Raw genomic sequence first — 576,716 nt, 5'->3', positions numbered from 1 at the left:
TGTGAGCACAGACCAGCTGCTGAAGCTCTGTAATATAGTCAGAATCAGCAAGGCTGTGGAATAAAGCAGCTGTGCCTTTCAGTTGTTCTGCTCAGCTATTGCTGTTAACATCTATAACAGAGGAAACAAGCACAGGCACCATCTGAATTTCTGCAACACAACTGCTTGATTCTCTCTTTCCTTTCTCTGAAACTGTTCCATGTGTCTCATGGAAAGGTGGGGGTAGGGCATGTTCTATTTTGTTGCTTCTATTCTACACTTAGCTTCCTTTCCTGTTTCACAGAAATGGAGAATACATCAATCTTTTTTTCCCTTATAGTAAGGGAAAACAGACTGGTTCGTAATATTCAATCAGTCTGTGTGCATTTCTGTGTTGCACAGGGAGCTGTTTTGGATCCCAGAGGCACAGTTCCATCTCAAGGTTGAAATGAGTTGCCAAAAAAATAAAAGGAAGAAGAATATTGTGATGTTTTTAATCCAAAAATCCTATCTATAGCTAAAAAAAAACCAAACAGATGTTCCATAAACAATAACAGGGAATTTGTACTTGAGAAAAATTTCCGAAGAGCCTCTTTGTAAAGACACTAATCATTTCTAGTGATAAAAAGAGCCATCTGAGAAAAAGCACTGGAAAGGCTGTCCGTGCAATGGCTCTGAATGCTAATGAGCATCACTTCACGTAGAGGACAGTTCTGAACTTCAGAAATGAAGCAAATGATTCCTCTCCATTGCTGCTGACAAATATTTCAGCTATAAGACCTGATTAAGTACTAATTGCTGCCTGGCAGTGAATGCTTTCTGTGGCAACTTGAAATGAAAATGAGGATGTGTAACCAACCAAGAAATTCACTAGCTTGGCAATGACCTGTTCAGAGACTCTGATGGACATTTAGTGATACATTCAACTGCTTTCATGATGCAGTATTTTTTAAATTCTCATCACCTGAAAGAAAAGATTCTATAACAGAAAAACTATTCTCTGACTGGTTTACTTAGAATTTCCATAGAGTAAATATCATTCCAATTTACCTTATTATTTTAATGGATATTTTGACACGTGTAGCATAATATGAATCAGTATGGCTTGAAGAAAAAATATTAATAGAACACTTTTTGAATATGTATTTATTAAAAATGCTATCACACAAGTGGACCCAAATAACATTTAATCTCAAAATATGAGACCTTTAATGAGTAGGTTAAATTACCTTCTGTAGATAATTCATCTGACAAGTGTTTTTCAGTTCTTTGTTCATAAATCATTCATGAATCCACCCCAATTATATATACATAAGTTAGGAAAGATTCGTGAGTGATTATAAATAGATATTAACCATCCATGGGCATATCCCAAACAGATTTTGCAAACAAATTTTGGCTGCTGAATTGTTCACATAATGGTGCCTCCATCTGTTCCAGGCATTTCAGTTGGTTACATGGAACATGGGGCTATTGTTTCTGCTTTCCCATAAGAGAACAGGAAACCAATGCAAGCCAACAAAAGAACAGAGTGAACAGCAAATATTTTTGTTCATTGCAAAATAATCTGCTTCCATCCACTTTAATGTAGTTAGAGAACTACACACACACTAAAGTGCTCAGAGAACTGTAGTTCTCTGAGCACTTTAGTGTGTGTGCATTTCTAAAATTAGCAAAGCAAAAATATCCGTATTTAAACATTAGGGAGGCATGAGAATGTTTACATAGAGACTTGCAAAAATCTGAATCTTTTCTACAGCACAAATAGGTACATAATCTGTCCAAATCAAAAAATTGCAGTGCAGTTAATTTTCATTACTTTCTTTTCAACCTTGGTAAGAGCTCCAAATTCCTCTGCCTGTTCATCCCTTCCCGTATTGTTGTGTAGAAAAGTATTTTATGACACCCTGTCATTTGATTATAATCCTGCCTTTGCAGGATTATAAATGCACATGGCTGAAGCAGACACATCTTTTTGTTTTAATTTCTTGGGAGTGTGTGTAGAAGAGTGGATTTCTTACTTCTCTAAAGCTTATTCTTCTCTGGATTCTGTTTTATTTCTTATCTGTTTCACTTTGTAATTTCTATTTTAAATACTTCTAGTGCTAAAAGGCCTTCCCAGAAAAGTCCTGTGTATATTGAAGTGGTGGAAATATTTTCTTCCAACCCTCAACCTTGTTTCATAAATAAAACTTGGGCCTCCATTTTAAAAACACCAGTTCTATTTCCTGGAAAGAGAAGAGAAAAAAAATAAATCTACTTACTTTGTCAAAATCACTCCTAAAAGAAGATGAAGATAGGAACATTTTCATTTTAAAGAAAACTTTGACCATTAGTTACCTACCTGATGTTGACATTGCAGTTGGTCACTTTTATCTAACATAAACTGAAGATACAGAGATATTAGTTTGTTTTTAAAGTGTGTAAGTAGCTACAGATGATCTGGTCACAAAGATCTGTCGCAGATTGTAATTGTAATTGTAATTTCTCAGATTACTATAGTTTCATTGACATGTAATGGTAGAGATAAGTGTGTCTGAAACTCAATGGACAGCCATATACAGCTGTAAAATCTTCTAATGTTTTCCAGCCTTGACCATATACAGTTGTGCCTGTCTTGATCTTGGGTGAGTAGAGTCCCACCTGCAGATGGACAATGGAGGAGGTACATTCCCAAAGTTCCTCCAGTTCCATGCTATTGACCACCATGTGCTATTATTGCTCTCCAGGAATTTGTAAGCACCCCTTCAGCTGAGAGACACTAAGTCATTGTGGAAGTACCCTTCAGTATAAAGTAAAACAGACCCATGTAAAGTGCAGTTGAGGGTAGTTTAAGCAAACCTATTCCACTTTGCTCTGAAATGGACTAGAAATGCTCATGTCATCAAATATCAGTCCCCATAGCTGAGGCTCTAACAATTTCAAACTGAGGAATATTAATAACTAGCCATGGGGTAATGACATCTTAAATTGTTACATCTATTTAAAAAATGAATGTATGACTGTGCCCTAAGGTTCTCAATTTCAAAAGGACAGATTATGAGAAATTAAGAGTACTGTTTGATAAAGACAGCTGCACTGACAAAAGAAAAAAAAAAAAAAAAAAAAAAAAAGACCAATCTAAAATTTATGCCCCAGCCAAGGGGAAAAACTTCTGTGGAGGGTTTTCAGACCTAATTAGCTAAATAATAACTTCCAAAAGGATATTAAATGCAAGTAGAATTGCTATAAAGATTGACATAAAGGTTTGTTCAACAAAGAAACACTACATTTTATTCACCAGAAAACACAAGAAATAGCTAAAAGTCAAGTCAAGAGCTTCTAAAAAGAAAATTAAAAGAGGATTTTTTATAGAAAGGCACAGAATCTTCAAGCAAAAACTTAAAACTAAGGTTAATTTAGATGAAGATCATATCTAAGCAACAGCTTGCCTCAGTTTCAGTTATGATAATTGTCTGAGTGGTATGAAAGATGAGTGAACTAAAAAAAATTTAGAAGGGGATGGGAAGGAGGGTAAAGGATGGGAGTGAATAAGAAAGGAAAAGCGAAAGACAAAGGAAAAGGCAGAGGCAGAGAGAGGTAGAGGAAGGGAAAGGGAAGTTCCATGGGAACTTCCAAGGGAATATTCCATGAACATTCTAATCAATATGAAATTTAAGCAGCAGCAGAACATGTGTGAATTCCATTCATCCAGTAGAAAGCACTTTTGCACTTAACTTTGCAGACCAGTTCTAGAAGGCTAATTAATTTGTAAATGTTAATATAATTTTGCTAATGTACTAAGGGAATGGAAATAAAACCAGGTTGTAAAGTCTAAACTAGAACAAAACATTAATGCATATTTGTTACTTTGATATCAGGAATCTAAAGCTGATGGAAACAGATAGCTGAAAGGGTTGGAAATAAGTTCACATACCTTACTGTGGATATTCACACTTCAACTGCAACACTAAAGATCAAAATGCTTTCCCATCTGAATATTATTCAGTAGACAGTACAAAATGAGACAATCTATCTCAGTCTGATTTTAAATGCCTTTATCACCACTGCAAAAATTTGTAGAAACATGAGGGATGAACTGTCCTGAAAATTATATTGTGCTGCAGGCAATGTTTCCACCATATCAGTAGCTGAAACATGTGTCTGACTTTTGTACACTGCAGTTCTGACCGTTCAATCAGTACTTTTTACTATGAGTAAATTTATTTTCATGCAAACAGTTCCTGTACCTGCTTCCCAAAAGATCTATATTTGCACTCTTGGAAATGATACATTGATTTTACACAAAATGGTATCATAGGTCTCTCAAGCAGAGATAATGCACTTCTTATGGCAGAAGTTGTGCTAATATTGAGAGTAATGCACTAATCAATATTAGTTTGCTCTGTTGCATTTTCAATGCCTTTAACCAGGTATTGCACTGAAGGCAAGACCCTCTCACAGATAAAAGGAGCTCCACATGATGTCAAAAAGCACTAGAAGACTTCTATGGCAACACACATAGGAATACTTTGCTGTAAATAAGGAACAACAGTTACAAAACCCCTTCTAAACATAAACAAAAAAAACAAACAACAAACAAACAGCTAAGTCAAAACCAGGGAGAAACTAAGTCTCTGTCTTTTAGGTTATTATATGATAACTGCAAAATGAATCTTGTGTGGGAACATATTTGTAATCAGATGTTTTTGTCAGAATGGAGGATGAGCTGGGGCACAAGGCTGTGATTTCTAGAGACCAATTGCTACATTTTTAACTTGGGTCATATAAATGGAGATAAGTTTGTTGACCTCCAAGCAAATGACTATTTGTGCATGTCAGGGAACCCATCTAGATGATAGAAATGACAGTCACTGGTCAAAGGAAAATTAGCAAATTTATAGGCCAGGTATGAATGGCATGTAAAAGAAGAGATGAAAACTTGCACCTTATTAATTCACATTATAGCAGAATCTCACAAATATGCCTTTCTCTGAGGTTTAAATTCATTCAGAGTTATTTATAAGAAAGTTGCATAGGAGTATTGCAGGTAGGGAGGAATTCTTAGAATGTCAGAGTAAAGCTCCATAAAACTGAAGGTTTATGAAGGCATGGTAACATTCTGCAACAGCCTTTCATTTTGGTGTTGGAAAATTCACCACACACAAGAAAATGTTGGTACAATACTATACATCACATGATATTTGTAATAGTTGATTCTTTCATCTGTATTAGGTTTTTCAGACATTTCAGAACAATGTCAAAGGTGTGTGTATAGGTCTATCTGTAAAACTGAAGTCTACAACACAGACAAATTTTTAAACATAGCAAAATACATCTTAATAATGATTCCAAAGTGGTTTAATATGATTCTAAGAGTTAGAATAGCTAGCTGGTTTTTGTAGTCTAGTTATAGTTGAAACACTCCCATGGAAATGGATATTTCAATGACCTGTAGAACAACTATGAAAATATTTGTGACACTAAGTTCATTTCAAGAGACCTGCTATTTTGTAAATGTTTTGATAAGTGAATGTTTGATATTCATTAAGATATCTGTGAATCAAGCACAAATCCTCTCTACAATGACAGTCTCATTACCACTACTGTTACAGTATGTTTCTGGCCTGAAAATTTACATTAGATATCTTGGAGCTGCAGGCAAATGAGTAGCCCCTTGACTAGGACCTGGCATGAGATTGCACTAATTGAACAGAACACTGAAAACTACAGGACAGACATAAGAAAATACTGGATGTAACAGGCAGCACTGTAAGAAGTCAACAAAAGCTACAGACAGTGCCATGATGGATAGCAAGATCCCCCAGGCAGTTAATGGGAAGTTAATGTACCAGATGCTAGAGGTGTCTAGAGGGGACACTGAAGAATTCCTAATGGGTACTATCATGAAAGACCAATAGTACCAGTGTTACTATGTCAATAATAACATATAAAATTAAGATTACCTGGGTAATGGTATCAGAAATACCAAATCTGGATAAAGATTTATCACATATGTGACCATTTGAGAAGAATAATTAGAGATTATTTATGGAGAAAGAGATCAGTGTGGGAAAGGAAAGTACAAGGGAGATACAAAGGAGGTCAGAGAAAGGGAAGAATAAGGTATGAAAAGTATGAGTGATGCTGCCTGAGTTTATATATTAAAAAGCAGTGAGGTTGGTCACTGCAGCTGGAGGAAGACATTAAAAAAAACCCCTTGTCTTATTATACTCTGAGAATCAATCCATTTCTGTTTTCAGGAAAAATGGAATAGTGGTGGTCAGGGTGATTTTCCTGAACAGCAAAGGAACACCCAGAAGGGCAGATCAAGAGTCTGATACCATCATGCTCATACCCACAGCACCAGAAGTTCTCCACCACATAGAAAAATTATTTGCCAGTCACTATTTAAAAGATTTCAGTTCTCTACCAGGAAAGTCCAAGGAAATGTCATCAGAGTAAGTTATATAGAATAAGGTATATTTAAGGTAAAGGAAATAGTGAGAAGCCAAAGCTAAACATTCACAAAATTATTCTAAAAAGTTATTGATCACTCACCACCTCCTAAAACAAAACAGGTCATCTCTAGTAAACTGTGTTTTTCTACACGGGACTAATTTTGGTGAATTATTATTATTTGTAAAGAATATTCAGCTCATTAACAACTAAGCATTAGTGTAGGATTCAAGACTGGCAGAAGAGTTTTTCTGATTGCATGAAGATTTGAACCACATCTAAAGTAGCAGAGCTTTACTCCAATCCTAACACAAATACAGCTACTTAAATCTGGATTTATATACCTCTAAAATGAAGAATATTGGAAACATAGTGATCTCATTTTTATAAGCATAATCTTGCACTTCTCTATTTTGGTGTTAAGAAAGTAAAACAATAGGAAAGAAAGATAAACTTCATATACTACTATGGAATTTTATCCATACTGGAAAATGAGAAAGCTACTGTTCTCCCCACTGGAGGCAGCTGAGTTCTTTCTGCCAGCACTCATGGAGGTCAAATATCCACACCAGTTACAACAGAAGCTCTGCTGAAACTCTGTTTCGGGCTGATTGTAACATAATTGTCTCTGAAAAAGAAAGGTGATATATGTAACTCTAGCAATAATACTGGGTAAATCACTGGGAAAATGGAAACTGTGTTAAGTAACAGACTGGCATTGACAATTCAACGTTAGTTAGAGTCGAGACAAAGTAATGAGCTCTTGGAAACAGAAAGTGACTAGTATTTCAAGTGTGCATTCAAGTAACTAAGGGAGGATCCCAGTTTCCACCACTTCACCTCTCCCTTTTCCTCTCCAAGATCTTTGAGTTTTGTTTTGTTTGGTTTGGTTTTGTTGTGTTTTTGGTTTTTTTGGGTTTTTTTAAGCCAAATACCACCCTTCAGCTTGGCAAGTTAAAGACAATATCAGAGAAACATGCACCATATCTAACCTTAAAGTATCTCTGTGCAGATCTCAAGGGGATAGGCTGTAACAATGGTAATAGCAACAAATAAATGTATTTATGGCTCCAAAGAGAGAATGTAGCAGAGAGGCAGAAGAAGGGTTCTCTGACCAGAGAATCCTTTGTTCATGTGTTCAAATGCATAAAAAAAATAGGAGAGAAAAAAAAAAAAAAAAAAGGTGGGTGCAACAAAGCTCTATCAGTTGTCCAGAAAGATGTAAATCTGCTAGAAAAAATATTGTGAAAAATTGGAAAGTTTGGAGAACTGTTTGACTCCACAACTATAATAATGATATTACTTACTATTTATATAGTAGGTCTCAGCTGCATTGTTAAAGCTCTTTAAAAAGATAGGGATCATTATCCTAATCTAGCATTTGCAAAATGAGTATGTAGAGAGTTTAAGCCAAAATTTTAAGAGTGGGTTCATCGGGGGTTCAGGCAGGGGGGGAAAAAAGGGGGATCTGATTAACAGAACCTCAAAGAATCTGCAGCTTCAATTATCACAACTCCTAACTGCGGGTGCTCTGTCTTAGAGTGGATGACGAGTGACTTGAGAGTTTATAGTTCAAGACTAAAGGGCAGATCACCAAGTGTAATGCAGTTGTGGGTGTTGGCTACAGGTCAGCACCTGGCCAGGGGAAGGAAGGGATGAGGCCTTTTACAGGCAGCTGACCTCACAGTCAGAGGTCCTGGCTCTTGTGGGGGATTTAATCCATTCTGATGTCCACTGCAGAAACAACATAGCAAGACACAAAGCATCCAGAAGATTCTGGGAAAGCAGACAACTTCCTGATGCAAGTGGTGAAGGAACTAACAAGAAATAGTGTACTGCTCAACTTTATACTAAGAGACAAGGAAGGCCTGGTTGGAGATGTGAAGGTTGGAGACAGTCTTGACTACAGTGATCAAGAGATTGTGGTGTTCAATATATTGTATGCAGGAAGCAGAGCAGTAAGTAAAATCACATCATCTACTTTAGGAGAGCTAACTTTTGCCTCTTCAGGAATCTTCTTGGAAAAATTCCATGGGAACAACACCTGCAGGGAAGAGGGATCAAAGGATCAATAGCCAAGCATCACTTCCTTCAGGCTCAAGAAAAGCACACCCTGCTAGCAAGAAATTGAGGAAAGGGTGCAAGAGAGTTCTGTGGATAAAAAAGAAATCCCTGACAATACTCAAGCAGGATACGTATGAGGTGGAAGGGCAGAAAGATCAATATAAAGGTGCTGTCAGAGTATGTAGCAATGAGACAAGGGATGCAAGGGCCGTATAGAATTAAATCTTGACAAGGATATCAAATACAAAAGGAAGAGCTTCTTCAAATACCTCAGTAACAAAAGGAAAACTAAGGAAAATGTGAGACTGCTACCAAATAGAGGAGAGACCCTGGTAACAGGATGCAGAGAAGACAGAGTTACTGAATGCTTTTTTTGCATCATTTTTCACTGGCAAGATTGGCCCTCAGGAATCTCTGACCCAGCAGATGAGGAAAAATGAAGGGTGAAGGAAGATTTTCCCTTGGTCAAGCAGGTTTGGGTTAGAGAACACCCAGGCAAATTTGATATACACAATTCCACTAGCCCTGAGAGGATGCATCCATGAGTGTGAGAGAGCTGAAGGACACTATAGTGAGGCTGCTTACAATCATTTTGAAAGGTTGTGGCAATCAGAAGAGGTGCCTAAGGACTGGAAGAAAGCAAATGTTCTCCCAGTCATCAAAAAAGCTAAGAAGGAGGGCCTAGGTAACTACCACACAGTCAGCCTCACCTCAATCCCTGGAAAGCTGATGGAGCACTGTCATCAGTGGATGAATGGGACTACACACACACAATTTGGTTTTCCGATTTCTCTGCAGATCTCTCTCTGTGTTTCCCTTTTATTAGCGTTATTTGGTAAACAGCAGCTGGTGTTGTCATCCAGTTAACCAGAATTCCCAGGATTTTTGCTGGCCTAATTTTTTGACTTCATACAATCATACTATCATTCTGTGACTGTTTTTAGTCATAGTAAACCATGCACACTATCAAGTGGTTTTCCTCTTTGAGAATACAGCACTCTCTTTGTCAAGACATCAGTCAAGACTAAAACACTCCCTTTTGATTCTAATTAACTGAATCACAGGTGCAGCTGGCTCAGCTTGTTCCCACAGAGCACGTTATTCTGGAGGCCATCTCTAAGCACATGGAGGACAAGAAGGTGATGAAGAGTAGTCAGCATGCATACACTAAACAGAAAACATACTTGACCAACTTCATTGCCTTTCATAATGAGACACCTACCTAGATGGATAAGGGATTTTGTCTACCTCAACTTCAGCAAGGCTTTTGACACTGTCTCTCATGACATCCCCGTAGGCAAAGTACAGACATGGGTAAGTGTATTGTGAATGGATTGAGAACTGGCTGAATGGCAGATCCCAGGGAATCATAATCAGTGAAGGGCTATTGAAGGACTGTCTCCAGCAGTGACCATGGAGGTTCTATACTGGGCTCAGTATTGATGAGTATAATCATCAATGAATTGCATGGAGAGGCAGATGGCTCCTCAGAAGGCTCAATGCCAACACTAAGCTGGGAGGAGTGGTCAATACCCCAGAGGGCTGCAGTGTCTTCCAGAGGACCTCAACAGGTTGGAGAGATAGGCAGAGAAAAAACATCTGGAATTCAACAAAGGCAAGTGCAGGGTCCTACACCTGGGGAGGAATAACCCCAGACACCAGTATCAGCTGGGGGTTAACCTGCTGGAAAGCAGCTCTGCAGAGAAGGACCTGGGAGTCCCACTGAACAACAAGCTGTCCATAAGCCAACGTGTGCTCCTGGGGCAAAGAAGGTCAATGGTATCCTGTGGTGCATTAGGAAGGGCATTGACAGCAGGTAAAGGGAGGTGATCCTGCCCTTCTTCTTAGCCCTATGTCGAGCCCACATGTCGAGTGCTGTGTCCAGTTCTGGGCTCCTCAGGACATGAGAAACATGAAGCTCCTGGAACAAATTCAGTGGAGGACTATCAAAATGATTAAGGGACTGGAGCATTTCTGTCATGAGGAAAGGCTGAGGAACCTAGGCCTGTTCAGCCTCAAGAAGAGAAAATTGAATGGGGACATCATCAGCATTTAGAAGTATCTGAAGGGAGGGTGTCAAGAAGATGAAACCAGGATGTTCTGGTGGTGCAAGCAATAAGATATTGTCAGAAATGGATGCACGGGAAGTTCCACCATAATATGAGGAAAAACTTCTTTACTGTGTCAGTGATCATGCAGTGGAACAGATTGTCCAGAGCGGTTGTGCAGTCTCCCTCAGTAGAAATATTCCATAACCATTTTGATGCAGTCTTCTGCAATGCACTCTAGGATGATTCTGCTTAAGTGTGGAAGTTGGAACAGATGACCCACTGTGATCCCTTCTAACCATACCCATCCTTTGATTCTGTGATTTTGTGAAAGGCATAATGTGTGAAGTGTAAAGGACACAGAAGCCTTAATTTAGAAGGGAGGATTTACTGTATACTTTACAACAAGAATGAGCATTGCAATAGCATGGTCTGAATATCCAGACTGAACACTTTAGTGTAGCTACCATGACAACCCACCAGCAGGGGCTGTGTTGGTCATTATAAGTTCTGAACAAAGACATTGGACCATGTACCAGAAACTCTTATCTTCCATTGTACAGTCCTCTTAACTTTGGCAATCAGCCCACTATGATGCCTGATTTGGAGGGGGCACCTTCAGGTCTTGGGTGTTAAGCCATTCTCTGAAGGTGTAATGCTCTTCCAACTGCCCCCCTAGCATGTGGCTCTATGAGCCCGTAAGAAGCTCACACAAACCACAACATAGGGATGGACGAAAGAGAACGTTTATTATGGGGCTGGGGGCTTATAAGGCTTTTGGGGGGATTAAGTAAGAACCAATTACAGTCTCAGGGTACTACAGAAAAACCCAATCAGGTAAAGAGCTAATAGCCAATAGAAAAGGGTTAACAAAGGCCAATGAGAAGACCTCAGGATATCTTCCCAGGGCATTCCTGCACAAGGGTTCTTTGCAGGGGGTGTCAGGAAGGAAAACCAGTGACTTTGCAAAAATACAGAAAAGCCATTTTAAGATCTGTTTAAACAACATTAAAAACTTCTGCTTCTATAACATTTGAGCTGTTTTCTTCTTTTCCTTCACCAGTCCATCTCTGAGAGGACTTCTTCCATCCTACATAGGGTAAATCCATTGCCACAGCCCAATATTTAGATTCAAAAGATGCTGTCTAATATGCCCTTAAATTCTTATAATACACTCCTGGAAAAGATTGCAGCTTAAAAAACCTTAATCTTATACAGTACACTTCAGTAATTCTCAGCTCCCACAACACGCTCCTCAAAGGTGCTAGCCCACAAGCCACAAACACATCTGCAAGCTCTCCACTCTCACAAAAAACTTCAAAACACAGCATGGAGTAGAATATGATAGCTGTACTTTGCCTAGAAAAAACAAGGAAGAAAACAAAAAATATCACCAGTCTTTAGAATCTGTATTGGTGATGCTGCTTGGATAGCTGACAGACAGGGAAAACTAAAGAGAAACAGAAAAGAAAGAGAGCAAAGGAACATAATCTGAGTCCTTTTATAGTTAACTTGGTGCATGCCTCTTATGTAAACTAGACTTTTCACACTGTTTTTTTCACACGTGCACAGCCAGCCCTTCTCATCTTCCGGGGAGTAAGTAGGAGGGTGGGGGCACAAATTTCAAGGTGGGGCAGGAAGTTAGCTCAGAACAGCACTGCCCCACCTCTGTGGAACTCTTTATTCTAATTGTGTCTTTCCTGTCATAAGAGAATGTTTGAGACAATACATGCTTAGGTCTGGTCCTCTACAGTCAGCAGGGGCACAACAGCTGCACTAGCATGGGATGAGCAAGATCCAAAACACAGACTAGCTCAGGCAAAGGACCAGATCAGTGGGACTATTTTGGGTCCAGTTCTCAAGCCAGTTTGAGAGGAGTTGGATGAATATGATATGTTGTGGTATGTATGTATTGCTTAACAATTGCAACAATCGCAACACTATCACCAGATAAAGAGAGAAGGAAAAGACTACATTTGCCAAAAATTAATGAAACTGAGTTCACTAATCCTCTCTCAGATTAGAGATTTCCAAATATCTAAGGGCTTCAGGAAAAAAAAAAAAAAAAAAAAAAGATGCAATTATTATGTAGAGGACTGAGTCCCAAAAAAATTTCCAACCCCGTCCCTGTAATAATTTCTAATGCCCTTGCTACGGTTCACATCTGTTCCAGTGTGCAGCTCACTGCAGAAAAAACTTCCTCTTGAGAACAATCTCATAAGGCAGAAGCAGCTGCTCTTGTTTCTCCTACTCTCCCTCTTCAATTCTTTGAAGCTGTGTCTCTAAATTTCAAATGAAAAGTTTGCTCTATTACTTTAGCTTTCAGTGGAGTTTAGGGACAAGTTGGTTGCAAGACTTAGACTTCATACTGTAATGCATGAGAGGACAGCTCCACAGTCAAAACCAGCCTTGTTTCCCTCCAACCTTAGAGTTGTTTAACTAATAAAATTAATTTGCCTCTCTAAAATTTAAAATAAAGACAAGATGTTTTGACTTTTTTCAGTAATCTAGATTGTCAAAATGGAAGGGATGTTATTAGTACATTGATTCATCTGGTGAAAAGCCAGACTACAGATAGTCTGGCCTCATGCCAAATCTGAGTTGTTTCATTCCTTCTTTTTCCTGAACTCAATACACGCAAGATAACTTCTGTGCATCAGTGGTTTGGTCAAAAATTTAAAGAAGTTTAATAAAGGAAATCATGAAGGGGCAGACAGCAAAACAGCCATCTTGTCATAGTTAAAACAGTTCATATTTGTGTCTCTACCATTTTTTCCAGCTACTTATCAGCAAGAAAAGTGCAGAGTTAATAAATTTATGTCTCCACAAAATAACAAACACATAACAGATTAATCGTGAAACACACCATCAATTCTCAGCTTTATAAATCAATAACTGGACTTCAAAACTCAACAACTACAGAAAAAAAAAAAGGAATAACATAGCTGTAAAGTCCTAATCTACTTTTTTAGGGGTATATGTTAAGGTCTTCTATTCAGGGCTTTGTGTGTGCCTAGTTATGATCTTAAATGAGTTTCTCAAGAGGTTAGAGGGTTTCAAAGCCAAGAACGACCACTAGAAAAAAATAACTTTATGACAACCTATGGCTAGATGCATCTTGGTGAATTTGGTTGTTTCTCCAGCAATGTGTTTCAGTTGCAGGGTTTTAGCTCTTGATGCAACTTTTTAATTTCCTTTTATCTATTGCATCCAGTGCCCTCCCAGATATTCTACTCCTAAACAGGTTAAATAATTTTTCATGAGAAGACTCCCTCTTTTTTTTATGACCCTATGTTATCAAAGGCGCACTACACAGAAAAAAAAAATAATTAAAAGCATTATCAATCAATCACAATAAAGCAAACCATAGAGAACAGATATAAGACTGAAGAGTTTTAGATATAGCCTTTGTCCTTCAATCACAGAGCTTCTGTAGGGTGTGACTACATTAATTGGCTAGTCTATGGCACAAAGAGTGGACTGTGCTTTGATTTGCTGCAGTCTGCAACATTTCCAGGACTACATGTTTACATAGTCTCTGACCAGAAATTTAATTTGAGCCAGTATCCAGTCCTCTGTGAATACTATTCATGAATATAAGCTATCTGCTGGGGAACCTTGCATCCACATTGCATCCATACTCCATTTCCTGATTTCATTTTAAGTTCCAAAGGAGGTAAATAATTTTGATTGTACAAGCAGTGTACATAGCTGCATATCACAATATAGACATAAAGCAAAGTTTCATGTGAAAAGATCCACTCTAAAATTTAAATTCACTAGACAAAGCCATCATTCCACACAGCAGGTTACAAAATCTCTCTAGTCATAAAAATGGAGACAGTTGAGTCTTTTTTTCATAGCCTTGCCTGTTTCTGGACTACTTGGACACCAAGGAATCAGGATTGAAGAGCATGAGTATTTGGTCTTTGCGGCAAGTTTTTGACAGTGGAGGGGCTACAGGTTTGGCTTCTGTGAAAATCCACCAGAAGTTTCTCCCATGTCTTATAGAGCCAGACAGCACCAAGATGGACATACTGACAACCAAGGCCACGCCCATTAGCAACAGTGGTAAGGCCTGTGGGATAATGTACTTAAGACCAGGCAAAACCTGCTGCACAGCAGAAGCTGGAAGCAAGGACTGAGAACATGTGGGAGATTCAGCTCTGCAGACACCAGGGTCAGTGGAAAAGGAGGGGGAGGAGGTGCTCTGTGCACCAGAGCAGATTCCCCTACAGACTGTGGTGAGGTAGATTGTCCTTCTTCAGCCCAGGGAAGTCCATGGTGGGGCAGATATCCACCTACAGTTTTTGAAGGACTCCACACCAGAACAGGTGAATGTGCCCAAGGGATGCTGAGACCACATGAGAAACCTGCAATGCAGCAGGTTCCTGGTAGGGACTGTGGCCCTCTGAAGACAGGAGCCCACACTGGAGTAGGTATGCTGACAGGACTTGTGACCCCACTGGGGGCTCATGCTGAAGCAGTCTGTTCCTGAGGGACTGAACTCCGTGGAATGGATCCACTCTGGAGCAGCTCATGAAGAACTACAGGCTGAGGGGGAGACTCGAGTTGGAGAAATTCATGGAGGACTGTCTACTATGGAGAGACCTCATGCTGGAGCAAAGGAAGAGTTTGGGGAGGAAGGAGTATCAGAGACAACTGATGCTGAACTGATTGCAAGTCCTGTTCCCCATCCACCTGTGCTGCCGAGGGGAGAAGGTATAGAATTTAGGAGTGAAGTTGAGACTACAACAAAGGAAAGTGTGTGGGGAAGGTATTTAAGCATTTGATTTTATATTTGTCATCATCATCATACTGTTAGTTGATTAGTAATAAATGAAAATCAGAGTCTGCTTTGTCTATGATGGCAATTGGTAAATGAACTCACTGCTCTTATTTTTTAAACCCACAGGCCTTTCATTGCATTTTCTCTCTCATGTCCGGCTGAGGAGGGGACTGACAGAGTGACTTTGGGGGGCAGCTGGTGTCCAGCCAAAGTCAACTCACCACAAGGTAACAAAAGAGATCACATTCATGTTCTGGTGTAGTAGTGAACACAGGTTGATGGAAGTCTACAAAGGAATGCATGCTTTGGTAATCTAAAGAGAGCAAATGGACCCTTTTGCTGTGACAGTCTGACTGGATCAGCCCCATACCCCATCTGCCCATAATTAAAATCTCACACTCAGAAATAAACTTATTAAAACTCTCTGATGATTCACTCAAGTATTTGGGTAAAGTTTTCCCATTCTCCTATTTTGGAGGAGAAACAGATCTAAGGTGTTACACAGCTCATTTGAGCTCTTATGACAGAGCTTCTCATCAAAATTTGATCTTCAGGATTTCAATACCAGAATTTCCCTGATTTTCCTGTATAACACACAAGATTGTTTGCTCACTGAAAAGTGATCAAGCAAGACAAATTTGTCAAACTGCTTTTTTTCAAGCAAATCTCAGAGAAGATTTTGAAGAATGGATGGTTGAAAACCCTGTGGAGAGCAACAGCTGGTCTATGATGCAGCCTCCCAAGGGAGCAAAAAGATTTCAGCCAGTCATGGACAGAAGTTCCGAGTGGGCAGAATGAGATATCTCAAGCAATTAATACACTTATCCCTCAAGCAGAATTACAATCTTTAATGACTACAAGTTGCTAAGATACTAAGTCTGGACATTAACTATCATGCAAAAGACAACATTTGCAAAAACAGATGCCTTGCAAAGCCCTGCTGTGTTGGGTGCGATGTTACAGAGACAGCAGTAGCACAGTTAGTTTGCAGAGAACAGTCAACCTTTAGAAGCTTCACCATTAAGGTAGCTATTAATTGTGACTTGGTACACTATAAATGTGTAATGATCTCCTTGCTACTACCTCACATAAAGGACTTATTTTTCGTTATGTTTCCTAAGAACTACTTAAAATTTACCAGGTGTCTGCCACATATATTTATTAATTTTAATTCAGAAACAATGTATTTCCAGAGGAAGATGTAATCCATAAATATAAAACTAAATATATTGCTGAGTACAGGAAATTAAGTCATATTTAATTACCAACAATTGATATGAGTAATTGTCAAGTGCTAACTGCTATTACTACAAATCTCATGTAAAATGGAAAAATTCATGTGGTTGCTGCTAATAAGTTAATCTATTCAAGTTATGCTTTTGCACTCTACTTGGAAGTAAGGATCAAACACATAAAATCACTCCTTTACACAATGGAAGGTGGATGACTACAGTACTTCCAGGCTGCAAAACCAGAATAAATAACACTGCAGCTTAAAATACTTTTTAAAAAGCTCAGATATGTTCAGTTTCAATCAATATGGGTCTTTGATCATTTCACTGAATATTTGAATAGTGAAACTCATACAGAAAACATCATAAGCTACTACTTATGGTTATAATAATACCTGTTACCAGTTCAACACCAGCAAGATAACAAGAAGAATAATAGCAGCAGCCTTTAATTGTTTTGTTTTTATTACATCATTTTAGCTAGGACACTAAAAGCCCGTGAATCTGTATGAAGTTTAAACTGATTTTTCTACTGGCGTTTGAAATGGTACTCCTTCAACTCTGTGAGCAATGTTTCCATCTGCTGTGTTACTAGAAATACTATATAAACACCAAGCTGTGCCACTGATGTGAAAGGAGACAAGTTTAAGATTTTACTCAGTTTCAGAAATTCAATTATATACACGTTCAAAATCCTAGCAGCCAATTACTCCATCAGGTGCTGCATTACACTGTTATAGGAAGGCCTGTGTTTGTGTGTACTCCTTGTCAAATATTCTTTTCATGTTTTGAGATGGACAGGAGAGACCACATGTAAATGGGGAGATAAAGGGAAGATTGTTCACAATACTGTAAATATTATGACACAAAGGATATCATGCGGAATACAGGAAAGTGTGAAAGACAGGAACAAGATAGAAAGAAGTGATGAAATGTAAGACCTCTATGTCATTGATTCAAAGGCAGCCACTGAGGACCAGTGACTCGTTTAAGTAAATGACTCATTTTTATTTACACCATCTATGGCATACCTGCGAAAGGATCTCATGTTCTGGACTGTATCCCTTTGCAAATTTCAAACCTCAAAGAGCTATAGGAGCTATGGGGACCAAATAACTTTTCTTCTAGAGAGAGCACTTACAAACCAGTCCCGTAATATGCATGCACGTACATTGTAGTGCTCTTTCATACAATTTTTTCCCCAATTACTTTATTTTTATAATCTTTTAAAGACATTTGCTTCTGTTGGGAATTTATGTGTCAACAGATATGCAGCATCTGGGTAGATGTTAATGCAAATTCTTTTTCCACAGAGTCAAGGCAGTTTACAGAACAGAGTCTGAACTCTGAACTTCACCAGCCCAGCAGTCTTTTAGAGCTTGGTGACAGAATTTACTATGCACATTTGATATCCAATTCCTCAAAATACCCAAACAGGTCAAAGCAAAAACAGTTTTCCCATGCCTAGGAACAGGAATATCTGCCTGTTTGGGGCAATTTCTAAACCAAGTTTTGTTTACCAGCTTGAACAGCCCAGGTGTTTCTGCAAGAAAAAAAATCTTCCATAAATTTAAATATATTTTTCTATCCTTAGGTATATTGAAATGAAATAGTTATTCATGGTCAAGCAAACAAACAAAATTAGTCACCAAGGACTTAAATTATTTGAAAAAGATACTTGCAGGTATAACATTTAGGAAAGTGTAGAAAGGAAATTTAAAACAAAAACATTTTATGACTTTATTTTTTCTGCATTGACAGAAATTCTGTTTATTAATAAAACTCAGTCTGCTATGCCTCTCAAAGAACAATGTGTAAATGTCAAACATAATTTTCTTTAGTTTCCAAGCAAAAGTCAAAGTACTGTGGAAACAATATGTAATTACTCACTGCACTTGATGTGACACTAAAAAATATCTAAACAATTTATACCAGCTGTTTAAGTCAGCTATAGGACACCCCTCAGATGTGTTTTCCCATCATATTTTAGGAAAAGCAGACACAAAATATTTTGTCTCTTTTCTACTGAGGTGCTGGAAAGTTCAAACTCTGAAGCCATATTTTCAGATCCTCAGAAATCCCTCGCACTCCACTTGGAGAGGAACAAGGGGGAAGAGTACTAGCCTGATTTCCTAAACTGAGACAAATACCTTTCTGTTAACTCTCTCTTCCTCATGAATTTTCAATCCAGAAGCAAATCTCAAATAAAATGTGGAGAAGTAGAGCTTTCAAATATATTAACCACCTGTGAACATCATGAAAATTGGAAACAAGAAAAGACAAGCAAAAATACTGCTGTCGTCAAGGAAAAGACCACAAAATGTTTCTCGACCTTTTACAACATCAAATAATATACCCGAGAGTGCACCACAATCAGTAGTACCTGGTCTGCAAAGTGTTTGTATCCCATGTCAGCCTGACTCTCTGGTCAATGTAACTGTGGGTTGTATCAGGAGAGCTCAGCTGTTATTAGCCACAGGACAATCCACAGCAGAAAACACTGCTGTGAGTTCCTTGTGCGTGGCAAAATCTTTAATGATTATATGCCATTTATCATACACCAGAGAATGTGTGTTCAAGATGTACTCATGCTGACAGTGTTCATCATTGTGGCGCTTCTAGCATCTAATAAAGTGGCAATGCAGACTGGAGCTTTTAATCCACAGGGTATTCATAACCTCTGTTTTGACAACCTTTCCCTCCATTCTTCCACATGGAATACCAGTCATTTAATAAAGCATGAGCTCATCTTGCAATCATAGTATACTTGAGTTAAATTTGTCCTTCAGCTTGGAAAGAAATCCACAAGAAACTTCACCAATTTTGGTTGCTTTCTGAGAGAAGAAGACATTTTTAGGGACTTGAACATCAAAAGTACTCAAATTATTATGTATGAAATAATTTATAGCATCCTAACTTTTATAATGATTGAAATGTTACACTAAGGAATCAGAAAGACCCGTGTAAAAAATTACAGAGATTTCTAGATACGTACATAGTGCACAACTCCCTTAGGCCTGTGAGACTGTGAATAGCAGCCAGTCCAAAAAATGTAGCCTCATTTTTTTTTCACTTACTTGTTATGAAATTGAAACACTTCCTATCTAGGTATGATGAACACTTATTCTCTTGCCAGGCTAACTCTGACTTCTGATAGATGTGACAGTTCAAGCAAAATGTTCTGTAGCTCTGCCAAAACACTGAATTGCAGAGAATGTAACTTTATACTTTAAAGAATTCCGTTAACTTTTGTCTGCCTTGTTTGGGATTTTTTTTCCCATTTGTTTTCAACAGCCACTAATAGCAAAAATTAGAAAATATCAGGAAAGGATATATTCTGAATATGTTTGACCTAATATAGAGCTGGAGAACACTTAAAACTTTCCAAAAATCCTAAAATTGCCCAAAGTCTAGGCTTTTAGACAGAAAAATTAGATGAAGATAATTCCAAATAAGACTTCTGCTTAACTTCAAATGCCATTGGAAAAGCAGATAACCTTTCAAAGTAATGCTTCCAACAGTTATGTGAAGCACACATCCTGAAGCAATCTGCAAACTTACCTATCTATTACAAGACACATCCTTCCATCATAAGAGGAAAATATTTGCCAAATATGATGTCTGTTGTTCCTTTTAAAATGCATACAGATAAATTGACATGGTAGTGATCTATACTTAGCTTAATTTTTTCATCTCTTTCTGGAAGTCTGAAATTAAGACAATAGTGAATATTCACTATGCCAAGTTAGTAGCTGTGGGGCATGTAATTTGGGATTGAGATTAAAAAAAAAAAAAAGAAAAAAGAAAAAAGAAAAAGATGACAAATAGACTAACAGAAATTATAAATTGTTTTCTTATATAACACATTTGCCAAGGTAACTGTTGTGACTCTCAACCACAGAACTATGTAATACCTTGCTAAGTTACTGTTGCCTCCAAACCAAAGCATTTGATAATTTAGCACAAACCACAGAAGTTCACAAATTAAGTCAAGACACTCACAGATCAAGTTCCCAAAAGAGATGCAGCAGTTATTCCATTTGTTTGTGTCAGTAGAAGACACTGATTAGTAAATCCCTGTACAAATCCTCACCAGGTTATAGACAGGGATAGGTTTCACAATGCATATCTCCTACATTACTGTAAAACTTAAATGGATTTTAAATCAATAAGGGTTGTATTCAACCTTGTGCTGGTAATCCACTACAGAAAGTAAATCCTAGCATGCTGTACCTTTGCTACGAAAATACTTAGGATAAGCATCTTTCTGAGTAAGAAGTGTTTCACACATGTAGGAAATTTAATGGATATATAATAAAATCATAGAATCACAGAATGGTCTAGGTTGAAAAGAACCTTAAAAATCATCTAGTTCCAACCCCAGTGCCATGGACAGGAACAACTTTCATTAGACTCAGAGCTCCATCCAATACTTCCAGGGGTGTTAATATCCACAGGCATGTTAAAATCCACAGCCTCTCTGTGCAACCTGTTCCAGTGCATCACCATTCTCACAGTAATGAATTTTCCTTAGTATTTAATATATGTTCCACCAAAGTATATTGTTTTAAGCTACAGCACTGGACAGTCAGCTCCAGTACTAGGCATGCCAACACCAAAGGCAGAGGGAAGAACACAATAAGTTCATAGAGTGTGCGTAGTCACCTGGTATTGTACAAGCCCACCTTTCCTACTAGCTAATGGCAGTCATCTCAGATAAGCAAACGCCCAAGGAGATTCTTTCATTCTTCTTGGCCTGAGCAGGTCTCAGCTACGATTTTTAAATAGCCCAGAACTGAGAAAATTGTCAGAGAAACTCTGGATATATCTATGTAGTATAGTGAATCAAGGTGAGCTCTTTGTTTGAGCTATGATTTGACCCAGTTATGTAATAGGACTTTAGCAGTATCAGGTAGAAGTGTCTTAGACTACTTCGGACTGCAACAAAGCTTCTCTACATGCTTCTATTATATACTCCTCCACAATGGTAGCAGGGCCAGACCAGGCAAAGAAAGTGAATGGACTCCAGTACAAACGTAGTCATTTTTTTAGGCAGAACAATACCATCCTGATCTCCTGGCATGTCCAAAGAATAGTTACACTGCTAAATCATGATGAGGAACCAGCACTATATAACTAATTTCTGGAGGCTTTTGCTAATTTTGCTTTTTGCCTGTTTCCTAATGTTTGCACATTGTACTCTCTGCTGACACCGTGTCTGAATTTTGCACAGCTACACAGACCTATACAACCATTACATGTACACAGGAGCCAAAGTTTAGAAAGGTCAGGTTTAGCAGTGTTAGACTGTGAATCATCCAGAACACTGTCTCCAAAATGAGAATGTGTGTGTGTGTGTACATATATATATATATATATATGTATACACAAGCTTGACAGATTTCCACTATTAAATCTTATATACTGAGTTTCACAAATTGAAGGTATTCAAATTGAAGCATGTTAAGTTGTCCATATCTACTGACAATAGGGTTCATCTGCCTGATAATCTGCCTACAAATAACACTCAGTGGAAGGGTTTTTTTCCGTGGATGCAAAAAAGACAAAGGAACCCCTTAGGCAGACCTGGAGAGTAAGCTAGGGAATTACTAGTCTACACTTAATTTCTGGCAAGGTTGTGATGTCAGATAAGACTAAGGACACACAAAACCCATATGTCAGAACTGGTGTCATGGTTTTATGAAACCCTTTCAAACTTAGTGTAGGAAGTTTCTTTCTACATCATTTGTGGACAAAGAAGAAATATAAAATCCATGAATAATTCTTTTAATATGTTTTCACAGTATTAATGACTGTTTCAAGTATCAAAAAGAGCAACAGAGTTATTCTGTAATGGAGGTAAATGGAAAATTATGTCCAAAATAGATTTTAATTATTAAAATTCTACAATTTTCATACAATTTAAAAAAGCAGCTTGACATATGTATGGGTATGTCAAGCCCAATACATATGGACTTTTCCCGGTTTGACATAAAATTAAAATAGGCAGATTTTCTGGGGGAATAGCAACACAAGATTTTTGTTCAACCAGTCTACTCTGCTTGACATAGTCAAATATCAAGTGGAAGAAGTAGTAATTTGCATATTTGGCTAAACGGATGTTTAGTGAGCATATTTCTGCCAAAAACATCAGATATGATTCGAACAAACATCATCTTGCAGCATAATGGAAACTATCAGGTTTTGGATTCTGCTAGTGGCAGATCTCAATGTATTTCCTTTTGCGGTCCTAGCATTCCTTTCCTCCTCAAGTACTCTAATCCTTGGAATGTATTTTCCAGGAAATAATTTATAGGGACAGAAATTAATTAAAGCTTTCAAATCTCCTGTTCCAAAATGATAAAAAGAAATTCATTCCATTCTGAAATAAAAGGTTTTCAGGGAGATTTTGAAAGGAACAACCACAATAACTGATGTAAAAGTTCTACTCAAAGGATAGAATATCAGTATGGCTCTTGTATTTTATAGTCTCCAGATAGCTTTTATGTGTTATTATTAAGTTACCTCATGGTCATTTTGTAGGAATGTAATTTGTGCTGTAATTTATTGACCTGCCATGGATAACATTTTAACAAATTGGAAGGGATCATTACAACTCAGTGGTTTTAGAATGGTCTTTAAGTTGCCCTGTATTAGCCTGGTCAGCAGGAAGTCCTTGACCAAGATCAGGAAAGAATTTAGTGTCCACGATTGACCTTTATTCCCCATTTGTGCTCTGAGTTTGAAGGTGAAGGCATACTGCACTGGAAAATGCACCACTGTAGGACTTTAACACATCTCTCGATCTCCTAGTTCACAATACCTTTCTAAGGAACTCTGTACAGAAAGACGGACTGAGGCGTATTTTACAGTGGCTGGTAAAGGCAAGGTTTGTGTATTTTGCAAAAGCATTTCATTTTTAATGAGCTATTCACTTTCTGTACTCATTTTATTTAATAGCTTAGCCTCCTAACTCTCTCTTTTCTCTGGTAGTGAATTACTTTCCAGAAATAATAGGGAATTTTAAGCATCATCATGTTGCTGGTATTGTCACTTGAAAATGTGGGTTGTCATCACCTCATCACCCCATCCTGGTTTGCTCATTAGTGGCACTCTGTATGGAAAACCTCTAAAGATCATTACCACTGTAGTCTAAAGCCAATGTGCCAGTATAATGAAAAACAATTCAGCAGTTCCCTATGCTCTGTTAGTTGTGTTTGTCATAAATGAGTTGTGGAGATTTGGAGTGAATGATCCATATCATATTGAACCGTCCTTTTTATCGCTGACAATTGAAGGTGACTGAAAAGCTGGGTCAGTGTCAGACTGTATCTAATTGGAAACCTTTTCTCATTAACGTTTGATGTTGACTTGTATTAGTTGATGAAATTAGGACCACAGTGGAATGGATTTTATTACACAGAACGAGCTGGTTGAGTTCTCTTCCATTTCAATGTTTTGTTAACCCCACCCCTGGCTGCTGAGAAAGGAATCCAGAAGCAAGGGAGTTGTGAGTGATGTAGGATTAAGAGGAAATTGAGTAAAAATGTCAGTGCTGCTCAGGAAATTGAAACCATGTGCATATTTATGCCACATTTATTTCAGCAAATCTTTTGTGAAAATACTTCCTTATAGGTCATCTGGGGTTATTTTGTGGGTTTGAATCAGAAGTAGGACAGAAATGTTTCCCAGGTAAAAGGGAAATAGCAATTCTTTTGAGGGGGAAAGGTGTTTGTTTTATGAAAAGCACAAATAAGGAAATATTTTTTCATGGTTTAAACACTCAATTTTGCAATAAGAAAAATGTAATGCTCTCTTCAAAAATACCCCCAACCCTGAATAATCCATTTTCTTTTTTATTGGTTGCAACAAGCAAAAAACTGTTAATTGAAGGATAGCAAGATAAATTTGGAACAATACAAATTTTAAATGTAACTGCATAAGCCTACACAAAATATGCATGAGTCATGCTATAAAGACAGATAACATATATTTTCCGCAGACATCTGATAACTTTTTAAAAAAGCAGTAATACCTACAAATTTATTTTATGAGGAAATTGTTTCAATTTAATTGATCATAAGGCAGTCTGATATAGGATCATGATGCCTATAGACTGTCAGGTTGAGGTGAATTCTGTCATTACAGGATAGGGTGGCAAGGGATGCTAGAACAAAAAACTCCGTTAAATTATCTTGTATTCAAACCACAGTTTCTCTCAAAACAACTTTTTTTCTTTTTTTTCATCAGAAATTCATTAAAATCGAATACGTAAAGGATATACTGCTCTCACCTCTTTAAGGTATATCCTTAAAGCCTATAATTCTGGACAGAACCTCTGAACATACTGGAATTGAGAATTTTAAGACTAGATCCAAAAAGAGCAAGTGCTTTCTTTGTAAGCCACTTCCATGAATCTCTCAGAGGTTTTTCAAGTCCATCAAACTCATGATTGATGACTTTTTGCCTCTGATTTTTTCTTAGAAAAGAAAGCCAAAACCATGTAAATGGACCCAAAACTTCACTTATTTCTATAGCTCAAAGGTATACCCAAACCACCATGCAAATAAGTCCGTGATCTCGGAAATCCTACTGCTGAACAGCCAGTTCTTCAAACTGCTTTCAACTCTCAAAAATTGCTCAGCCTCATTTAGACAGGAGTATGAGGTGTTCTATTAATGTCTCCTCTTTTCAGGTTTTGTCAGGGATTGACCTCATCCTCATTAGATCTTGTAGCTATGCTAATTTGTAATAATAGGCATCATATTGTAGTCATAGATGCCATTATTAAAAGAACATAAAGCAAATTGACAGTGTAAACCGAGAAGGAGAGAAATAAGTTAATAATAGGCCAATACCAGATATCCTTTTAATAACACCTCAGTAAGAGATTATGTTATGTTGTTTAAATATGTCACATTTTTCTTATGTTTCTTGGGTTTTTTTAAATGAAGTTAGCTCACAGGGGCAAATTCAGGGAGTAGGTACTGATCTCTTCTCTGTGGCAACCAGTGACAGGACCCAAGGGAGTGGCCTGAAGTTGTGTCAGGGGTGGTTTAGGTTGGATATGAGAGAAATGTTCTTCACCCAGCGAGTGGTTGGGTGCTGGAATAGGCTCCCCAGGGAAGTGGTCACAGCACCAAGCCAGACAGCATTAAAGGAATGTTTGGACAACTCTCTCAGCCACATGGTGAGATTCTTCGGCCTGTCCTGTGAAGCAAGAGGAATTTGACGATCTTTTTGGGTCCCTTCCAACTCAGAATAATCTGTGATTCTGTGACAACTTTTGGTACACCTTTCAGTACAGTTATGTGTTTGCATTTTATAAATTGTTTTGGATTTTAGAATGAAACAAAACTTATTGTTATTATCAGAGAAAATTAATAGATATTTTTATCTGTCTTGACTAAGAAGAAAACGCAGAAATGTGCCTAGTATTATGAGAAACACCAATTATAAACCAAGAAAATTATCTCCTGTATTGAATGACAGTCTCATAGGTTGTGTGTAGCTAACAGTGGACAGAATCATTTACACTTGTCTTCAATCAAATAAATTTTGATTTACATAACACAATTGCTTTCAACTCTCATTTCCTAGTCATGCATCATGAGAAAAGACTTGATACTAGTTGTTACTTTGCTTCTAAATCTGGTTCTGCTGATCTTGAATGGTTCATTAGATTCATATTTTGATATCCTAAAATTTTCCTCTGATGTTATAAGAAAGCTTTGTCCCTACTTATAGAGGATTTCTTTGGTTCAAAAAAGACAGAATAAATAATGACACAATTTTAATTTTTTCCCCCTACAGTCAACATCTGGATAGTGATGAATATCTTGCAATATCAAGATATCTTCAAATAAACCTTGTTGCAAAGGAGCTTTTTTAAACCTCTCATCTTCAACAAGGTATTTATAACAACTATGGAGGCACTTAAATTTGGATAGAAACAAGGGAAAAAGGAAGCAAGGGGTAAGTGTAACATGAATATGTTACCACAAGTAGGTAAAAGTGAACAATTGGCACAAAAATATGACAGATAATTGGAGCATTTCTGCTTAGAGAATGGTGTGAATTCCAAAGCAAAAGCACTGGCTATGCTAAGTACACAAATGTTTTATCAAATGTTTTATTAAGTTATTTAAAAGCATTGATTTAGAAAATACAGATACAGACAAATCTGTTTGGATTCTTTCTGCCTTTTGCAAACTTCATTTGGATGTAAACGTACATGATACTTACACACACAGGGTCAACATCCCTGGCTTGCTCAAATCAATTCATAATCTTTCCCTGTTTTACCTTCACCATATTTATGAACCCTAATTACTAGGAAAATATCAGGCAAAAATCCTACAGAAATCCATCTAAACATGGGTAGTTGCTGGTTAAACTCACATAGTTTTCTTCCCAAACTATCTTTCAATAGTCCTCCTTCTAAAGACTCAAACACAGTTAAAGAAGAGCTGCAGACATTTTGTTGGCACCATTACAAAATTAATAATGGGCACATTATTTGGCCACATTATAAAATATCATAATCAATAAATGAAAAAATTTTAAAGGGTGCACTATTAGTTATAATAATTTGGAAGAGAAAGACATCAGCTGAAACTGAAGTGAGAAGGTCACTTAATGAGGTTTGTGACTTTGGAGTCCCTTTTCAAGGTACTTTGTAATTGGACTACATGATCTTAAAGGTTTTTTTCAACTGAAATTATTATATAATTTGATGATTCTAATTCTTATCTACAGTTCCTGTTTTTCTGGGAGTTTATAACAGTTCTTCTTTTTTCCTGGCATGTAGGAAAAAGCAAGAACATTACCACCTGACACTTTAGTTGTGATTAGATTTTTATACTGGCACAACAGTTCCTAGTGTTGTACACTTGAAAGTAAAACAAGTTTCTGTCCCTAAACATCAGGGAAAAGGAGACACATACAAGATGCCCTACCAATAGATATTTGCACTCAACCAAGACAGAAGAGAGAAGGGACATGGAGAAAGATCAGAAACTGAAATCTCACAATACCCGTGAGTCAAAAAAATGCTGCACATCAGCTCTACCAAGTTATTTTGTTTACAGATCTCTCTATTGCACAGATTCCAGTAAAGTCCACAATAAAATAGCCAATATAATGCTGTTTTCAGTACCGGGTACACCATTCACGAGCTTTTATTCATTTCTCCCTGGAGAAAATTTCTACTTCCTTTTCTCGGAAAAAAAATTTGGTGTCTTGTTTACAAGAAGCAATTCATGCCCAGGGAGCACTAGCACCCAAGCTGCTGTGCTCCCTCTCCTCTACAAGAACCCATAAGTGACAAGGCAGGGAGTCTGACTGGCTATTTGCTGTTTGATATCGAGATAAATGAATATTCTGTCACATCAATGACAATGGTCCATTATTACAAATACATATGTGTGACCCCAGAAAAAGCTGCCTGGAGGAATAGGTACCCCTTTGACACCCAGGAAGACCGGAGATGTCTACAGCTAAACGGCAAACAGAGCTGGTCTGATGTGGTTACAATGTCAGATAATGAACTTCAGAAAAACATTATCATAATAATGTTCCTGTGTTGGAAACTAAGTTAAAAAAAAAAAAAAAAAGTGTCTTTTTTTTCCTTTTTTTAAATATTTTCATTTTTAACTGAAATATTTATTGAACAAACATATGCTCTTGCAATGATATTGCAATGGAGTGCAGCTTTTTGGTATTTTACTCAGAAATAAGTATTATGCCCTACTCTGATTACCTTAATTTTGCAGGTAACAGGACTCTATCTGTATGGCCCTTCTGTGGCACATAAAGATGCAGATGCTATAAATCACAGAAGTAGTGACATTACCGAATAGACAGAAAGCCACATGTAGCTTTTCCTGACCTCTTTGCAAAAGAGTAAAGTCTAGACTTTAATGAAATGAAATCTCTTTCAAGGGAATCCAAAGGAGGCTGCCTCTGGAGCACTGTTCTGGGGAAATTATTTCAGCTGGCCTCTGAGAAGATTTACACCTAGGTCTTCAGTGTCAGAAGTTAAGGCAGGCTGTATTGACTACCTGGAGGCCTTCTTATCACTTCTTATCCTAAAGCCAGAAGCTGCCTTGGAAATTGCCTGAAGTAAAAAATTTTTAGGTACAGTAAAAGATATAAACAAATTAAATAAGAGTCCAAGATTGCTATAACTTTTCTATCAAAAAGTATTAACCTACCTAGAAATTTCCTGACCATAGCAGGGAAAGAAATTAAAGTTGTTTTTCACTCCAAAAGAGGCCAAAAAGATGGAGTAGGTTATTTTCTTCTTGTTAATAGTAATGCTTACTGTCTGTATTATAATACTTATTATATTAGGCACAATCTTCAGTCTATAGCTTGTTTTTACTGTAGTAAACTGAGATAGCAATTGAAATTTATTTTTCCAATATAGTTTTCTTATTTCTTGGGTATTTTTCTCTGAACTGCTAACTTCATTGATAACAGAACAAATTGCAATAAATAATTTGGCTATTGCTTAACATCATTTAGTACAAAAACCGTACTCAAGTAAATTTCTTTATTGTTCAACCAACCAACCTAAAAACGTGGAGGTTAAAAATAGTTTTATATTAATAAACCCCTACCTCTTCAACAACATAAGGCAACAGGTTCCTTTTGACAGATCTTACAAAATGGTGTTATTGTCCCTAAGTTAAATATTTTTGTGTATATCCCAGTCTGCTTAATATCAAAGAACTGCAATTTCACATAGCTGTGTGAACACTTATTTGGTTATTTGATCTTTAGAACCACACATTTTAACAGTTTAATTGAAGCTGGGAAAAAAATAGTATTTAAGGTATTCAAACATCTGAATACAGTGATTTAAAAGGAAACTACCAAACCTGATTAGACAGAAACACTTCTTCTTCTGCAATACTGTAAATGGTCTGAGTTCCTCAGCAGATAATGCAAACATAAAGGCCAACAACTATGCAAAATAAATGATGGGCTTAGAACAATCACTATATTCAGTTATTACAAAGTAAGCAGATTCTGTAAGCCTGTTTGCCAGGTGCGGACCTCTTTTCCCTGTGGGAATGACCACAACATTTTAGGAAATGCTGCAATAAACAATATTACTGGATACCTTGGGAAAATACTTGCCGGTATGTTTGGAAACCTAAGGGCCCTGGTTATATATAAAAACATTTGTTTTGACAGATCAATTTTATTAACAAATTATTTATGTTTATAAAATATATTTGCAGGAGTACTACAAAAAATACAATCTAAAAAAAATAGCTAAAGAATTTCGGTGTTTCTTTTTGTTGGATGGATCACATTCTGCCACATTTAGTGCCACTACTTGGTGTTCCAGATTCTTGTCACTGCTCGTAAAAAGGTTTCTAGTTATAAGTACAAGTATTGAGTGAATTAAATGCAAAGTACCATCCCATTAGAAATGCGATTACCCTCTTAGAAAGGACAAAATAGGTATTGTAATTTACGTGTTTCGTTTCTTTGTATTTTGAATGATCACTTTTACAGAGAGCTTTCGTACTCATCTGCTGCTTTTAAAATTTGCCTGGAAGCTTCATCAAAAACTTTTGAATAACAATATATGCAAAGAAAAAGTTGCCCAATTAGAAATTCATGCAAACAGAAGGTTTTTCTAAGGTTATCAGTTAAAATCTCTCTCCTATAGCCTCAGTACAGCAACACAGTGAATCCTAACATCTGAACCCATTATTCCTACTAACAAGTGACTTCCTGAATAATCCTTCTCTCCCTTACTTATATTTTTTTACATTTCTGTACTCAGAAAAAATGAGGAACCATGGTCAGAGCCTAACATATGCTACAGGAGCTCTGCCAGAGCTTCTCTTTTCTAATTGGAAATATCCTTCCTGCTGTTTAAATCTTTGGTCAGCTTTAACAGTACTCAACAATCCTTAGGAATCAGCTGTACTGTTTTTGGAAATGATGCCCAAAGTACCATTAAAATCAGTGCAGAATTTCACCTTTTACAGCTACATTACTGCCTGTATTTACTTATTGATATCAAGAATCTGAAGGCAGGAAGCATAAATGAATAAAGCAACCCAAAGCCCTTCTTGAGCCAAGAATATGACTTGAGTTGTCTATATAGTTCAAAATGTACAGGTTTGAAAACAGTGCTTATCTCCCTCTACATCTGCCAAGCATTATTTGAAATGGGAGGTGAATTTAGAGTAGAGGAGAAAATGAATAGAAAATATTTTCCTGATGTTTCATGGCCTCTCCTATCACTGGCTACAGGGTGAGCAGTGAATAAAAGACCTCTACAAAGCCAGACTCAGGTACCTAGCATACTTGGAAACTCCACATTCTTTGGAATTAAGAGACCGAGCTCTTAGAGGGCAAAATAAGGAAGCCTTATCAAAATTGAAATACCAGAGTATCATTACATTATCATCCTAAAACAAAACTAAAAAGAAAAAAATGAAAGCAGTGGAAGCAGCACAGGCTTAGGAATAGAAATAAGATCTGTGCTGGATCATCATTTAGATATACAGAGAAGTAAAGATTACCTCTAAGAAGAAAGTTACCTAAAATTGTGGATACAGCATCTAGTCAGTGAGAAGTCAGTACTCTTGCTGGATTTGGTTGCAAGCAAAAGCAAGTTTCTGATGTTGTTTGAGACTACGGTGCAAGCACTGGCAACAGACCACTGTGATAACATACCATCAGTCGGTCTGTCCTAGCAGCCTAGGATAGTGAGACCCAGTAACACAGACAATCACAGGAGTAGATTTAGAGGCACTGTAGGAGTATAATGAGGACCTTGAGTAGATTTTTTAATGGTTAATTATCTCTGTATTAATCTGCAGCAGTTTTATGTCGACCAAAATCACTGCCACATTCACTGGAAGTAGTGGTCTGTAGGATTCCCATGAACCAAGAGGAACAGGCACTTCATTTTTCTGAGGTGAAAACCTAATTAAGGGTAACCCTAGTTTCTGCCCCTTTTAAGTCCAAGAACAATATCATAAGCCCTTGAAATATAGTTGGAATAATAATAAAAAAAGCTCTTAGATGATATTTTGGCTGTGTAACTTTCCCTGGCTTCAGAATGATGAGAAAAAGCTCAAATGTAGCCAGGTCTACTTTCCCCCAGCCAGAAAATAAAGGTCTCAGAGCTAAAATGTCACAATGCTTCTTATTTTCAATTTTCAGACTGTGGTCAAAAGCTGAGGCTGACATTTTATTTTGAACTCTCATAGATTCAAGAAAACAAAGGAAAAGCACAAAGGTGTGAGGCATTAAGGATAGAATATCCCTCATATTTTCTCCACAGTTACTGGATTTTCGTTGCTCACGATTGCTACTGGGCTTTGTGCCACTCAAGCCTTTGGAGTACATATTGCCCATGCTGGCTGCAACCAGTCTTTTCCATAGTGCTGTCAGAGTAAGGAGCACTGTGGGTTCCTGGCCTTTGACCATATGCACAGATGCTTCTAACTGCTTTGTCAGTTTCTTCTACCATAAAAGCTAAATTTTCTTCTGATCAGAAATCACTAATACTCTCTTCTAAGTGTCCCTAGGTTATATACTGGGTGTTTTTTTAATATAAATTAAACACACCTTAGACACCATGATGATAATAATTTTTCTCATACATTTTAGAGTATTGCATGTGAAGATCCTGATTTGACACTACTTTGTCTCCCTGAAATAAACAAATACAAGTTAACATTTTTTAAAGACCTGACTTTTTGCCATAGAGAACAATTCTGGGATCAATTTTTTCACAAGCAATTGCAGTTTTGATTGGCAAAGGTATTACTTGCCTTCTTCATCCTCAGTAGGTTGAATCTTTCTCCAGTCTTTTAGAATTCTGTTATTTTCAGATAGCAAAAGAGTTAACTCACGAATTGAAGCCTCCAGTGCAAACACAGTGGTAAGTGCCGCACTCACACTGATAATTTAGGAATTTACAAAGGGTCAAAGACATTATTTCTTAATCTTAACAGCCTTCACTCTGAAACCAAGGTGAGACATATTCCTATTGCTGACTTTACACATTTTTTGGGGGTAAGGATTTTAAGCAAGCCAAGAAATTGCAATGGAATAGTTTATGACTACTTTTACATTTATGTAAATTATTTGCATTTATGTCACATTTGTTATTTATGTCATTGTAACAGACATGAAAAAAAGGTTTTGTATGCTTGTAGCTGGTTCAAACCCATTCTTAAGCATCAGACAAAGGTAACCAGTACAGATTAGCAGTGTACCAAGATGCAATGTGGATCAGCTTCCTCAAAAATACAGCTGGAAAACTGTATTTTATGTATTACTTATATATGCTTACACTGAAATAAATAATTTTTTTATGGTCTAGTGAAAGGTTTCCTTGCTTATGGCAGGGGTTTGGAACTAGTTGGCCTTTAAGCTTTCTTCGAACCCCAATGATTCTGATTATATGATTCTTTTGTAAAATATGACACTATTAAGATGCAGTTATTGTTAGAGGTTGAATAGAAAATCAGGGCCTCATGTTAACTTTAAAAGTTTCCAATACCACTTTCCCAAAAGTTTCCCACTTAAAATACAAAGATTTTAGCTTATGAGAGAGAAGAAAGAAAAAGAAGACAGAAGTTGTGAAAGTTCTGGTAAATCAACATATAAGAGAACATATGAGAATAAACAGATAGATACAGTGTCCTGGGATATTTGCTTATAAATAAGCATATGCACTTCACAAAGACAATTTACTAGCTATGATTCATACTGCATGCTCCCCACCATTTTCCACCATTTTCTCTCTGCCTCTGTGGAACACACCACATACAATTTTTCCATTACTTTCTCTTTTCTTCATTTTGTTATCTTTTCCAGAGTAGGTTTCCATGTCAGGATAGCATTTATTTCTGACTATGAAACCTTAGAGAAACACAGAGCACAAAAATTCATGTAATAAATATGATGGATACCACAAGGCAGACTTCTCTTATTTGTTTGCCATTGAGCTTTGTTAGAAAAAAAACAGAAGGATAAAAAGAAGAAATGGAAAAATGTTGTCAAGGTCACCAACATCTCTCTGGTGCAGGATTTCTCCAGGTGAAATTATTTTAATTTACAAATTTGCAAAGATAAAAAAGGCCCTGCTGTGAAAACCACAATATTCACTGTAGTGTGTGGTGCTGATGAGCTCCATCAGATGATAAAGCAAATTGAAATCTCACATTTCTAAGACCTTTCATTAGTGGGGGGAGAAAATCATGTGAAGAGTTGTAATATAGTTAATGGTATTCCAGGGTTGATCTCACCAATTTTACAATTCTGTTATGTGCATAGCTTATCATACTAATTAGTTTCATCTGGAATATTAGTCATCTTAATAGAGGGCTTTCATGTTTCCTTTTACTTCAGTTCTAAAGCTCGTGGTTTGATGGTTTCAGACTGCAATAAAACTCAAATCTCACAAAACAGATCAAAACTGGATAATTGGATTTTAAACAACCACTGCTGTAGGCATGCGACCAAAGGGAAAACAGCACTAGAGAATTATCCAGCAGTTTTCAGATTCAAGAAATGGAGATTGGCAGCCATCTTGGCCACAGTGACCACAGGGTGATTGAGTTTAAAACCCCTGTTGACAAGAAGAAAAGCGCCAGCAAAACCTCACCTCAGAACATAAGAAGAGCAGACTGCAGGCCGATCAGGGAATTAGAAAGAGTCCTGGGAAAATGTTTTTGCAGGTGCTGGTCACTTTTTAAACATCTCTTGGAAATAAGGAACCTGTATGCTTAGTGGAAGCAAGGTCAAGTGACATGGGAAGAATTCAGAGATGCTGCTTGCCCTTGTAGGGGTAAAATTCATGAGGCCAAAGCTCAACTGGAGTTAAAGCTGGTCAGAAATGTGGGAGACAAGGAAAAGAGTTTTTTCAAAAACATTAGTGGCAATATCACTGGCAATATCACTGGCCTGTTCCAGGATGAGGATGGTCACCTCATAAACAGGGACAAAGACAAGACAGAGGTGTTAACACGTTCTTTACCTCCCTCTTCAACACAGATGATGGACCAAGGAGGTCCCAGCACCCTGAGTTGGAAGACCATGACTGGAAGAATGATCAACATCCAGTCAATGTTGAAATTGTGTGGGATCCACTGGTCCAGCTGGATCCCTACAGATCCATGGGGCCTGATGGAATAATCTCAGAAGCCTCAAAGAGCTGGATGATGTAATTGCAAAACCTGTCTTGATGATTTTTGAGAAGTCTTGGGAATCCAGAGAGGTCCAAGCTGACTAGAAGATGGCAAAGGTTATCCTGATTTTTAAGAAGGGGAAGAAGGAGGACGATGGAAACAAAAGGCCTGTAAGTCTCACTTCAGTGTCTGGTAAAGTTATGGAGAAGATTGTTCTGGCAAGTATTGAAAAACACCTGAAAGACAAATGCAGTCACTGGTAAGAGCCAGAAGAGCTTCATGAGAGAAAAGTCCTGCCTGATTTCCTCTTATGACAAGATAACTTCCCTCCTTGATCCAGGGAAGGCAGTTGATGTAATCTTTCTGGACTTCAGCAAAGCTTTCTCTATTGTCTCTCACAGGATCCTTCTGGACAAAATGCCCAGCACACAGCTGGATAAACACGTCATGTGGTGAGTGAGCAATCGGCTCACAGGTCGAGTTCAGAGAGTAATAGAGAATGGGGTGACATCAGACTGGTGACCTGTCACCAGTGGGGTTCCACGGGGCTCCATCTTAGGCCCGATGCTCTTCAACATCCTTGTAAATTACTTGGATGCAGGACTGGGAGGGATACTGAGTAAGTTTGCAGATGACACAAAATTTGGAGGTTCTGTTGACTCCCTCAAAGACAGGGAAGCCCTGCAGAAAGACCTTGACACATTAGAGAACTGGGCAATCACCAACCATATAAAGTTCAACAAGAGGAAGTGCAAGATACTTCGCTTGGAATGGGTAGACCTTGGATGTATGTACAGACTGGGGAATGAGACGCTGGAAAGCAGTGCCACAGAAAGGGACCAGAGGGTCCTGGTCAATGACAAGTTGAATCTGAGTCAGCAGTGCCCTGGTAGCCAGGAGGGCCAACCGTATCCTGTGGGGCAACAGGCAAAGCATCACCAGCCGGTCAAGGGAGGGGATTGTCCCTCTCTGCTCTGCACTGGGGCAGCCTCACCTTGAATATTGTGGAGTTTTTGACATCACAATGTAAGAAAGATATTAAACCATTAAAGGTCATCCAGAGGAAGGCCATGGGGTAAAGCCGTATGAGAGGCTGCTGAGGTCGCTTGGTGCGTTCAGCCTGGAGAAGAGGAGACTGAGGAGAGATCTTATGGTAGTCTACAATTTTCTCATGAGGGGAAGAAAAGGGGTAGACACTGATCTCTTCTCTGTGGTGACTGGTGACAGAACCCAAGGGTCTAAAGTTGTCTCAGAGAAGATTTAGCTTGGGTAGTAGGAAAATGTTCTTCCCCCAGAGGTGGTTGGGCACTGGAACAGGCTCCCCAGAGAAATGGTCACAGCACCAAATGTGACAGAATTCAAGAAGAATTTGAGTGATACTCTGGTGCACTGATACTCTGCTCTGATTCTTGGGGATGACCCTGCGCAGGGATAAAAGTTGGACTTCTATTGTCCTTGTGGGTCACTTTCCAACTCAGCATATTCTATGATTCTGTAATTCTGTAAATGAGAGGTACATCCCAAAAGTCAGAAGAAAATCTAGCATGTGCCAGATACTTCTTTCCTTATTTTGTTGTTTGTTTGTTTTTTTTTTTAATTTCAGATTCCTTCTGCAGGGGGCTGTGGCAACTAGTATACCCTGATATAAAATAGAGAACTGGATTTTAACAAGTCGTGTCACCAGCCGTGACTGGCTCAGACAGAAGGTAAGCGCTAGATTTAGCTGTTCTCGTTGTTATTAAGGCATGCAGGTAGCAACTACTCAACAGTGACAACATGTAACACCTCCACATGTGACAGAGTAATGAAAGGAACCCAATTCTACCAAGAAAAAAAAAGACACCTTTCATTTTTTTTTTCAATTACTTCATTACTTTGCTCCTTTATGGTGTTGTTCCCAAGAGTATTCTAGGAAATACAGAAATCTCACCACTTTAAGAAAATATTACAAAGATAATTCTAAAATTTAGAGAGTTTTTATGGTTTAAACTTATATCAAGGTAATCCTATAATATGCTTGAGTTCAGTTAGAAGAAAGATGTCTTCAGTATTTACACTTACCAATTTGTGGATCTTCTGGTTACAAATTACAAGAAATTACAGTTCCAGAGAGGAGTTCTACTTCTTTTCAAAGCAGTAGAGAACTTGCTCTTTCTTAAGTTTCTTATTTTCTGTTAGTCTCTGTTTTCAGCTATATATCAACCCCCACTTCAGGATGTTTTGCACATTTTTTTCTGAATAAAATAGAGTGAAGGAAAATGTATCACCCTGACTTTTGGGAGTCCTAGATGTTTCTCAGCTCCATATAAAGCTGAGAATGTAAAGTTCAGACTTAAACAAGACAAAATTTAGTAAGTTAATAAATCTCTCCTTGTTAAGGTTTGCATAACTTAATAAGGAGGCAGAGGGTCTAAATATTTTTATACAGAGCATAAAAAATGGAAAATATTTATAAAAGTTGGACAGTTCACCTTCTTTCTTAACCCTGTGGAAGAAGATTCTGTTTGGGTGATGGGTAAAACATGCTCTGTATATTCACTCTAGTTCAATGTGATCAAGCATAGGAAGGTGTCTAGCTTTGCAGCTGAAGAGAAGGGAACAGAAAAGTTAGTTTGCTTTTTGTTCAAAAGACCTAATCTCAAAAGGTGCTCAATGTCCTTCACCCTCAGGGGACTGGCTTAGCACACTGTTGAACCAGCCACTAATTGCTTTGTTAGATTATTTCATTAACCCTGAACAAACTCTCTTAGGGGACACAACAAGGGACATTTAACCAACCTCCCTCCACATGAAAATCTTGACTGCTGAAAGCTGAGAAGGCAGAAAAAGTGGCCCCAAATGAAATTACACTACTGACATTTTGCAGACTGAGACCTACTCAATATAGTATTTAATTAGCACAAATGTCATTTCACACACCTATTTTTAGATTAATTTTAAAAACTTGAGAGTAGAACTTGTTTTTCTTGGGAATAACTTTGGTAAGTGACATTGCTTTCTTGTCTTTTATCATCCCATCTATTTCTTAGGCAAGTCATTACCAGTTAGAGCTGTAACAGCTGAAGAAGAAATGACAGCATCCTGGCCTGCATCAGGAACAGTGTGGCCAGCAGGAGCAGGGAAGTGATCCTTCCCCTGTACTCAGCACTGGTGAGGCCACACCTTGAGTATTGTGTTCAGCTCTGGGCCCCTCAGTTCAGGAAAGACATTGAGGTGCTGGAGCAGGTCCAGAGAAGAGCAACCAGGCTGGTGAATGGACATGAGCACAAGTCCTATGAGAAGAGGTTGAGGAGTTGGGATTGTTTAGTCTGGAAAAGAGGAGGCTCAGGGGTGACCTCATCACTCTCTACAACTACCTGAGAGGAGGTTGTAGCCAGGTGGGGGGTTGGTCTCTTCTCCCAGACAATTAGCAGCAAGACAAGAGGGTATGGTCTTAAGCTCTGTCAGGGGAGGTTTAGGCTGGATATTAGAAAGAAGTTCTTTACAGAGAGAGTGATCACGCAATGGAATGGGCTGCCCAGGGAGGTGGTGGATTCACCATCCCTGGAGGTTTTAAGGTGAGGCTGGATGTGGTACTGAGTGCTATGATCTAGTAATCACAGTGGGGTTGGATCAAGGGTTGGACTTGATGATCTCGAAGGTCTCTTCCAACCCAGTTAATTCTATGATTCTATGATTCTGTTATTTTATGATTCTATGATTCTCTGTTTCAAACCGTAGCAGGATATGGGTCCATTTGTTTCAAGTAACTTTTCAAGACAGCAGAAGCTGGCATTGTATCTGGCAGAAGTGCATTCAAAAATCTGTGAAAATATGACACAGCATGAAGTGGTATGACACGTACAGTGATTCCTGCTCTAACAGAGAGCAAAGGAAAATAAAGCCCAATTGCAATCTATCATGCATAAGGTTTTTTTCAGATTGTGCTAAACAACTGCTTTAACTTTAAACATCAACAAACATAGCATATACTTATATGTTTGTATGTATAAGCATATGCTTATATGTATACATAGATACAAGAGAAAAAAAAATTTTAGGCTAAGAAATGATGCCTCATCAGAGTAGCCTGATATTTTATTGAGGATAAAGAAAATGTTCTAATATTTTTAGTCTAACCTTTGGTGGGTTTGGCAAGCACTTTAGAAAAAACTTCATAATTTAAGAATGAATAAAACAAATATTATGTCTCACTACCCATGAAAGCTACTGTAGGATATTTTATTGGACACGATGGTCCAGCTGGGTGAACAGTTAACACCAGCAACCACGCAGAAATGAAGGCCTACATAATCTCAAAGTTTTCACAGCTGCATCTTTTTCATAGCTCATGACATGTCTTTTAAATTGTAATATCCAACACACATGGCTCTTATTTGGATATACTTAGTAAGACATTAAGTATACCAGAATACTGACAAATGGTCAAGGCAACCATGTAGTTTGCACTTTGAAGTCTGAAGTACAGTACACTTTAACTGCTTGCTGCTCAGGGTTCTCTTTCCCTTTCTATTTCATCACAGAAGACAGAAATGACAGTTTCCCACAGACAATGCATATACTCACTCTCATGTGATTTTGAAAGGGATGTGTTCATAACTGTATGTTTTAAGACATTTTTTATAGCACAGTGAATAACATCTTTGATGTCTGTTAGCCTGAAAATACTAGGAAATTTAGGAGTAAATCTTACATTATTAAAAAAAAAGTTCCCTCAATAAATTAAAGAGTTATGAAGAAAAGTTCAAAAGAATAAGTAGTCAACCCATGAGTGAGTCAACTTGCATAAAATCAAGTATTTGGGGCAATACTGAATTGTCAGATCAAGGGCCCTGACCCTACTATCATTTTATAAGTGCAAAGAATAAAAGCCCAAGTACCTCAATTAACCTCAGATTTTGTGACAACTCTGAGATCAATTGCCTACTCTTAAAACAGAACTGCTTCTTTAGAGTTTTAATGGTCAAAATCATTTCCTTAATTTTTTTTCCCAAAAATCTATTGGAAAAAATTCACTAACATGAAACCAAACAGAGTGATCATACCCTCAATGCATCGCAAAATGTATTTATCCTTGCATGAACATCCTCTCACTATTGGACTCAGGTGTTTCTACTGCCAAAAAGCATGCAAGCATTAGAGTTTTACTTATGCCAACCAGTAGACAACCAGGTACTGTAACAAATACCATTCCCTTTTTCATGAAAAAAAAAGCAAAAAACCACAAACATGCCATTGGAGTTTTTCTGATGTCCAGCCATAGCTACATGCTCATGTAGGTAGACATGAGAATTGTTTGTGAGGATATCTGATATGCCAATTCATCATCAAACCATATCTGTATTTTGCCAAGGAGCACAAATTCAAGGCCTAGAGGTTGCCTTGAATTCTGCTGGCAGACAGGCTATGGACACAAAAACCTTTAGGGCCCTTTAATGCTCCCTTTCCCAGCACACATTCGTGCTTTCCAGTAAAACTCTAGCAAATAACTTATTAAATGTGGAAATGGTAGTGGGTAATGGAAATACTTTTTGGTAGTTTAGAATAAGATTTGACAACCTATTCCCTCACTGGAATATTTTTGGCACATTGTAGTTTACAAGAAAAGCTTGTATTATAAAGTAAAATGCTGCTGTGCTAATTGACTGTAGTGCAAATATAATGTTCTAATTTATTCCATGTTTCTGCCAACCTTATTTTTCTAGCTGGTCTTATACTTTATTGGCCATTAGAATAGAATATGGAGAGTGTCCTTATTACTTCATGCAGAAAGATATTTCAAATTTTGAAGTATAAATCCTGTGCTTTTCCAGTGCTGCTTCTCTGCCACAGCTCAGTCAACAGAATAAGAAATAAGCTTATGCCAGTGTTAGGGTTTAACTAGCAATGAATTTAACTTTGTTACAATATTTATGAAAGCTTTTAAAAATGTGGTTAAGTGGGAACCTTCCATGTGGTTTCAGTCAATAATTCCTCGGAAGGAGGACTCTAAGAAGGTATGGAGTTATAAATTCTTTGCTGATGCTTCACATTCCTCTGTCCTTCTCTTCAGCTATTTCACTGAGTCTTACCTTAGTGTAACAATGGTCATGGAAAATTGTTTTTGTTTGTTCAGCTGCTTTTTCTGGCAAAGATGTCTCCATTTCACCAATAGGGTAAGCAAGAAACTTCCAAACCTGGACCAAAAGCCCCAGGCACAGTTTCCAGGCCATTGCAAGTATAATAATCACTACTAGTGGTACAACAGCTGTGAGAGTTGTTATTTGACCTTATCCAGTCTCAGATACAGCTCTTCAGAATCATTTGCCAACCGTTCCTTTTCTGAGGAATGTTTCTTGGGGTTGACAGGAGACTGGATCCTGAGTACAGTTTTCCCAACAACCCCTCTCCTTTTCAGCAGAGGAAACTGAGTGTGCAAAAAGGCTAAAAAACATTAGTATGGTAACAAAATGTAACCTGTAGATGCAATGGAGGCTGCTGGTTTGGGACATATTCTGAGGTGTCTTGCACTGACTGAGAATTCCTAAGTAGCCAATGAAACTCAACGGTGTTTTCCAGGGGAAGATCTTCAAAGGTTTAAATTATTTTTCTGGAGAGGTAAAGTCCTGAGGAAAAATGAAGTCTTAGTCACAGTCTGGAACAAGTAAAAGTTTTCTTAACACCAATAGCTCTCTTCATTGTAGCATACTATGAGAACCCTGAAAAACAGAAACTATTTTCCTAATCTCCATCTTCCAAGGGTTTATTCTCATAAATGTATTTTCTATCTTGCTCACTCTTACCTGCTTTCTCTGTACCCCATATGTACTGAATTTCTGTCTGCAGATGAAGAGGCCTAGAAAGCATCAGCCTACTCTACCCCAGAGCTACATGATTAGAAAACTCTCCAATGAACTCTCCAGTGACCTGTGAATGAGAACCCCTTGGTTCTGAGGATTATATACAGCATCTCAATATTTATCCTGGAGATGAAAATGTTTAGCCATTCGGTTTATGTCATAGAATCATAGAATGATTTGGATTGTAAGGAACCATCAGGTTCATCTTATTTCAACCCAGGGACACTAGACAATATAGCACAACTCTCTGCCCTTGAGAACTTCCTGGGATGGTGCATCCACAGTTTCTCTGGGTAACCTGTTACAGGATCTCACTATCCTCACATACTGGGAAGTTCTTCCTAACATCTAACCTAAACCTGCCATCTTTCAGGTCGTATCACTACATTAAATCATAGAATGGCTTAAGTTGGAAATGACCCTAAAGATCACCTAGTTCTAATCCCTCTGCCATGGGCAGGGAACTTTCCACCAGGCCAGGTTACTCAGAGCCCCAAAAAGTATGGCCTTGAACACTTCAAGGGTGGGGCATTCACAACTTCTCTGGACAACGTGTTCCAGTGTCTCACTGCCCTAATGTGGTAGTCTGGACAATAGGGGGAAGTCACAGGATTTAGAAGTCATTTTGGTTTAACCTTGTTATATTTGTAATGCTATAGTTAAAAGCATATAATTAAAAGTCAGATATAGGTAGAGATATAACTTTGAACTCATGCTACACACCCAAAATCTTTGGAGTCCTTTAGAAAAATCTGTTTCCAAGAGGAAGTTTATAAACTGATAACTGCAGAACATGAAACAGGAAAGAGTGGCAAGAAACAATAACTCTCCTTAGAGAAGATAGAATCTCAGAAGTGATCCAAACAGTTCTAATATATTGAAACAGCTAGCACAACAACTAAATATTTTAGTCTTTTCAGAAATCTAGGATATTGAGACAGATAATCTTGTTGGAATAACTTTTCTTCTGAGTCATCTCTTCTAAGCTTGACCTTCTTCATAAGCATAGTTTCAGGACAATTCAGAACCCCATATCAAAAGATTTCACTACAGGGAATCAGGAATGTCAAAGAAATCTTCTGCAACCTTATGTAAAAGTTACAGTATGTACATTAAGTAATTTTCAGGACTATAAAACAGCATGAGAAGAATTACAGGAGAGTAGCTATCACCATTTGATTACTGGGATCAGGCCCTGAAACTAAAATTTCTCATATATGCTTTTCCTACCAGAATCCTTTGGGATACATTGCAGAAAGATGGAAAAATTTTGCTTATTTTAATAATATGTTCTCAAAAGAGAGCCAGGCAGAAAGGGACCTGGGGGTGCTGATCGACAGGAGGCTGAACATGAGCCAGCAGTGTGCCCAGGTGGCCAAGAAAGCCAATGGTATCCTGGCCTGCATCAGGAACAGTGTGGCCAGCAGGAGCAGGGAAGTGATCCTTCCCCTGTACTCTGCGTTGGTGAGACCACACCTTGAGTATTGTGTTCAGCTCTGGGTCCCTCAGTTCAGGAAGGATATTGAGGTGCTGGAACGGGTCCAGAAAAGAGCATCGAGGTTGGTGAAGGGACTTGAGCACAAGTCCTATGAGAAGAGGCTGAGGGAGCTGGGGTTGTTTAGTCTGCAGAAGGCTTAGAGGTGACCTCATCACTCTCTTCAACTACCTAAGAGGAGGTTGTAGCCAGGTGGGGGTCGGTCTCTTCTCCCAGGCAACCAACAATAGGACAAGGGGACATGAGCTCAAGATGTTAGGAAGAAATTCTTTACAGAGAGGGTAATCAGGCATTGGAATGGGCTGCCCAAAGAGGTGGTGGATTCCCCATCTCTGGAGGTTTTTAAACAGAGATTGGACCTGGCCCTTAGTGTCATGATATAGTAACTGGAGTTGGATCAGGGGTTGGACTCGGTGATCTTGGAGGTCTTTTCCAACCCAATCTATTCTATGATTCTATGATTCTATAAACATATGTAGTTTACAAGCTGTTTTTTTACAAAACACTGCAGTACATTTCAGTTTTCTCCTGCTTTAAGAACACAAAATAGCAGTGACATCTACAAATAAAAGCATTCATAGGTTCAGCCTGCTTCTGTGGTGCACATTTGGTTTTCACTTGTTATCAGTGGATTTTGGATTGAGCTCTTTTTCTTTCTGAATTCTCTTAAGTGGCAGAAATAAGCTAACTGCAGACAAAGGTTAGGATACTAGATGCATTATGTATTTAATTTTATAGGCTTTCTAAAATATTTGGGAAACAGACAGAAATAGAATTCTCAACTGGAAGTACAATACAATGGAAACAGAAAAGATACAAGTACATGTTAATGAGAAGTGAAACCATCCAGAATGTTAGTGACGAGTGACAGTGTGAGTATTGTAGATAACAGTAAGGAATGAGATAATTACATAGCTAAAAAGACAGTTGCTCTGTCATATCATGAGGATATTATAAAGGGAGATTCTCAAAATCTTTTTTTCCCTAAAGAATATGCATAGAAATTAAAATTTATGAGATTAAGAGCCAAATAAAAGCAAGTGCCTTGCAAGATGTTTAAAAATCTTCCTGTTTATAACATCTCCTCCTTGTGGTAATCACAGTGACTTCACTTTTTAATCTGGTGGGCAGTTACCATTACACAAAAACATCACATACTAAAACAAGCAATTGTTGAAGTGACTTCAATTTAATTCAATTAACAATTCCTAAGCCTATCTTGAGATCTAGCCCTTTAGCAATGTATCTTTTACTAAACATGGTTACAACTTAAATGCAATTGTTATTATTCAGTTTCCTTAGCATGTTTTTCTTACAATAAATTATATAATTAGCTCCTTTCAAAAAAGGCAGTAGGTAGGGCAAAGCAGGTAAAATCAAACAGTTTGTTATTTAAGCACTGCTTTCCAAATATCTCTGCCAGCAGGCACTTTCTGTAACATTACAGTACCCTGGAGTCTAATTGAAGAGCACTGGTTGAAGTCAAAGACATCTTAAAGGAATTTATTTATATTCCTGCCAAAGATACAGTAATAAATAAAAGAAGATTCTACTTCCCATTTAACTTGGACCTATGCATCTATCAGGAAGACAAAAGCACCAATGGATCTCGAGCTGTAATGGCATGAAAGTGTCTGAATGAATATGCCTTTGTGCACAGACCGAAAGTGATACCTTGTATGTGTGAATGGATATCGACAGAAGGAAAATACAACTACAAGGAAAAAAAATAGTTGAAATATTATTTTATAGACGGTATTTTTAAAAATACCCTTTTTTAAGGGCAAGAAAATAAAGTGCTCAACAGGTGTGCACTGAGCAAATAATGAAGTAGAGCAGTATGCTACAGAAGTAGAGTCAAAAATACAATAGGTTTAAGGAGGTCTGGAAAAAAAAATTCTGAAAAGTAGAGTGACTTTGTGTCTGTTGAGTAAGAATATATTTAAATTCTGAAAAGACAAAGATGACTTCTTCTTGAAAGACTATCATGCTGAGACAATAAAACCAATACTTTTTATCTCTTAAATAATAGTGGAGGGAGTCAAACAACAGTGAAAAGCTACAATTAAAGTAGGTCTCAAAGCTACATCTTTCCCTAGGCATTTGTGCTTACAAAAAGCACAAAAATAGTAGACTGAACATGCTGAGTAGCTTGTATGATAAAGGCCACAATTCCTGTTTGTTGTCCTGAGTTCTTAGGTTTTGAAGCATCCTGTGTGCTTATTCTGTACTTATTCTGTTCCAGCTGAGATGCTCTTGTGCACATCCATAGCATACTCTTCAAAGTACTGTTCATGTGCAAAATACTTCTATCTGGCAAATTCAATAAAGAAACAAGAGTTAATTTTTTTTTTTCTATGAGTCAAGGAGATTGAGAAACCTCTTTCCTGTTGGCTAAGTCCCTGATTTTTCACTAAGCACAAGTATGCTTGAACTCTAGGGGAGTACAGGAGCTGCCAGAAGAAGTCTTTTTTGGGTTTCCAGATCAAATGTACACTGTCAAAGGTGAGTCAAGAAGGAACAACTTTACTGTAGAGATACAGAGAATCTCCAGAGTTTTGCAAAACTCCTCTCCCATTGATTCACTTACACCTATGCTCCAGACGTCATTTCTGATACTGACATTCAGGAATTATGAAAAGGCACAGATCTTCATCCTTAGAGCATATGCCCAGATAAGAATACTCTGCGCTTCTTAAGCAAAGTTGTGCCATTTAATAGGTTAGAAAAGCAATCTTAAGCAAACCATGGAATGTCTCTTTAAACACTTGCAGTAGAACAGAGATGTTCACGTCATGGGAGTGGAGTAGTTACAAGTTTCAACAAAACCAGTTTCATGGTGCACATTTCTTTCTTTGTTTTGGATTCAGAAATTTCCGACATTTCCTTTATTTTTCATACATGGATGAAGTACTTTGATCTCTGACTGGAAAATATTTCTAAACAGTAAAATTTGACAGCCTCTCTCCGTATCCATTGAGTAGCCTGTATTGTACTTTCAGCTTTCAATTCTAATTACTTTATCAGAGAGAAGAACTGGTGGGATAAAAGTTCTATTTTGCTTCCATCTAAATTCCCTTTCCAGCTCCTACATTTTTCCAGAAAGCTAGAGATGGCTCTCAATAGTCATTTTCAGTCCTGTTCTGGGTTTAGCGGGAGGTATTTGCTGCACAGCAACTGAAGACATGGACACAAAAACACACTGGAGAAACAAAGGACATTAAAGCTATAATGCAGAAAAGATACCTCTTCTGCGATATCATGTTTCTACCTCAGCATTTAGTAGCTGATATCACATTTTAGGACACACAGAATATCTATTGGAACGTAAACATTTGCAAGAGATGTAGAACCATGTCTTTTCATTCAGCAGGAAAATTTCTTGTTTGGACAGTGTTTCTTATGTCATGCATCGATTTGGTTTTTTTAAATTTTTTTTAAGTTGTTTTAATCATTAGGGTTGGCCAGCAAATTATTCTGTTAATTTTTTAGTCAATTATTTAATTTTCTGTTTACTACTGGTTCTGTTTTTCTGCTAAAGCGGATTAAAAACATCAGCGGGACATTATACAGCCATTTAGTCTGCACAATAAAGAATGCCTGAAAAACTGAATGATCTAATTGGCTATAGTGTAAAACAGCAGAATTTACCATTGAGAGCTTATTAGCCTGTTCATTTAATTAAGATTATTATGTAAATTCTTTGACAAAAAGTAACATTTTGTACTAAAATTGTATTGTCTTACTCAGACATTTCACTGTTTGAATTGTACTAGAGGATGTTCATTTAGAACAAGTAGCTTTGATCATAAATATGCACTTATTCACTCTTTGCCATGTCTTATTGATTAAACAGGATATTTTCCCTCTTGTTAGAATGAAGTTGCAGTTCAAAGGTTTTAGAAAACTATCCACTGTAAGAAATTGGCAAAGGAAGTGTGTAGTGCACTAAAACCTCCAGAGAATTGGATGGTATTCCCTATTCCCAAGCTTCTGTGTTTATTGCTTAAAAAAGAGTGTGTGCAATTTGTGCTGTGGTTGAAATTCAATAAATATTTTTTAAAAAAGTATGTTAGAAGACAAACATGCAGTATACTAAATGCCATGAAATCGACAGGTCCTTAACTTTTTATTCATTTAAATATATAATGATGTATTTAATCCACAATGTGCAAGACCACTAAGTCTTCCACTATATTAAAGAAAAACAATTCCAAAGTGTAGTAAAAATGACTGAATCCCAGAGACCTGTTATATGAAATAGGGAACTCTCTGATTTTTTTGTATATAAATTTCAGTCAGGTCATCTGTGGGCTTTCTGCAGCAGAAACAAAGAATACACAAGTTTTCTCTGTTTTGATGGAAGGATTAGTTTTGGGGGGTTCTTCTATAATTTTTTTCCCCTCTTTTTCTCCTTTTTCATAAAATCTCTGACATTTAATACTACTCTGAGGCTCACAGTTATAAGTCCTTTAATGGCAAGTTCCAACATAGAAACCAAATATCTCCTGAGCCTCAGACAGAATGCACTGAATAAAGAAAAAACCCAAGGCTTTGTACTCACACAGCATTCGCTAAGGGTCTCTAAGCATTTCAAAAATACATGAATTCTCACAGCACCTTAACAGAGTGAGAATTGGAGATGGCAATGGGATTGTTATCCTCATTTTCTTAACAAAGATACAAAGATAGGGAAGTAGAACAACCTGCCAGGTTTGTAGTACATACTCAAGAGAAACCAAATATCCTAACTCTTAGTCTGCAATATTAACATAGAGCATTTTCAATGGCCAGGCAAATTTTACTAACCTCAGAACACTACAAAAATCTCCCTGAGATATCATATAGCAACCAGAAAACTAGGGCACAATCCAAAATGTATTAATATGAATGGGAATTTTTCTACTAGGATAAACATATTGATCAGAAAATTGTCCTGAACCTAGTCATCACTAATGTTACAAAAAATGGAATAAGTTTTGCCGCTTCCTACCACACTGACAGGAAGTAATCTAGTAATTGTCTCTCTTACAGAGTTTTGGAATTAGTTTTTTAAGCACTGTTTAGCACAAAATAGCAGAGCTCTTGAAAGCCTTTGTGTTCATGTGCCTGGCGTGACCATCTCCACTCTGGGTGCTATGGATAGGTAGTTCTTAATCTGGAAGGCTGCAGGCTATGAAAGACGTTTTTTCTGTATTGTCTTTGAATATAAACAAGAGTATTATTCATATTGTTACCCATGGATGTATTCATCTTTTTGCTGGCTTCTCACTTAATATGGTCACTGAATAACACCTTTCCAGAGAGTTAAGACAATGTCACAAATTAAGAGAAAAACAAAGCTAATTTCAGAATCAGATCAACTCTGCTCTACACCATTCACTTTTTAATATCTTTTTTTTCAGGGGTTTTTTTTTGTTTTCTGTCATTCTCCACATAACATTACATAAGTCCAGCTTGTAGGTAAGAGTACCACCTATTGAGTCCCTGGCAATGTTTTTCATCATCTGCAATGGAAATAAAAGCTTCCATGCCATTTTTTATGGTACATCCATAAATGACAAAGAGACAAGGAATGTCTTCCCAACACCATTATGTATTCAGAAAAAACAAAACACGACAAAACAAACAAAAAAAACCAAACAAAAACCCCCCAAACCAAAACCACAACAACAACAAAGAGAGAATATAAGAAGTGGTGTCACCCTAAAAAATGCATCTTCAAATATATTTTTTTCTTTAGAAAATTAGGAAAGGGAAAAAATCAAGATACAGAAAAAAGTCAAGTACTTACAATAGAGACACAGTAACTATAATAAAAGTGCAGTTTGTTTGAAACAGTTTAGTCATAGTTCAGGGTAAATTTGTCTCCTGATTTGACCCAGGGAGGATTTTTTTCCCTTCATCATATTGGCTAGTCATTATGCTAATTAAATACTTTACTAAGCCAGGGTCTGCTAGATGTCACCTTGGAAACACTTCAAACAGTATTGAATAATATAAGCTGAATATAAGGCAGACATATTATAGAGTTATATTACCGAATGAACTAGCTTTTCTTTCTTGACAGCAAAATTACAAAGTCAGTGCATATTTTTAAAAATTGTTGGAATCTCTAGAAAGCAAGGAAAAACAAAAAGACTTACAAGAACACTGATGATTTTTCCACTTTATTACGCTTGCATATGATTTGAATTTTCTTGACATCCCAAAAAATGATGACATATGAGAAACATGTATATTTTAAGAAGACTTGTATTATTGTTGGGTGTATGTACTAAGTTTAATCAAGAGAAAGCCTACTCATCTTATACGCTTCACTTAATGGGTGTTAGGCAGACAAACAAACCATTTCCTGAAATATCCTGAAAAATAATCAGACAAGAAAAATATCAGAAATTTCATCAGTACACGAACACGTATCTCAATAGACCAGTGAATAAATGTGTGCACTTCATTTTAACTTTCACTGAAACAGCCCTTTGTTTTCTTTCCTTTTCTGAGCCATGATGCAGTATCAATTACTGTTGCTCCAAAGCAGAGCTGGTGGACAGCATCTATGTTGGTGACCCGAGAGACAGATTACCAGGTTGGGAAAAAGGAATGAAAAAAACCCCAAAATTCATTGAATTTACCTGCAAACAGGACCCTGAATTAACTAGATACTGTTCACTTTTCAGGATCAATCTCTCTCTCTAAGAGCAGTGATGTGCACAAAATGACAGAGGATGAACTCTGGTAGCATTATTCTGGTGTCAGTGTGAGCATTGCTTCCATGAAACAAATGTAGGGGGGAAAGTAATACTTGAGGAAGGTCAGAAGGAGAGATGTGAATAAATGTGCATGTAATTATTGCCCCCAGATGACCACAGTCACAGACACAGTAAGCAGGCAAACAGCAGTCAAAATCCAGAATTTGAAATATCATGAAAGAGGGGTGGATTCTCCCTGTGTATGTAACTATATGTGAGGACAGGGCACACAGATACATTTCCTGAATACAAGGATATATTTTTCTTAATGTTACTTAAGCTAGTCTGCAAAAACCTAATCAATAAACCTTGTATATATGCTTGCTTTATTCCCTACCCTTCAGGAGGCAGACTGCCACAATCTCCCTAGCAGTGCTAAGGCACAGCCCTTCCTCGTGCTGTTTTAAAACCAATATCGTAATTCCTTCATTGGATTGACAAGAAAACAAGAAAATTTAATTCCCACAGTCTTATTTACTTCATAGGAAGGTCTTCAGAAAGGACTTCTGTGTGCAGAGGCAAGAAAATCTGACTTCATACAAATTGCTGAAATAACACTGAGGAATCGTTATCTGCCAAAGTCATGCTAACAGTTTCCACTGGAATGATGTTTCTAAAGGTTTGAACCCACAGTTTATCCAGAATGGCCTGATCCTGCCTTTCTACACATTTATACTTTCTCTTCATCTATCAGTGACATTCCTTTAGATACAAGATGCATTTGTCACTTTGCACACAACAGAGATTATTCCTACCCATCCTGACTTCCAGGACATCATGCAATTTGTAAAGTGGACACTGATGTTAACAGGATGGATTGAAGAAAGGTAGGGAATATTTGTAGCACAAGAGAATAAACTGCCTGTAATACTGCTGAATACCTCCCTTTTCCCTGACTGAACTTTGAGCTCAGGTTTTGGCAGCAATCAAAGAGAGGTAAAAATGATACCAAGTAAGAATGTTAGGGGGGAAAATAAAACAAAAATACAAAACAAACAAAACAAACAAAAGAAAACAAAACAAAAAAACACAACAGGAATGAAAAGAACATGTAGAACAAAACATGTTTTTTTAATTTAACACAAAAGTCCTTTTAGGGGCTCAGGGTAAAAATCACTTCAAGTAAGGATGTTAAAAAAAAAATAGAAAAAACAACAAAAAAAGAAATATGTCAAACAAACCTGGCTGTTTTATTTTAAAACAAAGCTCTTTTAAGGGTTCAAGGCCTTAGCGTCTGTTACGACTGCTATGCAGGCTGGACTACTGCCAATATATCAGGTTGCAATAGGCTATTAAAAGGGGCTGAATATGGATAATCTTCCCTAAGGGCTGAGCAGACTCATACTGCCTTGATTACTTTTTTTAATTTAGATTAAAAATCCCTATAACGGTTGCCGACTAATTGGAAAAAGACTTTAAAGTAGCTTTAGGAAATTAGGTAAGAATAGTTTTTATTATTGTAGTGCACAGCAATTGATGCAAAGCTTCTTCCTCCTACAGAATGGGAAGTCAATCATTAGAAACCATTATTGGAACAGAAAACCAAACCTAGTCCCTTATGGGATTTCATCCTGTGAAAGCTTGTTTTACTGTGGCCATTTTATTTCAAGCCAACATCAGAGAGCAGTGTTGGAAAGGCCAGTCTCACAGCAATCCATGCACGCTTCGATAGCGTTGTTAAAAAAACAAGTTAGCTTCACATGTAGGTGATAGGCCCAAGTTATGATTTGTTGAACTTTGAAAAAAATCATATCTGAGTTTCATGATAGCAATGCCTCTGCAATCACTGTCTGTTTCAAGAAGTTACAGGATTTAGGCTGCAACCTATACTGTTTTCACTCACAATCTTAATGAAAGGGTTGCAGAAGTAGCCACAGCATCCATATGATTAAATCAGATATGCAATCAGATCAATGTTTTCTGGAAAATATTTTTTGGGGAAAGAGACTGATATACTGTGACTTATATATTCTTGACTATCAAGGGCAGGTTTTCAAGTCCTCAGCTCTCACAGCTGGGGTTACATTTTCAAAAGTACTGAGAATCCATTAGCTTTATTTTCATTTCTTAAATCAGATTTTTTTCTATAAATATGTATGTGCATATGCATATATTCTGAATACCACTTGTTTAGAAACCTGGACACAGCTTCATACATTCAGTTTGTGGACACAGAGCATCACTTGTAATGCTTCTTAAAGGCTCTCCAGAATTTCCTCTCAACCTAGTATGTTCATACAATCATTTTTTTACTGTGTGGTACAGTAAAATAAAAGCTAACTACTCCCTTGTATTCTTAAAGAACATCTAAAGCACCTAGAGCCATATTCTAAGAAGAGAGGCTGAGAAAAAATAGGGAGTTGATACGGATGTATCAAGATTGATTCTGAAATAATATAAAGGATATAAAGAGGTTTACTGAACAAATCAAAAGAGGAAGGGAAATCCTTTAGTCTTACTAGATTTTCAGAGCAACTTGGTCCCTGACCCAAGATAGCTATTTACAGTTCTTGGCCCTTGCTGGAGGTGAATGTGTCTCAGCAAATACTGCTCAGAGTGTCCCCTATAGCTAAGCATCTGGCTCCACTGTAGACTTGTCTAATAACAAATGCGCAAATGTTCACAAATCTGGAATACATATTCAAACAGAATACAGCAAGCTTTAAAATTAAGCAACCCTTTCTTAATGTATACTGCACATATTTGGGAGAATGTGGTGTTTCATGACAAATATTAACCATGTCATTTGACTAAATTCAGTAATGTCGTGTCTTTGTATGATTTAGCTTACTTTTACATCACAGTCTCTAATAGTTTATATCAACAAAAATAAATTCACTAATTTGAATAGCAAAATTGTAATCAATATAAAGACTTTTTGAGCATTGTTGCAGTTAGCTATCTCCCACTTCATTAAAAAAATAATTTAAATTGTCAGGTACTAAATATATAGAATGATAGAGAGAATCAGATTAAATTCTGAGTCTGAATACTGGTTAGAAAGTTTTTAAAATATTTTTTTCCCTTTCTGTTTCTGTCTTACAATTCAGTCCCACCATAATGAAAAGACTAAGGCTGGAGAAGAACCACAACATACTTTTAGTCTGTAATACCCTTATAATAATATGAACAGAGAAGTTAGTGAGAGGAACTGTTTTTTAAACCTATACATTCAAGGCAGTTGCAGTTAAGTAAAATGAAATTACTGTATTTCAAGATCCATGGAAACCTCTGAACCTAATTCTTATTTTTATTCTGCTTTGGAAGCATGAAGGACTGGCAGAAAAAAAAGCATGAGTTAGTATGAATTGACACTGAACCCTAGACTTTTCTCACCTTTCTGTAGCAGATGTCAATTCAGCCAACTAATTTTAGATAGGAAAAAAAAAGGTTGATATAAGCTTAAAAACAATTTAAAATTAGATATATAATATTCTAGAAATAAAAATGATACGGAGCTTTGAATCATGGAGCTTTGTAGTCCAAAAGCACTCTCAGTGCCTAGCCTCCTTGAGAACTAAGAAAGGATTTATAAATATATAATATTCTTCTAAAGCCAATAACAGCATTCATATATGTTGGTCTCCTACAAAGAACTCTAAGGGACCAAAAGTCAGAAAGCATTCAAACGGAAAGGCTGGGAAACTTCTACCACTAGCTGCTTTTAAGGCCATTTATTTCTGAGTACAGATATGAGTCACTGTAAGCAGAAGAATCCAAAAATTCCAGTAGACTATGGCCCACAGTTTGTTTGGTGACAGTGGTCATGTGGAGGAATGGTCTCCCAGCACAGTCCCACTCCTGAGACTCTTCGACAGTGCCTATATAGCAGCCTTCAAAGCTGGTTAACTTTACTGTCCCATGATGTATTTTGGACACATTTCTGTCTCCTTCTGTAATCTGTGAACACACAACCCCACCTCTATTTTCTTCAGGAGTAAGAAAAACTTTCAATATCTTTTTCATTCTAATTCCTGCATAGAGGAGGAGTCTGATTACCTGGGTAACAGAAAGACATAAAATTAGAATTTCTTTGGTTTTCTGATTACTATGTTGAAGAATAAGGGATGTCTTACACATGAACAGGTTTCTGTACAGAAGTCAAGAACTGCATAATAATGGGTACCCAGTCAGCTACATATGGAAAAACTGAAAGAAGAAGAGAACATACAAGTAACCATGAAGGATCAAATCACAAAACATGATCATAAGTTCATCGGATAATTCAGGTTTCCTTGGACCTGAGGAGGACTCCTAGACCTGGTTCAGCTTTCTGATCATTAGGGCCCAATACTATGTCTCCAGAGCTTCTCCCCAGCCCCATTATCCTAACCTACATCCCTGAAGGGCTCTGCCTTCCTGGAACAGAGCTCAGACTCTACTCATTGTGAATTTTATGATGTCCCTGTCAGACGCATTCTCCTCATATTCGAACCACTTCACCAGCCCCTGAGTGGATCAACTGGCTTCTCTCAGTGTCATCTTCAACGTTGATTCATGTGTCCTCTTCCTCCTACTCTAGATCACTGATAGAGATATCAAGCAGAACAGTTCTCAAGACAGAACCTGTGGGATCTCAGTCACTACCCACCTCCAGGAAGAGCATGAACCATTAACCATGACCCTCTGAGTCCTACAGTACTCCTGGGGGGGTTGTGGTTAACAGGCCTGTAGTATCATCTCTCTAAATGGCGACACTTTGGAGATGCTGCTTAAAGTAAATTTTAATGGGGCAAAAATTACACAATACTTCCACTAGCATGGCTTCTTAGCTTTTAGCATCTGGAAACTAAGTAGTTTCCATACTTGAAATATGAGTGTTTGGTGGATTTTTATTTTTTAAATATTTTCAGTTACTTTCTGAATGCATCTTTCCTGAAAATAAGTCCTATCGTGTCATTATGTATTGTTTAGGGAAGAAAAAACACTCGAAATAATGTCAATTTCTCCATCTTCACTCTATTGCAGGAAATTGTGACTAATCAGTCTCTGTTTAGTTTCTTCTCATCTTTCTTGGATTTATCTACTTCCTCCAGTCATTTTTCCTCCTGGATTAAGGAAGCCTACTCTGTTTAATCTATCCTCATGTGGAAATGCATGGAATATTGTTGTCATCTTTCTCCCTTTTTAGTTTTATTGTATCCTTTTTAAGATACTGTGATGAGGGCTTCGTATTAATGATGCAAATGCATCTTTGACTTGGGGCTTTTTTTCTGTTTTCTGATTTGCTCAAATTTTCTTTTATAGTGATTCCTAACAGCTGATTTTCTTTTTTAACTGTCTCTGGGTATTAAGATGATGTTTTCATAGAAATAGCCACAATGCCTTCACAATCTTCCTTCTGAACAGTAGTCTTTCGTTTACAGCCCATCACTGGGTATATATACACACTGTGTACATATAGGTAGAGGGTTTTTTCCCAGATACACTACTTTCACAGAACAGAATTTATATTTCACTTTATCAACAAGTCACTTAGCATTGTGATGTCCTTCATCACTTTTGCAGGGACCTTTCATTTAACTGATCTAAATAATTCTATATTAGCAGCAAACATTTTTACCTATCTATATATATATCCACTTTCCTATGATCTTCCTGAATATGTGGATGAACACATATTTCAAGTCAGACACCTGATGAACTCCACTGGTAAACATTGTAACACTTGACAACTCTTCTTTCTTTTTGCATTGTTGTTGTCTTTGCCGTTGTTGTATTTTTATGATAGCCAGTAATAGATGTGATTCCTCTTTTGCCACATGTCAGTTTAGGATCTCTGAAAGTTCTTGGTAAGAAATCATCAAAAGCACTCTGAGTCCCCAGCCTTAAAAGAGCCACAGGATCTTGTCCAGCCATATAATCACTGGCTGTAAGAAATGCTAATACATTTTCAGTACATGACCTCATTCTGCAGAAGTCAAACTGTATGTTTTCCAGTATGTCATTCATGTGTATAACATGCCATTCATGTGTATATGTCTATGTCATTCATGTGTATAACAGTGTCTGTATTATGGTTTCTTCCAGAGTGTCCAATACAGAAGTCAAACATACTCTTCTACTGTTGCTATACACCCAGACCTTCCTAAGAACCTGTTTCAAATTTGCTAAATTTGAACCTTCTAATCTCTTACTAAACATTAATTGTACACCACATTTTACTGGTCACCAATTTTTACTGATTGCCTTTACAAATCTTGGTCAAATACAATCTGATTATGACAATGTCATTTATTCAGACAATATCATTTATTCAGACAAGTTCCTGAACAAAAAAAAAAAAAAAAGCATGAAAGGTCAGCAACTGAATTCATCTGGAGCTGATTATATGTTTTCTCTAATACACAGCTTCCAACAAAAAAAAAAATGAAAGTACTACAAATGGTTTATCAGAACACCAGCAATACAGATTTGTCTGGGTACAAGCCCTTAGCATGCCTCCATTCTGATCCTTTTTTCCTGGAATATAGAGTCTGCGCACAGAATTACTGAATTTTAGAAGGTGTTGACTAAATAACTGTTAGATTTGGCCTTTTTTAAGGGAAAATGTAAAATACTCTGTTTAAACTGGCATCATCTGGTTCCATTAAGCCATCCTCATCTAAAAGGAGTTAGGCACACTGTTGGTTTATATATGTAATTTTCCAGCGTGTACATCCCTTTTCGGTCTTCCTAATAATGCAACACTAATTATAAACAAAGTAAAGAAACTCAATTAAATAAATTGCTATTGTTTAATTGACCTCATTTGATATATACAAGGTGAGAATATGAGTTTTTAATTAATTTACACAGATACAGACAGATTGTAGTTAAAATAAAAGTATTTATGCATTCTGTTTATTCTCCTATGCAACTTTTTATACATAAAAGATTTCAAAAAGAAGGAATGGGAAAGCAGAAAGGGAAGGTGAAGAGTTAGGAGGATAGGGAAGGAGAGAAGGAGAGAGAGGGACGGAAGGAGGAAGAGAGGAAGGAAGACAAGAAAGAAGGCAGGAAGGAAGGAAGGTAGGAAAAGCATGTAGTGATAAAAAAGTCTTCAAACTGAAAGACAGTAGGTATAGATTAGATATTAGGAAGAAATTTTTTACTGTGAGGCTGGTGAGGCACTGAAACACGTTGCCCATAGAAATTGTGGATGGCCCATACCTAGAAGTGTTTAAGGCCAGGTTGGAAGTGCCTCTGAGTAACCTGGTCTAGTGGATATTGTCCCTGCCCATGGAAGAGGGGTTGGAACTAGATGATCTTTGAAGTCCCTTCCAAATCAAACCATTTTGTGATCTCATGATAATATACCATTCATTTTGAGGGCTGCATTTTCCTTAACATAGCAACAACATAAATGTGTGAATGGGGTTGTCATCTTAACCATGGTTTAAGATGGTAGAAGCTGTGTAAATTGGTAGCTACTTGTGTGATTAAGTGTGGTTAAAGATGAGTCATAAGGTATAAATATACAATCAAATGAAAAATGACCTACAAGTTTTATTGTGTGAGACCTTTACAAAACCACTTGTCTCACTTTAAACCTCCTTTCCTTTTCTGGATGAAATGCTACCATTAATAGGAGTCATGCTCCCTACTCCCTACTGATAATTTTAGTTGTATAAGTAATATCATAGTTAAAAATACAGTTCAAGTTCTTTATGATGAAATTTAGTGTAACAAAATCTTATAAATTTAATATGAAAGATTTGCCATACCTACTGAGTATTTGTTATTAAATGACCATAATTCCAACAAGAGGAGCAATTAAGCTATACTGTTCACTTCTTTTTTACATGTTCTGGGTGACATATAGCTAAGGACCATATCACAAGCTAGGCCTGATGACACAAAGACATGAGAGCCTCAGTGATCAGAGATGCTAGCAACTGAAAAGTCACAGTCAACCGTCACCAACTGTGGGGTATTTTCACTGCATGTACTCGCTGCACTCAGTCAATGTGGTTTGTGAAGGAGCTGCAACACAGAGTGTCTTTCTGCTAGGGTAGTTGGGGCAACATGTTTTTCTGTTCTCAACTTTGCAACCTTGAAGCATCAGAATCATGCAAACATCACTCATATTAAAGAGATTAACACAACAGAGAAGAGGTCTGAGAAAGAAAGGCTTTGTTAGTGATTTGTTCAGAATCTAGAAAGGAGCATAAGACAGTTCACAAATATTTTCACAGGATTTAACTACTCTCTTTGAAGATAAACATTGTATATAATAGTGCCACCTGGTGACTGAATTATGTCAAACATTAATTAAATAACTCCATTAACTAGATTAACTATTCGTAAATAGGATCCCAGTATCGCTGAAGTGAGTGGCATAAGTCCAAACAATAAGCAGTGTATTAAAAAGATGTTATAGTTAAAACCTTAAATTCAAACTTGACAAATTTCAAGACCCAAGTGCTTTCTTAAAGTTGGAAATACATGTAATACCCAGTAAATCAGTGAACCCAAGTGTACTTAGTATGTGTACAATTTGTCACCTAATCTTATCAACAAGATTTTAACTTGACAGAATAAGTTTATGGTTGAGATGTAAATGTGAAGTGTAATTGTTATATTTGCTCCAGAGTAAATAAAGAGTAATTAATTTACAGATCATAAGAATTGATTTAGATGTGTCCATACTCTAAATTACTATCCAGCTTTACCACAACAGAAATTGCCAGAATTTGCTTAAAGTCTTCAATTAAAAAAAAAAATAATTAGCTCTTTCAAAACTCTGTTCTAAGTATTGTATTTTCATTTAAGGAACTTGGAGGCAACCATTCACCAAAGTCTCACTAATAATTTTTCCTGATTAACACAAGAACATCAATAAAAAAGATAATTGAGCACTTTTTTTTTAATTAAAATAATCAAGTCAAGGAAAACAGCCTACGTGACAGATAGCTTGTGTAAAAATAATTAACTCATTAATCTTAACTGTTTGAACATGTTCACATTAGCAGGGTCAGCTGCTAGAAAGGACGCAACAGTAGTTACATATTCACAGAGGTGTGAAGCTGAAGTCAGCCTAATTGCACAAAAAGTTTCCTTAAGAACTGAATGGAGGCTTTGGGGAAGATGGTTATCCCATGCCAAAAACAGACAAAGTGACTCTCAAATAGCAGTATATGGATAACAAATATTTTCAGCAAAGGAATGTCCTTTCATCATACTAAATAGCCAGAACGAAGATATTTGGGTCGCTGACTGTGGTCTCTAACAGTATTTGCAGAAATATATCTTTAACTTCAGTGTGAAGGTATCTGTTATAACCTTTTCTTGGTGAAATGTAACTAGGCCTTTTAAGCTAACTAGGTTCAGAATTGAGTTGGGTTAATGCAAAAGGCTTCATGCTTTCTGCAAACATTGATGCCAGCACATGAAAATATATAGATATTCAAGAAGAGTTTTCAGCAAAGTGAGTATAGCTGCTGCATAAAATTTTTCCCTCAGTTGAAAACACATTATGCAGGATAAATATTTGTAGCTATGCACACTCGTGATGATAGTGTTACCAGTTCCCATAACAGGCCACAGACATTGCCTTAAGCTGACAATTCAGGGATCAGCCCCTGAACAGATTTGTCTGAATTTCACTTTGCCTTCCTGAAGATTTATTTTAGTTTGGCAGTAAGAGCAAACATCTAATGGTCAGGTAACTATTGTTTTATGCTTTGTTCAGCTTTGAAAGTAAACTGTGTTAAAATAGCTCTCACTATGCAGAAATACATGTTTAGGAGATAAAAGCAGAAATAACTCAGTTAATCTATATGGATTGAGATAACTGTAACTTAGAAAGAAATGCAGCACAGAAAAGCAGAAGAGTCAGATGGTAGGTGGGGTGAGGGGCTTTCAAAGCCCAAGCACAGAGCAGTACCAGATACCTTGGGCTACAAGTAGTTGCCACGTTCCTAGTGACCCTCAGAGATGGCAAAAACACTTCTCATGGTAATAAAGAGAACAAAGAGAAATCATGCAAACGAGTGAAATGTACCTTAAACATCATAATATGGACTTGCAGATCAGTGAACAAAAAGCAAGCTGCAGAACATGAAGCTACCGTCAACCTCAGGGCCCAGAAGGCTAGTGGAAGGCTGAGCACATCACCAGAAAAAAAGTGTAGATTTCAATAATTTAATTTCTATGCCATTTTAACTATATGATTTGATCTGTAAGCACTGCTAACTTTGCAACTGGGTTACTAAAATTCTTCAATTAAACTGTTCAGATTTTTATTAGATTAAAAACTGATTATTGCCATCATATGTAAGGTGTGTTCCTTTTTTACTGTAAAAGGATTTTGAGTGTAAAAAGCTGGTAGGAGTTCAAAAATCTGTTTTATAACCTAGGTACAATAGATTTGTAATGCTTACCATCAGTTTTGTTCTTCAATATACAGGCTGGCAGAAGAGGACAATGTGTCTATTGTAGGATGTTACTGCACAGAGTGTGTGCCATTCTGAAGCACCTTAGTTCTTTCACTCCTGGAATTTCAATCTAAAGAGAGCACAGAAATTGCAGCTATGCAATTCCAAGTTGCTGCTGGCTGGATCCACCTGGGGCATTTTCAGTTGTCTTCTATGTTATTCAGCTGTGAGATTTCTACACAAGAAAATCAGCTATAGAGGTTGTATTGCCAATAATAATACACTATAATAAAATAGGATGCAAATCAGAGCTTGGAGTCCAGCCAGCTGCTGTAAATCTCACCTAAGCTATAAGGACAGCTCCTTGAAACTATCCAGGCTGAAACAAATGATGGCAGTTGAAGATCTGGGTCAGCATGTTACAGAACAAGGAACTATCTCCACTTTGATTATTTTGAGAATAATTGTTGAGATAAGCTTATTACCTCTGATCTTCTCAAACATCTGCCTTTTTAGTGTCCATGATTGCCATCTCTTAATTCTCTCTCAATTTTTTAGTTCAGAGAGCACGTTAGCTCATTAAAGCCTACATTATTTTCTTAATATACTGCAGGGATTCTCTCAGAATCAATATGGGCCATCAGGTAGCATGTCTTTCATTAGGGACTGTAAGTCAAAAGACAAAACTCAGCTATCCGAGCACGTATCTTCAGGAACAACACAAAACAGTTTATCTTTAAAGAATTACAAATAAAATTGGATTGTAGCTTATGTCTTAATCAATGAAAGTCACCATTTTCATGGCTCCTCACTAAAAATTAATATACACATTGCAGCTGTGACTAACATTTGTATATGGCTGTAGCCATTACAAAGTACTTTTAAGTATACTTCTTATTTATTGTTTAGATGAGGTCTTCATAAAAGAGCCTTTAAATATGGTATTTCAGATAGGATCTTTTTAATGCTTATTGAAATAGATTCTATGACCCAGACTTGAGGCAAAACCTGGAAATGCCCAGGCTTTTGAACCACAGAATTTAATCTCACCATCTGACAATGCTGGATTTCAAAATAATTAAGTGGGAATCTTTTTTAAAATTTCTTCTAATTCTCATGCCCTCTTCCAAACTAAGAAAAACAATTTACTTCACAATTTTAAACTGTCTGCAGTCATTAGATGATAATCAATGACCTACAACTTTTTTATAGAAATAAATAAAATTAATGTTTGAGAAAGAGATTGGAGGAAAAGATAGCCCACAAAACTAACTTGTGGGGACTAGAGGACAGTCACAGTTCAAATACAGACATAAAACACCACCAAAAAAAATCACTTTAAAGTTATATTCAGAAGGGAAAAAAGGTACTCCAACTGAACTTAGGCCAAAAAGAAACACATTTGTCTGCAACTGAGAGATCTATGGAAGGAAGACATCTTCTCTGATCCAGAAAGAAGTTTGTAAGGGTGTTTTTCACTGTGTAACATGCTGTGGACAGTAACACAACAGTGTAGACTTCAACCATAATAATTCTGTAAGAAAGACATACCAGAAATATGGGAGAGATATTTTTAGTATTTGTCTTGGAGGAAGGCATTAACTGAGCAAAACACATATACACAAACAAACAAAAGTATTCTAAAATGGGTTACTAATAGTCTTGCTTATCCAGAATGATGTATTTTTATAACACTGAAATTATATACAGTGTTTCCTTATTTTTTCCACTCATGTTTTAAAAAAATTCAAATCTTTTGGTGTACTCCAGTCTTCCTTAGTTTTTTCTTTTTCAGATTCATTGACATATAAATACAAGTCCTTTCAAAAAGAAAATAGAGAGGTAACTGACAGAGAAGGAACTGTGAGACTGACAGGTGTATTAAACAAACCTGTGAGAAGCTCCCAGAAGATGGAAGTTTTACCTTGAAAATTAAATAGAAGGTTAAAAAAAGATATTCAATTCTTTACAGTCTTCTGTAAAGATACAGTTGTACCAACAATAGCTGTTAGGTTAACCAACGTCTACTGAGGAAGGTCTGAAAAGTAAAAGATGACTGATCTTTTACTTTTCAGAGGAGGAGGGTTGTGATTTTTGTCATGCCAACTATCTGTTTAAACCTTCCTTTGAGAAATCTCCTTAGGACTTCGTAATATTCCCAAACGTAGAGCTTTTTCCTACAGCTCTGGTGATTTATTCCATACATTTCAAGAAAAATAAGCACGCTTGAGACTGTTTTTCCCCAAAGACTTTTGCGTTGTTAAGCATGTTCAGATTTCCACTCAGCAAAGACAACTCTACAATTACATCAGCTTACCAAGACACAAACCCAGTGAACCCCACCTGCCCTCCCCTGCCCAGAGCTCACCATGGGGTAATTCTCGTCCTAGGATGTCTTGAATTGATATAATGTAATTTCCTTTTTATCTTTCATTCTCTGAATTCTAGACATATGAAGTTGTGGCTGCATAGACACAAAGAAAAGGGAAAAAAAAAAAAAAGGAAAAGAAAAAAAGGAAAACCAAACAAACAGAAACAAACACAAAACTGGAGCTTCAGTTAGTAGTCCTAATTTTTCCCTACTAAAATAAAAGGAAGAATCAATTTGCCTTGAGTGTCCTATGATGTTCGATTTGATGAGATGGTTTCCAATACGCAAAGATTTTTTCAACAAACAAAGAAAACATCAATGTAAACAAAAGTCATATTACTAGATAAACAAAGTCACTACTTTTTTTTTACTTCAAGTGACCTTTTGTCTCTTACTTCCAAGTTCTCTTAAAACTGATTCTTACCAAATTCAGAAGTGGCAGTAATGAAAAGCAAATACTTTATTTATTTATGCTAAAGTCCTTTTACATTCTGTTTCTCTTACTTTTTTCATTTTGCTTCTTTCTCTTCACACTTTTTCTGACTTCTAAAAACTCTTTCATCTTTCAAAATATATATATGTGGTGTTGAAGAAAAGAATTAAAAAGGAAAGAAGGAGGTAATTTTCAGTTGCTCATAACAGGCCTCTTTTCCATTCTGACTTTTCATGCCACTGTAGTATTATGCCATTATGAAAAGGAGCACAAAAATTCTATTCTGTGATTTTTTAATAACCCTTTTGAGGTCATCACCAGAATGATAACCAGAGTTCTTAACAGGACTTCAAAGTACAGGCTTGATGCTCACCATATATTTGCACGTGTATGCATGTAGATTAAAATGATTGTGAAGAAGCTGCATGGGCTAGGGAAAAACTAGAAGGCAAGTTCCCTAGATATTTCTGAAAATTTAGAATAATTTACTTTCCATATAGTTATGTATCAGAAACATTTTCCTTCTGTTTTCTAGTAGTTTCATAGCAGTACTACTTTTTTCAAGTCTGTGAAATCCCTCATAAACTCATTCAGAAATAGCACTAGAGGAACTTAATGAAATTGGTAGAATAGCAGAATAGAACTGATGAGACAAAACACTTTTCACAGCACACTTAACATTCAAAGCTTGTGGCCAAAGGAGGCAGAGACAAGTACAACAGCAGGTTCAGAAGGACGGCAAACTTATTCATGGAGAAGAGGCTTCAAATCAGAGTAAAGGTAAGGAATAAGCAGGTGTCTGAAAGCACTTCATAGAATCACAGGGTCCCAGATCACAGAATATGTAAGGTCGGTAGGAAATAAAGTGAATTATCTGGTCTAAGCTCCCTGCTTAAGCAGGGCCATCCCAAAGCATGTGGCACAGGATTACACCCAGACAGTTCTGGAATATCTCCAGTGAGGTAGAATCAACAACCTCTCTGGACAACCTGTACCAGTGTACAGTCACCCACACAGTAAGGAAGTTCTTCCTCATGTTCAGGTGGAATTTCCTGTGCATCAGTTTGTCTGTTGCCTCTTGTCCTATAGCTTGGCACTACAGAGAAGAGCCTGGCTCCAGCCTCTTGACACCCTTACTTCAAAAGCTTATACAAGTTAATGAGATCTCTCAGTCACCTCTTCTTGAAGTTGAATAGGCTTGGTTCCCTCAGCCTTTCCTCATAAGAGAGATGCTCCAGCCCCTTATCATCTTTGTAACACACAGTTGAACCCGCTCCAGGAGCTCTCTTGTACTGAAGAGCCCAGAACTGGACACAGCACTCCAGATGTGGCCTCAAAAGGGCTGAGCAGATGAATGGGATCACCTCCTTCAACCTGCTGACAATGCTCTTCCTAATGCACCTCAGGATACTGTTGGTCTCCTTGGCCACAAGGACATGCTGTTGGTTCATGGACAACTTGTTATCCTCCAGGACTCCCAGATCCTTCTCTGCAGAGCTGCTTTCCAGCAGGTCAGCCCCCTGCCTTTTTTGAACTTCAGGCAGTTCCTCTCTGCCCATCTCCCCAACCTGTCAAGGTGCTTCTGAAGGTCTGCACAGCCAGCCCTCTGGGTTATTGACCACTTCTCCAGTCTTGTGTCATCAACAAACCCCTTCATCCAAGTCATTTATGAATTTAAACAATACCGGGCCTAGTATTGAACCCTGGTAGACACCACTAGTGCCAGGGCTCCAACTAGACTCTGTGCCACCGACTATGACCCTCTAGGATCTGCCATTCACCCAGTTCTCAATCCACCTCATCATCCACTTATTCGGTCCATATTTCCTGAGTTTGCTTATGAAGATATTGCAAGAAACAGTGTTGAAAGCCTTGCTGAAGTCGAGGTAGAAAACATCCACTTTTCTCTCCTCATTCATCCATGTAGTTCTTTCATTGTAGATGGCAGACAGGTTGGTCAAGCTTGATTGATCATTAATGAACCCATGCCGACTACTCCTCATCACCTTCTTGTCTTCTGTGTGGGTAGAGATGGCCTTCAGCATGAGGCAGTCTATCACCTTTCCAGTCACAGAGGTGAGACTGACTAGCTGGTAGCTTCTTTGGTCCTCCTTCTTGTGCTTTTTGATGTTTTGTTCCAGTCCTTAGGCAACGCTCCTGACTTCCACAACTTTTCAAAGATTGTTGTAAGTTGCCAGCTGTGGTGTCCAGTCTCAACACTCATGGATGCATTCTCCCAGAGCCCATGGAGTTGTGGATTCATGTTTGCCTGACTCTTTGCCAATCCTCTTTGACGAAGGCAAAGTCTTCTTTAGAATATTCTTTTCCCTTGGTCTCCTGAGTGAAGGCAAATGCAAAGAAGGCATTCTACCTTCTCTGTGTCCTTTGTTGCCAATGTCCCATGACCATTTAGTAAGGGGCTCACATTTTCCTTAGTTTTTCTTCTGTTATTGCAGTATTTGTAGAAGCCTTTCTCATTGTCCTTGACATGTTTGACTTGATATCCTTGTCCAGATTTAATTTCAGATGGGCCTTGGCCTTGCTAGCCTTATTTTTACTTACTCTGACAATGTCTCTATATTCATTCCAAGTGGCCTGACGCTACCTACTCTCCTATGTATGTCCAGTTTACACTTGAGTAATTGACAATTCTTTATTCATTCACACAGATCCCTTTTCCACTTTGCCTGATGTCTTGCTCATTGTGATGTGTCATTCTTGAATCTAGAGAAAGTAATGCTTTAATATCAACCAACTATCACAGCAGAAGAGCAGAAGAGCAAAATTTAAAATGGAAGGATAATTCCGGCAACATCAGATCTGTTAGTCTGACCTTATTGAGGTAGAATACTTAGATAGTATTATATATATATAATACTTATATTATATATTATATATAATACTATATATATTATATATATAAAATATTATATATATTATATATTATTACTCTATATATTATATATTATATATTATATGTATTATACTTAGATATCCATCCATGATAGCAATGAAACAACACTCCAAAATGGTGGAAAAAAGCTGGTTATATCATTTGAAAAAATTGTAAACCATTTAATGAAGAGGATAATGTCAAAATTTGCCTACAATACCAGAAGGCTGGACCCTAAGACTCAAAAAGATTTTCAAAAATGAAAGCAACACTTTTGACAAGTATTTACATTGAAAAATATATATAGAAATAAAATATTGTAAAATCAAACTAGCTGATTTCCCTGTCCTCCTCTGGGGTTTGGGATTGTGTGGTTTTAAGGAGAAGCTTTTTGGTTTGGGGTTTTGGGGTTTTTTTGGGGTTTTTTGGTTTTATTTTGTTGGCTTTTTTTTCCTTTTTCCTTGGAGACCCTTCTGCTCTACTAGACAATAAAATAGATGCCTGTATTTGGCAACATTTGTGTAACACATTCAGCAAGTGCTTAGTCCCACTGAAGACAAAATAACATAAACTCTTAGGTAGGCATACATATTTTCATGTTCAAGGCCATGGTGATTTTATTTCCCTGTATGCAGTTATGAAAACTTCTCATTCCTCTTGTGATGTAGGTTTTAAATTACTGTCTGAATACTATCTGCATTAGCAAAAGCAAACTAACAGTTTAGTCTGAAAGTCAATACTCCTACACTATTCTGAGATACCTTTAAAGTTCTGACTTGCAACAGATTGGCAAGGAAGGACTCCTCTTATAAGTACTCACCATAACAGAATCACATTCTTAAAATTAGGGTAGATTACTTTAGAAGCAGAGATACAGATATTTGGAGTGTTTAAGCAGAATCTAGGTTAAATGAAGAGCATGTTTAACACAAGGAAAAAAAAGCAAAACTATAAGAGAGAGAGTACTCATTGCATATTGTTTGCAACCTGAGCCTATGTAACCTTATTAATTGGGTAAAGATATTGCAGATTTTTTTTTTCCGGACCTTTAACAAAGTTAAAACACCGGTATTTAACAACAGATTCTTTATTGTGTTTCCTTTCTGTACCTATGAAATTAGATATAGGGAAATAGCCAAATAAAAAGCAAACATTTGCATTAACAAGCACAGACAGTTGCCAAATAGTATGTGATTTCCTCAGGTAAAGAGTCATTTCAACAGTGTTGGGCCTGCACTATGGTTGAGCTCTGAGAGCAGGAGAAAAATTCACCTGTAAACTACCAGGCTCTATCCACATCTCAAACATTGAAGCTGCAGGAAGCAAAAACTCTGGTTCTTGAGCAGAGGGCTACTGCCTGAAGTACAACTGTGACAACGTGGACCACTGCAAATGATTCAGAACCCACCTAAGAAGCTGTTGAAGTGTTTTTTACAAGCCAAATACATTAAACTGCTCAGTACATTTAGCTAAGTCTAGCAAGCTTCAGGGAGCAGTAATCACTAAATTCAATGTCTTAAAACTGAAGGCAGAGTACTAGCCTTTACTGCTGCCTTTTCTGCTTACTGCTGCAGGGAGTGTCAACACTGAGACAAGTATCACCATACCTGACAAGAAGGTCTACACACCTCCTGATCTCCTCTTTATGGGCCAGCCTAAAAGTAGTCAGGAAAATGCAGCATTTTAACTTCGTCATTAGAAGTAAATAGCTTCTGGCCACCAATACTGGTGATATTGTATAATACCTCAAATGAAAACCCCTAATTCAATTTTTCAAACCCAGTACTGGCTATTTTTGGAGATGGATGAATCCTTATAAATCACATTTATCATCCCCTAAAGCATCAAGTTCAAGGAATAGTTTTTTCTTCCAGTTTTTTTATTGTATGTGGGATAAAATGTACCTAGGAGGTTTGAAACAGTTTTTAATTCCAGCAAGTGCTTAGCTATGGGCATATTAAGGAAACCTAGCAGAGAAAATACTTTACATTGTCTAAGGGTTGCTCCTTTAATTCCTAGAAAAGCTGTAAGTTAAATAACCTTTCTTATACTACCTCACATGCACTTAATTTTATGGGTTAGGATATGCATGATTAAGCCAAAGAAATTGTTATCTTCACTTACATTTGTCATTATAACCTCAAAGGAAAAAATTAGTCTTCTTTTAAATTATATTGGAATGTTTAAACTCAATCTAATGTTAGGGTTAAAGGGAAATAGGGTGGGGACTGTGGGGAAGAATTAATACTACCTAGCAGCTAGTAATTTAAGCAGATTTCTTAACTGGTCTCTGAAGAGTACTCCCAAAGTGGGAAAAACCTGTTTCTGGTATTCAGCTGGTAATAGATGCAGTAGACATTGATACCAGTGGTGAATAACAACTAATAATGCATTTCCATTAACACCTCCAAGCAAACTCAAATTGGGTATGCTTTTGGGAGGTGACTTCAGGTTGTTGCCATTTATCATACTTCATTTGACATCTCTGAACATCCTCTGAGCACGTGAACTATATTTCTTATGGATGAAATTGAAGAGGGGCTCCATGATTTCATTTAAAATAAATTTGATGATCTATTGGCAAGGAAACTTTATTCTCATTTAAATTTTATCCATGCCTTCATTTTACATTTTTTTTTCAAAAATGTATTGTCTTTATTAACACATTAAGCATTTGAAACATATATTCAAAACATATATTAAAAAATCAGAGTTCCAAACCCTCAGAAACCTGAGTACATAAAAAAATCTGTCTCAAATTCATTGAATAAATCAGAAAGCTCTCTCACATAGCTTATACTCAGGTCACATCACTGTCAGTTTTTGGTGGAAAGCTAACTGATACATTTCTTAGAATTTTCAAAATGTAATATGAATTTCCTACAGCATTTGAACGTCTGGATTGGATAGTAAACATCAGTCTGAAGTGTCCTGACCTAATTCTAGCTTCCACACTATCAGTCTTCCATTGTGACGCTGAGGATTGCTGGGAGCTTCTTCCTCTTCCCCTCATTCATTCCTCTAAGGTTGCTGTTCTCTTATCTCTCTCTTGAAATACAAGGAATGATTGATAAAACTCATCTCATATGTGAGCAAAAATCATCTTTTTTCTTAGATAGTTAAATTGGGCTTTGATTATCAGAGTACAAGACACAGCTAAAGGACTACAGGCTGAAGAGCACACTTCTGTGCCAAAAACCTACCAGTTCACTGTCCTCAGAAGCCCCTGTTCCACACCGGGACCTTGCGTGCAACCATTTCAGAAGGGGCCACTGTCATGAGCCCGCTTCTGACGTGTTAAGGAGCTGTGCGACCACCTGAGCCGCCAGCAAGGCTCAAGGTGCAGCTTCAGCATCAGAGCATGTGATAGGAGCAGCTGCTTATTCAGCAGCAGCTGCAGAAGCAATAGATATGGAAGGAGCCAGTCAAGCAGCAAAAGAAGCTTCTGTCGTTTTAGCAGAAATCTGCAAGCTGATCTTTTCCTGCTTAGTGATACATGAGTAGTGGTATGGAAAAAGAATATCAAGGGCATGGGAAAGAAATCACTTTAAAGTCTCAAGATGTACTCCATGTTCTCTATGTAGATGTAATCTAAAAAAACCATGATCTTTTTAAAGCTTACTCCTAAATGAAGGGAACAAACTGTGTTTCCCCTTCTGAGCTGAATAAACATAATACTTTACAGTAAGAGTTATAAACATTATTGAGAAAAACAGGACAACTTTAAGCATGGCATCTTCAGACATATTCTTCCTCTTTCCAAACCCAGAGGCACAGAATCTCCACCCCCACACTCTCCAGTAAATCCAGGAATTGAAGTAGTCTGGAAGGTTTACTACGGAAAAACTGGAGTTAATTAATCTTCCATTCCCTAAGATTGCAACAAATAAATAAGAAAAACAAAAAACAAAACCAAAACAAACAAAGAAAATCCAAACCCCAAACCCAAACAAAAACAAAAACAAAAATTAAAAAACAAACAAAAAACAAAACAAAGAAAAACAAACAAAAAACCCAAACAACTCACACACACACAAAATTAACCAAGAGTAAAAAAAGGCAGGTTTGTCTTAGAAGAAAATTCATCATTCCAAAAAGTGTTGTAGCTTTGTTTTCATCTACAGTCCACTTCTTTTAAGAAATAAAGTCAAACCCAGATGATGACTGGTTAGCCTGGGTTTTTATATCTGTTGATCAACTGAGTTTAGGGGTTTTTTTTTTATTAAAAAGATATAACATTTTCTTTATGGTCATTATTAGAAACTAACTTCTGTATATTGAAACAGATTAATTTCTAATCTTACTTTAGGGGTATTTGTAGATTATAATCTTGTACAGTTTAACTACCAATGAATAATTCAAATCACTAATTTACCCAAAGATGCAGTCAAATAAAAATGCACAAAAAAATTTCCTCATTTCCTTCGTAGCCTGTTTATTTTATTCTTTCCTTCTTGTTGAGACAATTTTTCTTCAAAGCCAAAAGATATTTATTTATCAGTCATATTACAATGTGTTCAAGTTAACCAAACAGCACAACCTCGCATGTCACTAACTCAGGAGAATATTAAATCTGTTGGATTCCCAGTGGCAATTCAGAGTATAAGGATCTCATCCAAATTTATCACCATAAGTGGGAAAAAAGCAGATGACCAAGCACAACCAGGATACACCAAGGGCAATGCTTTCATATGGGAAAGGGCAATTTAATTTATCTTTTCTTTTTATGACTTGCAAGCAAAGATGTGTTTGCACAAAAATATGTGGACATTTTAAAGTAATTAATTAAGCAGGAAATTTATATGAAAAAAATTTATTGTCGGACATTATCTAGGCATCCAAAATGCACATGTCATTTCTGTGTCTTCTAATTTGTGGACATCACTTATTTTGATTGTGCAATTAGGAAAGTAGATTAATTAATTTCTGTCTTACTACCAGAAGCAAGGCAAATTCAGCAGCCAAGATGTCAAAGCCATCAGGAAAAAAAAAAAAAAAGAATAATCAGCACACAACACTGAAAAGGAAAGCTCCAGGCAAAGAGAGCTTCTACATACCAAAATAGAGAAAATAAGAATCCTGAATTTAGGAAGCAAAAGCTAGGCTAAAATGTGTCATTTTAAGTCTCACTGTAGAAGACAAGACAGCTAATGTCAAATCTTATAAAACTGAATGCAAATATAAAGGGGAGAACATCATCTAGCTCAGGGCAACCTAGTGGTCTTAGTGGTTCAGAAATATTTTATGTGGTTCTCATTGGAACATTTACAGGTAAATATATTTTCATTAGATAAGTGTTACACAGAAGCTGGAGCAATTTACATAGGTAAATTGATTTCAATGCAGTTCTTAGCTAAAGAAAAGAAGAGACCAACAAATAACCACAAGATTTGTAATCAAAAGACAAACTCTTTAGCACAGCACTGTATGTGGAGAAAAAAATTTTAATGTTTTGTTTTAGCAGCTGAGCATAAATTAAAATTAAGTGGAAGCACCAGAAAACAAAACAGTAATTGTTAAACCTGCTCTGATTTCCCGCTTGATCCTCTTCCTTGCCTGAAAACTTTTTTCATTCCAGCTCAGCTGATGATTGACACACCTATGCCAAGCAGCATTCCTGACAGTCAGGTTGTTATTTTGAACTTGGCTCTTATGGATCTACTGCTAGGCTTGTGTCGGTCTTATGAACCAAAAGAAAACACATATTCGCATGGAGTGTATGGTCAGTTTTGGCAGAATTTATCGCATTTTCTATAATACATCCTTGAGTCCCAAAATATGTAGTTTCTTCAAACAGAAAGGACCTAGGCATGTGATTTCATAAGGTCATTCACTTTTCTAAGTTTATACACATATATTTCAGTCAACAGTATTCAAATTGTAGTCTGTCACAGTTACTCATAGCAGTCTCAGTTTCTGTAGTAAAGATTCAGAGAGGACAACATGGTATTTTGAAAGTCTTGAAGATTAGGATCTTTCAGAAAATATTCTTTATCATGATTCGGTGCAAGTAGATGACCCCTATACAGACATGTACAGAAAGCTCCCCTTCCAAAACCAGTGCTCTTTTGCTGAAGCAGTTTTCTATCACGTTTCCCTGATAACTCTTCTGTCCATACCTTCTGTGTGATACTCCCTTATCGTCTTTGCAGGCTGAATAACATCCTCTCTTAAACACCAATATTACTACTTGTGCATGTTTGTATCTGCAGCAATCCCTAGTTCAAAGTTATGCCTCTGATCCTCATGTTCGATTTTGCATACTATTAAACTATACCATTATATACTTCTTTTATTAATGACAAAATTTTCATCTCAAGAATGTGTTGACATATAAAAAGCATGTCTAAAGCAGATTACACTGTTTTGGAAAAAAGTATTCCTTTCGGGTGTTTGTTCACCTATAACAAGGACTAAAAATCTGGCTGATGTCATCACAAAATCTCTCTCTATTTTTGAGGAGTCTTTGGAATCCAGAGAGGTCCAAGCTGACTGGAAGACGGCAAAGGTTGTCCTGATTTTCAAGAAGGGCAAGAAGGAGAACACTGGAAACAACAGGTTTGTTATTCTCACTTCAGTGACTGGTAAAGTTATGGAGAGTTATGGAGAAGATTATTCTAGGAAATATTGAAAAACACCTGAAAGACAATGCAGTTACTGGAAACAGCCAGCACAGCTTCGTGAGGCAGAAGTCCTGCTTATCAAACCTGATTTCATTTTATGACAAGGCAGCACATCTAGTTGATGTAATCTTTTTGGATTTCAGTAAAGCTTGCAATACTGGCTCTCACAGGATCCTTCTGGACAAAATGCCCAGCACACAGCTGGATAAACACATCATGTGGTGGGTGAGCAGTCGGCTCATAGGTCGAGTATAGAGAATGGGGTGACATCAGACTGGTGACCCGCCACTAGTGGAGTTCCACAGGGCTCCATCTTAGGCCCGATGCTCTTCAACATCCTTGTAAATTACTTGGATGCAGGACTGGGAGGGATACTGAGCAAATTTGCAGACAATACAAAATTTGGAGGATCTGTTGACTCCCTCAAAGACAGGGAGGCCCTGCAGAAAGACCTTGACTCATTAGAGGACTGGGCAATCACCAACCACATGAAGTACAACAATGGGAAACTGCTGGATTCTACATCTGGGATGGGAAAACCCTGGATGTATGGATGGACTGAGGAATGAGATGCTGGAAATCAATGCCACAGAAAAGGACCTTGGGGGTCCTGGTAAATGGCAAGCTGTATATGAGTCAGCAGTGCCCTGGCAGCCGGGAGGGCCATGTCCTAGGGGGCAACAGGCAAAGCATCACCAGCAGGTCGAGGGAGGGGATTGTCTCACTCTGCTCTGCACTGGGGTGGCCTCACCTTGAATATTGTGGCAGTTTGGGGCACTATAATGTAAAAAAGATATTAAGCTCTTAGAGAGTGTCCAAAGGAAGGCCACAAGGATGGTGAAAGATGTTGAGGGAAAGCCATATGAGGAGCAACTGAGGTCACTTGGTGTGTTCAGCCTTGAGAAGAGCAGACTGAGGGGAGATCTCATGACAGTCTACAGCTTCCTTGTGAGGAGGAGCAAAGGGGCAGGTACTGATCTCTTCTCTGTGGTGACCACTGACACGACCCAAGGAATGGTCTGATTTTGTGTCAGGGGAGGTTTAGGTTGTATATTAGTATAAAGTTCTTCCCCCAGAGAGTGGCTGGGCACTGGAACAGGCTCCATAAGGAAGTGGTCACAGCAACAAGCCTGACACAGTTCAAGAAACGTTCAGACAATAGTACCAGGCACATGGTGTGACTCTTGGGGAGTCCTGTACAGGGCTAGGAGCTGGACTCGATGTCCTTTTGGGCCTCTTCCAACTTTTTATATTCAGTAATTCTGTGGAATGCATTGCAGTAGCTTCTCATCAAAACCCTTATTCAAGTCATCTGTAGAAAAGGTTCCAGCTTATTGCAACATGATAAAAGTACTCAAGAGTAAAAATGTAAGTAATTGACTTCTCTTTTTTAAAAATATGTGTGGAACATATAGCCTTAGTCTAGACATCCTCTGCTCCAGACTTCTGTTTCAAGAAACAGGTCATATGGCAGAAGAGTAGAAGGCTCAGGAACCTCAGGTGTCACTTACTAGCAACTGGCTGGAGCAAAGGGTCATATTTTCTTACTTTGATCACAGCAGATGGGAGTATAAACTATTGCATTATATTTCTAAATTAACTTTTTTTTGTGAACCTCATTTCTTTGTTTTCAGAAAGCAAATTGAACAAGCTATGGAATTCACTGTTTTATGGATTTATTGTGATTAATAGTCACTGTGGTTTTTTGCTTTTCTTCAGAAAGTTTGTGAAAAAATAGATTTCTTTAAAGCATTTTGGGTGAGTTTGAGAGGGATATTTTATATGTTTTCAAATTCGTATGTTTTCAAATTTCTAACACTAGAGATAGACATATTTTCAAAGTGCATTTATGTTTAGATCAAGTTCTTACAGTACAATATGGAAAGTAGCACATGCAATGGCAAATATTATAAAAGGTAATTATGAAGCAATGAAATGTCATGTCATAATAGGCAGTGCTCTTGTTAGATCAGTTGTGCTAAAAAAAAATTAGTTAAGTGGTTGGGTTTGACATCAAATGACCTAACATGGACATCATGTCACAACAAAACCAGGATTTTGATAATTTGTACATAATTATGCTTAAATTGAAATATTTGTCAATATGTAAAAAACCCAAACAACCTGTTTATTTCTGACTAGTCAAGTAGATTGTCTTCCTGAGTACTAAGCAGAAAACAAACAGGTAACTAAAGATTTCGGGATCTTTGGAATTACCTGAGATAGACTTTGACATCCACTGCCTTGGATGCTACTGTCTATACAGTTAAGGTGTTTATGAGTACAGAGGGAAACAAAGATAACTCAAAGACCCTCTGCCTGCCCTGTCTGGGCTGATCAAGGGAGACTCAGTTAACAAGGTGTATCTTGCACTACATCTTTACTGTCACTGGACCAATTCACCATGTTCTGAGTAGGTCTTATTACCTGCCAAGCAAAGAACTTCTCTAATATAAGAATACAACTTCTGTATTGGAGGTGTCTGAAATGCAGATAGCACCAGGGAAAGGATAAAGCACCTGCCTGACTTACCTGCACAAGCAGAGTTTTCTGTACACTGCTGCAGTTGAGGCTCGTACACATTTTGCAAGTTGTAAACTAGACCTACCTTGAACCTTCTTTAGCACCATCACATCTGCTATTTTTATGGGACCTGTCACTGTCCTAGTAATCCTGTCAACTTGGCTAGTTGTTGTGACCTGCCCCAGAAAGGGAGTTCTAATTAATAAATTCATTGGGGTGGATTAGAGTGAAACAACACTGAATAATTGGTGTTTGTAAACATATATATGTAGGGTTTATTTTAGAAAAATTTTGTTTCAAAGCTAAGCAGCTATGTTGCCATTTTGGATGTTAACATCTATATCTATCACGTATAAAGATAACATTTGAGGAAATGCATAAGGGAGAGAAAAGGAATGACAGGATTAAGGGTAGGAGAGAGTAAGGAAAAGAAAGGATAAGGGTGAAAAAATGTATATAGTCACTGTCCACGGGGTCCAGCGATGGAACTTGGTAGCCACAGAAGTGATATTCTTGATTTGTTGGGCGTGGAGCAGGGAAGACACCCCCAAAACTCAAACAAGTTATGACTTATTATAAACTTTCAGCCTAGGTGGGAATCCTGGTACCTTTCCAGTGCAGGGAGTTTTTACAACATATAGTGTCACTAGGCATGTCACCGAGTCTCTGACAGCTCCAGTGACAGCTGCAGCTGCCTACTGTGTCAGATCAACCACGGTCCATCATGGCACGATATTTGAGGTGCATATCCCAGGCTAGATGTGCAGAGTTATCACGTAAAGGGGAGACGTTGGCAGGACAAAAGAAATTCTCCCACCTTGTAGGACTTGCCTCCTCCTAGCCTCTTTCGTTATCTGGAAATCCTATGCAGCCTCTGGCAGGCATCTACACCCAAGATAGCTGGACAATGATATTCACTTACCTGCTCTGAAGTTCCTTGGGCAGTATTCAGGGAGAGGTGGGCTTTGCTGGGTGACTAGTCACTTCTTTTCAGTTTGCAAAATTCTTTTGATGAGCTCACCCTGTATGGTGACTAATGACTAAAAAGCACATTTCTTGGAAATTTTGATCTTTATAGAAATATTCAACACCTACAACAGGACATTTAATCTGAAAACCTGGACATTTGGCAATGCACACACTTCAGATGGTAGCTTTGCCATCAACTGTTGGCTGGATCTTGGCAAGTGTTGAACAGCATTCAGTAATCCCATATCCATATAAAATTAAAGGGGTAGCTGACAAGCAGAAGAGACTGAGACTGGTACATGTTGACTTTGCCATTCCTACACTGACTATTCCCAAGGGATTTTCAATTATTTAAGGTAGGAAAGTTTTGCAACCAATGTGCCACAGTACAGCACTCCGCATTCCGTACTCTGCCGAGGTTTGAGTTCAGTGCTGGCTAAAAGAGAAAATTGCCAATTCCCAAATCAATCTCTGAAGTGCTTTGGCAATAAGTGAGTCAATGTTAGCCTTTTCAAACCATGGCATGACTCAGTTGTCAAATTTGGAGCATCTAAGTTAGGAGTGACCCATAGAATCACACTCTTCCTTCAGAAGTATCTGATCCTATGAACTGCATATATGCCTATCCCAGTGGAAACTATCAGTGCAGTTGCTGAGTTCTATCATCATCCTCTCCATCTATGAGCACAATGCAGATGTGGATCTGCAAAACAATCACAGTACAAGTACTCTATGCAAAGAAAAAAGTTTTTCATATACTTCTTTCAAATCATGTGCAATCACGCAGGCATTCAGAATACAGGCATTCAGACCTTATTTGTCAAGGCAAATAAGCGGACTATATTTTCAAGTTCATTCCACTTCCACTTATTTACTCTCAGCACTGCTAATGAACCTCAGCTCAAGACCTGGCTGACTACTGATGCCGTTCTTGTGCACCCTGCAAGTGCTATACCACACCTATGTTTTTAGGATTAGGTTTTGTAACCAGTCCTTATTTATGCATAACAGGAAGGAAAATACTTCTCCTTACCATGTGAAATGTGTAGCTGCTCCTTACAGACCTATAATAATTTGTTGTTGGAGTTTACCCCAGCCAGCAACCCAGTGCCACACAACCACTCACTCACTCTGCCACCAGCGAGATCAGGGAGAGAATAGAAAGGGTAAAAGCCAGAAAACTCCCGGGTTGAGATGAAGACAGCATAATAGAGAAAGCAAGAGCCATACATACAAGCAAAGCAAAAACAACAAATTAATTCACTGCTTCCCACGGACAGGCAGGTGTTCAGCCATCTCCAGGAGGGTACAGCCCCATCAAGCATAGTGATTACTTGGGAAAACAAATACAATGACTCCAAACATTCCCTCTCTTCCTCCTTCTTTCCCCCACTTGAAATACTGAGCATAATGCCATATGGTCTGGAATATTCTTTTGGTCAATTTGGGATCATCTGTCCTGGCTGTGTCTCCCCCCAACTTCTCGTGGATCCCCAACTTCCTTGCCAATGTGGCAGTACAAAAAGCAGAAAAGGCCTTGGCTCTGTGCAAGCACTGCTCAGCAATAATGAAAACATCTCTATATTATCGAATTTGTGTTCAGCACAAATCCAAAAACACAGCCCCATACCAGCCACTGTGAAGAAAGTTAACTCTATCAGCACATTTGTGAAATAAGCGCTGATTGGCCCAATCAGCTTGGAGCTCCCACAACCACGTGCTCACAAGGCCTAACAGAGTTCAGGAAAGCTGGTAAAATTCAAACTGAAGTGAAGAGAGGAGAGGAGTACTTGAGAAAAAATGTTGCCATTTGTACTGCAAATCTGAAATCCAATATGTAGCCTAAATTAAAACATCACAGTTGGTATTGCAGCTCGTATGCAAAAGTGACCTCAAAAGATACTACGGAAGTGTTCAACAAGAAGGAAAGACGTGTTCACATTTAACCAGAGAAAAGTCTGTGAACAAGGAAACCTAATTTCAGTGCAATGAAAAATGGTCATATCTTTCTACTGAAGAGAGAAAGGAGGAGGAGTGGAGATGAATAAATAAAAGAAGCAGAAAATTTAGCATGGCACAACCATGAAAATTAATGCTGGAAGCAAAATAAGAGGGACAAAACAGATTTGAAAAAGTACTGACAAAGCTCCAGAGGAAGATTTATAATAATGTACATGGAGGAGAAAATGAGGGGCTATAAGAGACTGAAATATTGTTAATGTCTTAAATATTGTCAAAATCACAGAAAGACTTTTTGTCAAACTGCAAAGGAGCGACTGCAACTGCCCATCTGCAACCACTGAAGTACACCCTTCCCCACCCCTGAATATGCCTGCTGACTGGAATTTGGACCGTGACAGAAACCTGAGATTAAACTATTTTCCAATTATTTGACAACAGGGTTTTTTTTAATTATCATTGAAAACAAAAGCAGTAAATCTTGCTCTCCAGGAACAACAGAATAAGACCTTCCTTCCATGTGAGAGGTAGCTGGAAAAGGGTCATAAACCATCCAAGACCCCCAAAGAGCCCCCCAGACTCATTCCTGAGGCCTTCGACCACCAAAGGACTGCATGTGATCCAAGCGATACAAAAATCCAGAGTCGGTTACAGAAGACTGCAAAACTTCCCCATGGAAAGTGCCTGGACACCTCCTGAAAGGTAGCTGGAAAAGGGTCATAAACCATCCAAGACCCCCAAAGAGCCCCCCAGACTCATTCCTGAGGCCTTCGACCACCAAAGGACTGCATGTGATCCAAGCGATACAAAAATCCAGAGTCGGTTACAGAAGACTGCAAAACTTCCCCATGGAAAGTGCCTGGACACCTCCTTAAAGTATATTAGTCCACTGGACTCTGTGTTTTGCAGGACCCTCACCACCAAGAAGACCGGAAGAAGAGGACCTACATGACAGTGATGGCTTCCACTGAGTGGTGATATATTTTCTAGTTAATCTCTTTCTCTCACACTCTTTCTTCCTTGCCCCTCCTTTATCCTATTTCTTTCTATCTTTCTCTCTCTTTCTCTCTCTGTCTCCCATTAACTATTAAATAAATTCAATACTACTGACTTCAGCATATGGTCTTGTTTGCACCTTAGTTTAGGCAGAGGTATCTCTAATAATTTTAATAACTGGATCATAAGAGGGGTAGAACTATATAGAGAGCTAAGCTAGTAGAAAATATTTTATGATACAGGATCCAGCAATAGATCATTTAGGATTCCTCTCAACCCCAGGAAAGCAATGTCAAATGACAGTCATTCTATTTCACTTAAGAGAACATTGACATTAGAAGACACAAATAGACAGAAACACAATCTGAAGGAAATTACATGGCGTTTCAAGATGAAAGGAATTATTTGTACAAGCTTTTGCATGTTACATGGGGTAATTTCATTGGGGGAAAAATCTAAGTGCAAAATGTTATAATAAATTGTTTATTTGCTACAAATCTAAAGTTGATGTGGAAGAAGAATGAATCATAGGCTTGTTCCCCCACAGTGTGTTCTCTAAAACCTGAATAATGCGAGAATTATTCAGGGCTAACAAAAAGAAAGTGTCATTTCGAAGTCTGCAGAGTAAAAAGGAAATGAGATAAAGTGGGTTCTGCAACTCCAGGAAACGGGATACGAGGTCTGTTTTACCTACTAGCATGAAACAGTTTGGCTGACCAGGGATGTCAGCCATCCCTGGTGAATAAGATTTCATCCCCACATTTCCCAAGATACAAAGATCAACCTGATGGCCCAAACCTTCTCTATCTACCATCTGTACCTGGGTTAAAAACTTGAGAACTTTTACTACAGAATGAATCATGTATTTGCCATGAAGTTGTTGTTGCAGGTAGCAGTGGAGGAGGGGGAAAGTGGGGCCAAGGGAGTTTTTCTTCTACAGAGTCTAAAATTAAATTATAGATACTAGTTCCCGATTTTAAATGAATGGGCACCGCTATGTTCAAACTCAAAATTATTCTGCAGTTGTGGAGATGAACAGGGTAAGTGATAAATCATAGGCAACTGACTGATGGCACTACTCTTCTATGGAGAGCGGGAGGAAGTAAGCAATATTTGGAGTCCTTACACTTCAGAGGTAGAAGTCCATTCCTCCTGTAATGCAGAAGTGCTATCATTTCAACTGTGAAGATGCAGAGTTAAACACTCAGCACACTATCTTGTTCAATTGTAAAGAAGAGAACAGGCTCAGTGAGGCATTTTGCAGATCAGTACTAGAAAATATCTATGAAATAGCAAAAAAGTCATATGTGCAGTAAGGGCACTTTATGCCTTTCATACACTTTTACAAGCAAATAAAACATGAATGTAGTAGGACCAGAGATGGGAGATGTGGAAAGTGGATGCTGACCTCAGAAATGCAGCTTATTTACCTTATATATTGGTGTAATTTCCTTTCATATTGTTTAGTAGGCAGCAAGAATATTTGCTTTGCTCAGATACACTTTGCTCAGAGGGACTCAAATAGATGTTCATTCCATTCATTAGAAACCCCAACACTTTTTTGGAATAATTCATCTTACCCAATTTTAATGTATTTATTTTTAATGTATTAGAATTTAGGCATGGAAATTATGGCTCATAATCAATAACTAGTTAATGGTACATTATTGTGTTTAAAACGGATAGTGCTAGGCACATATATTCAGTTTATAATTGATGCTGCCCATATACAGCTTTCTATAGAGCCTTTCTTGCCTATTTTTCAGCACTCTGCTATTCAACTTCTTGCATACATTATCATGTGCATGCATGGAAACAGGTTCAGCTGCTTAGAAGGCTCCTAAACATGAACATTTTCAAACTACTTCAAAATGGTAATGTTTAAATCATTATCAAGATACCTGAAGAAGAGACATTTATGGTGTTCTTTATTACATATGTTTGTATGTTTTAATAGTGTCTTAGCATGGTAATAAAAGGAGTCATGCTGGGTTACACTAATTCAGAAAATGAGGGACTTGCCAAAATTCTGCAATCCTTAAATTGGATTAGTTGTTCATTTTTTCTATTATGACCACACTCTATAGCTGGGGAGCTGATGCAGAAACAGATAAATTGCTTTGCTCAAAGCCACACCAAAAGTGTGTGGTAGAACCAAACCCACTGACTTTCTTCTTTTACTCCATTGGATTCTTGCCTATTACCTACACTGATGCCTCTACTAGAAGTAACAACCCTGGAGACTGGTTGGAAATGTCTCTTCTACACAGACTAGACTTTTCTTTCCTTCCTCAGTCCAGTGTCTTGCATAGACTGCCTGTTGGATCAGGTCTTTAATGAAAATGTCAGGTATCAGCTCCTCTCTTAACAGCTGTCTAAAGAACTTCTTTGAGACTCGGCAATACTTGAATTTTTGTTCACTTTCTCTGTTTATGAAGTCTGGGCCTTACAGAACTAAGTTGGAAATGAAAAAACGTAGTCACACTAATAAATTCTTTCCTCCTTTTAAGCTCAATTCCATTGGGTAACCATGTTACCAACTGCAGTAACTACAACTTTCATCCTCAGACATGACGCTTTCAAATAATTGTCTCCTCTTTACAAGAGTATAAAGGTAAGTTGAGAATGGGAGGAAAAGTTAGGGAAGACTCCATTGTAGCTACTGGGATCAGTCAGTGATCTGAACCCCTCTTCTCCCTCCACGTGGACATCTATTGTGTAAGACCCGTACTCTGTGCACCCTGAATACCTTTACTGGGAATTACAGCTTGTCTGTGTATTGCTCTGAATGCATTTTTGCAGTCAGATACTATCACTGGCAACCCTCACACCTTAAACTGTCACAGTTTTGTATTAATAAAGAATGTTATTCTGTAACCTGTTAGAGTGAGTCCTCCACAGGTGCTGGCAGTTGGTGGCAGTGGGTAACACACGCAAATAAAGTGAGAAAACCCATTGAAGTGTCTCCCTTACACTGTTGGTTTAGCTCCCTGAAAAGAGCAGTGGAATCCCCTCCAGTCCAGTGAGACTGTTTAATGAAGGGTCTCCATTACAGGATCCTGGCAGACTGGTCAGTCAAAAGGGTCTCGGCTTCCCTGGGTCACTGACCAACTAAGGGTCAAGGAAATCTTCCCTTTCCATGTGACATGACTCTTAAGGGTAAATTTTTTTACTTTGTTTAGTAAGTAAAATTAAATTTAGTAAGAATAGTTTTTTATGCTTTTCTTTGTGATGCTTTGCTGCATTGCAAATTCTTTACAGGGAAAAATTTCTGCTTTAGGAGAGCTCATTTTCTGCCTTCTTTTGTTTGGTCATTTTGAGCACAGCAGAATCCTTGAAGGCAGACACAGACGTTGAGATTACCATCTTGGAAAATGCCTAGTGCCTGTTCACTATTTCCAGCTATTTGTGAACAGGTAAGCACACTGATGAACAAACATGGTACTCAACAAAAGCAATCTGTTCTGACAGACTTTTTCCTTTTCTTTTCATCACTTATTTGAGTCTATTTACATGTTTGGAAAACAAGAGAATTTATCTACTTAGTTTGTTAGATAGAAGATTCAATTTCATTCTTTGAATGACATCCTGTTCATCAAAGAATCAGTTTGTTGATCCTAAAAAGTATTTGGAGCCCCTTGCAAGGTAACAGACAAGAGAGAATGGTAGAGAAGCAACGTTTTTTCAGTGTATGACTGGTTCTCAGCAGTAACTAACTCTCTTAAACCTCTGTCTGTCAGCAGTTGCTGTCTTTGAGGTCCTTCATAAAATATGTCTAGAAGGTGGTTTCCAATTTCCTTTTATTTGAGTCTGTATATCAAAGGCCACACCTGAGTGATTTTTATAATTAAGATCTCTGAAACTCTGATTCATGTTGATCTTTCAGCCTTAGACCTTTCATGCCCCATAATTTCTTTGCTAAAATATGACTCCTAGAATTGAACATGTAGGTTCCAGCTATGCTCCCCCTAATGCTCAGCATTAACCAATTTATAATCCCAACTCCTCTGAGTCTCTTTTTACTCCTGCCAAAGCTTGTTCAAATAGCTTTGGTGTATTATTTATGATTAGCTCTGTTTCCCAAGGTGATTTTTTTTTCTCCCTAAAATTCATGAGTTTGTTATGTTCCTTTTTAAGCCTACTAATACAATTTTTTGACTTCAGCTAAGTGGATGACCTTAATCAGTTCAGATCTATCTTTTTTTGCTGTTTTTCCTATCTTACAAAAAATCTGACTTTCTTGTTGGTATAAAGTGCATTTTCCTGCTTTATTTGGTGATTAGTAAGATTAATTTCCATACTGTGTATGTTGCATGGGTGTGTATCAGCAATGACACTAATCAGATTCACTCTTCACAATTTGTAAAAAAATATTTTTGTCAAATAGAAGTTTGGTGAATACAAAATAAATCTGATGTATTCTTGCTCTAGAAGGATAAAGTATTTATACAAGCTGACACTGATACTTTACCAACAAAGAATCAGTGGCCAAACATCATGTAAAAATTGATATTCAAAACCTATTAAATGTTTTATAAAAAATTGAAGGCAGATAAATAACAGCTAAGTTAGAGGACATCAATTCCACAGAACTCCCAAAGAAAGCAAGAGAAGAAGAACATGTTGTTTCAGTAATATCCTGAACTGAAACAACAGAAAATTCCCCTTGATATATCTTTACAATGTAGAAAATTAGAGGCATAAATTGAAATTAAGGTTTAAAATGCTGCTTTAAAAAAAGTTCTTGTAGTTCCTGATCTTAAAAGTGGTGAATTCGCTTTAAAAGAGATCACATGAAGTCAAAGGTTGAGGTTGAAGTGGACTTCTGGATACCATTTGATCCAAACCCTCTTACTCAAATAGGGCCACTTAGATCCTGTTGCCCAGGACTGTGTGCAGAGATATTTTGAATATCTCCAAGGAGGGAGACTCTACAATATTTCTGGGCAACCTGTGCCAGGGCTTACAATGAAAAAGGGCTTTTTTACGTTCAGGACGAGCTGCATGTGTTTCAGTTTGCGCCAACTGCCTGCTCTCCTACCACTGAGCACCACTGAAGGAAACCTGACTGTCCTATCTGCACCCTCCCTTTGAGCATTTGCGGAAATGATAAAATCTCTCCAGAAGTTTTTATTCTCCAGGCTTAGCAACCCCAGGTCTCTCAACCTTCCTTTGTATTAGAGTGTTGCCTTTCCTTAGTCGTCTGTGTGGCTGCTTGCTGGTTTCTCTCCAGTGTGTCAGTGTGTCTCTTGTCTCTCTTCTGGTGAGCCTAGAACTGGATGCAGCGTTTCAGGTGAGGTCTGGAATAGTCAGAATTATTCAGAAACAGATTTTCTGAATATTTAAACCAGGTGTGCTCCACTTTAGACACTCCTACAAACCATTTTTCAATCTTTAGGTTTATAATATCTCTCAAAGCTTCACTGGTACTTATTTTAATTATCTTGACTTCAAACTACAGAGCTCACTGATTCTCTGAGAAGATCAAAAGAGCATATGATATGAAATCTTTATCTCAAAATGATTCAGAAGAGAAAATATCAACCTCAATTAAAATCATTAACATGGTCTCTTTTGCTTTGTCACAGCTGTGAGATAAAGACCAGATGATACAGATTTTGGATACAAAGTTAGGAAAAAAAATAGATCAAGTATGTTCAGTTAAGGAGTCAATATGAAATCAGTCTTCAAAGAATCTATAGCCTGGGAAGAAATGAGTGTCTACACTTAAAAATGTACCCAAGAGCCTTTCTTTTTCCTTGTTTTTTTTCCATTTAAAGAGATTAAATTAATGTCAAAATGTAGGTTAATTACATAAAAGTAAAAAAAAAAAAAAAAGGAAAGAAGAAAAGAAAGGGAAAAAAAAGAAAGGTAAAAAGCAGTTTCATACCAAAAGTACTCATGACGTAGTCTTAAACTGTTTAATTACATGTGTCAGGGACACTCCCCGGGCAGATGGAGCTCATTAGCCCTTAAAGGCAACCCATCTACGTCCTACACAGGGCTCAGTGAGAGCAGAGTCCAAGCCAGGCTGAAAGGTCCTGGCATCTCACACTGTGTCTCACCTAAAAAATCCAATGCGCAGGCTGGAAGGTGTAAAGATCTTCCCCGGATCTTCGCTCGCGAAGACTGGCCATTATATAATTACATGTAGTAATTAAAGGTACAAGTACAGTAGAATTTCATCACACTAAGGTAAAAGTGAGATTGAGGACTTTGATTATACAAAAATATTTCAAGCCATTTCTGGGGAAAATCTGACATCAGTACTTAGCAATCCATATAACCTTTATAACATGTGTCAGACCTGTACACCAGGAACCTGGAGAACTGTGTCTTGCATGACAGCATAAGGACAATCATAGAATAGAATCATAGAATGATAGAATGATAGAATCATAGAATCATAGCACCAGATGGGTTGGAAAGAACCTGAGATCATCAAGTCCAACTCTTGATCTACTACCACCACAATTACTAGACTCTGGCACTAAGTGCCATATCCAGGCTCTTCTTAAATATCTCCAGAGACAGAGAATCTACAACCTCCCTGGGCAGCCCATTCCAACACCTGATTATCCTCTCTGTAAAGAATTCTTCCTAACATCTAACTTAAATCTCCCCTGGTAAAGCTTGACACCACGCCCTCTTGTCTTAAGAGAACATAGTATGAGAGATCATACAGGAGATGTGAGTCTGAGAGCACCTTTGTGTCTTCATGGATAGATACTTAATCGTAAACACCCCATAACACTACACAAAATAGGTTAAAATTGCTCCTGTATGGGAGAGAGTACCAGGCAGCAACAGACTGAGGTATTACTGCTTCTTTGCCTCTCTACAGTGCATCAGTGAGACCACTTTTTCAACACTACACTGTTAATACTAGTTGTCACTGTAAGAACAATGTGGAAACCTCTGGGAGACAACTGTAAGAGAATCTGAATAAGCTCAAATAAGCCTTGAAAAGAAACTTGTTAGTTGTGGTATAAGCTGTCATTTTGTTACCAAGTATTTACATGAAAGGAGTAAATGGATATATAACAACTGCACTAAAAACTTATCTTTCCTGACATTAACTATAATCAGATTGAGTGAGTCTGAATCAGATCAAAGTTCCTTCTAATCTGGAATTCCATCTCTGAAAACATTGTTAGGAAATACTTTGAGAAAGACTAGAACAACAGACGAATATGTTATGCTTTCCTAGTATACTTTTCCAGGTGCCAGTGGCTCTGTGCAACTTCAAACATATGACCAGCATTTTTCATGTAAAGTAAAGAGTGTGAATAGGCATTATTCTACAATTCTATAATGATATATCCATAATATGTCCACTGGGGCATGGAGAATGCTGATGTAAAATCTTGGAGAGAAATCTTTGATAGAAGTGTGAGATTTATGCATGGTTTATTAAAAAGAAATGTTTCCTACTAATTCTGATCTTCATACACCTGAGGGAACAACTAACATAGAATACTATATGCATAAAATGAGTTTAAAAGTTTAGTTGAAGTTGTTGCCTTTTTTTCCATGAAGAATAGAGCAAGGAATATAGGTTGCATAATTTTCAAAATCATTTTAACTTTCAAGTTAACACTTTTTCTGAAGACCATTTAGACAACTATACCTGTTTGTTCTAAGACAGAGAATTCTTCTAAATTTATGGACAAGCCCTGTGTATAGGTTTAACTCCAGCCAGCAAACAAGCCCCACACAAATGCTGGCTCACTTGCCCTGGTGTAATGGGGGAGAGATATGAACGGGTACAAATGAGAAAACTTGTGGGCTCGTGGAGATCACTGAACACCTGTCTTGCCCATGGGAAGCAGTAAATTAATTCCTTGTTTTGTTCTGCTTATGTGTGTGTGGCTTTTGCTTTCCCTGTTAAACTGTCCTTATCTCACTCCTTGAATTCTCCAGCTTTTACCCTTCTGCTTCTCTCCTGATCCTACTTGTGGGGAGTGAATGAGTGGTTGTGCAGTGCTTGGTTCCTCTAACTCTTCGTTGCTCTTGGGTTTAAGCCACGACACTTGGGAAGACAAACACCACTGGTCTGAATGTTCTCCCTTCCTTTTTTTTCCCCTCTCTTTATATGTTAAGCATTGTGCCATATGCTACGGAATATGCCTATGGTCAGTTGGGATCATCTATCCTGCCTTTGTCTCCTCACAACTTCTTGTGTACCCCCAGCCTCCTCACTAGTGGGATGGTGTGAGAAAGACCTTGACTCTGTGCAAGCACTGCTCAACTCATCCCTGAACTATCAACATTATTTTCAGGACAAATCCAAAACGTAGGCACTTACTAGCTACAGCAAAAAAAGCCCACAACTCTATGCCAGCCAAAACCACAAAGTCCCATTGTGTCAAACCTCATCATATAACATCATATCCTATAATGTATACCCAATACTCTGCAATAACGTAAGGCAACCATATTACTATGGTGCAGCATGAATTTGGGGAGAAAAAAGAGAGATGCCGGGTTTGATGTGAACAGTATGTCATAATGTTTTTTAAGAAAGCATAGGCTTGCGTGTTACAAAAAAATACAGTTACTAGATAGTCTGAAAAACCTCGTGCTGTGACTTCTTTAGACTTTCCAATTCCACCCCATTTAATGCATAGGGAGAAGATATTACAAAGTTTAGAAAGCTTCCAAGTAAACACTGAATCCAAGTCCATAATCTTCTTGGTGTTAATAAATCAGGATTACTTGCTAGTGTGTCCTAAGAACTGTTACTTCTTTAAGTTTTACTGTAAATACAGAAATACGTTTTTTGGAAAAATTTTTTGAAAGATGCACATTAGATACAGCAGAGGTACACACAAAACATGCAGAAACACAATCACATTTTTCTTTTTTTCTCGTAATTTTTAGCTGTTATGTTTCCAGGCATTAGAATCTACCTCAGTTATTAGCAAGGGAATAACATTCATCAAGCTTGTGATATCCATATTATCAAAAAGATTCCACCATCTTCTCTGCCATCAGAATCACTGACTTCAAAAAGCTCTCATTTATACTGGTATGCTCCAGAGAAAAATTTGGCCTTCCAGCTTTATGTTTTATTTCCAAATGCAAGACACTGAGGACAAAATCTTAAGCAGACAGTTTAAATGTAGGTTCCCAAATACAGCACACTAACTTTCAGAGAATAGACACACTTACTGCTGAACTAAATCAATTTGATTTCATCTCCCACTTGCACACATTTTGTGCCAGTATAACAAGAGTGGCAATAATCCTGAGTGCCTTCAGTGAACAGAAAGTCATGTTCTTTTGTTTCCAACACTAATTCACTTCAAAAAACATAACCCTTCAATTTAGGATCTTTCACATTGATTTTAGTTCTTAATTCTGCAAAATGAAGTAAACAGGTGACTCTAATTTCCAGAAATTCTAACCAGTTATTTGTGGAGAACAGGATGGGTAATCTTATATGCACAGTACAACCTTGTAAGTTTATGGACAATATTTATATAGGGATTTTTCAAAAAGTGCAGGGTTTTTTTTTATTTTACCAGTACAAAAGCAGACAATGAGCACATCAAACTTTGCAGTGTAGTCATGCATTCAGTGAGAGAAAGAAGGAAGGAGAGTGGCAGTGAAGAAAAGCTTGATCTCAGCACTGAAGTGGCCTCAGGCACTTAATTTGTACCTCTGGTTGAGAGAAAATGTCAGCCTGCCTGATGTGTTCTGCTGTTCACACTGAAACTAAATCCCACTATAAAGTCTTTTCACCAGTAAGGAACCTCTCGGCTGCAGAGTTATTTTAAGTTTTGTTCACATGACAAAAGAATGACCTCAATGGAAATACTTCTTTTGGTCACTTATATATACGTTATTTTGAAAGTGAAGTAAAGCAACATTGCAAAATGAAGAACAGGCAGATTAGGCTTCCATTTGAAGAACAGTCTATAAAATACTTACACAGAATTGTAAAATTAATCACAGATTTTCTGTTATCTCATCTGCTACTCAGAAAAAAAAAAAAAAAGGAAAAAAGGAAAGGGATAATGCATGCAGGTATCCTTCCACGAAGCCTTGCAGGGAGTTAACTTACCCCTACGTTAAAATACTGTGAGTACAGGTTTCCTGTCTGATTCAGTTTCAAAAGTGCTACCCTAAATTCCTTTAAGCACTATAGATTGTTGTACAAAATTCTGTGCCTTTCAACAGACACTGATAACAGTCTCACTGCATTTTTAATAAGATGCAGGTCTTCAGAATAGGAGGTTTTAATTTCAGTAACTTACTTTGGAAGTAAGAGGCAAAAAATCATCACAAATTAATTAAAATGTCGTTCTTTGTTTGGGGTGATTAATAATACATAAGGAATCCAGGTTTTACATAATTCATCAATCTGACGTAAACTGGCACTTTTCGGTTCCACTGAGTGAAAACCCACTACTCTGTGACACTTGAAAAACAGTTCTGAATTGATGCACGGCATCCTTCTGCCACAGAACTTAAAGTCATATGAATCCCATTTGTCACATACTAATGAATTTTCTAGGACTGAGGCAATAGGAAAATTTAAAAAAAAAAAAATGTACTGAGTTCAAAGCACGATTTTTTTCTCTATTAAGTGCTAAACAACAAAATCTAAAAGCAACTGCAATTAAAGATGGAGAAGGACTTAAGTAAGATAATGTAGCCTATGCTCAAAGAGGACTATTTCCTGAGGAACTTGAAATTTCTTAGTATGTTGCTCACAATGCAGTTTAACAGCAAGCATATATGCACAAGGTTCAGTCCGAAGCACAAGGGTGGCAACACCAGGATTGAACTAAAGTGGCAGCAGATCCTTCTTGATTTCAGAGATGCAAACTCACAGCAGGAAGCAAAGGGCAGGGAAATACTTCCTTAAAATCACTTTTTCCCATCATATGCAGACTTTGCTGGGGAGTCCAAACAAAACAAGGAAAATTGTGCTGAGCCTCCATTTAGTTCTTAGACTTAATCAGACTGTCTACTTTTACCTTCTTTCATCTTCTTTCATTATCCTCTTAACCCACTGCCTGATTGTGTGGTACTTGTAAACCTTTTTTCCTTGAAATCCTTCTAAGCACACTGGTTTCTTCAGTTGTTCCTCCTCAGTGATTTGAATTTCTTTGTGATTTGTCTCTAGGAGTCATGTTTTTTTATTTCTTTCTTCACACTGTGACAGACCACGAGGAAAAGAAGCAGCTCCTAAAAATCCATCTCCTCTTATTGATGAGTATTGGTAATTCGTCCTTTGTACCTGTTCATGTGCACAGTATGAAAACACAATCAAAAACACTGGCACAAGGCAGAGCTCTGGCACCTGAGGGTGCCTCTGAGCTGTTCACAGTGACACCAGCACTGTCTCCTTGCACCATCTTGTTTGCTGCCTACCGTGGTTTTAGGGGTGTATGGTCCTGCTTAGTTTTAAAATTCTGCATCTAGTATCTCGACCGTGGATAAAAAACACTTCTTTTAGTATTCAGTTAAATCCCGAAGTAGACCAGACCTAAACCTGTGGTGAGATTTCAGCCAATGTTCATCGGGTTTGAATTAAATATTTAAAAATAAGCACCAAAGTAATCATCAAATGATTAAATCACAATCAAATTCTTTAGTTACAGTGTATATAGAAAATACAACATAAATGATTTGATTAAAATTTTAGGAATATAGTGCATAACTTTTATTTTTCTTCCAATTTTCAAACCAGTAATATTTTGAGTACAGACACACCATAGAATAAAGTCTGAAAATTAATTCTTTTAACATCTTCAATGTTCAAAGTTCTTGCATTTGGTCTTTTTTTTAAGGCAGAGATCTATTTAACATTAATATTGTTTACATTTAAGTATTACATCAAAAAACAGGAGCAGATTCTATTTGAGTGTGATCTAAAGCCCCATCTCTTAAAAAGGGAGGTCGCTTGCATGAGCACCTCTTCTTCCTTAATGGTAAGTGGTCCACAGAGCTGTAGCCAGATCATTTATTTATGCTCATATGCACTATTTTTAGGTGTAATTACTGTTTGACCAGACCTTTTTTTCTTACAGAATGCAGACATTCAGTACCCCAACTAAATCAGTCAGCAGTTTAAGCCTTCTGTTACTTAAAGGATTGGTTTTTTATTAGTTTTATTAGTTCTCTGAATATTTTAATTTGTAAAATTCTTTTTTCATGTACCTCCTTCTAGTCAATAGTTTTTTTCTGGGATGTTAGTCATAACCAAAGTATTGTTTGGTTATGAAAAACCAGTAAAATTAGGATAACATTAGAATACTGCTAAAATGGATGCACTACGCTACTTCTTGTGCAACCACAGACCAGTGGCAAAGACTTAACTGCATATAACCCAAACTCTTTGAGTTGTTGCAATGCAATACAACGTTATGATAATACAACCAAGAGATGCACTGTTATTATGGTTATGTGTGTGTCATAGTTCCGATTTTAGTAAGGAATTTTTCTTTCCCTTCCCCCTACAGTGTGTACCCTGTGTATAGGCCATCAGGTAGCTATCAGGTGAACAAAAGAATCGGCTGGTCCACTAATGGCCGAGAGATCAGTATCCTAGGAAACAAGCATATGAAGGATCTAAAGTCTACTTTTTTCTCTCGTCTCCGGGGCACCAGGGGAGGAGGAATTTTGGTGGGCTGGGGGCATGGCTGGTACGCAGGTTGGGAGGAGAGGTTGGTGTGCCGGTGGGCTCAGGACCTGCTGCAAGCTGCAGACGCTGCCTGTTTTTTTTTTTTCTTTTTCTGTCAGAGGGGAACTTTCTGCTGCTCTCTGCTCAGCTGTTACTGGCTGCAGGCCCTGCTTAAAGCGAACTCTAACCAGCTGAAGATTGTGAGTTTTCTTCCATTGGGAGAACTTTCTGTTTGATTGCTGGTTTTTTCCCTTCCTTTCCCTCCCCCACCCCCCACTCCCTCTCTCCTGTCCCAGTGTGGCAAGGGAAGGGGAACCGAGGGGTGTTTTTTGTTGTTGTTTTTTTGTTGTTTTTTACTGGACACTACAAGTTCTGCATCTCCAGTGACCCAACAGTGCCACCTCGTGAATGGTACAGGACATTACAAGTTTTGCATCTCTAGAGACCCAACAGCGCCTCCTATTGACTGTGATTGGAATTGCACCAAGGGGTGCAAAAATTGAACTGTTTACTCTTCCTTTTGCTGGTTTATGGGTTTGTTCTTGAAGGGGATTATTGGTGGGTATAGGAGTATTGCTTGGTTGTTTTACTTGTTTTTTTTTTCCCATGTTCCTGTTAATACACACATACCTTTTAATAAAGGGCTGTTATTTTCCCTTTTCCGTAACTTGTTTTCCTTCAATTGGAGCCTCTTAATTTTGGATTTATAATTGCTTAGAAAGAGAAGTTTGGGTCTTTTCTCCTAACTCATCCTCAGCAAAAGACCCTTGTCTCATTTAAACTGGGACAGTGTGAAAATCCCATGGAAAGATGCTAGTAACTGTCACTGAGGGATAGATCTATTGATGTATACTAATTTGACTTTTTTTTCCCCCCTTTGGTACATTTAAAACAGAAACACATTTCAAATATCTGCAGTTTTCATCTCACCATATAACTCCCTGTTTTCGTCCCACAGAAGAGATGGAATGATTCTGTAAACTCTGGAGCATGTTGAATAAGTTCTTTGTTTTCCAAAAGCCTGTTTGTCTGTGGAAATATTCAAAACATATGGATCACAGCTACTAATTAACAGAGACTAATTTTTCAGTATAAATCCATATCTTCAGTCCTCAAGTCTAGCACAATCTTATGCATCCACTTAAAAGATACTGAAAAAAATTCCAAATAGACAAGAAAATACAATTAGATATATTTTATTTCTTTTCTTTGTAAGATAGCAGCGATTGCTGTTAGACTGTTTTAAATTCTAATACTTATGTTTTTCACGTAGTACCTTCAGCTTCACTATAAAATATTGACTTCTAAAGCCATGTTGTCAGTCTTTATTTAGGCTTTTTGCAATAAATAATCAATATTTGCCTTAAAGATATCCTATAGCAGTTTTGGTAAAACAAGCCTCCTGTCTCAAACAGTTGGAAGATGAAACAAGCTTTCCTGCTCCTTAAATAGGCAACCATTACTAGTTTTCCTAGTGAAAAAGCAAAACAATTTATTGACCTTCATTCATGGTAGAGGATGGGTTCAAGCACAGACTTGAAGCATTTACTTATTTAACTCTAAACAATTGAAATGTCTCCAGTTTATTGCTCCTATCACCTCTCTTCCAGAAAATACTGAAGTCATGTATTATACCTGTTAGTTTAAAAGTTCTTTGAGCAACTTTAAGAAAAAAACTCATAAATCAAATTAAATTTTGGTAACAATTTACCTCCTTCATTTTCATTGATTTAGACACATACTGATGGTGATAATTCTTTTCTGTAAGATGGTGAACTTGAAAGACCTCCCAGGGCTGAGGCATAACCAGATATTTAGAAAGCTCTAGCAACTGCTCCTGACATTTATGAAAGTTGAGCACTTTTCCCCCTTTTCTTTGATTTCAGTTCCAACAGAAAGTGTCAGAATACAGTGTCAGAATGTGAAGCTTATTGCGCCTCTCAGATCAGTGTGGCAGAAACTGCTTCTAATCCTCCATCATCGTCAAATTGACTAGTCTGACATTGTCAGTGTTGAGCAATGTATGTACGAGCAAACACTGGAGGCTGAAAAAATATTTCATTCTAATCCAAAAGAAATTTAATCAGTACAGCATAGACATCACCTCTATCTTCTCAGAGAGGATACAAAAAAGGGGAAATTATCTAAAAATCCATATTTGATCGAAAAAAGAGAGATTTTTGGAAAATGTTTCGCTGCATTATACATTTCTGAGCTAATGGCTTTTGTGACAAAGCTAGCATATAAATTTTATGTTATTGTTAAGAAAATATGCCTATTTGTTAAACAGGAAGTGCTTGTATATTTCAAGTGAAAAACACAGGTCCTACCCGGACTCTGAATCCAAACAGATGGCAGGTAACAAAGGCTACTTCAGACAAGGGTGTTGATGGCAAAACCCAAATACTTTACTGGTGGAATGATACATTTAAAATTTCCAAGCTTATGCTGAATTTGTATTGCAAACTAAGAGATTCCTCCTATCAACCTCCACTTAAGCTGCCAAATCCTGCCCCAAGGAGCTATCCATTGCAGTGCATTATTTTATCAACCTTGAGTGTTTACAATTTGCAAAAGAACAAAGCACCAAAACCTAAGTGAAAATATCACATGTCTGAAAAACCTTTTAAAATATAGATTCCCCCATCTGTTCCACCAGACAACAACCACCTACATCCCAGTGCTAAATACATTCATCCTTTAAGAAGTTCCTAGAAAACCTAAGCTGTGTTGATCCAGGACATCTTGGATTTTAACTAATCCCTGACTAACAAAATATTGTAAATAGTAATTGCTCCTCTTTTTTGATAAAGTCAAAATATCCATCAGAATAGAAACCTTCATATCCTTTCCCTAGATGCAATACTGTCATGATAAAATTTAGGAGTGAGGTAGCTGCAAGAACAGAATCACACTAACCAGAGACAGACTTTATTTTCTAAATAATCCAACTAATAACAGGTAGTCAGTGCTTGTATTTTTCCATTAGGAATGAAAAGAGAGGAGGTTAACTTCACAGTTATGTCGTGAAATTGCTCAGTAAATAAAAAGAGAAAGCTGACATTTACTAACACTTTTTACATATGTTTTCTATTAGTCTTCAAGGCATTATGTGTTTCAGACATGGCAACAAATTCTGTTAGAGACTTGTCTAGTAATGCTGTAATTTGCATTCTTCAGCAAGATGATTGGAAAAGGAGGAATATCAATAAAAATAAATATAGAAAAGAAGATGATTTCATCAGTCTCCCTCTGAAAAGTCGTATTAGGCAGTAACATACTGTCTGATGACACTAGTCCTCTAGATAAACAACCAATAGTCATTGCCAACTGTAGTGTTGATTTCTAAATTACAGAAAAGATTCCACTACAAAGCAATACTAGATACAGATTGTTTTGCAGAGACATCTCCCACATTTCAGAGGCCTGAGGACATGTTCAGTACTAGACCAGAGGCAAGTTATGATCTAACCCTTTATCACTCTCTTAATCTCTCGATTGCTTGGCAGTCTTTCTGTAGATTTTGGAAAAGGAGGCACATTTTAGACCAAGGAAAAACGTGCATACTGCAAGATTTGTGAGATAGGTTCTCTGTCACTTCTGAGCTCTGCCTCATATTTACCTATGGCTAGTGATGGCCAACCTCTACTTTCCAGGGAAACTGAAGTTCAAAAGTGAAGGGGATTACACCAGGTCTGAGTGAAGAATCTAAACAACTCTTCCATAACCTCTGCTATTCTGTGGTTCTTTTAGGGCAGGTAATAATGGCTTTTTTTCCTAATTTTGGGGTTTGGAGACAAAATCCTAGGGAATAAATGGCCTGATGAGAAGACTGCAGCACAAGACCCTACTCTGTACAAGCCAAGTGTACTTTCAAAAAGGAGGGGTCTAGGAACATAGGGGATGGAGATTGTAATTTCACTGGAGTTACTAAGTGATTTTCAGTAGACAGTGAAACAATTAGTGAAATAACCAGGCACAAACAGCAAAACAAACTGACAAGCAAACAAACAAAAGTCAGGACTTTCTCTTCAGCAAATACAGGATTTTGCAAAACTCACATGAATACCATTCTCCAAAAGGAGTCATCCTCAGTGAAAGAGTTAATAGTAGCAAAACTATAAGTAAAGCAAGGAACAACTGTATTCTAAATCCATCCCTGGTGTCAGCTCAAAGAGGTAAAAAGTTTACTGATTCTTTTACAAAATCACTTTTATTCTGAAAAATGTTACTAATTCATAGTTTGCAGGATGTGTGCATAGTTTGCTTTGGCAGTTGCATCAATTGTTATTGAGGTGTATAAAGGTTTTCCAGTAAAAGAACTTGTAATTCACAAAAGTGGCATAGGCAAATAAAATTAGTAAAGATAAAAATTGTACTAAATGAGCTGAAAGAAGTCACATATATACTCAGAATAACATTCCATAGGAGAGCAGGAAATCATTAGACCATGTATATAAACAAAACATTAAACTGTCATGTTACCATGCCTGAGACTAAGCAGATATGGAAAGAAATCTTTTTCTTTTTTCTTGCCTAAAATGTCACTATAGAATGTGCAAAAAAATCTCAAAAACTCTAAAACAGGGTCACACATGCAAAGGTACCAGACAGAAAAACAATGTTTGTTGCAACATCTAACAAGTACCATGGCAAAAAAGTATATATTGACAGATACAACTGTCGGGGTAAAAAATTAATATGTTCATTCAAAATTAGTATCTTCATGTGAGATTCCACTTCTCACCATCATACTAAATGGACGTTTGAAGTTTACAGTTTAAATATTAAACACTGTGCTCTAGTACCATCTATTAGCTCTTCAGATGGCAATGCAGAAAATGCATTCAGGAATCAGCAAGTTCAGAGCCTGAGACTCCATGGCTGAATGTTCTGGGTTAACAGTGCATTTTTCAAGCACAGCTTGCATTTCATTAATCTCATGTGTTTTAACAGCAGGGCACTCTGCAGCAAACTGAGACACTTCCCAAGATTTTTCTGGTGGGGACAGAGAAAAAAATTAAAACAATTTTCTTTTGAAGTTAAAGCCCAAAAGGACTTTACTGAGCTTTTTTGTTTCTCTTTAGATATTGATGTCCTCCACTGGGAAGAGACTGTATGCACAAAAATGCATCTCTACACACAGTGACAAAGAAGTTAATCTGTCATTGGTTATTCATATGATCATACCAAGGAACATCAACAAGTACCATTAGAATATAGTCTTTAATCACATGAGGGAAATAATGTGTCCCATAAGAAAGGAGAAAATCAGAGACTTCAAAGAATTATTTAACATATGACCTCCTGCATAGTGATGCCCAAAAAGGCAGGTAAAACAAACTGCTTATAGACAGAGTTTTATGCCTTTAAACAGTAGGCATTTATTAGCGGCTACGGAAGTCTTTCAGCTATTGCTGGGAAAAAGGACTCCGTTCTGGTCAGATAAGAAGGAGTAATTTATAATGTCTTTGACAATGATTACAATATATTTGTATACATATTCATTTTAAATTATAATATTCATAGCAGGTGGAGTTAGGGTGGAGTTTGAGGCTTGGTCTTCATTTTGGGGAATAACTGGTGGTACATCAGAGGGTCTGGATTTTACTCCTCATTGTCAGATGACCTCAGAGACCTTCTGTGTTTTATATTGTTTCATGTTCTGATCATCGAGGCTTGAAGAAAACCTTCTCTTCAGGCCTATTTCACCTATTCAAATGTCTAACTTGGTTTCTTTAGCTAGGATTTATTACCTCTGAGTTCCTTGCTCAATGTTTCTTGTGGGTTTAGGTCTACTGAAGTAGTACAGGACATAATCTTCCTTTGAGTAAGGAGAAAAGGGAGGGGGAGAAAAGTGGGCCTTTACAGTAAAGTGTTTTGATTAACCCTTCTGAAGCCTTGTCTCACTTCAATAGTAGAAACCATAAATGTCATCCAGTAGCTCCTGCATCAACCTCATAATTTCTGTTTCATTGCAACAATCGCTCGATTTAGAGATCTCTTATGGAGTGTCTGAGTACTGGTAATATGGACTTGATCAGGACTGAACAGTGAACGAATACTTACTCCTGGCTTAGGAAGGTCCAAAATAATATGTCCATGATCTCAAGCAGCACATCTTACCACAGTCAAAGGAGGAAAAGTATAGTGACGTATGTTCTCTGACTAGTTTTAAAGACCATTGTATACAGAAAAGTCTTTGAAAGCCAGTGTAAAAGGCCTTCTTTGGCAAGGAATCAAATACAAGCTCTCCTAGTTATAGTGTTTCAAATTTCTACCTCCCCTTTGAACAAACACAGAGAGCAGAAAGCCCCCCCACAATTAACAGTAACTTAAACTTCTTGGTCTTCTGCTGTGTCGTGGATTTTATAAAACTATATAATAAAAAATTAATCATTTCAGAATAAAAATTTAAAACAATGTGAGAGCTAAACCATTCTCCTCTCTGACTCATAGCAATGGAAGAAATAACATACTGTCTTTAATAAAGAATACCCATATTTTAAGCAGGCCTCAAGATACTTTTCCATTGAAGGTCAATACATTGTTAGTGAAAAGAGAATTATAATATGGAAAAGAAAATATCTTCATCAAAATATTTGCTTCCATAACCTTTAATCACTGAAATCCCTTCAAAATATGACCAAATTCAGGGGCTAATTAATACTTCCAAAACATCAGGACTCTAACAGACCTAAAGATATCATATACAGATGGCTGCTTCACTATATATGAAGTTTTTGTTTTAGAAGTGAGCTATTGGAAAAGAAGGTCGTAGAACAAACAGTTAAATGAGTGCTTCAGTGTTTCACCTTCTCTAAGGCTGATTGAAAACAGGGAAGATAAAATAACTTTAGGAAGCATTGCCTTGTAAAAATCCATAATATTACTGAAGTGCCATGTGAGTTACAGCACAATATAGCTGAAGTGGCACTTCCATTACAAGATGCTGCTTTCAAATAGTTGCAGTTTTCATAGAAGTAGGTAGAAAATTCAGCTGAAAATTCAATGCATGTTTACAATTTTTGTGCAATTGTTTAAGGCTTCTCTATATTTCCTGGTCTAAGACTATATCATACAAATAAGTCTATAGTTTAATGCTCCACAAATATGGTTCAAAAGGCTGTAAACATATTAAGTCATATTACATTGCAGGAATGTGAGACTGCTATTCAAATGATAACAGATGGAAACAATATACACTTTCTTTCGTCCACTTATAAATTATAATCTCCATAAATGTCCTTCCCAAGAAGACAGAAGAATTTTTCCTTCTGAAATCAGACAAAATTCATGTTGTCACCCAGTTTTCCTGAAAGTACTTTGTAAACTATACCCATAAGCAAACTTTTGTAATAAAGTGAGGAAAAATTTACCTAGCTCTAGGTTTGATTTCATAATTCCCCAGCAGACTAAATTCTACTGATCTGAAGAACTAACCATACGACAGAGGGATGAGGAGAATGTTTTTGTCATGCGTTTAGAAGATGCAGTAGGTGTATTGGTTTTATGTAGCAAAATTTTGTAGCCTTGGGCTACACGTGTGTCTTCTTTGACAAGACGCCGGCAGCTTCCCTAAAGTGAGACAGAAACAGTTCCCTGCTGAAGCAGGGGAAGAGTATGAGAAGGAAGGAGTGACAAAGATAATATGGAATGAACTGACCAAAGCCCCCATTCTCTATTCCCCTGTGCCATGCAGAGGGAGGAGGTAAAGAATTTGGGAGTAAAGTTGAGGCTGTTAAAAAGGGAAAAGTGGGGAAAAGTGTTTTACAGTTTGTTTTCATTTGTTGGTATCCTACTGTGACTTTTGATTGGTAATTAATTAAATTAATTTCCTCAAGTTAAGTCTGTTTTGTGCAAGACTGTAATTCTTGAGTGTTCCCTCCCTGTCCTTGTCTTGACACATAAACCTTTTGTTATATTTTCTCTCCAGTGCCCAACTGAGGAGGGGAAGTGATAGAGCTTTGGTGGGCACTTAGCATCCAGACAGGGTAACCCACCACAGCACACTGCAGCACTTATAAAGCATAAAAACAGGTACAGCTAGATTAAGTGTTTTTCAGTGTATTAATTCAGGGTTGGATATAAAACTGCCTATATGATATGGTAGATGGAAAACATCTATACCTTCTGATCCACTTCCCTGGCATGGGTGAAGCTCTATACCCTCCATCACTGTTAATGTTAATCTGGAGGCCTGTGAGTTTAACATGCAAGAGCCTGGACTGTGAAGTTACAAAGTTGCTCTTAATATCCCTTTTGAAAATCAGTTTGTATAAACTAAAACTGTACAGTACAGAACTGGCTGTGTGTAATTATTATGTTATAAATCCCTGTCTTTCACAATTTACTTTACTCGAAGTTCTGCAAAGGAGATTTAAATACATCCATGTACACTTCGGTCTGTATTTACCAGCCAAATATCAACAAGCCTCCATACATCTTTAGTGATATTCCATGACTATGAGTGAGGGAATAGCACTATAGATATTTCACCTGTCTGAATTACATACATGTAATAAAAGTGAAGCTGATTCATTTAGGCTATGTAAGAGAGGATAAGCACAAGCCTCTATTTTCCAGACCTTTCCTACACGTATAGGGTAAAACCATTTGAATTGCCACTTCTCTCCCTTTGCAACTCATCCAGTCTATTTTAATTAATGTTTTAGGTGACCTGAGCCCTGAAGAAAAGGTTTCAATCAGAAATTCAGAGAGGGAAAAAGAACACAAGAGGCATGCTGTATATATAACAGTACATTCGCAAATGTCACCAAGTAGGTCACCCACCTTTTTGCATGGCAATCTAAAATTACACACGTGCTCAAAAACCTGAACAAATAAGGACACAACTAATGTTATTGCTTCTTTCTTTACCCCAGCACTTGTCAGCAAAGCAGTCCACAAGCTCTGGCCATGGCAAAAGCAGCCCCAAATTTCTCAGGTATCTTTCTCTAGCAACAAAACAGAGATCTATGTGGTTGAACCTAGAGAAGAAAAAGGAATAAAATCATCCCAGACGACTAAATCACAGTTTCTAGGGGGTAGTTTAGTAACTGAACCCTTTTTCCCCTGAAGGACTACTCAAACCATTTGCTTTCTTTTTCTTCACATCCTGTCAGTGTAACATAACTGGATGTGCTGCTCCGCTTGTTATTTTCTGGGATGAAAATTACTGTCTTTGCTGAGGAATCTTAAGAGGTAATGAATAATAAGTTAGAGGGATATACCCATCCATGTGATCTCTCAGGAAAGAACATTTGCTCATAAGCCCACTTACAAACCACAGAAGGCAGTGAAGATCTCAGGAGCTAGATCACTGATGTGAGTGGAACTATGACATGTTCTCTTTATATTTCCTGGGAAAAAAAAGACTCATTTTATCCAATTTTAGCCCTTTTTTTGAGGTTGGTGCTTTAGGAAAGGGTGTTTTTCTTTGTACACAGCATAGCTGCTCAACTGTTTAATACTTGTTATTTCTATGCTTTCAATTCTACCTGCACTGCCAAGGAGGTGGCATTCATTGTGATAGTATTAAAGACTTCAGGAGAAAGCAATAATATCTGGGATATTGGTAGTGTAGTGGATTAAAATATTAAGTGACTTGGACCTTTCAATTCAGGCAGAGTGAGCTAGAATTTTTGGCTTAGGAAACAAGTGAATGCAGGTTCAGTGATCTCACCCTAGCCTCTAGTGGATATTAATCCACATCACAAAATCATCAGGCAATTTGACAAAGTAGTTGTAGTTTCTTCAAAAGGTAATCTGACACTGGTGAGTTCTGAGGCTGTTGCTGGACAGGAATTGTTTCTTTTCATATAGCGTTTGCACAATGTTTGATGTTAACATCTCTTGCTCCAGGCACTGTTACTAGATACTAATTTTCATTCACATAATTGCTTGTAAAAGTGGTAGGAGAATTCAAAAGGGGATTATCATGAAACTTATGTACATAAACAGTATACCAGAACTGTTTGTAACAAGGACAGAGGTGCTGCCTTTTGCAGCTTAATATTAGAGTTGTAGTCTCACAGAGATGTTATACCTCTTAGAATCCTGCTGGAAACTGATTTGTACTCTGCCTCCTCCTTACAACCAGGGGGTGGTAAGTTACTGCTAGCCTAAGAGTGCACAGTTCCACACTACTACTTCAGCAGTAGCTCTACTGAAAGGATTAATAGAAAAGTACCTGCATGGAGCGCATTTCCTCATCCTCATAGCCCCTATTCTGTTAAGGGAACAACTGAGAGAAGATCCCAGGTTCCTCCAAAGTGACAAGGCCAAATAACTTCTCAAAAGATGAAAGGTGTCTGTCACGGCATATTATGTCCTTGAAATGACAGAACAGCCCAAACAAGAGTCTAGGATTTAACCATTTCTTTCTATATAGTTCTCACTTACAGAAGTACTGGGAAAAATTACTACCTTATTCTATTAATTTCTAAAAGTATTTTTTTGTGAAAAAAAAAAAGGAAAAAGTGTTAAAGGGGGAAATTAAGGAAACAAAGCCAAACACAAGCTTGATAGGTGCTTTTTTGCATTACTACCTAGTAATTTTATTCCTAAATCCAAATTACTTTTATCTCTCAGGAATAAAGTAGAAAATCCTTCAACCACAAATGAATACCTGTGTAATCAGACATCTGATTAGAATTCTGTTCTTTTAATAGTTTACAATTTGTCATTGTTCCACTAATTTGGATTTAGAAAGTCATTTCACCAGAAGAATGTGTATATTAACCTAGTTATTTTTAAAAGAAATAATACTATTTCTCCAAGCTCCAAATAACCATTTCGCATAGTTTTTTTTAAAAATATTTTTACCCTTTTTTATGAGATTTAGGAGCAAAAAACACAAAGTTTGTCATCACATTCTTTTATTTCTTTATGATATTACAACATAATTTCGACTGGTAGGACCTTCAGTAATACCTATGAGAACATCACAAGAAGTGCAAAATAAACACTGAGAGAGCAGTTATGGTAATGCATACCCATCAAGATCAATAGAGCAGACTCACCATCACATCGCTAGTTCTGCCTTTTGTACATCACTTTGGATCTGACTGGATTCCTGGCTTTCCTTCCAAGAATTTACATCTATGTTATAATAGACAATGTTTTATGATACAGAACATCTAAGACATTATTTTTTCTGTCTTCTTCATCATAACCAAAGCTCTTTTGTATGTCCTCCATATTTCATGTGTTGGCTTTTGTGAATCGTCTTAAGAAATGCTGTGTTGACAGTCTCACAGAGAGTTATACATGACCTTTTTAATGTGTCATTGTAACTCTGTACTTGCCTGCTCTCATTCTTCTTTTTCTTTCTTTGATAACATCAATCAGTAATTCCTGCCTTCAAATAGTGTTAACCATCCTTACTCTACTGGTTTCATAAGATGCATAGACAACTATTGGTTTAAATGTCTAGTCTGAGGCTGTCATCACTCTGACCAGCTATTTACAGATTTTCCACTACCATCTCCTCAAGATTACAATGCTCTTTCAGCATAGGAAATATTACTGTATCTCTCCATCTTTAAAACCCACCACTGTTAACCATAATCTCTTCTACCAAAATTAAATAGGTACTTACTTTAACAAATGCTTTTATAGTCTCTCGATATATACCTCATTACTCTCTATTTCACTGACCTAATGTCATTCATCACACCTAAGAGACAACTTTCCCTTTATATGTGTACTTCAAATATTTCCACCTTTCCAAGACTTCTTCCTGGCCCTTTTTGATGAGAAATATGAAAAAAAATATTGTTTAGTCTGATATTTATTCTGAGAACTCATTATGAAATGGCCTTAAGAGTACTCCACCTTCTTGTCCTAGAGTACAACAAGAAATAGATTTCAGGAATTTCACAGTATTGTTATAACCTCAAAAGAAGAAATCTGCAGTGCACTCCAACAACACAGCTGCAATTAGATTGCTTTTAAGATCTGGAAGTTACAAAATATTATGTGTAACACATGCAGAGACAATTAAAAGCCCAATTGTGTAAAGTCCCAGTGACCTGAAACTAATCCAGTCTACAGTAAACAACCTGTTATGGACACAACAGTGGTCCGAGACTGGAGAGGTCTGGAAAGCCCAGGAATGGATGGTACTAGGAGCCCAGGGGCCAGTCACACACATGCTGACATACAGCTGTGTAACAACCTGAAGAAGCTTCACATAAGAATGGAGCTGCCTTAAAAGAGTATAGATTACAACAGAAACAATCATCGGTGCAAGTGTCACACCTCAGAAAAAAAAGTTATCAGAGCTAATCACCCTAGCACCATGTACTGCGTGGCCACATTTCTAAGCATTGTCTTTTCAATGTTGAGTTGAAATTATATTTTAGTATTTCGTTTAATGTGCTGATAATTCTCCTGAGTAGGTCTGGCTACCCACCTTTTCAGACCGGTTGTTAAATCTAAATACCACAGGATGTACCCGTACTGCCACCTGAGCTAAAGGAGTCACTGTATTTCCAGAAGTACTGCATGTACCACATGGCAAGCACTTGCTACCTCCAGCATTTACAACCAATGGAACATAACCAGTGTACTGTTTTATTAACCAGTTTATTGTTGTCTGATGGGAGGATGTTTACAGCTTTTGTACTAGACACCCCGAGGTCTGGTGGAAAAACCCTTAATACTCCACCATTCCTTAGAAACTGTGGGGTCAACTCTTAGGAAGGCACTTGTATGTTAGACTTGAAACCATGGAGACGATGAGTGTCACAGACAAAATGAAGTATAAGCAGTCCTGTCAAACAGAAAAACTATCAGTACATAAACATCAGTTCAAAACAAACATTTAAATCAAAACTGATTTAAATGTCATAAATCATGTATATATCAAATATATATCTGGGGTAGAACAAGGACAGCTAGAGGTGCCCATGTGACTGGTAACTGCGTGGCTTCTTTCATGGTTGTTGTCTGTAAAGTTTCCTAGGATCATAAATTTTAGAGTTTCAAGACTTCACCCAAAATACTTTCATACCAGTGAATCTGTGGGATGATGGATGATTAAGCAATGCAAAACAAGGTAGCATAATCAACAACCTGTAGAGTGAAAATGCTGCCAACCTCTCCAAAAGAATGAAAAGCAGCAAACTGACAACAAATTAGGTTGTTTCAGGAATTTATAAGTAAAATTATTAAAAATAAGAATGTGACTGGCAGAAAAGAGCAGAAGCTCAGTGATGCTGTCTGTTAAAGTAAGAACCCCCTGAAAAATACAACCATATATTTCAGTTAAAATGTGCCTTTATTTCCATTATTTAGCCATGGTTGGAGAAAAGAAAGAACACAAAATAAAACGTGGCAAATCAGATCTTTCAAACCTTTATATAGGCAAGCCTTATGCCTTACGCCTTACCCAGTGCTTGAGTAAAGCTTTTAAGTGTTAATGCATATAATCTATCTAGCCAACTAACTAGTTTAATCCATCACACAGTGTATGAAAACATAAAAGCAACCCAGCTGTGACAAGTTAATAGCAGGGTGAGGCAGTAAAACGGTAACAAAAACACACTTTGATTAATGATCCTGAATTGTCCAGCTCTGTTTTAGATGGCTTTTGTCTAAATTTATTTAGTGGCCAATCAATGCAGAATAGATCTGGTAATAAAGCATTACATCAGCTCAGAAGTATTGCCCCATACTGATAAAAACTGGAGAAAACACCACATTTTCATAGGAAGTAAAAGTAATAATTCATATAACTAGGCCTGCTTCAGAGGGAAAGAATTAAAATACACCAAGCTTAGGGATCATTTCAGTAATACTTGCAGTGGAAGGCTATACTATAAATAAAGTAAAAAACATTCCAAACTATTACTCAAGAAGTCAAGCAAAACTTCCTTTTACTTCCAAAATGTATGAGGTTCTTCCCTTTCCTTGTATCTTAGCTTCCGTTTCCACACCCTCCATGAGTAGTTCCCAAACAGGGTCAGAAAAAAAAAAACTTGATAAGCTATCAGACAAAAACTTGCTTTCCTGTCATATCTCAAATCTGTGATGTTTGGGATACTCCAGTTATGTATAAAACAAGCATACATACTTTGGGATACATCACTGTACTGAACAAGCAGCATTCCTCCTCATTCTGTCCATACAGCCTTTCCTGTTAAAAACACCATTGAATTAACACATGACACAGTCCCTGTGACCTCAGGATATAGAAAGTTTGAGGCAGAGCCTCTCAATCTGAGGAATTTAGATATATTACATCCTAAGGGAGTATTCAAGCATCAAGCTCTATCTCCTCCTGGTATCTTTCCTCCCCAATAGTCCTACCAATCTACAAAATACCTGTCACAGGGCATAGATTATTCCTAAATGTAGCTCCTATAGGAATTATTTAGAGATTAAATTTACGACAATGAAAAGGGTAATGAAAGAAGATAAAAAACTACCTGTAAGACCTTTTATACTTGTTGAGCAGTAAGAATGACTAAGAGAAAGTCTTCTACACACCAGTCAATCTGGAATACAAGCTAGAACCAAGCATGGAGCAAGTGAAAAGAAATCTCTGTTTTCTGCACAGTAAATAACTGTATGGATTCTACTACTACCGGACAACATAGTGTATGACTTAGGCAAAACATTTTTCTAACCTGGAAGGTCAAATTAACAGGAGTCTTTCACAGTGCCCAGCATAGCAGGCTTTCAATCTGAGGTGTTTGATAATGCTAACCTCTCTGTCCTGCACAGCTGGTCAGTGTGGGCTTCTATGAGTAGATTTCAGGGAAAAGTGAAAATGATTAATGCATCCTGCCACTGAGGAACAATCACAGTTATCTGAAAAGAACACAACATCCCATTTTCCTGAACTCTGAAGGAATCAAGAAACCAGAGATTGTTACTTCAATCACAGTTTCGAATGTCCTGACAGCCACTGCACAGCACACTGAGCATTCCCTTTGCTGTAAGTCCTTGTGTGGTTTCTCTGGGTGTTTATGGTATACTCCTTATCCTCTCACCCATCATTACCACCTTCTTAATTTTCTATTATGCAGGTCTCTATCCAAACATAATTAAATAAGTTTCATTTATCTCTCCACCTCTTAAGTTTCCAATATCATTCATTCTTGCCTTTGTTGTGAGTTGTGGTATACAGTGACTTTATAAATGAACTTAACTCTTCATAAGCAATGCCATAATTAAGAGCGGTACATGAAGCAGTTCAAAACAAATCTGTAACAAAAGGAAGTGCATCAATGTTCACTTCTGATACCACAGGACATTATAATGGTCCTGCTGCTGTGGTATGTAAGAGAAGTTGCAGCTATACATACCTGAAAAATGAATTTGTTTCTTAGTCAGTGCTAGATATATGAATACTTATATTTTGTTGGGTTTATGATGGGTTTTAGGCAAACTACTAACAAAAATATGTGTGTAAAAAGTAAAAAAAAAAAAGAAAATCAAGCCTGGAATATCTGGTAAATTTTTAGGAGAACAGTACCACAGCTTAATTGTCAGCATAGCAACTAGCAACATAGAAAGGTTGTCATGTAAAGTGACAACATGACATGCCTGTAAGTAGCATAGCACTCCTAAAGAGAATTAAATTGGCCTGTCTGTTTATAGTTATCCATGAGAAACTGCCTGATGTAGGAAGCAGTGGCTGGTAGCACGATATTTCCATCTATCACTTTTGAATGGGAAACATACCTGTCATTTCATCTAACGCAAATAGACATCTAACTATGTCTAAAAATGAGCAAGGGACTTTCTCTGTTAGGAGCTGACAGTAAATTGGAGTAAAAAGTTTTCAAAAAGGCTATATTAGAGAAGGATATAACCAGTAGAGCCTCAACTCTACAAAGAATGGATGGAATACTTAGTCAGTGACTATTTCTGATAGTTGATAATTCAAGACCTTTGTTACCTGACAGTGTATTCCGGGCAGCCACATTCAAAGTTACATCCTGATACATCCATGCACTGTGATATCTAAAGGATAGCACTAGCCTACGGCTCCTACTAATCCTTCAACCACCTTTTAGAGATAAAACAGTTCAGTGGGTCAAGCTAACCTCGCCAGCTGTCTCCAAACAAACATTTAGAAATTCCTTTGAGATGTGTCAGATTACAAACAGTGATTTGGAGCATCATCTGTGCCAAGTAACTATAAGTGCTACTGGCAACGTCCAATTACATTCTGACAGAAACACAAAACAACCCTGATGTGATAACCACCTTGAAAACCAGCATCTCCCAAAAGAACATGACTGAACAGTCCAACAAATGAAAACAACTAAATGGATGTGGCTCAGCTTGGCTGTTTCTTTATCTCTTTTAATGGTGGTTTCTATTTCAGCTGCTACGTTGAGTAGAAAGAACGTATGGGAAAGGCATAGGTTCAGTGACATTCAATGTGGAATACAAAGTAGCCACAAAGACTGCCAAAAGGAGGTGCTAGAAGAACTTTTGTTTTTTTAACAGGATATTTTGGTCGGTTCTTAATATAATTGATGGCCAGTCAACAGCGATAATTAGTGCAATCATTATGGTGAAGGAAGCATTATCTTAGCTACTGCCTAGACACAGTAGTTCTTCTAGGTTTTACCCACAAATCAAGAGTGTCTTCTCAGCAAAAGTTTTGCATTAAGGAAAGGGCCAACATTTAATATAGTAATTCAGTTTCTAAGGAAAATTTGCCAGACAGAATACCACAAAATTCAAGTATAATCCCTAAATAAGTGATTTCAAAGGGTGACAAGAGAACTTCAGGGATGTTGAAAGCAAAGGATGGATTTTGAAAAACACGTGTATTTTTAGAATACAAGTGCTTTCAATAAAATATCTCCTATCTCTCATTACTTCTTTAATAATAAAATTACTTTTAAAATATGGTAATTCAAAAATTTAGAGGATAAGAATTCTCTCTTTCCAGACAAAGAAGTAGGTGAATAAATGTGTTCCTTCTCATTTTCCTTTGAGTGAATGGGAATTACAGGAAATATGCAAGGAAGTGTGCTGCAGTTACAAACATCAAGTCTAAAATGTTAAGGTGAAGCCCTACCTGACTAAAAGAATGGAAAATTTCTTCAAAAAACCAGGAAAATGGCATAAATGAAAAAAACAAAACCTTTAAGAAAAAGTAAATCTTTTTTAAAAGAAAAACTTAAGGTAGAGAAATTCTGAGGTAACATTTTCTGAAAAAGTTTTGTTCTTTCCTTCCACTAAACAAGGATCTAACATAGTTTGCCAGAGTAATAACCATTCTTTCCAGAGAAAGGGAGGGTTTGCTGCAGAGTAGGATATAACTGGTTAGTGGGAAATAACCTGTGATGTCATTTTCCTGTGTTATTCCTATGAAACAACTAAAAGTTTTATCAAATATATCGGGTTTATGACAAAGAATATGTTTAATTACATGTTCTTATGAAATTCAGAAATCACTGAAAACAAACATAAATTAGGCAAATGAAAACATTTTTGTGGGTGATTTTTTTCACAAAGAAAGAGAATGAAAATCTAAGCACTGAGGTGAAGAATACTGGCAACAGAAGTACAAAAGCAAGCAAAAAGAACATCCTTGCATTTCATCAAGCAATGCGGAAGGCGACGAGGAAGGGCAAGGAGAAGGGAAAAATAGAGAAAGTGAGAGAAAGGACAGTCACTGTGCCGAGATACATACTTTTGCCTGCAGAATTTGCCAAAAAAAACCAAACAAATTTTAAGCTGCTATAAATGAAAACTCTGCTATAGAGGAGGGGGGCACTGGGGGCAGATGAACTGGCAACAATGAGCTTACTAAGACAGAACATTTATATTTTACCTGAGGAATAAGAATTCTGTATTACAATATCTTTTAGTGGTAGGGATTGCCTGAAGATTTCAATCATATATTTATTGTCTGTGAGTTAGTGGGAAGAGAACACCTACCAGGTATTGCCAGAATTGGAAAGGCCTGAAAGAAAACACCTTTCCAGTTTCAGAAGCATCTGATATCCTCACTGTGTCAATGAGACCTTACTTCTACTGTCATAACCTTTCATTCATGCTGTTGTGAACGATCCCTAGTTATGATCCTTAGAATGATCCTTGGTCAGGGATACAGAAGTGAAAAGGTAAAAGCTTGGGATCAAAATGATGATCTAATGGATTGTCCTTCTTACTGATAATGAGATAAATTACAGGTTTAAAATTCAGAATTTGAGTGCTTTGCAGAAAGGAAATGGATATACTGTTCTGAAGAACAGGCAAACAAGCTGATTCAAAGTAGTGCCCTGTTTTGGCTCATCTAACAATAGAAAAAAATGTATGCAGAGCCAAACAGTTCAGTCTGAATGACAAATTATCAAGGAATAGCTTAAAAAATAGAGATAAAATTCTAAATTTAAGATCAATGACTGTGGTTAATCTTAGGGCTGTTCAGTACCCCCAGATTACTATAGGCTACTGTTATACACTATAATAGCTTGCTGAGCATTTGTTAACTCCAGCAGAGTGTATGTGCAATTATTTCTAATGAACTTGCAAGCCCCTTAGGAAAAAATAAAAGTCCTTTTGAATTGGTTCTACCTGTTGGCTGCATTAAATTTGGAAACAAAAGCCATACATTTTCAAATCTCCCTGTACAACAGGGCTCAGAGCAAGATTGGCATGCTTATTTTCAGAAAACCTCCCAAAGCATTTTAGGCATGGCCAAACTAATACATCTCTCCTTGACAGCTGCAGAACTTTTATTTCCTTAGCTAGAGTGTAACAGATTGCTTGCAGTTTAAGTCTCACTGTTTAGGTTGCACTGCAAAATCTGGCTGCCTGCTGGGGTTGTAAAGAGGTCCCATGCAGAGAGGGGAATTTTGGGAACATCTGCCCACATAAACTTTATGCAACCAAGGAGTCAAGGGAAAAAACAGCAATTTGTGGAAGGTGAGAGGAAAATAATTTTCCATCACATATCAGCAGACTTTCTACAAATACACTAAACTTTAAAAAGTCTGTCTGCTCTTGAAATTTTTGATGATTCCGCTGGCAGAACAATTAAATCAGAAAGATAGGATACCATCTTAATGGAGGCACTAGGTTTCTTTCAGTTTTCGAACATCTTTTATTCATGTGTGTTTGCAGGTTCCTTTTTTGACTTTTCTCTATATAGCAATGTAATTGGAAAAATACAGCTTCATATGAGAGGATTTCCATTTTCATGGCAGATTTACATGAGACTGCCTTTATCTGGGAGATTCTTGATCACCAGTCAAAGCAACAGCTGGTGCACTCTGCTTCAGCTGTATTTGGACACTGGGAATGTCATGTTATCAAAAGGTTTTAAGTGCACCCAATCAAAGCTGGCATCAACTGGAACCTGAGACATCAGCCAAGCAGACTGCAGGTTTATTGCATAGTTTCATATTACTCTACAGAAAGAAAATTGTGCACAGGAAGATTCTACAAAGAAATTATTCTAATGCTAAACTGACTTCACTTTCAACTTTCCTAGACAATATAACTCATTTTAGGTTCCCAAACTTCTTGGGCTGTTTCTGAAGTTTTAAATGTTTACTGTTCAACAGCCTGTGAATATCTTTCCAAGATCAGCTTTGAAAAGATTATGAGGCCTTAAACCACTTGTTTGATCAATATTTTATTCACACTCATGAACTTAGGAAAACAAAACACACTTTAGAAGAACAAGTGTTCTGCATGTATTAAACGGACCTTTTCACTGTATGTGCTTAAGAGTACCTTTGTCAATGGATAGCATTAAAACTCACCAAAAAAAACCTGTTCTAGAAGAATAAACAATGCAGATCGCCTAATGGCTTACAGTGTATAAGATGTGCACACACTAAGTATTCTTTTCACAGTGGATTTTCAAAAGGCTTTACAGCTCCCATTTTGGCATAAAACTAGGACATAAATTGACTTTAAGAACCTCTAACACAGAACTAGAGTTTTACAGACTGAATTTCTGGTTGCCAAACAGGAAGGTAGAAAGAATGTTAAGTGCAAACAGCTCAGGTGTGCAAAAATACATTATAAGCAACAGGTAGAAAGCAATTAATTCATAGGAACTTGATGTTGCAACAATGAGGGTGTTGCTGTGCAGTTGTCAAGTTATTCACAAAGAGAGGAAGACATAGGTGACCACTTCAGTAACTCTATGTTCTCAATCTTATGTCTTTTCATGAATGTCCATAGTTTGTCCCAAATACAACTTTCTTTAATTTCTGTTCCTACAGTTAAGAATGCATATTTGCAAAGAGGCATGAAACATAAAATATTGAGGAGTAAAAAGCAACCTTAAGTTTATGCTCTTACTTGTAGGTCATACATGGCTCGGTGGAAGTGAAATAATTGTAGTCTCAAGAATAAAAAGAGAAGACTGAATTTACTGTTCAGTGTCTTGTGACCTTTTCAAGTATCCTAGAATAGTAGTCATTTAGAACTTGTAAACAGATATCCCAGATGAGGTTTGCTGTGAGTAACTCTACTTCATCCTCCGCTACAACACTCAGCAGGTGTCAAAAGCAAATTCTACTGATACTCACATGGATATGGCAGAAGTTTGGAATCTCATTTTAGCTGACAGTATGCTTACCCTTGGTAAGCCAAAAAAATAAACTGCTGTAAGCCTTGGAATCTATGGGAAAGCTCTGTTTCAAAATAAATTTTATGATATGTATCCATATAATGTAACTGCTGTTTCCCAAGAGAGACCTAACCTTTCTATTTTTTAAGTAATTTTTGAAATCTGTGCTTTCTATTCAGATAGCTTTGATAAACACATATGGTGGTACGAAAAAGTAATGGATTTTTGTGTTTGTGCATGAAGAATCAACCATCTCTATCAATGTTTTGCTCATTTTTCAGTTTACTCTGGGTTTATGTGCACTGCTTTGGAGTAACAACTCAGAGTTCCAGAGATGAATACCAGGCTGGGCAACTGTCTACCCATGGGAGATGATGAGCAATTGCTTTTGCTCACTTGTTTTTTCTATTTTCTTTCTCTCTTCTTCTACATGCCCTTAGCTTATTAAACAATTTTTCAATTAAAAGTTTTCTTGCTTTCACTCTTCCTTTCCTCTTCCCTTTTCCTTTTGGGAATGGGGAGGGTGGTGGAGTGTTTGTTTGGTACTTAGCTGCCCAACAGGGTTAACCTAAAACAGCAAGATAAAGTACCAAGAGTCTTTAAAACTGAAAATCTATGTTGGTAATTAAATAAAATTTTTCAGAGATGTAGGCGGGTTCTTTGTGTTTTACTGAGTCCACTATATATGAGTGTGGAGCCCCTGGTGGTCTAGTGGTAAGGGCGCGGCGCTGTCACTGCCGAGACCCGGGTTCGATTCCCGGTCAGGGCCACTCCCGGGCAGATTGAGCTCGTTAGCCCTTAAAGGCAACCCATCTACGTCCTAAGGACCTCGCTGCCACCGTCCAAGCTCGCTTGGCCCCGGCAGATGAACCTTAGGATTAAAGGGTGGGCTCAGTTCCACGCACACTGTGTCTCACCTAAAAAAAATTCAGTGCGCATGTTGGAAGGTGTAATGACCTTCCCCGGATCTTCGCTCGCGAAGACTGGCCATTATTATTATATATGAGTGTAAAATATTCAGGCCTAGTGTTAAAAACCAATTACCTTTTCTCTTAAAAATAACTCAAGAGGTACAGAAAAAGCACACTGTTAAATTTCTTCACCAACAGGGTGGTCAATCACTGGAAGAGACTCCCCAGGGAAGTGGTCATGGTATCAAGCCTGTCAGGATTCAGGTTGCAGCTTGGACAACACTCTTAGTGACATGTTTTAATTTTAGTTAGTCCTACAAGGACCAGGGACTTGGACTCAATGATCCTTATTGCCCCTTCCAGCTTCAGATATATTATGAATCTGTGAACTAGGAAATAGTTATAGAGGAGCATCAAAGCAGATTTCATTGAGGGGATTACTAACAGTGCGTCTCATGGCTCTTCACACTGAGAGCCACACTATTTGCCTGTCCTCTCTGAGCACATCTAAAGAATCAAGAGAAGCATATAAACTATTTGATAGGCATCATTCAATGTTAACCTGCACTCACATTCTTGCGTGGCAAGCTTTCCTGTTTCAGCCTACAATTTCTTTCATTTAGCCAACTCAGTTAACTAAGAGCTACACACCAAGTAGCTGAGTAGCTCTGCAATATGCATGCCAGGACCATTCTCTTCCTGGTATAAAACTGAATTGTTTCCTGGGTGATGTCTGTGACAAAACAGTCCCCAATTTGTCTCATTGTCTCACCCAATGTCCAATAACCCTGTCTGATTTACAGCATTACCTGGAACTGCTGAAATTGACTAAATTCAAAGATTAAAAAGGCAACCAGTCCTTCACTTAAAATTCACATCACTGTTACTTGTTTTCTTATCTTGGCTGACTAACCTATAGAAGAAAAAAACTAAATAATTCTATGGTATCCAGGTAGCTTTGCAACGCAAAGGTCTTCCTGAAACCACTGAGCTACTTCACTCAGTAATACCTCTGCTTTTGACATTCTTCACCAAATCTAACCTGACACATGGGCTGAAAGCCAAGCCCAGAGGTTGACCCAGACAAGACCAAATATCTGGAATCTTTTGTCAAGAGGCTTCCGCTTTGGTGCTAGAGGGTAAATTTGTTCAACATCTTTAAGCATCTGATTAAAGGGAAAAAAACATAAAAATCCCAGAAAATCACCAGCAACTTCAGAAAAGCCTGACTTCTTAAACTGAGCTTTGAAATGTGAATAAATCTTCACCTCTGAAATTATCATGAAAGTACAAAAGGCAAAATTCATGAGGGGACTGCAGAAAACAGAAAATCAGATGTAACATGAAATATCAAGGGTGAAAAAAAGGCAGCTATTACTCTGGCTTCTCACAGTTGTAACTGCTAGGGCCTATATTTTAAACGCCAAGTTTCATTGCACTGTAATCCTACACAGATCCTCATGGCACCACGGAGTTGTGCTATTAATGATGTTACCGTTTCTCAATTCAGACCTAAACTTTTCAGTTTTCTAAAAATAAAGTAATAATTAAAACCTATGCTTTCTAAATATTTGCGCTAAATACAAACAGTGATACCTAGAAATGGAAAATAGATTCCTTCTTTTACTCAATGTGCCTTAATAGCACAAATAAGATCAACCTTTCCTAACATTTTATCCTTATCTGAGACCTAGCTTTTTTCTTTGCGCTAGTCAAGCCAACAGGAAATTAGTCCTTAAGATATAAAATTCACTGGAACTAGAAAACAGAGTTGCAGCAAGAGTATCATTGCAGTAAAGCAACACAGTGAGCATTGCACTGCAGTGAGCCAGCCAAAACTAGGTGATACCATTTTGTTCATCTGAAGCACGTTGCATAAAATTTGAAGTATGTTGCATAAAAGGGGAAAGGGACATAACAGTGAGTGCAAATTGATTGTCCAAGGACACAAAAGAAATAGTTTTGGAGTAAGTGCATAGAAACTTCCTATTGAGACCTCTACTTCATTTGTTACCCCATCCTATGTTGCCTATAGATCGGGAGCCAAAAGAGACTCACCAGGCTAATTTAGTAGATAATACAGAGAACAGATCTTTAACAAGGCCTTCTGGTACAAGGAATAGAGAGAAGGTGCACCCCATGTTCAGTGGTTCTACGATTTCATAGTATTGGCCATCCATTCCTGAAACTATCCTTCTGCCAGAATCCTACCCCCAGTGCCTCCCCGAAAAGGAGAAGCGGGGGTTCCAAGACCCCTTTCTTCCTCATCTTCCTCTTCTTCACCACATGTACTGTCTTCAGAGTTTCTCCAAGGTTCCAGGCTTGAAGGTTGCTTTTACTATGATAGTATCTTTTTGTTCAGGCCTGACATGGAACTGTTCTTAAACAGAAGGTGTTTACTATAGTCCTGCCTTGAAAGTAGACTAAAGAAGCCTTAAGAAACTAGCAAATTTTATATGAAATGGGGGGTATGGTTTGGTGAGTGTTAACTACTGTTCTAAGTGTGAGAGTCTATATAATTATATTAAAAATCTATATTTACTACAGAGCTACTTTAAAATCTGCAAAGAGCTAAAAATGCTTGTGATGCCTCAGAGGCATCACTCCAATCACCATACTTCCCTCAAGTTGAAAAGTAACACGAAACCATGAAAATGTCATGATAAAGCAAACACTGTGATTGTAAAAACTTTAAAGAACCAGAGGCAAATGGGTGATTTGACTGCATTCATTGCCATATCCCTTTGCCTCAGGTGCATTTTTTTACAATTGTCATGAGTCAAAGAATATTGGTGAACAGAGAATGTCTGAGTAGCAGATCCCAGAGGATCATGAGTAGTGGCACAGATTCTAGTTGGAGCTCTGTCACTAGTGGTGTCCCCCAGGGTTCTAAACTGGGCCCAGTGTCGTTTCATTTTTTCGTCACTTACTCACATGAAGGCACAGAGGCTTCCTCAGTGGATTTGCTGATGACACAAAACTAGGAGGAGTGGCCAATACCTGGGTAAACCCCAGGGGGCTGTGCAAACCTTCAGAAGCACCTCAACAAGTTGGAGAGATGGGCAGAGAAGAACTGTCTGAAGTTCAAAAAAGGTAAATGCAGGGTCCAGTCCCTGGGGAGGAATAAACCCAGGCACCAGCGCAGACAGGGGGCTGACCTGCTGGAAAGCAGCTCTGCAGAGAAGGATCTGGGAGTCCTGGAGGATAACAAGTTGACCATGAACCAACAGCATGTCCTTGTGGCCAAGAAGGCCAATGATATCCTGAGGTGCATTAGGAAGAGCATTGTCAGCAGGTTGAAGGAGGTGATCCCATTCATCTGCTCAGCCCTTTTGAGGCCTCATCTGGAGGGCTGTGTCCTCGGTTCAAAAGAGACATGGAGCTCCTGGAGCGGTTTAGTTGAGGGTTACAAAGATGATTAAGGGACTGGAGCATCTCTCTTGTGAGGAAAGGCTGAGGGAATTGTACCTATTCAGCTCCAAGAACAGAATGAAAGGGGAACTCATCAATGTATTCAGGTATCTGAAGGATGTGTGCCAGAAACACAAAAACCCAATTGAAAAACTGACAATGACAAAAGACAAAAATTTATTATACAAATGCTTTGAAGAAACAAGTCAAGATTAGATAATACCTACTAGTAAGATGATTGTGATTTCTGATAACATTTCAAGGTGATGATATTATATCACGTCACTAAGATGTCCATAACACCAAGAATCTCAAAATAATTATGAGTCAAAGCTTATTTGAAAGAAATGGTTAAGTCACACCTTAAAGGAATAGGGAAAGAAGCAGCTGGCAGAAATTGATGCACAGGAAGTTTCACTGATTGTAAGAAACAACTTTACCTTGTGGGTGACTGTGCACTGGAACAGATTCCCACAGAGGTTGTGTAGTCTCCCTCACTGGAGATATTCAACAACCGTCTGTGTGCAGTCCTGTGCAACTTGCTCTGGGATGACTCTGCTTGAGCAGGGAGATTGGATCAGATGACACACTGTAGTGGTCCCTTCCAACCTTACCCATTGTGCTTCTGTGAACCTCCGACCAAATGATTTTGCAATTCACACATCCACAGAAGCAGATTCAGCTTCCATTTTGTTCTGCTACATACAGCAGTACAATTCCCTTGGTACTGTATTTACAGGGCAGATAATGTTTACACAATCCAAATTTTCAGAAGGAAATTAACACTGTAAGAGTATGATTGTGATATGAGACTCATAATCTTATATTCATTATGAGTGTCTAGTGTGCCTAAACCACCATCATTATTATGCTCTATTTTAAAGGTGCCCTGGAGAAGCAGTTTGGGTTGTTAGACAATTCAGATGAAATTGAATGAATCTGTAATCCACATTGGAACAGTAAAGTGACAGTGACTTAAAAGGAAAAAAATATATAGGTGGCTCCAGTTCTTTTTTCTTACTTCTTTCTTGAATAATTGTATGGCAGGGTTTCTATACCCTAATCTGTTTATAGAAATATTGAGTATGCTTTACGCATCAAAATAAATAAATCCCTCGTATCTTTGTACTCCAAAATTTGCAGTTAATTAAACTAATTTTTCAGTTTTTGTAAGTTGGAAACTCTTCCTGTCATCCTCTCCAATCACTACTTATTTAAATTTCATCCTTGGCCGGTTTCATGATAATGTTTATCTGCTCCAGAGAATTGGAAATGAGAGTAATACACTGCCATACCATTTAATTTCTTTCTTAAAGCTGGAAAAAGCAAAGCATCAACTGGCCAGTTAGATAACACAGTGTCCCATGTAGGTTATTTGCTTATGATAGCTGGGGGCTAATTTAATTCCTGAGCTGCTTGTTTAATGGTTCTGAGAGGGATTCCCTACAGTTAAGTCTGAAATGTGCATAAAGTTTTTATTAAAGAAAAAAAAAAAAAAAGAAAATTTTCTCATATCAGGGATATCAGGGCAGTTTATATTTTAATGCAAAACATATTTAACATATTTCATTATCTGAATGGAATAATAATTCTCTACTATTTGTATACACCTTCTTATAGCATTTATTTTGCAGAATACAGAGAGAAAAAAGGGAATATTGAAAACATATGCAACAGACAGCACTATTTTAATAAGATGCATTTTGCCTTATTGTCACAGAGAGCACTTTTCGTGATACCGAAACTAATTCACTAGTCCAGTAATGGTTTGTGGGTTTTTTAATATTCATGTGGACACACTTGTAAACAGCCTTCTGGAAGTCACATTGCTAGTGCACCAGTATATAGTAGTATATTTGTATTTGTATTTCATATGTGTCTTCCACTCTTCCAAGTCATCTGAGTAGGTGTCATCTCTCCATTTGAACGCAGGTGGGCATTTCTCATCATTGACATCATGTAATAGAAAACCCACAAATAGTTCTTACAGTAGTTTGATTGCAATTAAGTAGCTGATTTACACTGCAAAATCCATAGCAGTTGACTGAGGACGGATGGGATGGAGCTGATTTTCTTCATAGGATTTATATGCCACTATGTTTTGGATTTATAACTAAACCAGTATTGATAACACACCAGTATGTTCCTTGTTGTTGAACATGTTTTCAAGGCTTTGAGCTTTTCTCTTTTTTCCATTCTGTCCCCTCCAGTGAACAGGCTGGGAGTGGGCAAGAGGTTGGGAGGGGAAACAGCAAAGACAGGTGACCCAAACTAATCTAAAGGATGTTCCATACCATATGACATCAGCAGGAGCAATTAAAGCTGGGGAAAAGGAGCAGGAACTATGTACATTCATGGCTGTAGCATTTGTTTTCCCAAGTAACCATGCTGTGGCCTTTTCCATTAACAGGTTAAATATCTCTCTGCCAACAGGAAGAAAAAAACTTGGTTTGCTTTGCTTGCATGCTCAGCTTTTCTTCACCTATTGAAATTACTTTCTCAAAAACTACAGTTCTTCTTGCTTTTACCTTTTCTATTCTCTCCTCTATTCCACCAGGATGTGGGGAGTGTCTGTGTAGTCCTTACCTACTGAACAGGGTCAACTCGTCACAAGAGTGGAGAGCTTCCAGATGGCTGTAACAAGTGTCATATTACCTGATGAATTGTGTCTTATATTACTATTTGGCCAGTGAGATTTTCAGTATTTTATAGCAACATGTTAATTTTTGTCAAACTGCTTTTCACAGTATTTCTTTGTCGATGATCTGTCTCACAGCCACAGTTGACAGACTTCAGAGGTAGCAATCAAGAGAAAGAACATAGTGCTTACTTTACTTCCAACATTACACAGCAGTTTTCTGTGTAAACACAGAACCTCACTACTCAGCAACACTAAGTGACTGTCAGATGGAAATGATTAAGTTAGTGGTTTCTTCATGAAAAATCATAAGCTTCTTAGCTCCATCCTTTAAATCTCAAAATTCCTGAACTTACTGTTAGAAATCGGCAGGATCTTGACCAAGTCAAACCTTAATATCTGGTCTCTCTCAGGATAAGAATTTGACTGGCTGTAATGAAGAATAAGTAGAAAAGTATTGGGTATATCACCAATGAAATGAAATTAAATGAAATTAAATTAAATTAATCACTGTTGGCTGATGAAGTCAGCTTTATCACTATCAGATAGTTTTATATCATCCTGAAGACTCTGACACCATGGAAGAGGGCACAAATGTGAGAGATTTCTTTCATGTAGACATGCATACCTTACATCTCTATGTTACACTAAGCTTTTCCAGTTCATCCTGAACTAGAAAATATGAATTCTGCATGACTTCATAGCTGTGTATTTTAAATATCAAATCCCATTTTACTAAGGAGTCATCTAAATAATAGCACAGGATTTGTTTCTATTCAGAGTAAATAGAAGAAGGACTTAAAAAGAGTAAATTTAAATTAGCAGTTAACAACAGTACAATAATTTTTTCTTCTTAGCTTATCTCAAGCTCAAAAGCTCTCTATTTTCTTGACTTTATACAGAAAACTTATGCATCTGTAATTTGAGTAAACTATCATCTAATTAAACAATTTAGATTGAATATGCTAATGTAAAGGATCATAAAAAAAGAATAATTACAAAAGGACTTCAAGAGGATAATTGCAAATGAAGAATGTTGGATCCAAATAGAATTCTTATGTTCTTTAATTACTGAAAACCCATCTAAACAAAGAATTGAGAATATCTTATTTAAGCATTGTGCACAACAAACGTCTCCTCAGACCCATGAAAAATATTAATTTCATCATGTGTTTGTTAGATATCACCTAAAGAACTTTCAAAGCCTATGAGCTCCAAGGGAAAAAAAAAAAAAAAAGGGGGAAAGAAAGATCCAGAAATTCCTCTGTTCTATAGGTCTGTTGGCAGTGTCAGCAGTATTTCTCAACCCAATAGTAAAGCTGCTCATGCCTTCCTCAGCATTATATTCCTGAAGGTGTCAGAGAGGGAGTTCCGCTTGCCCAAAGTAACTTAACACTATCAATAAGATTCAAGCTGCTTGGGAAGAAGAAATTAAACCAAAACCATTTACTTCAGCAAACAGATGTAGTCATACATGGACAGAGTACTACTCTGCAAACAGGCCTAGCAGGACACTGTGTGCCCCTAATATCCGCTTTTCTATCGTTGCCTAAAGATTAGGAGCAGAAAAAAATTCAGGTAAATTTAGTAGAGATAACAGAGCAGGTCTTTAATGAAGGCCTTATGGTGTTAAGAGTATAAATGGCACACCCCCCATGTCCAGGGCTTCCACAATTTATGGTCCGAGAACTACCTGCCCCCAGATCTGCCCCCCAGGCACATTTCCCCAGAAAAAGAGTTGGAGGTCCCAAGACCCCTTTCTTCCTCATCTTCCTCTTCTTCATGGCACATACTGTCTTTGGAGCTTCTCCAAGGTTCTGGGCTTGAAGATTGCTTTTGCTACAATGGTATCTCGTTGTTCAGGCCTGGGGTGCAAATGTTCCTAAACAGAATGAAGGCTTGCCTTGAAAGGAGCCTAAACAAGCTTAAAGAATTTAGAAAATTTGATATGAAATGGGGACTAGGGTTTGGTGAGTGTTTAACTACTATTCTAAAGTGTAAGAGACTACACAATTATGCTAAAAATCTATATTTACTACACAGCTACTTTAAAATCTACAAAAAGCTAAAAATCCTAAAAATCCTAAGGCATCACCATAAATAATGGGTTTCAGTAGTTCTCATACATTTTGCTTCAAATGTCTGCTTTCTCATTCAGTGAACTGTTTGTGATACCAGTACATGGAAAAATTGTTGTTTGGTTTTCCAATGTACTTCAGGATTTTGGAGAGTTTCCATAGGTTAGTTTTATACTTTAGAGTATTTTCACAGTCCAATCTACCACTGTAATTTCATCAGTATCAATAAGAGGTCTTAAGAATTATTATTAATAAAATATACTAGTACAACAATATATTATAAATAATATTATCATTCAGCCCTTGATCAAGGGACAATAATTTGCAAAGTCCTGATGTTTAATAACACTAGTAACATGAGCATTTAGCAGTAGTTATTTCAGTATCAATAGTATGTATGTTGCATCCATATAGTAGCCTCAGATTCCATTTACATAAGCAGCCCCTGCAAATTTTATTTAAAATGCTAAAACAAGTAGCAGACACAGGGTGAAGAAACACATAGTTCATAACCAAACTATCTCCTTAATTTTCACACGGTTTTGCTAGCATGACTTAAGTATTTAAGAAGCATTCGACTATTAGAAGCATTCAAGTATAAGAAGCACTCAGTTTCATTTTAAGAAGCTGAGAAAGCAGTTGTTCCATTTCTACAAAGAAATTTGTAAGAAATATGGGGAAATTATTATTTAATGCACCATTTTTACAAATAAAAACCAGAAAATTTTAAGTTTTAGTTTTATCTATTTATTAGATAGAAAGTATTCATTAGAGGAAAAGTAAAAAATACATAGAATCTTTTTTTATTTATTTTTTTAAGCCCATTTGGATCACCCAGGAGCACAGCTGAATTACAGGTGTATTTCTGAGCATTTGAGCATAAAACAAACAGAGTTGATCTCAGAAAGAAAATGTGTAAAATACCTGTTCACCACACCATAAGAACATTCAGCCAACAGCCTGAGAACAGCAAAAGGCAGAAGAATATGGACACAGATAAACTTAGACTGTAAAAGAAGCTGAAAAATACCTTGAAAAGCCAGAAATGTGAATCCATTTCCTACCCTCATATGACTTCAGGATATTAAGAATTAAGCCTTTCTTGATAGAAACTAAAATAACTGTATATATAAACAGGAGAATTTTACAGAGCTGTGCAAGACCTGTTAACATTCCCAAGGGAATGATCTTAACTTAGGCCAATATTTTAGCACATACATGTTATTTCCAAATAATATCTTTCAAGTTGAAGGTGTAGAGTTTGTTGTAGTTTCTTGGGTTTATGCAAGAACACTACTGAAAGCTGGTAGTATTTGTGTAGTCAAAAGGGAAACATCAAGGAAATAATGGGTTCAAGTTGACTACTAAGTGGAGAATTCAGACTGCTGAACTTGGACTATATGGGGCAAACTCTTTGTATTGCTGTCAAAGTCATTCAGAAGAGACAGACTGAATAGATTACTGCTCCAGAAATATTAAGGTGAGACAATGTAAAGATGAAATAAATATCTGAATTTCCTGGGTTTGGACCAGAAAAAGAAGTATACCTTGCACTGAAGGTTTTACTTGTGAAAAAGGAAAAGATGTAAACTTATTTAAATTCTAGCTACAAATACACTACACCTGGACTGCATTCCTGAACAAGAGGCACAAAATTAGGGAAAACATTAGAAATCTGCAAACTACCTCTAACCTAACTTCAGAAAAAGAAGGTAGAAAAGATTGGAAATTGGGTTTACAGTTATTTCTCACCCATCATAACTTGTATGAACTGAGATAAAAGAGGAAGAGAACATACTACCTATGATTGAGGAGAAGGCATGTAGTTTTAAGAAATAAGTAGTCTCACTCAGCTACCTTAAAATTCTTTGGTTCTATTTTACCTTATTTACCTCCGTTTGATAGTGGTTAGATACAACACTTCCCCCAGAGAGATTAATTTTCCCCTTAACAAATGCAGGATTATTGAAAATTGAGCCAGTCTTTACAGCAATTGTGTTGTGATATGATCCTGTGTGAGCTGGTGACCAAAGGCTCACGATGACTCAGACGTGCCTTCATTGGCGGCACCATACTGTCTTCACCTGTCCAATTATCCAGCACTCAAGGGGAAAGAACTGCAGCTTCCTAATTGGTAGAATTTATGGCAACTTTTTTCCCCTTTGAGGAAAGTTTCCTCTGAGACATTGACCGAAATAACTCTTTAAAAACAGCAGTAGCACAACCCAATATAGCCATATCTCATTCTAATTTTGCAAACCATGGGCACAATATGTGTTCTTAATAGATTAGACATATCTTTCCATGAGTTTCAATAACTTACTGAAAAAATATTCTCACTAGACAGTTGGTAATTTTGCTACCAACCTAATCTCTGTTCCTGGCAAACAGCTAATGCATGAATCTAGCTTCCCCCAGCTGCCACAGCTGGACCTACAAAATTCTCTTAACACTTGCAAACTAAAATTTTCTGCTGCAATTTTCACAGGAACTTTTACAGAACATGTCTCTGAAATATCAGGAGAAGCATGAATGTCCTTTCTAGCAAACCCAGGAAACATCCAATGCTGCAATTAGTAGGATGAGAAGTGGAAAGTCTAGTTAAATTGCAATCTCTCTGAACACTATGTCTTCTGCCAAAGTTCACCCCAATCACTGACACATAGAAAAACTATGACATTAAGGTGATTATCTGTTACATGAGCCAACAGATTAGAGCTGGATAAAGAAACAGTATTCACATATGTAAAAGTTGATTGACTGACACAGATAATTTTTTTGGAACTTCGTACAAGCATATTGTTAAACAGGCTTTTTTCAGCCTGGTCAGAAGCAAGAAATTAGAATCTGAGGAGATGTGACTCTTTACAGTCTAGCCCCAATATATTCATTATCAACAGAGGTTACCTACCTCGAACTGCAAAGTATGTCCTGACTTTTAATAACACCTACGTGGTCTTCCTAAGATGTAGTGGCTATGATCCTCAAGAAAATGTAGGTATCTAATTTTTTTAGAAGAAAAGAAACCAGATAGCTTCGAGGGTGTGGGCTCCATCTATACCACTTATATGGTTAACAATTACTTAATTCACCACAAGTAGGTAATTATCATAGAATCATAGAATCATAGAATAGATTGGGTTGGAAAAGACCTCCAAGATCATCAAGTCCAACCCCTGATCCAACTCTAATTACTATATCATGGTACTAAGGGCCATGTCCAATCTCTTTTTAAAAACTTCCAGGGATGGTGAATCCACCACCTCTCTGGGCAGGTCGTTCCAATGCCTGATCACCCTCTCTGTAAAGAATTTCTTCCTAACATCTAACCTAAACTTCCCCTGGCAGAGCTTGAGACCATGTCCCCTTGTCCTGTTGTTGGTTGCCTGGGAGAAGAGACCAACCCCCACCTGGCTATAACTTCCCTTCAGGTAGTTGAAGAGAGTGATGAGGTCACCTCTAAGCCTTCTCTTCTCTAGACTAAACAATCCCAGCTCCCTCAGCCTCTCCTCATAGGACTTGTGCTCAAGTCCCTTCACCAGCCTGGTTGCTCTTCTCTGGACCCGCTCCAGCACCTCAATATCCTTCCTGAACTGAGGGGCCCAGAGCTGAACACAATACTCAAGGTGCGGCCTCACCAGTGCTGAGTACAGGGGAAGGATCACTTCCCTGCTCCTGCTGGCCACGCTGTTCTTGATGCAGGCCAGGATGCCATTGGCCTTCTTGGCCACCTGGGCACACTGCTGGCTCATGTTCAGCTTCCTGTCAATCAGCACCCCCAGGTCCCTTTCCACCTGGCTGCTCTCCAGCCGCTCTGTCCCCAGCCTGTAGCGCTGCATGGGGTTGAATTATGTTGCCTCACTGAAGCCATATAGGTGTTAAACTGCATTCCAAGGGAGAAGAAGCAGAATTCCAGGAAAAGAAGCTGATGCAACCGCAGACGAACAATCCTACCCTTCAAGAAATCCAGCTGAGACAAAATTACAGACTTCCCTATATTCACTCCAGCATAAACAGTGCCTACCAGCTGCACTCTGTGTATCAGTTTCTGGGCAGGGAGTCTACTTCTACATTCCACTTGTACATTCACTTCCCCATTCTATGATTCTGTGATTTACAACCTTACCAAAACCAGATAAAACACAAAAGGGGACTTGGAATATATTCTACTCTCCTGAAAAATAATATTTTAATAAAATGAAAGATCAAATTTTGGTCTTAAATCTAACTGTGTTGTAGAAAAGACATATGGGATATTCAGATTGCTTTTCAAGTAGTGTAGTGAATAAAAATTGTCCACTTCTTTGCTGAATGAAAAATCTCAAAATATTTTCAAATCCTTGTGGGAATGTTAAAATTCCTAATATACCCTGACAATGCTTGCTGCACAAACCTTTGTTGCTACTGCTTTACTTTAATGTCTATACACTTACGGACAATGTGTTGTTATGCATTTGCTGAAATTTCAAAGCAAGAACACCAAGAATATCTAACATAGCATAATAAAACTGTGAGTTTATCACAGGTAAAAATCACAGGCACTTTGTGTTTGATGATGTTATATTAGTAGCATCTGAAGTCAAATTACCACAAGTTCTACTAAACACAATTACATTATACCTATCTACAAGTTATTGCACCAGAATAAAGAATTTTGCAGTTCTGCTTTTGCATATATACAGAATTAATTAAACTCAGGGGCCTGAGATGGCAGGGTAAAGCTACAGAACTTTGAAAAAATGTGTCAGCCACATGCTCAAATACAATTGAAATAGCTTCTAGACCAACAGAGAAAGGTCTTCTGCATGGTATTTGGAAATCAATCTGTAGTCATTCCTATTACCATGAAGCTTTTCCAGATGCATTTTGTAAGATACATCTACAGATGCCATGAACTCATACTGCAGACATATTTGGAAACTAGGTTTGTTTGATTCCCAGACAAGACTGACTACTTAAACCTGCTGCCATCCAAATACTCTCATCTTTTCCCCTCCAGTACATACTCAAGTTGCATATAGACTGACAAAATAGGGCTGAGAGTCAGGTAATAGAGATTTTACGTATAATATAAGATGGGTATGTTTGGTTTTCAGTGTGTAAGTAGAGAATTTATTATTTGCCCTCTGCGAAGGAATGTTACAAACATACCTTGGACCATTTTTACGGAATGTGTTTTTCGAAAGCAAAGATGAATATAAAGTTCTCTCTACCTTTTTTAAGCTCTCCTCAAACCACATCCAAATTTTCCTTATTAGTTCTATCCCTTAGTCATGTCCTATCTTGTACTGCAACTCCCTAGTCCTTAACCTAGCCTCAACTTCCGACAAGACTGAGTAGTTTCATTTTGTCAGGACCATTTCTGTTTTGCTGACCCTCTTGTGAAGACAATGAAACAAATTGCCAACTCTGGCTAAACTGGCCTCAGAAAAAAATTAAAAAAAATCTATCCAGTACTGGTCTTACCGACAACCAGCAAAATAAGCACCTGCCCCAAGTGGGGCTTTTTCTGCTCTTTTGTTCAACAGTTTTTCATTCAGTATGTCCAGCTGCAATTGTAGCATGACTCTTACAGCTTCTCTGAGGACAGTCCTGCCAGCCTTCAGTATTACATACTCACACACATCAACTCTGTACAGCTTCCCCTCAAAACTGTCTTTTGGGCAACAAAGGTCATTAATGCTAATAGCAAGGTGAAAATCACACAATCTGTGAAACCAGATCTCAAACTTTTGTCATCTTCAGGTAAATAGTGCTGAGAAGGAGTTAAAATAAACTCAATAATGTGCACTGAATTAGATCTGAGAAGCCTCCTGCTATTGAAGGGTGGATCTGAGAGCTGATGAGGGAGGCTCCTGACTGAGCAGGCAATAGAATAGAGCTTGTATCTCCTGTTCCGTTGCAGGGATCCACAGTCTGCTCCGACTCAGATCAGCTGTTGTTTTATAATTTCTTTAGGCCACCTGCTGTCAGTACTAATTCTGTAGATAGCAAAGCACTCAGAGGCATAAGAACAAAGCACTCAGAGGTGGGGCATAAATACTGTACTTCAGTTGAAGTTGGAAAGGATCAGAGACTAAAACAATTCCTAAAGTTGTACTGTGTATGTACTACTCTTTTCTAGGCATTAAGTACAATAAATGCAGAGTTTACCAGCCATCAAGTTTAATGTACTAAAAAACAATTAGTAAATATGATCCTCAAGAGAAGTTTCCCTCCATGTCCTCTCCTTCCAAATATTCCTTAAGCTTAGAAGCAAAACTGAACATCTCTCACCTCACGCTATTACTTTCTTAGTAGTGTGTTGATGGTTGGTAATAACACTGGAGGAAATCTTCCTCTCAGATTAGCACTGCAGGAGTGCCTATCTGCAATGCAGATGCCTGCTGCTTTCCGTACATGACATCCACAAATGTCAACAATCTTAGAACAGGGAAGGAGAAAAAGAGGGGGAGAAAAAAAACCCATTCACCAATAAGGTGCCTCTTTTTCATCCATGGATCTTGTCGGTTTTAAGAAGGTTAACCATCTAATCAGATTATGTTAATATAAATACACAATAACCAATTTTTTTATCACATGTCACATATAGTTAGAATGATAAGCACATAGCACAGAAATATTGTAGCTCAATTGACTAATGGTGATTGATTAAAGCATGGTAACTCCAACACTTCTAGGCATTTGCAAATGCCTAGAGCATCTAGAGGCTTAATTCTGCTCCTAGTTCTTCTACTAACTCTGCCATTTAAATTCTTGGCTTGCTTTATCACTGTCCCAGTCCCATGGGCTTTACCCATAATACAGAATAGAATCATGGAATTGTCTGGGAGGTTGGAAAAGACCTTTAGAAACATTGAGTCCAACTGTTATCCTGGCACAGACAAGTTCACCCCAAACCTTGTTCCAAAGCCCCACATCTGTACATCTTTTAAATATGTCCAGGAATGGTGACTCAATCACTTCCGTGGGCAGCCTGTTAGAGCACTTTACAAACCTTTCTATGAAGAAATTTTTCCAGTCTTAAGCTCTTGTCCTATCAATTGTTGCCTGGGACAAGAGACCAACCTTCTCTGTATACAACTTCCTTTCAGTAGTTGTACAGAATGCCAAGGCCACCCCTGAACCTCCTCTTCTCCAGGTTGAACAACCCCAGCTCCCTCAGCTGCTTCTCTCAGGGCTGGTGCTCCAGACCCCTTCCTAACTCTGGAAAAGTTTCAGCACCTGCCTTTTTCCTTTGGTGAGCGGCCCAAAACTGGGCATACTACTGAAGGTGGGGCTTCACCAGTGCTGAGTACAGAGGGATGATCACTTCCCTAGTCCTGCTGTCCACACCTTTTCTGATACAATCCAGGATGCGGTTGGTGTTATTGGCCACCTGGGCACACTGCTGGCTCATGTTCAGCTACTCTCAAACACCACTCCCAGGACTTCTGGTAAATGATGCAAAGTGGCTTAGTGACCACTTCCACCAACTTCCTTGGTAAAGCTTGGTACTTATCCGGCCCTAAGACTTGTGTGTCTAAAGTGGTGTAGCAGGTCACTGACCGTTTTCCTTTGGATTATATGGGCTTCTTTCTGCTCCCCATCCCTGTCTCCACCTCATGGGGCTGGGTACCCACAGAGCAACTGGTGTCACTATTAAAAATTGAGGCATCTCAGGCCTTGTCACTAATTCTCCCCCAACAGCCAATTAAGGATGGAGAGTCTCCTTAGCTTGCCTTTTTTCTTCTAACATATTTATAGAAACATTTTTTATTAACTTTATGGCAGTATCCAGATTAAAATCAAGTTGCTTTTGCCCTGCTAATTTTCTCCCTGCATAACCTCACAACATACTTGTAGTTCTCCTGATTTGCCTGCCCATTCTGCCCAAGTTCATAAACTCTCCTTTCTTTTCTTGAGTTACAACCAAAGCTCTCTATTCAGCTAGGTTACTCTTCCTCCCTGCTGTTTTATCTTTCAGCATGGGTAGATGCTCTGCTTTTGCCCTCCTAGAATTCCCTTCTTGAAAAACCTCCAACCTTCCTGGACTCTTATACCCTTCAGAACTGCCTTCCAGTTGGACTCTGGCAACCAATCTCCTAAACAGGTCAAAGTCTGCCCTCTGGAACTCCAAGGTAACAGTTCTGCTGGTTCTGCTTCTTACTATTCCAAGAATCAAGAACTTCAACAGTCCTGATTACTATGTCCAAGACAGCTTCCAACCATTACATCACCCACACATGCTTCTCTATTCATGATGGGGTGCCTTCCCTAGCTGGCTCAGCTGTGTCAGGAAGTTGTCTTCCAAACACTACAGGCAGGAAACTCTTTAGAAAATGCAAACATATCAATGCAGAGCTGGGATTAAGATTGCAGGTTGTTTTTTAAAGGCAGCACAATATTCTAGGTCTAAGGCAAAGGACAGAGAGATTAAAAGAAAATTAATCTAAGGTATTCCTGGGCATAACATCATCTCCTGACTTTCACTTTTATGTGCTGTCCTTTCACTAATGTGTCCTGAATGTGTCAACATGTTGTTTTCCATCTTTAGGGCGATTTTGATATTCTTGAGGGTACACTTGTTCACAGATGAAGAAAAGTTGTCCAGTGCATGTTTTTATTACTGTTTTTAAAATGCTGTTGTCTAGAATTTAATACAAGTTTCATGCCAAAGCATGGATATAAAAGTAATTAATCCAGCTGCCTAAAATTGCTTTCTTGATGCAGGAAGTCAGGTCAGGTAGGGAACTGAGGTATTTATATTTCTTACCAGACAGGAAGGTCACTCAGAGTAACACAGCAAAATTTCAATGTTGGGATAAAAGCTCTCTCTTGCTTTTGTTTGAAGCAAACAAAAAAATTGATATTCATTTACAGTTGTCAAGGTTTTCCTGAAGTTTCCTAGACTATGGCCAAAAGGGAACAGTGTGACTTTCTTTTTTCAATAACACAGGTGACAGAATTAATTACAGTACAAGCTGAAGCACGTGTGTTACAAACAACCATTTCTGATGAAAAAATGGCTACAGTTATTAGGAAATTCAGCACCAATGTCAGTAAGGTGTTTCAGTAGTTAATTATATTTGCTTAATACTTTTGCTCTTAAATGACAAAATGGTAAATTTAAAAAGAAATAGAGACTTCTACTTACATGATTAGCATATTCAAGGAGACTAGTTCTGTGACCAAAAACGCCAGAAGCTGATTGGGGTTCTTTATTTGCTATAAGTTCTGTCTTAAGGAAAACTGAAAACAACCAAAAATGCAGAAAATATCTCTTTGCTTGGGGAAAACACAGTATAAAAACATAAGAAAGCTCCATGGTAGTTATAAGAGTTATAACTTTTGTATAAACGAATGAACTAATGATGTAAAATTCACATTCCATTTCTAGAGGCCATATTCAAAGACCTTTTGCCAGAAAACAGATGTGAAATGTGGCTGCTTCTTGTCTGTGTAAGGTGCACATGCTCAAGGGCTGCAAAGGCAATTTTATAAGGAGAGATTGGAGCTGCCCCGTGACAGAGAGAGCCAATTCCAGATGGATCCAAGAAATCCACATAGATGAGTCCCTCAGCCAAATGGTGGCCCTTAAGAAAGGGCAAAAGGGCCAGACAGTCAGAAAAAAAAGGAATAAAAAAGGCTAAGAAACAGCTAAGGAAACATCCAGGACAGGGAAGGATGTGGTGCTGCATTGGGGAATAGGTATTTCTCCTTTGTCCTTGGACAGCCTGCCCAGGACTGGTTTTAAATGGAAAGATCACTGGCTCAGGGAAGAGCCCACACTGGAGAAAAGGAAAAGGGTGAGGAGGAAGGAATGGTAGAATGGAACCGTTATGGACTGACCACAACTCCCATTTCACATTCCCCTACATCTCTCAGCATTGGGTGAGGAGGAATTGGCAATGGACTGGAACTTAGCCTGGGAAGATGGGAGAAGATGTTGTTTTAATATTGCCTTTGTTTTTCACTATCTAAACATATGTTAGCTGGCTAGAAATCAAATAATTTTTCCCTAAGTCAAGCCTGTTTTGCCCATGACAAAGGCTAGTGAACAATTTCCTTATCTTTATCTCATCCCATAAGGTTTTTCATCTTATTCCTCTTCTCCTGTTAAGGCAGGGGAGTTGGTCAGCAGCTGGATGGACATTTGGCCAGGATTACCCCACCACAACATGCCATAACAGTAGAAGACAGCAGAGCTTTTGAAGGACTTTTAACATTGAAATATGGGAATGTCACAAAAGTAGGAAATAATGCAGTAGTTATTGCTTGGGAACTTGTTATCAGTGGCAGGTTGACTCCAGTCAGTAGCTAAACATCCCACAGCTGTCTGCTCTCTCACCTTCCACCTCCAATAGCAAGGGAGAGAGAGGAGAAAGAGCAAAAACCAGGAAATTCATCGGTTGAGGTAACAGTAATTTAGTAAAGGGGGAAGGGACAAACCAAAACCAAACAAAACCAAACAACCCCCAAAGCAAGCAAACAAAAATTAAACAAACAAACAAACAAGAGAAAACAAAACAGAACAAAAAGAGATGTAAAGTCATCATTCACTGTGTCCCACAGGTGGGCCAATGTCTAGCCAATCTCAATCTCCACAGAGCAACCCTCCTCTCTGTTTTTATTGCTAAACATGAGATGATGTAGATTGGAGTAACTCTCTCATGAGTTTGGTCCAGATATCCTGGCTGTGCCCTCATCCAAATTCTTGACCATCTTTATCCTGCTCTATGAGGGCAGAATGGGAAAATGCTGTGCAAGCACGGCTGAGCATTTGCCAAGCATCTTTGCTGTTGTATTACTGATACTGCTTTAGTCACAAATCCAAAACACAGTACCATTCAGGCTACTGTGAAGAATATTAATGCCATTCCAGCCAGACCCAGTATGTTACACCTAAATCAAACAACTCATCAGAGGTAAAGTGACTGTTTAAGGAAGTAAAAATTAATCTTATTAGATTTGTATTCACCAGGGTTGTCGTCACCTGGAGGTGATGATGAACTTGGAAGAGAATATCTATGCTAGGACAGGACAAGAGGCAAAACAGAAAGATTTTGGTACAGCTTCTAATATAACGCTGTGTTGACATCTTGACAGTGAAAACAACTAATAATTTTTTTACAATTTGGTTTTATTCTAATTTTCAGTATTGTGGAAGTGGTATGTCACTCTTCATGACTGTACATAACGTGATATAAATTATACGTACATAATTCAACATAAAAATTCAAAACTTGAATGTTCGTGGCCTAGATCAATATATACACAATCAAGTAAGCAAAATACTCCTCAAGACAATACAGATATTGTTCTGTTACTTATTTCATTAAGTCCCATGAATCTAGGTCTTTGTGTTGTAAAAATGGATGGTTATGATATATAATGCTAAAACATCTGTAACCCAAGCAGGCCACAAAGCAGTCAGTGACTGGTTGTGGTGGTGGCTAGGTTTCAAAGCATGCCACAAGTATATTCACACTGTAAAGTCTGTTATTGCCAAAGGAAGGAGATGAGGGGGGAAAAAAATTTGCCTTCTGAAACATGCAGAGTAATCCAGATATGCCGACCAAGAAAAGGCTATCAAGAAAATTAAAAAGAGGAAAATGACGGGAATGGGAAAAAGAAGAAATGGAGATCAGTGGAGCTCTGAACAACCTGGTCTAGTGGAAGATGTCCTGGTGCACGTCAGGGGGGTTGGAACTAGGTGAGCTTTAAGGTCACTTCCAACCCAAACCATTCTATGAGTATAACAGGTAGATGACCTGACCACAGATCATGTAATCATAGAATCATGGAATCATAAAATTAACTGGGTTGGAAGAGACCTTCGAGATCATCAAGTCCAACCCTTGATCCAACCCCCCTGTGATTATGAGATCATGGCACTCAGTGCCACATCCAGCCTCGTCTTAAAAACCTCCAGGGACGGTGAATCCACCACCTCTCTGGGCAGACCATTCCAATGCCTGATCACTCTTTCTGTAAAGAATTTCTTTCTAATATCCAACCTAAACATCCCCTGACAGAGCTTAACCCCTCTTGTCCTGCTGCTGATTGCCTGGGAGAAGAGACCAACCCCCACCTGGCTACAACCTCCTCTCAGGTAGTTGTAGAGAGTGATGGGGTCACCCCTGAGCCTCCTCTTCTCCAGAATAAACAACTCCCTCAGCCTCTCCTCACAGGACTTGTGCTCAAGTCCCTTCACCAGCCTGGTTGCTCTTCTCTGGACCTGCTCCAGCACCTCAATGTCTTTCCTGAACTGAGGGGCCCAGAGCTGAACACAATACTCAAGGTGTGGCCTCACCAACGCAGAGTACAGGGGAAGGATCACTTCCCTGCTCCTGCTGGCCACACTGTTCTTGATACAGGCCAGGATGCCATTGGCCTTCTTGGCCACCTGGGCACACTGCTGGCTCATGTTCAGCCTCCTGTCAATCAGCACCCCCAGATCCCTTTCCACCTGACTGGTCTTCAGCCGCTCTGTCCCCAGTCTGCAGCCTTCAGAAACATCTCCTTTCCTTATTGCAATTGATGTTTTGAAAAAACAGCTTAGGGGAAGAGAGACAGTCAAAAAACTCCTAACTGGATTGTTTTATGTTGTTGCCAAACCGAAATGAGGCAAGCACAAGTACACAGAGTTTAATCACTTTCTTCTTCTTGCTTAGAATAAAAGTGACCTTGGGAAGAAGGTTAGGTCACTGTGGGTGTTTTCAGATCCTCCCACCAGCTTCACTAGAGACAAAACCAGACTTCTGCACCGTGAGGCACGGGTTGAGTGAGGCTGAGTGAGGCTCTCAAACAAAAGCTCTACCTTGTAGGAGTCATGCTGTGTTTTACCCATGGCAGCCAAAGAATGTCATCCCAGAACAAAATCCTGTCCACTTACTGGAAGGACAAAGGTAGGTAACACAGTCTCTGCCACAGGAGCCATAGCTCTCCTCAACTATATAAAAACTGAATTCAGCTTCTTGCTTTTGTCTGCGTTTGAAGCTGGGGTTTGAGCATCTTCCCTGACTTCTTTAGGGATGGTTTCATAGATGTCCCTTTTCTGCTAAATCTTCCAGAACATTATGTTAATCATAGAATCATAGAATTGTTAAGGTTGGAAAAGACCTTCAAGATCATCAAATCCAACCTCTGGCCTAACACCCTCATGCCCATTAAACGATATCATGAATTCCTACTACCTTTTTGAATGCTCCAGGGATGGTGACTGCACCAGTTCCCTGGGCAGCCTGTTTCAATGCTTAACCACTCTTCCAGTGAAGAAATTTTTCCTAATATCTAATCTAAATGTCCCCTAATGCAACTTGAAGTCATTTCCCTTGTCTTCTTGCTAGTTGCCTGCAAGAAGAAACCAACCTCCAACTGGCTACAACCTCCTTTCAGGCAGTTGTAGGGAGTACTAAGGTCTACTTACCACTTACTGAGTCTACTTCTCTCTAGGTTAAACACAGGTCCCTCGTCTACTCCTCACAGGACTTGTGCTTCAGGCATTTTACCAGCTCCGTTGCCCTTCTCTGGACACACACCAGCACCTAATATTCTTCTTGGAGTGAAGGGCCCAAAACTGAACACTGCCCTGGTCCTCCTGGCCACCCTATTGCTGATACAGGCCAGGATGCCATTGGCTTTCTTGGCCACCTGGACACACTGATGGATGATGTTCAGCTGTTCTCAAATAGCACCACCACGTCCTTTTCTGCTGGGCAGCTTTCCAACTACTCTGCTCTTAGCCTGTAGTGCTGCTAGGGGTTGTTGTGACCAAAAGGCCAGGACTTGGCTTTGTTGAACCTCACTGAACATTGGCACAGGATGCCAGAACTGCTCCAGGTAGGTGGGCATGAACTACCTTATCAGATGATGACTCTGGCTGCAGAAGAGTGACTCAGGTTTTGCTACAACCAAACATTTGAGCAAGGCATACAGAGCCTGGCACTAAAGCCATCGAGGCACATCGACAAACTGATTAGTTAGTCCTAGCAGGATGCAAATCACTGTGGTATACCAACTGGAAGTCAGTCAATTTAATGTGAGGTAGAGATGTGTCCAAGGGAATGGTTGGTCCCATTAGCTTAATATACTGTTAAGTTCACACCCTTTGCACTAAAATATAGGAAACACATTATCTGGCAGTTAATTCACCTAAAGACCATCAGCAAACAGAACTAGGTATTTTCAACATAAATAAATTCAGTTTGGGGTCGATTAACCCCTGAACCCCACCAATACATTTATTCACATGTACCTGTTGTACAAAACTGGTGAGGTCATTTTGAAATAGGTAGGAAAATATATTATTAGCTCCTTTTTTTTCTGACTTCTACATCTTCATATCATGTTAAACATAATAATTAGATCGCAAATTGGCATCAGCAGAAAAATGTAGTGACTGAATTTTATGATGTTTTTTCCAGACATTTTTTCCTTTCTTCTACTTTACAATCAGTTTCCAAGATAATTGTGCCTCCCTTCACTGAAAATGATGACTGTACTTACGTAGTGCCCTGTAGAAAGTGAAACTGCATGCCTCAGTGAATTCTATCATCATTTCACCCCCTAATGAGTGAGATTGTTTGCAGGCAGATGAAATTAAATTGTAAGCTCTATTGACTTCAACAACAGGTGCCATTTGTGCAAACCCAAAGGGAACCATTGAATTGTCAAAAAGATTTAACTCTTCCTCACACTGGCATCAGATAACATCTTCTTGGTACCTGTACCTCACTTAGTTTTTGGAACAAAAATTTATTATCTCATCCATAAAATCACTGGCAAAATATCTAGAAAGATCTGAGTTAACTGCAAACAAAATACCTGCAATGTCTGGCTGCTGTGTTGTACCAGGACTGCACAAAGTAAAATGAGGAAGGAAGAGAACAACTAAGCTGAAAAAAAATCATCTATAAAACACAAACTTTGGAGTTGGTTTGGAGTTTTGGTTTTGGTTGTTTTGTTTTTTGGTTTTTTTTCTTAATCCTCCATGATTAAAACAAACTTTAAATTCTACCTGACAAATTTTAGTAGGAAGAATTTCATCTACAAATGTTCCCACAGCCCCAGGCTGTGAAAAGTTGCCAATTACCTCATCTGCATTTGCAAGTAAATCAAGATGTCACTGATAAGCTGCGGAAAAGTAATTCATGCAGAAGCAGGTCTTCATCTTTTTTGAACAAGAATGCCACTGTTGTGGTTTTATGGATTAAAATAATATTGACTCAATGACTGTTTTCTGTGCAAGTGTAAAACTTTGGCACCCTTAGTTCCACACAGAAAGAATACCCAAATCGCAGTGTTGAACAAAATAAGAGCTAATGTTCTTTGACTTACTTTCTTAATGCTGTTTCTTTCCCCAACACAAGAATTCTGTTCTTGTCAGATAGAGAGTCAATCACTGCTATCTAGCAAGAGAATCCTCTCTGTTTCTGGATATAATTTGATATTTCAATAATGTGAAAAACAATTAAATACTTAAGAATTACATAACTTCAAAAGTCTCTTTTGAGATGAAAAATATGCAAATTATAATGTCTAATATGGTTATGGTAAAATTCCTTAATTTCGACTTAAAAGCAACGAGATTTCAAGACAGCATGATATATTTGATCCAATGAAATAATCAAACCAACTCTGTATCACTTTGGTGGCAATTTATCTTCTCTGCCTGAAGCAGAAAGATATTCCTGCTGCAATAATGGATTTATGTAGTTTCTCCCATATCTGTTTCTTTCAGTTTAAGTATTCAAAAATGTGAAGTCCTTTAGTGGGTAATAGCTCCAGGCACGTAACAGATAGGAGACTTCCAGGAGATGAAGTTTAGAACATTCCCTTGTTGAATATGGTTACAGGGCTACAAGTCAGCACTCTTGCTCTGCTAACAGGCCCTCACATTCATTCCCTTATTATGCCGACTGAAAAAGGGAAAGAAAAGCTCAGGGAACTAATGGCCTGCAACAGCAGAAGCAGCACAGAATCTGAGTTTAAATAGCCATCCAGCAGGATCCCAGCCTTGACAAGTGCTGGCTCAGGTTTGCAGCAGGGCAGCCATTACCTGTGCATGCTCCTCAGCACCGCACGCCGCAAGCACAGCCAGCACCACCTCCTAGCAGGGAATAGCGAGTGCCTGGAGAGATAATGCCTGTTTTATTCGGGTAAGAAGCAAAATGTGCTGATGACATCTTTGACATTTAACGATGTTTCTTTCATTTTGAACACATCATTGAACAGATATTGAATCCATTCATTTTGGTAATGGACTCAGTGCTGCAGAGCTTTTATTTTAATAAATAAATAAATAAATGTAAGCCCCACACGCTTTTCTTTGTGGGGTGGAGGGAGGGAACAGTTGTTATGCCCCAGATGATGCATGTTAACATTTTTTGAGTTTTGCCTCTCTCTGTGTGCATACGTCTCTTTGAAAAAATGATTTCAATTTTCTGTTCTTGTATACAGCTTTTCCAATTTTGAGATCAAGCTGCATATTATTCTTTATCAGACTGGCTATGCCAAAATAAATGCTAAAACTTAAATGTATTACTCATATTTTCCAATTTGGTTGGAGATAGTTTGGTTTAGGTGTTATTATTCAGACAAGATTGTAGCATTTTTCCTTATCTCACCAATTACACTTCATTCTTACATTTTGTCAGTTTGTAACTGAAAGGGGAATTTGAACTTAAATTATTTGTAAAAACTGCATGGAAATTTTCAGGTTTTGGTATGTCATTTTTATAACTCACTGCCATGATCATTGCCACATTTATTTCCCCAAATTCATATCTTTATTCTTTTATGTAAAGTAATTCATTTAACAGTGTTTGGGTAAAACCAGGTGCAGTGCTTTAATCCCAGCCAGCAACCAAGCCCTGTGCAGCCACTCACTCACTCCTCCACCAGTGGGATTAGACTGGGGAGAGAATCAGAAGGTTAAAAGCTACCAAAACCGTGGGCTGAGATAAAGAGAATTTATTAGGGAAAGCAAAAGATACATACACAAGCAAAGTAAAATAAAGAATTCATTCACTTCTTCCCTTGGAGAGGCAGGTGTTCAGCTATCTCCAAGAGAGCACAGGCCCATCACATGTAACTGTGACTTAGGAAGACAAATGCATTAGTCCAAATATGCTGCCTTCCTCCTTCCCCCCCACTTCATATACTAAGCATGATGTCACATGGTCTGGAATATCATTTTGGTCAGTTTGGGTCACCTGTCCTGTCTGTGTCTCCTCCTAGCCTCCCGTGCACTCTCAACTTCCCTACCAGTGTGGTAGTACAAAAACAAGAAAAGGCCTTGGCTCTGTGTAAGCACTGCTCAGCAATAACAAACACATCTCTATATCATCAAATTTGTGTTCAGCACAAATCCAAAACACAGCTCCATGCTAACCGCTGTAAAGAAAATTAACTCTACCCCAGCTGAAACCAGTCCAATAGGTATGACACATTCAAAGCTGAAGATCACTGTAAGGTTAAAACAGCCCAAATGTATAGCAAAATCCAAGTTTGAATTCTCTTCTTTGGATATTTTTGGCCAATGCAATTTCAAATATTTTTGTGAAGTGGAACCACATTTATAACACAACAACTGACAGGAAAATATGATCTTATACTAAAATTTAGATATGCTTGTAAAAAAAAAAAGAAAAAATGGATAAAACTAGTTCAGTGGGAAGGTAATAATCTGTTACCAAAGATGCTTGAAGCAAAGTGTTTAAGTAAGATTAATGAAACGAGTCTCTTGAGTGATACAGGTGAAGAGGTGAGATAGAGGTCCAACTGTGTAGTGGCACTATGATGGCTATTCTGTATCCCATAAGCTGGTTATGATTCCATTTACCTTAACATTTGAAGAGGAAGGGCCTCACTCCCGTGAATTGCTATTGCAAATCCACATACAGAAGACACTCTGTAGGCAATGCTCTGTCTCAATTTTCAGGTTTGAGCAATCTGAGCTGCTGAGCAGTAAGAACACCCTTTTAAGACAGAGAAGACAGAGGAGTTTAGGAATATTTCTGGGGCTTTTGTACGGGCAGGTATCTAAACTATTTCCTGCTTCTAACTCTACCAGTGAATCCCACAAGTGAGTATTTCATAGCCCTCCTTTTCTTCTCAAAAAACTTGAGCATACAGCAATGAACAAAACAACCTATCTTAAAGTCATTAGCTATGCACCATGGGGGATGTTTATATATGCAAATCTCTCTCATTATATCCCACAAGAACTTTCCTGGTGATTTAAGAATTACCTACCCACATCTTTTGAGAAGCTCCAAGTCTAAGCAACAGATACTGATTGCATCACCAAAGTGACAGGTAGTTGCTTAAACCCTTTATGATATTTCTGGCTCTATTGTCTCTATATTTTTCAGTTTCATAATCCACACAAAGGAAAAATGGATTCCTACAGCAGTTTTCTGAAGAATAGATAGGTCAGAGATTAAAATCTGCTCAGGTAATCCATCAGCTCATGAATACTATTCAGATGTCAGAAACAATGGTAAATTTCTTTTAATCAAGCCATTTAAATCTCCAAATATAAAAGACCAAATATTCACAAGGCTAATGAACCACCTGTTAATGAACAATAAAAATTAAGTTCTTATTTAATTTCTCTATAGTTGAAGGCAGTTTTCTGTCTTCTATCACTTGGTGTCAATGAACAGGTTTCCAGCACAGCTGAAACAACACTAGATTTGAAAGATGTATAAACATTGGTATCATCAAGAATATTAGCAGTTTTGAAAGCCAAAACAAGCCTTTGCCAACAGCTCCAGCTAGTTTCTCCAGTTCAATACAAAGGCTGCAAGTAAACAGCAGCTCAGATTAAATCCTGGATGTGGCAGGAGGCAAATGATGAGACAAGAGCTTCTTCTAATGCAAGCTAACATCCTCATGGTAGTTTCCATATGAAATGTAACTAGGGCTTGGGTTCTAGTAGGTTTTTTTAAGTGTGTGATTAACCTATTAACCAATAACTTTGGACCTACCTTGCTAAAACACACGTGGATAAAATAGATATAGTAACAGGTGGATATTAATTAGATAAAATTATCTTTCTAATCATGAAAGAATTGTGCAGCAGACCACCATAAGTCAGGTGAAATATATTCCTTGAAATGGAATACAACTTGAATTTCATACTCTCACACACTGTGTGTGTCTTTATCAAACAGCTGAAGAAGCATTTGGACGGTACTCTTGGGCAGAGGGTGTGAATCTTGGGGATGGTCCTGTGCAGAGCCAGGAGTAGGACTTCATGATCCTTGTGAGTCCCTTTCTATGATTTTGTTTTTGTCCTTTGGAAAGCATGCAGTACGAATCAAGTAATATAAATTACTTTCAGGGAAATGTGATTATTACGGAAATATTTTTAAATAGTATGTATTATTTAAAAATTTATATATTATTTCTTAAATCACAAAAACATTAAAATGACATTTAAAAATGGCATAAGAAAAAATTACAATCTTAAATTTTTTTTATTGCCTTTCATTCCCTTTTTTTTTTTCCAGAAACACAACTGGACTTTTTGCTACATTTTTATATGTCTGTCATGTATATTATATTAAAAAAAAAATTAAAAATCTGCGTAGCATGCCTAAAATAAGGTTTGCTATGGTAAAGGAATTAAAACTGCAAACCTGATAAGAACTATTCAAAGTGTTATGACATGGAGAATAAATTTTTTCAGTTAATTTCATGAATACTTACTTTGAAATTGTGATGTCTATTCAAAGATAATTGACTGCAATTAAAACAACAGATCTGAACAGAGTTTATTGTTGGCCAACATTTTGAACTAATAGACAAAGCCAAAAATATCTGATATTTTCTAAAATTCTTAGTAAATTAATTTCCTTCTTTTATCCTGTTAAGTCCATGACAGTAAGCTTCAATTTCGTATTAACAATAAAGAACATTTAACAGAAAAGCACAAAACTTCCACATTTTTTCTGGGTTCCCACTAAATGTGCTTCTGAAATCAAATACTCACATATTTCTATAAAAGATCTTTTGAGAGAAGGCTAAGATTGAATGTTTGGTGCTCTCTGACTGGTTTGACTGTAAAGAATGTATTATACACGATGTGTTCAAAGGGAGGCTACGACCTGCACCAAACATTTAATCATTTGTACTGATATGTGATGGGTAATTTTAAAACAGTTCTCTATATATTACAGTGTAACAGTTATGAACTACAGTTTAATAAGTGCACATGGGATTAAAAAAAAAAAAAGCCTTTGGTTACATATTTGCTTTCCCAAAGGAAAATAATACTGTACTGAGAAAAGTAATCTACAAAAAAAGCAGTCATTTAGTATCTGGCAAAAACTGGCTCTGTAGAAATAAGCACATACATAATTGTCTGTTTGTTAGTTTAAGACACGTAATAGGTAACACATTTTAAATTGATTACATCCTTTAGGTAAAGCCACATAAATATGCAGATTGATCATGCATTAGAAATTGTTAAATCTCAGTGAAAAGTCAACATTTAAATGTGTGCCCTCCAGTTCTGGAAACTGCCAGCATAAGAAAGCAGGCAAAGAACTAAATCAGCTCCCATGACAATATGATGGTGATGTTGTTCTACAACCAAAATTATTGGGTTTGACATGCAGGAGAAATCTAAAGCAGTGTGTAAATAATGCATATCAAGAAGGCTCTCAGTCCATCTACAGAGTGCCTGACATGTAGCTCCCTTCTGATACATTTCTCTAAGTGGTTTCTCAGCTTTAAGCAACTTTCTGCATCCTGTCAATCAGACTTCACAACTATGAAAATGCCTACAGCCCAAAACAATTACCGAAACCTCAAGCTCTAACACCATTATGGCTCTAAAACAATGGTAAAAATGTTGTATATAGTAAAGTGAAAACATAACTTCTGTTTAGCTTGCCATGAAAATAAATGATAAAGCACTATCAGTATTTGTAGACCAATTACAGAGAAAAAATTTTTTGAGAAGGCATGCTTGGATATTCAGAAATGATGACCTACCATGTGGACTTTTATTTGGCTAAAGGTACTCCAGGAAATGGTGAAGAATCAGAGCAGAAAACTGATCTGCTGCAACCCAAGATTCATATTATTAATTTCCATCTACATGCCACCAGTATCTCTTTTCTTTTTTTTTTTTTTGTTTTTAATGCATTTTTCAAGCAGGTGCCAATACTGACCTGAAAAGCAGGGGCAATATCTGCCTACAAAAACAAATTTAGCACTAAGGACTCAAATAATTTAAAATATTTGTCACAGCACACACATTTGCCCAGCAAATCAACCAGCAGTGTAAGCCTTAGATAACCTGAAACCCTAGCTCTAAAGGAGCTGATTACTCTGGGTTCTCAATATTCATGGGATTTCTCTTTTCTTTCAAATGTCCTTTAGTAAACAAACCTGTCTTACAAATTGTAATAGAAGGCAAAGAGAGTCAGATTTCCCTTAGTTCCAGTTGCACAATACTGTTCAAAATCTTAAATTTAATATTTGCAGGAATAAGAGTATTAAGAGCTTGGTAATATCAGCAGAGCCGTATTTCAAGTCATGCAAACAGCCTTTCCCAAGAGAGTTGTTACTGTTAACCAGGCAAGCAGCCACCCCCACCCTCCCCGGTGGAAGGGACAATGTTGAAATCAGTAGGCCCAGACACTGAGCAAACTTTAAGTTTTTTTAATTTTTCTTTCAAAGTGAATGTCCTGATGTCCATTTTCTAGGGAGGAATATTACTGCCAGTTGCTCAGTGCTTATCAGAAGAGACCACTCAAGTGATACCTAGCAATGCCATTTGATGTAGTTTACTGCACCTCACATCTCTAAGAAATTTGAGTGCCTATGGTTTCAAGGGATGTCTGCTTTTTACAAAACCTCTGTTGTTCCCTGAATGTCAGTTCTCTCCTTCTACCTTATCTTTTTCTCTGTTTTCATTCTTTTTTCCTCAATATACCATTGTCAATAAGGGCAATACAAATCAACTTTTCCTTGACTATATAAAACATTCAGCTTGCTCACTAAAAATAATGCCACAAATGCTCAGTATCTCCTAATCTATTTTTGATAAAAGGAAACACCCTTGGATTAAAAACTCCAGGAAATTCTCTTCAATACTAAAATCTTAAAATTTGAGAGGCACTAGTTTTTCCTTTGGAACACTTGGGGAACTTGCAAAGGTTGCTCTTTTGAGTTTGTCTTTTCTTTAAAATACATCATAATGTTAGTTGCAACTATTAATAAAAGTATTAGTTATTTTGTAAGTTAATAAAACTCAGAAACCCAAGAGTAGTGCCTTTCAACCACTTCAAATTTATGTATTTTTCTTCCTCCAAACTTAAAAATATATTTTATCTTTCCTATTTTCCTTATCTCTATCTTTTTTTGAAAATCTGATTTAACAATACTTTGTAGTCTCCCTGATAAAATACTTCTAAAAATTTTTAAACTGTTTCAGAAATATTTTCATAACCATGGTTAAAAATTTAATTAGTTTTCATTGTCCAAAGCTTTGAGGACATTAAAGTTGTGTAACTCTAAGTATAACTTGATTCGAAATGTTTCATTATTTGCTCAGTATCATCTTTGACAGCACTTTTTAATCATTAAAACACTATTTGGAATTGATTTCTTTAATGAATTGTATTTACTTTCCCATATTGTCATAAGGCCAAAATATTGGAGGATATATAAATCACTCGTTGTCTCTGGACAAAAAATATAATTTCCTCCTATTATGTACGCATAGCCCTCCTTGTTAACAGCAAATATTATCAACATCAATAGAGAAGAAGGAAGGATACAGAACAAGCATGTACAAATCCTTGCATGGTAATTGCTCAAAATGAAAGTATGTTTAGATATGCTAAGCTGGCACTGATTAGACCAATTGAAATAGTGTCATAAATTGATCTAATATTACAAAATATCAGAAATACAAATGCAATTATGTATCATAAGAAAGACTGAAGAGAATTCCTCAAAAGAGGACAAGCCATAAAGGGCTTGACAGAGAGAAAAGGCCTTCATGGTGCCAACAATATGCTCAGTGACAATATGGGCACCTCAGTCCTTGAACCAATAACGATAAGAATTTCCCAAACACCAAAATATTTCATAAATCTAAATTACAAGCTACCTTACAGCTTTTTCCAGGACCTGGATCCAGCAGCTTAGGAGAGTTTGTAGGTTGTAGGCATAGAATTTTGCTGTAAGTTTCGTATTAATTTTGACTGGGGATGGTGAATGATATCGCTATTTGCACTGTTCTTTCCATGTTAACTTTTTTCAACTTACTCCCTTGACTAACAAGCAAGAATCTAGTAAAATTAATATGGGTAACATGTGAACATCATGTTTACTTTTCTTTCTACCCATTCTAGTTGCAGAGTTCATGTTATGAATCACAAAGCTCAAAAGTAAAAGGATGTCTGACTCCTTAGAAAGAAAGTACATGTCATGTTATAGTGCAGTGGTAACAGCACATTTCATGATACCTGGCTTATGAAAGGGAAAAGACCTTTCTAATGGACTGGTAGAAATTAAACCATCTGTAGTTCAAGCCCTACAGTCTCTTCAGGTGTATAGAAAAGAATAAAATATCTTTTAAAGGTGATCAATTTTAGGAAATTTGGGTAACTTTCTTAGTCAAATTGAGTCTGACACAGAAAGATAAAACTTAGTGTGTTTGTTTTGTTGTTTGGGGGTTTTTTCTCACTTATTAAATGAAAAGGCCACCACAATAATGATGAATTTCATTTCTAAACTGAGCCATTTTCTCAGCATGCTACCCTTCAATATTCCTAGGTGGTTTCTTTTAAAGAACTGACACACTATACATGGATTTTCTCTGACAGAGGTGAACAAGCTAGACTTTCTTTAAATAAGCTATGGCATGCTGTACTTCTTTTCTTAGAGGATTTAACCTAGCTAACTCATTATACACAGACAGATATACTCCTTCCCATTACATTGAACTAAATCATACAATGTGGCACTACATGAACTTTAATTATGTGATTTTATCAAAGCTACAAAACATTCACCATTCAGCCCTTTTGAAATATCTCTTAACTTTGTCTCCATTGACAAAAAAAAGTATAACACCAGACCTTTTGGCCATGTCTGTGGTGACAGGGTGCCAGCATAATGAAAATAAATTCATCTGATTTCATGAAACCTCATTTATAATAGATCCTCTTTGGCAAACTAGTGAGTCTTTCTTTCTGTCGTGAAAGGTATAGATAGGTTAACAAACTTGTAGACATATTGCTAGAGTCAAATCTTCCAAGCAGGAATTTTACATACCATTGCAATAGCAAGTATGCTATTTCTCCAAACAAAGAGACACAATTGATCTGTCTTGGGAAAAAGTGTAAAACCCTGTTTAATTCCAGGGAAAAATAAAAAAGTATAGCATGTAGTCATGTTTAATTATAATGGGAGAGATTCAGAACCCATTGGAATCAATGGAACTATTTCAATGCACTTTTGATCAGGTCCAGAAATAGAATTGCTTTGTGAATCACTGTATCACAGTAATTCAATACAAACTGCTTCAGAGGATTTACTGAACTTCCAGAGTGGAAACATTGGAATTTCACAGAAAATAAAGAAAAACTCCCAGATGTGATTTGAATTCTTGCAGAGTGTTCCATTCAGAATGCCAGAGAAAGAAAGAGTATGCCTTATATTGTTGCAGGGATTAATTACCTTGACATTCCTTGTATGTAGCACATCTTCCCCACTACTGGATCCATTGGTATGAAGGTTAAATTTTTTTCTCAAGAGACATGCTCGCTTTTAGACTGATAGCTCAGATGAAATCACATGAGTCCCATGTGGGGAGCCTAGATAAAACCTTCTGTGCTTACAGATGCTTTCCAATTTAGATGGATGGCGAGTGGTTATTATCTACTTAGGGTCTCAGGACCTGCCTTCAGGACTCTGAACCAAATGATAGTTCACTCTGTCACGGTAGATCCCAGGTGTAAAGCCTCTCCTCTGCTTTTCATATCTCACTGTTTCCACTACAGAGCAAATCCTTTTAGCATTAAATCCACCTTAAAGACAGAATGAACTTAGAAATGAGCAGACCTATAGCCAGAATGGGCCATCTTCTCCTTGGTAATACTTTCCAATTTTCCTGAAGACTGAATATGAACAATATGAAGAAGAGAGTGTGTCAGGACATGATGAATTCTTCTTCATCTTGGACAAACCATGTAACTCTTCTACCTATTCCAGTGTAAGCCTTATTCTCAGCTCTCTGACTAGACCTGCCTAGGGGAAATTCAGGTCTATAATACTTCTTTTTCATTTATATGATATGCTATTCATGCATACCTATTCAGATGCTCCAAAACAATAAAATCAGTTATACTTTCCCAGTTTTATGCCTTCTGCATCTGGGTATTTTTTGTGTATTCCCCTCATGCAAGGTCCTTTCATTCAGTGCAACACCTTTAAGCACCCAAAAGCAGCAAGGATGGAAGCTTTTCCTTCTTTTCATCTGTTGCTTACGTTTGACAGCTTCTGAGTCGTTCCCATCATATTAGCTGGTTGTGCTACAAATATTAGTTTCCATGTTGCAGCATATCAGTTAGCAGTGACACAGTACAAAGAAATATGAGTTCTTTATTTTTCACATTGTTAGCCGGGCAGGTTCAGGATTCACAACTGATTTGCTTATCTTTGCCATTCCCATTTCATGTACAGATTATCAGGAAAACTGAGCTGCCACCCTGCCTGCAGCCAACATACAACATTCCCATGTTAAGGATATGATAAGAAACAGAATGGAAAGCAAAGGGTGGTCATATAAAATATCATACAAAAAAATCTCAGTGCATTCAAAAAGTACTAGAAAGGTGTCAAAATTACTCCTGAAGCCAGGTGAAAAAAGGACAACCTACTATTGTTGCACGATTACTTTTCTAACACTTCTTAATTAGTTCTTTTCTGGAACTTCACAGCTGGTTCCAAAGTATAGCCAGCAATGAACTGAACGTACTCACGTCTTCTGAGAGGATGAAATGCTGCAGTCAAGCAGAGTATGTGAGCATATATCAGGGTTAGAAGGTGATCTATGCCCCTATACTGAAAGGAATATTTTTCATTGCTTGTGTTTATTGTATTAATGCTGTCTATGCATGTTTCTCATACTTTCTTATTGATGAATTTACAAATTATTAAAAAGAAAATGAAGCTCCATTATCTATTTTATTTCTCTGCCATACTTATAAGCAAATTTAATTAGGTAAAATTCAGATAATCTACAAATCACATACGTATCCTTTGAGACTTTAAACATAGACATAAAGCAATGAATCAAAGATATGGCCAACACCACATGAAACCTCCAGTCTTGTGTTTGGTTAGCCACACCTTATAATGTTCTGCAAAATCCTGTTAATGTGTGGGAGGGACAACACACCATTTTGCTTTGATATTCCATACACAAAGAGCAGCCAGATCCTTCCACTTCAGACAAATATATTTTATACTGAGAACAACAATAGCTGCAGCAATGCTGCAGAAATAGCAACAAGAGTAAGGTGCTTTTTGTGAGAACAGTGTTGTTATCCTTATAGCTGGCAAACTACACCATTGCAAAAAGTCTTAGTTACTTCCATCTAAAATAAAAAAGCCAGCACAGCTAGAGGTTATGTGTACAGCAGGAAATCAGTGTGAAAGACAAGAAACGTTCAAGCTTATGGCCTACCTTTCAGATAAGAGCAGAAGACACAGCCATTACTTAACTGCAGGATTTCTTTATTACTTCTCCCAAGCATATCATATTTATTGATACAGCATACATAACAAAACAAAGAACATTACTTCATTCTCCTTATCCTGTTCTGACAGTCAGAGTATGTTTAGGAACTCTCTGCTGGATCTCTCCACTGACTGACATATCCAACTTCCTGATACATAACTTTCTCAAGATTTAAATTGGAAAACTTTCTGGCTGATAACATAAAGCTCCAGGTCTGGTGCACCCCTCCCAATAAACCAGTAAGGAAGGTTAATGAAGAGATCTGAGTGCATGTGCAAGAACAGAGCAAAGCACTCTGCTTGCCTGCAAATCAAAGGTCAGACAAGTCTGAGGCAGGACTCATGGCTATATAGCACTGCTCTGGTTGCTTGTTTCACACTGTGATCTGATAACTAAGGAAAAAGATGCATACACGAGGTGAATGATGTGTCAGAAATGTGAAAGAATAGGAGACTTACAGCAGCTTTCAGAAGCACATTTCCCTTTGTGATATCCTCTACATAGCTCCCTCAAGTATTTCTCAGATTTCGAGGCTGGGAGGTTGGGTGGGGAAGAAGAGTTGTTCCTTCCGGAGTTGTTTGTAATTATTAAATTACGAGAAGGTGTTATTTGAAAACTTAGGAGATCAAATGACATCAAATATATATTCATTAATTGCAGCCAAGCTCATGTCCCTAAATAGGGAAGAAGGGAGGAATTGTTACGTTGCTATGATTAGACTGGGAAAACTACATCATATTACAATGAGGGTGGTGAAACAGTGGAACAGGATAATGCCCAGAGGGATTATAGGTGCCCCTTCCCTGAAAAAATTCCAGTTCAGGCTGGGCAAGGCTCTGAGCAACCTAGTCTAGTGGAAGGTGTCCCTGTCCATGTCAGGGAGTTGAAATAGATAACCTTCAAAGGTCTCTTCCAACTGAAACCATTCTGTGAGTCTGTGTGACAATTAAATCACACTTTCCACAATGATCAGGACTGCTCTCTAAGCTTATATATTCATTTCATAACCAGGGTAGTAAAGGTTTATTTCTCAAAGTATCAAACATATCATACTACCACTGCTTTTATTTATAGTATGAAGAGGTATTCATATAACACTGACTTATCTCCACTCTGCCTCTAGTAAGAGGCTAGTTTCTTCAGTCTTTCATTTCACTGACTTTGCAATTTGTCCAGCAGTGAGACTGCTTCAGTGAGTAGCATTAGAAGACAGCTCCAGCACCTACTCTCAGGGGTTACTCAGTATTTTTCACATGGTGAAAGGGAAAGATACAAATGCAGCTGAGAACCTCAGATTGCAGAAAAATCAAGCCAGCCACAACTACCACTGTATTAATCTGCTAAACCATTCAACTGAGATTTTAATTACATTAGGACAGCTAATTTTGTTCATTAATTGAGTTAAATCAATCTGAAATACAAGATAGTAGCATTGTCGTAGTACAATCATATTAAAGTTGAAATATAAACTCTCTTGATTGTTTTCCTCTGACAGAATGAAGTTTTCTTCAGATGGAATACAAGCATCTTCTTTAGCAGGACAGTGAAATTTCACCAAAAAATTTTTCTGATATTTTAAACTATTCTCATTATAAACAGACTTCATTTGAAGACAAAAGGGAAGTCTGAGTGTTTTCAAAAAAAGGAATTTCATGGTAAATATCTCCTTAATGTTACTACAGAGAATATTTTCTGACCACAGGAAACTTGCTTCAGAATATTTATTCTATAATCAAACCTTATCACTAGCCTTATCTTATTCAATCTAAAGTATTTTAGGCATTCATCCTTTTTATATCACAAAATTGGGGCAGAAAGAAGCACACTTTCTTCTTCAAAATACTTTGTGGCTATTCCTAAGCTATTTAGACAAATGTTGGTTTCAAATGTTCTTAAAGACCTTCAGCAACAGCACTTTCACAGTACATGTCTCAGCACTTTGTTCTTCTTTACAGAATTGTCCCTCAATTAGCAAGGAAAACAAGGGACTAAAACTGTATTTCTGCAGGGTCATTAATTACCAGATTGACTTGGTAAGCTCTGGTATTTCACTTAAAATCATCTCCACCTAAAGTCATCTCCATCCCTGCTGGCATCTGTGTTTAGGACTTTTATTTTGCATTTTATAAATCTTCATCTTGTTACTGTAATTAGTACGGAAACTGCCAGCAGAGCCAGCAGCCACAACTATTAAGGTCCAGCCAGGTTGCCTTGGGCAGGACTCTCTCTTGGAAAGTAGTATTCCAGTCACACTATTCGTGATTAACTGCACAGGCCTTCAATTCACCCAGGTAAAAAGTACTTCTTCACGCTAAGTTTGGATGAAAAATTCTCCTTCAGTGAATGCAGCTCCCTCTGCCCCAATATCATTTTAGAAGCTTTTTTATCCTATGTAGAGAGCAACATGTTGTTGTGCAGTAAGAAAAGCTTCACTTGATGCCAAAATGCCAATAAACAAAATTAAAAATTAGCATTAGTTGGGAATGTAACTATTGAGCAGAGTTCAGTTGCTTCCTACCAAATTGCAGAAAAGAAGCTGTCCCTGAAAGTCTGGGGGGAGGAAGCAATTCCTCAATGACTGGTTAAGCTAGAAGTCTGTGTAAAAATTAGGTTTTCAAAGACTTTTTTTAAAATTATGAAAAGCTTTCATACAGGGCTATGTTCCTTGTACTTAATTGAAGCATACATCCAATTTTATTAAATCCCAATGAGATTAAGGCGATATCTTGTTCGTGTCACCAGTCAACCAACAATCAAAAGAAGAAGAAAGAACAGAGTGATGACAGACCACTGGAAGAAATATAACATTCAATTCATCATCAGTATCAGCCACCACAACTCAAGCCTTAAACCCTTTGCCATGGGAGGAGGTTTAACGTTCTTTTCTAGGAGCTTTAATGGGATATTTTCAGTCCATTTCAACTAAAGGTATTTCATCTGAAACCACAAATCATCTAAATCATGTGTTTCCATGTTGCCTGGAAGAAAAAAAACAATAATGGGCTTTGATTCAGAATTATGGATTTAGATGTACACTGATTAATCTGTCACAAGACAACTTGTTGAAGGTGCGTTTTTTTTTTAAGTAGGTGGTTTAAATACATTCTTCGGGTCTTTGGGTCTTAATTGAGATTCTCATTTTCTCAAATTTTTTTGACTAAACTTATGTGACTAAAGAACTGATGATTGCATCTGCCAGCTAATCTAAAATGAGAGAATCACTAAGAATTACTTTGCCTTATCCTTTCTTTTCTAGAATATGCATTTTCAGTCATTCAAGAAAAAATTACTTTCCATTCATTCACTTGAAATGCCCAATTCTACCCCATAAAAACATGATTAGAAGAGATGGGACTAAGAAGTATTTGTATTTCCTTGTTTTACTTTGCTTCAAAAGCAGATAATCAGGATTAATTTTGCTGCAGAGCAAAGAGTCTTTTTGAATCCATAAATTCTAGTTAAAATCCAGTGAACATTCATTCTGAATACTTTGTTTCTCTTCTATGATATATGCATTATTTTATTTCTTCAGTAATGTATGCTTGAGTACAGCCTGTGCTGTGCTGCAAGTTCACCCCCTGCTTTCCTATTTCGATGCTTTTAGTGCTTGAGAGCAAAAGGAAATACTGTATTTTGCAGGAATCCATCATGTTTTATTTCAGATAGTTTTCTTAATTTCTGCAGCAGACAGCTCTTTTCCTATAAACAAATAAACAACACAATCAAACAAATAAAACCTCCAAACACAAACAACCACCTAAAAAAGAAATACTCAGACAGTTGCCTTGCACTGTTAGAGAAAAAGTAGGCCAGTTCCTATTGAAGGATATGTGTTATGTTGCAGTATATAAAAGAATGCAGAAGTTTGTAATGTTGTTAAAGTGAACACGCTTCCAAAATGGTGATTGTAACTCTGTGTGTAAACCTTTCTCCATCCCAAGATCCCTTGGAATGTCCTGAGAAATACCTGAAAGTCTCACTATTGGTTGTCAACCCTTTCTTGTAATTGGTTGGTTTGTAAGACCTCCCGGACTCCCACTGGTTACATTGTGATTCCCCCAAGAGCTATTTAAACAGTGACCAGAACAATAAATCTCTCTCTGCCTGCTCACCCTGCCAGCAGCTTGTCTCCTGGTCTCTCTGGGGGCCCTGGAGACCGTGTGGTGGGAGGGGGGGAGAGGGCACACTCCCCCCGGAGCAAGCGGTAAAAGGAAAAGCCTCTTGCCTGGGGTTTCCCCTCCCTATCCACCTTCAACGTTCGTCAGTGTTACATAGCAGAATACGTATAATTAAAAATTCAGCTACCTCGGATGTTGTGTCAATACAAATATTTGAGTGTAATTTACTGTGTTTCAGATGTAAAGACAAAGGAAAAATTAGAAACTGGAGTTAAATTAGTGCTCTCTTTCTGCAAAAGTGACCATTTGTCACTAAAAGTAATTCCTTATCTTTAAGGACTGCTAATGACAAAATCACTATCAAATAGAATGCCATCACAGCTTTCATTAGCTCTCTGGGGAAGCTGCTAAAAGACTTCCAGTTCAAAAGATTAGACTATTGATGAGTTTTTGAAGTTCTGAGTGTATTTTACATTCAGAGGCTACTGCTCCAAATGTCTAGATACATAACCTAGGTTGTCTCCCATCACTCTTTTCTTACCAAAATTCTATCTTAAAAATAGGTTCTTATATGGATCTGTGGGAATAAATTTGGTGAGATTCACTTCATTAAGTATTGTGATACAGAATAACAAGGAAAAACTTGTTTTTTCTGGATGTATTTCAACATCAAGCTTGGAAAATCCATGTTCAAATATCACTTTTTAATTATACATGCTAGTTACAGAATTTTTCAGAAACATGTTTTTTTATATAAAAGTTGCAAGTTAATTAGTTCTAATGCAGTTATGGATCAATATTCTCACAATATACTACCGTAGAAAAACTAAAAGTAGAACAAAAGGGATAGTGTACTGATCTAGTGAGGATTCCTGAGATATTTCCACTCTGGCCTGAACCTTAGCCTCAGAACCACACCCCAACAAATTCTAAAAGATCCAGAGCAAGGAATACAGCATTTGATGCATGCTTAAAAACTTAACTCACTGTGCAGCATAGCAGGAGAACATAAAGCTCATGATGAAGACTAAGGATTAGTTTGGCACTGACACTACAGGAGTATGTACAGAACTGTATAGAAGATAAGAATATTTTCAGTCATGCATTCTACCTAGCTCTTAAAAACTGCTGGGGAAGGAAGAACCGGACAGAAAGGGAGAGATCCTAGTAAGAAAATTATATTAGCTAAGGGCTATATGCAAAGCATAAAACACAAAATCTAGATAAAAAGAAATGTAGCAAAATGCAAAGCAGTATTTTTGCCATAGGGAAATACCACATAATTTACTAGAGAAAATGGATTACATGGCCTGACAACAGTAAGAGAATGCCAGACACTGTTCTCACAGCAGAACTAAGCTATCATTGCTGTATTGTTATAATTTTTATTAGGCAAAAACTTGCAGCTTTCACTCAGTCAGCTCTCACTTTAGTGCTACGCAGCATTTAGCAAGTGATTTTGGCCCCCATTTTGTATTGGAAAAAACTGGTGTTTCTCTCTATGGAAACTTTCATCCTTCCTCATTCAAAGTACTGACAGATCTGTCAAAAAAACAACCACAATAGTGTTTGCTATGAAGTCTGATCTGTTTTTTTACTACATTGCCACTAGAAGACTGGAGATGTGCATGTCTCAGGCCTGAACTGTCATTTCATCTTTGACTACTGAGGTATGAGACTGGCAAGGAAGTTGGGGAAGACAAGGCAGAGGAGTTGTAAAATTAGTGAATACACCTGTGATATATCCCAGCACATCTGGTAAAAAATGGTAAAAATGGCAAAAAAAAATGTAGTAAGCTGCACCAACCCTTTTGGTCACTCCTTCCCCAGCAATAATAGTCATGTATGACCCTCCACTGGCCCAAAGGTTACATCTCCTTTTCAACTGTAAACTTTTTAACTTGTCACTAAGATCATTTGCTTTAAATCACTGAGAAATCAATTGCGCTGACATACCAGTATTGTGTTCCTTCAGGGCCTCCCTTAGTGGCTATCATGTCCTTTCTTTTAAAACATATCATGAAATTAATAATTCTGATGGCAAGTGATTATCCTCCTAGAGTTTTTTAATTGGTTTCTCATGTCTTCTTAAAACATTACTAATTGACACAAATTTTCTCGTTACTATCCCAGGAGTTTATTTGATGGACACTTCACAATGAAAATGTCTACAACAGTGTTTTCCATTTATTTTTCATGAAGTGCCTATTGTTACGTAGCTTCAAGGGAGTGCCACAGAACAAAGAGCTGAAACTTTAGAGTGATGCACACTGATCACATTTATGGGTAGGGGTTGTGGTCTATATGCACTTGTCAGTATCCCCAGCCATCAAATTATCCCCAGTCAAATAGCAGGTGAATTTTCCCAAGACACAGGCTCTTCTTTGATCATTCCAAAATCTCTGTGTGTTTTAGCAGAACACTGTTACTGCATCTCAGACATCCACCTTCTTTCGAGGACAAAGATCTAGGAGACCTCAACAGTTGCTTTAAATCATTCTTTATTTCTAGTGTTTCAAAATGTTGGGAAAAAACTTCTGCATGCATAGTTGTGCCTTGGTCCTGCTTTTTCTCTGAGCACAGTGATACTTACACCATTGTCTCAGTGGAATCCAACTTCTCCTAATTCTTTCTGCAAAGATTTACCTCCAGCTACAGTAAGTATCTCATGTAGCCTCTGCTTGATTTACCCTTAGCAGAAAGGACCTACTGAAGAGTTTCATTCATGTAATTCTTTGTGTTACATGACAACATACCTTCTGTTTATTTTTCAAATGTACTTACTGAACCAGGTTACATGGTGTAACTTCACTAACTTCTCTAAGCAAAGACATGATCTCTGGAGACCTGCCCAAAATCAAACAGGAAGGTGGTTTCAAAGTTGTGATTATTTGCCACAATATGCCATTTTATGTTGATATGTTTCAGCTGTGAATGACAAAGATGAAAGTTAGACTATTGAAAAACTCACACTTTCTGTTTTTAGTCTGTGTCAGTGCTCACCACTGTTTCCTGTAGCTGTGTCTTTATTCAGTAGTCTCCAAAAGCCAGTGCAGTCAGTATCCATTTCATTATCTGCTCCCCATCTACAGACTGTAGCAGCATTTTACATGAACAAGGGAAGCAGAACATACTCTGCCTGTCTCATACCAAGTCTTAAGGCAGTAAATAAATAAAAGTCCACAAAGAGAGCATGGAGGCCCAGCGGAGACATTGAATTCCTTATCTCTCCAGAGACCTCTGTCTTTTGCATGTTGGTTCTACATGGTTGTCAAAGAAAAATAAGAAGTTGTGTTTTTTCCTACTTGTGTGCTTGGAGCTGGAAGAATTTTTGCTCATTTTCTTCTACCTTTTGGTGGAAGACTTTGAAGGGAGATACAAAACTAGATAGGAAGAGAACAGAATGGTGCCAACCCTTCTTTTGATGGGACTCAACAAGTGAAATAATAATAATAAAAAGACATTCAGCACAGAAATCTATCTTACTGCTGTTTCAATATGTCAATAGGAAAATCAAACTGTTCTCTGCTACTTCTTTCCAGTTAAAATAAAATAAAAATTGAATTCACCTGTTCCTGCTTTTACTCACCTAATAGGACTTGAACAAAAACAGCAGCATCATGCAAGTTACCCTTGGTTGCCACATCTAAACTGGACCAAGGTTCACAGCTTTATTTATTTCTCATGTTCACTACATATGCCCACAGTAAAAAAAGGGAGAAATGTGGATTGCAGTGTACTACTTCAGACATGGAAGCTTTTCAAAGATGATTTTTTTCTTTTACATTGTTCCTTGAGCCTTTTCTCCTCAGTAATGTAGCATGACATTGCCATCAACTGTTAATACTGTGCCAAAAAAATGGCCTTTGGGAATGCAGTGCCTTGACTCTATTCTTTGCTTTTAACTCCAGTGCATCCAAGAGAGTCATTATCATGATTCTTTACCACAGTTCCTCTAATGACTAGATCTGTAAGGAACATATGAGGAAGTTTCAAGCACTATGTTTCTTCCGGGAAAATGTTGGCATTGGTTGTATATCTCATATTTTGCATCGTTAACTGTATCATAGTAATTTAATTGTACACAAACACAAAAACTGTCTTTTTCTAGTGACCAATCTGTGGGAAAAAAAAAAATTAAACCTCATTCCATATAACTGACTTTCCATCTGTACAGAAGGATCAGATCCTTGGCAGAACTGCTTCTTGACTCCATGCAGTAAATGGCATCCGGAATAGCAGTTCCTAAAGGCAACCAGTCAGTAATTTGCTGGTACATTTCACAGCCATTTGCTTATACCACAAGAAAGTTGAGCCTCGGACATTCTGGGTTCTGCAGAGGACTGTGAACAAATCTCTTTTTCAGAATCTGGTCCCCCTATTTCTTCTCCTTCCAGCTCCATGAATTCTCCCTATCTGCCACCAAGTCTTTACACTTCTCTACTGAAGTAGTTTGGGCTTCTTTTTCTTTCTTTTTGTTGTTTGTGGGGGGTTTTCCGTCTGTTTTTCTGTGCTACAGTAGCAGCATTAGCAGGCCATTGAAAACAAAGGAGATGCTGCCTCTATGTTCCATTTAAGTAACTAGAGCGAACAAGAAAAGGACAAAAGGCTCTCCCAGACTGCAAGCCTGGCAAGGTCAGTGCTGAGATGACTATGTTGGAAATGCGGGCACAGTCCATTCCATCACTGCAGAAGTGGTACAGGTTCTTCCAAAACTTCATTTCTGAGCCCCATCCACAGACCATACAGTTTATGATAGCTCAGTCAAATGATAGCACATCTACAGAAACACTTCAGAAACCTATTTCTAAAATCTAATGGGAATCACTCCTTCCTGCATCTGCCAGAATGTTCCTGTTTCACTGTATAAAGGAATGACAAAGGTTGTCAAATAAATGCCTGGGAAACTTCAGGATAGAAAGAAGGATGACTTTTTTTTTTTCCTTAATCCTCCTCTTCCAAATCCTTCCAAAAGACCAAACTGCTTGAAACAGAGTTTCCAGACTTTTTCAGACACAAACCAACACATAAAAATTTTAGTTGTAGGATATCTAAATTGCCAACCTTTCTAGTAACTCAAAACTGGCTCTTATAAAAGTTTTGGCAGCTACCAGCTCTGCCTACAAATCCAGGTATAGGGGAAATCCATTAAGGTATTGAGAGTAACAACTCAGCACCATGACTGTAGGACAATTCTGTCTGATAGTAACAGCGAAGCTATAACCCATAGGCTATATACAACAGCTAAGATGAACTCCAGTAAAATTTTATGCCCTACCATAACATCATAATTTTCTTTTTGCTATATATGTCAGAGAAAAATGCTATCTAAGGCATTTGGAATTCAAAACTAGAAGCCTCAGAGATGATTTTTGAAATGTGAAGGTGTCTGATAAATTTATCAGGTGGTTCTACAATTTTTAAAAGCGATGGATACGCATTTTGTGCATATATGCAGGAAGGATTCCTCTTGCCCACCCTAAAAAAGGTTTCCCTCCTGCTAATATGCTGTTGAACACTGGCATCCCATACTTCATTTAGATAACAAGAAATAGAATACCACTACAAAATTTAGAGACTGGAGAGAAAGCAGCATTTCATTCCAGTAAGTGAAATTATCATTTTGCCTTCATCTATTATCAAAGTCAACATTTGTGATTGTGCCACTAAACAAAGATGGCTAAATTGAGCAGCACAGGTAGGAAGTGCAAGTATTTGTTATTTAGACAGATGATAATTCAAACAGGATTTACCTTATGTCATTTTTTTCCTATAATGTCCTCTAAATTGGAGACATTTCACAAAACCAGAAAAAGTAGAACCACATAAATAGGGACTGCTTTTACCTTGCTATATTTTGCTTATAAATACCAGGATATCATTAAATTCTCTATTACAAAAAATTGCTGTTAACTTATATCACAGTTGGAAAGTATAAACAAGCTTCAAAGCAAAAATATTTTGTAGGAATTTTTCTATTACTCTCTTTAATTGAAAATTTTTACCCACCACAGCACAACACAATATATTGTAGAACTCCTATTAAGCACCAACAAAATTGCTTTGCTACAGTAATACAATAGCAAATAGGATTCAAGAGAAGTAATCTAATTTTTATCTAATTCTAGTAGTTTGATTTTATCAGACCTCATTTATAGCTGGGGAAATCCAAGTCACACCATTAAAGCATTCTACTTCACAAGCCAGCATAAACTGAAGTACTTCAGATTCTTCCTTGCTATTTTGAAGATGAGAGTGAATAAAAATAATTTTAATGTATCCTGAACAAACCATTACTTTGTGTGTGCACACAAGTGTGTTCACCCACAGCCTTCAGGATTTTTGAATATACAGAACAGTTACTTCGCTCATATTTATAAGGTAATAGAAAGACCATGGTTCTTCCTGTCCTGTGGCATTCTGTGCTCTCTTGCTAGGGACATTGAATTTTTATTTGGGTTGGGTTTTTGTTGTTGGTGGTGGTTTGTTGTTGTTGCTTTTTTGTTTGTTTGTTTTTTTAATCCTAGGAATACCACTGCTGATTCACTTAGCCAGTCTTTAAAGGGGCTTCACTCTTCCTACATGATTCACTCTTCCTCACACAGACACTGTAAGTGAAACGGTCACGAATGCTGACATACTTTTTCATTGGAAAAGATGTACCTGTCTCTAACATCAGGAGAAAAATACTACGCAGAGGTTTTACTGGAGTGAGAAACTGGCGACTGAGAACTGATTACATGGGCAACAAACAACTGTTTTTGGTGCCGACCTACCTAATCCGGTTCATGGCAAACTCCTGGTTTCCCAGAACATTGGACACCAACGTATTCTCTCACACACCTGAAAGGTTCACAACAATACCTGTCATGGAACAGAAAAATGTGGCTTTTCAGGAATTGTAAGGGAACAGGAAATGTCTTTGTAGTCCAGTTTGCAAGGGCCATGAGATCTTGAGATGGGAGGCATGGAACTGTAATCATGACAATGACTACACTTTTTACATAATAGGTATAGCATCTTACAAAGGTCAGAAGTAATTTCAGTGCCCTTTAGAACTTCCAAAATCAAGATCTTTTTTCTGAAAGGTAGAAGGGGAAATAAGCCAACTTTTTGCATGAATGTTTTAAAATAAAATTGCAGCCCTTTAATCAGCAAATTTCAAGGATCTTGAAGAGGAGGATACAGGATCCATTTTATAGAAATAAGGGAGTTTGTTCATGGTGTCATAACAGGTCATATCAGATCCAGGCAAAGAACACACATTTGCCTCTACAGTACCGCATAGCATCACCTATTCAAATACAAAGTATTCTTATATGTCACAGTTGTTTTGAACTTTCAAGGAAGACTGTAAAAGCATGCTCACCATAGAACACAGTATTTTGAAACTAAGCATCAGTAATCAGCTGCAATGGATTCATTCTAGCTGGATGCCAGGCACCCACCAAACCTGCTCTACCACTTCCCTCCACAAGTGGACAGGGGAGAGAGAATATAAGGAAAAGTTCATGAGTTGAGATAAGGACAAGGAGAAATCACTCACTGAATACTGTCACAGGCAAAACACACTCAACTTGGGATATTAATTGAATTTATTACTAACAAAATCAGAGTAGGATAATGAGAAGTAAAATAAAATCTTAAAAAAAACACCTTCCCCATATCCCTTTCTCCCTCCTGGACTCTATCTCCTACCTCATAGCAATGAAGAGAGATTGGGAATGGGGGTTACTGTCAGTTCATCACTCATTCCTGCCACTGCTCAGGGGGAAGAGTCCTTCCTCTGCTCCACCATGGCATCCATCCCACAAGAAACAGCTCTCCATGAACTGCTCCAGTGTGGGTCACTTTTCCATGGGATGCAGCCTTTCAGGCACAGCCTGTTCCAACATGGGACCAACCCCACATGAAACCTGCTCTAGTGTGGGCTCCTCTCTCCATGGGTCTGCATGTCCCTGCCAGGAGCCTCCTCAGTACAGGCTTTCCATGGGCTCACAGTCCTCTCTGGGACATCAACCTGCTCTGGGTGGGTCTCCTTCATAGACTGCAGGTGGATGTCTGCTCTCCCACTGACCTCCATGGGCTGCAGGGGCACAGCTGCCTCACCACGGTCTTCACCATGGGCTGCAGGGGAATCTCAGCTCCAGCACCTGGAGCACCTCCTGACCCTCCTTCTGCACTAGCCTTGGTGTTTGCATAGCTGTTCCTCTCACATATTCTCACTTTGCTCTTCTCTGAGTGCAACTACATCTGCCCCAAAACTTTCTTTTCCTTCTTAAATATGTTATCCCAGAGGTGCTACCATGTCACTGGTGGGTTCAGCCTTGGCCAGTAGTGGGTCCACGCTGGAGCCAGCTGGCATCGGGTCTGTCGGACAGAGGGGAAGCTTCTGGCAGCTTCTCACAGAAGCGACCCCATAGCCTCCTGCTATCAAACCCTGTCCACACAAACCCAGTACATTAGGTTATCAGCTGCACGTTTTATTGCAGAAGGCAGCACCAATCTTGCATTTTGTAAATCTATCATTAATTTTTCTTTACACCACCAGAAAGAGCCTTGATGTTCTGAAATAAGTCTGACAGCACCCACCACAACCCATTGCCTTTAGAGAAAGATCTGTCAATTAGATATACATTCCAATTGTCACAGCTAAGCAATTTCTTATTTCTAAGGGATTCTGAGTGATTTTATGGTACAAGAAAAGATGGTCAATATAGCATTCAAGAAAACTTATGTTATCAATTGAGGTGTCACACAGTAATTGAAAAGATTTCATTGTCCACACGAAAAAAAAAAGAATAGTCATGGAAGGCCTTCAGTGAGACAAAGATATGTGTGTCTCAGCATGTAAAAGATTGGGTTTGTAATGACAAAATCTTTGGGTCCATATAGTCAAGTTTTTTTGCAAGTAGAACCCTAGAAGCAGCAGTGCTCAATTTAAATTGGATTTTGAGAGGGCTCTTTTTCCTGTGGCAGGCAGTCAGAAATCCTGCTGACTGTTCAATTTACAAGGAACAGATGATGTCATTTTGATAAAGCTCTCCTCTAGGTTCACATACCCAAGTGTTTAGACAAATTCAGACTTTCTGCTTTCCATGAAACATCCAAAAACATCAGGATCCCAAAGACTGAAGGGAAATAGAAAGTACAGTATTTATCAAGTTTGCATTTTAACATCAAGCTTTGTGAGCGTCTGTGTGTATAATCTGTTCTGTTCAGAAAACTACAGCATATAACAAAGTTTCTTGATTCCTATAGGTATAAAATAATATGATTAAAAATTACATCAACAGACAAAATGTTGCAAGTAAAAGCACAGTATTTATTTATCTATTCATTTATTTATTTTAAAACATGATTACATTGCTAGAACTTTATTTTAAAAGACAGACCATAATATATTCATTCAAAACTAGGTTGTTATATTTGAACTCTAATTTTTCATACACATAGTGAAAGAAATTTGTATTTAACAACTAGATATTTTTTATAGACCCTATGAAAAACATGTTTAGAAAAAACTGCCAAAATCTCTCTTAAAATATACAAAACATCCTTGCTGTGCTACAGATATCTTTCTTAAAAGCCAAAAATATTTAAGTCAATAGTTGAGTCCCCATCAAACCCTACTGAAAACAGTAGTGATATAAATATGTAAAAGCACTGTACAAAGTAAGCACAGCCTTTGTTTGCCTCAGTACTGTATATATCTGTATTTGTTTTAAAAATGTTTTATAAAAACTGTTATTATTGAACTTAGGTGCAGAAAAAAATGAGCCACTGACATTATCTCTGTTTACTAAAATGTCTCCTTTTCAGAATGTGAATCTTCAAAGGGAATTTTATGATTTATTTCAATGTGAGCAGGTGTGGTGGTTTAAAAAGCAAGCTGGTAATTAAACTTCAAATAAGCTGCTCCTCTTGCCCCCGCCCCCCTCTGGTGAGAGAGGGACAAAGGCAGAGACCACAGGTTGAGGTAACAATTTACTGAAAACAAACAGCAGTAGAATAAGAAACACACAGTAACAGCAAAAATATTAATGACAAAAGTATAGAAAAGGTGCTTTACACACAAGAGGTGTTCACTACCTTGAATTAGTTCCATGAGGCCACCAAGACAAAGGCAAGGTGGTGCATGCTCTCCACAGGTAGCACCACATGGCCCCCTGGGAGAAAGACAAGGTGGTGGATACTCTCCACAGCCAGCATTCCCCATCCCTGAGCCCAAGAAAACAAAAACACTATGACAAAAGCCAGATCGTCTGTGCTGCACCCCACTGGCCGCTTCCAGAGTGCTCTGCAGGTTCAATTCTGCGTGGTGCCACCACTCCGGAATTGCATCTTGGCTGCAAGCACAGCCACATCGTGGCTATGTTCACTGCTTTTCAGAGTCCACAGTGCTGGCCCAGCAGCTTCCCCAGGAAAGAAATGTAATGAAAACAGCATGCTTCCTGTGTGTGTGCCTTTTGTTCTTCCCTCTGAAGCCACGCCTCCCAGAGATGAAGTGAGTGGTATAGAACAGCAATTTAGCCACGCCCACACTGCTCTAGGCATTATCCCCCCGCAAAAAACCTAGGACAGCAGGACTGAAACGTTTCTTTAGTACATCCCTTCATAATCTCTCTTGGGTTTCCCCTCTAGTTCTATAACGCAAAACATTACAAAATCTTTAATACATTAACCAAAGAAATCAGAACCCAAATACTTCAGTTTATGAGGATGGGGTATAGACTGGTTCGTTGTAAAACAGAGTGTTCAATTAAACAAAAAACAATTCCAAATAATGCTGCATGCTTTTTAATCAACCTCCTCTCTCTTCATCTGCTGCCTTTATAGCCCCTTCTGGCATTTCTTCTGGAATGAGCTTTTCAAGAATGTGCGGTATCCCGGATCATCCACATATTCATTCTTAAAGCGAGAACTCAATACTCTCTGCCTCTTCTTCTCTCCCAAGATAATATCTGATCCATTAAATGTGTCTTCAAATCTCATGACAGAGGCTGTAGACTAAAACCAGACATTAATTACACATATGTATAAATATGTATACATATTTCTGTATTTTGCATGTACCATTCATTATTTAATTCCCTGGGTCTACAGTGTTCCTTAGAAAAACGTCACTAACACCACTTGGTAGTTTCGGCTTTTATCCAGAAACCACACAATCCCTCTAATTCTGGGAGAAAAAAAAGCCCAGCAACATGGAAGTGAAGCAACTGTCAGGCAGGTTTGATCCTAGTGGTATCAAGCATTATTCACCACTTTGTGTGATTCAGAAGTGTTTTAAATGCAAGGTACTACAGCATGGGCCCCTGAAAAGAGACCTGCACACTGCCTAATTTGCAAAGAACCACAGTCATTTGCCAGCAAACTTAAAACAGTTGGGAATCCACTTTAACACAGCAGTGGGACACCAAACAGCAAGCCATTTGGGAAGAACCAAAGGTAGAATATTTTGGACAACTTTCACTGCTGGAGTAACGGAAAAATTCCAAAGATTAGGAAAAGCATCATTTAGAAGGAACTGGCATAATTTCTTTCAATAGGCAGTGCCATAAGTTGTCTTTAACTTCCACTATGTTCAGCATGAGGAGGGGAAGGAGGTGTTGGGAATACCTGGAAGACTAACCTACATATTTCTAGAACTGGGGGCACTAGTAGAAAATCGTGCAAAGTAGCAGAAAATCACTAGCAGAAAACCAAAAAATGCACTAGCAGAAAATCATGCAAAGAAAATCATGCACTGGCTGTGGTGTGTTTTATTCAGATGACCAAATTTAATGTTTTCAACCTATAGCTAACTCCCCAATGAAATTACTGGCGTCAAATAAATAAATTAAAAAATAAATATTGAGTTGTAAAAAATACATTTAAAAACCAATAGCTTAAACCCAATTATTATTATTCTGCACGAAATGCAACAGTTTGTATTCTATAGAGCATGCAGTTAATTAGAGTTGCTTCTTCCATGTAGTCTCTAAAACAAAAAAAAAGGCAATGGCATACTTTCCGAGTATAATGAAAAACCCCATTAAATAAAACCAGATGGTTCATCTAACATTTTTCAAGACATCTATCTTAACCCTAGACAGTCAGAACACTGAAAGATTTCTGCATTTATCCCAAATTCATCAACAAAAAGGTTTCTTAATCAAGAATATCTGACCACTGCATTTTGCATTAGAGAGAACTGCCCTAAGGTAAAAGCAGTCACCTCCTCTGATAAGTGTATGGAAGAATTTTCCTTTTTCAACCTGTAAGTGTCATGATCTTCATGAACCTCAACACTTTTCTACAGGACATACATACATAAAAATGGTTAGGTGGTGTATGTGGTTTGAAACTGCAGGAGACTTTAAAAAGCAGCAAAGATTTTGTTTTAAACCAAAGACTAGTAAAATGTTGATGAGTCCTGCCAGTGACAATAATGAGTTCTGATCAGTCACATTGTTTCTTACATGAAGTTAATTGCATTTTTATTAAATTCAAGGCTTTTAAAATCGCAAAGGTCTGAGAAGCTGGAAAGTTTTTTAAAAATTATAGATGCTATAAGGCTACTGAAAGAACAGAATGTCTGTCAGTTCAAATGTTTACTAACTTCATCATTCATGGTCTGACAGATGATCAAACATGATGTCCCTTTTAGGATAAAAGAATTATGTTTGACAACCATATTTGCCTGCACTGGAAGAACAACTAACCATTCTCACTAGCAAATGGGCACATCTCCTAATTGTGCTGATTTAGCCACTCTTATTAATATAGGCTTCACAAAACACTTGTCCAGCTTAAACTGAAAATCCAAAATAAATCCAAGGATAGTGTTATTGGCATTTTAAGCATATATATACTATAAAGTTACTATCAGCAAATACTCACAAAACGCGCTTTTACTCTCTTAGGAAGCTCTTCATCTAGTGTATATATTTCTTCTCTCTTCATTACTATTTGAGAACCATCTTCAAACTCAACCTAATTGAAAAAATGGGTATTTAAAAATAAAATCATAATTTAAATCTTGTAGGAAGTTTCTGGAAATGTCTCCAGATAAAAACACATATGTAAACAGAGAAGACCTATACAAAAATATTTTACTATCTATTTTAGGATAGTAAAATTAGGTTAAAACCTAAAAAACATAATTTCTTAGGAAATGCAATACATTCTTAAAAATACATTCAAAATAATATCTAAGCAAAGAGTCTTCAAAATCAGCACTGACACAAATACAATAAAGTAAAATTTGTTAGATTAGGAATGCTGAACACTAACAAGACAGGCAGGAATGACATATTAAAATGTCTTCATGTTATTTTTATTTGCCTCTAATTCTTTACTTGCTTCTAATAAATAAAAAATTAATTTTAACATCCTGTGATTCAAGGTTGAGGAAGACCATGTCAAAAGAAAGTGTGAGTGACAACTCAGGAAATACCAGTTAACAGAATTTTATTCAATCTGATGGAATTTCTTCTAAATGCTCTGTTGAGAAGATGAAAAACTTTATCATGCTTAGGTTTAGATTTAATCCAATATGAACCCCGTTAGCAGAAAATGAGAAAGGAAATGTAACTAGGTGTGGGGAATGTTAAAATGCTGAGGCTTTGAAGCATTTAAGCTTTTTCAGTAGCTGCTGATTTTTTTTCTATTTTAATACTTAATCTAACAATTGTGAATTTCAGCTATTATCTGTGACTGCAGTTTTAGCTCCCGTAGAAACGGCACTTTAAAGTTTGATATAAAATTAGAAGTCCCATTCCCTACCTTTCCTTGACTTTATGAGACCATGTGAATGTTAACAGAACATTTGACTAGAAGAATAAGTCCAAATACAAACATAAGAGAACAATGACTTACCAAAAGTATTATTACAGATTAAAATGAAAAATCATGCATTTGATCTTGTAAATGGACTGGGGTTGCAGTTTAAAATTAAAAGCTTGCCATATGACTGGATATGTCAGATTAATAATGAACAGCTGAAAAATCAGATATAATATATCCATTCTCAAAAGCCAGGATACACACTATGATCTATTAGCTTCTTTAAAAGCAATTTCTTTTACTGCAACCAACAGGGATGCACAAATCTGGTATGCATTTAAAATGCACAGAGTACAACGATGGATAACAAAGTCACAGAAGTCATCCTTGCTCCTCTCTGTTCCTGTTACTAACCTCACAGCCCTAGTCTGTCAGCAGTATGTTATAGAAACTTAAAGGTCAATTTGCCTTAAGCTTGTTTAATAAAATGATGGCAGTTCAGGTATTTTTCACCAGGATGCAGGAAGTCTTTCTGCTATTCCTGCTCCTTTCCTGCACAATACATGTGGTAGTATGTTTTCGCATAATACAGTTGGTGATAATGATTTTTGCATCACTGGTGGAAGAACTGGGTAGGAAATGAACTCTGCCACTCCATGCGATCATAAAAGCCACTGCCGGATGGTCAAACTATTTGTTTTCACTCGTAGCATGCAGTAGGATGAAACTGTTTCATACCAGAGAATCTGTCATGTTTGCAGTATGAAATATATTGGACATTTATAATGAAGAGTAACTGGAAGTTCTTCAGCTTTAATTCAGCATATTACACTGGATATAACTTGCCTACCCTTGACAGCAAACACAACAAGAGCTTCTCTAAGACTTTCAATAGCATAATGATTCATGCAAACTATAAACCCACCATCTCTAATAGCTCCAATTTAATTCAGTTGCAGATCCTTCATTTCAAACCATCAATTTTATCATGCAAGTTATTTTATTTGGATTTCTGCTGCTGTACTGTGCCTCTGTAGTATGTTATTCTCTCTCTGAGATTTCATTTTATTAGAACATCATAAATTAAAGGCAGATTTGAAACTGTTAGAAAGCAATTAATGGAGTGAATGGATAATTTAATAATCTCAAATGAAACTCAAACCTAATTGTGAACCTCAATATCAGAAATTATCACAAAATCAATTTAGAACACATTAACAACTTCAACTGAACACCTGCTTAGGGACTGTGTAGATTCCGGCTGGCAAATGTCAAATTTGATGACACAAATTGTGGTGCACTGTGTCATAACTCCTGCATGTTTAAGTACTGGCACATTTGGTAAAAATATTTCACAAACATCAGGAAAATTCACAGATTTATCCAGGTTTGCCTTATTAGATCTAAGAGATCACACAAAAGGCTCAGTAAGAGTCTGCAACAGAGATCACACCAGAAGAAAACTGGAGTATGCATAGGTTCTGGGAGCTCTCAGACAGACTGTAGAAAGACCAAAGGAAGAACAACTAACACGTCTTGGTTAACCTTGCACCCTCCATGTCATAGAGTTTCTGTAACCTGTGGCCATGTGGCAGTCTCCTCTCCATCCTGCAGACTGAAAAGTTTGATTGTCTCCACAGTCCTATGTGTTGCAACCTGGACTGCCTCTAACCTTTAAACTTTGTCATTTCCCCATGACAAAGTTTAAACTTTAAACTTTGTCAACAACCCCCATGATAGGGGTTGTTACAAGGCAATTTACAGTAATCTCGCATGTCTGTTATACTGAGGAACTCTAAATCTTGCTGAACCTCCACATGCTTATCCATTTTCTTTAAACAAAACTGATTTCATTATGTTGTTCAAGAGGTCTAAAATAAGACAGAGAAACTGTTTGATTATGTCATATTCCTTCAAATATGGAAGATAACATTCATCTAATCTACCTCACAGTATTCTTCAGAGGACTAATTGTTCATAAGATTAAATGACTTGAAGATTAATGTTGTTATAGAACCATAATATTCATATTTTATAAAGAACTTTCTACCTTCACAACATAATACAGCTGCTAAATACAAGGGAAGAGCTAAGATTCAGATACTAGCTCAAGGGATTAGGCATTTGAGGACTCAAGTTCAATTGCAAGTCACTGGGAAAGTGAGAAGGTCAATGCAGCAAGTCATTTAGCTTCCCTGTGCTTTAATTTATCTACAGATGTAATAGTAAATTTGCCATTTTGGTACAGTAATGTGAAGCCCTTTGATGAAAAGAGTTACATAAGTGAAAATTATTACATATATATATAAATGAAATGTATCTAGATTCTCATTCTTTCAGAAGTGCTATTATTATTGTGATTGTTTTATTGCAGTTTCTATCATTCACTTGGATAACCCAAAGCTGCTGACTGATTTTTCTCAAAGGCAAGCACATAAAAAAACAATTATCGTGACTCTGAAATCAGAAGTCAGCTTTTTAGTCTTGCCTTCAGTGTTCAGTTCCCTTTTGCCTTTGCTGAGGATATAATGCTCCTTAGATTAATTAGTTCATAAGTGTCTCAGACAAAGAAGTCTGCTCTTCTTTTTACTGTCCTTCCTTCTGTCCTCTTCTGAAATGGTTCATTGTAGGCACATACCAATATTTAATTTTATATCATTAATCATATAGTTACCTGACATAAAAGTAAATAACCTGCAGAAAATAACAAATGTTATGTTTCAATCTTAAAGTTCCATGTGTTCACCCAATTTCTTATTAAACAAGTAATTTTCTTGATTTTGTAAGAACAAGTGAAACCTCAACTCCCAAAGAGTGCACAGCATTACCTACGGCGCTAGACAGTTTTTTATACTAATTTAAATTCATAAAAAGTTACAATAAGAATCCAAACTTCAGCCTTCTGCGTCTTTGAAGGTGTGACTGGCCGCTCCAGTGCTAGAGCCAAACGAGCAATTTACAATAAAGACATCTGAAAAGCAAGTGTATGGCAATAAAAATACATACTCACCTGATACATATAAACTACGTTTGTTCCCAGATACTTCGCACCGTACAGTTTTCCATCAGGCCATTTCACTTGGACAACCTCTCCCTCTGCAGGTGGACCCAGCCTTAGGCAATCTCTGCTCTATTTACAAAGAAGGATGGATTCTCAAATCAGTGAGTGAACCACTGCACTGAAATTAGCAGTAAACTGCTTTTTACAACTTGGTAATTGGAGGAGATTTATTACCATGTGTGTTTCAAGTTTTATAATCCTACTAATGGGCTAATGCTAATGTTAGCCTTCATGAAAATGAAATACTGACCAAAGAAACACTCTCTTTTCAGCTTGATGCTGCATTGGCAAGGCAACATGTGCATAAATCAGATAGCTACCAGCAACTGTGATACACTTCTACTGAAATTAATTTCTAACACACATTGAAAAGAAAAATCACCAAAGTGCCTTTGCATATGTGCAACACTTTCTCTTTTACATATTCAAGTAACTCATGTTTCGTTAACCACAGCACATTTTTGTTAGACCTTAACTCTGCTGACCAAAACATACATGGATCAAACCATAAATGGTGAGAATGCCAATGAGTTCTTTGCTTAGCTGAAGGAGAAACACTGAAAGAATCCAAATGCTTACAAAGAAAAAAATTTGGTGGAAATTTTTTTTCCCATAAGATATGAAGTTTTTTTTTCTGGTGTTTTGGCCAAATTTTATGCCTCACTTGCTCAGCCTGTCAGAGCACCAGTAGCTGCACCAAGTTCTTGTAATGGTTTCTTTTGACCCATTGTGTCTCAGTATGACCTAAGTGACTCATTTTCAGAGCACAGTGACCAGACACCCATAAGAGCAGTTGTTCACTTGAGGAAACAAAGGATCAGAAAAGGATTGTGTCATATCTGGACTCACCAATTCTTTGGAAGTTATCTCTGTCAAACACTGACCCCAACAAAGGCATCTCTACTTCACAGTGACTACATCATAAGGCTAGCCATGTAAATCAGTGCTAATTTAATGATATTCTCCTAAGTGTGAGAGGACTAACTCAGGGACCATGTTATCTGAATTAACTGATAAGAGGTCTAGCTGGGAAAAGACAAGGACTCAGGTTTAAGGACTCAGTGACAAGGTCCTGCAGATCTGGCATTATCTCGCATTGCTACAATACTATTACTATTTTCTTAGATTTACGTAGAATAACTTACAAAAATATTTGTATTTTGAGTTCAACAGTTCACTTCCAACAGAGGCTAATAATTGTCATGACAAAGAACTTAAAATGTGGGAGCAAAAATGTACCACAGTGATTCTTATTGGGACATTACTTTGTTATATCATTCTAGCCAAATCCAGCTTTTATAAATGGATTTTAATCACATGTACTTTAATCCATGAACTTGTTTCAACACAGGATAAAAGAGACTAAAGCTGGATTTGCACAGAAACACACTTTCCTGCATGTCAGTACAGTCTCTGTCCCCCTTCAGGTGCTATGCAAAGGGGACAGCTTTAACGTATGCCCTCTGTGTCTGCCTGACAGAGGTTGCTGTGACAAACACAGAGAGATATATTCTTTCAACTTCAGCATACATTTTGAGTAGTAGATGGCATTACTGTATTGCCTTTCCCAGTATTTCTAGGAGAGGCAGGGGGAGAGGGAAAGGATGGCTGCTGCAGTAGAATAATTATGACTTCACAAGGGACAGGGATTGCTAAATTGCTGTGACAATAAATTAAATGAGGCTGTATTTTTAATGCTCTCTTCTCAGTGATGACTATCAAAATGGTTACTGTCACTGTGATACTTCTTCCACTATCTGTTTCTTACAAACGTGCAAAAAAGGGTATTGGCTAAGTGTCTTGAAACTAACTTTTAACATGCATCACGGAATAGAGAAAATTTCCTGAAAACAAACAATCTATCAACAATGTCAAGCCTAATATTAATTTTCCAAGAACAAAAGCCCAGCATGAATTGCTCCCTTTGCACCTTGCACAAGAAAAAAAACCTCACAGCCTCTCTAGGATAGCTAATGGAATTGCTCATATGGAAAATTAGAGTTCTCATGCAAATAACTAGACAAATAACAATCCCATTCTTCATGTATCATCGCAATGTCTTAGTCTAAGAAACAATGTTTGGGAAATTCATACTAGTTTTTGTTGATTTCTACCAGAGCTCCTACCTTTTATTTTCACAGGATTATAATAATTTCAGATTCTTTTTTTACTGCACAAATAATTCTTACAATTTTCTTCTTGGGAATAATTAGACACATTTCTTAGACTGAGGAAATTGCAAAAACTCAGCCTCAGTTTTCTCAATCATATAATGAAAAGTCAGACAGTAGAATATGGCAATCCTTCAAACATTACGGTACACCAGCTGTAAATAACATATAGTGTAGGTTCAATGTACATTCAGCTTATAAACCATGTACATTTCCTGTACATACATACTGTATTTTCTTCTTCACAGAAATGGACAAAATCATGCCCATCTGTACTGAAAATCCTATTAAGTGCCCAGTTTCACATTCTCACTGTTACACAGCTCAGAGCCCACCTTCAACCATGACTAGCTATCTTTAACAATGAACACTTCAAGGCCTCCCTGGGCAATTAGTCTGGCATTCATCAACCCTCATTGTAAAAATGTCTTTTCTTAAATGAAGAAAAATTCTGTGTTGAAGAATTTCCTGTATTTCAGTTGGCACTTGTTGTCTTTCATCCTGTCACTCTGCATCACCCAGAAGTGTGTGGTTTCATTCTTCTTACTTCCCCCATCCCATATTCACACACTTGGATAAGATTCTTCTCAGTCTACTGTTCTCTAGGCTGAACAGTTGCAGCTGTCAGCCCCCTCATGAGAGATACTCCAGTTCCTCCATCACTTTCATATCCTTTTACTCTATTTGCTCCTCTTTGTCCACATCCTTCTTGTACAGGTGAGCCCACAACTAGACATGTTATTGCAGATACAGTCTCATCAATATTACATTTACAGTCATTCAAAAAGATACTTTATGAGCAAAAACCTGAAAATAATACTTGTGAAAGTTTTCTTGTTTAATAAAGGTGGTACTTTCTGGGTCTAGAAACATTTATTTTGGGATTCATTTTATGCACTAAACTAAGGTAGTGAACAATCTACTCGCAGCAGATGTTAGAAAAATATGCTGAAATACCGGGTTTGTCTTCTATGCTGTCTTCTATGCTTCTATGCTGTCGCTCAGGAATTCACATGTACAGCACTGCAGATAAAGAAGACATTTCTTCTGTTTTTCTTCTGATATTCCCTTGTTTTTACCAGAGAGGTTGATATGGTTCATTTAGGCTGGACAGAGAATTTGCAAATAACAAATCCAGTTGCAAAGGCAGGATGCTGATGATTGACACAGACTAGAAAAAACTATGGAGCCACACTAGGAAAATAAAATAAAGTCTGCATCTGAAGCATGAACTCAAATCCAGGAACTTGAAATGTTGCATAATTCCCATAATTTGAACATAGCCATTGACACATGAAGAAAATGTCCTAATTTTTAAAAAGTCTAAACAAGTTAAGTTCAACTGCTTTCTAAATCAAGGCTAAAAAGTATAGATATTCTGGTCTAATTCATATTCTGGTTTTATGAACTACTGAGACTACTCTCCCAAGCTGTGAGAAACTGATGCACCTTGGATACCTATGATTTTATTTTGACAATGTTTTGCTTGACTATGAAGTTATTAATTCAGCTATTTCAAATTCAACAGTTATTTTTAAAGTTGTAAGAATGTAAGAGACTTCAACTTGTCTGAGATTTGATCCAAATGAGCCACAATAAAAACAAATATCTACCCCATAACCTCTAGATGAGGCTGGGGGAGCGAAGCTCCTCCTACTGTACGTGAAGTGCAGGTTTGTGTCCACTTAGAATCATAAAATCAGATGGGTTGGAAAGGACCTCTGAGACCATCAAGTCCAACTCTTGATCCACTACCACCACAGTTACTAGACTATGGCACTAAGTGCCACATCCAGTTTCTTCTTAAATACCTCCAGGGACAGAGAATCCACCACCTCCCTGGGCAACCCATTCCAGTGCCTGATTACTCTCTTTGTAAAGAATTTCTTCCTAACACCTAAGCTAAACCTCCCCTGGCAGAGCTTGAAACCGCGCCCTCTTGTCTTACTGATAGTTCTCTGGGAAAAGAGACCAACAACCTCTTGTCAGGTAGTTGGAGAGAGTGATGAGGTCTCCTCTGAGCCTCCTCTTCTCCAGGCTAAACAACCCCAGCTCCCTCAGTCTCTCCTCATAGGACTTGTGCTCAAGTCCCTTCACCAAACTCGTTGCTTTTCTCAGGACCTGCTCCAGGACCTCAATATCCTTCCTGAACTGAGGGGCCCAGAACTGGACACAGCACTCCAGGTGTGGCCTCACCAGCGCTGAGTACAGGGGAAGAATCACTTCCCTGCTCCTGCTGGCCATACCATTCCTGATCCAGGCCAGGATGCCATTGGTCTTCTTGGTCACCTGGGCACACTGCTGGCTCATGTTCGGCTTCCTGTTGATCCAAACACTTGATGAAACTGAATAGGTACAAGAATATAGGGCCTGATGAGATGCAACCCAAGGTCCTGAAGGAACTGGCTGGTACTTTTGCCAAACCACCCTCTGTCATATTTGAAAATTCACAGCAGTCAGACAAAGTTCCTAGTGACTGGGAAAAGGGAAACATTACACCTATTTTTAAAATGAGGAGAAACTAGAGACAGAAAAATACAGGCCTGTGAGCCTCATTTCTGTGCCCCAGAATATCATGGAGCAGATCCTCATTGAAGAAATGTCATGGCAAGGAGGTGATCCAAGACAGTCAGCATGGTTTTGCTACGGGGCAAATCATGCCTGACCAATCTAGTGGCCTTCTGTGATGGTGTGCTGGTTCTGGCCAGGACGGGGTCAATTTTTGCAGTAGCCAGGAGGAGGAATTGCTAGGGCCCAGAGGTTATTCTATACCACCCCATGGGGGCAGAGGAAAGAAGGGAAGGGGGACCAGGAAGGAGTGGTTTTGTGTGAATTATTTCTTTTCTTGTACTCTCTGTCATTAGCATTATTACTGTTACTCTGTCTTGGGACTGGTGCTCTTTAATATCTTTATCAACAACATAAACACTGCACCCTCAATAAGTTTGCAGATGAAACCAAGCTGAGAGGTGCAGCAGACACAACAGAACAAGATGCAAGAAGGACCTTGATAGACTTGAGAAATGGGCCCATGAGAACCTCATGAAGTTCCACAAGGCCAAGTGCAAGATGCTGCATCTAGACTGGGGCAATCCCAGACATGAGTGCAGACTGAGAGAAAAGCTAATTTTGAGCAGCCCTGCAGAGAAGGACTCACGGATAAAAAGCTGGACATGAGCCAACAATGTGCGTTCACAGTCCAACAGGTCAACCATATCCTGGGCTGCATCAAAAGAGGAGTGGTCAGCAGAAGGAGAGAGGTGATTCCGTCCCTCTGCTCTATCCTTGTGAGACACCACCAGAGTAATGTGTCCAACTCTGGGGCCCCCAGCAGAGGAAATACGTGAGTCTATTGGAGTGGTTCCAGAGGAAGATCACAAAGATGATCATCTTTGTGACAGGAGGGGGCTGGAGACCCCTCCTGTGAAGTAAGGCTGAGACACTTGGGGCTGTTCAGCCTGAAGTAGAGAAAGCTTGGGGGAGACCTTATAACAGCCTTGCAGCACCTAAAGGAAACCGATAAAAAAGTGAGTGAGCAACCTTTTCCAGGAGCAGATAGTGATAGGATAAAGGGGAATACTTTTAAACTCTAAAAGAGTAGGGTATTAGATTAGATGTTAGGATGTTGCGGATGCTCAGTCCCTGGAATTGTTCAAGGCCAGGCTGGATGGGGCTTTGAGCAACCTGGTCTAGTGCGCGGCATTCCTGCCCATGGTAGTGGAGGTGGAACTAGATGGTCTTTAAACTCCCCTTCAACACAGTCCATTCTCTGATTCTGTGTTTATTACTGAATTCAGAGGAAAGAGAAAATGCTGTGGTGCAATCCTTGAAGTCAACAGTGATAAACTGGCTCATATCTTCAGGAAGTGGCTAAAAGAAGTCTGCAAGTTAAATCAATAGTATAAAGGATACAGTAGGCTTTCATGTCAAAATTATAGTGGAAAGATGTGAAATTATTCTGTGACTACAAATATCAGCCAATGTTAATTTACAGAGTCTCTGGTCTGACAGAAAGCTAGACAGAGAGGAGATCTTAGAAAAGAAAATATTCCATATGCACAAAATCCTCACTACTGCATTCCTCCTGACTCTAGGAGCAGGAAAAGTTTTAGCTTGTACACTGTTCTGCCTTTCAACAGTTAGCTTACAGCTCAATGTTTGATCTTTATGGAGCTTAAATGGAATCACATCCTTCCAAATCTGATTCAGTCTTTGGTGAAGGTAGAACATGATTGGTGAAGAAGGGATCAATTAACTCCTTTAACTTAAAAGTATTGTTCATAAACAGTAATATTTTATTTCATAGCACAGCAATAACATTGGTCATTGCATCTCAAGAACTTGTTCAGAAATAGGAAAATGTGGCCCATATGGCATCTTTTAGAGGAGGTATAAAGCCTACAGTAGACAAATGTTTAAAATTGCTGCAGAAAACAATCATATTCAAATAGAAAAACACCAATACTTGTCTATTCAAATCAGGAGTCAACTCCATCAGATCACCTGACTCTTGCCAAGTTTTGATGATGTGATCTACCCTGACTCAATAGAAGACAGAAGAGTTGAGATGATGAAGATGCCCAGTTCTATCTTGCAATTGATAACCTTGACTATTATGCTTGTTTTATAAGCTGCTTTTGCCTCGCTCTCATGCTCTTGCATGATCATTCTGTAGAACTCCTCTGATTAGGATGAAGAAAATCAATACTCATTTTGATCAGATCAGAATATTTTCTGTGGGGGATTAGTAAATGCAGTTCTCACTTCTGTGCTCCTACAGTGGGCTTACTATGGTGGAGAAGGGTAAATCATTGTAAGGTTAAAGACATTCACAATCCATAAGCAGCAAGTGTGAAGACCTTTCTCTAAAGCTGCAAACAATACAATAAAGAATTGAGACTTCTTTTCCCATGTATAAAAAGATAAGGCAAACAACTTGGAAAGGTGTTGAAGAAAAATAAACCTATGGCATACAGTATTAAATGGGAATATTCTCTACAAGTGGTTACCTCTTGAAGATCACTCATTTTCACCACTAAACCATCTGAATAAGTAGAAATTTTTCTCTTATAGCACTGTTTACAAACCTGAGGTTTACATTCATCAACTGGTATAATTATAGTAAATTTTCAGACAGGAAGAGTAGCCTCTGCCTTTTCTGAACAATTTCATTCTCTTGAAATTTGTTAAATAATTTTCAAATCTACCATACTCATAACAATCTTCCACCCATTTCCATGGGGATGACTCTACAAAATTCACAACACAGAGTATTTAGTTGTCATCAAACATTAACCAAGAGAGCAAACATAATCAGGGCGGCACCTTTTTTTGAGGCGTGTGTCTTAACTGCCTAATCCCAGGAACAACCTCAGGAGTTCTCATTTTATTTTCCTCAACACTAATATAATTGTTTATCTGTTTAACTGGCAGACACAGCCCTGAGCTTTGTTATTTTTCAAATCACTCTGTTTTAGAACAGTATTCAAAATAAATTATTTTTGATTTTTTGGTTGTTTGGTTGTTTTTTAAAATTGTATTAAAATTACAGTATTTTCCTCTACAAGTTTCTGCATCTCCTTGACACTCCTGGGTTTTGTTTCCTGATTTGGTTTGTTTCCAAAACAAAGCACAAAATGCCTCAATGTGTATTCAAATTCTTTTCAAATACCATTGATGGTATAATTGACATAAACAATAGAGGTCTAAAGTGGATAAGCCTGGCTCTTGCAACATGTTTTGTGAGCTACTACATACTTCTAATCCTTTATTTTTCTTGCTTTATGGCTCTGTAAGTGCAGCAACAGAATAAAATAGGTAGAAACTTAATAAACTATTTTGCTTAATGGTAATGCAATCATATAAAAATACACCGAACCTGACTGGCATTATTCCCTGGGATGCTATGAGTTTAAAAATAGTTCAAATGTTGACTCAAAACTAGTATTTTTAACAATTATTTTAGCTGAATGTATTTCTCATCCTTTGAAGTCATTCATTATATCTGTACCATATGAGAACAAAACTGTCCAGGAAGACATATTCCAATCATCCACTTAAAGACCTGGACTAAGTGATTCCTGTCAGTCCCTTACAACTCAGAATATTCTCTGAAATCACCCCACAGAACTCCTCGAGAAACAATGTGTAAGTATCCATTTTACTGTGCTGCTGCAGCTTTCTGTATTAGAGAGTTCTTCCCACTTCCTCTATGCTGTTGTCCATGCAACTTGGCAAGATGGAATGGCAAATGGCAGAGGTAAGCAGAAGCTTGGCTTCAGCTCCACGTGCCTGGTGAAACAGATCCTTTCTGTATTGTTCTATCCTTAGTACACATGGGCCATGGCAAAATATTTTAATCCTCCTGCTGTCAGACTGAAAGCTGATAATCTAGCCCTGAGGTTTCAAAGATCAAAGAGAAAGAGATACTGAAAAGACTGAAGGGAGAGAACGTGGACTCCCAGTAATTGCATGAAATTTGGCCTTCCTATCCTCCATATCTACATATAATTTTTACTCACAATCATCTTGTGTTTGTTCATAAATTTATACTTATTGTTAAAATCAAACCATGAAATAGAAACTGTTCATTTCCCATCATCCCCTGCATTGCTTAAGTAAATAAGAATAGTTCAGACCTCAGTAATTAGTCTGTCAAAACACAATTTGCATGGAGCAAGCTACAATACTGACCTAATTCAACTTTTACCCTAGAAATGTCATGGTTTCTGAAAAATAACTCAAAATCAATGCATGGTCTCCAAAATTGAAAACTCCAAAACACCTCTGTCCTCTTACAGTTGAGAAACTGAAATTAATTTCATAGCTAACTGAATTCATAGCACATTCATTTCAATTTACAGCAAACAAGTATTCTTATGTTAATCACAAAATTAACAGTTACTCATCACAACAGACAAAACATACTAACTACATCTGATTTTCACTGACAAGATTTCAAGTGGGTTTCTAGTCCCCAGATTTAAAACATGCAAAAGTAGGAAAAATCCAGGCCTGATTATCTGGCTTGCCCAGCAATGGTCCTCATGGCTCACTCCAGTTAACCTGCAGCAATTGTTTCTAAATTTTCTCCTTAAATTAGGACCTGAGTTTACTATCCCCCCTCATTGGTACTAGAGTACTTTTGATGAGATAGTGCTTCCTCTACTGACAGAAACCAGCTGAAGATGGTTTGATGGGAAAGTGTGCAGAACTAAACAGAGTGACCATACCGTCAGGAAGAGTTGGCCCTTGCTGTACCAATCCAGGAGAAAAAGAGGCTCCCGTGGCAGAACAGGAAAGGTACTGCTGCACAGTCCTGATAGATGGAACTTCTGTCTTCCCAGGGCCATTCTGCAAAGGCACTTAATGCAAGTTGTCTTCTCTGCCTGCATTCCTTCAGCTAATATTAACATTCAGCAGAGTGCTAGTGATTAAGCTTCCAAAGTCCTGCTCACCAACGATCACTTCATAAGGAGCACGACTGATGCAATTACAGCTAACACCTTCAATTTAGAAAAGCTGGCCATACCAGCAAATAACATAACACAGCTGCAAACAGTGAATATATCTACAAACATCACTAAAGTGGAAGTGGAGAAATAAATTGTGGAAACTCTCTGAAACAACCACTGACCTCAACAGATTGCCAAATGTGTTTTTCTTTCAGGAGCTAACAGCATACGCTAGTTGATGCAAATTTTTAGAAACACAAAATTAGTCTTCATATGTTCCAAGAGAATCTGAATTAAGAGGAGAGGGGTAGCTAATTTGCCACAGTCAAATTTTCATCTAAACAGGAACAGCAATTTGTGCAGTGCATTAGCATTTGAAAGAGAAGACTTGATTCCCAGGAGAGCAATTCTGAGTTTGAATTGGTATAAATTCAAATTTTCTGGTGAAATCACCAGATTATCAGAATACTTACTGTAATTCAACACATTTAACCTTGAATCACAGAATTCAGAGTTTATAAATACTTTGAATTTATGTATGTTATCCTTAAAATATTACTGAATCTTCTCTTACAAAATGAATATATACTTTCACAAAAGGAAGCTGAAGACAAATTGGATCATGCATTCCTGAAAAAAATAAAAACATCTTACTTTCCATCCAGTTGCATTTCCTTTCAGCAAAGTATTAATAACACAAATACATGCACATTTTTAATTGACAGAAGCAGAATTGCCCAGAAAATCCAAACACTTTGCAGAATGTGGCTTAAGATGTCCAGGGTGGTATTGGGCATCACAATAAGGTGCGGTACAGAGAACACTGAGGAAGCCTTAATTTGAGATACAATAGACTCTTATGGGACAAAACTCAGTAATAAGAAGCTGAAGTTGCCAAGGACACCAGGACATCTGATTTGCTATGAAGAACTGCTTCTATAGTGCAGCAGAAAATCCTTGCTTATGCTTACATTATAAACAGATGAGACTGAGTCCTACACTGCTGCCTCGTATCCTGCCCACTTGTATATTGGCTCCCAGTAAATCAGTTACAGTCAGACGACTAAAGAGAGCAGCTCATATGCTGCTCCTGCCCCTTCCTCAGGATATAACACCCTCATGAAGGAAAATGCTTCCTCTTCCAACACTTTCCCCCCTGCCCCCCAGCAAGTCTATAAATAATCTGCTTCCGAAACGCACAACACTTAGCATAAATTAATAAATCCAAAAATCCTACAATTCCTGGATTAGCTCAGAAAAGAGATGGGAGATGAAATATCACTCCTACTCCATTCCAAGCAGACTCACCTCATCTCAGTGGTTCAGCTCCAAGGATTTCACTGTGTTCCCTGAAGCTTCATTGCACCTGCACTCATTGTGGTCCCAGACAAGAACACACACTCTCTTGCAAACAAAAGAAGCTTTGTATAATATTTCTGTCTCTCACCTCCCTCACTGCAAAGTCAGACATTTCACCATAAACTGCAAAGTAATGAATTATCTTCCATTTTGTTTCTCCAGCTGAGCTCTGAGAGCATTACCTTGAACTCATCTAAAACCATTATTGATAAGGATCCATAAAGTGTTACATCATAAAGCAGAAAGGATATTATACAAGGAAATGGTGTCAGGATAATACTTATATTTGAGGCCTATAATCTATTGTATATTAATTTTTTATGCTTATCTACTACGTTGCCTGTCTTTCTGCTGTAATAGGAAAAAAAAAAGCAAGAGCCACAGAAAAATCATTCCCGTTCTCCATGATGGAGTACAGTGAAAGTAACTCAATTAAATCAATATAGTTGTAGTACTGTACAAGTTTTAGATTAGAATCAGAATATTGCATCTTCAGGAGTTAAACAGTGAAATAAACCCCTCCACTATGCAGCCTTAAAACTTAGTCTTTGCTTTTGAAATAGTTTGATTTTAATTTAATAAGACCACAGTTTTAAAAACAGGAATTCACTGAGTTAGTATTCAGAAGATGCTGAGCAACAATTATGAGCACATAAAAAGAATAGCATTCTGTGTTCCAGCACTTGTAAATCTAGTGCAAAAGTTCAGTTACAAAAATGCATTAAAATAAATTTCTCTGTTCACATGAACTCTTCACGTGAATTCTTCAAAACATATATACATATATTTAACTTATTGGAGTATTTCACAGAAGAAGAATGAAAAACTCTACACAATTTATACAAATCCACCAAACCAGTAAAAGAATCCTAAGATTTTCTCCTCAGAGACATGTCGTGAAGCTCTCAAACTTGCATTCCAGATTTTTTTTAGAATTGCCCGTCAATGATCACACCATACAAATTACTGAGTAGTAAGTTCAACTACACAGAAGGCAATTTTCTAATGCTGAAAAAAATAATTGTACCAGCCCAACATGACTAGCATATTATTCAGCTAATGTTGTCCCAGCAAAGAATTTTTTTTAGAAGTTGCTAAACCTGTGATAATTCATTACGTCTTTTTTCCCACATCACACAGCCAGTTCTGAGGACTTTTTGACCAAGTTTATGCTAAATACAATCTATCCTCTTGTTACCTTCAGAAATGCATTACTTTTCCATTTCACATTCTCAAAAACTGCTGGTGATCATGTGTGGAGGTCATTCAAAATATACCGGTTTCCCAGAAAGAGTGCAAATTCAACAGTTCTAATTTCCTTAGCATTTTGCATGCCATTACAAAAAAACTGAACAATAAGTTTTTATTGTATGTCAGAAGTCTAATGGATAATTCATAGATAAAAGGAGGCAGATAAGCACTACTATTTAAAACTTTTATTTGAACAGGTAGACAAGCAGAAATGAGTTGTCAGAAGAGATAAAGAGAGAAGACATATCGAAGAGAAACCACCGGAAAAAAATGCTGGAAACTAGTCAGAAGTTTAGCCATTTATAATGCCAGACAAGGTTGACAGATGAAAAGTTATACATGTCTATTTTGTAGGACAGGTTTTCAAAAGAACACAGCATCTTTTGGAAATTACTAGGGCTAGAATCAGAAGTTCTATTTTTTATATATAGGTGGACATTAATGGACTGTCGAGACTTATGTACTAGTCCAGTATTTCCAAATGTCCATTGTTCAAGTTTTTCAAAAGCAGTAGCAAACATATTAATATATACAGAAATTGAGAAGCTGACAGAATGTCACATCTGCAGACATATACTTCTTGCACCAGTAAAAGTCAGTAGTCACAGACGAAATCATCAGGGAGTTCTTATAAAGAAGTAAGATTTTGTTCTTGAAGCTACATTCTAAGAACTGACACTCACAGCCCTTAAGAGTGAACTACCTTTTCTAAGCTGCACGTGCAGAAAGTCCCACCTAGCTAACAGAACATTATGGTTTTCTACTAACATTCCCTTTAGCTAGATTGGAGGAAATAAGTTTTAAAGAACTGTTCAGCTAAATCCCATTTGTTCTGCATCTCAAAGGAGGATGAAGTAAATCCATTCTGATTCTCATTTGTCTAATTACATGATTCTTGGAAAAGTGTGCCTGACTCCTTCACCTGTAATTTACCCAGTTAGTTCACCTCGTCTTGGGCAACTAGTAAGATTATAAATGTCTATGCATCTTCAAACCCCTGCCAGATATCTAGGCCAGGAAGGATCATTCAAAATCTCAGTAAGTCCACAATCATCAAGAAAGACAGGATAATTGGCATCTCTATACACACAGTATGTATACCCAGTAGAGTGCGGGTCTTGAGATGTCAGAAAAAGTATTTCATAACTTCGTAGGGGTATAAAGTAAGAACTTATTGCCTAAGTCAGAGGTGGAGGATTGCATAGAAGACTCCGGCTGAAAAGTGCTGTGGGTTATTGGTTTGGGGTTTTTTAATAACAGCTTCTCAAACTGCATTGCTATCATACTGGCAAGTAAACCCTGTTGCTTTTTTTTACAAAGAAAGCAGTGGATAACAATTTTGGATGTTGTGAAATTTAGGTACACACTGTAAGAAATTGTAGCCTTTGTGATAATTTCAGTGAAGTACTTTGGTTGTCACAGTTCTCAATAGCTCTGTTCCTCATTCGCCTGACAGTGGCAAGTTTAAAGTGTTGACATATACAGAAGGACAGAGCTTAACCTCCTCATTTTCTCTTCACACTGAAGGCTCTCTTGGGTCCACTGCTGGAAGAAGATACTCAAAAAAGTGTCACCAACATTCTGTTAAGGATTACAGGTATCATTGCTAGTATGTTAAAAAATTCACTTGGTGTTGGTTTTTTCATGCTTGAATTTTTATCAAAGAGAAGGTGGCACTCACTTAAAAAAACTGGTAGACAAAAAAAAATCAAGGAAGATGTTGGATGGAGTGACGTGACACACCAAAAATGAACTGAAATTTTCTCTGAACAGATAGCTTTAGTTGGAACTTGGGAAAAAAGGAGAGTTTTGAAAAAGAAGCAGACAGCTCAGGAGGACTACAAGAATGTCATGAGATTATTGAGAAGAAAATCAGAAGGGATAAAGGCCAACTAGAACCTAATCTGTGTACTGATAAAAAAGACAATAAAAGTGTTTGTATAAACACATGCACAACAAAAAGAGGGCTAAGGAGAACCTCCATCCTTAATCACATGCTAGAGTGACAAGGTATGAAGAAAGCGTTGAGGTACTTAAGGCCTTCTTTGTCTCAGTCTTTAATAGCAAGAACAGTTGTTCTGTGAGAATCCAGCACTCTGAGCTGGAAGACAAAGATGGGAAGCAGAATGAAGCCCCCATAATACACAGGGAAATGATCCCTGACATGTGACACCACTCAGATACACACAAGTCTGTGGTCCGGATGGGATCAGTCAAAGAGTACTGAGGAAGCTGGTGGAAGAGCTTGACGAGACAGTTTTCATCACTTACCAGAAGTCCTGGCAGACTGGGGGGATCCCAGCTGAGCAGAGGTTGAAAAATGTTACATCCATTTACAAGATGGGTCAGGAGGATCCAAGGAACTACAGGTTTGTCAGCCTAATCTCAGTGCCAGGAAAGGCCATGGAGCATCACATAGCACATACAGGAAGACCCAGGGGGATCAGAGCCAGCCAGCAGGGTTTGTGAAAGACAAGTCCTGCTTTAGCAACTTCATCTCCTTCTATGACAGGGTGATACATTTAGTGGATGAGGGAGAGGCTGTGGATGTTGTCTGCCTGTACTTTAGTTAAGCCTTTGACAGTGTTTCACACAACATCACCCTGGAGAAATTGTCTTCCCATGGCTTGGACGGGTGCACTGGTCACTGGGTAAAAAAACAGCTGCATGGTTGGGCCCAAAGAGTGGTGGTGAATGGAGTTACATCCAGCTGGCAGCCAGACATCAGTGATATTCAGTTCTGTTTATTAACAATGACCTGGACAAGGGGATCAAGAGCACCCTCAGTCAGTGTGCAGAAGACACCAGGTTGGAAATGTTCATCTTCTGGAGGGTAGGAAGGCTCTGCAGAGGGATCTGGACAGACTGGATTGATGGACCAAGGCCAAAGGGATGGGGTTCAACAATGACAAGTGCTGGGTCTTGCCCTTGGGTCACAACCCCAGGCAGCGTCATAAACTGAGGGAAGGCCAATAGCATCCTGGTTTGTATCAAAAATAGTGTGGCCAGCAGTACTAGGGCAGGGATCACTCCCCTATACTTGGCACTAGTGAAGATGCACTTTGAATCCTGTGTTCAGTTTTGAGTCCCTCATTACAGGAAAGATATTGAAGAGCTGGAGAAAGTCCAGAGAAGGGCAACAAAGCTGATGAAGAGCCTGGAGCACAACAAGCAGCTAAGAAGCATCTGAGGGATTTGAGGTTTTTTAGCCTGGAAAAAAGGAGGTTCAGGGGAGATGTTATTGCTTTCTAGAACTATCTGAAAGGAGTAGCAAGGTGGTGTCAGTTCTTTCTCTCAGGTAACAAGGGGCAAGATGAGAGAAAATGGCCTCAAGTTGCACTAGGGGAGGTTCAGATTAGATATTAGGGACAATTTCTTCATTAAAAGGGTTATCAAGCACTGGAACAAGCTGCCCAAGGAAGTGGTTCAGTCAACAACCCTGGCTGTACTTAAAAGGTATGCAGAGGTGGCCTTTACGGACATAGTTTAGTGGTGGTCTTGGTAGTGTTAGGTTAATGGTAGGACTCCATGACTTTAAAGGTATTTTCTTACCTAAATGATTCTGTGAAAAATAATTCTTATTCCTGCTTTTGGCAGCTGCAGTCTGAATGTCTTAATCCAAACTAATATATACCTCCTTCAAGATGTTTTTTGGATATTATCAGGACCTCAGAAAATTACTATAATATGATTCTGCAAAAAACCCTCATGAACTCCTGAATACAGGATCAATTGTCCCTCCAAACACATCTTACATCCTCAACATTTAAGATGCTCTTGCTTTTAAGGAATATTTACAGGATCATTCCATAAGCTACAATACCACTTATGATGTTATTCAATTTATAGACTTTAATAAGTGAAGTCCATTTTGGGTTGTGGACATGACTACCCACAGACCAGCTTTATCTTTTCAATGGATAACCCCTACATTTATACACTTATTAGTAAACTAAAACACAATGTGGTTATGTCATGGAAGCAGGAGTAATTACACTAATTTTTGTCACCTAGTTTGCTTGATAACCACAAGGTAAAATCATATTAAAGAATTCTGTGTAAACTGCTCACTGAAGGACCAGGGCACTTAGTGGAGCAAGTGGCCTGGAAGGATGTTTACCACTTCAGGAGACCTGTGCTCAGCATTCCTGTGATCAGAACTCTCTACAGACTCAAAGCATGCTTCACCCTGCAATTATATTTTTCTTCCTTGTGATCAATATAATTTGATGGTATCTTTCTGCCTCCACCCAGGTATACTGCAAAGTCTCTCTTGTTGTGCTGTGATTTTAATAATATGGGAATAACTTCATCCACAATTCTAGCTTACATATATATGTATATATATTTTAATTATACCTGCTGTTAAGGCATATTCACCACCACAATATATATGGAAACAAATACAACTCCTTGCTATGTTCCCAGAATATTAATTTCTAGCAAACTGCTAACATATGCCAGTGGAGAGATGTTCATCAGGTACCAACAGGAGGAAAAAAGGAAAAAAAAAAAAAAAAAAAGAACTGTGGGACACCCTCCCGAAATGAGCAGGCCAAAGCAAAGAACTGAAAAATTTCCTGATGCATAATCTGTGTACTGACCTCTGTCCTGCTGGACAGAGCAGTACTCGTCTTGAACTAATCTAGGGGCTCTGTGACAAATTATGGAACATTAATACTTCAAGAAGTGGCCAATGGCACACACAGAGGCTGTCTGCTGGTAGCAGTTACTCAGGACTGCAGCATATGCACTCTCTACTTGTGTGCATGCATCGTTAAACTGTCATTAAACTTGTCATCTCACCTCCTTTAAGATATAACGCACTATCCCCCTCACTGCAGTCTTTCCATGAATTACAAGAGGAAGTTGTCCTGCTGTTGCTTCCAGAAAAAAAATGTTATCCATATACTTCTTTGCACCCTCTTATACCTGCTGGGTTGAAGGAAAACTGACTGGCTAGCACATCAAAAAGCCAACTCATGGGTTTAAACCCTGTATTGAGGAGTGATTAGTTTAAGAAATTCTGACTAGCAATCAGGTAGGGCACCCAAGCAATAAGTAAGGTTGCAATAAAAAAATCTAAATATCTATGCCTATAGCTAACACTTACACTTAAAAACCTCCTACATGATATATTTAGCAAATGTTAACACAAACGAAGAGAAACACATATGAGAAGACAACAATGTATACCCTGCTTTGGTTGCTATTGAATGCAAGCAGAGTTTCATGAAGCTTCGAGACAGAACTTTGCCTGCTCCCTATTTTCCCCCTTAAAAATAAATCACTGTGTCTGGACATTGGAATTCTGGTCTATTGTAAGCTGAGCTGAAATTATGTAGTAGATTCAGCACATACTGGAAAAGCAGAAAGCTCCTGCTATCTTTGTGAGCTAGTTGAAAAGTGAAAACAGATTAGAAAATAAGTTCTTCAATAGGCAGCAACATTGCTTTCACACCAGATTTGATGAATAAGTCCTCCCAGCGGCACTAACACCTGATACACACATTGCATGGATTAGTAAGTTTCAGTCTGGAAAGAAGAAAAAACATTTTTTTTCCCTTCCAGTAACTGCTGCAGGTATATTATCTAATGAAAACACAACAAGATTTCTCTAAGGAATGTGAAATTTGTTTGGTGTTTCCATCAAACAATTATACGTTGTTCATCCACTATCTGAGAAGCACTGAGGCATATCCAGGCCTGATTACATTTATTCTTAGCTTCAGATCAGACTCCCCCACTAGGGTAGCAAGCAGTTTCTCATCTCTGCCTCACCAGATACTTGATGGTAAGGATTCACAAAAGAGGAGTTTCTAATAACAATACAGCCACATTTACTTAATATCTTGATCATCTTAAATCAGAATGTCTTTGATCACTAATGGAGCCTTTTGGAGTGTTGTGAATTAAAGGATAAATTTTCAAAGACATGTAAGAGAGATTTACTGACTGACTTCTATTCAGACCAGTGGGAGGTAAACAGCTCAATCCTTATACACTGTTATGAAATGCACCCTTTCAAATACCATATTTTCAAAAGGGTCAGACTTTTCAATAACTAAGAAGCCTCTAAGAACAACAGCATCATTTCCACGGACGTATCTGTCAGTTAATGCTGAAAACATGCAGGAAAACATCAGGCCTTCAGAAAACAGAACAGCCCAGAGACTTTCACAGGAGAAAAATACAGAGGAATTGTGCCCCTTGAGCTGCAGAGCATGCATTCTTTGTCACCGCTGAGTATGCCAGACTCTTCTCCTTTACCTACAGAACAGGACACAGGGCTAAGCAAAAAGTGGTCTTGCTACAAACAGCACTTTTGCATACCAGTGTTCCCTGGAGGCTCTAACTTCTAGAGATTATTACCACGAGATACATGAAAAAAACACCAGCTTAGCCCAAAAAAGACTCAGAGGATCATGAAGGTAAACAAGGATTAGAGTCATATCATGAGAAAGATGTCAAAGGGCACCCAGTAAACACCACAAAGCTTAGCATCCAATGGATTCATTGCAAACACAAAGGGAAACAGAATCTTTCAACTGTCTGCAAATTTTGTTTATATGTACCAAATGCACGATGTGGCCCTTAGTTATAAGAAACATTGCAGTTTATGTAAATGCATAAGGGAAATCAAAATCTCAGTTGCTTTTTGAAAACGTAATAAACGACACTACACATAGATAAACTATTATCTTCTCCCTGATGATTTTTACCATGAATAATGTAATCTCACAAACTAAACATCAGAAGGTGTAAACAAGTTGTTGGAACATATTCTTGAGAGGTATTCTTCACATTAGAGCAATTTTCTATTCTGCAAGGAATTTTTACAAGTTATCTCTTAGTGACAGAGAAGGATATATGGAATTCCCTCCCTCATATCTTTTATTAAATACATATTTCTTATTTAATTAAAAGATTTTATAAGATTGCTTTTGATTCATTTGGTCAAATGGCAAAGACTAATTACAACAAGCAAGGTTTGGAAGCCCATTAGAAAATAATCATTCTCAGAAGTTAAAGTACTAAACATGAACTGAATATTAGAATGTCATTTCCTCAAGGTCAAAAGAAGTCATTAAAGAGGTTTCAAATCTCTAATTTAAAAAAGAACAATGAAAATCATGAAAAAAAAAAAAACAACAACCGAACAAACAAAACAGAACTAATAGGTATCTCAGAAAGTACTTACTATAATGTCTTCAGGAAAAGTATCCAGACTGAAAGAGCCATCATCAAACATGATTTCATAGAAAAGCTGAGATGTCACTCCTATGACTCTGCAACTATAGTATCGCGTATTTCTATGTTTTGCGATGACTGTCTGCCCAACTGTAATGGTCTTCTCAGATGCTTTACCTCTCTTGAAAAAAGAAGGAATTCAAAACAGAAGGTAAATTTAAAATACCAAATTATTCATCAGAAATTTAACAGGGTCAAAATAGGATTGGTAACAGTTCACCACTCATAAAAACTTCAAATGCAAACCCATTTAATTCAGTCAAGTTCACCCTAAAATTTTTCACATAAAAAGTTTCTCCATTTGGTGAGAAAATAAGTGACATTTGAAGAATACCAAATCACAGCATATTTTTGCCACTGATACCTTCTAACTATTCTGAATTAGATCAATAATACAAAATTAGCAATATTTGTAAAATTTATTTGTATAATAATTTGTAGAAATTTCTTGAAGACATAGATGTGATGAACCTAGAGTATGGTCTTGAATTTTTGTTTTAATTGATGGGATTTTGAGGTACTGGATTCCAGTATGATTCTACATAATAGCTTAATAGTTTGCTGAATGGGATGCAATAACTAAATGCATATCCAGTTCTTGCCAGAGCTTTCTACAGTAGTGTATCAGAGAAACTTCTTAATCCATACAGTGTAGAATTTTTGCTTTAAAGCTTCAAGCAGCACTGAGCACTCTTCATCATGTATATACATAGTATATCAGTAATAATATTTTTTTTTCACTTCCCAATTGTAATTCCCCCTGGGGCTAGTTATATCAATCAGAAGACTAGCAGGGTTGTTAAACTATGCAAAAAGTCTACATCAATAACTGCTTGATGGATTCTATAAATATAAAAAGGACGGAACCTTGCAGGTGAGCAATTTCTCAACAAGCTCAGATTATGCAGACAACTGTTACACCTCAGCTCCCAACTACTGTATCCCCATGAACCTTCCACTTTAAAAGCAACCTTCTTTACCAGGAAAAATAAAATCATTATCTTCTCATCTTAATAACACACACTTCTTCCTTTTGATCTTGACTGTCTATTTAATATCTTACAAAGGTTCATTTGTTTATGCAGAAGTGAGCTATTGTGAGTTTGGCTATACCTGATCAATTGAGCTTTTCTACTAATGTAAGATGCTACTACAAAGAGCATATGCACTGGCATATATAAGCATAAAATATTTCCTAGTAGATATGTTTATATAAACTGCATGAAAATGCTTTTATACACTATATACACTAAAATTATTACCAAATTTCCTGGTATTGCTTTTCAAACCTTCAAACGCAGTGGATTCATCAGCCAGTATAAGAGTTTCAAAATTGTCTTATGAAAATTTGGAAAATGCTACTAGCAGTAGGACTTTTATCACTAGTATCAAAGAGAATCAAGGACAGCATTACCTCTTGTTAAATTCTAAGTATTAGCAGTATGGTCAGTGCTTCAGGGGAAGAGGAAAAACCCACCCTGAACTGGAAGACTTCCATTTTTGCAATGATTGTCATCACTATCAGGCCTCTTTCCTGGACTTATTTATGGGATTTAGACTTTTTAAACCTCTCTGCTCCTGCAAACTAAGGGCATATGAAGTATAAATATTCTGTACCATTTCTACAAGCAGTGCACTAAATCACTGTGTCAGAGCTCTGCCTGTCATACGCATTTGGAGGATTTAGTTGAGGTCACCTCAAATAGTAAAACCCAATGATGTTCCAACAGCATTACCAAGTTTACCCACAAATAATGTTCTGAGCATACTCATAAATTATTTAACCTTTACATGTATAATAAAATTATTTCCTCCTCATTTTACCTGTCTCTAGTCAGACTAAGTAGAAGAATCAACTACATAAACAGTAGTTGACTGGTATTATTACAAGAGTGATAAAATATCAATTAGTATGTTTTACTCAATCTTGAAATATATGTAAACATATATGTACACTACCTTTCAATTCTTGACCTTAGCCTACTCAGCCACTGGGGGCAGGGGAATGTAAACTGAATGTAAACTGAAGACTATTCATTGATTTATTTATATGAGATAATAGAAAAGTATTATATTATAGCAAACCAAGGAGAGATATAGTTCTATTAAAAGGCTTAAATCTTCTCTGAAAGAAGATGGAGGGTAAACTATAATATTTTAAGAGACAATACAGATTCCTTTAATGATAAAATTTTCAGAGGAGAAATGCCATTTTTCATTTAAAAAATAGTAAAACCCAGAAATGCATTCTAGCTCAAGGAGAAGATTATTTCTTAGTATGTTATCTTGGTAGGATTGTTGATTTATTTCTCAGAGAAAAATATTCACAAGCACACTCTGTAATTGATTGCATGTCCCAGAAAACATTTCCTGACGGAAAATCTTAAGAATTTATTGATGTTAAGGATGTCATTTTTGATCAGAAAGGACAGTTGTTATGTAAGGGAGTCTATCAGATTAAAGAAACAGCTGTGGTAGTTACCAGATTATTGAGAAAGCTGTGGTTTTAAAAGTATGATTTTCTTTAATGGTATGAAAGCCAAGGATCAGCTAAGATAGTGGCAGAAATACAGAAAACAACCAGATACAAAGAAAAAAAGCTAATCTCTCCTTCTGTGTGCAAACATCAAAAAGATAAGAGGCAAAATTTCTTTCTCCTTCATTTTCTGTATGGTAGTACATAAATCCCTCGTTAAATATATAAACTATGTGTATACGAATTCATATAACCTATCATGAAATAAGTATCTGACGTATATCTAAATATCTAGAAAGTTTTTCAGGAGGGAATCCTCAAAGGTCTGAGACTTATAGGAGCATAACTCTCTTGTCATCCTTTACTCCTTGGAACTCTAATTTAGGCACAGAAACTATGCATACCATTTCAAAAATAAGCCAGCTTGTGATTTTTGAATAACACACCCTTCTGAAGGCATGACTTAGACTCTCTGAAATGTTCAAGGGCTCGCAGTAGTTAGCAGACAGTGGCAAACAATGCGTTACTCAGGTATTTCACCAGGAGAAGGATCTACAGCTTCCCTTTGACAGCACCCCTTCATTCCATGTGTGCTAGAGAGATTAAGAGCTGGCCAGTAATAGTAGAAGATAATTTTAAATAGCTCCAAAAGCAGCCACAGAAGGGTTTTGGCACCTCCTGTCTTTGCCTTTCTAAAGATTGTTAGTCTTTCAGTGTAACTGAGGCTGTCTAGATAGCCTCTTCTGTTCAACATTTCCAAATGAAACATCAGCTCTCAGTACGCCTTTGTCTCCAGTTAGCTTTCGCTGATCCTCAGTGCTGTCTTTGCTGATATTATGAATCCTTTGGGGGGCTTTTTTGGGTGGCTTTGGGGTATTTTTTGGGTTGTTTTTTTTCCCTGCTAGAATAGTTGCATACTTCTTTTTCTCATTTTCTTGTGTATGAAAGAGTTCTTTTGATCAAAACAAATCCATGCTTTTAAGCAAGGAAGCTAAAAAACAGCAAAAAAAAAGTTCATTAGAAGATACATCGCTATACCTAATGGTGAAGAGCAATGTAATTTCTGCTTGAAGGAATAGCTAATAGCTAAGTAAAACATAACAAGAAAATCAATGGTGAAAAAACTTCCAAAGGCTTAAAAATGTGATTAGATTAATTATTCAAAAGACAGAGTATAAAACCAAGCATATAATAACATATGGCAACCTCCTCTGTCTCAGGAGTAATTTAAGAATTTTACAGAAAAAGATTCTTTAATAAACTATTTGACCTTTAGAAGTTTTGGCCCAACTGAAAACACAAAAGCATAATTTTTCTTTCTCTTCTGCAAACCTGATTTTTATTTGAACCTGGGGAAAAAAGGTAATAATACTGATTTTTTTTCAAAAAGGTTGGTGCCGAGTTTTAGAGAGAATATATTAGTCTCATTCCAAGCTACTATGAATGTCCTTCACACAAGCTCTTAAACAGCAGCCATATAAAATCCTCTTTCCTCATAGTTGGTGGTTTTTTCCTTTGACACTACTTAATACAGGTCAAGAAAATCACTAAGAAAACATGTAATTAATGGGACTGATGCAACTCCCACCATCTAGAATATAAAGATTTGTCCCAAACAAATATTAGAACACATTTGGGAAGAACAGATCTATTTTTACTGGCCATGATTTTAATCCAGTAATTTTGAACTAATAATAATGTTTAAAAAAACCCCAAGGAAATATCTTATGTTGCCTGTACAGATAGAGGTTTAAGTTTGTTTGTTTGTTTTTCAAACTAAACTCATTTTCTTAAAAAATGTTTGAAGAAACTAAAACTATATAAAATGTACTGGTTTAACATGGTCATTCATTCTGGAAAACAAAAATATTCAAAAAATTTAACAGTTCGATGGAAATTTAAAATAGGCATATATAATATATCTCCCTTTGAAGAACCACCTGCAGATTGAACATTCAGGACAGATTACTCTAGTTGGGAGGCTTTACATTTTACTACACTCAAAATGCAATCTTACTCTTCAGTAGTCTTGTCATTAAGACAAGATTCACGAACAAGCACTAGAAAGACTAACAGATATTATAGAGACATTACCTGGGTTTATGTCTGTCACTTCTAAGGGATAAAGGAGAAATAAAATTGCAATTTAACTAACTTATCAAGCTCCTTCCTTAATAAGATCGTGTTAAGACCTTCTAGTTTGCTAGAAAACAAACGAACAAAAAAGAGTTCTCTCTTAACTGAGATAGTAACCATGTATTTAAATAAAAGACATTAAACTAATTCTTCATGTGTCTCATCTAAAATTAAAAGTTCCTCCCCAGCACAGGATAGAAATAAAAAGGCTGTCATAACATGAATTTTCATGGCATGCCAGTGTTACTTTGCCAGATGATAGAATACTTGTAATTGGGTATTTTCAAAAGATTGTTTGGCTGCAGAACAAAGATCTTACATATACACCATATCCATTATCTCACAGGATCTGTGCGTATTTGCAAGATATTATGATCTTGGTATTTATAATACACTTCATGTTAACAAAACAAGAGAACTCGGGGATGTGTTCTGGCTGTCAAAATAATATATTCAACAAGGACTTTAATGCAAAAACCTGTTAGGCATACCAGGTATCATTTCTCCCAGGTAACAGGGTAAGAAAAAATTCTCAAGATGTAATAAATTGCTATGCATGGAAATATGACAGCCAGAACTATTATAATACATAGTGTGGATCCTTTCTTCCGTTTTCTCTGGAAATATACTTTATATTTGAAATTCCACTTTTTAACAAGTAACAAAACACATTCCTTACCACATTGTGGTTGCTTTTGTGCCTGAAACACGTCATGTAGACAACAAATGGCCAGTCATCGGGTCGCATCAGCACTCCTGCAGCATGGGCACAGGTAACATGGAAGGATGCTGGGCAGCGTCCATATGAACACTGAATGCAGGCACCAGAGATTTTCTTAACTCTCTGTCTGCAGAAGATACATTTCTGTAGAAGCAAAATAAACGGAGTATTTACTGTACTACTCCAACTGTATTCACTTCTGCAAGTAAACTCAACGACTAAAAAGTTATTTGTGATTTACTGACTACATTTTATACCTTGCAGTATGCACAGTGAAACAACAAGCATTTATGAATTACAAGGTAACTTAGCAATATGATAATTAATACACAGCACTTTTGCCTTTTTGCATAAATGTGAAGTGTTCCAGTCCTATAGCGATAAAACTGATAGATAGCTATTTAAAATTTTAAATTCCATACTTGAAAATTAACCTACCCCTTCTAAAATAGGTACAATGACAAACCTATATATGATTCTGCAAAAAATAACAAGAAGACTCAAAAATAAAGAGAAGAAAAATGTAGGGCTAAAGAGGACTTCCATGTATCATTTAACTTAGCCCCCTACTTTGAAGCTGGACTAAATATATATGTAGACAGTCTTTGGGAGATGGCTAATCTAACATGTTCAGGAAATAGTTTCTATAACATCTTCAGATAGCCTGTTATGGTGGATAGATCTCCTCTAAGTTAGAGACATTGCCTTTATCTCAAGCCTTTGTAGAATACCACAGCTGAAGGCTCCTCTTAAACCCCTTTTTATTTTTTAGTCCAGTTTTCATTGGTTGTGTATTGAATATAATGTTGACATAGTAGATTGTATTCCCCCATGTCATAAATCAAAATTTCATGTCAACACCTTCATTGGTATCAAGACACACTGATTTTTTTCTTTTTTTCCCTTTGGCCAAGTGACAAAAGTAAGGAGCTGATAGGAAAAAGAGATGAAGGGAGATAAACTAGGGTAACTCAGCCTGGAAAATAAGCTCCAACATGCTAAAAAAGACAATACAAGATGAACAGTATCTTGCCACCAAAAGACATTACCAAGAACAGTAGACAGAGTCATTACTTCAGTAACTTCTATGGACAACTTTTTTATACCACATATTGGAACTATCCTTTAAAACTTTCATCATGGTAACAAAAATGAAAATGCTATTGATGATCTTAAAATTATCTCAAATATTATAAATAAAAACATTTTATGTAATGACAAAAACCAACGAATTCAATAAAACATAATGCTGGAATAGTGATTACTTCAATTTGTTCTAAATTTGCTAGCCCTTGTTTTTTGTTAACACCCTCTTGTCTGCCTATGCCAGGAACACTGGTAAGAATAATTTTAATTTATTTTTACTGCATGGTTAATAATCCAAAGTATTTACTATAAACTCCCATCCAATTGTTTTTCACAGGTTACTGGAGAACTTTGTTCTTTATTGTTTATTGCTTTTCATATCTCTAATAAAACCTGCGAAATTTTGTTATACAATTCAGCGCTTACATAGTTTCAATGGCTTCTGGCACTCAGTTTGTGACTCCAGTAATGCTTTTTGCAAGGGCTAGCCCTGTCAAGCTCATGCAGGTTCCCATATCATTCCGAATGTGAAATACTCTGCAGGTTCTGCATTCATGTCCACCCTCTGAAAGCAAACTGCCTCCATGGCTTTGCATAAGCAGAAATTAGAGTAGCATCTAGCATCTGGAACTTAGTGAAAAATTTCACCTATCATTTGGTAAAAGGACCAGAAATCAGCTCACTCTACTGTGGGACCATCAGGCCTGAAAGACTAGTAACAGGTAAAGATGATTTTGGCATCAAAAGAAATGTTTCAGAGACCTCACTGATATGCTTCCATCTCACTGTGCATTTGTACTCGTCTGCAAGCAGTCATTTTCAGGTAAGTGGAGCTTAAGAATGTTTTTTATACATATACATTCAGAACCAACTAAACAGAAATTCCAGAAAGAAAATACAACTCAAATCTAATATATATAATGTCTAGACACTGAGTTCATGCAAATACACAGCTCCTTTTTAAATGCTTTTTTACACAGATATATACATAAACTCACCGATCAGCTTAGTGGAAGAAAGACTGAAATACATACGAGTATTGAAAAAGCCAAACCAAACCAAACCAAAAACCCAACCAACCAGAAGAAAACCCAAGCAAACAAAAGAAGCCTACCAAATAAAAAACCTCAGGTGTGTTCTCATTAAAACACTTCAAAAATGTAGTTCAAACAAAATCTAGAGAATGGGGAAAAGAAATAAAGTAAAAACCAGCTAGACTAGCATTAACTGAAGAAATTGTAGTGTTGCCTAAGGAAATGCTGATTCCCTTAAATTACTGGCCACACTTGCACAAGGCAGTGAATATGCAAACATTAGAATGTGGTTGTAAGTTTCTTCTGCATGTTACTAAAGTATCATAAAAACTTGAGAGATGCAGAAATCTGAAACAATACAGTACATGAGTAATGCTTCAGAAAAAAAAAAGATGTACTTACAACTATATATATATGCACAATTGTTCTCCTATATTAATATTTTAAGGTTTATCACCTTTCAGAAGTGAAAAAGCTGAGGGAAGTAAAAGCAATATGAGGACAGTGAGAAACGCTGATAGGGAAGCTGGAAATGCACTCAGAAAAACTGAAAACATGACACATTAATGGCATGGCCAAATCCTCAGTAATTAGAGTGTAACTTCATCCCCTCCTGTAAAAGACTCTGACTTCTCTGTTCTCTCCCAGCACAGATTAACTTAATAAGAAGATGTTTGACAAACTAGCGTAGTCTGAGAAAACTTACTTCTCACAGTGCTTTCCAGAGTTACAACTTGAAAGTACTGAAAAATAACTAATTAAAAGCAAGATGTCCAATTACTATTGACTATATTTTTATTTCTTTCATGTTGGGGTAAAATTAGTGTAACTCTGATGAAAAGTGAACTTGCTTCAGATCTACTCTTATGTAAAAGGAATACTGGTTGGTCATATGTAAATGTGTGAATCCAGACTTCAGGTCACATGACAAAAGTGAAGAAATCCCTGTGTTTTAACCATGTGATAAATCCATCTCACTGCCAAGTACAATGAAGGTAATTGTTACATCAGTTAACGCCAAACACACATTAATCTTTTGTGCAACACTTGTACACTCTTCAGGTATCTAAAAGGTTAAGATCACGGATATGAACAGGAGGAAAAAGTTACTGTACATGCAGAAAGAGAAAAAACACCCTATTTTTCCCCTGTGCTTAGGAAATACCAGAAAAAGTAGGAAAACCTTTCTTCTTTTAGAGTGCGTGAAAAGAATCAAGGTCAGCAAAAAATGAAATATGTTTCCTATTTCATGTAAGATGCTGTGTCTTTTATACAAGTATGACACCAAGAGGGATAACGCAGATGTACCTCAGCTTTACAATGAGTCTCAAACTTCATCATGAAAAGTACATGAGAAAGACAGGTGTATAAGCAAACTACAGCTTGCATAACTGTATCAGGTAGCATGGCCTCATTCAGACATATGAGAAAAGGCTCCTTCCTGTTTGAAACTATACATCCAACAGTTAACCTACCATATTTTATTAATAAAATCAGAACATACAGAATAAAAGCAGAGCAAACTATAAAGATCTCTTTTGCATACATTTTTGGAACATTAGCTGAGCTACATACCAAGCTCTATATTAGCCATAAGAAGTAAATTGAACTGTGCTGTGTTTGATCCATACTGGCAACACTTTCTCTCCTTAGCTTCTGAGAAATAATCTATTTCTCGTACTCTCACTTGGGGCTTTATAACACATGAATTTAAATTATTTTTTTCCAATTTTTTCCCCCTATGCTAATATTATTTATTATAGTATGGGGATACATTAAAAAAAAAAAAAAGGATTGGGAAGAATGACGTAAATGTAACAAAAAAAGCCCAACAAAACCAAACCAAGCAACCAACCAACAAAACAAACCCACAAAAAAAACCCCAAAACAAACCAACAACCAACCAACCAACCAACCAACCAAAAAACCCCACTGAAAGTGAACAAAGGAAAAAGGCTTAAGAATTACTAGAGAAGAGAGAGAACAACGCGTTTTGAAGACTGAGGTTCCACTCTCCTTCCAACTCTTCTCTGAAGTCTGACTTTCCTAGTCTGTAAAATGAAGGGATTGTATACAGTGGAACAAATCCTGAACTATTCCTGCAAAAGATAGAGTCTAAGCACCTCTCTGCCTGGGTACACCTTGTATTTAGGCATGTAAGCTTGCTACTTGTGAAATGAACAAACTTGACATACCATGAACACATTTTCTGAAATACAATAATGCTAATTCAATGCCCAACTGACAGTTTTTCATTAGCTTGAAATGACAGCTGTTCCTATCAGCTAAAGCGAATTCAACAGTCTAGATGGCTAGGAAGAATGTCATTTTGACAAAATGATTGCTAGATATTAGCGCAAAGCAGAGACCAAGGGGAAGGTAGTTGAGGATCAATCTTAATCAGAGATCCAGATGTAAAATGAATTGGAGAATAAATAAAACTGTTTATATAACTGGAGATTAAGAATATAGGACAGAACAATGTACTGCAATTTTCTAGATTGTGAAATGACCTCTTTTTGCCCCCCAAAGAGAAATATTCTGCTGCAAATGGATTTCGTAATCATGGAATAGCTCTTTAATATTAATAGTTTGCAAATCTATAAACAGAATGGATTTTAAAGAACTAGTCCGAGAAAACTAGATGCCAGTATTTTACAGAAGAAAGCTTTCATAATAATTTTTATGCATCCTTATTTAAAGAATTTAATATTGCTTCCCTCCAAAAGAGTGATATTTACAAATAAAATTCCAGTCCCTAAAAGGATGATGAATTAATCACAGTAGCAGTGCTTTTTGATGTAAGGATTATGAAAACAAGCACAAACTGAGGCTGCAGCAAAACACCAGGGCTGGATTTTAGGAAGCAAACTGGAGTACTGATTTCCCCCAAAATTATTTCTATGCCTTGGCACTTTACCTACGTGAAGGAGTTCACTGCAGTAAAGTATTAAATTCTACAAAAAGTAGCTATTTCAAGAGAACTTTTAAAATTAATAAATTTCCAAATATTACTAAAAATCATCTCGCAAGAGCTCTCCTGCTGCCGCTGCAGATGGTTATTAACTACTAGTCAGTAAGTGATTTGTATATTCTCATCCTTGTTCATATATTTGTCATATTTTTGCTTTCTAGGTATCGCTGGAAATAAACACTAAGAGATACCATTGTAAAGATTAGGAAATTAATGACAAATCATGGGTAATTTTTTTCCGTAAGATCTGCTTTAGCATCTCTGCATTTCATAATGAATCTGCTTTACTTCAAAATTCATATTACCAGACAAGCAATATTGCTGTTATGTGTGATTACACTACAGATATGAAATGTCAGTCCTACATAAGCAATAGTAAAATACCCATAGATTTTAACAAAGATTTTACAGAGAATATTGACAGAAGGAGCTTCACCAGCTTATCAACTGATATAACCTGAGACATACAGCATAAAATGCACAGAGAATCTAATCTTTTCCTTCTCCATTCCAAAACCATAACATGGATTAGAAGTTAGAAAAGATTACAGTCCAGTTGTATTGCAAGAGTTGGTAGCAAGGTGCTGGCACAAAGATTTGTTAACGATGCACAATGCAATCAGAAGATGTATACTGTGAAGATATTTGACACTTATCTGCAGATCAGTGAGTGCATGTTGTCTGCACAACCATCTTTCAGAATACAAAGTCAGCACTTAATTTTGGCAGAGCACATGGTACGTTTCTATGGAAACAAGCTCATTACTTTTTTTACATTTTATGTTTCCTTTTATTCCTGATTAATCTAAACCAAGATGAGTATTTGAGCTATGAAACTGACAGAGCTTAGAATCAAAACACGTGAAGAAAGAGTTTCTTAAATGATCTATTCTACTTCATTGTTCAGCATGTTCAATTACATAAAATTATCTAGGAGTGGTGTTAGACAAAGTATCAAGAGACTATTTTGCATCCCTCTGGTATTTCACACATACCAACCAGTACCTAGGGGGAAAAAAATCCAGTGCTTGTAGAAAACAATTTGTAATTTCCTACTACTCAGTAAGTCTGCCTATAGAATGGGGCTACGGCAAATTTAAGACGGCAGTCATTATCTCGATGTAGGTGAAATTCTATTGTAAATTCCAGCAGAAAAGTAAACGTAACACTTATACATCAGTAGTAATTAGAAACAGTAATCTTATACTGTGATATCTCTGCAATAACGTAGTTTTCGTCTACTCTCAATGACTAAACTTGCAATCATTATTTAATTTTGAAATAAACCCAAAAATTACTGAAATTGTGCCAAATATACATATTAATATACAGTTTTTACAGCTGATAAAATACAATCAGGACTTGCCAAAATCATACATAAATACAGTATACATCTCTTATTTCAGTCAAGCTGATAAAGTACCAATAGCTTTTTAATTCATAGGAAAGGAGAGACAAACATATAGTGCAGAGTTAAAAAAAACATTGCTCCTTCTGAAGCATGGAATGTGTGACTGTAATGAGTCATTACAGTGTAGGTTAAAAAGGAAAGAAAAAGAGCCAAAGAAAACAAAACATTTTGTGAAGAAGTACTTAGTTCGAAAGTGCCTGGAAAGGTTTGTGTTGCTGTGATACACTATGCAGACTCCTAAACTGGTAAATGTGAGTGTTGGGAGCCAAAACATAAGAAGTAAAAGACCTTGTTAGAGCTGTTGTCTGCACAGTGGTACTCACCACAACAGTACCTATGACTGTCATATCTGGGAAATAAACTGTTGTTTATTTATTATCATTATTTTTTAATTCCTCAACATTTGTAATCACATTTCAATACCAAGCACTGCAGTTGAGTCCCTGCTCTTTTGTCCAGCTACAGCAGTACCATTAGCATTCTATACTGTCGAAAATACCCAGAAAGTACTTCTGATGTCTGTAATCCTACCCTAGAGATCTACTGATAAAAATATCATATAAACATATCTCTAGTATCTCCTCACTCTTATTATCAACAAATACTAAAAGGAAAACATTCAATCACCAACATCTCCTTTAAAAAGAATCATCACTACATACACAGTGAATAGTCTGTAAGCAAATAGCCACTGAACACCAGAACAACCCCTTCCTTCCAGATTGATATGCATCATGAGACACTGAGAATTTAGTTGTCCTAACTATTCTTTTGCCCACTTCATATCCACCTGCTTTCTGAAATGTTGACCATGACCCCTCATTTTATAAGGAGACTCTCAAGATTTTAGCTCAACTACAGTTGAGTAATAGTCATACATATTTAATGCATTTTTATTAGAGGACAAAACAAAGCTTTTTTTCAGACAACGTATCTTCCCCTACAGCTTTGGAACAATGCGGATGTTTTTTTGTGGTTTTTTTTCCCCGTAATTGTCATCTTTTAGCCTCCACATTTTACTATGTAAACAATTTAACACACAGGCTTAAAAAGTGATTTTTTTTTAAGACTCATTGTCCCCATATTCAGTGCATTTTTCAAGCATTCTGAAATGAACAAGAAATGATTGATGTTAGTATTAAAAGGGCAAAATTTCAGGAAGATTAATACAGGAGGTTGGAAAGAATTTCCTTTTCTTCATTCTCCAGGAAGAAAGCATTTTTATTAAAACTTTGCTTCATATTTGCATAGACCAGTTTGAATAGATTTGCCATTTACACATAGGCTAAAATAACTGACAAGCTGTGAAATACCATTTATGCTGAAAATGTGATGAGGCATCAATTCACTGCCTCACTGCTGCAGCCTCCAGGCATCCCAGTATTATACTGTAACTGCACACTTTCCAACTGATTCCTATAGGACTTACTGGAAATTTAAAGCAATGGTCAACTTCAGATAGTCATCTGGTCACAAACCCCAGTATGTGACACAGAGACCAAACAACTGTGTAAAATGAGAGCTAAACTATTCTGAAAAATAACAAAAGTTGGAGGGTACCTCTAGAGCTCATGTAGTCCAATATCTTGACAAAGCAGACCTAAATCAGTTGGCACAAGGCCCATTCAACTGAGTTTTGAATATCTCCAAAGACAAATACCCCTCAGCTTTGCTGGGAACCTGTTCAAGTGTTCGACTTTTCATAGTAAAAAAATCCTTTTCTTTCACAACACTGGAATGTTCTGTGTTCTTTGCCTCACCACACACCTCCCCCAAGTAACCATCTCCATCTTCACTGTATCCTCTGACTACCTTGGTGTAAATAGCAGTAAGATCTCTGAAAAAAAGTGTCTCTTTCCCAGGCTAAACAGAATTAGTTTCCTCAGACCCTCTGTACAAGTCTTGTGCTCCAGACCTGACCATCTCAAGTGACCTTTCATTGGGCTTGCTGCCATGTCAGTGACAGGAAGAACAGGTGCAGTCTTACAAAAGCCAAATAAAAGGGAAGGATGGATTAATACCCTGGGCCTGATGGCTACAGTATTACAAATCATGCCCTGGATGCAGTTCATCCTCTTTGCTGCAAGAGCATACTGCTGATTCATGCTTAACTTTCACCATGATTCCCATTGGTTTTTCTGCAAAGCCAGTCAAGGTAAATTCAAGTGGCAGACTTTGTATTATTCAGATTTCAAAAGAGACAGATCCTCCATAAATTAAAGTATTTAGAGAAGATATCTAGAATCTGTCAACTCAGAAAAGCCTTTAAGAGACAATGAACAGAAAACCTGAAGAGACTGCATGGCCATTTCAAGCTCCAATTCTTCATTAGTTGAAGAATTTAATAAAAAGCACTGCTTTGAATAATATCATTATTTATACTTAATACAGAGATCAGCAATGTTTCTACATAGTTTATTCTATAATAATTGCTTTACTGTACTTCATATGAACATATACACACAGAGAGAAATTACCATTTTAATAAGAGAGCAGTTAAAATTGCAACACTGAGATACAGCATTGAAAGGATTATATTCTTAGCAATATCCAGCAAACAATTCACTGAAATGAAAAAATGCAAAGTCACTCTTTATCAGAATAAAGGTATCACCATCTCTTATCTAATAAGCTATCCTTCTGAGAATGGCTAGTCAGTAATATGATATCCATAAACTAAAAAGGTATTTCCATACACATTCCAAAGAAACAAAATTACTAAAGAGACAATCACATATAATTTAAGACATGAAAGTTTAAATGCTCAGAAACAATAATCTTGTCAAACTCAAACAGAAACCTCTGATGACAATAAAAGCACACATATCAAAATTTCATCTACCTACTAGCATGACAGTAATGTGCTGCTTTGCGCCTTATAAGATTAGAAGATGGGAATTTATTTTAGTGTATGTCCTCTGGGCAAGAAGAGGTCATGGCCAATTATGTAGGTGAATGCACTTTGCCCCTGGGAAGGAAAATATTGTGCTTGTGAAGTACGCTGAATGAGGGCACAGCTGCTTGTCAAGTTGTTCTCTGTTGAAAGGAAGCTACTGTGGACAGAATGCACTTCTAGAAAACTAGGGTAAGTAAAAACATTTAGTGTGGTTATGTTACTGGCCAGGAAATACGTGGCATCTCTACAGTAAATCCAGCAAATGTGAATCATGACATTTCCAGGTGCTAACAATAGCACATAAAAAACCAAATAAGTCAAAACTTAAATAGAGGACTATTTCACACTAGAACTATATGGGGTATTTTTGTTTGTTTGCGTGGGGGTTTTTTACGGTTGTTGTTTGTGAAGGGGTCAAGGCACACATAAGTTTAACATGCTCTGTATCACAGAAAGTTTATTTTTCAATTCTGAAAAGCTTGAAGGACTTTATAGCTTACCAAGAAAAGATTATTTCTGAAGCTTTCAGACAAAAATCAAAATCTATTTTTCAGCAGAGTTGATGTTAACATTATACCTAACCAGAAAAATAGTGTCATTTGAACAGACAAAAGTGATAAGGCAGTACAGAAAATGTATGACATTCTTTAAGACATATTAAAATGTATTATGTATAAGAAGTTTTAAAAAAGCCACAATCTAAAATTAATCAGTTTTAGTATCTGAGAAACAGAAAGATATTTCTAAATGCCTCTTTTGTTTCTAAATCCTATACTAACTTCACTAAGTAAATATTTAGAATAATCAGATCCTGCTGCAGAAGAAGGTGAGCATTGCTTTGAAGTATCTAGTCATTATAAAATGACAAATCCTTGGTCCTTTCAGACTGAAATATACTAGTTGTTAATATACTTACTGACTGAAATGGTTATTGGCAATAAATGAAGAAGCAAAAACTGGAATTATAACATGTTTAATATAAGCTGTTCTTTCCCTCCACCTTTTCTTCTTGCTGTTGCTTTCCACAAAAGATTTAAAAATAAATAGAACAACACTATGTCTTTATTGTGGGCAGGTAAGTAAATGACCTTTTGCTTTAAAAATCCCATATAGTATCATTCTTCTTGCATAAACCCAAAAGTATGTGGATGTCAGCACAGTTGTAAAGCCTTCCAAGTTTGCCATGGAAACAACATTCTTATTGCAAAATAATACAACTGCTCACTGTGGACTATTGGCATGAAAACTCCCAATCCAAGCTCATTGACAGCTTGTGGAGTGGACAGATGAGGCATGGAAAATATTTTAAATTAGTTCATTTATCTTGCTCAGACATGGGAAAAGACGGAGAATTTTTCATGTTTATAGAAAAAAAAGCAGACAGAGAGAAAAAGAGAAGGGGGGAAGGGGATAGGGGGGAAAAGGCAGGGGTAAAAAGGGGGAGGAAAGGAAGGAAGAAGGATAGAAGGGGAATAAAAGTAAGATAAAGCAGTGATGCGGAAGAGGGAAAAGGAAGAAAGGAAGGGAAAGGGTAAAGAAATCACCTTTTTTATATAAATTATTAAGCTAAATTTCACACATAATGGATTTTTTGTTCATTAGAAAATATAGACCTCAACTCTAAACAGATTTTTTAAATGGTTTTATCTTCATAGTTTTCTGAGACTGAACAGTACTTCTTATTACTGCATCAAACACATCCAGATTTAAATTGTTTTGTCCTAAAGACTCAGGCTATAGGTTTTTTTTAAAACATACTTCAGAAACTATGCCATACACATCCAAGATGAAGAACACAATAGACTAGATATTTAGGTAATACAGTGTCTTATTGCCACAGATGTTACTGGAGCCCAAGACATTGCAAGGGAGATGGCTGAAAGGACACAGTAATGTACTGCAAGCCAGATGCCTAATTTTGTTCCTGAGATTCCAATGTTGCCTTGGAGTATGATTCCGACAAACTCAGAGACAGGGTTCCTAGTCCTGTTTTGGACTTGGATCACTCTATGGTTATGCCTAGAGAGGCAGCCTAGTATTGCATGAAACACAAATGATCCAAATGCACCTGATACTTACATGTAAAACTTCACTAAGAAGCTCACAGGGTATCTTGCCACAAATAATGAAGTGCTTGGAAATTTACACAAGAACACGGAATTCTTTTTTATCAGAATAATGAAGAAACATTACAGAGGTCAGCAGTTACTGATTTCTGCACTGTCAGTTCTAATTCCACACAGAGAGAGGCTTTGACTCCTATTTACTACTGAAATGTAAGATATTACTCTAAGGTAAATGCAAAAGTTAAACAACACAGTTTGAAGAGAATCTGAATAAAAATAAATGTGCGTCTTAGTTATTTCTGATGGAGATATATTTTGTACAGCAATTCCCTGTACACAACTCAAATTTTGCTTCATATAGAAATATTATGTTTAATCTTTATGTTTTTAATTTATTCAGTATGTCTTCCTCTTTACCCAGCTTTTCAGACATAATGATTAGGTTTGAAGGAGGTCAGACTTTTCCTCACATCTTTATCTTCAATGCTTTTCATTTCTGAATTTCCCACTCTGGGAAAAGCTTCACATCCTTGATGGACATGGAATTGATTTGTTTAGTGTGAGTATTTAGAAATGACTGCTTTGAAGTGCAAGTTGAGCTCTCTTCCACTGTGATACCCAGTCCAATAAAACCGCATTATAGAAAGAAAATTTTTATAAGCTATCTTACCTATTCTGTGCCTGCACTGACCCTCTATTTGATCTAAGTGGACCCATTTAGCATGTAAACTATTTTGTTCAATTTTAAAATACCCTTTTTAGCATCTGCCATCTGGCTGCAGACTTTTCTTTCCCAAAAAGCAAAAAGAAAAAAAATTCGTTAAATTATGAAGTCCTCGCCTATGAGCCCATTGGCCCAGTTGTCCATGGAATAATTTTGAGAGCTTCTTTTCTTCTTCTTATGTATTACAGACATTTTCATTAATGCATAGGGAAATAAACTCCTAACTAAAGATTTAATTTTAAAGGAAGTTTTTTCAAGTTCTCCACCAAAGGCTGTAACAGCAATAATACGCAGAAAAGTACAAAAGCCCAGTATTTTAAAAGTCATAGAAAAGGAAGAACACGAAGCATATAGTATGACTTTTGATACCAACTTTCAAAACTTCTTTTTGACTAGTTCAACTCCTGGAAGATATTCTTTCTCTTCACACAGTGCAACCAACTTCTGTGTTAATGGACCACTAAAAGATGCTTCATTGTGTCTTAATGGCATCATACATTATAGAAGTCAGGTGAAGGAAAGAATTACATCTCTCAATCTAAAGACATGTCATACAAAACCCCATAGCTGATATTTTCAGAAAGAAATATAACAACAATTTGCAAACATAGCGCTGTCAAATAATCGGTGGATTTTTGAAAACTTGTCTAACACAGAAAAGACTTTTTATAACTTGCACAGAATTCAACTAACTATTCACTAACTACTGCACAGAATTCAACTAATTATTGACTAGAATAGCAGAAAAGCATCCCAGCCTTTTTTGAGAGAGTTCATCACAGCCTGAGATCACACAGGAGGCAACACTAAGCATCTGTATACAACAGAGAGATGAAAAGAAAAATCTCTGGAAGCAAAATTGATCAGATGTTGTAGATCAGTCAAGTCCATAGATTACTTCTTTCATTGTATCTCATTATTTTACATATTTTTTCTTATTTATGATTAACAATGAGTTTTTAAGCTTCAAGGAAGTTTGCCCAGAGAAACACAGTGGAAGATCCTACTAAGTTCTCAGAGATACTTATCAGTAAGGCAGAGAAAGGTGAAAAACATAACCAATTAAAAAGCAAAAGGAAAATTGCTTTCTCCTAACATTAAATTTTTACAAATTTTATTGTATTCATCTTCATTCATTCTTGAAAATACTAATCCTATGTTTCTTTACGCAATTGTTCAATAAAAGTGAAAACTTTTGTCAATTTCCTCTACATCCTTTTGCCCTGGAGATACTACAGAACGGTGTGATCTAGGGCTGAAAATTATGACTATTAAGTGAAGATGAGTTTAGTTATCAGAAATCAGGGAAACATTTCTTTTTAACAAAATAATTAATTTTTTTTTTTTTTTTTTTTTTTTTTTGAGTCCTGGGATCTTTTGATTTTTTGAGACTGGGATCATAGTGACAAGCTACACAAAACCACTTGAGACTTCTTGGAAATCTGTGCTACCATGGCTAGCGTAGCACTCCCACTGCAGAAATCATGACTCTATATGAACTAACATGAACTACTCTATGTGACTGTGAAACTAGACTGTTTTTGGTTAGTTTTGGTTTACTAGTTTTGGTTTATTGCACTGAGATGGACAGAAGAAATGGGTGCACTTCCACAATCTACTTACACAATCTACAAGTATCAGTTGAAGAAAATATGAAGACCTAAGTAAAGCCCCTAGTAATTTTGTATCTCATGATATTTTCAATGGTACATGACTATATTTTAAATAAGCAATGTGTTCTTCTCAATTGCAATAAAAAGCAAAAGAAATATGACTATATATGTGCAACAATCTTTTACCTACCCTGTATGTACAAGTTAATAGTTTGAGTAGCATCCTTCTCTTTAGCTGCCTTTTTTATAATTGACCTATTCTTTCCTTCAAATACTCCCTAAGGCCCCCAAAAGATGGTAGGATACAGAATAGAATGCATAGAAGTATAATTTATTTTAAGCTTTGCACTCAATGACTACCACCAAGACTACTAAAGCAGTGGAAAATAATCAAAATAAGTTTTATCATTTAAAATGATATACCAAAAAAAGCAAAAGCAAGAAATAAAAGCCTGGCTGGTACACGAAACAAACAATAGTTAGCAAATACGTCAGTGGGGGCAGATGTATGTACGCTCTAGGTTTCTTTATGCAAAGGTAAGTATATTTTAATAAAGTCTGTTCTCAGTGTTTAGGTAATTTCTATGTTTGGTCAAGTTTGTTCATAATTCCAATAGTCTTCCCACACTGTGTGGATTTCACAGTATTAACTACCAGAAGACAAAGGACAGAGATTCAAACGGTGTAATAAAGGTGTAATATTAGCAAAAAGAAGACAGTATGTATTTCAGTGCTCTCACTAAAGCCATTTAAATCGAGTTAAGAATAAATGTGATTCATCATGCATTGGCTGGGCATTATTTCTGTTCCTTGATGCATGCTGGACACAAATGAAACTGCCTTTCAATGATTAGGTATAATTTCTCCACATTAATTTTCGCTGATTTTTCAATTCAGCAAACATGAGGAAAAACTCATCATCATCACGTCTAGGCTTCGCGAATGAAGGTTTGAGAAAGGGCTCTACCCACGCGTGCTACAAGAGCGCTGATGGCTAAAGAGGCCAGTGCGAGATAGACAAGTCCGGTTGCAGAAGGCACAGCAGAAAGACTCCCCAGGTGATATCGACAAGACGCGATTCTTTCTGCGTTGTCTTTTCTCCTCAAGAGTGATCCTGCGTGTGTTCTCAAAAGCAGCAGCAGCGTTATAGATGGTGTGTCTCCAGGCCTCCCAATTGGAGGCCAGGGTAGACCAATGGTTGTGATCAAAATGGCCAAGGATAAGGGATTGTTTCAGGCAGTCCTTGTATCTCCTCTTTGGGGCTCCTCTCTTGCGGTAGCCAGTGGCAAGTTCCCCATAGAGCACAATCTTAGGGAGGCGGCAGTCCTGCATCCTGGAGACGTGCCCTGCCCAGCGCAGCTGTGTTCTCAGCAGCATGACCTCAATGCTCGTGACTGCTGCCTGTTCAAGGACAGACGTGTTGGTCACACAGTCAGTCCAGTGGATGTTTAGGATTGTACGGAGGCAGCGCTGACGGAAGCGTTCTAAGAGACGCAAGTGGTGGTGGTAAATGACCCATGATTCGGATCCATATAAAAGAGTAGACAGTACAACAGCTCTGTAAACGCTGATCTTTGTACTTCTCTTCAGGTATTTGTTTTGCCACACTCTTTTATGGAGTTTACCAAAAGCTCTGTATGCCTTTGCTAACCTGTTGTCTATTTCTGCATCAATCTTACCGTCTGAGGAGATGATGCTTCCCAGGTAATTAAACTGCTGGACTGATTTGAGCTCTGTTTCACCAATGGTGATATGGGGATGATGGGAGACTTCCTGAGGTGCAGGCTGATAGAAAACTTCTGTCTTCTTCAAGCTGACTTCCAGCCCAAAAAGCTCAGCAGCCTCTGCAAAGTAGGATGTTAAACGCTGCAGAGCTACTTCTGTGTGAGTAACAAGGGTGGCATCATCAGCGTAAAGCAGCTCACGGACAAGATGATTTAAGGTCTTAGTGTGGGCCTTCAGTTGCCTTAGGTTGAAAAGGCTCCCATTGGTACGATATCGAATGTGGACACCATTTTCATCATCGAGGTCTGCTGTGGCCCTTTGGAACATCATGCTGAAGAAGATTGTGAATAAAGTTGGTACAAGAACGCAGCCTTGCTTCAAACCACTGGCTATCGGAAACAGTTCAGAAAGTGCGTCGCTGTATCTGACTTGACTGCACTGGTGTCGCAGTGCAGGAGGCATGGACGCTCAATATGAGTATCAGCAAGCTTCGTTTATTTGATTATACATCACAGTATATATAGGATACATAATAACATCATTAATATTCTGTAACTTAGCTCTACAATTGGTAGCAGCCTTAGAGGTTAGGAACGCCCTCAATTTCTGTTTATGAGATTCTCAGTTACTTCTTTTTCCCATGCTTCTGGTGACCACAAGATAACAGCAAGATCTTGTTATTGCATAACGGTTACTGCCAAGGCCAGCGTGACCTTGCTTGCACACAGCTATACTAGCTGTGTTCTAACTTTGCCAAGTTCATGCTTGCTCAGCTCTTGTAGGTCTATGTAACCAATTCTCCACACACTGGTCCTCATGAAGCGAGATGATCATTTTGAGGAACTTGGGAGGACATCCTAAACGTTCCAAAATCTGCCACAGACCTTTTTACCTGCTCACAGTATTGAAAGCCTTGGGGAGATCAACAAAGGTAACATAGAGTCCTTTGTTCTGTTCCCGACACTTCTCTCAGAGTTGTCTGAGAACAAATACCATGTCTGTGGTACCTCTGTTGGTTTGGAAATCACACTGGCTTTCAGGTAGAAGATCTTCTGCTACGGTGGGTATTAATCTGTTCAAAAGAATTCTTGCAAGGATTTTACCAGCAATGGAGAGCAGAGTAATACCTCGGTAATTTGAACAATCTGATTTATCTCCTTTCCTCTTGTACAAGGAGAAAAATACCATGTCTGTGGTACCTCTGTTGGCTCGGAAACCACATTGGCTTTCAGGTAGAAGATCTTCTGCTACGGTGGGTATTAATCTGTTCAAAAGAATTCTTGCAAGGATTTTACCAGCAATGGAGAGCAGAGTAATACCTCGGTAATTTGAACAATCTGATTTATCTCCTTTCCTCTTGTACAAGGTGACAATGACAGCATCACAAAGGTCTGAAGGCAGTTCACCTCGTTCCCAGCAGCGCACCACAAATTCGTGAAACTTAGCATGGAGTGCTTGGCCACCATGCTTCCAGAGTTCAGGTGGGATTCCGTCAACCCCAGCTGCCTTGCCAATTTTCACCTGCTGTATTGCTTTAAGAGTTTCTGGGGGCAGTATCCAGTTCAGTTTTCATGGGTTGTTGTGAAATGTACTGCATTAGTGAGTCTTGAACTACATGGTTAGTACTGAAGAAAGTCTGAAAGTGTTCAGACCATCGATTCAAAATGGAAACTTTATCTGTGAGAAGCAATCATGAGATCCAGGAATACAGTCATGAGATCCAGGAATTGTTGAGTAAGAAGAGAACTGCTCACCAAGCCCACCTTGCTCAGCCATCCTGTCATACAAGAAAAGCAGCCTTTCGACTTGCATGCAGCAAGCTACAACAGAAACTTCGTGACATCCAGAACAAGTGGTGGACCAATCTAGCGGAAAAAATCCAATTATGCGCAGATACAGGTGACTACAGGGGATTCTATGAGGCTCTGAAAACAGCCTACGGTCCTACACACCAGGTTCAAATCCCTTTACTCAGTGCAGAGGAGAAACTAACTAATTGGATGTAGCAAATACATCCAATACAACTGCATATCATTTTTATAACAGAAATCAGGACAGTAGAATTTCTCAATGAAAAAAACAACAAACAACAAAACCAAAACAAAAATCCCCAAACAAACAAACCCAAACCACAAAAAAACAAACAACCACCACCAAAAAAAACCACACCACCAGAAGCAATGAACACTGTTGATTTTAAATACAGTTTGGGGTGTTTATTCTCTTATTTTTCCAAGCTGCTAAAGGAAGCAAATGCATGGAATCACTCACCACTAAGTTTTCACTCACTATGAAGAGTAATAAACTCTTCATACTTAGTTTAGCACTCATGGAAATTTACTGTAGTGGAATCAGATGGGTCACTTGTTAGCAGAAGAGGATTTGATCAAGAAAAGACATGTTTTACAAAATACTTTTTGAAAGATACACAGACAGAAGTGTTAAAGCAGGCATGTGAACTGTAAGTCTTGAAACATGACATCATGTATCTGCATTGCATTGCCTCGTGACTTCTCCAGTATGAGTTTTTCAATAAATTAACCCAGTACATCTGAAATCTGACCAAGGACACTTGAGTTTGGAAAGATCTTCATCAGGGCAGAGTGTTGACCACAGCACACACTATTTCATTGCCAAGATTCCACGAGGTTTCTTCTGCTCATATTGACACTGCCCTAGCAGGCAAAATAATCAGGCTTTCATGTAATCAGCATGTACAGCCTGAAACACTTGATTTTGCCACAGTGTCTGCTTTAAACTATATAGGAGGATAAAAGACTAAAAAATAAAAAAAAAAAATCCACACAGAAAACCCATGCAAGCTTGTTTGAAGTGTGGAACTTCAAACAAGAGCAACCATAATTACTATTTTCAAGCATCAGTCAATATGCAGAAACAGCATGAGAACTGATGATTAATACTACAATTAGTATGATAAAGGATAACATGACCTGTACTTTAACCTAGGACAAAGTGAAAGATATAGAAAGATAAGATCAAAACTACCAGATAAAAAAGGATAACTACGTCACATTCCTTACAGATGCTAGTTACCAGCAGTTCAGGTCTTCAGGAAGACCTCTAAGGTAAAAATTCCATTTTCATGTTCCTATAGAAGTGTGCATTGAAACTAGAGAATGTAAAGAGCCACCTACTCATATTGCCAAAAGTTTGTTAATTAGAGAATCTAAAAATGCACACTCACCTACTTTCTATCTATCTGATTTCATCTGCAATATTTCCATATTCTCTGCAAGTCTAATGCAGGACCCCAGGTGTCCATCTTTAATGCAGTGAGCCAGTGCATCTGCTCAAATGCATAATGGTGTTTTCTGCCACACTGAATTTCCCGCAAAACAGCTTTTCATGAAAACAGAATGCTTATAACAGAATATTGAAATAAAAGGATTATGCTGCTTCTGCTTTAGCAAGGTTGAGAATATTTTAACTATCTATTTATAATGTGTTTTCATATGTCTCTGTTAATATGCTGCCTTAGTTAATGAATACAAATTTCATACCCTTTTTCTTTTCCATACTAGAAAAATATTTTCAAACTTTGACTAATTAAATGCCCCTGTAAATCTCTGCTGAAAATCAAAAAGGAGAATAAAGAAGTTCCTACATTTGGTAAATCATTTGGTTTTTCTAGATATAAATTCTACACATTTTCTATTCCGTGGAGAGCAACTGATGGATTCCACTGACTGGCAGACATAGCTCACTTAAACAGGATGCAGCATCCCATAATTGAATTAATAAAATAAATAATGGCCAGTCTTCGCGAGCGAAGATCCGGGGAAGGTCTTTACACCTTCCAGCCTGCGCATTGGATTTTTTAGGTGAGACAGAGTGTGCGCGGAACTGAGCCCACCCTTTAATCCTAAGGTTCATCTGCCGGGGCCAAGTGAGCTTGGACGGTGGCAGCGAGGTCCTTAGGACGTAGGTGGGTTGCCTTTAAGGGCTAACGAGCCCCACCTGCCCGGGAGTGGCCCTGACCGGGAATCGAACCCGGGTCTCCGCGGTGACAGCGCGGCGCCTTTACCACTAGACCACCAGGGGAATTGAATTAATATAACCTTATTTTATGAGGATGAGACAGCTATTTCTAGGGGTGAAATGCACATAGTAACTCAGACTAAACAATGTTTTCCCATTAATTTACTAAATCCTGTTTTCCCAATTATTTACTACATGGGCCTGAACTGAAGATGGTTCAAGTCCTCTTACAGTAAATCTTTATGCAAATGTCCTTACAAAACAAAAGAGAGTAAGGGTGACAGTACACATCCAGTTTTGTTTCAAATTATAAAAAGTTGCAGAGCACACTTGGACACTGAGTTGGAAGGATATGCCTTTTCTCAGATTTAGACACATCTGTGACAATTCAATGGTCTTTTTATTTATAGAAGCTTAAACACAATTTTCCTAATAATCAGAATTATTCTTATAATACAAAATGAAATCTTAAAATTAGCTTTTAAACTTGTCAACAATTTAAAAAAGCAGGTGTACAGATATTCCTGTAAAAAACCTTTAAATATTCATTAACAGCTGAGAAAATAGGTGAGGCCTGCAGTGTTTTATCTTTTGACAACCTACCTCTTGACAAGATTTTCTGTAGGATGTAGTATAATGCTTTAGAAAATTAAATGTCTGCTTCAGATTCCATCATGTTCTTTTTTTGCACATCCAAGAACAGGAAAAAATTTCATGACACCCAAGTCAGTGAATATAATTGTCCCAAAAGATGTTTAGTACTTTGTGAAATCTTTCCATTCACTAGAAAGAAATGACAGTCGTGTTGTGTCTTACTGCATCTACACAAACACATGGTAAGGGCTGTTACTCTTATTTGGCTAGTAGCTATCTGGGACACACCAAACAGAGACACGTATTCCTACTACTTTCCAGAAGAACTGCTGTCTCTTTAGCATTTATGGAATAAGAATTGGTACTGTTCCTCCACCAAGAAATCAAGATAATTCTTCCTTACTCCTTTTAGAAAGAAATCGTCACAGTTTAACCCCATCAGGCAACTAAGCACCATGCAGTCACTTGCTCACTCCTCTCCACTCCCTAGTAGGGTGGGGAGAAGAGTCAGAAAAAAGGTAAAACCCAGGAGTTCAGATAAGAGCAGCTTAATAATTGAAACAAATACTACCAACACTACTACTAATAATAGTAACAACAACTGTATTAAAAAGAAGAGAAAGAGAGAATATAAACCCCAAGAAAAACAAGTGATGCACAGACAGTTTTCTCACTACCTGCTGACTCATCCTGAACCTGTCCCCAAACCACAATCAGCGCCTGCTCCAAGTAGCTCCCCCAGTTTATATACTGGGTGTGATGTTCTATGGTACTGAATAGCTCTTTGGCCAATTTGGGTCACCCATCTGAGCCATGCTCCCTCACATTTTCATGTAAATCTCCTCACTTGTTATGGGGCATTGATAAGTCCTTGACTAAGGGTAAACACTACTTGGGAACATCCAAAACATCAGTGTTATCAACATTATCCTCATTTCAGAGCTGTGCATGCTTCAGCTCTGCTAGATTAGGACATTTCCTCACTCCAGCAAGCAAGCACACAACAGACCAAGGTAACACCTCAAGTTTACCATCTGAGGAGGAAAAGGAAAGAGCACATTCCATGTGCTAATTTGGATGGGGTAGAGTTAATTTTCTTCACAGTAGCTGATATGGGGCTGTGTTTTGGACTTCTGCTGAAAATGTGCTTCATAATGTAACAATGTTTGCTGAGGTCTTATTTCACACCCTATGACTACCTACTTCACCACAAGTCCCTTCCTGCTTCCACAGATTGCTCTACTTCTCTTTTCTTCTCTCCAAAATATGAAAGATATAGCTACTGTAAGTCATAACTTGAAGGAAGCATTAAGTATTAGATGCAAGATAAGATGATATTGACATAACAGATCCCTGTTATAATGCAAATTACTCCCGTATTTGAATGTGTTCCTGTTTGAGAAGCAGTGTTATTCAAAATTGGCTCTTCACTGATTTAAAGTGCTAATGATCTACAATGTGAATTTCAGGAAAGCAGACTTCTGTTGTGACTCCCAAAACTTATCTTCCCTGTTCTGATGGTCAGATAACAGCAAAGCTGTTCCTAAGGCTTTGTACAATATGCTAAAATAGAAGATTTTTTCCTGCTTTATCATTATAAAATGTACAAAATGTTTAAATTATATAAAAATACAATTCTTAGAGAAATCAACACAATTTTCTTACAGTCCTACCTTTAAAAACAATATCTTAATTATATTCTAAAATCATGCTAATCTATTACCTCATAGGACAAAAAAAACCATGTGGTTTAAGAGATCTCAGATTTATTAAATGGGATAATTTTTATTACAAGTGATTACTAGTGATTTTGACTTTATGCCTAAGTTCCTAATTAGCACACTGTAACATATCTAGAAGACAGCAATATTTTCAATAACATTGTGATGAAGAACAAATGCAAAATTCATCCATCAATATTTATAACCTCTTTTTGAAGGATGGATGTGTTTGATGGTTTGAAAAAACAATCTACCTTTTTATTTTCTTACCACAAATATGAAATTCAACAGTTTCTTAAAATAAAGGAAGAATTTCACTGTGGATAGTTTTGGAAAAAAGCTCAGCAGCAACTGTAAGGAATAGTAGCACAACAAAAATTGAGTAAGCACGTGAATGAAATATAAACCAGACGTAAAGGGGTTCATACTCTTTGAAGTGCTAAATGCTATTGTTTCAAAGATCAGGGCTCCTACAAGTTTTAGATAGTATAAATAAAGAAATAGGGATTGGGTGACTGAAAAAGAAAAACCCAACTTGAAAACAAAACGGTGCCATGAATAAAATACAGAATATATCCATACTGAAGAAGGCATATTGAAACTGAGTAACTGAAATTCAATATTCAAAGCACTCATCCCTAAAAAGCTATAAAAACATGGACAGGCAACATTTAGAAGTTATGATTATGCTATATATTCAGGAATTGACAAACAACTTGTACATTCCATGATCCAGCTGTGAGTGTCAGCATTATGGGATACAAGTCATGGTAACTTGGTTCTCCAAGACTTTTCTGGCTCTGTGGCCTGAAGTTTCCTGCTGCCCTTGTGTCATTTTGGCTGGAGTCCTCATTTGTGCTATACCAACAGTATAAAAAATTCATAGACATTTAAATGAGTAATTTTCCTTTATGCCTTCCCACCAGGACACTGCAGTGAAGCCTTTCATGGAGAATAGCTAAACTTTATTCTTCAATAACTGGAATTTTTAATGACAGTGCTCACCCAGGCTCATACACTTCATAGAGAAAATATGAAATCTGGCAAAGGTCTTTTAGCAGTGTGCTTATTTCACACCTACATAGTTTTGTATTTTGAGCTTCCAGGGTGGGCACGTCTGTTATGCTCATCATGAAGAGGTCTGCAAGCTAAGAACCAGATCTCTCTTGAGATCAGAACTTAAAATTTTATTCCTAACTGATATAAGATCAAATTGCTAGTAAAAAAATCCTTCAAAATAACTTTTAAAAAATAATTTTTCTAATGGTCACAACAGTATTACAAGATATATTTTGTGTAGCATTTTGAAGGTGAACGCTCTGTGAGTATGTGTGTTTTCAGTAACAGCAAACTGATATGTGTTCTCTGTTTTACTTATGGCATGTTTTTTCTTTTTTATTGCACACTATTTTTTCCTGCTTCTTTTCCTTCTATTCTGTTGGTTTACTTTACAAATATAAATAATTAGCAATTATGTAAAAATGGTAACACTGTCATCATCATCATCATCATCACGGCTAGGCTTCGCGAACGAAGATTAGAGATGGGCTCTCCATGGACTACACTGTGGTAATTGAGTGTGAAACACAGTTCTGTGACCATTATTAAAATGCTGGTGCTTTGCAGAAAATGTAGTTTGCTTCAAGCTGAATATTTTATTTGAAAAACTGAATGATCAGCAAATCTTGTTTTTCTTACTAAGTCAAAAATATATCACAAAAGCACAGAGTATTCTGAGCTGGAAGGTATCCCTTGGGGACCACCAAAGTCCAACTCTCAGTCCTGCACAGGACACCCCAAGAATCACACCATGCTCCTGACAATGTTATCCAAAATCAGGCTTGGTGCTGTGACCACTCTCCTGGTGGAGCCTGTTCCAGTGCCCCACCTCTGGATGAAAAACCTTTTCTTAAGATTCAACCTAAACCTCCCCTGACACAACTTCATGCCATTGCCTTGGGTCCTGTCACTGGTCACTACATATATAATTTTTTTTTTAATAAACAAATGTTTTGCGAATCCATTATTTGAGTTTCACAGAAGTCAGAAGTCAGCAGCCCCAGCTGTACAGAAGTCAATTAAGCCTTTTATCCTCAATTGCTAATTGAATTGCCTAACAGGATAATTCTGAACTCTACGATATATGAACTCTAAAGTACAAAAATTATCTGCAGTATAATAGGTTTGCTTCATAATTCAGTAAGAGAGGCTGCACAGATTGTTGAACTATAAAAATTCTTCTGCATAATCTCTGCAGATTGCTCATTCTACCTCATGGCAAAAACAAGAAAGTTTAGGGTTGCCAAATTCATGATCTCATGCAACAGAAGAAAACAGTACAAATGTGGAAAAAAAAAATTGAACATTTTAGCACTACCATGTAGATTATTAAAAAAATAGAAAACAATATAAATAAAAAAAATTAGAAACATTCTGCAACACTCTTTTAAAGCCAAGCGAATTATATCACACATCTCATTCTTTTTCCTGGTTGGCTGTGAGGGACTCTCAGGTTTGCATTTGATTCCAGCTGTATCCAGTACTGATTTACACCTTTAAGGAGAGTTTCTTTTCTTACACAAAAGACACGCAACTCCTAAGAACTATTCTCCTAATTCCCAGCAAAGGCAACAGAGCTATTATTCAAACAAATGATACTTATTGTCATGGAGGTTTTGAAGATTTCTTAGAGCTGCATAGACAGCTCAAACACATAAAACTGCATAATTTCCAGTGACAGTCTGTACCATAATTGTCCTTTACTTCTCAGAAGAGATATTTTGTCAGAGTAATAGCCTGAATGTGACTTGCTCGGCATCACAGTTTACTTCACTGCATAGATCAGTTTCAAAGAATGACTTGAAGCCCTTTTTTTTTAAGCATTTGGAAGTTTTGAATAGATTCTGTCTTCAGTGGGTCAGGTGATTATAGCAAAGCAGTAACAGGCAACAGGAACAGAACTGTAAAGCAGTCTAGTCAGTGCTGAAGGACAGATGTCTATACATTGTTTGTGGAGTTCTCCTTCAGATTATCTTGTCTAATTTCCGTATTTTTTCATTGCTTTGTTACTAAATATTTATTTTCCACATAGAAGGTTCTCCCTTTTTTATTGGTGGAATTTTAAGGATCGCAAGAACCTTAATGAATCTGCAAAAACTTCATTTATTGGAATAATAATCATAATGTATGCATAGATGGATATATATGAATTAATGAACTGTAATAGTGGATTAGCTTTTCATTCAGTCTGAAGATACAAACCAGCATAATGATACCAGCTTTCAAGAGAGTGAAAGAAATCTAAGAAAAACAAAGAATGTTTATATACTGATAAGTTTTATCATACTATTATTTCATTGTTAAACCAAAAAACTGATATTGAATTAAACAAATCATGCAGTTATGGAACAATTTTCAGTCCTTTCTACTTCTTTTAAATCATTGGTTTGAGATAGTTCACTTATATTAGGAACCTAACTAATTTCCTCTGTTAGAATACTACTAAATATTCAGTTTTAATCTCACTTTGCATGTATAAATTATACTTCCAATAGTGATACTCTTGGTCTAAAGAAGCAATGTCCTGTATATCCTTCAGTCTCAAATAAGAATGAATTAATACAGGTTCTTATAGCACAAGAATTTTCATAGAGTCTTCAGATGGATTCCCAAATTTTTTAAAATTCTATACTTGCTTTTAATAAGTATGAGGTTCTCCAGAAAATATTTCACAAAAAGCAGGGTGCTTTAGCACCAAAATATCTAACAAACTATCGCTGCAGTTTTTGAGATGAGATACAACTGCCAATGTTACGTGCTGATTTAAGAAAAAATAATAATATCAGACATTATATTTCAGAACACTTTGAGAGTTTGGCATTAAATATGGGTCAAAAATCACTAAACATATCAACAAGTGACACTCATTAAAACAAATCACAGAAAATGGCATTTGTATGATAACACAATGTGACAGTACTACTGCTTTCATAAACAAAGAATGAAAATTAAACTTTCACAGTAAAATATTTCACTAGGCTAGATTGCAAAGTTTGACATGGTCAATTAATCACTGTAGGAATCAGACAAAGCACAGTCTACTGTAGTCAGGAAGCTCATTATTTCATTAAAATTGCAGTGTAGCTAGGACTCCAACATTCCTCTTATTAAAAATAATCACCAAGAAGTTGAATGGTAATCATTAACCTCCTACACTAGAATTTTGTCTCCCATATAAATGAAGACTGAAAAGAAAAAAGTAGTAATGGTCAATAAAACTGCATTGGACTCGCTTGTGTACAGAGAGCTGACAGACAGATTCAAGGACTAGTTTACAATTTGTTCAGTAAGCCAGAGCAGCACAGATGCTCTAAAAAAACCTAAACAAATCTTTTGCAATCAAAACTAAAAAGTCAAGTCAGTTTTTAATTAATATTCTGAATTAAGTCTCTTTTGATTGCCCTTGGACTACACTTTGTGGCTTCACTGAAGAGCACAGAAGGGCAGTAATGGGTAGTAGTTCAAGGGCTGTACCAGGCTACAAAGTTTCCTAGTGATGTTCTTAATCCAGTCCCAGAGAGGTAGCAGATTTTGTGAAGAGGAAGGTCCACCCAGCATAGCGGACCTTCTGCTCCCCTCAGAAGAGAGTCACCTTCAATTATAACCCATCTTTTCTTCCTCATGGAGGTGGCCTTGATATGAAGTGTAGGCCCTTCTAACCTTGGAAACACTACTGGTATAAATGGGCCACCATCCACATCATCAATTGACTGACCTTTCACATCCAGGGCCTCACACCCAGCTATTAAGGCACCCAGAAAGATGAGGTGAGCAAGGAGGGCGTTTGCCTGCCACCCTGAGCATAGACTTTTTTCCTTCCTTCAGTGAAGGTACTTCTTCATGGTGGTGGGAAGATACAGGATATATTTGATCTTGTGTTTTTCTTCTGATGGCTGATCCTGTTTCTTTCTCAGACTCCCTAATGTTCCTTAACTTTTCTAGTTCCTCCCAAACCTCTGACAGCAGACTAAACAAGTATCTGCTTGGTCACACCTCACACCACTGTTTTCACATTACTTTTCACCCCCCCCCCCAGATATGCTAATGTTTAAAGTCAATAAACTCCACCTAAAAATGAAATTACAACAACTGCAACTATACCTATTCCTCTCCTTCAAAGAAAATAATATAGATACAGCTTAAGTGGGGAGGGAGGTCAGAAGAGATTCCACCTTTGTATTCTGGGATGGTTGACAGCCTATACCTATCTCCTCTCCCACAGGGACACTTATTGGTAACACTCAAACAGTGAGTTCTATCGAGTGTTTCTTTGTGAAATTTAGAAAGCAAGCTTGTGTTTGTGATTATACTTTTAATGCCACATAGTCATCTCAAAATTGAATGTATTTTTTGTTGGTTGTATTACTCATATTCTAGGTATTCATGTGTGCTTCTGAGACAGCCTATTTATCACTCGCAATCCAATAAGAACCTGCATTTCTGTTGCTCAATAAACTACACTATTTTTTTTTCACCTGGCCAGCGAAAGTTATTGAATATGACCGCTCTTCTAGTCCAGCTAAGAGAGTTCATTGGGTGTGACCAGGCATTTAGTGTATCACACTATTTGCGAATCCATAACCATGGTAGTTTTCATTGAACCCAACCAGACTTACACTGTCACTTGGCTCCGCATTTCTGTTGCTTAGTGTTTAACCAGCCATCACTTAGTATCTAAGCCCAGCACCTCCTAGAGACCCTCTGATATCAGAGGACTACCTAGAATGCAAGGGAGTTTATTTTTTGCCAAATTTAACACAACAGAAAAATTGGCCTTACTCTTAATGCAACACATGCCCTGCAGTCTGAGACCATAATAGCTGCATGTTTTCATGGGAACTCTCTCTTAGTAGACACACCAGTTCCGGTGAGTGCAGAAGACATAGTTTTCCACCAGGTAGATGACATAGCTAAACATCTTCTAGGAAGGTGATGACCACCAACTGAACTCATCTTTTGAACTGGTACAGTGTTGACACTATTACTGTGCATCCTTCTGCATTAAGTACTGTGCCCTGGTTACTCACACTCCATAGGCTGTTGTAGAGGTTCGGAGGTGGCCACGGTTCCTCTGGCAATGCCCAGGCCTCATTAGCATCTCTTGTGAGAGCTGCCAGAACCAAGTGGGTCTCTATTGCCCTGACATTTCCCTGCCTCTGGAAAAACTGCTATGCACCAAGGTCTTCTGCTCCACTGCAGACCTGGCCAGCTATGGAGCAGCTAACCTTGGCTACTGACTTATCAAACACTGTAACAGGACTTTTTAGCAAAACCCACAAACTATCACTGTCCTTATGTAGAGTCTTTCCCTTTTCAAGCTTACTTCTCAAGACTCGCCATTTAACAGATATTTGAAAACTCTGAAGCTTTATGTTTAGATACAAAGCAATTTCATTGCAAATTAAGAAATTCAGAATCCAGATAATTCACCAAAAGCTCTATGTGCTCCACTCCAAACCCACTCTAAGTTACAAGCTGTAACCTGCTGCGGAGAATTACCAATTCACATTCCTAATTATGTTACAATAAAGATTTACCAAGGAATTACAATATAGAAAATCCTCTGCTTTACAACCTTTCCACAAAATAAATAAATACTACTGTTTACACCTATAATACAGCACTGGCATCTATAACAAAAGCTGAATTTGAAAAGACTGTTTACTGCTATTCTAATTTTAAAAATATTAACATAGCTGCTTTTGTTTGTTTGTTTGTTTGTTTTTGTTTTTGTGGCTTTCTTATTAGCCATCAGCGCGCTTGTAGCAAGCATAGGTAGAGCCCTTCTCAAGCCTTCATTCGTGAAGCCTAGCCATGATGATGATTTTTTTGTTTACACTGGTGGTTAGTCTAGAAAAGACTTTCATTTACATATTTTATTCTTCAATCCCCTTATTCTTAAAATTTCACTATATTAGACTTTCTTGTTCCCCAGTGTGAATTCCTTCTTCATGGTTAAATGTGTGGGCCCATAAAACTGATTGCTCTATTTAGCAACATCATCTCTTTTAGTTTTTGAAGACTCTCAGGATTATGCAATGCAGTAATCTGACCTTCCCATCAAATTCTAAGGAGAGCAGGAAAATTTTAAATCTCTAACAGAAGCTATACTTAAATCTAAGTGATCTCAAAAGGTCCTATGAAAGAGAAATCAGTGACATAGAAACACAAAAAAAATCAATTCTAGGATGTGAATCTAGTGATAAATTATCATTTTGAAAATTTCTAAATGAAAGACATGAAATTTCTAATGAAACACAAGAAACAACCCCCCCAAAAAACAACCAAAAAAGAGGAAATCATTACTTTCTAAATGTACCAAATTTTTTTTAATCTTTAAAAACAAATTGAAGTCAAGCTTTCATTCAAACTAAATATTTTTGTTTCCTTTTAAAATAATTTCCTATTTCTATGAGGCACTACAATTTTTCACAGTGTAAAACATCTACACAGCTCTAAAGAAAATCCCAGGCTTGTAAGAAATATTTCTTTTCTCAGTTAACACATTAATCAAAAAAACATAAGGTGAGATGTTGCTAAGGTCTCAAACATGTCTAAAAGTACACCATGGTCATTCCTTATTCTTTAAAATCACCACTACAGAATAACTGCACAAGTTTAAGGTCTTCTGACATCAAGTACTTCCTGACTACAGGTCAGCAGAGCAAAGTGTCAGTTCAGCTCAGATCCATAAACCTATGCACAGTGGAAATTTCTACAATAAAACTTTACACAGCTTTTTATAAGACCAGATTATTCACTCAAGAATTAGGACCACCTATTATCTTAACCACTTCTACTCTCAGGGCACAGCATGTACTATCAAAACTTCTTGCCCAGATAGATTTGATAGAAACAAGCTGGAATGCTAGCACATCAGGAAAAAAAAAATAAAAAAAGGTAGGAAAAATTAGAATAAGGAAAAAAAACCTGCAAAAAATTACTATAACATACTCAGAATAACTATGGATATAATTTCCATTGTTTTAAAACTACTTAAAAGGCTCTGTGATGCCATGATAAGAAACCTGAGATTTACACCAAAGATCTACATGTAAATGAAACGTAATACAAGAACTCAGTCTAGTATTAATAGTAAATAATGTTACTGATATGAAAGGAAAGAATCTTTGAAATAGCTTCGACTCATCTGGAACATAATGGTTACCATATTTACACAAAATTCACAGCAGCCCATGAAAACTTCAAAGTAATGGCTATCAAAAATACCACAGAGGTTTGGCATTATGCAATAGTACAATGACAAAATGCAGAGCAAAGCATGTTCATGGATTTTCAGCTGACAATCATCAACATATAGGCAATTATATGGTAATAAAGTCTTCAGGAACTAAAAAATATGTTTTATATACCTAGATTAAGTTGAACGGGTGATAATGGTAAAGAAAAATGTCACTGAGAGGGGAAAAAAGGGGTCTTTAGTTGTGATTAGTACCCAGTGCTCTCTATGTCTGAATTTTAAACAGCTAGACAAATACTGCAGGCCAAGATTACCTATGAGATCCCCATTTTACCAATTCTACCAATATTCTCACACTGATGGTAGAAAATCCAATTTAGTGCACATACATAGATGTTATTTATGAACATATATCTAGTTCTTTTATCCAAACTAAGTAATATTTAAAAATGTTGAGACACTAACTTAAGGATTCAAGTATTGTTGCTACAGCAATTTTATGCTCAGATTTTGCTGCACTGAAGAAAAAACTATTTAGAAAATAAAGCACTCAAAAACTGTAGATCTGGCAACCCCAGATGAACTACCTGGACTGTAATCATTCCTCTAAGTAGCTTTATGTTATGCATCTTCTTCCTTTTGCTTAGATACAATGTTCACACACACTTTAAATTTTCTCTCTTTTCTCTCCATAATGATTAAGGTCAAAAATAATTAGCAATTAGCTGCTTTGCTTACAAAGTGCTGTACAGTTCAAGGTTCTGTATTGAGCGATGGCTCAATCCCTGTTTCCTGATCAAAAAAAAAAAAAAAGTAAAAAAAAAAGAAAGAAAATCACTCTTTCATACACATGAGACATATTGAAAGTTCACCAAGTTTCATCCATAATCCCACTGACTGCTCACAAACCATTTAATCAAACTCAGGTTGACAATGATCTTGATCTTAATTTTCCTCTTTTAAAGTAATCTGATAGCAAGGGATAAATATCTAGTATGCCTGCCTTATTTCTGTGTTGCTTACCTAATCTTGTAATCTCCATGTTTTCATTTTTTTCCCATTTATGTAGATAATAATTATGAAAAAGGGTTGAGTCACATTTATTTGGCAATATTTGTAATTTACTAGCAGCTATCTAGGACAGCACAAAGCTCTGAATTACATATATTTGGTCATCAAGTACTCCTCTGATACCTGCTTGTATGTGAGTCACAATTACTCAGCTATACAAACAAGGAAGTCACCCAAAAAGACTGAAAGACAGCACCCAAAAAACTAAACTAAACTGTAGTTCCCCATAATAAGAAAGGCATCAGTTCAAGAAAGACATTGAGGTGCTGGAGTGAGTCCAGAGAAGGGCAATGGAGCTCATGAAGGGTCCAGACAAAGTCATATGAGGAATGCTGAGGGAGCTGCAAATATTTAGCCTGGAGAAAGGGAGGCTCAGGGGAGACCTTATCACTCTATCCAACTACCTGAAATGAAGTAGTGTGTTGTGGGTCATCCTCTTCTCCCAAGTAACAATCCTTAGGACAAGAGGAAATGGCCTCAAGTTGTTCCAGGGGAGGTTCAGATTAAACAACAGGAAGAATTTCTTCATGGAAAGGGTTGTTAAAAATTGGAATGTACTGCCCGGGAAGGTAGTGGAGCCACTGTCCCTGGAGATGTTTAAGGAAAGACTGGATGTGGCACTTAGTGCCATGGTTTAGTTGACAAGGTGGTAATTAAAGGTTGTACTCAGTGATCTCAGAGGTCTTTCCAACCTAAATGATTCTCAGATTCTGTGGTTCCGTAAGGGATGGCAGAATTTTCTGTCACACATTCAGTAAACCTTCATCTCCTACATTTCCCATTAACCTAACAAGGTACATCCAGGTGAGAGCCACATGTTCTCAATTTCTATTCAAAACCTATCCCAATTTCTACTTTCTACAATGATGTAATTTTTACCATGACTAGTTAAAGAACCCAATGACTGCAAACAGAAAACTCCTAAGGGTGAAGAGACTTACATGACAGTTATTTCAAAGGTAGCTTTCACAGTGACCACAGTATTTTTCAGACACATGGGGTGTCTAAAAACTATGATCTTGAATTGGTCAATGCACATTATAGGTAGTTCTGAATAGGATAAACCTACATTGCAAGTTGTGTTATAGCAGCAAACTTAACCAGCCAGCAAACAGATATCAGTTATAAAAAGCAAAGACTTCTCACGAGGATAAAATACTCTTCCATGCTGGTCAAAAATTAAAAGGCTTATAACCAAAGGACACCTGTAACATAAGTCAAGCCTTATTACTCAAAAATCTGGAATTTCTCCAAAATCACGTAAGTGCTGCCTAGCTGCTAGACTCTAATGCCTTTGTCATCAAGGAATTTATTTTTAATATTGTAGAAGAAAACCAGTAAGCTATGGTTGGCTATCATATAGAATCAGGTAATGTGAATTATTCTCCTCTATGTTCCACTCTCTCTCCCTCTCCAGCCATCATTTCCATGGAGAACATACTGTCCTAACATTAAGAGGTAATGTAGATAGCTACCATTCTATCAAAGGGATGACAAACATGAGACACCATGCAAAAGTTCATGTGTTTTATCTCTTCCTCAGTATAAGAAGGTCTTTAAAACAAAGTTTTTATTTGCAACGTCTTTTTTATTTAGAGTTGATTTGTGTTACACTTGCTTAAGAACATATCTTCTACTATTGCTCTGATATCCAGAAAGCAGGGAAATACATAATCTTTCAAATCCAGTTTAGAATATCTTCTACAGCCTCTATTTGTGTTCATATACCCTTATAACTGCCCAGTTCCACAAAGCTAAATTCTGTGGAATATGAAGTTAACATAATCATTACCCATTTTATGAACTCCACGCCAATCTATGCGTGATTTTGTTATGGCATCTTTGAACACACACCATTCTTTGCTGAAAAAAGCAGACAGTAACACTGACTCTCCACCAAGACATTTTTCTGTCATTGTGTCACTCTGTAAAATATAGGCTACTGGAGAAATTGGAAGATGATGTAGACTGCAGTGCCATCCTTACTATGTTGACATTGCTTTATGACTTACATTTGTCAGACTTGGACAGGGTAGTCTCTTAGCTTGCCAAGTGCCCTGCCATGATAAGGTGCAAGGAATAAGTAAGCTGCTTAAGTTCAGAGCTGACAAGACAGATGTAATGCATGCTAGTAGTGAAAATAACATACAGTCATTCCTCAGGATCACACAGTTAAACTTACTAGGATGTGCCTAGCAAATGATCTCACATCACTACGTATATAGAGAAAATATGCCACTCCTCCAGAGGCATAATGTTGTTCTCTGTCACTTGGGATAATTTAAGACACTCATCTGTAGTTCAAGCTGTGGCTGTCTGAGACCATACTTTCTTCTGGTAACAGTGGGATCCAAAACAAAACAGCAGCATGAAATAAATTACCGTTTAAAAAGTCCCACTGTAAACAAAGGCAGGAAAAATCACTAGCCTCTAAAAGAATGTGCCATTTTTCCACTAACAAAAGTTTATGTAAAACAGGTACTTCATCTTTTTTCTTGGAAATGGTATATATAGAAAGCTCACAGAGAGCTACTTCAACGTATAGAAAAAAAAAGGTAATCCCTAGCAGCAGCTCAGCCATCAGTTTTTTCCTTCAAAATGAACAACTAACTTTAGTTACTTTAAATCTCCAGAATTTGCTCTGCAATTCAACTTACTATTTTCTTCAGCAGCTCCTTACAAATATTATTTCAAACAGTAGTCTGAAGGAAAACCAGTATCTGTTCATGCAGACAGGTTCTCGAGCTTATAACCTGAACTGGACTTTTTTCCCTTCAGTGAACAGGTCTCACAGTACTGTTCCAAGTATTACCACAGCAATGCCTCATGGCATAGAACTTTAATGAGGAAGAAGACAGGAAAAAAGTAGTTAACAGTACTAAAAATATAAATTTTACCTCTGAGAGCTAAACATTCTCACTGAACTGAGTTTTGAACTATTTCCTACTATGTCCAAACAATTAATTTACCAATTACTCATCACCGTATCCTTAAAACACATCAAATCGATAAAACATAAGTAACAAGTAGAAGGGGCTGGAAGTGATTGTCCAGCTGGAAAGCTATGATCTAATCATAATCACTTAAAGTTGTGGGACAAATCACACAGCTGCTGCATTCCAAATGGTAGCTATAAACTATTCAGAAGGGCAAGAAAGGCAATGAGGAAAGAACAGGCAATTTGTCCTCTATGGGCTGATTGCACAGACCTGTCTTTGAAAAGCAGCAATTTTTTTCCCTTGTTGTCTTGCCCTCCCTCTTACTTTCAGCCACAAAGTAAGAGGGCAAGCCAACAAAGGAAACCTCATGGTTTGTGTTTATTACTGGCCACCCCATCGAGAGGAGCCTGTTGACAAAACCTTCTTACTTCAACTGCAGGAAGCATCACTCTGGCAGGTTCTGATCCACCCTGGGGAGTTCAGTCGCCCTGACATCTGCTGGAAAAGCAGCTTGGCAAGATATAAACAGTCCAGGAGACTCTTGGAGAGCATCAAGGATAGTTTCTTAACCCAGGTGTGACACATAGCCAGGCGATAGAGGAGAAGTGTTACTGCACCTGCTGCTTACTGTCACAGATTAACTGGAGGGGTCAAGATCAATGGCAACCTGGGCTAAAGTGATCATGCCCTGGTGGAATTCACAATCTCAAGGGGAACAGGTCAAAAAAAGATTAAAGTCAGTACCCTGAATTTTAGGAGCCTGAACTTTTAGTTATTTAAGGAATTAGTGGACAGGACCCCCTGGGAAACTGCCCTCAGGGGAAAAGGAGCAAAATAGAACGGGTAGATCTTTAAAGATACTTTTCTTAGAGCTCAAGAGCTCTCAGTTGCCATCTGTGAGCATTCAGAAAAGGATGGCAGCAGACCAGCACGGCTTAGAAAGGATCTCCTGGCCAAACTGAAAGACAGGGAAAAGCATGGGCAATGGAACCATGGACATGTATCCTGGGAAGAATATAGAGGCATTGCCTGGTTGCGTAGGGAAAGCTAAGTTGCAGTTGGACCTGAGTTTGGCAATGGATGCAAAGAATAGTAAGAATGGCTTCTACAGGTATGTTGGTCAGAAAACGAAGATTAAAAAAAAATCAGGTACTCAAACATTTTTTTTTGCCTCAGTTTTCACTAGCAGTCAATCTTCCCATATCTCTCAAGTCCCTGAGTTTCAAGACAGAAACTGGGGAAATGAAGTCCATCCCATCATAAGAGACAATCAGGTTCAAGACCACATGACGAATCTAAACATACACAAGACCATGAGACCCTATGAGATGCATCCCAGTGTCCTGAGGGAATCAGCTGATACATCTATGTCCCAGTTTAAATGAGACAAGGGTCTTTTGCTGAGGATGAATTAGGAGGAAAAGACCCAAACTTCTCTTTCCAATTATAAATCCAAAATTAAGAGGCTCCGATTGAAGGAAAACAAATTATGGAAAAGGGAAAATAACAGCCCTTTATTAAAAGGTATGTGTGTATTAACAGGAACACGGGAAAAATAAAAAAAAAAAAACCAAGTGAAATAACTAAGTAATACTCCTATACCCACCAATAATCCCCTTTAAGAACAAAACCGATAAACCGGCAAAAAGAAAATAGTTCAATTTCTTGCACCCTTTGGTGCAGTTCCAACCACAGTCAGCAGGGGGCGCCGTCGGGTCACTGGAGATGCAAAATTTGTAATGTCCTGTACCATTCACCAGGTGGCGCTGTTGGGTCACTGAAGGTGTAAAAACTTGTAGTGTCCTCATTGTAGTCACCAGGTGGCGCCTGTTGGATCACGGGAGGAGTAGAACTTGTAATGTCCAGTGCCCGCCACCAGGTGGCGCTGTTGGATCCTTGGCTGCCACCGGGAGGGGAAGGGAAGACAACAGCAATAAAACAGAAAGTTCTCCCAATGGAAGAAAACTCACAAACTTCAGCTGATTAGGGTCCGCTGTAAGCAGGGCTTGCGGTCAGCCGGAGGTGAGCCTTAAGAGCAGCAGCCAGAAACTCCTCCGACAGGAAAAAAACAAAGGAGCCCGGCAGTGTCTGCAGCCCGCAGCAGCCTCTCACCCCGGCAGAGCGGAGAGTCTCCTCCCCCAGCCTCCACCCCCCTTCGTTGTCAAGGCAACTAATCTCGCCCATTAAGGCCTCGAGCCGATTCCTTTGTTCAACTAAAATGGCCCATCACAGAGCACACACACACGGCAGGAGGAAAGGAAAGAAAAATTCCTTGCTAAAAATACGAACTATGACATTATCCACCCCTAATTTTTTTTTCTTTTCTCATGCCACCATACATCTATCAAATGGAACCTTTTTTAACTCCACATATACATACATCATTCTAGACTATGTACATATTCACAAATACATATAGATACAAATATGGGTAGAGTTATGACCTGTTTACCCTAAGATAATATCTCCTTGGGGTATGCACCGGGTTTCTCCATCTTCTTGCATCACCCACCATGTGCAACCAGGTCCTTGGGCAAAGACAACTCCACGAATGGATTTGCCTTTGCTCGAGGCATGGTTAACCCAAACTGTTTTACCTAACATACCTCTCATGTGAACCACTGGGACTTTGTCCCCGTCTACAGTGTGAAGGGACTCTGATTGGGCAGGGCCGGCTCGATTGACGGAGCCTCTAGTGTTGACTAACCATGTAGCCTTTGCTAGATGTTGATCCCAGTGTTTGAAAGTCCCTCCACCTAATGCTTTCAGGGTAGTCTTCAACAGTCCATTGCACCGTTCAACCTTCCCGGCAGCTGCTGCATGGTATGGTATGTGATAGACCCACTCAATGCCATGCTCTTTCGCCCAGGTGGTAACTAAACTATTTTTGAAGTGTGTCCCATTATCTGACTCAATCCGCTCTGGGGTGCCGTGCCGCCACAGGACCTGTTTTTCGAGGCCCAGGATGGTATTTCTGGCAGTGGCGTGGGGCACCGGATGCGTCTCCAGCCATCCAGTGGTGGCTTCCACCATGGTGAGCACATAGTGCTTACCTTGACGGGTCTGTGGCAGTGTGATATAATCAACCTGCCAAGCCTCCCCATACCTGTATTTATTCCACCGTCCACCATACCATAGGGGTTTCAGTCTCTTAGCCTGTTTAATGGCAGCGCATGTCTCACAGTCATGGATAACCTGAGAGATAGCATCCATGGTTAGATCCACCCCTCGGTCTCGTGCCCATTTGTAGGTGGCATCTCTGCCTTGATGGCCGGCGGCATCATGAGCCCATCGTGCTAAGAACAGTTCACCTTTGTGCTGCCAGTCTAGGTCCACCTGTGACACCTCAACTTGTGCAGCTCGGTCTGCCCGTTCATTGTTGCGATGTTCTTCATTGGCTCGATTTTTGGGCACGTGGGCATCTACGTGGCGGACCCTCACAATCAGCTTCTCTACCCGGGTAGCGATGTCTTGCCATATATCAGCGGCCCAGATGGGTTTTCCCCTACGTTTCCAATTGGTCTTCTTCCATCTGTCCAACCACCCCCACAGGGCATTGGCCACCATCCATGAGTCCGTGTAGAGGTAAAGTTTTGGCCACTTCTCTCGTTCAGCAATGTCCAGTGCCAACTGGACAGCTTTGAGCTCTGCGAATTGGCTTGATTCACCCTCTCCTTCCATAGCTTCTGCAACTTGTCGTGTGGGACTCCATACAGCTGCTTTCCATTTACGTTTCATCCCTACAATACGGCAGGAACCATCAGTAAAGAGTGCGTAGCGTATGTCTTCTTCTGGTAGTTGGTTGTATGCTGGGGCTTCCTCTGCCCGTACCACCTGCTCTCCTTCTTCTTCTTCTGCTAGACTAAAATCCTCACCTTCCGGCCAGTTCGTGATGATTTCTAGGATCCCAGGGCGATTTGGGTTTCCAATGCGGGCGCGCTGCGTGATCAGGGCAGTCCATTTGCTCCAGGTGGCATCAGTGGCATGATGAGTAGAGGGCGTCTTCCCTTTGAACATCCAACTCAACACTGGCAGCCGAGGTGCCAGGAGGAGCTGTTCTTCTGTACCAATCACCTCTGAGGCAGCTTGTACTCCCTCATAAGCTGCTAGGATCTCTTTTTCTGTTGGAGTGTAATTGGCTTCCGATCCCCTGTAGCTTCGGCTCCAGAATCCAAGTGGGCGGCCTCGGGTCTCGCCAGGCACCTTCTGCCAGAGGCTCCAGGAGAGGCCCTTATCCCCAGATGCAGAGTAGAGCACATTCTTCACATCTGGTCCTGTCCTGACTGGCCCAAGGGCTACAGCATGGGCAATCTCCTGTTTAATCTGTTCAAATGCTTGCTGTTGTTCAGGACCCCACTGGAAATCATTCTTCTTGCGGGTTACCAGATAGAGAGGGCTTACGATCTGGCTGTACTCGGGGATATGCATTCTCCAAAAACCTATGGCACCCAGGAAAGCTTGTGTTTCCTTCTTGCTAGTTGGTGGGGCCATTGCTGTGATTTTATCGATGACTTCAGTCGGGATTTGACGACGTCCATCTTGCCACTTTACTCCCAGGAACTGGATCTCTCGGGCAGGTCCCTTGACTTTACTCTTTTTAATGGCAAACCCAGCTTCCAGGAGAATCTGTATGATCTTTTTTCCTTTCTCAGAGACCTCTTCTGCTGTGTCCCCCCATACAATGATGTCATCAATGTACTGCAGGTGTTCTGGGGCTTCACCTTTCTCTAGTGTAGCCTGGATCAATCCGTGGCAGATGGTGGGACTGTGTTTCCACCCCTGGGGCAGTCGGTTCCACGTGTACTGCACGCCCCTCCACGTGAAAGCAAACTGCGGCCTGCACTCTGCTGCCAAGGGAATGGAGAAGAATGCATTCGCAATGTCAATAGTGGCGTACCACCTCGCTGCCTTAGACTCCAGCTCGTACTGGAGCTCCAACATGTCTGGAACAGCAGCACTCAGCGGCGGGGTGGCTTCATTCAGGCCACGATAGTCCACAGTCAGTCTCCATTCTCCGTCGGACTTACGCACAGGCCAGATGGGGCTGTTGAAGGGGGAGTGGATCCTGCTGATCACTCCTTGGCTCTCCAGCTCACGGATCATCTTATGGATGGGAATCACAGAGTCTCGGTTTGTTCGGTACTGCCGACGGTGCACTATTGTAGTGGCAATTGGCACTCGCTGTTCCTCAACCTTCAACAGTCCCACAGCAGAAGGGTTCTCCGAGAGGCCAGGTAGTGAATTCAACTGCTTAGCAGCCTCTGTCTCCACAGCAGCTATTCCAAAAGCCCATCTATGTCCCTTGGGGTCTTTGAAATACCCATTCCTAAGGTAGTCAATGCCCAGGATACATGGGGCATCTGGACCAGTCACAATGGGGTGTTTCTGCCACTCCTTCCCGGTCAAGCTCACTTCAGCTTCCAGCACGGTCAACTGCTGCGACCCTCCTGTCACCCCAGAAATGGAAATAGCCTCTGGTCCCACATGTCCTGAGGGCATTAACGTACATTGAGCGCCAGTGTCAACCAAAGCCTTATATTCTTGTGGGTCTGATGTGCCAGGCCATCGGATCCACACCGTCCAATAGACACGGTTGTCCCGTGCCTCTACCTGGCTAGAGGCAGGGCCCCTCTAATACTGGTCTCTATCCTGCTCGTCACAGTTTTCCGTCTGCAAATACCGGCGGGAGGTACCTTCTAGTGGGTCAGATCCCTGCCCACGGGATACTGGCACTGCACTCACTTTCACGGACTTTGTTTTTCTCTGGTCCTTCAACTCTTGTACTCGGGCTGCCAAGACATGGGTAGGTTTCCTGTCCCACTGTCTCATGTCTTCTCCATGGCCAGATAGGAAATACCACAGCTCAGTTCGTGAGGTCTGTCTACCCTCTCTAGCTGGGGGGCGCCCGGTTCTCACTGGTGCCACCTGGGAGCTGTTTCTCTCAATCTTTTCTAGGATTTTCTCCTGTTGATCTTGTAATTTTGTAGCTATGTTAGTCAGGTTATTGATCGAGGTCTCTACGGAGGAAACGCGGGCTTGTAGTGATCCTTGGACCATACTGTCGTACATCCGAAGTTTATTTGCTATAAACACCACTGGCTCACTCTTTTCCCCAGCCTCCAATGATGTCAAGTAACTGACGTGTGCAGATGGCCCCATACGTATGAAGGTCCACCACATGTATGGTGTAAATCTAACCTTGTCAGGATCGTGATTAGCTTGCATATCTCTTCCAAACAGAACCTCCAACAGTGCCATTTCCCTCAGGCGTCGGATCCCCTCCTCCATGGTATTCCAGCTTTTCACCAAATGGTCTGCCTGCAAAGCCTCTCTGTAAACGAACCTCTCTCTCACAGCGTCCAGCAGCCGTGCCCAGAGAGACAGGGGTTTTGATTCTCTCACAAATGCCTCTTCAATGCCCACATCCTGGGCAATAGACCTCAAGAACCTTGCTTCACCGCCATCAAGGTTTATGGTATCACCCGTGGAGTCCCAGACTCGAATCATCCAGGTCAGTATGGGCTCATTCGAGTGACGCATGACATCTGACCGTAATTTCCGGAGGTTGTCATATGATAAGGACTCAGTGATGATTTCTGGCTCCGGGTTGGCTACCTGTGAGGGTCCTGCCTCCCCATCATCATCTACTGGGCGAACTGATTTGGTCTTATATTTCCTCTTTTGGATAGGGGCAACCTCCATTGACTTGTTTGGTTCCTTGGAACTGGCCTTATCTGGAGTCACCCTTGTATCAGACCTCTCACTTTCATCTTTTCCTTTTCCCTGTGAGGGCTGCACCATACCGAGCACCTTTTGGTCCTGGTAAATCCTGGGCCTAACTACGAATATTAGATATGACACCGTGGCAATAGATATGACACCTTGCACGAGAAGCCCCAAAAGTAAAATGTCTCTTACATCTAAAGAGAGTTTAAATCTCTCAGAGGCTATTGTAGTGGAACCAAAGGGAAAATGTATGAAGGGTTGGGCAAATATATTCCCCTGTGTTTCTCCATAGGAATAGGTGCCATTATCCTTAAAACCCCAAAGGAGACAGTGTAGGTTAGAGCAGTAATATATCCTTGAGAACATTTCCCGAAGGAAAATAACAGGTACTGAGTTTACTATGTCATAAAACCAGTGCGAGATCTCAAACATACTTATTGCAATGAGGGTCATAGTGTCTGAGCTGAAAAACATCGACAGGTGGGACATAGATTTCGGCATAATTATATACCACAGAAAAGCAGCGATCTTAGACTTCATGGTGCCTATAGGTTCACAAACACATATAAAGTCACACAAGGGCAGTTATTCCTTTTCCACTTTTCCTCTCTCGGGCCCCACGTTGGGCGCCAAAAGATGTCCCAGTTTAAATGAGACAAGGGTCTTTTGCTGAGGATGAATTAGGAGGAAAAGACCCAAACTTCTCTTTCCAATTATAAATCCAAAATTAAGAGGCTCCGATTGAAGGAAAACAAATTATGGAAAAGGGAAAATAACAGCCCTTTATTAAAAGGTATGTGTGTATTAACAGGAATACGGGAAAAATAAAAAAAAAAAACCCAAGTGAAATAACTAAGTAATACTCCTATACCCACCAATAATCCCCTTTAAGAACAAAACCAATAAACCGGCAAAAAGAAAATAGTTCAATTTCTTGCACCCTTTGGTGCTGTTCCAACCACAGTCAGCAGGGGGCGCCGTCGGGTCACTGGAGATGCAAAATTTGTAATGTCCTGTACCATTCACCAGGTGGCGCTGTTGGGTCACTGAAGGTGTAAAAAACTTGTAGTGTCCTATTGTAGTCACCAGGTGGCGCTGTTGGATCACGGGAGGAGTAGAACTTGTAATGTCCAGTGCCCGTCACCAGGTGGCGCTGTTGGATCCTTGGCTGCCACCGGGAGGGGGAAGGAGAACAACAGCAATAAAACAGAAAGTTCTCCCAATGGAAGAAACCTCACAAACTTCAGCTGATTAGGGTCCGTTGCAAGCAGGGCTTGCAGTCAGCCGGAGGTGAGCCAAGAGCAGCAGCCAGAAACTCCCCTCCGACAGGAAAAAAAACAAAGGAGCCCGGCAGTGTCTGCAGCCCGCAGCAGCCTCTCACCCCGGCAGAGCGAGAGAGTCTCCTCCCCCAGCCTCCACCCCCTTCGTTGTCAAGGCAACTAATCTCGCCCATTAAGGCTCGAGCCGATTCCTTTGTTCAACTAAAATGGCCCATCACAGAGCACACACACACGGCAGGAGGAAAGGAAAGAAAAATTCTTTGCTAAAAATACGAACTATGACAATCTACCAAGCCACTTTCCATCATATCTGAAAAATCATGGTAGTCAGGTAAAGCCCCAACTACTGGAGGAAATGGAATGCTGCACACTTTTTTGAATGTAAATTTATAGGAGAAAAAAATTTCTTCCATAATCTTGTATCACCTCTGTGTCCAGGGTAAGATATTTTAAACTGAAGCATCACTGCAATTATTATGAGTATGACTTATGAGACCATAAAGTGGTATTATTCAATCTTCTAGAAATTTACCTTTTTATTATCTTAATCTAAAGCAGTTTTGAATAAATTTTGCTGTGCTACTGACTAATAATGGCCAGTCTTCGCGAGCAAAGATCCGGGGAAGGTCTTTACACCTTCCAGCCTGCGCATTGGATTTTTTAGGTGAGACACAGTGTGCGTGGAACTGAGCCCACCCTTTAATCCTAAGGTTCATCTGCCGGGGCCAAGCAAGCTTGGACGGTGGCAGCGAGGTCCTTAGGACGTAGATGGATTGCCTATTTAAGGGTTAACGAGCTCCATCAGCCCAGGAGTGGCCCTGACCGGGAATCGAACCCGGGTCTCGGGGGTGACAGCGCCACGCCCTTAACCACTAGACCACCAGGGGCTCCTGTGCTACTGACTATATACATATTAAATACATTAAAAAACCAACCAAACAAAAAAACCCACAACAGTCCCCAGCCATTAGAAGTCCTTCTAGTTCCAGCCCCACTACCACAGGCAGGGGTACCTTTCACTAGACCGGGTTGCTCAAAGCCCCATCCAACCAACCTTGAACTCTTGAGGCATCCACAAGTTCTGTTGGCAACCTGTTCCAGTACTGTATCACTTTCATTGTAAAAAAGTCTTCCTTTTATCCATTCTAAACCTACCTTCTTTCAGTATAAAACTGCTGCAGCTTGTGCTGCCACTGCAAGTCCTGCCAAAAAGTCTTTTCCTGTCTTTCTTAGAAGTCCCTTTTAAGGATTGAAAGGTCACAGTAAGGTTTCACCAGACCTTCTCCAGGCTGAACAGGTAAAGCCCTCTCAGCCCATCTTCACAGAAGAAGTTCTCCAGTTCTCTGATCATTTTTGTCTTGGACCCATGGTAACAGATCCATTACTTTTTCTTGTGCTGGGTATGCCAGAGCTGGATGAGCTACTCCAGCTAGGAGTACTTGCACAAGATTGGAGTGAGTGAGCAGAATTCCCCCTCTTGACCTGCTGGCCAGGCTGCCTTTGATGCAGCCCAGGATGAAGTTGGATTGCTGGCTTTTTGGCTTGCAAGTGCACATTGTTGGCTTGCGTCCAATTTTTTATTCCCTGTACCCCATGTCCTTCTCAGCAGGGTTGCCCCTCAACCCATTCATCCCACAGCCTGTACTGATATTTGGGATTAACCCAAACACAAAGGTGGTACAAGACAATGGAAGAAATTTTTTCCGTTTTAAATTTACATTTAAAAGTACTTTGGCTTGATATGTATTCAATCACTAGATAAACAAAAAAAGTAACAACATGTACATACTTGCGCATGTAATGATAAGAGAGAAGTTTTCCTGTTTTATGCGGTTTACAAGCTTGTTTCTTGAGATACAAAACTGGTGCCAGTTTTCTTTCTCCTGGTTTTCTAAAACATTACTTAAATTCTGCATACACTGGACATATTTAACCCTTGATAGTTACTACATTTACATCAGCAAACATGTTTATGTCTCTTTCTGTCTGTGTATTTAGACATTATTTGCAGTCATGCATATCTAACATTTTCCACATTTTGCATAAGACTTGATAGTATGGTACCATTGCAAGATACAAATTGACAGTTTGCAATAGGATCTTGCTCATTGTAGCAAATTATTCTGACAGTAAGTACTATACAGCCAGAAAAGTACATTCTTCTAATACATCTACTAAAACCTAATGAACACTGTGACTAAAGCCTGAATACTAAAGTCTATTTTGTACATGATGACAACAAGTTACTAAATTTATAAGGAATTATATATTCCAGTAATCAACTACTGCATCATTTTTAGTTTAACATTTTTAAAAATCAATAGTGCAACTAAAAGCTATTTCATTAACAGTTTTAAAACAGCTTGAAAATATTTTAAAACCTGTCTCAAGATTTCTGTCTGTTTTGCTCCCATTGCCTGTGAATGTGTGCCATGAGCTAGCTAACGCATGAATGTATGTATGGTATAATGATTCTGCTCAATAGTCCTTCCAGCAATATTTTTGGAAATACTGAAAGTAATCAATACTTCTTTGAATTACCAGAAAGACACAGCAACACTGTTGTACATCATTGCAAGTGCTTCTTTACTCTTTCACAAACACAGTTGCAATAGTTCTACTACCTCACTGCAGTTTAACAAATGAATTTCATTGCACATTAGAACACAGAAGATGAGCAGTGTCCTCAAACATCTTTAATCCTTTTTGAGGTTCTATACATCATTAAAATAGAATGACAGGCAGGAGAATATTTGCTCGTTCTTTTAAAAGCTCATACACATTTTTGCTTTGATTCCATTCTTCAGTGCCATACCACTGAGAAACCTCTGTATTTTCAGAATTGATGTACCTTTCAACACTATAATCTCTGGCTTTCAAGCTCACTATTATTTGCCTTCAGGTGCAAATTTTGAAGTGTATAGCCTTCTAAAAAAACTTTATGGCTTCAGCCAGATACTGAAAGGCTTGTAGATCAGTCATCATCACAGCGTAGATTTCTTTTCAAAATAATGTTCCTCAGAGTACACTTGTGGTTATACTCGGTTCACTTGTCAAATACAAATTTGAGGTCATCAAAAGCTTCAGGGCAACTTCAGCTATTTCAAAACTCATTTTCTACCTCTATTTTGTTGAAGAAATAGTATTTCAAATATAAAAATAATAGGAAACTCTACAGATAAAGAAACAAGGCATCTTATGTGCATGTTTCACTACAGCATTGCAGTGACTGCCTATAAGGACAAAGTCAATCTAATACCCAAGCGTTTTAAAACATTAAAAAAATACCTAAAGGAGATAATCTATTTTTGCTACCGAGTTGATATGCATTCTATTCAAAACATGATTTTAGAGCTGACATCTCTATGTCAGCTATGTATAGGTATTGGAACAGCTGCTAATGATTCTAAATGTTTCTAAACATCTAAACACTCTCATTTACAATGTCTACATTCATTATAAGTCATGTGTCTGGCAAGGGTGAATGACACTAGGCTCAATATACCTGTTGGCTTGAATTCCTTGGCCCTATACTAGGAAGGGATTTTATTTAATTCCAATTTTAAGTCCTATGTTTTATTAAAATAAAATAACAGACAAGACGGTACTTACTCTTTCTTTTAAAGGCTGAGTTTATGTTTGAGAGGTCAGTCTGAATTTTTTATCCCCAGAGACTTTTTCATGCAGCTATAATTCATATTTATAATTAAGCTGAGTAATTAACACTCTTTTGAAAGCAGAGACTATCTAGGCACTTGGGGAAAAGGTTTTCCCTTCCTAAAGTAAAATTGAGTTTTATCATTGACTTCGACTCACAAAGGAATCCAGCCTGTTTTCTACGACCCAAAGCCTCATACATAAAATAGTCAAGGAAAACAGTTTTTTAAAAGCATGAGCATACACTCAACCTTCTCTTGGAGACTCAAGGACAAATGGAACAAGGTAAAAATAAAATAAATAAAGCTAAACTCAGCTAGAAACTTAAGCTTTGTCTGCTTTAGATAAACTGTTAGATGCTGTTAAACTGTGTTGAGATGAAAGCTGACACCACACTCATTCACAGCATAAATTCTCCTACAAATCACATACTTGTTCCAACTAGTCATCAGCTAAAACTCTGTGTTTGTGTTAGGAAAAATTTCATGTGGTCTCCCTCCATTCCATCAGTTCTCAGCAACTTTGTCTCCTTTTTATCTGCTCCTAACATTTTCCCTGTGATTAGAAGTACTTAGTTTGGCATTTGTGTATTCCCCATATTCATGTTTGTTCCACATGTCTGCTGTTGAACTGGGAAGCCACTGGAACAGAGACCATCTGAACTACGTGCCCACAAATCAGCTAGCACACTGTAGTTTATGTAGAATATTGGTTTATAAGGTATGATATGGTAAAGTATATCCCTCCAGTCATTTCATTTTAGAACCTGTGCTTAAACATCCATATTCAAAATATTTGTTTCCTAGCTTGGTAATCACAAATTGTCATTCTAGGTGGCTATTTGAACTCAAAGTGTGTGATGGATAGGACCAACCTGACTGAATACAAAATACAGGAAAAAAGCCTGACTCTTTGACAAAAGAGACCAGGACAATCTTACTTTTTCATTCACTTATATTGAAAAAAAAAGAGAAAAGGTATCGTCACAGAGAGACAACATGGAGAAACTATAGATTATTGCAACTTTGTGGAATGCTCTCCACACTGAAGTTGGCTGGGAGATCTTTTGTTTTCACATGAAAAGTCAGCTAGAGTCCAACAATATCATGGATGTACACCCCTAAAATAGAAGTGATTTCAACAGAGTGTATCACATTCTTTTCTTTCACATGTCCCTGTGAAAAACAAAGAAGGTGAATCTTCTATTTAGAGTGTTTTCATCCACTAGCATTAAGAAATAATTTTCAAGAGAATTAATTTTTAGTGAAAATTTCACCGTCATGTAAGTTTTCAGCAATGATGGTACATACCGCATAGTCTATTGAAAAGAACTATAGAAATAAGAAACATTCTGGCATGTTATAAAAACCCACTAACCTGCAAACATGAGACAGCTGTATAAAACAATTTTAAAGCTATAAGCTACTATTAGTATAATACAAATATAGATTTTTACTCTGGAATAAACGAGTATCTCCTGAATATCTAATAATGGAAAGACTGACAGGAAGAACACTGATTCCAACACAAAATTTCCAAATAATTAAAACTATGTAACAGCAATCACTATACATACTAGCTAAGCAATACAGCCTACCAATATGTTCATGTCTGCACAGATGCTTCTTAAGTTGTAAAAAAATAAAGCATTGACTTTTTATTTCCTTTGATATTCCTTTGGATATGTTACATTACAGAAAATGTTGGCTATGCCTCTGTGGATCTCTGAAAATAGTAGATATTCTGCTTAGTTGGATTTCTTACTATTTCAAGAGGGAGGAAGAGGAAGGACAGGGATAGAAAATGTTTAAAACAACTCGAACCATTTGCTCCTATATTGTCATACCTAGTTTTGGTACGGCTGTATGCTAGAATGCAATCTATTCCTTTATATTTATTTTCCATTCTGTTTTGCTCATTAGAAAAAAAAGAATCAACAAAACACATCCTAAATATTGTATAGGAGAACCTTATAAAAATAGGTTCAAAAATGTATTTTAAAAAAATTATTGCTTATGAAGTCTCAGTATCAAGAAACAATGTACAATGTACAAAACCTGCCTTTGCTCTTGCAGCTCTCTGGCTTTGAATGACAGAGACTGGTGAGTAACAAATAGGCTAGCTGCAAAACAGGATTTGGCTGCTGAACAGCAGCACTGACAGTCCCTACAATTTCAAATGGCAAAACTGGCCTGAATCAATTGCTCACATATCCCCGGAGCAGACACAAAGTGTGAAGCACTTGGTATGCTTTTACAGAAATTAACAGCAAGACAGACAGTATCAACTCTCTACTTCAAGGTACAGAGTAAATGTTAATGGAGAGGAACAAAAAGTAAGGATGGAAGTTGGGCCAAGCAGAGAGAAGAAAAGGCAGACATTCCTAGAGAAAGAAATTAATAAATTTGCACATAATTCCTAGGGTTCCCTCTAGGCAAGGTACCCAGTGCTCAGTCGGTATAAGAGCTTAATTCTTATTCTGTAGCATCAACAGTCATGAAGCAAACACTAACATAAAGATCACATTTGATTTGAGAATGATGTGGTAGCTGTACACAAGGTTACTCACAGCAAACTCTTTAGAGATGTAGGAACCCCATATTTCAGGGAACAAGAGAAATATTTTACCAAGAGTATCTAAAACAGAGGGCTTTAGAGAAAACAAAAAGTAAGTATCCATGTAATTAAATGGAATATATATATATATTTTTAAATACAATACAGAATAATACAATATCATACAGGAGAATTAGTTTAGCTAGGTTATTCACTGTGATACACAGTGGAGTAAAATCATCAGATACAGTAAATTATTTGCAACCAAAGACAAAACATAAAAGCAGACTGCTGATGGTTTTACAGTAGATTTTTTTTCTGCTCCTTTACCCAAGAAACAACATTTTATCAGTCTATTGACATTATATCATTACAGAGACTTTCAAAATGGTCAAACTGCCTACTCCTCTTAAATTAGTACAAGCCTACCTATTTCATTATAAATTTAATGTCAGAAAAGAAATCTTGGAAAAGTAAGGTTTCTTGTGCTAACCAGGATTACAGTGCTTCCCCCCCTCACAGTAAGGCTGTCTACTACCTGTAGCATTACTACATTTACGGCTGTTATGAAGTACCCCGCCTCTCATTTTTATTGTATTCAGCTGAATTTCTTCTTCACAACATTCATTCCACTCAAAATATACAAACTTTTTTACTTTAAAAAGCAGCTTTAAGGAAGACAAGTACTCTGTTTCTAAACAGCCGTGTACTGGCAGGAGACTATAAGCATATACACAATGTAATACAATCTGTAGTGGTTCAATGTCATTGAAGGAGGAATCAAGAACTGAAAAAGCACTAAGGACTACAAGCAATACTCTATCCACTGAAGGAAAAAATAGAAGTAAAAGTCCACAATTATTTATAACTGATTAACATAATTGCTTCATACTCTGTAGAAATAACCTAGGAATTGTAATTGACATAATTTCACAAATTTTCGCTCCATACCTTTAATCTAAAATTAACTCAAGTCTTTTCAGAAAGGCTCCTGTTACTTTTACAGAGTTTAAGTCATGGGAAGTCCAGAGAATGTATTTCAGCATCTGATAATTTAAGTTAAATTCAGCTGGTGGCCAGTCACAAGTGGTGTGTTTCCCAGAACTCATGGCCAGTTCTCTTTATCAATGATGTAGATGAAGGGATTGAGTGCACCCTTATTCAGCTGTTAGAGGACATTAAGTTCAGTGGGAGCATTGATCAGCTGGAGGGTCAGAAGGCTGTGCAGAGGGATCTGGACAGGCTGGATCGATGGGACAAGAACAATACCATGAGGTTCATCAAGGACAAATGCTGGGCTCTGCCCATGACCCAGCAGTGTGCCCAGGTGGCCAAGTGCATCCTGGCCTGTACCCGCAACAGTGTGGCCAGCAGGACCAGGGCAGGGATCGTCCCACTGTACTTGGCACTGGTGAGGCTGCACCTCAAATCCTGTGTTCAGTTTTGGGTTTCTCACTCCAAGAAGGGCATTCAGGTGCTGGAGCAAGTCCAGAGAAGGGCAATAGAAGAGCTGTGAAGGGTCTGGAGAGAAAGTTTTATTTGGAGCAGCTGGAGTTGTTCCGACTGGAGAAAAGGAGGCTCAGGGCGAACCTTATCACTCTCTACAACTACCTGAAATGAAGGTGTGGTGAGACAGGGATCAGTCTCTTCACCCAAGTAAAATGCAGTAAGACACCAGGAAATGGCTTCAAGGTGCATTAGGGGAGGTTCACGTTGGATAGAATGAGAAGTTTCTTCACCGAAAGGATGATTAACACTGAAAGGGTGAAACAGTCTCCCCAGGGAAGTGGTGGAGTCACTGTCCCTGGAAGTGTTCAAAAATAGAGTAGCCGTGGGACATTGTGATAAGGTGCACACCATGGGCATGGTGATATTCAGTCAGAAGTTGGACTTGATGAACTTGGAGGTAATTTCCAACCTTAATCATTCTATGTTTCTATGACTTCTGTGTTTTCAACCCTTGAATTAACAATTTTCAAGCAGTCACCTTACATTTTTATAGTATGTTATATATATATCTATCTATATACATGTCGGGGGTGGACCAGAAGAAGCCTACAGAGAGTGGCGAGAGATGCAAAAGAACTACAAAGAAGGCTCAGAAGAAGAGATCTCTATCGAAGTCTCCTAGTAACTGCAGCTGCGCAGAACTGCTTGGGACCCAGCTACAAGGCCGCAGCCTTGCAGCTTCTGCAGATTCCCAAGTCTCTACCCTCAGGACAATCCTTCCATTCTTCCCTAAGCTCTCCCTTCCCCTGGCGTGACCAGACATATTCTATGCAGCCTATCCCTCCAAGTTCACTTATCACTAGCTCACGGGATTCGAGGTTCCCCAGCAAGAAACCCCCCTCTATTCCTGAACCTTCTGTATCCCCCTGTATATAAACTGTCTTCTTGTTTTAATAAACGCCATTTTGTGGGTCACATACACTTGTGTGTGTGTGTGTGTCCTGTCTCCCATACAAGATGTGCCGCTGGGTCTGTCGCGGGACCGAACCCCACCCGCGATATATACACACTTTAGATATGTCTTTCAAATTATCTTTAAAGGACTTGTGAAAACCAAATTTTAAAATTTCGAACAAAAAATGTAAAACAGATTACCATTTGAAGGACAGGCTACCAATTTTAAACCACTCCAAGCTGCATTTCCACATTTAGAAACGCAGCTACAAAAGACAAAAACATACAAATGGAATGAAAGTAAACTAAAAAAGAAACAGAATATTAACAGTTCAAAATGAATGAGTACAAGCTAAGGTAGACCAAGAACTATACTGGAAACAGTGTGGGGCAGACCCAGAAGACTTATGCTTTCCCTGAGGCTTTGAATGGGCCACTAATCAATTCCTTTCTATCAGACATCATAGTCACACACACAGTGATAAATTAAGTAATTCACATGTAACATAGCAAGTATATTGCACTTATGCATATGTTCCGCTTGGGTACATCAGTTTTCTTGAATGACACTCTTTATTGTGTGATTTGTTTTATGCACATTTTTCAATGCCTAGATGGTAGAGATACAATGTAACAAACAGATCATACATCCTTTTACCTTCATAAATAGTTCATTGAGGTAAAAAGCCATAATAAAGAGACCTCACAAACATGTATTGTGTAATATTCCCACTCTGTTCTGGTTTCATCACCAGTAGAGTTTCAAAAGTGAAACTTCCACAGTTGACACTGGTTAAGCTTGTTATTCTTTTTTTGTGGAATGATAGGTTTGAATTACTTTTAATAGAACACAAAAGATTTTTAATAGTGTTAATGAATTACCACTATGTGTCAAAAGGCTCATCTTGATAAAACCTGGTTATTTATTCTTTACCTTAAACTTACCTTACCAGTAAACCTTAAAGGTTTACTGCTCTCTACCTGGCAATAATCATCACAATTCAGATTTTCAATCCATTTCAAGTTCTGGAACACCTTAATAGCAAAGCATACATTAATATACTACTCACCAATTTTAACCTTTGCAAAGGTATTCTGCTAGTGTCTATCGGAGTACGCTCTGTGACATTACCAAATCTGACTTCTGGGATGGCAATTGCACATATTACATGTGCCCACCTGTGAAAAGTGGCAAGTCAAAAACACCACCAAAAAAATCCATAGAAGTACAAGTGTTTAAGATGTTTCATTACTTGCTGTGTGTTTGTTTTTTGATTTTTTTTTTAAGCATCTATCTCTAGTTACTTCCTTATTAGGCTTTCTCAACTTCTTCAAAACATTTTAGCAAACTTTACAACACCACCACTTTGTTTAAATATAATTTCGGACTGAGGTTTTGTTGCAACATTTTTTTAGGTGTCTTTCACTTTCTATTAAGTGCAAAGTTTTCGTAGTTGTGCTATTCAGGTACGTATGTAAAGACCATGCTGTTTGGTTCGTGAGTAATTTATCACGTACAGCATTTTGCATTAACATTACTCAGACATGAGTAACTATTTGTAGGCAACACACATGATCACAATCAGTCATATATCTACTGAAATGTAAAACAAAGTATAGTATCAGAATATTCTGTTTACAGATACAATGGCACAAAAGCATCAGCGCAATGCCCAACACGAACTGGATCCCCTTTAGCAGTGAAAGCACCTGCAAGTGCCTAGGATCAATGCTACATGTAAGACTTCAGTGCAACTTCAGGAAGTTTGTCAGATCATTTTATGTGCTTCCTATATTCATCAGAAAGCACTGCTATTATCCTTCAAATTCTGTTTCAATACATAAATATCAGAATAAGAAAGGCTAAACGAAACTTTTAAAAGCCTGAAATTAATACTGTATGTTTCACGGAATAAAAGAGAAGCTAATGACATTCTTAATAACAAAAAGCAGCCTTCTGAGATTACTTCTAAAATCTTTTAGGGGTACACAAGTAGTAAATATGAAGAAAGGAAAACATTTCTATTCTTTGACTCATATTTGCCTTATTCCCTGTCATTCACTGTACATCTGGTTTCATTACCCCATTTCCTCTATTTCTGTAAGCCCTGAATGCTTGTTTCACTTCCCTTTCTATATATCTCCAAGAGACACACCTTATTTCAGCATCTTAGCAGACTAACATCAGAATGTGGGCTGAAGCTGAAGGAGATGGAGGGTGATGCAGAAAATAGAAATAATTTCTCTTTCCTGCACTAGAGAAGTAGTATTTCAAAGAAGTCATCTTTGACAAAAACATCTAAAAAAGTATAATATGACACCCAGCAACTAAATATAAGCGCTGTTATGTGTCTTCAAAGTTGTATTTGTCAGAGTGTGAAATAACAGCTGCATATAAAGATGACATATCAATTAGCAAGTTATAAATTCAGCCCAAACAAAAGCAGATAAAGCTTACAGATCCATCATTTTATTATGGTGACAGCTTTGTTCATGTTTTAACTTAAAGAAAAGAGTCCCGCTTTAGGACTTTTTAAAATTTTTAATAACATCCTTTTTCTTTTCATTGCTGCCTGCCCACCTGCTAAACAACAGTCTTACCATCTAATTTTTATGGGATAGAAATGTTGTAAATAAAATGCCTCTTCAATCAATCTTTACACAAACATTTATACTCTGACAGCTCTCAGCCTAACAGACCCAAAATAATTGCTGTGTACTGCTGAAAAGAAGGAATCTCAACTCTCCTATATGGTAAATTGTTTCCTGCATGCACACATACCACATTTGATACATTAGCTTTTAAATGTAAGTAATACTCATCCTATATCTCTCATCACTATGTAAGGAGAAAAGAAGGAGCTAAGGGAATGCACATGTTAGATTTTACACTTATTGGAGAAAAAAGCCATACTTTTAACATATTTTTCTGAAAAACTCAAAATCTTGGAATGGTAGCTAATGCTGAAAGATAGTTGAAAAACTCTACAATGTGTAACAGCTATAAGGTATTATGGAAACAGGAAAACAGGTGTTGAACTGCTGTTACAGAAATCCCATTTCATAAATCTGTAACACTAACCTATAGAGCGACAGAATGTAAAGCCAAAGATTTTATGTATTGTTATACAAAGAAAGTCACTTTATGTAAACCTCTGTGGACTTTTTTCAATGAATAAATCTTATGAAATATTTGGAAAAATTTTCAATTGGTCCACAAAAAAAGATATACATATTTTCAAAGAAGTAACCTTTCAGCAGCAAATATTAAAAGGGCATGATAAATTCTACTGAGATATTTGTCTTCTTTTTTTTTTTTTTTTTTGGTGAGTAAAGCAAGTATCAAATTTAGGGGAATTTAAACTAAAAATCAGCTGAGAATTTTCATGTATTGGCCAAAACCTCCACTAGAATGGGTAAAATATTAATGTTTTTTGCAGGTAAGATATGGCCTGAGTTTCACATAAAAGTTTCTCCTAACTGAATAATTTACTAGTCATGCAACCCAATGCAAATCACTGATAAATAAATTCTTTCCTGCAAAGCAAAAAAGTATCTTGCACCAAGATCATGTCTTACCACTGAATTCCAAAGCATTAAAGAAAGAGTCTACATGATACTGCTAACCTACTAAAATAATCTAATTAATTATGAAATTCTAAATGCACAAAGACTGTTGTACTATTGGGCTTGACAAAATATTAAGCTGACACTTTTTCCACTTTATCTGTTAGGGTAACTTGCTATAGGGTTCTGTCATCCAGATACAATAAAAAATACTGATTCTGTTAATAAGCCAATGTCATCAACAATACTATTTTAAATATATTTGAATAAAAAAAGAACAACTTCAGAACTGAAAATTATTTCAATATGATTAAAATTAAATAACTGAAAATAGTGGGTTTAGGAGTTCAAAGGTATTGTATGGTAGTTTTCAGGAGCAAAGAGGAAAATACATTTTGCTGTTTGGTAAGACTTCCTCATGCAAACAGGGATAAATGAGCTTTCATTTACTTTCTTTACACAAAGGCCAGCAGATTAAAATTTGGAACAAGGAAGTGTGTGCAAATACTAAAACAAACGTACATTTTACTTTTTAACTATTTCACAAAATGCCAGTGGCACATTTGAATGGCAGTAATTCTAGTTCTGCAATGATTCAGCTTCAAGGGAAACTGTCAAGTAATTATGTTTACAAATGCTTTGCACATGGGAATGGATTGGGAATAAAGTTAAAAATAAGCACATACAAAAAAAATATATTACTTACTTTTTGTCAGTAGTTTGCTTTAATGCACCACCTCTCAAATTGCAGAGACAACATTCCTAAAAATAAATATAGTGTAGGAAAAAAGTTAGCATTATTTCCAGTTTAAAAATCAGTTTCATTTAGCTGATCTTGAGGATAAGCAAATTGTTAATGTAATTAATTACTGGGATACAAATTGCCACTTATAAGCATGGCATTTCCTTACAAGGCAAAAAAAAGGATACAGTAACAAAAAGTGAACTCATGTAAGTTAAAGAAAAAATATTAATCATTAAAGTGTTAATCATAAGCAAAGTGTCATAATCAATTTGAAAGTGATACTAAATAAACAAACAAACAAAACAAAAACAAAAAACAAAAAAGCCCAACCAACCAAAAAACAAACAAACAAAAAAAACCAAAAAAACTTTTAACCAGTACTGCTATAGAAAAGCTGGAATTGTCATACATATTATAAAGATAAAATGAAGTACTACAGCACATAATTAGTTTAATAGAAGTTACTGAGAAACTGACCCATAAGCTATTGATCCAACTCAATTTTTTTTTCTTTTTCTTTTGCTGCAGTATACCTTCACTGCTTTGATCATCAGTAAATTCCAGCTCTTTCAGGGTACTCAGTAAGGTGTTTCAGTGGTTCCCAGACAATATGCCAAAACTCATGGCTTTTCCTATCTCTGCTTAAAACTGAGCCTTTGAACAAATACAGTCTTTTCTACTTTTCAACCCTTCACTTCCTCTCTTCAGTCTCCTCCATTTCTGAATCTATTCTTTCCCTTTTTCATTTTTTGTTTCCCTTGTCCCTTGATAAGAACTGATGAGAAAGTATTTCCAATGTTATTTATTTTCCTTCCTGGTTTTCTGTCTCTACAAATAACCAAGTGTACAAAATGGAGTCAAGATATATATACAAGACTGTATACCTATATATGAGCCTCTACATTTAAGTTGCCCTTGCAGAAGAAAAAAAACCATGCAAACAAACAAACGAAATTAAGCCAAAGCAAAACTCTGAAGAACTGCTATTTAATACTCCATCTGACCTTACTTTAAAAATTCCAATAATGAAGACTAGAAATCTAACTGAATGTTATTTTACATTTCCCATGAAAATAACCTTTCCTAACGAGAAACCCAACAAAAAAACCAAACCAAAACAAAAGAAAAACCCAACAACAAACACAAAAAAACCCAAACAACTAAAAAACGTCACTGCTTTCTTGTGAAAATTTGGTCTTCCTTGCAATTTAAGCACACAAAATTTGCCTTATCAACCAAACCCATGAAGAGTAGGTAAACCATCCTGATACAGAGTACCCTTTCAACTATTTAATATTACTGTAGAGTTTTAATAAAGTGAATTGAGGTTAATTATTTTTTCCACAACAACCTGAGGATGGGAACTAACACATTCCAGATCACACTGCCCTTTGTAAAAGTAAACACTGATTATTAAATCAGGAAACCCAAAGGCTCAGAACACCACTTAAAAGGGGACTGAGCAGTAACAGATACTTTCAGCATATAAAGAACAATTGAACATTACAGGACTGCTATTGCAGTACTGCTTATAACATCTGGCAGCTTTTTCAAGAGAGAAACAGCTCAGATGGAGGACATCACTGCATAGGAGTCCCCCATTCAGCTGTTGGAGAAGAAGTAAAACTGTTCCTTTCAGGAACAATATTGCTATTCATATAGCTGCATCTTTGTCAGGTTCTCTTGCTGCATCTTAGGAAACCTGTTCTAGTATCAAGTACAAACAAGAGAGAAGGTCATTGGGAGTGGAGGGGCAGCAAAGAGAAACACAGAATTATTAAGGCTGGAAAAGACCTCCAAGACCATCAAGTCCAATCATTAACCTAACACAAGGTCCACCACTAAAACAGGCCCCTAAAGCACCACATCAACACGTCTTTTCAGCACTTCCAGAGGTTGTAATTCCACCACTTCCCAGGCACACCTTGAGGTCATTTCTTCTTCTATTGCGTGTAATTTGGGAGAAGAGCTCAACCCCTGTCTCATCGCAACCTCCTTTCAGGTAGTTCTAGAGAGCAATAAGGTTCCCAAGGAGCCTCCTTTTCTCCAGGCCAAACGATTTCAGCTCCCACAGCCACTCCTCATAGAGCTTGTGCATCAGACCCCAGGGCTGAGCCCTGGGGAACACCACTGGTGACAGGCTGTCAGCTGGATCCAACTCCATTCACCAGCATGCTCTGGCCTGGCCATCCAGCTGTGATTTTACCCATCCAAGCCATGAGCAGACAGTATTTCCATGAAAGTGCTGTAGAAGACAGTGTCAAAGGCTTTACTAAGGTCCAGGCAGACAAGATCCACAGCTTTTGCCTCATCTACTAAGGCTGTCACCCTATCATAGCAGGAGATCAGATCAGTTTATTTCAAAATTCATTATTTGAATAATGATGAACTTTTCCTGCTTCTAATAAGTACATTTCACATTCGAGGAAAACCTTCATCTGATCATCTGCTGTATAACTTATCAATGCAACTAGACCAAGAAGCCAAGGCCCTGAAAAATTCCACAAATAAATTAAGCTAAAATTGCACAGGAAATTTAGGCAGAAGGCAGAAGTCATATCTTTACCTACTAACTACAGAGCTTCCATGTTAGGGGGAAAAAAAAAGGGGAGGAAAAAAAAAGAAAAAAATATAAAAAGAGATTGAAAAGGGGGGCAAGGACAGCCCAGAAGAAAGAAAAGGTGACTATAAATATCCTCATTACAAGGTAGAAAACTATTCCCCTTATGTAGGACCTATAGGAACCAAATTTAATCTCCTCTCACAAACTACTTATAAAAATCTTTGGTGAGCAGGAACTGGTGGTGGATTCACAGTTATTCACTGTCTGCTGGATACAGGCTACAAGAAATTAGATTCCTAAGAACTTGTAAATTTCACCAGTTTTCAAACCAGACCCAGGTGGGTAGGACCACAGGCTTAAAGCCCATTAAAACTATTTTTCTTAATCACGGCTGCTTTGCAATATGTTGTCTATGTTCAGGCAACATGGCTATTACTTTAACTCCAGTTTCAACATACTGCAAGCAGTGAAAACTCAGGGGATCTGATATTTACAAAGAATAACATTCCTAATAAATGTATATTTATCATGGATGGTAGTGAAATCACACTAGCAACTATTACTCATGTCATTATCCATGAAGGACATAGACTGTGGGAGCTGGTCCAGAGGAAGGCCACAAAAGCAATCAGAAAGCTGAAGCACCTCACCTATGAAGGCTGAGAAAGTTGGGGTTGTTCAGCAGGGAGAAGGCTTTAGGGAGACCTTATCATGACCCTTCAATAGTTAAAGGGAGCTTTTAAGAAATATGGGGACAATAATTTTAGAAGGGGTAATAGTTTTACATTCAGATGAGCTATAAGGAAAAAGTTTTTTACAGTAAGGGTGGTGAAACACTAGAACAGGTTGTGCAAAGAGGTGGTAGATGTCCCATGCCTGGAAACATTCAATGTTAGGTCATGCAGGACTCTGAACAACCTGACCTAGTAGGAGATGTCCCTGTTTATGGCAGGGGATTTAGAATAAATGACCGTTAAGGGTCCTTTTCAACACAAACTATTCTGTGATTCTGTGATTCTATGTTCTCACTGAGGAAGAAACCATCTGTGCATCCCAGTGTGTTTGTTGTCAACCTGTATGTAAAAATCAGGATAGGAATGGATTCCATTATAAAGCACCACCGTATAACATATCCAATCTCTGATTCATTACTACTTTGTAAATCCTTTAAAGAAGTAATTTTGTCATTTGTGTTTGCATTATATAATAATTTCTTAAGCATATTACTTTATACTTATCTAAATTAAATCTTAGACCATTTAAAATTGCTCATCTCCTTTAAAAATCTCCGTAACAGTCTAGAATTACAAGAGAGTTTTCTTTCTTCCAGTATCTGTATAAAATAAGACATCTCCATACAATTTGCAAACTTTAGTACAGCAATGTTTATTTCATCTTTCAGCTTTTTAGTGGAGATGATGCATTTTTTTTTTCATAACAATACAGACCATATCCACTGTTTCTGGACTAAATGCTTTCCCTTGCATACTGTGAAACACTTTTGCAATCAGCAATCCTAATCTGATGTACTCATTTCTCTGTTTCAATCACTTTTGTAGACTCAACTGTGAAAACTCCACCCCAAGGAAGCAGCTGTTCAGGTCACTGGCTGTACAGAGTGTCTGAGCTTTATGTTAGTACCAGAGGACAGTGTAAGAAACGCCTGCAAGCAGGTGAATGATGTGCCATGCTTAATGGCAGAGCTCGAGGAAGAAGTGGAGAGACTAAGTATTAGGGAGAGTGAAAGGGAAATACACTGGTGAAGTTGCACCCTTTCAACCCCAAAAGAAGTCCATCAGGAGACAGTGAAGGCCTGCCCCTCCTGCCATCATGCAGATGGGGCAAACCAAGAAGATGGCAGGGAATGGAAACAGGTCCTCTATCAAAGAGGTAAAAGAATCCCCTCCTGACCCCCACTGCCTCCCCGGGTGCTCTTAAAGAGCAGGTTTGAGGCCCTGGACCCAGAGAGTCAGGCAAAAGGCAGTCAAGAAGAGGATCTGTCTGGAGGGTCTCCCTGTTGCACCTTATCTACCAGACAGATCACAACCACAGCTATAAAGAAAAAAGAAGGGTAGTTGTAGTAGGCAACTCCCTTTGAGGGGGAACTGAAAGCCCTGTATGCTGAACGGACCCATCCCACAGAAAGGTCTGCTGCCTTTCTGGGGCCCAGCTGAGGGATAGGAGATTTCCTGAGCTAATCCAGCTCTCGATTATTACCCACTGTTGGTAGTTCAGGCTGGTAGTGATGACACTACTGAAAGAGGTCCCAGGCTAAGTAAAAAGGATTTCAAGGTGCTGGGTCGATTAGTTAATGGGACAGGAATACAGGTGGTGTTCTCCTCCATTCCCACAGTAGCAGGGATGAATGAGTGTCAGAGGTGGACCAACAGGAGCCTACAGAGGATGGAGAGAGATGCAGAAAGGCTGCGAGGAGGCCTCAGAGGAAGAAGTTCTTTAACAACTGCAGCTGCAAGGGGTTGCCTAGAGACCCAGCTACAGGATGTAGCCTCACAAACTTCTGTAGAACTCCCCTGTTTGTACTCCAGACCACTCCTTCCCTTCCTCCCTAACTCCCCAACTCTCCCTATATGGCTGGACATATTCCCTGCGGCCAATCCCTCCATTTTCCCTTATCACTGACCCTTACAATTTGATGTTCCTAGCAAGAATCCCTCCTTTGTTCCAGACTCTTCTATACTCCCCTGTATATAAACTGACATCTTGTTTTAATAAACACCATTTTGTAGGTCACCACCCGTGTACCTGCCTCCTATACAAAGTGTGCCCTAGGGTCTGTTCACGGGGGATTAAAACCCCCCCGCGATAAATAAGGAGAGGAGTAAGAAAACCCATCTAATCAACAGGTGGTTAAAGGATTGGTGCCACCAGCAGAATTTTGGTTTTTTTGGCTATGGGGCAAATTCTATCTAGCCTGCTAGAGAGAGCAGATCTTCAGTCAAGTCAGGCAAAGCATGTTCAGTCGATACATTTGGCACTTTCTTCTGTGGAGATTGGCTTACACAGTGTTCAGCTTTAGACTGCCCTGACATGTTAAGCAAATGCACTATAATCTTCAGGATTTCTTCTATCAGTGGTTGACATCATTGCTCCTCATTCCTTTGACTGTATTTTAACTCCAGTATCTTACATTCTGTTTTCCAGATTATCTCAGTAATTTAGGAAGATCTTGGTCATTTCTGATTACCCTTTCTTCACAGACAGGCCTCACTAAAAAAAAAAAAAGCTTGTATTCAGCTAACATCACCTGCCTGCAACAGCTTCTGCACAAGGGATAACTAAGCAGGCTTTAGCTGGTCAAGCCAGTAATGAGATGATTGCATAGTGTTTGACAGATGTCAGTAAAATAATGTCTTTGAAAAGGGCTTGAGTAAGTACTCCAATAAAATAAGTAGGTGGTTGCTATTGAAGTAAAACAGCAGCAGATTCAAAACAAACAAACAGAAAGGTTCTTCACAGAGTATGTGTCTGTTTGCCAGATGTGGGTGATAAAATTTTACACCAGTTGAGAAAGAAGCTGCATAAGTTCCCTAAAAAGAAATCCAACAAAGTTTACCTTTTACTTAATAAAAAGAAAGATACTGCCTTTGGGTAAGGCAGTTTCTTATTTGCATATTTTAAGAGATTGAGAAAGCATTAGGGAACGTTTGCTCAAGACACATATTCTTCACCAAGTATTAATTTCTTGCTCGGCAAAAGAGGACAACAGACTAGAAGAGACTTTGGCTTAATTCATTATGGTACATCTTACTATCCTACATAACCTGTAGTTTTAAAGCTTTATATTTAGAAATGATACCTAGATATTGAGGAAATCCAATTACGTGGCACACAATGCAATATATATCACCTGTAATATATATTTAATTTTCATGGCTTATGATTCTAAAAAACTAAAAAAATGCAACTCAGCTTTTCCATTATTATTATTTGTATAATAAGCTATTGTGAGTGGTTTTATTGTCACAGCTTTCTTTAGCAGTTATACTAGAATTAATACCTTCAAATATTTCAATACATTTTGGCTAGTTGTTTGAATCACAGAATGCCTTGGGTTGTAAAAGACATTAAAGACCATCTAGTTCCAACTCCTCTACCATGGGCAGGGACACCTTTCACTAGACCTGATTGCTCAGAGCCCCATCCAATCTGGCCCTGAACATTTTCAGTGATGGGGCATCCACAACTTCTCTGGGCAACTGTCTCAGTGTCTCATCAGCCTCACAGTAAAGAATTTCTTCCTTACATCTAATCTAAACCTGCCCTCCTTAACTTCAAGGTCATTGCCCCTTGATAATGCCTTAAGCACTAAGTAGGACACTATTTATCCAATTAATATATTTCCACCCCTTTTTCATCAGCCATTTTCCCCCTGTGTCTACTCACTCTGACTAGTGTCCGAAAGCACTCAAAAACCTTGAATAATCACACTTTTTTCTGAGTGAAAATTACTCCCTTGTTGTGGAACGATTAACATGTTCATTAGTGGACCATTGCTGAAAACAACATTTTCAAATGTACCAAGAGAAATACCACCCTTTTTTTTTTACGCAGGGATAAATATAGACAGAAATATAAATAAGCTGGGAAAATGAGATAGCCAAAGTGCAGCAGTGCCATATCCAAAAGCACGTCTGTGTTAATAATATGAATAAATAGAAGTGTGACCTTGGGCATTACAAGGCAAATGATAGAAAAGGTTAAAGACTAAGGATATCTATGACCTTGACCTGCTGAAGTGGGTCCACAGGAGGCCCAAGAAAAAGATAAGAGGGCAGGAGCACCTCTCCTGTGAGGACAGGCTGAGAGAGTTTGGGTTGTTCTGCCTGGAGAAGGCTCCAGAAAGACCTTATAGCACCTTCCAGTATCTAAGGGGGCTAGAAGAAAGCTGACAGGACAAGGAGTAATGGCTTTAAACTGAAAGACGGCACATCTGGATTAGACATAAGGAAGAAATTCTTCATTATGAAAGTGGTGAGACACTGGAAGAGGTTGCCCAGAGAAGTTGTGGATAGCTCATCCCTGAAAGTGTTAAAGGCCAGACTGGATGTTGCCATAAGCAACTTGGCCTAGTGAAAGATGTTCCTGACATGGCAGAATCATTCTCTGATTGTATGAACGCTGAGAGTAAACACTTAGCAAACAAAATGGGAATGATCGTCTATCTTTTATATCTATCTATGTATCTATCTATCTATCTAGATAGATAAAACATTTAAAAGTATGTAGGATTATTCCCATTATTATAGACAGAATACCTTCAGAAGAAAATCTCTATCTTCACGAAAAAAAACATAGAACTAGCTGTGCAAGGCAGGATATCCTGCTACTGGCTATTTTTATCATATTTTTCCCCTCAATGACTTTCAAGCAGTACCCCTGGAGATCAGGTATGGTCTTCGAGGACAAATTTAGATTGGATGAGATTTGTGGAGGTTCTCTGGTCCAATTCCACCCCCAAGCAAGGCCACATTTAAAGCTGCATCTTATCGAAATCATGTTTTACCCTGCAGGGAATCCCTTCCTTGGTAAGATGAGAAAATCCACTCAACCAGAGCTGCCCAAAGCTGTCAAGCCTTTCCACATGGGTATCAGTGGCAAAGGTTGACTTGGTGAACTGCAGTGAAGGGAAGGCAAGGTCAAAATAGACTTTGAGTTTGAGCCTTATGGCACTCAGGTTAAAAAGATATTTGCTGAGTTTAATCATCTTAAATTTGGTTTCCATGACCCGATCATAGAAACTCCATATTTACAAACCTGTTAAAATATGTTTTGTCATAGACTGGTTTTTGAAAGCAATACATATCCTGTTACTAGCCTAATACCAAAAACATAAAGAAATATCATGCTCCCCCCACTTTAGAGTCTACATATGATTACTAGCTGCATCTATAAGTAAAAAAAAAAACACAGAAAACTTTAGGGTTTACTTTTCCTATTATAGTCAGACTTTCATGCCCAATAGTTTCTGTTATTAACAATATTCAAATGCTTTTAAAGCTTTGTAGCAAAATCAGTTTGAAATTTAAGACACTGTATACCAACTCACATGTTAATTCTGGCAGTTCCCAGCCGCTGAAAAGAAGAGTTTATAATGGAAATGCTGACACTGTATTAGTGAGAAGGGCACCACTATAAAAAGAACATTCAAAATCATTATTTTCAGTAGGGTGAAATAGGGCCATTTCTGAGCTGGAATGTGGAAAGCTCTTACATGCCACTTTTCTGATGCCTTTCAGAAAAAGAAAATTAAAATCCTTCAAATTATATAAAGGGCTACTCTAATCATAGAATGTAATGAAACCCAAAGATCAATTTTCAATAAGTAATACACAAAGCATGAAAAAGCTCACCTACAGAAAAAAAAAAATCTGCTAAGCTGTTTAAACATAGGATATGTTCTCAAAATCAGTGCTAACTAACCAGATTAGGTACTTAACAATTTCTGTAGCGCTGTGGAGAACATCACAAGAATAACTTGTGAAAAGTCATGCAGCACGAAGAGCTGGCTTACTGTGAAGCAAGGCATCGGGGGGCATTTACCTGTTTCCTTACTTGCTCTCCTTTCTAACTCTTTTCTGTCCCAAATACTTTTGTCCTCTAAATAATAAAGGTACTCTGTGTTTATGTACTATAGCTATTAAGCGACCATGTCTTTGCTCATTGTACAGTACGCTGCATTCTCAATAATGCCAGTCATTATTCTTCCTGACTTCAGCAGCTTTCTCTAGCTGAAACATTTAAGATTAATGAGGCGTTTTTCTCAATCAAGGCACTTTGCATGAATACAGTTACACTTTCAGGAGACATGCAGATAACTTATTTAATATTATTTAATTTTTTAAATTGTTTTGAGGGGTTGATTTATGGCTATTTTTCGTCCATTAGCATAGACCATTCAGTATCACTCTTCCCTTTTGTCAACAATTGTTATCAAACAGGAACTACTGCCTAGTAGAATATAAAGATATGTTATGTATCATGAATCCAGGTATATCCTGAAGGGTGAAAATTCAACATAAAGTATTGTAAAGCATACTACTTCAGCTCCTTTTAGAGATGCTGCAACTGCAAGAAAACAGTATGCTTCTGAATCTCAAGAGCAGTTTCCTCTGATAATATAAAACAGAATATCCATCATGGGAAAATTTGTCTCTGTAAATCTGAGTCCATACAGACATTTTTCTATTTCCATACTTTAGTGACGTTCATAGTTGGGATTAACATATAATACACCTTCATTTAGCTATTAAGTCAGGTGTTATTTCTACAGTGCTACAGTTAATATAACTGCCACGATTTTAAGAAAGTATAATTTAACAGATATCAAAATAATACTTAATTGTGTAAGCAAAGGAACGAGAACAAATTTTTCCTCCTAAGAAATGAACTCTGAACTTCGAAACAAGGTTGAACCAATGTTTCCTAACTTCCATTATATTTTCATTGCATAAAATTTTCTTTTTCCTTGTTTCCTAATTGACCTTTCCTTCAGGATTTAATATCTTATCCAGAAGAGAATTACTCAGACAGGTCGTCTTCTGCTAAATCTCCTCCATCTAGGAATCAATGTAAAGAGGAGGGAAAACAATTTGCATGCAACAAATTGCACCCAGGCATGCAGGAAGTTGAATTTTCAGGGAATAAGTATTTCCTCATAATTAAATCTTCTCATTTTGTTCACTTTTCTGATACAAAAATTGAACGTTGGAAGGCAAGTATATACATAATTCCCACAGGGAGTCAGAGCCAAATCTGTTTCAGATCTTCTGCAACAGCTGCATTTTTTTAGCTAGCTTATCCTGAACAAAAATTAAGATGAATGTGATTTTATTTTATTTGTTTCATATAGAAACTTGAAGTTTGAAATGTGTCAGTTGGAATGTAAAATACTCTATATTCCCTACAGTAAAAAAAAAAAAAAAAAAAGACATGCAAATAAGTCATTTTCTTTAATTTCACCTCCCTCTCCAGAGAGACTTATGGTACTACACAGTAATTTAAAATGCAATTAAAATAACATATGTATAACAAGAAATATAGCAAACTCATTCTGTGTTGAGTTTGGGTCCACACTATACAAAAAAGATGTGGTCAGGTTGGAGAGGTCCAGAGAAGGGCCATAAAGATGATCAGAGGACTGGGAAGCCTGTCGAGTGAGGAAAAGCTGAGAGAACTGGGTTTGTTCAGCCATGAGAAAAGAAGGCTTTGGAGACTTTATCATCAGGTTCCAGTATTTAAAGGGTGGCTACAAAGAACATGGAGACTACCTTTCTTACAAGGAGTCACATGGAAAAGATGATTGGTAATGGGTACTAGTTTCTCCTGGAGACAATCTGATTAGATACAAAAGGAAAAAATTTCACACTATCAGCCATTGGACTAATCTCCCCAGGGAAGTGGTGAGTTCCCTACATTGGACACTTAAAATTCAGCTGGACAGGGTGTTGGGCTGTCTTGTCTAGACTGTGCTTTTGCCAAAAAGGATTAGAGCAGATGACTCTTGAGGTCCCCTTCCAACCTGGTATTCTACGATTATATAAAAAATTCATAAAAGTTTAAAAATTTATTCAGAAAATAAACATATCCGTTTAATTCAAATTATAAATAAATAAAGCTATCAGGTTGGTACCACCTGATAAACTGAAGATTTTCAAAAGGGAAAATAGTACTCTGGATAATATATTTGATTCAGTTGTCCTTTATAACAGATGTACAAAAGATTGGTTAAAAAAGAACCACACTATCTTAAGTATAATGCCAAGACTACATAAAAGTATTGTACTATTTTGAAGTGAAAGCTGTTAGGATAATCTAGGCTTATTGTCCAAACTCTGAAGCACAGCAATATTATCCTAAAATGACAAATAGGACCAAATAAGTATCAGCAATTCTAATCATACTGATGTCAGGAATAAGATTCCTCACAAGCAAAAATATATTAATATATTTAGGTTGCATACCAAACTGATATTTTTTTTCCAAAGACAACTACAATCACAACGTTTTGCAATTACACTGTTCAAACAAGCAAAAGAGAACTATAGAAAAAAAAAGTTGACTGTCTAGTTTACCCTTCTGCCCCAAGGCATAAGTAAATCTTCTTCAACTATTCCTGAAAAAATGTTTATCTAGCAAGTTTTTAAAGATTGTGAAGGAGTAGCTTCTATAAAAGCTCTCTATATCCTATTCTTATGGTGCACTACTTTTAGAAATAAAAATTCTTAAAATGTCCGCTATTAACTTCAGCTGATGCAACTCAAAGCCTCTGCAGGTCATCTGGTCCCTAACATGAGAGAATGGCAATTGATTGTGTTACTCTTAGTCGTACACACATAATTCTATAGGCCAGAATGCAACTTTTTTTTCTTTCTGCCTTCCCCTGGCTATACTAAGAAGGTTAAATCTTTTCAACCCTCCCTTACAGCATGATTGAGATCTATTAGGGATGATTAAAAGAATTTTGGTTTATTTTCAGTTGCAGTCCTTTATGTTCACTATGAGATGCAGTTCTTGAGCTGTGCTCTCACTAAAACTGAAGAGAGCAGGAAGATTGTTTCATAGTGGTTTTTTTCAGACTTTGCTTCTATTACAACGCTTAAACATCCTCATGTGATGTTTCAGGTTCTGTAGAACTAATGACTTACGTTCAGTTTGTGACCAGTGGTCACAACTGCAGTTGGCAACCGGAGCTACTGCTAAGATAGAGACTCCCATCTTATGTGTGCATAGCTGACAACTCCTAAGTCTGTTGAATTCTGTATGATTTATTTTACACCATTTCTTCAATATAATTTAACACTTTGGTATCTTCACAGGAAGTATACTCCTCCAGCTCCTTTGCAATCATCTTGAACATCTTACTTAAAGAAGACCAGTCTAGATTTCTACATATCTTAAGGGCATGAAAAGTAATCAGCAAACAATGCCCAAATCTTTATCATTCTCTCAATGATTTTAAGAGTCTGACAAGAATGATGGCTAGTGGTCTGAGATAATAAAAGTTGAAAGTCAATCCATATTGCTATATGTTTGGCAATTATTGATTTCCACTGTAAGTCTTCTGTTAGTGCTATATCTGAATTTAAAACACTATCAAAAGCATCTGGAAGTTAGGACACATGAAATCTTTTGCATCGTCCTCATTCCCAGGATCTGTCTTAAATACATATCTCTTTGTTTTCTGTCTAGGTTTTTAGAAATTGATAGATCCATCAGTACTTTTCCTTGTATCCCTGATGGGCTTACTGCTGCCTACTTCGTCGGGTCATCCATTTCTTGCCCTTTTAGGAAGCTGATGTCACCTCACCTAAGCTCTGCAAACTCTAGCAATCACTACATAGCTCTAAGATTGCTTCAGCATCTCAAGACTTTTGAAAGACACTGTTACGAAAAAAGAAAAAGTGAATTGGGTATCATTTATGTATGAGTATATAACAAAGCATTATTCACATCCTTGAAACAGCTGGATTTCTGCTATTTAACTCAGATAACACATCCCTGCTATCTATCACTGCTGCGTCTTTCAGGTGAAAAGGAACCGTTCACATTTACATGTGAATGGCATGTAATAACAAAGACTACAAGACAGCAGATTGGAGGACAAGTTTGCAAGTAAACGTAATACTAGCAAGGTATATTCAATCTCAGATATTTCATTAAAACTTTCCAACTTAAAAATTACTAAAGGCATTAAGAATGGAACTTTATTCTATAAACATGTCGGTGTGAAGAGCTCTCTTAGGTTACAAGTTTATTTCACTCATATTACCAAAACAGAGCTACAGAAAGATGAAGTTGTCAGCACTAATGATTCACCTGTAATCAATACATACATAAAATTACAGCAATACAGTTGAATATATAATAGGTTTATATATATATAAAAGCTTATATAAAATAAATTGTCCAAGTTGCCAACATACACTGTCTAGTCTTTGCACAGTGATAACGGTGCACCATTTCAGCACTATTACATTCTTTTTACCTAAGATATAAAATTACAGGAATACACTGGGCCTTCTCTCCAGTTCCTAGAGTGTGCTTTTGTAAAAATCCAATTCTAAAACCTCATCACACAAAATTTCCACTCAGCTATTTTCTGTATGGTTTTGATATCTTTTTACTGCTTCATCTCATCTCCTCAAATGATTTGCCTAAAATTACTTTCCCTAAAATTCAGATCTTTCTTATTTTCAGAAGTTTGTATGCATCATAAAAGAACTAAGCATATTTAGTAAAATGTGAATAATTCTTCTCAAATTAATGTTTTCCATGGATGTTAATTTTCCGAAAAAAAGTTTGCCAAAGAAAAACTCCAGTTAAGCTCTAATCTTCTCCCCAACATTTTTTCTTTTTATATCAAATTATCAAGTTCCTCTACTATTGACCCACAGTGACTGTGAGCCAAGTCAGTCACCTCATTACTGTTCTTATCTTTCACTTACCACTGCTATCTAAACATCCTTTTCACTCCAAGAATATTTGGAAAATATTCTCAATCTCCAGAACAATTTTAGAATCCTTTCTACAACACAGCATTAACAAATTATAAGACTGAATTTTGGGTTACTTTTTTTTTAGTGATTTCTGCTTTTAAAAAAACGTACTATAGTTAAAAGACAAAAAGTCTCTCCAAATTTCCCCTCAAATGCATTTTCATTATATATTAAGTTAACATCAGGTTCCAAGGCATCATACTACATTTTTCAGTGTTTTTTAACACATTCAGTCCTATTGCTGTCATACGTGGTATTTCATGGATTAGAATGGTTGTCCTTAGAACTCCCATGCTTGCACATCTTAGCTGTATCTTCCTCGAAAAGAAATTAATAAAACTTTTTGATAGAGTAGCGGGGCTTTCTGACCTGTTGGTTTAACTGAAAATAAAATTCTGAGCTCATAGCAACCTGTCACATGCTAGAACAGAGTTGTGCTTTTCCCGTCAACTTTCCCCTTACTCTAGAACATTAGTCACAAACATGTTGCAGAAGATCCTGAAACTTATGACTGTCTGATAAAGAAGCTGTAACAAGGTACTCAGGTAATCAATGAAAGATGAAAATTGGATTATACCTATTTAGGATAAATCTCATTTTTTCTCTCTCTTATGCGCATCTTAATTTTCAGTTCTTTCCTTGAACAACATTTTTCACATAACTATATTCTGTTAGGCAATCTTTTTCATGAGTGTACAAAACTATACCAAGTTTGTCTATCAAAATGCTATTACATTTTACATTGAAATCAAATCATATTTTACAAATAATTTTTCCCCCAGCAGGAGTGTTCAGAAAAAAATATGCAGGCTGCATTCTACATGAAATAACACGTGCTATTTTTTTCCCTCCCCTTAATCTCTAATGTTTTAGATAGCTAAGCAACATGTGAAACTTACTGCTGTCCAGGCTTTTTTTCTGCATCGAGAACACAACCATTCATTATGAATTTCTTGAGAAGGAACACCATAGCAACCTAGAACAAGAGAGCTGTATTGATTATTATATTCTGTCTTTCTCTTAATAACATCATACAATTAAACTGTATAAAACTATATAAACTGTCTAAAACTATAAACTTATATAAACTATATAAACAATAGTGGAAAACATGTCCTGGGTCAAAGGAGACTTTTCCAATCAAGGTTGTCTGCTAATTCCATAGTCTATGAAACACATCATCCCAAAACTCAAAAAAAAACCCCCAAAAAACCAAACCCAAACCAAAAACAGAACAAAACAAAACAAATAAAAATCCTCACCAAAAAAACCCAACAAAAAACAAAAAACAAAAAACCAAACACAAAGCCAAACCAAAATGCAAAACAAAAACAAAATCCCCAAACACCCAAAACCCCAAATCACAAGGTATTTCTTAGTTCAGTCAGTACAACAGCAAACTGTGAATTCTCCCTGCAGTAAAAATCTGACTTAATATATTAACATCTATGTAATTATACCACAGGAGCCCCTGGTGGTCTAGTGGTAAAGGCGCGGCGCTATCACCGCCGAGACCCGGGTTCGATTCCCGGTCAGGGCCACTCCTGGGCAGGTGGGGCTCGTTAGCCCTTAAAGGCAACCCATCTACGTCCTAAGGACCTCACTGCCACCGTCCAAGCTCACTTGGCCCCGGCAGATGAACCTTAGGATTAAAGGGTGGGCTCAGTTCCGCGCACACTCTGTCTCACCTAAAAAATCCAATGCGCAGGCTGGAAGGTGTAAAGACCTTCCCCGGATCTTCGCTCACGAAGACTGGCCATTATTATTATTATTATACCACATTCCTGAATACCACACGGACTTCTTAAAGTTACCTATTCAAGTTCTACTGCCTTTAGAAGTTACTGTAGTAAGTCCATGCATTCATCAGTAACTCTTGCAATAAGAAAGAATGCAAGGTGAAGGAAATTACTGAAGTTAATAGGAATATTCTCAAGTCCTCCAGCAGAATTCTACCCTGACTACTTAGTAAAGGCATACTAACATCACACAGTGGTTTAAAATATGAAAAGTAAAAGAGTAATGTAATTGTTCAGAATAGAAACAAGAATCAGAAGTTTGTGATTATTGAAAGTTTCCAGGAAAGTTAATTCTTCAACATTTTCACAGCAACCATTAAAAAGTAACAGAAAATCTAATGTATTTTTCCAAAAAAAAGACAGTGATTGAAGCATTACATATGGAAATGTTCACCAAGTACTTTTATGTACTAGAAGCCTAGATAACTACTATTTATCAATACAAGAAAATCTAAAATTACTTTTCTGCCAAGAGAACAATTAGATTATTTACTTGCATGAACCCGTATGCAACATTTTGCACAGGAAATCAGAAGACTTGTTCCATCTTCTTCAATAAAGGCATTTGATGGATAGTTTTCAGTGTTTTCTTCACTATAAATAAAACACATCTCTGGAATAAGAGGTTTAGTCTTTTCATTTTCTGCCATCAGTGTTTCTGCTGAGTTTGCTTCCCTGAAAGTAGGACCCTCTTCATCATGATTGTCTGGCTGGAAAATAAACAAAATTTATATTTAAGTAAAAGAAAGGAGAGTCTTACTGTTCCTTTTGACTATGATGAAACTACTCCTCCCCTCCCAATATTTGCACCAACAGTATAACAGTTTCATGAGAAAATTAACTGCTTCTAGGTATTTATCACAGCCATTCTACCTTGATTGTTCAAAATAACTGTGAACTCTAGAATAGAATTTAGACTGCAAACTACTGTTATTGCAGTGGTGTTCAATGATATTGTATTTCTTGAGTCCTTTAACCCAGTTCAGTGCAATAGGTGTTTTTTTCCTGGGTCCCACGCTGAGGAAATTCCAGCTTAGCAGCTTCAGAATTAGTAGTAAGTACTACAACAGCATTTTTAGTTGACATTTGACACAGTAATTCCACAAACCAGTATCAAACAGTGCTCTGCATTAGACTGTTTCTGTGGCAATTCTTTTCCTGAAAGGCCTAAGTACTGTGAAAACACTTCTTCAGCACTGAAGGAAGGCACCATAAAAGAGGCTCTGATAAAAAGTATTTGAAGATGGGCATATAAGGAAATAGCTAAAAGATACAAACCTATTAGAGTTCACCACCTCAAAACCTGAAATTTCAAGAGAAAGCACACACACAGAGTAACGCCTGTCTCGCATAAACGGTAGTAAAGGTATGCACTGTCTGCAAACAAGGGGAGATGCAGTGGCATAGAGTATCAGTTCTAATTTTATTTACCTCTCTTACAAGTGAAATGCATAAGCTTATCTGGTTTATAATTTACAGGAAACTGAGTAGCCAGGCAGCCATTTCACGCTTCACCCAGAGAAAGAGCTGCAAGAATCTTGGCTTACCTTATAGTACGGCATGAGAAGAGTACAAATGGCACAATGAGGTTCCTTTTTTGAACAAGCTGCATTGTATTCTTTTTCAGCATTGAAATTGGGTACTCTTGTCTGCCACAGGTAGACCAGAGGCCTGGCCCATGCCTCTGTCTCTTGAAATTTCTCTTCAATTAAGGTAATCTCAGGTAGTTCTTAAAGAAAACAAACAATTGATCATGGAATGAAGATAAACAATGATTCTGTCATGTGTGCTAACAAAGATCAAACAGCATTACACAAAGTCTGTGTAGCAATACAGGTGCAGAAGCCTAAGAGAACGTTGTGTCAGGACAAGTGCAAAATTAGATGCTTTGACACATCTGTCATGAGCTGACTGCTCCACATACAGCATAAGAAAGTATGCCATTAGCTCTACTGTTTACAATTTGTATTCATATCCACATTACATCTCACCCTCCTGCCACACAATCACTCCAACCTCTATCCCCTATCCCTCCATGCACTCCGCCTTAAATTCCTTATGGATGGAACATGTTGCACTCCTGCCAAAGCAGCACCACACAAATCACTCCATTCACACAGAATGGCACCTCACAACTCTTTATGGAGGATAATACTCACTTTCCAAAGGGAAAAAAGACATAAACTTAATAGCCAGGGAGTACTGGGGAACAATCAGGTCTAAAAATTAGCAGGATATGCATTTAATAGGCAGGACAGTGCCTATTAAATTTTTACAATTGATAAGAAGACATGTAGGTGTCAATTAGAATAACCATAATGTGAATGTGGAAAGGAAAATATGAAAAGTTTTGAATAAAACTTTCAGATAAAAAAAAAAGGTCTGTAGCATACAGTCCCCTTTCAATTATGTATTTAAGAAAAAACTGTTTGGTTCAGAAGAATAAAATTCCAACAAAAGAAGAATGTTTAATGAAGAACATTAAGCTGATTCATCACATTCCTTCAGCCCACGACTGCTACCTTCACTTTATGAAAATGCAGCAGTTTTATGGGTCTCCTATGATAAATTGTCACACATTGCTACAAAACCACTATAAAGCTGACAACATTTTTATCATTGTTGAGTAAAATATTGACTAAAATATTTATCTACAAGCAAGCCAAATGTATTACAAATAAATGAATTAATATATCCTGTATGTGAATTTTAATCCATTTTTATAGTTTCTCAATAGAACTGATATCAATTCAATAAATATTTGCCAATAATCCAGGCAGAAGGATTTTCCCAGTTGAAAAAAAAGCTGTCAATATTCATCAGTGTTCTATGGTGGATAACTTAGCTTCAAAAGAATACCAGTGAAGAAATAGCTGAACAGAAGGAAAAGATGAACACATAAAATACCAGCATTACATTTTATAAGTTTTTTTAATTACTTGTTTTTCAATGAAAAGCTTAACAAAGTTTTTAGTAAAAAATATTCTGTCCAATCACTTTTTTCCTATTGCTTGCAATTTTAAAGAATTGTAAAACAAATAGCTCTGAAATCTATTCCTCTAGTTCCATTTCTATCTATTTAAATTTTTCCTTACAGAAGTCTCATGATTTAGCATTACTGACTTTTTTTAAACTCTTCTTTTCACATTATTTTCTTTCAGTTGCTTATGCTGCCATTATTTTAATATTTTCATTATATTTGTGAACTTGCAGAGCTTGATTGTGCTTTATGAAGAAAATAAAGAGGCACACAAAATTTGTTGTGTAGGTTTGCAACATTTTCCTTATCTATTATCCACTTCTTCCAACTGACATCCTTATCTCCGCTGAATCATTCCCTCACAACAGTTGAAGCCTCCACCTTTCACCTTAGCCTCTTATGCTCTCCTTTATTCAAAAAAATCTATCCTGGAATTTCCAGTCCTGGATGATAACTCTAGTTCCCTCACATAGTGTTCTGGCTTTCCACTGCCTACAGTACATTGCTGAGTTCACCACTATATTGGATCTGTCTTTGATGAGAACAATATTTATATCTTAATTGCATATAAACCCCATAATTTCAGATCCCTGTTGTGTGATCTTTACAAATCCTTTCCCAACCCAAGCTGAAAAGAATGCAGGAGACAGCTGGCATTTAGCAGCATTTTGTTGCTTTCAAGAGTTTTGCATTTATTTTCAAACCTCATTCCAAATGAAGCCAGGGACAAACTGTCATACACATATGTACCAGACTGTATCTGTCACAACCTCAAAAAAATTTAATAGTATTTTAGCAAATTTATTTTCTCCTTTATGTTTAGAACAACTATTCCAGTTAGCTATTGACTAGAAGCAAACTCTCATTTGCCTCAATTTTTATCATCTCTGATTCTGCCTTCTATCTCCTCTGAGGTATGACTGTCTTCTCAATGCTCCTTACTGAAGTCTCTTGTCTCTGCATGAACTACACAAGCTCTCCAATACGATCATCCACCAGGCAACCCCTCACTCTGCTCCATCTAGAAGCCTAGAAGTAAAGACAGGAAAGGAAAAATATCCCTCCTCCTTTCAGAGGGAGAATGCCTAACCCAGTACTTTTTAAAGGAATGCTACACTAATGGGATACAAAATTAGGAGTAGACAAAATAGATGTTCTTAAGGATTACAAGCTTTGTTTGATCCTCTTTTATCACTGTGTATGGCTAGTGAATTTCAGTTCTCCTCAGGAATTTCCTAAGCAAGCTTGAGCATAAATTATCATCTTTCAAGGGCTTCAGATATATTAATTTATCTCCTTATAATCGACATTCACGAACCCATTCACTGAAATAATCAATTCACTAACCTATCCACTGAAATAATCAATTCAAATAGAAACTGCTACTAAAAAAAGAAAAAACAGAGAACATGACAGAATATGACAACAATGCTGTCTTAAACTTGCTCACCAGGTAGAACATGGAATCTTCTCTATAAATATTGTACATCAGTAGAACCTGGGTAGTTGCACTTCGTGTGCTTTTTCCAAGATGCAACAATATCAGCGCAAGTAAGAATTTCCAGATTAGCTTCTCTAGCAGTATAAGTGGAGTTTCCTGGTTTCCACATAGTCAAAGAACTTATGCACCATGAATAAAAACTGAGAATCTGGTTATCCATAACAGGCAATGAAAACAAACAAACAAGCAAAAAACTCACAACTCTCCCACTGCTTGAGAGAAAGCATAGAGTATATAATAACCTGATGTAACAAACACTGCTGCCTTGGTACAGTTCATAGCCTTTCTTCACTTGTCATTTGATACTACTAGTCTTACTTATGTCCAAAAAAACGTTAGAAAACTTGAGGAATTTTTGGATTTACCTTTTTTTCCGTTTATCCAGTACTTCTCACTTCCTCTTATTCTTTTTACTGACTCCTTTCACTACTTACTACTGAGCTGAAGAGCAATCAGTGACTTAGCCAAAAACAAATTTACTTTCCCCACTCCCACTGATGCATGAGGTTTCAGGGCAGACATTCAGGTGTCTCGGGTGAGCTCAGTGTTTCTTTGATCAGATGTGTCTGTTAGAAGGACATAAGGCAACTGCGGCATCCAGTTGGCTCCGTTCAAAATCCACCTTAACTGAGGATTCTCAGACTAAGAATAGAGAACTATTTGTGGTGTCCATACTGACTGAAAGATCTCAGAAACTCCCCTGTCATAAGCAGTTCAATTGTGTATCACTGCCAAATCCCAGTACTCAAAACCTGCAAAATCTGTAGGGGAAGCATCTGTTCCCACAGTGAAAGAGACTCATACACTGCCCCCCAAAAATCAAACACTTACTTTTTAAGATCAGTATGTAGTGTTTCAAGAAGCTCTATGAACATTATGTCTCACATATTGGCATTTTTCTCAAAGAGCCTGAGAATGCTGTCTCAGTGCTGATAGAGTAAGTTTTGATGAATAATCACTTATGCAACACTGCTAACCAAAAACACTCTACAATGTGTCATTATTCAGTCAAACCTTCATTGAGATAACCTGACCTTGCTCTAAGAGCAGCTACAAACGGCCCAAGACAGGCAATTCGAAAGATTCAGGTCAGCCAATGCAGTGATATGAAACATCATATATGTCTATGAAGAACATTTTCTTCACCCAGCACGTGAAATGGAGCTAGGAAATCTATCTTGACTTCCACATCTGCTGTAACCCAGACCAAGTCCCTGACACTTCCTCACAGTTCACTGACAGTAAATACATGAACAGAACTCTGCAAAGGTGTGCAACAGAATTCCCTTGTGTAACCTCTGATGTGGCATTTGCTTTTTTCACCTTTTCAGCATGAAACTTACATTCCAAATTAAGAGTTAATCAAGACAAAAGCGAGTAATACATTCTCAATATTCTTTCATACAGAAACTTCAACTCAACTATAGTACAGAATACATCTTAATGTCAGAGAGAATAAAAGAAAAATACAAGAGTTGAACCTGCTAACCATGACAAGGAAATTCAATTTACATTTGCACCTCAATTGACAGCACTGTTCAAGAGACTGCACACTCATGCATAACACACAGACACAGTGACAAATCCTCAAAGAACCATCTTTACAGTCTTCAGCTGATCTATTCCTGTTGTTTAATCTCCATCTGAATAACAACACTGCACTTTAGATATCGTAATTACTCCTACAGCAACAAATATTGTCTTTAAAGTTGAGGCCACTGCTACAGCTACAAAAAATAAATATCTCACACAACACCATGTTCTAGTGCAAATGCTATGTTTAGCCTGAAATATAAGTGCTCCTTACAGGATTTCAGTATTGCTTAACATAAAACTATAATTATCTGATTCACTTTCAGTCACATGACAGTAAGCACATACAATCCAGTAATGGGAATCACATTTCTATTGTGATATAACTGCATATTGCAACTACTATATTGTGCCTGTATTGTGGTTTCAGTACATTGTTGCATCACTCTGTTAATACAAAATTCATTAAACATCACTGGTTTTGTCTATGCTTTGACAATAACCACAGGGAGTGGCCTTCACATTAGAGTGACATTCCTTCCTCTTCTAGCCTCCCAAGGAAAGCTTATCACAAAAATTTCTTAGTATGCACATGGTTTTTAAATACTCTTACAGGAATGAAGCCTATTGCTTGTAACTTCTGCTATTCATGCTGAAGCTCAAAATGGATTAATACCAGCCACAAAAAGTATTAACTGGATGATGTTATCATGGCTAGGCTTCGCGAACGAAGATTTGAGAAGGGCTCTACCCATGCTCGCTACAACTGGATGATGTAATGCAGCTTTCTCCTAAGCACCTCCTAAGGGTGGTCACAGATCTTAAACACACAGGGCATTTTTATTTCACTGCAAGTATAATGCTTTGCTGTAATACTACTTTAGCAGATCCAATTCATAATTAAGTATTTTGCTTCCTAAGGAGATAGACCAAGCGCTCTTTTCTCCAGAAGACAAGAGGAAACACTTGATACAATTAATGACTTTAAACAGATGTGTAACAGTTGATGTAAACCCTATTGTATCATATTGTGCTGGGTTTGGCTAGGGTAGAGTCAATTTTCTTCACAGTAGCTAGCACAGGGATATGGTTTGGATTTCAGCTGAAAACAGTCTCGATAATACAGAGATGATTTTGCTATAGCTGAACAGTGCTTGAAAAGCATCAAGAACTTTCTGCTTCTTGTAGTGCCCTGCCAGTGAGTGGCAACAGAATCTTCTGATTCTCTCCCCATTCAGGTTGGTGGGGTAATGAGTGAGCAACTCTGTGGTGCTTGGTTGCCAGGGAGGCTTAAACCATGACCCATTCAGCTATAGTGGTACTGATGCTACAAGGTGATTAGCAATGCTACACTTCTTAATAGTTCTACTATACTTGTACTAAAAAAATATTTATATAGGGTCAATTAATCTCTGTAATGTAATTCCAGCTATACCAGTTCTCATGGATGTGATTACTTATATGCATCTGTACCCCTTGACATATTTAAGAAAAGTGAAGCAATTCATTAAAACAAACTGTGTAGACAAAAAGAAAATTATAGCCCAGAATCTGTTTTGATACAAAGGAAACTCCTTCTAAAGCAAAGTGCATATAAACAGTTACTACGCTGCTTTCCAAGGGAGTAAGTGAATGAAGTGATTGTTTCCACTAATGTTATTCGTTTAATAGTTTCTGGAAAACTTGCTCCAACACACAGTACTATTGCTTTGAACGGTTTTCGCTTACCAAGTTAAACTCAAATTATCAGACAGAAAACATTTGGGCCATTTGCAGAATGGGCTGCTGCCAGTATTTGCTGATTTAACTCAGCAGATGTGAAAAGCCATAGACGCTAATACAGTACAATTTGCTTTTGCCAATCTCAACAATGATTTTGCTGCTTGGGGTTATGTTCTACTGATGTTTCCTGGCTTTGTAAGGCAGCATTCTCCGCTATGTAGAGCACAGCAGCATCTGTTATTTTTCAGGTAGTTGAGCATAATCTCAGCCCTGGGAGGCATTAGCTATAGTTTAAAATGTCCTGGAGGAAATAATAATAATAATAATAATAATAATAATAATAGAATAAAAAAAGACACTAGGGGTAAAAGACTTGTAAGTTGCAAACTTTACTGTTTCTGTGGTGTATCAGCAAACTCAGCTTCAGAAATTGTCTTTTTTTTTTTCAGTAATGAAAGCCATATATTTAATAGCAAAATATGAAAATAAAACCTTTTTAATTTATTGTACTGTTCAAGAAATGTAATTTATTTTATGATACCATGCAGTAAAAGTACTGTGAAGTATGTATACATTTTGGCTGGAGAATTTAATTGCCAAATTATCTATTAATACTTCAGTTCTCATAAAAACTGTATATAAATGAAACAGAGCTCTAGAGGTTGAGTCCAGGAGCTCCTGGATAAAATAAGGTTTAGCTCCCAAAAGAAAGCAATGGTATGCTTCATTAAAAAACAGTTAAATATCAAAAAAGTGTAATACACCAATCGTAGCAAATCTCAAAAATTCTCAGAATCCAGAAAAATTCAGAGTTAGAAAAAACCCCCATTTTTTAAAGACAATTTGATAGACCTGAAAGATGCATTTAGATACTGGGATATTCTGACTGTCCTTCAGTATACCATCAGAGTCCCATAATAAAATTCACATTTGTGTAGTGATTGAACTATGTATTGCAAATACTACACTTTGCTCAACTTGTATTGTCGTTGAACTGTATATTACAATTCTACACTCTGCTAGACATAATTTGTACCTTAACAGTGATTTAAGTGCATTACTGTATCACTCTGCTAAATCGAAATCCCATGTAATTTCAAATAAGAAAAACTTGTGTTATTCACTAAACCCTCCACACATGGAATATCTAAAAGAACGTGGTCAGAGTGTATTGTACTCTGGCATAGTCAGCAGTTATTCCTGAGGTTAAGTGGTACCCACTAGAACAGTAATGATTACTTTGGCAAAAGCAATCTTTCTGTTTGACATTCATCACGAGTAAGAACCTAGTAGAGAAAACCTCACTGTGGTTAAGCCTGGCTGAAGATAGGATCACTACCATTTAAAAGAGTAGATAAAATTAGTACAAATAGCAGTAAAAGCTAGAAAAATCTCAACAGTAACTTTGGAAGGAGAGATGAGAAGAGCATAACCACGATTTTTCATGGACAGTAGGACAAAGCCCTGATCTCACCAAAACTTTGGATGAATGAGAAAAACTGAAAGGTTCTAATAAGTTTAAGACAGGAGAAAAAACAAGTCTTTAAAGACTGTTGGGTATTTACTTGCATTAGTTAGTAGTGCATTAGTTAGGAGAAATTAACACATAGCATACTAGAACAAGAAAAAGAAACAATTAAATAACATAACTTAAATAAGCGAACTTTCTGTTATGCACTGAATTTTCCATATGTGGAATATGTAAAATGACCCTCTCAGGCTGTACCGGACCTCAACTTTTCTCTCTAACAAATGTCAAAGGAACTACCATCTATTTGATTTACAATACTATGATGTCGACAAACTTCGAGAAAGGTCTGAGGATTCAAACCACAGAGATTCAGTTTTACATTAATCTGTAAAACTGGTTTTACAGAACTATAGTGTTGCCATTTTTGAAAATTACCATTTTTGTTTGTTTATTAATTCCTGGAACAAAATAATTCTTTGCTTCAGACAGTAGATCATAAAAGCACACAATAAATACAAAAAATTTAATCTTTCATTCACTGATATCCCTAAATAGCTGTACAACTTTTTTGTGCATATGGAATGAAGAATTTTAGCCTAACAATTAAGGTTCAAATCAATAAAGATGTCTACTAATTCTAGCTACCTGAGATGAAGCACAAACAACAAATTCTTACTGAAGAATTAAAATCTATAAAAATATCTAATGACTCCAGAAATTCAGCTTCCTACCATCTCCAGAAACCAAGCTCAAAGTGACCCATTAGTCAAGCAACTGTTTTTAAAATGTGGACAGGAGGCTACAGAAAGGGAGATGTTCTTATATCTGTAGGAACTGCCAACATGAAATATATAGAGCATATTTCTGTTATATTCTATTATCCCATTACTAGTTATACATATATACATATGTATAATAATGTAATAATATATATAATGTACATATATAATTCCATTATTATGTATATGTACATTAAAACAATTCCAGTAATTTCACCTGTGTAAGTTTAAAGAGTAGTCACTGTATTTATAACTCAGTTCTTAGAGTTATCTCATCAAAATCACAGCAGAAACAAAACAAAACAAAACAAAAAACCAAACAAAAACAAAACAAAACAAAAAAAACCCCAAACAAACAAAACAAACCACCAAAGCTGCTGGAACCTACAGCATAGCCTATCAGTAAAAAACATAGCTGTCAGTGCAAAACCACTACCAGCTAAAGACTGGCAGATATCTGCTCTCTTAAAAAGCTTTAATTCACAGCACTGTAAGAAACCTATTAACAGGTGCTTTCCCATTACATTTTTCCTTGTAATTTTTCACAATTTTTAATGAACAGAATTAATATTTGCATTCTAATTCAACTTGGTTTTGGTCACTGTACTTATGACTAGAAAACTTGATTAATAGCTAAAATTAGATTGGAATTTTTAGGGACTGCTATGGTCATCCCTATATACGTTTACTGATTTACTAACGAAACACCAGAGTTTGCCAGGATATGCATCTGTACAAAAGTGGAAAAACATAGAAAACTTTCTCCCAATCATCATGCTCTTGCCTAATAACAAAAAGACTCACTGAGGTACAACAGAATTATTTGGTAGTACTTCCTTATTATGGAAATTAAAATCTATCTTTATTGACCATACTGCCAAGTAATATACAATCCAATAAATATCCAATTATTATGCTGTAAGAGTGTTTTAGAAATATTACAAAGCAGAATCACCACTATACTCGTTTTATGCTACTCTAGAGACAAAAAAACAGTTCCAACTGGGGAAAACATGTTTTATGGTTATTTTATATCTCTCAGGAAGCAGAAATCTAGCCTATGTCAACATACTATTCCAGTACAAGTGCCTCTGGGAAAAACACAAGGGAAATTTGAGGAACAAGGTTACTTTAATGTGTATAGTTAACAGTGTGATTAAGTTCTTCACTGAATCAAGGCCTTGGGTACTTATCTTCATAACTTATGTACGGAAGATGCAAACCAGAAAAACTCAATCAGAGGTCCAAATTCATATGACAAACCAATTCCTGAACTGGAATTAAAAATTAACTGCTTCAAGCTACAGTTCCTCAACAGATCACTAAAACAAAAATCCATAAACACCTCATACACTAGGCAACAATTGCATTTAAACTTCCTCAAGGATCAATTCCTTAAGTGTAATTGTTTTGTGCATTAAAAAAAAAATATTATGCACACTTCTCAGCCAAGAAAAAGCATTTAGTAAAACCTCTTTGGTTTTAAAATTAAGTCCCTTCCGATACAAAGCAGCTTCAGATTTTGACAAAGTTAATGATAATTCCATGGTCTAGAAAAACAAAAATTACTACTAGAATAACTTATTAGGAAATACTCTGCAGTGAATTAATCTTTGATTAATACAAGTTACATGATTTTGGTGTTTCTCTTCAGAACACAACTAGAGAAACAGAAACTCATCTCCACAAGACAACCTTACAGAAGAGGTATCTGTCTCCTTGGCAAATGTCATATCTAGTGTGATTACCAACTCCATAGCTACCGTTGAGAAGGCTACTGAGAGGCTGCGCTAAAACAGCAGGAAATCCATTGTCATTTTGATACACTTGATAATGAGAAATTATACATGCCTTTCTTTACGAGACTGCCATTCTATCTGGTCCTTTAAGAGGTAAAATTCCGTATTTTAAAGCTAAGAAAGCTATGTAACTAGAGTTGCAAGGTTCACCCAGAGGACAATGATTCTTAATGATCACAGCATATACCACTGTCCAGCAAATGAGGCATAAATGTGAGAAGAACTAGTTTGTATCAACATAATGACCCACATACTGGCTACTCTTAGATTCTGTAGGTGTCCACTCTACGGCAGGTAAGAGCTGCTTCTGAAAGATGTCAAGGGACAAGGGCTGCCAGTGGCAAATAATCAGAGTTGTCAATTTTTTCCATTTCTGGAGATCAGATGCTGGTCCACAAGGTTGACAAGAGTAGCGGACATTCAGGAAAAGCTTGTATTTGAAATTTCAACACCTCCCTTTCCGAAATACCTACTAAAGATTACACCACACTTTTGTAAAGTTTTTAGGGAAGTCTTCAGAACCCCTCATGCTTCATAATTATGAAGCATATAAACCTTCTTCTAGCATAGCAATACTGTCACAAGTGGCAGATAGTGCTGGACTCTTCACTGCTAGATGATAACGACATATGAAAAATGCAAGTTATGAACTTGATTAACTCATACTCACACAAGTATTTTGAAGGAGTAATGCATCACTTAAAACAGTATGGGAAGGAAAGCAATATTGAAAATTATAATATTGATGTTGTAAATATAAACATTCTCTATCAAATGGTTAAATTCTTATCTACCTCTTATGCAACATCAGAAAAAAAGTTAACATTTGCTATCAGTGAGAATTTTCAAGTAGAATCTTGCATTTTAAGCTCTGAAATAAAAGAATCGTAAATGCATCTAGAAGTGTAATTTTCCCCTATTTAAGCAGACTTAACCTATTTATGACATCACTGAGTAAGCCTTAAATGGTTTGACAACTAATACCAAATCAAGCACATATCACAGGATGCTGACAGTGAACATAAAAACAGAGGCTCTATTCCACGTCATAGCAGAAGCTACTGTTTCCATTCAAAGAAGTGCTCTCTTTCTGTATCTTTATCTTACAAAGCAATGAAAGCAAAATTATTTGGAAATCTGAATCATATTTAAAATGCTAAAAACCATAAACAAAGAGCCCCGTACTAAATTCAGACTATACACTATAATTATATTATTTAGGGTAATGGGAAATTTTAGTCAACTTGAATCTAAAATCAGTTTCTAGTGTTGCATGCCCAAACACCGCTGGAAAGAAATCTTTGGGACCAATCAATGTGCATCCAAAGTCACTAGGCTTGCTCCTTCTGCTGAATTTGCTTTTTTATTGCTTAAGTGAGCAGAAATACAACTGCATTAAGTAAAATAAAATATTATTACCACAAGTTAATATAATGCATTGCGTATAAGACCAAGGCTCATTACATAAAAATTGTTAGTGTGTTGAGTGTGACATAGAGCCCACACAGTACTGCTGCACTTAATTTTTAAACTGGTAGCCTGAGATATATTTTCTGGGAGTGATTCCCCAAGTCCACGGTATTTCTCAGTGCTTGGTCCTTTAAGCATTAATTCCACAAGAACGATTGTAACACGGGAGAGAAGGGAAAGTCAGAAGTCAGACATACATAAGGAAAGGCTTCAGGGAGAGTGAAAAAAACCCCACCATTAGACAACAAATAAACAATTAACCCAACTATTTTTCATGAAGAAATATATATATACAGCACCATATGCAGTGATAAAAAAGAAAACACAAAATTCCAATGTCCAAGTGATCCCACGAAAAAAAATAATTTCTTCCAAAAGACTCTGTATTAAAAGTGAATCCAGAAAGTCTCTGCTAAGATGTTAGCATGCTGCCGAATGTGATAGCATTCTATTTGCAAAATTATGATTCTGAAATGGCTGACAGTGTCAAAGAATGCTGTCTTCAAATTATTAACAACCTCTGATCACCTCTATTCACAGAAACTTCCTAATAGAAGTCTAGTATCTGAAAGACTTCAAATATATTAATTTGAATATAAATTATCTGAATTAGAAATGGCTACAGACTATCCAACTTGTGGAAAGTGATACACACTGCAGATGAAATACAAAGCCGCAATTGCATATTTTTTCGTAACAGCATTAGCCTATATCTTCTTCATTTTGTTTACATTTACAATTTTACTGGACACAGAGAAATTAAAATATAAACTAATGTATCAATACATAAATAGTCCTTGTAAAATAATTGATCAACTCAGAAATTACTTTACCAAGAGACTAAACTATCATAGCAGCATCCTTTTTGTTCCAAAAACACAGAGAACAAGAACTAAGTAAATACGCATGCTGAATTATATTTCTCTCAATTCCAGTGTATGGATGAAGCACCTTCATAAAAAGAAACATAGCTGTTAGTACACTGATATTGATTACTTCCCTGGTACCTGACACATACAATCTTGAACAAAATCAGAAAAATCTCCTTTGACTGGCACTCATCTGGCCACATATCTTTAACTCACATGCCAGCTTGTGTCAGGAAAGCTAATGAGGCTTCAGTTTGCCAGTCTCCTTCAGCAGTTCTTCAATCTCTCTCTTAGATGTAAACATTCTGCTCACCCAAAATCTATTATTTCTCTTCTGGCGTTGTTACAAAAGCCAGCTGATAAACTATATTACAATGATAAACACACACACGAAAATAATAATTCCAGTTCCAGCTAGGAAATACCAATAACTGCCATGTTCAATAAAACTCTTAATTACTTCCTTCAATCAGTAAGTAGACAGTTGCTTAACCGCTTGAAAGGATTCAAAGAGAACTCTTTCTTTCCAAACAAAAATACATCCTTATCTACTAAGAGGGTAATCATCATGAAAAGAGTACAGATTTCAAGGTATATGAATATTTGTATAGGGATGCTGCTACTTTCACATAAAATTAATATGCCAGGACGTTGGCAAACTACTGATGAGATAGAAAATGTCTTCATCTTAACAGAATCTTTGAGATACAACTGTCATCACATCATCATCTAGCCAGATTATATCATACACAATCCATGCTTAAATAGGAATTTTACAGTATGTATTAACTGTAATGTTGAAAAACCATCAGCAGGCAAAAGGAATATAATCTATAATTAAAAAAGAGCAATTTCACTACAACCTACCACATATTTAAATCTTTAATCACTTTACTAGATAAATCTTAATATTAATATCATCCTGTAAATTATCATAACACTTTCTGAAATACGCTCTGTCTAGCCCTCAAGGTATCCAAACATATTCATATATGATACAGATCGTGGGTCTAAGCTGTGTCTAATTTTCAGAAAGATGCTTAACAGCTAATTGAAGTATCATGCCTGGTAAAACTGCAGCTCAGATAAAAACTGAGAATATAGCTTTCCAAAACTAGTGAGACAGAAGACACAAATCAATTACTTCAGGGTTGAAACAAGGAGGAGGAGGTATTGATGAGGGGCCAGTTGAAATTACAGCACTCACCTCAACAATGCCTAAACTGGGGATAACTGGAAGTATAACAGTCATTAGTTACAAGAAGAAGAATCAATTAACAGGCATGTTGTCTCTCTCTGAAGTCAAGAAAATTTATCTATAGCTGTAAGAAACAGCTACTGTTAACAAGAAGTAATAATTGAGGGATAAAAAACAAATCAGGTACAAAGTGCAGGTAAACACTGAAGTATACAGAGATGTTCAAATCAGACCTGTAGTCACAGACACAGTACCATCTCCAGCTCTGCTAACTGAAATGATTCTGGAGAAGAGCACCTGAAAATTTTGTGCTTTGCAGAACTAAGATGCAAAGGCAATATGAAAAAGGAATGTGTTTGTTTTCCGTTTTGATGGATAGTTTTGACGCACAGTTCAATAAGCTTCACAATCATGTTTGATAGAATAAAGTAGCTTTATTCATCAACTTTGTGTGGCTATATATGTTTTGCTAGATAAAGCAGATCTATTTTTTCTATTTACTTCAGAGAAGCAAATACCTATCTTGGGTGAATTTCTTAGATTTTTGTAGCCTGTCTGCACAAAACAGTGGCTCTCTAAAGTAAAAGAACTCAAGTAAGTTCTCAAAAAGAGCACCTGAGATGTTCCAAGTATTGTTTTAATGTTTATGACCACTGTGATATGTAGTTACAAAGCACTAAATTTCATGGCTGCAGAAATATTTATTTATTTTGTACAGAACTCTGTTGTATATATCACTGTCATTTAGCATCATTATTTATGGACATGTTTCTATTTCATTCTATGACTTGAAATGCCTGAAGGTACCACACAACACATAGTAACATGCACATCTGCAATCTAGAGTGAAGATCTGGACAAGCCATTCAAAATGATTGCCTAACACAACTCTCATAATTTATGATATTAGATTAAACAATGGAATTTCATGGTCAACACTTGAAAAGGGAAGAGGAGGAAAGGAAAGGAAAAGGGAAAGGAGGGGAGGTGAGGGGAGAAGAAGACAAGGAAAAGGGGAAGAAAAAGGGAAAGGAAAAGGAAGAGGAAAGGGGGAAGGCAAGGCAAGGGGGAAGGCAAGGGGGAAGGCAAGGGGGAAGGAAAGGGGGAAGGAAAGGGGGAAGGAAAGGGGGAAGGAAAGGGGGAAGAAAAGGCAAGCTTTGTGACCACAAAACTATACAGAGATAAATGTTAATTCTTTCCATATGAGACCAAGAAAAAGCTTGGAAATCACAACATATGTAAATGCTCTTGATAAAATGTAAACACTTTTGAGAAGACCAAAAAAACCTAGAGCCTTTTTTCTTGAATTAAAAGTATAGCATCTTAAGACACTGACAGCTTAAGATGTCTCAAATGTCCAAAGTCTATCAAAAACGAGACAAGAAAAAGGTAGCTTTAAAGCAGCATAGGGAACTATGACTTACATCCATACATCACTTTCATCTATGCTTACACAGTTGAAATCCTGTTCTTAAACAAAACTGCTTTGACTTCTAATAAGGAATATACCTTTTTTAAAATGGTATCTTATTTTTCAGTACTTTTTGCAAAGACAGATCCAATGTTTTTAGAAGAATTTGAGTGAAAACAGGAAAAATGTAGATGACATGTCTATGGATTCAAATGCTTACACAACCCATACAGACAAAAAACTTATTTCATCTTGTTTGATTTTGCATAGCCTATAAATAAGGTCTCATGAAGACAGAAAACTATCATCAGAAAAACATACTAAACAGTATACTCACCTTCATCACTAGTTGCTTGCTGTTTAACCAAAGTCATGGGAGATCTAGCTGGGGGTTTATTTAGTGGATGACGCCAACTCTTAGATATTTTCTTTCTTGCAGCTTCCTCTGACTGAAAAGCAAAAAACAAAACTAACTTAGTGCAATTCTGCAAAGTTAATTATGATGAACAAAAACATTCTTCTGTAAACAAGCACAGACTTCAAGTCTGTAAATATTATCATGGTACTTCCAGGACCTTTGGTGTACCAACACTGCATTTGTCTCTAATTCAGAATATAACTTTTAATTTTAAAAGTGCAATCCTTGTCAAACACAAAGCATTTCAGGTATAACTTACTTCCTAATTTACAGAGCATCAATCCTGTTTTGCTCAGGTGATGTTTGAGAGGAAGATCAGGCCAAATAATTCTGCAGACCAGAAGTACAATACACCCACTAACTGTGGCTAGAAAAATGAGGCAGAAGCCGATGGACTTCATTTGGGAAAGACTCCAGAATTCCACAGGAATCAAAAAAAAAGTAAAAATCTAGAGTTGAGATAAGAAGTCAAGAGTCCTGATATGCGATTAACATGTAGAGTTGGTATGCAAAGGAATTCCTTCCTCCTTCAAACACTCCTGTGTACGTTCAGCTTGAAGTTTTTAAACCTTCAAGAACTAAGGCCAACACTACAAACTCCTGAAGTGCAGCTTTCACAACTCCACATATGAATGCCAGCAGGAAAATACCAAAGTAAACCAGCTACTGATGGCACCTGGAGTTGAAAAAAGGCCATGTGTTTGTAGGTGCCCCAATGTGGAAACATTTTTTAAACCTAATATTTAAAAACTGAAAATATATATTTCTTTCAATAGTGAAATCTTTTCTTTCAAGTGTTTCCTTTACGTATTTTAAGCGATTTCCAAAATTCAAGAATAGTAAGTAATTGAAGCTCACAGCCTTGCCCATATTAGCAAGAAGTGTATATGGGAATAACTTGAGAATAAGTGCTGACACTTCAGATTCACAAAGCGAAATTACTACAGGTCTAAAATAACAGGGAAAAATATGTCAATAAGCAAGCCTCCAGAAACATTCTGCTTTTGGATCAAAATTCCCTCTCTCCCTGAGCTCTTCAAAATATGTACAAATTATCATCTGATTAAAATCATACACATTCTTAACAGTTTTAATATGGGTATCAGGTCTCATTAGAAAAATTCTCATTCATATTTCATTAGATCAAGAATATATTACTATTATGATGTAATTTGCTTCACATACACTAAATGTTTCCATGCCATCTTCTTCATTGTTTTTTACAACGGGCACTTCTCCGTGTTCCAAACTACTCCCACAGCTTTCTAGGTTGCTGATATCATCCTCTGTCGAGACACTTTCCTCTTTATCTGGATTTTCTGCTTCAGAAGTTTGTCCCTCTGTTTTATGGCATAGAATGGAAGAAACATATTGATTGTGAGGCTTCAAACTTTCTGGTTTTCTACAGTTATCAGAAGCAGGCTTACTGGTCACAGAATCTTGAAAGGTTAAAGAAAAAGGTGACTGGAATCTATCCTGTCCTCATCTTCCATTTTTGTTTTCTTTATTACAGGAACAGGGCTCAAAATTGAGTCTGAAGTGAGGCTTCCTATAGATCAAGAATATGATTCGTTAATAAATCCCACTTAACATTACCGCACTGAATTTCACAGCAATCTAAATTATTCAAATTCAAAGCATGGTTCCTCATTTAGAAATCATACAGAAAAGGATTTGGCAGAAGGGCATACACAAATGTGGGGTATAAGTTTTATCAAAGAATAAATTAAATGTAAATGGTTTGAGTTTGGAGTATGAAATGTAGTTTTAATCATTTAATCAGTATTTTGCATTTGAATTACAACAGGTCTTTGTGTCATTCAAAATAATCAATATTCATGTATCTTCTTTACTCTAACAGCCCATATGCACTTCAACTCATTGGGAAAAAAATATAAAAGTCTGGTATATTGAACTTTATACCTTGCATTTTATATCTAATATGCCTGCTTTAAAAGTGAAAATAAGCAAGGATTAATGGTTTATAATTATGAAGACATATTTCAAATAGATACCAAGAATATTTTGGAAACAACAGCAATGGTCTAAAAATGCAAAGCAACCAGCATAATTTTATTTTTTTAAAAAAATAGAATAATTCTATATTACAGTGATGCTGAAGAGTGAAATTGTGTGGATTTTGCTTTACAAAAATTCTTCATCTGCTGATGCTTGACTGGAAAGACAGAACAATGGGCTAGAGAGGTCACTTAAAAAACATATTCCTGAAGAACCCTGTGGTACACACTGCAGTGAATTCTGATTCAGCAGCGCATCCAAGATATTAAAACAGTTTCTTTAAAGTCACTTCCCATTCCTTCTTTACAATGGTTATTTGAACTTGTTTTTCTGAAAATTTTCCTTCTCAGGTCAAATGAATATAACATTCAGCAATAAAAGCCAATACCAAAACATAATCTCTAGGTACGAACCGTACTGGTTCAACTGAGTACAATGGACATACTGGCCAGAGATAATGCAGAACAAACTACCTTCTTCAACATGAGTACTGGAATTTTCACTGTCATATCTAAAAACATCCTAAAAAGGTCCAGGTGTCAGCCTTTAATAGGACAAAGGAGAGAGGGTAGCTTTCCACTCTTCTATACTTTTTCTTCCCTTGCCAATCAACACAGAATAGCTGCCAACCAAATACTGTTTTCTGTGTGGTTATGAACATTCCAAACCTTTATTGAAAGTTGGGGCAAGATATAAAGCCACAGCACCTTTAAAAAAAAAAAGACCTTAAGAACAGACCTGCAAAGGCTTTGACAGAGCAGCAAATAATTTGTATACAGGAATTTCTAAGCCTCCATATTACATTACTCACTTTGTTATCTTTATGTGAATCTATTATGGTGATTACTACCTCCAAATAAGTATTAACATAACCATTATTATTCAGAGTAATGGAAATATTCTCTATATGCAATTTGCAAGTAAATATTCAGTAGCAATATAAGACAAAACGGGACTGCCCACAAATTTAAAACTGAAGTTTGCCTTTATCAACAGGAATGCAGAACTACATCTTAACTACAATGAAATGTGAAATATAATAAATTAAGTCCAGAATAAACCAAGTATATTCATATTAAAAAAGTTGTTGGGGGAGAAAAAAAAATCTTTGGTTTTGCAAAGCCTTTATAATTTGCATTGTCAGATAGCTCAACAGGATTTAAAAAGAAATCTGGAGTCTCAAAATGGAGAATTTTTGTGCACAGGTAAAGACCCCTTCTACTATGCAGATTCATGGTGTAAATACATTTAGCACACTGGCAAGCATTTATGTTCTGTACTGTTTGAACAGTCTTAAGACATTCTGTATCATTTCCATATCAAAAACATTTTGCTCTGAAACACACTAGTCCACTAAAGAAATAAAATTTACAAAGCCTCATTCTTTTTGTTCCTTTAAAAACATTTAATTAAAACTTTATACTACTCTCAGCTCAGAATATTAATTTAGGTATTTTCTCATTCTAACTGAATATCAATCTTCTCTGCATTACTTTAAACATAAGTATTTTAGTATGCTACTCTAGGAACATACTATGATCTAACATCCGCAAACTTGTGGTATTAGTGTATCAACAGCCTACAACTAACATGTGAAACATAATCAGTCCTTATCTCACCTGCAACCTTAACATGATCCAACAAACGTTGATTCAGCTGCATTCTGCAACTGTTTTCTTCTTCCCCAGAAGGCACTCCTGTGTTTATCACTCTCCCTTTTTTTTCAGGTTCTTCACTGACCTTGAAGCCAGCAGTCATCACAGCAGATACTCTCTTGTCCTTTGGAGTTTTAAGCTTTCTAGATCGAGATCTGGGGTGCTGGAAGCTGTTATAGGAGATATTGCTGTCATAGTTAAAAGTCTGTCTTAGATAAGATAAAACATCTACCAATATATATGTCCCTTTCACCTGCTTAAAGTGGTAAAAAACTGACAATTTTTCATCTTTTCGTGTTGAGATAGTGTTACAATTTATTAAGTGATAGATTAACAATTGATTGGATTTAACCTTCTTTTATCACCATTCTACAGCAAAGTTGTTAAAATCTTAAAGTAAAATAGTCTTTAAGTAACTATTACTTAAACTAGCTTTTTAATAAATCATTCTTTTGAACCAGAAAGAGAACTACCTTTACAGAAGTAAAGAAGACAAAGCACTCTCAGCAGCACTAAAATCAGTTGATATTTCTAGGCCCCAGTGTAGATATTTCCAAGACCAACTCGTCTGAATATCCCTGTAAAATCAGATCTATTTGGAAATTTTAGGTGCATTTGAACACAAACAACAAGCACCTGAAAAAAGTAAAAATTATGATCACCAAATATTTTGAAAGGCTAAAATATAAAGCAATATATCTCATAATGCTGTGTTAAAAAAAATTGAAATTAAATTTTCAGCGTAAGTTTTTGCACCCTCAGAAGTAGAAGGGAAAGCTTTTGGCAGGAGAAGTGGCAAACTCATCAGAAATTTATGTGCTCAGGATAAATATAACAGGAGATTAGTCTAGTTTCAAATTCAACTGTGACACGGGAGATTTTAATGTGCTTCATCACACAGCAGGTTTCAAAGCTCATAATACATTAGTCATAAAAGGTAAATTAGGAGTTTTACAAAGGCCTTGCATCTTAGACTGTACATATCTCCAGAAAAACATTTTGCTACCCCCTACATTTTATTCTATGTCCATCAATGTATATCTTTCAACACCTTCTCTATAAAATAGTAGTTTAGAGAAAATTTGCCAAAGTATGAGATGACCATCAATTCACATTGCAATATAACAGAAAATACTATTACTGTTTACATGCAATCATTAGATGTTATACAGTAGCAAAGTATTTCAGTTATAAATGCCAGAGTTAAGGTCTCCCTGTCCCTATATTCATGAAAATTCCCACAGAAGGTATTTTTATTTTCACCCTGTTGGAACTTGTATTATTCCCATAATCAAAATTATGACAATTTCAAGAGATACATTACACTAGAAATGAAGCTGAATAAACATTTTATCCTCTTTTGCCTTGCACACCGAGTAAAAGCCACTTAAAGATTTAAATAGCATTGGACTTGTGTTTATTAATATGAGATCCTGGATCCAAATTTCACTGAATTATTGATAGGGGTCAGAACCAACTAACTGTGGGGAGGAGGGAAGGGCTAAGTGCATAAATCAGCCCATGTGTTCCTATGATAAAACTTTCAACATAATTATTAAAAAGTCTTTGTTTTCAGTCAAAATTGGCTATCTGTAAGGGTACTTAGTAAATAAATCACTGCTAGTGCAATTGGGAATTTGCATGTCCACTGTACAATACATACAGGGAAACCTACTACAGGACAAAATGGCACTCACTTGGCTAACAGAATCACTCTCTCTGTGAGTCCAGGTTATTATTACACTAACAAATTGGCTGTTCAACTGCTTCAGTGGTTGTCTTCAAGAAGTGATTCTACCTCACAGACCTCTCCTACCCGGTTATAATGTTTCACTACAGTGAGAGTTGCTCCTTTTCTTCACAGATTGATTTTCCCATCCTTTTCCTCAAAAAATGCATTACCGTACAAAGAAAACATAGAAATTTTGGTTTTTAAAACCAAATTTAAAAAGTAACTACACTGTAAAATGATTCAGTATTACCTTCAACCCAGAAAACTGCATTATGCAGTTAAGCAGATACCAATAAAACTGCCCACCTTTGGCTAGAAATTCAGTAGATGTTTAATAGATAATGAAGAAGAAAATCCATAAAGATCCTGTTCAGTATGACAGGAAAGCACAAGTGTAAAAAAATGTTTGTGCAATGCAAACAAAAACACAATGCATACCAAGAAATTAGCTATGAAATTGCTTTAACAGGTCAGAGCTTTTACAGCTTCAATGACAAGCTGAAAGACCTTATTCTCCTAATTTTCTTAGTAGTGTCGGGACCAACAACTCAGATTTAGGCCTTTCCTATGCCAGATTATGATCTGCCATTGACCTCTGCTAGACATGGACAGGTTTTGGCTGCAGTGCTTGTGAGAGTATAAGGTGGTAGTGAGGGCTAAGACTTTTACTAGAGACTTTATACAGCTGACGGGATTCTGCCATAGCTTTATGATAAGTTTTTCCCATTTAACCTTTACCTCAGGTCTTTATAGACTTCTCCCTTGTCTTTTGGTTGCAGTGGTCACTAGAAACAATGGCAGACATCCACACCTTGGAATCTTTACTAAAACACCAGTAATCTTTACTAAATAAATATTATAAATGCAACACTGGAATGCATGTTAATGCTCTCTGTAATCATTAACTGTAGCTATATACATAACTTCTAAGCTGAATTGATTTTTCACAGTCACTCTGAAACAGACTTGTTTGTCCCCAAGTTCATCTTAATACAGAAAACAGAAAAAACAATTTTCATCTAAAGTAAATGGATTTAAAGAAAATGTGTTGTGGTTTAAGCCCAGCTGAAAAATAAACTCCATGCAGCCACTCCCCTCCCCTCTCTCCCTCCTGTGAGAGAGAGAAAAGGCAGAGATTATGGGTTGAGATAACAATTTACAGGAAACAGCAATGAAATAAGAAAATGAACAGTAAGAGCAACAACAGTAATAACAGAAGTGTATAAGAGGGTGATTACATAAAAATGCTCACGGAGTCCAACCGACACAACCTGTTGCCGCACAGTTTTCTGAGACAAAGAACATTGCGGTTCCTGGGCCCTCTGCACACACCACATCCCCTTCCTCTTGGAAGTGAGAATCCCATACTTCTGCCCTGGAGTGGTGGCATGGGTGGTAGAGAAAACTAACCTAGACAGACCCACATGGCTCCAAGCTCCTCCCCTCATGGCTACCATGAGAAAATTTACTCTGTCCTGGTCAAAACTAGGACAACATCAAAGAAAGTGGCCAAAAGGAAACAAAAAGAAAGCAACATCATAATAAAGACAATTGAATAAAGGATAAAGAAACCTCATACCTCTTCGGAAAGTTCTGTATTTTCTTTCTTCTCTGTAACCAGGCCTTTATTTCAGGTGTTGATTCAGGAGTTGGTTTTGTATGATCAATGGTATATATATCCTTGCCTTGTCTCCACAGCTGGTACCTGTGTGGTTGAAACTTCCTCACAAAGATATCCATGGATATTGACACCATGTCTTTCCTACAAGTGCACTGCAAGAGAAGACAGGAACTTGTAAGTGACATGTAAAGAAATATGCCACAGTTGCAGTTAAAAAAGTCCTGAATAAAAATCCCACATGTGGAAACCAATTCTACTTTAATCAAAATTTTCCTTTTCCCTTCTTCTCAATTTTCAGAGGGAAAGGATTATTCAAGAGAAGATACTATCTGAACAATATGTCACATTAGGATTCCACTGTTTCATTATTTCCTACAGTTAAGACAAAAAAGAAATGAATAGCATTTCCTTCTGCTCTATTAGCTGGTTTTTTATAGTTTTAAGAAAACTTCCACGTTGAATCCAGAGACTGCATCTGTCTTAAGTGACATCACAATTCTATTTTTAAAAGTAACTCATGTAGTGTCCACGTGACCCAAAGGTCTTTACAGGAACATACAGTCTCAGCACTGAACTCTAAAACATAAATCCATACAAGTGCCACATAAAGTTACAGTTTTGCCCGGTTTTTTTAGAAAGAGAAAAAAAGAAGTGAGAGTGAGAAGCATTACATCTAAGGTCTAGAAGCGTGTTCTATAACTGTGTAATCTGATCTGCTGTGCAATACACACCCTAAAGTACTCATGCAGTACTTTCTTCATCAACTTTACTCTATTTCCTGACTTTAGTCCCTCAAAGATTTTTGCACTGTTTTTCTTTCCAAATGATGCAGGTGAGTGGAATACGTTACACCTATTTGAATAAAATCTCAGTGGTCATGAAAATGCAAAGGAGGAGTCTTCCTTTGGAATATTGCAGATTCTGAATCAATTTACAGACTAAAGTGACTGTACGTAATACCTCAAAATACATAAAAGTAGGAGACTGCATTAAGTAAATCAATATGCTTACAACACATAAACTATCATAGTGGATTAACCCTGTCTGACTGCCAGGTGTTCATCAACTTGCTCTCTCATTCTCCTCAGGTGTCCCCCAGGACAGAGAGAGACAATAAGATGAAAAATTTCATGGGTTGAGATAAGGACAGGAAGATCACTGACCAATTACCGTCTTTGACTCATCTTGAGGGAATTACATTAATTTATTGCAAATTAATAAGAGGCAGTGAGAAATGAGAGCAAAATTAAACCTAGCTTCCCTCATGCCTGTTTTTCCCAGACCTCACTCCTGACTGGTGTCTGCAGGGATGTTTCTTTCACATTTTCCTCACTCCCTTCTCTCACAGTTGCTGCATGGTGATTTTTATTCTTTCTAAATTTGTTATCACATGAATGCCACCAGAGTTCCTGACAGGTTCAGCTTTAGGCAGCAGCAGGTTCATTTTGGAGTCAGCCAGATCTGACTTTGTCCAATGTGTGGACAGCTCCTGATCTGTTCTGCTATTAGCCACTGCTGCAGTACCTCCACTACCAAAACCTTGCCACATCAAAGTCAGCACAATTTTTTCAGACTAAGAGCAAATTGATTGGCTAAAACTTACAGTCTTAAACAGAAAAACTTTTAAAGAACTTTGCTATAGCTGAATAAAGCTTACACTGCAAAACTGAGACACTGTTTTCTTTTAGATAAACCTGGTGAGTGCATAGCCTGGCTCTATGGTTTACTACAACCAGTTCTACTATTTTTTTTTAAACAAGGAGGGCGTTTAATCATAGGAAACCTGAAACACACAAAGGACTGAATGCAACTTTTCTACTAGTTAGGTTTCCGTGCACTGAATGCAAATTTCTTTATCTGCTACTTCCATCTATCATTTCTCGTTCACCCTTCCTCCTCCTGAAATTCATAAGATACATAATGAAAAGGCATCTGAGATACATAAAAAATGCTTGCATTCCTTTCAATATGTTAACATCAATATGCTGTACATTCACAACACTGCCATCTAATGGGAGATGGAATGTAAAGAAGTAAAAAAATTCAATGCAGTAACCATAATTTTATGCAGCTGTCTTTAATTATAGTTTTTACCCAAAATACCATCAGAATTTTCCCTTTTCAAACAACATGCGTAGACATACTAATAAAAACTCTCTGTAAAAAACTTAAACATATTTGAAATAGTATGTCTCTTTCAGAGAGTCCTTGATCAGTTGCAATGAACAGTAACAAAAAAGCAATTAAGACACTTCTGTACAATGGAAAAGTGCATAGAAGTCCACTGTAATACTTTTAACATTTAAAAATAAAATTGTAACACAAAGACAAGGAACACTGGATTTTCTCTCCTTTTTACACACAAAATCTTTTTACATTCAAACCCTGTTGCTACAGTCTGATAAAAAATCATTATTAAAGAAAAAATTTTGCTGTTAAACACCAAGATTTCCACTTCCTTGGAAGAAAATAATTTCTTAAGTTAGCATTGAAGCATTAAGGAAGAAAATATATCAAGAAATAAAATAGATTGTATGATGGAATGCTAATAATATAAGAAAATACTCAAAATAAATCATGTCTAAACAGCACAATTTCTGTCTTTCAGTAATCTTTGATAAGTTTCCACTACATTTTAATATAACTACTGCTAAAGACTTAAAAAACCCAGGCAGGTATTAGAAATGCAGTAGAATTTCTTAGAAGTTTTAAAACTTTTAAAAATATACACTTCAGAGTAAAAAGCAATAGAGAAACATCATGCTCAACAGTACCAGTGCATGCCTGAAAATGAGGAAGACAGGCTTTTCAGCACTGAAGGGTGGAAATACTTGGAAGTATCATATCAGACAACAACAGTAGATATGTTCTCCAAACAATTTCTAGTCATATTCCCTAAAATGATTCCATTAAAAAAAAAAAAAAAAAACCACAAAAAAATCCAAAACCAAACCACACAACAAAACACTATTGCTTGACAAATAGTCTGCAGGATCTTCTGTTCTCTGATGGTGATGATGGTTTTTACTGTTTTTGATTATTTTCTCATGTGACTGGCTTGGAGCTAGCAGTTTTATGGCTTCCTGTCCCAAGTATAAGAAAGTGACTTAAAGATTCTTTCCAAAACAAAACTAAATATTATTCAGCTAAAGAAACCTCTTAGGAGAGGTTTCACAAAATGAACATACCAATGTCTACTAAAATACTTCTGTGATTCACAGTAATTTTGGAAACATCTTTTAATATTCCTTTAAAAGTAAATGCAAAATCAAAATAGTTAGACTGCCATGTAAAATGCAGCTGATTTTGCCATAGCTAAATGTCACAGCCTTTGTACTGGAAACAATTAGAATGCAACAGAATTAGTCTGATACTTATTCATCAATCAGAATACTTAAGAGTACAGAACTCCTTCCCAATTCTTACTATTAAATTTTTACTATTAACATTATTGATGACACACTTACGATCATTCTTATTTTCTTACCATGAAGATCCAACTTGGCAGTAAGCAATTCAACTAAAATTTATAAGTAGCTGCAAACCTTCACAGAATGAACTTCACATTACATGTGAGATATATTTGTGATCTGAGAAAATTACCTAGGAGATACAAACTCAGACAAATGAATTTTTTCAAATACCTGCTACTTGTGAATGAAAAAAGGATAATTATTTTGTACTAAAAAAAAAAAAAAAGGTTTAATTCTCCCCATTTGGGACTCTGATTCAGGAAAATACGAAGAAGTACACAACAAGCTTCTAGACTTATTTTAAAATACCTGAAATATTGGAAAAATATTTTATATCATTAAGAACCAAGTATATGTCTAACAGGTCTTTCAAATTTTTATCGCTATTATTAAACTCTTTCGTCAAACAGAATCACTGAATTTTTAAAACTGACATAAAAATACTCCATCTATAGAGAATATCGTGTTTTGCCGCAACACAAAGCAAAATGAGGGTTTATTTTATTATTTGACTAGGAAAAGGGTAGTAGTGCTTCTTAGTACCATAGTTTTAAGCACAGAAATGCATATCCAGAGTCAAGTTGTTATGATTTGCATTTTTTCCTTCTAGTTCAATGAAGTTATACCTGTGACATGAACTTCTGTCTTTATTCACAATAGCATCTTCTCCACCAAAACTTTAGTTATTATCCTACAATGTTACAATATTTAACACACTAGGGTTAAAATATCTGAAGGATTTTGGACCTTTTGCACTAAGTATTGGATCTTCTTAATTAAAACGTGATTTTCATTACATCCAAAATCTATTTTAGTCTTCCAAAGTATTAATTTGAAGACGAATAGTAGTACTTCATTAGGCTAAATTTTTTCTTTCACTTACATAATTATTTCAGAAAAAAAAGCACCAACTAAAGTCTTTCTACACACCTGTGGAACAGCATGTGGAGACTAACAGTCAAGGGAAACCATGAAAAGTTCTGTTCTTTAAAAAGAGAGAATGAATATTTACAAAACATGTAAGAAAGCAACAAATTAGTAGGATGATGCAAGTATTAGGCTAGTAACTTTCTTTAAAAGCTATATAAGTCTCAATCCACAAAGCATACTCCAAATTATTTAATCAAGCTATTTTTCAGTGATACTAATTCCTAACTGCTTATGATGACTAAAGCCTTCTTCACATTATCAACAGCAGTGATGTACTGGAGACAAACATTTTAAATAATTTAGATTCCTCTTACCAGCTAAACTTAAACTGCACAATAATGGACTATTTCATGCAATGTATTGCACTCTTCTTGTAATACTTTAAATGAATAATGTTCAAACAATGAAAAAAAATGCTTTCTGATAATAAACATTTTGAAGGTGCTATGACTGGAACTGTTTCCTGTGGACTACCCACAGAAGTGCTTGACAGGTACTTGATAGGAGGACAGGAATTAATAAATCCTGGTAACATTAACTGTTCTTTGCTATGGAGCTGGGTTGTGATATATTTTCACACTGACCTTCTGGCAGCTTGTAGGCAGTGCTGCAGAAACCTTTGGTATCAGTTAGCCACCTGTGCAAGCTTCAAGAAAGCAAACCTTCCTTTGGTAAATCTGAGAGAGAACACTTACTTTTCCCTGACACCTCCAGTCACATGTAACAAAAACGCAAATTCAAAACACCACTCTTAGGAGTTCTTTTTATATAATAGAAAAAATATTTCTAATAAATTCATTGCTTGTACTTATATATGAAAAAGTAAATAGCCTGCAATATTATGTAAGTAGTTCAGTATTTAAATAGTGCATTACAAAATATCTGGCTTTTTTCTTGATTCTTATTTCTAATTTATTTCGCAGTTACACATAATGCCACCTACACATTCCTACAAAAAAAGACTCAGTTTATATTATATAGAACTGATTCCATCAGCATCAGTTGTCATTGCAAAAATGTGGCCAGTTTCCTGGAATTCCTTTGAAAGCGGGACAACAGAAATAGTATGAGAAGACACAGCTGAACAAACCCCATCTCTTCTTAAATGCTCCACCTCACAGCCCTACTTTATCCTGTACTGGTGTTGTCCATGGCATAACTCCTACCCCTCAAAAGATTTAGTTATAAGCTACTAACCTTTTTCTCTTCATTCTGATTTTATTCTGTACTTCTAGTCTGAATTCTTTTCGTCTCACAGTCACATTCATTTCTCTGTCCATCCCTGGAATGGGATATATAGAACATAAACCCTTTGCCTGGAGTCTTTACCTCTCTGCTGTGCATCAACTGGCCCCTACTCCTTCCTTCTCTTAGCTCTCTTTTGTTTCCTTTCTTAGTGCCTTTGGACTGCATTTACCCAGACACAGAAAATGAGAGCTTCTATCCCATACCTTGAACTGTCTACCAACTTCTGTATTTGCAAATGGAATTATTCTGAACATATGAAATAAGAATTTATTTTAAACAAACCAATTTCTATCCACAGTAGAACAGAATTAACCATAATACCTCCTAAAATAAGAAAGTGAACAGTCTGTGCAATAAAATAAAAATATATAAAATTATGAGCAGTTTTCTTCTTACTCAACAATTCCTGGATCTCATGATTGTTTTCATCGAACCAGTCCTTGTTTTTCTTGAAGGAGAACCCTAAGGATTCTTCAGAGTACTGCAGAATGCTATTTTTAATAAGATGCCAAAGCTCTACAGGAGAGTGATCTATGGAATGAACTTTGACCCTGGACTGAAGATCTGCCTGGAAACTGTCCCTCACTGTAGCTGTTTGAAGACTGTTAACTTGAAGTCTCCTTCTAGGAATGCTGCCCTTTTTAGGTTTGAACTTAAGGTGGAGGTTAAGTTTACAGCGCACAAAATGATCTGTTTGGCATTCTGCACTCAGCATCACGTGGGAGTGACGAACATCGCGGATATCTCTCTGTTGGACCAAGATATAATCAATGAGGTGCCAGTGCTTGGACCTGGGATGCATCCAGGTTGTCTTCAGACTATCTTTCTGCTGAAAGATAGTGTTGCTGATGGTAAGCTGCTGCTCAGCACAAAACTCTAGCAGAAGGCAACCATTATCATTGCAGTTCCCAACACCATGCTTGCCTAGTACTCCTTTCAGGGCTTCAGAGTTCTTTCCTACTCTGGCGTTGAAATCACCAAGGATAATGATCTTATCATCTGCAGGAACCTTTTGGATAAGGCAGTGTAGGTCGTTGTAGAATTTATCTTTTTCAGCAGGGTCGGCTTGGAGGGTTGGGGCATATATACTAAAGAGAACAGCATGTTGCTTGTTGTGTAGTGGGAGGCGTAGGGAGATAATACGATCAGAATGACCAGTTGGCAGATTTTCGAGTTTAGAGGCAATAGAGTTTTTAATCATGAAGCCAACTTCTGAGAGATGCCCTTCAGAACTGGGTTTACCTGACCAGTAGAGTGTATAACCGGTACCATGTTCTCTAAGGCTGCCTTCCTCATAGAGATGAATTTCACTGAGAGCAGTGATGTTGATGTTGAGTTGTGACAGTTCATGGGCAATTAGAGCAGATCGACCTTGTCATATAAGAAAAGCAGCCTTTTGACTCTCATGCAGCAAGCTACAACAGAAACTTCATGACATCCAGAACAAGTGGTGGACCAATCTAGCGGAAAAAATCCAATTATGCGCAGATACAGGTGACTACAGGGGATTCTATGAGGCTCTGAAAACAGCCTACGGTCCTACACACCAGGTTCAAAGCCCTTTACTCAGCGCAGATAGCCAAATGCTTCTCTATACAGATAAAGTTTCCATTTTGAATCGATGGTCTGAACACTTTCAGACTCTCTTCAGTACTAACCATGTAGTTCAAGACTCAGCAATGCAGTACATTTCATAACAACCAATGAAAACTGAACTGGATACTGCCCCCACCATGGGAGAAACTCTTAAAGCAATACAGCAGGTGAAAATCGGCAAGGCAGCTGGGGTTGACAGAATTCCACCTGAAACCTGGAAGCATGGTGGCCAAGCACTCCATGCTAAGTTTCATGAACTTGTGGTGCGCTGCTGGGAACGAGGTGAACTGCCTTCAGACCTTTGTGATGCTGTCATTGTCACCTTGTACAAGAGGAAAGGAGATAAATCAGACTGCTCAAATTACCGAGGTATTACTCTGCTCTCCATTGCTGGTAAAATCCTTGCAAGAATTCTTCTGAAAAGATTAATACCCACTATAGGAGAAGATCTTCTACCTGAAAGCCAATGTGGTTTCCGAGCCAACAGAGGTACCACAGACATGGTATTTGTTCTCAGACAACTGCAAGAGAAGTGCAGGGTACAGAACAAAGGACTCTATGTTACCTTTGTTGATCTCACCAAGGCTTTCAATACTGTGAGCAGGTGAAAAGGTCTGTGGCAGATTTTGGAACGTTTAGGATGTCCTCCCAAGTTCCTCAAAATGATCATCTTGCTTCATGAGTCAAGTCAGATATGGCGACGCACTTTCTGAGCCGTTTCCAATAGCCAACAGTGTGAAGCAAGGCTGCGTTCTCGCACCAACTTTCTTCACAGTCTTCTTCAGCATGATGCTCCAAAGGGCCATGGCAGACCTCGATGATGAAAACGGTGTCTACATTCGATATCGTACTTATGGGAGTCTACTCAACCTAAGGTGACTGAAGGCCCACACTAAGACCTTAAATCATCTTGTCCGTGAGCTGCTTTACGCTGATGACGCTGCCCTTGTTGCCCATACAGAAGTAGCTCTGCAGCTTCTAACATTCCTGCTTTGCAGAGGCTGCTGAGCTTTTTGGGCTGGAAGTCAGCTTGAAGAAGACAGAAGTTTTCTATCAGCCTGCATCTCAGGAAGTCTCCCATCATCCCCATATCACCATTGGTGAAACAGAGCTCAAATCAGTCCAGTAGTTTAATTACCTGGGAAGCATCATCTCCTCAGACGGTAAGATTGATACAGAAATAGACAACAGGTTAGCAAAGGCATACAGAGCTTTCAGTAAACTCCATAAAAGAGTGTGGCAAAACAAACACCTGAAGAGAAGTACAAAGATCAGCGTTTACAGAGCCATTGTACTGTCTACTCTTTTATATGGATCCGAATCATGGGTCATTTACCACCACCACTTGCATCTCTTAGAACGCTTCCATCAGCGCTGCCTCCGTGCAATCCTAAACATCCACTGGACTGACTGTGTGACCAACACGTCTGTCCTTGAACAGGCAGCAGTCACGAGCATTGAGGTCATGCTGCTGAGAACACAGCTGCGCTGGGCAGGGCACGTCTCCAGGATGCAGGACTGCCGCCTCCCTAAGATCGTGCTCTATGGGGAACTTGCCACTGGCTGCTGCAAGAGAGGAGCCCCAAAGAGGAGATACAAGGACTGCGTGAAACAATCCCTCATCCTTGGCCATATTGATCACCACCATTGGTCTACCCTGGCCTCCAATCGGGAGGCCTGGAGACACACCATCTATAACGCTGCTGCTGCTTTTGAGAACACACGCAGGATCACTCTCGAGGAGAAAAGACAACGCAGAAAGAATCGCGTCTTGTCGATATCACCTGGGGAGTCTTTCTGCTGTGCCTTCTGCAACCGGACTTGTCTATCTCGCATTGGCCTTTTTAGCCATCAGCGTGCTTGTAGCAAGCGTGGATAGAGCCCTTCTCAAATCTTCATTCGCGAAGCCTAGACATGATGATGATGATGATATAAAATTATAAACAATGACTTGTAGTTGCGCAATACCTAATACTGACAAATGACCGTGTCACTGTTCATCTTGTTCACACAAATTTTACAGTCATTATCATGGGTTTACTTACAGAAAGTTTGACCCAACTACAACAATTCCTATAAATCGCATTTACCCTTAGCTCATTAATTACGGCAAAGGGATAATAATAACATATTGCAGGTAAGATTTTAATACAACAGGAAACCTAGTGCCTTCTCTTTTCTCAAAAAATCAAAAGAAAATCGGTAAGTTATCAATCTTAAAATTCTATTCCAACATACCAGCTGGGGAAAAATGTCAAATTAGAACTCCACATGTTGTAGATTAAAGGGGATTCTGGGAAGACAAACACCTTGTATGAGCAAATGGGCTGAGGAACAAGAACATTTCTGTTATTTTGGATAGCTATTTATCAGTTAAAATAAACTGTTACTTCCACTGGATTATTTAAGACCATTTTCTGGCAAAATTCGTCTACCTGTGTATCACTACTAACATTGCTAGTTTGTACTGATACAGTAAGTAATTCCAGCAAGTCGATTTACTGTCAGGACTTAGAGAAGCGTTTTTGAAATTCAGGCTTGAATTTAATAATAATTGAAGATTCATGGTAACAGAACCAAATGAGTACATAGAATTTTTTTTTTCCACTACAACTCAAATTTTACAGAGCTCCAAATCTAGTTGCCATTATTTAAAATTATGGTTGTATTTACATATGATAATGCTCACAGGCAAATCATGCTGAAAACTAAAAACCATTACTGTATAAAACTTTAGAACTGTTGAGCATTTCTCAGTGTTGCTTCTTAAGCATAGCACAGAAAATGGAGTCCTTATATTAATAAAATGATAAATTACTTTTTAAAGTTCAGAAAATAATTTTTTCTAAACATTTTGAAGATGTTCTAAAATTTCATGTTACTTTTTTCTCAGATTTCACCTTTTAGCATCTAGATCATTGTATTAGGGGATGTTTAAGCCAGCAAACTAATGTTATCAGTGGTAAATCACAGTACATAATGAATTCTGCCCGGAGGAAGGAAAAGAATGTGAAGAAATTCCAATCAGAGGAAAAAGCTCTGGCCAAGTCTCATGTGAAGCATCTAAAGCACCTTCATATTCAATGTTTCTCTAAGGCATATGATAAATACTTGCAAAAGCTTGGTTCATTTTTTCCAAGGCTTAGATGCCCAAAATTCATCAGTCATGTGCATCTTTGTAGTTTCTGTAAATGCTGAGCTTATCAGCAGACTAAATGAACCACTATTTATTTGTATATCAATAACCTCCTTGTTCCAATTGTTAAGTTTTATTCGTAACTGAAAATTCAGAGGATAAGGCCTACAGAAATTAACACCAACCATATTTATTCTAAATTGTTTTCGGACAACATAACTCTTAAAATCCAATTTCATTTGTATTTTTGCTCAGCAAAGCAGAACAATATTTAGAAAACCTTCCAACAGATAATGAAAAGATACGTAGTTTTATACACCTACATTTCAGGAATTTCAGAATGCTTTGCAAAATATTACTGTTTCTTCCTGATAACAGAGAAGAAACCAGACCAAATAAAGGCTTATTTGTCATGGTCACAAGGCAAGCCACTGTCAGAACTGACAGGAATATATTTGATTTTCAGTACCCTGTTCCAGATATTAGACCTGATTCCTAAACTGAAAAGAGGAAAAGATAATGATTTTCCCAGGTATTAAAATAATTTTTTTCAAGGTTCTCCTATTATTCAAATTCTATTACAGAGAGAGAAAAAAGGAGAGCAGAAAAATATCAGTGAAAATTATATGGTCCTACCATGGATTTTAAAAGGTAATAAAACCTCAAAAATGTCTAATAATTTGCAGTTATCCATTTATGTAGCTTACCTCTTAACAGAAGATGGAAATAAACTAGTTATGTAATGTTCTACCACTATTTAAATCCAAACTAAGTAAGCAAAAAGCATTGTGATATTTATAAAACCAACCAACCTATCATACAAAAAAACCACCAAAAACCCAAACAATGACAACAAAAAACCCCGAACCATTTCTCCAACCCCTTCTCAAAAAAAAAAAAAACCAAGTAAGCAAATTATGCAAAGAAAAAGGACCCAATTAGAAGGAACTTCAAAAGGAAAGAAGAGTTTCTGCCAGTGTTAAGTAAACGAAGTGACTCAGAACAATGCTGTGTTGAGGTTGTTTTGACACTCTGGGAAGAGAGGCTTTGAGACACAGGTTGTCTACGTTTGGGGAGGCAGTAGAGAAAGAGAAAGTAGCAGATAACATCAGTAAGAGAGAAACAGCAGAATTCTCTACAATTTTTTCCTCTAATAAATAAAAACTGCTTTTTCCAGTGAAGACACTGACACAGTCTTGCTATAAACCATCTTGCAGGCCAATGAACCAATCTCCTCAAATGTTCCTATCTTGGTACTGAAGTGGCAGGTTGAGCATAAAAACAGTACCTGCACTTAAAGAATGAAATCTACTCACAACCAAACTATAATGGCTACTATCATAGAACACGAGGCTCAACTATTAAAATTACTCAATTATATAACTTGCAAAAATATGATTCGAAGAAGTGGAAACAGAGCATTATGCATTTAACCTATACAGAGAGGAAAGAGTAACTGAACCAAAGAAAAATTCACTTCAGGGAGTATGCATTCAAAATAAAGTGAAGCTACCCCTAGACATTTTTGGAAGAAATGGAGTATGTTTCTGTTGACTAAAGCTCTCAAACAAAAAACCAGACTCACCAACACAAAGCAAAATCCCTTTTAGCAAGCACTCGGTTATCAACAAATACATCATTGTCACTGAAGATACTAGAGAAACATCTGCCAATAGTCATGGAAAATTGAACCCATTCCTAGAAAATATGAGTTTCCAACTAACAAATATGATAGACAAACAGAAAGACTCAGTGTAAACAGAGACTGCATTCAATTTAAAGTCTTAATGAAAAAAAATGACAGACCATTCAAAGCAACAGAATTTCCTTTCACTCAAGCAAAGTAAAAAACGAAGGAAAAATGAAGAAGAAAAATGATAATGTATGTAGGCCTTTGCCTTTCCTTCTTTTTGTCAAATCACTTTTTTTTAACAGTTTTTTTTATAATTCCCTAACCCCAAGTTTCTATCATAAAGCTTTCATGAAAATATTTTTAAATCATTCTGATTATTGTTAACTGTCACCAAGCTACAGTTATGTTGTGTACTACCTGCAGTTCTATCATCTTTAACATAAATCTTTATTGCAAAAGATGAGCTTTAATTTTAAATGAGCTAAAACAGATTTGCTGCCTCAACGTAAAGTCCTGTAAGACACAGGACAAAGTCTGCCTTTATCATCATTTAGGTAGTAGGTTAAAAATGTCTTGTCTCAAACAGGATTTACATTTAGATGGTCAAATTATGGTGCTTCTTCTTAACACAAAATATATCATTTTCTTAGTGAAAAGAGTCTCACTCATCAAAGATTGCATTACCAATGTGTCCATATTTACCTACTTATTTATATATGTCTATTTATCTATATAAAATATATCAGAAAGCAATGACATACTAGTACAATTGCTTTGTATCACCTGCAGAGAATACAACTGGATCCCACCACTGGATCCCATACATCCCCTCCCACCATTTCGCCTATGAGAAAAGTGAAAAATAAATTCTGCATTCTTGTTCCTCTTTCCTCTGGTCTCCCTCAAAGATAGTATTTCCCCACCTTATTGTGGGGAAATATTTTAATCTAGATATTCTTACTATTGGCTTATCACTAGTGTTTCCCAAACCAACTATTTTCTTTTAATAATTTAGTTTAGATGGCTGTAGAAATGTGCCAAAAAGGAACCTCATACAGTTCAGCAACAGAAAATGCCAAACGCCACACCTGGGGAGGAATAACCTTGTTCACCAACACGTGGGGCAGTGGGGCAGGCAGCGGCCTGGCAGGGAAGGCCCAGGGGCAGCTGGGGGACACCGGGTGGGGACATGGGCCAGCTGTGCGTCCCTGCCCTCAGCCCGCCAGGCCTCACCTGGAGTGCTGGGCCCTCTCTGGGCTCTCCAGTCCGAGAGAGATGAGGAGCTACTGGAGAGAACCTAGGGAAGGACCACAAACAGGGTGAAGGAACTGGAATATCTCTGAGGAAAAGCTGTGAGAGCTGAGACAGTTCAGCCTGGACAAGGTGCAGGGGCACTCTCACCACAGGACCTGACAAGCCTAAGGTTAAACTGGGGCTTTAAGGCCACCAAAAGTGGCCGACATGCCATGAAACAGGGGTTTTCCTCCTCTGGGGTGTTTGCTGTCTTCAGTAGGCCACAGCTGGGGTGCCACAGGCTCCTGCGGTCAGCACGTTTGGCCCTGGCCTCCCACAGGTGCCACAGCAGTGTGTGACCTCCAGCAGGACCGTGGCCCTGCGCTGGCAGTGCCTCTGCCCTGCAGAGATGTGGCCTGCGTGGGGGCTGACGGTCCTGCACGGGGCTGCCCCAGCCCCTCAGCTGGAGGAGGGCACCACTGAGGGTCCCAGACAGTTCCTCCTTCCCTGACCTCCTCCTGCAGGTACCTGTGCCAGCCTGAGTCCAGCTGGCTGTCTGGGGGCAGCGCGGAGTGGGGGTTTGTCCTGGAATGGGGTGCGTGCCTGGGGCAGTGGAGGGGCAGGTACATGGGGAAGGCCGCTGTGGGGCTCGCAGTCACTTTTGGGCCTGCAAGCAGACCCTGTGGGAAGCCTTTGTCTCCCCTCTCTCCCCACTCCCTGGGGCCTTCTCTGCTGTTCCATTTGTGGCACCAGAGAAGCTCAGGCACTGTGCACGTGTCTTGGCAGAACACGGCACCCGGAGCCGAAGACGCTCTGCTGGAGAGAGGCTCTGCCATGACGGCCGGCACGAGCCAGAGGCAGTGGGAGGCAGTGGCAGCAGGCCTGTGCCCCATCTGCCTGGACAGCATGGACGACACAGCCCACGTCATCCCCTGCCTGCACACCTTCTGCTTCAGCTGCATCCGGCAGTGGGCTGCCGTGCGTGGCGTGTGCCCGCTCTGCCGGCAGCACTTCGGCCGCATCCTGCACACGGTGAGAGCGGACGACGACTACCAGGAGTACGTGGTCCCCTCGTCCTCCCGCCAGCAGAGCCCCGCAGCCAGACAGAGGGCGCGCAGCAGATCCCCACCGCGGCGCTACCACCTGCGCCCACGGCTCAACAACAATCCCACTGCTGGGAGAAGGGGGCTGGCAGAGAGGGACCAAGGGAGGGCTCCAAGGAACTCCAACACCTCTGCCCCATAGACTGCAGGGGAACGCTCAGCCGGCCCTGCCGATGGACCTGTCGTCCACTTGGACTTGCTGAGAGCGCAGCTTATGGCCTTCATGCAACCTGAATGAACATCCAGAAACTTTCCAGAGTATGCATCTTTCAAAACCACTTGGTACACTTCACATGAACCCACTAATTATGAAGAGGTATAATTTTCTCTCTCTCTTTTTCATTACTATTATTATTGTTATTGTTATTGCTAAAATTATTAAAGTGTTCTTATCTTAATCCACAAGGTTTATCCTTTTCTTTCCAGTTATCCTCCCCAGTGGGGCAGGGGTGGCAAGCAGCTGCATGGAACTTGGTTGCTGGCTTGGGTTCTCCAATTTCATGTGCTGGTGCTGGGAAATTATCGGCTTCATGGCCTTTGAACAAAGATTCAAAGCTTTTCAGAGCATGATTCTCTCAAAATCAAAGCAAGCTACTGCAAGCCATGCTTTCTAGCCCTGTCTCAAGAGCGTAGGAAAACAAAAGGGGAAAATGTCTGGAGTATGCCATGAACTACTTTAATATAAATGCTGCAACAGAGCCCCTCTGTCTCACACTCTCCCAGCCTCCCCCCTGCAAGCACCAGAGCATGGCTGTCCCAGCCCTGTGACCATCAGCCAGGCCACCTGACCTGAAGCAGAGCCAGGTCCATGGACACAGGCCACGCTGACAACCCTCTCCCTGGTATTACCTCAACACCCAAATGACTCCAGTCATTCCCCCTGTCACAGCCCTCTGATCCTTCCTCAACATCTCTTTACAGCAGCAGCCCAGCTCCTCCAGCCCCAAATCCCACTGCCATGCCTGGAATGCAGAATCCCCCCTGTTCTGGGGACAAGCTTCACAGAAGACACTGCCAGGGAATGAGGCCCATCTGTTGATCTGCACACCTTGGCTTGGTCTTTGTCAGAGAGCAAAGTCCTAAACCCTGAGCATTCTGGGATGTCCACAAACATCCATGGTCCTTCTCCCATGCTCATACATCCACACAGATTCTCCAACCACTCTCTGAAGCTGGGATGATAGTATGGCCAGAGATCTGTGTGGCTGCAAAGCACAGAGGTATCATCTCTTCCTTGGCTAGGTGACTGCATTACTGATGTGTTTACACCAATTTATATATACTGAGACCACTACAACTCTTTGGCATTAGGGGGCTGTGAACACATGTGTCTAAAACAGTTTTGTCTTTGTCAGTAAATAGTTAGGGATGACTCCTGACATGCCAAGTGTGCCTAAATAAAAATCTCTTTACTATGCTTTAGTATTTTTAAATCTGCATACAATTAAAAGTATGGTAGCTAGCAAATTCTTTAAAACACTTTTCTAATATGAGTAGGACAAAAGGCTCTATAAGTGGAGGCAGAAGGGTTACAACCTTCTCTAAGACAGCGTTACAATGCAGTGAGGACTGCCCAAAAATGCCAATCTTTTGCAGCACATAGTTTCAAAAGGTATCACTGTTATTACAACTCTGCTCTTACCAAACAGTATCCTGAGTTTAGGTCTTTTCCCTTTTTTTATTAAACAGAACACATAACAAAGAATATGTGTCATTTTATCATTATTCCTTTTGGGTGGCTGTAAAAGATAAAAGGATCATTTGAGATCTATGAGCCTTCTTTCAATAATTACTTTCTAAAGTAATCAGAATTGCCATCAGCCAATTGTTCCTTATGTTTTGACAAAAGATCAGGATTCTGCCTGTGAGTGACAATATGATGTGCTGCTTATTCAATTTTTCTGCCAAATGAATAGGAGATATTTTCCCACAACACTGCAAGAAGATAAAGAATTTATCTAGTCATAATGTCTAATAAAAGTAATGAAGCTTCTGAGGGAAAAACCAAAATGTGGCTAGCTTCCTGTGGATTAAGCCCCATGACTGGGATAAATAGGTCATTAAGAGTAACTCTTTGATATTTTCAAGACAGTCAGGTGATCAGATTCACCTCTTCATAATCAGCTAATCTAGGATATTAAATACAAATATTTTTAACTAAGGATTTTGGGTGAATATAAAAACCTAAACACTGTATTTCTGATGCAGTCGGATCCTTCAGAATATTTGTTTTAGTCAGACAGGCACAAGACATTATGCAAGGAGTTCACATTACACTTACAAACCACAAAATGCATTCTTTCACTGATTTTTAGTCTCACTTAAATTTATTTTAGATTTATTAAAAAAATACTGTTATCCTACCTGAAATAAATAAAAGTGTTATTGAAAATTAAAGTTTTTAACTTCACAGAAATACCTTGTTTGCATTTCATGCAAAAGAATAGTGTTACATACCTTTCCCTCCAAGAAGCTTTTACAGGAGGTTTGATTTGGCAGAGAAAGAACTGATAAGACCGAACAAACGGTCCTGTATGATATCCTGCTTGCTTTTTAATCTGTGAAAAGTCTATTAATCAGACAGAACATGCCCAGAGAGTGAAAGAGATTTCTGCATCATCTCTGTATTAACTTGCACCAGTTACATACATTTCTATGAAATGTTCTATCCCCACTTGCAGCTAGCCTGAAACCTATAATTAAAAAAGCTGGTATCAGTTCTATAGGTTGACAGGCAGCAAAGACCAATCTTAGATAATTCAACCTCATTCCAGCCAATTGCATTTCTAGTTTAAAAAAAACCAAACACATCTGTACGCTTTATACAGTGATACACACATAAAAAAACGCTGTAAATAAAGTTGTGTGAAAGGAATTCACTCTATGCACAGTTCTTTTATTTCTGCCTTAAAAAATGCCTCCCTATTACGATCTATTAACTGTCAAAAAGAAAACTAACATAAACATGTTCTACACTCATAAACACTTTCTTCAGGAAAAAAAAAAAAAGGAAAGAAAAATAAACAAAAAATGTCAACAGTAGTTCCTTTCCACTAAGAAATGCAAACGTCTTTTTTCGTGGCTGTTTGACACAGTAAATTGAAGAGAGAAAATTAGACTTAAAAAAGAAAAAATATATGACTATTCTAATTCTATATTGAATACAATGTATACTGATTCAGCCATCAACTCTGCTGTTAAATACTTACAATAAGTTTTCTATGTAGGCAGATAATTAAACCATTTCTATCAGAGAACTACCTTAATGTAGTTTTCAGTTTAAAGCAGAATAATCAGAATTTGTTATGTATTGCCATCATTTTAATGATCTTTTCCTTGCTTGCTGCATATCTAAAAAGCTAATTATAGTTCAATTAAAGAAAACAATAGCTTACATTCTATAACACTTCTAGTTAAGAATTGTAACTCTAGAAACAGAACTGAGTTCAATTTCCATGCAGTCTCCAATTTCTGGGTATTTTCATTCGACTTTGAAGAACTGACGAAAGAAATGATATCCTCAGTTGCAAAGTCTAAAACAGAAGATCTACCATCTTGATGTTCGTGTGCATGCAAAAATAAAAGTGATGCTTCCTTGCAGACTTTCATGAATTCAGGTAATACAACTCTATGTTCTGATTCCCACGAGTTTTCTAACTTCAGATCTGGCATTCTAACATGAATACACTTCACATTGCCCTCACTGAATCATCACTCTCATTTGATTCAGGCAAAAGCTGTAATTATGTCCTTGTGGTAACATGTTTTTGGTCAAAAGTAAAGACTGATTTTAAATCACATAGCCTGACAGTAGGGCCAAGAGGAGAAGTATACAAAATATAGAACTGCATGTGTAAACAGCTTCCATAAAGGATGGAAATGACCACAGAACTATTTTCTCCTAATTTAGAACTATTTTCTCCTAATTTTCTTCCCTTATTTCCTGTTAAACATATGTAAGTGCTGTAAGTCCAAATCCTGGAAAACAGCATTTAAAAGTTCTGTGTTCAGCATGGGTCTCTGAATACTTAATAGGGTTATTTTTTATTTATATTGCATGTGATAAGACCAAATTAGATCATTAAATTTTAACATTCCATGGAGGAATGGTAATGGTTTTCTGATGATTTCTGAATAGTTAGTATACAACTTTTGCGTTTACTTTTCCAGTGTGATCAGCATCTTATTTTATTGCACAGATGTCACTCTACCGAATTATTATCAGATTGTTCCATCTTTAGGTAGATAATTCTATGCCATATGTTTTGTAGGAATTAAGATTCTTGCACTGGTACATACCATATTGCTCTCTCTCACTAAATACAGTTAAAGAATTAATGCTTAATAGACACATGCAGTGAACACTAAACCTGCCGCTGGGAAGGACATGACACAAAAAAGGGAACATTACTTGATGTTCTTTTCAACTGTAACCAAGCTATTGGAAAAGAACTAGCAATTTAAACTCAGACTTGTACAATCATGAGATGACACCAGGGAAGGCAGAAGGACTAGGAATTATATTGTTTGATAAGTTTCCTCTATCTTCTGAGAAAATACGAAGTTTCTTCAGCTTCTGTTGACTGAGGACGGAAGCTGAGAATGCATGATGCCTTGCAGAATCAGAAGTTTTGTGAACACAGTTAACTTAAGAAGAAAGTAACTAAGTTAAACTATAAACAAATATTGCTACCTGGGTCAGGAATGTTGTGTTTTCATCCAAATGCATCCCAAATACATGTGAAATATTTGTGTAACAGGAAAAAATATGTAGTAAGATGATCTTTCTACAACCAGATGCCCGTCTTCTTGAAATAATTTTTCTCTGAAACATTTACTCAGCAAATACCATATCTTCTACCCTTTATTTGCTAAAAAGGTAAAATGATTGCTTCCAACTTCTTCACTATTACAAATACAAAAGATACAGAGTTCGATTTATTGCACACTATGTCTTCTTTTTCTTTTTTTTTTTCCATTCTTATGGAAGATGTCAACTACAGTAAACAGAGCTGCTAAAAAGTTCTACTGCAAGTTCACATTCTTCATATAGTATAAAGTGGAATGAAACATCATCCAACAAAAAGCCTGCAATTACCAGAGGAATTCCCATAAATAAGTTCTTTTGCTGGGTACCTACCAAATGAGGTCAGATTGTGAGGTTCGTTTCCTTCTAATGTTTCTTTCAGGTTGTTTACAGAGGAAATTGAAAAAAATAAAGAAAAAAGATATCAAGCAGTATACTGCAAGTACTAAAAGCTATCTATTTATAGACACACTGGTGTCTTTTCCTATTTTTTTAAGTTTTAACCACTTTGAGATTTTATTACTGCTCCATTTCTGGGGATCATAACAAGCAAAATTCCAATTGTCTATTTCTATTGCACAAGAAGCAAAAGGTGTTATTTTATGCACTTTCTTGTCCTCCTGCTTTGGAACTCAGCATTTGTCTCTAGAAAAAATACACTTTATTCATTCCTATCATATGGTTTTGCAGTTCTAATTAATCTCCATAGAATTACACGTAGGCCATAAGTCTTTTTCCTCACTGGACCTAGTGGGTTGCCCACTCTAATAGTAAGAATAGAAAAAGAAATATTTTGCTATATATTTCTAAAACATTTTTACAGACCACAATCTGGAACTTCACTTTCACTAGGCATAAAAATTTTATTGTGATGTTAGCTTAAATATATTCATAGACTGCCTATGTGCTTTCTTCATATTTGTACTTGGATAACTCTTTCATACTTGCAAGGATAATGTTTCTAAACCCACCACATCTGCAACAGAATCATAGGATTTGGTTACCCAAAAACTCAAGTACAGTTTGGTGTCCTGAATCCACCCAACAGACATAAAAATTATGCCTATATGGAGAAAACTAGAAAGCTCAGATGCATTTATACATAAAATTGTAGCTTGCTTCTCCATACCACTTTCTGTGCCTTTGCTCTCTCTCTGATAACTCTGCTCTTGTCAATAAAGCAAGGGGATGTTTTTCTATTTGCTTTCAAAGAAGATTCCTTCCTGTCAACAACTTTTTGAATTTAACTTTTCTTGAATAGAATTCTTGTTCAGAATTGTGTAGTCTTTCAGGTGAATTTCACTGTGGTCTTCTGCAATAACAATGACACTTTCAAATCATTACTACAAAGAAAAATGTTACTGATACTACCTAAACTGCATTTCTTTTATTCAGTGACATCCTGTAGAGTTCTCACAGTCATCAGCTACACAGACCCAAGGTAATTTCTGGGATGAGGTCCCAGCTGCTACCAATCATTCCTGTTACTCAGACCCTAGAGGATCGCATTTTTAAATCACTAATCAAGGAAATGAAATTGAAGTATTGACACTGTGGTGGCTAGTATATGCCTGCTGGAAGCTGTGCCACAGCACTCTCCTGTCACAACAATATCACTTAGGAGTAAAGAGATGTTTTTCTCCACATTTGAGAAGATGCATCAAGGGGGTGCAGAGCTGGTGCATAACTCACATACACCAAGGTTTGCATAACTGAAAGAGAACAATTCAGTAGAAAGTCAGTCCTCCCCACCCCACCCCCACGATGGTTTCAGCATTTTAAAACAGTGGTAATTAATTTCTTCATCAAACACAATATAGTAATCATTTTTAAATATCTGTGATGTCAAACAGCAAAAAATTACCAGTGAGGCAGTCCCATTACCCACAGTAGTAGAAATTACCATTATGGTAGTCCCACACTCTCTTAGGTCCAGTGTTCATTCTTAGCTTGAATACTTGAGCTCAAGGCTTCCTACCTTTCCAGCTAACTCTGTCTGCAATCCTGTTACTGAAAAAATTTTATTTGTTCAAGTATCATTTCTAGATTTCTGGGAAACATAAGTTTTCCAAACCTGGAAAAGTGGCAACTATTTTACATTTGAATAAAATGGGAAACAGATAGTAGATTTGCAATAATTACAGGCAAAGGAATCTGTCTCAAACTTCTCTGCTTCACCTAAAAAGACTCCTTCTCTGGTGTAACCTGAAACTTTCTGATTCTCACAGCCTCCTAGTCAACAAAGGAAGCAATGCTTAGGCCTACAACTGGGCTCAAACTGTGCACTGTAACTAGCCAGTCTGACTGCAGGCCTTTGTTTCAGAGTCTGTGACCAGTAATTAATACAGCCTTTCACACCTCTTTTAAATGAAAGAAGATTTTAATATTAAAGGAACAAATAACTCCAAATGAAAAAAAAAATGTTTCAACAATAAAACACTGTCCACAGACACCTGTTTTTCAAAAATCAAGTACAGATGCCCAAGGTCATGCATGCATTCTCAATCTCTACACCTGCCTGTTTTTCGGTGAATAACTCTCATTTTCCAGGCAATACTTCTTTTCTAATAATTTCAATTGTCTGAATTAACCTCTACAAGCCATTGCAAGAAAATACATCCTTATGAGCTAGGCTTGGAATAAATGTTTTCTCAAATAAGAAAGTGTACATTGCTTCTTAGCCTGACAACTGGAAGACACAGTTCCTTCACCATAACAATAGCCTCACGGTAGCTTCTCTAACAAACTTGCCATTGTGTATGCAGCACATTTCCAAAACAGCCACGAGGATCATAAACCAGTACTGAGCTGCTCTGCATGTTTTGCACTCCTCAGTTTAAGCCCAAAATAAAGCCACTCCTACTTCCAAACCAAAGACTTTCTTCTCTCCTGGTGTAAAATGCACAGTGATACACAGGTGCGCAACATTTACAGTACTATTATTAACCGGGTGATACACATTATGGGAGTTACCAGTCACAGGTGATGAGAACACTTTGTTTACAGTCAACAACACCAGTTAATTTCTGTAATTTTAATATAAAACAGGTACTCCCCAACAGATCAATTAACTGTCTCCCCAGGACTTCGATGGCAATTTTGAAATCAAATAAAGATTTTAAACAAATGGGGAGTAAAAGTGATGTACATCTAAATTCATTACATTGTCAACAAGGTGAAAAACACTTCCTATCTGTCAAGAATGGTCTTTTCTAATCTACAGTGATTAACTGTTCATTGATTAAAATTCTAACAGTGCATTTTAATAGACTGGAAACAATATTCTTTCTAAGAAGCCCAGCAACAATATCACATTAACCCAAGGCCCTAGTTACAGAAGAAAATTACAGAACTGGGGTTACTTGCACCAAGAGGTACAACATTACTGAGAATGACTGTGGATCAGACAAGTATTTATGCTACAGAATGATTTGACACTATATAATTTGTACTGTAACAGAATATAAATTAAAACGGAAATGGCAGTATTTTCAAAAGCCCATTTGGCCCTTCTCTGTCTGTGTCTTGGTCTCAAATGGCAAGAAAATCTTCTGTTAATCACTGCTATCTTCAAAGGGACACAGCTTGACACAAAGTATGGGTTGGAACTAGTTTAAACTGCAACTATGAAAATGTTTGTAGAAAAGGAAGACAGACACATGAAACACCAATTAAAAAGCACAGACCAAAGACACTTCCTTCCAACCTTGAATGCTCAGACTAATGTAAAGTCACTTAGAAATTTTCAGGTAATATTTTCTGTTTCAGGAAATCATTAGTTCGTCATCTAAAGGAGCCTAAATACACACAAATGATAAACTAGCATCCTCTTCAGTATGACTGAGAACACGCCATCTTACTTGTTCAGGGAAAGTGAATGGTTCTGCTCAAAGAATACAATTCTTTTCTTACTGCTAATGGTATTTTTAACTCTGTCATCTGTAATAAGGTAAAATGAACAGATACTATTGAATATATAATAAAAGTTGATCACCTATTCAAACAAGAAATAATGTAATTTTTCGTAACATGAGTGTAACAAATAATATTGCTTGTATATACACTATGAAATACTGACAATAAATTGAGGTAAGGTTATTTACATGCAATACTTGTCTGACATGCTATGTATTGCAAACCTTATATTCCACTCACCTAATTTATAAGGGAAGGGCAACACTCTTAACGGACACCATTAGAGTTTGATAACTAACACACAGACTGGGGAAAATACAACATGGCACCTGGCATGCTTTACTGATACAAGTTTAGACCATTAAAAAAAAAAAAAACCCAAACAAAAAGAACACCACACACACCAAACACAAAACAAACACAAAACAAACACAAAACAAACCACCTTACCCCACCTCCTCACTTCATGCACTTCATTGAAGAAATCTGCATGCAATTCCCTCTCTTTATGAAAAATGTATATAAAAAGGAGTTCAGTAGAGATTCATTGAGGCAATCAGGGAAAAGAGCATGAGGAGACTGAGTGAGATGAGCATATTTACCATGGAAAACAGCTGAGGTAGTTTCAAAGGGGAACCAACAGCATCTCCCCTGTACTTGAGTGGTTACCAAGAGAACAGCTAGAGCAGTGGATTTACAGCAGGGTAAGAGACAGTGGACATTCACTGAAATACAAGTGCTACAGACGGGAACTAAGAAGAAAATTTTTTCCCCATGAGGACAAACTTGCAGTGGATTCTGTGATCCTATGAAACGTAAAATAGTTGACAACTTCATCTAACTATCTTTGCATGCACTTGTATCAGTGCCTGAAAACAATAAATATATATAATGAAAATGAAACTCTTCAGTTATGTTATGCATTAATTTTTATAAATGCCATTAGTTAACAAGAAAGGACAAATCAAACAGATTGGTTCTATTCCAAGACAAAATGCAAGAATGATTGTTTAACAAATCCATAAATTTAAAGAGCTGCATATCCTTCTGGAATGAAGAAATATGAAATGCTTTTCCCATAATATTGATAAAGTGTCAAATCACAAAAAGCAAAAAAACCCAAACCAAGATAACTCAGCAGGCCTAGTTAAAACACTTCACTTGACTTCAGAGCAATACAACTGAGGATTTTTCTTATCAGTGCTGAACATCAGGAAATTTCAGCTGCCTAAATGTACTGGTCAACATGCAGCTGAGTGCAGCTACAGTAAACTAGAGTGCAAAGACATGAGATCTTTCCTCCTACATGGAATACTTGTCATGCCTTCATTTTTTATATGCAATATTAGTGCAATTATAAGTTGCCCACAGTTTTAATGACTATTTAGTCCAATATTTTGGATTCAAATTGAAGCTCTAGTCATACGCTCTGAGTAGGCTTTCTTTTGATAAAGTAGTTTTACCTGATATATTTAAGGTTTCTTATTGCTCATTAGACTTCATGACTACTTGGAGCAATGGAGTCCCTTGCTACTTACACGCTAACGTATTTTAAGAAAAAACAAACCGGAGAAAAGAGATACCATTAATTGCATCCACGTTCAGGTACAAGATTCCATAAAGTGATTCATTATGTGCAACTTCTGACAGGGTTTTATATCCCTGCTCTCACAGGGCATATTTGAGCATACCACTTCTATCAGCGTGACTGAATGGAACCAGTACCATTTTAACCACAGCTCCAAATGTACACCAAGAACAATGGAGATGTTTTAAATATATTCTGCAGCCCCCTGAGAATGACACAAGGCCCAAGAACCACTTGTCACCATCAGCTGAACCGTACCTGTTTTAAGTGCAAATAAGAAGAACCAGGAACAGTACATGTAGAAAAGAATAAAAAATTATATTTCTCCAAATATAATCTTTGTACATCACTTATTTATTTCTCAAAATTCACAAAGTCTGCCGAATGAGTCTCTGAAGAATAAACAACTATCATAAACCAGATTTCTTGCACCAAACAATTCTGAGTATCTTTCAAAAAAGCATTGGGTCTGAATCCAGGCATTTGTTGTGTACAGTCAAAGATGTTCAATATGGAAATATCAGACTCCCTTAAACAACATTTAGCAGCAAAATATACTGAAAAGTTAGCTTTAACATTTTCTGTGGCACAGTGACCTCAATAACAGCAATTTTTTGCATAGCATTCAAGATTTTTTTCAGTGCCTAGGGATTTTGAAAGCCAAACCAAACAGCCTTGGAGAAGAGAATAATAATTACAAAGTACACAAGGGGAAAAAAATATATATTTACTGTTCCTTCCTTCACTACTAAATTTGAAGATAGCTCACTCAGAAATAATTCACAAAGACAGTTGCTTAAAATTGCAATTAATACCAAAACACTATTTTCATAAAACATATTTTTTTGTAACATAAACCAGAAACTTCAGTGTGACTTATATACGAAAGAGAAGGTACAGAAGGTATGTTAACATATCTAAACTAGCCTTCATGCACAAGCACAGATTAGAAAGAACACAACAGCTATCCACACAAAGCTATCTACAATTAGGAGTACTTTCATTTCTCAGGCATGTTAAAATTACGGAAACACACCACCACTTAAATAAGTACACATGTCCTAGCACAAGCTATGATTAACATTCATTTTGCAGTTTGAAGTGTGCTACAAGCCAATGTTCACGAAATTTAAGGCACTCCATACCTCAAAACTCACTATAGAACAAGACAATTCAAAAAGAGACACTGTTTTTCCCCCAGAATATGCTGTACCTTAATAATCAGCTATGGTATCCAGAGAATTGTAGTTATACTACATTTGTCCCTATGAACAGAAAGGCGTATCTTGAATCCCCAGCATAATAAAAACCAAAGCCAAAAGTAGCATAGATGTAATATCACATTTTTCACTGTAAATGTGACTGAGGCACTTAAGAAAAGACAGATTCCAAAATGAAATATAGCAGGGAGATTAGCAAAGCCACTGTGATTCAAATAACAGTGAATTCTCCAAGGGTTCAAGCTTATCTGACTCTCAGCAGCAGCATAACACAGCAAAAGTCCAAATCACAGATGCAGGGATTTTAAAGCACTAGAGCAAAAGATATATACCACTGAATAAATCACTGTCCTGAAAATTTAATTTCTTAACAACAATTAACAATTCTAGAGGATGAAACTTTGCTTGAAGACTAAAAGTAGAATAAAATCATAAACTGAAAATGGTCTAACTAGTATAAATTACTGAATGGTGTGCCCATGGCACCATGGTGTCATGGGGGAAAGCTGCAGGCTCAGTCTCTGTTGGGAGAAGGCAGAGTGTGCCCAGTGCTGGACATTACCCATTCTAGCCAGCTCCAGAGGAAACACCACAGGGCATGACGGAGCCCTGCAGGCAAGATAGAAGAGACTCAGCAAAAACATGCTTTAGAAAGAGAAAAAAACAGTAGATAGTAAGAGGAGGAAGGAACAAAAAAAAACAGAGTGACAAATGGGAGAGTGAATACCAAGATCAGAGGACAAGAGAAGGAGGTGTCCCATGGTAAAGCAGGTATTATTCCCTGCAGCCTGTGGAGAGTCTGTAACAGTTGGAAGCCTCCTAAAAGAATTGTGATGTGTGGGTGAAGACCACACTAAATGAAATAGGGGAAAAGTGAGAGAAGGAAGGAGTGGCACAGAAAAAATATCTGTACACTGAGCACACACTCTTTCCCCCTCCTTGTGACCCTCAGGGAAGCAGAGAGTGGAAGACTCAGAACTGAAAAGTGAAGTTGACCCTCTGAAGTGGGGGAAGAAAGGTTTGGGTTTAAATTTTGTTTCTCACTACTCGAACATACTTTAATTGGCAACAAATTAAATTACTTTTCCACAACTTGAGTCTGTTTTGCCCATAACAGTAGTTGGTAAGCAAGCAGCTGGGTGGACGTTTATCCACAGCAAAGGTTATGTCATGACAATGAGGTAGGTTGAGAACAGGAAAACAAATTATAAAGGACAAAGGCACTGTATTTCCCTCACACTTAACAATATCATCAGAAAGTGATTTTACTTGGGGAAAAAAATATTTGTAACTGTGGCAGACACAGTGTTAAAATTCTTAGTACGACACACAACCTTAAAACTCCCAAGAAGCTTTCCACTGGAAAAACTTTTTAAGATTGCACATTACAGTTTACTATTTTATCCTGCAAAAGGCAAAATAGGTTATTTGGAGTTTATTTCAAAAACATTCTGACTTATTCTTCACATGATGTATATTATTCTATGATACTACACTTAACACAGATAAAACATTCCAGGTGGAAATCTGTGTTTTATTAGTTAAAAAAAGTAGGAAAATCTGACTCAAGGCAAAAGGATTTATGCTGAATAATTTCAGTTTTATTCTACAAAAAAATGCTCTGTGATATGGTCAAATAAATATTGTTGGGAAATGTGGTCATTTGAACTATCTCTTTTTAACACTGTTATTGTTCCATTATGAAATGCTCTGGCCCTTTATTTTACTGTATCTCTTCTTTGGTTATTCAGATTCTTTCCTTTAAATTCGTACAATATCTAAATCTTAAATGGCCTTGCCTTTTGTTATGCATGAAAGTCAGAGTGGGTTCCTACTGTAATTTTCCACAATTACAATCACTTACACATCCTAAAAAGCTATAATATCAAGGTTTGTTTGCTTTTTGTTTCCACAAAATCAGTAGTTTTCTGATGATCATTCAATTTGTCAAAATTCTACAAGCTCTCCTCTCCCGAGAGGTGGCTTCTTATTAGGTAAAGCACAGAGCTTTTACAGCTTCTCTCTTTACAGAATGCTTTTAAAAAATTACTGTCTTCTTTTTCTTAAACATAATAGAAAACTTGTTCAACAGAAACCAGCTCACACCTTTTTTGAAAGGCACTGCCTCACTTTACTCTTCAGCTATCTGCTTATCCAATTAAGCACTGTTGACAAGAGCACTGCTGAAAGCTATGAAAGAAGCCGTATCGAATCTTCCTTGGCAACCATGACACAGGCCACAGAAGGATTATCACTGGGCTCCTAACAGCTATGCAGAAAATCCATGCTGGTTTTGCACCAACATTATTTATTAAAGAATTTTCATATTTTTATTACTATCAGCCTATACACATCCAGAAGACACAATGATGTAAAATACAACATGGGCAAATTTCCACTGCACAAACTTTGCTCATAGCAGATTTAGAAAAAGCAAAAAGGCAAAGTTGCCAAGAGCTTTCAGCACCTTGCATATGCTGCAGCTCTCACTGCTCCTGCCAGCTCTACAGCTGAACCAGTGATAACGCCCGTTGGAAATTTTAGAGTAAACAGACAAGGCTCCAAAGGGATAATATGAGATGAGCTTCTGGCAAAATAGTAAGATAAATAAAAAAAAGAAAACCTAGTAAACTGAATGTGCCATAAAGAGCAGTAATAGTTTTGTAGTCATATCTATGAGGAAACTCCTGAATGCATTAGGAAGGGCACCATGCTCCTAAGCAACTATGTGCCAGGCAGCTTTCACACGTGTTTTCAAAGCATTATAAATAAAGAGTAACTGCCAAAGTCATTATCCTCCCTTCCCTGAGCTAAAGAGTATCAGGCACATGCAGTTGCTGTTTGTGCTAATCATCACTGCTGTAAGATGGAACAGCAAAGAAACAGACCCGCTTAGTGTTGAGAAAAGCAATTTGACTAATAATTTCTGCCTAACAGTAATTTAGCTAATAAAATGTATGCAACAGGAGCGTAGCTTTTTAGCACCTACCAACCATATCTCGCAATAATCCTCCCGAACAATACTGAGAAATAATATCATTTTATATCTTGAAACTCATAGATGCAACATTTCACTCATTTTAGTCTGGATGAACAAGTACCATCAGTAAAAACAGATTTTTGTACATTTGGCCATGACAAACAGAAACAGATGGGAATCCGCTTTCTAACTACTATGTAGAAAAAATGAACATATGTAGGTTTCTTAAAACACAGTAAAGAAAGTTTTTAATCAATGTTGGCATTTGCTGTGCACCAGTCTCTCTCAAGAATCAAGGTTAGAAAATGTGCTATAACACATTATTTTCATAAAGCAATTTGTTTGGTCTTCCTACAACAATGAAAGCCAAGCTGGATTCTCAGCAAGTGTTCAACAGTCTCAAAGACCATAAAAGTCTGAGTATGGAAGAAAGAACCTGAATACACAGTCAATCACGTTTTGTAAAGCACACACTAACATACTGTTAGAAACCAGAACATAACACTGAGCAACACCTTAAAAAAGGCTTTAGCAAGGATATTGGAGGTAATACACATAGTAGAATAAAAAAGGAATCTTTATAGTAGTGCTTGAGAGGTGAAAAAAAGCCTTAATACACAAATCATAGACTAAAATCTGTTCCTTTTTGAAAACTACCCTAGAAGATAAAGACACTCAGATATACAGCTGGGAGATGGCCAAAAATGTCTGTTCATACAAAAAAGTTATTTTTTAATGCATCTAACAGTTTTAGGCATACGTGTTCCATGGCATTTCACAAAACAATCATAAAAGTCATGGAATAACAATCTTTACACAGAATGTAAATTTCCATGCTGAGTATAGTCACCGTAAACTAGGTTTGTAGCAAGTGGAAAACTTTACAATACAATCAGTGGAGTTTAGCTCACAATCGATGTCTTGCTTAAACTCATGTCTAAGGTCTCTTGCTAAAAAAACTATATCTGCAAATACTTATTTCTCTCTGCTGACATTACACAAATCTATGACAATGAGCTCAGCTGTACACACCAAGGATGGCTAAAGTCAATCCAATTATATCACAGCATTAGAACCAGTCAAAACAGTAGGTCCTAAAACAAACAAATAAAAGAGAGACAACATAAAATGAATCAGAAATTTAACTTACAACAGAGATTTAAGGGAAAGAGAAGAACAAGAAATCTGAGGATTTCTCAGAAGCAGAATCTTCACTGACATCGAACAAAACTAGGAAAGTAAAGCACAGGGGAAGGAAATATGGAAATCTTGCCCTGTACCAACATTAGAAGAAGACATTAGTTTAAGTAATAATGAAAGGTTCAATCAAATCAGAGTATGCTGGATTTTCTCACTATTCAGAGTTAGCTTCTTGTTAAGAAGTGTACGTCTCGATCAACATCATCAAAACCAACACTACACTTCAAACTCTATTTTCATTGTCAAACTGGAGAGAAAAGGAGAATTTGTAGAAACAGCATTTTTGCTAAAATCCATGTCTCAATTATTTCTTCAACTCCATACAACCTTTTACTTTTTTAAACAAATAAGAAACAAAAGTGATATTTTTAATGGTTTAAAAAATATTGACATCAACTTATATAATCAGATTTTATCAACTTTTCAATCTAAAAATTTATACAACTGGGTGGGGGGAGGGGGAGACAATGTAAAACCAGTTTTCAAAACTAAGTAAAACAAAGAAAACTTGGGAATAGTTTCTCTGATGATATAGTTTTATGTACAGAAATGTTCGGAGAAAGGAAATTCAAAAGTAGTTAAAGAGAACTTAATATACCTTTTCTGCAACTTTTGATGTTGCATCATTCCAAACTCTTAAAGAGCTCCACTGTTTGTCACCTATATATTACATTCTCTATAGCTAAATCCATCTTTAGGACTGGCTCTAGCAGTCTAGCAGCTTAAGGATACCACTAAAATGGTGAAACATCAGCTATCCCTAGTGTTACTCAAGTCTATGGGATCCAGCAGAAATTTAGATGCTATAATGTCACTCACTGGAGGAGGAAAAAAATCACAACTTCTAGGTATGAATCACAAGACTACTTAAAACTATTCACATTTAATAATGTTATTTTAAAATATCTACCATTTTAACTACTGTTTTCACATAAGTGTGTAAGCAACTTGATATTAATATAAACACCTTCCAAGATGGAGTTCAGCTTCAATAACTAGTTTAAATTACTTTCAAAGTATTTTAGTTTTAGTAGCTTATAAAGCAGCTTGTCTTAGCTAAAGACAATCATTTGATTTCCAGATCACACTGCTGTCACATCCAACAGTGATATATAAGACTGTTAAAGAAAGAACATTAAAATGCAATTAGAGCTTGATCCTGCTAAATTCTCAGCAACTCCAGAAGGTGCTGAATGCCTTGATTCTCCTTTTGAGTATCTTGATGCACTGGCTATGTTCATACAGACACATAAATGAACAAAGGCTGCTTCCCCAGGATCCATGTTCTCAAGTTCTATGTGAACACTTTTTGAAAGGACACCATCAAGACAGCAAAGTCAGTATTTTATTTGATTAGCTGATGCACAGTAACAGACTAAGTTTATAGCTCATTTTGCAGTGCAGAGGGGGAAGGATGTTGATCACTACTCTACTGGAAATAATCCCGTCATTAAAGAAGACAATGCTAAAACACTAACACATAACCTCTGTTAGGATCCAATTTAAAAGACCTTGTTTGATTGTCTTCCCTCGAATATTTAAACACATTCCTTATCCACATAAATAAACGCAGTGGGGAAAAAAAAGAAAAAACCCACCATATCCTTCCCATTTATATACCCAAAACCAAGAAAAAGCTCCTCTACTTAATGCAGTCTGTGTAAACAGTAATATTTCTGTCATTAATTAGTGCCACATGGCACTGAGCTCCTCTTTAGATAATAAATGTGAAATTGCACTTGCTTCACTAATTTTCTTCAACAAATCTTTTACTAATTAAAAGTGCATTGTTTAGAAATACTTGAAGATATATAAAAGGCTTCAGCTACATTTTAGAATGGTAGCGTTAAGATAAGGCAAGACTAAGACTGCCCGTTGGCCAATTCAAAAATTGTCTGACAATGACAACAAAATCATAGTCAACAGAAAATAAAACAATTTATTATCAACAACACTAGAACTATAAGTAGCCCCACCACTTGCCTTTAAAACTGCACTACCACATTCAAAAATGATTACATACTGTTTGGCAGTATGTAGAAACAAATCTGAATTTAAGAAAGTATCTTACAGTGTTAGCCAGAAAAGCTCAAAAAACCCCCAAAACTCTAGATAAGGTTTTATTTTGTAGTGCAGACCTTATCACTGCTATGATGCTTTACAGTGCTGAACTACAAAAGATGTAAACACATCTAATCCTCAAAGAAAAATCATGCAGTCTTTAAGATTAAATTTAATTTATACAAGTCTAATTTCTACACAGGCAACATGCTTTTTAGATATAGATGAGAATTCCAAACACAGACACATCACTGTATGTCAGGTTAATGTGATAACAAAATCCAAAAACAAAAGACAAAAGACAAAAATCTGTAGTTAATGAAAAGCTTTAATATCTAATGTTCTGAATTTAAAAAAAAAATAAAATCAGAGAAGAAATTTTCTCCCTATATATATAATGTCAATATCTTAAAAGAAAGAATTCAATATAATGCCTGCTTTAAAGAAACTGCCACAAGAGGACAGTTTTCAAAAGTTTTAACATTAGTATTTTGTACTGCAAGTAACTCATTCCCCTTTCAGAAGAACAAATTTAATATGAATTCTGGAACTGACAAGAATTTTCCATGGAGCTGTGATACCCAGGAAAGATACTGAAGTTACCTGGAATGTTCGAAAGGACTTCTACAACCTTCAAATTCAATAAAGCAGCATGGGGAGTGCTGATAAGTCAGGGTGAGAATGCAAGCACCTACAGGTGCATGGTTATTCATCATCTTCACAGAGACCACAGTGGGAAGCCTTTGCAATGCAAGTCTCTCCAACAAAATCACTCTCTTGCCTGTTTCTGAACAGTTTAGAAATCCATGAAGTGCACATAATCCTCCTCTTGACATGACACATGCATTTGAGTCAAAGATGCATGTTTTAACTTCACCTCCCAGCCTTCCACATGACATTGTATTAGAACAAAGGAATAGCTTTGAGGACTCCTGTCTTGCAGGAAAGGAGATTTCATCATGAGGTACAAATTGTGGTCATGTGTCAATAAAGCAGGACAGCTGATACCTCAAAAAAGTACAAGTAATCCTGCTGAAATCTCGATGCCTTTCTGTCGAGACCTGCTCAACTCTGAAACCATTTCTGTATTTAAGCAGCCTAAATCTGTGAGAGGGAAGAGAACAATACCTGGAGACTTATAAACAAAAATATACAACATGGAGTTCAAGGCCCACCATGCAAATATGAAAGCAAATTTCTAATCCTCTCCTTTCTGTGATTCTGCTCTTGAAAAGAGAAACATTTTACTCCCCATTTCTTCATGAAGTGCTGATCTGTAGGAACTCCAAAGTGTAAGAAGGTCACCTTGTTGTGAGTGGGGATCAAACTAACAAAATAATGGCACTATAATTCAAATAGATTAAAAAACACAGCGTCTCTCAGGTGTTTTTTTAAAAGTAAACAGAAGAGAGAAAAGCTTCTCCTTTTCTTAGCTATAGGAAATGTAACGGCAAACTTTTTTAAACTCATTATTTAAAAACACATATTCAAAGGCTGCCTGAACTATGCATCTGACCTAGAAGTGATTTTCAGAAGCAAACCCCAGCTGAGCTTCTGTATTTACAATCACGATTACAATTGTCCAATTTTCTAAAAGCAAACATAGCCACAGAGTATAAATTCGTCTACAGTGAGTATAAGTCCCAATACAGACTGAAGAAATCCTTTCTTATCCAGCCAGTTCTCATATCTTATAATGAGCTCTATCACACAGTGGAGTAATTAAGAGTTGATTTTATATAGGAGAACAGCACAGGGGTTTACTCATGACACAGGTATAAGGCATCCATAATGAAACACTGCAAGAGAAAAGCTAGGGGGAAAAAAGATTATTCATGGCCTTTATCTCAAACTACAGCAGGCTTTGTTTGCTAATACCATTAACTTACTGGGTCAATTTTAAATCTTGGAATCTATTTACTCTCTATTAAAAGACTTCTCTCTATGCACACAAACTGTATTTAGTGTGACTATGATACACCACTCTATTGACTGTATTCATGTTATAGCATGAATCTTTTTGATTCAGAGATACAGATAATACATTTATAAATCCAAAACCAGAGATGAAACACAAGTCTGAAAAAGAGTGTCAGAAAATAGAAGACTTTTTATAGCACACCTCTAAAATTACCCAGTAAAAAAACTCAAACCTGTTAAACTTTAGAGTTTTTCTTTTTCCCAGGGAAAGCTCACATTGCTAAAGGATTTTTATATACCCTTGATTCCTAGAACAAAGGTATCACTAATAAAACAATTTCCAACAAAAAGTACAGCACGTATCAGAATATGAGAAGCTGCAGTTTAATCAAAAGCAGGAAAATCACACAAGTGGAATATTTTGAACTGTTCTAATGAAAAGCTGATGCCACTGTTCAACACTAGTTTGCAAGTCACACCATATTTCCTTGAAACCCACTACTGAAAAACAACATTGCAACTTTTAATTACACATAGTCTATCCACTGTTATTTCTATATACTTCAAAATCTGCTTTGCAGAATTGCCAAAAAGGCACACTTACCCTACCTGCTCAGACATGAAAAGGTTTCAGCTTTTGTTATATTTGCTTTTTAAAAATGTAAGACAAGAATCTTGTTAGACAAGACCTAAGAATCATCATTATCTCTTGCACTGAGTATCTCACTTACTAACCAAAGATGCTGCAAGAACAGTTATTTTAATGATCTTTCTTATGATTCTCAAAATAAGATCTGGCATATAATTAACACCATGAATATAATGTATATACTCATAATCATTTACAGCAGGAGGAAAACAATGCTCAGAAGTATCCTCCTAAGCAAAAGGAAAATTTCAGAAGTGCTATGAACATTTCATTAGAAAATATTATAAAACATTAAAAATAAAGCCTAGCAATTTTACAATACCATACAACCTGTACAGTGAAAATCTCAAGACATTAGGAACTCTTGCTTTCTATGCCTTCCTGAAGGGCACAGGAAGAGTTGTATGTGTGCTTTTGTGCCTTGGTTTAAAATTCACACAAGACTCCAAAACTAAATTATAAACCTAATCATTTCCTTCTCATCTATCTGGCCATTTAACACATTTACTTACTAATTATTTTTAATAACATTTACATATGTGATACTTTACCACAGGACAAAGGACTTACATATTCATACTTTACATGACATGATTTTAATTCATGAATCCTCCCTAGCTGATCACCATCTTTTTGTTTTCTGTCACAATGCTCTGTTTTCATGTAAGACAGTTGTGTGATAACTTCTACTGAAAATATCAGATACATCCACAAGAAAAGATTAAGAAAGTCAAGAATTTCACAAAAACCTGCTGTTTATTTTATTAAATATTTAATATTTGCATCTTAATTTTAGAAGTCATTAGGTAATTCACATCCTTATTTTTGACCAGCAAGTATTTTTTAAACCTTTTTAGGTCAAGCCATTATTTTTTAATGACTACTTAAGTCACAAGATGATTCCACCAATACAATTTTAAATTGATCAGTAGACCTGCTTAAAGAAAAAGGGACTTGATATACATAATAATATTATATTGCCTAGATTAATTACCTTGCCATACAATTTGAAAGCAGTTTTTAAATTATGTAGAAAATCACATTTTTCTGGTACCTCCAATATTGGAATCTATTTTCTGATGTTTTAAATCAGAGCTTTAATTAGGATTTTTATAGGTCAAATACACTAGTAATCACTCAAAATTACCCTGCCTCTGATGCCACCTTTAAAGATACCCTGTGTATCTACCACAATACCTTCCCATGTTTATAGTGACTAACACATGTGATGCTTCTGATGTCACCATGCAGACACCATTGGCACGTCCTGGATTGCTAATATGATTCAGATAAAAACTTAATAGAAGAAGAGACAGTGAAGTTACTCATTAAAATATCGCTGTTTGCAAAGTCATGTAATGAGAGAAAATAGTAAATAAAAAAATACTTCAGACATAAAGAAAATGCAATTTTAAATATAAATATAGGCAACCAAATATACATTTTTCCCTCTCATATGTGTTAAGTCATTTCTTAATAAGATCAATGTCTGTTACTCATATAGTAACTTGACAAACTAAAGGAAACCACTGATTCATATTTTTTATGTACACTAAAGGTGGCTTTATTAACAGACAACCTTTCCTAAAAAAATCTTTGAAGTTTCCTTGACTTGCGTTTTAAGATACCTACTTGTCCTGCATTATAAACTGTAAGTATGTCTAACTTTCTAGGTCCTGATATATATTTATGTGATTGACACTTCCTTATTTGACATTCAACCATCTCTTCTGGACAAAACACTGAGCTAAGTACCATCAGTACCACACTGTTCTGCACACTGTGCAAACAACAGCACGAGCGTATAAAGGCACGAGATGCAATAACCGATGCGGCTTTAAAGGAATGGGGGTGGTGTGGAGCAAGTTGTAACAAATGGAGCAGATGTAAAGCCTAAGAACTCCAGTGAAGCACAGAATAGGCAGATTATTAGGCAGAGTGCAGCCAGGTCACACCACAGCTACGGAGGCAGCACGGAAGCCGCAATGGTGCCACTGAACTTAACATGGCCCGAGCACAGAGTCTGCAGAAATCACAGAGAATCACCATGCAAGAGGAAAATTAACCTTGTGATGACAACTCCAAATTCAGTGTTCCCTTGTCCATCGTACCTCAACAACTAATCCTACCCAGACACACAGACACTTCAGGAAAGATGCATATACTAAAGTCAGAAAAATGAGTGTAATGAAGTCAGTGAGTGAAATCCACGAAGACATGCACGCAAATAAAAACAATTCTGCTTAAAATTTTTAAAAATCACCTTCCCCTCCTACAAAGTTTTGCACTCAGCTTTTCCATCACATAAATGAATACGAAATACAATTACTTCACATCTACTTTTGCTGTTAGCACTGGATATGATCATCTGAGAACTACACATAGGCATAACAGGCCATTTTTGGCATACCCAGTTAATTTCTGGGTTTTCAATTTTGCTGGGTTCTATTTTGAATAACATGTCAACAAAGTATAGGCTGACTCACCTTTCAGCTCAATTGATATTTTAACTTATGTTTTCCAAATGGAATCACAACAAAGGTAAAGAAAAGAACAACTTTTTTTTTCTGGACTTGAAGCACCAATTAAACTTGCTTTGTAGACAAAGCAAAAATCAGCTAAAGGACTGAAGTTTCAAATTTAGTCTTTCACTCCTCAAACTACTAGAGGGAAGAAAGTGCCACAGGAAGTATAATTAGTGACAGCAAGTTGTGCACTGGGAATGCACACAGACTGCTCGAAACCAACTCCTGCAAGGTACACAGCTTTTAACACTACTGTAACTGGCTCCAAAGGGAGTACTACTTTAAGTCTGCCTGAAAAGGTCTTAGCACAGTCCCAATAGGAAGGATCCTTAAATGCCAGCAAGGGCAGGAGGGGAGGGGGCATAAGTTTAAAGAAAGAAAAAAAAAATCTCCAACAACACCACCCTACCCCACCAAATGCCACAGAAAAAAAAAGTAGAAGTTTAGGAACCACCAGGATCACGAGAACTTCCACAAAGGGGGAAAAAAGAAAAGCTGATCAAAGTCTATCATACTAACAAGATTTCTATTAAACCACTGTAAAAAAGTTCAGGTACAATGATATAGCTACACCATTCTGGTGGAAACCAACTTATAGATCCTGTTTAGAATTTCCATTCTTTTTAAAAGACTCAAGAGGAAACATTCTACAAAAAGTTAATTTTCACTACTTCTATTGTTGTTTTTCCTCAGATACCTCATCCTTTTAATGTAACTCTTTTCTACTGTTTCAAGTGGTTTGTTACCAATAAACATATGTTCTACTTGTTGGCAACGCTACATGTGTTACATAGAATTATTCCTCAGATTTACGCTAAATGAGACAGCTGTGTACCCTCAGACACTGCTAAAAACAACAGCACAGCCAAACAGGGCAAAGCTACAGGGTTGGAGGGGATGGAAAAGTGCAGTAGGCAGAGAAGCATGCAGCTGCACGACAGAGCTACAAAAGCCAGAAGGAGGGGTAACCAGCTGGAAAAGAGATTTGGATAAAGACAGAGAAAGAAGGTGGAAAGGCCCGTGTCAAAGGAACACATAGGGGAGAAAATAAGAAGAAATGACCCCTGAAATCAGGAACTGGGAGTCAGAAAGGAGAGAGAGGTGACTGAGGACAAAGATATGTGTGAGTGAGGCAGGATAGCTGACAGCATACCTGACACAGAGAGGCCTCGGCAGACTGGCCTGTAACCTTTGGAACATTGTATCCTTCAGGTCTCAGAAAAAAACCTACCTATTTTTCACTAAATCCTCAGGACAGATGCAACATGGGACCGAACAAGAATTTTGTAACCACTGGTTTTGCACACTTCTGCAGACACTTCAGCATATAAAGAGAGAGCAGTGAAGAACACTCTAAGAGAATGGTAAAACTCACTTTTTAAGGAAAGAGCATACTACCAGAAGAAATCAATTCTTTTCTTTATTCAGACATGGAGTTCCTGTGTGATTGTATGCTAACCACAAAATCCAATTTTTCACAAAGAGTAGCCAACAAAATAGTACAAAAGGAAGTTGCAAAAGTGATGGGCTGCTATGTCCTCAGTTAAGTCAGATGGACTGTGTCTCAAAGTGCTAAAAGAAAATACTAAAATTTAAAATGTAAGTCATTGGCATCTCACATTGGACACTTTAGATTAGCAAATATTTCAGCTGTAAAATGCAGACAGTAATATGAACCAATTCAAATGAGTATTGTGAGAATAAATTAATTTTTATTAAGTTTAGAGATGCTACAATGAAGGTATTACAAAAACACCTAGAAGCAATTTTCTTTTTTTTTTTTTTTTTACCACCTGGTTTTTATAGTGAACTATATGACTACGCATTATACACTCTCAAAAGAATATGGAATATGGAAGTGAACCTTTTTAATGGAGTACAGTCCTATGGAAAAAATAAAAGCATCTGTTTATCAACTTAAAGGTCCCATATTAACATAACAAGGTGAAGCTGAACTGACACCATAGTTTTGACTAATTTTTCAATACTTGTTTTCTAACCTTTTCTATTCTTTCACAATGAGTTTCTTGATCAGTGTAAGAATGGTCTGCTAAGATATTAACTGCTCAATTTTAGCCTTGTCTAGACAACAAAAAGTACACAATGTATTATGGTTATGCAATACTCATCAAAGTACATGAACTGTCTGAAAAACCTTAGGCTGACATTTTACAAGCACTTGTCTGCGACACACAATGTAAAGGTACATTTGATTTGTTTTTATCAGTATGATGGGTTCTTCATGAAAATACCTACTTACAGAAAAATACTGGAATAAGAATGCAAATTAAGTTGTTAATCCTACAGTAAAGCACCTCAAAAAAAGAGTAACATCTTGCAGCTGCTGAACTGTGCTACATTAGCCAGAAGAAGTATTTTGAAATATCTTCAACACTTTTGAATAAGCATGTTAGCGGTAACTATTAAAGAAATTTAACCATTTGTGCAGGCAACCTTTTTAAAAAGCATCTGTACCAAGTTGACTACAGATGCAGTCACAGCTGACTGGAAAGGACCTCCTGAGTTGACACCATGCAGTATTTCTCCCTATTGAATGATTTCAAGGCACGCTAATTTTAGTGTGCTGTAAAAGTAACAGAATTTTTTTACATTTCTTACCAAAATTGCTCAAACAGAAATGTGTAGTTTAGTTGTTTGACTTTGCCTGGATGCCAGGTGCCCACCAAAGCCACTCTATCACTCTCTTCATCAACTGGACACTTTGATCTTCATGTCATACCAGACTTCGACAATATGATTTTGCACCTCTTGCATAAGAATTTTGAAACATCCTGCAAGCTTCTAAGTCTACCTGGATAAAACATTTGAAAGGAAAACCAAGACACAGGGGAGACTGTGCTAAAGATGAAAAATGTACTCCAAGAAAACCTCCAAAGTTGTAAGATCAGTAGCTCTCAAAACTGAAGCAGCTCAGACATGAGCAGGAAACATTTATGCCCACAAACCAACAAGGGAAAACCAGTGAAAGAATTTGAAAAAACAACCACCCCATGTAAATGACTCATACACTGACGAAGAAACTGTGTCAAGCTTTCTCTTTGCTGCAAGATTACACAGGACTAAGTGGTAGAAATTTTACTATAGAGACGTAGCTTCAAATATTGTCAGATGTGTGGTACAGATACCAAATAAGCCCCTGGCCTTATTTTTTTTACAGCTAAGCCTTAAGAGCGAGCCTTAGAGGCTTTACTTACCTTGTTTAGGTGACCAAATGAAAATGTTTCTACCTAAAAAGTCTAACTGCTTCCTAGAGATTATACTGTCACTGTATCAAATGCAGTGTATTAATTCAGGCACTTCTCTTACAAATATGGCACAGAAGAAACTTACCTAATTAATGTATTTTTCAGTCTCTTTTTAACTTTAAAAGAGAGACTTAATATCTTTATTTCCAAATATTTTTTCCTCGTATTTAATTATTTTCAGCTGAAACGTGTTAAAACATAGGAACACAGTGATTTAAATCTAATGCATAATCTGAAGTGTAACTTTTCCTTAAGATTAATTTTTAAAAGTACTTATACACCTATTTATGCAGGCAGGTATTTTGGAGTTTCCAGAAGTATACATGAGCCTAATTCCCAAAAGATCTCTGCTGTCACTGGCCAGAAGAAGACCCCACCACCCCATCAACAAATAAATATCTTTTCCCAGAACACAAGAAACTGCATTTTCTTTGCACAGCAAAAGCCAGTAGAGAAAGATGACTGTCAATTACCATATCAGAGCTTCATGAAAAGTAAACACTGGTTTCCCTAAGGTAGCTAAGAAAGAAACATTGATAATGTTAAAAATACCACCAAAAAATTTCTAACAATAAAAGGCAGGATGATTTTTCTCGTCCTACATGCCCTCAAGCACCTTTCTCTTTACCACAATATACCTCTTTAAAAATGCATAGTGAGTTTACTCCTGTTATATTTTTATACAAATTATTCCCATAAAAACAATTGTAAATCCTATGTTCTATATATTAACAAGTTACTGCAACAGAAAGCAAAATACTGTAAATAATTATAAACATCAAAAGATCCCCGATTTTAATTTTCCTTTACACAACATAATATATTTTACACTGTTAAAGAGAACGTATTCTGCCTAGCAGTCTGCTTCTTCCAATTGCATATATTTCTCAAATAAAATGACAAAACTAAGACTATATACAAGTAGTCAGATACTGCTGCTTTTTCACACCTGAAAGTTGTTACAAATGAAGCTCCAAGGTTGACTGCACTTTTGCTTTCATAGAAAAGTAAAAAGAATTGCCCACATCTTTCCTAGAACTTGCAAAATCAAACACAGGACATGGTATTCATTAAAACAGTGTTGAAAGTGAATTATGAAAACTCTTTTAATACCAAATGTCTTCTGAAATATTAGTGAATCACTTCACATACAGTTTTCAAAATTATCACAGCAATTAAATGAAAAAAAAAGGAATGCAAGAAATTTACTATTCCAAATGAACTCAGATTAGACTGCCTCTAATCCTTTTGGTCAAATATGGTTAAATTAATTTTCTTTCACTGTTAATATTCACACTTAATAAGTGTTATTCTTGGTCTGACAGCGTTAATGTCATCCTTTTCAGAAAAAAAAAAAGCACATTCACTAAGGACATACTTTACATTCTACTATTACCACCTCCTATTGGTTGCATCTCTTGAATAAGTTAATTCTGTTAAATGCAAAATAGAAGCATATTACATCCCAGTGATGGCTAAATTATGTACCTTAGGAAAAATATGCTTATTTTCACTCCTCTCATCTCCTCAGCATCGCTTGTCTGTTTGCTTTCTAGTACCTTTTCACATCTCCTTTCTTGGGTGCTGTAACATAACTCCTCAAAATAGCATTTTCATTGCCAGCAGCACCACTAGAACTTGTCAACAGACTCATCTTCGTGATTCTTCTTCAAAAATTACCTCATTCCAAAAATTTCTATCAACAAATCAGCAAACATGTCTCCTTTTTTCTACCAATATTTGTCTGTGGAAATTACAGCTCTTATATTTCCTCTGTTCAAATCCAGACAAGAACATGCAGGCCCTAGGTTTTACTAGTTGTTTCATGATGCAGTGAATTACACTTTCAAAAAAAATCTTTTAGATCCATAAGCTTGGACTAAACAAAGCTCCTCGGTACACATCTGGCACTTAGGAACAAAACACTGAGCCCTCAAAAAGTAAGTATGGTTCCTTCGGTCTTTTTAGTAGTTACACTAAATGGTTGTTTCTGTTACTTAACACTACTTTATCAAATGTTAGTAACACAAAGGCCGTATTTTCTCTCTAAGTTATGCTAAAGTGTGTCAAAGTTTAAGAAACTGATTTTTCTCTTCAAGAAATACAAACAAAACAGTTTTCATCATCACTACTTTCATTTTCCCTTTAAGTACTTTGCTATTGGCCATTGGTTGATATCTCCATTTCACAGCAGTTAGAATGGGATTTGTTACAAAATAATAAATACACCACCCCACCCCTATCCCCATTTATAAGATTATTTTTATTCCTATTAGAGTGAATCATCGCTCATTTTCATCTTGAAATTACTTATTTTGTAACATTTACTTATCACCTCTTCAGTAATTTAGATATTTTTCTACACCTGTTACTATTCCAATTACCAGCTGGCATAGCTCAGCAAGTAACAATTTCCAAATCAATTAAATATGCTGACTAGAATACCAATTTCCAAACCTATTCCCATATAGAATTTTATTATACTAATTACAATTATCAAAGTACAATTAACAGTCATCTATTATTTTGCTTTATATTACAATTTTGAAATTACATTCTTTTAGAAAATGTGATACACATTATACTAGGTTTAAACATTTTTAAAATGTCAATCGTTATTTACTACCTTTTGTTGTCAGAAAATCTACTCCATTGTATATCTCAATCTCTTTTTTTACTCTTATATCATACTCCTAGATCCATTATTTCAAAAACGTTTCTCTTTTATCTTTATATTAATTATTGCATTTCATGTCACACTCCTGAAAACTGCAGTGCATTTTTTGCATAGGGTTACTATATTTTAGCTGCACACATATTTCCAGTGCTAATCTTGTTAGTTACTTTAATCTCAGGAATATGGGATTTAGATTGCTAAAAGAAAAATAATCAAGATTATTTTTGTCTTATAAGACACATGGTCTTCTCTGTTCTATAGCTGTACGTAGTTGCCTAAATGAAGGACAACATGATGTCTTTCGTAACAAGAACAGTTGTTCATGTAAATCATTATTTCACATAAAATTCAATGATAAAGAACAAATCATCATTTTTCTGCAGCCTGGGATATGCTTTGAGGGAATAACCATATTCCCAGAGCAGTTTCCAGTTTCTGGAAAGTGATCAACATTTTGATTTGTATTGTGGGGAAAAAAGTTTAAAACTCCTTGGCATACAGTTTTCCACGAAATACCGTATATGTGGAAGGTCTTACATTCTCAAGAGTATCTCCATTTCTTTTAAGTAACTTACCTTCAGCAAGACAGTAATTAAATGATACAGGTAGTTTCTACCTAGCGGACTTTTTCAACCATTATTTACTACTTTATTTTGAATTAAAGAAGGACTCAAAGGTGTGTAATAGAAGTCTGAAGTCAAGCTTGGCTAATACATAATAAGGTTCCTAATTAAAAGAAGAAATACAGATTACTAGGATATCTCCTTTTGATTAATCTTAAGCATAGCAATGAGTTAAAGGTCACTGCAGTGAATTTTTTTTAACAGTCACATTTGTATTCCCTTGCCATAAAAAACAAATGTTTAAAATAATATTGAATAAGTTATCAAAATTTATAACAAAGTCTGGTTTCAAGGAATGTGAAACATTATTCTGATTTTTTTTCCTAACACTTTTTTTGTTTGCTTCTAACACATTCACTCGTTGGTCTCACCTCTCCTATTTATTATCATAGCAAAATAAAAGGCTTTTCATTGTCTGCCACGTATCTGCTTCCTCTATAAAAGCAATGATTTTATTAAAAAAATGCCAAGGAACCCAGCAGTGGTGAGATAACTCCCATTAAGACAGTAAAACTGAAAAAAAAAAAAATAAAAAAAGAGACATCTGACTATAGCCTCAGAGAACATGCACCAAACAGCATTTCCTTAACATGCTCTAATAGATTCAGGCAGAGAAGAGAATTTGATTTGGAAATGCATTATCAGCTGTCACAAAACATGGACATCATTAAAATGAGAAAATATGACAAACATGATACAACCTATGTTTTTTTTAGCTTAAGTCTGAAAAAAATACCAAGTTAATAGTCAGAAACAACTTAAAAACGTCAAGATAGAAGCTCAAACATAACATATTTTAAATAGTGTCATATAATTAGAAACATGAAAAAAATATATATTCAGTTTTATCCAGCAATTTCCATCACCTATACTTTTAGTAACATACAAAAAAGTCTGCATTATTAAACACATTTAGAATACAAAATAAAAGTCCATATATAAAACCCATTTAAAAAAAAACCAAAATCCAGTAGAAGTCCAGTCTGAAAACTGGTATACCAAAGACATTATACAGCAAAGCAGAAACGCTGGTGCAAAAACAAATGTGAAATCTCACTACAAAAAAAATCTATTTTGGGAATACCACATTCCAAATCAATTAAAACGGACTTTGCATAGAACTTCATCTTTATCCTTATGTGAGGCATAAGATTTCATGTAATTTTTAGGAGGCATTATGGATTAAACATCCTTATTCATATCACAGCACCTTGGTACTGCCAGCTGACATGGAACTGGTAATGAACTGCTGTATTCCCCTCATTAATCACTGTAATGCCCCTTTCTGAGAATCTGTGAAATACAGATACATCGCTACAGGTCAGCCTTTCATTCAGCCTTTCATTCTATTCATGTACATGTCAAAATCCTTATACCAAATTAGCATCTACATATGAGAGCTGAAACCAGCATTAAGGACAGGAGAATGTAATAGATATCCAAAAGCATATCATGCAGAAAATACAGCCTTTTGGCAGAAGATCCCCGACACCAAGGTGCAGTAAGAGATCTGATACTTAAGGCCCAAGTGCCTTTTCTTCTCTATATAGAAAGTAAGGAAAGGTGCTTCCCTCAACCAATTTTCCATAGGCTTCTTGTCCAAAACCTTCTCTTTCTCTTAAGTAATGTATAGAGAATCCAATTCCTGTTTCCTCCCTTTAAGAACAGATTTTATATGGAATCGTTAGGACACCAAAATCTACAAATACGTCATACACGTGTGTCTCAGCTTGCTGTATATTTAGTAAAGTACAAAAGGAGTGATGATGTGCAAATGAATACACTATCTCAAGTGTAAAGAAATGCAAAGGAGACACAAGAGGAAGACAGACCATCAATCATTGAGAATTAATTTTCTTTAAGATTACTTCCTGCCCTGGCTTTTTTCAGAGGAAGAAGGAGAGTATCATTTCGGATGATGACCAAAAGGAGACATTCAAGCACTTCACTGCTTCTAGGAAAATATTTTTATTTTCTTACTTCAGTGTTCAAGAGCATAGCTGATCAAGTGTTAGGTTCAAATAGCAACCATTTGGTAAGAGGCAGGTGTCCAAGTGTTGTCACTAAATATGCCATGTTCCCAATGTACAGCCTTTAGTCATGACAATAAAAAATAATTTAGCAGTTCTGAAATCAGACAACTAACAAAGGTTAAACTAATTTAAAACATCCTCATTACTTCTTCAAACAAACAAACAAACAAACAAACAACACTGTTCTAAAGGAAGTCAAAAAACAGGGTATGGGGAGCAGAAAAAAAAGGGAGGGGAAGGGACACCCACAAAAACAAAACAAAAAAAACAACAACACAAAAACACAATCCCTGTTATTTCATATGCTACATGACAGTTCTACACAGGAATATACTGCATGTTGGGCATGAATGTTTTTTATCTTAATAATCTAAGCCATTTTATCATCACACAGAATAGGAACAGTGATGCTTAATACACACCTGCAGTTATATCTCAAGTCCCAGAAACGATTACACTGCATTCCTTTCTAATTGCAGTTATTAGCAAAAAAAAATAAAACCACCACAAAAAAACCACGGCACTTGTAGCTGTACTTTTCTCTTGCACTAGAATTGTATAAATACAAGTTTAATTATACAAATAGTTAAACGGAGTTTGAGACATGAAGTTAAAAAAAACCCAAACCATCCCTTTAATAATTCAAATGTGACTAGTTTAAGTAGAACTACTTAAAATAAAACATTATGGAAGAACTAGATCAAAATATATTTCTGATAACAAGCTTATCACATCTTTACTTTCCTTTGAAAGTAGGTTCTAACAGACAGACAGAGTAAGATGCTAGCATTTGTTCTGACTAGTTTATCAACTTCCTTCATGAATCATGTTTTCCAATACTATAAAATGTCTGCTGCTAAAAATAGAGGGAACTCGGGCAATATCTGCTTAAAGAATGTTTAGTACATTATTACCAAAGAATATCTTCATTAAATTCATTAGCCATAAATCAGCACATTAAATAAGCACTCTGGGTATTTTATATTTTAATGGAAATGTGCCTAATAAAATTAGTTATGTCTCAGCTTGTCCTACAGTCTTCAAAGTAAAGCTCCTTTGTCATTTGTTCAATATCACATATAGAATAATTATAAAACAGTGGTGTCGTACATATTTGGTTATTAACATTTTAATAACAAGGACATTTTAAACATCAGAATTCTTAGGGAACACAATATTGTCTTAGAGTATGGCACAATGCCAAGTGTTTAAGGCTACGGTAGTACAATAAATTATTTATTTAGTACATTTCAAGTTGTTACTCTCTGCCAAGACACAGAAAATGCTCACATACATGTGTTTGGATATAGCACTGAGAATGACAATGGTTTAGCTCTGAGAGTCATCCAGTTTATTGTGCTAGCTTCTTTTTCCCCATTTAACCCTTTTAGAATGGATAATAAAATCACGAACTGGAGCTGTCTGTAAAGCTCTCTTTACCTTCCCTATAATTAATGATTTTTTTCAAAAATTAATCTTTTTAGCAAAAAGGAAAAGTCTAAGACGCTAGAATGGTGATTTTTTAACTATTTACCTAATTTACATATTGCTAGATACATTTGCATAGATACTGTGCTCCTTTCAATCATCTAACATTATATTTAATTAACCATTTCTATACGTTGCACGACATAACATATAACCAGCACTGTATTTGTGCATGAAAAACCCATTGTTTTTTCCTAAAAAAATTTTAACTTCATAACAATTACTAATTGCATTTATATTTCTTAGCCTAAGACTTCAGTACCTGCTGAAGTTAGTTTGAAATTGTTCTCTGAAATTGCTCAAAGCGATAGTGTGAAAAACTGAATGATTTAATCAAATCCTATAATTAGGGGCAGATCTGGAACTAGAACACAATAAACAAGCACAAATACCTGTGGAAAACAATTATAGGTAAAAGCTTCATTATACCAAATACATACATTCTTCATGATCTATTTTGCCATTTTTATCTGCATGCAGTACCTAAGGGAGTTCTATTGTTATTTGCAATTTAAATATTACAGCTTAAACAGTGGCAAATTAATCTTCAAAACAATTTTGGTAATAGAGGAAGGCCAGCATTATCCAATGCATTTGAAACAAAAGTAGAGTTGGATGCTACTGCCTAAGGTCATTCAGCAAGCCAAGGGCAGAGCTGGAGCTAGAACTCAAAATCTTTTAATCCTAGCCTCGTGTTTTAACACTGGTAAATGCTGCCTGTCCCAGGCTGTTAGTGGGAATTGTATTTACGCTCTGACAGTGAAGTAGACTCTTTGAATGTTTGATGCCCAAAGGAGAAGCTGAAAAACAAGGAACCATATGTCTGAAGTCTTTCTGAATATGCCTCAAGAGCATCAGAAATAGGGAAGCAGATTTTAAAAAAAAATATTTGCCACACATGAACATCCATTACAGGATTCCTGACATGTTCTGAAAGAAGAACTAAATGACAATTTAAATGACAACATAAAAATAAAGAACTATCATAACAGATTAGTATTAACACGACATACACTAAAAGGTTATGGTACACATGCTTCCTAAGGACTGTAAAGAATCATTTTACCACCCCAGCCACAAAACATAACTCTTTTTATCACAACATGCAGAATGAATGAGTTGAAATGAAGACCTGAATCTAGTTTTTCTCAATTATCACAGCACAGCTTCTCACTACACTTACTTTACAATACACATACTGATAGTCTATCGAGTACTATGAGTTCTTCATAAGCAATTTAATCCCACAGTAAAACTGAAACAGATGTCAAAAGAAATGACAGACAGCTTCCCAAACTTTGCACAAAACTGTTCTGAGGGGGGAAAAAAAGAAAAAAAATACATATATATCTCTCAAACCCCAAAACAAACAAAAACCAAACAAATAAAAAAATTAATGGAGTGCATCAGCTAATTGCTGAGGGTGTATCAGCTAATGCAGCAAAAAAGTAAAATTATATTTTGCTATCTCCATAACGTCTGGACATTATTTGTCTACTTATGAACCCAGAGAATACATCCCACAGGGTACATCCACCAGAAAGTCTAGATAGGCTTCTGAAAGTACGTAAGGAATACTAATACCACAGCTCACTGCTTTTTCATCATGAGTTCACATATTTTCTCAGTATTTACAAGTAGGTACTCCTTTAGTTAAAACTAGAAATAAAAAGATCAACAAATTAAATCCTTCCAAGGAAATGTATGAAGTTATACTGCCCTCTGCTGATGAACATGAACTGGATATAAAATTAGAGCTCCAGCAGAAGCATGAATAATGTATGAAATTCCAATATTTGTTTTGCTATTACATAATTCCAATGGACCCCAAATGTAATTTTTGTTTTTCAAAGAATAGTCAGAAAACAGACAATTAGACTGACAATTATATTCAGATAAGAAATCTGAAGAAGAGAAAAGATGTAAATGTTAAAGGTTTTTTTAAAAAGTTGAAAACTAAACATTGTTAATTTCATTTAATAGGAAATAGCTTTACCTGCATGATCTCATATTATTCACCTTAAATTACTACTTTAAATCAGCTAACATATGAAAGTGCTTTTCCAGTCGAGTTGTGAACTATTAACAGTATTTTTTTCCTTGAAATTAATATGTAATTATATCTAATTTAGCAATAAGAACAACAATCTACTCCATACTGACTTTTAAAGGCTATTTTAAAAAGGAACTATATAGGAGAGGTTAGGAACCTTATTTCCAATCTATACAGACTGTCTGATGATAAAATACATTTACTGAGATTACAAATCAACCAGTATGCTCTTATATAGACTCCAGATACTATCCTGATTCAACAGATTTACATATTTATAAATATTTTAATCATTAGTTAGAAGACAGTGTTGCTGCCTTTTAAAGTTGTTTTTTTTACAAACAGTACCACTTAGTGCTGATAATACTAATGTGTTATTAACACCTGCTGGAGCCAGGGAGAACTATGTGAGCTACCTAATTCAGCATATGGGAAGACTTAACAAGGAAAGTTGCTCATTTTAGCTCTGCCCTTGTCTAGACTAACATTTTGCAGTACAACTAGTTCAAATAAACAACAGCAACGCAGATACAGCCGAATATACTTCGAAAGGATCAAGTAGATCAAATGACGGCCTCAATGCCATTCCAGCATTTAACTGATTGGTCCTGCAAAAACACAAATTCTTCACCTTAACTGCAGTTTTATGTGTTAATTAGATCACACTAAGTAATTTCATCGCATACCACATATTTGAGTGCTGATCTATATAGGCCTCTGATTCCTTTACACACTTCTTGACACATGCTTGGTAGCACACACAGTATAACAATATCACCTCGGAAACAAGGTGGTATGTTGTCCCAGCATATAAACAATGATAGCACATTTTTTTAATACAGTGTTTTCATAATGCCTTTTTGGTTTGTTTAAACTACAAAAGGGTTCGGGCCAGAGACAAAACAGACAAATAAAAGGAAATAGTACCTACAACGTATCTAAATAAAAGGGAGTTGACCTCAAAATCAAGTTTTTTCTGTTTTAAAAGCCACTTTCACTAAAACTCAACAAGTTTAAGACAAGAGAAAAAAGAACACTCTAAGTTGTGACTTCCTGTAATTTTTTTCTTGCCCACATATGTATTTATTTAAAATATTCACATATACCACAGGGATACAAGAACTATTTGAAAAGAAAAACAAAGAATATGTACCATGACAACACTAGTATTTCTTGGACTTTCTTAAGTTGCAGATAGTTCATCACCTAACAGATACATCATATGATTAAACAAAAATACTCAGCTGTCAAAAAGAGGCATGTTAAAGCTGTAATAGAAGTCAATTAGCAATTAATATTGCCATAAAATGGAACACCTTTTTATTTTCTTACTATCCTGCTGGCCACTATTTGTTCATTTTTAAAAACAATTCTTAACATCTATCCTAGAAAGTAAGTGTAATATAAATCTACCATGTACATTTATATTCATATTATTATATATTATATTATCTAAATAATACTGTATATGAATATAATCATTTATTCTGATATGTATATGTTACTTCCAAAAATGTACTATAAAGTACAATTTCAAATCTGGTCCTAAAAGTATGGGACCTCAAAAGATCGTCTGGTTCAACGTTTCAGAAGAAAGGCAGCCAAGATTTATTTTCCACCTGAAGTGACTGCAAATTTCAAACACTGGCTAACCTGAATAACTTTCCTTTGTGCCTAGACCTTGTGGATTAAGTCACCATGCCACAGTGTGGTTAAAAAAAAAAAAAAAGTTCTTCAATACATCCCAAATACAAATAAAGGCCTCTTAAGACCTTAAACTCCATAGCTGAATCTTCACAGCACTTTAGTCTCTTTAGCATATGGTTTTCATTTCTATATGTATGATGGCTTATAAACCCAACCTAGTTTTTTCACATCTACCAAGAACTTTTGTTCACTATGGCAAACACAGCTGAGTAAGAAGACGACCACATACTTCCCTCCATCACAACTATTCGTTGACTGTTCTCTTCAGTAACTACTAAGCCTCTGGAATTTCAACTCCTGCAACACCCCCTGGTCTTCACCAGAATCTTTCATACTCCAGGAGTTCTGAACTGCTAAACTATCCTTTTATAAACACATATTCCTTCTAAGAGTAAATGCACGAGTACTACTAAAACAATCTTTATTCTCACTTCTTGTAACATTAAACAATGCATTCATGTCCAGAAAAGAACCTGTATTCAGTTTTTGGCTACAGGAAACAATCATAGCATACCAGTAGTTTCTAAAGGCAACAAAATCCTGAGTTCTACAGTAACAAATAAAAGACTTACCAAAAAAAAAAAAAAAAAAAAAAAAAAGGAAAAAATTTTTAAAGTCTGTAAAAAAACAGGTTTTCTTCATTTCCCTGCATTTAAAATTTCAAAATTTTACACACTAGGGAAGCCCTCAGAAAAACAACACTTATGTGTGACACCTGACTTTACATTCTTTCCTCTGCAAAGCTATTTACCACATTCTTTCAGACTCTGCAGAGAACACAGTTAATTCAGCATTCTCAATTATTACTAGTTTTGAGAAAACTGTATCAATTTTAACTTCCTTGCAAAAGTCCTACAATAAACTTCTTTTCTCTTATTTCTTGAGACTCACAATACCAACCTACTTAAATCTGGTGGTCTATATACTCCTTCAGGGTTTTTTTAGTATATATTCATGTATTTTCAATTATTTGCCACTGGATACAAAACAGAAAACAGATAGCAATGATAAAGAGTTTACACATTATTTTAAGTAACAAACTAATTCATAAGTTACATAAAGAAGAAAAATAGAGCAAAGCAAAAAAATTCCATTATTATTATATTTTTAACATGAACATTTGCTGATCATTTACACAAAGATCCAAATTCATTATTGTTCAATAAAAATAGACTCATTAATACTTGAAAATTGCATATAGTGCTTTTTGTACTTCACTTCTTGCTGTATCATCTTTGTTAGTAGGACATTCAAGAGTAACAAATAAGTACAATTACCAGTTTCCACTAATGACAGGGAGACCCACTGTGCATTATTTTAGGGAAGTAAGAGATGAATAAACATGGAAAATAAGCAATTATGCTGCTTCACACTGCTTTTACATAACATCATTTTTAATTACTTTGAAAATGCTTAATCACACATAAACTTGAAAGGCAAGCATAAGCACAGGCTAGGCAAACACACAAATGTGTGCCCACATAGAAAGGCACTGGGGAAACAATTTCAAAAGCAAGATTATTTTAGTGTCAACTATCTTTCCAACCTATGCATACAGGCAGGACTAGTCATAATTGCAGAAAGAACTGATGGAAATTCACAGAGTTGTTTGCTGATACGATTTCATCATGAAGAACAGTAAAACCAATAATCCAATCCCAAATGAACACAGAGGAGATACAAGGACCAGAAATGAGATTCCAGAAAGCATGTTCATCTCAGGACACAACCGCTACAGATTTCTGCCTAGTTTGTCAAAGAGGCATATAATTTTGATTCCATCTGTAACACTCAGGTGTGAATAGCTCAGTGTTTTTAAGCTGTTGCTCAGATATAGAAATTGTTTATATTGGGAAAAAAACTTCAAAATCATTTGAGTCCAACTGTTAACCTGGCATTGTCAAGGCCATCAATAAACCATTCCCTCAGCATCTATGGGTCTTTTAAATAGTTCCAGGCAGAAACGATGACTCAGCCATTTCCCCTGGGCAACCTGGACAATGCTTGACAACCCCTTCTGTGAGGAACTGTTTCCTAATATGTAATCTAAACCTCCCCTGGTGCAACTTGAGAGCATTTCCTCTTGTCTGATCACTTGTAACTTGGAGAAGAGACCGACCCCCCCCTCGCTACAAGCTCCTTCCAGGCAGTTGTAGAAAGTGAGGTCTCCCCTTATGACAAATTGTGTGACAGAACTGGCACAGAACCACCATGTTACTGCTATCTGAAGTTGTTATTTCTAACAACCACCACCCAACAGACCTCTACTTAGTGAGTCAACCTCAGATGGAGTCTTTCTGAATGAATTTAGGTAAACTAAGTGTTAAAGTTTAAAACCTGGCATTTGAGGCACCCACACCATTTTAGGGCAATAGGTGAGGACTCTTGAGGTTGGATTTCCTCAGGGAAAAAAAGAAAAATCCAAATAAAATTGGACTGTTGTCCATGTAATAAATATTACTACATATAAGGCACTTTCACACACGCACACACACCAAAAAAAGGTATGATTTTGGTTTAATAAATTTATATGTGTTAATTAACATGCTTTTTCTTCACAGTTATTTTATGAGTAGCTCTGGAAGGTAAAACAAGATTACTGAATCTTAATTAAAAACAAAAAACCAAATGAACTGCAGCAGCATAATCAATACAAATTACTATTATTTAAATTAAGCAAAACTTAATTAAAGACATTCACATTAAATTCATTATCTTTGGATTCAAAGCTTTTCCAATTCAAACTGTTATGTAACAATTTTATAAGTAGCACAGCAGTCAGTAACATTTCACATTACTCTAAATTAGCCACCATGTGCTAGACATGTATTTTTTATGAAACAAAATACTGATTATGTTGCATGTTGGAGTTAAGTAAAGAAGTTGGAGTAAGAAAAATCCACTTCACTCTCCAGACTGATCCTATACAAAGGCAGGTGCTATCACTGCCCATTTGATTTTGGAGACCCACATTAAACAAAGCAATGGAATAATGGATATTTCAGATATCAACCCTCTCCATGCACAAGACAAGCACTTGATGAGTACAGGGCTGAAGACTCGTCTCACAGAAAACATGAACCTTCCTACAAAAACACATGAAGTATTTCCCATAAAAGCTGCAGAGCCAAAAAAAGACAGGAGTATAGCGGGACCTGCTGGAAGTCATTATTAACACTACAATTCTATTTGAAATTAAGTAAAAAACTGCTTGTTTTTTTGAGATGCTGAATTACAGTAGTTGTCACTAGGATATGGATGTGCTCAACACCTTCCAAAAGTTAGAAATAAAAATATTTTCTTGGAAGTAGAATCTTGAAAAATTATATTTATGTCAAAGTAGCTCAAAAAATACAAAAATTAAAAAATCATTACTGCATTACGAAGTTGCACTTCATTTATTCAGGTCAAAAATGTTGCAAGAACAGATTTTCTGGAATTTATTTCCATATTCTACCACACACAAAACCAATTCACAAGCATGACAATTTTTGAAAGTTTTCTCTCTGAATTGTACCACAATTAAAGCAAGGACCTCATAATTTTAATTATCAGATTCAAGAACACTGAGGGACAGCTTCTTTTAAAAAGTCTGACAGACTAGGTCTGTAAGATCAAGAAACTAACAAGCAAATTGTACAACACCATTAAATAAAAAGATGGAGAAGTCCTAAGGACTGCTGGGATCTTTTAGCCACAGCCACCAGATGACTATGGAAGATTTTAATCTTTTCTGGGCAGAAGATCCTACAGTAAGAAAAAGCGAAGATTTATATCTCAAATGTGTGCCTCGCTATGTCTCTGATAAGTTTCTAGGCTTAAGAAACAAATAGTGAGATGATTTGGTATTGACTATATATTACTTTATTTTTAATATTTATATTATTTTATTTCTAATATATCTGCATGTGCCACAGTGGCAATGGGCTAACTGGTTAAAAGTTTTGAACCCAGCCTGCTGCCCTCCTGCAATACATGGGGAAGTACCTCATTTCAGAAGCCAAAGATCTATAGAGGTAAACATTAGAAAACTTTCCTTAGATTCTTCCTGATAGTGATTTGGCCATCTGACACTGATAAATATCGCTAATGAGCTTCCACCCTTTGGTTCTTATAGACTCCATTATTGTTGAAATCAAAAAGCACGTGAGGGAAAGGGTAGAAATATGGCAAAGCTAGCCATCTACCTGTTCTGCTGATAATATTGCAATTTTTGTAAGATACTTTACTGAAATCCTCTAATTTAAGATTGTGCATCACTTCTTTGTTTAGGTTTATTGATACTGCTGACTTTCTGATCACTTTGTAAACTGAAAGGGGGAAAAAAAATACAAACATGCAACACTTTTTCCTAAAAAGACACCAGTGATCTACACTCTCTTTTACAGAATGACCTCACCTGTTTGGTTTGGGTTGGTTTGTTTTACAAGACATTGAGGATTTAAAGACCATAAACAGAAAAAGTATGAAACTGTCCTATTTTAAAAACACTATCACCATTCAATCAAGTCATATGAGGAGTTGCTGATGACTATTCTACCAATAAATGCATGAAAAGTTTCACATTAACATATGGCATTCCCTCTTTTTTAAACAAATGATGGAGAACTGTGTGATAGCAATTTAAAATAATTATTTTTTCCAACAAAACTATTTTTATAAGAAGAATTCAATTAGAATGCTCTTGAATCATGGGAAGAAAAGCCCTGCAAGTATAACTGTGGTATCTTCCCAACCCTTAGCTGCAGAATCATACATGATTCAATCAGGAAACTAACTTGTCCATAATTTGCCATTACCTGTTTTGCATAAAGCAAGAGAACAACTTCCACCACATTCAGAACACTTTGCACAAATAATGGTAACAGATCTCACTCCAGTTTCCTAAAACTATGGAAACTGCATTTTCAGTTTGGTAAGGCAACATGTGAAGGACAAAGAAAAAGACCTCTAAAGCAACAAAAACCTTAAGAAATATTACATTAAAAAAACTAAATTTAAAAATAAAAAAAAAAAGAGGGGCTGAATTTGGCAATTAGAATTTTTACGTGATTGCATCAGATCTCTTGAAAACAAACAGGGTTAGGGTATACCAAAACCGAAATAACTTCTGGAAAGTCCAAAACAAAAGTTAGCCAACAAATCAAAGAAAAATTGGTCTATTTCCAATCACAGACGCATAAAAGGTGCACACATTCTCTGAGCTCATATGTATTTTATAGCTGCATTACTTTACAAGTAGCATTTTTCTCCTAAAAACCAGTATGCATTTCCAAGGAATTCATTGAGTAAATCAGCTACTTCAGCCTAATCAGGGAATACAAGTGCAGAATTTCACAAATTAATCCAACAATTGACCTCTCTAAGATGTATTGCTGATCTGTCTCTTCAGCCTGCACTACAGAAGGGTCAGATCCTGCAGTCAAACTCGGAAACACTTTGCTCAGTGGAGCTAGCTGCATGCAGATTAGTAGTTCCATAAGGGTTAGAGGGTGTAGACCTGTGGGGACCAAGGAGTTATGAATAGCAATAAAAGTATACAAGGACTTATATCCAACTACAGCTTTATTCAGGCACCAGAAACTACATTTTATTTAACTATGCAGAATATAGACATTTACTTAGACCCTGACTGACAACTTAGTCTCTCCTTTCTTATCAAACTTAATGAAAACTTGATTTTAAATGTGCCTACTACAGCTTTAGAGAAAAACTCAAGAATTTTACTCTTCAGCTCTGGACCAAGACCAACACAGTCATATTTTAAAGGCATAACCATTCCAAACTCATTTTATTTCCACACTAAAAAAAAAAAAAAAAAAAAAAAAAAGTGCAATATATGGTTATTGTACTGAAATCCAGTCTAAATTTTTTTTTTAAATCTTTACTGTATTTTTTCCTCCAAATTCCTTCTGATTTTTCATAAATTAAACTATGTAACTTTTAATACCCTACTTATTTTTCAGTGTATTAGAAAACATTTGAGACCACTCCTTGTAGGAGATTAAATTCATTATGCAGGTAGGTATGTCTTTGATACTAACCTGTTTGGACACAGGTAAAAATTATTTATCCCCTATAGTCAACAGTGCAAAAGAGCACTGAAATAGCAAGCACAGAAATCACATTTGCACCTCCCTCAGTCCCCTAGATGTTTTACTTTTCTTAGAACCACACCTTCACTACCTCAGTAACCCATGTCTGCTTTTTTCATGACTGTTTCTTCTCTCTCTCTTCATTACACAGGTCCTCATGCATCTTTTCCACCAGCATTCTGCTTCTCTTTTTGGGTAGAGAAATATCTGAAATTGAGTTGAAGACAGTTGCTATTTTATAGACTTAGTCATGTGATGTAGCTTAGTATTGTCTCATCTTTATTCACAGCTTCTCTATTTTAAGTGGAGGTTATATTCCCTATCTCAAAATTTGAAATTTAGTCAAAACCACTGTGTTTGAGTAAAAATCTAAAAGTAAAATTCTGTGTAATTTGTTCACATTACTGGACCTTGTCAGCTTCCAGTTAAACCACTGTAGCACCACAGTCAACTCAGACCATAAAGGTCTGTACCATATCAAGCAAAACAAAAATGATCATCCTCTTACTCCCTGAAAACTTCATACTGAAATATTTTTAACTTCATTATGTTTTTGCAGATAGATTCCATGTAGGGCTTTTTGCTGTTCATCATTGTTTATTGTCATCCTGATGTCACAACTGCTAAAAATGTCACCAAGCATTTATTTTAAGAATCACTTAAGATTTCTTCCCAAGTCTGGTATTTGTCATAAAGCCATCAGCATTTCTTTCAGGTTTTTTCCATGACAAAAGCATTTTAATAATTCCACCACCTCCAGGTTACTTGCTTTGTAATAATACATACAATAAGTAGTTCCATGATATGCACACTTTAGGTCAGGTATCTGTGTTTTTACAGTGTCCTTCTTGAGGGTTTTCTAGTAATGGTTAGACTTTGCCTCCCTGAACTAAACAAGTATCCTTTCTCTAACCAGCCTGAAATCTGTATAAAATATTGTAACCCTGACAGCCACCCTCTTCTTCTTTTGTCCACTCTCACTGACTGAAAACACTCTTCCTCTTATGCCCAGCAAGATCTAGCACATCAGTTCTTATCCTCTTCTTATCACCCCTTTGAAACTACACTTGAACCTTAGAGGGAATTGGAGATGAAGAAAGAACAGATTTAAGACTCGCTTCAGGCCAAGGTAGCACTCTTTACATCTTCTAAATCTATGCAGATGATATTGGACATCTGTTCCGTATTACATGGTAATTTTAAATCCCAGCATTAAAAATACTTTAAATATGCTTAGTTTAAATATTTCATTCATTACAACAAAGTTCTAGAATTATTTTTAACTAATTTTAATTTTAAAACACATTTGCCAAAGAATTAGATGACAGTCTGTTTCAAAGACATTCAATAGACATACTAAATGCCACCCATCTGGATTTTTTTGTAAAATCTTGTCCAATCTTAGACTCTAAGATAGATTCTTATACTCTGATAAACAACTTAATGGCTTATACACTAAGCCAAGTATATCAACACCCTGTCATCATCTACATAAAAAAGGGAGAACATAGAGAAGAGGATTTGGGTAGGTTACTTTATTTTAACTTTCCCCTTTAAGAGTAAATTTTTACAGAGTTTCTCGCTCTCAATTCTTTGGAAACAAATAAAAAATGTACAAATGTTAGATTTCTTCCCTAGATATATCATAATTTATCCCACAGTACTCATATTAATGGATCAAAACACTCAGACCTCTACGTCTTTCTTACATACTGCGATTGTTCCCAACACAATCTGAAAAAGCCACCAAAACAATGCATTTATGGTGCTGTACAGTAACATATTCAGTAGAAGTAACTCAAAATAACTTAATTGGAATAGGGTGGAAAAGCCAGATCTAACCAAAATGAGAACAAGATAATTTTTTTATCTTTAATTCAGGTCTTTGCTGGGTATTTCAAACTGGGCTGTCCTCTAGAGGTAGGAACCGTTCTAGCTCCCTAGGGCAAACTGTCTTTTTATTTATGTGGACACATAGCAACCTATTAAAACTACAAGTCAAAATTCTCCCCCAGAATTCCAAGCACTTGGGATGCCACATGGCAAAGGTAAGATCAGGTGATGTTGTTGTTAAGATCTAAAAGTTGCTTTGATTGACTCTGTTGTACATATGAGACCATACTACATCCAGTGAACAGAGTCTTAATTGAAGTTATTTGGTTACATTAGTCATAAATTTACAAAAGAATGAAGGAACTTATTTCACTCTAAGAATGTATTCAAGGTCTTGTAATGAACCATATGGAAGTGAACTTGATCTAAAATTTTAATGCATCCTTTTTTGGTGTTAATTCCGTATCTGAGTTACAAGGTGACTATATATATCCTGAGAGAAAGATGACACCTTCAAGGGTATTGATTCTTTGTTTTCTCCCAACAACCTGAAGTTGTTCACACTTCAGGCAGAAAGACAAACCTTAAAAACTGAGTACAACCACACTAGCACTGTGTGTAGCAACTTTTTTTTTTTTTTTGCTATAAAACATTTCAGAAAATTATTTCTCCTCGTTTTTGTAAAGCATAGCAGTGTGTTTTATAGTGGGTTTTATCCAAAATCAAACCAGTGCAAGCTACACAGTTCATCTGAGATGACTTCAAGCCTCAGAAGGAAGCCTGTAAGCGGAAGACTTTCAAATCTTAATTTTTAACTACTAGCACATAAACACGTTCTACTAACTCAAGTAGCATGCATAGTAAGGACACTAAACCTGCAGTTGAGGTATCTGCCTGTGCTCAGCTCTGATTTCAATATCTGCTAGGCTACATGAGGGTCATTACACAAAAAATAATAATTACAATTTACCCACCCTGGTGTAGTTACCTCAGGATGTGGGTATATTTATTCCTCCTCATTCACAGAAGCCTTATCTACTGCTCTTAGTCAAGCATTTTAAACCGTGCATCTGCATGGAAGAACACTGTCAGAGTGTCTTCTGGTAGCTTGAACTCTCTGATGGTTCAAACACAGAGTTAGAGCAGTTGCAAATTAAAAAAATAAATAAAGACAAATAATCACAGAATATGCCAAGTTGAAAGGGACCCACAAGGATCATTGAGTGCAACTCCTGGCCCTGCATAGTAGTAGCAGTATTTGGAAGCGGGCTTGGTTTAGGAGACGAAAGGTTGGGGGTGGTGGTTTTACAGGAACTGAACCCTAACACTTAAGTCGCCTTTTGGGTTATCGCAATAGGCCATCTCCCACTGCCAAATTGCAAAATTAATCTAGCAAGGCTAGAGAACAGACTTCCTTTTAGAGTATGAAAATGCTGTTAGGTTTTAGAATAAGTCTTATTTCTGTAAATGGTATAAACGAAAGAATACAATGACAGATGATTCACTTCAATTGCCTGAGCCTGCAATGACATCTGAACCACATTGTGGTATATATGGCATCTGACTGAGTTCTAAATATTACACTGGATTCATGGAGATTGGTACTCTTCTGCCTAGACAGAGCAAGGAAAAATATCTCAGGCTATCTCAGATGATATTGGACATCTGTGTTTCAGCAGCTAGATTCAAGCCCAAAGAGTCTACTTTGTGAACCTCAAATTTATGAAAATAATTTCTCAATTATTTTTTTCAAATTTTATTTTCTTTAAAAACCTAGAATGAAAATAATCTCTCTTTACAGGCAGTGACATTAATATATGGACAGAAAGGTACTTAATGACAAGAGTTTTTCCTCAGTAAATTTAGGATAATTATAATCTGCATTCTGATGAAAAGTAAGGAAAGGAACTTCATTGATTTATTCAAAATTTTATACATATTTTTTTCTGAAAAGGCAAGTTTATTGTAAATTATTGACTTTTTCTATGAAAAAAACCACCTCATTAGTTGAAAGCTGCTATAAAACAAAATCTTCTAAACATCTACTAAGTATGCCAACTTGGTACATTTATTACTTCGATGAATGGAACTTTTATGATACCACTTACATGGGGGAAGAAGATTAGATTCCACCACTTCTAGTCACTCACAGTAGCCAGAATGTACCCCAATGTTTAAAATATTTTTTTCTGGAATTCTCCTCTCCTTACTTAACCAAAACTTCATGTTATTAAAAAAAAAAAAAAAAAAAAAAAAAGTGGTAGTATTGTTGGTTTGACTTTTATTTAATAAACAGTGCAGCTTGCATGAGAGCTCTGTGCCAGAAACACGTGCACATACATGATATTCACACATACTGTAGCATCACACAGAAAAAAAGTTAGGTAAGGTACTGCTGGAAAAGGTTCATGAGAATACACACACAATACACAGTTCACAGATAACAACAGTACTTGCACATAGCATAGCGCAGACTGTGAGAACATAGGAACACCACCATAAGACATTTCAGAGTATGGATTTACAACCAGATGGTCTACCAGAACAGGAAGCTACAAAAGAACAATAGAATGTTATTCTATTAGAACAGGTAAACACACTGTGACCGTTACTACTCCTTTCTACTCCTGAAGCCTAATTACAATTCTTAATTCAAGATGTCACAGTACTAGAAATCTAGAACTGTGCAAGTTACTGCCCACTGAGAGACTGACAATCTCCCATTTTAAAGCGAAAAATTTTAATAGCCACTGTTCTCAGAAAATTATGAGTTTGTGATGTAAGAACCAAACAGGGGCAGTAAGTGATGGCATTAGGATGAAAAAATAAAACTAATAGATTAACATAAAAGAAATAAACATAGAAAATAAAAGAGAAATTTCTATGACAACTGTAAAGCTCAGAGTGGCACTGTGATTATGAAATGAAATGTCAAAATGCAGAATGCAGAGATTTGCTCTGAAGCAGTGTATTAACAATCCAGACGAGAAATGGAAAGCATGTCTGGTTCCCAAAACCTTGTAAAATTTAATTAGTAGGCAAATCAATGATATAAGGTGGCTAATTATGATCTCACATGTAAAAACATTAATTTGTACATCATGAATGATGCTGATATTGTTGTAGACTGGTATCAAGTGCATCAATACGCAGTGTTTTAAAAAAACTTTTTCAAAAATCAAACTAATAAAATAATCTGATATAAGAATGACTCATGAGCTTATGCACATTTCTGACATTCACTACTAATACACTGCTGTAGGGATAGGAAGACATTTTTTAAGCCTAGACTTTTAAATCACTCACCCACATTTAAAAAAAAAAAAACAGTACTTTTTTTTTTCAACAAACAAGGAATATTTTATTGTACAAAACCAACCTAAACATCATCTTCATTGAAAAAAATATTCTGACAATAAATTATGGAAGATGGTAAAGTTGTTTTTCTGCAGTAAGTATAATTTCTTCTCTGATAAAATTAATAAAGCTCTACATATTGTCTCTCAATATATATTTCAATATAAATATATTGTTTAGGTAAGTTGGACATGGCTATCTTCAAGGCAATGACTCTCTTTTACTCTAATAAATCAGGATATTAAATAACTTTTCTTCCCTTTGAAACAGTCATAACTGCTCGAGGCTGCTGCAGCACAAAAACAAAACATCTTCACATAGGTCTTGAAACAGTCAAGCTGAAAATCTAAGCCAAAGTTTCATTTAACAGCCTGTCAGTTTTTTGATGTGAAGCTAATGAATGCAGTGGCAAACAAATCCATCAAACCTAACATCAAAACAACTGCACTTCATCCCACCAAAGGGAAAAATACAACCTGCAGGCCAGCACTTTGATCTAACCTATCCGCAGAAAACACGTTGCTAAGCAGCTACTGCAAAAGAATGCATGAGTAATTACTGGCTTAATTTTATGAAAGAGAGCAATAATACTGAAGTAGCCCTGGATTCAAGCAGAAGACGTTTGTAGACTTCTCTACTAAGATTCTACATATCTGCTAAACAACAAAAAGCTTTCCAGCACCAGCATCTGAAAACAAATCACGTCTTAAAAGAGCTGCAGTACAAAAGAATCATTACAATGACTAGTAAAATCACCTAGTGTGACACTATCCCTGAGAGAAGGCAGTAAAATTTACATACATTTATACTGAGTGAAAGTCACCAAGTGGTTCCACAAAACAGACACATTAAGAAACAAGAGCAGTATTCAGAAATGCCAGTACTTTCTCTGAAAGCTTGTAAAAGTACGGACAAGGTGTGACGGAGAGTTGTGAGAGACCCTGACATGAGAACTTGGAACAGCAACACACAGTTGGGATAGAAATAATTTTCTCCCCTGTGGCAGGTATAGAGCTGTGTTTTGGATTCAGTATGAGAATAATGTAGATAACACACTGATGTGTCTCGGATTTTGCTCAGCAGCACTTATTCCAACCAAGAACTTTTCCATTTCCCATGCTCCTACAGCAAGCAGGTACACAAAAAGTCCTGAGGGAACATGGTGGGAACACCTGATCCAAACTGGCCAAAGGAATTTTCTATATCATAGAATGTCACGCTCAGTATTTAAACTTGGAGGAGTTGGCCAGGAGGGGCAGATCATGGCCATGAGATGAGTCTGGCATCAGTAGCAGGTGGTGAGCAACTGTATTGTGCATCACTTATTTCTTTTGGGTTTTATTCCTTTCTCTCTTTTTGCCTCTTATTTAATTATCATAAATATTATAATATTTTATTTCAATTACTAAACTGTTCTCATTTCAGCCCATGGGGTTTACTTTTTTTTTTTCCCCAGTTCTCCTCCCCATCCCACCATAGATTGAGGGGAGCAAGCACTTTGTTTAGGGCTGGGGTTAAAACAAAACACAGGGGAATGAGGGGATTAGAACAGTAACCAGTGGAAAACGGAAGGAAATAAACTAAAATAATCGCAACTGTATAAAGAGGAATTAGAGACCTCTAACCAAAATTGCTTATATCACCAGTCTCCTGGCCATTTCCCTATATGGCACCTAGATCTCCCTCCAGCCATCAGTTTTGAAAGCTTCTGTCCTCTATCAAGGTAAGATGGGATCATTTAGTCCATTATCCCTATACAAGGTCAAAGTATGTGCTTTTTAGGAGGATTCCCTGCAACTGGTAACTGATTTGCCAGCATCTAAGTTTTTGAAATGTTTACAAAACAGCAGCAAGGAAAAAAAAAAAAAGGGAATTTCAAGGGGAAAAAAATCTGCCTGTACTAAAAAAGCAAAGGATTTTATTCAAAATTTAAATCTGTTTCTGGTTCCCATTTTCAAATTATCGTTTATAAAGTTCATTGGTCCTATCTACCACAGTTAAAATGTGGACAGGTGAAAATCATGTCTGAGAACCCCAGTTTGGCACCTTACATGAAGGCAACACTGGTATTCATTAGAAATAGCTATTGCAACTAGCAAAAATATAAAATTAATAAACATAGAAGATACACAGATCATCTTTGGTGTCCAACCCTGGAGCTAATAAACATTAGGAATACAACATATTTCCCAGACTAGAGAAGTGCCTTTTATCCAATAGCTTCAGACATAGAATTATGTGTAAACATTTTTATTCATCAATTCTAATAACTGAACATGAACCCTTTTTCAACAAACAAGTTATTTACTCAACACAAATCAAAGCAGATACCTAAACATACAAGCTAATAGCCACAGACTCATCTGCTTTACTAAAAATAACAAAATCCACTTGAGTAAGGAAACTGAAAAATGTGCCTCATGAAGCTACACATTTTCAGCCGACTCAAGTAAATGCAGCTCCATTAGGAAAATGACAAAATTCACATAAGCCTGAAGAAATATGCTATCCTGTCTTATTTTGTGCCATTTAATTTTTTTCAACAATAAACAGCATTCAACAAATCAAAGTTCCAGGACGATGAAGATGATTAACAGTATCTAAAGCCTAGAGTGCCTCTTATCCTCAAAGAACATTACAGCACAACTGCTTGTACTTTTGAGCTGAGCACTACCTGTCTTTGTTTCTCTGAGTCCTACCATATCCATACAGTAGTACCTCACCAAAGCACCTTCTCCACATCCATTTGCAAAGCATCTTCAGGAGACCATGACTGATTTAACATTTAAATGTGATTTCACAGAATCTTTAACACCATCTCATTTCATTCAGGAAAGCAATATCATCACATAGCCTAAATATTTACTACAACTTTAACGGAAATCTTTTCTGGAATGTTTTTTTCCCAAAAAATCAATGAAACATATTGACTGTACTTCATAATTGTTTCTTTTTAATAGACAGAAATCCAGCTGTAAGGAATTAGAAACTATCCTATAAAAAATAAAAGTGTTCCTATAGGAAGACAAATAGTCACCAGTATACAATATTCTCTATGGAGAATATAGCAATGAACTGACCTAGATATTGATGCATTTTGCTGACACAGACAACTTCTGCAGTACAATACTACAGGATCCCAAACATTCCATTAAAATTCTTGCACATTACACATAAAGAAAGAAAAGATAAATCAAACACAGTATCAGCAGTCTGAAGAGTAACAAATGGGACTGCAAGGTTATGTGAGTTTTCTTTTTTCTGTTTTTAAATAAAATTACCATACTGCAAAATACCATACTTACAAAATATCGGTATTCTTCAGGCACATGGACTTCTTACCTTTTTAATTAATACTTTCAGGAAGTTTCCTAAGGTTGGGATAAAACTAATCATAGCTATCCTCATGGTTTCCCAGACAAACACCTGTGAGACACTGGATTATTATACTAGTTATTGGCCCAGACCAACTCAAGAGAGGGGAGAAGGGTCAGTTTGAATTTCATAGAGGTGACTGTGCTGCCCTGTCCCACACTCCAGCCCCTTGGAGCCTCCTTGGGCAGTCCCAGAGCAGCTGTCAGTCACTGCACACCAGGAGCAGTGCCCCACACCACAGCCTCGAGCCCCTGACCCAGCCCTGGACTGGCTGTCAAAACAAATAAAACAGCAACATGTGCTCTCCATGCTGTTCTGGACTCCTGTAGCTGGATCTATGCTGGATCTGGGGGTGGTAGCTATAATTCTCTTTTTCTCTCTCTTTTCTTCTTCTTCTAATCTCCTTTCTTGATATTCTGGGTAACTTAGAACTGGAATTTTGCTAAGTTGTATGGGTTAGCATGTGCTAAGTCAATGCTTTGTGGATTGCTTTACTTCGATTGGATGTTACCCTTTAAACTTTTCCCAAGTTCTCTCATTTTCTAAAGTTTACCAGTATAAGTACCTCCTCAGAAAATGTGGGCAGATTTTTCATTTGCACACTCTCTCTTAAAGCGTTAAAAGGAACCAAGGCTCTTCTAATAAGTTTGGCAGATGAATTGTTGGACCCTTGTACATTTTTAAAGTAAAATCCACTCAGTAAGCTCGTAGCTCAGGCGCTGGGGTCTTACAACACTGTAATCAAGAAACAGAGTACAATTTTAAAAAAACAGACCATAAGTTCTTTTGGTGGGGAGCATGGGAGGGTGGAAGGTACCTTAGACCTTATCTTAAGTATTTATTACATGGACAACAGTCCAATTTTATTTGGATTTTTCTTTTTTTCCCTGAGGAAATCCAACCTCAAGAGTCCTCACCTATTGCCCTAAAATGGTGTGGGTGCTTTTTTTGCTCTAGTTGCCTCAGAAGCTGCCAACACTACCTTCTGAAGCTGTTGGGGTGATTACTACAGTGCAGCATAATCCTGGTATTTCCTTGTGCATCCTGTAACGTGCTCTGTGCCTTCTCCCTAGTGGCTGGTGCCTGTGAAACACTGAAACACAGTCTCAAACTTGAATGTCCTCATAATAATTTTCTGGCAAGGAAGTTGCCAGCTGATAGAAGGGCCTTTGTGGAAAGCAATCCGGAATGAAAGACCGGCCGCACTGACTGAGAGCATGAATGCTGTGCTAAGGTTTTACTGCTGTTACTTTGGGCTTTCTCCCCTGCCTTTGTTGGTGCTATTAGCAGTTTGAGAAGAGACTTTAAGATTAGTATGAGCCAAGGTAGGTGATATACATGCATTTATTGATGAGTGTGCAGTGATAAACATGCAATTTACGTCTGCATCTGTGCATGCAAAGGAGAAGTCATATAAATTGAAGGTTACTGGGTACTATGAAGGGCAGAGGAGCTGAGTAGAAAGCCAGGCAGTGGAACTAAATAAAAGCATTTTCCATGCACCTTAATTCTCAGCTAGAAAGCTGAAGAAATTCAACTAGTTAAGTTCACAGTGGTCTTCACACATACCACTGCAAGGCAAAAACTTTCTAAGCAGTAACCTCAAATGCCAGGTTTTAAACTTTAACACTTAGTTTACCTAAATTCATTCAGAAAGACTCCATCTGAGGTTGACTCACTAAGTAGAGGTCTGTTGGGTGGTGGTTGTTAGAAATAACAACTTCAGATAGCAGTAACATGGTGGTTCTGTGCCAGTTCTGTCACACAATTTGTCATAAGGGGAGACCTCACTCTCTACAACTGCCTGGAAGGAGCTTGTAGCGAGGGGGGGGTCGGTCTCTTCTCCAAGTTACAAGTGATCAGACAAGAGGAAATGCTCTCAAGTTGCACCAGGGGAGGTTTAGATTACATATTAGGAAACAGTTCCTCACAGAAGGGGTTGTCAAGCATTGCCCAGGTTGCCCAGGGGAAGTGGCTGAGTCACCATCTCTGTCTGGAACTTTTTAAAAGATCTGCAGATATGATGCTGAGGGAATGGTTTATTGATGGCCTTGACAATGCCAGGTTAACAGTTGGACTTGATGATCTTAAAGCTCTTTTCCAATGCAAATTAATTTTATGACTCTGTAATATTTCTTTTGTTTGTCTTGTTCACTCTACTTGTATGGTATAAACAAATACAAGGAAGTTTAATGAAAAATTAGTTCACCACCTTTCCTCTCTTCTTAGACATTTCCACCTTACACTTAAAAAAAAAAAATTCTACTATTAGTACTTCCTAGCATATTCATTCATTTGAGATGAGGAAAAAAGTAAACTTTAATTCCCATTCTTGTGGTAATAAGTGATAAAAAATAAGCAAATAACATTAAGCACTCTGATCATTTGCCAAAGAAGCTGCAGTTCATATTTGACAATGGTATCTAAGATTTCTCTATAGAGAAGCCATTATTGCTCCAGATGCCACTTTGAAGGTTTTAGGCATTTAAATTTAACTGCACACACCAGGCTTTAAATCTTATATATGCACAATACTGCTCCTATGTGCAATAACTGCAGAGCACAAAATTCAGTCTCATAAGATGAAAGTTTTATCCATATGCTAGAGAATTTTGACAAAATAAAACAGTTCAGACTGTATATGCCAAGACTACCTGGCTAAAATTTCAGAATTTTAGAAGCAGTTTTGGAGTGATGAAAAGCAATACAATTACATTAGTTTTAAAAAATTACCTTCTAACTCTGCTGAATTTAAAGATGACCTTAAGTTTACGGTATATTACAATAACACAGATGCATGCTGGAGGCATAAAACATTTAATTTTTTTGTGCTTGGGCCGCTGTACACCAAATAGTAGACCATTTTTTAAAAACTTAAGAAATATGAACCCAGTACACTGACAGGAAGGTACCTGCAGGTAGCACTACCTCAGCTTTGCTCTACACCTGCAGACGAATTTTGCCATTCTCAAAGTACAGCTGAATCAATTCTTTAGCTGCATAACACTGATACCTTTAAAATCCAGGTCAGTTTTACCTGCCATATATAACTTTTGTCTGTTCCATGGTTCTCTCAACTTTCTTTCATTGTACTACCCACAGAAATTTTAAATTATTAAAAGCATAGATTTTAGAGGTTTTAAATTAACTCTATGGTTGCCACCTTATCCATTGGCTATTAAAAACACAACTTTCCTATTAAAAGTGAAGACCAGTCTGAACATGTTAGATGAACGTAGAGATTTTCAATACTTTCACTACTGTTATTATGTGCATACAGAGCTCATGGGGACAAAAATATTCACAGACTTTTGCCTTGTAAGCATATTCCACCTCTTGAGCAATAATAATCCTTAGTGCCTAAAATTGGAAGTTTCTGCTATTAGAGAACTATCTCATGAAGATGTTCCCCAGTATCCCATGTTTAACAAGAGTTCACTATCACTACTTAGCTGTTAAACCAGCACAGATGACTTTGCCCTTTATTCCATGTCATCATATAAGGACATCTTATAAGGACATCCCTATTGGAAAGGTTTTTCTCAATAACAAACAAGTCAATGCAGAAAATGCCTCTAGCTTAATTTCTGAGCCATCCAAACCAAGGCTTATATAAGCCTTAACACTAATAAAAATCACAGAATATTGAACAACAGTAAAAAACTTCTGCTGCACAAACTGCGCACTTTCTTGATTTTGTGTCTTTATTCCATTACTTGTATACCCATCAGTGGATGGCTATAAGCTGTTCAGAAGGGACAGGCAAGGAAGTAGAGACAGTGGCACAGCTCTGTACACTGAGAGTGTTTTGACTGTACAAAACTCAAAGATAGGGATGATAAGGTTGAGTGCCTATGGGTAAAAGGAAGGAAAATATGCACACCACAGCACAAGATTGCAATCTAAAATATCTTCAGTAATACACACCTCAGTTCCATTATTATCTTGTACTACAAGTTTTCTGATTACATTAAAGATAAGAAAAGTTGAATTTGTTTCTTTAAACTTTAAGTTTCACTATTGATGTTTCTTTCCAAGTATCAGAATTCCTAGTTCAACTAAAGTGTTTTCACAAACAGTAGAGCTTAACACAGATTTAAGAGCAGAAATCAGTTGTCTTCACATATACTAACCTCAGTATATGTAGCTTCAACTTAAAAATATCCATAAATAGAACTAGTTTTGAAGAACAATATATACATTAACCTGTAAAAAAACCTCACTACAGAGAGGAATACATATTGCTGGAAGTATAATACCCACTATAAAAATAGCAGCTATAAATAAGATTTCATTGGCAGTGTAAGGTACTACCTGATCTCATAGTTTTCCCTTTCTCATCAGCTTCCATAGATTTTTAAAGAAGTAAACCACAGGAAAGATTTCCTTACACATCAATTTTCTGCAGTATGACTTACCAATTTTGCTGCTTTTCCATAATCAATCCATCGAATGGTGGCAAAGTTTGTTGACTCCGCACAGTTATATCCATGGTTAAATCCCGCATGATATCCATATGGGAAAGTGATCATAAATTCTCCTGCCTCTTGTGTAATCTGTAACATTTAAAACAAAAAAAAAATCCCAACAAAATAAATAAATTTTAAAAAACCTCAAAGTGATCCACATTACAAAAGCAGTTCTGGTCCTAAAGCATTGAAAACTACATTTGCCTTTACAACTAACTGAAAACTTAAGACTTTTTCCTCACTTTGCAGGGAAATGAAACTTACACAGTACACTTGAGACAACATTCTTTACTACAAAATGCATAGGAGCATGTAACACTTTACAAACTCAGAAAGAACATTCAGAAAAGCTAATATGGAAGCAGAGGTTCACTGGTAAAGGGAACTAGATAGTACAGAATGAAGAATTCCTACTGGCTGAAAGGAAGCAGAGACACTCTGGATCAAAATACCCCAACAATCATTCCTAAATAAACAAAATAATTGTACAACTTATTCTGTCCACCATCCTGAAGAAGTTCCTATAAAATTGTACCAAAAATTTTCTTCAAAAGACTGGAGAGAGATCTTCTTTCCTACACTCTATGATTTCAAAAACTGCTATTCAATGACTTACGACTGAGAGCCTGATTAGCTTTTTCAGTTCCTTCCCATCCTATTTTATGCAAGAAAGCATAAAGTATGAGAAAGTCTAAGGTGAGGAGCCTTAGCAGTTTAGGAAAACAATGTTGTTCATCCTAAAGGAACACAATGGAATACCTCAGGTAGTGTCCTTAAGTGGAGAGAGGGAAGAAGGAAAAGAAGAATGAATGAAAAACACCATGCACCAATTCTTAGGCCATACAGCTGTGGCAGTGTGCTCTCCCCAGCCCAAGCAATACCCACCAGTGGTAGTCATCATGGCTGCATATGGTTTAAGATGACCTTTGGGAAGATGGAAGGCAACACAGTGGCCAGGGGCTGCCTTGTGCAGTGACCCAGATGTCCTGTTGGTATGTGAATATGACTGTAAGTCAACCATGCTCCTCCATAAACAATGCCGCAGCCCAGGGCAGAGGCTGCAGCCAGCATCTCCCCTTGAGCAGGGACACTTCTCAAGGTTACTCCTCAGGGCTGAGAGACTTCTTGCCATGTCAGATATTTTGTTAAGAGAATTGGGAGTAAGCATACTGAAACTCTGTCGTCTTAGCTAAGTGATGTAAAGGGTTGATAGTGCATATATAATCCTTTAGACATGAAGAGTTGACCAAGTATGGTGACAAAGTCTTGATCCAGCTCCTCTCAGACTGCCCTATGAAAAGGAGCTTAGAAAGCAACAGGGTCCTCTCTGAATCTGTGACTCAAGAGGACGGTCTCCCTGACAGCTCTAGCTGATCCTGTCCGCTATGCAATAAATTCTTGAATGTATGTTGCCATCAGATCTTGTTAAACCATTGTCATATTAACCACTAAACTTTGTTAACTCTTGCAAGTGAAGTGTAGCACACTCTTTCCATGACAGCTGCTATCACCAAGCAGATCCTTGCATTGGAAATCCCATGTAGAATATCTCAAGATAAAGCTATTAAAGCACCACTTTAGACATTAAATGTAAAACAAATTTTAATCTGCTACTGTCCTTCCCCTCTTCCTCTTTAAACAAAATTTTAGAGAGCAGAGACACTCTGGCATTACTGGTAACAAGATTTACAAATAACTTAAGGACAAGGGGGATAAAAGAGGATTCTCAAATTAAAAATGTTTGACTACAGTTAAGCTCTAACACTGTCTTAGAGTATAAGCAAGGGTAGTTTTAAAGAACTACACTGGTCTTTACAAGTGCAACCAAAAGAAAAGTGTGCTAAGGCCACTGGTTCAACAAGAAATTAGAGAAAGCAGATAAAAAACGAAAAGAAAAAGCCCCAACTAATCAACCAAAACAAAAAAAACCTTCCTAAAAGCCACTGCCATGGTAATTATAATTAATTATATCCAAAAATAAACAATTTTCCTACTTCCTGGTTTTAAAAGATACATCAGATTTAAAGGGCTTCTTTAAAAATTTGAGGAGGGAGGTGTGAGAGGGAGGGAGAGAGGAGTGCAGAGGGAGAGGGGAGAGGGAGAGGGGAGAGGGGTGAGAGGGAGGGGGAGGAGGGGGAGGGAGGGAGGAGGGGAGGGGAGAGGGAGAGGGGAGGGAGGAGGAGGGGGAGGGGAGGGGAGGGAGGGGAGGGAGGAGGAGGAGAGGAGGAGGGAGGGAGGAGGAGGGAGGAGTGGAGGGAGGAGGAGGAGGGAGGGGAGGAGGAGGGGAGGGGAGGAGGAGGGGAGGGGAGGAGTGGAGGGAGGGAGGGAGGGAGGAGGGGAGGAGGGGAGGGGAGGGTGAGTGGGTGAGGAGGGGAGGGGAGGGAGGGGGAGGGAGGAGGGGAGGGAGGAGGAGGAGGAGGGGAGGAGGGAGGAGGAGGAGGAGGAGGGAGGAGGAGGGGAGGGTGGAGGAGGAGGGGAGGGAGGGGAGGAGGGAGGGGAGGGGAGGAGGGGAGGAGTGGAGGATTACTTATATATTTATTATTTATTATTTATTTACATTTTACTATATACACATTATTATTTATTTACATTTATTACTTATTACTTAATATTTCACTACTACATTTAATACTTATTACTTAATATTTACATTAACATTAATTATTACGCACATTACATTAATACTTTATCATTTCATCATTTAATATTTATTACTAATATTTAATATTTAATATTTCATTTACTTAATTATTTATTATTTATTATTTATTATTATATTATATTATTATATTATTTATTATTTATTATTTATTATTTAATATTTATATATATTTATTATTATTATATATTTTATATTTATTATTTATTATTTATTATTTATCATTTATTATTTATATTTATATTTACATTATTTATTATATTACTAATACTCATTATTTATTTACATTTAATATTTAATACATTATATTTATATTTACTATTTATATATTTATTACTTTACATGATTATTTACATACATTACATATTATTACATTTAATACTTATATTAATATATTATATTATTATTACACATTTATTATTTATTTACATATTTATATTTATTATTTATTATTACATTATTTAATTATTTACTATTTATTATATATTATTATTACTATTTAATATTTATTATTTAATATTTAATATATATTATTTATTATTTACATTTATTATTATATTTATTATTTATATTTATTACTTATTATTTATTTATTATTTAATATTTATTACTTATTATTTATTATTTACATTATTATTTATTATTTCATTATTATTAATTATTATATTATTATTTATTATTTAATATTTACATATTATTTATTATTTAATACATTATATTAATATTTCATTACTTAATATTTACTATTTAATATTATTATTATTATTTATTACTTTACATATTTCATTACTTATTACTTATTATACTTAATACTATTATTACATTACTTACATTTACATTATTATTAATACATTTACTTATTACTTAATATTTAATATTTACATTAATATTTATTACTTATTATTTACATTTACATTTACACATTATATATATTTAATAATACACACATTATTAATATTTACACACATTTAATATTTACACTACACACACTATTACTATTATTTACTATATTACTTACTATTTACATTTACACACATTTACATTTACATTTACACATACTTACATTATACACATGTTACACTACTCATATTTACTTACTACATATTATTTAATATTATATTTACATTTATTATTTATATTATATTATACATTTATTATTTATTACATATTACTATTATTTCATTATTTATTATTTACATTACATATTTATATTTACATTTATTATATTATTATTTATTATTTATTATTTACATTATTCATTTAATTACTTATATTTATTATATTATTTATTATTTATATATTATTATTATTATATTTATTATTTATTATTTCATTATTTAATATTATTATATTATTATACATATTTAATATTTATATTATTATTTAATATTTATTATTTATTATTATATTATTTAATATTTATATTACTTATTATTATATTACATCATTATATATTATTATTAATATTACACATATTTATATTATATTACATATTATTCATACTTTATATATATTTATTATTTATTACTATATTATTTAATATTATCACATTTATTATTTATTATTTATATATTTGACATTTAATATTTATTACTTATTATTATATATTTATTATTTACATTTATATTAATATTTACATATATATTATACATATTATATTGATTATATATTATTTATATACTTACATTATTATATTATGATTATTTATTATTTATTATTTATATTTATATTATACATATTAATATTTATTATTTATATTTATATTTAATATTTATATATTTATTATGATATTTACATATATTTACTATTTAATATTTGACATTGATAATTTATTTATTATTTATTATTTATATGTACATGACATTACATTATATGACAGACATTGGAGAGGAGAGGAGAGGAGAGGAGAGGAGAGGAGAGGAGAGGAGAGGAGAGACAGCACTTCTGTCAGTCACTAATATTCTCTCCACACAGAGACAGTTGTAATCAGCTGAAGCCAGACCACCAAAGACGGTATCAAGGACAGGCTAGTCAGAGACTTGAAATTGCACACTGTCTTCCGAACTATCTGATAAGAGTTAATGAATAAAGTAGATTACATAGAAGTGAATAGTGAAAGAGATTCCCCATGCTCTGTTTGATACACCTTTTTACATGAAACACCCATCAGACAACAGGCCCTCTAAAAAGCAAACAGATCTAAATGAAGCAAATAATCTGAGCGATGACTGATGAGTATTCAACAAGAAGCAGTTGCTGATTAAAATAAGGAGACTTTTCAGATATTAAATAGGCTGTTTTCATTGTCCAACAATGCTTTTCATAAGCAATACACTAAGAAAAATTGGAAGGACAAACGTGACCCTTTTTAGGAAAATACACTTATCAAAAAAAGAAAGGGTTACATTTTAAACAATCACTAAAATTAAAACTCACAACTCCAAACATTTTTCTTATTAACGTCATGCCCTAAATCTCAGCTTTCTGCTGACACAGTTGTCTTACATTTATTTTCTGCTTTTAAAAACTCCTTCAAAATTCTTATCTTACAGATTTACAAACTCCTTGTTGCTCTTTTTTTGCCCAATGAAAAAACACACAGGGTTAGCACTTCAAGATACCTTTTTCTAATTGTATTACAGATTGAAGGAAAGAGAGAAAAACATGAAAAATATACTTAGCCAACAAAGCTAAAGAAAAAAATGACATCTTACATTTTGCATGGTTAATTTTTTTGTGGATTCATATTTAGTACATACATGCAAATGCACATACAGTTGCATATATTATAACTGCTATGGTAGCACTCCCAACAATTGCTGTGGGAATGTTTAAGGAAGATTATTCTCAACGCTAACGATTCCAAAATTTATCTCAATACACCCTCCCACTGCTGACAGTTTAGCAGGTGTTCTATTGCAACAAGCAGCAGTTCAGCTGCCACCTGGTAGGCGTAGGCTGACTTATCAGCATTCAGCACATTTTCACTTCTATTACTTTGAGCCATGAGAGATCACAGCCTGGTTCTCTCTGTTCACTTTCTCACTGAATCCCATTAATTACAATTACACTCGGGTACAGGCTGCTTCCTCTAAAAACGAGGTGACAGAACCAAACTTTAACTGTTTGTAGCTTTTTTTTTTCTTTTCTTTTTTTTTTTAAATTATAATATAAGAATAGACACCAAAATACAAAAAGTCAACTCCCTTACCCCACCTCAAATGTGTGGTACTGAAAATAAGAACACTATTTTAAACACCAATCCTGAAAATTATACTGTTCAGAGTAATGTTCTGTAAATCCAAAACTATACATCTAGTTTAAAACCTTCCAGCTTGGAAAGTTTTGCCTGACAGTTTATGATAAAGCACAAGGCTATGAAGGGAATCAGTACTTACCTATATATTACAAAAACTGAACTCAGCAACCTCATTTTCATATGATAATATATCATTCAGAAAACAAACTACTTATTTTGTAAGTAATTTATTCAAAAAAAGCTTGCTTTCCAAGGCAGGTAGTATCATTCTAAATGCCTACATTTCTTCAATTTTACACTTAGGTTGACTCAAGCATGAAAAGTGAAGTGATATTCCAGAAATGCATACATCAAATCAGTGGCTTCTTCCCACCTGTGCTGCCAACAAGGTTATAACACAGAGGTGCTCTGGTTCTTGCTGAGCACGTCTGACACAGCATCAAGGCTTCTTCTGCTCCCTGCACCACCCTGTCAGCGAGGAGGCTGGGGATGCACAAGCAGTTGGGACACAGCTGGGACAGCTGACCCCATGGCATCATGCTCAGTATATAAAGCTGTGATAAAAAGATGGCACAAGGATTGTTTGGAGTGATGACATTTGCTTCCCAAGCCACTGGTACATGTGACAGGGGCCTTGCTGTCCTGGGCATGGCTGAACACTTGCCTGCCCAAGAGAAGCAGTGAATTAATTCCCTGGTTTGCTTTGGTTGCTTTGCATAAGAAATTACTTTGTTTACTTTGCCAAAGGATTTGGGTTTTGCTTTCCCTATTAAACCATCTTTATCTCAACTCACAAGTTTTCCAGCTTTTACCCTTCCAATTCTCTCCCCAGTTCCACCAAAAGGGTGTGATCAAACACCTGTGTGGTGTATTTAGCTGTGCAATAATACACGTGAAAATATTCACTTAAATTATTACTATTCATATTCCACTACATTATTTTTCTTGTTTTGCTCTCTTACCTTCAACCTGTAATACAGTTAGAAAATTATTCACTTAAGTTACTATGTGTAAAGTTTCACACAGTTAAAAAAACATCAGCTACACCAGACAGAAAGCACTGTGTTATCCTATATTCTAGGCTGGGGAACATGCTCTTGTCAAACGTTTATTCTGCCATGACTATTACTTAAAAATAATCATTCACTCTTTGTCTATTACGTTACAGCTTTTAAAATACATTTTAAATTAAATACCAGTTATTTTGGCTTTATCCCACCCTAAATCTTTCAGACCATGCTACTGATAAAGTTATATTTAAATTGAAAGCATGGAAATAAATGAAGAAATTTTGGTAATGTCTTAGAAAAAAAATCACAGAAACTTTTACAATGAAGCCAATGTGGTGGCTACAAGTGTGCAATGCTAGAAAATTCTAAGCTAAACTATATAAAAGTTATAATACATCTTTTTATGCAGTCATTGCCTAAAAAAAAAATTTTACCCCACCTTAATATGACAACCTTCATAATAAACACTAACTCAATACATGAAAGCCGACTTTAAAAAAAACACTAATGTACCTTGTCAAAAGGAATTCCATAATTTTTCAATATTGATGGAGAAATCAGAGTTATCTTGTGGCGAAGAAAAGCATCACATCCTTGAGAGCTGCTTGGGAAGAACCCTAATAAGGCAAGATAAGCAAAACTGTGTATCTTTCCATTAAAATAAGTAGGAAATTATTTTACAATACTTAATACTGTTTAAATTTGCTTTGTGATTTTTTATCATGCCATTCCTAGGTTCTGAGAGATTTGTAAAATTCAAATGTACCTCCTAAGTTTTTCAACTGCTTTTCAGGGGGAGGGGTTACAGGGGTTTTTGTTTTCTTTGTTTGTTAAGAAGTGAAATAATTTAAAATAAATCTGGACCTGTAAATTTAGGCATATTTTCTTCCCTTTTAGAGAAATACATTATTGTTGGGGGCTTTTTTTTTTAAGTTAAGTTCATTTTGCACACACGACAATCAATTACAGTAATAAATTTGGAAGGATTCCACAAGCTCTAGGTTTACCCAGCACTTACAAACCATCTACACAGTAAACAAATACCATTTTCTAATTAGGTGTTTGTACAATTTTTTGTATCCGTCTTGCATAAATGTTAATCTTTCACAGAAGCAATTTAATTCTTGGAGCATCACACTCAGTACTCAATTATAAATAAAAAAATAAAAAAAACAATCATCACTTTCAACCAACCATCTTGAGAAAAAAAAAAAAAACTAACAAGAATTTCCCATAATACATAGCCTTCTCTGTAATTTTAATTTTTTCACTCTGGTGAGTCTTACATATATTTGTCCCTTAACAACCCTAAAAGTTTAGAACAATTTTAAGGTGATCACAATATCCTTGTTATATTCTTTGTACATTTAATTCTGGCACACTCACCAGTACCAGAAGAAAATTCTTTTTCTGATTTCTCAGAAATAAGGTTAAGCAGCATTTAAGCATCAAAGGTGTAATGTGGACTTCTGCTGATCTGTACTAGGAAGTCTGCTAAGCTGCCCTGAGATCAAATTTTATTCAAATTCATCCTTTTGCTTTTTATCACCACCAACAGGCATACAATTCTTTACTTTCTTCCAAAGCTGTAAATAATGTTCTAAGGTTCAAAAGTACTACTTGATAAGTACTGTTTTATCGTGTATGTTTGGCTTCACTGACTAAAAGACAGTTAAGAGAAGCTGGCCCAAAATTAGTGGACTGCAACATTCAACTATTTGGGCACAATTAATGCCTATAACATAATGATAGCAATCATAACTTAGAACCTACAGTTTATGAGATTCAAGAAATCTTGGTCCTGAGTGACATAATAAAAGAAATATACTGGAACTTACTGTGAAAAATGTGATTGAAAGTGATACTTGAGACTTGAGGAAAAAGCCAGTATGAAAGGTAGCAAAAAGCTTAATTTCTAAAAGCAGAGAAAGTTTGACTGAATTTTCCTTGAGAAAACAAATTTTGTACCGAATTCTGATACTGAAATGTTTAATTAGCTTGATATAAGATGATAAAAAGCAAATGATGGGCTGACATCCAAAACTTAAGTTGTATCACTACAACTCCAAGAGATCAGAAATAGTTGTGACAAGTCCAACCAGAAGGCAAGCTTCTTGCTGAATTCCAGGAAGCTGCAAATAACACAAAACAGTAGAACACAACCTGCTCAAAATCCAATACAAGACATTTACAGGAAAACGTCTCCTGTGGTTACAGAGCCCTCGCAGTGAAATCAAAAGTGCAGCCTACACATTCTGTACCACTATAAAATATCTTTTGACTTGCTGAAGTCTACACTTACACACAAAAATTTTTGAGCCTCATTCACCTCATTTTCTCAAAAGCACTCCCCTTCAATGAACAAGGAAAGAAAGGAAGGTAGTATTTCCTCCTTACAAGACTCTGTTTATCAGAAGGTCTTTTGTTCTGCCAGGCTAAATGTAAGGTCACAAAAAGTTTTCTTTCAGAAAAGAAAATCCCTGTGGAGAACTGCTGAACAGATGTAAAAAAATACCTAAAGGCACACTGAATAGCAGACTTGCATTAGAAATATTATAAGAGCCTTACAAAAACATTATATGGAAGCCAATTCTAGATATGCCTGCAACACCCAGAACCACTCTCAAATACCAAGCTGATGGTAAAACTACAAATTTACAGAATTACTATTTAATCCTGCATGTTTATTGAAATCCCACATCAAAAAAAAGTACTGAAATCTATCTAGAATGTAACTACCATTCAAGTTCTGTAATACATTCTCATGCTTTTAAGAGACACATGAAATCTTAATTTAATCCATTAACACTAACCATTAATTATAAATTAGTTCTATAAGAGCAGGTATTTTGCAGGAATTGGCATGCAACCCCATTTTCTTGGATGGTCTCTTGAGATATGGCAGAACTGTATCCTATTCATCTTCTTGGAAATAATTACACAGAAACAAGATGAGAATTCAAAATAATTACTTCACATGAGCCAGTAAACAATAATCAGAGATCAGGGTAAAACTGAATTAGGTTGCTCATTGATTTATGCCCATTAGAAAAAGACCATCAAATTGAAAAGTCTGTAATCCATGATTTACAGAAACATCAGCATTCTCAATACCTAGAGCAGAATTAGAACACTCTACAAGGTAAATATGTGACTCAACACCTGGTGGCCAAACATTTGGGCACGAACATATAAAATACAGGAAGTGCACATTTATTTACCAAAGTCAAGGTCCCTCTCTGGCTTTTTAAAATCCTTATCTCCTTCTCACAAACAACAATAGCACAGAATATGTGAAAGCACAGGCTGAGAATGTGCTAAAAATCAAAACCATGTCCTTAGAAGATTCTTTATACATGTTTTGACAGATACCATAGCCTAGAATGTCCAATCTTACCAATGCTATTTGTATTAACAAAATGAAACTAATTCTATAGTTACAGCAGTATCACTGGGCTGGTGAAGATACATCCTTTGTCAATGTTATTCCACCTCAGTGTGACGTTTCCATATCATTTCTGGTTTTATAACCCACACATATGCTAGATAGAAGTCAAAGCCTGTAGGCACTCACCAGATTCCTAGCTGTGGATCCTTGTGTATCCCTTCCAGCTCAGAATACTCTCTGATTCTGCGACTGAGAATTCAAACACACACTGTAGTGCTGCACTGAGAGTCTAAGTGTACATTACATGGTTCAGGAATAAAGAACATGTTTTAAAAAATAAGTTCCAATCTATAAATTGCTGAGGGACAATGAGCATTGCTATCTAGAAGGCTCTTTTTTTTTCTTTCCATCCTGAGAGTATCCTTACTACATATCACAAACAACTCGTATCAGACAACCACATCAGTATCATACCTGTCACTCAGTCAAACTGAAGTGGATTGGGTTCCATTCCCTGATTCATTAGCATTTTCAAGATACCTGGAATGCTTATCTGTGGCACTAAGAATGTGTCCATAATATCTTTAATTAAACTACTCAGCTAAAATCATAAAGGGACAAATTACAATATTATTCCCAAGAGAGTAATAACTCCATTATACTGAACTCATTGATTTGCTATATAGTACCTTGTATGATCCAGGACATCACAATTTGGCTAATAATAAAGTCATTATTTAAGCACACACACATAAAATCATATTCTTAGGGAACTTTCAAACCAAATTCTGACCAGCCAATGCATGAGACTACACTTTCTGTAAATTTTCTACACTTCCATAGTCAAGACTTTACCTGAAATATTACAGTAAAAGTGCTGCATTCCTACTTTATTATTATTTAAAATTCAAAAAATGAAAATACAAAACAACATAAGAAAGAGAACACCCTAAATTGCAAATATCTTTACTGAAATTTAATGTTAATGAAATTAAAAATAAACCAAATTAAAGAAATTAGGCTCAAAGTTATCGTGTTTTTTTATTTATATAGTTAATATTTTAAGGATCTAGAATAATATAAAATATTACTCATAATTCACAGATCAGTACTCTTGAAAACAGACAGGGATGAAAAACTTACTGAGCTTTCTAGTAATTGTCTTCTCAGATTTTACTTTGGTAGGTATAAGTACAAATTTCATATGATTTATTTAAATTACTTTGCAGTGATTTAAACTAATTTAACTTTCTGTGATGAACATAAAAGAAATTAGGAAGGTAAGTTTGCATGACAACAATTGTCACAAAGAAACAATGGCAATCCGTATGCTATACAAAGCACAGAGTACAAAACCCACAAAAAAGTGGCTTTCAAATGCTAGGAAATATGACTGTCAGTATGGCCGGATGAATACATTCAATAAATACACTTAAGTTTATTATCTCTTAAATGCAGCTTTCCTAACTGGACTCATATCAGTTGAGAGAAAGTTCAATTCTTCAGCTGCTCAAGTTTTCAAATTGAAGACCCTTAGAAGTTACACAAGTTCTGTTTCCAATACCATTTCAACAATTATTTTGTATTTATTTTCAGATCTAACAGGTAATGACTTCTGCATGAAATGAAGTAATTAATACTATACACCATACAAAACTTTTTATAACAGCCCTATATACTTACAGTATATTAAACTTTACTTTACTTTCTTCTTTAACATAACTGAACACCACAGATAGATGTCATCTCCTTTCTAAAACAGTTTTCTGCACTCAAATGATCTATTAAAAGATCTTCAAAATCCTTCAAACTGTCATTTTTCATTTGGCACTCTGCTTCTATTCTCTTTATTTTCTAACCCATTTTGTGAAACAAAAAATACTTAAGAATACGATAGTATTCCAGATTAACATAACAGCAAGTATGAAAATTGCAGTTAACAGCTCACTGGAGATTTTTATTACATTTATGTCTACATAAAATTGAAAAAAAATCTACATAAATGAGAAAGCAGCTGAAGGGCAAAATCAAACTGTTGTCTTTATTAGATGCAAGCCTAATGTCTTTCAGATATAGCATTTGTAGGCGCCACAGTCAATCAAGATTTCAATGGAAAATAAAAATGAAAGCATTCATGCACAAAAGGCATGTGTGGTAATTGTGATGTGCAGACAAGATAATGGAAAATATTCTAGCCTTCCTTTAATTTCATGTATCAACTTCTGCCTTGATTTAGACAGCCTGTCACATTTAATGTATTATTTTATTATTTTAATTATTTAGGAGCATTTGATTAATTCAGTAGGTATCTGGTCATCAGAGGTAACCTTGAATAAATTAGGGGTTTTCCTTCAAATATTGTACTCATGCAAAAATATAATTAAAAATATTTTCAATTTTCCTGTCATTAAGTATGAAGGTCTCATTTACACTATGTTTTATTAATGTTTGCTCTTAAGTGACTTGCAGCCACGCAGCTGATTTTATATTTTCATCTTTGTAAGGTAACTTACTGTAAAACTCAGTCTGAACTTTAGGAGGTAGCAGCTGCAAAGCAGATCACAGAGGTCTTAACTGCTACAGCATGGAAATGATAAGAAATGGTCCATCATCTTTATTATTAAGTACTACAGCATCATCTTCTATATTCCATTCTCAGCTCTTAGCTGGACCCAAATTATCATGAAAACAATCTACTCATAGAAAAATACCCCAGAGGACATTAAAACTGAATGCTAAACTCTTAGTTTCATGGACAACCCTCTTTAACATTTCCTAATTCACATACGTTATACTGCTGTTACAAAAATAATCTCTGTATGAGGACATAGTTTTCTTATGTAAATCAAGTTTCAGAGAGTAAACATAATGGAATAAACCCTATTTTAAATTTTATCATCACTCTTCAGTATCCGATTCTATAGTTTAGTTGCTATTTACTATTCAAAACACGGTTATGAAGTAAAAATAGGTGACACTGAAGTCCTAAGTGCATTCAGCCTATTGTCCAATTCTGACTCTAGCATTTGGACATTAGGACACGATATTGTTCTCCCAGTATAACCTATTGGCTTCTGAAAAACAGTGGGTTTGGAGATCTCCATTTCTCCACCTGCTTTATGTTCCTTTCCTATTATTTTTGTAGGCCACTATCAGCAGCAAGAGGCCTAAGCACCTTCAGGCCACTTTTCTAACATGATGTTTTGTTTTTCCTTGAAGCAAAACATGTATCTCCACAAGTTACCTACTTCCTGAATTTGTACAGGTTAACCTAGGTTGATCTAGGGAAATTAAGGTATTCCAAAGAAAAATCTAAAGGGTTTCTTTAGCCTGCAACAAACAATGCCATGCCTCAATGCCACTTCATTTTTAGAAATGAGTGAAAAAGCGCTGCTGAAACTGCCCATCCTCTTCCCTCACTTTGAAAATAAAATTCAACCCATGCTCACAGATTTCACAGAATATTCTGAGTTGGAAGGGACCCACAAGGATCATAGAATCCAACTCATAAGTAAATGACCAATATGGGGATCAAACCCAAAACCCTGGTGTTATTATCGCCATGCTCTAACCAACAGAGCTAATCTCAGTGTTTTTACAGGACATTTAAACTTGAATGGTTTTAAAACACTGCACAGCTACAATCACACAATATGAAATCCACAATAAACACCAGAGGAGCCATTTCACATCAAATAAAAAGAATATCTAACCAAAGATCTTGCTTTCATCAAATATCAAATGTATGTGTGCAGAGAAGTGTTTACACATAGCATGAGCATTTTTCTTTCTCTGACTAACCTACTACCAACCAGACGCTGCTCCAAACCTTACAAAGCCAGCGGCAGTTCCTAAGCTCCTCTAACAGATAAAGGTGCCAGTGTTGTCCAAACTCCACCAGAAGCCATGCAAAATTTTAGAATCACCATGGACAGGGAGGAATGAATGCTGTGGAAAAAAAAAAAACATCTCCTTGCGTTTGCTTTGAGTCTGCTAAGATTATTCATCTTTCACCAGTCCTAGTGTAAACTTTTATAATTCCCTACTCCATTTACTCTTTTAATATTTCTTGTAAATCTTAATTATTGAATCATCCTATCATAAGTCAGCATCCATTGCCCAGTCTATATGTTTCAATTTCTCTACCAAAGAAAACTAAAAGCTTCAGGTTAAGTGTATATGGAGTTCTATACTTTGCAAATTGGAAAAAGAATCGGGAAAGCAACAGACAACTTTTTCAAATGAAACTACAGCAAAATTTAGGAATAGGAAATGGTTGAAATCTGTTTTCTTGGGACATGCTTTCAAGACTGGAAATCCAAGACAGGTCTTGACATTCACATCTCTAACTACTCTCCTATTTTTCTCAGCAATAGTTCTAAAAGAGCACAGAAAAATAGCCATGCATCTATATACAAAAAAAAAAAAAAAAGTATGAAAACCAAAACATACAAACATTTTCAGAATTTGGTTATGATACACAATACCTATTAGGAAACTGCAATAGCATTCTTTATTATTATGGTTAACAGCAAGCTAAAAACCTGGACTCCCAGGCCAAGAAACATCCCTATCACAAGTTGCACTCATATTTTAGAAACAAAAACAGAGGTATACTATCGAATGTAAGGCAAAATTACTGCTGGAGAATTTTCCTATAGACTCATGATTTTTATCCTTTAAAACTACAGTATAGGGCTACAACAGTAGCCCTGCTCCTTGTTGACAAACGTTCCAACACCTTTGGAAGGTAAAATCCAGTACACGCTTTAGCTAAAGTGGATTTCTATGTTTACTAGTCAGAAAGCTGGTAAAAAAAAAGATTTAATGTTTGTACATTTTGTGTGCTTCCCCCTTTGCAGAGGTACTAAGACTCCATCCTCTACCCAGTCATTAACTTTGATAAACCTTCCAGAGACTTGTCTTGTCATCAAATTTAAATATATCGAATTTGGCTAGAAATTAGGATTCAAAAAGTTACTGAAGAAGCGAAGCTACAACAAGAAGAGCAAGGGCACAGAGGAGACAACGATACTAGCAATGAAAATCTAATGAACAACAAAATAGTAAGCCTCATTTTCATAAGTTTCACCAAGCTAAAAATGCTAGTACAAAATAAAGTTCTAAGGGAAGTAAAAAAAAAAACCACTATTTTATTTCTAAAGAATTCCTCAGGGCACTACAGAGTGTTCCTTGTTTGCAGTGACACCGTAGACAGATAAAAGTCACACAACATTAAGTAATAAAACACAGTAGGTGAGGCAAGGACAATGTTTTTTACTTTGCTGGATGTTTGTCCTTCAAACATCTCACATATGGAAATATTGAAAATACTACCTTGAGCCAGTCTTTCAAGCCGTTTCCCATGCTCTGGAGGAATAGCATACCTAAAATTCACATAAAGAAAAGGATGAAATGCTTAAAGACATAATTATCACAAAAGCCATCTCTCACGTATGATAAATACCTAAGAATACAGAAGCCAAAAATATTAAAGACTGAAAATTTGTATAGAAAAAAAGATATACCAATATCTAAGTTAAAAATACAGAGGTAGGGTTTTGGAGTTTGGTTTTAATTTGAGAAAAATATTAGCTTATTTCTATTTTAAACATTGTATAATGTAGTGCAAAAATGTTATAGTCACTATTTAAAGTCATGTACATTGACAATACTTCATATTATTAAACCACTCCAGTTAAAAAAGATACATATATTTTCATTTTCCAAAAGAAACTGAACCACAAAAAATAAGTCTAATTTATACAAGTTTAATTTCTTTGAATTTTAGTATGCTTCAAAAGACACAAGGATTCAACAGAAAAATATGATCATTTAATGTCTCTACTTTTGCCTATAGCCAGTGCTGTGGAATAAAAGGGCTACTTGCCAACGTAGAATCATAACAATTACAATTTAAGATTATTAAAAAATATACTTAAAAGAATTTTATGTATCTTAGAATCCCTCTGTTCTTAGAATAAATTAATTTTTAAAAAATTCCACATGCTATCTGCAACAACTCAGTAACGATACAAAAGAACTGGAATAAATCTCACATGATTTTTAATGTTCACTGAAGACAAAAAATAGCAAACTTTTGAAAAGCTTTTTCCTTTCTGTTTTTCTTTATTATTAACATACTTAGTGCACTTCCTAGATATATGGTATGTTTTAAGTAATATTATTGACTTTAGCTACTTTAATACATAATAGATTTTTGTTTCAGTTTAATATTGCAATAGCATTAGATTGATTCTTCTCTATAAAAAATATGGTTTAGAAAAGAAAATGTATATTCAGTTGTACAACATAGTCCAAATCCACATTGTTAAACTAAGTCAACATAGAGCCTTTTTCTCCTACTACACTGTGAACAGGCTTCATTCATCTCCCCTGACAACTCACTCAGAGAAGCAAGTGAATGACCTAGGGCTCTCATTTTGCACAAGAAATAAACATCTCCCTACCTCAAGCTCTGTTATGCACACACAATACAATTCTACAATTTTACTCTATTGTAACTGAAACAGTTGCATGGAAAGAAAACCACTAGAGGAGTTAGTGCTCTGTAAGTAGAACCATAGCAAAACACATGCCTACTGGCAACCCAGTTCAAAGGTATTAAACGGAGAGGCTTTCAGCTTGACTATACTCAGTGTTTTCAGTTTTAATCAGAATTTCACTGTCTTAGGAAAATGTATTTTGGTTCTCTCCATTTGTACTTCTAAAGTGCTTGTGGCTGTTCTCCAGTCTGTATTACACACACATCAGTGTATCCATACTAATCTGAACTATATGTTTGCCATCCTTCACACTCCAACGGAGAAAGATGGTACGTTTAGAATTATACACTGTAGTGTACGCCATTAAATACACAACACCATGAAGTAAAAAAAATGAACAGATAGTGTTTACGTCTAAAAAAAATTCAGAACTGGATACTGTGCTTTGCTTTGCCTTACTTGACTTTAACTGGATTAGTACTCTTCCTAAAAAGTTTCTCCTGCAAAGGTATGTTACTACAATTTAGGGATAATATGTAGCCACATTACCTCCATTTGTACACATAAGCATATAAGCACTTGTCAGTATTACAAAATGCAAAACTGAATAACTGAGCTCTCAATAAGTCTCTTGGGAGGATAAGATGGGACATGATTTAACTGGACTATGCTACTTATCTAGTTACAAAGCAGTACAATACATTCATGCAAGTTGGTGTTTCTCATAGTCTTCATTTGAGGTCTGTGGTAACATCTACTCCTCAATCCTTTACCTCTTCCTACTGTTGCTATTGGTTGTTGCTCACAGCTAAGACAAGGGCTAATAAATGGAGACAGACCACCTTTGTACTTTCAAACATGAGGAGTCCCAAAGTCAGTCTTGAGACACTTTGGGATTGGTTCCTAACAGAATTTATTAGAAAACTGAGTGACATGAATCTTGCTGGATTCCTGGTCTACTGTACGTTAAACAAAAAACTACCAAACTCAAGTTTGATGACCAAGTCAGAGGAAAAAGTATTCACTCTTAGTCTAAACAGCTACCTTATATGAGAATTTGAGCAGTTAAAAGCTTATGGAAAAATATTTTTTGTCATTTTTGTGTCCATCTTTCTTTTAGCTACATTACCATTTGTTTGACTTCTCATATCTTAAGGCCTAGCCCAGCCCACTTTAAAGCAAATGTAATGCACATTAAAAGGTAAATAACTAAGAGATAAAAAGAGTTTTTATTGGATAACAAGTGAAGAAACAGACAAAAAGGCGAGAAAAGACAAGAAAGGAAATGTTGATGCTAACTATAATTTTATTAGTTCAGGAAGACACTCTTGTTAAATATTATGAAAAGACAGGCAGAAGCTGAAGAGTTGCTGTTCATTGCTAGTCATACTACAAGGACAGAAAAAAATATGGTACGTGTATTTGTTGAGCATTGTTCAAAAAGATCTGCCGAAATACATATTAGTTTAGTAAATCAAAGCTATTGGTGACAAGATAACCACAAATAAGAAATAAATATTAAATCTAAGCCATTAACTTGTAACTGTTAAACATTTATGTATATGTTTTCAAGATTAATGTTTCTAAACTATTTCGCAGTATGCTTTAAATAATCACACCAAAACCAACAAATCATTGTTTTATTGTGCAAAAACTACTCAGCCAACCAAGATGGCCATCACACCAGAAGCCACTTGTATTCACCCAATCATTCTCGTATCAGTGACCAGTGACAATGAGAAACAATTTGGGTTCTGTTTTTCCTAAGCCAGGTGCACACACAGATAATAATTAACAGCATCAGCCACAAGCAAATTTAGCATGATGTTAAATACTTCAACAAACTGCTTCTCTAAAGTCCATGTTATATATTGACAGGGTAACAGCACCTGATTTTTCCCGCATTCGTATTTTTTTTTCCATAGGGGAGAAACAAAACAAACAAAACCTCTCTTTTTCTTCTAATCCCTCAGCAAAGTTACTCCTCTTTATGGAGAACTGCAACTATTAAACAATTACTCAGTCTCAAGCACAATAACCCTTTCAGGCTGCTGACAAATCAGTACACTGATTGATTATAGCTTCCTTTTTACAATCAGAATCCTTATTTGACTACTGTCATCTCTGTGACTCATAATATTCTTTTTAACTTTTCTGACAATTTGCAGCAAGAAGTGTAACTAATCCTCACCTCTTCTACTTTGAGCATAAATGTCCCTCCACCTCCCAAGAAGTTTTATGTATTATTCGTATTTCTCTCACTAAAGGTTTGGATTTTTCTGTAATTTTCTGAGTTTGTTTTGTTTCCTAGATACAGAATCTAACATGCCAGTTCTGTCAACGATACGCATAACTTGTGCTGAACTTTGAATCACTTGTCCAGATTTTAACTAGTTTTTGTCAGCTGCTGATCACACTGAAAGTCCTGTTAATCCTACCCAGAGGACCCTGTAAGGACCTAGCTGAGTCTCTTTAAATCCATTTACTCTAGAGCCATGTTTGTTCTCAAATTATACAATGTTAGCACCAGTCTGAGTATGCTTTTCCTTCTCACCTTTTTTGCCTGTAATTATGCCTATTACTAATATCAGAACGCCACCCATTTTTTTCCCATCATACTTAGAAACCCATTTCTTTCTGTTCCGCTATTGGGATGCAAAATCTGAAATAAAATCACATTTTAAAGACTTCCACACCCCCTACCATGTAACTAACTATCTTACCTAATTTTTCCACTTCACAAGAAGATGTTGGTACACATTCTACATCGGCAGATCCATAAAAGCAGATTAGTCATCACAATCAAGAGGGACAGTCATGTTGCTCATGGTATAAACTCTAGGCAACCTGGATATCAGATTTCTCACTATCCTATACCTACTGAAATCATGAGGAGAACTCCTGAACCTAAATCTCTGCTTCATTCTGAATGCCACCGTAGAACCATTTCCTCTTACATCCTAAGTAAATTGTGGGGCACAGTCTCACTCTCCTAATCTATCTAATTTTGGCTGTCTAAGCATTCTCTGTTCAACAATCTGGTCTCTTCTTCTTGGCATCATTACAAAGATGGAATCATCTTCTCTTTCTGTAGTATATATATCCTCATTTATTTTATGACTGACCAGCCCTGCAAGGCATTTTGTTATTTATGAAATACCTTGCTAAACAGGAGGGGTTTTTAACATAACATATTGTGCCTTATCATTTCCACTCTTTGGAAAGGCCGGAGCGAAGACCAGATGGGATGTCACAGAAAAGATATAAACTGATACATAAATTATTGTTTGTATTTTTATATTGCAAGTTTATACTGTGCCCCTCTGTGGTAAGTAGAAAACTCTGGTTCTTCATGAAGAAAAGAGTTCAAGCCTCCACCCTCAGATATCAAAGGTGGAAAAAAATAAGCACAATTTTTAAAATTTTACTTTCTAAAGTAAAATAATATATTTTCTGCACATCTTTACTCTTCTTCTTTAAAACAAATTTTTTTAAAAAATAAGTTAGTCCAATTATTATTATATTTTAAATACCCACACTACCATGAAAATAATTAATTTATGCCTGTTTAAGAAATACTTCCACATATTCATTATTAATACTCTTAAAGAAGATTTATGTCATTTTAACACTTAAAAAAAATTAGCACCATTTTTTCGTGAGGTAATTGGCACAATGAGTAAGCCTTGCTTTCAGACACTTTATAAACCCAGAATTACTTTTTAAAAAATATATTTTATTCAGATTTTTTTAAAATTTAAAAATTTATAAGGTAAATTGAAGCATTATCTGTATTTTAACCAAGGGTACCATACACATACTAGTAGTCTAACATTTGAACTAATAACAAAATTCTGCTCTATGCTAGGCATGAATTTTCAAAAGTTGAATAGTTTAACATTACAAAATTCCTCAAATTAGTGCACAAATCAAAAATAAATTCTCTTTAGTCAGGGCCTATACCCCCAAAACAACAATTACAACAGAAGAAAATATTTAACAACAAATGACAGAACGAAGACATTTTTAATACTAATAAAAAGTTGACAGATACTATTACATAATACATCATATCAAGAAAGAACTGAATTAATATAGCAGATCATCAATAACACCAATAGTTCATCTTCCTACTAAGAACTTTTCTAAGAAACTGTGATGTAAAATGAGGTACCATCTTCAAGATTTTTCAACTCGGAAAATAACGAGAAAGGAAAATTGCAGTAAAAATTCTGCCTAATGGTAATTTTAATTGTCTCTATTCTACTTTCCAGCAAATCTTTCCTCACCCTATTTCACTCTCTTCTGCCCTCATATTAATCTGTTTCAGAGCTTCTAAGTTCTTTTCTCTCCTTCAATTTTCTCTCTGTAGCACTATTTTACAAGTTAAAGAATCTATAAAACATATGTATTACACAAATATATACATAAACACATAAACAGCCCTAGCCCTGATTTTGCAAGTGTTTATCAGACACACTTTTCCCTTGTGTTTCATGTGAGGCAGTCAATGAAGGAATCAGTATACATAAAACTACAGATTTCTTTGCATACCTCTTGGAAGTGCAGAGTATAAGTAACAAAAGTTAATGTATACCTAAACAGTGGAGAAAACTTCAATTCCATAAAGACTGCCATAGCAGTTAGATTTAGCTGCTACCCACAAGTTCTCTTTGTGGCTCTCAGATAGAAGTGGTTGTCCTTTCTCAATCCAGAGAACGTACACTGCATATTAGTTTTCCATAGGACCAGTGCGTCTGTCTTGAAGAACATCATGTATCCTTTAAAACTAGAAAGTATGTATTACTACTGTACATGTCAACTTATTTGGTTTTACTAAGTAAATTTGTCAAATCAGTTCAAATTTAGGAGCAGACAAGATCTTTATGTATCCTAAGATTTGGCTCATGCTCAACTTTCTTGAAGAAAACGTACTATAATCACATTTAAACAAGACACATTTTACTGATAAATGAACATTTATGCTTTAGCATAAATTACTGCAGCATTCCTACAGTAGAGGCACAAGTGTAAATCAGATCTTTAGTAGTCTTTCAGTCAATTTTTTTATAGTGCTGCATTTCCTAAAAATATGGGCCAATGTGGCCCAGAAAATTAATTTCTATCCTCTGTTACTTTTTCAAAAGATGAAGAGGTCAGTGTTTAATGATTTTGTTCATTCATAATGTAAACAAGCATGTAAACTAGAAAAGCATTTATCCAATTATCAACTCACACCTCCTTCAAAATACTTGAAGAAGAGAAGATTTCCTATCTTCTTTCCATTATGCCTAAGGGCTTTAGGGTTTAAGTAGATGTCTCTACTCTTGGAATTTCACAATATGTAGTGAGATTTTCTTCAAATAGCACTTTTTAAATTCCTTAGAAGCAAAAAAAAAAAATGTGGGCGTTGTATTAATTAATTAATTGTGTCCTATCATGCTAGAACATTTTAAAATCATCTATATTTACACTGATTTTTATCAAAAATACTGATCTTATGGTTAACACTTTCTTAGTGTGGCTAATTTTATCAAAGCAGCAATTTCACATTTACCAATTTAAAACATGGACTTGCATTTTACCACAACAGGTTGTATTCACCTTCTCTGCCTTTACTTAAGAGACCCACTGTAAAAGCAGGTAAACTTAAAGTAATTACCTAAGAAGCAGCATCTGACCACCCTCAGAGTATAAATACATAATGTTACATAGGTATTTTTATTTTGTATGAGTATAAAAATAATAAATAATGTTTTTTGGAATTATCAGCTACAAATTTTCTACCCAAGTTTGGATGACTAGAAACCCCCAGAACTGAACTAAGCATAACATATCTTTTATTATCTTTCTAACGATTTTATGTTCTCTTCACAGGTACTTTGGGAGAAAAAAAAGATTTTATGAACAAACGGATAGCATTCTTTGGACATACTTTGTATACTTTGGACACACATATATCACAACTGATAGGTACTATACTAAACCAACTTGTCTATTACAGCTGTTCAACCTGAAATTTAAGATTATAGAGCAAGGAGAGTCAAAGTTTTGTACGAAGGAAGTACCTTTAACACTGTATCTTACCTCCTACTGGTTCTATTGAGTTCACATTAGAGAATGACTCTGATTCAAAGAAGTAATTAAAGGCATGTTTAATACAAAACATGTTGTGCAGTCCCAAGGGATACTGAACCAAAGAAACTGATTTCAAAGAGCTCTTTCAGAAGTTCCTCAAGAAGTTCCCAACTCCTTAAGCTTCACATATTGGACCTTTAAAATATTTTTCTGTTGAACTCCAATAAGTGTTATATACTTATTTGTCTTTTTCTTCAAAAATCAAAGACCGTGTTGGAGTGATGTTCATCATCAACCTCACATATTTCATAGCACTGAGCTTTAAAAAAAACCCTCACAAAACAATCTTAGCTTTCTAGTAAAGTTTACCATTGTAAGCAATTGTACCCCATCAACAGACGGTTTAGTCAGCTGAAAGAGACATCATCTTTCACAAAAATTTAAACTTGCCATGACTTTGGCTCCCCGAAATGGAGATAATTAATACTGTAGAGATCCATGTCTTCAGTGTGCCATGCAAATGTCGTTTTCCACATCCCAAAATACAGATATGGTGTATTTACACCCTCAATAGAAATTCCACACTCTTCTCCTACAACGTCCAATATTGTGTTAAGACGGGCAATATTCCATTCCTTAACACCCTGAAAAAGATACATTAAAAATATATTAGTAAATTTATCAAGCAATGTAACTTTACCTAATAGTTTCAGTCAAAAAATACACACCTGATCTAGCCCTTCAAAAGACTGTATGTTCATACAATTTGTAAGCACTTGAGAAGACAGCTGAAGATACTCGAAAAAAAATTCTCTTGACCTTAGTAAGTTTTAAATCAGGTCACAAGTCTGAGATGTTCAGGGCAAGAGAATATAAGGAAGTTCATATTTGGTTTATACTTAGTACATCAAATCTAACCTGGCTTAAAACACCGTACATAATAGAAACAACAGCTGCAGACAATGTCTCTGATTAGTTGATAGCTGGAAGCCATTAAATTTCTATCTATGGGCCTATCTATGTTTTTTTATAACTTAAAAAGTAATACCAAATAGCATGAAAAATTATTTAAAAATTTATTTTACATGCATAAATTTACCATTTCTCTGTAAAGTATACAACCACAAAATGATTACATCACTTCAGATATATTTCTAATCATAATGATGTACTGCAGAAATCTATTATTGCCTGGGATTCAAGCTGTTTCCTTACATTACTGCCTATAAAACCTGTATATTAGAAGTCACTCGGAAAGCAACGCAAATGGTCTTTGCCGTATTTCAGATTCAACCACAAAGTGCAATTCTAATTCCAGGTAATACAGCATCTAAGAGACAGTATAACCAAGATCAAAGCTATAAAACTGAAGAGAAAAAGATTAGACTTCATTATAACAGCAATTATTAGCACCTCTAGGGAAGAAATTAGCTGGTGCTCAAGCAGTCAGAAAAACAAGAAATATAATCAAAACTATTAAAAACTCAATTCAGGCAAGTTTTCTTGGAAAGACAGCCCCTAAGCATATCCTTAACCATAAGCTACTCTGCACACCACCCAGCACTGAACCTACAGTTCTGGTAACCTTACTGTTTGGGGAACAAACTGATGGTAGACTGCAGACCTGATGCATCTGATTAAGTAACATGATGACATTCAATAGTCAGACAGCTGGAGAAGTAAGAATATAGGTTAAAGCAAGAAGTAATGAAAATTTAATACTCTCAGTTTCCATTTCCTCAGTTTTTGTGATTTTTATGTCAAGCATGTTAAGTATGCAGCAACTAGAATTGATATATAAGAAGGTAATGTCTGTGAAGTTCAGAATTGTCATTGAACAGGCACTTCTGACTGCCTCTGTGACTATTTCACTTATTAAGAAACACTAAGTTATCTGGAAATTTACAAAGGAGTAAAGCATGTTTACAGAATGAATTCAATTCAGACAGTAACTTTTGTTCTTTTAAAATTGAAGCCTTGGCTTTGATGTATTTGTTAAACATAAAGGCACTTGAAATTTTAAAATTAAAAGAAAATTCATATGATCAAAAAAACCCCACTCATATGAACTCAAACAGTAGATGCTGGTAAAATCTGCACCTTTCAAATATAAAAAGCAGCAGCAGCAACTTAACAGAATTGTAAAATAAAATGTTTGTTTGAACTTTAACCAGTAAGTCCTCAAATCAGTTTAAAAATTTTATTTTTTTAAAAAACACATAAAATATTTCTCTGTTTACAAACTGTGCAGTCCATTTGAAGAAACAAATTAATTCACCAAACTAAAAGCAATGACTCAACCATGTAGACACATACAGAGGGTTGGAAGAAAACAATACTCGGAAAAATCAACCGCTAATCCAAGCAGGCTACTCTGACAGTGGCCAAAAATAGACAGGAAACAGTGTAACTAAAGCAGTAATTCCCCAGAATACCCTTACAACCCACAGCAATTTGCAGTTTGAAGGTTTCTTCAGATGGAGGTGTTTACCTTTCTACTCAACAGTATCCCACGGGCTTTTTTACCTGTTATTGATCCTATCACATCTTTTCACGCACGTAAACTCTTAGCAACCATAACAGCCTGAAATTTTAGTCTTCTATTACTAAGAATTAAGTAATGGATAAGAGAATAAATTACTTTTTTAATAACAAATCTGAAGTTTTCACTTTCTGTTAAGATGTATCACTAGTCACCAAGGAAACTGCTAATGGTTTGTCCTCAAACAAAAGCAAATCCTCCCATGGGGATGAATCCTAGGACAAATACTTTGTTTCAAAATACCAAAAATACCAAATACACAATCTTCTACATAAGATACATGAGCTATTTCCTTCTCCTGCAGACTATTTTGGACAAGTCCTCTTAGCTCAAAAGGAAATATTCACTCAGACTGGCCAAAGCACTAAAGTCACACTGATTCATTTCCACTCCTGCTAATTCCTGGAATTTAAAAAATTAAATCAATTTTATATTTATGCCTAAATTGTTACCATTATCACAAATTATTATTAAATATGTTACTTTACCTCACAGACTTCTCTTTTTTTAATATTCCAAAACATTAATGCTTACACGATTTTTAAAGTAAAATATTGGTTCTAACTTTTCCAGTAGTTATATAACTGGTTTCAGACTTAACAGTTGCAATCCACACTGAAAGGATCACTGCTGTAAAAGAGCAGTTTAACAGGTGAATACATAACAATACTTCTCAAAATTAAAGTACATTTTAGCAGGTTACGCTATGTTTAATAGCCATTGTTAGAACACCAGGATATATATCACTTGACCATGAGGTGTATCTGGTAGTTTCTTACAAATACATTCAGATGTTACAACCTATTCAATGTTAGGAAAATACAAAACATTTATTCTGCTCAAAACATCACAAATATATCTAAAGATTATAAGAATTTCAAGAGAATGTGTAAAGATAATATTTCTAATTTATCCACATTTCTAATGGTAGATTGTTTAAAGAATACCTGTCATCACTGACAACTGTACCACATAATCCAATATCTGGAAAAAAGCTGAAACAACATATTTTACTTTCTTTAAATGGACTTGATGCAACTTACTAATTGTGATCATTGCTACATATATTACATTTACCTTGTATTTCCTGAGAGAAATATTATAAGGTAAATAGTGGTTTATAAAGAAGACCATTATTCCAATATCCACTAATTTTGAAGATGATTCAAACTTACTGTAAATTACTATCCAGAGTTTTTCTTACTCTTAACAGCTTTTGCATCTGCTTTTAACACAATATGGAGATAAACTGGGACACTTAACAGTAAGTTCTCATCTGAACACTTGCACAGTTTGGAAGGAGCTGATCCACTGTCTTTTCAAAGACAAAGAGTAATCTAAATATCAGTATACTGGTAAAAAGTGAAGTTCAGGGTTGTAAGCAGACACCTCTTTGCACATAAGAATAAAATAGGCTCCAAATGTAATGATTTTTTATTAATTTCATTTTTTCATAAGTACTTTAGAAAGTGACATGATGCTATCTTTTACTTCATTTAAACAAATCAGTTAAGACTGTGATGTATTCTATTTTTAAGAATATGGATTTTTAAGAATAAGATTACAAACAATCTTTTCTCAGTGTTTAATTTTTCCTGCGATAATCTCAAGGCTTCATTTCAATATTAATATGGCAAACAAGATCAGTTGTACAAATAAGATTAAAAAGCCCTTATGACTGACTTAATAGCTCAAATAATAAAGAGTAAAAAAAAACAGTTCAAGAGCCAGAGTGGAAAGGAGTAGGAGAACCATTACAGAAATATTTGTGCTTGGTAAACCACTTCTCACTCCACAAACAATCATTCACTCACACCAATGGACATTATTAAAAACCTGCCAGGTTTTTGCTCTGCCTTCAAAGTCATTAAAATACAAAAAGAAAAATGCTGCGAACAGAATCTGGGCACCATAAACACATAGATTAGGAAATACAAACAATCTCCCTCATTATATTTGGGTTTACTTCTCAGCATTTTTAAGGATATAACCATTGTTTTTGCAGCACTCTTGCAGGGTAGGCAAGTAGATTCTTTGGAAATGCAGACTAGAACCAAACATCTTAATGACTGCTCACAGTGATCTCAACCATGAGTAGATCACAGAAAAGGAACATCATGGAATCACAGAATCATTTAGGTTGGGAAAGACCTTGAAGATCATTGAGAACTATCATTAACTTGGCTCTGCCAAGGCCACCACTAAACCATGTCCCTAAGCATCATACCTATGGGTCTTTTAAATATGCCCAGGAATGGGGACTTAACTACTTCCCTGGGCAGCCTGCTCCTGCGATTAGTAATCCTTTCCTTGAAGAAATGTTTTCTAAAATTCCAAGGTAAACTTCCCCACTGGCACAACTTGAGGCAGTTTCCTGTTGTCCTGTTGCTTATTACTTCATGGGATTTATGTTCCAGACCCTTTACCAGCTTTGTTGCCCTTCTCTTGAAACGCTTCAGCAACTGAATGTCCTTCTCGCAGTGAGGGGCCAAAAATGAACACAGGATTTGAGGTGTGGTCTCACAAGTACCAAGTACAGGGGGACAATCACTTACCTAGTCCTGTTGGCCACACTACTGCTGATACAACCCAGGATGCCATCAGCCTTTTTGGCCACCTGGGCACACTGCTAGCTCATGTTCAGATGCTGTCCATGTCCTTTTCCGCCTAGCAGCTTTCCAGCTACTCCTTCTGGGGTTTCTGTGACCCAAGGGCACAACTCAGCCTTGTTGAATCTCATTCCATTGACCTCACACCATCAATCCAGCCTGCCAAGACCCCTCTGCAGAGCCTTTCTACCCTCCAGTAGAGCAACACCCCTGCCCAGTTTGTCATCTTCAAACTGACTTGAATCCCCTTGTACAGATCATCAAAAAAGACATAAAACAGGACTGGCCCCAATACTGAGCCAAGGAACACTACTTGTGACTGGCCTCCAGCTGGATTTAACTCCATTCATCACCACTCTTTGGGCCATACAGTTTTTAACCCAGAGAAGAAGAGTAGACCTATCTCAGTTTCACTCCAGAATTCTCTACCCAACCCTCGCTCCCTCCACCTATATCTCCCACTCCCACACAAGCAGCTCAGGGAAACAGAGAAGAAAGGCTGCTTTCAGTTCATCCCACATTGCCACTTCTGCCACTGCTCCAGCATGGGGTCTCTCCCATAGGAGACAGTCCTCCACAAACTTCTCCATGTGAGTCTTTCCCACTGGCTACAGTTCTTCACAAACTGCTTTTAGCTCCTGGGTATTTCTGTTAACGCTTGGGTTTTGTCAGAGGATCCTTGCTCATCCATGCAGACCCCTGGCATTTTTTCCTGGCATGACTTCCTGCTGGGAGGAGAACCACTTGAGCTTAAAGAAGGTGAAACAGCAACCAGCTTGTTTCCTATAGGGCCTTATCAACTGGCACTCTAACAAGGAGATCACTGAAGACACCAAAATCTGCTCTCCTGACAGCCAGGGTTATGGTCCTGCCTTTTGTCTTAACACCTCGCCTTAAGATCCCAAACCCTGCCATCTCATGGTCACTCTGCCAAAGCTGCCCTCGACATTCACATCCACTACAAATTCTTTCTTGTTTGTGTGAGATTCAGCAGACAAGTTTGGTGAGGAAGTTGTTACTGATGCTCTCCAAAGACTCTTGGATTGCTTATGCCTGCTGCTGTCCTGCAGCCTTAGGTTTAGTTACAAGCCAAGTGCCATCTCATTTAGAATCCAAATTCTGCACATAATGTCAAAGTGCTGCTTTAAAATCATGTTGGCTACTCTGTCCAGGGATATAGCAGGAAATCCAAGTACATCTGTTGCTAGAGCAAGTAACACATTAGAGATGTACCTACAATTTAGCAAAAATAACCAACTGTTAGCCTACAAGCTCCACTGAATCAACCACTCTTGTAATCCTAATCAAATATGCTCCCCACACCTTATAAATGGGAGAACGTAGGGACTAGAAATTGTCTTATCAGGAGAAATAAAACTAAAAGAAGAAAAATGGAAGTAAAGTGCTACCTTCAAAACAGCAGTTGAGTGGTGAGAGAGACAAAACAATATTTATACATGTGTGATTGTTCAGACCTGGTTCCCTGCCAAATGCCCAAACCCACAGTAACAACCCCTTCCCCCTCCCTTCTTTTCTTAGGGCAAAGGAAAAAAAAAAACTATAAAACTGAAGACCCCGAAATCAATCTAATTATATAAAAATATATATTTTACATATATTACAGTTATATACAATTAAAATGCTTTGTACACAGCTAAGGGAATCCAAACACGCCCCGAAGTGAAAGGGGAAAGAGGGACAAAAAGGGACCAGGAAGATTTTCCCCACCTAGTAGTTAGATCAGTCAGTGTAGGGGTCATGCTTTTTCTTGAGTCACCTACATTGTCATTATCCTACAAAGCACTGCAATTAAATGTAACAGCAATTAGAATGCATACAGCACATAATAGTATTTCTAGCAAACCTTGATCAGGAATTTATTTTCTATAAAGTTTTATAGGGTGCACAGAACACTTGTTCTCATAGATTATTTCCTTATTTGCAAACACTTAATCTAAGTTCAAAGATGTCAAATAAGATATTTTAAATAAACAACAGAGATTCTGGAATAATTCAAACATCACAAGGTAAACTTTGAATCATTGATGGTAGTTGTCAAAAAAACAGCTTTGTTCTTCTTTTGTTTGGATTTTATTTCTTTGTTTTATGAGTTGTTTTTCTGTTCCATATGACATAGGCTTTATAAATTTGCCCCATTTTCCAAACCCCTCTGTGATGGCTTTGATCTAGGCCTTCCTGGTGACCAGTTTGTAACCAAGGAAGTGGTCATGTACCTAGTATTCCATACGATTTTTACATAAACCAGAGTATAAATAAGTTGGAGATTAGAGACCTCGCTCTCTTCTCTTCCGGTGAGGTTTGGGAACAGTGGGTCCTTGCACTGGTCTCGCTTATCTAAGGCTGAGGCCTGCAGCGTCCACTGACCTGCCACGTGGAGGTTCGGAGAGTGCTGGCCGTGTCTGCCAATCCTGCTTTTCTAAGGGACGTGGTGAGATCTGTTTTGTTAGTTATTAGCTTAGTTCTTGAGTTTGATCGCGTATACCTGTTCAGTGTCCCTTTTTGTTCCCTTTTATCCCTTTTTTCCCCTTTCCCTATCCCTTCGGGGGGGAGGTGTTTGGATTCCCTTTTACTGTGTACATAGCATCTTAACTGTATATAACTGTAATATACATAAATATATATATTTTTATATAAGTAGCTTGACTTTGGGGTCTTTAATTTTTTTTTTATAGTTTTTTTTCTTTGCCCTAAGGGGAGAAGGGAGGGGGGAAGGGGGCTGCTGCTGTGACTTTCGGGCATTTGGTAGGGAGTCAAGTCCAAACTTGACTTTTTTATGGCCCGGTATGGGGAGATTGTTTTGATTATCCTGGGAAAACTGCCAAGAGAGGCTTTTTTATATAAACAAACCTATTGTTTAAGAACAGAGAGAAAGAATAATATAACAATGGCTATTCTAACTACTTGTTTCATTGTATTACCTATATTTGTGCCTGTCTTGGGTTATCCTGTAGGAAAATGCCCAACTGCGGATGAATGGAGGAGTATGCCCCTTTCTTTGATTGGGATGAATGGAAGGAGTATTTCACTTTTCTTGATTGGAATGAATGGGTGGAGTATTTCACTTTCCTCGATTTTGACATCAAAGGCCTGCTAAAGGAGATCTCCATCATTGCAATTAGCTCCAATTTTTACTTTAATTGTTTAGTAACAATCCTAGTACTGGTGAAGGTGATCAAAGAGTTATTTAAAACTGGAATAATGGTGTTGTGTTGCTTTCCGTGTTGTAGAAAAGGCCAGACCCATGGAACCTATCCCGTTCAGCTATGTACTAGTGGACGAATTGACAGCTGTAAAAGAAGAAGAAGCAGAGAAAGAAGGAGAGAGAGAGAAAGTGGTTCCACATAGAAGCATCAGAAGGGAAGTGGAAATGGTTCCACGTAGGAGAGACCCTTATTCTGGAGCAGCAGCTGTGCGAACAAGTGAGGTACTGTGAACAATGACCCCAGCAGAGCTCCGGGATCTACGACGGGATTAAAGCCACCGGCCTGGTGAACAAATTCTCACCTGGCTGGTACGATGCTGGGATAATGGAGTCAGAAGCCACTTGTTAGAGGGTCAAGAAGCACAGCAACTAGGATCCCTCGCTCAAGACCGTGAAATAGAACAAGAAAACGCAAGAGAGATATACAATCTCAGTCTCTGGCTCCAAATCCTCCATACTGTGAGGGAAAAATACCCATTCAAAGAATACTTAATGAGTTCTCAAAAAAGTGGACGAGTGCAGAAGGCGGCGTCCAATACTTACGAGACTTAGCCATGCTGGAACTCATTTATTGCAACCCAGATTATTATGACTGTTTAGAACCAGAGAAGATTTCATGTACAGAGTCGATGTGGAGGCACGTGATTAGAGGTGCCCCTACATCATATCTTAACTGCTTAATAGCAGTATACAATCCAAAAACGGATGAACCGACTGTGGACACCATGTGTTCAGGGATACGGACCATAGCAGAAAATTTGGAAAGGTCCTCCGATGCCCAACACCGACCTACCCATCCTAGGGAAGCATTGGAGAGGCCCTATGAATATTTCAGATATGAAGACGACTATAGGGATAGAGATGATAGAGTCTACATAGACTACAGAGACTATAGAGACAGACCAGTAAAATGGTTTCCACCACGATTTCGACCTCGATCTTGGTCCCAGACTCGTTCATGGTCTCCTTTCTTAGCATGCAGAAGGAGAGGAAACGCCAGACGGAGATCACGTAATCAACTGTGGTCCTATCTGCGCAGCAAGGGAGAAAACATGAAGAAGTGGGATGGTGAATCCATTTCCAAACTCGAGGCGAGAGTAAGAGAATTACAACAAAAGGAAAACAACAAAAAGGTTGTCTACGTGGTTGATGCAGATGCTCTGCAACCTCTGAAACACAAAAAGATGGAGGTCCGCTTTGACAATAACAAGAAGGCTTCCAAGAAGGCAAAGTCAAAGTCGGACAATGAATACTCTGATCAAGACCAATAGAGGGGCCCTGCCTTCTTCCAGGAGAAGGATAGGGACCAGGAAGATAACAGGGTTTACTGGGCTGTGTGGGTTCGACGGCCTGGCACATCGGATCCTCAGAAATACCGGACTTTAGTGGATACTGGTGCCCAGTGTACTTTAATGCCATCGGAGCATAAGAGCATAGAGGCTGTTTCTATTTCTAGAGTGACCGGAGGGTCTCAAGAGTTGTCAGTGGTAGAGCTCAATATGAGCTTGACAGGAGACCAATGGCAAAAGCATTCCATTGTGACAGGGCCAGAAGCCCCTTGCATTCTTGGTATGGACTACCTAAAAAGAGGATACTTCAAAGACCCGAAGGGGTACCGATGGGCTTTCGGTGTAGCCATGGTGATTGAAGAAAAGTCCAAGCAATTGTCTGCCCTATCTGGCCTCTCAGAAGATCCTTCTATTGTGGGACTACTCCAAGTTAAAGATCAGCAAGTGCCTATAGCCACTGCAACTGTACACAGGCAACAGTACAGGACAAACCGAGATGCTGTGATCCCCATTCACAAGATGATCAGGAAGTTAGAGAGTCAAGGGGTGGCCAGCAGAACACACTCACCCTTCAATAGCCCTATCTGGTCTGTACGTAAATCCGATGGAGAATGAAGACTGACTACCATGGCTTGAATGAAGTCACACCACCATTGAGTGCTGCTGTACCAGACATGTTGGAGCTCCAGTACGAGCTGGAGTCCAAGATAGCGAAGTGGTACGCCACTATTGATATTGCTAATGCATTTTTCTCCATTCCCTTGGCAGCAGAGTGCAGGCCACAGTTTGCTTTCACCTGGAGGGGTGTGCAGTACACCTGGAATCGACTACCCCAGGGGTGGAAGCACAGTCCAACAATCTGCCATGGGCTGATCCAGGCCACCCTAGAGAAGGGTAAGGCCCCAGAGCACCTGCAGTACATCGATGACACCATTGATGGCAGGACACAGTAGAAGAAGTTTTTGAAAAAGGACAAAAGATCATCCAGATTCTCCTCGAGGCCAGTTTTGCCATCAAGAGAAATAAAGTCAAGGGACCTGCCAGAGAAATCCAGTTCCTAGGGGTAAAATGGCAAGACGGAAGTCAACAGATTCCAACAGATGTCATCAATAAGATCATAGCATTGGCTCCTCCAACAAACAAGAAAGAAACCCAAGCTTTTCTGGGAGCCATAGGCTTCTGGAGGATACACATCCCCAGGTACAGCCAAATTGTAAGTCCTCTTTACTTTGTGACCCGTAAAAAGAACAACTTCCAATGGGATCCTGAACAACAACAAGCTTTCAGGCAAATCAAGCAAGAGTTTGCACATGCCGTGACTCTTAGCCCAGTCAGGACAGGACCAGATGTAAAGAATGTACTTTGCAGTTGGAGATAAAGGTTCCTCCTGGAGCCTCTGGCAAAAAGTGCCTGGCAAGACGTGAGGGTGACCACTTGGTTTCTGGAGCCGAAGCTACAGAGGTTCTGAAGCCAACTACACCCCTATGGAAAAAGAAATCTTAGCGGCATATGAAGGCATATGAGCAGCCTCAGAAGTGATTGGTACTGAAACACAGCTGTTCCTGGCACTCCGATTACCAGTGCTGAGCTGGATGTTCAAGGGTAAGGTGCCCTCTACGTATCATGCCACCGATGCCACGTGGAGCAAGTAGATGGCTTTGATCATGCAATGTGTCCAAATGGGAAACCTGAATCACCCTGGAATTTTGGAAATTATAACCAATTGGCCTGAAGGTGGGAACTTCAGTCTGGCGGATGAAGAAGAAGAAGAGCCAGTGAGTCGAGCTGAAGAAGCTCCACCATATAATCAGCTGCCAGATGAAGAGACGCATTATGCCCTTTTCACTGACGGTTCTTGCCGCATTGTAGGAAGGAGCCGGAAGTGGAAAGCAGCTGTGTGGAGTCCCACGCGACAGGTGGCGGAAGCCATTGAAGGTGAAGGTGAATCAAGTCAATTTGCAGAACTCAAAGCTGTCCAACTGGCCTTAGCCATCGCTGATTCATGAATGATAGCCAATGCCCTATGGGGATGGCTAGACAGGTGGAAGAAAATGAATTGGAGACGTAGAGGAAAACCCATCTGGGCTGCTGATTTGTGGCAAGACATCGCTGCCAGAGCGAAAAAACTGAATGTGAGAGTCCGCCATGTAGATGCCCATGTGCCCAAGGCTCGAGCTAATGAGGAACACACTCATAACAGACAGCAGACTGTACTGCACAAGTCGAAGTATCACAAGTAGACCTAGACTGGTAGCAGAAGGGAGAGTTCTTCCTAGCTCGCTGGGCCCATGATGCTTCAGGTCATCAGGGCCGAGATGCCATCTATAGATGGGCACGAGACCAAGGGGTGGATTTGACCATGGACACTATTTCCCAGGTTATCCATGACTGTGAAACCTGAGCTGCCATTAAACAGGCCAAAAAGCTGAAGCCCCTATGGTATGGTATGGTGGACGCTGGGACAAGTATAGATACGGAGAGGTATGGCAGGTTGACAACATCACATTGCCACAAACCTGCCAAGGTAAACACTATGTGCTTACCATGGTGGAAGCAACTACTGGATGGTTAGAGACATATTCGGTACCACATGCAACAGCGCGAAATACCATTCTAAGTCTCGAGAAGCAGGAGTGCCTGTGGAGACATGGCACTCCAGAGCGAATTGAGTCAGACAGTGGGACCCATTTCAAGAATAATCTAGTGGCCACTTGGGCACAGAAGCATGGTATTGAATGGGTATATCACATTCCATATCATGCACCCGCTGCTGGAAAAGTTGAAAGGTGTAATGGACTGTTAAAAACAACTCTGAAGGCACTAGGTGAGGGAACTTTCAAGAACTGGGACAAGCACTTAGCCACCTGGCTAGTTAACGCTAGAGGCTCTATCAATCAAGCTGGTCCTGCCCAAGCAGAATCCCTCCACACTGTAGATGGAGACAAAATTCCAGTGATCCATCTGAGAAGTATGTTAGGGAAGGCTGTTTGGATTACTCCTCCCCAGGCCAAGACAAACCCATTCGTGGGATTGTTTTCGCTCAAGGGCCTAGAAATACCTGGTGGGTAATAAGAAAGGATAGAGAGATCCACTGTGTGCCCCAAGGGAATTTAACCTTGAGGAAAGACTAATCATGTGCTTTGAGTAGTGTTTTGCAGGAAACCAGTCACCAGATGACAAAGGCCTGAACAATTGGTGCTGGTATCTAGTGACAAACCAGCCCAGACTAAAGAACCAGCCCTAAAACCAGAACTGTAATTGTCACCAAAGGGCCAAGAATCCGAACCAAGCTAATCCTGATGCTGATTCTTCTACAACAAGATGAATGCCCTAAAGAATGAACAAGGACTATATACATATATGTATATGTGTATATACGCGTGGAATATAAGAGAACGTGAAATATAGGTGTTATATAAAAATAGTATGGAATAAGGGGTGGAGAATGTGATGGTTTTGGTCTAGGCCTTCCTGGTGACCAGTTTGTAACCAAGGAAGTGGCCAAGTGCCCAGTATTCCATACGATTTTTACGTAAACCAGAGTATAAATAAGTTGGAGATTAGAGACCTCGCTCTCTTCTCTTCCGGCGAGGTTTGGGAACAGTGGGTCCTTGCACTGGTCTCGCTTATCTAAGGCTGAGGCCTGCAGCGTCCACTGACCTGCCACGTGGAGGTTCGGAGAGTGCTGGCCGTGTCTGCCAATCCTGCTTTTCTAGGGGACGTGGTGAGATCTGTTTTGTCCGTTATTAGTATAGCTCTTGAGTTTGATCGCATATACCTGTTCGGTGTCCCTTTTTGTTCCCTTTTATCCCTTTTTTCCCCTTTCCCTATCCCTTTGGGGATGGGGGTGTTTGGATTCCCTTTTACTGTGTACATAGCATCTTAACTGTGTATAACTGTAATATACGTAAATATATATATTTTTATATAAGTAGCTTGACTTTGGGGTCTTTAATTTTTTTTTAATAGTTTTTTTTTTTGCCCTAAGGGGAGAAGGGAGGGGGGAAAGGAGTTGCTGCCGTGACTTTCGGGCATTTGGCAGGGAGCCAAGTCCGAACTATCAAAGAACCTGTAATTCTCTGGTTTTAAAAAAAAAAAAAAAAAAACTACAAGATCTGTGATCTCTCTGGCACAATGCCAGCAAAGTGCTGGATTCCACAAGCAACAGTAATGTTTCTTAAATAATACACATAGTAAAAATTAAGGCTTCATCATGCTTCAGATACAGGTGTCTCAATATAAAATTGACTGTCACCAATGGAAAAGAAAATGTAATTGTTAAACTGTTAAACTGAAGAATATGGATGTACAGCACAGCAGTATTTCTCACTAATTTTGATGGCCCATGTATAAATATAAATCACATTTTTACTAAGTTCCTTGTGGTTTTCCACCTGAAATTCTGTCAGATATTTACCTTAAATGTAACACATCTCTAACAAACTTTTTTCTTTAAAATGCATTTTGTAGAAAGCATGCATTTGTTTTGTTTCTCGCAAATAGGTTGCTATGACAAATATATCCCACCATTCCCTCTCTCCCATATGGTGCCCAAAATGTCAGTAATTTGTATTCATCTCCTCTCCACAAATAATGACAATCCTGAAGGAAACTGAACAAAACATAAGAACAACCTCTAATTTCAAACAGAATCAAGAAGATCCTTTCTTAGAACTATCTTCAGGCATTATAATAATGGCCAGTCTTCGCGAGCGAAGATCCGGCATTAAGACGTGAAAAATATTAGTTGTGCAAGTACACCATCTGCTGGCCAAAAAGTAACTGTGGTAGAATTATTGTAAGACAACATTTTGATCAGAGGCACTGTAACTTTCTCACCAACAGTTTGGTACCAGTTTTTTTCCTTCTTTTCCTTTATACACCACTGGGCTGTACAACATCACAGTGGCTGACATTAACTGCTCAAGTCTGTTCACACTCCTCAGTGTCAATTGCTTTCACTAACATTCCTCCTGTTATTTATATTTAAATAGTACCCATTTTATCACATGTATCAAGGTTTTTTTAGTCTATTTTTTATTGCTTTCCTCCCCACTCTCTGCAACTTTGTTTCAATGCTTTGTTTCCTTCTCCTATGCATGTAGCATCTGAGCATCTCTGAATGCTGCCCTTTTCACTTCCCCATTTGTTTTTTTTTTCTGACCTCCCTTCCTCAGCTTCCCAATCTAATGAGACTGTAATTCCACAAGAAGGAAATCTCTGACCTTCTCTTTGGCCAGTCAGCATTTCCAAATTGGATATTACTGCCTTCATTCCTTTGGAAATGTTGCACATGCAATAGTAAACTTAAGATACTGAAGCAGAAAGCAAACATAATCAAAACAAAGCATATATTTGTAAAAAGTTATACCATAAGGCATTATCTGCCAACAGTAAATCAAAAAAAAAAAATCAGAGAAGAAAAAGGGCAAACATCTATTTCTTGAAACAAAAACTGCTTTTCTGTGCCTCATTTCGGTCTCTACAAAGCAACAGCCACCTAGAATGTCTTTTTGCCAAAACACTCCAAATCAGAATCTTCAATTACTCTCTAACTTATTTTTTAAAATAGTTAATTGGAATCACAATAGAATCTGGACTTGCTACTTTCTCTAAACAACAGACCACTGCACAACTATAGCTGTGTTTCAAAGATGACATAATTCAGTGCAAAAAGTGAATTGCCCTCAGCCATATTGGTTGACCATATTTATCTTTGGACAGTTCTCAAGTCATCTGTTTTCTGTGAAGAAATATGAAATACTAGTAGAGCCTCAGACCATCTGCCACAGGGAAATCATACTTTTTTTTTTATTGATTGCAGAAGGCAGTTACATAGAACATGAAATAACTCAAGAACTCCACACATGGTAGATTCTTTTAATAAAAGTTTGCCCTGTATTTTTTAAATCCTCAATTTTTTTCTGAAATACCTAAATTTCTTCTGTTAGTCTCATTACTTAAATAATCCTTGCAAAATCTAGTTCCTGTCATTACTTACAGAGCCTAAAAGACATCAATGACTATTGTGTAATTCTTTGGATAATGAGATTTGTGTTCAGAGTCCCTTTATTATCCACAGAGATCTTGGCAGGTAACCAGCAAAATTCATTTCCTTAGGAAATTTCAATTTTGTCTGTTTTAACTGAAAGGTAAACAGTAAGTGTAAGCACATTTCCAGGAAATTGCAGGCATTCCAAGCATGTATAAAGTACAACTATTAATCATATTCCTCAGTGAAAGAGGAAGAAATAAAGTATCTCATCTTTTAATTTTAAAGTAAAAACTTTTAGAGATATTTAAAGTATCTCTAAATTTCCACATAAGTCCAAAGAAAACATACACACTAAAATGTTTATAAACAAATAAATAAGTATGAAGTAATCTCAGAGTTCTGGAGAGTTCAAAGTGAAGAAAGGGAGGAGTGATGATCAGGAAGAGCAGTAATATTATATTGTCTAAAGACAGAACTGTCTGACTCTTGCAGGTGTAGAGTTAATTTCAACCTGTCTTGGAGTCTTTAAAGTGAGTAACACAAAGATTTCAAAAGACAGATTCTCAGTCACAAAACAAAATTTTATCCTTTAAGTACAGTACTCTTTAAAAGAGGGCTGGAAGAGATAAACTTCATAAAAAGCTATGCATACTTCATCATAAATGCTCCCATTGATATCTGCTCCATAAATTGGTGCCACAAAAGTCAAGTTCCTCCAATATTTACGCTCCAGATCTTCGTAATCTGTGTATCTTGGGGTGCGGTATCTGCAGAGGAAGAAGTAGGCAAAGGTTCAACACAGTCTTTCAACAACCACCTTCACAATGCACCATGCTTCTGAACCCAAAAACTGAATTCTAAGAGATCACTTTATTTCAAATTTGCCAAAACAGAGGAATTGCTACTTGTCCTGAGTTCTTATTGTCATGATTAACCACATCATGGAAGCTTCTGCCTGACAACCCCAGTAAGTGAAGTCATCCACCTACCCCAATAACATTTGCTTCAGCCTCCAGCAGCTCATCAGCACATCTACTGACTGTCCTCAGGCTGAACCCCTCCTTTTCATTTCCATTACACACAAAAACACACACAGAAAAGCCATGCAATTAACAAGTATTTATCATTTTCCCACCTCACCACCAACTCTGCAAAGACACAGATGTAGCTCCTGCATAACCCTGCCTCAGAACAACTCAAATTTACTAAGTCAGCCCATGCATCAGCCCTGCCAGGAAAGACCAGTAGTTTCTTCTCTTCTTTCTTCCCCAGTAAAACTTTTCAAAAAAGCTGTAATATTTCAAACAATTGGTATCAAAAATTCTACAATGCAGAGAAAAAAAATATTTAAAGGACTTTCTATTCCTTTATAACAACAGAAGATACCACACTCACATGCTTGATTGAAAGAACCTAATGAACACATGCTTAAATATATTTATGTATATACTTTTATACACATAAATATATTTATGTACATATGTTATACTTATGTAAAATCTTGTGGGAACACGACACAAGCATACTACCATAGAAACATCTATCAGTAGCTTTGCCTTGCGATCCTTTGTCAGACCTTTGTTCTCCCATATTTAGGTCCTCAGAAAACTTGCTCCCCCCCTTTATTGCAACTCTGAGAAATGAAGTTTCATATCAGAACTGCCAACATGCTACACATGAACAACTGGAAAGAAAATCCAAACATACAGGACTAAAGTAGACCAGGTACACTTACATCATGTAATAACTCTGAACAGAGACAAAAAAACTTAACAAAAAATCATCTTAACCAAAGCATTCTCAGCAAGACAGTTGTTTTATTATTCCTTATAATATAACTCCAGAAATCAGATTGTTTATTTCTGCTTGGCACTGAGTAATATGCATACATAAACTTCCTGATTACAGGATGCAGCTATGCCCTTATTTCCCAGAGGTCAAGTAGGTAAGTATTTTGGTTCAATGGTGAGTTGCACATGTCTGAACAAATAAGAGATGAAATCCATCAGACTGAGTACACATGATCTTTTTAAAGGTAACTATGATTTAATTTAGATATTCATGGCCATTGTCTCTTACCCAAAGGAAATAGGTAACATCTAATAGATAACAATACTCAAGAAAAGGGTCATCAACAGACAAGTCTTCCCCGTTAAGGAACAAAATTATTTTTATGGGAGAACAGAGGCTCTCAGCTACCTGATAGTTTAATAAATACAGACTCAGAGTGTCATAGGAGGTTATATGACACATTTTCTCAAGAGAAGTGATAAATATTTAGAATAACCTACAATGAGTAATAGATAGGAAGCCCTCCCAACTGTTCTTAATTTTGACCATGAAACTAAGTTGCCATTTGATTTCAGTAAAAAACATGAAAACTGAAATCAGAAACACTTCCAAAATATGGTCCATAATAAAGAATAATAAACTTAAACATCATGGTATATACTAAAATCTTTAGTTTTGCATTATGAAACTATTTTAACAAATTAGTGTCTCATTTTATTATGAGTTAACAAAATGTAAACTTTAAACATCTATGAAAAAGTATCACTGGAAATTACATCAGATACCATGGAGTTCTTATGTTTTACTCCTACCTCAAAAAGTTACTAATCAATTTTAAAAACTACAAAATAGGTTCCCACTCCCACTTACCAGAGAAAGAATACTGTGTGATAAACACAATTTTTCACAGGTAATATAAGAGTGGAAATACCAATCCATTTTAATTGAAGAAAAAAGATTATCCATTTTGCACTATTATAAAGGCACATATATTATGGGACATAATTGCTGAGGAGTCTCTTTAAAAACTTTTCATGTCCTAGTTTTTCCTGATCTTGATAGCAGCTTCTCACACCTTAATTTCTTAATTAACTTATGAGATAAACTTTGCTTCAAACTAAGGCAGTGTTACCTTCCTCTGTTCAAATATCTTTTCTCCCTAAGATGCTTTGACTCACCTCCCAGAAACTATTTCCACTCAGTTTTGAGAAAATACTGAAGTAAAATGTATTCTTTCCATGTGGTCAAAAGGATAAGGAAGAATTAACATAGATATTCACTGGATGCAGATGAGTTCTCTTAAATTAATGCAAAACTTAAATTAATGCAAAAAATCCTGGTTTTTTTTCAGAATTACATGATGACGGGCCATTCCAGTATCTAGGAATTAAACATGAATAGGTGTAATCAAACTAAAACTCAGATGTTAGGTTGTATCATCTTCACTATTTTCTATATAACCATCTTTTAGAACAGAAAGAAAAAAGGAAGACAGAAAGTATCATGTCTCCAGGTTTTCCAGATACTTTCTTGCTGTCATGGTATCGGATAACTTTCAATAATATAAACAAAAACAATATTCACATTGTTGTACCCCTAGGAGTCAGGAAAAAAAAACAAAAAAAAAGAATCACCATTTACCTTGCATAACTCAAAGAAATCACAATATGTGAAGATAAATACTTGTCTTCCTAAGCAAGACATACATACTTGTTACTGTTGGCCAGCTGCTTGAACTCCTTCACTGTCATGGGCTTTTTCTGAATGTTGTACTGTGTGAAAAGCCCCGACTGCCCAGTGACTATCTGTTGAATTGGAGCAGGAATCACCAAATCTTCAATATCATTATAATGTTTTCTTGGCTTCCACTCCTTCGGTGGGATAACCTTTAAATTCAAAAATAAAAAACAGGACATCACAGTTGCGATATCAGTTCAAAACATCCTGGAAAAAATTGAAAGAATCAGTCAAATATGCCCACATGATCAAATGAACACTTGTTTACAAATTGTTTCCCACTAATTGATTATGTATGCGGTCCTAGATAATGTAGAAAGCAATTCAAAATAGGGATAGAGTCACCTCAATTTACAAGCAGCAACTCAGTCATCTACAGCAATTCAAAGACAACTGCACAAGCATGCTGTACAATCAGAAAGCATTACAACTGAAAAACAGTTCAGAATCCAAAGTATGATACATATTTAGTGCTAAAAAATGCATGAAATTTGTGTTTGGGGATATGGTTTAGTGGTGAACATGGTGGTGGTAAGGTCAGTGGTTGGACTCAGTGATCTTGGAGATCAGTGGTTGGACTCAGTGATCTAACAATTCAAAGATATAAAATTTTGACTGTCAGTTAAAATAAAAACTCATACAAAATCTGGCATTCCCCTGTCTAAATGTTATTTGGTATAAACAGTATATATAACTTTATTTTTTACTGAAAGGTGAAAGAAGTACAGCCATTTTAGAGACCTTCAGATTTGAGAGTGTGTGCAACTCACTCCCTGTAATACTACGGGATGCAACTATTATAGTAAGAGTTTGCACTAATTTAGATATATTATCTCTTATAATTACATGATTTAATCCTCATAATTGAAGATTAAAGCTATGTGCAGATTAACCAATTTTAAAGTTAACATATTTGTTTCAAGTACCACAGAATTGCCCACAGTCTGTGAGAACTACTCAGAAGATTCTGAAGTGTTAGCAACAAAATCATTAAGGATTTCAAAGAAGCCTATAGTAACACCAGTGTTCTTTAACAGGGTTGTGTAATTTTGAACATTCTTTGCATATATTATTTTACCTGAAAACAGATAACTCTCTAGATGTTAACTGCATCACTTTTAAAGCACAGGAACAGAAAATGTTTACATTTTTTTTGGTTTGGTTTCGAACTTTTACTCGTTCAGAGGTTCAATGCCATGTTTTTGATCTACTCCTTATATTCATTATTTTCTGCCATGCTCAAATCAAATTTTCACAAATCACAAATGGGCAAATTGTAATGCTAATGTACTCAAACACTTCACTCCTCAAAGAAATCCAGTCAAGACCATTCGTGCTAACAAGTACAAAGCTGTCGTGGTTTTGCCCTGGCTCAATTTACTTTTATACCCCCACATACAATTACTATTAGTTGAGAGAAGGTTTATGCAGACAAAAAGAGACTGAATTGAAAAAAGAGTATGAGTATTTATTATTAACAAACTAAAACTAAAGAATTATATCTACTTAAGTAAAAGGTATTATGTATTTACAGAAGATACTTCTCCCCCCACCTCCCTTTATATCAGTCCAAGGAGGAGAAGCAGTCTTTTTCTGTTCTCGGAATTCCAGCTCTCTCTCTCTCCAGTAATTCTGCAGCACTTTCGTCGCAGTTGGAATTTCTTTATCTCTCTCTTATTCTGTGTTGGCCTCCAGGGCTGGGCCTACCCCCCTCCTGGGTTAAAACCGAAGGCTGAGGGTTACCCAGGTCCTGAAGGGTCTCCTTCCATAGGCTTGCAAGGGGACACTTGCTTACTATGGATCTTCTTCCACAGGGTTACAGGGGATAATGGTTTAAGAGTTCACCCCTGTTTCCCTATGGAGGTCCCTCCCCATGGGAGAACAGTCCTTGATTGACTTCTCGGCATGGGTCTAGTCCGGATCCCTTACTTGGATCTCAGTATCCTACCAGAGCCGTTTCCTGCTAAAGCGTAGGTTCTCTCAGGGTCACAAATTTCTAGCACCAGCAGTATGGATCCCACACATGGATCCCAATATCCCTACCCGAACCGTTTTCTGTTCCAGCGTAGGTCCTCTCAGGGTCACAAATCTTCAGTAACAGCATGGATCTCTCACTGAGATCCCAAGTTTATCTGAGCCGTCTCGCTCCAGCATAAGCATCGTCCCCTTCGAGAGTCACAAAGTCTTTAACAGGACTCTGCCTCATCTGAGCCGCTTCTGCTCCAGCATAAGGCTTTCTCTCTGTTAAAGTCACAAATCTCTGGTGCATTCACAAGCTCCTCTGTGAGCCGCACGGGGGGTCTCTTCACCCCAACAAACTTCTACAGGTGGCAGGGTTTTATTTTTTCAGTCTTTACCCTGCTGAAGGGAGGGAGAGCGGAAGGGAGAAAAAGCAGCTCTCCCCCCTTCAAACTTTTCTTCTCTCTCCTGCGACTGCAGCTTTGACCTTGGAAATTCTGTTATCTCATGGCTGGAATTCTTCTGCAGCGGTTTCTCGTCTAAGCAGTTCGTCTTTTAAACTTTTTTTTTCTTCACTCTCTTACAAGAGAGAAGAGAGACTTCAGTACTACACCTGCCCCCCCGGCCCAAGCCGGGGAGGAGGGGGCCTTGGCCCTCCTCGGGCCCACCGCGTCTCTCCTACATGGCTGCTGCTCCTAATTTCAACTGCGCCACAACCTTCTCTTCCATTTTCTTAAAAATGTAATTAGCAAAGGCGTCACTGAACTTTTTGATTGGTTTTTTTGTCCGGAAATCACCTGGACAAAACCATCCTCAGCCCCAGGGATGGGCTGGTGGGCAAAACCACGACAAAAGCAAAGGACAAACATCAAACTGAAGAAAACTTTTAAGAAAGTAACATACTTCCAAATCTAAAGTTTTTAGTTCAAAAATAAACAGGCATTTTTATTCAGTTTTTACACAGATGTAACTCCCTCTTTTCTTTTTTTTGCTTCTCAACTTCCATAGGACTTCTGCTGTACAGGGACTGCTTAGCAAGTTTCAGTGTTGATTGCTTTTAGAGAAAAAAAGTAAGCGAATCATCTTGTGATTCCTACTTACTTCTTTCACAGAAATCTTGAATTATATGCACATCAACAAAATGTAAAATGTTAATTTGAAGCAGAGAAATCATGCATCCAGAATATATGCATAGAAATCAAATATGTGCACAGAGATTTCCATTTTCATGATTATTAAGCATGAAGTTGTAGGTTTGGTTCAAATATATGAATACTGAAAAGCAATATTTGCATTATCTTACTTAAGTCAAGGTCAGTGTGTTTTAGGCAATAAAAATATTGTTGTGAATACAAGTTCAAAATATCTCCTTCCAGCTAACTGGAGCATGTTTATTGCTGCTGTAATTAGCGTACTGGTAAAAGAAGTGAATTCTCTGGAAACTGATATACAAAGTATCACTTTAAAAGAAAATAAAAATAGAGTTGTTGCCCCAAAGAATTTGCATTTCCTAACCAAGATTAGGACAAAGGCTGAAAATGTTAAATTATCATGTCCAAAGCGGCAGGCAACTAGACAATGTAAGAGCTGGAAATAATGACCAGATCTCTGTGACCTGTCCCACTGAAGCCTCTACATATTCCCTTCAGTAAACATAACTTTCTCAAAGTCAGGTAAGTTAGGTTTATTCAATGGAAGCAACTTAGATCAAATTCAGTAATCAAGCTTTTGAAAGCTCAAATATGAAAAAGGAAAAACCTAAGGCAAAGTTTTGTCATATACATAAATATTTATTTATTTATCAAAGATCCTAAGCATATTAATACTGTCTCGTATATTGTAGTATGATATGCATTCAGGTTTAGATAGAGACATCTTAGTTATACCAGTCTCCTGCAGGAAGACTGCAGTTTAGTACTACTAAGGTTACTGGGGAGTGCTCTCAACACATACACTGCTGTTAAATGCTCTTTCATATATTGGTAATCTCCTGTTGAACATCTGACCCTGAATGGCATCAGCTACTATTTATATGTAACTACTTCTCCCCAGTTCCTCTGAAAATTGTTTTTCTTGCACTTGTCAATATCTATTTTCAGCATAATGTTCAAAAATTACTTATCTACTTGCCAATGTGACTGAAAATTAATTTCACTATTTTGCTCTACATAAATTCAGTTTGAGACTTCAAAACAATTCTTATTCCAATAAAGACCAACTAATCTATCAGCTCGCCTTGTTTTTAATTTGTTCCATTCTTTCCAGTCATTGTTTTCCAAGTCTTGGACCCCTGTAAGAGTAAGACTAAATTAGACTTTTCTTATGCCTAAAGCTCATTCCAGACTTTCAAAAGCCTAATGGCATTTTTTTGTTGCCAATATTGTTTATCTAGTACCTTGATCACTTGTTTCAGACACAGTATTAGGAACTTACAGGGTAGTTGTGGTTTTTTTAACTTTTTATTTCTCACTGTCTCTCCCTTCTCCAATACGTGCAAGACTTATAGTCATTTTATCCCTATTTACATACACATGTTCTTCTACAAAGGTAACAGGTTTTCTCCCCTCACACCTTCACATTTAACCTAAGGTGTTGGATACACCTACTCTGATCGTGTTCTCTGTTTAGAGGTTAAATTACTGTTTCTGCATATGCATATAGTTCTGGTAGTTGTTACTCTCTTCACATTAATACTTGAGCTTGTACATGTTAGATTTCAGAAAAATAAGGTTCTCTGTAAGGTAATTTTATATTACTATCAAAACAGGAAAAAAAAATTTTTCTTGTTATTTTAAAATCAATTTCCAAAACCCAGAAAATATCCCTTTGCAGTATGAATTGTTCACTTAATAAGATTTGTTTTAAAAAATACTTTATAAACTTTGTTGAGATATATCAAAACATAGTGAAAAACAGAACTCAAAATTCTGAAGAGAAAGTAGTAATATGTAGCAAGTCACTGTGAGACTAAAAACTTAAATGCTTTAACTGCTATTCAAGTAAGCAAGATGATGTCACTACAATGCATATGAAATTTAGTGTCCAAAATCAAAGGATTGCAATAGTTCATCCCCACACAAACAGGTTCCATAATAGAGCTGAATATCGGAAAAATTCAGCTCAGGTTTTCCAGTGTTGTCTATTTATCACATTTCTACTTCTGTTGGCAGAGAAGTATTTGAGAATATGACCTATGTGTAGTCTGTCCTCAGAAATAAAAAAATCAAATAACCTACAAGGTTTCCAAAGGGTGAGGAGTTCAGTTTTGCCTGGGTTTACAGGAAGCAGGAGGAAGGAGTGGGCAGGGGAAAAGAACTGCAAGTCTTGTTTCTCTTCTCTAAGATTCTAAGTGTCTTGTCACTTAAAAACCCAATGATGGACATGGTTATCCCCACTGAGCATTTACATTAATTAAACTAGTACTTCTACGACCTGCACCGGGTCCTGCTCGTTTGAAAAGTAGCAGAACAGATACAGCATAAACACTTATATAATGTATCACTAAACTACATCAGACTTTAACCTCTGACAATCACTCTCTGTGAGGGGACGGACATATGCTGTAAGGTCCTGGACTTGCCATTGTTCAAAGTCACAGACAATGTACCTCCAACGCTCATTAACAAAGAGATAACATGATAACCCTTTGAAAGAAAGTTATTTCCATTCAAACAGTGCCTCACACACGCCACCACTGAAGGTATTGGGATTATTTGCATCACTAAAGCTTTACATAACCCTGAAAGACCAAGTTCAACACCTCTTCAAGACTAATTTATACTGTGGACTCTCTGTTTAGCTCTGATTTGACAAAAACCAGTTTATATCTACACAAAATGAGATCCTATTTTGCTATTGAAGACTTGTAAATTAACAGTTAGAAAACAGTATACATCATCTTCATTAGTCTGCATGAAATATCAGAGATACTGAAAGGCTCTTTCTTAAAACAGTAACAGATCAGTACCTATTCATTGAAAATCATTTGGAATGTTAAATACTAAAAAGACCAGGGATTGTAATCAGCAAAATTCAAATACTGGGAGAATGAGTATTAGGATCACTTTTCCTACCATGTTATAGATGTTTACCTTTGCAATTCCAGCCCTATGAGCACCCTGTGATTCCATGTACGCTAAGTATTTGTTGAATTCCCTGAATTCATCCATTGAAGGTCTAAAAGTCATGATTTTGCAGCTTGGGTTCGGAGGACTATCTGAGATGACAGCAGCCATTTTGATTCGCTTTCAATCCAGCTTTAAAAAAAAAAGAGAAAAAAAAGAAAAAAAATAACATACACTGTAGAGTATAAACTGCAAAACGAATTCTGAGATTCAACATACTTGGTTTCAGACATGAAAAAAGCTTCTAAATTCATCTGCCCAAGCTAGTATAAAAGGTACAAAACAAATGTTTACTTTTTCACTTTACTCTTTTAAGAATAGTTAGCTTTTACCCAGCACAAACACTGTTGTAAGTGACACGTACACAGTGCAGTCCATACCTCTATTTATACAGTATGTTTTCTCAAGTTAACCTGGCATCTCCCTGTGTAGATCCATCTGGATGTTCTGTATTTAGAGAGGTATATTACACAGGCACAGTCTACAAGAGTAACAAAACCACGTTTGATAAAATATCACTATTCCTATTTAGTAAATGGTAAACAGTAACTGTTCACCTTCCTACTCACACTGCAAATACAGAAAAGCACTTTATTTCCTAGCTCTCAGCATTTTAACAACAGGACTACACTACTCCTCATTCTCTGAAAGCTCTGCAACAGAAAACAGTATGCAAGTGATACACATAAAATGAGTATTTCCTCTTATTTCCATTTCTACACTAAGCATGACTAAAAAAAGTCATATTTCTATTTCACACCAAGATGTAGTACTCATGAAAGGATTGATCTTAAGCCAACTGACAGATACACATTATCCTCAGAAGGTGGTGTAATTTCGAACCATACATCACCATGTATGATCTATTGATCACAAAACTCTTCATTAATCTTACAAAAAAGCTCATCCCAAAATACAAATAACTCAGCTGTGACTAGCTTTTTACTGATTTCACTTTCCTGAGCACATAATTCATTCCCTCATTTTTAACATCTGCAAAATGCATGCAACCACCTTTATTTATGCTACCCACTATAACCATACGTTTTGCTTGTACGTCAGTGTATTAGCCGCTAATTTCATTAGCTTCATGTCTCTTCCAGTTTTGTATGAATCACTGCACAAGAAAGCTGCATGTGCAAGATAAGATGCCCTTCCGTCTTTTCGTGCTTCATGATCCTGTGAGTATTTCAAAATTTATAGTCTTTTTAGATTTTTATTTTTCCTCTCATTTTGCATCCCAACTTCACCCAGCATATCACTTCCCATTCTTAGCAATTAATTGCATTCCTTTATGCACACTCCCATCTTCAGTAATATCCTATTCCCCTCCCTACACTATATTTCATCCCTATTTGAATTTAAATTAACTAGATTGCTGCAACTGTGTGTCCAGCTTTCGGCTGAGACACAGTAATTTTCTTCCTGACAGCTGGCACAGTTCTGTGGTTTTGGATTCAGTATGAGAATAGTTGATAACACAATGATGTTTCAGTCGTTGCTAAGCACTGCTTATTCTGAATCAAGACTTCCCATGCCATGAGAGTGAGCAGGTATAGAGGACACTGAGAGAGATCATGGTTGGGACACCACACTCCAACTGGGATACTCCATGCCATAGAACATGTGCCCAGTACATAAACTGGGGATTTGGCCAGGACGGGCCAAGAGCTGCCTGGGGACAGGCTGAGCATCAGTCAGCAGATGGAGGGCAACTGTGAGCATCACTTGTTCCTCTTGAGTCTTTTCTCTCTCCTTTTCACTGCAATTGATAGCAGTACATTTTATTATGTTTCAATTATTAAACTGTTCTTATCTCAACCCACAAGTTTCACTTTGTTTTTCCAATTCTCCCCACCGGAGATGGGGTGGGAAGTGACTCCTTTGCAATCTGGGGTTAAACCACAACACTTTCCCATTCCAAAAATCAGTACCACTTAAATTTGAGGGTATTTTTGCATTTAAATTACCAAGTCCATATAGACAAATATACCTTGACATGTGTAAGTGGAATAACTTCCCTCGGTAGTAAACAGTTGGCTTGTATACAGTACATAATTTATTCTCATCTATTGAATTTCCACATATAATCTTGCTGATATGACCAGTCCCAGGAAAATGAAACTTGGATTTACGACCAAAGGTGAAGCTCTGTTTTCCTTCACTGCAAATTGCAGTAGAGTGTGTTTACTATTTGTAATGCTTCACAAACAGTAAAGTGTCACTGGATATGTAATCAAACAGGATATGTGCCATCCCTTTACAAAATCACATTTTAGGTATTCACCTTTAGATGTATTAAATAAGTATACACATCACTGAAATACACATACACACGCACCTTCCTCTAACCAAACCCTTTGCTATTTCTTCACTGTGAAAAAAATTGGTAGTCTTCCGTTATTCACCATTTCACACCTTTCAATCCTTTCTACTAACTGTAAATAAGACACCCAGCACTCAGTAGTTATTTTATCATAACACATAGGTAAAAATCCTTCCCTAAATTCTTTCTGTATTCTGCAATAGCGTCAGTGAGGTTTTGGGGCACTTTGCCCGGGAAGAGGAGGGAGAGGGGGAAATGAAGGAGAGGGGACAAAGGGGGACATAGGAGAGTTAATCTATCTATCATTTGATTTGTTTTTTTCTTTTAAAGCAAATGACTTGAGCAACCACTTACGAATGTGTCTTCTACATCACTAATATTCTTTATTTTAGTGAGCAGAGTGGACTTACCTGCCTATACTAAATCTAGCATTCCCAAACCAAGCCAAGGATTCTAAATGCACTAACTTTAATGGGGAGAAGTATGCTGCAAACAACAACAGCTGGAATTATTTTCAGTTAACCAATAACTGAATTGTCTCTCTACTACAACATCTCTCAGACATGTCTAAGCCTAATCAGAGCAACTATTTCTGCTTAATTTAATGTGGTGTTTGTAAACAGTATCAAACTAGGAAGATCGGCTGATAGGCCAGTGGGTCATGCTGCCATCCAGAGGGACCCTGACAGCTCGGAGAGAATGGGCTGGCAAGGAACCTCGTGAAGCTCAACAAGGGCAAGTGCATTCCTGCACCTGGGGAGGAACAACCCCAGGCATACAGGGTACATGACGGAGGTTGAAGGCTGGAAAGCAGCTTTGCTGAAAAAGCCTTTGAGACTTTCGGACACCAAATGGAACACAAGCCAGCAACATTCCCATGCAGCAAAGGTGGCTAACTGTGTCCTGGCCTGCACTGGGAGGGGGGCTGACAGAGCATAAATTCAGGTGATCCTTCCCTTTTATTCAGTCCTGGTGAGGGCATGCCCAGAGTGTTGTGGTTACTTTTAGGCTCCCCAATATGTGTGAGTGCGATATGGAGTTAGTGAGCATGCAACAAAAAGCACCATGACTACGACAAATGGACTGGAGCATCTCCCTTGTGAAGGCAGGCTCAGAGAGCTGGGATGATTCAGCCTAGAGAAAAGAAAGTTCTTATCTATGTGTATAAACACCTAATCAGATCACAGAATCATAGAACCATAGAATGCCTTAGGTTGGAAGGAACCTTAAAGGTCATTTAGTTTCAACTTCCCTGCCAGGGGCAGGGATGCCACTCACTAGATCAAGTTGCTCAGAGCCCTATCCAACCTGGTCTTGGATACTTAAAGGGATGGGCAGTCCACAACCCCTCTAGGCATCCTGTTTCAGTGCCTCACTACAATCATAATGGATAAGTTTCTTCCTAATATCCAATCTAAAACTATATCCTTTCAGTCATTCCCCCTTTTCCTATCACTACATGCCTTTATAAATTGGAGAAAAGGCCTAAGGTGTGATTATTCATCATTTCCAGTAGATGACTCCTAAAGTACAGAGGTGACTGCAATACTGAATACACATACCAGATTAGTTTCCCAACCCACAACACTCGTATTATAAGCCAATACTACAGAGTACACCCAAATTATAATCTTACCTAAGGCCCCACGGAGGATAAACAGCACCACGTGGAACACATACTTCAAGTAAGTGTACAACACGCTTCTGAGAAACAGCACAAAAGCTCTCATTCAAATAAATCAACATTGTAACCAGAAAATATTAAACCAATCCAATTAATTGCTTATAACAAGTTTTGTTTCAACATGCTCTGGTCAGCCCTCTGGCCATGTCAATCCTTTGTGCCTGATATTGGGTACCAACATGGACTGTCACAGTTTAACCCCAACCAGCAACTAAGTATCATCATTCACTTACCCAGGAGGAGAATTAGGCAACACAGTAAAACCGATGGGCTGAGATAAGAACAGCTTAATAATTGAAACAAAGCAAAATTTATTATCATCATAGAGAGAAAGATAAAACGTAAGAAAAACAAGTGATGTAAAATACAATTGCTCGCCATCTGCTGACTGATGCCAAACCCGTGCCCAAACCGCAATCAGCCACTCTTCTGAGTAATAATGGCCAGTCTTCGCGAGCGAAGATCCGGGAAAGGTCTTTACACCTTCCAGCCTGCGCATTGGATTTTTTAGGTGAGACACAGTGTGCGCGGAACTGAGCCCACCCTTTAATCCTAAGGTTCATCTGCCGGGGCCAAGTGAGCTTGGACGGTGGCAGCGAGGTCCTCAGGACGTAGATGGATTACCTTACACGGTTAACGAGCTCCATCTGCCCAGGAGTGTCCCTGACTGGGAATCGAACCCGGGCCTCGGCGGTGACAGCACCGTGCCCTTACCACTAGACCACCAGGGGCTCCCTCTTCTGAGTAACTCTCCCAGTTTATATACTGGGCACGATATTTCATATTATGGAATGTCCCTTTGGCAGTTCAGGTCAGCTGTCCTGGTCAGCTCCCTCCTAGGTTTTCATTCAGCTCTTCATTGGAAAAGCATGAGACACTGACAAATCCTTGACTTAAGATAAACATTGTTTGGCAACAACCAAAACATCACTGTGTTACCAGTATTATTTTCACACTGAATCCGAAACACAGCACTGTACCAGCTACTAAGAAAAAATTAACTCTCTCCCAGACAAAATCACGACACAAGACAATGGCAACTGGCACAAAATGAAATAGATGAAATCCCATCTGAACATCAGAAAACACTTTCTCACAGTCAGGGTGGTCATACACTGGATGAGGTTGCCCAGAGAGGCTGTGGAGTATCCCTCCTTGGGAGATATTCAAAAGCCAAATGTCCTGGTTCCAGCCAGGATCGGGCTAATTTTTTTGCAGTAGCTGGGAGGCAGCATGGTCAAGACCCTGATGGCATTCAATGCCACCTCAGGTCATTGCCAGGGGCAGGGGAAAGGGACCCTCTTCCAGGCAGAAGGGGTTCCTTTCTGTGAGAAAAGGTGATGGGGGAAGCCCATTGGTATTTGTTTATTGTCTGGGGCTCCACAGTGAGCATTTTTTGCATGAGAATAATTTTTTCTTTCTGTACACTTTTGTTAGGAATATTGTTGCTGTTACTGTTTGGTTTCTTACCTCATTCCTGTTTCCAATAAATTATTCTTATCTCAACCCCTGATCTTCACCTTTTTTGCCTCCAATTCTCAACTCCTTCCCGCACCAACGGGAAGGGGGAGGAAAAAGGGGATCAAGAGAGAGGCATGTGGTAAGGAGAGTCTCGGTGGGAATGCTGAATTGGGAGTACCATTCCTAAAACAGGACACCAGTTCAACACTTTTTGAACAATTCATTGCAGCTGAGCCTGCTTTGAGCAGGGAGATTGGACACGATGATCTTCAGACATCCCTTCCAACCTCCACAGTTCTCCAAGTCCAAACTCTTCCCACCTACTGCTCTAAATTAACCACTGCATCTGCACAGCTGAACACAAAAAGTAACAGTGAAAAATTAATAATAATTCTGCCAACTCATACAAGCACACAGTAACAGATATGACCTACATTACCTTCCACTACATCACAGATGATGCCCATTTCCAAAAGCATTTCCATAAATTGATTTACCAATTAATTTAATCAGTTGCTATGTAAACGTATTAAATTAAATCATCCTATAGAAAGCCAGTGTCAAAAGGAAACCTCATACGAACCTTTTAATCCTAGTTTTGCCTTTGTGTGCAGAACATAAGAAACCACAGTGCCTGGATGTGTTCCAAAAAATTTATCTCCTTTGGAATTAAATTTGTCTAAGTTGAAGGGGTGTAAATCTGAAATATATCTGACTTCCTACATTCCTTCTTCAAAGAGGTAATGAGACAAGAAAAAGCCATATCAAAGTGGTTCAGATACCAGAAAAGCTGCAAGATGATTTTGGCCAGTGTCTGATTTCATGCACCAGCCACAAGCTTATTATGACATGAATTAGTATGATAAACATTCCTCTTAACAAAAACATCTCACCAAAGTATACCAGCTTTAATAGCTTTAAAAATAGCAATGTACCATATGAACTGAATATATCCTAGTACCTAGATACAAAGAAGAAATTTATTTAATTTAAAGATTGTTAATCAAATTAATAACCAGTGATTAACTCACACTAGCTTCCACAATCACACGTCAACATTCTTGTCTGGCCAGTAGATTCCTAAAATCCTGTTTGTAAATATACTAACAGGATTATTCTTCTGCTTCTTTGGAAGTAAGACAAGCCACAAGCATATAACTGAATTGTACCGTGATGAACTTCAACCAGAAGCAAGTAGAATAACTTTCAACACATCATGAACACAGGTACAGCACTGGAAAGGCAGAATTTCGCCCAGCTTCACTGCAGTGTGAAAAATACAAATCCTGTATTTCACAAGATCTTTTATCTACCTGCTTCCATGCATCTGAGGCCCCTAAGCAATGACCACACACACCAGTCAGCTTCTTTTGCTGCAAATAAACTGTCCAATCCAAGCTCATCTTCCACAATAAAAAATGCCTTTTCATTAACTTACTGGGTAAAATTGCTCTTTGATAAGCACAATGTTTGTAAGAACACACCTTGAGCAGTTTCTACTCTATAGCATCCTTAGCATAAGAGGCAGAAAGATCATAAAAGCTATGCAGTAAATGTTATGCTGGAAGTCCACTAATTAGATGCTGCTACTCATTTTATGATTTCTCAGTAATTTAACACCCTTACAACTACAACCTATTTTATTATTGCATTTGTTCATTACAAATGCAATAATAAACAGTAACCATCAATATTGTGTTATAGGTTTTAAATTCACCACAAAAAAAACAAAGATAAGCTACAAACCACCCAGAAAATGTTGGCCTTCCAATTCAGTTCTATTAACTTCTAACACACTACGTAATTCTCTCAAGGACTTTGTGGGCCTCAAGAATCCTACCTACCTTCTCCAAACACTGCCTATTTTTGTTCTTTTTCTCACATGCAAAAATTCAGTTATACCCTAGTCTTCCAAGTTCCATTTATTTGATACCTATTATAGAAATCCAAACTAGCAGTTGTGTTTAATCAAATTACAAGCACGACACCAATTCACACAACTAGAAAATACTAAACCAGAATTAAAAACACTAGAAAAACAGCATGTGTTAAATTGCAGTTGGTTAAAATGCGCAAAAACCTGCAGCCCTCACTACATGAAAACAACTTTCAGTATTACAGTATTGTTTCTCTGTCTCAACACTAAGCTGACAGATGTACTCTGAAGGCTATCCACTTCTTTTTCCTTCTAGTTTAAGATGAACAAACTTTGAGATCCACCCATCATCAGCAGGGAACCAAAACTTTCTGGCTTTAAACACCACAAGACAAAATATTGACAAATTATTTCTTCCAAAGATGCTTTGTGGGAGGCATCTCTTGACTGCCCACTTTGGCCTCTCTTCTGAAAGCACTGCTGAACAGGAAAGGAGGAAAAGCACAGTCAGCTCTGTCTACTGTGCTATACACAAAATTATTAGCTAACATGGGAAAGTGCTAAGTAACTACAGACCACTTGTGTCATACCTGTGTCACAGGCTCATATTTTGAAAGTAAGGTTATTTATTACTTCTGTGTGTTCTAACACACAAAATATCAACATCCACAACCTTTACTCAGCAATCCAAATTAAACAAATCACACAAAGCAAGCTTCAGTGAAAGAGAAAAAGAAAGAAGACAGGAAGACAAGAGATCAAATCTCTGAAGGTCATCACTTCTCTCAGATAAATTAGCTAAAACACATTCTTTCCTTTTTCTTTTGTTGCAAATTTTCACCCACACAAAGTATGGGATAACAAGCATTTGAGGAAGAACTAACTCTGAGAATTTTTTTTAAAACATCTAATAACAAGAAAATAACTTTGTCCAGAGAAAGGTATGGACAAAAAGCCACAACATTTTTCTTGAGGTTGATCCGAAAGAAAACATGAAGTAATATATTTGAAAGCAGTTGTCAGACACAAAAGTTTTCAATTAAAAAAATACAAGATAAGCATTCACATTATGAAGTACTAGCTGCCATTTTTTAGGAATCATTCAATAAAAACACTTTATTGACAAAACCCGAAGAAAATTACAATTAGCTCCCCTAACTTTAAAGATGTTTGTACTACCAGCTCTGAAAGAGCTGGAAAGCAAACTAGTAGGAAACCATGTCTTAATCTACAATAGTCTAAGCAGCAATTTTATCTACAACACAGGTAAACACTCCAGGGTAGATTCACTTCTGATTTTCTTACATTGTTTTTAAAGCTTTTAGCATAATCTGTAAGTAGGCAGCATTCAACTCTCTCTATTGTTTGACAAACTTAATTCAAAGATGCAAGATACTACACAAATGCACGGTCCATGACTAGGTATAAGAATTACTTTTAGGTAATTGCAAACATAAAAGCACAGTTTGCATATTCAACTATTACTAAGCATGCAAATAGTTAATACTCAATGTAATTTGTTTTTGCACAGTTATGTTTGAATTATTCCTTTAATCACAGTAAATGCACAGGCAAATTAGGTCTGCCTATTTTATGAACCTGGCTTTGAAAGAGATCCTATCTACCAGAAATTCCAATTCTGTCAATTAGATTATTTGGTTGTATTAACTGATAAAAGAAATATATGGGACAGAGTTCTATATTTGTGATATGAGGCCAAATCTCATAGTTAGGTATGCATTCCTCAGACATCTACCATCATCAGGAAGAATCAATTAAGTTTTAAAATGTTAGGAGTATTGATGATTTTAATAGACTATAAAAACTTAAGAAACCAGGAATCTGGGTAGGTAACCATATTCTAAAACTCCTAAAACCACCTCAATTTTACTGTAAAGTTCTGAGCCATCTGCAAACTTCATTTCTTATTTGCTTTTCTGTATTTGGTACTAGCCTTACAGAAAAAATATTGCAAAAATATAAAAATGGTTTAATTTGAACCCATAAATATTGAGCTGAAAAATTACCTGATTTCATTCCATAGACATTCTTTTCCCACATCAAGTTCACAGCATGAAAAGCATCTTGAAATAACTGATCTAGGACAAAGGGCAAGAAGAAAAAGAAAAAAAAGAAAGAAAAAGTACTTTTCTCATTTGCAACCTATAATCACAGGAGAGAGTGGAAGGCTTAGACAAGTTATTACAGAAGCTCTGCCATAGAGTCAGGAGCTACAGAAAGGAATCCCTTGCTTTCTAAACTTCTTAGAGAAGGGTTTAGATGTAGCATAATCAGTCCTATCTTAGCCTCAGACTGTGTCAACGGTTTCAATTTAAAGAATTATAGAACTGTGATTAAATCACTTTGTCCTGTACATTTTTAATAATGGTAAAATGGATATATTTATATAAAATTAATTACTTACTACGACAAGTGAACAGACAAGTGAACAGATGAAAGATCTTAATCGAAATTATTTACTACACAATGTAAAAGCTAAAAACCTACTAGTAGGGCATCATATAACATAAAGCAGTATAGGGCACTGTAACAAAGCAATTATATTAAAGCAACTGTATCAAAGCTACCAAAAGAAACAATCATTAAGTAGAGATTGATATAAATCACAATACGAGATAGCGGGCAGGTCTGTCTTTTTCTCTTAACCCCTGGGGAGTAACCCTGAAGATGTGTCCCTGCTTCACGGGAGAAGTTCCACACTTGACAAAAGTATGTGGAACAGTCTGCCACATGGAAGTTGGACTGGGCTTTTATAGCTATAAAATGATGGACTGGTAGTCACAGGTTTACAGGCCAGTGACTAGCTTATCGGTCAAATCCTGCTTCAAAAACCAGGATGTGTATCTGAAGCCTGGTGAACCTGGCTAGTTTTAACATAATTCAACACCAAGCCAGCATCCTGGCTCCAGCAGTAGAACTTGCTTAATGGTCTGCATGATGGCCTGCATAATGACCTGCATAATGGCTTGCATTGTATGCATTCTCTGATCGGATTCCAGGCCTTATCGGGTAGGCCACCCTGCCCCACCCATGTTTCAGGAGTTTTTACTTTCTTTTTAATGAAAACATAAGTATGAGATCCATAGACCTAGTCGGTATTTAACAGGCTTCAGCAACAGCAAGTCAGATCTATCAAGTTTCCACAGCTGCTAACAGCAGGCATCTAGTAAACAGTAAGTGTAGGAGTAGCTTTATAATATACTTTTTCAGAATACCATCTAATTCTTCAGCGATGTATATATCAAGGCATCCTTAGACATGGCAGATATTACTCGCATTTGGTGGAGTTCCATGATTTTTCCCCCACAATTCTGAATTTTTGTAGGCCTTTAGTATCCAAAACATCTCACAACACAGTACTCTACAATTAATACACTAAGTGACGTGTCTTCTTCTGTATATTTTGACTATTTCACATTTTAGTTTTATCTGATATCTGAAGTGCACACTGGGAACAGTTACCTAACTGCTCATATTTACTTTCTGAACACTCATGACTTACAGATCTCTACCATGATCTCATGCCGTAAATGTCTTCCAAGCTGAAAACTTCCAGTCTCACCACAGAAAATCCATTCCACATTTCTGATCATCATTGTATCCTATTTATGAATCTTAACTAGTTCCAGTAAATTATTTTTAGTCATGGGAAATGGATATTAAAGCTGCAAGCCCTATTCAAGATGCAAGTAAACCATGGATTCACACAATGGTGTAACAACATTATCAAATCTGGGTGCAGTCCTCACAGAGTCCGGACAGTGGTTTGGCCTAGCTCTCAGTTTTCAAAAGGCTAATTTACAAGTACCCAAAAGTTCAGAGAAATATTCACTGCTAAAGCAGTCTGTAATACTGATGGGAATAGAAAATGCAGGTGGTGGATGTGAACTGCTTCGTGATTAAACACTTTCAAAGAGTTCTACTAGGTCTGTAATTTCTGCCAATATATATTTCTCAAAAAAGTCTCCCTAACTATATGGTATGTAATTAACTGCTTTTGCAGGTCTCCTCCCAAAAGATACTCTTATATCTTGGATTTAATAACTCCTTAACATATATATCAAAACATATATATTCTTTTCAACTCAAGGGAATGGCATGAAGCTGCATCAGGGGAGGTTTGAGCTGGATATTAGGAAAATATTCTTCACCCAGAGGGTGGCTGGGCACCACAACAGGCTCCCCAGGGAAGTGGCCACAGCACCAAGTCCCGCAGAGTTCAAGGAGCTTCTCAACAATGTTCTCAGGCATATGGCATGATTCTTGGGGTGTCCTGTGCAGGGCCAGGAGTTGGACTCAATGATCCTTGTGGGTCCCCTCCAAATCAGGATATTCTATGCTTCTACAATTCTGCAAGGATTCGTATATCTCAGTAAATGCAAAGGAGATTTCAATAGGGACAACAAAAGAACACTGTGAGTTTAGAAGTTTCACCAACTCAGATATAAGCCATACCTACAACCTTGAAGGCAACAAATCAGTTAAGAAAAAGCTTTTATTTTATTATTAATTAATAGTTTTCCAAATTTTAGAGATTTTTACTGATCTCAGTTTTGAAATATTTAGCATCATTTATTCAAATCAAATACTCCAAGTACTTCACTGAATCCACCTAAATATGAAGAGTTTGACTCCTAAAACTTAGGGAGTTTCTTACACTTTTTTTATTTCTACGCTTTTATTCATAGCTCAGTTAGCAGACTTCTACACATTTCCCCTATTTTAACTTTAAATCAAAATTACTATTTTGTTTCAAAACAGTTTTTGATTATAAACAATTTATCCACCTCGAAAGCCATAGGTTCATTTACCATTTTAACAACTTACATATTGTTTTAATCAAAGAAATAAACTGTGAAAATTAAACAAAACCTGTCTCAGCACAATAATTTTGTCATACAGCATCTACCAGGAATAGGAGTACTTATCTAGGTACTTCTTACAGACAAGGTACCTGCTAGTAACTGTCTTTTAATTTTATTAGACAAAACCCAGCAGAAGATCACAGGTCTAATGAGCTAAATCCCAACAGCCCCAGCTGAGTCACTCTACGTTTTACAGGCAGAAATGTCACAAAAAAACTGGAATATATTTTGTTTGTGAAATTTCCCCATAATACCTGTATTTGAATTATTCCACCACGTCTGAGAATCAGAAAATGAAACTGATTAGAAATTTGATTTTTTCCCATAATCAGTTTTCATAAAGAATGTGTTTTGAATTTTAAATCTTTCAATTTCAACACCTGAAATTTAGAATCTTGACAAGTTTTCTAATCCTTGTTTATTCATATTGCCCTCAGTTTTCAGGGTATACTGTCCCACAAATGATAGATGTAAACAGAATTAATGATAAAAATGAGTATTTGCATAACTCAGTAATATGACCACTCATACAAAGCCAACAACTCAACCACTACATGCCAACCCACAATTTTGAACAGGTGAAATAAAGTTGGAGGAAAGTGCAAGGCTACAGAAGAATTTTTTATGACACAGAATGGCATCCAAGAAACCTGAAGTAAACACCAAGCCTTCATAAATCAAAACTACAATAAGAGTTTATAACACATTCTGGACTTTGGATGAGCAAATTTTTATTAACACCTTCATTACATGATTTGATTACACAACAACTACTATCCTGCAAGTATAAAATAATGTGCATGATCAAAATATCCTATGGGTCTGCCTGTGAATGTAAACGAAAATCAAGAACTCAACACATCATTTGTTCATTTTGAGATATGAAATATCAAGCTATCAAATGACTGTGGAGATTTTTTACCAGATACGTACTAAAATCTTAATATTTCAGGACATCACCTTTTGAATGATTCCTGCAATCATTCAGGGAACTTGAAAATATCTTGTATTAACAGAATTACTGTAGTACAGCTTCATATGGACTAAAATTAGGTATTAGGGTGGAGTTTTCCAATTTACACTGAGGATAGTAAAGTAAAAACACAACCTTTTTAAAACATATTTGACCAAAACTGACACCACCACAAACCCCATTCATGTTCTGTTCATCATTATGCTGATAAAACAGTCTTAGCAAAAAAAGCCTAAAAAAAAAGTTAGTAAATAACTGAATTAAATGCAGAACTAAGAATGAGACCAATCGAGAGCTGGTTAAACTCAGAAAAGCTTACATCTACTCAATTCAATATTTTTATTAAAAGTTGCATATAAAATTATATTTTTTACTAAGTAGTGTGTCTCCTACTAAAACTTTAGGAATACTCAATAATTAGCAGTTGACAACATTCTGATTTGAATCACTCTGCTGACTGTGCATTCAGATTTAGTGCAAAACTATTTAACCGATTTGTTTAGAAATCAGGTCAAGAGCTATAAAATTCTGCATGCAATACTCATCAATAATTAAGGACTTAAACTTATGGGATTTTAATTTTTTCCCCATTTCATCATATTTACCATAAAAAAAAAAAAGAAAAAGAGAGACTAAATCAAATTACTTTCTAAAACCAACACTGACTGAAGATTTTTCCCTCATCTACATCCTAATCCAACAGCTATTTACTCATGCCCACGTATTTGGATGATACCTATTATTTCCTGGGTCAATCCCTGGAAAGGGAATTGCATTTATGCACATCTGTATCTGCATTTAGCTAATAGAAAACCATCAGCTGCCAGCAATCAGTAACACCAGCACCACTCCAAATCCAAGTCGAGAGAGGGGCAGTGGTTCAATTTACTATCATTTTAACTACTGAAACGGAAACCATGCTTGTGTTTTCCATTTTCTTGTGTTTGGAAGGTACATGCCTGAAGCAATGCCATCAGCTAGTTATCACAGTTCAAGTTAAAATAAGGGTAAAGCCCAAGACAAATGCTATACCACGGACACAAAAATAAAGCCCGTTGTAGAGTGACAAAAAGTAGCCTGCGTTAGGCTGCTAGAAGGTTTCATTCTTATAGAAAACGTTTCAGCTTAAAACGTAGCCAACAGGCAACTTCCCCAGGTACAGTTGATAACTATAGTGCAAAGAATCATAAATCTGCAAAAACGTAGTTTAAAAATGTAAAATATAAATGCTGTTTACTCTCCGAGCTAGTACCATTTTTTAACAAACACGCGGACATACAGTATTCTTCCTAACACAGTTAAGCTATCAGAAATAATTTTTTTGTATGCAATCCCCATTTCAGATTGCCACCTAAAATCCAATAAAGGGAGAAAGCTCATTAAGAGAAGACCATCAGGGAGGCACAGGGCCCCGATCCCAAAACCAGCTCCGAACGCCACGTGCCACCGTAAACACAGGCAGACACACGTGGAACCGGCGCTTAACTCGAGCATTTTGCTGCGCGCCCAACTTCAAGGTCCTAGAGACGCGCAGGAACGAACGCGATGCGCGGAAAAGAGGCCGCGTGGAAAGCCCACGTAATTTCAGCGCAGCAGGACACGGAGCGAGGTAACGCTGTTTCGCTCCGTCCACACGCCCCGCACACGCGGGGCGTCTGGACGGAGCGAAACACAGCCGTTCCCACAGCTGCGCTTTCGCTTCCCCGCCTCGGCCGCAGCCGCCACCCACGGCTGGCGGCCGGAGCCCCCCCGGGGCGGGCTCTCCGTCCCGGCCTTCGGGAGGTGCCGCCTTCCCCCGTGGAGCACTCGGCCCCCTCCCCTCGCCCCGGGGCCCGGCCAGCGCTCCGTCCCACCCTGCTCCTGCTCGCCGCCCCGCACCTGCACCTGTACCTGTACCGGAGCGGCACCAGGAGCGGCACTAGGAGCGGCAGCAGCAGCCGCGGCCGCCGCCGCCTCAGGCCAGGCGGATCGCGGCTCGCGCAGCTCCCGCCCGGGGCCGGCGCCGTCCCGGCCTCGCGATGACAGCGGAGCGGCTCGCGTCACGTGCCGGGAGAGCGCGCGCTGCTCCGCCCCCAGCCCCCTCCAAACCCTCACAACCCCACTCCGAGCTCCCTGGGGGTGGGGGCAGCGCCGGAACAGGGGGAGGAGCGCCCGGAGCTCCGGCACCGCCCCCCGAGTTGACGCCGAGACCCCGAGACACCGAGACACCCGTGCGCTTCCCCCGCCCCACCCCCGTGCGCCTCCCGTGCGCCTCCCGTTCGCCGCGGCAGCCGCCGCGACTCGCTCCGGGCGGAAAGGCCGGCCCGAAGCTTGCGAGCGAAGCCGGTCTGTGACAGAATCACGGAAACGGCAGGGTGGGAAACGACTTCAATCGTCGGGTCCGGCCTAGGACCGAACAGCGCCGTGTTAACCCGACCGAGGAACTTTTAAGTGCCACATCCCGTCCTTCCTTAAACATCTCCAGGGCCTGTGGCTGCACCGCTTCCCTGAGCAATCCGTGCCGATGCCTGAGCGCCCCTTCTGTGAACAAATTCGTGCCAAGTTCCTTCTGCTATTACCACAGTAACACTGAACAGACAGGACCTTTCAGGTCCATAGGAATGGTGAATCTCTTAGAGCAAGCTGTGAGGTCGACTTGGTTATCCTAATTAATCTCCTTTGAACCGCCATGTCCTGTATCAGTCAGTACGGCATTATGAAAGTGATTTGTTTGCAAAACTAATGTTACTTTTGGTGACAAAGGCCCACAATGCTCATTGTGTTTGTGTTTACATTCTAAAGTGCCACGGTACAGTATAATTTTTTACTGTTCGGATTGTTGCTAAAATAAATCAATCTGTGGTTTAATCACTGTGTGATGTTCTTTGACTTTTCTAATTCGTCAGTAATCTTTCTTAATCTTTCATTTTGCCTTCTGGTTGCTGTGTTCAAGAAAATAGTGAAAAGCGACCAAAAGATAACTGAAGGACAAGTCCTTTTATGCATTTAAAGAATGAAGAATGCTTGAAGAATTTTGCATTTCTACTATGTAAAAACAATATTTATACTTCAATATATCTTTAAGCACCAAAACCTTTTTCAGTATTAAAGGAACCTGAAAATACAGGAATTTTAATTGTTTGGGTTTGTTTTGTTTTTTTAAAGGAACATGTCTAGTGTTATAACTGCTTTGCTCAGACAAGTTCATGGTTTTTTGTCATTTGGACACAGTAGTACTTGTTAAGAACACTTATGCAACTGTATATGAATATTTCCTATGGCACTGCTGTGTCCAGCAGTGTCTAAAATGAGTGATCCTCATCTGCCTAAGGAGAGAAATTTTATTTCACTGAATATGAAAAGGAGAAACAGAGGGAGTTTTTTGCCTTCTTGCTCAAGCCTTTGGCAGGTGGGGTGTGTTAATAAAATGTTTGTTTAATGCTTACAGGAAAACAGTGCAGGTTAATGTAGTTTCTCATTCAGTTTGTTCTCTCCTTGCTGATTCATATACAAAGAACAAAAGACTGATTTAGCATTGTTTTCAAATGTGATCTCTAACACTCATGGTAAGTACTTGTTTAAGAGAAAGTACAGCAGTAACTCTTGAAAGAGTTGAGTCAGCATCTCTCCTCATCTGTTCTTTTTTCAGGTTGCAAGTCTTTGTGAGGCCCTTAAGTGCCTGGAGTGTATTACAGTTATTGCCAAACATACACCTCTCAGTGCCACTGGCTTGGCAGTCCCAAGGGATGGACTGAAGGTGCACGTGGATAGTCTGGGAGCATTAATCCTCATTGTACCGTGGCTATGGAAAACTATGCCTTGACATTGTTTTTCAAAGGCAGTAGCTCAGTATATCTGTCTTGATAGATGGAAGTAAAAACACCGGCCTTAGTCAGAGTAGTTGTGTAGTTATGCATGTTCAATAGATCAACATTTTGGCTTTATTAAGCTGCTCTGGCACAGCACTTTAAGTACTCACTGATCACCTTTAGTGGGTTCATCTCAAAGTATCTGTTAGTTTGCCAACATGTTCTAACTGGCATGAAGAATCTTTTTCTTACTGAGGTTTAAGTAAGCTTTTCTGCACTTTATTCCTGCTTTTCATATTTTGGACTATGTCTTTAGGTTCATGTTGGCTACTAACAAAAGCCCTATTCATATGATAGCAACCACTAAGAGAAAAGGATGTAACCTGTAAGTTCCCTTACTTGTGTTTTATGGTGATGCAATATCTAGGCAGTCCAAAGTTCTAACCAAAAAATGGCCTTTCTGCTGTATGATAGTGTATCTTCTCTCTTTCTCCTCCTTTTCCAGAGTCGGAAGCCGTTCCTGATTTGAGGAGTTGACACCTGTTTAAGTTACAAGTTTGTCTTCCATGAAACCTCTGGGTCCCTATTTCAATGTTTAACCACTCATGGTGAAAACTTTTTTCCTTAATATACCCTGAATTTCATCTATTGCAGTTAATGTGTTTGTTTTGTCCTATCTCTGTGTTTTTCCATAGAGTCAAATAGTGTGGTCCAAGTTTCAATCCTATGTCTGCCAGAGGTAGTGAATCTTTTTCCATGTCTTGGAGACTTTGTTATTGCAGTTGTCTGCAAGGTAACATCACAGCATTGTGACTTCTCAAGAGAAGCAGCTTGCAAAGAAGGGCTGTTTGGGCCCCATCTTTTCTATGCCCTCCCACTAATTAATGGTGGACAGCAGTAAGGTCACCCTGAAGCCTCGTCCTCTTAAAGCTGAAGAAACCTAGCTCTCTCAGTCACTCCTCATTGGTGATATTCTCCAGCCCCTGACAATCTTGTGGCCTTCTGTTGGAAGTCTGGAGGTATGTCAATGTCTTTCATACACTGAGAAGCTGAAAACTGATCACATGTTATTTCACCCAAATTGGTGCAGAATATTTCATTTTGGTTTTGAATATAGGTTACTTCCATATCCTGTAGCAATAACAAAAACATTTTCAGAATTTAAGTAACATATTTAACATTGTAGTAGCATAGCTATCTAAAGTAAGGTTACTTTTGAGGTACAGAACATTCACTTCTAGAATTCCACTGCAATACTTCTTAAAATACATGAGATGGCAGCAAATACCAGGGGAAAAAAAAAAAAAAAAACCAAAAAAAACCAGCACTGATGACCCAGGGCAGAGAAGCTGTTGGCAATGAGAGAGATGTTACCCTGCTCCTGATACAATTGTGTAGACTGTGCAGGTTGCTGCAAATTCCATTATACTACACTGAGCTATAAGTCAGGGCATGAGTGCTGACTGTTCGAATGTAATACTGACTGAAAATTTCTGCAACCTGTATGTTTCATTAATAGTATGCAGGTTAGCAGTCTTATACAAGAGAAGAAACAACTTTTTGTTTGCTTATTTTAACTATATGTCTTTTGTCAGATTTACATCTTTTTCATTATGTTTTAAAAATTTTGTAGCAATATGTAAGCTGCTAACTTTTAGTGTTTTGGAAATTCATTCACTGTGGAACTTTGTATCAGTTAAACATTTCTGTGACATGAAGTTAAGCATATTTAAACTGGGAACGAGAAATAGTAAAAACTCTAACAGGAAAAATAGAGAGTTAGTTTACCCACATGTATAGTTGGTAGGTAGTGTCTTTCTGATAGTGTCATTGTACTCAAATCAAAAGTCTTTGAGTACTTTGTGTCAGAACTTACTGGCTTCTGTAAGGGTGGTACTTTTGATTTAGATGATCAGTGGAGCATAGAGGGGTGAGAAAGTGGTTATATTAGGATGTGAAACCAGCCAGAGTATTGTACAATGTAACTTTATTGCACAAGTTGACTGTAAGGCCCATTGTGTTTTTAGCAAAGTTAGCTAGATGTCCCCTCTTATCATAGCTGAGTTCCCACTTGCCTTGGTTACATTCTGCAAGATAGATACAAATACCCTTGAAACACAGTGGTAGAGGTCGTACATAGGAGTGAGGAAGATGATGGAGAGAGGAAGATGATGTGGGCAGGGGTCGTTCGCCCCTTGCCCTACAGCAGGGCACGCGCAGACCGTTGTTATGAGGTAATGAACAGGCGGTGTTTGGCTACCACTCAAGCATCACCTTATGCTGCATCCTGGCCCTACGTCGTGTAATGTAGAGCTGATAAAATGGGGTGTCAGGACTGCTGGGTTGAGCAATACTCATCCTTCCATGGAGACTGTGCTGCTCCACAGGGACACCAACTAAGCATGGGTACTGACCAGCCACTGCAGATCCTGGTGACCCTGACCTGTCTGTGTAGGTAAGCACAGTTTTTTGATAGGAAGCAACCAAGAAAGCAAATGTTTTATATCCTTTTTTGTATCCCTTTAATTCTCTTTTTACTAGCTAATACTGTAATAGAGGCTGTTTGTAGTATTGTATGAACGCCAACAGATAAAGTAGTGTTTTTGTATTCTTGGTTTTTGTATTCTTTTTTAGCTTTTGATTCTCTTTGCTAGTAGTTTTTTACTCTCACTGCAATAAAAGATTTTTTGTAGTGTTTGAATGACTGTTGTACTTGTCTTGTTCTGGGCACGTATCCTAACGAACTGATACAGCTTGATGCAGAAATTCCCAGAATATCTATGCATCTCTTACAAAGGTAAACTAGATAATCATAAATAGAACTTTCAAGTTGGGAGTTCAGGCTATTTGTTTTTATTATATTTATTCTTGACATTTTACATTAAACATAGAGGAAACATTATTGTATTTAATACGAATGACTTTCATTAAAAAGCTTCGCTATGCAGACAGCGTCCATTTCAGCCAATAGCTTTTTCTGCTCAGAAAATATCAGAGCAAAATAGAGAGGTTATGCCATATTGACTCTGTGGAGCAATAGGGCTGGAACAGACCCACTGCAAGTCTACTCAGGAATCAAGTCTCTGAGGCCCAAGTTCTGGCCTCCCAGACAGTTCAGCTGAGCAGCCAAAGGCTCATTATTTGGTGGCACTAGATTTTTTTGTGTGTGTGTTCTTGCTGTAAGCTTTATGAAAAATGGAGGCTGATTTCGAATAGTACTAGACAGATGGTCAAGAGTCTTGATTGTACTGTAGTGTGAAAGGGATGAAAAATTAACAGTATATAATCAGGGAGATTAATCAGTGCATAGAAGGAACCTCTCAGTGCACAGCGATGCCACAAAAGCATAAGGCACCTGGTGTGAACAGAAGAGTTTGTGACATCTCTCATTTTCAATAGTGATCAGTTCAAGCCATCGCTGGTTACGTGGTTCTCATTGTCATTGGTTATAATCTGCATCCTTCTATTAGTACAAGTTTTCATTTTTTTGTCTCCTAAAGTTTTTTAAGAAGCTGAAAAATCAAGCACCTTTTTGAGTAATTTCTCTTCCATTTAGAGGAGTTAAACTAGCTGGGCAATATGGGGGATATTGTTAGGAAATATGATTAATGAAAAGAGTCTCATACCCTACAACCTTAACTAGGTAAAAGGAAGCTAAGTTCTGTTGCACTTGTAAGATGTGCCTCTCTGCTTTCCAGTTTAAAAGGCATTCTGGGAATTGCTACATTCTTTAGAAAAAGTACTGCTGACATTATTCAGCTGCAGATGGAAGTACTTTTTTTTTCTTCTTTTTTTTGGTGTTCTTGCTGAGAGAGGTGTCACATGAATACACTTTGAATTTACACAAAAATTAAATGAACTGCTGTGATCTTCTTATCTTCTCTAACATCCAACAATCTCAGTTTCCCTGTCAAATTGCTGTAAACACTCCGATGTAGTAACAGTTACTGTACCCTGCTCCTTATTTGCAGTAGCATCCACACAAAGATCTTGGTAAGCCAGAATTAAAAAGAGAAAGGGGAAAAAGAGGAAGGCAAACAGATGGGATGCTGACAAGGCACTGATAACATTGACTATACTATATAAGACCTTATAAGACTTAAATTATTTCAGCACCTTGCCCCAGCATTTTCAGAAGGGACTCCATTCCCCTACTCCAAGGTGAAATGAAACATGGGTCAGGTCTGACAGCTATGGCAACCAGTTCTCCTGAGTGTCACTATTGGACATTCATCAGATTTACAGTAGTCATCACACTACAGTAATTGGCAATGTAAGACCAAATGGCAAGATGTGTAGTTTCCAGTTCATGAACCTGTGAAACAGTCTATTCCGTGTGTTGTCATGAACCTAGTTTATATCTTTCTCTTCTTTTTATGGTAGAAGAAATGCATCAAAGAATTTTTTTTTAATGAACCCTACTTGTTTTCATACATCTTGTAAGAAAAGTTTTTCAGGTTAATTTACAGATGATTTTACAAAGAATGAAATTCAAGTGATTGAGGACCTGACTCTGGCAAAAAAAAAACTCCCATGTGATAAAGTTCACATTCGACTCCAGCCAAAACTATTAAAAGACACTTCAGAAAGTTCATGTTACTATTTTATCTAAGTTTTTTAGTAGAGGAAATCCTAACACTAAGACTGCAATTTCAATACTTATCATGAAGTAATCTAACAGCCTGTTGCTGGTGCTTCTCTCTGTCTCTCACTTTGGGATATTCCCAACACTCACTAGACTTTTCTGTTAGCTGATCAAACTTATTAACTAGGCAGAAATCTAATCCAGAAAAAGAAAAATGTTTCCTGCATGATTAACAAAATGAAATGATTCATTATACAAGGAAGGAGGAGGAAAATCACAGATAGAAACAGAAGAAGAAATAGAAAAAAAAAAGAAAAGGAAAAATAAAATGTCTTTTTTCTTGACAAGAGTGAAATATTGCGGTGAAATACTACAGACCATTCATTTCTTACCAACAGATCACTGCAAAAAATTGTAATGCTAAAAAATGTATCAGTACAATGTTATGGTACAGTAGAACACTGTAAAAAAAAAAAAAGAAAAGAAGATTAAATATAAGTTAAGTGTGCGTGGTTGTGCTTAGTGAGGTCTCAGGCTGGTGTTTGTACCTTTGAGAAGGAAGAAAAAAGATAAATGTCATTAAGCAAAGGAAATAAGAGAGCAATGGGAAGGCTGCTTGTTCTGATTCTGGAGTTTATTCTATACCACCTCGTATCATTGCTGGGGGTTATGGCAAGGCAGTCTCTTCCTTGGAGAAGGGGTTCCTTCTGGGTCAGCATTGCATGATGGAGGCAGCAGTCTGGCATTGTTTCTGTGTGAATGATTTGTCTCTTTCTTGTACCCTCTGTCATTAATATAGCTTCTGTTACTGTTCATTTTCTTATCTCATTGCTGTTGTTTTACCTCAACCTGTGATCTTTACCTTTTGTGCCTCCACTTCTCCTCTCTAGTGTGCCACAGGCAGAAGGGGAATGGGGTGAGTGAGCAAGTGGCCCATGGTTTCAGTGGGAGCACTAAAGTGGAGAATACTATTCCTAAAAAAAAAAAAAAAAAAAAGCAGAAAAATGAAAGGTATATAAGGAAAAAATGAAATAACGAAAACAAGGATAATTGTAATTTTTAGACTCTCTGAAATCTACTGATACATTAATTTTCCCAGCTTAAGTATGGAGGGCAAGTTTTAAAAGAATTGGATTTCTAGGGTCCTGCCTGCTGCCACATTGTCTAGCTGCTGTTTGCAAGCCTGGATTAAGTTCAGAAGATGGAGCACAAATCTGCTATTCTTCCATAACAGCACTAATAATAGGAGAAAGTTGCCATTAGAGCAAGTAACCTTATTCCCCGTTTGGCAGAGTTTATGCCAAAAGGGAAAAGGATCTGAAATACTGTTTTCCAGTATTTTTCCTGTTGAACTGAGTAGAAATGTACAAATATTGAATTCCTTTCTTGTCTGGTTGATTTCTTTACCCCTTGTGATTATCAGTTTGTAACTCATGATGATTTTCAATGCTTTTTCTGGCCTTTCCTTTTTCTCTTTCTGTTTTTTATATGTGAAGCTCAACAAAGTATAATCAAGTCCTTGTTTTCTAGGTACGTATGTTTTAGCAAAAGTTTTGATCACTGGTAGAAAAAAATGCCACACTTAAGAAAAAGTTGAAAAAGTTTGATCTTGTATGGTTAGACAACTGTATCCTCTGACAGCAACCTCTCCTGAGCTCTGAGAAGGTGGAAAAATTTTGTTTTATTGAGCTCTAGCACCAACCCTTTCACTCCTTAACTGATCTAGTGGGCTAAAGAGAGGCTGGACAACATAACTGTGACCATTACAAAAGAGTATGAAAGTACAAAAACATCAGAAGCAAGTTCCATTTAGCACATGAGACCATCCTGGGAAGGAAGAGACTCAAGTTCTTATTTTTTATTTGTGGAAAAAAAAATGTTTGTAGTCTACAAAGAGAAAAATATTCTATTCCATTAAAATAAAAAGCAGATGTAGTGTGTGCTCTGGTTAACATGGGAGTGAAATAACTGTTAGAATATGAATTACTGGAAAAACCACTGGACCTTCGGGAGATATGATGGCAATGATTTCACTTTAAGAGATTTTTCAGAAGTAGAGAGGTGAAAGAAAGGCACTTTGCTAATAAATAGAAATCTTTGTACTCTCTACCAAATACCTACTCTGTATTTATTGAACTAAAAGTGTGGGTCATTCAACAGTCCTGGATAAAACCAAAAGCACAAAATATTGGCCACATTTCAGAACAGAATTGAGCAAGTTTGAAAGATAGTCAGCATTAAAATAGTGCTTTTCATTGTTATTTCTAAAAACAGCTATGAAACAAATGTTTTTCACACTGTTTATTATTATTGTTAAAACTGGAGTGTTATACATTACAGCTTTGTGGACTATTTGTATCTATCTCTGAGTCAATGCAAAGTTACCCTCAGATTTAACATTTTGTACTTTCACAAGCCCAAGCACACTGATAATATTTATTTACCAGGGAAGCCAGCAGATGCCCTCCCACCAAAAACCTCCCTCACTCCATCCAAATGTCCTCTCCATGACCCTTTAGGTCCCTGAAGTTTTCTAAAACTGGCAAAGAGGAACACTGATTAATCAGAAAGCAAGGATCATGAAGAGAGTTAGGATTTATTCATGTCATAACAAGTGTACAGGAAGCAGTTCACAGCCCAGCAGCATTCAGCTTCTAAATCCTCTGCCAAAACAAGCTCACTAGGTTCTGTGGGGCACAGGAGCATATAGCAAAATACGACTGGGTCACTGGGGAGTAGGGGCAGACATGGGCACTGTGGGACAGGGATGGGGGACCATTGGAGATTGGACTTTACATTAACTTTTCACTTCTTGCTAAGTGATATGTTCTCTGTTAAGTACAGTCATATGACTGACAGCGTGTTGGCCTCTAAAGGGTCTTCCTTAAGAAAATGATTATGAAGAATCTTATTAATGAGAAGAAGGAAAAGAAGTATCAGTTTTACATCACTTGCTACTAAATTATTTACTTCATATTTCATCAGGTAGCAAGTAAAAAGCAAATAAAAAGCCATTTGAAAATGGCCTAAGGTACCCACAGGGAAAGTTGTGATTCTCAGATTTTTTTTTAGTTAAACAGGCTGTTGTAAATTATCCATTTTTTTCATCAGACAACCATCTATTTCATTGAATATTTAATTGCTGTGTTCACAAATACTACTGTTCATATATGTTTTCATAAATCAATTACAGATTGAAATTACAGTTGCAGATTATATTGCTTTGAAATCTCTTACCCCCATGCAGTTATTTCAAATCTCTTCATCCATTGTCCATTTAATTTCTCCTACTATTTTGTGCTTAGTAATTACTGAAATGTTCAGGCTAGTTTATAAACAAAAGTTCTTAGAGAAATCTGATACATATTCCTTGGTACTGGTCATAAACTTAAAAGGTAAGGTAAGAATTTTTCAGGGTTTTTTATCTGCTTCTTAATAATGGGTGACCTGAGTTTAATTCTTTGGTTATTTCATATATGACTAAATGGGTTAATGAGAACTGACCAGGAAAGCAACATTATTCTATTATTTTTATTTCCATGTCACTATTGCACTTTATTACTTTAAAAGCTTCTGAGTACTAAGTCCCATTTAACAGTGCATATTGCTTACCTTGATTAAAAATTGCTTAGGCAAGAAGGTACAGACTGTATTAGCCAGTACTCCTTGCCCAGTGTATTCCCTACCAATGAGCCTAGACTGTTTCTTTGGAAAGACGTATTTCTGTCTTTTGATTGTGTTTTAGAGTTGACGTTGATCAACAGAAGGCAAGTCTTCTGTTGAAACAGTAAGGAGGGTCATGTTTTTTCTTTCTCGAAGCTCCTTATGATCACATGGCAGAGGTTACTGTAGTGGCACAGTGTTTTACAAAACAGCTGTCATTCAGATAAGGAAGTGTGATTGTGCTCTTACCTCCTGCAAAATTTTCAGAGGCCCTGTGTCTGATTCATGGAAAACTTAATCAAGTAAAAAGTAAAGGTGAGTAGATCCTATTATTTAATTCAGCTTTTTTAAAAGATTAGCAAAGACGGAGTTGCATAATGCCATTTTGCAATTGGTAAACATAAGCACAGAGAAGATACATTTTAAATATTTGCACTTAGGCAGGCTAACATATTAGCACTGTTAGAAGATGGTGATCTCTAATGTTCTCATCACAACAGTAGTAAAATAATAGGCTACCCTTAATTAACTCAGTGTCCATTGGAAGATACACATTTCAGATAAATTAATGGGTAACAGGTATAGAGTTCTGTAAGAAAAGATGTAATATGAAACTACATAATTTTCAGAAGCTAGTACTAAGAAAATTCCAGCTTGTTCTTGCTTCTGTTTGTCCATTAGTTAACATTTTCCCATGCCATCCTTTGGAAGAATGTCTGTAATGAGAAAATTATATGAAATAGTGTATCCTTTCTTCATCATCATTATTTTAAAAACAGTAAAGGAATTGTTAGTAGCATCTGAAGTTTCTCAGCTTCCTCCATCATTGTATATTGCCATGGCATTTTTATTACAGATAATTACCTATCAGCTATACTTTACATCCAAACAAAATGTAACATTGAAAATCATGAAATAAAGATTCAGGATTTTCTTTGTAAGTTAAATCTAGTCTCTAGACATATGCTTTAGAACACGTTTAGAATATTTAAAGTCACACTTTTCTCTCTACGATACATATCTTATTTAGTGAATAGGTAGCTATTTGACTTTTTTTTCAGCACTACACTTACTGTTATTCGTAACTCTCTCTCAATTCTTTTCTCTTATTCTTTGCCACTGTTCAGTCTTTTCTCAGTCTCTACTCTCATCAATTACTTCTTCCATCACCCTTTTTCCGAATAAACCATACTGTGACCAGCATTTCCTTTAAATCTGTCAAGTAGATATCCCAAGCTGCAGTTTTCATCTCCTTGTAGCAGTCTGCCATTCCACTTGTTCTCCAAAGTCTGAGAGTTGTACATTCTCCAACCTGTCAGGATTTTGCCTCATGCTACTGCACAAAATAACAAATTTCTGAATTAGTTCAGGCTCATTATCATTTTAAAGTTCTGTAAAGAGGCACAGTATGTTAATGCATCACTACACAAAATCAACATTAATGCATGGCTCTTTAGCCAGAAATGCAGAATCATGGCTGTACAAATCATGTGCAATCCCTGAGGGATTCGAGGAATGTAAGTGAATGGGAAGTCATGGTCAGGTCATGTCAGTGCAAGGTAAAGAGTGCTTACTATGACTGGGATGACTGGGGGAAGTGTGGCTGAGTCCTAAGAAGCCTCTAGTAAATGTGTGTGAATGAGTTCTTTTAAAAAGCTTATATTTTAGCCATGTTTTGTAGTTTTCATTTTCATTTTTTATACAGGAACAGCAAAAAGATCTCTAATACCACGACTAGGACATTGCAACATCTACATATTTTTCTAAGTTATATGTTAACTAAGATATTATGTAACATTAAAGTATTTATTCAGTTTTGATTTCAGATTTTTCAGTGCTGATTCAGTCTTGGTCTATGTTTAAGAGATCACACAGATATGTTCATTAGGAGTTTGCAAAATATCAGATACTCTAATCAATTGCAAATGTTCTTCAAGAAGATAGCAGAATCAACCTTTGCAGCTTCTAGCTGGTTATCAGAAGAACCAGTCCCATTTCTTTCACTCCCGTATAGTTGCTGTACCGTCCTGCTTTCCTGCCTTGTACTGTCTGTAATACTCACATCCTGTGATGCCTTGACAGGCCAGCAAAACTTATTCATCCCAGAAAGTCACCCCTATTTTTAGGCCTGACTTTTATGAGATTTATGGTGAAATCTCACATTGATTTAATCAGAAACTTAAACTTCATCTGCGTTTATATGGACAAACCTGTGTATGTGTACCTGTAGTCAGGTTATGACCAAACAAAATCTCTTAACTGATTATAGGCCACCTAGAACATGACAGAAAGTATGTTTTGATGGAATCACTTCCTGCATTTACAGAACTGGTTTAAGTGATCTCTTAAAATCATAAATCATTACAGGTCTGGAAGCAGCAGCCCTCTTTAAGCAGATGAGGACTCAGAAACTCCCCTAAAAGGAGATTTCCCCTAAGGAATTGCAGGATTTCTTTTCCTCTGCAAAGAGGAAAAAGTATGCCCTTATTGGAGTTTCTGTGATTTATAAAGAGGAATTCATAAACCTTTACCTCAAGCAGAGCAGATGAAAATATGTTTTTATTGCTGGGAGATCTTGATCAAATTTAGGAAAAGACTAACATACTGAAAGATGGGGAACTGTGACAAGGGCAGGAGGACTTTTAGTCAGTATTTTCAAGCTAATGCTTGGTTTCATTAACATCTTTTAGTCTGAAAATCTAGACAGACACCTGGGATCTTTTCTTGAAAGAAAACTTAAGTTTTTGCTGAAGCTGTCATCTCAGCAGTTTGAATTGGTGTGCTAGCTGAAGTTTAAACAAAGATAATAATTCCATTTCTACTGTAAAAATAACAAAATAAAACCCGATGCATATGCAAAACCTAGTCTTCTGAAAAAAAAAAAACAACACCCAACCTTTTAGAATTCCTGAATTTGCAAAATCTGCATACTCTGTTGCATAATACCTTTAACTCTTAGATAAGAATTTCCCAAAGAATATCTCTCAGTACCTTGTTGTCATGATAGACCTGTTAGGGTCAGCAGTATACAGTTCTGTCTGTACCAGAGAGAACTTTTTATTGCCTAATAAAACTAGATTAGCCAAGAGAAATTATTGCAATTCAATGTCTAATACATAGGTATTCGTAGTAGATAACACCTCCATTTACATAGGCAGTGGTCTAATCATATAGCCAAGTTCAGTACTTAAAAGCCAATGGACACAAACAATATGATAAAAGATTTAACGTATCCAATATTAAGTAACTGAATTTGCATTCAAGGTCTATCAAGCTTACCTTTTAACCAACTTAAACAATAGCAAGTGACAAAGACTAGAAAATCACCCACTCAGCAGCAAATAATTCTGACTTAGTAACAAATCCAGTGTAGATCCTCCTGGCCTTCTCTTTTGGAGGCTTTACAGAGGACATTGGTAGGCATTTGTAAGGATTTACAGTGATAATAAGGAAAAAAACCCCAAAACACATAACTGACAGTAATCTGTCAGTTTTCAGGAAGGAGGGGTGTTTGCCATGGAGACACAGTAGCAGCTGCCCTGCTTGGCTACCTGTCACAGACATGTCTGGCAGTTCACTTAGTTGCACAGTGAAGGAGCAAAGTGACAGATGAAGATCAAACCAGTGGTGATTGGAGTTAATTCCCTTTATCTCTTCTGTGGATATCCCCAACTCCAAATATAAAAGCACAATGACCTACAAAAAAGATTTGATTTGTGTCGAAGGATTAAGAGACTTTTTTGACCAGAGTACTGGATTATTCAGTGATTCTTTAAATAATTTAAAAGCCTGTGGGCAAAACCAATCTGCAAAGAGTTTCTACCTAACTACACAGTTGTTACAGGAGAAAATCAGGACACTAACTGCACCTACAGAAACTACTGACACTGACCAGCCTCACCCAGGGCATGCACACACTGCTTGTGAACACAGGGTCTCAATTTCTCCTCAGCCCTAGACCCTCAGATACCTTGCCATACGTTCAGCTGCAAACTAGTCTGGCCCTGTGATCTGGATAGACCTCAAACGTACACACTTAGGTAGTTATTGTCCTGGACTGGTCTCTCAGATGTCCATTGCCCACTATCTTTAGCCCTGTCTCCTGAATGGACTTCAGAATCAAGATTAAACTTTGTCTGTTGTCCTCTCTCTGGTGTCATCTGCTTTTGCTCCTGACTGGAGACTCTGAATGAACCTGGCTCATCTCTTGCCTGGGACTGCCAATGGATCGACCACCAGTACCTGGCTTACCCTGCCATGAGTAGATCATGTGGGACCCCTGGAGTCACCCCTTACTCCTGGAACACCTGGTCTGAGAGAACAGCGGGACCTTGGTGATTCCAGAGGAAATGGAGAAAACACACTAGCACCTAGTACCATAAAAACCTTCAGACACTTGCTTTCTTCAGCCATTTGCTCACACAAGAAATCCCATCCAGACGGACCTGGGTAGGCTTGAGAGGTGGACTTGTGCGAGTCTCATGAAGTTCAACAAGGCCAAGTGCAAGGTCCTGCACCTGGATCAGGGAAATCTGAACCACAAATACAGGCTGGGTGGAAAATGGATTGAGAGCAGCCCTGAGGAGAAGGACTTGCGGACATTGGTGGACAAGAAGTTGTGTTGTTTGTTATGTAATGACAGCTGTAGTACTTTTCAAGTCTTACTCGAAGCAAAGAATCATGATGTTACAGATTAAACATTTACTGAACAGAAAAAAACCTGTGATAAAGATGCCTCAAATTAAAAGGCAGTAATCTTTACAGTATAAACCCATAAGCAGGAACAACCATGGCGATGGTAATTTAAACAGCAAAAAATTTTTCTTCTGTTGAGGAGTTTTTACAGAACAAATCTTGCATCAGGACAGAAATCAGCAATGATTTGTGCATGATTTGTTTTGTTTCACTTGTAATAGCTTTCACAGTATGAGTGTTTTTCTTTACTTTAAGGAGTAATAGATAGAGAATGAAGGATTATAATACACCTGCTTTTGAATAATAAGCTGTTATATTTATTCCACTAACAATTTACCTGGGTTCAGTGGTCAGCTGAATAAATTTGGGAAAAAAGTTAAGGACTACTGAATGCAGAAATCCCAGGATGATAACTAATGGTAGAAGTACTGCAGACTGGTATCAGTACATCATTTTGTCCTACTCATGTTCCTCCTTAGGTAGCTGTAACTGGCCAGTATCAGAAATAGGTTATTATTATATATAACAATGTAATCTGACCCAATCTCTGTGTTCTGTGATACTGTGGTGCAGAGGCATATCAGCTGGTGTAGACTTTCAGCTGTGGGTTATGGAAGGGAACTGAAGTGAATCTTAAAATGATGCAACAAAATTTTTTTATTGTGGTAGTCTAAAATTTAAAGAGAGTGCAGAATGATAGTTCCAACACCACCCATGAACTTTGTAGTATTAGAACTGTAATAGAGTTTTTAACTAAATCACAACTGGAGTCAAGTTATTCTACAAAGCGAAATAATATTGGTGTTAAAAAGAGTACATATACCATGTTACTTTAATTTAAAAGGTATAAGGCACTTCTCTTGAGAGTCTTGTGCTTTATTTTACAAACCTGACATCCCTAGCAGCTGTGTAGCAACTCACATGGTCAGCTCATCAGGCCAAGACATACGCATCTCTGAGCTTTGCAGAAATCGCTGTAATAATAGCAAGACACAGTTTTGCAATACTGTCCTCTCTTCCAGGAAACCTCCTTCTTTCTGCTGATGTACATGCTGAAATGAAAACAATCGTTTTTGTTGGCCACGTACTTTTAAGTGATAGGTTTCTTTGAAGCTACAAGATTAGCTAGGTTTTGTTGGTTTGACATCACAGCACTGTTCACATTTGATATCATTTTGAGTTTCGTTTTTTATTGCCTCTCTTGTTCAAGATTGCCATGTGCTTGTTAAGGCCATACTACAGTTTTTAGCAGCAGCTAAAGAACTGGCTAACTGATCAAGCACAGTTTAATAAGCCAGGCTTGTATCCTTACCACAGCGATTGCACACAGCCTATGCTAAGGTGAAGTCTGTGCTGAGTTTCTGAATAAGAAAGTATTAACAAACCACTCTAGATGTGGTGCTACCCAGAAGAAGTTGGCATCCCTTGACATTACTTCATAGTTCACTGGATCATCTCTCCAGTCTTCCTACTCCAAAGCATAGTTTTCAAGTTGAACTAAAACTGGGGTTACTTCTGAAAGAGGAAGAATTGTGGATAGGCAATACATGGTTTGGGATGCTTAGGATGCTTCTGTTTTTCCTCCAGACTTCACTTCCTATAACACTACAGGCAACTGTAAAACTGATCTCCCATTAAAAAGTTACCATTTCAAGCAAACTGACTGTAATGGCTTATCTTTTGTGAAATATCATACAAATATTACCTGCCAGAGAAAAGGGATAAATTTTTATGAACACTTATTACTTGGTCACATTCTGCAAGAATATTTGGACAAAACCTGCAAATTGTTTCAAACAGATTTGGAATTGCTTTTAAAAGAAATTTATTTCAGTACAAATTCGTAACAGGAATAATTTGTTAATATTGTGGCTTTAATGTATTTTTCTAATATTTCTATTTAACTCTAGTTACATTATCTCAAGAGTCATAGCAAAGTTTTAATTCCTTTCATGTTACTATCATATTTATAAAGAAGCAATAGATATGTATAGAGGAGAGAAACAAAACTTAATTATACTTTAAAAGCAATCTGTTAAAGGAGGTATTGGATTTATATCACAAACCCTTGCAGCAAACAGCTTTGCAGTTTGAAGTGAGCTTCTTCTCGGTTTAGTGTATTAATTTGGGGCTCTCTCATTCTGAAACAAGGGACTTAAGTCATTACTCCAAATACACACTAGTATAAATTGTGAGTAACATTTCCAGCATAATGGAGTAGTTAGGATAACTCAGATTATATCAGAGGAGTAATTCCATGTTTACTACAGGAATAGAGAGTTTCCATGAGTCAGTGATCTTTGCTGCAAAGTAAATTTAGTTTTAGGCTCGGAAGTAGTGATCAGTTATCTCCCTGAATTCAGAAGACATACAGTACATCTGTGCTACAGTTGAGATGAAACCAACATGTATCTTGGGAATATATTTTTTTTCCATTCTTATTCTATTTAAACGTTGATGTAAATACATGTCTTCAACGTGGCTACACTTGGTTCTGTTCATAAATAAAGATACAACTTTGCGACTATGTTGATATCCTCAGAGACACAGAAGTGAAAGTGGGGGAAAAGCGAGTACCAGCTACCTGTCCTCTCGCTAAGAGTAACATCACCAGAAATACTGCAGTTCACAGACACGTACACACAGCAGCAACAGTTGTGGATAGTGAAGTGTTGCTTCTAAAGCTCGCCACTCGAACGCGAGTACACGCTCTGCTGCAGAAACACAGAAACGCTTTTATCCTGTTCGAGGAAGCCTCTTACGGACGACAGCTCTCATTCCCGGGCTAACGTGCCCCCTGGGTGCGCGCAGGGATGCTCGGCTGCCGTCCCGGGGTGGGGCGGGGGTCAGGGCCGTGCTGGGCGGGCGGGCAGGTGGCGGCGGGGCGGGCCGAGCGCGGCACCGCCCCTGGGCCCCATTGGCGCCGGCGGCGGGGGGCGCTCCGCACCGCCCCCCGCACACAAGTGCAGTGCCCGGCGGCGGCGGGGGCTGCGCGGCGGGGCCATGCAGAGCTGCGGGCGCTTCTGGGGGCGGCTGGCGGCCCGCGGGGCCACGGGGCACCTGCGGGCGGCGGCGGCGGGGGCAGCGGCGCTGGGGCGGCGGCGAGGCGGCGCGGTGCATCGAGCAGCTCCTGCCGCGGCACGATGACTTCTCCCGGCGGCACATCGGGCCGCGGGAGCAGGAGAAGCGAGAGATGCTGCGGACCGTCGGGGTGCAGGTAGGCGCCGTGCGGGGCGGGGGGCGGCGCGGCCGGAGCCCTACAGCCCGGGCTGTGCCCAACTAACCACGGCGTTTTCGCCTCTTTGCAGAGCGTCGAGGAGCTGATGGACAAAACCATTCCGGCCAGCATCCGGCTCCGGAGGCCGCTGAGGATGGATGACCATGTCTGTAAGTGACCTCATGGCCCGGGGTGCTCCTGGAGCACCCCCGCACTCCCGCGGCCCCTTCCGGGGGGCCACCAGAGGCCGAGGGTGGGCGATTGGGATGCACACCCCCTTACCCCCTGATGTCCCTGCGAGACGTGTAGAAAGCAGATTTTCTCGCTGAAGTGAATAAGACTTTAATAAGCGTAGCAGCACCATCACCGACACTTCAGTCTTCGGCGACCAACTCGGCAGAGTAATTCAGCAGCTGCCTTTATTGGTCTCCTGTTGAAAATCAGTAGGAAAACGGGTGTAGCAGACAGGGATTGCCCAAAAACCCGTTTTGGAGCTCAAGTGTTACAGAGACTTCTTTTTGTGCCAAGAGCCTGACACCAAGGGAAAAGTGTGACTAAAAATCGTCCCCTTAGCGTGGACCTGTAGCTTCAAATGGTCCACTGTCTTTTGTTAGGACTTATGTGTCTGCAGGATCCGTTATTCCTCCCCCTCCCCAGCAATAACCTGCATATTTTAATAACACTAAAACCCTATGTCTCCGTATTATGGATACACAGTAGACTAATGGCCAGAATTTTGAGTCCATCTGATGAGTCTATCTAGAGGAATAGAAAACATTTGATCCAGCTATTGTGGCACTTCAAAATTCAGTAAATTGCTGCAGAAAACTTGATGTGATTTGATGAGGGTTTAGATATTTATGTTTTTAAAAGGTAGCATGCACAGCACAAAATTTCTACCTCATAACTGTAATCTTGAGAGAGATCTGTGAACATCGTGCTGGAAATCCCATGAGTGAAAGGAGTGCTTAAAAATCCTCCTTGCTAAACAATTCCACTAAAACTAACAAAGCTCAGTGGCCATTCAGAAAGGGGAATCAATTACATCAGTATTAACTTCGTTTTTGTGTGATGATCCTTTGTCTGATTTGTAGAAAACTTGATACCTCTCTCTGGCATTTTCTTATTGCTCATCTGTGTGCTGTAATTTGAGTGTAAACTTCAGGCCTGCAGCTCCGGTGAGGTTCCCGGCCAGTTCAATCTGGTTACTCCGAGATGACATCACGAGCGAGAGGCAGTGCCACAATGAACAGCCAGGAATACTAGACCCTGAAAAGACAGATTCTAGCCAGGAGGGATTCAATAGGGACTGAAAGTTTCTACTTTTAAAATGCTTTATTAGTACAGTGGAATTTTATTTTTTCATAACTTCCCATCTTATTAAAATGGGGAGAGGCTGGGTAGAGAAGCAGAATTTAATCACCTTTTTCTGTCTGTATAAAGACAGAATACTTTATGCTGAAAGTATTGCTTGACACATTTTTGTATGATTAATATATTTTAATCAAGGTACTTCAATTATGTCTTAAAAAGCTTTCTTCTTGTTTAAAAAAATTATTATTAATTAATATGATACTCTTATGAAATTGTACATTACCCAAATAAACATAAAAGGGATACAGTACAGTTGGGCATTAAAATAGTTATACATTATTGAAAACTAAATCGGTGATGTCAACCTAAGTCAAAATCTTGATGCAGAGCTCTAATGCGGATTTGCATAACAGTTTTGGAGTGGAAGTCTGCTACATATCTGTGCATTAGTTGCTATTCTGTTCTCACTGTGCAACAGGACCTCATTAACTAACAGTGTATTTAGTTCACTGGCATTTTGCTCCACTTGCTATGCTGTTCTTGTCCCCTTAGAGTAAGCTTTGAAAGAATGTGACCGTGATGCAGAGTCTCACATTGCACAGCATGCAACAGAGAATTTTCAAAAGAGATGCTTGCATGAGGTACAGAAAACTTTTTTTCAGCACACTACTGCTTTTTTCTTCTGCAGCTAATGTGCTGAACTGTCTTTTGTAATTATTGTGTAGTTGTTTATCACTGGTTTTCCACTGCATTGGTGGCAGAAAACTCCACAGCTTGGAAAAGAAAAGTTAAAAGCCTCAGCTTAAAGTTGTGCAATGTCACATTGAACATCTTTTACCCATGACACTGTAGTCTGAGTGAAACTTGCTTCCTTGTTAACGTATCATTAGAGAGAATAATGTCCACTCATCAGGGTGGGATTTCTTGTGTGAGTATAGTGCATCATTATTCCTCTATCATATCCCTTGTATTAGACGGAAATAGCAAAACTGGGAAAGTGTAACAAAAACTGTATTCTATTTTAAACTTTTTTTTTTTTTTTTATGAAGACAATTTTACTCCCACTGTCCCCCAAACTCACACATAAAATGAAAGGACAAGACAATGCAAAACGTGTCACTCAGTGACCTTCAACATTTATAAAATTTGTAATACAGTAATTCCTAGTGGTTTAAATATACATCTCCCCTGGTCTGTATAACTTGAATTAAAAAAATAGTGATAACTTAGAGTGCAACTGAACAAATCAGCTGTGCTAGAGTTGCTCCTTTGTACTAACAAACAAAGCTGAGCTTACACTGAAGTCTCATTGAAGTCAGTGCTTACAGATAGAACTAGACATGCAGTCCAAGAAAACCATGCACACACCATGAAAAGTACATCCAGGTGAGTTTCAAAGGTCTCTGCATTTATGTTTGGGGTTTTAGACCTCATCTTAAGTGTGTATATTTGATGTATACGTTTGCATATCTTCAAATTTTGATCAGGTCTGTCAGTAGGAAAGATTGTATTACAGATTGGTAATGTAACATAACAAGTTGTCTAAAAGATGGAAAATCAGTCGGCTGGGTGTACAGAATAGCAGTAAAAAAAAGAAAAAAGAGTCTTCTGTAGATGCAGCTTGTATTAAAGGGCTGTTTTAAAGGGCATTGCATATTCCACTGATGATAAATAAAACCTCTGAATACAGTAGAAGCACAATCATTTTGTACCTGTGTTGTCTTTCCGAGACATTTAGCACAGACCTACTCTTCAGTGGAAGAATCAAGTGTCATTACTTCCCTGAAGGACATAATATGCAGAGAGAGAAAGCCTCTAACCTTAACTGGACATTTCCTGAGAATACGAAGGCTCTGCAGCGGGAGCTGGACAGGCTGGATCGATGGGCTGAGGCCAGTGGTGTGACGTTCAATAAGGCCAAGTGCCAGGTCCTGCCCCGGAGTCACAACAGCCCCAGGCAGCACTACAGGCTGGGGGCAGAGTGGCTGGAAAACTGCCTGGAGGAAAAAGACCTGGGGGTGCTGCTCCACAGTGGCTGAACATGAGCCAGCAGTGTGCCCAGGTAGCCAAGGTCAGTGGCATCCTGGCCTGAATCAGCGATAGTGTGGCCAGCAGGGCAAGGGAACAGATCATCCTGCTGTACTGGGTACTGGTGAGGCTGCACCTCAAATCCTGTGTCCAGTTCTGGACTCCTCGTTCCAGAAAGGACATTGAGGTGCTGGTGTGTGGTCAGAGAAATAGCAAAGCTGGTGCAAGGCTGGGGGCACAAGTCTTAGGAGGTGCAGCTGAGGGAGCTGAGGTTGTGTATCCTGGAGAAAAGGAGGCTTAAGGAAGACATCACTCTCTACAAGTACCTGAAAGGAGATTGTAGGCCAGGTGAGGATCTCTTCTCCTAGGCAACTAGTGACAGAATAGAGCAAGTGGCCTCAGGTTGTAACAGGGGAGGTTCAAATTGGACATCAGGAAGATATTTTTTACTGAAAATGTTGTTAAGCCTTGGAACGGGCTGCCCAGGGAGGTGGTGGAGTTGCCATCCCTGAATTGTTCAAGAAATAACTACAGTCTAGTTGACAAGGTGGTGATCTGTCAAAGGTTGGACTTGATGATCTTGGAGGTTTTTTCTAACGTAAATGATTATGTGATTTGTTTTGCTAATGTATGAAAGAAGTAGCCTTTCAGGTAAATGTTGAGCTTTGCTGGTACTGCATCTACACTAGAAATTCTTTTGCAGTAATTATTTCTATATTGGCAGATTCTTTCCCTGTACTGACATGGTCAGTGATGAAGGAGAGAAGGAATGTTTGTTGTGCTAAGAGGTTTCTGAAATGAAATGCTTTGTTCAGTATGTAATATGACAGAACCATCTATGTCCATTTTCTAACCAGAAAAGAGCCATTTTAAAAACGTCTGCTACCATGAGCAGCAGCACTGACAGTATTGTAAAATCACCTAAACATGCCGCTGAAAGCCAGTTGAGGTGAAACAGCACAATGTCTGATTTCCACTAACAGTAAATTGCAGTCCTTTACCTCAGCTTGATTCTGGAAGAGGAGCTTTTTTTACAGTTAGATTTTCCTGCAGATATAGTTGAGGAAAAATGTAATTTTGGCATGTAACTTCTCTTCAGTCAATATTTACAACAAGGGTAGATATCTGTTTGATACTTAATTGTAATCAGCTGGTATTACAGAGCTTTTTTCCCAGTGTTACAGTAAGTAAGCTTTTCTTTAAGTATTGAATGTGCTTTAGCACATATGTAGTGATTGACCCATTTGAAGTAAAAGATTATCTTATATAAGCATAATCCTCTTTACTTTATCCCTACAAACCTACTATCTGTATCAGATGTAGTTATCCCTGCAATGCTGCCATTGTGTGTCCATCTTTATGTTATGGGTAGGCTTGCTTTGTGCACATGTTGTGTATTACTACTTTTTAGTTCAGGATTTGAATTTGTAAAAAGTTTTCATTAAAAATACATCTACAAACTCTGCCATAATTTTATTTTTCCAAATATCCCCAGTTTCATTCTCAAATTTTAGAATTTATAAACATTAATTTCTGAAATCTGTGTAAGAATGCAATTTGGTTTCCAGTCTATATGTTATTAGAAGCAATACTGCTCAGAAGCAGTCAATGTAACAACGTCAATTGTAACAAGACTATTTGTATCTTCAAATTCAACTACTCTTTATGTAGTTGAATCTACTTTAACTAGGATTTTATATTTAAAATACCAATTAAAAATTAATTATGTGTGAGTTTATAATCATCTGATAATGTCAGTCAGATTTTTAGAGCTGATTTAGTTGTTTTGGATTCCTCGCTGCTGGAGTCCACACCGTAGCTTCGGATGCCTGTAGCAGGGGGAATTGTTACCCTGCAGTGTTGCCACAGGTAGTGCAGCAAACTGCATTACCACCATTGGCACTTTGCTCCTGACATGTTGCTCCTCCTCATCATGGCACTTTCAGGCTGCTGCTCTTTTGAAAGGCAGCAGGCCCTGGGGGTAGAAGATAAAGGCAGGCATCTTGCTGGCTCTTAGCTTGTCCACGCTTTCTGCTCCTTGTGGCATCCTCAGGTTGCTTCTGCCATCCAGACTGGCTGGGAGAGTGCAGGTAGCCTGAGTGAAAGCAGTAGGAAGAGGCAGGGCAATAAATGCTGTTGGCTTTCTTTCCATATCTTGTAGTTGCTGGTTGGACACAGCACCTGGAATGGGCACTTTCCTTATGATGTCCTACAGCATTATTATGTGTCTGATAGTTCTTTGGAACTGGTGTGCTTCAGTATAATCTGACTGATTTTTTTTTATTATTATTACTTAAACAGAGATCAAATTAATTATTAAAATGAAAGAAATAAATTAATCTGCTTTTTTCACATCAGTTGTTCTGAAGACCTTGCTTCCTTGATCTCAGAAGTAAGATATTTTTTTTAAGATCTGACATAAAGTGAATAAAATTATATCAGACAAATAGTCACCTCCCTTTTGTATTGTAAGGTTTAAGTAATACAACTTGGACTCTCTCTCTCTTTCGCTGGTACCATATTATTTTGCAGGTATCTCAAAAGTTCAAGGCAACTCTACTGTGCTAACCACAAAAACACTAGCAGAAATAAGTGTTATCATTTTATGATCTGGTAATTCATGCCCTCCTACTATTTTTGTGATATATTTTACCTTTGCTACTTTTAGCCATTGTAATCTTGAAGTGTCCTCACAGAACAACTGCTGGGACTCTCAGTGAATTTTCCCCAGTTACAGGAAAGCAGTATTGCAGGATCACTACTTTATTCTGAATATTGTCTTTGATCATAATTTTAATCAGTTAATGAGGGGAATAAAGTTCAACTGCCGTGACTTAGCCAGCAATTTTATTTTTTGCTGAATAAGGTTTTTAAAGAATTTTTATTGTACAGGCAATAAAATGAATTCATGATAAAGGCATTTCAACTGTTTAGTCTCAGAAAACTGGAAACAAACAGCTGAGTGTGATGGCCAGGGTCCAATCATTATTTAAGTATAGTAAATTTTTCTTTCTCTTTAATTTCCCCATTTTGCATATTACTTCTTAATTTCACCCATTGCTGGGAAGAATTAAAAAAAAAAAAAAGAAATCAGAACACAACCAAAATCTCTCAAGCTGTGGGGTTTTTTTGAACCATATGTCTTGAAATTCGTAGAAATCCTAGTCTTCATGTGTTTTAGTTTTAAAGAAATGAATAAATTATTTACAGTAATACACCATTTCCACTACATATTATCCAAGTTATATACTTTATATAGCAGAAAAAGTCTGTAATTTTTTGTGTTTCATGACACCCTTATGGACCAAAATGGAAACTTAACAATTTCATTATGAATTGGAAAATTAATTTTAACATGCATAAGATCACTCTTGTGATTACATTCATCTACCTTTATATTAGCATTAATTATTTACAAAGTGATCAATAAAGAGTTAGACACCTGGCAAAAACAACTTTATGGGAATAGACTGAGGAAACCTAGGCTTGATGGAGTGGGAAATAAGGCTATTGACAGAGGCACAGGGTCTTGTTCAGGCCAGTGGGGACCTGGGTCAGCAGGCTCAGCTGTGGGCTCAGACCAGGCTGCTCAGGGTTTTACCCCGTCAGAACAGGAAACTCCCAAGGATGGAGGCCCAGGTCCACCCCTGGGCTGTCCTCATGGGCCCAGCTCTCCTCATCTCCAGCCTGAGCCTCTCACACTCCTGCTGTGCACGCAGCACAGCTGTAAAGAGCCTGGCTGCATCTCCTCCAGCCCCTCCTGTTGGTGCAGGGCATACTGTTAAGAATGGTTTCATTGCCTTGTTCTCTGGTCTTAGGACTCCAACATACATTTCTCTTGCCCTTGCCTACATCGGTTTTGCTTGAATTCAGAACCCTATCAGCATAAAGCAAACACTGAATTAATGAAATCTACATGGATTTATGTTAGGTCATAAGTAAGTCCGCCTGCATAGATAAATCAGGGGCTGTTGGCTTTCCCTACTCAGGAGTGCAGTTGCTTATGAACTTCCTAAGGACATGATGAAGTTCTTCAAGGCAATGTAAGGCATAGGGGAAGAAGACTTCATCCCAGGTCTCTTTAAAGGGGCATGCCAAGTGTGGAAGATGAATACTTGAGCTGTATTGCTGCCATTGCCTTCGTAAGTGATCAAAGGAGCAGGGTAAGAGAGGTGAAGGAGGAGGAAGAGGAGTGTGGCCTCCAGCATTTTACCACCCTGATTAAAATTAATTGTGTAAATGTCTTAACAGGTAGCTCATTAAAATGTAATAATTAAAAATCTATTCAGTGTTAGAATCTTGAGTGCAGGTTCTACTCTTATGCACAGTTACTGCCTAAGCTGCTTGCAGTCTCACAAGGCTTTTGGCTTTATGTCTTCAATGAGTTTGGAAGCAGGTTTATTTAGGAGATCTCCAGCACAAGTTAAGTGACTGCAAATAGTGGCTGTTCACTACAGTTGCTGAGAAATGACTCTAGAAGAAACAATCAGTTGGGCAAACAAAGAAAATGCTATCGAGCATATTGTACAGTATTTGTGGTATGTGTTTAGTGCAGAAATTGCACTCAGTGCATTTTTGTCTGTGACATTGAGCAAGTGAGCAAGTTAAATGACAGCCAACTTCTGCCTTCAACTGCATTTGGAAATTCATTACCATTTCCAAGAAATCATTGATGTTTGAATTATGCAAGAATAGAAGCCTTCCTCTGAAACTGCGATCAAACTGTCTTTCATTAAACTTTGGGTTTGCAAGTGGTAGAGGAAGGTCTCTACAGTGTTAAACTCTCACTTAAAAAAAACAAACAAGTGCATCTGTCTGGTATTAACTGTGTGGGAAGACTATTGAGGAATGGAGCTTTTCACTACACTTTAGAAATTTTGCCCTGGACATTGCTGACTTCAAGCCTATAAGCATATAACTGTTGAGTCTCCAGAAAAAAAATTGCAGTTTATTGAAATTAACAAATCAGTCTTTATACATTAGGTCTAATGGTTACACTGAGTAAAAGGCAGAGAAGAAATTAACTGAAAACCAGTAAAAAAAATAACTGTGAGAGGTGTAATGTGACTGTGGAAGAAATTAATTGAATACCAGAAGATTTTTGAAAAAATTAGTCTTTATACATGGAACTCAACAGTAGCAATTTGAGTAAAAGAAAGAAATAGGTTTGGAAATCAGAGGTAAAGCTCTGATATCCTTGTTCATGACTGCACTAGAAGTTAATTCAAAACCTAATAATTATTTGCCATCACATTCCAGAGAATTAACTGTTTTGACTTAATCCCTCTTGCTAGTGTAGCTTACAGAGGGAAAATAGGTTTTGAGACACCTAGGGTCCAAGCCATTCTACTTTTCATGATTTGCTTAGCCTTGTATTACAAAGTCTGTTTTCCCAGTTGAAGTGCAGAATGAACAGATCTTGGTGTAACTGCACTAATACAGCTCTAATACACTCTGGGGTCAGAGTCAGGGGAGGAAGGAAAAAGATCTGCTCCCTTTACCTAGGAGGATTGGTGTACAGTTCCACCCAGGTGTGTCAAGCTGATCTTCATCCTCAGCTACTAACATATTTTGTGGATATTGCCCTTTGTCAGATTTTGGGTAGCATTATTTGTTGACTGCTGTGAGTGGGTTGACTCAATGTGATTTTTGCACAGCCTTCAGGACACTGAGAAGTATGTAGAAGGAAGACCAAAGAGTAAACTATGGCTGGGGGAATGAGGGAGTGAAAATGCCTTCCTTCTCAGTACTTCAGAATCATTGTGTTGTAATTCTTCAAACTAGATTGGCAGGCTCATTAAAAAGTTAATGTCATTCAGAATTTCTTAAGTTAGAAATGCTCTATTAACACTTTTTTTTTTAATATACTGGTAAAGCATAATGAAGTTGAATTAAAAGAACTGTTTTATCAGCTATTTAGGGAAAATGCGGGTAAATAAAGTTTTTTAATACAAAGAAATTATTCCTGAGTGCTTGGTGTGAGCTTAGTTTGCGCAAATATGACTGTGTTAGAAACACTAAATCACAGTTATGGATGGCTATGGCTTCTGCAAGGTTTAGCTAATAAAAAGTGCCTGCCGAGGTAGATTCTAATGCATATGCAAGATGGGTCTCTCCTGGGTCAAATGTACATTGTGTTAGCACAAGAAGGACTTCATAAGCCTTTTGCCTGCAGCTGTTTCTCTCACAATTCTTTCCACGTTGGTTGAAACCCTGTTATTATTCAGTTGTTGCATTATCCAGAATTTTGTCAGAATTTAAATTTTCCCAGAATGTTTTACCACCTTAATATTTTATCTTTACTGGTTTAGGTTTGCCCTTTATTCTGCTACTGTTTATACTCACATCACCAATATTTATTACACTGGGGTACAAGACATTTCAGTTAGACACTGTTAGTGTTATGTGTAGCTATAGCATTCTGACCTAATTTCTTTTCAATTAGGTGAAAATGAAGTCCTTGAAACTCTATACAATATTGCAAGCAAGAACAAGATATGGCGGTCTTACATAGGCATGGGTTATTACAACTGCTCAGTGCCTCAGCCCATTGCACGGAATTTGTTGGAGAATGCAGGATGGTAAGGTACCACATTTTCTTGTTAAATAAATGTGTATAAATACACTTTTGAAGTTTGTCTTATGATTGAGTGTAGACAAATATACCCCGGACCTGTTTTGTTTTGTTTTGTTTTGTTTTTTACTAAGGCTTTCATATATTTGCTAATGATGTGTATCCTACTGTGTCAAAACTGTGGTGTTCATGCTGGAGCTAGAAAGAAAAAATAATACTTCTGATTTTAGAAGATGCATTTTTTTCTGTAAAATGTTATTGATTTTGTGACTTTTATTCACAGCTCCTATTTATTATGAACTAATACAAGAATTTTTGTTTGCTTTATGGAAGCATACAGATGTAAGTCCTAAACAAAAGTAATTCTTTTCTAAGTTGTGCCTAAGTTTAAAACATCTCCCTCCTCCACTGGTGTATGCAATTTGTGTGGAGGTAGTTAAACACTAGGCAATACCCTGATCATGATTTTCTTGTGAGGAAGTAAGAAACCTTGAAAATTTTCTAAAGGCTGTTCTCTTGGTATTTCTTTCTTGATTTTTTTTTTTTTTAATAACTTGAGACCTGTAGGAGAATTAGAAACCTTTTGGGTTAAGGCAGGAGTAAACCAACTGATGGGAATCTGAGGAGTCTCAAGGACTAAGTGTTTTGAGAACATGACAAAGACTGGACATCTACAGGGATGAGAAAAACAACACTTGCAGAAGGAAGTTTAAGCTGAACCTGCCAGGAGGCATGGGAATAGAAGCGTTGTAGTTAGATTTAGAAGGAGAAGAATTTAGAAAATAAGATATGTTAACTAACCAATAATAATCGTGTGAACAATGTGTGTTTTAAATGTGTAACCAATAGCTATTAAAATAGTTAAATATGTTTTAAGTGTGTATCCAATGATGTGTGAAATAGTAAAATATATTATAATTATTAGACTGCATAAAAATCTGTGTGATGGCTAATAAAGATGAAGCTTCCGACATCATATTGGTGGAGACGAAGTTTCCTTTGGAGTTCTCGCACGTGTTACAGAGACCTTCAAGGGTTTGAATGTTTTTCCATCAAGTAAATTCTTGTCTGATCAAATAATTTACTGGTGAACAGGAGTGGTACTAAAACTGTGGTAATATGATCATTCATTTATGAAGAGGCTGAGAATACTGTACTTGGTTCTGATCACCCAGCTGACTTTTCAGTTTGTAAAGGACTGTAACTCAAAAATGGTGCAACAGGAAGAGCTAAATCTAATGTGGAATCTCTTTTTCCAAAAGACTGAATGTCACTGATACCCTGTATTTTCTCATAAGGTTTACAAGTTCCCCTATCACTAGTCAGTGAGATCCTTTTTTGTACTGTATTAAAATGATAACTGTCATTTTTATTACTGGGTAATTTTTATTTTAATAAAAGCAGTATTTAAAATTTACATATGTATTCAAAAAAAACCAATCAAGAAGAAACAACTAACCAAAGGATTACATTACTCAGTATAAAAATCTGTTATTACTTAGACATTATATATTTTTTATACCTTGGGTTGCCATAAACGTGTCTACATATCTGTAGACCTCTGAGTCTATTTATTTTTAAATTTGTTTGCTCTATTTGCATTGCACATTTTTTAACTGGTGAAAAAGTTGCACTGTTTGGACTTAAGGAACTTATGCAGTACATCTATACAAAGCTTTATTTGGCTTTATTTTCACTCACTTTTTGCAACATATACAAACTAAATAATTCAATACAGTACCACAAAACAAGTTATTAGTTGATACAGGCAAAGATGAGAACAGTTAAAAACTAAGTGGAACAAAATGAACTGCTTATTTTTAAATCCTAGAAAGTGATATAGCATTAATGAAACAACTGGGAGAGTCTGTCCACAAATCTGTTCTTGCAGTGTACAGTAAAGTAAAACTAGATGGATAAAAGCTAAACTGTTAGATGGCCAAAGTGAAGGCTAAAATGTTTGTTGGGGAAAGGTGTATATGTGTGTGTGCATATGTTCAAAAGCAACTACACAGGCTTTATGGAAGCTGTTTAAGAAATCAGACCTCTCTGCGCATCTGCTGGTGTGTAACACTTTCCATGCTGACACAATTCACTTTGCAGCTCCAAAGAAAATGCTGCAAACTCAGCCTTATTGTTTCTGATCTATCTCTCTCACATAACTTGCAGTTTCTGTTGCTTGGCATTTTTTAGAACAAGGCTTGAACTGGTATACAAAATAAGTTTATGAAAGATAGTTCATAGAAGTCATTTAACACAAAAGTGAATGACTTCACAGTATTTAGGACACTAGGAGAAGGTAGGAAGCAAAGGGGTAGATTTCAGGAGGAAACTTTAGAACCAAATGTATTTCCATCTGAAAATGAGGCTGCTGAACCACACTGGGTTTTTTATAAGGTTAGTTACCAGAGAAGTCTTCCCAAATATCTGCTTCTGTTTAGAGTACACTCAACACATTTAACTTGGAATTTTAACTTTTTGAAGCATTTGGACAATGATTTATATCTATATCCACTTCTAACTTCTATTGGAATGTGAATATAACTTCCCAGTTTTCTCTAATTTTACCCTCAGTCATCCTCCCAGCCCCCCACTAACATAATAATTACATTTTTCACATTTGATGTTCTTTCCCTAGTAGCATACCAAAATAATTCTGTGCTCTGCCATGAATATATGAATAACTGAAGATGTGAAAATACTTGGTTTCAGAAATCAGCTTACATGTAGACTTTTTATTAACATACACTGATCACACCAGTGTAGTATTTATTTTTGGGGCTTAAGTAGATAAAAATACCTATGAGACCTTGAAAATCAAGAAGGCCTTTGAAGTCATACTAATACCATACAATGGAGCATGATGCAGAGGTCTCCAAAGTACAGCTCATTTGATTCCTTTGCCCCTAGACATTAAATATGTAGGAATAAAATACCTGTACCAACAGGTACAGATCTGCAGTGTAAATTATTAAACTTATTAGCTAGTACACTCAGTACTTACACATTAACATTCTGAAAATTATTGCATACTGTGCAATAATTACTTTTAAAGAGTTTGCTTTTAAATGACTTAAAAAAGTCACTTAGCATGTAGCATAGAATCAAGCAGAAGTCAGAATGCAGACTAAAGCCAGATATTTTGTTTGAAGAAATTGTGGAGATGTAGAATATATAAAAGATAGAGATGCTTAGAAAATGCCAAAAAACCTTAAGGTGTTTGAGTAAGTGGGCTTATGTCAAAAAAGGTGTCTTTACCAGTAGAACGGATGAGCTTCATGGACTGTAATTTGTGGCAATACTGAAATTCAAGATTTTTTGATTGAATTTTTTCTATCTTCCTGAAATTGATTGGTTTTACTTCAACTGTATTTACTATTCAAAACCACAACATCAAAATCATAAAGCTTCATTAATGCTGCTTTGTAATACAGTGTACTTTCCCAACTACGTGGAGTAAAATTTCTCTAATAAATTTCAGTTAAACTTAATGCTTTTACTCATACTAGTCTTAATTCTAGTTCCCCCTGCAAGTTATAATACAAAAAATGTCCCTTAGGCAAAGTAAAATGAGAAAGCACGAGTGTTGACCTCAACTACGGAGGAGTTTCTTTCTTTTTTTAAGCAGAAAAAGTCATTGTTTATGCAAAGGTGTTTGGAATAACTCTTTTTATTGGTGAGAACTGAGTGGGCAGGGACTATTCAGAAAGTGAATCTTAATACTCCCAGACTGAAAGTTTATCTGACACACTGAACACTGGGCTTAGCAGCTGTGGAGAAAAAAAATACTGTTGGGATTAGCAACATTTTCATGCAACCCAGGACACGGTCTCACTTGTGAACTATGCAGTCATGTGATGATAATTAGTTTAGTGGTAAAGTTGGCTAAAAAAGAGAAAACTCCTGCAATTTTGGGGAAAATCATAGATACTTATGTGTTCAATACATACCTATTGCTTTCTGTCACTGTACTGAATAGTATATGTGAATAATTTGAGCAGATGTTTCATCTAAATAGACAGAAAATACATTAGCATCCTGTATTACACTTTGAAATCACATACTGAATATGGCCTTCTAGCTCTTGTGTTCTCTTCAGGTCTTTTTTCTACCTTCTGTCTAGCATTACTATTTTGTTGCTGCTCTCATCTTGCTCTATACCACCTTGTTCTTTAAAAATCTTTGCTGTTCACCTTCTATTGACTTTACATGATTTGAGCTTCCTTAAAGCCTATACCCTCACTCATATGCAATTTTTGAAAGTCTAGGCTTGCTACCAACCTTTTAAGGAAAAATACTGTTGTCTTCTTCCACTGCTAGAAAACAGAGGCCACAAGTGTTCATGTTTACCACTTGTTTCTGGCTGCTACTCTAAATTCGATCTGGCATAAAGTCTGTCCCAAACCACTGTGGAATCCAGTGCCCAAATTTCCAGCAGTGAGAGGAGAATCTGACCTCTGTTCTTGCCTTTCATCCCTGGACCCATGCTGCTTTGTTTTCTGGACTGTTACAATGGAGCATTTCCCTTTGATTTTTGTGTTTTCAAAGGAGTTGCTTATGTTGCCGCTACTGTTTTATTTGCCAAATGAAAACAGATAAAACTTACGTCAGTCTCACTTCCCTCTTCTAGCATATATGGAAACTGTCATTTCACAAGAAGCTGCGCATTTCTGAGCTTGATTCCATGAAATGACAAGTGCCTTTCTTCCCAGAAGAGTGGGGAAAATGTGACGAGTAAAAGGCTTATGAAACAATACTGAAAGATCAAGTCATACCTCAATTTGATTGAATAAAGCAATCTCTTTTGGATATTGTGATGTGATTCAGTTCTCCCATAGTCGACACCTACTCATCCTATCCCTTCTCCGTGGAGTCCTCACACTTCTGTTTTAAAAGCAATCTTTTTTCAAAATGGAGAAATGAAATTATTCTCCTGTAAAAAGCCAAGTCAACCTTAGAAGATAAACTACTCTCAGGCTTCCAGTATAGTGAAAAATTACAGTTGTCTAAAAATAAGTGTTGTTTTTTAGCAACAGAACAAAACAGACCAAAATAACAGAAAGAGGATGGTTACTTAAAAACTTTTTAAACTTCTTATTAGTGAATTACGCTTTACCATATGTTTTTCCTATGACATAGCTCAGTTACGTGTTGGCAGAATTCTGTTACGCACTTATTTTCCTAGACCCAAACTCAGGATTTTTTTTCTTACAGGGTTACCCAGTATACTCCTTACCAACCTGAGGTATCCCAGGGCAGGCTGGAAAGCCTGCTAAATTACCAGACTATGGTGTGTGATATCACAGGAATGGATGTGGCTAATGCATCTTTGCTGGATGAGGGGACAGCTGCTGCAGAAGCTATGCAGTTATGTCACAGGTACTGTATTTACATGTATGGTTAAATCACAGTGGGAAGTAATTTTTGAATTTGAAGGCATCTGTCCATGTGTAGGAATGTGGCCTTTCCACTCTGAACAGATCACTGTATAACTATAGTTCATCTTGCCAAACTCCCAGAGAAGTTCTCAGTGTTGATGTAAATGTTTAACTTGGACATCTAAGGCCTTAAGAAACCTTATGATCAGAGAAAGGACGGAAGGAAGTCTAGAACAAGGAAAACTTATCCTTGCTGGAGGAGAGTCAGGTTAGAGAACACTTAAGCAAACTGGACATACACAGGGTCTTGATGTGGTGCACCCATGGCTGCTGAGGGAGCCTTCTGGTATCAGTGCAAGGCCACTCTTGATTGTCTCTGAACAACTGGGAGAGGTGCCTCAGCAATGGAGGAAAACAGATGTCACTCCTGTCTTCAGGAGGGGCAGGAATGAGAATGCAGGGAACTACCAGTGGGGCCAACCTCACCTCGGCTACTCAATGATGGTGGAACAAGTGCTGGTCCTGGAAACTGTTTCCAGGCGTGTGAAGGACAAGAAGGTGATCAGGAATCCCAAGCATGAATTCACACAGTGGAAAGTCATGTTTGACCAATCTGATGACTTTCTACGATAAAATGGCTGGATTGTGAGGAAGAGCAGGGGGGTATGGTCTACTTTGATGGTCTCCCTAAATCCCCAAAGAGAAAATGAAAATTGTGGCTGGGTGAGGTGGGAATGAGGTGGATTAAAAGCTTGAATGTCTAGGCCTAGAGGGTAGTGATCAGTGACATGAATTCTATGTGGAGGACAGTAATTAATGGCATACCCTAAGGGCATCACTGGGTCCAATCAGTGATGTGGATGATGGGGCAGACTGCATCCTCAGCAAACTTCCTGATGATGCAGAACTGCGAGGACCAGCTGATACACCAGTGGGTCATGGTGCCATCCAGAGGGGCCTTGACAGGCTGGAGAAAATGGGCTGACAGGAACCTTGTGAAGCTCAACAAGAGGAAGTGCAAAGTCCTGCACCTGGGGAGGAACAACCCCAGGCATATGGGATACATGATGGGGGCTGGCAGGCTGGAAGGCAACTTTGCTGAAATGCCCTTAGGGTGTCCTGTGGGACACCATATTGAACAAAATTCAGCAGTGCCTTGTGGCAAAAAGGCCAGCAGTCTCCTGGGCTGCACCAGCAGGAGTGCTGCCAGAAGGCCAGGGAGGGATCCCTCCCTCTCCTCATCGTGGTGAGTCCACATCCTGCAGTGCTGTGGCCAGCTATGGGCTCCCCACTACAAAAAAGACATGGACATACTGCAAAGAGTCTGCTTGCTCTGCCCATGGTACCAGCCCAGCTATGGGTACTTCAGTTGCTGTGCTATGGACATGCAGATCCTCTTTGTTCTGAATCTATTAGCTGTGACCCAGACAGACACACACACACACACACACACACAGAATACAGAGTTCCCTCACACATGAAAGGAATCAGAAAGGCATTTAACACAGAGAGACAGACTGCACTGGTTGAGTGCAAGTGCATCAGCCACCAAGTATTTGTATGAGCCTGGCCTAGTTTATCCCCTTAATCCTATTTTCTTACACATGTTGCTCCCAAAAATCATTTGACTCTATTATTTTTCCTCTAAACATCTCATAGTAAGCCCTTGCAATCCCAAAATGTTTTCTCATGCATCCCATAATGTCTACTCCCCACGTGGGGGGTGGCATCTAGAGGGTGTGTCTGTTTGGGTTAATTAAAGAATTAGGAGTTCCTACCTGTCTTGCAGCCTCTTTGTTCCCCTGCACTTGTGGAGGTTGCTGGGCTAACATCTCCTGCAGAGGGCCTGGGAGCAGCAGGAATGGGGTGTTGTTTGGGTTCCCTCACCTGCCATTGTATCTGAGGGGAGTGCAGAGGACCTTTTATCACCTATAATCTAACCGACTGTGGCATGAAACTCTTGTGTTCATGAAAATTGAAGATGTGCGTTTTCTTTTTCCATTGGTGTTTAAAAAGCTTTAAAAACTGGTGAGGTGCATTGTTCCTAAGTTGACAAAAGTGAAATTGTTATTGATATATCCAAATCTACTTTCAAGGATGTGTGTTGTAGGGGCATTTGAAAGGGACCTGCAAATCAAAGGAAATGATTGAAGGCCACTGTAGCACTGTGTATCAGAAAACAGATTTACACAGCGGATACTGTTTTGTAGTGATTCTTTTGTTCAAAGCCTCAGTCCGACAAAAAATTGTGTTACCATAGAATCATAGAATGGTTTGGATTGGAAGGGACCTTAAAAGATCATCTAGTTCCAACCCCACTGCCATGGTCAGGGATACCACATCTTCTCAGTCTCCATTTAACTACTTGGATGGCTCATCTTTATTTATCCAGGGCAACACTGAAAATCTGTATTAAAGACCACAGTTGTATTCCTTTAAAAGAGTATGTGTGTGGAGCCATTCTCACAGCTTCTGAAAGTGGCTTCTTGTTTTGTTTCAGTCTTAATTTTTGTCACGTATGAGTCTCATTTGAGTGTCTGAAATGAACTTTCTTATTTAAATGTGTCAGAACCTTCATTCAATCTTACACTTAATTTGGTTATAATAACCAATATTTACAACTGCCTTTTAACATAGTAAAACAAGTGTAGAAACTATGGGAAACTATATTCTTGATATATAACCCTTGTTTTTCCTTTTTTCAACAGACACAACAAAAGAAGGAAGTTCTATGTAGATGCCCGATGCCACCCTCAAACTATAGCAGTGGTTCAAACCAGAGCAAAGTAAAATTTTTATCCATTTTCCACCTTATCTTTTCACTTACACTGAATCATTTTTCATCTGTGCCTCTTTACCATATACCTAACATTTTTGGACTATAAGATTATGCTTTCATTGCAAAGTAGAAGCAGAAATCTCTTATCATTTGGCATTGCTTTTAGTTTTCCATTCAAATACAACTGCAAAGAAATTAAAACAACTTAAAAAAAAAGACTAAACATACGATAAAAAGAAAATATTTATTTTTCCTCCTAATTTGTTGCACAAATATATTTGATTGTTGAATTCAACCTGGTCTTTTATTTTTTTACTAGGAAATTAATTACTCTAGATAGCAAATCTTCTCTTTTTAATGAAAGCTAGATCCTTTTGAAGTTTACAATTTGGAGTAACCATCTTGTAGAAATTTGACTTAGTTCTCAAAGTTAAGCATGTTAAAGGAGCAAAATTTTGATATCAAGTATCTTATGCATCCTCTGCTTTGCTTTGCTCCATATTTCTAATGGTGATGTCAAATGCAATTATTCTTCAATACTGCACAGCATGACATGAAATTTTCTCAATGTTTAGTGCTGCAAAGCATGCTCAACTCTCTGTATTTAAAGAGAAAAGTTATATAAAAGTCCATGAGAACATCTTACTAAGTATCTGTCCAAGGTAAGAAGTGGCATGAATATGTTACTTTCTGCATATTTTTGTTTCCAGTTATACAGGTGTTATTACTGAGCTCAAATTACCCCACGAGATGGATTTCAGTGGGAAGGATGTCAGTGGAGTGTTATTTCAGTATCCGGATACTGAAGGGAAGATTGAAGACTTCTCTGAACTTGTTGAAAGAGCTCATCAAAATGGGGTAAAGTAAATTTTATTGGTCCGACTGATAACAATCTGATGTGTCAAACAGCCATATTCATAAAAACTATATGTTACATGACATACTGTCTCAGTTCCATCCAATTGATAACCTTTACAACCATTACAACCAATGCATTTCAACTCTGTGCAAGTGATATGGAATTGTTTGAAGCCATATTTAAAAATTTAATTCCCATGCAAACACCATTTCTTCAGAAAAGAGGCTGACTGCTCTGTGCACTTCTGTTCCCAGACTCTCACCTGCTGTGCTACTGACCTTCTGGCTCTCTGTATTCTGAAGCCTCCTGGAGAGTTTGGGGTGGACGTTGTCCTGGGTAACTCCCAGAGGTTTGGTGTGCCACTGTGCTATGGGGGACCCCACGCGGCATTTTTTGCTGTCAAGGAGAATCTAGTGAGAATGATGCCAGGCAGGATGGTGGGTGTTACAAGGTAAGGGCTCCCTTCACCATCTCGTGCCTTCAGTGAAAATTGAAATCATAGAATCATAGAATCCTTAAGGTGGAAAAGACTGCCAAAACCATCAAGTCAAACTGTCAACCCAGCACCATGTTCACCACTAAACCATGTCCTCTGGTGCCATATCTCCATGTGTGTTTTGAACTCTTCCCGGGATGGTGACACCGTCACTTCCCTGGGCAACCTGTTCCAATGCTTTACAACCCTTTCTGGGAAAACCTTTTTCCTAAACCACGCTGGCACAACTTGAGGCTGTTTCTTCTCATCCTGTTACTTGGGAGAAGAGACCAACCCTCACCTCACTACAACCTCCTTTCAGGGAGCTGTAGAGAGCAACAAAATCTCCCCTCAGTGATCTTAATAATGCATAAGAAACCATAATAAACCTCATTGTGAGCATCTTGTGGTGAACAACAGCTGACCGCGGTGCTGTACCAAACACATTTTCCTTGAAAACTGTGAGAATAGAGGTTGCCTTCAGTTTTGAGGAAGCAAGCTTCAAGAATTCTGTTTGTGTGGAATGAAGCTGTGAACTGTCTATAATGCTTGTGGCAACAGTGGATTCATTGTGATAGCATGAGGCTTTGCAAGCTAACTTATTCCACTTATTCTGTACTGTTACACTTTTTTCTCTAACATCCAGTCTTACAAAACATAAATGGAAAGAAGTAGAAAATTCAGTGAACCTCCAAAATAATCAAGAAGGAGTTTAATCTAGTGCAAATTTTAGCCTCGCTTAAACAAAGCAGAGAAATAGTGTGCAAAATCTTGCCTCTGATTCTTGTTGTTGGTGATGTATCGTATATTTTGACAAGACGTCTAACTCGTAATAATTGAAATACAAAGCAGTTGTCTGTGGAAAGACTGCATATGTTTGGCACAGAAGCTATTTGGAAGTACTTCAGTAACCAAAATAACTAAAACATTTATGGTTGTCAATAAGGCTTAGAAATATTTAATTTATATAGTAGTATTTTTTCTTCATCTTTCTGCATCTCTAGAAAGCTGGAAAAGGAAAAGTTAAAATGGATAAAAGCTCTGATATTTCCTCAATGCACCTTTCTGCCAGGGATTTTTTCAAGACTTAGATCACAAGATCACAGAATGATTGACAGGTTCTCTGGAGGTGATCTGGTCCAACATCCTGCTAGGCTGGGTCAGACTCAACCTAGAGTCAGTAGCCCAGGGTGGTGTCCAAGTGTCTCTAATATCTCCACAAAAAGAGACTTCAGTTTCTCTGAGCAAGTTGCTAGTTGCGAAGTTGCCAGTGATTAGTCACCCTTACAGTGAAAAAGCACTTCCTCATATTCAGAGGGAACTACCAGTGTTTCAGGTTGTGTCCATTTTTATTGGTCCTGTCTCTGGGCACTGCTGATCAAAGCCTGGTTCCATCCTCTTTGCACCTTCCCTGCGGGTACTTATGTACTTTACTGATGTCCTCCCTGACTCTTCTCTCAGCCGTTCCTCATAGAAGAGGTGGCCAAGTGTCTTTGACATCTCTATGGTCCTTCACTGGACTCTCTCCAGTTTCTCTGTATTGCTCTTGCACTGAGGAGCACAGAACTGGACACAGTGTTCCAGGTGAAGCCTCATCAGGGCTGAAGAGAGGGCAGGGATCACCTCCCTTGTTGGCAATACTCCTCCTAATGCAGCCCAGGATACCCTTTGCCTCCTTTCCTGGGCAGATTGCTGGCTCATGTTGAATCTGATCCTCCCCAGGACACCCAGGGGTTTTCTGCCAAGCTGCTTTCCAGCTGGGCAGCCCCCAGCATGTACTGGTGCATGGAGTTCTATGCCAGGTGCAGGACTTTTTGCACTTCCCTTGTTGACCTTCATGATGTTCCTGTGATCCCACTTCTCCACCCTGTCAAAGTTCTTCTGGTTGGACTGCTGGCAAACCAAGCTGCGTAGCATACCTGAGGAGCCATGATGTAAACAGAAATCTGGAGGCTTCGGTCTTGCTGTTTGGTGTCGCAGCTGTCCTGACTTACGCATTATTCTCTCCAGCACCTTTCTGTCTCTGAGGATAGATAAATAGTTTCAGGCTACCACACATAAAGCCCAGTGTCATAAATTACTGCAATTTTAGAGTAACAGAACCAACATTTTTGCTTGTAACTTAGAGATGCAAGTGGAAAGGAAGTGTACCGACTTGCTTTGCAAACACGTGAGCAGCATATCAGGAGGGATAAAGCTACCAGCAACATCTGCACAGCACAGGTATTGTGCCTTATTTTGTGCCTTGTATGTGTGCCTTATTTTCAGTGATAGAAAGGAATGAGTTGAACAACTTCAGTTAGCTTTACTTTTGGGAGTTTTTACTAGAAAAATTAAGGACATTGAAATATTCTGGTTGTTGTGCATTTGTTTGAGTCCTTTGAAAAATGGATCTGCTTGAAAAGAGATATGTTTCCTTTAATAAGGACTGTAGTCCTGAATTCTTACAGTGTTGTGAATCCATCTGTCTTGTAGCATTAACACTACTGATTAGTGCTGTGTTATAAATGAGACAGATTTCGTATTAAAACAGCAGGGAATTCCAATGATCTGAAATTTCCCACTCAAGGCAAGAGAAATGAGCTTTTAAAATCTAAAACTCATTGTTCAAATTGTCACAACTTGTAATTTTGTCTGTGTGATTTGATGTGAAAATCAAATCACACAGACAGATATCTCACCAAAGAGAGATATTTACAGAAAAACACCATGATTAACTGAGTAATTATCCAAAAGAGTTATCTTCAGCATGCCTCCACAGACTGTCAGCCAGACAAGGTCGTAACTTTTTTTGCTCCTACTGTTGCTTTACTTATGCTGAAGTTTTGAGGAGAGTTTATTTATATTAAAACAGGCTTAATTACTTAGTATTAATGACATACGCCGTGATTTTTTTTGTACCGTTACTAAACAGTGGGTTCCTGTGAGATTGGCTTGACTTGATAGTCTTCAAACATCTGTGTCGTAGTAGTTAAATTTAAGCATGTTAACTGCTAACACATTTCAAAGGGCGTTGAATTCATAATCAGTGCTGACAGTTTCATAAAAGTATTTTGCCCTTCCCTCCTTTTATTTTGTAGGCAACACATAATCAGCTGTAACATCAGCTGAGGATATATGGTTGTCTCTTATGCTAAAGAAACATTCCACTAAGCTAACATGAAGTAACCTTTGCTAACAGGGACAGTAAGAATAATAATGTCCTAAACTGTATTTGGATCCTAGGCTCTTCTGGCCAATATGTCAGCCATGTTCGGTATATACCATGGGTCTGATGGATTAAGGCATATTGCACAACGGGTACACAATGCTACTCTAATCTTGGCGGAAGGTGCGTATTTAACGTTTACAGAAACTGTTATAGAATCGTTACCCCTTCTTAAATAATGCATCCTCCTATATAAACTCTTTTTTTTGGGGGGGAGGGGAGGTGTTGCCAGCTGATGTGTGTTCTCTCAACTGGAGAGAGACCCATTTTAATACAAACTTCACTGCTGATGTTTTTCTGTACTTCTCATAATGACATCCTAGTATTAGATATCTGTGTGATAGGAGCTTGCAGGCATTACTTCTGTTTCCTTGGGAAACTAGCAGAAGACTACAGAGTGAGTGTCTAGATGATACTGTTGAAATGCCATTTGCCAGCTGCTACTTCACTTACTGGACTGTTCTAGTTTACTACACAGAAGTCTGCACAGGGTATTAATAGCATAGCAAAAGAAGGTAACTGATGATATTAAAGCAATAGAAACATTTCAGTTAAATTGGGTGGAGTTAAATTGTACCTGCTATGAAAACTGAAATCCCAAAGCTTAACAGCTGACCAGAAGAACAGAATCTGTAGCAGAAAATAATGATTGTATCTGGACCATGTGGTCTGGTAGGGTTTTTTTCACTAGTATGACTGTCATTGCTGTCAGAAGGTGCTATGCAAAACTGGAATGATTGGAATTAAAGGATCATTGCCACAAATATTCATGCTTTATTTGCCAGTTTAGTTGGAAGACCTTTTGCTACTGTGAAAAGCACTAAAGCTCTAAACTTCGTTGTAGCAAACTCTGTGGCAGTTAATATCCATTCACATAGTATAACTTTTCTTTCCAGTGTTATGATTTTGTCTGTATTCCATTTATATACCAGCTCTGCTGCTGTATGTGTTACACATTTGATGTATCAGAAGGATCTGCCCTGGACTCATTATTAAGTCATTATTAATTAGGTCTGAATTTGACAGAGGTGCATTTCATACACAGTGACATTTCACTAAAAAGTTGATGATTTTGCTGATCTTTACACAAGGGGAATATTTTGCTTTTTTTGCTTTATTATGTAAAAGCATTTACTTATGAGATAGACAGTGTGGTTATTCAATTACTGTGTGAGTGAGAAATACAGTATGCATATAAGAGAATTAATTTTCTGTTTTTTCTAGGTCTCAGACGAGCTGGTCATAAACTACATCATGATATGTTCTTTGATACCTTGACAATCACATGTGGATGCTCTGTCAAAGAAGTTTTGGACAGGGCAGCTCTTAGAAAGATAAATTTTCGAATTTATAGTGATGGCAGAGTAAGCAATTTTCTAAAACTTTGATAAATTGAGAAATTTTGTAGTATGACTTTTTCTTCATGAAGTTTCTGGTCATTACATGTGGTAAATGGAACAAAATTATTTAAGACCTTGCAATTTGCTCAGATACGTCAGTCAGTTATAAAGATAATATAAAGAATGAACTTGTTAAGTAATGCACTTCCAGAAATAATAATTTTATTTTCCTTTTATGCCTGTTAAAAAAGATTATATAATTGTTTCATGTTAAATATGAGACTAAGGGGTAGAGTGGAGAGACTCTAAAACTTAATGATGAAATACAAGGTGACAGAATTCAGGTCCTGTGGCAGTGTTTAAAAACAGACTGAAACCTAAACCCTGTTTTTGTAGGCACTAAGGGCTCTTGGCAAAGTGTAAAATGTTCTGTAAATTGGGATGGGGGGAGGGGGTGTCATAGCAAAATGGGCAATTTTCCTATTAAGTGGAAAACACTTGGAAGGGAGATCACAAGTCTCAAAGCTTGTTAGCCATTTGGTTTGGATGGTTTGGCTGGGAAAAGGAAGGAATTGGGAAATTTTATGTAAATAAAATAAATTCATGTATATTACGTAAAATGAAGTGACATTTACATATGGGTAGATTGATTTTTTCTCTTTTTTTTTTCCTCCTGTGTTTCTGGAATAATTTTCTTGACCAGAACAAATGTACTCTAGAATTAAGAGCTTTGAGTAATTACTACTGTTTTTATCTACAGCTTGGAGTATCACTTGATGAAACTGTAAATGAGAAAGACCTAGATGACATATTATGGATTTTTGGTTGTGAGTCTTCTTCTGTAAGTACATAATAGATTGCACAGTTTAAATTAACTGAATGTTTCAGATGTTAAATGAAAATCAAAACTGCTCTTGGGACATTTGGTGTCTACACGTTGACCATTTGTTAAATACTGAGTATTTCAGATCCTCTCTTAACGAGAAAGGCAATGTTAGATAACAAGGATTTACGTAGTGCCATTTTCTGATTGTGACACTTAGTTCTTCCAGTCAGCTTTCACACCTTGCATTTAGGTTATTACTTCTTTTGTGAGAGTTAGGACATGGTGGTCAGTTATTCCTTTCCCACTAGAATTTTTGTTGCATGTCATCAGTAATTAGCAGCAATACTTACAAGATGAGGTCTACTGAGACATCTGTACGCCTTTTTAATATAATGCTGTTGTCATGCTAGATATGTATGTATGCTGGTAAAGTTGGGGGATTTTACCTTAAAAGCTGACTTAAAAGCTGACTAAATCTCAAAGTAAACTGGTAGTATAAGCTAGTTCTGGTAGAAATTTGTTATGAAAAAATAAGTTCCCATGAAAGTGTTTAACTCCCTGTTTCTCTGTGTTGAAGGAGCTGATTGCTGAGGGTATGGGCGAGGAAACCAAAGGCATCCTCAGTACCTCATTTAAGAGAACTTCCAAATTTTTGACACACCACGTTTTCAACAGGTTTGTGAAACAGCTCTATATTTGGTGTTTTATGGTATTATCTGAACATATCTCCTTTCAAGAGCAGTAGTGGAGTCAGCTGAGAGCAGTTGTGTACCTGGATTCATATAGTTGCTCCTTACTCTGAAATAATCTATTTAGTAGCATTTTTAGATATCTTTTTCATATTAAATGAGCAGAGCAGTACTTGTGGTTGCATTGGGAATGTGTTTTCCCACTAATCTGCTACATTATGCAAGCTATTATTTGAGGATGTAGTATCAGCAGACTTACTAGAGCCCTTATATTCCATATTTACTGACAGCATTTCTGAGAAGGTAATAGGCATTTTAATCCACGTTGCTATTAGCAAGCTTAAAATGCCAGTTCTAGTATATATCAATAGCTATCCTCAGTCTTACTTTTTTATTTATGTTTTTTCCTATGTTAGCTGCTGGTATAGCTAATCTGCTTGCCTTATCACTACATTTTGTGTTCTCCAGCTATCACTCTGAGACAAATATCGTGCGGTACATGAAAAGATTAGAAAACAAAGATATTTCCCTTGTTCACAGCATGATTCCTTTGGTAGGTATTTAACAAAAAGAGAAAACATTAGGTAATTATATACACCTTTATGTATTTCAATAAATACTGATAAGTGTGTTTGTATTTTCAGGGGTCCTGCACAATGAAGCTCAATAGTTCAGCTGAACTTGCAGTAAGTAGCAATAATACTGTCTCATCTGAGACCACATGAGTAAACTATCTAGCCAGTGTCATTGCAGAGAAGTAAAGACTACTCTTGGTTAGTACTCCAGCTGAAGAGTTAGTTTCTGGAGTAACTAGTCATCCTCTCCCATTTCTACCAGGAAAAAGTTGTGAAAGCACAAGTAGCAGTACAACAACAGTAAGAGAGTGAGTGGATTTAGAGGCTCCATTTTGAGTAAAACCATTTTTGGAATGAGATATCACAATCTTGTTCCCAGTGTTGCAGTACCTAATTCTGTCTGCTTTACAAATCTTAGAATCAGATACTCCAAAATATGGAAAGAGTCAGACTGATTCATCTTTGTTTTCAGTTTGCTGCTTGTTAGCGTAGCCCACCTTTTCCCCACGTGAAGGGTACCCAGATATCATCATTTTTCTAGCTGATAGCAGCCACTCTGTTTGAGTACCAAATTACTTCTTGACTCTGAATGAGCTTCCTCTGCTCTCTCCCCATTGTATTCTCACTTTGATCTTTTGCTAGATCTCCTTTGTCCTCCTTCTCTCACTGCCTTCTCTCTTTCCTTTCACTGTTTTCTGTCCTGTATATTCCCTCTAATTAAAATAAGTAGCAAAAAAATGTTATGTTCTATTCCACACAACTCCTCTCTGTTCACCTTGTGATCCTACAGCTCTACATAAGGGTAGATGATGTAGTGGGAGAAACTAAGGATTTTTAAGCATATTCTGAGTGTTAAAAATAGGTTTACTGGAAATCATAGAATCATTTCAGTTGGAAAAGACCTTTAAGACTGAATCCATCTGTTAACTTGTCACTGTCAAGTCCATCACTAAACTATGTCCCTAATCACCGTATCTACTTATCTTATAAATATTTCCAGGGTTGTTGACTCCAGCAGTTCCCTGAGGAGCTTGTTCAAATGTTTGGTAACACATTTTATGAAGAATTTTTCCTAATATTTTTCCAGTCTTAATCTTTTGTCCTATCTCCAGGGGCCAGAACAAGGACTTTTGTCCCAGGAAAGTGGTCTCTACCTCCATATAGCCCTCTTCTCCAGCTGCTTTGCTTTCTTACCCATTCTTTCTTTGCACCTTTCTTCCACTCTTTCTCCCTCCCTTTCTCTCATTTCCCTCTCTCTCCTCTCTTCAGTGTAACCCTTACTCAAAACACACCACCATGGGCTTCTGCTAGAGCATAAGGGACTAACACACCAATTTCCATACCAAGCATATAAGTATGTAAGTTTCTTTTGCAGACCCTCTGATTTTTGTTGTTCCTTTTTGACCACGAGCATCTGCAAATCTTGGGTGTTTCCTTCCCCTTAAGGGTGGGATGCCACATTTTCATTGGTCACAACAGCCCCAAGCATCACTTACAGGGTGAGAGCAGAGTGCCTGGAAAGGTGCCTGGAGGAAAAGGACCTGGGGCTGCTGGTCAACAGTGGCTGAACATGAGCCAGCAGTGTGCCCAGGTGGCCAAGAGGACCAATGGCATCCCAGCCTGTATCAGCAATAATGTGGCCCTGATTCCCCCATCAGGGAAATGATCTTCCCCACTACTCCAACCCCGCTGGTGAGGCCATACCTCGAATCCTGTGTCCAGTTCTGGACCCCTCACAGCAAGAGAGAAATTGAGGTCTCGGAGCATGTCCAGAGAAGGGCAACAAAGCTGGTGAAGAGTCTGGAGCACTGTCATGGGTTCAGGTGGCTGAATTTTTGGTAATAGGGGGCCATTTGCACAGTGTGCTCTAACCAACAATCTTTGGTTAGCTCCACAGCTATCTGGCTGTCGGTGTTTGGGACACCTTATCTTCTAGGCTTCTACATCACCCCATGGTTCAAACATCAATATGGACCTGGTGATCTGCTGAGAAGGAAAAAGAACAGAGACAGAAAGAGAGAGAGGCAAATGCATTCTCTAAGCCATTTCTAAGCTTTGGGGGTAATCTCTTCATAATACTCAGATCTTAATATGTAATCCAATTACCAAAATAAAAAACTAAAATGTTAACATTAAATCAGTTTACGTAAACCTTGCTAAACATCATACCACTGGCCCTGGCCCATTGATCCAGCCTGTCCAGATCCTTCTATAGCAGCTTCCAAGCCTCCAGCAGATCAACGCTCCCATACATATGGTATTCTTTCCTTCACAGAGTTTAACAAGAAAACAGAGTTGTTTGCAAAGTATTTTATTGTAGTATTTTTTGTTTGTTTTTGTTTTTGTAGCCTATTTCATGGAGAGAGTTTGCCAACATCCACCCTTTTGTGCCCCTGGATCAAGCTCAAGGGTATCAGCAGCTTTTTAAGGATTTAGAGAAAGACCTGTGTGAGATTACTGGCTATGACAAAATCTCCTTCCAACCAAATAGGTAGGAATTTTTTTCTGAACATTATCATCTAAACATGATTTAAAAAACTTACTTCTGACAAAAATGTGCTAGCCAAAAATGGAAGAAATTTCTAAAATTAAATTTGCTTTGAATGCAAGATTATGAAAGCAAATTATTTGGGTTTTTTTCGGAGACTACGGCACCTTATTTTGTCTTGTGTCTTCTAAGAGTTTAGGGATTCGGTCTTTTAAAATTTTTTAATATTTCTTCCCATGTTTTCGTCTCTATGAATGTTTCTCCACCACTGCTTGTGTAAAATGGTGGTGTTATTGGTATTCTCCTATGACCTAAAAATAAAGATGTGAAATAGGAATAAGCTGTATGAGCTTCCAACCGTGTAATTGTTGAAATTGGTACTTGATGCACTAGGTTTTACTAAAGAATGCCTAGGATCTGCATGCTCACTGAAATAAATACAGCAGCACTGAATGATAAATGCAGCCTGTTTATGTCCATTAGCAGTTTTGATACAAAATGAGCAGCAAGAAATTACAGTTAGGATGTCACTGAAAGACTTCCTATGTTTCATTTTGTCACTTTGTTATGCATTTCATTATTATTTGCCTCTCTGTAGTCAAGCATATATTCTCCTGCTAGGTGCAGAAATGGGGATCAACTCCATCACCAAAAGGATTTAACAAAATAGTGTAAGCACATAAAATGGCACAACTTTTATCATCTACAGTTTTCATCTACATCCAGCTGTTAATTAAGGCATGTCCATTTGTAATTTAACATAGGGGATGTGCTTCTTTTAATTTGCTGACACTTGCCTAAAGTCATTCGTAAGGATTAGGGCTGAACAGTTTTCAAGTTTTGGCAGAGAGCTGGCACTTTCTGGTTTGTGTGCTGTGTAACAGTGTTTGTGTTCCTCTTGCAGTGGAGCCCAAGGAGAGTATGCAGGCTTGGCTGCAATCAAGGCTTATTTAAATGCCAAAGGAGAACGTCATAGAACTGTAAGTGTCAACACTCATGTGGGGAAGAGCTTTGGGTGGAAAGTGGAGAAAGGAAAGTTGACTCAGCAGCTGGGAGTCACCTAAAGAGAAATCAAGTTGTGTATCCTCACCTGTGACAAGCTTTCAGTATTCCTTGCTTCCCTCATGAATCCTGGGTACCATCTTAAAAGTTTTTACAGACAGTGAGAATGAGAAAGGGAACTCCCTGAAAGGGGGATTGTACTATGTCTGGCATGGACGGACTTAACTTTCTTTGTAGCAGCCCATGTGGTGCTGTGCTTTGTGGTTAAAGCACTGTTCGTAACACAGGAGTCTCTTGGCTACTGGTGAACAGTGCTTTCACAGTGTCAGTGCTTTTTCTTTATCCCACTGCCCTGCCCTGATCCTGTCTTTTCCCCAGCAAGGAGGCTGGGTGTGGGCAAGAGGCTGAGAGAGACACAGATGACCCCAGCTGACCAAAGGGATATTTTATGCCATCTAGTGGCATGTGCAACAATAAAAGCTCAGGGAAAGGAGAACAAAGCAGGGAAGGTTATAACTATGGCATTTTAATTCCCTGGCAACCTTTACATGTGCTGGACATGTGGCCAGCCATGGGAAGTAATGAATCAATTAATTAAGAGCAGGTGCTGATTGCTACCATAGTAGTGCACTGGTGATATATTGCACCAACCAAGGTGTCCTGGTTACCATCCATAAATTGATTCATCTACTGGAGAGCCAAGGAGGGATAAGCAAGACTTAATAACCCTTAAATAGTCCTGTAAGACCAATGCAAAAAGTATGACAGTGGGTGGAAGTTAACAGTGGACTGTCTGCCACCAGCAGTGAGTGCTGCCATGTGTGACAAGCTAAAACTCCTGTATAAGTGGGAGTCAAAGGCAGCCAAGCAGTGTGCCACAGCTGATGCTGCAAAAGCATTTTTCTTTATCCCACTGGCACCGGAGACTAGATCACTCTGTTTCTGGCAGTTTGTGGCTGTGTGTCCAGTACATCTGGAACTGACTGTCCCAGGGCTGGAAGCACATCTCTACCTACCTGTCAGTCTTTGACTGATACAGACTGCCTTGGAACAGGGTGAAGTCCTTGGACACCTGCAATACAGGGATAGGCACCATTGTATGGGGCAACACAGCCACACTGGAATCATCTGAGGAAGGGTAAAAATAATTCAGACCATTTGGAAAGCTGGTTTTGCCATAAAGCCAAAGTATAAGAGATCCAGTTCTTGGGACTGAAACAGCAAGATGGTTGTCACACCCCTGGGCTGCAGTCAATTACATAATAACTGTGACCCCACCAGCTTTCCCTTCCCCAGAAAGGAACACAGGCTTGTCTAGGTATTGTGGATTATTGGAGAATGTGTGTGTATGCCAGGTTACAGTCAGCTTGAGAGCCCTTTCTACTGAATGACCCTAAAGAAGAATTATTTGACTGAGGTTCTGAGCAGCAACGGATCAAAGAGAGGAAGGATAGTTTGTCTGGTAGCCCTTGGGTGCCTATCCAGGTGGGAACAACTGTGAGAAATGTACTCTACATATCAGCTAGGGAGCCTTTAGAGTTTTGGAGCTGGAGGTACTGAGGATCCAAGACTTACTGCGCTCTGACTGAAAAAGAGATAATAGCAGTGCGCTTGGGGGGTAAGCTGCTTCAAAGGTTACTGGTACAGCACAGCTTCTCTTGCACCATGATCGTCTGTGCTGCACTGGATATTCTGATTATGCATTTTTCTACAGTTAAATCTAATGCTTGAGGAAGAAATGCTTGTCTTATGAGGAAACTTCTGGTATTTACAGCATCCTAGAGAAAATGTTCTGTGGCTTCACCACCCATTATTGTATCATTCTTCATAATAAATGCTTTCTCTTTACTTTTTTGACCTTGACATGTTACAGTTTCATCTAACACCCTCTCACTTTTGAAAGATGTTGAACAGTTCTTTCCATGTTCACAATTGACATATCATGTTCATTCTGAGATTTTTTTATTCATTCTTATCCATCCTCATTTCTGTCCTTTGAGTTGGATTCTAGTTATTTGCCTATCCTACTCAAAAAAGCCATCTCATAACTTTATCTTCAGAGCTCCTGTGTTCCTTTTACTTTTTTCTGTATTTCCTTTCTAGTTTTTGATGCAGTTGCTTTCTTTTCCATCAACATTGCAAGATCTTTTGAGTAGCGATAGTTTGAAAACTAAGGATCACACTTTTGAGTTGTTCATATTTGTTTTCTTATGTAATGCTCTCGATCAGTTTGGTTCCAGTATATATATACATTTTTGAATGCTGCTATTTTGGATTGTAGGTCCTTTTTTGAACTATGCAATCAGTTCTTTTAGTGACCTGGGTGGTTTCGTATTAACAGGATATTTAGCATTTCACTGTGTGTCTCCATTATAAACCCAATTATGAGTAATTTTAAATGCTAAAGAACCAGCACAGATATATGTAATATTCTATTATGATGACCTTTCATTACAGTGAAAACTGACTGGATCTTTTAGTTTCTTTCCTGTGTTTCCATGAAATATTTATCCACGTGAACCTTCCCATTTACTCCCTTGGAAGTTAGTTTAGGAACATTTTTGGGACAACAACAAAAACTTCTTGGAAATCTGAGATTATAGTTAGATCTTCTTTCACACACTCACAGAGTTGGCTTTAAACAGTAGGAAGAAAGTCCTCAGTGCAATAACATCCATATTTTCTGAATATGATTTTATCCTCCGCTTTGGGACTTACTTGCCTTCTCAAAATTGAAGAGTTGTTGTCCTGACCTCCTGGAAACTATAGACTATATGCAAGGAAACTACATAAAACTAAATAGTTAAGTGTTGTCTTATTCTGTCTTTGTTTCTTTGTGGCATCCAGATCACCTCAAACTCCTTGGAAATCAGCCACTCTTTATAATTGCAAGCTTTGTTTTGTGAGTAGTTTTACTCAAGGGGAAGTGAAATTAGGTTAAAATTTTATTCCTCTGACAGTTGTCTTCTTATTGTCCATGTATGCTTTGCTGTGGCTCGTATTCTGTGCAAGCTCCTTGGGCTTCTGTGAGTGTCTGTGATCCCTCTGTGCTCCAAAATACCCAGAGGTTGACTGCACAGGAGAGAGAGCCTGGGGGTGCTTGCAGTCACCCACACGTTAAACATTTCAAATGTCACAGTAAAATAAAGATACTCTTGGGAAAAAATAAAATGAGAAAGCCCACTGAATGCTGACGTTTCAGCTGAAGTGACCTTTCCTCCTGGGCTGGAAAAGTAACTAAACCAGCAGTTCAAGCTTCTTGCAGTTGGCCTCCTTTGGATGTGGTGCCCTCTTGTGGAACAGAAGCATGGATGTGAACTGACAAGTCTCATCTCTCTACTTTGTTGCCTGATCGATAACATCTGTGCACAGCAGGACTGGGTGGCCATCTCGACTCGCTTTACATTTCTGCTATGCAGCTAAAATGGCTACAGATGTGGCACAGGCCTTCCTGGCACTGGGGCTGGGATCCCTGTGTTTCCTGTGTTCTGAAGTAATTAACATTTGTCTCAGCATCTTAATGGAACAAGTTCCACGAACCATCGTGCAGTTTCTCATGAAAACAAAGTGCCTTACAGTCATTTTACAAAGCTAAGCCTGAGTAATTTAATAAACTGAGTTAAATCTTTCCAAGAGAAATATAATAGACAAATGTTTCAATATCCTCATTGAATAGAAGCAAAGGATTTGGGTTTTTTTTTAGAGAAAATATATTGTCTTTAGAAGGGGTAGAATTCCTAGCAAATGTCTGGATATATCCTGGCCTCCATTTTCCTATCACTAAGAAGAGCCTACATTTATTTAAGTACTTCTATTGTTTTCTTTTTACATTAACAGTATGGAGCATATAAGTAGCTCTCTAAAAGTTCTTATCTATAGCCAAAATATTTCAGAATAAATTTTTGTTTTGAGTAGAATACACAAGAAAATGCTTTGAAAGTAAGCTGAAGTTGTGGAAAATTTGGAATTAGTTTTTCAAGTCATTGTATGTGTGGAGACTGATTACTTAAAAAAAAAGGTGGGGCAAGATGAAAGGACTTTTAATGTGAGTATCTGAGATAATATTCTGGAACTGCAGCCCTAAATATGATTATGTAGCAAATGAAACTTTACTTTTCTAATGAGTGTTTAGATGCTGATACCTGAATGGATTAAAAAAAATCGAGTTGCATCATTCAGTACAGGAGGTAATTTGCCAGTACACATTCCCTAAGGATTCCTTTTGGAAATTCTGATAATGAGATGTAGCTAAATGCAGACCATAATACTTTAAGAATATTTTAACTAGTTATACTTCAACCCCTGCTTTTTTTCCCTTCTAAGGTGTGCCTTATACCTAAATCTGCTCATGGTACAAATCCAGCAAGTGCACAAATGGCAGGGATGAAGATTCAGCCAATTGAAGTGGATAAAAATGGGAGCATTGATATCTCCCATTTAAAAGCAATGGTGAGTGTTTATTTAATTTTCAAGGTAGGAACACTCCTTCTCTGAAGGTAATAGTATTGGCAGCTGAATTATATTTTTCTTTGGGGGAAAATAGAGCAATAAAAATGTTTATGTGCTTGGAAATGGTACGTAATTATTTTTTTAATAATTTTTTTGCTGATTCAGGCAATAGCCATGTGGTACTTGTGAGATTTAATTTTAGGATCTTTGGTGCAGGAGTTGCTCAAAGAGTCTTTCTACACTCTTTTGTAACAGACCCTTTTGGTCCACATCTAGTAGTATAAACCATGTTTATGAATGTGAAGCATTTCAAACTGCAAAGTTGAAGTCCACCTCTGCTGGAGAAGGTGTTGCTAGGCAACCTGTTTTTGTTCTTTTTTTAGATTGGCCGCAGTTGAATCTTGGGTTACAAGGGATTAGCAGGACACATTTCCATATTTAAACAAACTTTTATAGTAGTTGTAGAACTGTATGGCTGAAACTAGGGGGAATGGCCATTACATCATGTTACCTTGAAGGTCAGATAGTTCCCTTGGGTTGTCTGGAGGTTCCAGAAGTGAATGTTTATCTCTATCTCTCTCTCTGTGCGTATGTATGCATACCTGCCTTCTTCCCTAATTTAAAATTACTTTGGTTATCTGCTGATAGAGTTGTTTACCACCTGTAAAACACCTGATGACTTCAGTTCTATTTTTTTGTAAAAATCTTGAGCTTTAGGAGCCTCAGTGACCTTTCTCTCCCTCTCCCGGCCACCAGGTGGACAAGCACAAAGAGAACTTGGCAGCCATCATGATCACATACCCTTCTACCAATGGTGTGTTTGAAGAGGAGATTGGAGACGTGTGTGACCTCATTCACAAACACGGAGGACAAGTTTACTTAGATGGAGCAAATATGAATGCTCAGGTACCAAAAATCTCCTAGGCAGATTTATTACAGCTGGGAGTCCTTGGAATAAAAAATAGCACAGCATTACTCAGTTTAGACCATAACACAGCTTCCTCACAAGGTGGCACAGTGCTTGGGGGAGGAGGTGAGGTTTGCAAGAACAGTGATAAAAATTAGATGGTGAAAGTAAGTATCTTATATTTGGCTTGCCCTGAAATGTGTTGAAAGGTGTATGAGTTGCTCATTGAAACTGGCTTAGTCTGCTTAACCTTTATCAAAGACATTCTTTGCAGACATAATTAAGAATTTCCTTAAGCAAAAAGTTGTTTGCATCAAGTTCTTTTTTTTTTGATGCACCACGATAAACATAAAAACATGCAATTTTTTTCAACACGCTTTCCTTGAATGCACTTAAATGGCATATGAAGGTTTTGAAACAAAGTATTCCCTTCACAGGTGGGTCTGTGTCGTCCTGGAGACTACGGCTCTGATGTCTCTCACTTAAATCTTCACAAAACCTTTTGCATTCCCCATGGAGGAGGAGGGCCTGGAATGGGACCAATTGGAGTGTGGGTATCTGTATATTAATAGCCTTCCCTTAAAGAAGTACGTATATATAAGCCTTAGTGAATCTTGGTTGGCGGTTTACTTCAGTACAGAGCTGCGAGTGGAAGAGAGGTACTGTTGTTTGTAAACTTACATCCTTCTCCAGCACAGTCACATGCTGACCTCATGAATAGTGATGTTCACTTGTGTTCTCAAACCCTGACTTCCATGTAGTCCTTTTAGTGTGCATGGTAGAGCTCCCTCACCAGTCCATTTCCTGAGTAAATGCAGAGATGGTCTGTGGAATTTGAGGGCTGATACTGTATGTAGTGCAGAACGCAGAAGTGGAACATGAGCTATGTGAATCTATTCTGTAGAACATTCATATTTCCTTAAAAGAAAATAATTTTGTTTCAAGAAAATAATTTTTATTTGGATAGCTCCATGAATATCTTGTGATAGGTAAAACTGAGTGCCATCCTCTGTTGGCACCAGTTATGTTAATAAACCTTGTTGAAGACATGGACCAGACTTCCTGGAGGACTGTCTGGAAGCAAGGTGACGAGAAACTACTGCTGAAACTGTCCAGATATGGTAACACAGGAACACTCATTTAAGTTCTATAATCAATGTTTTTGTTTTAGGAAGAAACATTTGGCTCCCTACTTGCCTACCCACCCTGTCATCAAAATACAGCCGGATAAGGATGCATGTTCTTTGGGTACTGTCAGTGCTGCACCTTGGGGTTCCAGTGCTATATTGCCAATTTCCTGGGTGTATATCAAGGTGTGTAGACTTTTATAAGGAGTTTCAGCTGAGGTTCTGTTTCTATTTCAAATGCCACTGGAACCAGATGAACAGGTTTAAGAGCAACTCATCTTAAGATGTTTGCACAGACAGAAATGCAGGTGACTACAGCACGGTCACAGATTATTTACATCCATCAAAACTCCTTGTTTTCTAGCAGGACAGTGGAACTGCCTATTGCCATCTTCAGCCACAGGAAAGGATGTTAGAACAAATGCCGTATGTCCAGCCTGGTTAACTCTTTTACCTCTTGTCTGTAATAATTTTTGAGACAAGTGGACACCAGGCAGAAAATAGCAATCAGGCTTGCCCTCCCACTTTTTCTGACATGGAAGTTTTCATGTTTGAAAGCTACGTGGTAACTACTGTTCTTCCAAGAATATTTCTATTTGTATACTGCAGTATTGTCATACTTGACATGTATGTAACTTTCCAATATCCCCCTTGTAATTTAGTGATAAGCCAGCAAATATTTGGTTGCAGATATGTAAGTATTTGGCCAAGAGAGATGAGTGTAGATTCAAATTCTGTTTGAGAGAAGGTGTGCTGGGACTCTAAGCAACATTTAAAGCTTTCAGTGACAGAAGGAACTGGGGAACAGTGAACATAGAGGCAGTGTCATTCAGGGTACTCTGTCACCAGTTTGATACTCTAACCATGGAATCTTTCTCTGCTGAGGAAACCAGCTCTCCCAGAATTCAAAATGAGCAAATATGAGCTGACACAACTTACCTGGTGGCTTTTCAGCTGTGGGTAAAAATCACTTGTGACTGTAAGCTGGTTCCCATTACAGAATATTTAAACTGCAGTAAATTTTTAAGAGAAGATGTTTCTTCACACTGCAAAATACCATCTATTTACACTGTAACATCTAAAGAGGTTACCTCGAAGGCTGTTTTGGCTTTCTCCTTTGTCACCTTAACTTCTAAGTGCAATGTTAAGAAATTCAATCAGTTCAGCATTGTCCTTTTGCAGTGATTTAACAGCGGAAATAATGCATCTGTATTCATTTGGCTCTGGTTTTTGTTCATACACAGTATCATCTGTGACATGACACTAGCAAGCAGAGTTTGAGTTGCTGGGATGATCTGTACAGACAGCACACATAGGTTTTTGGACAGCTCTCTAGACACTCTTTCCCATGGATGGTGACAGGCAGCCTGTGCCTTATGACATTGAGTTCTCACTTTTTTTTCTATTCACTTCAAAGCTTCACAGTTTGAGGAAAGGACATCAAGCTTAACCTCTTACACAGTAAACACTATCATAAGCTATGTATACCAAAGGTGCTCTCAGTTAATACCCAGAGCTTTCCTGTGAGTGTCGTGTGGAAAAATATAATTGCAGAGTGACTGCCTTAAACTAGCCAGATGCATCAAGGCGGTTTTCTATTGTGCTTGTCAGTGCAAGAGCACACTTAGCTTGCTTGGGAGTGGTTTTAGATCTGTTTCTTCATGTTATTCCTCTTTCAGACAATGGGAGCAAAGGGTCTGAAGCATGCTTCTGAGATTGCTATACTGAATGCAAACTACATGGCAAAGAGACTAGAGAAGCACTACAAAATCCTTTTCAAAGGAGCAAAAGGCAAGTATTAGTCAACTTTTTAAATCTACAAAGCTGACTTTATTTTTTGCCTCATGTAGAAGTTGACTTGCAGTATGGTTCTTTTTTAATGCTATGTGACAGCTGCATCTCAACTTCTCTTGATGTCACAAGAAGTGAAATAACCTGCCACACTTCTTTCGTGGACATACTGCAATGAAACTGAGACACCTGGAAGTAGGAGGAAAAAATGCCTGCTTGTAATTAGATGAAATGATGACAAAAGATGGAGTAAACCATCAGATTGTTCTCCTTTAAATATAATGGCAGACTAATGAACAGTAGGAAAAGGAGAAGCCATCAAATTGAAATCCAATTCCCCCCTAACTAATGGCACTACAGTTTAAGAACTGGAAACAATTTTTGGACCTGCACTTTCCCTTGCACACTTTCTCTAAAATAATATTTCACCAAATTTCCCTCATTTCAGCTCCTAGTTCATTTCTGTGAGATGGGACAGAATCTCCTTGGCAATGCAAGGCACTTTAGCTATATTCTGGTTCCCTGTAATGGCTCTTCAGTCTTGCAGCAGGACAGAAGTAATGAATAAGAGGTGAAACAATTATCTGTAAAGCAGAGTTAACTATCAGAGCATGTTATTTTGCTTCTTCAAGCTGAAGAACACTGAGGAACATTTGAGTACAATATGTATGTTCTTTAAAATATGTCTTATATTTAATGGTGTACACGTTGGCTCAATCTGCAGGCTGCACTTCAACAGAAGATATTATTTCCTCACAGAAGCGAATGAAGTTGCAAATTTTGAAGGATTCAGCAGTGAAATGAAATAGGGTTCTCCAGGATCATGGATATAAATTTAGATAACTTTTGACTTTAGCCTATTTTTACAACACAATATTTGAACTTTCTCTGGCATAAGATAAAACTGTATATAAGATAAAACACTCAAATGGTGCTGAGTCATTGACAAATCCAGTTGTTTTTCAGAGTACTTGCAAGTTGTAGGAGCTACTTTGACCACTCATTCCTGGTTCTGATCTTGTAAATCAGGCCTCTACTTAACGTGACATGGGCCCCAAAGAGCCAGCCTTCACATAACGAATTGTGTATCTCTTACCTGGTAATTTCTCAGGTTTGAGTTTTTGCCCAAGTGGATAGATTTGAATTTGTCTTTTTGCCGTGTTTTACACAAAAATCAACCAGAGTAGACTTGGTAGATGGCAGTGTTCTCCTAGTGAGTAAACACAGTGTATACTTTTTTTAATTTACAGGTTATGTAGCCCATGAATTCATTTTGGATACAAGACCTTTCAAAAAAACAGCAAACATTGAAGCTGTAGATCTTGCTAAGAGGCTTCAGGATTATGGTAAGTCAAGTGTCTATTTGTTAAAATAGCAGATGTAAGTGAAGATTTTCTAAATCTCTTCTAAAGGGAGACAGAAACGTTCTAGTTCTGTGCTTACAGACAGTGAATCTGCGCAGTCATTTCAGGCCACCTCATCTTCTTCAAGGGCTTGGAGAGAAATTTGCATCAACTGAGTTGTAGTAGCTACTTATGACTCTGCTGCTGCCTCACAGTTTTGTAAACTGCCCCCTCAATTACTGATTACATGACTCTGAACCATTTGGAGCAAGTGGGTTGGAGCCATGACAAGAATGGAATCTTAATAAGATTCCAAGAAAATGAAAAAAAAAATATTAAGAAAAAAATAAAGAAATACAGTTGAAGAAGGATAATAGGATTTAATATATATTTATTAATATATATTTATCCTATATTTAAAAATAAAGGATTCCGTCCTGATAATAGTTTTGTGCAGTTTTGTATACATGCTCTGAAGAATCTGATAGTGGATTCTCTTTGGCTTCCAGACAAGAGGACCCATTGAACTGCTTGATCCTGTGGAACTGTGCTTCTAATGAATATGCATGAAAGCTTTTAAAACCCTAACCAGTAATACCCCTTCAATTAAATAATACAAAGCCTAGCTGTGACACTAAAAAAACGACCCTTCCTGCTCTTTGAAAGTGAGCTTCAAATAGCATGCAACACTTTAAACAGACTTTCCAATAGGTACAGACCTACCAGGGATAAGTATAGTAAATTTCCATCCTCTGCAGCCAAAAGTGTCACAAAACTGTACTTACAGGGCAGGCAGGGAATCTTGAGAGACCACCTTTTCTTTTACCTGGTTTACCAGTGGAGAAACCTATACCTGTCTCATGTGGCCATTCAGCCTGTCCTAAGGAAGAACACCTCTACTGAAGTGAGCAGTAACACAAATAACCCGAGAAAGATGCAATATACTTTGGGCTGAACAGTAACAAAGCAAAAAAGAGCAGATTTTAAAAGTACTTCATTAAATCAGTGTGTAACTCTACTGTAAATAATACAGTGGTGTTACCCTTCAATGTTAAAAACTAAGATGCTTAAAAGTCTGTCTTATTTCTACAGTACACTGCCAGCACTGCCCAGGAGTTCTGTCCTGTAAAGATTATTGTACAGAAAGGGCTGAATTTGTGAACCAGCTGATAGCTAATTATCTAATATATATTATGCATATAATATATATTATGCATATCTTATCTCATAAGCTATTGTCAGTGACTGATTTCCTCTATTGTCATCAGGTTTTCATGCTCCAACCATGTCCTGGCCAGTGGCAGGGACACTTATGATTGAACCAACAGAGTCTGAAGACAAAGGAGAACTGGACAGATTTTGTGATGCAATGATCAGTATTCGGCAAGAAATTGCTGAAATAGAGGCAGGCAGGATGGACCCCCAAATTAACCCACTAAAGGTAAGATGGCATGAGAGCAAGTTACCAGCATCAGCTTAACCCTGGAGACTTCTCTGAGACTACGTAAGCCTGCTTCCTGGTCTTTCAGTCTTTTCACTGTCAAAAACAACTTTGTGCAACAGTGAGCACAAGAATTTTTAGAAACCTTCGACTTTTTCAAAATCTGAATTTTGACTTTTTCAAGTTAGAAGTCTGACCTTTACTGACAGAGCAGAGAAAGTCCAGCATGTAATCTATATTTCAAAGCCACCTCAAAGCAATGAAGGAGAGATGCTTATTTATCTGTGTTAAGAGAGGAAGTGGAAAGACCTTAACATTAAGAATAAAATAAAGATTGAATTAATTATTTTAGCAGCAGCAGCACAGAACTGCTCTTGGCTCAAGTTCTGTTCAAGTATTGCAATGCTGCACTGACTTTTAGATACTGAGGGAATTTAGTGAATAGCCAGAAGTATATTCAAACTTTGGAAAGTATCTTCAGGCAAACTGAAAAAAACTCCAAATACCGACTTGCCTCCCGGTTTAGACCTGCCTTTTCTCCTGCAGAGAAACAGAGTTCTCAAGAGACTCTTAGGACAGTAGTTATTTTCATGTAGTAATGTGAACTTTAAAGAGGGTTCACACTGATATATTAAGTAATTTCATGTCATAAATGTGTCTTTTTCCTTGTAGATGTCACCACATACTCTGAACTGTGTCACTTCTTCCAAGTGGGATCGTCCCTATTCCAGAGAAGTGGCAGCATTCCCACTGGTGAGTAAATAATGGGAACCTGGGGTTGTGGTAATACATAAATATGCTTTGTGCTCTGTAGTTTTTTAGTCAGTTGGAGATGAAGTAATGTGGTAAAAATAAAAACTCGAGAGCAGTTTTTGCAGTTGCTCAGGTTTTATGTGTGTGTGAGCTCTGCTGCAATTCCATTAGTTTTGTTTTTAAAGACAAGGAAAGATCTCTAAAAGAGTCTCTAAAGTGCAAACTTGGATTTTTAAATCTTAGCAGTTAAACAATGGGCATTTATTCCTATTGGAAAGAGCCTGTTGAGTTCTGACATACTGCAGCAGGGGCTCCCAGAACACAGTTCCATGTGCTGACATTCAAAGCTCTGCTCAAAAGAACTTGGCTAAGGGGGTGACAAGATGCCCCATGGTCAGCATGGGGCAAGCCACATCCATGCAGGCCTGCTACAAATAAAGGTCACATTGAAGCGAGACTCATCAGACTTCTTAATTGCTACCAGGGCTGTAACAGGTAAACCTGTAACTAGCCCTTCTCATCTGAAACTGAATTGCAACTATTTTATTGCTACATATTGTTTCAAAGAGTAGGAGTTCAACTGCACCTTTAAAGGTGCAGTTGCCACTATGCTTTATATATTGTATTGTAACTATATACTGAACAGCACAGTAGTCTCCTCCACTTTTCCTTGGTTCCTGTCTGTAAGCCAGTTATTCAAAGGATAATAAAGTTTTCTTTTATCCCATGAAAACTTCTTTTCTGCAAGCATTTCTTAGAGGACATGGCTACACCTTTTTAAAAATCTAAACATTCTAACATGCCTGCCACCTCTATCATATATGCTTGTTAATTTTGAGGGCCTGCAAATAACTGTGAAAAATTACTTTAAAAATCCACTTTTCCTGCATTCGTAATTCTTAAAACTTCTAATTTTCTTGGTAGAAAAATTAAGATTTTTTTTTTTTTTTTAATCTCTCTTAGCCATTTGTGAAGCCTGAAAGCAAGTTTTGGCCCACAATTGCTCGCATTGATGATATATATGGGGATCAACATCTGGTTTGTACCTGCCCACCCATGGAAGCCTATGAATCTCCATTTTCTGAACAGAAGAGAGCATCTTCTTAAGACTGATTCCAGCTGCCTACATTTCTGACTCCATCAGGATGGCCTTTTCCTGATTTCCTGGGGATATGTATACTGTGTATATTTTGGATAATCACCACGTTTGTTAATTGAATCACTGCACAGTTAAAATGTAAATACAATCAGTATGTTAGGTGTGAACAAAATGTGACTGTTTCTCAGTAGTTGATGTTGAAGTTACCTTGATTCAGCCTTTTGTCTGTTTAGTACTAAAGTTTTGACAATTAACACCCAATTTGCAAAGTGGTATGGAAGATATGGTTAAAAAGTAGAAAAGACAGATGCAGATACATAAGGCAATACTAATGAACATTAACTGCAGGAGTAATTGTTTACATTTTTTTTAAAAAAATGATGAAGTAGGTTTTTAATTTACTTCACGTATTACTACTAGCATTGCAAGGGTTAATATTTCATACTGATTTTTTTATCTATCAGTATTAGTAGTCTAATAAAACTGGTAAGAATTTTAAGTGTTGTCATGTTTTGGATGTGAACTTTTCAGCTGGATTTGTCCAGCAGAGCAGTATGAAATTATGAAGTTTAAGTTCTTATTTGTGAGAACTGCCACAGCAGTAACAGCTTCTACACAAAGGAAAACAGAAAGATTATTATTTCAACAAATCAGAGCTTATTATTTCAACAAATCTCTGATTTTTTCAATGGGCTAGAATGATCCATTTTACCAAACAGTAACAAACTTAATATTTTTCTGTATCACGTCAATTTTTCCATGTGGTTCCATGCAGTCCTTTCTTATTCTGGAGAAGGCATGAAAGACCTTGTTAAACCACCTGTAAACTGCTTAGTATGACTTAGATCTTGGGTAACACAAAGCAGGAATTTTGGTGGATGAGGAAACAGATACTGGGGTAACATTTGGACCGTGGAAAGGAAGGCACAGTTTTGCACCTTACAACCATCCACTACTCAACCTCTTCTTGAAGGTCCACGTGCATTCACGCCTGGGAACTCTTTCTGAAGTGACACAAATGAAGCTCGTGGTCACAGCACTGCTGAAAGTGCTGTGTTTTTGTGTCCTTTAAGTGAAAGTCTGGGAACTGCAACTTATGCATTACCTACCCTCTGACTTTAATTACACAGAGACTGCAGATGACAGGAAGGTTTAGGAAGATTAGGCCAGATACCAGTTTTGATGTGAGAAGCTGCACCTACATCCTAAACCACCTCAATACATAGCGAAAACCAGAATTTTATACCCTAAAATTTACTACTGAAAAGAGTGTCTTTCTGTATATATTGATATAGCACTAAGGACATAAAAAATCAAGAAAAATACACTGCAAACTTGTAATGTGAGGAAAGGACAGTCTTTCTCTGTTGCCAATCTAACTACACAGTCTTGTCAAGCTACTTCAGTTTCGTGTTGCTCGATTACATCTGTCATTGGAAAGATATAAGAAAAACTTGGTTTACATATTTTTTTATCAAGCAGATAACTTCCCGTTGTTGACCTCAAACTGACAAATTTATCTCATCAATTAATTGGTAAAAACTATCAAATGGAAAACAAAGCATTAAAATATTTCACAACACTTCAACTAAAAAGTGACAAGCCACAAGTCTGATGTGCTTACTGCACAGATGCAATGGCTTTGACAAATAAAATTACATCTGTTTTTCCCAGCAAACACTGAGCTCTACCTGTAGCACTGCTGTGGTTACAAGCTGTCAGTGCAACCTCAAAGCCAACAGTGGGAATCTGCTTTATCACCACACCTCCCAGCTGCACAGAGCTGGCTCTGGCAGCAAGTGCTGGCTCCCTCTGTTACATGAGCAGAGCACTAAAAAGCTCCCACTGCTATAGAGTATGAGTGAGTTCCTGGATATCAATGTCAGGTCGGTTTTTGGTTTGGGGTTGTTTTTGTGTTTTGGTTTTTACTTTGCTTTTTAATTAAGTGTTCTTTTCATTGAGTTGAATATAAAGCCTCATGTTTGAAAAATAAGAAGGCTGCCTAAAGAAAGTGTTTTGTAATCTGAAAAATAAATTCTGTAGAAACCTCATGACTCAATTAAGCAGATAATAGTAAAAGCAAAATTAGCAACTTTTCTGAATCATAAAATATTTAATAGGGTATATTTTTGGGAGGGATATATTGTATATAAAATTTCAGATCACAATATGAAGCAATTTGAACCTTCTCCAAGCTAGCACTGCCTTTAATGCTGTGTAGATGTACTGCCACTAATACAAGACCTACTAAAAGCATACAGTTTAACTAATACAGAAGTGGCTTTTTTATATGAACTATTTTTTACACAACTAGAGTGTCTTGAATACCCTCTTTTAAGTGCAAAAAACACAGATCACTTTACACTAATGCAGCAACAATGCATTCATATTGTTCTCATTAGTCATTAGTAGTCAACTTGCATAAGATACAAGAAAAGCACAATGAAGCTCACAAAAATAGACTAAAAATCAGCCTGTTCTTGCAAAAAAATACAGCATAATAGAAGAAAAAGACAAAAAAGGGATTATGCACACCACAGAATTTGCTGTTATTTAATCCAAATGGCTTAAGTGCTGATTCTGTTTCTTTTTTCTGTTTTTTTTTTGTGGGGGAGGGGTTGTGGGTTTTTCTTTTGGTTTGGGTTTTGTTATTGGATTGGTTTTTTTGTAAATCAAACCACATGGACCAGGCACAACTAAGATTTAGGAGGCAGTGTATAGCTAAAACATCACTAACTTTTTTTTTATCCCCAACATTGTTTAACACAATTTATTTTCCTCTGTCCTGAGGTAGTTACAAAAAAACAAATCATAAATTAAGCATCAGCTAGGCCAGTAAGAGCTGATGCTTTCCTTTTTCTTTTTTTTTTCTTTTCTTTAAAAACTATCTGTTAACTGGCCAAAACTACGGCTGATGTTAAAAGATAGCTGAGAATTAGAGTTCTCACAACACCAGAAAATGGCTATGAGGGGAAGAGGGTTAGCTGCTTCAAAATGTGACAATGTATTGAGTCCCATCAGCCTGGCTGGTCCACTGCTGTATTTCCCATGTTTATTCTCCTTTACTGTCTATAGTCACTGGGAGAAGTACAGAAGGATCTGAGCACATCATCGTCCTTTACTGTAACCAGGAAAGAACTGGTCCAGCAGTGTCTGCAGGATCTTGTTGGGGACCATAGTGTAGCCCTTTCCCAGGTCATAGCGGCAGGCAGGGCAGGTGAAGACTTCAGCTCTGAAGGAGCGCTGTAAACAACTCTAAGACATACAAAGACAGAGAAATAAATTGTGAGAATTTTGTTTTAGACCAACAGTTTAACCAGCAGAAACAGAGGAATCGCTATTAATGAAAATCTGCTGTACTACAAGAAAAAGAGAAGTCATTGCCAAGCCCTTTGGTGCCTGACTCTGCCTCTATGACAGAAGTGTCCTAGCAAAGGAACTATTCTCTGTCCCAGGATGTGAAACACTGAGCTCGGGAGGAATTAACACAAATCACAACTGAGGTTCCCCCTTCATTTCCAAAAGTGCCTTCCCGTGATTCACAGCTGATTTTCAGCTTCCTTACAGCTTGCTTCACAGATTGCTACAGTTTTCCAGACTTTCATTTCAAGAGGAAGGTGAACATACAAGGTATACTGTTTATGTAAAAATCTCCATCTACCTCATCAGAACAGTTTCAGTTAAGCCTTACACATATATGTAGGATAATAGAATCCCTAACACATTAGCATCTGTCATCCTTACTTACCGCTGAGTGCTGACAGCCTGAGCATGTGAGCTGAGAATCAGTAATTTATCAGACAGATCTGTGCCCAAACAGCAATAGCAGCTTACTATCAAACTATTCCTTACAACTATAACTGCATGTTATACTGTATTCACGAATATTTACTGACATCTTCAAATGCTGTGCTTTGTTGCTATGTAGCTTTTTGTTCTTTTTTTCCCCATGGTTTTCCAATTTCCATAATCCTAAATTTTAATTCCTTCAAAATACTTCTTATGTTTTTTAAGGAGACATAATCATTCCATGTGTGCAGGCCATGCAAAACAACACCAAGATTTTTACTGGAGTGATACATACCTTCTCGAATAGCAAACTTGCATTATCAAATACTGTACTAAGATGATAACAGTCTGAGTTCTTTCAGGCTCTCAGGTTGAAATACTAGGTATGGCAGGTACCATTCAAATATGCACAATTCAGCAAATGATTCTGTACCCACCAGTGCTACAAAAACTAACTCTAGTGCAAATTTGACTCCAAACTCCCTACATCATATCCAACTGAGCAAGATTTTAAGACACATGAGTAATGAATTGACTTCTGTGGCCTTCCTATCAAACATAACCAATGCCAAGAATAACAAGATAATTTTCTCTGAATAAATCCACATAATTTGCCTGTATTTACCCTGCATCCTTTCACAACTTTTAGTAAGAGAGTTATACAATTATAAAATTTGATCTTATTCCTTAATTATGTAAAATTAAATTATTGATACTGTGCCAACATCTAACCACTAGGTCAAACCAATTCCTAGTATGCTCCACTGACTGCAAAAGTGTGACAGTAATGGTAAACCTCACTCATTATGTCTATCAGGAACTATGTGAAACAGACTTCCACTGTTTATTACAAAGAATAAAGTCTACATAGGAAACACTGAATGGAAACTTGTTGCATGTTTTTGCTCAGAACGTTAGGCAATTATTACTGTTTCTCTAAAAAGCATATGGTTTTGGTGACTGGTGTCTCAGAGCCAAGAAAACAGCCCAGAGCAAGGCAGAGTTTTATTCTTACTTTACAGACGTTGTGGAGGCACTCTGTTGTCACCGGCTGGTAAACCAGCTCCTGGCAGCAGACACACATAAAGGATTGTTCCAGTTTCTTCAGAAAATTCTAATGTAGGGCAAAGGAATAAAAGAGACAAACTCCATTACAGTTCTCATAAATGCCACTTCTTACATAAAGATGATGAACTTCCAGAAGTTCTTAGGTCCTTTATGAGCACAGCTTTCTGAAAGTAATCAGGAATTGGGTCTTTAATTGCTTAATTTCCCTGCTTTTTTAAAAATGGAAGATTCATATAATCGTAGAATGGTTTGGATTGGAAGGGACCTTAAACAACACCTATTCCAACCCCTCCGCTAGACGAGGTTGCTCAGGGTACCACCCAGCCTGGTCTTCAAAACATCCAGGGATGGGGGACCCACAACTTCTCTGGGCAACCTGTCATAAAATTATTTTCTGCCTAAATAAAAAGTAGTGACTATAACCATCTTTCTTCACATCTCATTTCTGACATCAGCATAACATAAAAATACATTTGTCATTTCAGAGAAAGCACGCTCTCTTCAAAAATGAAAAAAAAAAAGCTACTTTTAACTTCAAAATGTTTTTTCAGCAAGAAAATATCTCTGTTATGCAGGCATAAACTGATAAATAGCAAATGGCACAAGTGAGGCTTCTTTTCTTGAAATGTAAGCATGAGTAAGGTTCTGCTAAATACAGTCTGTATTTAGCAAAAGTTCATCAACCAAATTATGTTTTAAGAGGGACTGAAGGTTTCTCCCAACAGTATAAATAAAAGGCAAACATTAGAAATTATTCAAGCAACAAACATACTGGTCCTTCCTTAAGAGAAGCAAGTACTTCATCCCACAGTTTCTGGTTCATACAGTCTTCTCTTATCAGCCATTGTTGCTCTTGAGTCAGCTGGAAAGCTTCTCCTTTCCCTCCATCTCCCATCCTCATGGCTTTGGGTGTATTCGCAGGTTCCTCTATACCTGCTTAAGATGATGACCATGAGATGGAGTAACAACAGAGTGTTAGTCTGAACTAATAAAAGGGGAAGACAAAACTGTTTCTAGAAGGAAACATGGATTAACATGGATTACATTCATGAAATGCAGCAAGCAAATTCCTACTGCAGCTCATACTGTTCAGCATTGTTTGGACTTGCAGCACAGTGGCACAGAGAATGTTCGTTTCTCTATAGAGCTTAAGAGAAAAAAACACAGTAAGAGCAGTAAAAAGCATAAGACCCCTACACTACTACTTAATTACAGAGCGTGTGGTTATCCATTTACATTAGAATTCCAAACAACTTCACATTTTCACTAAGACTTCATGGCTTACTAGTAACTACAGGACAGACTTTGCTGATGAATGCTAAAAAAGTAAAAAGAAATACCATCATCAATTGTCCTTTTCTGGTTTCCGTTACTTTGGTTGGTTGGTTCCTGTTTCACTGTTTGTTTTTTAACCTTATCTTTCTTCTCCTTACTAGCCATGGCTTCCAAATAACCTTCTGGATACTAAAATTAAAAAGCAGAGATTTGAAACAAAAACTGCTGGCATACAGAAATAACCAAATACCAAAAAGAATAATTTTTAAAAGACTTTAAAGCCCTATGACTATATAGTGAAATAATTACCAAATAATTTTAAACCCCCATATGACAGAGAGAACATTTAAATTAGTATCTATCATTAACAAAGTGTACTCAAGTCAAAGAATCTAATCCAGATTCAACTGCATTAAGCAGAACCCTATGTCTGTACCTATGTCCTTACAAGTATACAAATGAGTTAGGCAAAGCTGAAGATGATGGTATGCTATTAAGATATGCCACTGCCTTGCTGAAAATAGATGTTAATTCTTTCCATCTTTCATTGATTCTGCAATGCCCAAATCTCCATGGGTCAGCCTATTTCTGTGCCTAAAATATACAATGTCCACAAACTTCTCAGTCAAATGAAGAGAAAAATTCGTAAAGATTCATAGGTTTTTTTGGTCCCCTCGGACAGACTCTAGTCACTTGTCAAAATTTGTTCCAGCCTAAGGATGACATTGGATTCAAATTCTGATTTTCCAATTCATATATGCAAAGCAATTTGCTGTTAAGGCAGGAAGTTTTATCCACAGTTCTTTCTGCTGTGTCGCTACTACAGGATTCTTTCAGTCTGCAGATAATCTCTAACGGGTTTTAGTATTAAAACCTTCCACAGTGTAGTACAAGGAAAAAAGTAGGGGCTTTAATTTAGCTGATTTCTACTTCTGGAATTTGTTTACTGGAACAAAGAATAAAAACTTTGTGAGTCCTGATACAAACCTGCACACTCAGGCCCAGTTTCTTTGACCGTTCCATTCCCTCTGAAGTCCAAGGTGCAGGCTCAACATCATCTCTCCTCAGAAGATAGCGCCAAACTAAAAATCCACACTTTCCGATTTCTGGCCAATATTTCACCACCTAAAGAACAATATAAAATTACTACCATTATTTTATCAACAAGCCAGACACATACATATTGTCATACTTTAATTGCTAAAGCAGAAATGAGAAGACTGATTAGCACATTACTATTATACAGCAGTTCTTCCCTCAGGTAGCAAATTTCTGTATATTTGGTAAATACGGTGCTCTTACAAGGCACACTCTTTCATTTCAGACACGAAGAAGTCATTAAAAGGCTAGGATATAGTCAGAAGGAGTGAGGAAATAATGAAATAATCTGATTTCCAGGGAATAATATAAAGTAGCTTTCATATTCAACTTCATATATCCTATTACAGATCATGTTCCATTAGCACTGCTCTAAATAATTTCGTTTTGGTTCTGTGCAGAATAAGCTAGAGCTAAAAAGCTATAGTGAAGAAAAAAGAATTATTTCTTTTAAGTAACAACGAAAAATTTGCAGTCTAACGCATATGAGACTATTTAGAACAGCTGAAGAAGAATTTTATGTTGTAGAAATCAGAATACCTTGTAAATGCCATCATATCTGTTGCCTTCCTCTGGGGCATATTTGCTGATTCTGCGTCCTTTTGAACTGCGCACTACTCTGACTGGCTTACCAGCTCTCCAGTTCTTCGACTCTGCTCCATTTTTGTCATCCAGTGGGGCATCACAGTTAAGGGCCAATGCCCTAGAAAGACATTTAAAATCTTCATAAACTAGATTGCAGCACACAATAGAGTTTTGAGAGTGAATGTAATTAAGTCATATCCATTTCCCTTGTCTAATTATGCTTTATTGAGCAGTACAGAACTTTGCAGAATACTCTTTAACAACTGCAGAACTGATGGAAGCAATGAGATCCCAGCTACAACGTATGGTGAGAAAAAAAAGATGGAAACTCAAAATATTTTGCTGTCAAGGTACAGATGAAAACTCATCTGAAACTGCTAAATGAAACAAACCAATCCTTTTAGACTTCACTTTCAAAAATAATCCCTTCCTAAATAGCACAGAGAAAGTTAAAATTTTAACAAAAGGCAAACTTCCTCTACTGCTATTCCCCATCAAGAGATTTTAAAGCTTTTTAAGCATACACAAAAGTAGGGAATATGATGAAAAACACTTTAGAGAAAAAAAAGTACACAGTAACCATTCGAAAAGCTCTAAGTACCATAAATCTCTCACATAATACATACAGTGCCTTAGAGTAAGACTTAGAATCATAGTAGGCAACTGAAGGACAAGCAAACTCCTTTATACATGAAGAGCCTTTTCTGGAAACCTGGAGCAAGACTGTATGAATACCTACTAGACCAAGTCGCCACAGTGAACAGTATTGCTACTACCACAGCCTGATTCAAAGGGATTGAAAACCCTTCAGAACCAGCCTCAATACAAATGATGGATCTGAGAACAGACAAAATAATATGGTTTATAAGCAGACATGGTACAAGTATAGAAACCACATTGCAGAGAAAAGTAAGAGACAGGCACACTACGCCAACGTTAAAAATGTTTCTCCTATAAAAACAAAACTTAAAAGAAAGGAAAAATATCTGGACACGCAAAACACACACTGGTTCAACTTTATGGAATCATTATAATTTTCAGTATCAAAGTGCTTGAAAACTTGTATCAAAATCAGTAAATGAGAGCAGCATCTTGTTATAGTCCGTGTGCACTAATACCTGCAAAGCTAAGCAGTAAGTTTTGACAGTGAATTTCTCATTTGTTCAGAGCACAGAAATGCTGACACTAAGGAGTCCAGGTTCCCAAAACAAATTTGCTCTATTCACTAAATATGCTTATAAACCAATTGCTTAAACCTACTTTCATCTTCCTTTTCTCCTTGTTCTTTGTTCACACCATGTGCCCCATCTCCCTCCCTCCCTTTCTCAGTAGCCAAGGTAGGCTTTTTCTCTCTCTCCTCTAAGCACCACTGAAAGCTTGAAAGAATCCCTCTCCAGCCTGCTTGAGAGCAGCAGAATATATCTAAAAGCAGACCTGGTAAAGAAAAGGTCTCAGTGACTCTCAGCACCCCACAGGTGTTCACAGGTCAGCTATATAATAGATTATGTTCCTAGAAATAGAAAAGGATGGAGAACTCTTTTGTTCAGGCAGGCTTTTAGAGGATGAAAAAAACACTTCAAGCAGATGTCTAACTCATCTTTTGGATATGTATTTTCTTTTTCAAGCACCTGTTTTTGATAAAGCAACACCCTAATTCCTTGTTTTTCATAGAAAAATACGATGGAAGAAAGGCCTAGTAAAATACAAAAGATTTCTTTTATCATGTGAAAATGAACGTGCTTTCTTCCTTCTTAAATTTATAATTGATTTACTCACTGGAGAAGAAACTTTAAAAAAAGAAACACCCAGAATAGAAAACTTCTGCTCAAGAGTTTTGACAAACTTCTCATTAAATTAAAACAGAATCCTCTAAAGGTGACTGTAGACCAATTTCAGCCAGAGACATGACTACAAGCTGCAGCAGCAATACAGCAATTTCACTGAGGTGCCATGTTTCCCTATAATCAACAAAACATAATGCTTGATAAAATGCCTCTTAGTAGCAAGAGACACCACTGTTTACAAGTGCAGCATGTACAGGCATGCATAAATATAGCAAAATGTTAGTTTTACATTAAAGCACTACAACCCAACTCTTTGTTTTGGAATACTTTTAAATTTTATCTTCAAAACTTACCTATTCATGTGGGTTAATGTCTGATCAAATGAATGTTCTCCAATCCTTTTATTGCCAGAAAGATCTCTACCTCCACTCCCAGTGTAAGTGAATTCATCTCCTCGATCCTGTGTAAGAAGATTATCCTTTGGTTTAACACTCTAAAGTAAAGTAACCTAATTTAAAAAAAAAATTCTTTTTTTGTTCTATTTACTCAGACAGAAAAAAACTATAATCCAAGGCATGGAAAAATTTGTTTTCCATTTCAGTTTCAGTGTCCTAAAGCAGTTGTGCCAGCACAAAGCTAATGGCCTAGATGTAACCTATTCACCAAAAAATTCTTACAAAAAAACCCTTGCCCTTTTCATTTTTTAAAAAGTTAATTTAGAAAAAAAAATCTGAGGAAGGGAACATATTCTAGCAAGTGTTTACTTGCTCCAGCGCTTTCAATGAGTTTACAAGATACCATGTTTGTAAAACACTTAATAAATACCTTGAATGGATCACCTCAATCTCTTCAGCTTGTGCAAGGGGCTAAGTGATAATCAGTACATAAAACACCATCTTACATGGCAGGTGCTTTCATGAAGTAGTAATCCCAGTAGCAGTCTAAACTAATTTAGATTTGTATTTTGTAAGTTGATATAATTCTGTACTATAGTTCCTACAGAGAACTTTCATGAAATTAAAGGTGGGTTGATAAAATCTTTTACCATGAACTGTAAAAACAATCAAAATCTAAATATAGCTAAGTAAAGCCAGTATTCCTACTTTCTGTAAGAAATCTGTCACAGAAACTCATATTAGTCCTGGTAAGTTAATATATTTCTAGAAATATATATATAAACAGTATATATTTATTTTGTTATTTAATATTTATATTAAATGTTTATATTTAATATGTTATTTCTTTGGAGATGTATATTTTGTACAAAGCATGTAGCAATTGCAGAAGATAAACACTTAATATGAAAGTAATGTTGATATAAATTTTTATAGCAAAAATCTGAACACGTATGCAGTAGTAAAATTCAGTCAATTTCTTACCACTATTAAAAGTCTGACATTATTTAGGATCCAGTGCAAGACTGCTACAGATATTTCATGACTGACAACAGCAGAAAAAGAGCAAGTTAGAAAGAGAAACGCTGGTTGAACAAGGCCATAGATAAATTATAGAAATTATGTTCATATTATTCTGTGTAGGGAAAACCCAACACAAATTCAGCTGCAATTATCTGCCCATAATAAAAAGTAAGTGCTATGAAGTTAAAAAGTATGTTCTAAATCTAAACTCTGGTATATCCTTTCTTAGTCTACTCATTCTGCTAAATAAATCTCTACAAAATAACTGTAATAGGGATTATGTTGTATGAGGACAATATACAAAACAACTTCAAAAGACCAAGTGGGCAGGAATTGTTTACTAAGAAAGAACATAAAATAAATTGCATAAAATAAAGTATCGCAGGACTGGAATTAATGACAGAAAATGTTTTATTTTTCACTGACTGTTGAGGTAAACACAATGCACAGATCACAGAAAGATGATCATGATAATAGTATCAACAAGAATGGCTATGCTTGATGAATCACGCTCACTCAAACAAATTGCATTCTGACAATGAATAAGAAGCTTGTAACAAGTTCAGAAAAACAGAGAAACATATCTTGGAGGTCATGAATCCAGAATGACTTGAGTTTCATAATAAAGAAAGAAATGGTGTGGTAGAGAGAAGGCTTTTAAGGCAGTTTTTTGACGTACAAAGAGAAATAAACTGAAACCAGAAGATGCCTTTTTCCCTCTTTGTAGAATATAATTTTGAGACAACTACTAATACAACATATATATATATTAGAATGTAAAAAAACCCAGGAACAACAGAAACACTTCAAATGCAAGTAAGACAGGGAAAATTATTTACAAGGACAAGTTCTTGACAAACTGTTTTGTTTATCAACCATCAGGTTGTTGATAAAATCTTCGTGAGAAGTGTAGTCACACTTAATTAGATGCTGCTAATTTTGGTCTTTGGTGTTTGGCCCAGCCACCTCTGAGAGTCTGTTCTTTTCCTACCAAGTTATGAGAAAACAAGCACTGATAAATGAGAACTTGGTCCTTGAAGGGAGCATTTTGTATAAACTGAAATTAACTGGTGACTGGCTATTGGCTGACGGCTCTCCAAGAGCATCTGAAGGAGAAAATGAAGAGGAGGATGATTGAGTAAACCTGCAGCCTCATTTAGGAAAGACCCCCCCAAGGTGTAGCATGCAGGTGTAGGGAAGTCCCAAAGTTCTCATGCATGTGTAGAACGGACACCACTTACATAATGGGGCAGGGACTGAAGGCCTCTGGCTGGGCGGTGCTGGACACACGTGCCCAGGCAGAGGTCACCAGCTAATTGTACAAAAAAGCAGATAGTTTGTGCTGGGAGTGGACTTAAGCTTCACATGGAGGACAACGTTGCCTTTTGCAGGGACGCCCGCTATTTTGTGAGCCTGCCGACACTCTGAGGATGCAGCCTCTGCTATGAGGAATTCTGGTCATTCTGGGGTCCGTAAGACAACCTCATAAGTAACACCTGTGTGAGTGGGGGTTTCACTGGGGGCTTATTTCCCTCTCTTTCCTGTCTCTCAGTTTCTCCTCTTGTTGGCCACTTCTTTGTAATAAATATTGTTTCGTTGAGCTTTCAAAAGTGTACTGGTTTCAGTTTCAGCATTCTCCCAGTTACAAGAAGAACAGACTTATTGTTTGGCATAACAGACAAACATAAGTCAAGGACAAATCACTCTAGATTAAGCCTAAAAAACTCAAGCAAGAATCCATAAATGCAACAGTGTTCATTACTACCTACTGGCACACACTTCTATGGAAAATGGGTTAAATATAAATGGCCTAAAAACAACACACTTCCAACATCTTCAGAGAAAGACTGAGTGGTTTTCTGGGTGGTACTCTAACCACAAGCAAATGGAAAAAATTAGGTTTGAAGAGACAGTATGGATAGAAGGCCTACGCATTCATGCTCACCTCTTGAACATAATTCACACTTCATACTTTACATTTGCTTCTCTTTAATTATCTAAGTGCTCTGTGTATAAGTACACAACCGGAAATCCAGGGCAAGGTAGATGGAGGATAAACGTTACAGGTCAAATTACAAGAAGATGACACCTTTTAACATCCTCCAGTGTAAGGAAGAGTCACTTCTGATTTACCTTCCAGAAGAACAACACTCCCTTATTTCCCATCAGATATATTAAAAAATTTAAGAATAAAGGATTCCAGGGAACAAAGATGCAGTTCCTAGAATTGAAGAAAAATTACAGAGATCTTGGCACTGATCTGGGTTGGATGAAGTGAAAAGGGGAAGAGATTTTAACCTCTAATATAAGAGCAACTCTTAAACAGGAGAGGAAGAAAACTCAAGACAACTCCTAAGCGCCTGTAGAGAATGGAAATTAAAAATGGCAAAAGTAAGCGATGCACAGGCCCAGTGTCCTTAGAGTAGAATAAATGCAGATATGAATGCAGCCCATGACAAGCAGAAGTGAAACAGGGACAGTGGTAGTCTGGAGACATAATGGGAGACCTACAGAACCTACTTTCATGGGGCTTAAGGTGTTTTACTTTGAAAGTGAGAGTATGACAGGAATATTCACAGCTTATTATTTGGGATCTTTTGAGAGTAATGACCCACTACAACAATTTCTCAATAGCTTTGAGTTCTGAGTCTATCTACAGACAATATAGGATCTTCCTACCACCTACAAGGATGTTCAACTAAGAGCCTGTATGAGATGGGTGAAGCTATTTTTTTTTCTCCCCAGAGGATCGATAGAAAGCAGATCTGAAGACAATGGTCCAACAGTTAAATAAAACATATGGCAAAAAGAATTACTGATGTTCTTTGTTATGTTCTTTGTTAACAAACAAAATAGCCTATAAAAACAGTCTTATCTTCCCTTCCCTTCTTCCTACCTTCTCCCCATTTTCTTACATTGAAAAACATAACTGTGTCATTTCTGTTCTGCTTTCCACAGCTTAATTTCACTTCCTTGCACCAAAACTCTCTTTCAAAAGCTAGTAACAACTTTGTTATCTCTCTTAATATCTTCTGTATGTCTATTTTTCTTATGTTGTGTCCATAAAGTTATTTCTTAACTGTCCTGTTTGTAAAGTTTGATCCCATTATAGAGCAAATGAACTTCAGGCACAGTAGCATTGACTTGGTATCTCATACTGACACACATGAGTGGAATATGAACCTGAAGCTCTAATACTATAAGACAGTCAGCCTCAGACAGACAGTATAAACAGTCAGTTTTATTATATCATACTCTACTATTGAATTTTGTTATAGCATCAGCTGCAAATTTAAGAAAGAAATGTAGAATAAAGAAAGATTTTGAATTCCACCGAACTGTATGACCACATTATTTCTATGGTTTGCTTTTATGCAACAGCTGACATGGGCATTCAAAACTTCTAGTTATGTAATATCATGATAGTTCTCAATTATTTTCTCTTTAACACCTCTGCTATTACACTCAAAGTTTTGTCTTAACAGATACTTCAAAACTGCATTTCTCATAATAAGCTATAATAAACACAAACAGATTTTTGGGATAAACTTCAACCTTTAGTCTGTACCAAAAAAAAGTCCTACTGGCTCTTCCTTCCCTAGTATAAGGGATATCTGAAACTCAATTATGTCACCATTCATCTCCAGTAAAGTCTCACAAGTCTGTATGCATATAAGTGTTGAAAGAATTGGTCTAGCTGTTCATTGTTTGATTTATTTTTGATAATTTCAAGGTTTAGCACTGTAGTAAAAGGTGCCAACTGAAAACAGACAGCTGAACTACAAATTTCATTTATAAATCAACAAAAAGCCCTTGCATTAAGTTCAGAGCCTGAATATATCATGATCAGTCTTTCTGAGTCTTCCCTGCAACCACCTCTGAGAGCAAGAACGTGGCAGTATCATGGCACATTCCACCACAGTGAAAACATTTGACCATTTTAGTGTTTGTCAATATACGTGTCTGAACCGTAACAAAGACAGCTTCAAAGTAAGAAACACTAGAAGGTGGCTAACTGGTAATGAAAGTAGGGCAACATTTTAAAAAATGGAAGTACTAGATAAACACTGTAAGTAAATCACTTTCTGACGTCTTTCTTACTAATTTCCATGTTCAGTGCCAAAATGGTGGATTACCAGACTTTTAAACCAATCATTTATATGTAAACAATTCAGGTTACCCAGTCTTTATTAATTATTTTTTGCTCCATTCAAAATCTGTTCTGACTTCAAACCAGATTCACCAGAGATACAACAGCCAGAAAGCCTCTTTAGGTTAAAAGATACTTTTCTGTAATGGGAGATTACTTAGGAGATACAACAGTTCTTACAGAAACATTTTTTAGTTACAGTTATCTTTGACTCTTGGTTTGAGATCGCAAATTGATTGTTTTTCTGAGGGCAAAAAATCCTGTAATCTGTATGACCAATTCAATTAGCCCACTATAGTCCTAGTTGAAGCAAGGCATGGAAAAGCTAAGAGACATGCACTTTCCATTTGACATTCATTTCATGAAGTGGTTCGTGTTACATTCCAGGCACTGGATGGGTTTGGTATAAAATATCAACAGACCTAAACAATGAGTATATTGCCTGGGGTCTATTTTGAGTCATTATCGTCATTCTTTTTTGTACTCTCAGAATCTTTTATAAGAAGATGCAAATGATCACAGTAAGTATTTTTCTTCAAGAGATTCTGAATCTCAGTCCAGAGATTTCTCGTATGATCCTATATGCAACAACACTTAAAGAAGAAACAATCTTTGTTTACATTAAACTAAGCACACAACACAATTAATTGACCATCTTTACAACACTACCTCAACCCAACAGTAACATGAACCTTGAAACTTTTGAAAATAAAGAGCAGTTTCAACCCTGACACATAAAAAAAAAAAAGAAAAAGGACAGAAAATAAGAGGACAAGTTTTCAACACAAAGTTAAATTTCTTCTGCTACCTGATTTGATGAGCCGACAAGTCAAAATACTTTCATCATGAGCACTGTGATTGCACAATCACTCCTAATGTCCAGGATCTAATTTTTAAATGATAGTCTGTTTGGAAATAATTCTTAAATTTCAAATTACTAAAAGACTTCTCAATTTCTTCGGCTATTGTTCCTATTATGGTTATCATCAAAGCAATACCAGGAGATAAGCAACATTAATATATTCAAGACTCTAAAGCTAACTACAGGTAAGCCACGTAACTTGCTGTTACAATTCAAGGTTAAACATTTTTTGGAGAGAGATTAATGTGCAAATAATAATACAGGAATAAGGGTAATAATAATAATATAGGAATAATAATAATAATATAGGAATAAGGATAAGCTTCACGTGCAAAAAACTTTCACCCAGTGCCCATTCTGTAAGCTATGACTGTACCCCTTTTCAACCTCAAGAGCAGATTTTACAGAAATGGCAAAACTTGTTGTTACTAAGCACTTCAGTACATCCAAATATTAAAAATATAGGTATACTTATATACATACTCCAAAATGTATTTATTTCTCAATTTTGTAAAAACTTCTACAGAATCTTTGTCATACCATTGCAATTCAAGTAAGAGTCACCTCTTTGTTTTTATACTCTTACAATAAGGTGAATAGATATTAGCAGAGGTTTTTATCTGAATTTTTATTTAAAACTTCATTTGTGAAATCAGATACAGTACTTAGGATACTTGTAAGTACAGAATTTGATTTTTCTGTTGATATTCTTATAGGAATTTAGTCTCAAAATTTTCCAAAAAAATCCACGGAAAACAGAAGTAAATAAGAAACTAAAGTCTAGTATATGAAAAAAGAAGAAAAAATTATTTCAATAATGTGCCTGGGGGAAAAAAATCCCTTGTATTCCTAATTTGTATTCCTAATTTAGAAAATTTTTAAAAAGCTGACATTTATAAAAATTTTCAGGGATCTTCTGCAATATTTCTCCCCAGCAATGCCTCTTCAAAATTACTTATGCCATCTAAAATATGACAATACTTAGGTGTCCACAAAAACATATGGTCACAACATCACTTTGGTGAACTGAAAAGGATCCAAAAAATGGTAATTTAATATTCTGAATTGAATAATTACAGCAACAGAAACAAGGGGACATCAGTATCACTGCCAAAAAGAATAAAAAAGGAGCCTGCAGCATCCCAGCACTGCAGATACAATTACTGTGTTCTTAGGGTCCTAGAGCTTGGGTTGGGGGAAGACATCATATCCAAACACCAAGTACTTATTTAAATAGAGACACGGATTCTTTCAGAGGCAACACTCTGCAGCAGCAGCAGCTGGTAGATGCTGTTGGCGAGGAATGCTTTATACTCTGTTGTTATTTCATTCATATGTTTTTTTTTTTCTTCAGTGCCCTTTTCCTTATGATTAATAGCTATGTATGTTTTAAAAAAAGATTGCTTACTGCATTATCCTTCACCTGATGCATGATTCAAAATTCCACCTCACAGACCAGAACTGCAGGAAGGGATGCACGTTGTGTAAACATTATTTAATTGCAGAAAACAGTAATCTGTTCATAAATAAATGTTGGTCAACAGCACAGGATGAAAACTGAAAGTAGTTACTGTTTTGTTTAGCAGTGCAACTGCTTTCATTGCTCTACTTAGATGTTAATGTCAAAGTAGAATTTTTTTCCCAGCACCTTAAAGGATCGTAGTACAGGATTCTGTAACTTTCTTAAGAAGTTCCAAAAGTGCTCATCAGTAGGAGCCAAGAACCTTCAGAACCTCACAGAATCAAGTAGTATGTATCTTCTATTCTTGCTTCATTAAAATAAATTTATTACATATTTAGAAACATGACAAACCCAAAGGAAGAGGCACGTCTTGATTTTAACAAAATCATCACCAAAGCACAACATAAACCATATTATTTGCATATAATTGTACTATTTAAAATTACATTTTAAATTATGCCAAATTCAGATTCTACAAGTATACTGAAATGTAACTACCCTAAACAATGCAAAATCCAGCTGGTGTTGACGTATTTTGTTGAGTGCTAAGTATGACCTTAAGCATTCTTGAAGAAAGCTTTGCTAAGATGTTTCTTTCCAGAATATTAAGAACTGCTTAATTTGTTATCAGTAGTAGCTATTTTTTCACAGTCATATTTGCCTAAACATTAGTTTTAAGATAAATAACAAATATAACTCTATATTTAAAAACATTGATACATTTGATGCATTAGGACAGCAAAACTGTTGCTTGCACAAATGACATACCACTTCATCTTCGAATCCTCCAGCTAGTACAAGTGAATAAGCTCCATCATTACTGCGTCCATGGATTCCACCAACATGGGGCCTGTGAACACCTGCTTCACTCACCTGGCAACAGAAAAAAGCCAGTTTCTAGCATTTTTTTTTAAAATAACTAGCCACCTACAACCACTTGTAACAATCAACTTTCTGCTTAAAATATTGTACAGAGGTGTCTGTGTGAACAGGTAATGTAAGACTGCCATTAAAGTTGAGAATTCCATTTGCTTTCAAGAAGAAAAGTTAAAAGTAAGAACACCCAAAAAACCAGGACAATGTAGGACAGTGGTGACACCAGAAGATGTAAAGGTACACTTTCTTCTTTGGGAAAAATCTCCATGATTCTTTCCATAAGCAGAACTTAAGACTGTACTCACTGCTATTTTCCACTTGCACAGTCATTTAGAACAATCCAAAAGCAGAAGGAAGTCTGTCAGTTTGGTAACATTTTACAGTTTCTTACTAAGGAATAACCCACTTACTTGTGTAAAGCTCATTATGTCAGGGACCATTAAGGTAACACACTGTAACCATGACTAGTGCAGAGGAATATTATCACACTGCCCAAGGAAACAGAAGAAGCCATTGCAAGAACATATGGATCATAGACTAGTTCTCCAACCAGGATAACTCTCTGGTAATGAATGTTCAAGTAATCTGCAACCTGAAAGCTGCAGCTGTACCATAAACTGGTAACATCATTAAAATCTGCTGGAACATCTCTCCCACAAAAATTTATTTAATAATTGTTTCAAACTACTAAACTACATTTAAAAATCCCCCACGTATTTTCTCAGTATTTGATGCCAAAAATACTTGTTAGAATAAAGGTTCCCAGCATAAAATCAATTACAGTACTTCTTCCTACCTTCATATCTTCTTTCAGACCTTGATTCTGCCTGTTTTTCTGATTCTGCCTCCCACACTCCTGAACTCCTTTTCCCAGCCTACACTTCAAAGAAACTTCCAAGGAAGTCTATGTTCTTCTCCTATAGTCTTGAAATTTCATAATACAATACAGCAAAGATCCAGCTGGTCAAAAATGCACTTTTAAACAACAGACTAGAGCTGTGCACAGAATGAAAACTATGCAAGGACACAATGATACTTCCTTACACAGCTTCTTAGCATTCAACTGTTAGTGCCTCTGACTTCCTAAACTATTTAAAACTTTTGGATCAGAGTATCCAAGAGATAAACGAGTTTACAGTAGGACTGCTTATCATATGAACTAGTACTACTTTTAGGCACTTGAAATGGGCAGTTGACATATTTTTGATGACCACTTTATAAAATTTGACAGAAGTGTAATTTTTACAAAAATACAGAAGTGTATATATTGGTCCCACTCTTTTTTATACTGTACATTACTTTGTAGTCATCTATACCCCACAAATTGTCAATATTTTCCAGATGAATGAAAACCATTTAATTCCTCTAATCATCTTGACTGTTGTTCATAACAAGGTATTTTATTTTCCTGACCCTCCCTTTCACAATAATTTAGTACTTACTTTTTTAATCACTATTGGGTATTAAAATGATGTATTTTCAAAATTAGCTATTAGGATATCTCTTTCCTAAATAACAAGAAGGGTAAGTAGTTGAAAGCCCTTTAAAAATTATATATTTAGAACTGTTCCCAGACCTGCGTTTACTATCCACAACAACTTAGCACTCTTACTTAACTTTATCAGCTATTTGCCAGTTTTTCCAGACCACTTATGAGTACGCGGAATAAAAAGGCCCCACTATTGCACTCCTCTTTCCTGTTGTATCAAACATCCTTTAATTCATTCCTCCCTCCCTCCTTTAATTTCCAGGTTTTATCAATTAAATTTAGGTTTCTGGTAGGTGATTCACCCCAAAGATGAACTCTGGTAAGTAATTCATGCCAAAGATGCTCTTCAGGTGCTCTCTTCAGAAGAAATACTTAGTCAATTTCCTTCTAGGGAAAAGAGAGTTTGTGTCACAAAAAAACTATGCAAATCAGAAATAAAGAAACTACAGTCTCTAAAATCTCATAGATTTGCTGAGACAAACTCATTTCTCATAAAAAGACTAGTCATATGAGAAACAAAAGTGCAATTTAACTTTCTACAGAGAAAACATTTCAATTTTTACAAAAAAAGGACAAAGTATTTAACTTGTACCCAAGATTAAATAATTATGTAGAAATGGTAATTGCCTTTTATTTAGTCCACGCACATATACAAAAATTAGTATTCTTTGCTGGATTTTCTGACAAAAGTAGTACTCTAATTCTGTTTCTTTTTCCTACCAGCACTAGAAATTCTGTATTCGCTTTTTTGTTATGAATAGAATTCCTAACAAAAAGGTGAACTATTAATTTCAATTATTACTGAAGCAGTGAAAATAAAAATTGATTTTTATATTTGGAGTTTGCCTAAGTGATTTTAGAAACTTCTTTTACTTATTACACTTTACTTAATCTGGAAGCCAACAAAAAGAAAGCAAGAGATGAAAAGTTCATAAAGTAAATCAGAAGAAACTTGATTCTTGGCCTGCACCTCCCCAAGCAGTTTTAAAAATCCTGTATCTACTCTTCCAAATATGAGGGAAAACATTCAATTACAATCATTTACACATGGAAGAGACAACGAACTAGCTGATTTTGAAAATAAAGCAATATGTACTTCCCTAACTAAAAAAACCACCTACTCTAAAAAATAAGGATAACCCAAAAATTAGTGCTATCAGATCAGGCTGGAGAAAAGGGGAGTAAGTCTGTAGACTGCTGGACACTTTGAAACCATAAAAATATCAGATATTGGCACAAAATGAAGCTGTCACATCCTCCCTGCTTTGTTCTTTCCTGCCTTGTCAAGTATTGGTAATGTGCTTACATAACCAAAATGTGAAATGGACTGGGGAAAATCAGCCCCACTGCTACTTCAGATGGGATTATTTTTCTGCCAGTTTTTTACCAATCTAGTGAACCACAGAGCCCACAGAGCCTAAGCAATATTTGAAACAGAAGATGAGACAGTGCAAGAAACACCAAAAGCTGAATAGACAGCGGATCTCAGTAGCAGTACAGGCTTACACTGGTTTAAGCTGCTCATCAGCCTGAAAGCAGATTTGGACATCCATTACACATATGACCAAAAACACCCATAGAGAGTCACTTCACAGTGATACCATATAATATTGTCAAAATCTATAGTCTACACCTCCTAAATGGGATAATCCGTTCATGCGAAGTACACTTCAGAAAATACTTGATGTTATTCACTAAGCATCCCACTGAAAATCTTAACACATGAAATAAGTTTATCCTAATTACAACAGACTTTTTTTAAGTTGTATTGTACAATCAGTGTACTTCAATCTTCACTACTATTGGCATCACTTCCAATATTAGAATCGTAGTGTATTTGCTTTACTTAGTCCTGCTGAAAATGCCAGTTGTCAATCTAAATTTATTTTATTGCCCAACCCATTCATTATTATTCCTACTTACTTCAACTACAACTAATATTGAAGCAACCTACCTGAACTCTGAATTTCCAGGTTGTCCCAACAGGAACACCAGGTATAGGCCCATAGTGATTTGAAGGAACAATAGTGCATTCCTTAGTGCGACCAACACAGGCCATGCCCTAAAAAAACATCAGATGAAATGAATTAGTGTAACATTGAAAAGTATTTGCAAATGCAATGTAGAGATTGAGAAATCTGTCAATTATAACAAACATGTACTTTTAAATATGTTAACAATTGTTAAAAGGAATGCTAAATTAGTAATATGTGGTTATGGGTTTGTGAGGGGGCTTGGGGGTTGTCTTTTTTTTTTGTCTTTTTTGTTTGTTTGTTTTTACCTCTAGTCACCTTAATAATTCTTCCACTGCTTTAACTGCCAGTAGACAGTGGGCAGGATTAAACATTGTCTTGTTGTCTGTGCAATCTAGTACTGAACTTTGTGTAGTGCATATATAAGCAGAATTATAGATGTAGCACATACATGAACAATCAGAGTAACAGCTATTTCTAAAACACACTCTACCTTGCCCCAGTCTCTCTGGCTTTCAGTACTGGCAGATGGCATCTTTGCTTTCTTTTTACTCTGTTTGAGCTTTTCTCCAGCCTTTACAACTTCATTAGAATCATTTTTGCAGGAAGGACAATACCTAAAAAAAGGTTTTATTAAATTCTCAATTAACTTCATAATAATGGCAATACATTTCTTGTAGCCAAAATAGAGTCAATTGGTTTATCTTGACTGAATATTTCAAGATAGCAAGCATACACCAGTCTTAAGCAGCTGAAGCTATGGCTTAAAAAATGAACTCAATATGAACAAATACTGTGAACTTAAAAAAATTTCACTGTCTTCAAAGGTAGAGTGCTAGAGGCAAAACATTTAACTATTCTTTCTCACACAGTACGTGAGAGGTCCCCATGTCTCCCGTATTCTCTCATCATTCTGTCCTCTTTCATTTATATCACATAAATGAGAACACAGTTGAGATTAGAGTAGACTGCTAACCAGTACTCATGGTCTGTTTCTTCATTGTGCCCACTCTACCCTTATTTTTTGCTGGTAGTGCAACAAATGTCACTGCAGATAGCTGAATGTCAAACAGAGCCAAGGTATGACATAATGTGTGTAGAAACACACATACACACACACTCACTCACTCACTCACTCCACACCACTGAAGCCACTTAAATTATTAATGCTGAGACTTGCTCCAACACAAAGCCATTCTGGTAGCAAAGCAGGAGATACCAGTATGCACTGACTAGAGTACATAGAAGAAGGGAGTACAAAAACAAGCTAAAAAGCTTGACTGCCACTTTTTAAGACATTTTAATTATATGAAATAAACTTGTGGAAATTCATCATTTGTAGAATGGACAAAGACTAACCCTGGGGAGGACTTGCAGGTGTTTGTGAACATCAGCATGACTCAGCAGTGTGCTCACAGCCCAGAAAGCCAACCCTATCCTGGTCTGCATTAAAAGCAGTGTGGCCAGCAGGTTGAGGGAAGTGATTCTTCCCCTATACTCAGGTCTTGTGAGTTCCCACCTGGAGTACTGTATCCATCCCTGGGGACGCCAACAGGAGAAAGATGTTGGTGGACCTGTCAGAAAGAGCCCAGATGAGAGCCACCAAGTTGCTCAGAGGGCTGGAGCACCTCTGCTGTGAAGACAGGCTGAGAGACTTGGGGTTGTTCAGTGAGGAGAAGAGGCTTCAGGAAGACCTTATAGCATTTCCCAGTACCTATAGGGGGACTACAGGGAGATTGGAGAGGGACTTTTTACAAAGGCATGTAGTGACAGGACAAGGAGGAATACCCTTAAACTGGAGTAGAGAAGGTTAGATTAGATTTTAGTAAGAAATTCTTTAACGTGAGGATGGTTGGGCACTGGAACAGATTGCACTGAGAGGGTGGAAACATCCCTAGAGATGTTCAAGGCTGCATGGGGCTGTAAGTAATCTGGTCTAGTGGAAGGTGGCCCTGCCCATGGCAGAGGGGTTGGAAGTGGATGATCTTTAAGGTCCTTTCCAACCCAAACCATTCAATGATTCCCTAATTTTTTGGTCAGAAATATAAGTGGGTCTAAATTGCACTTAACATATGACCTGAGAGACTCTAAAGACCATGCTATCAGTCAATTTAATTCTCACATGATTGTCTACAGAGCACCAAACCTTCTGGGAGGAAAACAATCACAGGGACTTATGAAGTGCAGCTTTAGTGATATAATTTGAAGAGAATAAGGGGATCTGAACATTAATGACTACACTTTAAAAAAATTTTTACTCTTCAAACTTTCTCTGTAGCCCCCTGTAACAGATTCACAATAACATGTGCTTTATGAGAAGCTTTTGAAAAAGAATGGGTGTCAGTGAAGAATAGAACACTAATAGCTAATCTGAAAAAACATTTGAAACCACTCAGCAGGCCAAGATAATCTTAGCACACTCATTAAGCTAAAAAGACACTGATGGCTGGTGAGATTTCAGTGTCAGAATCCTGACATGATTATCAAACCTTTTGTGTACTTGAAGGTATAGGATAAACCAGAGAGAATAAACTGTTTTCAGGGTAAAACAAAGGATCTGGGGGTTTTGTGGGAGGAGGTAACTGAGTCAAAGCATATATATTTTATCAGGAACTTTCCTGGGACTAGTACTGGAAAACAGATGAGCTTTACTATTACTGGAGTACTGGACTAGAACTGGTTCTGAGTAAGGGTCAATTGAAGAATGGATGGACCAAGCAGATATGTACTTCCGGATAGATGGTCTCACTGAGTATTCTGAATGAAGGAAGTCAAAAAAAGAACTTCTGACATTATATCCAAAGGGCAGGTGCAACTGAATACTGCTTATGGATTGCAGTCAGTAACAAACCACTTGTGCCGAATAAACACTGTAATCATTCTGCATACGCAAGAAGTGGAAGGCACATAGACAATATTCAAATAAATGCTAGTTTTGGTTCCAATGGCCCACACATATTTCTAAACAACACCAAAAATATTTTTAAATAGTGTTTCAAGCCAGCAGATCCTCCAAAAACAGTAAATACAACTCTTTCCAGTGCAGAAATTTCATGGAAAACGATCAACTTCCAAAAACAGTGTCTCTGTGGATAAATGTACACACTGAGAAACACCTAGCAATGTTAAAGGTCTAAAGCACTAAGTCACACATTGACAAAAATACAAAAGTAGTTCAGAAAAAAAAACAAGCTAGAAAACACCCATGCCATCAGGCACTGATCAACAAACACTATGGAATCTACTAGGGTGTAGGAGATCGAGTTATTAGTTTACTAGGAATAAAAACTTCCAAAGGACATATACAGATTTTTACGTAAAATTCAATCATGAGGCCAAAAGAGATTCCATGTAATGTATCCATAGACATCTTAGATATTTAATGAAGTCTATGTAACGGAAAACTTTTTAGAATAAAGTCCTATTTATTACTCATTTATAAAGGATTAGCATCTCATGTAAGTCACAGGCAGGTGATAGATTTAAGCAGCATATATTGCAGACATGCCGATAAAGACAAAAAATTAGTACAAAGCCCATGATAGCCTAGTGGGCTGCTAATGGACCCATGCAGATTCACTTCAAAATACAATTATTAAGGCTTAAAAATGCCAGTTAACTTGTTTTCCTCCATGCAGAACCAGGGACATAAAAAATGAAGAGTAGCAAGGTGGTGACCCTTCATAGCATGAAAAATGAAAGTAGTGGAGAGGCAACGAAGAGCGCAAGGGCAGCAACAGGTACAGAGGATGAAGGGAAAGAGAAGGGTGAGCATGAGAGAATTGCTCAAGCAGTGAAGCTTGAAAGAAAATGCTGAGGAACAACAACTGCTGATAAACACAATCAGACCAGGTAATGTCACAGAAGATCATAATAATCATAATGAACACATAAGTTTTGAAACTCTGTAATGGTCACTAAAGCTCACTACTAATCCTCTGTGAATGATTTAAAAGAATTATCTTGACAGAAGACATAAGCCTTATATTAAGTAGGTGGATGAAAACACCACAGAATTTAAAAATGTCTTCAGTACTGTCTCTCATGAGGTGCAAATAACAAAAAGGTACCATGTATAGAATGTCAATATAGATAAGTAAATCATCCTTGTATATTTACCAGTCCTCATCCTCTGGTATCTTGCTTAAGGGAGGGTTCAGGCAGTATATATGATAAGCCATATTACATTCATCACACAGGAGTTGCATGTGAGCATCCTGTTTGCCACCACACAAGTAACACGAACAAAACCGGCACTCCTTATCTGGATCAGCCCTACAGTGCTTGCATTCTGGGCCACTCTTTCCTGTCAAAAACAAAGAAACGTCAAATGCCATGTATCTCAGAAAAGTGCATTACTGTATCTACTGGAAAAACTACTCCTGAACATGAACACTGCCCTCTTGAAAATGTCTTTTTTTCTTACAGTGAGTTATTTAACTATCTAGGCTACTGAGTTTTCTTCTGCTGTATAAACAAGTGATAAAGAAAATGACTTATCATCTGCTTATCTTTATTTTCTCCTGTTCCAAACATGCTACTGCACATTCTCCCTACAGATGGAGCTTTGCTGCCTTTTGAAACTGTACAGCTTATCAGTTCCTTGTAAGTTAGTTTGCTTGGATAACATAAGCAACCAAAGTAAATATTTATTTTCAGAGTTGATTCTTGAATAGAAAGATGAGACGGATCCTTGATGTAGCGAGAGGAATTCTGGATACTTTAATGTACTAAGTGTATTGAGAAGGAAATTAATGACTAAAGGTCTGCAGAAATCCAAGCCCCTTCCTACAAAAGAAAAACATGCCCTTCCAACTGAATAGAATTTACAGAAAAATTGATCCACGTGATCATAAGGTATCAGTGTAAAAATCTCTGTGGAGAGAAACTCCAGATTGAAAGTCTTGTAAGAAAGTGGGACTGGAATGCCAAGTATTGTGCTGTATCTGCAGTCTCTCTGGAGGACCTTGAAAAACACTTAGCTTCAAAGATGGGACCAACTAGACCTAGAGAGGGAAGGGGATGGAGTTTTGATTAACAAAGAAGAGTCAGGGGCTGCTGATGTATTAAAAACCCACAGGGAAACACCCTGTGAAATGCCTCAAAGGAACTAGGACTTTTTCCTCTAAAAAGCTGATACAGTTGATAGCCCAACTGAAATGTCTATACACCAGTACATGTAGCATGGGTAACAATCAGGAGGAACTGAAAGTGACTGTGCAGCTGGAAAGGTATGATCTAATCACAATCACTGAAACTTGGTGGGACAAATCACACGACTGCAGCACTCCAAATGGTAGCTATAAACTGTTCAGAAGGGACAGGCAAGGAAGGAGGGACAGGCGATTTGACATTCATGGACTGATTGCACAGACCTGTCTTGAAAAACAGCAATTTTTTTCCTCTGTTTGCTTGCCCTCTTACTTTCAGCCACAAGGTCTTGTGGCTGAAAGTAAGAGGGCAAGCCAACAAAGGAAACCTCATGGTTTGTGTTTATTACTGGCCACCCCATCGAGAGGAACCTGTCAACAAAACCTTCTTACTTCAACTGCAGGAAGCATCACTCTGGTAGGTTCTGATCCACCCTGGGGAGTTCAGTTGCCCTGACATCTGCTGGAAAAGCAGCTTGGCAAGATATAAACAGTCCAGGAGACTCTTGGAGAGCATCAAGGATAGTTTCTTAATCCAGGTGACAGAGAAGAAGTTTTACTGCACCTGCTTACTGTCACAGATTAACTAAGTGGAAAGGTCAAGATCAGTGAAGTGATCGTGCCCTGGTGGAATTCACAATCTCGAGGGGTACAGGTCAAACAAAGATTAAAGTCAGTACCCTGAATTTAGGAGCCTGAACTTTTAGTTATTTAAGGAATTAGGGGACAGGACCCCCAGGAAAACTGCCCTCAGGGAAAAAGGAGCAGAACAGAATGGGTAGATCTTTAAGGATACTTTTCTTAGAGCCCAGGAACTCTCCCATCTGTGAGCATTCAGAAAAGGAAGGCAGGAGACCAGCCCTAGTAAGGACCTCCTGCTCAAACTGAAACACAAGAAGGAAAAACAAAGGCAATGAAACCAGTGACATGTATCCTGGGAAGAATATAGAGGCACTGCCTGGTTGTATAGGGACACGACTGGGAAAGCCAAGTTATAGTTAGAGTTGAATTTGGTGATGGATGCAAAGAGTAATAAGAATGGCTTCCACAGGTATGTTTGTCAAAAAAGAAGATTAAAGAAACTAAAAACCCCCTCTCTGCCCCCAAAAATGAGACCGAACTAATGACAACTGACATGGAGAAGAACTCTGAGGTATGCTGCAGTATTTTTGCCTCAGTGTTCACTAGTAATCGTCTTCTCACATCTCTCTAGACCATGAACCTCAAGAAAGTAACTGGGGAACTGAAGTCCCTCTGAGTGTAAGAGCAGATGAGATTCAAGATCACCTGAGAAACCTAAATGTACCCAAGACTATGAGACCCAATGAGATGCATCTCAGGGTCCTAAGAGAATTGGTTAATGTAGTTGCTAAGCCACTCTCCATCGTATCTGCAAAGCCATGACAGTCAGGGTAATTCCCAGTGGCTGGAGGAAAAGGAATATTTCACCCTTTTTAGAAAAGAGTAAAAACAGGACTCTGTGAATTATTGACCAGTCAGCCTCACCTCAGTGCCCAGTAAGATCCTAGAACAGAGATTCCTAGAAGACATGCCAAAGTATGTGTAAGACAGGAGGTGATTAAAGACAACCAACATGGCTTCACCAAGGGCAAACAGTGACTGACTGGTACAGTGGTCCCCTACAACAGATAGAATGCACCGGTGGTCAATGGAAGAATTACAGATGTCATTTACCCATCTGCAAGGCCTTTGATTTGGTCCCTCACAACATTCTTAATATAAAATTATAGAATCCTAGAATATCTAGAAGGAAACCACAAGGATGACTGAAGTCCAGTTGCTGGCTCTACAGAGGAGAGTCCATCACATCATGTGCCTGAAAGCGTTGTCCACACGCTTCTGGAACTGTCAGGCTTGGTGCTGTGACCATTTCCTTGAAGAGCCTGTTCCAGTGCTCAATTACCCTCTGGGTGCAGAACCATTCCTAATATCCAACTCAAACCTTTTCTGACACTTCAGGCCATTCCCACAGGTCCTGTCACTGTTCACCACACAGAAGAAATCAGTGTCTACCCCTCTTTCTCCCCTCACAAGGAAGATGTAGACTGCAATGAGGTCTCCCCTCAGTCTCCTCTTCTCCAGGTTGAACCCACCAAGTGACCTCAGCTTCTCACACAGCTTCCCCTCAAGGCCCTTCACCATCCTCAGTGCCCTCCTTTGGTCAGTCTCCAAGAGCTTTGTACCTTTCTTATATTCTTGCTGACAAATTGAAGAGATGAGTTTGATTAACGAACTCTTAGATGGATAAGGACTAGTCGGATGGTCCATATTCAATGGCTCAATGCAAAAGCGTAAACTAGTAAGAAGCTGTGTTCTTCAAGGGTCCATATTGGTCCAATATTATATTATACCTTCCTCAGAGACATACATAGTGGCATTGAGCCTACCCTCAACAAGGTTGTAGATTACACCAAGCTGAGCAGTCCAATTCATCATAAAATAACAGAATTAAAAGACCTTTAAAATCATCAAGTCTAAATGTCAACCCAGCACCACATCATGTTCAGCATAAAACCTAATGCAATATCCACACATCTTTAGAACACCACCAGGGATGGTGAGGCCACCACTTCCATAGGCAGCCTGGTCCAACAGGTACAACCCTTTCCATGGAGAATTTTTTCTCCATGGAAATGAAATCTAAACTTCCCCTGGTACAAATTAAGACCATTTCCTGCTTTCCTGTCCCTTGTTATCGGGGAGAAGAGACTGACCCCCATCTCACGACGATCTCCTTTCAGGAAGTTGTAGAGAGTGATAAGGTCTCAGGTCCTCTGAGCTTTTCTCCAGGCTAAACAATCCCAGCTCCCTCAGCTGCTCCTCATAGGATTTTTGTTCCAGACCCTTCACCAGCCTTGTTGCCCTTCTCTGGACATGCTTCAGGACCTCAATGCTTTTCTTGCAATGAGGAGCCCAGAACTGAACACAGTACTTGAGGTGTGGCCTCATCAGTGCCAAGTACAGGAGGACAATCACTTCCCTCTGTCCCACTGGACACACTATTTCTGATCCAGGCCAGGATGCCATTGGCCTTCTTGGCCACCTGGGCACACTGCTGGCTCATGTTCAGCCACTGTCAACCAGTACCCCCAGGTCCTTTTCCTCTGGGAAGCTTTCCAGCCACTCTGTCGCTAGTCTGTAGTGCTGTCTGGGGTGGCTGTGACCCAAGTGCAGGACCTGGCACTTGGCCTTGTTGAACCTCATAGTACTGGCCTCAGTCCATTGATCCAATGTGTTCAGAACCCTTTGCAGAGCCTTCCTATCCCTCCAGCAGATCAACACATCCACCTAACTTGGTGTGTTTGCAAACTAGCTGCAGGTGCATTCAATTACCTCATCCAGTTAATCAATAAAGATATTCAGTAGGACTGGTCCTAGTACTGAGCCCTGGGGAACACCACTGGTGACCGGCTGCCAGCTGGATGTAACTCCATTCCCCACCACTCCCTGGGCACAGCCATCCTGCTGCATTACCCAACCAAGCCCTGAGCAGCCAGTTTCTCCAAGAGAATGCTGTGGGAAATGGTGTCAAAATCTTCATTCACAAAATCCCAGGTAGAAACATTCACAGCCTTTCCCTCATCCTCTAGGTGAGTCAGCCTGTCATGGAGATCAGATTAGTCAAGCATATTATTGGCCTTGCACAAACCCTGCTACCTAGGTGTGATTGCCTCATTGTCCTGTACATGTTGTGTGAAGGCACTCAAGGTGATCTGCTTCAGGACCTTCCCCAGCACTGAGGTCAGGCTGGCAGGCCTGCAGTTCCCAGGATTGTCCTTCTGACCACTACTAGAGCGGGTCCAGAGGAGGGCCATGAAGATGATCAGAGGGCTGGAGCACTTCTCCTATGAAGAAAGGCTGAGAGAGATGGGGCTGTTCAGCCTGGAAAAAAGAAGGTTCCAGGGAGACCTTTCTGTGGCCTTTCAATACTTCAAGGGGGCATCTCAAAAAGGTTTTTACCAGGGTCTGTAATGACAGGGAGTAACAGTAATGACAAGGAACAATAGTTTTTAATTGAAAGAGAACAGACAGACACGAGAAGAAATTTTTTACTGTGAGTGCTAAGACACTGGCACAAGCTACCTGGTGTGGATGCCCCCTCCCTGGAAGCTTTCAAAGTCAGGCTGAATGGGGCTTTGAGCAACCTGATCTAATGCAAGATACCCTTGCCCATGGCAGGGGTTTTGGACTAGAAGATCTTTAAAGGTCCCTTCCAACTGAAACCATTCTATGATAAGAAGTGCTAGATCACTGCAGTTTGAATTACTGTTTTTAAGAGAAAAAACCTTAAAACTGAATAATATGAAAGAATCACGGAAGAGGAAAAATTACCAGCAACAGACACGAGGTTTAGTTTCCAGTACTGCTGGGAAAACATGAGAAGCAAATGTGTAAGGCTACCAGTAGTGACTATTTTGCTAAGTCTTGAAGGCAAAGATACAGATTTTAAAAAAGCCAAGATCTCTGAGTACAGTGATTCAACTAAAGTCTAGCCTAGAAGATGTACCTATATGCTATCCAAATGGAAGTAATCTTCTATTAGTTTAAGACTTCTCTCTCAAGGTTCATTTGAAGAGAAAGGAAAAATTTTAAAGAGTGCTGATGAACAAATCTGAGGATTTTCCAGTACAGTTAGGCTGAACTCACAATCTGTCCAAGATGACAACACCAATTCAAGTCAAGTCGGCCTGAAGAAATCCCAGATAACTGTTATCTCTTTTGAAAAATTTTAGAAGTGGTGACTGAACATTCCCTAAGGAAACCCACTAGTATACCTCATTCAATAAATAATAGAGAAAATGAAGCTGCCTATTTTTCTGTATCTCTTATCATCACACATTGTGCCTATCTAATTTACTGGTTTCTGTTACTAGTTTCTTAGGTCAAAGGTTACCAATACTTTTTTGTTTGCTTGTTTGTTTAAAAAGGGCAAGAGAAAAAAAGGTCCACATATTTTAGTTCAGTTAAACAATATCTGAAGTTCTCAACTTTCTTCCATATAAAAACCAACTACAAGCTGTCATTTCCATGAAATGACTTCACTTTTCACATCTGATTTAACCACGTTGTAAGTCATATTGCACTAATTACGGTTGCATTATTGGGGTCACATGAAGACAGGTCTGTTCACTTCAACCAGGAGTTTAGTTGCATATTTCATATTATTTGTATTTATAAAATGAAATACAAAATAATTTTTTTTTGCAGGAAGAATTATCATAGGTTCATAACACAAATTTGGATTCTGATGGAAGTAACATACGTTGATATCTAGGTCTTATGTAATAATAATAATGGCCAGTCTTTACGAGCAAAGATCCGGGGAAGGTCTTTACACCTTCCAGCCTGCGCATTGGATTTTTTAGGTGAGACACAGTGTGCGCAGATCTGAGCCCACCCTTTAATCCTAAGGTTCATCTGCCGGGGCCAAGAGAGCTTGGACAGTGGCAGCGAGGTCCTAAGGACGTAGATGGGTTGCCTTTAAGGGCTAACGAGCTCCATCTACCCGGGGAGTGTCCCTGACTGGGAATCGAACCCGGGCCTCGGCAGTGACAGCGCCGCGCCCTTACCACTAGACCACTTTTGCATATAAATGCAATGTATTTACAAGTATGTATCTTCTTAGATTTCTATAGTTCTAATATAATTTTCTGATGGGTTTAGCCTTACTGTTTTCCTCAGCTGTAGAATTTATTTTCCATTAAATAATTAGAAAATAACTATTTTTAATTGTAAATGCCAAATATACACTGACATAGACGTACATTGACATCACTTTACACATACAAAACCTAACTAATATGTGGCCATGCTCAAGGAGTAACGTTTTTTCTGCAGAGACAACCTACACTGTTGTCGTGGTTTTGCCCTGGGTCAATTTGCTTTTACCCCCCCCTCATACAATTAGTATAAGTTGAGAGAAGGTTTATGCAGACAAAAAGAGACTGGATTGGGAAAAAAGGTATGAGTATTTATTACTAGTATAATAAAAACTACTAAAGAATTATATCTACAATAATTCTACTTAAGTAAAAGTTGTACATAATCTGATGAAGATTATTTCCACAGTAGGCATTCTATCTTTTGGAGAGGGTATGGACAGTAGCTTAGGATGGACAAAAATACAGTCAGTGCATTTTCTTACATTGTGCTTACAACAAACTCTTGCATATTTAAGGCAAATAATTTATTTTCATTTCATCTGCTGTTGTGGTAATAAAAATCTGCATCTTTCCATAGTATATAAGTGAAGGGAGTTGTGTGTTTACAGATATGTGTGTAGATGAATATATATTTAAACTTTTTTCAATCCACGGTACAAATGGTGTCATAAGAACAGACCAGAGGGAAAGGGTATACTGGTGGTTATGTCATACAGCTCAGATGATGCTGTGCATATGCAAATAAAGGGAGGACAGCTACCCTGGCCAAAAAATCAGAACCACACGAGCGAACTTGTGTGATGAGAAAGCTGGCAGCAGGAAGAAGGGCAGTTCAAGAAATAAGGCTGAGTTCCCACACCAATTAAGTTTTCAGGGTTACATTTTATAATACTATATTTATGAGTGACATTTATTTATGAAGGTTTATAAAAAATATCCTCAAATTAATAAAATTGGGACCAGAAACAAAATTAAATAAAACATACAAAGGGGTGCAAATCTCTACACAGATGTCAGTATGTCAGTAGTTTAAGCAAAGAGGTTACAAATAAGGAAATGGCTGCCAAAAGAGGAGGGAAAGAGCTGTAAGTGACAATGAAGATCTTGACTTTGAAACAATAAATGTGGCAATCAGTGTAAAAAGTACACTGACTGGTGAGGCCACCCCTCAAGTCTTGTGTTGGGCACCTCACTCCAAGAAGGACACTGAGGTGCTGGAGTGAGTCCAGAGAAGGGCAATGAAGCTGGTGAAGGGTCTGGAGCACAAGTACTATGAGGAGCAGCTGACGGAGCTGGAGTTGTTTAGCCTGGAGAAAAAAAAGGCTCAGTGAACCTGAGACCTTGCTCTCTACAACTACCTGAAAGGAGGCTGTAGTTAGGTGAGGGTCAGTCAATAGGACAAGAAGAAATGGCTTCAAGTCATGCTGGGGAGTTTTTAGAATGGATATTAGGAAAACTGCTTCACAGAAAGGGTGGTCAAGCACTGCAACAGGCTGCCCAAAGAAGGGGTGGAAGTGTTCAAAAAACATGTAGATGTGGCACTGAGGGACATGGTTTAGTGGTGGACTTGGTAGTGCTGGGTTAAGGGTTGGACTTGATGGTCTTAAGGGTCTTTCGCAACCTACATGATTGTATGATAAATAAATACTCATGTCAGATCAAATGGCACCATTGTAGAGAATTATGTGTAGTCAGCAGTACAGTAATCACTCATTTCCGTAACACAGAATAAAAAAAATTCATTGCACAGTAGCTGTGAGGAAGAACCAAATGAACCACAATAATTTTTCATGTCATTTAAAACATTGTATAAACAATTAGACTCGCAAAATAAATAGCATGTAAATGCAAAACAGTATTTGTAGGTTTTTATTTTCTCACATTACTATTTCTAAAATCAAAACATTCTTCAAGATATTGGAAAGACCTCTTAACGTGACCAAGAAAAAATAAAGCAGAATGGATGGTTCGCTTTCTTTTTATAGTAATCTGAGTACAGTAATTCACAAATAATGAAAAAACAATAGTTGAGAAATTGATATCTTTACTTTTAAGAATATCACAGAGAATGGTATTTGCTCCTCTGAAAAAGAGTGGTTTTTTTAAAATGACAGCAAATAAACATGCGAACTAGTTCTTGTGCACTGAGAGCCACCTATAAAGGTTCTGAAAAATTGCCCTGAAGTCAGGAGTGTAATATAGAATAATATCTAATACCTACCCGTAGAACTTACTTTAGTAAGTTTTCAAGCTTAGGATAAAATGTCACGCTACCTTTTAGAGGAACTGCAACGAACTCCTTCCTGTGGTTGTGGGGAGGATAAGGAGGTCTGTCATGGTTATTTTTTTAGAAGATCATGCTGGGCCAACTGATACAAAGATTAATTATCCTTTGTGCCAAAGCTGCTTGTACCATGAACAAAAAAGTTCCTTATCTTTTTTTTTTTTTGTTTAATTCTGAGATAATGACAGAGCTAAAGTGCATCACTACAGACTGATTCTATCTTTGGCATTTATTAATTTATTAAAAGTTGAAATCACATGTCAATTGCAATAGCAATTCTGGTGACCTGAACACCTCTCTAGGAACTTAAGTGAGATTACAAATTCATTTAGCACTGTTCATTTAGAACATTATCAGCTGTTTCCCTTTTCCACTGCTAATGACTGACAGCAGTAAACTGTTACCACTTTTTGAATATAGCAAGAAATAGAGCCATCTTACAGTAGCTATACTTTTAGAACAGAAATCTAAAAAAGATTCTATGTTATTACTTTCCTGAACACAAAACAATTATTATTACTAACTCTGCGTGCTAATACTTCTATTTTTTTTAAAGAAATATCACTCAATTTGTATTTATATTCAAAAAATTTAAAAAGCTCATACTTTTGAAATCTCCATCCCCAAATGTCAATGGATAGGCTCCTGGCTTTTCAATCTTGTACATTTCCTCTATAAAAAGGATTTTACAATCATTTATTGTGTCTTCTGGGCCTCTGAAAAACAAAAAGAATAAAAAGTACATTCAGCTTAGTTCCTCAGACCTAGATTCTGTACTTTATGAATTCTAAGCAATAAGATAAACATAAGTAGCATTTTCTTTTCATCACTGATAGGATATTTTATTTCACGTAACTCACAAAAATCTGTCTAGTGCTGTAACTCTTAAGAAAAAAATTTAGCACGTACGTAGGGCTTGCTTAAAGAAAAAACTACTCCATGACTCTCAAAACTGCCTGGTAGCTGAGTAGATCCTTACTGACAGTCATCCATAATGGTTTAATTCCACTTGTAAATCCTCAATGTCTTTTTGGCTGAACACAGTAGACCAGACGAAAGTGTATCCTCTGGAATACAGCATATCAAATGTTACTATAAATGTTTAGTGTCAGAAATGAACCAGAAATGTGACTACAAGACACATCATAATTGGAACTCACAGAGCAAGAAAAGCAACAGACAATTTCAAAAGCCCTTCTATGATTTATAACTGTTTTGCAAATCTAAAACTCAATTTGGAAAGCCACATACCCTACCATACTGAATTATGTACTGTTAGAAGTCCTGCTAAAGTCAGGTTTCAGTGCAAAATCTGCTTACCATATCTCAGTGATTAGTAGCAACAACTACTCCAAGACCCTGCAACAGTAGTGCCAAAAGACTTCTAGTGAAGGATTAGAAAATACTAAATGTAAAGATTCTCATCTCCTCTTATTAAAATAACTTATATCTACACAAATTCTAACTCAACTGTAAACATATGTAGGAAGAAGTGTCTGTAAAGACACTGACTGTTGTAAAGCACTGCCTTTTCCTCCTTCCTTAGGATGAAACTGTGCTTTCTTCCACTGCCTGTTCTCCTAACACTTTTAATTTACCACCCAATCTAGAACTAAGCAGGAATTTTCAGTATAACAACACTGGATATCTGTAAGAAACAATCACAGAGAAAATTCTTTTGAAGAAAGTCAGTCAGGTTGCATATCCCCATAAAAAAGGTCTAGGTTGCAAAACGAAATCAAACTACAGACAGGTGGGGAAAGAAGGTATTAGATTAATATTCAATAATTCATATTCAACCGGAACAACATAACATCTCCAGAAACATCAGGTTTCAGTCTGGGATCTGTGGCTGTCTGCTCTACCTCTTTGTTTGCTCCCACCTCCTTCTTTGTGCTGACTCCCAGTTCTTGGACTCTGACACATGATGACCTAACTAAGGCAGGGGAAAACTAAGCCAGGATTAAAAAAACACACGCACAAAACATTTTGTGCTGGCCCTCAGTACTGCAGTATTTAGGTCTCCATGGAACTGGGGTTGAGAGGACTCTTAGTGTCCTGATTGGCTGTAATTGTCTTTTAAGTGTACCAGTAGCTGTTTACTTAGGCACCTCTATTTATTCTGACCCCTTTTTTAGCCCCGCAGTTTTGGAGGAAGAACATTGCCCATTGTTGGTCACATTCACAAACAGCAAATGCTAGCAAATTTCAAATATTTGGGCTATTTGAACAAATGCTGCATCAATGCAAATACAGCCATCAGATAAAGAGTTTGCTTTCCCGACCAGGAAAATCACTTATTTAAGATAATCTTCATTTGCACCCTAAGGGGGCATTACTTTAAAGCAGTTCTGGCCATTCTGGGTAACACCTCTCAGATTTAGCATGCAAAGACACTTTGAATTATCCACAACCCATACTCAGTAATTCACAGTCATAAAAACACATTCAATAAATTCAGTTATAGAAAGGACAAGTTGTAAACATAATCTTTAGCAGGAAAACTAAATCAACAAATAAAGAGTGAGCTCCTCAAAACATCAACGTTTCCCAGGTTATATTCTCTACCATGGAGAGTCTTTTCTAAACTATCATATATTTTCAGTTATTCCTCGATTATTTAAAAACAAAACAAAACACACCTGACACTCTTAAATGCCACAAATCTATGCTAGAACCTTCCTTTGTTGTAACACTGTTTGACTGCCTACCCAGCTTGATTCCTCCAGGACTTATTTCTAACAGAACTCAAGGCGGTAAATCTAATTTAAAATAAAAATACAGAATTATGCCTTCTTTCACATCATTTAAAATGAAACTTTATACTCAATGTAGCAGCTAAAACCATGACTTTACCCATGTCAAGGGATACACTGATATTCTCTAATTCCAGTAAATTTCAGACATATTTCAGAATATTTTCACTAATTTTTGCATTCTGCAAACACTGAATGCATGTAATGTATAACCACCATCTCTATTATGATGTAAAACTGCATCTAGAAAAACTCGCAATGTTTTCTCTCCTGTCTTTCGGTTTAGAGCAGTTTAACTTTAATTTGTCCCCCTTTTTTTCACTGCATTTTCCACAGAAAACTAACAAGTAGTTATCAAAGAAAAAAGAGTTTTTCATCACCGGTAATTCTCTGCATGCAGTTCATGGTCAACAAGGAGGGTGGCAAAACACCACACAGTTGTAGTCGAAGTTTTACAGACACTCGTGTTACTGCTATCCACATCTTTGGGAAACAAGCCAAACCTGAGTTCAGCAGAACATTTATTAGGAGTAAATTCCACTGTCGATTTGAACTACTAAAATTACTTTTAATGGCAATGATTATCACATTATTTTCTTAAAAGATACCATGAAAATATTTTAAGTTAGTTCAGTTACATAAGTGTTCCCAATGGCACCACAACGTAAGTTTTTGTGAAGTATGCAGAAGCACAGACTCTTATCATCAACTTTACTATAAATATCATCTAAACAAAAATATCTCAATCATTTCCATTAAATGTCACAGCTGCACATCTGGAACTACAGAGGAAGATCAGCTACCATTGTGAAAAATCATGGCTAATAATAAATGGTTAAGCCTTACTGAAGAAACTCTGTTCAGCTGGTTGCTCTTAAAAGACTAATATTTCTGCTGCAGTACACATACAACAGCTTTAATAATGATCAGGCTGTGTATCATCTGATTTTGAAACTATAGTTATCTAATAAATTTGTGATTATATTACACTGTCAAATGCTTACAAGAAGTATAACCTTTATTCATTTCTTCACCTTACCATACCAAAAATAATATCTATCATACATTATGCAGAATATTTCAAGTAAGTACACTAAATCCTTTAAAAGAATTAAATCCCAAAACAGACCCAGACTCTTCAATATGACAGAATTCCTAATGCAAGCCTTCCTTTTAGATTGGTTAGTCACAGTCAGAGAGAAATCTTCAGCTGAACCTTCTTATACCTGCACTTTCCCCACACACACTTCCTCTTTTTTCTAACCTTCATGTTGCAAAATCTTCATAGACACACAAAATCACAGTTGATTAGATATGTGACAACTGGGCATTATCCTGGATATTTCAAAGGTCAGTTTTACAGAAAATAAAGGCTGCTGGACAGTTACCACACTTAGAAAACCTTATCAGTTCTTACAGTCTGAGAGATTAAATTACAATTGTCAGGTCTCTGTCTGGAATTCTTTGGTTTTACCACTTTACCATAATGAAATTACCAAAAAAATATTTCAACACACAGGAAGAGTCAAAATACAATGCTGTATAAAAACAGGGGAGAAAATTAGTAGAAAAATACTCATAAAAGTTCTATTCACACTAAGAATTACAAGGAAAAGTGTCTAATGACAATTTACCTTAAGGCCCCCTAAGAGCAAAACCTTACTCACACTAAGTCATGTTTACCACAGACTACTAATTCATAAACAGCCTTTATGGTGACTGTCAAGAGGTACCGTCCAGGTCAGAAGAGAAACAGCCACAGAATAAACCCTAACAGAATATAATGTCAGCTACGCTCTCCAGTGTTCAAATACAGTTAACCAACAATACAAAGATCAAAACAGGACCAGATTTACTACCACTTTCAGTATCTTTTCACATGCAACACTTTGCTTACATCCCATGGTCAATAAGCCTCTATTCTGATTTGCAAAGTTTCCAGCACTGCATTATCAAACAACAGTTGAATAACTTGTTCAAAAAATACACAATCTTTTCAATATTAGCATTCAAAATGCTTGTTAGAACTTCAGATATCATCTCCTTAGAAGTGGTTGAGCTGCTGGGGTCCATGCCTAGTATGTATATGATTCAACAGCACTGCATCGACATTTACACTTTGTGCCTTCACATTTAACATCTGCATGAACTTGTATCCTGACATCCTCAATATACACTCTGTAAAGTGAGGACTGTTTTTTAAAAACATTTTTCTTTGTCTTTGAAACTAGAGAAACTGTGTTCCTGAACTGAGCTTATGAAAAATTGTTTATCAAATTTGTAACAATATAAGGCTAGAGAATCAAGTATGTTCTACTGCAACAAATGAGCTCTACAGAAAAGAACTATGTTGTGATGTTCACTTCATCATAATCACTCCAAGTTACTATCAGTCAAAAGAATTTTTTGAAATGAAAGTAAATGCATGTAACAGCAGGCATATTTCAAAAGATGTTAAATGGAGACGAGTTCAACCTGATATAAAGTATTGTAAAGTGAATATTACTACTTGCTGCTTTACATTTAAACACTAACTGTAACTTTGACTAAACTGTAGTTTCAACAAACTGCAAACAACAATTGTCTACAAGAATGGAAAAAGGGCTAAAACACCCATAAAACAATTACAACCCTCACCAAATGACTAGAGATTTGATTTTAAACTGGCTTGTTTCAAAGCTGACTTACAAAATTCTTCTCACATGAAGATAGTACACTACATTGACAATTTGACCAAATTCTGCTAGGTTATGCAACTACATAGAGGATCTTTTGATTGTACACATGCAGAAAAATAAACAATTCTTTCAAGATGTTTTCAGAATATTTCACACCCATTTGTTTTATCATGAAAATAAAAATGCACAGTTACAAAATGGGACAGTAGTAGCTCTGCTTTTATTTCAAGTTTTCTATTATTACACAACCCACTGTAAAGACAGAGACACAGGACAACTTCTAAACTATGCAAAGAGTTATTACTACTCTCTCATAACATTAATATTTAAACAGCAAAAAAAATTAAAAAATATTTTTAAGGATATGTTGAAGACCTTACCATCAAAAATTTCCTAATCTAATGTACATTTTTAAGGTCTTTAAGACCAAAACACACATACAGCTGACTCCCAAACCTACAAATTCATATCGTGGAAATACACACAACACAGGCAGGATATTACTTTTTTTCATCTCAAAACAATGTATTATAGTTCATGATGCCCAATTCTGAAAGCATAGACTTGGATGCAACAACTACTCTTTTTTCCTTAGCCTGGGATCTGTAAAGGAGGTCACCCCTAGAGTAGCTGGGGAAAGCACTGGCCTGAGAGAAGAGCCAGCAACACTGCCAGAGCCTCATGACTCAATGCAAGTCGGTGCCCCACGCCACGCACACACCACCGAGATGGAGCCTCGGGAGGGCGGCCCTGTCCGTGGTGCTGCAGGAACATGAACGCCCCTGCCCATTCCCAAACATTCCTGTGCCATCACCCAACTGTTCCCTTCCTGAACTCGCAATTGAGGCACTACCACAAATGCTCAGTGGGCGCCTACAGCTTCCAAATCCAAGTTCAATCTCACAGATGCTAACACCTGAATGGCCAAGAAGAACCAGGTAAAAAGAGCTGGTTAGAGACCCACAAAGATGGTATCCCAAAGGCTGCATAAATGAAAAACAAAGCTACAGGAGCTGTCCTCGGCATCACAGAGCATGGTCTAAGCTCAGTAGGTTTCTCTGTGTGTTAGCAGACTGAACTGCAACACACAGAACAATGCAAAGAGTCTGCTCCAGACATTATTCCAGCAGTCTGGACTACTCAATAAGCTCTTTCACATTAGGAAAAAGCAGAGCTACAAACAGGTGATTTTTACCAGAAGAGGTTAAAAGCTTCTATCCAGATTTTTTCAGAGAGTAGATGCAGCACACACTCATCATGAGCTTACATAATCACTTTAGAGATCTGCTTGGAAAAATCCTACTAGATACCCTGTAGAGAAGGGCCCAGTAGAGACAGTTGATATTTAAGGATCACCCCCTCCAAGCTCCAAAATGGTCTATCACCATGTGCAGGATATCAAAGGCAGCAGGAAGCCTGCAGAGATGAGTAAGGAGCTCCCATACCAACCTGAGATACAAAAAAGAAAATTGTAAGTGGTGGATGCCAGGACAGCTGACCTGAGGCAGGAGGAGGTATGGAGTTCCTGTCTTATTGTGCAGGCATAGGGTTGGGAAAGTCAATGTCTACCTTGATTTGAACCTGGCAAGAGATGTGAAGGGCAATAAATAAAAACAGGAAAGGAAAACTAGAGAAAATGTGAGCCCAGTGCTAAATACAGAAGAGAAAGGCCCCTGATGACATTGAACACTGAAAAAGCCAAGGTACTTGGCCCTTTCTTTGCCTCAAGTGTTTACTTCTGAGACCAATGTCTGAGACTAGAAGGAATGCCCAGAGCAAGGAAGAATTAGACCCAGTGGAGGACTGGGTTATGGAGCACTTACTGGAGAGTAGCTTGGTAGATACAGACCTTGAGGAAATTACAAACAACAACCATAAACCAGCTATGTGTCCCTGCAAGCACAGAAGGCCCATAGCCTCCTAGATTACATTAAGAGCAGCATTGCCAGCAGCTAGAGGGAAGGCAAACATTCCTCAAAACTTAGCACTAGTTAGGCCAAGCCTAGGCTCCCCAGGGAACATAGACATGGGATTACAGAAGTGGCTCTAGAAAATGACACAAATTATTAGGGAACTGGAACATCATTGATAGAGGATGTTTAGTCTAGAGAATAGAAAAATTGTGTGGGGGTGGCTCTCAACCATGTGTATACACAGGGTGAGACTCCTCTAAATAGTGCCCTCTGCTAGGATAAGAGATAAGAGGTACAAACACGACACATGTATTTTGCATAGCCAGAGTAAATTTTCTTTTTATGGTGACTGTTCAGGGAGGTTGTTGAGTCTCCACTCATAAAGATATTCAAAACTCAACTGGATATAGTTCTAGCCAATCTGCTCCAGCTGATCCTGTTTGAACAATTGCAGGAGCTCTTTTCCATCCTCTGTGATTTTCTTAAATGTATACATATATTTCAACACTACTACTTTTTCTTTTATTTTTATAATGCTTTTCCTAATATTGTGCTCATCAACCACCCAACCACTGTCTGCCTTTTTGCACTTCAGTTTATTTCTTCTGTTCTTCCTCTTCTGTTTGGTATTACTTTTCCTCAGTGGGAAGAAATTAAGCTTCAAAACATTACCCCCCAAAAAGCAAGTCAAAAGACTGTTGTATTTCCAAGTCTGCATGTTTATTACAGAAAGGACACTGATACAAATACTGAAGATACAGTTTATATTCTGGGAAACCAAAGAAGACCCTCGAGATCCAAGTCAACCCATTCTTCACCTTCAAAATATATTTTCATCTTAGAGTAATTATTTAGAAAATAATGGTTAGGAAATCAAAAACACTGTAAATTTTAGCACTTGGTACTTTTACTTTTTTGTTATTTTGTTAAAGCAATTAATCCTTTAATAAGTATTTGAAAATTTAAGCTTTTAAATGCTATTCAAAGAAACAATTTTCTGTCCTTCTGTTGAAATTTATTCTAGTCTATGAGTCTCCCTTTTGTGTCTTGATGTAAGGAGCATGTGTGTGTTTTTGAGTGGGTGGGTGGAATCTAGTATTTTTACTGAAGTTTATTTAATACTAACTGAGAATAAATCACTTTGCCTTATTTTCCTCCTTTTTATACAACCTGAATACTGTTAGTCTTCATTACATGGTGGCTCCTGTTCACCTTACTGTTTTACCAAGACCCACAGATCCAACCAGCACTGCTGCAAAGGGCTCTGCCTTCCCTGCTGCAAGAAAACTCTGCATTTATCCACCTTGACTTTCTTGAGTCCCCTGTCATCCACTGCTCCTGACTGTTCAGGTCTCTCTGACTTGCAGTACCCTTGAATTTCCATCAATTTAGTGCGTCTGCACGCTTGTCAAGAGTGCCCTGCATTGCCACTGCCACACTGTTGCTTAAGATACTGAACAGTACAGGTCCCGGGTACATCTCCACAGTTCCCTGCTAGTTATCACTTTCCAGAGAGTGTAACCACTATCCTCTGAGCATGATCATTCAATCTTTTGTTTTCTAAACCCACCTAGCTGCCCATCAACTCAGATTACTACAAGAATCACCAGACTGATATGGGATACTATGGGACAACAGACAACAGATATTTTACATGCTGAAGTAAGCTACATCTTTTGCCTTGGCCGCAAAAATAATAATTTTATCACAAAAGGCAAATAAGCTTGGAAAGCATGATTTATTCTTGGGAAAAATTCTACTCTGGCTATTCCAAATAACCCCCACCTTGGCCAGCACTTCCAAGAGGACTGTCCCCTCTTTTCCACAGACTGAAATAAGGCTAACTGGCTTTCTTTCAAAATGGATGTAATATTTGCCTTTCTCCAGTTGTCAGGGCCAAAGTGGTATTAAGTCAAGTGTCTGTTGACACAAGTTGTGCAATTAACCACATTTTGATCCATAGGATTTGCCTGCTCCTTTTCCTTGGAGAGATTTGTCCTCCAAAGTCTTACCCTTTCACTAGCAGGACTAAGATCTCATGTGACAGGGCTACTTAGTTTGAGAGACAAACCTTTTCCATAAGGCAGAGTTGGTTTGCAACTCACATTTTAAAATTACAAGACAAAAGAACAGTACATTCACAGTGCAAAAGACTAAACTCGAATTACAAGCACCTAGTATACTTTCCCTCCATTTTGGGATAGCAAAGTCAAACAATCAAATATCAATTTCTCCATATTGCCAATTAAGAACAGGCAGTGTAAGAGGAAATGGCACAAAGGACAAATCAATTACTTTTTATGTCCTCTCTTTAAGAATCTGGAAAAAGGGAGTATCAAGATAAAATATTTCTTCCATACAAGAAAAATAATTATGGACAAACAATCTTAAAAAACTAATCCTTCAACTCCTCCCTACTCAATGGAAGCTCCTGAAGATTTGTCCTCTTTAAGGCAGTAAAATGAAGTATGCAAGGAAATAAATTGCATGGAGGAATAGCTATGATCTGTGCAGGACCTGTTCATCATAAAAATTCATGAGGAGTTTATAAAATGGAAATTTTTGTCCAAAGGGAAAGGGCAAAGAAGAAATATGAAAAGGATATCTATAATAACAAGTTGGTCAAATGTTTTTTAAAATGTACTCTTTCAGTTCATAGACTCAGAGCATAGCTGGATTGGAAAGGACCTTAAGGATCACCTAATTCCAACCTCCCTGCCACGGGCAGGGATGCCTTCCACTGGACCTGGTTCCTCAGAGCCCCATCCAGCCTGGCCTCGAACACTTCCAGAGATGGGAAATCCACAGCTTCTCCTGACAACCTGTTCCAGTGCCTCACCACCCTTTTTCCTAAGAACTTCTTCCTAATATCTAATCTAAACCTATTGTCCTTCAGTGTGAAGCCATTCCCCCTTGTCCTGTCACTACATGCTCCTGTAAAAAGTCTCTCCCCATCGTTCTTGTAGTCTCCTCTCAGGTACTGGAAGGCTGCAATTCGGTCACCCCTAAGCCTTTTCTTTTCCAGACTGAACAATCCCAACTCTCTCAATATTCCCTCATAAAAGAGGTGCTCCAACCCACTAATCATGTTGGTGGCCTCCTCTGGACTTGCTCCAACAGGTCAATGTTCTTCTTGTGCTGAGGACCCTGGAAATGGATGCAGTGCTCCAGGTGGGGTCTCACAAGAGCAGAGCAGAGGGACAGAATCACCTCCCTCAACCTCCTGTTCAAGCTGCTTTTGATGCAGCCCAAGATACAATTGGCTTTCTGGGCTGTGAGCACATGCTGCTGGCTCATGATCAGCCTGTCATCCACCAGCACGTCCAAGTCCTTCTTGGTAGAGCTGCTCTTGATCAGATCATCCCCTAGTCTGGACTGATACTGGGGGTTTGACATTATAGGTGCTGAACCAAGGTACTGTATCTCATTTACGACCTTGGAAAAGAGGACAATTACCACAGTGAGCAGTCATAGGCTTCACTCTGTTCATGCTCTCTTTATGAGCTGTTCTCCATCAAATATTGTTCTTCTGTCTCACATTTGATGGAAACAATGCATCCTGAACACTAACCTTTCTCCCATCCAAGTGCAACAGCCTTCCTCTAGAACCCAGAGGCTGACACTGCGTCCCAATATCTCCTGGGTAGTTTGTTCTATACATTAATCATTATGTGCCTAATCATTAATGGAAGGTACTTTACACTACTCCAAAGTCTGCTTAATAATATTCTATCCTCATGCCCGTTGTATCTTTTAATTCTTTACTTTTCCTCAAAACTGAAGCAAAGTCAGAAACTTAATCTGGAATTTAACAGTTTGATTCTCACACTCCACCACAGCAAACATGACTTCTTTTGTTCAACAGGGTAATTAAGTGGTACCCAAAATACTACTCTTGTTGTCAAAAGTCATTCCTGTTAAGAGTTGGGAGATTATTACCTACGACTGCATATCACAAAAAGAGCCATCTCTAGCTGTAGTCTAGGAAAAGCAGTACAAAGAAATGCTTAAGGAGTTCTAAGCATCACCTCTACAGTCACCCCAATGGCCAATTAGAATCTACCTTGGTTTGAAATACTTGTTGATTCAAAAGAAGGTCTCTTCTTCAAAGGAGGTGACCAGCTCCACTGAAGTCACAAGAAGAGGAAAGAGGGAAACATAAATTCACCTTTTCAGGTGAATTCACCTTTCAGAAGTTTTGTTGCTGCTTTTACATCCATGCAAGAAAACTGCAGGCAGGGTCTTTGGCAATTAAAATTCTTATTATTAGGATACCTGCTGATCCAGCATGACAATGATTTAAAAAAATGGGTCCAAGTAAATCTTGTTTATATTTCACACAGAATCAAAACAATGTCTTCCCAGATCAATCAGCAACAGTCGAAGACATTACAATAAAATAATACATATTTTATACAATAAGATAAATAAACTGAAAAGTTATTATGGATAGAAGATCATGCAAGCATTAATAAGGCAAAAAAATTTCAGGTCTAAAGAAGAAACACTCTATGAGAACTATACTACTGGGCACCTATCAAAGTAGGACAACAACAACTGTGACGTGATGATTATCACAACATATACTGAGGGGGACAGGAAGCACAGCACTGTTATTTTTTTAAGTGTAAAAACAAGGTACAACTGTCAATACACTTTTATACTAGTTAGATAGAAATTCAGAGGCATAAGAACTCTTGAAATGACACAAAAAACCCATATAAGGATTGTATCATTGTTAGTTCAGTATTCTGTGTCAAGTGTTTAATTTCTGTGCCTTTGCAAAGCTGTAAAAACAAATACACTTAAGACTTTAAAAAACCAGAAGTTCAATATAAATGGAAAACCTCGTCCAAAAGAAGTAAAAGGAGCAGCTAAGAGTAAAATCTGTACACGCAGTAAAAAGATAATTAAAAAATATCATACTGCATTCTGAGAACAAAACATGTTAGATGTGAATATAGGGAGTATTGAGACGAAAAACATGAACACATCCCACAAAAAAAGAGGAAGACAAACACCCGATCTAGCAAGTTACAAGAAAAATATAATAAGCATATTTAAAAATTGAGATAAATTAATCTGAAAACAAAATAATCCTTTCTTTTTGGGAGCAGGAAGCGTCATACAAAAACCTGTGGAACTAAAAGATGACAAATGCAAACATGAAAATTTAGGACCCTTCCCATTACATTCCCTTATGGTTGCTTAGGAAAAGACCACAAATTCATTATATACTCACTCATTCAAAGGCAAAAATTCTGCACACTCCATGGAATTTATACCTACATTCTTGTGTATCTCCAAAGGCTTAAGCAAAATACAAGTCTTGGTATTGAGAGAGTCCTTGCTAAACTTAAACTTTCAAAGGCTGACTGATGAAAACCTAAGAGCTGATTTTGTCTTTGTTCAATTCTAGCACGGAGAAAACACAGAGCATTATTTTTCTACTTTGGTTTGATTTGGTGTGGTGAATTTAAACATGCCTGCTAGCTCCATGGTAAATTGTGAACAGTTAGCGTCACAAAGATGACAAGTCCTATTATTCTCGATTGCAAATGACTGCTGTCATCACGAAACAGAAGATTCTCCCTAAAAAGAAAAACAGAGGATGTCCAAAACCAGAGGTGCATCTTGTCATTTAAAATCAGTTCAGAGGTACCACAATACCAATACTCTGAGCTGAGAATCTCACATTCAGATTTTCTGAACTGCAGGCATGCACACAGTCATGAGAAACCTATAGTCTAATGCACCGCTGCTTCCCTAGTTTTTGTATCTGAGACACAGTAAATCCTATTTGGATAGGTTGTAGACATCCTGTAATTACAAATTTCAGTTGCTATGCAAATACATTACAAATGATAATTATTAGTATGTGGTCAATTCTTCGCATAATGATGTCTTTATCTTCCCTGTTAAGTCTCATTCCTCTCTTTGGATCTCTAATTCATATCTGTTTCCCAAAAGATGAACTAGAACAAACGATGACAGACTGTACAGGATTTTTCCTTTGGGTTATGACTAAACCATAAGTAAAAGTAACATCTAACAACACATGTGTCAAAAGCTACAGTAAAAAAGAAGTATTCATCACATGTTCTACCAGCTTCAAAGCATTACCACAAACAGCACATGATCTCGCTACTTCTTGTGATTGTGCCAACAGCCTCATGAAATCTTTGTCAAAAGCAACCAAGATCAATAAATCAAACATTTAAGTATTTCGTACAAAATTGTTTATACAAAGTCTCTTTGATGTAATACCACAAAAGCAAAAAACTCCACATGATGAATATATCTGAAGCAACCCTAAGAGCTCTGTGTCCCTTTACTGCCTGCTAAGGTTGTTCTGAAGTAGCACACAAATGACTAGTCATTAACATACAATCAATTAATCACTAACATAGAATCATAAAAAATTCAAAATAATGTCACTTTTATTTGAGATAAATAATTAGTGCTAATATTACATCAAGAACGCAATATAAAATAATGAATTTTAGAATATTAATATATTAATTATATTATTCTAAATTAAAATAATAGTATAATTACATGATAAATCTAAAATAAATGTATTTAATACTATTTATTTTATATTAATATATTACCAAACATTGAAACGCAGAGATTTGTTTTTACTTTGCAAATCAACACACCTGAAATGTAAAGTGATTATTGTTGCAGCATGTTCCTTACACAAGTTTATGAATAGCAGGAGATTTATCTTGCACTTTTACTACTATCTGAGAGGAATGACTCAGGTAGCGCACGTGATACAGAATTATTCCTTGATAAATTTAAGAAATGGTAACCTTACTTTCTGCAACTGGTAAAGTGCTGCATATACAACCTATCAACATTTTTTAAAAGCCTGAATTTCTAATTAGGAAGAAAATTCCCTGAAATATGGTTCAGTTTAAAAACTGACTTAAATTCACCACCTCATAATACAGGTATTTGTCAACTGTGTTTTTCCTCCAACTGCTTTCAGAGGATAGTAAATATAAATATCATGGAGACCCCAACTGCACCTGCCCCAGTACTGATGATATTTCAAGTTACCATCTTGCAATTTGAAGCATAACTATGAGTTTTTTTAGATTTTAAAAAGACTACCCTATAGAGTCCCAACCAGAATTTTTTATTAGCCACCAGGTGTGTGCTTTTGCCAATATAAAACATATTTTGATTATCCTATTTTTAATAAATGGGGAAAACTCTGAAAGAATCCATGCAGACAACAGTTTTAAATAATGTTATCAATAAACATCTGAACTCCATGTAAACAGCTATCTGGACAGTTCTATTTATAAAAGGTCATGAAGTCCATCTCTAATTCACCAAATGCCACTAGCACTAAATGCATTACAATGAAATCCTGCATCTCTCTAGACGGGCCTCTGTTTCTTAATCTCTTCTGTTCTCCAAGTTAATAATTCAAAATACCTACTCAATTTTTCTAGTTTTACATTTCAAGTTCAGGATTTTTTTGCTTTGCCTACAAAACAAGTCAATGTGCCTGACCTACTCCATAAAAGATGACCATAATGCACTGAGATTACCTAATAAAATTCCTGTAATTATAAACCTAAAAACCATCTGTAAAGTAAAATATATGCAGGTATCTTCCCCAAAAGTGCCAAGGCAGTGGAAAGGATTCAAAGGTTTTATTTTGGAAGCAAAGACATTAAAACTTACAAACTCCTTGGTGCTGCAAGACAGCACCGGGCCTCAGCCAGAAAAGGCAAACTTGCTCCCTGGCCCCCCTGACCTTCCCTGGGCTGCAGCAGCCCTGTAGCATTTCCATAAGCATTCTCTCTCTGCTCTCATGTATGCAACAGAGAGGCTGAGAACTTCTCTTGGTATGCAGGGTGGGGGGAGAAAGCACTGAAACTGCCTTTAAGAAAGAATTAACTTTTAGGCAGAAACCCTCCCTAAGCAAAAACTCTTGTCTCCTCGTAACAAAATCTTCCGGAAAAAAAAGGTATTCTATCCTCACACCACCCCCAAACAGGTTTTCACTTACCTGTATGATTTACCAAGTCAATGTTTTTCCTGTTTCCCAGAGCTAGTAAGACTGCATTTTTACACAAAAATTGAATTAGACATGATTTACAGTGTGCCTCTTCCAATTAACCATGTCCTACACCAAGTCTTCCTACAGCTACAACAGTCTCCTTTCTCATAAAGAACACTACACTGTACACTAATAGTCCAATTAATTTTAAGGAAAACACTCCTGGAACAATGATACTACTCATGAATAAATGTGGGACATGCCAACATTTTTCTTCAGTGAAAAGACATTTCACTTTAGTTGAAATTTAATTTTAAAATCAGTTTCACTCCTAACATGTAAGTACCCACACACCTGCCTCTCCTCTAAGAATGGAGATGGTAGACTGGTTCCATTCACTTTTAGTTCTTTTCTGTCAGAAAAGGATAGTACTAAAGGAATGAGGAAGGTAATGAAAAGGAAGAGAAACATTATAGTGAATTCCTCAAGGAGACTACCAATAAAGACTGGTCATCTGTTCATCCTTAAGAAAACAATAGGGAAATCTTCAGAAGACACTGTTCCTAAAGAACTACACACAAGTTTTAAAATTACATAGGAAAACAAAGCAAAGATATTCAGGTGAGTTCAGTCACACGAAAACTTGCAATTCCCACATCCCCCAGTTTCATGTTCTACTCATATCAGAAGCTATTAATACCTCATAAATATTCTACTCTTTAAAAATTTAATTAGCCAGTTCAGAGACTTATTCAAATTGTCAGAGATGAGTGATACTCAGTGAGACTTAGGGGTTCCCAGTTATCTAAACCCAGATTTTTCAGTTTTCAGTAGAACTGAACACACACACACAGATAAATTAATGTAAGTGCAAATATATAAATATAAAAACATAAAAATATTTCAACACATGCTGATCAATCTGAATCACAAATAGTACATAAAACCTTATGGTTGCCTCCAGTAATCTCAGGAAAAGTAAAAATTCTGGCTCACAGGTAAGTCTGTACACCATAAAAACTATGCACTGTAGATCCATAATTCATACAGCTGTGGAATTCAAGTATGACATTGTTTTAATCTAGTGGTCACTTGTAGATAAAAAAACCAAACCAAACATACTTCATATGATACGTAAAGATTTTATGAGTTGGTCAAACAAATCTTACCCCAGTAGAATTTTAGCATGAACCTCTTTGTTAGTCCTTGAAATTTCTCTCAAAGAGGTAATTTCTGCATCAAACCAAAATCCTCTTTCTTCTGGTGTCTCAACATTGTAGTTAACCATCACCACATCACCCACTTTTAGTTCACTCCACTTCAGGATGGTTCTTGCTCGCGGTCGAAGATTAACGGTGTCCATTTCTATTATGCCATTTTCTGGGTACCTTGAAAAGCAAAACCAACAACAGCAATGATTATGACTCCTGTAACAGAGAAGAGAAAGTCACAAAAAACATTTTCCAGAAGTAGGAGTTTTTAAATGTGTTTAGGGCATGTAAGACATAGTATAAATCTGACTCAATATCCCTATTAAAGTATAGCTTTCATCTAACACATTATCAAGAATTTTTCTGATCTCAGATGAGAAAAACAGCCTCCCTGAGTTTTCTCAAAAAAACCCAACCAATCACCCACAAAAAAAACTATATCCACTTTTTGACTGGAATGTAATCAAGGCCAAGGTTTTGACACACACAGCCCATTTGCTCCCAGTAAAGTCAATATTCAAAATAAAATTAGAGGTTAAAAGTAATGAAGATTAAAATTAGGTTTTTCAACCTAATACATCTAATTATTTTTAATTTAGCATTGCTTTCATGTATTTGTTCCATTTCCACTACTTCAAAAAATATTTAAGACAGTTCTTCTTAAATATCTGACTCTACAAACACATCATATCAAATTCATGTGGCGAGTATAGTTCTAGTCCACTTTCCATGCACCCGGTTTAAATAAAAAGCCTAACTACAAAATTAAGTAAGTGAGAAACAGAACTAAGTTTGCCAATGAGCTAGCTGAACTAATAAATTTAAAGTGTTTCTCCCTCTATACTGCAAACCCAAAATATCTAGGAAGACAAACATGGGAATCGTTTCTTCTCTTGACAGTACACTTCTCTTAGCAACATGTAGTAAGGAATGCAATAAAAATTGCCAGCATTTATAAGAGAATGCTTTCTTCCTACTGTGTTAGTGTATGCCATCACAGCACACATACAAAAATCAAAAAGTATTGCATAATCTCTGAAAAGCTCCGATTCCTTTCCACGATGAAAAATACTTATTTCACAGAATTAACAGTGTTGATTGACAGCACTGCAACTCAAATCCTAATGCAGGAAAGAAAGCTTTTCAAATTTGAAATCTTAACTTCTCGGTTTAATACCATAGCCTTCTCATATCCTCTGAATAAGACAACTATTCCACAATAGTAGAATTCTGCACAGTTTGCACATGTGCTGGAAAAACAACACAATATGGACACAATGAAAATACAACTTGCAAAAAAAAGTTGGCCTGTTACAAAAAGTTAAAAGGAAGATGCTAGACTAAAATGACGCTCCTCTCTCACACTGTGTGTAAGTAGATAAAAATTATCCATCATTTAACTAGTACACCATGAGTTCACAGCACAAATTTAACAGAGAAAATTAAACTGAGTCTACTGCCAATAAACAAGTGCTATTAAAATTATTCATTCTTCCTTCTTAACAAATACTCCTGAGGATGATGTATCCTAAAATATATTTTCATCATGCAATTACTGGCACTTTAGCAAGAACATGCATGCTTATGTTAATATACCTTTATCAAAGAGAATTGTTAAATTATAATGGCAAAATCCTACTCTTACTAATAAAAGTACGGCTCTGCCACTTTCCAGCATGCCTCCCTGTAGTGAACAACATCATTTCAAGATCTTGGGAAAATAACACATTGTAATTTACAACACAAAGAAACACTAAAACTACTGCCATTAGCAGCATGAGACTGACAGACTATAGCCTGAAATCAGGATGTCTACTCCCAAACAGTTGACTGAAAGCCCACTGATGAAGCTGGAGACATTTAAACATTTTAAACAAGTTCATTTTGCTTTGTTTTATGCCTTCTATTGAATATAACATGTCAGCTTGCTACTACTGATACAAGGGGCAAGGGGAGGGAGTAGGGATATTTAGTGATTGTTTTATTCTGTTTAAAGAAACATGAACCACAACAGTTTAGAAGGGGGTGTACTTTCAGATAAACCAATGGGCAAGTGATAAAATATATCCTTAAATACTTACAAAAGTTAAACTAAAAATTTGTGGTTTTGCCTTTGTCATGCAGTTTCCCTTTAGAGAATTACTGTACAATCCTACTATAATAATTGTGAATATTGTAACTGCAGTAACCACAAAAGCATATGCTAGATTCACCTGCAGGTAATAAGACAGAGCAAAAAGAAACTACAGACATCATGTCTATTTTACTGAGTGCCTGAATAATGACACCATGTTATTATACAACAGGCTACTGAAATCTTAAGACAGCTATGTTTGACCAACTAATCAGTTCCTAAGATTTACAATAAAACTTTCCTAAAGTTGGAGAATACAGCAAGTAGAACACAGTAAATGAAGACTCAGTTTACTTGAACTCTGAAACAAAAATAGGGCTTAAACATCAAGCAACTAGAGAAGACAGATTAAAAATAGACATCATTTATGCATACCGTGAAATGATCAAGTGAGAAGTAAATATGGGATCAGCAGGATTGTAAAAATAACCAATACACATTTTAAAAGTTTCAGTGTCACTATAGAAAAAAAAAATCAAATCAAAATATATGACTTACAAGAGTTTACATTCATAGAAACTTAACTTTGATCTGAAAAATCTATTCTCTTCTAAAAATAAAATGCCTTCAGGCTCTGTTTTTCCTGGGAGACCTTCGGACAAATATTTTTTTCCCAAATTCAGATTTGTGTTATCTCTTCACCTCTACGAAACTTAGAACAGAATCTTTCCTACTGTATGTTGAGGAACTTCAAAGATTGTCATTGTTAACAATGACTTCACCTTTTTTCTTAGATGTAGCACATGAAAAAGTCTAAGCAAAAAAATTGTCTATCAGCAACACTAGAACAAGATCACTTACCAAAAGACACCCCCAAAGTCCCCTTTTACAAATAGAAAGAAACTAACTGTTTTCCAAAGAAAAAAAAGGAAGGCTGGCAAGTGGATTTTTCCTCTAATCAGTTGGTCAGATACTTAAACTGAGAAAGTCTGGAAATAAACAGATGAGATTTTCTTTTGTCAGATTTCACATTTGTTTTGCAAAGGGTTACAGACACTGAATGGTTTTTACTGCTGTGCCTTCAGACACAGAAATAAGCTTTTATGGTTGTTGGTGAATGCTAGCAGATATTTAACCCTTCACATTTGTCCACAACGGAAATGAAGATTATATGACACAATTAAACCTTTAAATTTAAAACAGTCATGGACAGTTTCTTGGTTTTCCGTGTTTTTTTTATGATACTTGGCATATAACATTAGGAAAAGAAGACATTACAATAGCAAGCATAATTGTAAGAGTTTAAAGAATAATGGCCAAAATAAGTCTATTTATCTGCAATTTTTCCCTGTGATATTTCTAACTGTAATTTCTAAGTGTAATTACTAACACTAGCATAACTATCAGTGCAGACAGCTTCCATAGCAAAGAATTATTCACAAAGTAAAAATTTCAGTGTTTTTTGGCTGTGGTTGGCTTTGGTTCCTAAAATATTCAAATACTAAGACACACATCAGTTTCACGTCAGAATAAACAAAAGTCTGCTCAGTGTACTGAGAACTTGCAACATAGCTTTTAACTTTCACAGCTGTTACCAGAACAAATGGAACTGGAAAGACAAAATTCTGGAAACAGAAGACAAGCCTTGTCCATACTAGTACAGTAAGGAATGTTAGTGTAGAAGTGCAAAACTGCTGTTTTTCCAATATTAACAAAATGAAAGCACAATGTATTTTCCCAATCAACGAATTCAGAAAAGAGTCATTCAGTATACACACCGAAATGAAGGAATAGAAGGGAGAACTCCTAGAGGAGGTAAATCTGACTAAAAAAGGTAGACCTGAATAAAAACTATATTCATACCACCACCACTACTCCTTGGTAATTTGCTGCCTGAGGAATTACGAGCCTAATTTTGCTGTAGTGTTTGAGAAAGCACTACACTGGAAGAGTATGTAAACCTCAACTATGAATCAAGCTGTGTATTTGCACTTTCAAAAGACCAGAAGATCTGATAATTTGTTATTGCAAGAAAAAAAAAAAAAAGTAATGCATTTCAAAAGACAGACTGGAAAGCATAATGAATATAAAAAAAGATAAAAATCAGTCACATTGAACATAAACAAGATTTTGAAAACCTTACCTAATAACTAATAATTACACAATTAAGCAGTTTAAACACTGAAAAACCATATTAACAGCCTGAAAAGAAAAACCTTACTTTCCTAATGATTTAATTTCAAGTATTAAGAAAAATTAACCTCTAGTCTTACATGACTGCGCTGTGTGGACAACATGGATACCCTGAAGGGAGACAACCTGGAAATGAAAGTATCAAAACAGAAGTTCAAAAGCTTTAAGAAATACATAGAATATTCAATTTTTAATACAATATTGTTGCATAATGGTTTTAATTACCGTGAATGTAATAAAAAACAGGTTTATTTCACTAGGTAGTACACAGGATGACAAGTCACACAATTACCAAAAGACTTGCCTTTGAAAAACCTCTTCTCAGGTGTCCAATCCTGTGTTAGTGCAAAGATTACAGCTAATTTAAGACAAATAAATAAGCTGTAAGATTCAATCTCATTCTCACTGATCACACCATTTTTTTCAGCCAAGCATCAGTTTTAAAAGAAAAAAAAAACAGTTTAACTGTTGATATTTTAGTTGTTCTTTCAAACAACTACAAGGACAGCAAAGCTTCCCTCCCTTTAGCTCAAATCCTTTATAAAGAGACACAACACCCAGATTTTCTCCTCAAACTGTTTCCTTTTCAGTTTGCGCAATGTGTCTACATCGTTACAAATCCAAGTCAAACAGTTAATGCCTGTTGTCAAAACCCTGACTACTAATTTGTGCTAACACCTCAACATTTTTAAACACAGATTATACAGTCAGGAAACTGCATAATGGGACTGCAAATGGGACAAAGAACCTCACAAGGAATCAACTTCCTGAAATGTAGTGAGTAGCCTATTCCTCCCAAATACTTTCAAGTTCGAACAAATAGGCCTACACAGCCACATCACACTGGTACTCTTTCTAATGAGGATGTAAAGAATGAAGACTTACATCTGATGGAGCAGGTGTTCTATTATTTTAGCATTGCCTAATAACCTGTATAAGGAAAAGGTTTTGAATGAGTAAATAAACCAATCACTGATATTAGAAACTAGAAAACAAAATTATGCAGACAGGAGAGGTGCTCCAAGTAGTCATTCAGATTAATTATAAAAAAGGTTTGTTACTAACACAAGGTCAAAGAAAACATGTGTTTCCTTCGGGAAGACAGTGTCTTAAGAGAAAATTCTACTTATCAGACAGTATAGTTCTCATTCCTCTTCCGGAATTCTACACTGTCCAACACGAACCAGAGGAAACAGGTGCCATAATGAAAACGTCCTCTGTAGCTCCCATCATTTTTTCATGTTTCTAGCCATTAACTTCATATCCTTCAGAAGGAAGCCCTCCCCACTCTCCTCATTTCAGTGTCTGAGACTGTGGCCAGGAATCTGACAGCATACATCTTCCTGATTTGTGCTGTTTCCTGTGCTTACTGTGTATAAAGAAAACAGTCAAATAATTCAGTTAACCCTTGCAAACATGTTTATTTGAGAAACACAGTGCGTGCAAAGGATGTATTTCGGCATTTCTTCAGAATGACAAAACAGAACTGTTCACATCGTGCACTGTCACTAATGCTGAACAAAGCAGCTACCTCTCAAAGAAGCAGCGATTCTTTCCTGTGTTCTGCCCCACTGGGCAAATTTATTTGATTGGATCTGTGACTTAAAAACCAGTAATTTTCACTTAGTGGACACCAGTTTTTAGATACATTTTTTTTTTAAGTTTTTATAGTAGGAAGCAAGAGCACTTCATTGTACACACACACAACCACCAAATTAATTGCAACTTCACTATCAGATGTACATAGTTAGCAAAGTAATAGAAAGAAGTAGAGGTCACCTCATCTGAGAATGGTCCATGTCATTTGGTCTCCAAAAACCAATTTATCATTACTGTCACCTGACTTGTCAGATACACTCTATTCAATCCCAGTCGATTAACTTTATCTGAACATTTCACATTAAAAGCATCCAGAAAAATGGACCTGTTAAGCAAGTCTAATATTCAAACCATTCCATGAGAAAGTAATAACAAGTTTAACACTGTTATCCTCTTGATGATCTTTTCAGCTAAGGAGTTACTTTCAAGAGGAAAGTGATTCTTTTTCATAGTTATTTAGGCAGTACTTTGAACTTTTCTTCTCATTGCCTCAGAATATTCTGTGCTCTCCAACTATGAGATTGTATCTTGCACGTTACTTACACAGCCACACAGGATAACTCTATTTTTAACCCCTGTGAAAACCTAATTTTCTTAACGTGTGAGCATGTGTGTGTGTGCATGTGTACACTTTAAATGAAAACGCAGAATTGTATGCAAATATATTATTTTTCAAAGGTTAATGACAGTCTGGACTACAAATGAAACTCACCTGAAATAGACAAGACTTTTGATAATGGTACTGGCTACAGCAGGATAACGCATTTAAGAGTGCTGGGGATCAGTCTTTCAAACAAAATATCTTAAGAGTTTTCTTTAATTTTGTCTCCTCCTTTTATGAAAGTGATGATAGTCATACCTTAACCCTTCACTAGCAAGTGGTTCTCCTCCCCCCCAAACATTTTTCCTCCTAAATGGTTTTTTGTCTTGCATTGTTCCTCACCTGCCCAAATAAAGTTGTTGCCAAAGTTCCTATATTTGTACCTTTTTCAGCTAAGGATATATGCCCTTCACATCCCTCTAAACATTTCAGAAGCAAGCTGAAAATTATAAAAAAGCCAATCTTACAAGTGCGTCTCAGGCAGAAGCAGAAACAAAAATGAAAACAGGAACACTGAGCTGACAGGTCAAATAACTTTCATGGTGTTTAACAGCCTTAAATCTTCCATCTCAAAATGAAAGCTACCACTGACAGACTGATAACAACTGACTTAGTTCAATTTACAATTAGGAATAAGAGAGTCCAACAGGTATCCTGGGTCACTGTGATTAGTCCCCTTTTATTACAAGTTACCACATATACTGATACTTTCCGGGACCTGAGTGCCTATAATTAATGCAGCATTTTCCACAATAATGTTTATTTTTATGACATTTTACACAGCTTACGGAAGACTAAATGGTTAATGAGAGAGACATACAGATTGAGGCTTCCAGGAATGGTAATGTCATATTCTTACATTCCTCTACCTTCAAAGCAGGCTGTAATCCCTCTAGAGTAAGGAATGTCTTTTTGTTAAATGGTCCACGGAGTTTAGCACAGTAAGTGAATTTGTTCTTGAGGACTACAAGTCCTAATAAGCAATAATATCTGATAAAAGCAAACATAACACACAAAGTTTTTTATTTAGATGTAACAGTAGCAGCATCAGTCTTACTAGATAACAATGAAAGTTGATGCTGTTCTTAATTCTTCATGCTGAAGAATAAAATGGACTGCCCATCAATAATTTAATTCTTTAGGAATTGCTAGGGTTTATTATGAAAACAAAAATTGCCTCTGTAACTGGCATAGATTTATACACATTCTCCTCTTCCTGCCCTACATTTCTGGCACAGGGATTAGGTGTGAATACACCACTAGCATCAACCACCTAACAGAGTTCTCTACAAGAAACAAGCATCGGTATACCCAGAGTGCAAACACGAGTGTCACTCTAGGAAAGCCACATTCCTGAACATGCCTGCTTTGCCAGGCTATGTGCAACAAAGTTCACTCCACTCAAAGCTGACTGTTCTGCCTCAACAAGACAGCTGTTGGTTCTACTCAGCTTCAAAAATCCAACATCATACAGGTTCCAGGATAGATAAACGATTAACACACACATGTTACCTCAGAGGAATCAGTTGCTCTTAAGTAGCTCTCAAAACTACCTAGACACCAGTCTACAGGCACAGTCAGTAGCTCCCCATGCTCACAGTTTGAACAGAGTGGGTTCCTGATTTCTTCGTTATGCACTAATTACTACAGAATTGCATCCAAGGACAGCGTATTTTCTAAACACGTGTACTAGGCAGAACTGATGTTCTACAGATATCCAGAATGCTGGCATTCTTTAACAACGTAGGAATTAAAAGTGTATCACAACTTAAGCTTTATCTTAGGAGTCTTGCCCCAGATTTCCAGATTACCAGCATCCACTCAGACCATCTCCAAGATCGCTGTATCCTTTGAACATCCAGCTAGCAGCACAGACGATATAGGAACCACCTGAAGTAACAGGTCCAAAGTAAGTTGGACGATGCCTGTTCTACCCAACTTAGGAAAAGCTACACAGTTTAAAAAGAATGTAGGAAAAACAGTTTTCTAATAAAAATCAGAAGCAGGATGAATTTTACTTTAAGCCAAAACCTAAACTAGGTCCCCAATATTACCCCCACCCCATCACCTGAAACCCACATGCAGGCTGTCGTTCTCTCTAAAGAAGGGAGAGAAATCATGGAAGTCACCTTGCTGAACAACTGAAGTCGCAAGCTAGTTGCCACAGGCTCCGAAGATTAACATCAACTATCAATTTTCCATACCATTAATGATAAGTATCCTTCATATACCAGAGCATTTTCACCAAACCCAGAAAAAACATTAACTTCAGTACACTGCAAGGAGAGAAGCCTGAGAAACCAACTAAAAGTCAGTGTACAGATACAGAAGTAAGGATTAATGTAATAGTCCTTAAGATCCATCAGACAACAGAAAGTTAGCAGGGCTTCTCTTAATGGACAACAAGAATCCTACAGTACTCAGAAACTTGAATCCATCCACCTAAAGTCTTCCTGTTCAACAAGAAGGCAAAGTAATTTTCAGTAAAATGAAAAACTAAGAACCATTAGGAGAGAAGGGGGAAGGAGGGAATCTACTCGTAATAAATCTGCTATTAGAAATACTCTTAACTTCCACCTGCATAGATCTAGGAACTTGATAAGGCTTTTCAAAATCCTCACTAACAGTTATGGTCATCTGGCTACCAGAATTCCCAGAATCAGGCTGGGCACGTAATTCAATTACAGTGTGTCCTACCTCACATTTTTTTTCAGGTGGCTCTTTACATCATCAAAGACATCCACATAAATTCTACAGATGATAAAAACATCCAACACACATCCTACACAGAACTGACACAGACTGGAACCATAATCTCTTCAGATGAGAAACAAAGAGACCTCAGACTACTTTCAAATCTGAAAGAGTTCCAAGGTCATCACTCCACAGCTCACATTAAGCATGAAGTAATTAGAAGTACCTAGTTCCCTAGAATAAATAATCACAGTGTACCTTATGACATATCACAACTACCTCATGCTTTAAATTAAACTTCTCTGTTGACTGTTATAAAATCTGAGGGGGAATATCATCAACCAAACACAGTGGTCCTGAAAAAAAGTTACCTACACTTGAGTCATACTAAATCTATACTTGATATTGGTAGGTATACTGACATTTCTCATGCTGCAGGAACATCCAACCTTCCTGTCACGACTGATGAAAGCCTTCTTAAATGGAAAGCCTTTATTACAAGCGACTTTAACAGGAAAAGGAAGGAAAAGACAGTATTTGTTGTAAATCCATAAGTCTTTCTACTATTTCAGGGAAGAGTTAATGATCAAGAGGCTAACACTTGCAGAATTAGAACTGTCTCTCTGAAACTAACTAGACTACAACCAGTGCTACAAAAGCAACAGAAATCAAACAGAGCAAGTTAAGAGGAAAGGGCAAGCTTTCATATGACACAGCACTGTAGACATGTCCTTATGGAACTACTGAAATGTCCTGTTTCTGATCTGGAAGTAATTCTTAAGAATTAAGCAAAGCTTAAGCAAAGCTTAAGCAAATCTTAAGCAAAGCTTAAGCAAAGCTTAAGCAAAGCTTAAGCAAAGCTTAAGCAAAGCTTAAGCAAAGCTTAAGCAAAGCTTAAGCAAAGCTTAAGCAAATCTTAAGCAAATCTTAAGCAAATCTTAAGCAAATCTTAAGCAAATCTTAAGCAAATCTTAAGCAAGTTGTAGTGGAGACTATCTACAGTTATCTCAGTTAACTTGAAGATCTAAGTATGTGTTGGATTCCTCACAAGTCTGAGGATTTGGCTTTCTTCTGTTTAAGACGGGTTCACTCCTTCTGTATTCAAAGTCAGTCGTTGGGAGCTGAAGAAAGAAATGTACTGTATGAAACTTCATAGCACACCCTTGACTTCAAAGTCTTTACTGGCTCTTTGTGATACCCAAAAATGCAAAGGCAAAATGGAAATACAGCGAATAAAGTGTCAGAAGGGGAAGAAGATGACACTGATAGAAACTGAAAACCACCTGTAAACAAGGTTGCCTCCAGGGAAAAACGTGCATTCAGAAACTGAAAGGAGATGTTGTTCTGTCAGATAGAAGTTACATAGCCACAACTGGATGCCAAGAAATTTGGCACTGCCTGAAGGTCAGCACTGATAGAACTGATACTTCGGTCTCTTTCTCACTGATGAAGGTAAGCCTCTTAAACAAGCACCACAAATCTTTTAAATCTTGAAGCTTATCAAGAACTGACTCCAGTTTAATTTGAAACTGAGAAGTTCTGTTCCTCCCAATGGTCTTACGTTTTCTCTACAAAGAACCATCTCTGCAACAAACATGTGGGCCTTACAACTACTGCAGCAATGTAGTTAAACACTACACATATAGCCCAGGGTGGGCTGTGTAACTATACAGTTTAAACAAGAAATGGAAAGAGGAACAAATCAAAACTCAGCCCCTCAGATGAGGTACACTTCTGTGGAATCTAAAACTGCATACCAATGTGTTTAAGTTTTGCAGAGGACTTACGATATGTAAATCTGCTCTAGTCAGCTTTCTCACATAAGTCCTGCTTCACCTTTTAAGAACAGTTGCTCTAGGAGAACACAGTAACACAGGAGTGTAGTGACATTGGGGGGCTGGAGTAGACAAATTCAATGCATTACAGGTGACCCATCCCTCAACTGTAACCTTCTTTTCCGTGTTTTCTTTTCTTTCAAACTGGAAAGATGTAACAGGCAAAGGAGCACCAGTTATGATTTGAGAAGTTGTGCACCTGTGTTAACCTCTAACACATGTATTAAAGTAATTTTGATGGCTTTATAGAACCAGTTTTAGGTCTTCCATTTCTAAGTAATTTTTGTTCTGTTTCAGATAATGCAGAGAGTGTTGATGTCATGTAAGAATATACCTGTTGCAGGAAAAACAGAGTCGAAACTATGCTACCCATGAGAACCATCACCCTTGAGAGATAAAAGGGAAAAGAGTTTCTTCAAAATAACACAGCAAGGTCAGAGAATGACAAGTATATCTGGCAGCAAAATGCACATTCCATACCTGAGAAACAAAACACCCAGGCACAGGTAACTGTGCAGAAGACAGTACTCACAGTAAAATATGAACCTTGAAGAACAGCAGTGAAGAGATAAATTAATCAATTTCTGGAGCAGAAAATGACTGTGTGGTAAAGCATACTATGACCTCTCTATTTATCCCTATCAAGCATAAAGGTGGCAGGATACAAATGCTGTCTACAGACATCAAAGAGGTAAACACTAATGTATGAAAACAAAGCAGTATGAGCACACAGGTAGCTATCATAAGAATGTGCATGCTGGGTAACACTAGAACAAAAAAAAAAGTGAGACCCTGAATGATGTGTATGAGTAACATCCACCAAAACCTCAATCACTGATAAATGTGCAAGTCTCGCTTTCCAATAGTTTTTCTTTCCAATTTCTGACTTCCAATACCTTAGACTGATCCGTTTAATTGTGACTATCTTGCCACATTATGCTTCTGTGCTTTATCTAATTTTGTTGGCTAAGTATGTACTGCTACACATAACCTTATTGTAAGAGCAAAAAAGAGCAGTTAGATCCTGAAGTACACATGAACAGAGGTCAATCTTCTTTTTTCTTTAGTAAGACTAGGCCAAAGAAAAATCAGAAATGTTGTGAAACTTTTTCTACTTCAGTACTTTTAACTCATGAAAAATAATGGTATCTACAAAAAAAAAAAAAATCACATAATTTCAACGCAACAGTTACAATCACTTTCTCAGAGATGTTTGCCCACTGCTAACTGACATATATCCACAGTACTGTAAAACCAAGTAATCTTAAAGCCACATCTTTGAAATCACACCAAAATAGACGTGAATTTCAAGAAAAAATATTTTCATTTGATCATAATAGCTAAGTTATTTTCAAGTATTTCTTGCAATACTCAATGACACATTTGCATTTCTCTTTGTCATTCTCTAACATTTTAAGTAGAGAGTTTATACAATCACAGACATGGACCTCGAACTTAGCACAGTGTCAAAAAAAATGCATTAAGTTGTATCTACTACTAGTAAGAAGAACAGAGTTACATATTAAAACAGGTGAAGTTAGAATAGCTGCTCTAAAAACTTATTTTGGAAATCTAGGCTAAGTTAATACTGAATATACTTTGCATCCTTCCACCTGCATCCTACATTCCACAAACTGCAGTATTTTTACTAATATCAGTATAAAAAATTAAAAATACTCAACTCATTCAAAATTTTATTTGTTTAGAAGCGTAAGTTATTGCTTTAACACATATTACTAAAAAACAAGATCTGAATAATTTCTGAAGCAAATGAAATGGTGCAAAACCATTTCATAAATACAGAATCCTTCCAAATTCAGGACTTCCCACCCACATATTGCAGGCTTTAGAATTTGTTATTACTAGAAGGGAAACTAAAAAAAATAAAAAAATAAAATCACCAAAACACTGAAAAAACCCCCACCCTTAATGCCCTCTCTCCATTTCAGAAACAATTTCAATCCCTCAGTCACAAAGTTCTTGATTACAAATCTCTATTATAAGTGCAGCTCTGTAATTTTGTGCACAACTTTTCTATTTGAAATAAAGTTAAACCAAATCAAGTAATAAAATTTGCCCTAATGGGAGTTCTTCAGCTCCACTAAGAAGAGTTCACTATATATAGGAAATAATTAAAAAAAAAATTTAAAACAATACTTTACTTGGAGAAAGCCACACTAAAAATTTGGTTATATAGTTTCTTTTTCTTATAGAGAAAGGATATATTTTAAGTTTCATAGAGACAGGAAATTAATACTTTACAGTATTTACGGATGAAAAATATTACTCCCAATGGATTTGCCACATCCGACTAAAAAGTGTTAAAAATTTTTTAGGTTTTTTTTCCTTGGTGGCAATATTGAACTTGCTTTCTTTGACTCCAAGCTTCTTTAAGAAATTCTTGGTTTATACAAACCAAATAACAATACGTGATGTCCTCAAAATAGTATCAGGAGCACTTACTCATCATACTTGATATGATAAATAGCTTCTTCATCAGTGTCCATACAGTCTGAATAAGATGTGGATGGTGTACTGTCCAAATTGTTTGCATTTTCTCTAGAATGATCTTGATTTAAGTTTCCATTAGTCCTTTTGTAAGTGTTACCACTCTTCCCTTGAGTTTTACCATTCTTATGTCCCTTTGTTGCTCGAGTAACATTTTCTATATGAGCTTCAAACCAGGCTCCAATGCTGACATCACGGGCATCCACCAATTCATTTATCTAAAAGGAAGATCAAACAGTGAATTTATGCTTATTTTATATACTTCCAATTAAGAAAAAATAAATCAGTCAACCTACTGTGCTACTGTTTATAAAACAATGAACTATAATAACCAGTTGAGCTTATGCAAGTTCAAGTAATATGCAGTCATGAATACTTTCATTTACCACTTTGAGTATTTTAATACTCTTCCTTCATTGAAATCTAGTATAATCTGTAGACAAATTTAAAAAGCAAGGTAATTTTCTTCTGTTTTTCCCTCCAAATCTGGAAATTAGCTTGATCTGTCATTATCCTTTCCTCGTTTCACCAGTTGTTCTTTATGGCTAAAACAAGTACATAGAGCATTAAAATACTATCTCACAACCCAGCGGTTTACAGATTTCCCTGAGTCTCCAACTTGGAGTTATTACTTAACCTTCTACCATTCTGGCCTACATGATTTTTTTAACCAATAAAGACTCGAAGAGAGAGATGAAACAAGTTTAACAAGGTTGCCACACAGTCAGCCAAAATGTTATGACTGTAAGAAATGAAACTATCTCCAGAATTTCTCCCTTCTGTACTTGCAAGTACTACCAGTATTAATTTACTGGCAACCAAAAACCATTTTATTATTCTAAATCACTTCTCACTTTCCCAAGTCTTCAGGCAATTAAATAGATGTTTCCTTAATAATACTGAGAACACTGAAATATTTTTAAAATATTTCAGAAGTGCACCAAGTATAAAAAAAATATTACAACATGACTATTGTACACACATACCACAGAAAACATCTCTAATAAACAGTATGAGACATGCATGTATATGGTTTAAGCTACAGTCATTGTCAAGTACCAACATGCCAGACAGATATTCACTCTCAGAAACCCAAAGGTTGATTTCTAAGATCTGAATAATCTTACTATATTTTCACAGGAACAACTAGAAAAACATTCTCTTTAAGTCCTAACATTTAGGGTGAATTGGAAAGCAAAACTGACAGCATTTTGTGCTAACAAGTTTATCCCAAGAAAGCAATACTTCTTGGGGTTTTTTCCATTCCTCTTCCTAAGATAACTTCCAAAACCCAAGGTTTTATTTTTCTGCCCATGTAAAATACATGTACAGGCATGTATTTTCTTATTGTTTCTTACAATATACAGTATTCAAAGTACAGCTTTTTACCAGAATGACAATTTCAGCCACATAATAAACAAATCAGAGAAGGGCAGCCTCATTTTAGATCTGTGAATCTATTTTAAACATAATTAGTAGATTCTGGCACTTCTAGAAGGAACCCTCGTGAAGGTATCCCTACACAACCTTATGTGTTTGACTCAGTTGTAGCTCAAAAGTGGGGCTTTAGTTCCTCTTCTCCAAAACACAGTTGTACAAGATACATGCTAGTAAAGATTCCTCCATTTGCTGCTACTTCTTGCAACCCGTTATGGAAGTGCCAGAGAAGCCACGTTAGCAAAGTCAAAAATCATCATTAACAGATCCAGAATAAAACAAAACAAAAAAACTTCACCAAACCAACAAAAAAATAGAATAAAATCATAAATCAGTGCAGATTCTCTTAATCATTCCTCTTCAATGCATGCTTCTGTAATCTTATGCAAACAGTTACAAAACACATTTCCCACCCTTGCAAAGAATAAGGGCAAGTAGTTATTACCACAGACCACTGAGGCGCATAAGACAACTATTTTGTGTTAGTGGTGTCTTGTTTAAGAACTGTTTTATCAGTAGCTCTTTATGGACAGTATTAAACAAACACTGATTTTAATTACAGATTCAGTTTGTATGGTTTTTATTCCAAACTACTGTTCTTGGGTAAAATGGATTTTTTTACTGCAGTCATAGTTTTTTGGAAGAAAAGTTATGAAGACCATATGAGAAGGGGAAACATGCACACGGCTTCTGAAAGAGCTTTGGTTTTTCTAACATTATTCCCGCATGCTCAAGCACCATTACTGTAACCCCCCTCCTCCAGCTTGTCTCGTATTCTTCCTTTTGGCCATTGCTTAGCCAAGGCAGTGTCCTTCACAGGTGCCAAGTCACCTTGGGATGGCCCCCAGGTTCTTAAATCAGATACCACTAATGATTATTCAGTCTTAGTAATAAGGAACAGGAGTTGAACGTAACTGCACCCTGCTACTAGTCCTTCAGAACACATGTAGATAACAGACGTCAGGTACAACTGGAATATAAAACAACCTAAATCATTCTAATTTACAAAATATGCAATGAGCACAGAGGAACTCTGTTTAAATCACTGTTTTAACCATCTAACAATAATTATTATTAACATTTACTCCCCATAACAACACTATCATTAATTTTTTTTAATTACAGGTTCCATACTGACTACCTTTCCTTTCGGTGGTTGAAATCAGAGAGAGGAGGGCACAGAGGCTGGGACTATCCATAACATGGAGTAAGTAACAGGTATTTTCTTGAGTCTAGCTCTGAATGAAGATCCAGTGAGGCACAGGACTTTCCTCAGACAGAAGCTGTACAAACTAGTTCTTCCTGTAACTAAACAACTCCTTATTGTCTGACAAACAAGCAAATGGAAAATTATTAAATATGAAATTATTAAATATGAAAATGATTAAATATCTGTTTAGCCATCTAACGTAGCTTAGTTTATGGCCTTTGCTATTGACTTTATTATTAAACAACTTTACTACCTTTGAACTACAAAAGTGGTTGAAAACACACTCTTAAAAGTTTTCTAATACTGTAATCCTCTACACATTCATACTGTTATCTACAAATAGTGAACAATGCAATGACTGTACACTTAAGTTTTCTCTATATATATAGAAAACATACGGTTGGCTGAAAAAGTAATCAATTCACGAGTAATGAGGCACAAGGTAAGCGAGAGGCCCAGCTTGTTTTCTCAGCCAGTCTCTTCAGTTCTTCAATGATTTAAGGCAAGTCTGCCAATTTACCACAGCCTCAACCTCCTTTTCCTTCTCTGCAATTGTGGACATTTTCCACCAAAATAATTATTGTTATGGCTACGTCTTATCTAAAGAAACACCCAGGAGGTGAATTCACCAGGAGGTGAATTGCTATCATAGACATACACAGATACCTAAACATAAACATACATTCTACTAAATGTCCAAACAGCTAGCAATCTGGAAACTGTCCATTTTCTGTTTAAATTAAACTTCTGGTAGTCTGATGTAATCTTACATGACAATATCAAAAAATTCAATGAGGTACAAAATGAAATTAATACTACATACATGATTCCTAAAAACCCTATATTAAGAGAGGAATCACCACATCACATACAGCTTAAAAAAACTGTGTATTTTCAGAGATTATCTCATTCTAATGCAGCACTGAACCATTAGGATTAAAACAATTATTTGGAAAGCTTGAAGAAAAAAAGAAGGGGAAAAGCTACACTTCTCCACATAGTTTCTTTATTACCTTCTTCTTTTTGTCCACAAAAAAGTATTTGTTTCACAGCTACTCTAAACTTTTTGGAGAACACTATGTGTCAAGAGTTTGTGAACTCTCCTGAAACGTCAGAGTGGTACAGCGACATATTCGTGACTCTGTAAGAGTTAGTTTAAAAGAAGTGAATTTCATTTAAGACAAACTGGAGAATTATATCAAATCATAAAAGAAAGCAATGAGGATACAGTCTTTTAAATAATAAAACAAACTTCTTTAACAATAAAATCAAACCCCCCAAAAATGAGGCAAGTTTCCAGCTTTCAAAAACTCTGTACATACCTTGTACAGTCCAATGCCAGGATCTATGAGGAACGAGCGAGATGATGTAGATGGCTGACTGGGTGATCCACTATTTGTTTTTTTTACTTTGTTCTTGCAGTTGGAAACAGCACAAAGATTGACTTCTCCATCTTGATTTGTCACAGATGCAGCGGTAGGAGCTTCAGATTCAGAACGTATCAAAAGCTGTACTATGTCATTTAGTCCAACATTGTAGTCAAATAAAGTATGTCCATCTTCTAGCTGTCAAAAGAAATATGTACTTGTAAAATTCCACCTTAAGGTACATATTAGTAGTTTGCAAATCTTCCTTTTACAGGCATTAATTGTGCAGACCAGGAGAGGCAAGCCATCTATTACAGGTAAATAAAAACCTAAGTCTTGAGTACATGCAAAATCAAAGTCTCACCAAGGAAGGCTTAAAACTACAGACATCTTTACAGACTTTGGACTTTTTAACTATGCATCAACTTTCAATATAACGCAGTGGTTTTCTTTTAAAGAATTGGCAGAACCTATATTGTCACTTACATAACACAGACAGTAACTACAGATACATGTGAGAAGTTTTAAATTAATAATTGTGTTGTGTGCATTTCAGCTCTGCAATTTCACAATTTCCTCTTCCTCAATCTTTACTAGAAAGCAAAGTAGAAAGCACCTGACGCTTCCCTAATACTTTGCAAACTATTTCGTAAATAAAACATCTAGATATAAAAACTTCATGCTCAGATAACTTCATTTACTTTTCAAAACTGTAAAATCTGAAAGTGTTTTGCAAGAGAAACCACACCTAGAGGGAAGCAACAAGAAAAATAGGTCCTGGCCCTCATAAAAAGAAACCTCCTAAATACCACAAAAACATATTTATTCCAGATTTAGCCAAGTTCCCCATCCCTCAGACCCCCATCCCAAGATCAAAACAAGATTAATGCACTGAAATCAAGTCTTTTAACCAGTCAGTTTAAAACTATTATAAAACCAAAAACCAGACATGGTATAGCACTCCCTCAAATAACTTCATACATCAGGCCCCCCTATACTCCAGATGCAAGCAGGTCCTGCAGAACATCATAATATAAACAGTGGTAAACTTTTTAAATCATCCACAGAATACAGTTATTAAACATTACTTTTGGACCCACTCTGCACAGCTTTAAGATACCTGCTATTATCTTTATTTTACCCTATGTACAATTAAGCTAAGAAACTCACACCAAGGAAATTACAAGTTGTGTGCTAGGAAAGAAATACAGGGAGTAGTGACCACTGCTACTTTGCTCAGTTAAACACTCAGTGACCTAGAGCATCTCTGAAGTAGAGATTTGATTCACCTAAGAGTACCATACATTGCTTTAAGATATCAAAACTAGTATTATACTTTACTTCATGATGCACTGGGAGAAGAACATGCATGACTAAAAACTCCCACATCTTTCCAATCTACTTTTGCAACAAAAAAAAGTTATCTACCCTTTTTTCAAGAATAGTTGCTATTTTCAATACAATTTGATGTTTCATGAATCTTTTCAAACAGAACTCTTTCCATGAGCTTATGGGTAGTATCAGTACGATGAGATAATGCAGGGAGCAGGAAGGAACAGAAAAAAATAAAGAAGGAACTCTCCAGTTTCTCATTAACGTTAATTTGAATGTTTTCTGTAACATTTAAATGATCTCAGGATATTCCAAAAGTGGAATGTATATTTCTTCCTGCATGCCCTCTGCTTTTTCAAGCAGCTCTAGAGGGCAGGGAGACAGTTATGAATAGAAACTAACAGTCAAGAAATTAATCAGTTTTCTTCCATGAATTTAAGATCTGTGTGAAAAAAAAATTACTCTCCTTACTGCTGATAACAACTGTACCCACCCACAACTGGATCTATAAACAGGAGTACTCACAGTTTGTTTCAATTTAATTGAAGCTGACACAGCTGTCTGGTCAACAGCTACAGGGACAAACCTTGTTCAGCTGAATGTTTTCAAACCAGTTCAACACACAGCAAACAAAACTGTCCTGAAGATTTTCATGCTGTAATTATTAGAAGATTGCAAGCCTTGGAGGGGAAATCTCCAGCAACTGTGATTCTACAGGTGACTACCAACACCGCCTCATATGCTGGGGCCTTGAGGCTTAGGGCTTCATACTGAGGAGCAAGTTACTTAAAAAGCTCAAGTAACCTTTTCTGTCTCACCATATGAATACCATACATTTCTATCCCTTTGACAAGTCTTTAACAAAGGGGACAGAAATTCTCTTGCAGCCCTACAACAAGACTGGGGGCTTTCCATACCACAAGAGGTTTGCATTTTGACCATTTAAAGTGCTATTCTTACATTCAGAGTACAAATAAACCCAAACCAAAACCAAATAATCACCTTGAAATAATACACTATTCAGTTATGACTGCAGAGTAAGTTTTATCTCCAATACAAAACTAAATCCTTCCTATTAGCAGGAGAGGCAAAAAAAAATTAAAAAAAAAATTAAAAAACATAATCTCTCCATGAACAATTATAGTTAAATGTTCAGAATGGAAGACATGAGAAAGCTAGGCCTTGAGTAAGAAGCTGCCTTCCCTAATGACATGAACATACAACACCACCATGTACAGTCTACCTGTTCCTGCACAGAAATAAAAGGAGTCTCCTCTCTAGAGGACAGAACATTCTAGACATTCAAAACCCATGTGGACACATTCCTGTGTAAGCTGCTTTAGGTGACCCTGCATTGGCAGAGGATTGGACTAGATGAGTTCCAGAGGCCCCTTCCAACCCTAAGGGTTATGTGAAGTCAGCTTTGATGAACATGAACTAAATGGTCAGCAAAATAAACTGGTGACTGCAAAGTTATCTGCTTCACAGAATTAATTTATAATTAATTAGCCTGTTAGATGGATAAAAAGAATCGGTTGGACTGTCACATCCAGGGACGTGGTCAACATTTCAGAGCCCCAGTGGACCTCTGTGACAAGAGATATTCCTCAGGGGCCCATACTGGGCCCAGTGTTATTTAGTATCTTCATTAACAACATAGACAAGGGGATCAAGTGCATCCTCAGCAAATTCGCAGATGACACCAAGCTGAGGGGTACAGTTGCCACACCTGAAGGTTGGGATGCCATCCAGAGAGACCTAGACAAGCCTGAGAACTGGGTCCATGGGAATCTCATGAGATTTAACAAGACCAAACACAAGGTGCTGCACCTGGGTCAGGGCAACGCCCAGTATCGATACAGGCTGGGGGATGGAGGGACTGAGAGCAGCTCTGCCAACAAGGACTTGGGGGCAATGGTGAATGAGAGGTCAGACAGGAGCCAGCAACGTGTGCTTGCAGCCCAGAATGCCAAATCTGTCATGGGCTGCATCAAAAGCAGAGTGGCCAGCAGGTCTAGGGAGGTGATTCTGTCCCAATGTCCTCAGCACAGGAAGGACATTGACCTGTTGAAGTGAGTCCAGAGGAGGCCACCAAGCTGATTAGAGGGATGGAGCACCTCTCCTATGAAGAAGATTGGGATTGTTCAGCCTGGAGAAGTGAAGGCTTAGTGATGACTCTAACTGCAGCCTTCCAGTTCCTGAAGGGAGAAAGATGGAGAGAAACCTTTTACATGGGCATGTAGTGAGAGAACAAGGGGCAACGGCTTCAAACCTGAGGGACAGTAGGTTTACACTAGGTTTCAGGAAGAAATTCTGTAGTGTGAGGTTGGTGAGGCATTGAAACAGGTTGTCAGGAGAAACTGTGGGTTCCCCATCCCTGTAAGTGTCCAAGGTCAGACTGGATGGAGCCCTGAGCAACCTGTCTAGTGGAAAGTGTCCCTGCTCATGGCAGGGAGTTTGGAACTAGATCTTTAAGGTCCCTTCCAACCCAACCATTCTATGATTCTGTGATCAGAAATTTTTTTCCTCTGTTTTTATCATCTGTATTCTTTGTAGGAATATTTTGTGACACCAGATTATTCTATGACTAGTGAAGTTACACTTAAGTCTAAAAGCACTGTAACAAAGATAAGATTACTACAAGCACACTTCACATGAGGCAGTTTGTAGTGTTTGGCAACATGATAAGGAAAGAGCACCTGTTTACCATATGAGCAAAAAGTATGTTGTCAAGTATGAGCAACTGCACAAATTTAGACCAAGCCAATGACACTGCAACAGTGTCAGCTTCTAGAAACAAAGGAGAGAACACAGAAACTCACTAGGTAGAATCAAGTTCTCACGCTTTTTGCCTTACAAGAACTGACCTGTGAATCCGCAAATATACCTCCACTTAGCATTACTGCATCACTGACAATTAAAATCGCTGGAATAACAAAACTGGAAAACAGTGTTTAAAGAAATCTATTCCATACAGAAGGGGAGCAGAACTATAAGATGTTATTTCTTGAATTACAACAAAGAATTTCATCCTATTCTGCTGCGTAAAGGTACTACGAAGATTCCCTGAAAATATGTTTGCCTAGTCGGTATATTAAAAGAAAAGAAACAAACATTACATGGTTACTGAATCATTCACTAAGCATTTAAGGACACTTGTCATTCATAAGTTTATACATGCAAATGAGAAGCAAAAGTAATCAGGCAATTACCAGATAATCAACCTCATTCAAGTCAGTTATGATTTCTTAATGAGTTATTAAAACATGTACCAAAGCAAAAATAACTGAACAGGCAACTTCATTTACAAAATTTTGCTAGCTTTTCTGATCCTGCTGTCATTACAAGAAGATGTATTTGTTCCCTTAGCAGTAGATTTTACTTTCAGTTTTTCTTCCTCTTAATGACTGGTATGCTTCAAAAGCCCCTAAGGCTTCATTAACATATTCTGAATGACATGACACTAAAGAGCAGCTAGCTTTACAGTATCTAACAGACTTTCAGTATTCTAAATACTTACATCTTTCAAATGTACTCATCATCATATGTTACAGACACTATCAGTTTCCAAATACTCCTACAGAAGGTTGTTATAGATACTTAAAGGTAAGACAACACTGTGCTTACTCTACTACACGAGAGCAGCTGTAGCAATGCAAAACTGGAAATTGATACCTACCCTACTAACACTATTAGAAGAACTGTCTTATAATGTCAAGACACAAATTACTTTAAAAGCATGCAGAAGCTGCACTTACAGGAACATGAATGATTATGCAGAATGTGCTATGACACTGCATTACCTGGAGGAAAAAAATTTAAGCCTGACAAGTAATTCCCTAACTATTATCAAATTAACTAAAAGTTTCAGCCGAAGCACAGTTCATTATGGGTTACACAGCTTGTACAGAGACCTTTCAAGAAAGCACATAATAATTCCTGTAAGAACACATTACCCACTATTATTATCTGAATTTGTGATCCAGAATAGTAAGTCCCTGGGTCACCTTAATCCAGCCATTCTACTTGACAATAAAGATCTTTAATCACTTATGAAAGTGTGCCTTTAACCATCTTCTGAGGGTATCTTTTCCGAGAACTAGAGGAATGCCTATATCTAGCAATAGAGATGAAAGAAACTATAATGAATGCAGATGAGTTCTTTAATTAACAAGGTGTGATGAAAAGTTAAGCAACACCAATCTTTCATTCTGCACAGGCATTACATACACCCTGCAAATAGAACAAGAAATGCACAAGGGTAAAGAGCTTTGAGCTCAAGTTCAGTAGAGAACCTTGGTTAAGAGTTGTTTACACGAGTTATCCAGAGGGTTAGTCAGTCTGAAGAAATCCAGAACTTGTAACTTCCAGCAGGGTACTCATTTATGCAAGCAAAGTGGACTTCTAGAACTACTGGTATTTCCCATCTCAAGACTGATGTACAAAACTAAGGTTTTTTGCCTGCAGGAAGGGTGTTGGAATTGAATTCCACAGAAGCATTCCACCACATCTCTAACCAGCACTTAGTAATGAAAAACCTAACTGGAAATTCAAAATCAGCTTATCAGTATGCAGTAAGTGAGTTTTAGGCAATGGGACCAATACAGGACAAGAAAACTTTAATAACCTTTACGACACAACACTGGACCCTTCGCTTATGGACTTCAGTCAGCTTACTTACACTCAGTTTACTTACACTTTCAAAGCTGAAAGAGAAACTGAAAAGTACTTTTATTTCACATAAAAAACCTGTATCTGAAAAAAATGCTCCAGGATTCCGGGAGATTTAAATTCATGTATTAACCACATTCAAAGTGCCTTGTCAGGTTTTTACAATAACTGTGTACTATAATTGTTTCCCAAGGAAAAAGAGTTTCCTCTAGCTGCTACAGACACAGAGGTTAAATAAAAGAGGATCTAGTAGCCAACCACAAAAAGAAAATTACTGTCTTTATATGAATTGGGATATTTAGTATCTGCTGTCTTTAAGTGTTTGCAACTCCAGAAGATCCTCCTCAAGAACCTGTAGTTCCAATAGTACTTGTTACAAGTCTCATACAGGCTGCTCTGTCAAAAAATATTTTGTCTGATGATGATTCTACTTAAACATCCTATATTCTTGCACATGGGGCAGTTCTGATGCCATCAGTGACATGAGTGATGCAGCAGTAAGTAAGTAAGGGTCCAAAAAGATATTCCTGGCCCTACACAACAAAACTCCTCAGATAATCCATTATATAATAAGAGGATAAAAATGCAAACATCTTTTAAGCGAAGACTGCACATCTATGAGGTTTAGTGGCTCCTTCTCACATGTCTACGGTAGACTGGTTCTCAAGTGCAGGCTTCACCATACTCTCTCCACATTTTAAATGAGGTTTTTACATATATCCTGTGAAGTCATAAGAACACCCTGTTCATACTGTTCACTCTAGTACTCCTTAATGTTTTCTCCTAACTCGACAGCAACACCAATCACCCATATACAAAAACTAACTACAATAAAGATTTACTTTCCTAAATAGGAGGTAAATGTCTATCTTATTTTGAAAAAAATACCAAATAAACCCTACGGCACCATCAGAAACAAAAAAGAAATCCTAGGTTACCCTTATTAGTGCTTTTTATCCTGGTTTGAATTTCATGGTTTCCTATTAAAAATAAAGAGACACAAACAACAGATTATTGCCTCATTTCAAGAAGGAAAATTTATTAATTAAAAACCAAAATCATTGCTCTGCCTTTGCTCTCTCTCTTCAGCACACAAGTAGGTGAAACATCTGGACAATCAAGTTCTCCAAGCAGATCCATGTCCCTCCAGAACGGAATACAGACAGGCCACAACACTTTATAAAACAGTAACCAAAGAAGTTATTAGTGTCTGGAAAATATGGTCGAAATGAGATTCATTTCTGTTGATTTTTTGCCACAAGATTCACACTTCAAAGCAGCCTACAAGAATGTTTGAAGACAGGATGCCACCAAAAATTGCACGAACAAGGTAGGACACACTGGTCTTTACATGAGAGAATACGCTCCATTTTGACCACTTACGCATCTTACACAAAAGCTAACAACCTGCCCTGGATGCAAAAAAAAAAAAAAAAAGGAAAAAAAAAAGGCAATCTTAACACCGGATAGCATCAAAAGACTTAATAAACCATATTTCAGGTAAGTATCATATTCTCACAGAGAATCCCACAGTCTCAGAGGAAAGTATACAGCAAAAGGAACTCCAAGGGATGGAAGAATATTCTAAGAAAGGCTTTTCTACAACTTCAGTTACAACCAAAGAGTTTGATCACACTACAGTGTGAATTTGCTGTGCTTGGTCAACTCTCCACACAAAGAGGAAGTCTGGCATGCTATAAAATGCCGCATAACCTAGGAAGAAATTCCAGAATCTTGTTGCTGACATTGTCTATAATTAGACATCAATTTCAGTACAGAAACCATGAAAAAACGTGCATTCATCATCTTTGTACTCAATCAACAAGACTAGCTTTCTCGAGAAGAAATTCACACTTCTCCTAAAGTTCTGTAACTAAAATTAAGGGCAAAAGTCCACATTTTAGGGCCACATTCTCCAACAAACAAGTGGGTTTTACACAATTTCTACAAAATTATTTGCAAAGTGTACAGGTGGTACCAACATATTTTACCTTTTAATCTGGAATAAATACAATCCAAAATAGATACCAGTGTACAAGATTAGTGCCAACAAAAAAGAGCTGAAAGTCAAGAGATGTAAGAAAAGAACTTCTTTACTTTATCAGAAGGTTATGGTGAAGGCAGCCATTCTCAGTCTCAAGCAATGACTTCTACAGGGTTCAGGTCTGTACCTCTTCCATATTAAACTTTTTATAATGAAAGCAGATCATGTTTTGAAGATTATTTATCCTTTTATTACTGGGTGAGATACCAAATTAACAAAAAAAGGTTAATTTAAATATGACATTTTCTTCTTGGATCCAACTCTAAATCCCATTAAATGAACATCTGCTCATTAACTTTTAGCTGGAAGATGAAGTTAAAACAGCAAGGTTTCTCTTCTTTTGGTGTTCTCAGGAAACTTCTAATTAGGTAAATACAAGTTCTTTATGTCTTCTGGATGATATTTAGGATTACCTGATACTTTCATAAAAAAAGAAAAAAGCATGTCAAAATATAAAGCTGCACTGAAATCCTCAGAAGCATAGAAAGACTCATCCATCTCTGTGCTGATTAGATGAGAGGGGTCAAGTACCTCCTGTATGATGTTATGGGCTTCTATAGCACAGGCAACTGAAGTTCAGCAACAGTGGTGCCAGTGAGAGCAAATGACTATCTGCAGCTTGCAAGGACACATGTAATGAAGAACTGGTTATTATCAAGCTTCCACAATGAACAACAAAAATCTAAAAAAAATCCCCAAAGCCAAAGCCAAAAAAACATTAAGCAAGTATGTTTTTACGTAATTTTACAGTTAAATCATTAGGAATAGAGATTCAGTTATTAGCTTTTAAAGAAGAGAATCCTCTGATAACTTCTATCAATATTATTGATATCAACATCTGATCATATTCCATTACAGGAAATCCTCATCATGTAGTGTCAGTGTAGGCCTTGTATCAGGCAAGTTCTGCATCTAAGGGTTTGTAGAGTCCTTTCTAATACAAAAAAAACCCAGCTCATTTTCCAAGAGCTTCCATATTAGTTTTAAAAGTACATATACCAAACTGTCCTAACTAAATTACATGGATGTGTGACTCTCAGGCACATGGTGTGACTCTTGGGGATGTGCTGTGCATGGCTAAGAGTTGGACTCAATGATCCTGGTGGGTCCCTTCCAACTCAGCATATTCTGTGAATAAATATATATGCCATAAAATCTAGCCCTAAAGTTGGCTGTAATTTCTTAGAGGTTATGTGATGTTTTTCCAGGTTCCTAATACTTAAGTCATACATGCAAAACAGTACAAAGTATTCTGTTTTGACACATACTTTGACCCCCTTTTTTCTTCAGTTTGTTTAAGTGCTTTGAATAACAAATATAATCACACCAAGGAACAGTCAAGTGCATTAGTAGGTTTCCATTAATATTTTCACAGTAAGATGGTTTTAGTAAACAACTTCTGCAATCATATAAAAAACCTCACTCACAGGGCTACTAAACCTAATGCCAGATAAGTTCTAAGTATACACTATGAATGTGTCAAGAATTTTAGTATGCAATTTGATCACATCTGCCCTGAAGACTCCAGATAACTAGTTGCTCTAGCAGGAGGAGAGTTATCAGCTTCAAAGAAAGGTAATCACTTCCTTTCTAAGACTTCTTCACACTATTTCTCTAAAATATAAAACTTAACTGCTCCAGCTGAAGATTTCTCACCCCAGATTTCTGCCTGAAGCAGATGGGATTTGGACAGCTTAAGCTGAAAATGTTTACATCTTCCAAATAAAATAAAGCTGTAAAGAGTCTGTGTTAAGAAACTCAGTTGTTCTATGAATAGGTTTAGCACTCCCATTCTTGAGGGATATCTCCAGAAGTAATATTTTTCCATCCTTCTGGAAATTCATCCAAGTTTTAAGTATTAAGAAGCCTTTAAAAATGCAGTTTACAAAGCCAAAGCTTGGAACCTTAAACTCACACAAGATTCTATCCACTACTCACGTGTCAGCCCAGGTCACTAGAAGCTAAAGATGTCTTGTCTAATAAAGGCACACCCTATTGTCAGATTTTTAACTGTGTGTTTATCACAAGGATGCTCTCATGCAAAAATAAAGGTTCTTCACTCCTCCTACCTCTCTAATGTTTCAGTTAAATTTTACAGAAACAAAACCATAAACACTTGGGCATTACAGCATGGGTCTGAGAAACTACACTGAACAGTCAACTTGCACTGCTAAGTAACACGGTGCATACTACCACATTTTTCTGTGCCTAAAAGCAGAGCTAAATTTCTTCTACTGAAGCAGGCCTGACTTGCAGCAACTTTCACCACCAGTATATAATTAGCTTCCATACTCTCAGTTTCACCTGCTGACTTCAGTCTCCCATTGAGCTGGTTTTGGCTGGGGTAGAGTTAACTGTCTTCACAGTGGCAGGTATGGGGCTGTCTTTTGGATTTGGGTTGACAATATAGATATGGTTTTTGTTATTGCTGAGCAGTGCTTGCACAGAGCCGAGGCCTTTTCTGCTTTTCATACTGCCACACTGGCAAAGAAGTTGGGGTGCATGGGATGCTGGGAGGAGACAGAGCCAGTAGAGGTGACCCAAATTGACCGAGGATATTACAGACCAATGACATCATGCTCAGTATATAAAGCCAGAGGGAAGAAGGAAGAAGGGGGAGGTTTGGAGTGATGGCATTTATCTTCACAAGTAACTGTTGTGTGATGGGGCCCTGCTCTCCTGGAGATGGCTGAACACCTGCCTGCCCATGGGAAGCAGCGAATTAATTCTTTATTTCTCCTTGCCTGCATGCATGACTTTTGCTTTCCCTATTAAACTGTCTTTATCTCAACCCACAAGTTTTATAGCTTTTCTCCTTCCAATTCTCTCTCCAATCCTGCTGGTGGGGAAGTGACTGAGAGCTGCACAGTACTTTCATCTCCAGCTGGGGTTAAATCACAATGCCCATGAAACAGGTTAGGAGTGCTCTCCTCACCAACAAGATTAATGACCTCAAAAGCCGTTTCAGTTCACTGCCTTTTACATATTTTGACAAAGAAACATTTGGGGTCCAACGTCATTTTTTCCCCCAGCTCTGGTAAGCACCATGGAAAAGACACTGAGATGATGTTGTTGTGTTGGGGTTTTTTTGTTTGTTTGTTTTTTTTAACAACAGCCATTTACAAGTTTTCATTGAATTCGAATTCTAGCAGGTGGGATGGGGTGATGAAAGAAGCCAACACAAGACATTAGCTTTACCTTCCACAAACAATAGATATTGCTGAAATACAAAATTGCACGTGTTTAGTTTTGTGCAAAACACGAGAAGGTATTAATACCCCTTAAGCTCTCTGTTAAGTTTTCAAATTTAAACTTCAATGTATTTTTACTGTTCCACTTTTCCATCATTGTAACTGAAAACCAGAAACACCGCAATAACTATAATTTCATCCTATAGAAATATGCTCTGGTAGGTCAAAATGCCAAGATATCTCCTTCACTTTCTTGAATAAACTGAGAACTTCTACTCCCATCAAGAGCAGCTTCATAGCTCTTCCAGTTAGGAGAGAAAGTATGTTGCTGGAAGTCAGCTTGTCTTACCTTGCTTTTCTGAATTTCTCTTAAGAACCTCCACACAATGCACTGTAATTTACCAGTTTACTAAGAGTTAACAAATAACATTGAAAAAGCACTAGATGTGGACAGTCTGTGGTGGAGCAAGGTTAGAATATGTTTTACTCCAGTATAAGGAAATATTTGTGGCCCTCCAAGAAAGTCCTTCCAGACAATGATCCACCTTCTTCAAGAAAAAAAGCAAGAGACACCACTGCAGGTGATGCAGGTTTTAATATTCAGCAGACTTCTCTGGCTAACTGCAGGCTAGGTTACTGCACCACACTAAAGAACTATACATACATTACTATTCCCTTTCCTCAGAAAGTTCTACCTCAATCTATGGAATTACTTGACTTCTGCAGCTGATAGACAGTTATTCAGCTCCGCAGAAATGTGGATCCCAGAGAGTCCAGGATGTCCTCACAGACCAGACCATGTTATACAGTAATACTATCTGACTCAATCCTCACTTCCACATGTGAACTGCAGTAAAAGTTAAAAAACAGACACCAGCTTATTCAATAATGTAGTGTTTTTCCTGGCTTTTACAAGAAAAAAAGAAAAAATAAACCACAACGGTAGTACAAAATACTACATTAATCACAACACTATGTTTTGTCCAGTAATTTTAGGGTATTTTAACCCTTAAGAACACGTATGTGATGTATTGCCCACTTATGTTCTTGCATATGTGTTCGAAGATCAGACAACAGCAAATCACAGTATGCTACATAAACTACATTAACTGGACACGGGTACTTCTAAAGAACTGCAAAGTAATGGCTTCAGCCCAAATTGTTAGTTGACGCTGTTCTCTACTGCATGCTAAGAGCATGATGATGCCAAAATTCAGTCCATAAACGGTGACTCACTTAGGTTCCTACATCCTATAACCTCACATTCCTCCCATTTTTAGAATGTCATTACTTAGTCTTCCCACCACCTGCAAGATCCAAGTACTTCTAGAGAGCCTACAGTAAGCAGTATGCAGTAGTAAACTCACGATTCTACTAGCAGACTGTACAGATTTAACCATGCTGAGTGTTAATTAAATAAGAAAAGAGCTTGGCCCAGATAATATTTTTTACAACACATGCTGTAATCTCCAGGTTTTTTTAAGTTTCCACCTCAATATATTGCTTTCTGTTCACCTCACATTTAACTGAAGTGCCCTTTTTTATTTCAATTTATTTTATCACAGCCCTGAGACGCTCAAAGTTGTTTACAGTTTCCTTTGCTCACATCAGTTTTACTTGTGCAAGAGCAACCCTTCTGACCTTTTTTCTACTTACAAGCGCCATGGAAACAGAAAAGCAACCCATGATCAACAAGGAAGCTTCAGAATTAATTATGGTAATTGCAAGAAAATGGGGAGTGAAACTATAAAAAAGAACTCCCTAACTCTTCACTGAACATAATCCCAGCTGTGTCCTAAATCAAATATACATTAAGTACTACACTCACAAACGCTGTACATGTAGGAAATTTCGCTGTTGCATTTTCTTAAGCAAGACATCTGTTAACTAAAATGTTCACACTAATTGGTCTGGTCACTTTCAGACTACATAGAAAAGTACATCTCATTACAGGCTCATCTTCCCTGTTTCTCGAGTAAAGCTAGTGTCTCACACCAACCGCTGCACTCAAAGAGATGTGCCAGTACACATCACACAACTTCAAGACTAGTGTTCCTTGATTGAGTCCCTTCCAAAAACATGCAATTGTCCTGAGTGTTCTTTACAGACCTGTCCTCCAACACCATCCTCACCCTCCCTAACTTTTAGAACACAAAAATCTAGTCGTTTGCTACTGGATTCACAACCTAGGCTTAGCATCCAGCTGCTAACGCTTGCCTCTTGGTCAAGATTCAAATTTCTGTCTCCTAAGTTTTTTCCTTTTATTTTTAAAGATACACACTTTATCTCTTTTGAGGTAGAAATCCCAGAAAGCCCTGTATTACTCAGCTCAGGCGAGCACTACAACACTCATCTGTTGTATGAAAATGCATTTCAAGAGTCACTTTCCCAGTGACACATCCGGTGCCTTTCGGGTCAGAGAATAGCTGAGCCTCACTTTCACAACTCTAGCACTGAGCACTCAGATTACGTAACGCAGCTTCAAAGGTTACACCCTTCAGCAACAAAGGTACAGCCGCAGGCGACCCATTCGGAACAAACTGTATCCAGTACCGGAGGGCAGCGGAAGTACCAGCTCACAGGACGCTTCCAGCCAGTCACCCCTGCCAAGCTGGGCTGCCCCGCTCGGGATGAAGCGCCTCTCCGGACCCCCAGCAGCCTCTCCGATCCCGCCCGGGACACACCGGAGCTCACCAGCCGAGGACACCCGCGGATCCCGACTCGTGCCCGCGCAACTAACCCCACGCCGCCGCCTCTCCCCGCCCCGCGCGGCCCGGGCGGCGTTTTTCCTGGAAACCGCTCGCGGTCCGCCCGCTTCCCGCCCTGCCCGGCCGAGGCTGCGGCGCGGCGGGACACACCGGGAGGCCGCAGCTCTCTCCCCCCCGCATCCCGCCGGCCACCCTGTCACTTGGGCAGGATGAAGGCGGGGGCCGGGGGAGGAGCCTCCAGCCGCTCAGGTGGGAAAATAAACACACAAAGGGCCCTCGCTGGGACACGGAGAGGGGATTCACTCCCTCGCGTTTTTACTCCCTCGGGGAGAAAAGGGAGGCGCGGGGTCCCGGAGGAGCTTGTCGGGTGGACTCCCGCTCCCCGCCTTTCCCCCAGGCCCAGGAGTAAACAAAAGCGGGAGCCACAGGACGGCACACGGGTGGAGACGGGGAGCCCCTGGCAGAGCCGGGCCCGGGACAAGCGGTGACCGCTGGGGGTCCGCTCGGGCACGGTAGCTCCCGCCTCACCTGCTTGCCCCTGTAGAAGAGGCGCTGGCGGTCGGGGCTCACGCGGAAGGTCTCCTGGATCTTCTCCCGCAGGCACTCGATCTTGGTGAGGCGGCTCAGGTCGTCGATGGTCTGGGTCTCGGTGCCGTCGATGGTGCGGACCTGGATCCACATGGTGCCCTCCCGCCCGGCCGCGGGCACGGCAGCGGGGCCCGGGGCAGGGTGAGCGCCCGCGGCGTGGGACTGCAGGGGAGGGCTCCGGGCTCTGCCCCGCTCTTTGTTCGGCTCGGCGGGGCAGGAATTTCAAACCCCGTTGAACGGGCGCGACCCTCCCGCCGCAGTCCGGGCCGCCGGCCCCGCTCGGCGGGGCACGGGAGAGAGAGCTGCGCGGCTCCCGCGGCGCTGCCCGATCCCGGCGGGGCGGCGCGGGCGGCGGCGGGCAGAGCTGCAGGCGGCGGCGGGCAGAGCTGCAGGCGGCGGCGGGCAGAGCTACGGGCGGGCGGTGGGAGCCATGGCCCGGCCCGGCACTGTTTACCGGGAGCGCCGCCGCGCTCACATGGAGGTCACGGCGCCAACGCCGCTCTCGCGAGAGCCGCCGGCCGCGGCCGCGCGGAGACAGCACGGCGGGGCGGGGGCGGGGGGCGCGAGGCGGGCGCGCGGCACCGCCACGCCCCCACCCGCCGCGCGCGCTCCGGACCGCGGTCCCCGCGCCGCGCGCAGCCCCGCCCCCACAGTCCCGCGCGAGGCCTGCGGGGGGAGGGGCTGGCACGCGCGCTGCGCGGGGAGCGGCGGTGGGGTCGATCCGGTGGAGCCCCGAGGGAGCCCTGAGGGAGCGGCGGGCTCTGCGCTCACGGGCGGCCGGGCCTCAGAGCCGCCGAGCATCTATGGGCAACCCCAGCAGCGTGTCCGCCGGAGAAACCTGGGCACCCGCGTTTCCGATGACGTAAAGCCTTGTTCCAGCCAGATGCAGCTCTACCCCAAAGATACAGACCGACCCTGCCTGCGGCTGTGTCGTTACATAGATGGAAATACGGGGCGAGGCCAAAGGAGGCAAGCCTCGTTTATACTGCGAATCTGGCGTGGGTTTGCCTTCATGTCCAGACGAATCTGGAACTTATGTGGCTGTTACTGGGCCAGTCCTGGTACAGGTGCTTGGTCGCTCCCTCACAGGAGGATGGAGAACAGAGTAAGAAGGGTAAAAGGAAATAACAATCTAAACAAAAAGAATGTAATAGGTAAAACCAAAAACTGTGCACACAAGCAAAGCAAAATAAGAAACTCATTCAACACTTCAGATTGGCAGACAGATGTGCATTTAGCCATTTCCAAGAAAGCAAGAGTTTTGACATGTGGTTAAATTTCCTTAGGAAGAAAAGCACCATAACTCCTAAATTCCCATACTACCTCCTTCTTGCCCCAGCTCTCATTGCTGAGCATCACATTGAGTTACTTGAGCATTTAAGTTGCACTAATAAATCTCAGCCTAACAATGTAAGGGGACATTCTGGCACATATAGAAATTAACGATTCAGTTCATTATCTCCAGCTGTACGCTCCATGAGTTGTAGGAATGGCCTCAAAACACTATTTCCCATTGCCCCAACAGTTGGTATTGTAACTCTACTTAGAAGGCCCTTACAGTTAGTTCTCATTGAATGTATGACCCCGCTATCAAAAATCTGTTGTTTCATTCCCTGGTTTTACTGAAACTAGATGTTGGGGAGCGCAGCTGGTTCTGGGCTCTCAGCTGAAATCCTGAAGATGGAACTTCTTACACCTGGCAGAGGGTTAACCACGGACAGTAGGACTGTAACACAGAGTGGGTTTCCTGTTAGGAATGTCAGCCTATGGTGTTGGGACATGTGGCTGTGTGACCAATCATGAGTTGTTATGAAGTGGTAAACCAACGCTTCGTGTACATGTGTCACCCAGAACTGTATAAAGGTAGCTACACTGTTGCAATAAAAAGCTGCTGGTATCCTGAAACCCATGTAGTTTCCTGCCTCGACCGCGGCAGCTAGAGTGTTTGCTGGGGATGCCTTGTTATTTTTCCATGGTCACCTTTACTCACTGACAAAAATCCTCCAATGTAGTAATTTTTACATCTTCTGATTGACCCTTCTTACTTATAAATAGCACATGGATTCAGGACAAAGAGGAGGGGAAAGCCCCTTCAGATCCCAAGCCCCTTGACTAATTGCTCTTCTCTCGCCATCTCTATTACCATTCTCTTTTCTTCCACAGTAAAAAGGTATTCCGTATAGCTTGCATATCCCCTCAGCTAGGGTTATGAGTCAGCATGATAGTTTCCAAAAACTTCCTTCAAGATTCTCATGGTAGAAACCAACAGATCATTTACAGTTCAAGAAATCTGAAGTGTAAAAGGGACATGTATAAAAAACTGGCAGACTCTCTGTTCCCATTCTTTGACTGAAAGGTGACTGTATCACCTGTAGGGCTGGGAATGTCCTTGAGTCTGGTCCACAATAGAACTAAAATCCTCATCACTTCCCATATACTCTTTATTTTGATACAGATCCTCTTTGTTGATCCCTGCCTCAGCGTTACGTGCAGTGGAAAGCAGGGAACTAACATTCACACATCTTCTGTTTCCTCCCCTCCACAACATATACAATCCCTTGCTGTTTTTCCTTCTCAATACATACACTTGCATATCTCCTCCCATTTTACACTGGTTTCTGAATATCCGTCTATTACTGTCATAAAAGCACAAACATAAAAAACTCCTCATCCCATTTACCAAGTCAGCAACAAAACAAGGTAATAGATTGCAAAAGCACGTTTTTCTTATCCTCCAATTTATAAGGTGGCTGCCATTGATTACACTATCACTTCATTTTATCTTTAGTCGTCAGATTTCCCCTCCAAACTTCTTCCAGTTTTTCAGAATACAGTTAGGAGGGCTACAGGTAGAAATTGTTTGATCCTGTATTTAATAATATTTAACTTACCCAATTTCTTTACCCTTAGGTCTCGACTTCCAATAGTTACACTTCTCCAGTCCCACTGATCTATTAAGGCCCTCTGCCAAGCATTCTTTTGTGACTTACATGGAGACCGACACCTATAAACCTACATTTTAGAAATTCTTGATTTTTTTTTTTCCAGGGAAGAAAGGAAATATGATACTCACCAGTTCAGGAATTCATCCCCTGTCTCTCCAGCACAAATACCTCAGGAACATTGCACCTCTAAGTTGTCTGATGCCCCAGTGCTGGAGAGGATTTTCTGGAGTCCCTGATCAAACTAGTCAGTGTGCGCTGGAGTCCTGTCCAACTTGATTCTGTTGCCAGGTGTCATGGGTTTCTGCAGCTGGGTTTTGGTAGTGGAGGAGGGGCTACAGGGTTGGCTTCTGTTAAAAGCTGTTAGAAGCTTCCCCTGTCTGGTGGAGCCAATGCCAGCCGGCTTCAAGGTGGGCTTCCTGCTTCTGGCCAATGCCGAGCCAACCAGGAGTGATAACATTTAAGAACAGAAGGTTGTGGCACAGAAAGAATTCCAGCTAGGGCAGAGCTGAGTGAGAACATGAGAACAACAATGTAGACACCAAGGTCAGTGCAGAAGGAGAGGCAGGAGGTGCTCCAGGCACCAGAGCTGAGGCCCTGCAGCCTGTGGTGCAGCCCATGGTGGAGCAGCTGTGCCCCTGCAGCCCATGGGGGACCATCGGGGTGCAGAGACCCTCCTGCAGCCCATGGAGGAGCCTGTGCTGGAGCAGGTAGATGCATGGAGGCTATGACCCCATGGGAGGCCCATGATGGAGCAGGGTCCTGCCGGAGACCTGCAGCCCTTGGAGAGGTAAGCCCACACTGGATCAGATGTTTCCTGGGTAGGACTTGTGGCTCCTGTGGGGGACCCACACTGATACAGCTCATTCATGAATGACTGCACCCCATGGAGGAGTGACCTACGGGACAGCAGTTTGGGCAGAACTGCTGCCCGAGGGATGGACTCACACCGGAGAGGTCCATCAAGGACTCTCTCCCGTGGGAGGGATCCCATGGGAGCAGGGAAGGACTCCTCTCCCTGAGCAGCAGCAGAAACAACTGACTGTAACCCCCATTCCTCATCCCCCTGCACCACTGATGGGGAGGAGGGAGAACATGGAAGGAAGGAGGAGTGGGGGGAAGGTGTTTTTAAGACTGTTTTGTTTCTCACTCTTTGGCCCTTACCCTGTTAGTAATAAATTTAAGTACTATCCCTGCTTTGAGTCTGTTTTGCCTGTGAAGGTAATCAGTAAGTGACCTCTCCCAGCTCTTATCTCAACTCATGAATCCTTAGCTGTTTTTTTTTTTTTTTCCTTTCTCCTCTGTCCAGTTGCAGAGGGAGAGTGACAGAGTGGCTTTATTGGGTACCTCCATCTGGCCAGGGTCAATCCACTACACCAGGGCAGCAAGCTTTTATGGGTGTCCCGAGTCACCAGAGATTGTCCCAAATACAGGTTCTTTCAACCTGTTGTACAAGACAGAGTGAAGATATTTGTTAGTTCATGTCTCTGCAGAAATAGGTACTAGCTTTGTGGATTTAACACCTGTAAACTGGTGTGAAAATCATTTGTGTTCCTGTGTAAGACTGTTTAGTGATAGATAAAACATCCCTATGTTATCATCACCATTTTGGTCACAAATCAAAAACATATCACCATACCAGCTAACATGAAGAAAATTCACTCCATACCAGCAAAAAATGAATGCTGGTAAAGACTAATGTATCCAATACACGGCTTGCTAGAAACCAGAAAATGTGATCATCAATGCCTTTGGGGGGAATTCTGAGGAGATTTAACATCTAAGACTTTGGCAGCTTGATTAAAATATAGATTTACAAGATGTAGATGACACCTACATAACTTTGTGATTTTTTTTTTGTAGCAGTTTTTGTATATCACAGATAGGGTGTTGAGTTAGGGGAAGAAACAGATCACAACCAAGAGTTATTAGAACACTGTCTATTAGTTAAACTGTTATTATTAACTGCAGATAATTGAACTGCAGGTGCAGTTACGGCCTCACACAGCACACACAGTCACAGTCACCCGAATGGAATAGCAGCAGAGAGGCCAATCCCAGAAGTTCACTCAGGAACAGAGACTCATGCCCACACTCTCCAGGGGGTTCCAGGCAGTTGTGCACAGTTGCACAAGGGTTCCTCGTTCCAGCAGCTGTGATCACATGTACTGCCCTGTAATCTGTGCCCACTTACAGCAGCTGCTGCCTTCTTGGACGTGGTGTGGGTTACATGGCCCGTGGTAGGTGCCAGTGTGTGCTGGAGGACATGCGCAGGTTCAGCAGCTCCTTGGTACCACAAGCTTACCAGGTTTTGATCCCAGACCACTGTGAGTTCCTGGGAGGCTTTCAGATGCTTTTTCCCAGCATGTAGTTTTCCTCCATTTGTCTTGCTGTTGGCTGATACCTATTTCTTGTTACACACACAGAAGCACCAATTTTTTGATATGGAGAAAGAAAATGAAACAGGAGTTATCCCACTATATCTGGAAATATATTGTCTAACTGGGGTAGTAAAGAAAAAGGCAGTCATGATGGTGGCACAGGAGTTATTGACTAGAAAAAGCAGTTTGCTGTGGAGTGATTATAGCTGATCTGTTTCATATTGTGCTCTATGGACTGGAGACTAGAATATAAAGCAAAAAGAAAGTGTGTAAAAATTCTCAAATGGGAGTCTGAAAGAGTAGATGAAAAGGAGCAGTTATTGAGGAGGTTAGAGGAAAAGAAAGCTAACTATTTAGAAAGCGATAATGTTCTCTTTGGGATATGGTGGTGCTGATGAGAAAATTAGGTAGGTAATGCTGAAGGACAAATTGACAGAGTAGGACATTATGTATGATGGACTGGGGTAACAATAGCAGAAGAATTACTAGAATTACAACAGCGAGGAAAGGACTCAAGAGTATGATCAAGTAAAATATGGGATGGGAGTAGTGAGCAAAATGCAAAGATCTAATTGAAGACAAACTCAAGAAATTACTGACAAAAAAACATAGAGTTGCATAGAAAAGGAAAATTTGACATGATATTTTTATAAGATAATTCTAATTTTCTTAGAGGAAGACTATAGAACAAGAGTGAGTAATTAAATAAAAGTTAAATAAATTGAGAATGACACACTGATAAGCAAGATTTTGTTTTGAAATTAAGAGAGTTTTCATGATGAAATGTTCAAAAGCAAACCATGATGCAAATTGGGTGGGTTTTTCAAGATAAAACAGTTAAAGGTTTAAAATTATGGGATGAAAAATGGAAACTATTAGAACAGGTCTATTTGCATCTGTAGGAATTTTCATAGTTTTCATGAGTAGGTTGCTTTAGCATGTAAATAAAGATAATTATTTTCTTGAGATAATGTACGTACTTTGAAATGCTGCCTGAATTCTGGAGATTGTCTTATATATTTTATGTTTGTCAGCAGGAAAAATCTTGCTGTAATGACCTTAATGTGGATGAAGTCATGGGGATAGCAGAAGCCAGCAATTAGCTTGACAAAGAGACAAATATGCAGGACATGTGAGCAGGGGGTGGAAGAATGGAAGCATATTACCAAGCAAAGAAAGCAAAGAAGTCATCAGAAGAGGGAAATGTGTGCCTCTCAGTTTCAAGGAGGAACTGTGGAAAGTGACCAACAAGCCAAGAAGGAAAAGACAGGAAATTTTTTTTTTTATATTTTTCTAGACAATCTTTTAATACTTGAAGGCAATGTAATAACATATGTGGATGTTTCATTATTGTCAAATGTGATGTGTCTTCCAGGGAAGAGGAAGAGAAAAAAAAAATTAAAAATGTTCATCAACTGAACTGAGCAGAATTGTGTCCCTAACTCCCACAAAGTCACTGTGACTATTCCAGTGTAAACATGGAAAGAAGGGAGAAAATCAGTATGGTGAGTTCATTACCCTAATTTAAACTTAAAGAAGAGACCAAAAGCAAATGCAATACAGTAGTTGCAGATTACACAGCAAGTGTGCATGAGAATGGTATTCTATATGTAGAGCTGACTGTGCAATCCATCCTCTTAGGGGAGTTGTGAAAGACAGCAAAGTTATGACAGTAAGAGTTCATAACATAAAAAAAAATATTTCTATTTGATTATAATAGAAACAGAACTGCTAACCACTCTGTCTCATTAAAGATGATATATGTAGCAATGTTTCTTCTGCCAGAAGGGTTGAGACAGAAGTTGTTAGCACGAGTGTGGGCTCTGTGACAGCTGGAATGAGAAGAGGCTTACCCTAAGCTAGGTAAGAGTTAAAGGCAACAGAACACTGAGTGTTTTTCCCTGATTATAACTAAGAAAAGTCTATTCTTATTTACAGTGAAGAGTCCCTGTCCCTGAGGACCATGCAACCTGAAACATGTGCTGCCTGTTAAAGTGCATTGCACCTGTTCATGGAGTGGTGTATTTAAACCTCAGTGAAATAAATGAAGCCTTAAATTTACTTTATATAGTCTGTATTTATATAAGTGTGTACAATTTCTATTGTGAAAAAGGTAAAAAGTAAAAAAGTAAATGCAAGGATAGTACATCATTCTAATAATCCCCTACTAGAAATAAGTAAAAAATACACAGTTTTTCCACATAACTCTGCTGATTCTAGCAAAATCACTTTAATATTTATCTCAGTATATGCTTTTGTCTGGTAAAAGCTTGCTTATTCGTTTTAGTAAAGTTGACATCCTCAATTATTTCAGATGTCAGTAATTTTTGCTATGAAAAGTAACACTGTGAGATTGCAGCCTCTGCTATATGTATGATTTGAGACCTTTTTCTTACTCATGTCAATTTAGGTAACAATATAATATACTGCAGCATGTAAGAGTAATTGATTTTTTTTAATGGAAATGCAGTTATTTTATCAAGAATTATTGTTTTATACTTGTGTTTCAAATTCTGCATCGCTGAAATAAAGAACAAGACATTACATTTTCTTTCAAGTTTTTGTTTATAAATCATGTGATATTCTGTCAAGATCCAACCATATTGCATTTTCTACATTCATCTTTTTAAGAAGAGGCATAACTTAGGAGCAAAACTATTGTGTTGAGGATAGCATTTGTAACTCTGTAGCTTATAGATTTAATATGGAGAAATATTTTATGTGTATGATAAAACCATTCTTCCATGACAAAGCACAGCAATGTTAAATTGCTTAATAATTACTTGAGAAATTGAAATATCAAGTAGCACTTGCTACTTGCTCAACTCATGCTCAGTTGGTCAACTGCGGGTTTTTAGGTACTAGGGATGAACACACAACTCATCTTGTAAGCACAGAAGATAGAAAATCAGGAGCAGACCTGATCAAAAGTACTCAAACTTTGTTATGTAGATGGAAAGAGGCATACCTACTTTATGTCTTATTGTCTATTCTTTTTCTGACTCAGAAATTACAGTCTCTGTAAGTCTCAACCTCTGTTATATGTGAGAAGATATCAAAGGATAACATTTATGGGACCATTTAGTTCTTTCCACAGTACCATTACCTTTTACTCTTGCGGGTATTTCTGTAAAAGACAGAATTGTTTGAACACAGTCTTATCCTAGAGTTGTACCCAGTTCTTAAAACTTAGCTTAATCAGGACGACAAGCCAGTTTTCTTTTAATAATCTTCCAGTAGTTGGGAGCCTTAAGACTTAAGATACTACCATTGAGTCATTACTATAGGACTGAAAGTGTCCCATGATCTCACCATATGAGCCAGCAGCGTGCCCAGGTGGTCAAGAAGGTCAGGCATCCTGGGCTGTATCAGCAATAGTGTGGACAGGAGGACTGGGCAATGATTGTCCCTCTGTACTTGTGGCACTGGTGAGGCCACACCTCGAATTCTGTGTCCATTTTTGAGTTCTTCACTGCAAGAAGGACATTGAGGTGCTGAAGCTTGTCCAGAGAAGAGCAACAAAGATAGTGAAGGGTCCGGGGCACAAGTCCTGTGAGGAACAGCTGATGGAGCTGAAGTTTTTTAGCTTGGAGAGAAGGAGGCTCAGGGGTGACCTTATTACTCTCTACAACTACCTGAAAGGAGGTTGTAGCCGTGGGTGGGTTGGTCTTTTCTCCCAGGTAACAAGTAATAAGATGAAAGAAAACAGAATCAGGTTGCACCAGGGAAGGTTTAGATTGAATATTAGGGAATATGTGGATGTGGCAATTATGGACATGGTTTAGTAGTGAACATGGCAGTGCTGGGTTAACAGTTGGACTTGATAATCTTAGAGGACTTTTCCAACTTAAACAGTCTGAATAAACCAAACTTTCTCAGCCTTTCCTCATAGGAGTGCTCCTTCCCTCTGTCTTTGTCTCCCTCCTCTGGACTCACTCCAACAGGTTGATTTTCTGCTGTGCTGAGGACCCCAGAACTGGATGCAGTGCTCCAGGTGGGGTCTCACCAGAGCAGAGAAGAGCGACAGAATCCCCTCCCTCGACCTGCTGACCGCGCTGTTTTTGATGCAGCCCAGGATACAATTGGCTTTCTGGGCTGCAAGTACACGTTGCTGGGTAATGTCCAGCCTCTCATCTATTAGTAGCCTTAAGTCCACCTCCTCAGATCTGCTCTCAGTCCCTTCATCCCCTGAGCCTGTATTGATACGGGGGATTGCCTCAACTCAGGTGCAGGACCTTGCACTTGAACTTGTTGAATATCATGAGGTTCTCATGGGACAAGTTCTCAGGTTTGTCAAGGTCCTTCCGAATGGCATCTTGTCTCTCAGACTTGCCTACTGCACCACTCAGCTTGGTGTTGTTGACAAACTTGCTGAGACTGCCTTTATCTGTGGCATGGATCAAGATATTAAACAGTACAGGTCCCAGTATGGACCCCTGAGGGACACCTCTTGTCACTGAACTCCGTTTGGACATTGAGTCATTGAACACTACTCTCTGGATGAGACCACTCGGTCAATTCCTTATGCAATGAACAGCTCATCCATCAAACCTATCTCTCTCCACTTTAAAGAAGGCTGCTGTGGGGCACTATGTAAAAAGCCTTACAGAAGTTCAGACAAATGACATCCATAGCTCTTCCCTTGCCACTGATGTAGTCATTCTGTCATAAAAGGCCAGTACGTTGGTCTGTCAAGACTTGTCCATGGTGAAGCTGTGCTGCTTTTGTCAAATCACCTCCTTGTTGTCCAGGCTGTGCCTTAGCTTCTGGGAGGGTCTGTTCCATGATCTTTCCAGGCATAGAAGGGAAGCTGACAGGTTGGTACTTTCCAAGGTCCTCCTTTGTACTCTTTTGAAAAATGGGTGCAGTATTTCCTTTTTCCAGTCTCCTGGGACTTCACCTGAGTGCCATGACTTTTTAAATATCACAGAGAGTGGCTTGGCAACTACTTCAGCCAGTTCCTTCAGGACTCTGGGGTGCATCTCGTCTGGTCCTATAGACGTGTGTACGTGCAGGTTCCTCAGGTGGTGACAAACCTGAAATTC

General features: G+C 37.5%; 3 protein-coding genes across 7 annotated transcripts; 1 reads left to right on the top strand and 2 right to left on the bottom strand.

Annotated features, from left to right (window-relative positions):
* Positions 1-161,420: 161,420 nt before the first annotated feature.
* KDM4C (lysine demethylase 4C) lies at positions 161,421-422,412 on the bottom strand. Of its 4 annotated transcripts, XM_050328709.1 has the most exons (23): positions 422,266-422,358; positions 416,544-416,615; positions 407,137-407,301; positions 401,060-401,235; positions 398,211-398,325; positions 382,351-382,544; positions 374,654-374,703; positions 366,442-366,545; positions 358,950-359,087; positions 288,766-288,959; positions 285,419-285,624; positions 282,966-283,120; positions 281,700-281,811; positions 266,177-266,358; positions 265,123-265,339; positions 263,730-263,806; positions 248,713-248,768; positions 245,510-245,618; positions 193,663-193,848; positions 188,322-188,492; positions 168,835-168,954; positions 164,940-165,032; positions 161,421-163,064 (listed from the first exon to the last, which is right to left on the bottom strand). In XM_050328709.1, exons 3-23 carry the CDS (start codon positions 407,278-407,280, stop codon positions 162,888-162,890), a joined length of 2,976 nt encoding a protein of 991 aa, XP_050184666.1. In that variant the 5' UTR covers positions 407,281-407,301; positions 416,544-416,615; positions 422,266-422,358; the 3' UTR covers positions 161,421-162,887. The 4 variants fall into 4 exon arrangements, 3 of the variants coding, with proteins under 3 accessions (XP_050184666.1, XP_050184665.1, XP_050184667.1); XM_050328708.1 differs by lacking the exon at positions 416,544-416,615 and having other exon boundaries at positions 422,266-422,412; XM_050328710.1 differs by lacking the exon at positions 416,544-416,615 and having other exon boundaries at positions 422,254-422,407.
* Positions 422,394-483,267, top strand: GLDC (glycine decarboxylase). Its single transcript, XM_050329838.1, has 26 exons — positions 422,394-422,700; positions 439,791-440,323; positions 440,415-440,493; positions 450,111-450,246; positions 455,454-455,618; positions 458,326-458,403; positions 459,107-459,254; positions 459,510-459,706; positions 461,857-461,953; positions 462,956-463,061; positions 464,163-464,302; positions 465,039-465,119; positions 465,682-465,779; positions 466,262-466,346; positions 466,438-466,479; positions 468,717-468,859; positions 469,761-469,836; positions 474,182-474,307; positions 475,064-475,213; positions 475,652-475,764; positions 476,386-476,527; positions 478,021-478,132; positions 479,383-479,478; positions 480,744-480,916; positions 481,589-481,669; positions 482,633-483,267. The coding sequence occupies exons 1-26, from the start codon at positions 422,394-422,396 to the stop codon at positions 482,774-482,776; spliced, it is 3,648 nt and encodes a 1,215-aa protein (XP_050185795.1). The 3' UTR covers positions 482,777-483,267.
* A 1,594-nt stretch (positions 483,268-484,861) lies between these two features.
* UHRF2 (ubiquitin like with PHD and ring finger domains 2) lies at positions 484,862-566,717 on the bottom strand. Of its 2 annotated transcripts, none has more exons than XM_050328716.1 (16): positions 566,289-566,717; positions 551,770-552,012; positions 547,756-548,018; positions 534,255-534,473; positions 518,322-518,431; positions 508,717-508,903; positions 505,091-505,214; positions 504,579-504,686; positions 501,028-501,132; positions 492,721-492,827; positions 490,539-490,701; positions 489,888-490,025; positions 488,966-489,089; positions 488,398-488,561; positions 487,573-487,671; positions 484,862-486,023 (listed from the first exon to the last, which is right to left on the bottom strand). In XM_050328716.1, the coding sequence occupies exons 1-16, from the start codon at positions 566,439-566,441 to the stop codon at positions 485,877-485,879; spliced, it is 2,454 nt and encodes an 817-aa protein (XP_050184673.1). In that variant the 5' UTR covers positions 566,442-566,717; the 3' UTR covers positions 484,862-485,876. The 2 variants fall into 2 exon arrangements, with proteins under 2 accessions (XP_050184673.1, XP_050184674.1); XM_050328717.1 differs by having other exon boundaries at positions 488,398-488,558; positions 566,289-566,716.
* Between the last annotated feature and the right edge of the window lie 9,999 nt (positions 566,718-576,716).

Source organism: Myiozetetes cayanensis, unplaced genomic scaffold, assembly GCF_022539395.1.
Source record: "Myiozetetes cayanensis isolate MyiCay16 unplaced genomic scaffold, myiCay2020 scf4, whole genome shotgun sequence".
NCBI lineage: Eukaryota > Metazoa > Chordata > Aves > Passeriformes > Tyrannidae > Myiozetetes > Myiozetetes cayanensis.
This window is presented reverse-complemented; position numbering and strand designations above follow the sequence as displayed.

Bases quoted from the DNA above. Each gene is read 5' to 3' on its own strand.
- KDM4C (XM_050328708.1), bottom strand. From the start codon at position 407,280: ATGGCTGCTGTCATCTCAGATAGTCCTCCGAACCCAAGCTGCAAAATC. The intron at 359,088-366,441 runs GTACATTAGTGT...TAAATGTTACAG, and splicing joins ATGGAATTCCTTTTGACAAG to ATTACACAAGAGGCAGGAGA. The intron at 168,955-188,321 runs GTAAGTACTTTC...CTTTGTAAATAG, and splicing joins CTTTTCCTGAAGACATTATA to AGCAGAGATTGCCTAAGGCT.
- GLDC (XM_050329838.1), top strand. From the start codon at position 422,394: ATGACAGCGGAGCGGCTCGCGTCACGTGCCGGGAGAGCGCGCGCTGCT. The intron at 422,701-439,790 runs GTCTGTGACAGA...TTGCTTCTAAAG, and splicing joins GAAGCTTGCGAGCGAAGCCG to CTCGCCACTCGAACGCGAGT. The intron at 479,479-480,743 runs GTAAGTCAAGTG...TATTGTCATCAG, and splicing joins TAAGAGGCTTCAGGATTATG to GTTTTCATGCTCCAACCATG.
- UHRF2 (XM_050328716.1), bottom strand. From the start codon at position 566,441: ATGTGGATCCAGGTCCGCACCATCGACGGCACCGAGACCCAGACCATC. The intron at 508,904-518,321 runs GTATGAGCTTTT...TGTTTTTGACAG, and splicing joins TGGGGATGGAGATTTCAAAA to GAAAGAGTGGCCCAGAATGC. The intron at 492,828-501,027 runs GTATGTCATTTG...CTTCTTACACAG, and splicing joins GAGGATTCGAAGATGAAGTG to GATCGAGGAGATGAATTCAC.